The sequence below is a fragment of the Pan troglodytes genome, chromosome X, assembly GCF_028858775.2.
Source record: "Pan troglodytes isolate AG18354 chromosome X, NHGRI_mPanTro3-v2.0_pri, whole genome shotgun sequence".
Taxonomy (NCBI): domain Eukaryota; kingdom Metazoa; phylum Chordata; class Mammalia; order Primates; family Hominidae; genus Pan; species Pan troglodytes.
In genome coordinates, this window is record NC_072421.2 from 37,301,772 (window position 1) to 37,764,440 (window position 462,669).

The window sequence follows — 462,669 nt, forward strand, 5'->3', positions numbered from 1 at the left end:
TTGTCTAGTTTTCACATATTTGTGAATTTTGCATGATTCCTTCTATTATTGACTTCTAGTTTCATAAGATTGTGGTCTGAAAAGATATTTGATATGATTTCAATCTTCTTAAATTTGTTAAGACTTAGTCTGAGGTCTAACATATGATCTATCTTAGAGAATGTTCCATGCCCACTTGAGAAGAATGTTTATTCTGTTGCTGTTGAATGGAATGTTCTGTACATGTCTGTTAGGCCAATTTGATCTAAAGTGCTCAACATCACTAATTATCAGGGAAATGAAAATTAAAACCTCAATGAAATATTACCTCTCACCTGTTGAAATGGCTATTGTCAAAATGATGAAAGAGAACAGATGTTGGCAAGGGTGTGGAGAAATCGAAACCCTTGTACACTGTTGATGGAAATGTAAATTAATACAGCCATTATGGAAAACAATATGGAGATTCCTCAAAAATACTAAAAATAAAATTACTTTATGATCCAGAAATCCCATGCTTAGGTTTCTATCTAAAGAAATAAAAACCAGTGTGTTGAAGACATGTTTGAACTTCCATGTTCATTGAAATGTTATTCTCAATAGCCAAGAATTGGAAATAGCTAAAGTACCTATCAACATTTAAAATATGTGGTATACATACACGATAGAATATTATTCAGCCTTTAGAAAGAACAATAGTTGTCATTTGCAACAATATAGATAGATTTAGAGGACATTATGTTAAGTAAAATAAGTCAAGCACAGAAAGGTAAATATTGCTTGCTCTCACTTGAACATAAGTTCAAGTCTAAAAATTTGAACTTATGAAAGTAGAGAGCAGACCTGTGGTTACCAGAGGCTGGGGTAGAGGTGGGGTGTGGAAAAGGGGAAATGTTAATCAAAGGGCACAAAGTTTCAGTTAGAAAAGAGTAATAAGTTTTGTTGATCTATTGCACTTCATGGTGACTATAGTTAATAATGTATTGTATACTTCAAAATTGCTAAAAGTGGATTATAAATGTTCTCACCATAAATAAATGACAAGTATGTGAAGTGATTAATGTTAACTAGCCTGATTTGCTCATTATACGATGTATACATGTATCGAAGCATCACGTTGTATCCCATAAATGTATATAATTATTCTGTGTCAATAAAAATATTTTTTATAAAACACTGAAATATTGGGGAAGGGGCTAAATTGTTGCAGATAAGGTCAGAGAAGGGACAGAATACTACTATATTTCTAATGAACTCCTGGAGAGTGTCTTGATAACTTTAAAGCCAGGGTTACAGTTGCTGTCTACCAACAATAAAATGTGTGTAATAAGAATTCACATTCATAAAGAGTAAGAAGGGAAAACACATTAGCACCGTGCTGTTTCAAAATGCAGAAAAGGTATTTGATCAAATGATTGATTCTCATCTGTCATGAAAAGCTTTCTTATAAAGGAAAAAGAAGTCTTACTATGTTCCTAACAGCAAAATAGTCGATTCTCATTTCCTGCCTAATGAATTATTTACACACTCTACTGAAGGCCATTTATACTCAATCTACACTTACACAATGTTCCAGAAGGTGGCACATTCAGTTACACAAGAATTTCTTCTAAATTCAATATATTCTCTTCATTTAATCTGTGAAAATGTTGGTGTTCTCCACCTTAGAGGTGAATGAAGACCCATGTTATGATACAATGGTCCTTTTATGATCACAGAGCAATGTGTGAAGCAAGTTTTTGTAAGAATATCATTATTTGATCAATGTAAATCAAGAACCATTGCAACTTTAAAAGCATGGTTCAGCCCCTTATCTAGTACCTTGGGTTCTTTTGACATTTCCTTACTCTGCCCCTACACTGCTCCTGCCTGACCCAGCTCCTTCAGGAACTAGCACTCCCTGAACTAGTAGATGTTCAGGAGAAACTGAAGGAGCTGGCAACCTTTAAACTAAAGATGGTGCTTTTAATATCTTGAGAAACCTTTTAAGTGACAAATGAGTTGCTAGTTTTAAGCATTTTTTTCCTCAAAGGCATGCATTTAGCATACTTAGCTCATTCATATTACAGTAGCAGATTTTCACCTCAAAGAAAAGCTCTATTCTTGTTCCTCATGCTGTGTAGAAGGAAAGAAAGGTGTGTCTTAAAAACACTGCAGGCTCCTTCAGTCATTTGTGCCTCATTACAGATGTAGGTTGGGCATCTTACAATAATAGTAGTGGCAACAGGCTGGTTCCCAGACAGAGGTCCCAGTGTAGCAAGGATGAATGAAAGTGAAATGGAGACCAGCTGACATTTAGGTTGCTCAAAATGCATTGGGTTTTCATGTTATGTTGCTGGTAGAGTTAATTTCCCCATTCATACAATAGCTGGAGCAACAGGTGCAATGACTTTCTTGATTTTAGAGCAACATATTATATCACTTTGACATGGTCATTGAAAGAAAATGTCTCTATGTAGAGTAAAGACACAATGGTAAAACTAACAGAAATGTGGCAACAACATGAAAATTTAGCTGGATTAACACATTGCAGCAATAATTTCTAGTTCAAAATAATTTACTAAACACCAGGACCTCTTTGTAGGTAAAATTGGGTACATTTTAATGTATCTAGGAATGCCAGTTGCCTCTTGAGAATTTCATCTTAAAATTCAAATTTAATTTTTGAAAATGATCTTTAAATTATTAATCTTATGGTCTTATATTACTAAATATTCTCTGAATGATAATAATACAAGTTTTGAGATTTGGGCTATAAAATTTTGCTTTTTATTGTCAGTAATAAGCTGAATAATTCCCCCAAAATCACATTTTTTGACTTCCTAGAACTTATAACTTTAAAATTAAGTATTTTAAAATTATTGAGAGATATACTATTGATATAGAAATATGCATACATGTACAGTTTAAAGAATAAATTAGAAAATAGTGTAAACCCCATCTAAGTAACAAACGGAACACTGCCAGCCAGCAAGCACATCAGCAGCTCCTTGTACATTCACTATTTGCTACTTATCTGCGTTCCCGTTCCACCAGAGTGTTATTCTGACTCTTGAATATGCTATTTGCTTTTCTGTTTGTTTTTTTACCACATATGATGAAACCATAAACAATATACTATTTAATTTAGCCTGAACTTTATATAATCAAAATGGACTTGGAGATGTCTTTTTGTCTTGTTTCTTCCTATCAAAATTATAATTGTGAAAATTATCAATGTTGTTCCATGTAAACATAGTTCATTTATTTTTATTGCTGAAAAATATTTCATTATGTGAAAACAACAAAATGCAATTATCCATTTTACTAATGATAAATTTTTGAGTCATTTATGTTTCTTGCTATTGCAAGCAATGATTCAACGAGCAGTTTTGTATGGGTTTCCTGGTGCACAAAAATATGAATTTAAATATGTTATATACCTAAAGATTGTCTTCTGTATTACAGTTCATTTTCATCTTCAACTTTATGAAATAGTGTCAAAATTATTTCCAAATTTACTTCACCAATTAATATTCCCAACAGCAGTGGATGAGAATTTCTGTTGGGCCACATTGTTGCCAAACCTAGTCAATGATTGCCAATCTGTTGTATAATATACATAACTGTATCACATTTGGGTTTGAATTTGCATTTCAGTGAAACTTGAACACCTATTCAGAACTGTATTGATTATTTGGATTTCTTCTTTTGTGGAGAGATTGTTTAAGTTTTTGGTCCTTTTGTCTATTTTGTTGTCTATAGTATTAATATTGATTTGTAGAAGCTTTTATATATTCTGTACTTGAATCCTTTGTCAACTATACTATAAGAAAACTTTTCCTTTCAATTGGTGACTAATCTTTTTAAATATTTCACCTGGTCTTCTGATTAATAAACATTTTTTTTCATTTTAATGCAATTTAACTTAGTATTTTCTTTGGCTGGGTGATTTTAATGTTTTGTTTAGTAGTTTTTTCCTATGCTACAGTCAGGTTGACAGTCTTCTCTATTGTATTCTAAATGTTTCATACGTTGGGTATTATATGTACATGGCTTAAATTTAGCTGGAATTTATCTTTCACAAAATATTAAGTTGGGGTAGAATTTTTGCCCATGGATTCCTAATTGAGCCAGCACCATTTTTTTAAAAAAATCCATTATTCCCTGTTGATCTTCAAATGTCTGTTTTTTTAATATATCAAGTGCCATAAGTGGGTCTGTGTCTGTTCTCTCTATTCTGTTTTGTTGAACTGCTTCATTCCATTTACCAACAAAAACATTCTTGATTACTGTAGCTTTATAATAAGCCTTGATATCTAGTTAGAAAACACCTTTACTTTGTTTTTCTTTATGTTGGTCTTGACCCTCCTTACTACCACTTTTCTATTCCTTATAAACTTTTGAATCAGCTTATCAAATTCCACAAAATTGATGGTGAGAATTTCCACTGGGATTATATTGACATTTTAATGCAATTTGAGTAGAATTTATATCTTTATGATATTGTGTTTTTAATTCATGAATGTTTATCTCTACATTTAATTAAGTCTTCTTTAATTTCTCTCATTAAGGCTACAAGATTTCTCTGTAAAGGTCTTACACATACTTTATTAGATGTATTCCAAGGTACTTGACATTTTAAAATTTTATTGCAAATTGTTCCAGATAAATAAAAATATAATGGAATTTGTTATAAGCATCTAATATCCAGTAAAATTCTTTTTTCATATTCTTTCTGCAATTTATTTTAGATCATCCATATCCACAATCATACAATTTGTGAGTAACAACAATATTGTTTCATCTTGTACAATTTCAATATATTTTAGTTACAAATTTTGACTGTGGAGGCAAGCACATGCAATATAATGGTAAATAGTTGTGTAGAGCATCATCACCTAAACAGAAATGTATTAAAAGTTCCCCATAGTTTGATACACTTTAGCAGGTAAAATAATCTTTCTTTTATTCCTGGGCTATTAAAGGATTATTTCTTTTATTTATGTGAGATGTACGTTCAGCATAAAACTTCTTTCAATGCTGAGTATACATTTATTTTATCAAATGATTTTTGTCATTAAATAATTGTATGAATTTTGTGTCCTATAGTAATGCAATAACATACATTAGCTGACTTTCTAATGCTATGTCACCTTGTTCCAAGTGTATTAACCTTTTTATGTATTGCAGATTTGGCTTGCTGTTATTGTGTCTGGAATTTTCACATCTATGTTCATTAGAGAAATTGGCCTATAAGTTGCTCTTCCTGTATTTTCCTCCTCAGGTTTCTGTATCAGAGATTGGGTAGTATAAAAATGAGTTGGGGATTGTTGCTTTTTTCTATATTCTAGAAGAGTATCGTGAGATTAGAGCCATTTTGTCTTCAACATTTGAGATCACTTCTTATGAGGCCATCTTTTGCTCATCATCTGACCAGTCTACTGAGGGTAGGTAGGGTGTGGGGCAGGTTTATCTCTAGTTCTCCCTTCCTGGGACTGTGAAATTAGCAGGTAAAAATGCAGGGAATCTAGTTAAATTTCAATTATTTTTCATTGCCTATATGACTGTACACTGAGATATACAAATATTGCATGGAATAGATATATGCAAAAATTATCCACGGTTTATCTAAAATAAATTATAAATATTTAAATTATATACCCCTCTGTTTAAGTATATTTACTTGATGATTTGTCTCTCTTTATGAATTGCTTGTTTTCCAGAAATTGCTTACAAATTTCTTTACAGTTAAAGCCTATTTACATTGTAGCATACGTTCTACACTGGTCACTGCCAACTTATTTAATTATTTTGTCCATTGAAAATTATTAATGAGAACATATGCTTAAAGTTAACGACTTTGATAACTTATTTTCAACTTTGATTTGTTAAGCATGGCATAACTTGCTTTACCATTCTTCAAGATTCTGTTTCATCTATGACCAACGATTTTTTTCAATGTTGTCCAGTAACAAAAAGAATATTATCATGATTTTTAATCCCCTTCTTCTTTAGTGTTACATATGATGATTTCATGTATTCCCACACTGGGAGAATATATAATAATATTCATGTAAAAGGATCAAATTATTCAAGCAATGAAATCTATTTCAAAGGATAGTTATGGCAAGTGTCATAATAATTATCCATTCAAGTCAGAATTTCTTTTCCATTAATGAGTAATGTTGTCCTTTAAAAAAAATTGACATTTAAGGGATTATTTATAAATTATTTATTCTTTCCCTCCAACCTTTATTTTAGGTTCAGAGAGTACATGTGTAGATTCGTTACATGGGTAAATTTCATGTCACTGAGGTTTGGTATACAAATGATTTCATTACTCAGAGAGTGAGCATAGTATGCAATAGGTGGATGTTTGTTTCTCATCCTCCTCCCACTGTCTACCTTTAAGTAGGCCCCAGTGTCTGTTGTTCCCCTCTTTGTGTCCTTCTATACTCAATATTTAGCTGCCACCTATAAGTAAGAACACGTGATATTTGGTTTTCTTTTCCTGCACTAATTTGCACAGGAAAATGGCCTCCAGCTGCATCTATGTTCCTACAAAGGACATTATTTTATTCTTTTTTATGGCTGCATAGTATTCCATGGTGTATATGTACCACGTTTTCTTTATCTAGTTCACCACTGATGGGCATTTAGGTTGATTCTATATCCTTGTTACTGTGAATAGTGTTGCGATGAACATACGTGTGCATGTCCATGTCTCTTTATGGTAGAATGATTTGTGTTCCTTTGGGTATATACCCAGTAACGGGATTGCTGATTCAAATGGTAGTTCTGTTTCAAGTTATTTGAGAAACTTCCCAACTGCTTTCCACGTGGCTGAACTGATTTAACTTCCTGTCAGCAGTTTACAAGCATTCCCTTAGAAATCTCACCAACATCTGTTTCTTTTTGCTTCTTAATATTAGCCATTTTGACTGGTGTGAGATTACATCTCACTGTGGTTTTGATTTGCATTTCTCTAATGATTAGTGATGTTGACCAGTTTTTCATATGATTGTTGGTCATGTGTATGTCTTCTTTTGAGAAGTGTTCATTCATGTTCTTTGCCCATATATTCAATAACTTCCTTTAAGCAATGAGCACTTTAATAACATTGCTATTCTTTCACTTTGCAAAATCCTATTGAAAAAGAAGCATTGAAAACTATGAACAAGAAATAAGTAGGCTTCACTCAATGGGCCATTTAAAAAGTCAAAAACAATTTGGGGAGCCTTTACTTCGAAATTAAAGTATAATTTCAATGCTTCCAAAAAAACTGAAAAATCTTTCAGTTGAACTGTATTTGTTAGAGAGAGCCAATATTGTCTTGAATAAGAGAATTAAAAAATACTGGATACTAACAAAATCACAAAAATGTTTTGATAAATTAAGACAGTAAATGCCAAAGAGAACAATTTCATGACAATTACTTCAGAGTCAAGAGAATGAATATCAGATACTATTTTTTTTTTGCAGAATATGGAAAGTACAGCTATTTTCTGTAGACTCATTCGTGTTGTGTTTCAACTTTGTAGGTTTTTTTTTTTTTTTTTTTTGAGACGGAGTCTCGCTCTGTCACCCAGGCTGGAGTGCAGTGGCAGCGATCTCGGCTCACTGCAAGTTCTGCCTCCCCGGTTCACACCATTCTCCTGCCTCAGCCTCCCCAGTAGCTGGGACTACAGGTGCCCGCCACCACACCCAGCTAATTTTTTTTTTTTTTTTTTTTTTTTAGTAGAGACAGGGTTTCACTGTGTTAGCCAGGATGGTCTCGATCTCCTGACCTCGTGATCCACCCGCCTCGGCCTCCCAAAGTGCTGGGATTACAGGTGTGAGCCACCGTGCCCTGCCTCCGTTTCAACTTTGAATAAACATTGTACCTAAATGAAAATATCCACCAAAATTTGTACTTGGATTATCTCTGCCAAAAGCAGTACGTTTTTCTTGTTCACTCCTAAATCAAAAATAGTCTCTGCAAAAGCTTCTGTTTCTGAAGTTTCATTGGAAGGGATTTCATTCACAATAGCTTTATAAGCAAGCATTTTTCATGAGAAAACTATTGCACAAGCAAAGGAAAAGTTGTTTTGTGCATCCTCATGACTTCAATCTGTGGCTATCCTGTAAAAAGGCTTAGATCTTTTATCACAAATGATTTAAATCTATTATTTAGATCTTCAATAATCTCCATAAATGAACTATTTAATTTTTAATTATTGCAGTAGGTTTTACCCTGACACATCCAAATTTGCCTGCAATTTTAGAATCAGAAAACACTTCTGGTAGTAGTATATTCAAAACATCATTTGAATTGAAAGACTGATGACAATCTATAGTGTCTACTAAGATAAAATAGTCACTATCCCTTGTGACTATTTTATCTTCTTCATATGAATGTCTCTTAAGTAAAAAATGTTGGTCGGGCGTGGTGGCCCATGCTTGTAATCCCAGCATTTTGAGAGTCTGAGGTGGGCAGATCGCTTGAGGCCAGGAGTTCTAGACCAGCCTGGCCAACATGGCAAAACCCCATCTCTACTAAAAATGCAAAACTTAGCAAGACGTGGTGGTACATGCCTGTAACCCCAACTACTGGGGAGGTTGAAGCAAGAGAATTGCTTGAGCCTGGGGGGCGGAGGTTGCAGTGAGCCAAGATTGCACCACTGCACTCCAGCCTGGGTGACAGAGGAAGACTCTCTCTGGAAAAGGAAAAGGAAAAGGAAACGGAAACGGAAAGGAAGGGAAGTGAAGGGAAAGGAAAGCAAAGGAAAAATGTGTTATTTTATCATTGTCTTTTTGTATCAGTCCGTTTTCAGACTGCTGATAAAGACATGCCCGAGACTGGTTAGAAAAAGAGGTTTAATTGGACTTACAGTTCCGCATGGCTGGGGATGCCTCAGAACCATGGCGGGAGGCAAAAGGCACTTCTTACATGACAGTGGCAAGAGAAAAATGAGGAAGAAGCAAAAGCAGAAACCCCTGATAAACCCATCAGATCTCGTGAGACTTCTTCACTATAGTTAGAACAGCACGGGAAAGACAGGCCCCCATGATTCAATTACCTCCCCCTGGGTCCCTCCCACAACACTTGGGAATTCTGGGAGATACAATTCAAGTTGAGATTAGGGTGGGGACACAGTCAAACCACATCATCCTGCCCCTGGCCCTTCCAAATCTCATGCCCTCACATTTCAAAACCAATCATGCCTTCCCAACATTCCGCCAAAGTTTTATAGGTGTGAACCACCGCCCCCTGCCATCAGTTGTTTTAAATATCCAAGTCCTGTAAATTCTTTGTCAAAGTTACACTATGTCATTTTTAAGTGCTTGTAAATGGTATTATTACATTTTTAATACCGGTGTCCACTTGTTCTTGCTAGCATATAGAAATACAATTGTGTTTTGTATGTTTATCTTGTGTCCTGTGACCTTATTAAACTCACTAATGAGTTCAAAGAGGTTTCTTACTTTTTCTGTAGATTCTTGGGCTCTTATGTGAAGACAATCATGTCATCTGCAAACAAGAGTCATTTTATTTTTTCTATATGATCTATGTGCCTTTTATTTTCTTTTCCTGTCCTACTTCACTGGCTATAACTTCCAGCACTACCTTGTTCTCAATGTCAAAGGGGAAGCATTCAGTCTTTTGCTATTAAGTATAAAGTGATCTGTATATTATTTATAGATGCATTGTATCAACTTGAAGAAGCTTTGCTCTATTCCTACTTTTCTGACAGTTTTTGTTATTATAGGTGTTCAATTTTCAAAAGTGTTTCCTGCATTTATTGATAAGATTATGTGATTTATCTTCTTTAATAGTGTGGAATAATTTATTTATTTAAAATTTTTAATAACCCATGTATCTCTGGAAATCTGTTTTTATGGTTTTTCAACTGACTGAATCAGATTCCACTAAATATTATATATATACACGCAGAAAGACGTTTGTTTTAAGGAATTCTCTCGAGATTATGGAGGCTGGCAAGTCCAAAATATTCAGAGTGGCCTGGTAGGCTGGAAACCAGAGAAAGAGTCAGTGTTGTTCCAATCCCAAGGCCATCTGCTGGTAGAGTTCCCACTTGCTTGAGGGAGGTCAGTCTTTTGTTCTATTTCGGCCTTCAGCTGGTTGGACGAGGCCCACCCACGTTACAGAGGGCAATCTACTGTACTCAAAGTACATCTATTTAAATGAGACTATGTACTCAAAGTCCATCTATTTAAATGTTATTAACATCAAAAACATCCTCTGAAATATCCGGAAGAATCTTTGACCACATATCTGGACACTATGACCCAGACAAGTTGACACATAAAATTAACTATCATGAATATCTTCACAGCAACATCTACATTTGTGTTTGATTGAATAAATGGAGATTGCAGTCTAGAAAAGCAAATTTTCTGTTCAACCTATTTAGAAAATAAGAAAATATTAATTAGATTACTCTGTAATTTATATATTTAGAAGTTTGATCAAAATTTTAAAATTGACAAAATATCTGTGAGAGTATAGAGTATTAATATAAAATAATTTGTGAGAATATAAGTTTGTATGACATTTTGGAGATAATATTTTGGCAATATTTATAAAAATTTAAAATAATTACAACGTTTTCCATTTTAACCAAATTTCTGCTCTACTGTGTTTTTAAGAAAACATACACATTTTCCAAAGAATTTGTGTTAAAAATGTTTATTTAGTTCCGTTTATTACAATATAAATTGGGAAACAATTATGTGTTCATCAGTGGAAAAATGGTTAAATCATGGCACACATATTGGAATCCCAATAGTAATACAAAAGTAAATCTGTATGACCTTGTTATGGAAAAATCATTCATTCATTCATTCATTCATTAGTCAAAAGGTTAGTTTATTAATTAAATCAAAAATTTATATTTATGTCATTTACTATTAGTTAATTTATAATACTTATTAAAGGCAAATGGGAGAAGAATAGGTACATCACTTCTCGTTGTGTGTTTTAAAATATTGCAATGAGAGGACTGGGGAAATGTAGGTTAAACAGTACAAAGTTGCAGTTATGTAGGATGAATAAATCTAGAGATGTAATGTACAGGATGATGACTATAGTCAATAATATTTTATCGTATAATGGAAATTTGGCAAGAGTAGATTTTTAGTGCTCTTATCACACACAAAATGGTAAATACGTGAGGCAGAATACATTAATTTGCTTGACTACAGGAATCATTTTATTATACATGTTTATCAAAATGTCACATTGTATACTTTATTTGTTTTATTTTATTTTATTTTATTTTATTTTATTTATTTTATTTTATTTTATTTTTGAGACAGAGTCTTGCTCTGTCACCCAGGCTGAAGTGCAGTGGCCCCATCTCAGCTCACTGCAACCTCCACTTCCCGGGTTCAAGCAATTCTCCTGCCTCAGCCTCCTGAGTATCTGGGACTACAGGCGCATACCACCACACCCAGCTAATTTTTGTAGTTTTAGTAGACACAGGGTTTCACCATGTTGGCCAGGCTGGTATCGAACTCCTGACCTCGTGACCCCTCCACCTCGGGCTCCCAAAGTGCTGGGATTACAGGTGTGAGCCACTGCACCTGGCCATATTGTATACTTTAAATATTTATATTTATATATATATATACACACACATAAAATCATAATATATGTTTATTAAACACATTTGTATAGGTTAAAACAAGTAGGATCAGCTTAAACATCAGACTGTTAATCATGGTTATGTGTTTAAAAGTGTTGAATTTTGAAGAAACACTGTGGAATGTGGTTTATCTGTATTGTTAGATTTTTTTGAGAAAGAATCTTTGTAATATTATTTTTATAATTAAAATATTTAAATAAACCTAACAACAGAAATGGTAGCTGGGGATCAGTCATGTAGTTTCTCCTAGCTGATGAAACAGAGAAAATTTGAAATCTGAATGGCTTATAACAATAAATATTTATTTATTTTGCACACAAAAAAACAGACATGGGTTAGCATAGGCTCTCTGCTATCAGTTGAACCAGAGATTCAGGCTGCTTTCGTCTTGTAGTTCCACCATCTCAACACGGGCTCTCCATGTTTGATGCTGAATAAAGGAGAAAGCATGGAAGAGTCAAGCATGGAAGAGTCAAACTGATTCTCAAATACACTGGCCTAGAACTAACAACGCCTGAAACTGACAAACAAGTTTTTGTTTTTATTTCAGTGGAAAGGCCTACTCACATGATTCTTTCTAGTTATGAGTGTGCTTGGTAATGCACTCAATAAACCTAGGAAGTAGAGAAGGGTCAGATGTGGACAATCTTTTGCAAACTCTCCAAGAAATTGCTAAATAGTATGTTCTCAATAAAGAGTAACTATCATATAATTTGTTATTACAATAACTCTATTTATTTGTTGGAGAAGTTTCTTGGAAGTGTAAATGTGTCTTAGAATTCACCAACTTTTTCAACAGCCTAAAATATGACAGGTGCTTTTAAATACAGGAGTGCATTTAATTTTCAAAAGGACACTGAAAATATTTGTAGGAAATGTCTACTCTTCTTCACTCAATAGTGCTTTTCTCCACTGCCCTTTGCAATAACATCTACAATCTCAGTAAGCTGAGAATTTTCTCCTTTATTTTGGTGCATAATTACATTCTTAGTCCCAAGTTAAGAAAGTAACTATGCACCAAAAGAAAGGAGAAATACCACCCGACTAATATGTTTGAGCACCTGTACAGGTACCATTAAGCACACTGAAAACAAGAAATTTTCTCTGGGAAAAGTACACAGAGACAAGAGGAAATGAAAGTATGGTGAATTATTTTTTCTTTCAAAATCAAAGCTAGCATGTCTGCCAAGAAAACATTTTCTAACTCTTAGAAATGCATTTAGGGATTATTAAGAATTCAGCTTCCCTACATGTTTGCCTTACACAATGATTTCCATGGTCTTTCCTCGTCTATCATTTATGCATGAGGTTTTGATTTTTCCCACCTAGGTATGCTCACTCATAAGTATATACATGGTCAGTTTCAAATAAAACGCCCTATTAAAACCCTACAGCCAATATTAGGGTGTTTCATAAAATCCTTTTCTGACTTCAGAGTTATATCCTAAAAAAAAAACAGTAGGTTATGTGACAATTCATATTCTACTAACCAGCCTATTTGGAAAACACCTTCAGAGTGTGGTGAAGATGTTTATGGAGGATGACCACATGTCTAAACTTCACTGTCTAAAGTGAACTTTACATAGAAAGGATTTTTGCTATCAGAGGGATTCCATGATGAAGATCTAGCCGGGAGATATTTACATGGAATTGGAGTACTCTGTAGGGGGGAAAGCAGGTGATTCTTGGCTGTCTGTTCCACTGATAATAGGGTGTAGGCACCAAAAGAGGAGATGGTAAAGATATGGTCAGCAGGTCAAGTTCCAGAATTGGGCAGGAGAATAAACTGAGTAAGACCCAGGGAAAGTGTGTTGTAATGTAGGAAACAGCTGGAGCTAGATAAAAATGTTGGCCCATGGGCACAGTGAGCTCCCACAGAACCCTGGGACTAAATGCAACAGGATCCTGGGTAAATGAAGCCAATAGGCAATCCTCAAATTGTGTTTGATTCTGATTTTCGACACCCATTTTTTAGTTCTTTAGCCACAATGTCATTCTTTTTATCACCTAAGAGATATTTTAAAGTAGTAAGAAGAGAACTTAATTAAAAGACAAAATGTCTGCCTCTGACTGGGAGAAGTGAAACAGAGTGAACTCTAAGCAAATTCTGATCAGGGGTCTAGTAGTCCCAACCCTGCCACATTCTAGCCTTGTGAACTTGGGAATATTGCCAACCCCACTGAGCTTTAGAATCCTTAGCAGTGAAATAGGATTGATAAACCCTGTCTTGTGAGACTGGGATATATGCATTTATGTAAAGCTTCTGTCATTGGTTCTGGCATGCCTTGAGTCTTTCATGATTGGTAGATTATTTTGATTATTTTGACCCCAGACCCTACCACTCTCTTATCTGACTTTAATTTATCTAGGAGATGTCCGAGAATATGCAGTGCTCTAGGGCATGGCACACCAAATCATCCAAAATGCTGCTCAGCAAGAAAAACTCTGTAGATCTTCTGCCATAGCAGGATTTGAGGGAATCCTATACATTTGGATGTACCTTGAAGCTCCTAGATTTGTTTCAAGGCCAACTCCTTCTGTTCCTCCTAGCTGTCCTTTCACCCAAACTACCCTTATTTTCTTTCATTTTATTTCCACCCCAAATCTAGACCTTACACAGTGTTTGACAAATTACCCTCAAGAGAAACACATCAAAACGGCCTTTGCATGGCATGAGCTCTGGCTTTCCCAGCGCAAAGCAAATGGTGCCAAAGACATAATACTATGTTACTGGGAAGTGCAAGAATCCCCAGTTCTTAGTCGTACTTGAGAGAAAGAATTCTGCTAAGAGGCAATTTATCCAGAAAAAGGAAATTTATTGAAGGAAAATAGAGAGCAGAGAGTTTATTTAAAGGGACAGAACACTCGGAAAGATGAGGCAGAGCAGGCTGCTGAAAGAGAATGGGCCAGAAGCAGCCAGAGAGTTCTACATTGGGTTTTTATAATGTCAGATTTTTTCTTGAAGTTCCCACCTCTGTCTTAAGTTTCTGCCTTTTTTGTTTGTCTAGTTTTTCCACTTCTGCCTTAAGTCCCTGCCTTTTCCCTGCCTAGTTCCCATCCCAGCCTTCTGGAATGCTTTCTTACTATTGATTAGTTGGTGCACATGCGTGGGCTGGGTGCTGGATAGGAATTCTACCTAATGGCTGCACTGCTCATTACTACCATCCCAGGAAGATTGTATAGTGGTCAAATCTATACGTATTGTTTCTGCATATCTCTTAGGAATTTCTCCTGTGCCTTCTTTCCCCTTATCAGCATGTAGCTAGCTACATTCTGACAGATTAACTGCAGAGTGAGCAATTAGTGGGCTTAATAAGGGGCATTCCTTCCTGTGTAGGTATTCGCCCTCCTCGCTGCTCATGTCTAGCATGCTTGTTTTAGGTGGTCTTTGGGGTGTGAGCTTTTCCAAATCTCCTTTTTCAGGAGCTCCCCTAACTTGTTCATGTCTAGCTATGTGCCTACTCCAACATGTCCACTTGAGGCTGGCTGCACCCTCAATCAGTGCACCTTCTAATGTGGCCTCTCATCGGCTCGCTGTTGCTGGCATCTCTACATATCCTCATCTAGGAAGACTGAGACTAACCTAATAAATATGAAAAGAGGACTTAGTCGCAGCAATCAGCAGCACATGAGAAACCTTTTTGTCCCTGCAGGGCTGAAATTCTCCTCCCCATGAGCAGAACCGAGAAAGGGATCAAGTCACAACACGCAGCCTAATCCAATAGGACATTTTGTTCCTATGTGCCAGACTCTCCTTGCCTGCATACACAGGGAAAGGTGGGGTGGGAGGTGACAAGAGAGGAACAAGTTTAAGGGGACCCAGTTACAGCAAGAAATATGGCCTGGAAAACTCTTTATCTGCATGAACCCAAGACTGTAATTCTAGCACAGAGACACCAGGGTGCCAGTCATATTAGCAAAATAGACCCAGTCACATGCAGCCCAATCTAGGATGTCTCTGTCTCCTTGGGCCTGAGGTTCTCTTATCTCTTCCAGGATGGACAGGTGACCTATCTACAGTATGCTGCAACCCCCTTCCACCATCTGCTCACTCAGATACTTGGAGATAGTATCTGTCTTTAAATGTTTTTGGCAAATGTTGCCTGGGAGGCTACTCCAGCCCTGAGAGTTTGGAAGCGGGTAAAACAAACACAAGCCCTTGAGCTTTTCCTTCTCTCAGAGAACACAAGATAGGCCAAAATACACAACACAATTATTTAAAAACAAAATTCACCCTTTACCCTCTGGCACTAGCAAGATGAACCAAGAATGCAATTTGCCATACACATAACCACTGCCTAGCTAGGGAATGGGGAATGGTAGGCAGGTGAATATAATGCCACAAAGATCTCTTATCAGAATTAAGAGTCTGTTTATTCATTAAACACTACCTGGTTGCTGTAAGTTTATCATTAAATTCCAGAGTTCAAAAACACTTCATTCTGACAGTTTTTGTGAGCTTACTCTTTGCTTGTGGAGGGATGGATTTTGGAGTTCTTTACTCTGCCATCTTCTGTGACTTCACCCTGATGCCATATTAAATGTTTAATCATAGTGTTCAATCACTGGCAGGGTTGCTTGTGATCTAAATCATGTTATAAACTTTTCTGGATTGTCCATCTTCTCTATAGCAGTTTATCAACCTTGACATTGTGAGCATTATTGATCAGACAGATAATTTTGTGTGGTAGAAGTCTGTTACTGGAATTAAGAGAGTTTTGCCACATCCCTGACCTCTACACACTAGATGGCAGTAGCACCTCCACTCTCACCAATTAGGACAACCAAAAATGTCTCTAGGCATTTCCAAATGTCTGGAAGGTGTGTGCAAAATGTCCTTGGTTGAGAACCATGGCTCTATAGTGAATGAGATTTGGATATATGTAAAAAGCTATATAGGTATAAAAATAAATAGGTAGATAGATATGTAGTGTCGTTAGTTGAATAATGACCCCTCAAAAGCTATTTACGTTCTAATAAATGGAACTTGTTAATGTTACTTTATATGGCAAAGAAGACTTTGCAGATGTCATTAAGACAAAGATTTTGAGGTGGGGAGATTATTCTGTATTTTCTGGGAGAGCCTTAAGTGCAATAACATGTGTCGTTATAAAAAAGAGGCAGAGAGAGATTTGATACAAATGCACAGAGGAGAAAGTGATAATGAAGGTGGAAGTGAGGATTGTGGTGATATAACAATGAGTCAAGGAAGGCCTGCAGCCATCAGAAGCTGGCAGCAGCAAGGAACAGATTCTCCCCTAGAGCCTCCAGAAGAAGTGCAGGCCTGCCTAATACTTTGATTTTGGCTGAGTGGTACTGAATTTGTACTTCTGGCCTTCAGGGTTGAGAGAATACATTTCTATTGTTGTAAGCCACAAAGTTTGTGGTGATTTGTTACAACTACCTCAGAAAATTACAATAAATGGATAGATACATAAGTAGGTAGGTAGATAGATAAGTAAATGTAAATATTGTTTAGTGTATACTGTAATTATGTTTTTATTGGTATGATATTAGACAAAGAGCTATGATATTACAGCTATTTTCCCATGGCAATAAAAGTTCTTCATAAATGTCATATGAAAGCTGCATACATTTATTTTATGGACATTCAGTGCCTTGTTGGAAAATGAGGTCATTTCAGACTTTTAAAAATAAATGACACTATAATAAACACCTTTGAACATATAACTTTGGCAGTATATATGAGTATTTCTTTAGAATTAATGCCTAGAAGAGGTATTGTAGTGTCAAATGTATTTCATGTTTATGACTTTAAATATGTGTTGTCAAATTCCCATCTGGCAATGTGCTATGAATTTAAAACCCCATCTAGTAGTAGATGAGACAGTCTGGTTGCTTACAACAGTGTAAAACCTAGCATCAAAATTTAGTTTTTCCAAAGGGCAAATAGCTGTATTTTTCTGAATGTAAGAGTAATGTATAACCTTCGAAAACATTCAGAAAATAAATTATGAAGAGTCAAAAAATCCACCCTTCCAGAATTTTCTCTTCTTATGAGCACATACATACATATATACCATCTAAACAGGAGCAGTGGGAAAGAGAAAGAAGAGAGAAATGAAGACACATCGATGGAGTTAGAGAGAGGGGCTTCCTTAGTTGAAAATCTTAGAAGTCAGCCAAATCCGTAAGTGAAAGAGAGAGAGATTATTATGTTTGTGTGTGTGTGTGTGTGTGTGTGTGTGTGTGTGTATTCCTTTAAATGGGGGCTAGGCTAGATGGGGCATTTTAGTTAATAAGTCAAGGATCATTACTAAGGCCCAGAGAGATTTCAAAAAACTCTGAGAGAGTAACCCAAAATGACTCCCAGAGGAATACTGGATGTATGAAACCGGTGAAAAGTAACCTCTAGAATTAATGGAAAGTTTATAAATTGGGGTTTGTACCCCTAAATGACTATAATAACTATGCAAGCTGTAGTGATAAACACAGTCAGAATTGAACCATGGATTCCCATTCTCTTCCCCAATCTATTCCTCAACAGAGCAAGTTTTCCCCATTCCAGATTATCTGGCCAAATTCTAGGTGTCATCACTGACGGCTGTTCTCATAATCTCAAAGTCATTCAAATTTTACCAGTTGAGAACTCAGATGTAATGGAGAAGAGATAACCCATCTCCACTCTGCTCTGTGTGAATTCCAAACATACTGAATCCATGAGCATAATAAAATGGTTATTGATCCACAACACCAAGCTATGGAGCAGTAAATGACTGGAATAGATTCTACTAATTTGTTCTTTATATTACTTGTTTGTTTGTTTTTAGAGACATGGTCTTGCTCTGTCGTCCTCGCTGGAGTGCAGTGGTGCAATCATTGCTCACTGCAACCTTGAACTCCCGGGCTCAAGCAGTCCTCCCACTTCAGCCTCCCAAGAAGCTGGGACTACAGCTGCACACCACCACCACACCCAATTTATTTTTCATTTTAGTCCATCCTTTAATCCATCAGTATTTTCTTTTCCATATTCCATTCTATTCCATTTTTATTTTATTTCTATTCCATCTTTCAAAGCCTTGTATATTATACAGGATTTCACTCCAAATTCCATTCTGTTATATTCAATCATGCTATTTCTAAATCTATAGTGCATGTTTTATAGTCCATTTATTTCACGCCATTGCATTTTTTGTTCCATTTTATATTTTTCTTCTATTTATTTTCAGTTTTCTTTAAAATTTTATTTCACTCTATATTCCATTTTATTCCTCTTCTCATATAACATTGCATCTTTTCTTTTATTCCATACACCATTCAATATACTTTCATTCCCCTTTCCATTCCATTTTCCCACTGTATTCCATTCAATTTCTATTGTATTCAATTTTCCATTTCATAGCCTGTTAAAGTCCATATTCTATTCCTTATTTCTTTCTAGTTTCCACTGTAACCAGTCTCCATTTTATGCCATTCTTCATTACATTTCAAATCAAGTTTCCATTTCATATTATCTAACATTCCAAATACTATTCCATTCTATTTTGTGTTCTTTGCAATTTCTTTTGTTTGTTTGATTGATTTTTTAAAAATTCAATAGTTTGGGGAGTACAGGTGGGTTTTGGTTATATAGATAATTTCTTTAGTGGTGATTTCTGAGAATTCAGTGCATGCATCACCCAAACAGTATACATTGCAGTTAATTATGTAGTCTTTTATCCCTCAGCCTCCTCTCAATTGTCTCCCTTGAGTCCCCAAAGTCCATTATATTGCTCTTATGCCTTTGCATCTTCATAGCTTAGCTCCCACTTAAAAGTGAAAACATGCAATATTTGGCTTTCCATTCATGAATTATTTCACTTATAATAATGGCCTCCCAGAGGTTGCAGGGAGCCAAGATTGCACCACTGCACTCCAGCCTGGGCGATAGAGCAAGACCCCGCCTCAAAAATAATAATAATAATAACGTCCTCCAACTCCATCCAATTTGATGCAAAAGACATTATTTTGTTCCTTTGTACAGTTGAGTAGTATTCCATGATGTATATAAACCACATTTTCTTTATCCACTCATTGGTTGATGGGCACTTATGTTGGTTCCATATCTTTGAAATTATGAATTGTGCTGCTATAAACATGTGTGTGCATGTTTTTTTTTCATATAATGTCTTCTTTTTCTTTGAGGAGATACCTAGTAGTGGGATTGCTGAGTTGAATGGTAGTTCTAATTTTGCTTCTTTAAGGAATCACCGCCAAATCATGAGTGAACTCCCATTCACAATTGCTTCAAAGAGAATAAGATACCTAGGAATCCAACTTACAAGGGATGTGAAGCACCTCTTCAAGGAGAACTACAAACCACTGCTCAAGGAAATAAAAGAGGATACCAACAAATGGAAGAACATTCCTTGCTCATGGGTAGGAAGAATCAATATCGTGAAAATGGCCATACTGCCCAAGGTAATTTACAGATTCAATGCCATCCCCATCAAGCTTCCAATGACTTTCTTCACAGAATTGGAAAAAACTACTTTAAAGTTCATATGGAACCAAAAGAGAGCCCGCATCGCCAAGTCAATCCTAAGCCAAAAGAACAAAGCTGGAGGCATCACACTACCTGACTTCAAACTATACTACAAGGCTACAGTAACCAAAACAGCATGGTACTGGTACCAAAACAGAAATATAGATCAATGGAACAGAACAGAGCCCTCAGAAATAACGCCGCTTACCTACAACTATCTGATCTTTGACAAACCTGAGAAAAACAAGCAATGGGGAAAGGATTCCCTATTTAATAAATGGTGCTGGGAAAACTGGCTAGCCATATGTAGAAAGCTGAAACTGGATCCCTTCCTTACACCTTATACAAAAATCAATTCAAGATGGATTAAAGATTTAAACGTTAGACCTAAAACCATAAAAACCCTAGAAGAAAACCTAGGCATTACCATTCAGGACATAGGCGTGGGCAAGGACTTCATGTCCAAAACACCAAAAGCAATGGCAACAAAAGCCAAAATTGACAAATGGGATCTAATTAAACTAAAGAGCTTCTGCACAGCAAAAGAAACTACCATCAGAGTGAATAGGCAACCTACAACATGGGAGAAAATTTTCGCAACCTACTCATCTGACAAAGGGCTAATATCCAGAATCTACAGTGAACTCAAACAAATTTACAAGAAAAAAACAAACAACCCCATCAAAAAGTGGGCGAAGGACATGAACAGGCACTTCTCAAAAGAAGACATTTATGCAGCCAAAAAACACATGAAAAAATGCTCATCATCACTGGCCATCAGAGAAATGCAAATCAAAACCACAATGAGATATCATCTCACACCAGTTAGAATGGCAATCATTAAAAAGTCAGGAAATAACAGGTGCTGGAGAGGATGTGGAGAAATAGGAACACTTTTACACTGTTGGTGGGACTGTAAACTAGTTCAACCATTGTGGAAGTCAGTGTGGCAATTCCTCAGGGATCTAGAACTAGAAATACCATTTGACCCATCCATCCCATTAGTGGGTATATACCCAAATGACTATAAATCATGCTGCTATAAAGACACATGCACACGTATGTTTATTGCGGCATTATTCACAATAGCAAAGACTTGGAACCAACCCAAATGTCCAACAATGATAGACTGGATTAAGAAAATGTGGCACATATACACCATGGAATACTATGCAGCCATAAAAAATGATGAGTTCATATCCTTTGTAGGGACATGGATGAAATTGGAAACCATCATTCTCAGTAAACTATCGCAGGAACAAAAAACCAAACACCGCATATTCTCACTCATAGGTGGGAATTGAACAATGAGATCACATGGACACAGGAAGGGGAATATCATACTCTGGGGACTGTGGTGGGGAGGGGGGAGGGGGGAGGGATAGCATTGGGAGATATACCTAATGCTAGATGACGAGTTAGTGGGTGCAGCGCACCAGCATGGCACATGTATACATATGTAACTAACCTGCACAATGTGCACATGTACCCTAAAACTTAAAGTATAATAAAAAAAAAAAAAAAAAAAAAAAGGAATCACCATACTGTTTTCAGTTTCTCATCCATCCTACTAAACATCCCATTGCATTTTGCCAAAATTGTTATAACAGTGAGTTTTAGGAGAACAGCTAACCAATATTTTTATCCAAGATTTACATACTGTATTGCCTTATATGAAGAATTTTAACTTCTGGGAATTTATCCACTACAAGAACCAAATGAGAATATGAACACATTTTCGCAAGAAGGGTATGTGTCACAGTACTGTGTTAGAGAGTGAAAATTTGGAGACAACATAAATGTTGGAAATACAAGAATGTTTGAAAATATACGCTTCCTCTATAAATGGAATATTTCTAGTTACAAAACGACCTTGTGTAAATGTATTATTTGACATGGAAAGTATGATCTTTTGTAAAGTGTGTAATCCAAAACACAGATTAAAAAACAATATGCATGGATAAATAATTCTATTTTCATAAACAAAACAGAAACTTAAAACATGTATAAATAGCTATTCTGCCAATATATAATTAAACATTTTCAGTAATTGTCTATGAGTGTGTGGGAATTTAGGTGCTAATTTTCTTACATTTGCTTTTCTGCTTTGGGTACTAAGTATGCAAACTTTTTGTAGTAATGACTAAAAATAAGTATCCAAATATTAAATTTCAAGCCTGTACATCACAGCATATTTATATTAATAGAAACTAGACATCGTTTTCCAAGAATGGAGAGTATGTACAATAAATTAAGGCACATTTATCCCTGGATTACTATGCAGCCCATACAAATGTCGATGGATGTTTAAGAAAAGTACCACCTTTAATCACAGGTAATGTCTGTGCATGCCTCAGGGGTCCAGGCAAGCAGAAGCATCTTTCCAGAATTTCTAAATTCCCCTCTGGTACCTGAGACCTGCGGGAGACAGCAGTGCCTCCTCATTTTGACCTGCTCTTCAACCCTTCTATCCACCCCAGTAGAGCTTGAGGTAATCCAAAGGCCAGGAGAAGTCCTGGGGCTGTCCCCTCTGGGGTCATCCATGGGCATAGTGTTGTGATCATATTCCATTGAGGAACTGCTTGCTGGGGGACATCTTTTGTTGACCAATGTGGAATTTCTTTCAGGAGATTGCTTAAGATTGAGCCACTAGAATGGCACTGACATGCTGATTTTGGTCGCTCAAACTGTTTATAACCCTAGCCCCCCAACACACACACACTTTTAGGGGTTATGTTTAAAAATCAGGAAATTTACATTATTGATCAGGCTGGGGCAGACTGCAGAGGGCTGGCTCACACCCTTCTGTCTGATGTCAGTGGGAACTGGATTGGACCTCTGTGAAGATGAGAAGAGTTACATGATATATAGCTCAACAGTCAGAAGCAAAAATTCAACCAAGGTCTGCCTATCCTGCCTTGATCTTCTAGTCCTGGCTCTACTTGTGTTTACAGCAGTGTTTCTCTCTCTAAGAACCTGATATTATGGCTATCCAGTCATACTGGGAGAAGGAGCAGCAGTTGAAATTCATGCAAGTTGAAGTGACCAGAAGGACTAAGAATGAGGTTGTCCCTGCCACTATTGATGCCAGCAAGAGCAGCAACCTAGATCCTGTTTCCCAGATTCCTCTAAGTCTCAAGTGACCTGATGTCCTTGAGTTCCAAACCCAGCAGCATGGAAGCTTTCTCTACCACAGCCTCTATTTCTATCATTGTTGTGAACCCTCTGATGGTTAATATTAGGTGTCAACTTGACTGCATTGAGGAATGCGTAGATGGCTGGTGAAGCACTATTTCTTGGTGTATCTGTAAGGATGATTTCAGAGGAGATTGATATGCAAGTCAGTGAACTGAAAGAGAAAGACCTCACTCTTAATGTGGGCAAGCACCACTCAATCAGTTGCCAGTGTCGCTAGAACAAAGCAAGAAGAAGAAGGGTAGTATTCAGTATTCAGCTTGCTGAGTTTTCTCTCTCTCTTTCTGTCTCTGTCTATGTCTTCCCAAACAGGACGCTATCTCTCCTACTGTCCTTGGACACAAGACTCCAAGTTCTTTGGGCTTTGGACTCTGGGACTTGCACCAGTGGCCTCCAGGGGCTTTCAGGCATTCTGCCTCAAACTGGAGCTGCATTGTAGGCTTCCCCAGTTTTGAGACTTTTGGGCTTGGACCGAACAATGTTACCAACATTCCCCATCTTGCAGGTGACCTGTCATGGGACTTCACCTTTCTAATTGTGTGAGCCAATTCTCCATAATAAACTCATTTATATAAATATATATATGAGTGTTTGTGTGTATATATAAAATATAAACACATATATACACACATATACACACATATTTGCATACACATACACAAATATATATGTATGTTTGAGAATATATATGTGGATTTAGTATACATATGTGTGTATATAGTATATGTATATGCACACACTCAAACATATATATTTTTGTGTATGTATATGTGTATATATGTGTGTGTGTGTGTGTGTGTGTGTGCGTGTATCCTATTGGTTCTGTCCCTCTAGAGAACCCTGACTGTTACAGATTTTGGTAACAGGAGTGATTTTAAGAAACAGAATTTTAAGCATGAATTTTCATAATTGGTTTGAGAGTTTCTGGAATTGGTTCTTGATATGGTTTGGCTCTGTGTCCCCACCTAAATCTCATCTCGAATTGTAATCCCCATAATCACAATGTGTTGAGGGAGGGACTTGTTGGGAGGTGATTGGATCATGGGTGCGGTTTCCCACATGCTGTTCTCGTGATAGTGAGTGAGTTCTCACGAGATCTGATGGTTTTATAAGTGTTTGATAATTCCTCCTTCACACACTCTCCTCTCTCCTGCCACCTTGTAAAGAGGGTGCCTGCTTCCCCTTCCACCAAACTCACAATCAGCCAAGGAATCATCTGTTTCCTAGAACTTCCAAGGCCTCTGGAAGAGGTCTGAGCCTTTGCTGACATCTTCTGTAAGGTCTCAGCACAGCAGTTGAGTCTGAGGTCTGGCAGCCCAACAAGGCTCTGTCCTCCAAGGCCATGATTAACAACCACGCCCTGCTCTCCTCAATCACACCAACATGCCAGGCCCTGTTCTTCAAAGCCATGGATCACAGACAGGCCCTGCCTTTAGAAGCCATGCCCCCTAACTAGGCCCTTCTACAGCTGGCACTGCACAGGGATGACTAGCCCTCCACACTCACCCTTTTGTACCTGAGCCTGCTGTCCTGAATCCCATTTTCCTGTTGGGTTTGCCTTTTGAAGGCTTGTCTTCAGAGTCTTTCCATCTCTCTTGGTCTTGAGGTCCTATGTGTTGCCTCCCAGCTGGTGATGCCATTTGAGTTAATGTCACTTTATCTTCACATCCTGGTAAATTCTCCTTTCTTTATTCTGGGCAAAGTGGTAGAAACCTCTTATTCTCTCTAAAGTTTCTTAGCCTGAGTCACTCCTCCTCCTCCCCTTATAATGCCTTATCATGCTTTTTTTTCCCCCTCACTCCAACTCCAGCCTGTCCCTCCTAGAATTAGGCATGCCTTGCTACCCTGAGCCCTGCCTCTCCAAAACTGCAAACCCAAATAGAGGGTACATCTGCCCCTACATTGTCTGTGCTATGACCTTCAAGGAGCAGCTTCCAAGACCCAAAGATGGTATCATGTGCAAGAATGGAGGTCACAGACATCCTAGAGGATAATACAGCAGGAAGTGCATGGGTGTATGTAGTGTTCATCTTAGGGGATGTTTTAGCAGCAGGATATCTACATTCATCATTCATCTACTGTGTTAAGTGGATTGTCCACTCAATGGTTACCTGTGGGGTTTCTAAGAGTTCTCCTAGCCACAGGCAACATTATGGGAAGTTTTAAAACCTCTCCTCCCCTTCCCATGACTCAGCCACTCAGCACTTACCTGCGATTGACCCTTGATTCTAGGTCCCCTGCTCCCTCAAAGGGCCTACCTTGGCCCTTGAGCTGAAATTTCCCTTTTTTAAGTTGCCTTTTATAGAAAAAAGTCTTAATAAATAAAATTAAGTATAAAATATTTCCTGATTCCAGTCCAAAAATTTAATTTTCTGGCAGAAGATTAACAAAAAATGTAGTCACCATTCAAGTGGACACTAAGGAAGAGAGAGAGAGAGTAAAATCTTATCCCAGAAATATTTATTGGCTCTATTTGAAATAGAGTTTTGACCATGAAATTCCCATTTAGACACTTCATACCATCTTAGCACACATAATTTGCCACTTGGACAAGAAAAACAGCAGAGTTTATCCAAATGTGTTTGGAGAAAGAAAGGAATGGTGGAGGTATCCAGGGTCAAGAAGTCAAGGTTATGTGGGGGTAGGGAGGGCGGTGAGAGGATAACCCAGACTCAGAATCATAAAGGAAGAGACAGTAGGGGTCAGAAAGCTGAGGGGCAAAGATCTCAGTTTTTAGGGGACGAAAATGTTTACATGTGAGAACAGGTGCTCCTGAGGTCTGCAGGGGTTGGAGGAGACTAGGGCAGTGATTCTAGTTTAATAATTGATGTGGAAAAGTGGTCAGGTATTAAGTTAAAAAATGTTAATGGTTAATCTCATTTTTAAAAAAGTAGTTGTGTCTGAGATTGTGAACATATACATGAGAGTGTGTGTGTTTGTGTGTGGGTGTAGACATGTTTGAAAAAAATTGAATGGGTGTACACCATGCTGTGAACAAAGTATGTACCCAGTTGTTGAAATACTGATGAGGAAGTTTTATATTTTATTTTCCACATTTTCCACCTTGATCATATCACTACTTCCATGATGAGACCCAACTGAGCTGTTTTTCAAATAATTAAGTTGTGGAGATATGGTAGAAGTTGTGGAGACATTCACCTTAAAAGTGAATGGAATGAAAAAAATATTTAAAGAAAAACAACAAAATGAACTCTTTCTCTCTCCTTTCCTATATTTCTGCTCTCTTTTCTTTTGGTTTTTTGGTATGTAGCCTGAATTGTCACTAGACCTGGCCAAAAAGGTCCCTAGTCCTGAGTCCCTTATTTTAGAGACTCCTTCTCAGAATCTCCTCATGCTACATTTCATCCCAGAAATAGGATCCCACAGAGACGAGAATGACTTCCTCAGGTCCTGACACTCTACCAATTTTGTAGAAAAATATCAGACACTCTAATTCTTTTGGAATACTTCCAAAGCCAGTGAGGACCTATTCTCAAAGTTCTGCCTAAGGAAGGAAGAGCTGGGCCTAAATATGCTCAATACTAGACACAAAATGTGGCCAAGTGGCCACTGTTTGTGCGAGCACTGTTTGTGGGAGGTATGGGTTAAGACAGATTCAGGGTTAGGTATGAAGGGCTGCATAGTGTAGTATATAGCTGGCATGGAAAGAGGAGATCCAAGACATGGGCCAGGGGATTAAAGATTTAAATCTAAGACCTCAAGCTATGAAACTACTACACAAAATGTTGAGAAAAAATGTCCAGGACATTTGTCTGGGTAAAAATTTCTTAAGCAATATCCCTCAAGCACAGGCAATCATAGCACAAATGAACAAATAGGATAACATTAAGTTAAAAAGCTTCTGCACAGTAAAAGATACAATCAACAAAGTGAAGAGTCAGCCCACAGAATGGGAAAAATATTTGCAAACTACACATCTGATAAGTGGTTGTAATCCAGAATATATAAGGAGCTCAAACAACTCTATAGGAAAAAATCTAATAATTAGATCAGAAAATGGGCATGTTTGAATAGACATTCCTCAAAAGAAGACATACAAATGGCAGACACACATATGAAAATGTGCTCATTTATCATCTGAGAAATGTACATCAAAACTACAGTGAGTTATCATCTCACCCCAATTAACATGGCTTATATCCAAAAGACAATCAATGACACATGTTGGTGATAATGTGAAGAAAAGGAAATCTTTGTATACTGTTGGTAGGAATGTAAATTAGTATAACCACTATAAAGAACAGTTTGAAGTTTCCTCAAAAAACTAAAAATTGAGCTACCATATTATCCAGCAACCCCACTGTGGTATATATACCCGAAAGAAAGGAAATCAAGATATTGAAGAGATATCTGCACTCCTATGTTTGTTGCAGCACTGTTTACTATAGCTAAGATTTGGATGCAACCTAAGTGTCCATCAACAGATGAATGGATAAGGAAAATGTGGTACATATACACAATGGAATACTACTTAGCCCTAAAAAATAATGAGATCCTATCATTTGCAACAACATGGATAGAACTAGAGATCATTATGCTAAGTGAAATAAGCCAGGTACATAAACACAAACATCGTATGTTCTCACTTATTTGTTGGATCTAAAAGTCAAAACAATTGAACTTGTAGGCATAGAGAGTAAAAGGTTGGTTACCAGAGGCTGAGAAGGGTAGTGGGGGCCTGGCGGGAGGTGGGGATGGTTAATGGGTAAAAAAAAAAAAAAAATAGAAAGAATGAATAAGACCTACTATTTGATAGAACAACTGGGTGACTATAATCAATTATAACCTAATTGTACATCTTAAAATAATTTAAAGACTGTAATTGCATTGTTTCTACCTCAAAGGATAAATGCTTGAGGGGACAGATACTCCAGTCTCCATGATGTGCTTATTTCACATTGCATGCATGTATCAAAATATCCCATGTTTCACTTAAAATTATACAACTACTATGTACCCACAAAAAATAAAAAATAAAATTAAAATACGTTTAAAAATAGTGCTGCTATGAACATAAATGTACAATTTATGTTTGAACATGTTTTAATTATTTTGATTATATACCCCAAATTAGAAATTATGGTTCATATGGTAATTCTCTAACTTCTTGAGAACCCATCAAACTTTCCACAGTGGCTGCACCATTTTACATTTTCCCCAGAAATGCATGTGTGTTCTACATTCTCCATATCCTCACCAAAACTTATTATTTCCCTTTTTTAATCATAGCTATCCCCTTTAGTGCCAAAAGATATCTTATTCTGGTTTGGATTTGTTTCCATTAAGGACTAAGTACTTTGAGTATTTTTTTCATGTGCTTGTTTGTCATTTGCATATGCTGTTTGAAGAAATGCCTATTTAAACTTTTTGCCCATTTTTAAAATTAGGTTTTTGTTATTTAATTGTTGAGTTATAAGCACTCATTATATATTATGGATATAAGAACGTTATTAGATATACGATTTGCAAATTTTTTTTTTCTTTAGATGGAGTCTTGCTCTGTCACCTAAGGTGGAGTGCAGTGGCGTGATCTTGGCTCACTGCAACCTCCACCTCCCGGGTTCAAGAGAGTCTCCTGCCTCAGCCTCCTGGCAAATATTTTATCCTATCTTGTGGATTGCCCTTTTACTCTGTTGATAGTATCCTTGATGTATAAAAGTTTTAATTTTGATGAAGTTCAATTTAATTATTGTGTTATTGCTTATGCTTTGAGTGCCATATTTAAAAAACCATTGCCAAATCCAAGGTTGTAAAGATCTGCCAGTATATTTTCTCCTAAGAGTTTTATATTTTTAGTTCTTACATTTAGGTCTTTGGTCTATTTGTAATTAATTATTGTATGTGGTGTGAAGTAAGGATTAAACTTTATTCTTTTACCTGTGGATATCCAGTTGACCCAGCATCATTTGTTAAATAAACAATTATTTCTCCATTGAATGGACTTGGTACCCTTGTCAAAAATTATTTAATCATAAATATATGGGTTTATTTCTGGACTCTCAATTTTATTCTATTTTGTTGGTCTATATGTCTTTTCTTATGCTGGTACCATATGGTTTTTTTTTTTTTTTTTTTTTTTTACTTTAGCTTTGTAGTAAAGTTTTCAAAACAAAAAGTGTCAGAACACCAACTTTATTCTTCTTTTAAATTTTTTTTTTTTGTATACTGGGTCCCCCACACTTTAATGTAAATTTTAGGATCAGGTTTTCCATTTCTTCAATAAAGATCATTTGTATTTTTGAAATAATTACATTAAATATGTGCCTTGCTTTGGGAAGTTTTGTCATCTAAATAATATTAAATGTTCTAATTCATGAACATGTCATGTCTTCTCATTTATTTAGGTCTTCTTTAATTCTTTCACCACTTTTTGAAGTTTTCAGTGTACAAGTCTTGCATATATTCAGTTCAATTCATTTCTATATATTTCATTATTTTTGATGCTACTGTCAATGAAACTTTTAAAACTTTTACTTCGGCATTTTTAAGTGATGATATGTAGAAATACAGCTGATTTTTGCATGTTGACTTTGTTTTTTGTTTTATTTCTTCTAAAGGAAAAAAAAAACGGGATACGTGTGAAGAACATGCGGGTGTGTTACATAGGTATACGTGTGCCATGGTGGATTGCTGAACCTATTGACCCATCCTCTAATTCCCTTCCCTCATCCCCCACCCCCTAAAAGGCCCTGGTGTGTGTTGTTCCCCTCCCTGTGTCCATGTATTCTCAATGTTCAACTCCCACTTATGAGTGAGAACATGCGGTGTTTGGCTTTCGGTCCCTGTGTTAGTTGCTGAGGATGATGGCTTCCAGCTTCATCCATGTCCCTGCAAAGGACGTGATCTCATTCCTTTTTATGGCTGCATAGTATTCCATGGTGAATATGTACCACAGTTTCTTTATCCAGTCTATCATTGATGGGCATTTAAGTTGGTTCCATGTCTTTGCTATAGTAAATAGTGCTTTAGTAAACATACATATGCATTTGTCTTTATAGTAGAATGATTTATATTCCTTTGGGTATATACCCAGTAATGGGATTACTAGGTCAAATGGTATTTCTGGTCCTAGATCCTTGAGGAATTGCCACACTGTCTTCCACAATGGTTGAACTAATTTACATTCCCACCAACAGTGTAAAAGCTTTTCTGTTTCTTCCTAGCCTCGCCAGCATCTATTGTTTACTATTTTTTAATAATCTCCATTCTGACTGGCGTGAGATGATATCTCATTGTGGTTTTGATTTGCATTTTTCTGATGATCAGTGATGTTGAGCTTTTTTTCGTATGTTTGTTGACATCGTAAATGTCTTCTTTTGAGAAGTGTCTGTTCATATCCTTTGCCCACATTTTGATGAGGTCGTTCAATTTTTTCTTGTAAATACATTTAAGTTGCTTGTAAATTCCGGATATTAGACCTTCATCAGACGGGCAGATTGCAAAATTTTCTCTCATTCTGTAGGTTGCCTGTTCACTCTGATGATAGTTTCTTTTGCTGTGCAGAAGCTCTTTAGTTTAGTTAGATCCCATTTGTCAATTTTGGCTTTTGTTGCCATTACTTTTGGTGTTTTTGTCATGAAGTCTTTCCCTGTGCCTATGTCCTGAATGGTATTGCCTAGGTTTTCTTCTAGAGTTTTTATGGTTTTGGGTTTTACATTTAAGTCTTTAATTCATCTTGAGTTAATTTTTGTATAAGATCTAAACAAGGGGTCCGGTTTGAGTTTTCTGCATATGGCTAACCAATTTTCCCAGCACCATGTACTGAATAGGAGATCCTTTCCCCATTGCTTGTTTTTGTCAGGTTTTTCAAAAATCAGATGGTGGTAGATGTGTGATGTTATTTCTGAGGTCTCTGTTCTGCTCCATTTGTCTATATGTCTGTTTTGGTACCAGTACCATGCTGTTTTGGTTACTGTAACCTTGTAGTATAGTTTGAAGTCAGGTAGCATGATGCCTCCAGCTTGGTCTTTTTGTTTAGGATTTTCTTAGCTATATGGGGTCTTCTTTGATTCCACATAAAATTTAAAATAGTTTTTTCTAATTCTGTGAAGCAGGTCAATGGTAGTTTGATGGGAATAGCATGAAATCTATAAATTACTTTGGGCAGTATGGCCATTTTCATGATATTGATTGTTCTTATCCATGAAGATGGAATGTTTTTCCATTTGTTTGTGTCCTCTCTTATTTCCTTGAGCAGTAGTTTGTAGTTCTTCTTGAAGAGGTCTTTCACATCCCTTGTTAGCTGTATTGCTAGGTATTTTATTCTCTTTGTAACAATTGTGAATGGGGAGTTCATTCATAATTTGGCTCTCTGCTTGCCTATTGTTGGCATAAAGGAATGCTTGTGATTTTTGCACATTGGAGACTTTGCTGAAGCCCAGGACCAGACGGACTCACAGCTGAAGTCTACCAGAAATACAAAGAGGAGCTGGTACCATCCCTTCTGAAACTATTCCAAACAATTGAAAAAGAAGGACTCCTCCTTAACTCATTTTATAAAGCCTGCATCATCGTGATACCAAAACCAGAAGAGACACAACAAAAAAAGAAAACTTCAGGCCAATATCCCTGATGAATTATATTGTTTTATGCCTTTGTATTTTAAGTCATATAAGAATAAATTAGGAATTACAAACTGAAAGCACAATAATACTGGCTTTTTAAATTACCTATGCAGTTACATTTACTGGTATTATTTTTGTAACTTTTATTTTAGTTTCAGGGGTATATGTGCAGGTTTGTTACATAGGTAAATTGCATGTCTTGGGGGTTTGGTGTACAGATTATTACCCAGGTAATAAGCACAGTACCCTATAGGTATTCTTTATTTCTTTATATGGCTTTGAGTTACTGTATAGTGAACTTTTCGTTTTAGCCTGAAAAAAAAAATCCTTTTGGTATTTCTTGTAGGAAAAATCTACTAGCAAGAATCTTCCTCAGCTTTTGTTTATCTGGGCATGTTTTAATTTCTCCATCATTTTTGAAGCATAGCCTTAAAATGCAGTGTTCCTGGTTAAAATTGGTTTTTCTTTCAGCACTTCAAATATTTTTCCACTGCTTTATAGTTTCTATTGTTTCTCATGAGAAAGAAGCTGCTGCTAATCTTATTGAGGATCCCTTATAAGTGATGAGTCATTTCTCTCTTGTTGCTTCCAAGAATGTCTTTTTTTTCTTTGGCTTTTTACAGTTTCATTATAATGTACCTCAGTGGGGACCTCTTTAATTTTATCTTTTGTGTATTAATTGAGCTTCTTGGAAGAGAAGATTTGTGTCTTTCATCAGATTTGTGAAGTAGAGGCTCATTATTTAATAATTAAAATATTGTGAATATTCTTATTTAAATAAAAATTATTTTTATTTAATAAACCTATGATTTCTATCAAGAAAATTAAAATCTGCTGCTGCCCCTGATGTAAGATTCTAATACATTTCTATCTTTGCATTCAGTAACACTGCTAGACAAATGATGGACAATATTACTAATGTATGTCTCTTCCAGGGAAAAAATTTTGATGTTTCTTTCTATTATATTATTGTTACAGAATTACTATACTGTGTGTGTGTGTGTGTGTTGTGTGTGTGTGTGTGTGTGTGTGAGAGAGAGAGAGAGAGAGAGACCAAGAAATTGAGAGAGGTAAATATAAAATTGTAATAAAAGGTAGTATGTGTTACAATAACAATAGAACAGAACGAAGAACAAGAACCTCACACCAAATGTGCAGTGGTATAACTCGACAGAATATGTGAATGGGGAAAGAGGAGGAGTCCTGCCTCACCAATGCAGTGGTGTAATTAGACAGTGAATGTTAGCTGACCAAAGAGAAAAAAAATAAGCAGCCTAATTGGTACAGTGCTATAACTTGGCAGCAAATGTGAATGTGGCAGGAGTCCTGCATCATCATAGAAGTTATGTAACTGGACAGGGCATGTGAATGGGGAAAAGAAGCACCTTGAACATTTATGTTGTAGTGTAACTAGATAGATGACATGATCATGGAGTATAGAAAAAGCCAGACACCATCACTGTAGTGCTAAGGGACAGGAGATGTGAATGGGGAAAAGAAGAGCACTCATGATAGCACAACAGAGTGAATGTAGTCAATAACAATTTAATTGTACATTTTAAAATAAAGAGTGTTATTGGGTTATTTGTAACACAAGGGATAAATGCTTGAAGTGTTGGATGCTCCATTTACCCTGCTGTGATCATTAACATTGTATGCCTGTATCAAAAGGTTTTATATACTCCATAACTATATACACCTAGTATATACTCACAAAAATTAAAAATTAAAAAAGAGTACCTAAATGCCTGTACAGTATAATTAGTGGAGAAAAGAAAAGAAAAGACCAAAAAGGTAGTCCTACACCATTAGTACAATGGGATATCTAGGTATATAATGTGAATAGGGCAAGGAGACGAGCCTCGACTTATAAATGCATTGTGTAACTAGGCAGAGGATGTGAACAGTGATAAAAGAAAAACTTCAGCCGAATTAAATTTAAAGGAGTTTAATTGAGCAATGAAAAACTCACAAATCAGGCAGCCCCCAGAATCACAGCAGATTCAGAGACTCCAGTGCAGGCACATGGCGAAAGAAGATTTATAGACAAAAAAAGGGAAATGACATACAGAAATTGGAGGTGAGGTACAGAATGGCTGGATTGGTTACAGCTTAGCATTTGCTTTATTTGAACACAGTTTGAACACTCAGCAATGTATGAATGGTTAAAGTATGGCCACTGGGTTTGGCCAAGACTTAGTGATTGTTACAGGTACATACTTCTGAGTTAGGTTTTCAATCTTGTCTACTATTTTTTTTCTCTTTTTTTAAATTATACTTTAAGTTTTAGGGTACATGTGCACAACGTGCAGGTCTGTTACATATGTATACGTGTGCCATGCTGGTGTGCTTCACCCATTAACTCGTCGTTTAACATTAGGTATATCTCCTAATGCTATCCCTCCCCCCTCCCCCAACCCTACAACAGGCCCCAGTGTGTGATGTTCCCCTTCTTGTGACCATGTGTTCTCATTGTTCAATTCCCACCTATGAGTGAGAACATGCAGTGTTTGGTTTTTTGTCCTTGCGATAGTTTGCTGAGAATGATGGTTTCCGGCTTCATCCATGTCCCTACAAAGGACATGAACTCATCATTTTTTATGGCTGCATAGTATTCCATGGTGTGTATCTGCCACATTTTCTTAATCCAGTCTATCATTGTTGGACATTTGGGTTGGTTCCAAGTCTTTGCTATTGTGAATAGTGCCGCAATAAACATACGTGTGCATGTGTCTTTATAGCAGCATGACTTATAGTCCTTTGGGTATATACCCAGTAATGGGATGGCTGGGTCAAATGGTATTTCTAGTTCTAGATCCCTGAGGAATCGCCACACCAACTTCCACAATGGTTGAACTAGTTTACGGTCCCACCAACAGTGTAAAAGTGTTCCTATTTCTCCACATCCTCTCCAGCATCTGTTGTTTCTAGACTTTTGAATGATTGCCATTCTAACTGATGTGAGATGGTATCTCATTGTGGTTTTGATTTGCATTTCTCTGATGGCCAGTGATGATGAGCATTTTTTCATGTGTCTGTTGGCTGCATAAATGTCTTCTTTCGAGAAGTGTCTGTTCATATCTTTCATCCACTTGTTGATGGGGTTGTTTTTTTCTTATAAATTTGTTTGAGTTCTTTGTAGATTCTGGATATTAGCCCTTTGTCAGATGAGTAGGTTGCAAAAATCTTCTCCCATTCTGTAGGTTGCCTGTTCACTCTGATGGTAGTTTCTTTTGCTGTGCAGAAGCTCTTTAGTTTAATTAGATCCCATTAGTCTATTTTGGCTTTTGTTGCCATTGCTTTTGGTGTTTTAGACATGAAGTCCTTGCCCATGCCTATGTCCTGAATGGTAATGCCTAGGTTTTCTTCTAGGGTTTTTATGGTTTTAGGTCTAACATTTAAGTCTTTAATCCATATTGAATTAATTTTTGTATAAGGTGTAAGGAAGGGATCCAGTTTCAGCTTTCTACATATGGCTAACCAGTTTTCCCAGCACCATTTATTAAATAGGGAATCCTTCCATTTCTTGTTTTTGTCAGGTCTGTCAAAGATCAGATAGTTGTAGATATGTGGCATTATTTCTGAGGGCTCTGTTCTGTTCCATTGGTCTATATTTCTGTTTTGGTACCAGTACCATGCTGTTTGGGTTACTGTAGCCTTGTAGTATAGTTTGAAGTCAGGTAGTGTGATGCCTCCAGCTCTGTTCTTTTGGCTTAGGATTGACTTGGCAATGTGGGCCCTTTTTTGGTTCCATATGAACTTTAAAGTAGTTTTTTCCAACTCTGTGAAGAAAGTCATTGGTAGCTTGATGGGGATGGCATTGAATCTATAAATTACCTTGAGCAGTATGACTATTTTCACAATATTGATTCTTCCTACCCATGAGCATGGAATGTTCTTCCATTTGTTTTTGTCCTCTTTTATTTCATTGAGCAGTGGTCTGCAGTTCTCCTTTAAGAGGTCCTTCACATCCCTTGTAAGTTGGAATCCTAGGTATTTTATTCTCTTTGAAGCAATTGTGAATGGGAGTTCGCTCATGATTTGGCTCTCTGTTTGTCTGTTATTGGTGTATAAGAATGCTTGTGATTTTTGAACATTGATTTTGTATCCTGAGACTTTGCTGAAGTTGCTTATCAGCTTAAGGAGATTTTGGGCTGAGACAATGGAGTTTTCTAGATATACAATCATGTCATCTGCAAACTGGGACAATATGACTTTCTCTTTTCCTAATTGAATACATTTTATTTCTTTCTCCTGCCTGATTGCCCTGGCCAGAACTTCCGACACTATGTTGAGTAGGAGTGGTGAGAGAGGGCATCCTTGTCTTGTGCCAGTTTTCAAAGGGAATGCTTCCAGTTTTTGTCCATTCAGTATGATATTGGCTGTGGGTTTGTCATAAAAAGCTCTTATGTTTTTGCGATACATGCCATCAATATCTAATTTATTGAGAGTTTTTAGCATGAAGGGCTGTTGAATTTTGTCGAAGGCCTTTTCTGCATCTATTGAGATAATCATGTGGTTTTTGTCTTTGGTTCTGTTTATATGCTGGATTACGTTTATTGATTTGCATATGTTGAACCAGCCCTGCATCCCAGGGATGAAGCCCACTTGATCATGGTGGATAAGCTTTTTGATGTGCTGCTGGATTCGGTTTGCCAGTATTTTATTGAGGATTTTTGCATCGATGTTCATCAGGGATATTGGTCTAAAATTCTCTTTTTTTGTTGTGTCTCTGCGAGGCTTTGGTATCAGGATGATGCTGGCCTCATAAAATGAGTTAGGAAGGATTCCCTCTTTTTCTATTGATTGGAATAGTTTCAGAAGGAATGGTACCAGCTCCTCCTTGTACCTCTGGTAGAATTTGCCTGTGAATCCATCTGGTCCTGGACTTTTTTTGGTTGGTAAGCTATTAATTATTGCCTCAAGTTCAGAGCCTGCTATTGGTCTATTCAGAGATTCAAATTCTTCCTGGTTTAGTCTTGGGAGGGTGTATGTGTCGAGGAATTTCTCCATAAATTCTAGATTTTCTAGTTTATTTGCGTAGAGGTGTTTATAGTATTCTCTGATGGTAGTTTGTATTTCTGTGGGATTGGTGGTGATATCCCCTTTATCATTTTTTATTGTATCTATTTGATTCTTCTCTCTTTTCTTCTTTATTAGTCTTGCTAGCGGTCTATCAATTTTGTTGATCTTTTCAAAAAACCAGCTCCTGGATTCATTGATTTTTTGAAGGGTTTTTTGTGTCTCTATCTCCTTCAGTTCTGCTCTGATCTTAGTTATTTCTTGCCTTCTGCTAGTTTTTGAATGTGTTTGCTCTTGTTTCTCCAGTTCTTTTAATTGTGGTGTTAGGATGTCAATTTTAGATCTTTCCTGCTTTCTCTTGTTGGCATTTAGTGCTATAAATTTCCCTCTACACACTGCTTTAAATGTGTCCCAGAGATTCTGGTATGTTGTGTCTTTGTTCTCTTTGGTTTCAAAGAACATCTTTATTTCTGCCTTCATTTTGTTATGTACCCAGTAGTCATTCAGGAGCAGGTTGTTCAGTTTCCATGTAGGTGAGTGGTTTTGAGTGAGTTTCTTAATCCTGAGTTCTAGTTTGATTGCACTGTGGTCTGAGAGACAGTTTGTTATAATTTCTGTTCTTTTACATTTGCTGAGGAATGCTTTACTTCCAACTATGTGGTCAATTTTGGAATAGGTGCAGTGTGTTGCTGAGAAGAATGTATATTCTGTTGATTTGGGGTGGAGAGTTCTGTAGATGTCTATTAGGTGTGCTTGGTGCAGAGCTGAATTCAATTCCTGGATATCCTTGTTAACTTTCTGTCTGGTTGATCTGTCTAATGTTGACAGTGGGGTGTTAAAGTCTCCCATTATTATTGTGTGGGAATCTAAGTCTCTTTGTAGGTCTCTAAGGACTTGCTGTATGAATCTGGGTGCTCCTGTATTAGGTGCATATATATTTAGGATAGTTAGCTCTTCTTGTTGAATTGATCCCTTCACCATTATGTAATGGCCTTCTTTGTCTCTTTTGATCTTTGTTGGTTTAAAGTCTGTTTTATCAGAGACTAGGATTGCAACCCCTGCCTTTTTTTGTTTTCCATTTGCTTGGTAGATCTTCCTCCATCCTTTTATTTTGAGCCTATGTGTGTCTCTGCACGTGAGATGGGTTTCCTGAATACAGCACCCTGATGGGTCTTGACTCTTTATCCAATTTGCCAGTCTGTGTCTTTTAATTGGAGCATTTAGCCCATTTACATTTAAGGTTAATATTGTTATGTGTGAATTTGATCCTGTCATGATGTTAGCTGGTTATTTTGCTCGTTAGTTGAGGCAGTTTCTTCCTAGCCTTGACGGTCTTTACAATTTGGCATGTTTTTGCAGTGGCTGGTACCGGTTGTTCCTTTCCATGTTGAGTGCTTCCTTCAGGAGCTCTTTTAGGGCAGGCCTGGTGGTGACAAAATCTCTCAGCATTTGCTTGTCTGTAAAGTATTTTATTTCTCCTTCACTTATGAAACTTAGTTTGGCTAGATATGAAATTCTGGGTTGAAAATTCTTTTCTTTAAGAATGTTGAATATTGGCCCCCACTCACTTCTGGCTTGTAGACTTTCTGCTGAGAGATCTGCTGTTAGTCTGATGGGCTTCCCTTTGTGGGTAACCCGACCTTTCTCTTTGGCTGCCCTTAACATTTTTTCCTTCATTTCAACTTTGGTGAATCTGACACTTATGTGTCTTGGAGTTGCTCTTCTCGAGGAGTATCTTTGTGGCATTCTCTGTATTTCCTGAATTTGAATGTTGGCCTGCCTTGCTAGACTGGGGAAGTTCTCCTGGATAATATCCTGCAGAGTATTTTCCAACTTGTTTCCATTCTCCCCGTCACTTTCAGGTACACCAATCAGACGTAGATTTGGTCTTTTCACATAGTCCCATATTTCTTGGAGGTTTTGTTTGTTTCTTTTCATTCTTTTTTTCTCTAAACTTCTCTTCTTGCTTCATTTCATTCATTTGATCTTCAGTCACTGATACCCTTTCTTCCAGTTGATCGAATCGGCTACTGAAGCTTGTGCATTTGTCACGTAGTTCTCGTGCCATGGTTTTCAGCTCCATCAGATCCTTTAAGGACTTCTCTGTATTGGTTATTCTAGTTAGCCATTTGTCTAATCTTTTTTCAGTGTTTTTAACTTCTTTGCCATGTATTCGAACTTCCTCCTTTAGTTCAGAGAATTTTGATCATCTGAAGCCTTCTTCTCTCAACTCATCAAAGTCATTCTCCGTCCAGCTTTGTTCATTGCTGGTGAGGAGCTGTGTTCCTTTGGAGGAGGAGAGACACTCTGATTTTTAGAATTTTCAGTTTTTCTGCTCTGTTTTTTCCCCATATTTGTGGTTTTATCTACCTTTGGTCTTTGATGATGGTGACATACAGATGGGGTTTTGGTGTGGATGTCCTTTCTGTTTGTTAGTTTTCCTTCTAACAGTCAGGACCCTCAGCTGCAGGTCTGTTGGAGTTTGCTGGAGGTCCACTCCAGACCCTGTTTGCCTGGGTATCAGCAGCAAAGACTGCAGAACAGCAAATATTGCTGAACAGCAAATGTTGCTGTCTGATCGTTCCTCTGGAGGTTTCATCTCAGAGGTGTACCCGGCCGTGTGAGGTGTCAGTCTGCCCCTACTAGGGGGTGCCTCCCAGTTAGGCTACTCGGGGGCCAGGGACCCACTGGAGGAGGCAGTCTGTCCGTTATCAGATCTCAAACACTGTGCGGGGAGAACCACTACTCTCTTCAAAGCTGTCAGACAGGGACATTTAAGTCTGCAGAGGTTTCTGCTGCCTTTTGTTTGGCTATGCCCTGTCCCCAGTGGTGGAGTCTACAGAGCCAGGCCGGACTCCTTGAGCTGTGGTGGGCTCCACCCAGTTTGAGCTTCCCGGCCACTTTGTTTACCTACTCAAGCCTTGGCAATGGCGGGCGCCCCTCCCCCAGCCTCACTGCCACCTTGCAGTTCGATCTCAGACTGCTGTGCTAGCAATGAGTGAGGTTCCATTGGCATGGGACCCTCTGAGCCAGGCACGGGATATAATCTCTTGGTGTGCCATTTGCTAAGACCATTGGAAAAGTGCAGTATTAGGGTGGGAGTGACCTGATTTTCCAGGTGCCATCTGTCACAGCTTTGCTTGGCTATGAAAGGGGATTCCCTGACCCCTTGTGCTTCCCAGGTGAGGCGATGCCTTGCCCTGCTTCGGCTCATGCTCGGTGCACTGCACCCACTGTCCAACAAGCCCCAGTGAGATGAACCTGGTACCTCAGTTGGAAATGCAGAAATCACCCGTCTTCTGCGTCACTCACCCTGGGAGCTGTAGACTGGAGCTGTTCCTATTCGGCCATCTTGGAACCACCCCTCCAAGTGTACTGTTGATTTTTGTCAGTAAAAGTAAACATATACTGAGAGTCAGAATGGAGGAAGATAATGACAAATGGAGAGCATAGGTCTATTACCAAACAATGAGTTTTGTCCAGGGGTTTGTTTGCTAAGATAGTGATAGGGCTGGGAATCAAAGGGAATTGAGGTTTAATAAACCTGTAGAATTTCTATAAATCTTGGAATAACGTATATCCTTTTCTGTTTTTTACAGGGAGCATAGGAGTGTTTTGGAATGTAGAAGTTGGTATGAGTAGTCCACTGACTGTGAGTTCCTGGTTGATGGGCTGAAATCCAAATGTGGCCCCTGAATTTAAGAAGTATTGTAGCAGTCTTGGGAGTGGGAAGTGACAGTTCTAATGTTTGAGGATTCTGCTTCCAATATTTGTCTATTATAAGTGGGTCTAGAGCTCCTAAGGGCTTCAGGGCTATAAGAAAGCATTTTAGTTATTTTGAATTATTAGAGGATGTTAGAATCCTTAAGGGTTAAAAAGAAAGCAGGATAGTCTGTAAAAGTTGAGAAAGGGCAAAGGTGTATTAGGAAAAAATAGAGGATTTCTAAAGTGAGACTTTCAGTGAAACAGTTTATGTGAATATTCCATAAAGTCTCTCTGCAAGAGGATTACTGGTGTATTTGAGCAAAGGAGAAAGCAGGGTTGTAAGTACAGACACCTGAGTGACTTGTCTAGTGGTTGGAAGAGTGGCAACTTGTTTAACAAGTTGTGTAATCCTGCCACATAAACCTTACTCAAGGAAGGGTGTACTCAAGGAAGGGTAATAGGAAAGAGTGAGACATTTATGATGGACTAAGGAGTCTGTGTGTGCACTAAGAATGTGATTGTGTGCCCATTACAATAAAGTATAATTTCACCCTCTGTATAAGGGTATCTGTGGACATACAGGGCTTTTTCCTTCAGAGAGATATCTTTGGGGAAAAAAATCTAATCTCTTGTTTCCCCTTTCACTTTAAGGCTGAAGAATCTCTAATCTACTGATCATTTTCAAAAAATATTTAAAATGTCTTTATTGACAGTGAGCTTCAGAAAGAAACTGGGATAGATGTATTAGAGCCCTTTCCTTCTGGTTGTTTAAATTGATAAACCCTGAGATTACGTTGAGTTGATTTCGATTTTTCAGGTATGGCAACCTTATGATATTGAGTCAGAGCATGAATCTCAAAGAGGGTATCTGTGCCAGTTTATGTAATGCTTTTGTCTGATTTCTGTTAGAGATTTAAGACTATTAACAAAGCTGGAACTTATATGGTAAATGATGAGACCAGAAAAATCCTTCTAGATTATTTTTTAAATTTATGTTTAAAGTTGGAGATAAATTTGTCTTGTTGTTTATATTTGTGACCAAATTTGGAAGTGAAAGTCAAGTGGATAGAATCAAAAACATTGCCATCAAATTTCTTGGCTTTTTGTAAAGAAGTTATGCTATTTTTAAATTTATTTGAATGTCATCATTTATGATGACTCATCTAGCCCTTTCAAACCAAAGGCCAGCATCTCCCATACCCACAAGGAGATTGACCAGTAGATTTTAAAAGCCCTGGTGACAAAGCCCCAAGGAATAGTCTTAACTAATTGGAAAATTACTCTCAATTTTTCCAGGGATCCAGAGAATATTTAACAATGTCAATACATTCAAAAGAATACCATGATTTAAAAATAATATAGTCTCAATTGGTTGTTCTTGGAGTCCTTGAGTTCCCTGAGAGCCCTCAATGGGATGAGGGAGCAAAGATTGGCAAAGGTGGTGGAGGTAGGAATATTTAAGGAGGACAAAAGAAAGGATTAAAGAGAACTAAAGGTTAGGTCAAATGTAGTTAATAAAAGGGGAGAGTAAATGTGGAGGGTGTGATAGAAAGGGATAGTCTTAGAAGGCTTTGGGTAAGGGAGATGACTTTTGATAAAAGTAATGGCTTCTGAAAGATTTTGTGGGAAATAAGTTTTTCTGCCTCTTCATACTAGACGAGATAAGCAGACCATTGCTTGGATGAGATATTGGATATGCAGGACTCAGTATCCCCTAGCAAGTGAACAAGTTTAGCAATACCCCAAGATCCCCAAAGTGGTGGTTCAAAGTCAATGTTGTCTTTAGAAAAACTGTAGTATTTTGGAAGAAATTAGGTGGAATTAGAACACTAGTGACAGTGTATGAGCCCTGTGTGGGAAGAGTCTAAGGGATATCCGTTAGTTTAAAGGTTTCTCAGGATAATGAAATGATCACCTGTCAGGCCTAAAGGCATTTAAACCCAAGGTATAATTTCCAAGGAGAGACTCAGGGACATTAATCCCCCTAAGAAAAGCAATGGGATATTAAACAAACGCATGATTTTTTCAAGATAGAGTCAGGGTCATAAACCCCACTCAGAAACACGGAAGTGGAATACAGAAAAACAGAAGAGTACTTAAATAAGAGAAAAATAAAGTCAACTGCTTCCTCAGCTAAAACACAAATATCTGAGCATGGGATAAGGAGTTACCATTCACCACCATGAATCCTGATTTACCTAGCCAGAAAAAGACACAAAGGGTCCTTGAAGACGGTATCAATACCTGAGTAAAAACAGTAAGGTCCAAGGGTCAGTCAACACTCTGAGTAATGTCAACATATGGTAAGAGATTTTTAAAAAGCTATCCCAGATATTAGTTTCGAAAGACTTTATTAAGGGAGGATATTACAATGAAAACATTCTGAAAGTCTAAGGCAGAAACATCTGAGAAAGGGGTGAACAAAAAAAGCTGTTATATGCAGATATCATGGTATAGGTAGCTGTAAAAAGGGGAAGGCAGTGGTAAAATCTCTGGAGAAGTTATTGAAACTCAGTAAACTGTGTCAAACCTTGCAATAACATAAAAGTCTAGGCAAGGAATACTGCTTGTTTTGAAGAACATGAGAGGTGGGTCTGTCTGAGATGGAGCAAACAAATTACAGTGTGGTAAGTTCATGTAAAGTTTGAGGCCTACTTGTTTTAGTCAAGCCAGACTAAACTATGCGAAGCCCAATGTTTGATCCTCCTTGTCAGGAAGGACCTTGAAGGAGGTGCTTGGTTCAACGTGAAACTAGCTTTGGGGATGACTGGTCAGGAAATGCATGGGTCATGGAACTTCCAGTCTAGAGGAGAACTAGGAAGATGTGCATGAATGGAGGTCACAGTTAACTTACAGGAGAATCCTGCAGGAAGTGCATGGGTATAGGTAGTATCCATCTTAGGGGATGTTTTGGCAGCATGTGCATAGACAGAAGGTGCAGTAAGCTTAGAGGAAGAAATGGCAGGTGTTGCATGGGTGGTGATAGGACCCAGACCATGGAAGGCTTTGGTACATGCATGCAGAATGCAGCCATCCTAGGGGAGGGATAAGGGAGTGGCATCAATGTAAGATTCAATCATCCTGTAAAGGACTTCACAAAAGATGATGTGTTGGAGGATGAATACAGCCTAGAGTAAGACATTGCAGGAGGTTCTCATGTAGAAGGCACATTTGGTCTAATGTACCTTTCAATGGGAAGTGCATGAGTGGAAGGAACATCAAGCTTATGGCAGCAGGCATCAAGAAGAACATGAGTGGGGAAAGCACTCTACCTACAGAAGGAATTAGCAAGAGATGCGTAAGTAGACAGCGCAGCCAGTCTAACTATGGTCTGATAGGAAGTTCATGGGTAGAAGAATGAAATTGGACCCTTATATCACAACATGCCCCCAAATTAACTCAATATTGATTAAAGATTCAAATGTGAGATCAGACACTGTGAAACAACTAGAAGAAAACAAAACAGAAACACTACATGACATTGATCTGGACAATGATTTTTTGGATTTTACCCCAAATGTGCAGACAACAAAAGCAAAAATAGACAAATGGTAATACATCAAACTAAAATAGTTCTGTGCAGCACAGAATACAATTAATAAAAATTTATCTCCCAACAAAATGGGAGAAAATATTTGAAACCATACATTTGATAAGGGGTTAATATTCAAAATGTATAAGAAACACAAACAACTTTGTAGCAAAAAAAAAATTAAAAAATGGGGAAAGAACCTGAACAGACATTTCTTAAAAGAAGACATATAAATAACCAACAGATATATTTAAAAATGCTCAGAATCACTGATCATTAGGGAAATTAAAATTAAAACCACAATGATATATGTCTCATATCTATCAGAATGGTTATTATCAAAATGATGAAGGGTAGCAAGTGTTGGCGAGGATGTGGAATAAAGGAAACACTTGAACACTAAGTAGGAATGTCAATTAGTACAGTCATTATGGAAAAATCATATGGAGGTTCTTAAATCAAAGCTAAAAATTGAATTACAATATGACCCAACAATCCTACTTCTTGATATTAACCCAAATGATTTGAAATCAGTTTGTCAAAGAGATATCTAAACTCCCATGTTTACTGCAGCCCTATTCAAAACAGTCAAATTATGGAAGCAACTTAAGTGTCTATCAACAGATGAATGGATAGGGAAAATATGGTGCACACATGTGTCACTGAATGATAGTGGTAAATTCTGAGAAATGTGTTGTTAGGTGATTTTGTTGTTATGCGACCATATCATAGAGCATACTTACACAGACCTAGATGGTATAGCCTGCTACACACCCAGGCTATATGGTGTAGCCTATTTCTCCTAGGCTACATACCTGTACAGCATGTTACTATACAGAATATTGTAGGTAATTGTAATACAATGATAAGTATTTGTGTATCTAAACATATCTATATATAGAAAAGGTAACGTTGCACTACAATGTTATGAGGGCCACCACAACATCACTAGGCAATAGAAATTTTTCAGCTCCATTATGATTTTACGCAACCACTGCCATGTTTGTGGTCCACCATTGACCAAAACACCGTTATGTGGCATATGACGGTACACATACACAATGAAATGCTCTTCAGCCTTAAACTAGAAGGAAATTCTAGTATTTGAAACAACATGGATGGAATTAGAGAACAGCATGCTAAGTAAAATAAACCAGGAACAGAATGACAAATATAGCATATTCTCACTCAAATGTGGACTCTAAAACAATTAAATTCGTAGAAGCAGAGTGAAGAATGGTGGTTGCAGAGGTTGGAAATTGTGGAAATTGAGGAGATGATGGTCAACAGGTGTAAAGTCTAAGTTAACAAGGGTACCTTTTTTTGAGATCTATTGCCCAGCATGGTGTATATAGTTAATAATAGCCTCTTGAATATTTTAAAATTGTTAAATAGTAAATTTCAAATATTCTTATCACAAAAAAATAAGTATTTCAGGTGATAGATACGTTTAAAGCTTGATTTCATTATTTCACATTATATTTATAAATTATAACATCACTTTGCACCCCATAAATATATAAAATTATCAATTACCAATTTATAATAAAATAAAAATTATATAGGTGAAGGGTGCATCCTAGGTGAGGTAAAATTATATATATCATTATATATAATTATAATTATAAAAGTAATTTTACATATATTTATAATTATATATTTTTATATTTATTTTATATTTGTTATATATTTATATATTTTTTATATTTATATATTTTATATATTTATATAATTTTACCTCACCTAGGATGTACATGGCAGGAGCTGCTCAGGTAGAAGGAGTATCCAGGCTATAAGAGTATTCTGCAGATAATGCAGGCCAGAGGATACAATCTAAAAAGGGAAGGACATGGAAGGTGGTACATGGGTTCAAGGTGAAACTAGATTTGTGTAAAATTTGGAAAGATGTGCTTGGGTGAGGGGGAAGTCAGCTTAATGAAAGACCAGGCAGAAAGTACATAGTTGTAAGGAGCTTCAAGCCTAGGGAAGAACAGGGAAAACATTCATGAATAGAGAGGGCAACCATTCAAGGGGATAATTTGGCAGGGAGTGTATGGGTGGAGGGAGAATTCAGTATGGGGGAGGATTAGGGAGGTGATGCATTTGTGGGGAAAACCATCAGCTTAGACTTTAATCTTTTGGGCCACATTGAAAGAAGTAGAATTGTCTTGGAGCACACATAAAATGCACTAATGCTAATAATAGCTGATGATCTTTAAAAATTCACAAAAGAAATTACAATATTGTAAGAAAGTTTACAAATTTGTGTTGGGCCTCATTCAAAACCGTCCTGGGCCGCATGTGGCCCTTAGGCCACGGGTTGGAAGCTTGGCTTAAAGTAAGACATGGCAGAATGTTTATGGTCGGAGAGGCCATCAGATCTAGAAAAGGATTTGGGAGGAGATGCATTAGTGAAAGGTACAGCCAGCCCACCAGAGGACAGAACAGGAGGTTCCAGGGTGGAAGACACAGTCCACTTATAGGAAAATCAGGAAGAAATGAACAGTGGATAGGTCATTGCACATATGAAAGGATATGATAGCAGTGAGCGGATGTTAAATGCAGCCAGTCTAGAGAAATAACAGTCGCAGATGCATGGGTTAATAACCAGGAGGTGCATGAGTTGAAGGTGCAGCCAGGCTATGGTAGGACCAAGTAGGATATGCATCATTGGATGTTGCAGCCAGCCTGTGTCAGACACTAGCAGGAGGTGCACGGGACTAGTGAACATCCAGGCTAAGTGAGATCTTGGCAATGGGCACTAGGGAAGAAGGAACATTCAGCCTATCACAGAAACAAGTTCATGATTCATGGGTGAAAGAAACATCTAACCAAATGGTAGACCAGAATGTAGTTCATGGGTGGAGGGATAAACTAACCTGGTAGAAGACCAGGCAGTACATGTGGAAGTGGAGGTTATATTCAGCAGAGGGAAGGCCACGGGAAGTATAGAAGTGAAGCATGCAGCTAGCATAATGGAGGACATAGAGGGAGGTAAATGGGTGTAGAAAAGATCTAAGCTAGATGAGTATTCTGATGTATCGGGGGACATTCAGCCAGATATTGGGTGAAATTCGCCCCCGATATTTTACATAGGTTCTTTTCTATTTTCCTTAAATGTTGGCCAGTCTGAGAAATAAAGGGACAGAGTACAAAAGAGAGAAATTTTAAAGCTGGGTGTCCAGGGGAGACATCACATGTCGGCAGGTTCCGTGATGCCCCCTGAGCCTTAAAACCAGCAAGTTTTTATTAGCAATTTTCAAAAGGGGAGGGAGTGTAGGAACAGGGTGTGAGTCACAGAGATCACATGCTTCACAAGGTAATAAGATATCACAAGGTAAATGGAGGCAGGGTGAGATCACAGGACCACAGGACCGGGGTGAAATTATAATTGCTAATGAAGTTTTGCGCATGCATTGTCATTGATAACATCTTATCAGGAAACAGGGTTTGAGAGCAGACAACCGGTCTGACCAAAATTTATTAGGCAGGAATTTCCTCGTCCTAATAAGCCTGGGAGCTCTACGGGAGACTGGGGCTTATTTCATCCCTACAGCTTCGACCATAAAAGACAGCCGCCCCTGAAGCGGCCATTTTAGAGGCCTACCCTCAGGGATGCATTCTCTTTTTCAGGGATGTTCCTTGCTGAGAAAAAGAATTCAGTGATATTTCTCCCATTTGCTTTTGAAGGAAGAGAAATATGGCTCTGTTCCACCCGGCTCACCGGCGGTCAGAGTGTAAGGTTATCTCTCTTGTTCCCTGAACATTGCTGTTATCCTGTTCTTTTTTCAAGGTGCGCAGATTTCATATTGTTCAAGCACACATGCTCTACAAACAATTTGTGCAGTTAATGCAATCATCACAGGGTCTTGAGGTGACATACATCCTCTTCATCTTAGGAAGATGACGGGATTAAGAGATTAAAGTAAAGACAGGCATAGGAAATCACAAGGGTATTGATTGGGGAAGTGATAAGTGTCCATGAGATCTTCACAATTTATGTTCAGAGATTGCAGTAAAGACAGGCATAAGAAATTATAAAAGTATTAATTTGGGGAATTAATAAATGTCCATGAAATCTTCACAATTCATGTTCTTCTGCCATGGCTTCAGCTGGTCCCTCCATTCGGGGTCCCTGACTTCCCACAACACTGATGAAGGCAAATGGTCTGAGGGGGCAGTCAGAATATGTGGGACGTGGCTGGTAGTGCATGAGTTATGGGTGCAGCAAGTCTTGGGAGGATATGGCAGGAGATTAGGCATGAAGGCAGCCTAGGGGACAACTTGGAAGACAATGCATAGGTGTCAAGAGCTTCATGCCTAGGGAAGGATTAGGATGACTTTCATGAATGAAAGGGAGAGTCACCAAAGGAGATTCCAGTAGTAAGTGCATAGGTGGGAGGCATTCAGATTAGGGGAGGATTTGCAAGAAGATTCATTAAAAGAGGTTGAAACCAGCTTAAGGGAGGACATGGGAAAATGTCCATGGGTGGCAAAGGCATCAAACTTATGGTAGGAATCAGGAGGAGGGGCATTATTGCACAGAGTAGCCAGCCTAGGGCAGGACATTTCCATAGCTGTCTGTGTGCAAAATGCAACCAGCCTCAGGGAAGATCATCAAGAAGTGAATGGTGGCTAGGTCATCCAATATATGAAAGGATGTGGGTGTAAAATGCAGCCAGCTTAGGGAAGTACCAGCAGAAGGTGCATGGGTGAGGTCTCAGCAGCACAGGGAAGGTTATGTCAGGAAGTGCATGGGTGAAAAGTATAGCCAAGCTATCATAAAGCCGGGTAGGATGTGTGTGGTTGGAAGGTAAAATCCACCAGGAGGTTCAAGGTGAGAGGAAGCTTCCAGATTAAGTGAGGTCTCAGCAAGAGGTGCAAAAGAGGAACATACAGTCTATGGTAGGACAGAGTGGTCAGATAATGGGTGGAGGAAACATCCAGCCAGAGGGAAGACCAGAAGTTTATGAGCGGAGGGTTCAGTCAGTCTAAAAACATGCCAGGGTGTGTATATGCAGGCTGCAGCCATATTAGGGGAGGTGTTAGAAGATGATATACACGTGGAGGGTGCAAACAACCGAGGGGCTGGCATGGTTGGAAGTGCATGGTGTGAAAAGAAAATAATACCTCAGGAACTCAAACTCACTATATCAAGGGAAAAGTTAAGCTTGGGAACTGAGTCATGCAAAAATCTAACTTCCTTTTGTTCCTAAACAGATAGCAGCAAAGAAAGAAGGCCACGTATCTCCCCAGGTGACTTCTCTCACAAATTTCTTACAAGGAAATTCCTTGCAGGCTCCAAAATCTTTACCACCTAAAATAGAGTTGTGTTTAATTTCACCCTAACAATGTGAATTAACAGCTTATCTTCACATGTATGAGACAAAGACAAGACCAGAAATCATCCCTCTACCCACCTTAACAGAAATGCATATTTGACTTCTTCCTCAACTCTGTTTACATTATCTAGAATGCAGATATAAAGAACACTAGACGAATGCATAATTGACTATTCTTTCTCTGCTACTCCCTATTTCCCCTTTAAATATTGAAATATTCAAAACCCTCTTTGGAAAAAGTGTGGACCACAGATTTTACTGTGACTTTTGTCTCTTTTTCCTGGGTGTGTCCTCAATCTTGGAAAAATAAACCTCTAAATTGATTGAGACCTGTTTCAGACACATTTTGGTATACATTGGGAAGAGGGAACATCCAGCAAAAAAGGAGGTAGTTGCAAAAATGCATGGGTGGAGAAAATATCCAGTCACTAGTAGGATCAGGTGGGCAGTTCATTGGTAGTTAGAGAATCCAGGCTAATGGAGGAAATGGCAGCAGTTGCAGTATAGGAAAGGGAAGTAAGCTTAGGGGAAAACCTGCAGAAAGTGCCTACATAAAATATGCAGTGAGAACCACCAAGAAGTGCATGAGTACAAGTGAGACAATCACCGGTAGGTTCAGGTATAGAGGGATCAGAAAGCCTAGGGAAGATTAGGCAGGAGATGCATTAGTGGAGGGAGCATGCAGTCTAATGGTGGACATAGCAGGAAGTTAAAGGTTTGTGGGAAGTATTCCAGTTTCTAAACCAGCAGCATGTGAGTCAGAGGAGGGAGCAGAGGGTTCATGGGAAGAGGTAGCATTCATCCTAAGGTAGAATTGGTAAAAATTGCATGCATATAGGAAGGAACAATTCCATACAGGGACCGAGCAGGTATTATATATGTAGAGGATGAAGCCTTATTATGAGTGGAATCAAAAGGATCTGCAAACATGGAGAAGACAGCCAGGAGAATTGGCTATAAGTACATGGTAAAGGAGGCATCCAACCAAGATGGGGAATCTGTGGGTTTATATATGCAGGGTGCAGCAAGAATAAGATAGGATTCAGCAGACAGTGCAAGGGTGGAGAATACACTCAATCTAGGGGGAAAAAGTTTCAGGTGGTGTATGGTTGGAGAGTGAAACTAGCCAAAGAGAGGTACATAGGTGGAAGAAACATGTAGCCCTAAAAAAGGATATGGGAATAAGGACATGGCTGGAGGAAGCATCCACCCTAGGGGTAGTCTTGGCAGGAGTTGCATGGATGGAGTATTCAGTGAGTATACGGACAGATATGGCTATAAGCTCATGGGTAATGGAGCAGCCATTATAGGGTAGGACCCAGCAGGAAATGCCTGACTCAAGGTTGCAGCCAGATTTAAGTACAGGGCAGAAGGCACATATGTGCAGGGGACATCTAGCTTAGGAGTGACACTAAAGGATATTTATGGATGTACAGTCTTGAGAAGCAGTCACCAGGAAGTGCATAGATCAAATGAGCATCTATCTTAGAGTTGGACACAGTCAGAGCTCTATGGGTGCAGCCAACTTAGGAAGGACCTGGCAGAAAGTACATCAGTGGAATGTAGCCAGTCTAGTGAAGGGCCTAGCAGGAACTGCCTTTTGGAGTGTTCATCCTGCCTGGGAAAAATACTAGGCAAAAAATATGTGAATGGAGGGAGCACAGAACAGAGGTGAGAGCATTGCAATAAATCCATAAGTGGAGAAAACATCCAGTCTAGGGTAAGACTCAGCGGGCAATGTATGGGTGGAAGGAGCATTCCACCTAGGAGAGGACTCAGCAAGAGGTTCGTTGGTGAAAAGTGCCACCAGCCTAGCAGAGGACACAGCAAAATGCAGAGTTTTAGAGACTTTCTCTCCTTGGGGAGAAGTAGGTGAGATATATTAATAGATGAGGGTGCATCCATTGTAAGGTAAAATCTGGTGGGAGATGTATTGTTGGAGGGAGCATGGGAGGATAGGCATGGTTTGGGATGCATGGCTGATGTTGCATGATGTACGGTGGACCTAGCCTAGGGGTCAGCCCCTCAGTAAGTGCATAGTAGAAAGGAGAATCAATCCTTGAAAAGGACCTAGCAGGAGATACAGAAGAGGAAGCATTCAGGTTAGAAGAGGGCTTCATAGAAAGTTCATTAGTAGGTGGTTATACAGGCCCAAGGGAGAATGTGGCAAGTAGTTCATAGTCGGAGCATACAGTCAGCCTAGGAGAGAATATAGCAGGAAGTGAATAAGTGGAGGGAGAATCCTTTCAAAGAAAACTCAGCAGGAGTGGTATAGCATTCTTCTAGAGGATAAACTGACAAGACATGCATGGGAAGCAGTTGCATCCAGACTGAGGGAGGAGTAAGAAGAAGGGGTCTTAGTGCAGAAAATAGCCATTGTTAGGGAGGACCCTGCAGGAAGTGCATGAATATCAGATGCAATAAGCCTCGAGGATGATTCAGAAGGAGATGCAAAGCTGGAAGTTTCAGCCTTTAATTTTAAAGAATTCATAATCTAATATATTAATACCATGTGGAGGTAAGAAAACCTTACATCCTCACACAATCATAACCGAAGGTGTTACCAAATTATAGACATGTAGACATGCAGAAATAGAGAAATAGAGCATTTAATTTCAATTTTACAAATTTCAGCCATGATTCAAGAGTAAACACAGAAACAGTAAAAATCCCTGGTACAGATATCCAGTAGTTGTTTCCTTCCCAAGGAGCATGAAATTCTTCATTGGTTTGAGCTGAAAAATAGACAGAGAACAATTGACGCAACAGACTCTGTTTTCTCTCACCCAAAAAAGAACAGATCTCTACAAACTATCAATCTATTTAGAAAATATCCAAATGGTCAGATCATAAAACCAATTCTCACCACATGCCCAAGCAAATGCACTTTTAGGTATATACACAAGACAATCAAAGATACACGTTCATACAAAAACTTGCACACAAATGCTTATAGCAGCATTATTTATAATACCCAAAAGGCAGAAACAACCCTAATGCCCATCAACTAATGAATTGATTAAAAAATGTGATTTATGCATATAATGGTCTATTTTATAGTCATAAAAATGAATAAAGTACTGATACACACTATAATGTGAATGAACCTTGAAACATTATAGTAAATGAAAGAAGCTAAATTTCAAAAGGCCACATATTGTGTTGTCCCATTTACATAAAATGCCTACAATAAGCAAATCCGTAAAGATAGAAAGTAGATTAATTTTTGCCAGGGGCTTGTGGGGAGATGGGAATAGGAGTGACCGCTTAACAGTCTGAAATCTGATAGGGATGAAAATTGTGAATGTAGTGTAGTAATGGACACTGAATTGTACACTTCAAATGGTTAAATTGATAAATTTTATGTTATGTGAACTTAATTAAAAAGTAAAGTAAATACAAAGCCAAAAACTCAATTCCCAACCATGGTTTTCAACAATGGGAAAAACTTATTGGCTGTAAAATAAACCAAAAACAAAACAAAACAAAAATGAACCAAAAGCAAAACACTAAATTAGCATAGAGGAAAACACAAATTATAAAAACAGAGTCAACAAAGTACTATTGGTGAATTAGATTCACATAGGAGAGTCAATACAACACATGCTGGGCTTCAAACTTGCATGTGTGTAGTGCGCTTCTGTCATCAAAGTTTACATGGTTCTAGTAGGTAAATCAATTGGACATATCAGTGTGTCCTACAAAACAGGTAAAGATAATTATCAAGAGTGTAAAATCATGACACTCACACAAATGTGAGCACGTTAAAATATTTATCACATATGGAAATTGGCAGATATTATAACCAGTATAATGGAGAATCCAAAGAACAGAAACATGCATACTGATCAGGAATAGTGAATCGAATATGTCAGTGGAGGCAAAACTGGTTAGTGTAGTGTGTATTGGTCGGGGGAGACTGAACCTACCGTTGAGGTCTCTAAGTTGTGCATGTCTCTCAGTGACCTACAACTTACAAACGGATGTAAAAGAGCTCAAAGACAATGCAGGACTAGAATCAGATAGATTACATGGAGTTGTATCCTATGAACAAGGAAAAGGTTTTCATTGAAACACACATTTTTTCTAGAATGTTAAAATCAAGTAGATAGTTAGCATTCCCTTAAAAAGAAGTTCCAGTTACTAGGGTGACCAGATTCCTCTCATGGGCATTTCTAGGCTGAGGCCTGATCACGGCCCAGTGGACACCAATGACATCACAAAGTGGAGGTTGTCACTAAGGCAACTGATGACCAGTGAGGGGCTGGAGCACAGGGGTATAGTGGGCTGCAGTAAGCACTGGCACCTTGAGAGACTCAGGCCAGCAGAAAAATCAAGCTGTGACAACCGGGGCAAAACCCAGCAAACATCATGGCTGGAAACAAACACAGTCGCAGCTCCTGTAAGCCTAGAAGACAGTGCCCTTCCCGTTCCAGAAGAGCGGAGCTGCAGTTTCCTGTTAGCCACATGGAACGCTGCCTGCGAGAAGGTCAGTATGCCCGGCACCTGAGCTCAACCACACCTGTTTTCCTGGCTGCTGTTCTCAAGTACCTGACAGCCAACATCCTGGAACAGGCAGGCAAGGAGGCCCAGAACAGCCACAGGGTGTGCATCACCCCAGAACACCTGAAGAGAGCACTGCAAAAGAATGAGCAGCTAAGATGGATCTTGGAGGAGGAAGATGACATCCACTCTCAGGAAGAAGAAATGCCCCAACCTGAGGAGGAGGAGGAGGAGGAGGACGAGAGAATGGAGGAGGAGGAAGAGGAGAAAAAGGAGGAGGAGGAGGAGGAGGAGAAGGAGGAGGAGGAGGAGGATGAGAGAATGGAGGAGGAGGAAGAGGAGAAAAAGGAGGAGGAGGAGAAGAAGGAGGAGAAGGAGAAGGAGGAGGAGAAGGAGAAGAAGAAGAAGAAGGGAGGATTCCTGAGTTTCAGAGCTGTGCAGGACTTCATCAGCAACCTCTTCCAGCTGCTAAAATTCCCATAGATGAAAGACCCCAGGTTGCTTCCATCTGCCCAAGCTATTAAACTGTATAAATGCATGACAGTGCTCCTGACTCCTCTCAGTTTCTGTCACTTTGGGTTGGAGGTGTCTGTGAGACATTTAGGAGAAACTATCCCTAGAGAGCTGAAGTGGGGGAAGGGGTGTCCTGTGTGGGGAGTGTTTGAATCAGTGATTTAGAGGGGGCAGTTTCCAATGGTGACGGTGAGGGCACTGGCCCTGTGGGGAGGAACTGGCTTGGGTAGACACTGAGACTTCCTCATTGTCTCTGAACAGGAAGGCCTTGTGAGGCCAGGGAGTTGGCTGGGGGCCTCTGAGGCTTGTTGAATTCCCAGCCTGATGCTGGGGCCTGAGGTGGAGCTGCAGACTCTGACTGAGGTGCGGGAGGCTTTATTCAGGATAGCAAAGGTCTGAAGTCAGAGGGCGGTGGCCACAGGGGTGGATGGAAAGAGGGCACACTGGCTGGCATGAACTTCATGGGACAGGGGATTTACATAGAGATTGTGCTGGGGTTGTCCTCAGGGCCATTTGGGAGATATGCTTGTCTGAATCCCAGAAGCCTTTCTTGCCACATGATTTCCACTGAACCTCATATTCCCAGGCAACTCATTGTGAAGATGCCCACCCCACCACTGGGTGATTCCTTATGGAGAACTATAGAGCATTCCCAGCCTTAGCCCAGATCGTCACTTTCTCTTCTGTGCATTTGAGAAGCAAGCAGGCGTCTCTCCAGCATCTGCAGGTAGGGAGTCTCCTTCAGCTGATCACATCATGGTGACAGCAGCACCCCCTCCCCTTGCCAAAGTGAAACATCTTTGTTTTCAGGTTATGTGTTTCTGCTAGTCCAGTGTCCTCCAGTCAGAAGAGAGTGCCTCTAGGATGAGTAATGGCAGCAAACTGATCATTTTCCTCAGATCTTGACATATTGGCTAAGTAGCTGTCTGGTGTTTAAAAGCTGCTGATGTTGCTTATGGCTGTGGCTTATTGTAGAACTAGACATAATGTCCTGGATACTTCACTGGAATGCACATCTGAGGACTTCACTCAAGGCAGGAGAAGCCATAGTAGGTGGGTGGCCTGTGGCGGGTGAGTCCTTCTGTGTAGTCAGGTGGTCACCTTACAGTTTATGCAGTCATCAACACTAACGGTCACTGTGACCCTGTAAGGACCCGGGCTTCTGGGCTCCTTCAGACTCTGTTTCATGTCTGAGGTGGAGTTTGAAGGTTGACCTTGGATTAGCCCCTGTTTCAAGCTCTCTGCAGAGTCAAGGGGCATGGGAGAGTCAGCAGGAGTGACCACCATCCCTTTAAGAATTGTGTTCAGCTGTGCTTGTGGGTTTCACAGGAAACATGGGGGCCACAGCCAGCATAGCATCAGGCTAATGTGGCACCCTGCCAGATCTCCCTTCCACATGTGCAAGGTATCCTACACTCAGGGAAGACAGGAAGGAAGAGAGAATCGCTGCCATTGGTAAGGCATGAGCTCACCCATGTTTAGGCCTTTTGTGCATTTCTAACAGTCAGGAGGGAAAGGTGAGGAAGTAGTCCCTCTGGCCTGTGCCCTGTGGACAGGACAGCATTGGTGGCCAGTGCCCTATTGGGATTGGGAAAACTAACTCCTGAGTGGGCAAGGGCAGAGGCTGGAGTGACTGTGGCTTCCAACTTGTCCAGTGATCACAAGCAGTGTCAGGGCAGGCCGGGGTCAAACTTGTGTCAAGACTGCAGGAAACATCATGTGTGAGGAAAGATGAGCACCAGAGTTGAGCCTGGGGGCAGGGGACTTGGAGGTTAATGGTGGCTTGGTCTTGGCATGAACACAAGGCCTGGTTACCAGACTGGCCTCCCAAAGAGAACATCCTTTGCAACAGAAGCATTTTGAAGGCCCAGGTCTCCTGGTCCTTGTATGTGACAGATATTGCACATGTGTTCTGAGGGAGATGGCAAGATTCTTTACAAAAGGTCTTTGGAGCCCCAAAATAGGATTCAAGTAAAAGAAAATATCAAATACACTATTTCCCGAATGCACAGATTACATACTGCCAGCCCACATGCCTAACCTGGACAACATGTTTGCTAATCCTACATAGACATTACTAGTATCCATTTTTACAGATGTGGACACCAAGGTTCAGAGATGTTAATTAGCTCACTCAGTCACATGACAAGTATGTATAGCATAGTGGGGGCAAGAGCCCAGCCTTCCTTACCTATTGTTTTGCTCTTTCCTCTACTCTATCCTGAGAAATGGGCCTTGAGAAAAAAATTAATGTTTTCTTCTAGAAAACAGAAACTAGTCTTCAATACTAAGATGTTAGGGTCTATTGGATATCCAGCAAAGCATCTAAATAACTTATTTCAATTACCTTCATTTCTGTTTTATTTGGTGAAGGCTGGATAAGCTAGGATTAAAAAGACTGATTGTATGAAACTGCTTCTCAACTGAGGTGTTTTTGAGAACTGCCTCTGTTCACTGTCATGGTCTTAAAGGTGATTATGTGTCATCAGAAGTTTCTGTTAGCTGAAGTCTGTATCAAAGAGACTGCTCTTCGAAGTACTAGTACTGTGGGTACTGCCTTTTTCCTCAAAGCTGTGAAATTGTCTTTTGTCGTCAAAGACAAGAACTCTGGTTTTTATCTGGTGGCAGAGCCTTTGGGAAGCATCAGAGTAAACTGAAAAAATTATCTGGAGATGACAGGTTTTAATTTAACAGCTCATCAATAATAACAATAAACAAACCTAATTATTTTAACACAGTGCTATCCATAAAGTGAAAGAACAAATCTTTGTGACATTCCAGGAATTCCATGGAAAACCACAAAGAGTGTTATAGATGCCAAAGATACTGTGAAAGCTTTATTCTTTATATCATTTTTCATAGAGAATTTAATTTGGGAATGTAAAATTTAAAAGTTGACTAGAGTTTTATGCACTTGAGATGGGCAGAACTCAACAGTAGGTGTGTGGGTAGAGGAAACATCCAGACTAGGTGTAAACTCGTTGGGAAGTCCATAGGTAGATGGCACAGCTAGCCTAAAGGAGGTATTGGTAATTATGCATGGTTAGAGCTAGTCGAAGAGGGACATAGCAGGAAGTGCATAGTTTGAGGAATTCTCCAGCCTTGGGAAAGATACTGCAAGAAATGTATGAGTAGAAATATTATATAGCTTAGGGGAAAATTCAGCAGGAGATGCACATTTGGAGGAAGGAGTCAGTCTATGGGAGGCCTTGATGAGAAATCCATGGGTCAAGTGAGCACCCAGCCCAAAGAAGAACATTAGAAGAGATGCATGGGTGGAGAAAACATCCAGCTTAGTAAAAATAAAAAAAAAAACCCAAAAAACCAAACAAACAAAAAACACCTCAGCACGAAGTGTATAAACTTAGATGAGAGTTGTGCATTTGATGCTATAGGTTGAGGTTGCAGCATGCCTAGGAGAGAAATTATCAGATGGTATGTCGGTGGAGGGAGAATCTATGGTGGAAAAGGTCTTGGCAGAGAGTGCATTATTGGAGGGCACAGCAAATCTAGAGGAATTTCTGGAAGAAGGTTTATTGTTGAAAGGGGCATCCAGCCTAGAAAAGGACTCTGAAGCAGTTGCATTAGTGGAAAGTGCATACAGTCTAGGAAAAAGGTTTATAGGTGGAGGCAAAAGGTTTATAGGTGGAGAACGTAGCCAGTTTAAGTAAGACATAACTGGTGGCACATGGAGAGAGGGGGTATCAAGGATGTGGGGAAGAATGTGCAAGAGTATCATGGGTATATGGAACATTCAGCCTAGATAAGCACCCAGAAGACGTTTTATGAGAAAGGATGGCGTCATTCTAGGGAGTCTTCTTAGGAGGTTATTGGGTAGAGGTAGCAATCAACCTAAAAGAGGACTCAAAAGGGTGTACATGGATGGATAATGCAGCTAGCATAGGGGAGGGATTCAGCAAGTCGTGAATGGGTCAAGATGGCATCCAGCCCATGAGAAGAGTAAGCAGGAGGTATGTGGTGATGGGAGTATACAGCCTAGAAGAAAAACACACAGGAGGTGCATGGATGGAGGATGCAACCAGCCTATAGGGGGACCCAATATCAGGTTCAGTAGCAGTGAGTACAGCTGGCTTTAGGGAAAGCCCAGCAGTGCTGCAGGAATGGAGGAAGCATTCACAGGAAAGGAAGAACTTTCAGCAGGTAAATATTGGATGAAAAATTATAAATCTATCCTAAGAGAACACATAGTAGAAGGATCATCCAGTGAAGGGAGGAACCTACAGCAGGTGCACGGTTGAAGCAAGTGGAAAGCCTGGGGAATGACATGACAAGTAGTGGAGGGATGAGTGGAGGGATGCAGCCAAAACAGGAAAGGAATTAGCTGAAGGGGCAAAGATTAATGATACAAGCCTGCTGGATGATCTGAGAGAAAGTGAATGGCTAGAGGGAGAAGTCAGCCTGTGGCATTGCATGGCAAGATGTGTACAGATGGAAGAGGAGGAAGTCAGCCTGTGGCATTACATGGCAAGAGGTGTATAGATGGAAAGTGCAGAAAGGCTATGAGAGGCCACCCAGACTGCTTATGGCTGGAGGATTCATCACGTCTAGGGGTGGACTTGGCAAGAGATAATGGATGAAGTGTACATCAAGTCTAGAAAAGAACATAGTAGAAAGTGGATAAATGAAGTTTGCGGTGGGCCTAGGGTGGGATCTGGCAGGAAGTTCAGGGGTGGAGTTAACACCCAGTATTAGGTAAGACTTGGGAAATGGGGGAGTAATGGGTAATACAGACAGCTTGAAGAGGAAATGGCATAGAGTGCATAGATTGAGAGTATAGCCAGTTTAGGTGAATAATTTGCAAAAGTTGCATTCATTTAGAGAGCATCCAGACTAAAGGGAAGCTTAGCAGAAGGTGCATGGGAGGGTAGGGGAGGATGTCACAGAAAGTGTATGGCCAGCAACAACATCCTTTTTCTCTCTCTGCTTCTCCTTGTGAGTGACCCTCTGTGGCCCTATGTGACACACCACGCCTCTTGTCCTCTGGGGAACTGTGAGTAATAAACACTTCTTTCAAAGGCAGTTATCTTCTTGTCTATCATCTTGCCATACCTAATTATAATAAAACATATCTCGAGTACATTTTTAAACAATTGGTGCATTGAGCAGGGTAGTTTGGTGATTGGTGAGGATGACATGCCTCTAGACTGCTCTTGGCTTACTAACTGAATCCAACAGAGAGTAAATACTGCCTGGAATGGCACTGCTGGCTTGTATTTTAGCAGCTGCCATTGTGTTGTGACTGTCAGGTACTGCTCTGATTCTCCAATCTAAATTATGGTAGAGTTCAAAAAGCTGAGTCGTCCCTGAGCAACTGTCCTTAGAGTGCTGTAGTCTGGGTAAAGAAGTCTCCAGTTGACTTCTTATGTATTTACAATGTGTCCAGAAGTGACTATGGTAACTGGCTATTGTACTATGTGAAGGTTGTCCAGAAGGGACAATAGTGTGAAATAGTGTATCACAAGACCAAGAGCTTTGATTTTAGAAACAAGCATAAGAACAAACCAGGCAGTGCCACAGTTGCCCTCATGGAACTAGACTCCAAACCTGGGGAGACTGACTGGGACAGCGTAGAACAGGAGACGCCACCTATAGGCAGGACCACAACACCAAAACACTGCCACAAGTAGTAAACAACCAAAGAATTAAAAACCACTGGAAAGAGGAGCGAATAGGAAAACAAGGCAGAGACTGAGTTGGGACCTTTTCCTAATATGCAGTTACCACCTTTTGAGACACTATAGGACTCTAAAACATCATCCCCAGACAAACATATGTATTAGAGACATGGGCATCTCTCATGAAAAAAAAATTAAAATGGGCCAGCCTGCTTATAAACTCCAACAACGAAAAAACCTGCTAGATACCTTTGAAACTCATGCAGCAGGGGAAGTTCCCCTCTCTTTCCTTCAATTTGGTCCAAAATAGTGGATAGGAGATGCCCCACTGAGACGAAGAAAGGCACTTCCAGTTCCTAGTTAATGGGTTTCTAATATCATGTCCTGACCTTCAACAATGGCAGCCACCTAACTCCCTCCTGAAGAAGACAGCAGCTCCCCAAAGCTTGTCTCACTGCCTGGGGAAAATCACCCACATACTACCAAAGTTTTCATTGAAGCTCAAAGAATAGCCAACATTTTCTGGTCCTTTTAGGTACAGGGATACAGATAACAGTTACTCTGGGTATCCCATCTCTTTTCAAATATATATGTGTATATATACATATATATTTGCAACCTATTTAAAATTCAGGGCATGTTGGGTCACCCCATTAAGGGCATATGGGTTCCACTTGATGCTAAAATGGGATCTCTTAGCTAAATTCCTTGTGATATTCCCTCTGTCTCTGGCCCATCTAGTCATAAGCATGAACACCAAACACGTTAGGGCCACATCTTAAATTGGAACATGCCAAAATCCGCACCACTTGCTATAAGACATGCTCAAGGAGAGATCATAGTCCCTCTGCCTCCCCTTAAAATTGTCAATAAGCCTCAACACAAGCTATGACAATGTGCAGCTTGACTCAGGCCTATTATTTTAATCTTTTAAAAGATAGAATTGTGGTTCCTATCATCTCTCTTTTTAATTGCAGTATCTGATCAAAGCAAAAGGCAGACAAACAAGAATGGCCTAAGTATAGATTACTGCCACCTCAATGCATTTGTTCTGTCCATGGAGGCACCTTTTCCTAACATTATTCAAGTTATTAGTATCAGGGTTCACCTAGTGATTTACTTGTGGTAACACATCTAGTCAATATTTTCTACTCAACATCCATTGCCAAAAATTCACAGTCACGTTTTGCCTTCTCCTTTGAGGACACACAATATACATTCACTTGATTATCTATAGACTACCTCAATAGCCTGGCCATAGCACATGACTCTGGAGGAAGGACTTATAATTCATCAATTTACAGCATTCCCACTTTTGGCACTATGTAGATGACATCTTACCTAGGAGACCTTCTCAAGATAATGTTACACAGGGCTTACATACTCTTACACATCACCTCCAAGATAGGAAATATACATGAATAAAATACAGGGACCTGCAAAGATGATAAAATTATTGTATATCTTGTGGTTATCAGAGGGTTCTTCCATTCCTGGTTCAGTAAAACATGAATTACTCACCCTCTTCATGGTACCACAGACACTTAAACAGGCCCAAGATCTCCTGAGCCTCTTTACCTTTCAAGACCAACACATCTCACATGTATTCATTATACTTGGACCCATATATGAGGTCATATGCAAGTCAAACTTCCTCCATTAAGGCCTCTCACAACAAATCTTAATAGTCAGATAACTTTACAGTAGGCATTGACCTTGGTTCCCTTGGGATCCAACTTTTAAATCAAGGCTTTGGCTACAAAAGACTATGCCTCTTGGAGCTTCTGCATCAGGCATGGTTTTAAGTGGTTGCCCATGGGTTTTTGGAATAAGTAACTTCCTCAAATGGCAGATATTCACCTCTCAAACAACAAATTCTGTCCCTTCTGGAAACTGAGGCCCTAATTGGCTCAATTCTATTTGGCATCCAGACACAAATCCTTATCATGCCTTAAGTCAAGACTCCATGCCAAGAGGCTAGGCATGGCCACAGAATCCTCTTTGGTTAAGTGGAAATAGTAATTTAGAGATTCAGTTAAGCCTGATGCCACAGGACTTTCCAAACTTCTGAAGGATTGGCTTCCCATGTGCTCAGTCCCTTGGCCATGCCTATTAAGGAGGTGGAGGTATACACCATGTCATTGCTAGTAGTGATCTAGGGAGCTCCTTGAGATCAAATGTCTGGCATAGGAAGTCAGTATGCCTCACCAATGGCAGGGCCACCATCCCACATGGTGGGAATCAGTAGTGAGTGGTGGCATACCACACTGCTTCTGGTTCCTCTATCACAAGGAATAGACATGAGGGTTGGTCCAACTGGCAGAGTTTGAGGCTGTCTACCTGATTTTTCATGATGCCCTGCATTGCAAATTGCCTGAGATTTGTTTGTTGACTGATTCCTGCATGGTCGTCATTGGGTCAGAAAAATTGAAGCAAGATAATTTTACCATTCAGGGAAGGTCTTTGTGGGCTATCTCATATGGCAGACATTACTTCATCCCCCATACTTACTCTTGTTTTGCACATCTCTGCACATACCAAATCAAATAAATCAGAATCACGTTACAATTCTATCACAGACAGCTTAGCAAGAAATAAATTCACTGTACTAATACATGGATCTGCCTCTCCCAGATAATCTCCATTGTCTGCTTTTGTTCATGGCCAGATAAGCATATGAACCCTAGGGACACCTAGGGTCCCAGGCTACTTTGGGAACAAAGGAAAGGCTTCCTTTATAAGGTTTCCAGACATCAAAGTTGCCCTAATTAGCTGTAATCTGTGTACCTTTACCAAACACTGGCCTTTATCATCTGTAGATACAATTTCTCAGGGCATGAGGCCATATAGTCAGTGACAATTTGATTCTATTGGGCCTCTGCCACTCTCTGCTGGTGCCACCTGATATGCTTTTATCATGAATGACACATATATGGGTTTGCTGTTAGCCTTCCACTCCGGGCATTCTAATTCTGAGTCTACTATTTAGGACCTTACTAGGTTGGTCCTTACTAGGTTGGTTCCTTGATCATCCTTCGAATTCCTGCAGACTTGCATCCCTGACATGTCCTTAACTTGGCTGGCTGTACTCTCCCACTCTGCACCTCCTGCCAAGTATTCTTAGGCTATCTGCACCATCCACCCACGCACCTATTTATGGGCCTTTGATGCTTCCTCCACCCATGCATTTCCTGCATATTCCTCCGACAAGGCTGTATAATGCTTTTACTTCTGCACCTCCTGCCATGTTTTCCCTTAGACTTGCTATATTCTCTGCTTATGAATCTCTTGCCAGGTCCTCTCTGAGAGTGGCTGCATCCTGCACAAACATACCTACTTCTGAATCCTATCCTAGGCTGAATACCCCCTCCACCCTTTCACTTCATGTCAGTATTTTTCTAGACTTGTTGTACTCTCCAACAATCCACTTTGTGCCATGTCTTCCCTGAAGTTGGCTGCGCCCTCCCATAATTACTCAATCCTGTATACCCACCACCCCCGCCCCAGGATGAATTCTGAGGTAGAATGTATGCCATTCACATCCGTGCACATCCTGCCAGATTTTCTCCTAGGATGTCTGCACACTTCACTCACGTTTTTTACTGAATCTTCCCCTATGCATGATACTCCTTCCACCATTCAACCTCCTGGATGTCCTCACATCTGCTTACTGCATCCTGCATCCACACACCTCCTGCCAAGTCTTCCCTTACACTGGCAGCATCCTACACTCATGAACTTCAGGCCAGGTTCTTCCATATGATGGCTGCATTGTCAACAATGTACCTCTTCTCAAGTCCTCCCTTAGACTAGACATTACCTTTTCCCTTGCACTGCATACTAGTCATTCTCTAGGCTCCCTGCACCCTCCACATATACACATTCTGCTGCAGATAGCGTTATGTTGATAATCTCACCACCCACACATGTTCTGCCATGCCCTCTTCACTAGGCTAGATGCTCCCTCCTCCCATGCACATCATGCTGAATTATCAAATTTGGCTCCATTACCAACCCTTGAAATTAACATTTAACCCTCCAATAGTTTAGATACAAAAAATATCCTTGCATTTTTTGCTAGAAACCCTTCTACTCCAGCTTCACTCTCTGTTGATGCACTTCCTACAGGTTTCTCTGTGAGGCTAGCTTCACATTCCCTCATGCAAATCCAGCAATGTCCAACTGACAACGCAATTACTGCTAGTTAGTTCCCAGACTGGCTACACCCTCCGAACCATGCACTTCTTGGTGCACCACACTTCAGGCTGGCCTCACTCTTAAGCTTCCTGATGGGTCCTCCCCGAGGCTGGTGCATGCTCTAGTCATAATTTTCCTGACTACTCTCCCTTTGGCTTGCTGAAAATGCCACAAATGCCCTTAGGACTGAGTACTCCCTTAGCCTGGATCTCCCTCACTCACACAATTCTTGCCATGTCCTTGCTTAGGCTTTACCCTCTCCTAAACCCCCTAAACCTCCTATGGAGTTTCCCCCTAGGCTGCCTTTTCCTACCTCAGTTGCACCTCCTGAGTGCCTTACTATAGTGTGTACATATGCACGGAGTGCACACATACATATAGCACCTGATGGGACCTCCACTAGCCTGGATGTTCCCTCTACATGCCATATCCTCCTTTATACTGCGAGTTTCCTACACCCTTTCATTCCAGCCAGAATGTCTTTATTATAAACTCATAAACCTACTCCAATATTATTCCATAAGCTTTCTGTACCCTCCACCTATATTTTTCCTAACAAGTTATACCATTGGCAATCCACCCTCTCCACCCAAATTTCTAACAAATCATCCCCTTGACCAGATTCTCTTTCCTCCCACAAACATCCTGCCATGTCCTAACCAAGGCTGGATGTAACCTTGAGCCATCCACTATTCTCCGATTCCTCCTCTATGCTAGAAATCTTCTCTAATGATGTTCTCTCCAACCATTCATATAACACTGAGTCCTCTCCTAGGTTGGCTCATCCTCTTCAGATACCATCTTCCCAAGTCTCCACTAGGTTGCATGGCCCCTCCACCCACATACTTCATGCTGATTCCAACCCTAGGCTTTATGCTCCCACCTCCCATGCATTTCTTGATGAGTTCTTCCCAGGTTTGCTGCACCATCTTTCATATACTCAATGCTGAGTCCTCCATTATTCTGGATCCTTCCTCCACCAATGTCATGCCAAAATCTAGGCTGATTACTCTTTCTACTAATGCATTTATTCCACCACACACCACCCATGCAATTTCCTCCAGGTTCTCAACTATACTGGATGTATCCTTCACTTCTGCACTTCATGTGGAATATTTTCCTGATCTAGCTCCAACATGCACATCTTGCCATGTTCTCCCTTATGCTGGCTGTATCATTCTCACTGTACCTTCTTCCTACTCCTTTCTTATGCTAGATAGACACTCCGACCATACGCTTCCTGAACGATTATTTCTTAGCCTGGCTGCACTATGCACCCACGCACTTCCTACTGATTCCTGCTTTACGCTGGCTGCACCTTTCACCCAAGCAATACTGTCACTTCCTACACTAGAAATTCTCTGCACTGCACAAATGTACTTCCTATAGAGCTCAAACCTAGGCTGGCTGGAGTCTTTGATAATGTACTTTCCCCTAGTCTTCCTCTAAGCTGGTTATTACCTCCACATATGTACCTTGAATATCCTGCCTAGTCCTCTCCTAGACTAGCCATACCCTTCATCCATACACTTCTTGTTCCGGGCCTAATCTGATTGTTCTCTCATGCACCCTATAACAAGTCCTACCTGTGCTGGATGCTCCCTCTAGCAATGTATATCCTGCCATGTCCTAACCTATGCACCTCCCCCTGAGCCTTCTACTAGACTGGATGCTCCTTTCACTCATACACTTCCTGCAATATGCTCTCCTAGGCTAGATGTTCCCTCCTTCCTTGCACATTCTAGTGAATTCTTCCTAAGGGTGGATGTTTCTAATTCCCATGTATATTCTTCTGTATCTTCTCCTAGTCTGGGCTCTTCTGTGCAACTAGTTCTGACTGCTCTTCATTGCTGGCTGCTCCAATTACCCATGTACTTACTGAATTCATTCATAGGCTGGATGTTCTCTCCACCCACACACTTCTTGTCAGGTCTTGCATTGGGATACCTACATCATTTAGCCATGTACCTTCTGCTATATCATTCCCTAGACTGACTGCAACTTCCACTCCACTTATGCACATTCTGCCCTTCACTACTCTAAACAGGGGTAGTGAGTTGAATGGTGACCCTCAAAAAGATATGTCCATGTTCTAATCTCCAGAGTCTGTGAATATAATCTTATTTGGAGAAAATATACTTGCAGATGTAATTATTTTAAAGATCCCTAAGATGAGATCCTTCTAGATTATCTGAGTGAGCCCTAAATCCAATGGAAAATATCCTTATAAAAGAAAAGCAGAGGGAGATTTGACACAGACAGAGGAAGAGAAGACACATGAAGGCAGTGTGACCATGGAGACAGAGATTGGGGTGATGCAGCCAAGTAATCTGAGAAGTAGTCATAGCCACCAGAAGCTATAAGAGGCAAGGAAACATTCACCCCTAGAGATTTTGGAGGGAGCATGGCCCTGCCAACACTTGATTTCAGACTTCTAGCATCCCAAACTATGAGATAATACATTTCTGCTGTTTTAAGCTAACGAGTTTTTGGTAATTTGTCACAGCAGCCCGAGGAAACTAATACAGAAAGCTTCACTCTATACTCCTGCACCTCAGCCCAAGTCCTCTCCTAGACTAGTTGATCCCTCCATCCTTAAACCTCCTGTCAACTGTCACTTAGGGTGGCTGCATGCTGCCTGCTGAATCCTTCCCTAGCCCCTCTGCACTTTCATCTTATACACTGCCCACCAAGGCCTCTGTTCAGCAGGGATGCCCCATAACACCTGCACTGCAAGCTCCACACATATATCTGTGGATTATCCCCTAGACTAGATGCATTTTGCATCCATGCACTCTCAGTCATAGCCTCTCCCAGACAGGATGCTCACTTCACTTATGCACTTCCTGCTGGGTTCTTTGTTAAGCTGGCTGCATCCTGCTTCCATGCATAACCTAACACGTCCTCCCTTAGGCAGGTAGCACATTCCAATCATAATACACCCCTAGGATGGCTTCACTCTTTTCCCATATACCTCCTACTGGCTGTTTCCCTATGCTGGCAGCACATTCCACCAATTAACTTCCTTTAATGTCTTGTTCTAGGTTTAATGTTCCCTGCACTGATGTACCCCCTACCCAGTCCTCCCCCTGTTTGGTTGGACTTTTAATCAATTCCTGCCAGGTTCTCCCTAGACTGGCTCCTCATACCACTCCTTCACTTTCTGCTGGGCCCTTCCTTATATTGGTGTACTTTATGCACCGACTGCTGTATAGATAGGAGTATATCTTAGAGTGGCTGTTTCTTTACCCATGTCCCTCAGGCAAATACTTGCCCTATCTAAATGCTCCCTCCACTTGTCAATATCATGGAAAATCCTCCCATTGGTAGCCTGCACCCTCCACTCAAGCTTCTCCTGTTTTGCCTTACCTACACTGAAAGATCCCTCAATTCAAGAACTTCCTACTGGGTTATCTCTAACTTAGCCGCTTTCTCCATCCATCCACCCATTTCCAAGCTCTTCTTTAGGATTGATGCTCTCTCCACCCATGCACATTCTGCCTGCCCTTTCTCAGGTCTACCTGTACCCTGCATCCATGCTCTCCTTATAGTACCTCATTTAGGCTTCTTGCTTCCATAGCCCAAGCACTTCTTGCAGGGGCCATTACATGGGTGACCGCACCCTGCATCTCTGCACATCTTTCCTTGACTTTCTCTATGCTGAATGTGACTTCCATCCATCCACTTTCCAGTGGTCCTTCTCTAGGTCTGATGCTTTCTATATGCATGTACTTCTTGCCTGGACATTCCCTGATATAGCTGAACCTTAAAACCATGCCAGGGCTTCTCCTAGGCTGGAGGCTTCTTTCTCCCTTGAACATTCTGCTAAGATCTCCCCTGGGTTGGATATTACTTCCATCTATGCACCAAGTAACAATTGTCCTTGATTCTGGCTGCAACTTGCACTCATACATCTCCTGCCATGTGATTCCATAATCTGGTTGAACACTTCACCCATGCATGTTCTGCCTGATTGTTATCTGAGCTGGTGGCATCAGGCACACATACACCTTTTTACTATATCTTTTCTTATGCTGGCTGCACCTGGAACCTATGCATCCTTGAGCTCCTGGGTGAGCTGCACCTTCACCCTTGCTCTGCCTTCCAAGTCTCCCACAAAGCTGTATTCTCCCTTTCCCCATAAACATCTTGCCAGTTCCTCCTCTAAGCTGGCTACAACCTCTATACATGCATTCCCTCTTTTGCCCTCAAGTTAGCTTGGTGTTTGCCCTACCCATGCACTACTTCCTCGGTGGTGAGCTAGGCTGCATGGTCTCTCTGCCACTGCACTCATGCAGATTACTCCTACTAGTTTGGAAGTGTCCTCAATCATGCCCTTTATAGGATGTCATTCCTGATGCTGGCTGCACAATCAATGTATAAACCCCTTGCCAATACCTCCTTTGGGCTAAATGCTCCTTTGAATCGTGCAAATATCTCTCTGTTCTCTCCTAGGCTGACTACACCCAGCACACATTAGTCTTATGCTGTGTCTGCTCTTAGGCTGGTTTCATTCTTGATCAATGCACATATCCAAGTACATTTGGCTTTCAACAAACTGCACCACTGCCCTCCATGCCATGTATTTTACTGGATTACACCTCCTGCCATACCCTTCTTTAGGCTGGCTGAAACCACCACAAATGTATCTTCCATGGTTCCTATCCTAGACTGACTACATACTGTATCCATGCCCACCTGCCATTTATTTCCCTGGGCAAGATGTTATTTCTTCCACCTCTACACCTCTGGTCAGCTTTACTGCTAAGCTGGCTGTACCATGCACCATTGCAACTCCTGCTGAGACTTTATCTAGGCTGGCTATTTCATCCACTCATACACTTTCTACTTATTACTTTCCTAGGTTGGCTGCACCCTGTACCAGTGCACCTCTTAGTATATCCTACTCTAGACTGACTTAACCTTTAACTATATACTACCTGCAAGATTTGCTCTATAATGAATGGTCCCTCCTGCAATACATTTCCTGCACGTCCTCATCTAGCCCTAGTGATTTCACTCCTGCATTTCTTGCCAGATCATCCCATAGGCTGAATATACCTTTCACCCATGAAAGACCTGCCAAGTGTCTAGGTTGAATTCTTCATCCTCTCATGCCTGTTCTGCCAGGTCCTGCCTTAGGTTGTATGCTCCCTCCAACCATACACTTCTTGCTGATTCTCGTCAGGCTGTTTCCAACTTACATAATATAAATTCTACTGTTTCCTTCCCTAGGCTGCCTATATCCTCCAAACATGCACCTCCTGCTATTCTCTCTTAGGTTAGATGCCCCAAACAATTATGCATGCCCTGAATATTTCTCACCTTGGGATGGAAGCTCCCTGAAACCATACCCTTCCTACCATATCCTCTCATAGGCAATCTGCACATTCCACCCCTTAACACCCCTACCAAATCTTACCTCTGGATGCTCCCTCTACCAGTGGATTTTCTACTGTGACTTCCCCTGATTTGGTCATTTCCCCAACCACGATGCTCCTGCTGAATGCTCCACTGGCTAATGCTCCCATTCCCAATGCACTTCCTTCCAGGTCCTCTGCTAAGCTAACTGCAATCTGCATCCATACACCTCCTACTATTTCTCCTCCTAAGATGGCTGCATTCTTAATTCTTGCACTACCTTTTTGGTCCTCCTTTTGGCTGACTTTAACTGCATTCCTGAAGATCCTCCCATGTCCTCCCCTAGGCTGGTTACACCCTGCAACTGTGCACCTCCTGCCATATCTTCCCCTGGGTAGGTAGTACCTTCCACCTTTGCACTTCCTCTGAGTTTTGCCCTAGGCTGGCTGCACCCCACACCCATGCAGCCATTATCAGAGGCTTCTTTAGATAGACTCTACTATCTACTCAAGTACCTTTTACTGAGACTTCATGTGATAGTTAACTTTAATGTCACTTTGACTGGGCTAAGGAATTCCCATATTAAAACTTACTTCTGGGTGTGTCTGCGAGGTTTTGAGATGAATATCTGAGTCAATGGGCTCAGTAAAGCAGATTGCCCTTCTCAGTGTGGTTGGCCATCATCCAATCCATTGAAGACCCAAATAGAATTGATAGATTGAAGAAGGAGCAATTTGTCCCTTTTCTTCCTGCCTCACTGCTCAAGCTGGAGCATTTCACCTCATCTTTTCCTGTGCTCAGGCTGGGATTTACACCACTTGCTCTTCTACTTCTCAGGCCTTTGAACTTGGATTAAAATATACCATTGGCTTTCCTGGGTTTCTAGTTTGCTGATGGCAGACCATAGGACTCCACAGCTTCCATAATGACATAAGCCAATTTCTCATAATAAATCTCTCTCCATACACACACAGCATCACCACCACCACCACCACCACACACACACACACACACACACACGCACACACATAGAGAGAGAGAGAGAGAGAGAGAAATAAGTTTGTGGAAAAAAATGAAATTAGAAGATAAAAATTCTAAAAATGTACTATATTACTTGTCTTAAGGTCCATCAAGTTCAAGACACCTTTTTAAACAATGATACCACTCATATAGTTCATCCCTAAAGAACAGAGGTGCCAGGAAATTTAATCATGTCAATGCAGTCTTTTTTATGGTTAACTAAAGTAAAATCTTTAAAGTATTTTTTTAAGATAAGAAAACAAAAAGAAGCCAGAAAGAGCCAAATTAGGACTGTAAGGTGGATACTTTATAATTTCCCGTCAAAACTCACAAAAATTGCTCTTATTTGGATAAGAAGAACGAGCAAGAGCATTGTCGTTGTGATGGTTAATATTGAGTGTCAACTTGATTGGAGGAAGGGTGCAAGGTATTGTTCCTGGGTGTGTCTGTGAGGGTGTTGCAAAGGAGATTAAAATTTGAATCAGTGAACTGGGAGAGGCAGACCCACACTCAATCTGGATGGGCAACATCTAATCAACTGCCAGCATGGCCAGAACAAAGCAGGCAGGAGAAGATGGAAGAGCAGACTTGCTGAGTCTTTCAGCCTTCAACTTTCTCTGACGCTGGATGCTTCCTGCCCTCGAACATCAGACTCTTAGTTCTTCAGCTTTTGGACTCTTGGACTCACACCAGTGGTTTGTCAGGGGCTCTTGGGCCTTTGGCCACAAACTGAAAGCTGCACTGTTGGCTTCCCTACTTTTGAGGTTTTGGGACTCGGACTGATCCACCACTGGCTTTCTTGCTCCTCAACTCGCAGATGGCCTATAGTGGGACTTTACCTTGTGATCGTGTGAGTCAATTCTCCTTAATAAATTCCCTCTCATATATATATATATCATATTAGTTCTGTCCATCTAGAGAACCCTGACTAATACAGTCATGATGGAGAAGGACTCTCTGGTGAAGCTTTCTCAGGCATTTTTCTGCTAAAGCTTTGGCTAACATTCTCAGAGCACTCCCATAATAAGCAAATGTTATTATTCTTTGGCTCTCCAGAAAGTCAAAATAGAAAATGCTTTCAGCATCCCAGAAAACTGTTGTAATGACCTTTGCTCTTAACTGGTTCACTTTTGCTTTGACTGGACCATTTTCACTTCTTAGTAGCCATTGCTTTAATTGGCTTTGTCTTCAGGATCATACTGGTAAAGCCAAGTTTAATCTCTTGTAAACATTCTTGGAAGAAATGCTTCAGGATCTTGATCCCATTTGTTTAAAATTTCCACTGAAACATTTGCTCCTGTCGGCAGCTGATCTGAGCACAATGGCTTTAGTACCCATTGAGTGGAAAGTTTGCTCAACTTTATTTTTCAGTCATAATTGTGTAAACTGAACTAATTGAGATGTGTATGGTGTTTGACTACTGTTAATGCGGTTAATTGTCAGTCCTCTTCAATTAGGGCATGAACAAGATTAATTTTTTCCTTGAAAATTGATGCAGATCATCTGCTGCTATGAGCTTCGTCTTCAACATCATCTTGTCTCTTCTTCTTCTTAAAACTAGCTATCCATCTGTAAACTGCTGATATTTGGGGACATTGTTTACATTTTGTGAAGCATCAGTGATTTCACCATGCTTCCACTCATGCTTCAACATAAATTTGATGTTTGTTCTTCCTTTAATTTTAGCAGAATTCATGTTGCTCTCTGGTAGGGGCCCTTTTCACACTGATGCCTTATCCTTCTTAGTACCTCAAGCCAGATCTTGTTCAGACATGTTACAACAAAGTAGTGTGAATTTATTTTGGTGCAAAAAAGTTTGCATTTTTCCATATTTCATACTTTCCATGAACTTTGTGAAGATCCCTCATAAATATATATATATGTTCTGCTTCTCTGCAGAACCCAGGATAATATACCTCTCACTGCTTCCTAATCACATGTAAATGCTGAAAGATCCTCTCTTGAGCTGGCTGTATACTCCAGTTTTACAAATCCACCAGAATCCCCCATAATCTGACTTAATTCTCTCATGCAATTTATTCCACTCCTATTCCAAGTCTGATGCTTTCTCCACCCCTGTACTTCATTCTGGGTCCTTCCCCAGACTGGTTACTTTCTGCACCCATACAAAAACTCATGGGACCTTCCCTAGGCTGAATTTTTTTTCATGCACTTCTTTCTGAATCTTATCTTGGGATGGGTGCTCCCTTGGTTCATGCACTTTATGCAAATTGTCCCCTAGGGATTCTGATCCTTATATCTCTGCACCTGATCCCATGTGTTCTTTCAGGCCGAATGCATCCTCCACTCTAAAATCTTCTGTCAGATCCTACAAGAGGCTTTCTGTATCCTCCCCCATATATATCCTGTGGGTTTTAACCTCAGATAGCTGCAACTTCCACCCAGGCACTTACTGCCATAACCTCCACTAGGCTGGATGCTCTCTTCACTCATGTACTTCTTCCCAGATCCTCTTCTGATCTGGCTTATCCTGACACTGATGCAATACCCTGTTGTATCCTCCTCTAGAGTTGCTGCACCCTACAATCATGGACCTCTGGTCAAGTCCTCCTCTTGCCTGAATGCTACTTTAACCCATGTACTTCCTGGTAAGTCTTCCTGGAGGCTGGCTTCAAATTACACTCATGCACCTCCTGTCAAGTCCTCTCCTAGGCTAAATTCTTCCTCAACCTATGAACTTTCTGCCAGGTCCTCTGCTAGTCTGGATGCACCCTGAATTTGTATAACTCCTGAAATATCCTCCCTGAGGCTGGATACATTCTCAAGCCATGCACTACCTGTTCATTTTTACCTCAGGCTAGACTATCTGTCCACCAATGCACTTTCTCCTGGTTGCTCCAATAGGCTCACTACACATTCTACCCAGGGACTTTGCAAGTCCTCTCCTAGCCTGGATGCTTCCTTCACTAATGCAGCTCTTCTCAAATCCTCTCTTAGTACATATTTTCATTCCACTGATGCATTGTCTGAAATATCCTCCCTTTAGTTGGCTGAACATACCACACATGTACCACCTACTAGGTTTTCCCCTTTATGGATCCTTTCTTAGACCATGCATCTCCTACCAAGTCCACCTCTAGATGGAGTGCAACATTTCCTCATGAACATAATTCTGTGACTTTTTCTAGATATACTGGAATCTCCACCATGCACCTTCTGACATTTCTCACCCTCAGTTGGCTGGATCCTCTATTATGAACATCCTGCCTGGTGTTTTCTTAGGCTGGGTATTCCTCTGACCCATGCAACTCTTGCCATGTCCCCTCCTAGGCTAACTACATCCTCTACTTACATACATCCTGCTAGGCTAGTTGGAACTAGTGCAATTTTACAGGAATTACCCCCTTGGGAAGATGACACCTGTACTCATGTTCTTCCTGCTAAATACTCTCCTAGACTGGCTGCAACCTCCACTAATTCACTACCACCCAAGAAAACCCTTATTTTAGCTGTACCTTCTACCGATGTACCTCTTTCCGGGTTCTTGCCTAGGCTGGATGGTCCCTACCCCCAATCAATTTTAGTGAACACTTCTCCTAGGAAGGAGAATTCTTCTGGTGCTCCTTCTACTGAGTCTTCACTGTGAATAGGTGCTTGCTTCACCACTGAACATCTTGTCATCTTTTCCCTGAGTCTGACTGCATCTCCCACCCATACACTCCCTAAACAGTGAAAATCTAGGTAAGCAGCAACTTTGTTTTCACTTTTATTTTAAGTTCAGGGGTACATGTGAAGGTTTGTTCATGGACGGTTGTTGTACAGATTATTTCTTTACCCAGGTATTAAGCCCAGTACCCAATAGTTATCTTTTCTGCTCTTCTTTCTCTTCCCACCCTCCATCCTGAAGTAGACCCCAGTGTCTGTTATTTTCTTCTTTGTGTTCATAAATTCTGATCATTTAGCTCCCACTTAAAAAGTGAGAACATGCAGTATTTGGTTTTCTGTTCCTGCATTATTTTGCTAAGGATAATAGCCTCCAGTTCCACCTATGTTCCCACAAAAGACATGATCTCATTCTTTTATATGACCACATGGTGTATATGTACCACAGTTGTTTTTTTTTTTTTATCCAATCTGTCATCAATGTGCATTTGGGTTGATTCCATGTCTGTTATTGTGAATAGTGATGCAATGAACATCCGTGTGTATGTGTCTGTATGGCAGAATGACTTATATTTCTCTGGGTATATACTCAGTAATGAAATTGCTGAGTTGAATGGTAATTCTGCTTTTAGCTTTTTGAAGAATCACCATACTATTTTCCACAATGATTGAAGTAATTTACACTCCCGCCAGCAATGTACACGAGTTCCCTTTTTTCTGCAACCTCACCAGCATCTGTAATTTTTTTTACTTTTTAATAATAGCCATTCTCACTGGTGGGAAATAGTATCTCATTGCGGTTTTGATTCACATTTATCTAATGATCAGTGATATTGAGCTCTTTCATATTCTTGTTGGCCTCATGTATGTCTTCTTTGAAAAATTGCTATTTATGTCCTTTGTCCACTTTTTAATGGAATTGTTTTTCTCTTGTAAATGTGTGTAAGTTCCCTACAGATGCTGCATATTAGACCTTTGTCAAATGCATTATTTGCAAATATTTTCTCCCATGCTGTAGGTTATCTGTTGACTCTGTTGATAGTTTCTTTTTCTGTGCAGAAGCTCTTCAGTTTGATTAGATACCACTGTCAATTTGGTGTCTTTGTCATGAAATCTTTGCCCATTCCTATGTCCAGGATGGTATTTTCTAGATTGTCTTCCAGGATTTTTACAGTGTTTTGGTTTTACATTTAAGTCTTTAGTACATCTTGAGTTGACTTTTGCATATGGTGTTAGAAAAGCATCCAGCTTCAATCTTTTGCATATGGCTAGACAGTTATCCCAGCACCATTTATTGTTAGGGAGGCTTTTCCCCATTGTTTATTTTTGTCAGCTTTGTTGAACAGCAGATGGTCATAGGTCATAGGTGAGTGGCCTTATTTCTGGGCTCCCTATTCTGTTCCATTGGTCTTAGTGCCTGTTTTTGTACTAGTACCATGCTGTTTTGGTTACTGTAGCACTGTAGTATAGTTTGAAGTTGGGTAACATCATGCCTCCAGCTATTAGGATTTTCTTGGCTAATCAGGCTCCTTTTGGTTCCATATAGATGTTAAAATAATTTTTTCTAGTTCTGTGAAGAATGTTGTTTGTAGTTTGATAGGAATAGCATTGAATCTGTACATTGCTTTGGGCAACATGGCCATTTTAATGATATTAATTCTTCATATCTGTATTAGTCCATTCTCATACTACTATAAAAAACAATCTGAGACTGAGTAACTTATGAAGGAGAGAGGTTTAATTGACTCACAGTTCTGCAGGCTGTACAGAAAACATGGCTGGGAAGCCTCAGGAAATATACAATCACGACAAAAGAACACAGGGGAGGCAAGCATGTCGTCATATGGCAGCAAAAGAGAGAGAGCGAAGGGGGAAGTGCCACATACCATCAGATCTAAAAACTCACTCACTATCATGAGAACAGCAAGAGCAAAATCCGCCCCCATTATCCAGTCACCTCCCACCAGCTCCCTCCCCCAACATTGGGCATTACAATTTAACATGAGATTTGGGTGGGGACAGAGAACATAACTTATAATTCCACCCATGGCCCCTCCCAAAGACTGTGTCCTTCTCACATTTCAAAACATAATCATACATTCCCAACAATCTCGCAAAGTCTTAACTCATTCTAGCATTAACTTAAAAATCCAAGTCCAAAGTCTCATCTGAGGCAAGCCAAGTCCCTTCCACCTATGAGCATGTGAGATTAAAAACAAGATAGTTACATCCAAGATACTATGGGGGTACAGGCATTGGGGAAATGTTCACATTCCAAAAGGGAGAAATTGGCCAAAATAAAGGGGCTATAGGCCCCATGCAAGTCCAAAACTCATCAGGACAGTCGTTAAGTCTTAATGCTCCAAAATAATCTCTTTTCACTCCATGTCTCACATCCAGGGCACACTGATGCAAGAGGAGGGCTCTCACAGCCTTGGGCAGCTCCACTCCTGTGGCTCTGCAGGATAGAGCCTCCACAGCTGCTTTCATGGGCTGGCATTGAGTGCCTGCAGCTTTTCCAGGCCCATAGGACAAGCTGTTAGTGGGTCTACCATTCTGGGGTCTGGAGGATGGTGGCCCTCTTCTCACAGCTCCACTAGGCAGTGCCCCAGTTGGAGATTCTGTGTGGGGACTTCAACTTTGCATCCCTCCGCACTGCCCTAGTAGATGTTCTCCACGAGGGATTTGTCCCTGCAGCAGACTTCTTCCTGGGCACCCAGGCATTTTCATACATCCTTTGAAATCTAGGTGGCTCCCAAACCTCAAGTCTTGCCTTCTGTATACCCACAGGCCCAATACCATGTGGAAGCCACTAAGGCTTGGGGCTTGCACCCTCTGAAGCAATGGCCAAAGCTGCACCTTGGCCCACTTTAGTCATTCCTGAAGTTGGAGCCCCTGGGATGCACGGTGCCATGTCCTGGGGCTGCATACAGCAATGGGGTCCTGGCCCTGGCCCACAAAATCATTTTTCCTTCCTAGGTCTCCACACCTGTGATGAGAGGGACTACCACGAAGTTCTCTAAAATACCCTGGAGGCATTTTCCCCATTGTCTTGGCTATTAACATTCTGCTCTTCTTTATTTATGCAAACCTCTGCAGCCTTGAATTCCTAGCCAGAAATTTTTTTTCTTTTCTACTGCATGGTTGGGCTGCAAATTTTCTAAACTTTTATGCTCTTATTCCCTTTTAAACATAAGTTCTAGTTTCAGGCTATTTATTTGTTTATGAAAATTAGTGTAGGCTCACAGACCTCAGTGCTCAGTTCCTAGGAAAACTACATTTACTCTTAGCATCACCAAGGAACTAAGGTCTAGCAAGCATCAGGTTCTTGGAGTCTGTGTGCTAATTAACACACATCAGCCAGCAGCCAGTCAGCAAATCAAACTTTTACTGCATGCAAGGCACTGTGAGAGTTTCCACCAAGGATAGTAGGTCTGAGAATAATCATTCTGAGATTCTATAGAGTAAAAATGTCCTAAGAATTCCTTGAATCACAGAATGTTAAGTGATCTCTAATATTTTGTCCAGCTCTAGGTTCCACCCCATAATTTTACAGAAGAGACAGACATGCAATTAAGATGACCTGCCTGGGGCCCACAACATTAGATCATTTCCTCATATAGCATGAATTTGACAAAGTTCACAGAAAATGGAACGTACTCACAGGGTGCCATCAAAACAAAAAGGCTGGCTCAGAATCAGGTAAGACAAATTTGTGGCAAGATAAGATCATTCATTTATATATATGGATATATAGCAATTGTTTTAGTCCACATACTACATGAACAGGTATTAATAAAATCTATTCATTTGTGTGGAAAATTTCCCAACCATTTGCTATTTAAAGGAACCCAAATAATTTGACAGTTGTTGCAAAATATTTTTAAAGTATACTTTTATAGGCATAAGAGAATCTAATTTCAATAAATTTGAGCACTTATAATCAAATCAGCAAGAAGTATTTCCACTGTGTGAAACTGCTCCAGTTAATCAGGTGAATATAATTTCTATATCCTCCTAGGTCAATATAGTACATTTTAATACAATATTGTTTGGGAGCTTTATGTTCAAGTAGTGAGGTTTTATTTTTTTTAAATGGCAGCTTATTTGTAAACAAAATAAAAATGCTAATGATCTTTTAAAGCTTTCATACATTTGTTCAAAGGCTTACACGTTTTTAAACTTTACTCAAACTTCATCAAAAATGGTAGATAAAACAGTTTGATTGCTCAGATATTAGTGTTTACAGGCCATAATAATAATGTGTGCTTTGCCTGTGTAGAATCTGTCTATGCAGTTGGTATTCAGGCAAGAATTATAGCTGGAACAACAATGGAAATATTGGAGGACCCACTTTGGCATTTATGTGAAGATTTCATATCCTATCCAACATTTACTTTAGTGTCCAATCAAATTCCATACCCTCAAAAAGATCTGTTGGAACAAATTGATAAAATTAGGTGGAAAGGAAAGTGGTATGGGACTCAAATGCAAGTCACTTCTGGTTTAATTATTGGCTCTGCTGCTTAATTCCTCTGTACCTCACGTCCTCATCATTGAAGTGGGGACAATAATCTGGACCTACCTCACAGGGGAATTGAGGATATTTTGATATATTAGTGTGCTTTGAAGTTGACTGAAAGATATACTGGATATCATAATTATATAATTTCTAAATAGATTTCTTTAAATCCATGCTACGTTTTCTTTCTCAGTCAGGTCCTACAGAATGACTGTTGCAGTTGATCTATTATTTTAATAGTAAATTTTGTTATTAATCCCCTATGTGTTAAACGTGGGTAATTGTATTACGTTAATACATATTTAGGGAGGAAAAGCAGGTGGACGTAAATCAGTGGTTCCCAGCTTCAGCAGATGATAGCAGTGGAGGGTATCCTTGAGCTTTTTGTAATATTTCAAAAAGTATATTAGAAATTATACATTTACCCATAATATTCCTGCTTCACAAGCCAATTAAGACATTGAATTTCTATGCATTTTGCCTATGTGCTCTCAATTCTGTGTTATCACTGCTTGCTTATTAACAACTGATCAAAAGCTGTGAATGGCAGTATGTTTTTGATTAATAATAAAATAAGAAAGCCTATTATGTGCAACCTATTAAATACTTGGAAACATGGGAAAAGAATAATGAAGGGATTCTTGTGGTCAAATGTTGGGAACCACTTTTATAAAGGAACTAAGATTATTTGACCCTCTCCACAGGTTGCTTACCTAGTCTCTAAATAATGAAATGTGTGTGTTTGTGTGTTTTGGCTATATTAGGCTATATAACTTCAGGTTAGAATTTGCCTTCAGTTTTTTTTTTCTGTTTTAGAATATAACTGGCCTAATTTATTTAGGTGTATACATGTTGCTCATACATACACACACATATAGGATTACAAATGTGGAAAATGCTATAATGTCATATTCTAGCATTGAACTAAATATCAATTTCTGACACTTAAAGTAGTTCTCTATATAAATTCAACATGATGAATCAAGGCAATAATTTCTCAAATGCTCTTTTATTTCTTTGTTTGTTTTTATCTCAACTTTTTTTATTTTCCATTTTTTCTAGTATGCAAATAGTGTAAAATTGTTTTAATGCCTGGACTTTGAAACAAGTAACAAGTGTTCGAAAGTATATAATCTAAGAGCGAATTTGCCCTCCTTGCACTAACCACATACAAATATGAATCTGGCTGCAAGAACAGGATATCCAGGTAACCAGAAAGTGGGCATTGATAAAAATATCTGGTGAAGAAGCCTAGGATTTCGACTTTTTGTCAGAGGATTCCTGTTGGGACAGCTTTACCAGAAAAGAATAATGGTGGATATGTTCATCCAAACTGAGAACTTTCATGTATCTTGCATTGTTACATAGGCTGTGGAATGAATTCATTTTTTCTCCCTTGAGTCCAGTCCCTTGAGTCTCTCCCTTGAGTTTTCCTTCCCTGGAAAAACTCAATCTGTATACAGCTATGCCAAAATGAAGGATACCTGCCTCTCTGAAACTTTCACTGCTGCTTCTGTCATTGTTCATTTGTCAGATAAAATTTTATTATCTCAGGATGCAAATTTAAAATAAAGTGTAAATCTATGTTAATGAAAAAAAAAGAAAATTAGTGTAGGCTTTTAGAAGCAGCCAGGCGAATTCCTGAAAGCTTTACTGCTTAGAAACTTCTGCCAGATACCCTAAATCATCTCTCTCAAGTTCAAAGTTCCACAGATCGCTAGAGCATGGTCCCAATGCCACCAGTCTCTTTGCTAAAGCATAGCAAGAGTGACCTTTACTCTAGTTCCCAATAAGTTCCTCAGATCCATCTGAGACCACCTCAGCCTGGACTTCATTTTTCATATCACTATCAGCATTTTGGTCACAACCATTCAACAAGTCTTTAGGAAGTTCCAAACTTTCCCTCTTCTTCCTGTCTCTTCTGAGCCCTCCAAACTGTTCCAACTTCAGCCTGTTACTCAGTTCCAAAGTTGCTTTCACATTTTCAGGTATCTTTATAGCAATGCTCCACTTCTCTGGTACCAATTTTCTGTATTAGTCGATTCTCACACTGCTATAAAGAACTACCTGAGACTAAGTAACATATGAAGGAAATAAGTTTAATTGAAAAAAATTTTGCTGTCTGTACAGGAAGCATGGCTGGGAGGCCTCAGGAAACTTACAAGTGTGGCAGAAGGGCAAAGGGGAAGCAAGCATGTCTTCACATGGAGGCAAGAGAGAGAGTGAAGGGGAAAGTGCCACATAATTTTAGGACATTAGATCTACTGAGAACCCACTCACTATTATGAGAACAGCAAGGGGGACATCAACATCCATGATCCAATCACCTCCCAGCAGGTCACCTTTCCAACATTGGGAATTTTATTCAACATAAAATTTGCGTGGGTACACAGAACCAAACAATAACACTATCCATGAGCATGGGATGTTTTTACATTTGTTTTTGTCTTCCCTGATTTCTTTGAGCAGTGTTTTGTATTTCTCATTGCAGAGATCTTTTGCCTCTCTGGTTAGCTTTTATTCCTAGTATTTTATTCTTTTCATAGCAATTGGGAATGGGATTGCCTTTCTGATTTGGCTTTTGACTTGGCTGTTTTTGGTGTATAGGAATTCTAATAATTTTTATACGTTGATTCTTGCATCCTAACACTTTGCTGAAATTATCAGCTTTTGGGCTGAGACTATGGGGTTTTCTAGACACCGAATCATGTCTTCTGCAAACAGATATAGTTTGACTTCCTCTCTTTCTGTTCAAATATCTTTTATTTATTTATCTTGCCTGATTGTTCTGGATAGGAATTTCAATACTATGTTGAATAGGAATGGTGAGAGAGGGCATCCTTATCTTGTGCTGGTTTTCAAGGAGAATGCTTCCAGCTTTTGGCCCTTCAGTATAATGTTGACTATGGATTTGTCCCAGATGGCTCTTATTAGTTTGAGGTATGTTCCTTCAATACTTAGTTTATTGAGAGTTTTTTACATGAAGCAATGTTGAATTTCATCAAAAACCTTTTCTTCATCTATTGAGATAATCATGTGGTTTTTATCTTTAGTTCTGTTTATGTGATGAATCACACTTACTGATTTGCATATGTTGAACCAACCTTGCATCCTGGGGATGAAGCCTACTTGATTATGGTGAATTAGCTTTTTGATGTGCTGCTGCATTCAGTCTGCAAGTATTTTGTTGAGGATTTTTGCATGGATGTTCTTCAAGGATACTGGCCTAAAGTTTTCTTTTTTTTCTGTGTTTCTGCCAGGTTTTAGTATTAAGATTATACTGGCCTCATAGAATGAGTTTGGGAGGAATTTATCCTCCTCAGTTTTTTGGAATAATTTCAGAAGGAATGGTACCAGATCTTCTTTGTATATATGTTAGAATTCGGCAGTGAATCCTTCAGGTCCTGGGGTTTTTTTTGATTGGTCGGCTATTTATTATTGATTGAAATTTGGAGCTCCTTATTGGTCACTTCAGGGAACCAATTTCTTCCTGGTTCAGCCCTGGGAGGGTGTATGTGTCCAGGAATTTATCCATCCCTTCTAGGTTTCCTAGTTTGTGTGCATAGAGATGTTCATAGTAGTTGCTGATGGTTACTTTTATTTCTGTGAGATCAGTGGGAACATTCACTTCGTCATTTCTAATTGTGTTAATTTGTATCTTCTCTCTTTATTAGTGTAGCTAGCAGCCTATATATCTCATTAACTTTTTCAAAAAAAAACACATCTCCTGGATTTTTTAATTTTGGTCCTGGATGGTTTTTCATTCTTGATTTACTTCAGTTTAGCTCTGATTTTGGTTATTTCTTGACTTCTGCTAGGCTTGGGGCTGATTTGTTCTTGTTTCTCTAATTCTTTCAGTTGTGACGTTATGTTGTTAATTTCAGACCTTTCTAACTTTCTGATGTGGACATTAAGTGCCATGAATTTCTCTCTTAACACTGTCTTAGCTGTGTCCCAGAGATTCTGGTATGTTGTAGACTTTTTCCCATTAGTTTCAAAGAACATTTTTATTTCTGCCTTAATTTTATTATTTACTCAAAAGTCATTCAGAAGCATGTTGTTTAATTTCCATATAATTGCATAGTTTTGAGCTATTTTCTTAGTCTTGACTTCTATTTATATTGTGCTGTGGTCCAAGAGTGTGTTTGGTATGATTTCAGTTATTTTGCATTTGCTGAGGATTGTTTTATGTCCAATTATGTAGTCTATTTTAGAGTATGTGCCATGTGGCAATTAGAAGAATGTATATTTTGTTGTTTTGGGGGTGGAGAATTCTGTAGATGTCTGTGAAATCCATGTGGTCCAATGTTGCACCAGGTCCTGAATATCTTTGTTAATTTTCTGCCTGGATGATCTGTCTAATACTGTCAGTGGAGTGTTGAATTCCCCTACTATTATTGTGTGGGAGTATATGTCTCTTTGTACGCCTCTAAGAACTTGCTTTATGAATCCGTGTGCTTCTGTGTTGGGTGCATCTATATTTATAATAGTTGGGTCTTCTTGTTGAATGGAACCCTTTACCATTATGTAATGCCTTTCTTTGTCTTTTTTATCTTTGTTGGTTTGAATTCTGTTTTGTCTGAAATTATGATTGCAACCCTTGCTTTTTTCTGTTTTTCATTTGCATGGTAGATTTTCCTCCATTCCCTTTATTTTGAGCCTATGGATGTTGTTGTGTGTGAGATGAGTCTCTTAAAGACAGCATACCATTGGGTCTTGCTTTTTTATCCAGCTTGCCACAGGTCTGTGCCTCTTAAGTTGGGCATTTAGGCCATTGACATTCAAGGTTAGTATTGATATATGTGGATTTGATCCTGTCATTGTGTTGTTAGTGGGTTATTATGTTGGCTTATTTGCATGGTTGCTTTACAGTGATAGTGGTCTGTGTGTTTAGGTGTGTTTTTGTATTAGCTGGTAGCAGTCTTTCCTTTCCATATTTAGTGCTCCTTTAAAGATCTTTTGTATGGCAGGTCTGGTGGTAATGAATTCCCTCAACATTTACTTATCTGAAAAGGATATTATGTCTCTTTTGCTTAGGAAGCTTAGTTTGGCTGGATATGAAATGCTTGTTTGAAGATTTAAGAATGTTGAATATAGGCTCCCAGTGTAAAATCTTGCAGGAGTTCTCTGCATTTCTCGAATTTTACTCTTGGCCTCTCTAGCCAGGTTGGGAAAGTTTTCATTGATGATCTTCTGAAATATGTTTTTCAAGTTGTTTGCTTTCTCTCACTCCCTTTCAGGGATGTCAGTGATTCATACATTTGGCCTCTTTACATGATCCCATACTTCTTGGAGGTTTTGCTCTTTCCTTTTTATTCTTTTTCTTTATTTTTCTCTGACTGTCTTATTTCAGAGAACCAGTTTTCAAGTTCTGAGATTCTTTCCTTGGCTTGGTTTATTCTGCTGTTAATACTTGTGATTGCATTGTGAAATTATTGTATTGTGTTATTCAGCTCTGTCAGACCCATTAGGTTCTTTTTTGTACCAGCTATTTCATCCTTAAACTCATGTATCACTATATTGTGATTCTTAGTTTCCTTGGATTGGCTTTTGCCATGCTCCTGAATCTTGATGGTCTTCTTTCTTACCCATATTCCGAATTCTATTTCTGTCATTTTAGCCAGCTCAGCCTGGTTAAGAATTCTTGTTGGAGAACTGGTGTGATCATTTGGAGGACATAAAACACTCTGGCTATTTAAGTTACTGAAGTTCTTGTGTTGGTTCTTTCTCATCTCTGCATGTTGTTGTTCCTTTAATTGCAGTGTAGATTGAGTTCAGTCAATAGTCTTCTGGATGTTTTCACCAGGCTGAGGCTTTGTGCAGGGTCTTTATTTGAGCCTGACTTCCTATCTCTGGTTTTAGAGCAGTGTATGTTAGCAAGGTATTTTTGGCGTTGAAGCTTTTGGGTGCAATCCAGTAGGTGACACATACGTTTATTGGTCAGTTGGTAGATTCTTGCTTGGTTGTGTGGCTCCCCTGTGTTTCCTCACAGTTGCAGCCATGTTCCTTCTCAATCCTCTGAAAGTATACATTTGTCTCCACTTTGAATGCTGGCTATACATCGCAGCTTGGTACTCCTGGGCTTCCCAATGCAGCTCTTGGGTGATCTCAGTGTTTTTGTTCCTTCTTTAACCTGGAGGCAGCAGAAGAAGGAACCTTAGTAGTGGTTATGGCTGAGGGTTTTTTGCTTTTCTCCTGGTGGCTCCACACCTGAGAGATATAGGTCAGCAATCGTTCAGTGTAGTCAGCCCAGGATGAAGGGTGTGTGTTGTATGCCCACGCCAGGGGTTCCCTGTCTGGTGATGAGCAATGGAGTGTGTGTGGGACCCATGAGAGATGGACTGGCCTCCTCTCCTTGGGTAGACTGCAGCTTGTTGGAGGTGTGGATAAGGTACTTAGGGTCATCGTTGCTTCATTTGTCCAAGGGTAGCAAGGGCAGTTCCATTGCAGAGGCAGTGGCAGAGAGGCTTTCAGTTGCCCCTGGAAGCTCTGTCCATGGAGTTGCCAAGCTACTGGCTCAATTGTTCTGGCAGGGGGTTAATGGCACCCATGTGACAGTCTGGCATCTTTTCCATAGGGCTGCTATGGTATGCTGGGGGCCCACTCCAGTCTCTAGTTGCCTTGGATTTTCCAGCACCTGGAGGTGTCGCTAGTGAAATCTGCGAAACAGTAAAGATGGCAGCCTGCTTCTCCCTCTGGGAACTCTGTCCCAGGGAGGTATGGACCCATTTCCAGATCGAATGCACCTGTAGGAGTTGGCTGAAGACCCTGGTTGGGGGGTCCCACCCAGTGAGGAGAAACAGGATCAGGGACCCACTTTAAAAAGCAGTCTGGCCATGTTTTTGTACAGCAGCTGTGTTGTGGTACCATTCCACCCCGTCAGCTTAGACTCTCCAAAGCCTGGAGGCTGGAAAGGCTAAGCTGCCCAAATAGAAAAGTTGGTGGCCCACCCCTCCCTCTGGGAGCTCTGTTCCAGGGAGGTTTCAAATATATGTTGGTAGGAGAACCATGGTGGTCATTGGAGGCCCCAGTTGGGAGGTCTCACTCAGTGAGAAGGAATGGGATTGGGGACACACTTTCTAAAAAAGAAGTCTGGCCACATTTTCATACAGTAGTTGTGCTGGGGAATCCCTTCTGCTCCCAGTTAACTGGGACTCTCCAAAGCCCTAAGGCTGGATTAGCTAAGTTATCCAAACAGCAAAGATGATGGCCCACTCCTCATCCTGGGAGCTCTGTCTCAGGGAGGTGCAACTTTGCTACTGGTGGCTGGTTGGAATTCCAAAGTTGTGGATCTTTTCCTGTGAGGTGCCATGGAAGTGGGGCCTGCAGGCTGCCGCTGCTCAGCCCTCTGGGTTCAGCTTCTTTTCTAGGGGTTTGTATGGGGGTCTAACCTTCTGCTTTGCTGGAGTTGCAGCTACTTTTGCCAGGAAACCTGGAAAGCCCAGGTATTGAAGGTATCTGGGTCTCCAGGTATGCCTGAGTGACTGCTCTGCTGAGACTCCACATAGTTCTGTATGTCAGACAGAAGGCCCTGGTGGAACAAGTTCATCTTGACCTAAGGGTTGCAAAGATCTGTGGGAGAAGCATGGGTTCCGGGGGTCACACATTCACTCACCACTTCCCTTGGCAGGGGAGGTACCCTTGGCTCTGTGTCTCTCCTGGGTGGGTCGTCTTTCTGCCTTTTCCATTCTCCTTGGAATGGGAATGGGTCAAGTTGTTTCCTTCATTAGTCCCAATGCAAGTACCTGGATGTTTCAGTTGAAGGTGCTATATTTAATCACCATTTCTGTTTCTCTCTGTGAGAGCCACACACATTAGCTGCTTCTAGTCAGCCATCTTGGCCACCTCCCACAACTTTCATTTGTGTAATTCCTGTCAGATATTCCTTTAGGCTGGATACAGGTTCCTTTCATTAATTTTCTTCCAGTTTTTTTTTCCCAAAGCTGGCAGCACAACCCATGAACACAGTTCCTGAAAGAGCTTGTCATAGGGTGGATGTGCTATTCACCGATGCAGTTACTGCCTCACCAACACCGCTCCCAACAGCTCTGCTATACCCTACAATCATGCATTTCCTGAAGAGTCCTCCCTAGACATGTTGCATCTTTCATGCATGCACCTCATGATTAGTCCATGCTTTAGCTTGATGCTTCCTCTACCCATGCAGTTTATTATTTGTCCTCCCCTTTGCTGGTGACACCCTTCACCTATGCACACCCTGCATAAGCCACTGGTAGACTGGTTTTTCCCTAAACCCACGGACCTGGTCCTAGGTCTTCCTATAGGCTGAATTTTCCCAATGCATATGAAAGTTGTCCCAGGACTTCTTCTAGGCTCTTTGAATTAGCCTAACTTACATATTTTGTGAAATTCTTCATTATACTGTATATATCATCCATCCATGCACTTCATGTGGTCATCCCCTAGGCTGGTTGGATTCTGCACCCCTGTATCTCTTGCCTTTTCCCAATAATAGTATGGATGCACATGTGACCCATAGACCACCTGACAATTTTTCACCTTATCTAGATTCACAATTCACCATGCACAAGCTGCTAGAACTTCCTTTGGGCTTGTTACACTCTCCATAATGTACCTCCTTCTAAGACCTCCCTTTGCCAGGATGCCTTCTACATTCATCTCCTGCCATATCTTCCTGTAGACTGGCTACAGCCCTAGTCCAAGTATCTTATGTGAGCTATCCTCTAGGAGGACTGAATTTTACACCCATGTACCTGCTGCCATATCTTCCTGTTCGCAGGATGCTCTCTCCACCTATGCAAGTCCTGCAGTGTTCTTCACCTAGGCTGACTGCTCCGCAAGCCATAAACTCTCTGTCAGGTCCCGTATAAACTAGCTACACCCTCCACCCATGTATCAGTTGCTGTTCCTTCCTTAGGCTAGCTATTTCTTCCACCTATGAAACTCCTGCCATGACCTCTCCCAGATTGTTTGCACCATCAACACACATACTTACTCCTAACTCCTCCTTTATATTGGGTTCTCTTGCCAACCATAAACTTTCTGCTGTATCCCCCCCATACCCTGACTGTAACCTCAACATATGTACTACTGCCAGGTACTACACTACACTGAATATTTCCTCCCACTACGTATCACCTGCCTGGTCATTCCCTAGGCTTGATTTTCAATACTCTTATGCACCTCTAACAGGTTCCTCCCCTTAGGCTGAAAGCTTCCTTAACCCCCACACATCTAAACAAATTCTTTGCTAGACTGATTGCACATTCCATCCATGCACGTATTGCTGACCCTAGCCTACATGCTCCCTCCATCTATGCCCTTGTAGAAAGATTCTCCCCTAGGGTGGCTCTGCCCTCCATCTATGCAGCACCTCCTGAGTTCTACCCTTGGCTGTGTGCTCCCTCCACCCATGAACTTCCTGATGAGTCCTCCACTATATTGCTGCATACTGCATCCATGTACCTCCTATAATATTAGGCCCTAGTCAGGATAGTTTCTGTATTTTTGTAAGGTTGGCCACGTTTTCTCCTTAGGTGGATATACCATCAACGGTGCCCCTATTTTCAAGTACTCCTACAGGCCGAATGCTCCCAGCAATGGCAAACAATATTAATACCCTATCTGAATGATACCTCTTACCCCTATCTTCTGCCAAGTCTTTCCCTAGGCTAGCTACACACCCCAAAGGTGAACTCCCTGCAAGGTTTTATCCTAGGCTTGAAGTTCCCTTTATCTTGGACTTCATGCTAAGTACTCTAACAGGACGCCTGCACCCTGGATTCACCTCCTATCTCTTTCTCCCCTACACTAGATTATCCTTTAAACCTTGCACCTACTTCCTAGTCTTGTCTAGAATGGCTGCACCATCTACTCCCACATCTTTTGCCAAGTCTTCCTCCAGTCTGGATGCTCATAGGGTTTGGCTGTGTCCCCACCCAAATCTCACCTTGAATTGTAATAATCCCCACATGTCAAGGGCAGTTCCAGGTGAAGATAATTGAATAATAGGGGCAGTTTCCCCCATACTGTTCTTGTGGTAGTGAATAATATCTGATGGTTTTATACATGGGAATTTATACATGGGAATTCCCCTGCACGAGCTCTCTCTTGTCTGCTACCATGTAAGACTTGACTTCGTACCTCCTTTGCCTTCCACCATGATTGTGAGGCCTCCCCAGCCATGTGGAACTGAGTAAATTAAACCTCTTTTCTTTATAAATCACCCAGTCTCGGGTATGTCTTTGTTAGCAGCGTGAGATGCAGATGCTATATCCATCCTCACTCCTATTGCTGATTACTCTCCTAGCCTGCATGACACCTCAACTTGCTTCTATACCCTCCCTGTTTTATTGCTATGCCCCCACCTACCTTGTCTACACTCTCCATCTATGTATCTCTTGCAGATCTTCCCCTATGCTTGTTGCTTCCTCCAATCAGGTAACTCCAGCCATACTCTCTCCTCGGCTGGCTGTATTCTCTTTTTCCTCTGATGATTGAATGCTTCCTCAACCAGTGTACCTGCTGAATATTCCTCCACTAAGCTGAATCTTCCCTTCACCCACACACTTACGGCTTAATCCTATTTAATCTTTATGCTTCCTTCACTCATGCATCTATTTCCGATTACTCCCTTAAGCTGGCTGGACCTTCCACCAAAACACTGACTACAGAATCTTCCCCAATTTTGGTGCACTTTGTATTTATAAACTTCTTGCTGTCTCCTTCTCTGCAGCCTCCATTCATGCATACCTTACCATGTTATATCCTAGTCTAGAAGCTTCTTATACCCATGCATTTCTTGCTAGATCCTTCTCTAAGGTAGATGTACCCTTCATTCATGTACTTCCCACCATGTCTTTGCTTAGGATGACTGCACTGTTCACCTATGCATCCCCTGTGAGGTCTTACCCTAAGATGAATAATCCTTACATTCGTGCACTGCTATAGACTGAATGTTTATGTCCACCCCCCAAATACATGTTAAGTTCTAGCGCCCAGTGTGATGGTATTTGGAGGTGACAGTTTTGAAAGGTAATTAAATCATGAGGGTGGAGCTTTCATAAATGGAATTAATGCTTTTTAAAACAGGCCCTGGAGATCTCTCTTGGCCCTTGCACCATGTGAGGTTATAGCAAGGAGACTGCTGTCTATGAAGTAGGAAGCGGACATTCACTGGACACTGAATATGCTGGTGCCCTGACTTTGAACTTCGTAGTCTCCAGAACTGTGAGAAATATACTTATGTTGTTTATAAGCCACCTACTTTATGGCATTTTGTTATAGCAGCCCAAATAGACTAAAATATGTGTCAAAGGCCAGGTCCTCTTGCTAGCTTGGCTACCCTCCAATCATGCACTTTCTGTAATGTTCTCCATCAGACTTGCTGCATTCTAAGCTGAGCAGATGCAGGTGCCATGCTTTCTGTGTAGCCTGAAGAACCATGAGCCAATTAAACCTCTTTTCTTTATAAATTAACCAGTCTCAGGTATTTCTTTATAGCAATGCAAGCATGACCTAAAACAGTAAGACAGAACATGAAAGGAAATCCATGGGTTAATTGTGCATCCAGCCTCTGGTAGGACCTAGTAGGAGGGCATATCACCAGGGAATATATCCCCTAGGGTAGGAGTTGGTAGGAGGGGAAAGGGGAGAGAAAGCTTCCAGCCTAGGGTAAGATGCTACAGAAAGTGCATGAATGGAGGGCACAGTTAGTCTAGGGGAGTAGTCTACAGGGAGTAAATGGGTGAAGGGAACATCCATCCTAAGGAAAATCTGGTAAAGTCATTTTAGTGTACATTGCAAGCAGAATAAGGGAGGACCCAGTGGAAAATATATGGGCAGGAAAGTGTAGGCAGACTCGTGGCTGACTGCACTTTTCAATATGTCCACTCCACCCAATATGTCCAACCAAGACCACAATTCACATGTGGCTCATCCCACCACATGTTTATTATTCCTTGTAGAGTGCTCCAGTAGGCTGACTGCTACCTGGAATCATGAATATCCTGCTTGGTCCTACACTAGGCTGAAAGCAAAGTTTACTAATTCACCCTCTTCTGGGTCCTCCCTTAGTTGAGTGCTTTCTCCAACTATGTACCTGCTAGATACAAATTGACAACATACTCCATCCATGTACCATTTGCTGAGTCTCACCTAGGTATTGTGCTTCCTGCATCCATGCAAATAGCTGCCAAGTGCTCCTCTATGCAAGATTAATTTTCTTTCCATATACTACCTGATGAGACTTCCTTTAGGCTTGGTATACCTCCTACTCATACACTTCATGGAGATCTTTTCCTAGTTTTTTCTACTTTTCCTACCTTTTTTCTACTTTTCCTACTTTTTCCTACTTTTGTAGTCTTCCTGTGCCTTCCACTAATACAGATCTTCCCGTGTTGCCCATAGACTAACGCTCCCTTTAGACATACACATCTTGTCAAGTCCATCCCTAGGCTGTCTGTACCCTCTAATAATCCATCTTCTACTCTGCCTTCCTTGAGTCTCCCAGACTCAAGCAATCCTCCCATCTCACAGACTCAAGCAATCCTCTCACCTCAGCCTCTCAAGTAGCTGGGACTACAGGTGTGTGCCACCATGCTCAGCTATTTTTATTTTTATTTTTCCAGAGATGGGATTTCAACATGTTGCCCAGGCTGGTCTTGAACTCCTAAGCTTGAGCAATCCTACCACTGCAGCCTCCAAAAATGCTGGGATTACAGGCGTGAGCCACCGTGCCTGGCCCCAATTATTTTCTTATAATGGATGCTCCCACAACCCATGCACTTCCTCCTGATTCTTCCTAAGGCTGGCTGAAACTACCTGGTCCAGCTTTAGAATGGATGCTTCCTACACTTATACACTTCCTCCAGATTAGTTGCATTAGGATGGAAATCCCTCCAGCCCTGCCTCTGCTGATACGTCCTCCCATATGGTGGCACACCCTCCACTGATACATCTCCTGCCAAGTTCTCCCTTATGTGGGATGCTGACTCCACGTATATACTTCCTGCTGGATTGTCCCCAGAGGGTGACTGCTTTCTGCATCCATGCAGCTCTCACAGTCTTCTCCCCTTAGCTGAATGCTCCCTCCAATCATGTACTGCATCCAGGTCTTCTAAAAGGCTGACTGAATCCCACATATATGCACCTCCTCCTATGTCAGCCCTAGGATGGCTGCATTCTAGACCTTGCACTTCCTACAAGATCTTCCACAGTGACTGCATACTGCAACCCTGCATTCCTCCCATGTCTTACATTAGGCTGGATGCAACATCCTTCCATGCATCACCTGCAGAGTCCACCCTGGTCTTCATTCTCCTTCCAGTGATGCATGGCCTGCAGGATCGTCCCCTAGGCTCACTGCACAAACCAATCATGCCTCTCGAGACTCTTATTAAACTGAATGCTCCTTCCACTAAACTCTGACCACATTCTCCCTTAGGATAGCTGAAACTTAAAGCCATGCTTCTACAGCACGTTCTTTCATGAGCTGCTTCCATTTTCACCCACACACCTCCTGTCATATTCTACCCTATTCAGAATGCTCTCTCCACCTATGTACGTCCTACATTGATGTATCTTAGCATGTATGAACCCTCCACTCATGCATGGCCCTCAGGTCTTCCCCTTTGCTAGATGCTCATACCACACATGGTCCTGTTGTGCCCTGACCTAACCCGTCTACAACATCCTTATTATCCTCCTTTAGCCACAGCTTCCCATGGGCTGGATGCATACCTCATCCACCCATGCACTTACTGCAAGATTTTTCTCCCAATGTTGACAGCTTTCTGCACCCATGCACTAACTGCAGAGTCTACCTACCTGTTGGCTGGATGCTCCCCCAACTATGCACTTTCTCCATGTCTTCTCCTAGCCTGACTGCACACTGTACCCAAGCATCTCCTAATATGTGCAGCCCTAGCTTGACTGCATACTTGACTCATGCAACTCCTGCAAGTTCTTCCTCTATACCGACTGCACTTTCAAACAGGTACCTCCTTTCACATCTTCACAATTTCTCACTTCCATCTATACACTTCCAGTAGAATCTCTCCTCAAAGGTTGCTGCTTCCTGTATCCATGCACCTCTTGCAGAGTCCTCATCTTGGCTAGATGCTCTATCCTACAATGCATCCCATCTTAATTCTTCCCTTAGTTCTATCTATCTATCTATCTATCTATCTATCTATCTATCTATATCTACCTATCTATCTATCTACAGGGTCCCACTTTGTCACCCAGGCTGGAGTTCAGTGGCACGATCTCAGCTCACTGCAGCCTCAAACTCCTGGGCTCAAGCGATCCTTCCACTTCAGCCTCCCAAGTAGCTGGGACTACAGGTGTGTGCCACCATGCCCAGCTAATTTTTATTTTGTAGAGACAGGGTTTTACCATGTTGCCCAGGCTGGTCTCAAACTCCTGGGCTAAAGCAATCTGCCTGCCTTGGCCTCCCAAAGTGCTGGGATTACAGGCATGAACCACTGTGCCTGGCCTCTTTCCCTAGTTCAGCTGCATCATTCCTCCCATGCACCTCTTGCTGCCAACTCCTGTAAGCCAGCTCCACACTCCACTAATTCACTTCCTGCCCCTCCCCTGCCTGCCTCAGGCTGGCTTCAATCTTAACTCATGAATCTTCTGAGGATCAACATTTAGGCTGAGTGTTCTCTCTAGTCTTGTCTCCTGTCCTCTTCGACACTGGCAATACCCATGAGCAATACACCTACTGCCAAATTATCCACTATGCTGGATAGCCATGCACTACCACAACTTTTCTCCTTAGTCTGTATGCTGTTTCCACTAATGCATTTCCTCACAGGTCTTCCTCCTAGCCTGGATGCACCATTCACCCATACATTTTTCTATCATGTCCTCCAATACACTGGATGATCTCCCATCACTTGCATTTCCTTCTGAGTTATCCCTGCACATTCCACCCAGGAACTTTATGCCAGGTCATACCCTAAGCTGGATGTTGTCCTCACTCATGCTTCTCCTGCTACTCCTTTATGCTGGATGCATTTGTGACCCATGCACCTCTCCCAGGTATCTCTGACCTTAATCCATGAGTCTCCTGCCAAATTCTTCCCTAAGTTGGCTCCAGCTTTCACCCATGCACTTTCTGTCAGATCCTATCCTAGATATGCCATGACTTCAATCTATTTACTCCTTAATAAGGTCAAATTAAGGAAAGATGCTTTGTCTACTCAAAGATCATGTAGAAGGCCCCAGCCCCCATTATCTTCATCCTGAATGTACCCTCTACTCATGCACTCCTTACCAAGCCTTTCTATAGGATGGCTGTTCTATCCAATCATGAATTGACACAATGATCCTCTCCAAGCCTGAATACTTCTTCCAATCATGTACCTCAAGCAATGACTTCTCCTAAGTTGACACCCTTGACCTATGTATGTGGTATCCTTCCCTCAGCTAGAAGCTCCCTGTACCTATGGAGTCCTGCAATTAAAACATACACCCCTAGAATAGATACTATCTCCACCCTTGAACCTCCAGTTGTGCAGTTAACTGCATCCACCACTGATGCATTTCTGGTTGAGGTTTCTACTATCTTGTCTGTACCTTCCAGTCCTATACCTCTTGCCAAGTTCTTCCCTAGGCTGACTACATCCTCCACTGATGCATTTCCTGCTGGGCCGCACCCTGTGCTTCGTGTAACTTCCAACTATGCACCATGTGCTAGATCTACCCATAGGCTGGAGGATCCCTCCACCAATGGACCTCATGCCAAGCACTCTCATAGGCTGCCTGCACACTTCATGGTACATTTCTTGCCTTTTCATCCCTTATACTGGATGATCCTTCCAACTACAAACCTAGTGCCTTGTCCTTACCTAAGCTACATGTTTGTTTTACCATGCACACTTGCCGAATCTTGCCAAATCTTCTACTCTGCTGGGTGTAATCTCCCCTGAAATTACTCCTGGGTCCTGTCCTAGGCTGGATGCATTTTCATACCCATGTAGTTCCTCCACCGATGCAATTCATTTCAGGTCCTCTCCTGCACAGCATGAACCCTCCTGAAGGGTCCTAATTTAGGATCAATGCTCCTTCCAACCATGCATGCCCTCCAAGTTTTCCACTAGGAAGGCTGCAATCTCTTCTCATGCAAATCTCCCTGAACCTTTCTCCAGTCTTGTTTCTCCCTCCTTACACATTCCTACTTTAGAAACCTCTTTTAGGAAGGATTCTAGCTTCATCCATGCAGATCCTGTTGGTTTCTACCTTTGGTTGGCAGAAACATACACACAGGTACTGCATGATACTTACTCGACTATGCTGGATGTATTCTCAACAGCTGCCTGGCCCTGCATTCTTCACCTATGCACCTCCAACACCATCCTTCATTATTTGCGATGCACTCTGGAGCCACGTAACACGTGATACATCTACTCTGGGATTAATGTTTCCTCCTTGCATGCATCTTCTGCCACATTCTGCACTAGGCTGGATGCTGTCTCCACCCATGCAACTATTTTTGCAATCTTCTAGGCTGACTCTGCTTTGCAGTGATGAATCTGGTGATATATTTTTCATGTCTGGCAGAACCTTCCACCCATGCACCTCTTTCCTATGTCCACCCATAGGTTAGTTGCATCTTTCACCAATGCACCTCCTACCTATCCTCCACTAGTCTGACAACAGCCTCTGTCTATACATTTCCTGATGAGTTCTCCCTTAGGCAGGATACTCCTTCTACACATACAATTTCTCCCAAGTCCTGCACTAGAATAGTTGTAACTTCCACACATGAACTGCCTGTCTTATATTCCAATAAGCTAGGTGTTACCTCCACCCACGAACTAACTACTGGGACCAGCCACTGACTGGATGACCTGTATGCATATAGGTCTCTAACCTAGTTCATTGAACCCATTCCCCTCCTACCATGTCCTTCCTAGGCTTGATCTCCTTTCACTTATACACCTCCTGCCTGGTCATTCTCTAGCCTGACTGTGTGCTGTTTTTGCACATACTAAGAGACTTCCCTTTTTCTTTTTTTTTTTTTTTTTTTTTTATTATACTTTAAGTTTTAGGGTACATGTGCACATTGTGCAGGTTAGTTACATATGTATACATGTGCCATGCTGGTGCGCTGCACCCACTAACTCGTCATCTAGCATTAGGTATATCTCCCAATGCTATCCCTCCCCCCTCCCCCCTCCCCACCACAGTCCCCCGAGTATGATATTCCCCTTCCTGTGTCCATGTGATCTCATTGTTCAATTCCCACCTATGAGTGAGAATATGCGGTGTTTGGTTTTTTGTTCTTGTGATAGTTTACTGAGAATGATGGTTTCCAATTTCATCCATGTCCCTACAAAGGATATGAACTCATCATTTTTTATGGCTGCATAGTATTCCATGGTGTATATGTGCCACATTTTCTTAATCCAGTCTATCATTGTTGGACATTTGGGTTGGTTCCAAGTCTTTGCTATTGTGAATAATGCCGCAATAAACATACGTGTGCATGTGTCTTTATAGCAGCATGATTTATAGTCATTTGGGTATACACCCAGTAATGGGATGGATGGGTCAAATGGTATTTCTAGTTCTAGATCCCTGAGGAATCGCCACACTGACTTCCACAATGGTTGAACTAGTTTACACTTCCACCAACAGTGTAAAAGTGTTCCTATTTCTCCACATCCTCTCCAGCACCTGTTGTTTCCTGACTTTTTAATGATTGCCATTCTAACTGGTGTGAGATGATATCTCATAGTGGTTTTGATTTGCATTTCTCTGATGGCCAGTGATGATGAGCATTTTTTCATGTGTTTTTTGGCTGCATAAATGTCTTCTTTTGAGAAGTGCCTGTTCATGTCCTTTGCCCACTTTTTGATGGGGTTGTTTGTTTTTTTCTTGTAAATTTGTTTGAGTTCACTGTAGATTCTGGATATTAGCCCTTTGTCAGATGAGTAGGTTGCGAAAATTTTCTCCCATGTTGTAGGTTGCCTATTCACTCTGATGGTAGTTTCTTTTGCTGTGCAGAAGCTCTTTAGTTTAATTAGATCCCATTTGTCAATTTTGGCTTTTGTTGCCATTGCTTTTGGTGTTTTGGACATGAAGTCCTTGCCCACGCCTATGTCCTGAATGGTAATGCCTAGGTTTTCTTCTAGGGTTTTTATGGTTTTAGGTCTAACGTTTAAATCTTTAATCCATCTTGAATTGATTTTTGTATAAGGTGTAAGGAAGGGATCCAGTTTCAGCTTTCTACATATGGCTAGCCAGTTTTCCCAGCACCATTTATTAAATAGGGAATCCTTTCCCCATTGCTTGTTTTTCTCAGGTTTGTCAAAGATCAGATAGTTGTAGGTAAGCGGCGTTATTTCTGAGGGCTCTGTTCTGTTCCATTGATCTATATTTCTGTTTTGGTACCAGTACCATGCTGTTTTGGTTACTGTAGCCTTGTAGTATAGTTTGAAGTCAGGTAGTGTGATGCCTCCAGCTTTGTTCTTTTGGCTTAGGATTGACTTGGCGACGCGGGCTCTCTTTTGGTTCCATATGAACTTTAAAGTAGTTTTTTCCAATTCTGTGAAGAAAGTCATTGGTAGCTTGATGGGGATGGCATTGAATCTGTAAATTACCTTGGGCAGTATGGCCATTTTCACGATATTGATTCTTCCTACCCATGAGCATGGAATGTTCTTCCATTTGTTTGTATCCTCTTTTATTTCCTTGAGCAGTGGTTTGTAGTTCTCCTTGAAGAGGTGCTTCACATCCCTTGTAAGTTGGATTCCTAGGTATTTTATTCTCTTTGAAGCAATTGTGAATGGGAGTTCACTCATGATTTGGCTCTCTGTTTGTCTGTTGTTGGTGTATAAGAATGCTTGTGATTTTTGTACATTGATTTTGTATCCTGAGACGTTGCTGAAGTTGCTTATCAGCTTAAGGAGATTTTGGGCTGAGATGATGGGGTTTTCTAGATAAACAATCATGTCGTCTGCAAACAGGGACAATTTGACTTCCTCTTTTCCTAATTGAATACCCTTTATTTCCTTCTCCTGCCTGATTGCCCTGGCCAGAACTTCCAGCACTATGTTGAATAGGAGTGGTGAGAGAGGGCATCCCTGTCTTGTGCCAGTTTTCAAAGGGAATGCTTCCAGTTTTTGCCCATTCAGTATGATATTGGCTGTGGGTTTGTCATAGATAGCTCTTATTATTTTGAAATATGTCCCATCAATACCTAATTTATTGAGAGTTTTTAGCATGAAGGGTTGTTGAATTTTGTCAAAGGCTTTTTCTGCATCTATTGAGATAATCATGTGGTTTTTGTCTTTGGCTCTGTTTATATGCTGGATTACATTTATTGATTTGCGTATGTTGAACCAGCCTTGCATCCCAGGGATGAAGCCCACTTGATCATGGTGGATAAGCTTTTTGATGTGCTGCTGGATTCGGTTTGCCAGCATTTTATTGAGGATTTTTGCATCAATGTTCATCAAGGATATTGGTCTAAAATTCTCTTTTTTGGTTGTGTCTCTGCCAGGCTTTGGTATCAGAATGATGCTGGCCTCATAAAATGAGTTAGGGAGGATTCCCTCTTTTTCTATTGATTGGAATAGTTTCAGAAGGAATGGTACCAGTTCCTCCTTGTACCTCTGGTAGAATTCGGCTGTGAATCCATCTGGTCCTGGACTCTTTTTGGTTGGTAAACTATTGATTATTGCCACAATTTCAGCTCCTGTTATTGGTCTATTCAGAGATTCAACTTCTTCCTGGTTTAGTCTTGGGAGAGTGTATGTGTCGAGGAATGTATCCATTTCTTCTAGATTTTCTAGTTTATTTGCGTAGAGGTGTTTGTAGTATTCTCTGATGGTAGTTTGTATTTCTGTGGGATCGGTGGTGATATCCCCTTTATCATTTTTTATTGCGTCTATTTGATTCTTTTCTCTTTTTTTTCTTTATTAGTCTTGCTAGCGGTCTATCAATTTTGTTGATCCTTTCAAAAAACCAGCTCCTGGATTCATTAATTTTTTGAAGGGTTTTTTGTGTCTCTATTTCCTTCAGTTCTGCTCTGATTTTAGTTATTTCTTGCCTTCTGCTAGCTTTTGAATGTGTTTGCTCTTGCTTTTCTAGTTCTTTTAATTGTGATGTTAGGGTGTCAATTTTGGATCTTTCCTGCTTTCTCTTGTGGGCATTTAGTGCTATAAATTTCCCTCTGCACACTGCTTTGAATGCGTCCCAGAGATTCTGGTATGTTGTGTCTTTGTTCTCGTTGGTTTCAAAGAACATCTTTATTTCTGCCTTCATTTCGTTATGTACCCAGCAGTCATTCAGGAGCAGGTTGTTCAGTTTCCATGTAGTTGAGCGGCTTTGAGTGAGATTCTTAATCCTGAGTTCTGCGCGCGGCCGGGCGCTTGGCGCCAGAAGCGAGAGCCCCTCGGGGCTCGCCCCCCCCGCCTCACCGGGTCAGTGAAAAAACGATCAGAGTAGTGGTATTTCACCGGCGGCCCGCAGGGCCGGCGGACCCCGCCCCGGACCCCTCGCGGGGACACCGGGGGGGCGCCGGGGGCCTCCCACTTATTCTACACCTCTCATGTCTCTTCACCGTGCCAGACTAGAGTCAAGCTCAACAGGGTCTTCTTTCCCCGCTGATTCCGCCAAGCCCGTTCCCTTGGCTGTGGTTTCGCTGGATAGTAGGTAGGGACAGTGGGAATCTCGTTCATCCATTCATGCGCGTCACTAATTAGATGACGAGGCATTTGGCTACCTTAAGAGAGTCATAGTTACTCCCGCCGTTTACCCGCGCTTCATTGAATTTCTTCACTTTGACATTCAGAGCACTGGGCAGAAATCACATCGCGTCAACACCCGCCGCGGGCCTTCGCGTGAGACTTCCCTTTTTCTATCTTCTCCATATGCACATGCATTTTTGCAATTCCTCCCTGAGGCTATAACTTGCACCAAAACACCTCCAAATATGTCCTCTGATAATGTGACTGCATCCTGCACCCACACATCATCTGCTATGCTTACTCTAGGCTGAATACTCATTTCAAAATATACTTTCTGCCATCTGCCCTCAGGCAGCGTGCTCCTTATATACATGCACTTCCTTCTGCTTCCTCTCCCAAATTTGCTTAAACCTCCACACATGCACTGACTGCATGCTAGGTACTCTGCTAAGCTAGATGTTCCCTCCACTCATGGACCAAATACAGGGCACTGCCCAAGGTTGGATCTTTCCACCACATATATATGACCTGCAGATGTTTCGATTTAGACTGGAAACTTCCTCAACCATGAGCCATGTAACGTGTCCTCTCCTAGACTTGATGCTTCCTCCACTTGTGCACTTCTTATTGGGTCTTCCTCTAATTTGGCTGTATCCTTCACCTCTGCACCTCCTGTTGTGATACCCTCTACATGGTTACTCCTGTCATCCATACATTTCCTGACACATCTTACCTGAGACTGGCTGTACCCTACACAGGAGTGCCTCTTAGTATATCCTCTCATACAGGCTGCCTGTACTCTGCATCCATGCAACACCAGCCATATCTACTCTGGGTTGAATGTTCCCTCCTTGCATGTAATTCCTGATGAGTCTCCCCTAGGCTGGAGGCTGCATCCACCCACACTCTTTCTGTCAGGTCATCATCTAGTCTGACTGCAGCTTACAACATACCCACTCTAATGTCTGTCCCTAGAATGGCTGCAACCTCATTCAATTCACCACTAGACTGGTTGCACTCTGTACCTATGCACCCGCTTCCAGTATTCCACTAGGTGGAAAGTTTACTTCTCCCATACAACTCCTGGCACCACACTTCTAGGCCTGATTTTATGTCTCCCTGTGTACTTCCTGTTGTGTCCTGTCTTAGGTTGCACCCTACACATATGCACCACCTGCTTGGCTTTGTTTAGGTTGAATGCTACCTTCTCCATGTAGCATGCCAGGTCCTGCCCTAGGCTAGACACTTTCTCTATCCATGCACTGCCTAATTAACTGGATTCCTGTATAAGCTGCACTCTGCAACAATGCAGCCACTTTTGTGTCCTTCCCTAGGTATGAAACACAATTTACCTTTACAACTCTTGCCATATCCTCCTTTAAGCTGGCTGCAGGATCAACCTATGCTTCTCTGGGCAAGTCTTCCCCTAGGTTGAATGTATTATGAACCCCCTGCCATATCTTCTTTTAGGAAAAATGCTCCCTCCACCTATACACTTTCTGACAGAACCTCTACTAAGCTGGTTATACTATCTAACTTTGCACCTCCTGCTGCGAACTCAATAGGCTTATTGGTCCCTCCATCCATGCACATTCTACTGGGTGCTCTCCATGTCTGGCTGCAACTTGAACCAATTAATCTTCTAATATATGCTTCCCTAGGCTAGCTTCACCCTGCACCTGTGCATCACTTGCCAAGTCTCTTGTAAAATATATGCTCTCTTTTCCCATCCAACTCCTGCTTTACCTCTTCTAGGACTGGTTTTCTCTACCTATGCAATGTTTGCTGTCCCCTACCCCACCCCTGTAGTTCAGCTGAACGCTGCAACCATATACCACCTGCCTATATACAACTATATACCACCTGCCTAAGTATGTTCTAAGCTGAATGCTACCCCCTCTCATGCATCTCCTGCCTTATTTTGCTTATTCCCCTCCACCCATGGACTTCTTGCCAGAATTATCCAAGGCCACTTGCATCTCATAACCAGGCACCTGCTACTATGTACTAACTATTCTAAGTTAATTTCATCCCCTCCCATGCACTTTCTGCTGGTTTCTCTCCTAGGTTGGCAATGCTATCCATCAATGCACCAATTGCAATATCCCACCCTAGAATGGCTTTAATCTCTATACATAAACTACTTGCTGGGTACTCCACTAAACAACACGTATCCTGCACCCATGAATTATCTGCCATGTTCTCTGCTATGCTGCCTGCACACTCTGCTAACACCGCTTCTCAGGAGACCTGATCTAGTCTATATAATGCACCCAAATATGCACTACCTGCCATGTCCCCTTGTCTTGATGAAACCTCTGCTCATGAACTTTATGAAACAAACTTCTTTTACTATATAACAGAAGGCAGTGGCGCAAGTCGAAGCAAGGTGCTCACGTAAGTTAGGTCCTTAATCTCCCGCTGAGACTCAGAGAAAGAGCTGGAGTTATCACCCTATATGTTTGGATTTCAAAGAAAGAGCTTTCAGATCTTTGAGGAAACAGTTTAGAGTAGCAGATAAACCACTCAAAGGACAGAGAAAGGATTTACAATCTCAAGCCTTCTAAAGTAATTGCTCTAACAGGGGGTTTGAGGGCCTATCTGTCTATTACCAGGTTTTGGGTGGAATAAACAGTAAATTCTCCTGGTAACATCAAGCTTTCTCAGGCAGGCATTTCATGGGCAGGGGAGCTCAGGTCATCTTAGGGACATGGTGTTAAGCTGCTAGAAATAATCCTAGAGTTTTTTTTTTTTTTTAAGTTTCTTAGCGAAGAGGTATGGAGAGACTTTAAGTATTTGCTGCAGCCTCAATTGTTACACCCCAACCCAGGTGCTGCCTACACCTCTGCACTTATTGCAGTATCCTCCCTTGGGCAAGATGTATACTCCATTCACGCATTTCCCACCATCCTTTGCTTTGGTTGTCTGCATCCTTCAACCATGGACCTTCTATTGGGTCTTCCTCTAGGATGGATAATCTCTCCACTCATGTACCAACTGCCAGATCTTCCCCTAGGCTTGTTGTGCTTCAGTCATGCACTTCCTGCCACATCTTTTTTAAGCTGCTCCACCCTAAACCCACACACCTTCTGATAAGTTCAACTTTAGACTAGCTACTCCATTTTCTCTTGTGCATTCTGCTAGGCCCTGCCCTAGGCTGCTTGCACCATATATTAATGAACCTTTGGGAGAGAATTTCACAACAATGGATGCCCTCTTCACTCACGCTCTGCTGGATTCTTCCTCAAACTTTCTGGACTCTCCACTCAGGCATTTCCTGACATATCCTGCCCTTGGATGGCTGCACCATTCACCAGTCTTTCCATATGCTGCCAGTCTTTCTCTATGCTGGCTAAACTCTCCAACCATGCAACTCCTGCTGAACCTTACTACAGGCTATGTGTACCCTTCTTTCTTGTATCTCTCAGCACAGACTGGATATTACCTTCTCATCAGATGCACCTCCTGAAGGATCCTACTGGGAGATGGATACTCCTTCCCAGTTTGAACTCTTCCTGCACATAAAAACTTCTGACTTAGTCCTCTCCGGTTAGCCATACCATATATCCATGCACTTCCTGGCTAACCATTCCTACACTGACTACACCCTCCACTAATGCATATTCTTCAAGATACACCACCAGGCTGGATGCTCCCTCCCCACTTGCATCAATTACCAAGTCTATGCTTGGATAAATGCTCCCTTCAACCATGGACTTCATTTCCAATCCTTCCCTAGAATGCTTGTAATATCCACACAGGCACCTCCTCCCATGTTCTACCCTAAATTAAATGCTCCTTCCTCCCATGCATCTCCTGTTGGTTTGTGCTCTAGACTGGCTGTATCCCCCATCCATGCACCTCTTGCTGAGCCCTCCTTTAGGCTTTATGTTATGCTCACTACACCCATGTGTGTCCTGCCAAGACTATACCAAGGCTAGCTGGTCACTTCACATATTTAACTCCTGTGCAGCGTTCTCTTAGGGTGGCTGCACTTTCTTGCCATGCATATTTTACTGTATCTCAACCTAGATTGAAAGCACACTCCATCTGTAGACCCCATTCTGAGTCCTTCCATGTTTGGCTGCTCCTTCTGACCATGCAGAGTGCTCCCTCAGGCTGCCTTCTCACTCCACTCATGCACTTCTTCCTGAGTCTCACCTAAGCTAGATGCTTCCTCCACCCGTGAAAGTACTGCCAAGTATTACCCTATGCTGGATGAACACTATTCCCATGCTTTCCTTGCCAAGATTTCCTCCAGTTTTTCTGCACATTCTTCTCATAAACTTCATGATCTGCCCACACATTTCACTCATATATTTCTTGCCCTGTTGTCTCATTGGAAGAATGACCCCCACACCCATACAACTTTGGCTCAGTCTAACCCTAGGCTGGATGCACCCTCCACTAACACACCTTCCAATATTCCTTCAATCTGATTTCTCCTACGCCCACCTCCACACACATATTTCCTGCTGAATCCTCCCATCTTTTGGTTACATTTTCTACTCATTTATGTTATATCAGATATTCCCCAAGATGGATGCTTCTTCCACCCAGGCACTGCCTATCAGGTAATCGTCTAGGCAGACTGAGGCCTACACTCATAATCTCCTGATGATTCTACCCTTAGAATGGTCACTCCGTTTACCCATGCACTTTTTGATGTGTCTTCCCTGGGCTGGCTGAATCCTCCATCCATGTACCACCTCCATGGCCTCCTATGTGCTAGATGTACACTTCACCCATCCACTTTCTCGCATGCCTTCTCTTAAGCTTGCTAGAACCTCTACCCATAGACTTCATGCAGAGTCCTCCCCCAAGCTGCATAACCCTCTATCATGCACTTCCTACTGAGTCTTTCCTTAGGCTGTATACTCTCTTCTTCCATTAATCTCTTGCTGAGACTGTCTAGACTGAATTCTCATTCCTCTGACTCACCTTCTATCATGCCCTCAGGTAGTCTAGATGCTTCCTCCACTGTTACACTTATCATCATGTATTTCCTTTGGTTGCATTTGCCCTCCAGATCCTCACCTCTTGCCATATCTTGCCATAAATTTGTCACTTCCTCTAATGATGCATGTTGTAGAAATCCTTCCTTAGCCTGGATTCTCCCTCCACCCGTACAACTCCCGTCAAATCCTTCCCTGGGCCAGATGATCCCTCCACTTCCGCACCTCTATCCATGACCTCCACTAGACTGCATGCCCCCTCCTCTGATGCATTTACTGCCAAGTCTTCACAGAGATTGGATGCTCCCTCCTAAGTTTCACTTCCTGTCATTTTCTTCTTTTGGCTGGCTGCAACCTTAACCAATCCACCTCTCAAAGAGTACTATCCTAAGTTTTTGGCAACTTCTGCTCATGCATTTACTGTTGGATAGTTTCCAAAGCTGGCTTAAGCTGCCATTTATGTACATCCAGCTTGTTCCTCCCCTTGGTTGACTGCATCCTCCAGTCATACACTTGCTGAAGAGTCAACCCCTAAGCTAGGTGCTCCCTACACAAAGGCATCACCTGACATATTCAGCCCTATATTGGCTGAATATCCATCCATGCACTGACGGCCGGATCTATTGTTGAATGCATACTCCCCTGAATCATTCACTTCCTGTTTTGTCCAACCCTATACTGGCTGCAACCTCTACCTATGAACAACCTCCTGCATCCTCTTAGAACTGGATGCCATTTTTCTTCTACTAAGACATTCTCCAGGCCTTCTGCACCCTCTATTCATGCACCTTCAGGTTAATCCTTCCCTAGACTAGACGATCACTTCACCCATGCATGTTCTACTAACACCACCTATAGCCTGGCTGTTCCCTCTACATATTCACTCCTTGATAAATGTATTTCTTGGGTTGCAGAATTCCCTACTGTATTAGTCTGTTTTCACACTGCTATAAAGAACTACCTGAGACTGGATAATTTATGAAGAAAAGAGGTTTAATTGACTCACAGTTTTGTAGGCCTAACAGGAAGCATGAATGGGAGGCCTTAGGAAACTTACAATCGTGGCGGAAGGCGAAGGAGAAGCATGCACATCTTCGCAATGGCAGAGCAGTAGAGAGAGGGGAGGGGGAAGCACTACACTCCCAAACAACCAGATCCTGTGAGAACTCACTCACTATCATGAGAACGGCAAGAGGGAAGTCCACCCCCATGATCCAATTAGGATTCACCAGGCCCCTCCCCTGACATGTGGGGATTACAGTTTGGGTGGGGACACAGCCAAACCATATCACCCACCCAGGCATGTCATGCCTAATCATATCCTAGGTCAACAGTATGCTTGAGTACTTCACTCCTTCCAATTCCTACTTCCGTTAGAATCTCCTCCACCATACACCTGCTACACAGTCCTCCATAGGCTGACTTTTCCCTCCCCTCATGCAACTCATGTCATGACTGAATCGAGGTGTCAACCAATCTGTACCCATGTACATCCAGTCATGTCCTCTGCAAGAATGTTTGCAGCCTCAACTAATGCAAAATTTCTAGACTCTTACCATAGGCTAGCTGCATTCTCCACCCACACCTATCTCAACACATAACCTGTTGAGATCTCCCCAGGGTGGCTGTACTATCCACCCATGTTCATTCTTTCAAGTTCTCCTCAAAGCTGAGTGCTTTTTTTCTCCCACTCACCTCCTGCCAGTTCCTCCTCCAGGATCACTGTAGCCTCCACACACAATCTTCCTGTTGCTGCATACACTATTAGCTGATTGTTTACTCCAACAACATATAAAATACAGTCATGCTTTAGGCATGTCCTTCCACACATGCACCTTTGGCAGATACCTCCAGTAAGGCTGGAAGCTATCTCAGCCTACATTACTCATAATATGATGTCTAGCTAGCTAGCTGCAAAATACACAAATACACCTCCTTCTAAGTCCTCCCCTAGGCTGAATGCTCCCTCCACCCATGCACTTCTTGACAGCATTTTTAAAGCATAGTTCCTTCCTTTACTCAAGTTCTTCCTGCTAAAATCCTCCCTTAAAGTAGAAACTCCCTCCACCCATGCACTTCCTGGTGAACTTACTCTAGGGATGAAGCTGTTTTCACCCAAGCACATCTTGCTGTATACTCTCCTAGGTTGGCTACAACCTATGCCCATGCAACTCCTGCTGGGGCCTGCCTTAGGTTGGATGATATCAGTTTCTATGGAATTCCTGCTGTGATCTCCACAAGGGTGGCTTCAGTCACAACAGATGCACTCCTGCCAGAACCTCCACTCCATACTGGCTGTACCCTCCACCTTTGTTTCTGCTGAGTACTACTCTAGGCTGGATGCTCCTTCCACCTATTTACTTGATACCAGGTTCACACATGGGCTCTCTAAACCCTGCAGTAGTGCTCCATCTACTATGTGTTCCCATGCATTAGCTGCCAGTGCTTCCGTTTGGCTGAGTTCTCCCTTCTCTCATGCACCCCATACTGATCATATTCTAGTCCTAAGACCTTCTGCTCCCAAAAGACCTTGCTGTGTCCTCCCCTAGGCTGGCTGCAGCCTGAATCCTTGCAACTCTGCCATGTACTAGCTTTGACTAAGTACACATCTGAGTGCAGATGGCTGAGGCACTATCTCTGAGTCCTCTCCTAAACTTGGTTCAGCCTCCACCCCATGGACTTTCTGAATGAATCTTCCCTTGACTCTCTTCTCCCTCCGCCATGAACTTATTGCTGAGTCCTCTCTTAGGTTGTCTTCAACCTGAACCCATGGTCACCTGCTAGGACTCTCCAAGGGTATATATTCCCTGCCAAATCTTCACATAGACTGGTTCTTCCGCCTATTTCATGCACTTCCTTTCAATACTCTTCTAGGCTAGCTAGACTTTGAAACCTTGTATCATCTGTCATTCCTTCACCTAGACAGACTAAATTATCTTTGATGCATCTCTCTCTTACTGTATCTTCACTTAGGTCGAATAAACTCTCACCCCTGAACTTCCTGTCATATTTGCCACTAGGTTGGATGCTGTCTACTCATGTACTACATTCTGAGCTGACCCATGTGCTTCCTGATGTGTCCACTCATGTTCTTGTTATTCCAATGCACTCATGAACCTCTTTTCATGTACCCCTTAGGGTGGTCGCATTCTTTACCCATTCACCTTCTGTCAGGTTATTCCCTAGGCTGACAGCACTCTGCACTCATGTACTTCTTGGCATGTACTCCCTTTATATGGATGCATCTGCACCCAAGTATCACCTGCTGAGTCCTCCAGGATGAGTATGCCTTCTAGGCATTTACTTCTTCCCAGATCCTCCCCCAGGCTGCTTGCAACTTCCATTGAGGACCTTAATGCTGGTTTAAGTTGGTTTTTGCCTTCTGCCATGAACCTTCTGCTGATACCTTCCCTAAGACTGGAAGCTCCCTCAGCCCACGACTCTCCTACCATGAACTTCCCTATTCTGACAGCACATTATAAACATACACACCCTATTGAGACCTCCCCTAAGCTTGATGCACCCTCCACCCAGGCACTACCCTCAGTTTGATGCACTCTCCACCCAGGCACTATCCTCTAAGTTGTTTGCTTCCAAAACGTATGCACCTCTGCTAAATCCTCCCTTATTCTGCATGTCCCTTCATTCACCCATGCAACCTCTACTGATTCCTTCCCTTGGTTAGCTGCTTCTTCCATACAATTACTATTTTACTATTTGATGGACCTTCTCCTAGGCTCACTGCACCCTCATCCTGCCTACCTCCTGTCAAGTTCTTCCTTCGTCTGGAAGCTCTCTCCACCCAGGAACCTTCAGCCATATCCTCCCTTAGTGTTGCTGCAAATATCATGCATTAATTTCCTACAAGTCCTCCCTTAGGAAAGATATTCCTTTCAATTATGCACGTACTACTGAGTCCTCCTATAAATTGAAGGTAACCTTCAACTTTGCACCTTCTCCAAAAACCTATCCTAGGCTGCCTGGTCTCTCCACCCTTTTATTTCTTGTCAGGTTCTTCCCAAGACTGGCTGCATATTGCATGAAGGCACATTCTGTTATGTCCTTCCCTAGGCTAGCTGCACCTTGATTCCATGCACCCACTATTACATCCAACCCTAAGCTAACTGGATCTTCTCTAATGCACTTTGTCTGAAGTTCCCCTATACTACTTGTACTGTGTAACTCTGCACCTCCTGCAATGTTCTCCCCTAGGCTGGATGCATCTTCTATTATGAATTATCTGCCAAGTGCTTCCCTAGGATAGATTTTCCTCCTGTCCATACACTTCCTTATGGATTGTCCCTTAGGCTCACTACACGCTCTACCCATGCAACTCCCGCCAAGTTCTCCATTAATCTGGATGTTCCCTTCACCAATGCACTTCATGTCATATCATCGCAGGCTGGCTGCAACCTCCACTCATGTATGTTTTGTAGTTTTTCCTCTGGGCAGGATGTCCCTCCAGCTATACATATACTGCTGGGTGTCTCCCAAGCCTGGTTGCACAATCCACCTTTTCTCCCCTAGCCTGGCTGTGTTCTACAACCAAGCACTTTCAATTGTGTCATCATGTTACCTGGCTGAATCCTACCCCAACTCACATCCTAATATGTACTCACATAGGCTTCCAGCAATCTGCACCCATATACCAACTGCTCTGACTCATCTTGGTTGAATGATCCCTCCTCCCATGTACATCTTGTTGGTCCTCTTCTAGGTCTGTTTCCACCTATGCACATCCCAGTTGGTCTTCCCTTAGGATGGATGAATCCTCTTCCATGCAACTCCTGTGTGAACCTCCACCAGGGTTATTAAACTTTCTGCCAGTGAACTTCCTGCTAAATCTTCCAGTAAGCTGACTGTACTTTCCAACATTGAATCTTCCTCCAAGCTCTCGATTAGGCCGACAATTCTTCCCACTTATTCACTTCCTACTATGTCTTTCCCTTGGCTCACTATGCCTTGCACCAATGCATCATTCCCAACGTACTCCCCAAGGATGGTTGCACCCTGTACCCATGCTCCACCTGCCAGTTCTCCTCTTTGACTGAATATGCCTTCCCAATGTTCACCTTCTTCCAGTCCAATTCTAGGTCTAAAGCTTTCTCCACCTGCACTTCTTGCTTGGTCCTTATCTAGACTGACTGCACTCTCCACCATATACCTATTGCCACAACTTCACTTGGGCTAGATTCTCCTTACTCCCATCTACTTCCTTTAGGGACATCATGGGCTGGATGCTTTCTCCTTCCATACATTTCATTTTTATCATCTGCTAGGCTGGTTGTACCTTCCAACCATATCTCTCCTGCCATATCATCCCCTAGGTTGGATGACCTATATCCACGAACTACCTAATGGGTCCTCCTCTGGGCTTTGAGGACCATTAATTCATGTAATTTATCCCATTTCTATCCCCCTAGACTAGCTGTACACCCCACCAATGTGCTCCTTGTAACCATCTGTAGGCTGGCTGCACACTGTGTCCAGGCACCACCAACCAGGACTTCCCCTGCTGTGAATGTTTTTTTAACCATGAACCCCTTGCCAATCCTTCCATAGGTTGCATGTTCCTTCTAACCATGTAATTCTTGCCACACTGTCCTCTTGAATGACTATTTTTCTTTTCAACTTTTTATCGTATGTTGAGCCCCTGCCCTCCCCAATACAAACACACACACACACACACACGCACACATATGCAGTAGCATCCCTACCCATCCATGTACTTCCTGTCAAAATATCTGCCAGGTTCACTGTACCCTCCACCCATGCACTTCTTGCCATAACTTCCCTTTCTCTACCTCAAACTTCCACTGATGCATTTCCTGTTATTCTTCCCTTAGGTAATATTCTACTGCCACCTATGAACATATTGCTGGGTTCTCCCTTAGATTGGATGTACACTACAGCTTTGCACATCCTGTTGAGACCTCCTGTAGCCTGGATGCTCTCTCAAAAAACAACAAACAAACAAATAAAACCAAAAAAAAAAAAACACTTAAAGACAGGTCCCATCAGAGCCTGATTGCATCCTCCACCAATGCACATCCTAATATTCCCCCCATGGACTGAAGGAACCAGTTCATCCATGCACCATCCACACATGAAGGGAGGCAGAAACCTCCTACCATGCACCATCTACTAGGATTCAACTTGGATCAATACTTTCTTCTACCATATACACACTCTCCTTTACCCTATAGGCCTGATGCATTTTCCATGAATTCTCAGGATGGTTGTCTCCTGAAAAATGCACTAGTTGCTGGGTTTTCTTCTGGAATGAATGGTCCTCCTCCTATGCACCACCCATCAGGGTCTTATCTAATATAAATGTAACTCTCACCTATGCACCTCTGCAAAATTATCTTCAAGGCTAGATGGTCTCTTCACCATGTATTTTCTGCTGTATCCTCCACTAGGCAGGATCCTCCCTTAGACTTCTTCATGATTGAACCTCCTGCTCAGTCCTACAATAGGGTGGCTGTTCCTTTCACACATCCACTCCCTGCAGGATCCTCCCCAAGGCTTGCTGCAACTTCAATCCACATACATACTGCCAAGCCTTCTCCTAGTCTGGAGGCTCCTTACACCCAGTCACTTTCAAACATAACCTTCTTTAATGCAGCTTCAACCTCCACACACGTATCACCAGTGCATCTCTCCCTGGAAATAATACCCCTTCTACTTCAGCACATACTTCTGAGTCCCTGTCTAGTTTGAATGTTACCTCTGCCTTTGCACACTCTGCTGAGTCCTTCCCTAGTCTGGTTGATTCTTCAAACTTTGCACTTCCTTCCAGGTGCTCCTAAAGACTGGCAGCACTCTGCAATAATGCAAGTCCTATTATATCATCCCCTAGGCTGGTTTTAAGTTGCAACAATAAGTTTTCTGATGTGTATTCCCACAGACTGTCTGCACATTATTTTATCCATGTCTTGTTTATGCACATTAAGCCATGTCCTAACCTTTGATATCTGCACCCTGTTATCCACATTCCTCTTGCCATATCCTTTCCTACCCAGGATGAATGCTTTCCCCTGTACACTTCCTGCTGATTCTTTCCCTAAGCATGTTGCACAATTCTCTCATGAGCCTCTGTCTTTTTTTTTTTTTTTTTTTGAGACGGAGTCTCACTCGTCGCCCAGGCTGGAGTGCAGTGGCGCAATCTCGGCTCACTGCAAGCTCTGCCTCCCAGGTTCATGCCATTCTCCTGCCTCAGCCTCCCGAGTAGCTGGGACTACAGGCGCCTGCCACCACGCCTGGCTAATTTTTTGTATTTTTAGTAGAGAAGGGGTTTCACCGTGTTAGCCAGGATTCTTGATCTCCTGACCTCGTGATCCGCCCGCCTCGGCATCCCAAAGTGCTGGGATTACAGGCGAGCCTCTGTCTTATCTTCCTAGGCTAGCTTCACTCTCCACCCATGCACCTATTGTTAGGCCTACCTCAATCTGCACTCATGCATCTTCTGCAATATCCTGACCTCAGATGGTTGGCCCATGCACTCATATGTCACTTGTCAATTTTTCATCTTGGCCAGATAGACCTTCTTTCCATCTACCTTCTGCAGGTCCTATTCTAGGCCTGAGGGTCTCTTGACTCATGCACTTCTTGCAGAGTTCTTCTCTTAGTTGGCTTCATTGTGAACCCATGAATCTCCTGCCATTTTATCCCTATGAAAGTTACACTCTGCCCATGGATCTACTGCTAACTGTCTAGCCTAGCTGCATTCTGAAATATTGCACATCCTGCTAAGTTCTCCCTCTCATACCTGTATCCACCATCCATATACCTTCTGCTGCATTCTCTTCTAGGTTGGATAAGTCTTTAATATGTTTATTTCCTGCTGGCCACTTCCCTAGACTGGTTTGCAACTTCCACACATCTTGTTTGTCAGTTACTCTATTAAGCTCTTCATTCTCTCCAAACATGTACCACCTGCAGATTCTTCCTCTATGGTTCATTGCTTCCTTCACCCATGTACCCTCTGCTGAGCATCTCTTAAATGAAAATTCCATCTATCCATAAAACTTCCTGCTGTGTTGTCTCTCCAGACTTGTTATAGCACACATTCATGCACTTAACTATCATGTATTCCCCTATGCTAACTGCACCCCACCCTCTGGCACCTCTTGCCATATTGTTTCCTTGAAAGTCTACAACATCCATTCATTAACCTCCTGCTATGTCCTCCCCTAGGATAGCTGTGCCATTCAAGCATATATTTCCTGCTGATCCTTTTCTATACTGTCTGCAATCTTCACATAAGACCTACCTGCTGGGCTCTATATTAAAGCTTGTTGTTTCTTCCAACCACTCACCACCTGTATGTGGTGCTTTAGGCTGGATGACTTCTCCACCCATGCAAGTTCTGTCAGTATTTCCTGTTGGGGCTCAGAAAATGATAACCTAAAATATGGGCCTCAGAAATAACAGTTTCTCTCTGATCTTCTCCTGCTGTCCTGTATCTTGTCCCTCATTCTCTCCTGAGGCCAGCCATAGAAACTAGAATTTCTCTTCCTCAAGGCAGAATCATTTTTCCTCCAAAGCAGCCATAAGGCCTAATATATTACTCTAACTTTCCCCTTCTTTTTTATGTAAGAAATAGCTATAAAGTAATTCTCTGACCAACCTCTCTAATTGTAGGTCATAAGACCCTCATTCCAGAAAGGATCTTACCCCATACCTGAGAGGAAGGAAGGCTGCAAGGAGTGGCCAGGAAGAATCTGAACACACAGTCCTTGCTGAGTTTTCCCACTCAATCTGTTAGCATTAGCTCATACCCCAGTCGAAGTTCTGTATGGCTATCTATTATTCATTGAAACCAAAGCATAAAAATGGATAGCTCCCCCTGTATCTTTGGGTCTTCACTATGAAGGCTTTTATGTCATGAAAACTATTATCGAATAAATTGTTATCATTTTCTCTTCTTAACTTGCTTTTGTTATAGGGATGTCAGCCATACCTCCTTTTGATGGGGAGGAAAGTTGCAGCATGTTGGCAGCAGACTACATACATACACCACATGCTGTTTTCTCCCTTATGCTGGATGTTACTTCCAGGTTCACCTATGCGTATCCTGTCTGTGCCTCTCTAAGTCTGGCTTCCCCCAGAACCAATGCACCACCTATTACCTCCCCCATAGGCTAGCCACAACCTCCAAACATGCAAGAGTTGCCTATTCTCCACAAGATCAACTAGAGCCTCCATCCATGCATCTCTTGTGTTCCTCCTACATTACGCACCCATGCACTTCTTGGCTGCATTAGGCCCCCATGTGTTTTTTAGCAACGTCTACCTACCGGCTGGATCCCTTCTCCATTTATTTACTTTCTGTTGGGTTCTCTCCTAAGGTGGCAGCCTACACTCTGCATCCATGTTCTTCTTGCCAGGTCTCATCTTGGCTGAATGCTCTCTCCTCCCATTAATCTTTTTCCTATACTCTCCTAGGCCTGATGATTGCTCCACCCATGTTTTATTGCAGGTCCTTCTATAGGATGGCTACACCTTCCACCCATGCATTCATGCTCAGGCTTCACCTAGGCTAGATACGGCTTCATCCATATTCAACTTATCTAGCCTTTCCCTAGGCTGAATGCTGTCTCCACCCATGTACCATCTGCCAATTCTTTCTCTACGCGAGATTCTCTCTACACACATATACCTCATGCCTTCTTTGGACTAGCTTCAACCCCTAGCCATGCATCTCTTATGGTTCTCACCCTAGGCAGGTTTCTGCCTCCATGTATGCATGTCTTTCTGGGTTCTCCCCTAAGCTGGCTATACACTTCATCTTTTCCCCTCTTTCTTAGACCTCTCCTAGCCTGGATGCCCACTCCATCCATGCACTTCATATACAATCCTGAGAGCCTGGTTGCACCTTGCATCAATGTGCATTGTAACATGTACATCTAGAAGCTGGCTACATTACCATTTTTTTAACCTGATAACACTCCCTTTGGCTGAAAGTTCCTTCTTCCTTTTCACATTCTGCCTGACCTCTAACAGACCTGATGCTGTCCTTGCCCATGCTCTTCTTGCACAGTCCTTCTATGGGTTGGCTCTACCTTGCAGCATGCATTTTCTGCTGGGACCTCCTATAGTTTACATGCTCCTTACTACATTCCATGCACATCCTAAGGAGTACCCGCATTTGCTAGATGCTCCATCCACCAATGCACTTTTTGCTGATCCTCCTTTGGAATGGCTGAAATTTAAAAATATACATATTTTGCCATGCTTTCCCCTAGGTAACCTGAATCATACAGCCATGAATCTGCTGCCAAATACTCATTCAGGCTTCTGCACCTTGTACCCATGCACTTCTCCTGTATTTTACCTAAACTGGCAGCACCTTCCAACCATGTACCAATGGCCATATCCTCCATAAGTCTGAGTGTTCTTTCTGCAGATCCTCCCCTATGGCTGTAAGCTCCCTCAACCCATAACCCTCATATAATGAACTCCCCTAGGCTGGCTGCACACTGCACATATACTCCTCCTGACAAGTACTCCTGTAGGCTGCTACTACCTTTATGTATGCACTTCCTGCCAAGTACTTCTTTAGTCTGCTTGATTGCTCCATCAATGAACATCCTGTCATTTTCTACATGAGGCCATTGTCACCCTGCACCCATGTATCTTGCATTTTGTTCTCCCATAGCCTGGCTATTCCCTGCACCCATGCACCTTTTGCTAGGTATATCTTGACTGAATGCTTACTTGTCTTATGAATTTCCTGTCATTCTTGTTCTAGGCCTGAAGTTTCTCCACCCATGCATTTCTTCCAGGCTCTGCCTCTAGATTGGTTGCACACTCCGTTCATTTAAGTTACACTGGAGCCTTTCCTATGTTCAGTGTTTCTTGTCCCCATACTTACCCTGCAGAGACTTTCCTAAGCTGGGTGCTTTCTCCTCCATGTATTATAGTTCTGCTGAACCATTTCTGCATGATTTCCCCTGTGCAGTATTATCTCCAAGCTATGTACAAAACATTTGGCTGTTTCTTAGACTGGCCATATATTCCACCTATACATAACCTGAATTAACCGGCTACTTGGCCAGTTACAGTTGGCTGGCTACAAGGGCACTTCCTGCCATTCCTTCCCTAGGCAAGATGCACCTTCCACCAATGCAAGACTTTCCAGAACCTGACCTAGTCTGGATTGTCTCTACACCCATGCAATTCCTTCTGGATTCTCCCTTTAACTAGCTGCATGCTCTACCCATGAACCTCCTGCTGAGCCTTCACCTAGACTGGGTGCTCCCTGCACCCATGAACTTCCTGCCATAAGCTGATTCTACCCTCATCTTTACATCTCCTGCATAGTCTTCCATTAGTTAGACTGCTCCTTCTACCCTTGCACTTTTGGTTGAATCCTTTCCTAAGTTAATGGCACCCCACATCAATGTACCTCCTACTATGTCTACACCTAGCCTGACTGCCCCACTGAATAATGCACCACCTACAAAGGCCTCTGGTAGGCTGGCTGTACCCTGTAGTTCTGCAACTTCTATCATATCCTTCCTTAGGCTGCATGCAACCATCAATCATGCACAACTTGATGAATAATTATCTCATCTAGATATTCTCTTCACTAGTTTACTTCTTACTAAATTTTCCCCTAAATTCCATTCACCCTTGTTTTGAACATCTGGCCAAGTCCTCCCCTAGTCTGGATGCTCCTTACACCCAAGAATCTCCAGCTGTATCCTCCCTTAGCAAGCATGAAATCTCCAACCATGCATCTCCTGCAGATTCTTCCCTAGGCAGGATACTATTTCCACTTATGTATATGTTGTGGGGTCCTCTTCTAGACTAGGTGTAACCTCCACTTTTCCACCTTCTACTGGGACCTATCATAGGCTGGCTGCTCTCTCCACTTACGAACTTTCTACTGTGTGCCTCCTGAGGCTAGCTGCTCCCTTTTCCTATAAATCTTCTAAACCTCTCCTTGGCTGAATGCCCCCTATGCCCATGAAACTTTTCCAGTCCTCTTCTAAGTTTGATATTTCTCTATACATGCACTTCTTTCAAGGTACATCTAGGTTGTCTGCTCATTACACACATACACCTCCTGCCAAGATCCCCTATGCTACATTCTCCCTAAACTCATGCACTTTCAGCCATATTGCCCCAGAGACTGGCTTCAACCAATATGCACTTATGTTTTTTGGATCCTTCCCTAGGCAGGATATTACCTCTACCTACACACATATTGTTAGGTCCTCCTCTAGGTTGGATGTAACCTCCACTTTTGCAGCTCTTGCTGAGACCCCACATAGGATGGCAGCTCTTTCTATCCATACAATGCCTATTAGGTCCTGCCAGAGCTTTGCTGCACCTTACACCCATATGCCATATGCTAGATCTCCTTTTGTTAAATTCAATCTATTTTTATGCACCTCCTGTCAGTCCTCTTCTAGGCTTGATGGTTTCTCCCTCAAATTTACTTCTTGCAAGGTTCTTCTTTGAGATGGTTGCACCCTCCATCTATGCAATTCATGCCAGAGTCACCCATAGACTAGATACTCCCTTTTCCTGTACCCAGCTGAGTCTTTCTCTAGGGCAAATATTCCCTCCACCCATGCAGTGCTGCTGATTAGAACTGGATGAAAGTTGCATATATGAAACTTCTTGTCATATTCTCCCCTGGGAAGGATGCACCCTCCTCCCATGCACCATCTACTGAATCCTCTATGCTAGATTCTTTTTTCACCCTTGTACTTCATGCCCCATATTCCCTTGAGCTGGATGCAACATTCACCCATGCATCTTCCACTGAACTTATTTTAAGGAGGTTTCTGCCTCTATCTATGTATGTATTTCTGGATCCTCTATTCACCGTATACTCCAACTTTGCACATCCTTCTGGACCCCTCCTAGCTTGAGTATCCCCTCTAAACATGAATTTCCAGCAGGTTCCTCCCATAGCCTGCTTTAACCCTGGATCTCTGCACTTTATATTATGGCCATATGTAGACTGCACTCCCCTAAGCTGGCTTCACCTTGCACCTCTGCACCTCCTAACATTTGCTCCCCTAGTTTTGATACAGCCTCATCCGTGCACCATCTGTCTAGACTTAATTATCCCTCCACCCATATACTTTCTGCTGGGCTCACTGCACCCTTAACCCACTGACCTGCCAAATCCTTCCCTATTCTGGATGTTTTCTTGAGCCATGTACCTCCATCCATATTCTCCCTTAGGCTAGAGGCAACCATCACACATATGCATCTCCTGCCAGTCCTCTCCTAAGCAGGATACTCCCTTAACTAATGCAGGTGCTATCAGGTCCTCTTCTAGGCTGGACGTAACCTCCATCTATGAGTCTCCTGTTAGTACTTTCTCTAGTCTGGCTTTTCTCACCATCTATGAAGTTTCTGGAAGTACTAACGCTAGCCTGGTTTCTCTCCCACACCAAACTACATTCTAACATGTCCTCCTAACAGGTGGCTAAAACTTGCCTGCATTTTCCACTTGCTAGGACTCCTTTTGGCTGAATGCTCACTCTTCCTATACACATCATGAGCCTTTTTTAATAGGTCTGATGCTTTCTTTTTACATTATCCTTTCTCCATATTGGCTGCACTCTACACACCTGTAACTTCCGTTTCTATCCCTAGCAGGATGTCCCTTCTATTCATGCAAAACCTGTCAAGTCTTGCCAAGACTTGATTCTCTTTCACTCACTTATTTCTTGCCAGATGCTCCCTTCAGTTGAAAGCAACATCCAACTGTGCACTTCCTGCTGTATTCTCCCCTAGATTGGATATTTCTTCAAACTATGCACTTCCTACCATATGCTCCTATTGGCTTGCTGCACCCTCCGTTCATGCATGTATACTGTGCCCTTCAATACCGTTGAAGATCCCTCCACTCATGTGATAGGTGCTTAGTCCTTCCCTAGGGTAACTTCACCTTGTATTCATGCAACAGCTATCAGATCTCACCTAAGCTGAATCCTCCCTCCTCCCATGCTCCCATTTCTGATCCTCTTCTAGGCCTGATGATTTTTCCACTCGGAATTCTGAAAGAGACCTTCTCGAGGCTGGAAGAACCCTTCACTTTTGCAGTTCATGCCAGAGCCTAACCTATTGTACATATTCTTTATTCCATGCTCATCTCACAGAATCCTCCCATATATTAGATATTCCCTCTACCTGTGCACTTCTGCTGATCCTCTCCTGTACTATGTGAAAGTTGCAACCACGAAACTCATGCCATATTCTCCTGTAGGATGGATACAATTTCCATCCATGCACCTGATGAATACTCTCATAGTCTAGATTTTTCCCTCTATCCATGAACCTCATGCCACATCTTTCTTTACTTTGGCAACAACCTCAACCCATGCAACTCCTGCAGCTCTTACCCAAGGCAGTTTTCTTACTACACCAATGAACATATTTCTAGACCCTTCCTTAGGTTGACTGTACCCTCTGATTTTGCATCACCTTCTGAGACTTCTTCTAGTCTTGCTGCTCTATCCAGCTATGAATTTTTAGTAAGGTCCTACCAAGGATTAACTGCACCCTGCATCAATGCACATCATAATATATGCTCTATGGGCTGGCTACAACCTGCTACCATTTTCTGCTGGCCAGGACTCCATTTAGCTGAAAGTTCCTTCTTCCCATTTATCTCATTTATTCTACCTTAGCTCTGTTGTTTTCTTTACCCATGCATTTCTTGCAGGGTCCTTTTCTAAGTGGCTGCATTCTACACCCATGCACTTCCTGCTACGATGTGTATAGGTGGGATGCTCATTGTCCCCATATACCTCCTGCCAAGTCTTCCCCTAGCTGAATGCTCCCTCCACCCATGCATTTCTTGCTGGCACTCTCCTAAGCTGGCTGAAGCTTGTATATATGCATGTCCAGTTTTGTCCTCCCATAGTTAGGCTAAACTTATCTTGCTTGCACCCTGCACTCACACACCTCCTCCCATAGTTAGGCTAAACTTATCTTGCTTGCACCCTGCACTCACACACCTCCTACCATGCCCTTCCTCAGGCTTGTTGAACATTTCAACTATGAATTCAGCATCATATCCTTCAATAGGCAGGACACCACCTTTATCCATGCATTTCTTGTGGGTCTTCCCATGGTCTGGCTGCATTCTGTACCCATGGACCGCCTGTGATATTTTTCCCTTAAACTAGATTCTCCCTCCACCTATACACTTGCTGATGGGTTCTCCCATAGGCTAGCTTTATTATGTACTCATGTATCAACTTCCAGATCTTAATTGGCTTGTATACATCTCTTCTCATGTGATGTTTGTTATTTTTCTAGGCATAATGATTTTTCACTCATGAAATACTTGTCAAGTCTTGCACTAGGCTGGCTGCACACTAACACATTCAGCTCAACTATAACTAATGTTATGCCCACACCTATGCTGGCTGCATCCTGTACCCAGGGACGTCCTTCTTTGTTATTTTACAGCCTGGCTTCACAGTCACACCATGCACCTCTTACTGGGTCCTCACCTAAGAATGGCACACTCTTCACCCATGTACTTCCTTCCAAGTCCTCCCCTGAGATAAATATACTCTTCATGCATGCGCTTTCTGCCTAGTTCTCCCACAGGCTGATTGTACTCTGCATCCATCTCTACCTACTATGCCTACTTCTAGGCTGGATTCATCCTGCACCCACAAAACAATGGCCAGGTATGCCTTTTGGTTGAATACTTTTTTGCTGCCATGCATACACTACTAATCTTATTATAGGCCTGGGGCTTTCCTCAGCCATGAACTTCCTACTAAGTCCTCCCCTACAGTGGCTGTACTCTCAAAAATACACCTTCTGCAAGGGCTTTCTCTATGTTGGTTGCATGCTGTACCCCTCCACCTTCAGCTATATTCTCTCTTAGGGTAAAAGAACTATCCAACCATGTACAACCTGCAGAGTCCTTTCATATGCTCTACTCTTCTTTCATTCATGTACCTTCTGCAGGATCATTCCCTAGGCTCACTGAAAATTCTACCCATACAACTCTTGCTGAGGCCTCCCATAAGCTGGATATATCCTCCACACATTCATTTCCTTCCAGGTCCTCCCCTAGGTTGGCTGGAACCACCACAGCTGATTTGACTGCTGGGTTCTCTATCAAACTTTCCTTCAACTAGGCAGCACATGCGGAGTCTTGCTCTAGTCTGCAAGACCCCTCTATTCATGTGCCTTCTGCAGATTCCTCCTCTAAAGCTGCAAGCTCGCTCAATCCCTGTGCCTCATACCATGAACTCCTGCAGCTCTTACCCAAGTGTATATCTACACTTCCTGAACACTATAAGTATATACAGGCTGCCTTGTCCTCCCCTAAGCTAAATGCTTCCTCCACGATTGCACTGAATCCCTGATGGACCTTCTTTTGTGGTAGCTGCTTCCTTCACCCATGCACCTCTGCCAAATCCTCTGCTAGGCTGGACACTCCCTCCACTCATTCACTTACTGCCAGATTCTTCCCTAGCCTGGCTGTTTCCTCCATCCATGAACTATCTGCCGAGTCCTCCTCTAGGCTAGTAGAATCCTGTACCTTATATATCAGCCACTATATCTGCCCAGAGGTTAAATGCACACTTTATAAATGCATCTCCTGCTGGAGCCTCCCCTAGCTAGATTTTTTTCCATCCAATCATTTGCTGCCAGATCCTCTTCCTGGTTGATGGCACCCTCCACCTACACACCTAATGCCATATTCTCCCCTAGGCAGTATGTACCTTTTACCCTTGCACTACCTCTTGAATCCTCCCCTATGCTTACTACATCCTCCATGAAAGTATCCATGCTGTGTTTGCCCATTGGATAGATGCTCTCCCTACCTGTGCATCTCTGACTAGGTCTTATCCTAGCCTGACTACTTCATCCACCCAGATACCTCCTACTGAGTCCTTCCCTAGGCTAGATGCACCCTCCACTCATGCACGTCCTATGGGGTCCTCCAGGCTGGTAGATCCTGCTTCCATATGCTTAATACTACATCTGTCCCTAAGCTAAATGCACACCCAATTAGTGCACCCCCTACAAGCAACTCCCTTAACTCCCTGTGTCCTCCCCCAAGCCGGACTACTACCATGCACTACCCTAAGTTGGATACACTCTCCACATATGCTCATTCTATGATATCCTTCCCTAGTGTGGCTCTACTTCAACTTTGCACCTCCTATTGAATCCTCCTGTAGACTGACTACTCCCTCCCATGAACTACCTGCTAGCTCGTACAGTAGGCTGACTGTACCCTGAACCAATGCACCTCTTACTATGGTCACTCCTGGACTGGTTGCAACCTAGACGCATGCACCTTCTTTATTGGTCTCCCCTAGGCTGGATGTATCTTCTACCACTGCACTACTTGATAAATCCTCCCCTACAATATATTCTTCTTCTTTCCATGAACTTCCTTCCAGATTGTCTCCTAGGGATGTTGCTCCTTGCACCTCATGCCTCATCTCCCCATAGCCAGCTGCAATCTCCAACCACACATTTCCTGTACTTCTTCCCCTAGACAGAATTCTACCCCCACCTGTGAATGTATTACTGGTCTTCCCCTAGGCTGGTTGTACCCTCCAACTTTTCATCTCCTGCTCGGACTTTCCCTTGCTTTGTTGCTCATTTAAACCATGAACTTCCAGCAACATCAGCAGTGAATGTCTTAATATGTCCTATCATAGTCTGGCTTCAGTCTGACACCCCATTGACTAAGACTTCATTTGGCTGAATGATTCTTCCTCCAATGTACCTTCAGTTGATCATCTTCTGGGTCTGATGTGTTCCCCACCTATGCACTCCCTGCAAGGACTTTCTCTAGGCTAGCTGCCCCTTCCACGTGTGTACTTCATGTTCAAGCCTCTCCTAGCCTAATGTCCCTTCTTTCCATAAACATTCTGCCTAGGCCTGCCCTTGAATGGATGATCTGTCCAACCATGAAGTTCTTATTGATACTCTTCTAGGATGGCTGAAAATTTCAAACATGCAGATACAGCAATGATCTCCTCTAGGCTGACTGAAATGTCCACTTATGCACTTACTGCTAGATCCCTATTTGGGCTGCCTGAACCTGTATCTCTGGACACCCCTATCCACCCATAGGCTTGTTACATCCTCCAAACATGCACTGCCATATCTTCCAATAGGCCGGCTGTGGCCTCTACTCATGCATCTCCTAAGTATCCTCCCTTCACTGGTTGTATTCTGCACCATGCACCTCCTGCAAGATCCTCCCTTAGTTCTGACACTTACTGCATCCAGGCACTTCTTTCAAGAGCTCCCCATTGTCTTAATGCTCCCTCCTCTCATGCCCCTTTTGTTGAGTCTTTCCTTAGTCTGGCTTCACACTGCCCACATGCACCATCTGCTAGGTTTCACATAGGCTGACTGCTCTCTCCCGCTATGCACATTCTGGTGGACTTCTTCTAAGACTGATGCCTTTTCTTCTCACACAAATCTTGCCAAGTCCACTCCTAGGCTGGCCACACCCGAACTCCATGAAACTGTTGCCAGAATCAATGACTGCACACTGTATTTATGAACTTTCTGCTGAGCCCTCCTTTAATCTGGATGTGCCTTCTGTGCCTGAACCCCCTACTAAGTTCTCTTCTAGGCTAGTTACACTGTTCACCCATATATAGCGCCTACTGTGAACAATCCTAGGCTGGATGCACCCTATACCCATGCGCCACCAGCCAGGTGTACCCTGTGAAGGAATGTTCCTTTCTCTCATACATTTCCTGCTGATCCTACTCTAAGTCTAAGGCTTTCTCCACACACAAACTACCTGCTTGTTCCTCTTCTAGGATCGCTGTACTTTGAAGCTGTGAACTTCCTACTTTGTTTACCACTGGACTGGCTAAAACCCTGATCAGTACACCTTCTTCAAGGGATTTTCTAGGCTGGCTGCACTCTGTAGCCGTGTACCCCTTGCTATTTTTTTCCACTAGAATAGATCCATCCTTCAACAATGTACCACCCGTCAATCACTCTCTTACACTAGATTCTCCCCGACCCAAGCACACTTTGCCTGATTGTCTCCTAGACTTGTTGTACTCTCTACTTATGCCCCTTATGCCTTGTCGTCCCTTAGGCTGGCTGAAAACCCCATCCATTTATTTCCTGCTTCTTACTCCCATGTACCTCCTGCCAATTATTTTCTTATACTGGCTTTGCACTCCACCCTTGTATTGTCTGCAAGGTCACCCACTTAGTTGATGCTTCTTCCTCCCACTCACCTTCTACCTGTTTCTCCTCCTTTGTTATATGCTCCCTTCTCCCATGGGTGACCAAACAAGCCCTCCCCTTGGCTGCATTTTTCCTTTTCCCATGAACCTTCTGCAGGGTCCACCCTTAGCCTGGATTCTCCATCCACCCATGCATTTTTCTGCCATGTATATGCCATAATCACACAATGAAACAATATAAGTCCAGAAAGAGTGAAATATTGATAGAAGCAATGAAAAGAATGAACCTTGAAGACATGCTAAGTGAAAGAAGCAGACATAAAAGATAACACACTGCATAATTTGATTTGCATGAAATGTCCAGAATAAGTGAACCTATAGAGACAAAAAGTGGTTTTCAGAGAATGGGAGGAAGGGAAATGGTGTAGTGACTGCTTGATGGACACAGGGTTTTTTGGGTGGTGTTTAAAATGTCACAGAGCTACATAGTGGTGATGGTTGTACAACATTATGAATGTCCTTAATTCCACTGAATTGTATGTTTTAAAATGGTGAATTTTATGATATGTGGATTATATTCTAATTTAAAAAACAAACAAAACGGCAAAAATGTGCGATGATATCACTGAACAAAGAATGTGAAAAGGCAAATAAAATGAAACATGAAATCAGTTCAGTTTGTAAGTCAAAAGGGATTATGAACAGAAAAATAGGAGCACCATACACACCATCATTACTCTAGAGAAGATATGAATGCCACAATGAAGAACAGCCTCATATCATCAGTGCAGTGCTGTAAGTGAACAGAAGATATGAAAGAGGCAAAAAGAAGGCACCATAAACCATCCCTGAAGTAGAAACCAACTAGAAATGTGAATTGCAAAGGGAAGGATCCTAAAACCATTAGCGTGTTAGAGCAACTGGACAGTGGGTGTGACATGGCAAAAAAGAGAAGCACCACACCATAAGTACAGAAGAGAAATTGGATAGAGAAAGTGAGTGGCCAAAGAGAAAAAGAAATAACTGTGCTGAGGCTGTGGAAAAAGCAAATAGACAGACCCTACATCGTTAGTTCACTAATGTAACTATACAGGAGATGTGACAGGGACAATCAGGAAGAGATCTGAACCATCAGTGCAGTGGCATAAATGGTCAGCGTGTGTGACCAGGACAAATAAGAAGAATGCTGCACCATGAGTGCAATGGTGTAAGTCAATATTCACCAAAGAGAGAGCACTTGACATTATCAGTGCACTAGTGAACAGGGCAGGAAATGTGAACATGAACATGTGAAGCAGGAGTGCAGTGCAGTCATAGAACTAGACAGGATATGTGAACAGAGAAATAGGAAGAACTTCATATCATCAGTGAGTGGAGGAAGCAGGCGGAGGATGTTAGGAAAAAGATGATCCTCTGGCCAAGGGATGTAAACAAGAAAAGAGGAGGAGCCTCCTGGCACTAGTGCAGGGGAATGAATGGACAAAGTTCATCATTGGGGATAAAAGGGTGATGCCAACTTCATCAGAGAAATGATATAACTTGGAAGAGAAGGGAAACATTGTAAAGAGTAGGAGCCCCACACCATACAGTCAGTGGTTTGATTGTTCTGGGGAAGTGAAAATAGTAAGGAGAAAGAGTCCTGAACTATCAATACAGTGGCATAACATGGCTGAGACTATAAATAGACAAAGGGTAGCTCTACGGTATCAGTGTAGTGGTGTAAGTGGATAAGATATGTGAAAAGAACAGAGATGAGAAAAGCCATATCATGAGTACAAGGGTATATGTTGTCAGAGGTAACCCTGCAAAGAAGAACTCTTGACTATTAGTACATTGATGTATCTAGGCAAAAGATAAAAACTTGCAAAGAGCAGCAGCCCCATCCTACCAGTGTAGTGTGAAAAATCGACAGAATATGGAATAGGAGAAGAGTATTCCCACATAGTCTGTGCAGTTGTAAAACTGGACAGAGTATGTGAACAAGGCCGAACAAAAGAGTCCCACCACAACAGTGCAGTGGTATAAGAGGGCCAGGTATGTGAACAAGGCCGAACAAAAGAGTCCCACCACAACAGTGCAGTGGTATAAGAGGGCCAGGTATGTGAACAAGGCAAGGAAGAGAACTTAGCTTTATCCATGCAGTGGATTAATTGGGCAAGAGATGTGAAAGGACAAATAGGAGTAGCTCTGAACCATAGGTATAGTGGTTTAACTGTGAAGGAGATTTAAACAAAGGAAAAATAAGGTGCCCCACACCAGCATTAATGGTTAGGTAAATGAGAATGTGACAGGAATAGAACCAAGAAGTGTAGCCTGACAACATTAGCACAGTTGTTTAACTGCACAGGGTATGTGAACAAGAAAAACAGGTGAATTGCCATACCATCATGATAGTCTTGTTTAAGCTGGTGATGTGCATTAGGCAAAGATGAGTCATACTGAAACATCAATGAAGCAGTATAATTTGATGTAGAGTATGAAGCAGCAAAGAAGGGGAACCTCCCAGTGTAAGTCCAGTCCTATAACTTGGCAGAGGATCTGAATAGGCTGATAAGTAGGAACCTGTGGTCAGTATAGTAAGAAAACTAGAATTAAAGAAGAATTAAACTGAATAAATAGCAATAGCCATACAATCTTAAGGTACAAAGATACTAGGGTAGAGGGGATGTTAGCTGGGTAAAGTGTAAGATCCCCACACTATCGGTTGTATTATCGAATTGGGCAGGATTGTAAATGGTGCAAATAGGAAAAAGGCACCATCAGAGTAGTGGAGTAACTGGACAGAAGATACAAATGAAACAAAGGTATGGGCTGGGCACGGTGGCTCACGCCTGTAATTCCAGCACTTTGGGAGGCCAAGGCGGGCGGAACACGAGGTCAGGAGATCAAGACCATCCTGGCTAACATGGTGAAACCCTGTCTCTACTGAAAAAATACAAAAAAATCAGCCCAGCGTGGTGGCGGGTGCCTTTAATCCCAGCTACTCGAGAGGCAGAGGCAGGAGAATGGTGTGAATCTGGGAGGCGGAGCTTGCAGCGAGCCCAGATCGCGCCACTGCACTCCAGCCTGGGGGACAGAGCGAGACTCTGTCTCAAAAAAAGAAAGAAAAAGCAAGGAAGGAAGGAAGGAAGGGAGGGAGGGAGGGAGGGAGGGAGGGAGGGAGGGAGGGAGGGAGGGAAAGAAAGAAAGAGAAAGAGGTACAGTGGTATAACTGGGCAAGGAATGTGAGAAAAGGCAAAGAGGTAGGGGAAGCTTGGTATAACTGGGAGGTGAATATGAATAGGACAAAGAACAAGAAGCCCAATGTTCACTGAAGTGGAAGAACTGGGTGGGCAATATGAAGAGGGCAAAAATAGCCCTACACCCTAAGTACAGCAGAGTAACTGGACAGGAGATGTGAGCAAGACAATGAGGAGGACTGGTTACCCACCAGTGCATTGGTTCATCCTGGTAACGGATATGAATAGATCTGTGACGAGGAGACCTGTCTCATGAGTGCAGTGGAATAACAAAAAAGAGATTATGTATGAATAAAGCAAAGAGGAGAAATCATGGGCTATCAGTGCATTGGAGTATCTTGGAAGATGTGATTAGGAGAAGAAATGGATCCTTGCAGAATAAGTGTGCTGTTTAAGTGGGAAGAGTATGAGCATGGGGCAAAGAAAGGAGCTCCACCCAATGCATACAGTGCTGTAAGGGAGAAGGGATGTAAACAAGGCAAAGAAGAGGAGCCCTGCCTCAGGAGTAGAGTCTCAGAACTTCAGAAAGTATGCGACTGGGAAAGAGAAGCCCCATCCCTTCAGTCCAGTGAAGTAACTGGGTAGGGTATGTGCCCAGACTGAAGAGGAAGACCTTGGAATCATCAATGCAGTAATGGCCGAATATGAACAGAGCAATGAGAGTACAACAGCATAACTGAATGAGGGATGTAAAAAAGGCCATGAAGACAAGGCCTGCTTCATCATTGCTGTGGTGTACTTGGTCAGGGGATGTAAAAAGGCAAGAAAGGGGCCTCAAACCATCAGTTCATTAGAGCATCTGGACAGAGGATGTGAATGTGGCAAATAGTAGAAGCACTGCCCCAAAAGTGCAGGCGTTTATCTAGATAGGGCATGTGGATGAGACAAAGAAGAAAAATCTGACACCAAATGCAGTGATGTAACTGAACAGGTAATGTGAAAATGCAAAGAGGTGGTTCCCCAAACCCTTAGAGAACCAGAGCAACTGGGCAAGAGGAGAGGTGGTCTGGCCAATTAGTAGGAGCCCCACACCATCACTACAGTGGAGCAACTAGCCAGAGAATGTAGACAGGCAAAGAGGAAAAACCCTATGTCATCAAAGCAGTACAGTAACTGTACACCAATAGTGATCAGAAATACAGGATGATATCTAATCCATCAGTGCAGTGATATAACTGGAAAATGGGTAAGAACAAAGCCAAGAGGAGAAGCTCTGCGCCATTAATACAATGGCATAGTTTAAGCGGCTTTCTGAAATGGCAGAAATGAGAAGCCCCAAATCTTACGGGTGCAGGAAGAAACCTGCATTATCAGTTGCTGAATGGGAGATGTGCACAGGAAGTGGGGAGAACCCTTATAGTGGTGACTCTGGACAAGGGACGTGATCACAGTTAAGAACAGGGACTCAGCACCACCAGTGTGATGATATAAATGGAAATGGATATGAACCGTACAAGAGGAATGAACACCTCCCCCTCACATAAGTACAGGGTACAGTGCAGAGCATGCTAACAGGGCCAAGATAACAAGCTCTGGACCATTAATGCTGTGGTATAACTAGACAGGGTATATGATTGAGGCAAATAGAATAAGGTCTGCAACCATCAGTTTATCAGTGTAGTGGTACAAGTGTACACACAATGTGAATTAGACAAAGAGGAGGATGAAGCATCATCTCTCAATAGAAGAGAGTGAGAATGGAGCCCAGGGTACAGAGACATGAACAGGACATAGAAGAAGAGCCTTGACCAATAACTTCAGTGGTATGACTTGTACAAGAATGTTAACAGGGCACAGAGGAGTAACCCCACAACATCAGTGCAGAGGTGTAACTGGACCAGGGATGTGAACAGGTCAAAGAAGAGCATTCTCACAGTGTCAGTGTAATGGTGTCACTGAGAAGAGAATTCTAATAAGGTAAAGATAAGTTATCCCTGCCCTATCAATGTGCTGGTGTCACTATCATAACTAGGCAGCAGATGTTGTCTGTGCAAAGAATAGCAGCCCTGCATTAAAATTGTAATAGTGTAACTACATAGGGGATGTGAATAGGACAAAGAGGATGAGGTTTCACTCACGAGTACAGTGATGTGCCTGGTCTGGAATGTGAACATGGCAAATAGAAAAAAGTCCCATGCCCTTGGTATCATGGTGTAACTAAACTAGAAATTTGAACAGGGAAAAGAGGGTGACCCCTGATGCACAGATGGAACTGGATGTGGAATGTGAGAAAGGCAAAAAGGAGGAGTCCTATCACAGAAGTGCAGTGGTGAAACTCCACAGGGGATGTCAACAGAGAAAACAGGAGAATCTTGATACCATTAGTACTGAGGAATAACTGGACAAAACATGTGATTGGGGCAAAGAGAAGATGCCCCAAACCATCAATTCAATGCTGTATCTTGGCAGCATTATATGGATGGGGAAAAGAGAAAGAACACTACACAGTCAGCACATGATTACATTGCAAGGTGTGCAGAACAAGAAGTTACATGCCCAAGGCACCAGCACCGTGTTGTAGCTCAGTTGTACCTGGATCAGCAATGTGAACAGGGTCAAGGAAAGCAGTATCATTGCTATGGTGTGAGTGCACAGTGGATCTGAATGAGCAAGTGGGGGGATCATCATATCATTATTACTGTGGCGTGCACAGATAGAGCATGTGAGAGGGGCAAAGAGGAAGGCCATCATCCCTTCAGTGCAGTCATGTAACTGTGTACAGATCTTAACAGGGTAAAGAGGAGAATCCTGACACTGTCAGGGGACTCATTAAATGGAAATGGAAATGTAAGCTGCAAAAATGGGCAGCGCCACATTGTCTACACAGTTGTGTAAGTGAACAGAGTGTGAAGGGAGTAAATATATTCTCCCATCATCAGTGCATGCTGTGCTAGGCCAGAGGATGAAAACAGAGCAGAGATGAGCATATCCATGCTATCATTGCAATAATGTAACCAGGGCAAAGAGGATGAGACCTGACTCATGAATGCAATGATGTAACTGCACAGGGGAAGTAAAAGGCCTGAAAAGGTAGAACCTGCACAACCACTACAGTTGAGTAACTGCACTGAAGCCAAGGATGAGGCAAACAGGAGAAGTGCAGAGCATCAGTGCTATGGTGTAACCTGGGAAAGGATGTGACAACATAAAGAGGAGTAGCCCTCAAACATCATTGCAGGGGTCCAGTTTGACAGGGGATATTTACAGGCAAATAAGAGGGCCACCAACATTAGTGCAGTGGAGCAACCAGGCAGGGACCTAATGCACTGCTGTGCCTGACTCAGCATTCCTCTCTTTATACTATTTGGGGGCAGCCCAAAGTGACTTTGACACAAGGCAGGGCAATCGCTTCTTGAGTCAATAAGCATTGCAGTGCTGCTCTACAATGCCCCAGGAAAATTACAAGTGTGGCTTCAAGATGCCATGATTTATAGTCACAATGTCATAAAACATTTCATCTGAGAGCCTGGTCTGCTTTCCAGGGTGTGAGGTGACCTGCTGGACACTACCAAGATAGTGGAAAACCAATTCGCCTGCCATCCTGCTCAGAGCCTGTCTTGTGTTTCTCTGCTAATATATATCACTGAAAACTGTGAAAGCAGAGGTCCTAAATCTTCAGACATTGTAATAGTCTAAGATATATACTCTTGTATAAATATGCACAATGGTTACACTAAATGGATGACTAAAGTGGGAACCAAGTCAATGACCCAAATCCAGCCCAGACCATAGTGACTAAATGTCATCATGGACTGTCCAGCGGCCTTGACAAATTGAGTTTCAACAGAAAAAAGAATGGGTCACAAAACAACCTTTGCCACAACTGGTACCTTATTGACAGTTTCTATTGCTATGGCCAGGAAATCAATGGGCTGTGAACACTGAATGATCCTCTTACCCTTGGAAATGATCCCTGCAGGCCAACCTGCAGGATATTAGAGGAATGGCTTGCAGGAACACACACCAATCCTGGCTGCTTCTCCTTCTGCTCTGGGAGCAGAGGGGCTGCCCTGGATTCAAGATTGTGGACCTGACATTGGAAAGAATCACATTGTTTACCACAGAGCCATCTATTTATCCAGCTGTCTTTCTCATTGCATCACTGTGCTATGCTAAATGTGCCTAAGTTAAAAAAAAAATTGAAAAAGATACGCTACATCAATGTTCATGGGTGCAAAGTCTAAACTTTTTAACATATATATCTGGGATGAGGGCATGGTGCTTATGAAAAAAGGACAGGAAGTAAGTTTAGAGAACAGAGTGGGGTAACCTTGAGGCATATAGTAGGGGTTCAGCAAGGCCACCATACACAGTGTGGTTTGTTCACTGCAAAAAGTGCCCAGTCATGGAGGTGTGGGGTTGCTAAAATCCAGCCCATATCCCCCTCTCCAACACCAACACCCCCTGCTGTGTCTGCAGGGTGGGGCACTTCTGTCTGAGTTCTCTTCTCAGGGGAAATATTTTTTATAGAGTTTTATAGAGTGGGGTGGGAGCTTTTCCAGTTAATTTTCCTAAAGACAGCACATTTTCATTCTGAGGAACTATATTTTTCTCATTCATTTCCACAGAGGATAACCTTTTATTCCTTAAAAACTCTTCCTGCTGAGAGCCTTTCCTTTTTACAATGAAGCCAGCCACCTACTCACCCAGCCTGACAACAGAGAATGCTTTCTTTAATTCACACAAAGATGCCATATAAGTTGCTGGTGACCTGGAGTCTGTGGCACCAAGGGGAATTCCTGATGCAAGACAGCTCATTCACTCTGGCCTGTACCAGACTAGTTAATAAACTGAGGCTGTTCTGGGATACCTACATGCTCTACAGGTCCTCACCACTGCCCCTGTCACCCTCACCCTTTCTCCAGAACCTAGTAACTACAGAGTTAGTGCCTCACACAGCTGGTGCCCTGAATCCAGCTCTACCCATTGGTCAGTGTTTGTGATAGAGAAGCTAAAAAGCAATTATTTAGGCAGTTAGTAAGGGTAAAAGAGTTTTGGTGGAACTTCCTTTTAATAAAAAGCAGCCCCAAAATCATTTGTTTTCTAACAGAAAGCAGACTGAAAAATCAAGAACCCATAGTTAAATAAGCTGGACGCTTGCATGGGTGAATGCCGGCAGCTGCACCAATAGAAAAGGGATACCTGGAAGTCAGGTATATTCAACATGGGGGTTCCCTCTTCCCTTTTCTTTGTTGCCACGTGTGCAGTAAAAAAGCAGGCAGCATGGTGCCAGCCAGGTAAAGACCCCATTTGCATATTAAAGATTAGGGTGTGATGGCCAGCCTCTTTACATGCCATGTAAATGGTACACCTGGTCCAACCCAACCTCTGCCCCCTATGTAAATCAAACAACGCTTCCTCAAGCTCATCTATAAAACCAACCACATCTCACCCCAAACCTGGAAACCCACTCGGGACCCCTTCCTCTGCAGGAAGAAGCTCTTTTCTTTCTTTCGCCTATTAAACTTCTGCTCTTAAACCCACTCCTTGTGTGTCTGCATCTTTGATTTCCTTGGTGTAAGACAATGAACCTTGGGTATTTTCCCAGACAAATGACACTGCTTCATTTGTACCATATTTGTTGTGAAATACTTCTAATAACATCCTTGATGACAGACTCCAGAACCCCCCTCAATTTCCAAGCCCCATGAGCCCCATCCCCATCTCCTAGGATATTTTGTTCACTGGTTGACATTGGTTTATTCCAGTCTTGGACTCCATGACTTTTTGAATGTCTACAACTACCCTCCCCCTCTCTCTGAGTTCCTAAGCCTCAGCCATCCCTGAGAGGTGGCCAAGGCAGTTGTCCAAAAGAGGGCCTGCCAGGCTGCTAAAGAAACACTGCTGATAACTAACCTGCACATTGTGCACATGTACCCTAAAACTTAAAGTATAAAAAAAAAAAAAAAAAAAAACACTGCTGAAGAAACCAGCCTCTCCCTGAAAGACTGCTATCTGTCAGGAGCTATGAGAAAAAGTAAGTCTCAAAGGAAGAGAACATAGTTAAGGTCTTAATGAATGGAGATCATCACGCTTTTCAGAAGCATGCTACCAGCAGCCCTTTTACCTTGCCGATGTATCACTGCCCTGCTGAGTCTAAATGAGATCTTCCCTCTGTACCTGAGAATGTGATTCTTACACTTTGCTGCTGACCACAAGGCGATTCTTGGATGGGGCTTTGGTTTTAGATCAATTTACTATGATTTGGATATATTAAGAATTTGGTTTGTTGTGATCACTCAGCTACTGGCTTCTGTGCACTGCTCTCCTCTCTTGTTGCAACACAGTTCTTTGTAAATCACACCTAATTTTAAATCCTGAGCATATGGTCTGTTTTGACAACAAGATTAGCCTAAAAGCTGAAAAAAGAAACATTCCCCAGATTCCTTTTATATCCAACAACCATCTGTGGTGGGAAGAAAAGGTAAAGACATTTCCAAATCTGGGTAGAGAATCTCGGACACAAAGACAAAAGCTGGCATGGCTCCTCATCCTCCTACTACGAGCTGTCCTCACCAAGATCCTCAGGCCTTGACTACCTCTCAATGCTGCATTAGTGAGAATAGCTGTTGATCTCTCCACTCCCAGGCCCTCTGAAATAGCAGCCACTAACATATGTATGGACTCTTCTGCTGAAATCTGTCCTGGCTGCTTATAGCAGACTCTTTTGGTGCTCCACCCCTATCCTTTGGTGCCTTACCACTGCAGTGCAAGCTCTGGAACTTCCAGCTGCCTGAGGACTTTTCTTGACAACCAAAACCCACCCTGCCTACGCAGGCCAGCTGTGAGAACCAGAAGATTAATGTCCTGGAAAGCAGCTTTCAGCCAATGACTGATGGAAATTGGTGTCTAAACAGCCTCAGTCCCTTGCGCCTGAGAAGAGATAATTCTGAGGTGTGACAAAGACTCTCCCAATCAAACTTTGGTCAGGCTCCTCTGGGCTTTCTCTTTTTGACTAAGCCTCAGTTTTGGGCTTCATGTCCTTCCTTGTAGAATCTAGTTTTAGCAAGAATCCAGTTTTAGGAAGAACCCTGCTAAGTCAGTTAAGAAAGAATCCTTACTCTCTATATCTGACCACCCTCAATATCTGATCAAATTCCTCATCCCCTACTCTTGATATCTGATCACCTGGCCTATCTTCAGCAAGAATCCTGTTAAATTTGTTTAGCCATAATCCTTCTTTCCCCTTGATATTTTCTCTTGGTAATTTTCAATCCACTAACCCCCATCCCTTTACTTGGTTAAAAATTCCCACTTGTCCATGTTGTATTCAGAATTGAGCCTGGTTCTACACTGAGATCTCTTTTCCTCTACTTACAATAGTTTTTTTTTAATAAAATTTACCTTCACCACTTTAACTTCTACCCATCTCTGGATTTTCTAAACAGGTGGATGCATTACACTGATTCCCAGAGTTCCTCAGTGGGATTGAGCTCAACTTGTTGGATATTACACCTCTTGGTGGATGCTTTCCCTTCTCCATCTCTCTCCCAACTCTGTTTCATTGCATTACCCCCACCCCAAATATAGCTACAGTACATGAATCTTGTTTCAGGTCTCCTTCTAGGGAATCCCAATACAGACACTGCTTCAGCATTCTCATCCTGTGTTAGATAATTGGCCCCACCAGTCATTAGCACCAGCATCCCACAGACTTGATATCAGAGAGATTTACTGAAACAAGACTGGAATCCCATGTCCTAGGTCTTTCTCACATGGGGTGAAGTAATAGGATTATGCTTTTCTAGAACTACTCCTGCTCTTACATGCCCAGCACAGACAGCATTTATGTTTTCTAGGCCTGTTAGAGTGACCACAGTATTACAGGTGTTTATTTCTCTCACCTACTACATAGTGCAGGAATAAGTTCACTCAAAAATGGCTAACTGAAGGAGGTAGGTTCCTTGTTCTATATGTGCAACAATCCTGATAGCCCCATATCTGTGAAGGGCACATGCTAAATTATCCCATCAAAATGCAGGAGTGTTGACCCTTAAGTATTTCTTATTGCAGAATGTCAGTCACACTACTCCAAGACTTCCTCAAATGATTGCTCTTTTCCAGCTCACTGATATCCATATACAAATTGAACATGACCAGACAGACACTTCTTTTTCACCAGTGCTTTTTTTGCAACATTTTCAGGTCTCCTGACAAACTTGAGTATTCTTTAAAAGACAGACTATGAAACACTACTTAATCAGAAATAAACTTATTTTTATACTTGCCTACATTTCCTAATGACTCCCCTTTTTTCTTTTAAGTGACCTGTTACTTCTTCACCCAAAACTTTCACCATAGTATTCAGTTTTATTATAATTATAGATACAACCAATCAATACTATAGAACAATTTCCAGACTTTAGATTTTAAAAACAATCCACAAAAAATCAATACTTAACCTGATAGAAACACTTTTGTTTTACATTAATTGACAACTATCAAAGATTTGGGATATATGAGGAAATCTAGAATTTTTCAAGTAAGGTTCATTTATTTACACATTCATTGTAGAAAGATTTCTTATGTACTTACTATGCATCAGACACTGCTTAAGGTATTTGTGATCCACAGACTTAATACCCTTTGAGAAGTTTATAATCTAGGAGGAGAGTTGGACATTGATAAAGAACTTCAAGCTTCCATCATAACGCATTTTAGAAATTAGAGAAATAAAGTTAAAACCTTAACAAAATGAAAGATCCTTAATGTTCTACTCAAAAAACAACATGACCTTTTCAAATGTATGTTATCGGCATATATTTGGGAGGAAAATTATTAAATAATTTTTATTAAAAAGGTTTTTTTAAAAAAAACAAAAATAGGTTAAAATTTAAATTATTTTAAACATTTGCAGTGCTTAATCATATTTTTAGTAATTATTCAGACTTGACTTTCTATATGTAAATGATTTCCACACATACCTTCAGAAGGTATATTATGCACTTCTACTTCAAAGGTTTTATTTTGATTAATTTTTTGAATTTTGATAATTTTTCTCAGGGAATTTTACATGGGAATAACCCATATATAATTATTTCTGTTGCATCTGCACATGACTTGATGTAGAATTATTTAATCACACACGGTCTTTTCCCCTTAATGTATTATATGTTTTCCTTTTGTATCCTGCTACGCTGTTGCATTCAAGAGAAAATTGATTTTGTATCTTTGTAGATAATATTTTCTTTTTCTTCCTGAAAATTCATAATATTCTTTATCTTTGAAATTCAAAATGTTAGCCATTCACATCCAGGTACTGGACAATTTGTGTTAACTCTGCTTTGACCATAACAAGACCTTTTCTTGGGAAGATTAACATTTTTTTCAGCTCAAGAAATCATTATTTTCTTCTGTAACTATTATTTCTCTTTCTTTTTTTCTAGAGTTTTCTTTCAGCCATGAGAATGATCCATATATTGGATCTCCATTATTTGTCTTTAATATCCATCTACTTTTCTTAGGCTGCAACTATACAGATTTTATGATAAATGTATTTATGTTTTGAATGAATAGTCACGTGCATACTATAAAGATAGAGATGGTATATCACTACTAGATGAAATTCCTTGCCTTCCTTCATGATTTCTTCAGTGCTTTCTCAGTGGATAAACGGTTTTCTCAAAAGTATAACTCCTCCAAGTATAGTTTTTGTCCTGGTAGAAACTAGTGCACCCATAACCAGTTCATGTGATGATCAATCATCTTCCCCTTCCATGTAACATACAGTCCTAGGAAAATTTGTGCAAGTCAGACAGAGAGGGGAATTTTTCAATTCTTCTTATTTCATAGAACTGTGGGGGTGCCAAATTTCTTTTGATATGAAAATTTAAGTTGCCTCTGATGGAGATGATCACTCATAAAACTACTGTAGGGATTAAATGAGTTAATGAATGTAAAATGCCTAGGACAGAGCCTGAGTCCTGATCAGAGAGCTGCACTGTCAGAAACTGGAATCTCCATTTTTCTCTGCTAGCAGAACTTAGTGGGAAGACAGGGCCTTGATGACTGTGAAGTCAGAGAAATCAGAGCGTGATTCACAGTGGTCATGGCTTTGGCCAGCAGGGTGATGGCCAGATAGCCTGGGGTCCCATCTTCATGAAGTCACTTACTGTCTGTATGCCCCTAGGGAAGTTAATTTACCTGTCTGGGCCTCTCACATCTTGAGGTTGCAGATGGACTTGCACCACAACCACATTCCTTATTCTTGGGTTCCTGTGATTCTGCATGCTCCTCCATGAGTACTCCCTACCTCTCAGCCCATTACCTCTATCCTGCCCAGGCATAAGAACAGTGACTCTAGCAAGGAGCACAGAAAGATAACCCTGCGGAAGCTGTGACTGCCTGGGCACATGAACTATACCACCCAGGCATTCCAGTTGTGGAGAACCCAGATATCAGTAAAGGTGTGTGCATAAGCAAAGGAGTGTCACGTATCATGTCAGATGCAGACATATAGGACTGCCATTGGTGTGAGAATATGCTTGGGCTCTGGCCTTGTGATCTGGCTTAGAGTTCATCTGGCTGCTGCAAAAATTAATTAAATTGAAAATTAATAAAAAGTTAATATGTATCATTATTTTGAACAGTTTTAGATTTACAGAATAATTGAGTAGAAAGTAGTTCCTATAAATCCTCTCTTATCTTCCCCAGTTTCCCCTATGATTAACATCACACAATAGTGTAGTACATTGTTAAAATTGATGAGCCAATATTGATACATCATTATGAACTAAATCCATAGTTTACATTAAGGTTTACTCTTTGTGTTATAAATTACATGGGTTTTGACAGCTGTATAGTGACATGTATCTACCATCGTAATGTCAAACATAATAAATTCGCTGTCCTAAATATCTCCTGTGCTCCACCTATCCATGTTTCACCCCAACCCCTGGAAACTATTGATTTTTTTTACTGTCTCCACAGTTTTGCCTTTCCCAGAATGCCATGAAGTATTTGTTCTTTTCAGATTGGCTTATTTCATTTAGCAATATGCATTTAAGTTCCTCCATGTCTTTTCCTGGCTTGATAGGTTATTTTATTTTGTCACTGATTAGTATTCCATTGTGTGGATGTACTACAGTTTGTCTATTCACTTATTGAAAGACATCTTGAAAACTACTAAGTTTTGAAAATTATGTATATGGCTGCTTTAAACATTCATATGCAAGTTTTTGTATAGATATAAGTTTTCAAATCATTTGGGTAAATGCAAAAAATGCAATTAAATTGCTGGATAATGTGGTAAGAATATATACATATGTGCATATACATACACATATGCATATACACATGTATATACACAGGTATATATACATATGTATATATACATATCTAGATAGATGATAGCTAGATAGACAGTGTATTGCTCTGTCACCCAGGCTAGACTGCAGTGGCGTGATCTTGGCTCATTGCAATCTCTGTCTCCCAGGCTCAAGTGATCCTCCCACCTCAGCCTCCTGAGTAGCTGGGACGACAGGCATGCACCGGCTAATTTTTGTATTTTTTATGGAGATGGGGTTTCTCCATGTCGCCCAGGCTGGTTTTGACCTCCTGGAGTCAAGCGATCTGCCCACCTCAGCCTCCCAAAGTGCTGGGATTACAGGCATGAGTCACCGCACCTGGCCTGTAAGAATATATTTAACTTTGTATGAAACTGCCAAATTCTCTTCCAAAGTAGCTATTCTATTTTGCATTACCACCAGCAATGAATGAGATTTCATGTTGGCCCACATTCTCATCCACATTTAGTATTAGTGTTTTGGATTTTAGCCATTTTTATAGGTGTGTAGTGATATTTTTGGACAAAAAGGGATGTATACATTCAATGCAACTTTTATCAAAATCCCAATGCCTTATTTTTTTAAGAAATGGAAAAGTTGATCCTCAAATTCATATGCTATTGCAATTGACCCAGAATAGACAAGCAGAAGAATAAATTTGGAGGACTCATGCTTCTTGATGTTAAAACTTATTACAAAGCTATAATTAAAACAGTATGTTATTGGAATAAATATAAACATAATGATTAATATAATAGAATTAAGAATTTTGAAATTAACTCATACATTTTGATTTTCCACTAGGATGCCAACATCATTCAATGGGGAAAGAATAGTATCTTCAACAAATTTTATTAAGACAAATGCATGTCCACATGTAAAACAATGTAGTTGGGCCCTTATGGCACACTATATATATAAAACTAATTCAAAATGAGTCAAAGACCTAAGTATAAGAGCTAAAATTATAAAAATCCTTGAAGAAAACAAGGATAAATTTTTATGATCTTGGGTTTGGCAATAATTCTTTAAGTATGCCACCAAAAATACAAGCAACAAAAGAAAACAAAGTCAATAAATTTGATCTCATGAAAATTCCAAACTTTTCCCATCAAAGTACATTATCTAGAGAATTAAAAGACAACTCACAGAATAGGAGAAAATGTTTGCAAATCATATGTCTGATAAGAGACTAATATGCAGAATATATGAAGAACTCATAACTCAATAAGACAAATAACTCAGTGAAAAAAAAAGAACAAATGACTTGAATATAAATTTATCCAAAGAAGATATACAATTGTCAAATAAGCACATGTAAAGATGCATGATGTCATTAGTCATTAGATAAGTACAAATTAAAACCACCACATACCATTTCATATCCACTAGGTGGCTGTAATTTTTTTACATAAAGGTAAAGTAATGAGTGTTGACAAGAATGTGAAAACATTAGGACCTACACACATTGCTGGTGGCAATATAAAATAGTGGAACCACTATGGAAAATGGTTTGGAGATTCCTCAAAATGTTAAACACAGAATTCCAATAAGACACAGCAATTCTATCCCTGGTTACATATGACCTAAGTAATTGAAAACAAGTGTTAAACATTTGAACAAGGATTTTTACAGCAGCAGTATTCACAATAGCCAAAGTGGAAACAACCAGAATGTTCAACCAATGAATATGTTGTACACATGTAATGGAATATTATTCAGCCACAAAAGGTAATATTGATACATGCTACAACATGGACTAAACTTGGAAACATTATGCTAAGAAAGAAATCAGACACATGAGGCCACATATTGTATTATTCCATTACTGTGAAATATCCAGTATAGGCAAATATGTAGAGACAGAAAGCAGATCAGTGGTTGCTAGAGGCTGGGAGAAGAGGGCAATAGGAATGACTACCTAATTGCTTTGAGGTTTTTTTGGGGGCAATGATTATGTTTATTGGAACTAAATAGTGATGACAGTTGTAAAATATTGGGAATGCACTAAATCACACTGAATTGTGCATTTTAAAATAGTTAAAATGATAAAATTTATGTTATAGGTTGCTATAGTTTGAATATATACATCCTTTCAAAATTCGTATGTTGGAACCTAATGCCCAATGTGATAATATTAACCGGTGGGGCCTTGGAAAGTGATTATGTCATGAGCACTCCACTCTCACAAATGGGATTAGTGCTCTTTTAAAAGAGGTTAAAGTGAATGCCCTTTTGTCCTGCCTTTTGCCATATGAGGACACAGCAACAATGAACCATCTTAGAAGCAAAGGGTGAGCCTTCACCAGACACCTAATCCGTTGGTGCCTTGACTTCTAGCCTCGAGAATTGTGACAAATAAATTTTGATTATTTATAAATTATGTAATCTGTGGTTTTTTTTTTTTTACAGCAGCAGGGACAAACTAAGATATGCATTTTACCGTAATAAGAAAAAGAAGAAATTAGACTTATGTCCTGAGTCCGCCTGAGTCATTGCAGGCAAATTTTCACTTCCTCACTCTGATAGAACTTAAACTATTTATTTTCTGGTGAGATTTAATTTGAGAAAATCAGTTCTTGGGTAAGTAAACAAAGCTGATGATGAGATCCTGCATAACAATAAGCTTATGAAGTGAGCATCTGTATATAGAATAGTTAAGATCCCAAGCATCTATCCCCTTATGACCGCACTTTCTCTCCTAAACTGGACAGGGTGTTTTACAGCACCTGATCAAAATGTAGGGAGAAAATTCTATTTGAGGAAATTTGATGAATCCCAGAGAAACTATTCATATAGATAATTGACAATTAAGGGTATATCAAATATGTGATTTTTCCATTCGTTATTTGCCTATGGTAACACTCGCCTGTCTAAAAGACCTACGAGAACATGCTGAATTTATAATACATTTTGTAAAGCATCACTCTAAAATAAGTAGCAATAATACATGATGAAATTGAGATAAATTGAAAGAAAAAATCAAAACCAAGGAAAAGGGGGAGAAATCTTTCTTGAAAAATGATACAACAGAGAAGCTGGTAGAAAACTTGAATCTTTGAAGTAATAGGAATTTTCATCCATTAAACAAAGCTAAACTAGGAACATTTAAAAAACAAGAAATAATATTTGGAAATTACATATATATAGTTTTTTTTTTTTTTTTTGAGATGGAGTCTTGCTCTGTCGCCCAGGTTGGGGTGCAGTGGCATGATCTCAGCTCACTGCAACCTCCACCTCCCAGGTTCAAGTGATTCTCCTGCCTCAGCCTCTCGAGTAGCTGGGATTACAGGTACCCGCCACCACGGCCGGCTAATTTTTGTATTTTTAGTAGAGATGGGGTTTCACCATGTTGGCCAGGGTGGTCTTGAACTCCTGACCTCAGGTGATCCGCCCGCCTTGGCCTCTCAAAGTGCTGGGATTACATGTGGGAGCCACTGTGCCAGGCCTAAAAAATATTTTATGAAAAATAAAATATAAAATGTTGGAAGATAATGTTAAGGATCTACTAAAGAAAATAGAAAAAGAAAAAGAATAATGAAATTAGGGTGATTTTATAGAAAATTTTCCATCAGGAACAGTCAGGGGTGAGGGTGAAATGCATGGAAAACAATTAGTTAAAAAATATGCAAAAATTTCCCAAAATAACTATATGACTTTCTAGAATAATAGAGCCTAGTGAAGGCCAAACACATTAGATAAGGAAAAGTCAAGTAATACAACACGACCACCAATAACAACTGCTTGGGGCTGTTTAGGCATTTACTCTCTGAAGACCTAAATTCCAAGATAGACTCACTGGCACTACTTGATACAAAATTGAGTAAGAGATATTCTTTGCCCTACCTCAGCCCTATTTGCATGGACCTAGTCAACAAGAAAAAAAATATCAGTGAATGGTAATTGGTGGTGCCATAAGGAATGATATTAGTAAAGGAGATGTTAGTAAAGAGATATTTTTAAACTGTAAGATGCTTCTTTCAGTTAGCAGTTGCCTACTTTACTGCTCATGCAGTGGACCCAGTTTGGGCCCTTTGGTATCCTTTTAGACTATTTCCTTCATGTACCTCAATAGCAACAAAGCAGATACAGGACTTACTGACAGGTGAAGAGGCACAAAGTAGGTTATTCCTACCATCCTATCTGTTAGCATAGACCTCTTACTAACTGATAGTTCTGCAAGAATACCTTGACAATTTTGCTTTGCTTTACTAGGGTGAAAAATTGCCCTAATTGTTTAAATGGCCTGTTCAAGTGGGGATTAGAGAAACAGCAAAGGACATTTTTCCCAAATATTTAAACAAATAAATAATGAATTAGAAATGGTGTTGGTAATGTGTATGTGTGATGGTTAATTGTATGTGTCAACTTGACTGGGCTAAGGGATGCCCAGACAGCTGATAAAACATTATTTTTGTTTGTGTCTGTGAAGGTATTTTGGGAAGAGATTAGTACTTGAATAGGTAGACTGAGTAAAGAAGATTTCCTTCGCCAATGTGGGTGGGCATTATCTAATTCACTGAGGGCCTGAATAGAAGAGAAAGGAGGATGACTGATGATATGGTTTGGATCTGTGTCTCCACCCAAATCTCATGTTGCAATATAATCCCAAATGCTGGAGGTGTAGCCTAGTGGGAGGTGATTAAATCATGGGGGCAGTTTCTAATGGTCTAGCACCATCCCCCTAGTGCTGTTCTTATGCTACAGTTCTGGTGAGATCTGGTTATTTAAAAGGTGTGTAGCACCTCTCCCATCTCTCTCCTCCTCCTGCTCTGGCCATGTAAGATGTGCCTGTTTCCCCTTTGACTTCCACCATGATTTTAAGTTTCCTGAGGCCTACCCAGGCAGATGTCAGTATGATGCTTCCTGTACAGCCTGTGGAACTATGAGCCAATTAAACCACTTTCCTTTATACATTACCCAGTCTCAGATATTCCTTTACAGCAGTGCAAGAATGGACTAATACATAAAATTGGTACTGAAGAGTGAGGCATTGCTATAACACTTACAGCCCTAAGGAATCTTGACTGTGTTCTGTCAAAATTCCAGCAATGTATATATACTATTTTCTTGTTACTTTGGATACCTATCACAAAGTTCCTTAAGCTTCATTGATCAATTGCTGAAAAAGAATTGTGTTACTCAGGCACTTTTGCCAAGAACTGGAGACATTACACCAGGCAAAAACATTGGGTTTGAAATATTGTATTCTTTGTTCAGAAATGTTAAATGTCAATTCTAGAAACAAAATTAACTAAACTGAAAGAAAATTAAACCAAGCTGCTCATGATGCCACTTGGGGGTGTTTTGAGCCAGCGATCATTTGATTTGGCATCATGTTATGATTCCAACAGGATTGATCCTGCTGTGCTGCAGCTATTAAAAAACCACAGAAAACCCTTTATTTCTTCCCTTTATAATTGTAGCCACCCGAGGCCCAAGATATAAAGTGGGGGTATTTAAGTTATAATTTTGCACAGAAGGGAGTCCTCTGCTCTGTTGCTTTCTGCCTTCGTGGCATGACTGGTTTGCTACAGTTTTCTTTTAATAATTTTATAAATCTTGCAATTTGTTTTGTTAATTAGCAACTGAGCCCAATTTGAATTGTGTACCCCACAGACCATAGCATAATGCAAACCAGTATGACTGCCTGTAATTTACTCCACCTTTTATGGTGCTCTTGTCCTATTTGGTCATGTTTAGAATCCTTTACCACCAATGCAACTTACCTACTTCTTCCACTAACACAACTCTTCTGATCTTTTCTCCATGTTACCCTATCAGCCAGTCCCAAGGGCAGGAAAATTCTACATTTTAGTTTAGTTGAAGACCCCTTTCCAACATGATCTTCCTAAAACCCAAGTCAACAAAGTTGAGGTATGAGATAGATATTGTTGAATAAAATGACCTGGAAAAAGAGGTATTTACATTGATCCCAAGAACATGAGTAAGCAATCCTTGCTGGTGTGGGACTGTAAGACAGAGAGTAACTGTTAATTGGTTTCTAAAGTTTTCTTCTGAAACAATGACATTGGAATTGTAGGGGAGTTTCAACTTACTATACTGGTTGATTTGCATAATAGATAACTGTCAAACATAGGTAGTTTGGATTACTTTTACATGATTACATTTAATATTGCACCCATTCATCTTCCTGGTTTGATCTTGAAATTATTTTTTGGCTATTTATGTTGATTAAATTACACATTACATTTTCTTATTACCATCTGTTGTTCCATCCTGGATTACACTTGAATGATCTCTCATCCCCTCAGACTTAGAGCGATCCATTGCTACATTTCAAGTGTGAATACTTTTGTATAATTAAGATTTTGGATTGGACTTTGAATGGCTCTACCTTCTCCCTACTATGAAGGGCTGCTAGTCAATGAATTGTCTTTGAACACAGACATTCACAGGTCCCCAAAACAATGTAATCTTTGTGTAATTCCTGATAAATATGAGCAGAGTTATAAAGTCCAGACTACTTGACATGAAAGCACATACTGTGGCCTTGGTGATCCAGCCGATTGGAGGGTCTCTATTTCTAAAGCACAATCTAAGAGCACAACCTCCATATTCCTTTTAAATAACTTAAGCATTAAACACTGCAGTGTGGGTGAAACACTGTTTTACTTTAGCAGATATGAGTACCAAAGAGACATTTGACACCCTCCTCCCACCCTCTACCAATCATAGTGTTAGAGTAGGTGGTTAGGCAGAGATGAGCAGGGCAGGAGAGGGCCACCACACACCCCCAGGATTGTTAGGTGACCATCAAGTGATGATAAGGAAGTTGTTTAACTGTCTCTCTAAAATAATAATGGGTCATATCTGGTGCCAGGAGTAGGGTGAGCAGGCTTAAGCATGCACACTAAGAGGGAAAATATTGAAGTTTAACTGATATATGAACTTCTTCTAGGAATACTCGACTGGTAAGGAAAAAACAGCTCAAATGAACATGCACACAACTTCAGTGAACACACAGCACATGTGGCCCCTCCCAAGTGCTGGCAATCCACTGCACAGGTGGACAGCCTGCTCCAAAGGAAAAATTTAGGGAGGAGAAACGGAAACACCAGAAGTATGCCAATGTACAAAACCCCAAGTCGAGGACTGAAGAGCACACTTGGATCTCTCAAGTCGCCCGCTTGGCCCTCTTCCAAGTGTACTTTCCTTCCTTTTGTTCCTGTTCTAAAACATTTTAATAAATTTTCACTCTTGCTCTAAAACTTATTTTGGTCTCTCCCTCTGCCTTATACCCCTCAGCAGAATTCTTTCCTCTGAGAAGGCAAGACTAGAGTTTGCTGGAACCCCATCAGATTCACTGCTGCTAACAATAGCAGAGAATTTGGTGGTTGTTTCCATATTTAAGCAGAAAATACATTGAGACCTGTAAAACCAGGGGTGGAAAATCTCACTCAGTTACTAAGACGAGCCTTCCTTCCTGAATTTATACCTAAGTTATAACAGTGGAAGTGAAGCAGGAAAACTATACATAGAAACAACTCCAAACAGGCCTAGTCTCATATGGAATGCTCCCTGGACTTCATGATTTCACAGTTGTTTACTGTCAGTCTAGAGGTGTGCCTTAACACAAACCCTATCAAATTTAAGAACAGGATGTTTTCAAAATTATGAATCAAACTAAGAGTCATTAACATAAAATGGCCTTAAGAAGATTGACAGGAGAAAGAGTTTAAAAATCAATTTATGTCCTCAGATGCTTATGGTTGTAGCTCTTCAGGGAATTCCTTTCGTTTAGTTAGTAGCACTAAAGTCCTTGCTTGTGTACAATAAGCCAGACACTATTATTGTCACTTCACTATTTGACAAGCTCCCTTTAACTATAATGCTTGTACTTGAGACATTTCTTAATGATTTCCGTTTAAAGCTGCCTGACACCTGTGTTTTTGCTTTGAGATTTGACTATTAAGTCTTTGCAACTGTGAAGCATTTGCTCTTCGCCTGGTTGGTGGTCCACTTATAATGTAAAACGAGGCCCACTTATAATGTAAAACTTTCTATAATGCATGAATCTAAAAGAGGAGGATATTATTTTAAAAGCTGAGAGGAGAGAAACAAAGTGTCTTTCCGGAAAAGAAAAGCTAAAGCTGGGTGCCTGCCTCCCTGAAGTCCTTTGCGAGCCCTGAGCATCCTGAAGCGAATTTACAGCATATAATCAAGTGTGATTTCTCCTGATTGCATCAGAACTAATTATGGAGTACCTCTCACTCAAAACCTCCGTCTAATTAGAAGTATCTGGCAAGAAGGTATTTGCATATCTTCAAGTCATATTATGTCATGAGGACATTTGAGCTGATGAAAATTGACATTTACTATAAAATTAAAATAAAATGCATTGAAACCAGGAGTCATCAGAAATTCACAGCTGTGCATTTGGGAGCCTGTTTTAATTGATGAGACATAGTGGCTCTGCATCATGAAGCAAATCAGAACATGAAGAATGTAAATATACAGAGTCAGAATATCACAGCAAGAGGCAGAGCTGCAGACACTGTGATTGGTACAGGCATGTCCCAGATTTTGGTTTCTTGCTCTTCTCTTCCCATTCCTTGGTATTTATATATCAGATTTTAGGAGCAAAGCTTTACTCTCACTCTCACTGTTGTTTCCTTGTCATTTTACCATTGCGGTGCCATTTCTACATATTAGAGAACTAGCACCAAATGCCTATAGTAATAATTTTCAGACAAAAGAGGCTCAGAGAAAGAAGGAGTTTACAGTCGATTTTCAGGAGAATGTCATCATTTTATGTTACTGTATTTGCCTTCTAATAATTATAAATAGTACCTATTAAAGTTACATCAATAACTGCTGCTTATAATACGATGAGCATTGTCCTATGTGCTTCACATGAATTAATTAATTTAATCCTTGAAAATCCTCTGAAGTAAATGCTCTTATTATCTCCACATTAATGACTAGGAATCTGGGCCTAAGAGTGATGGAATAATTTGTTCAAGATCACCTAGCTTCTAAGTGGAATTTGGGATTTGAACCTAGCCAACATGACTCCAGAATCTGAATTCTAAGCACTCGCACTCTTCATGCTAGTTGCTATTGCTTCAATATGTTATTCACAGGGACACACACAGAGTGCACAGAGTGATTGGAGTAGGACTGGCAAGATTGGCAAGTGACTCAGTCAAACCAATAATATCTTTCTCCAGGATTCTTGATGCAACTGTTGGGAAAGAGACACTCTTTTGTGTCTAGAATTGCTAATTCTAAGAACACTGTATATTTAGAGCAGTATCCTTTATTCCACGTGGAAAAAAAACACTGAATAACTTATTGAAAAAATAGCAACTAGCAACAAAAGTGCAGTTGCTTAGAGCTTAGAATCTTCATTTAGATTGGCTGGGTTCAAATCCTGAATCTCACAAAACAGAAATCTTGAACAAATTATTCCATCACCCTTAGGCCAGTTTCCAAATCATTAGTATGGAGATAATAATAGCACCTACTTCTTACAAATCCAACAAAGAGAAAAGTAAAGCTGAGATATGGAGGACAGAAGAGTAAGTATTAATAATATAATTCAAGCCGCTGTATTAGATAGGGATTCAGCCATATCTGAAGACAGACGGCACCACTGTTTTCATGCCATAGCCCATATGCATCTCTTCTTTGGTTTAAATGGTGTAAGAACATTTTCTGTCATGGGTCCTGAGAAGCACACTATGAGAGTCAAAAGATGAACAGGGAGTGTTATGTGTACTTACAGAGCCTAAATACTGTGCTTTGGAGCAAGGAATGATCTTGAATGATTAGCTATATCAGGATATCTCCAAAAGGAGAAACACCTCACCTCTGTCTTCCAAAACACGAACCAAGAAATTCACATTTGTGTTACAGAAAGCAGTTGAAATATATTTTTGCTCCATTGTCTTAAGCACACCTGACAAATCAAGAAATCAGTATAATAGGAATGTGTATTTATATGTTACTTTACAATTGATGATGTGGGTTTATTCCCTGTATTTTGTCCTCAAAACAACCATTTGAGCTTCCTGCAGCATGTTTTATTATTTTCATTTTACAGGTGAGAATCCTGGGGTACAAGGAGATTAGATAGCGCTATAAAGCAAAATCTACCTATGACTAAGTAATTACTGAAGTAAAAGGATTTTTTCACCACAACATGTATTTTTTTAAAAAATGCAGCTGTAGGTGGCAGTTGTTTTACTTGGAAATGTGCAATTCAAAGAGAGTCTCTGCACATGATTATATGTGCAATTGTAGTCCGGTATATTCAATGGCTCATTGGATATATAGGACTAAAATGAATATAGGTTTATTTTAGAAGTTGCAGATTAGGTAATTAAATAAACAGTGAACATAGAAATCTGGGAGTTTTGTGTGCATCAAATAATTTTATTTCTTATTTTTTTAATCCTTTCCTTAGAAACACTTTTTAAATTCTTATAGGCTATTTTTCAAGATGTGTTAACTATTTTGGTAAATTATAATTGAGTGCTCATAATGGCAGTGAATATACTCAATTCATTATCTAAACTATTTCAGAGGGAATATGACTACAAAAACACTAGCTAACTGAATGTATTCGTTTCCTATTTCTGCTATAACAAATTGAGACAGATTTAATGGCTTAAAACAATGCAAATGTATTATAGCAAATGTATTACATTTTAATTCTGGAGGTCAGAAGTCTGAAATGGGTCACACTGGGCTAAAGGCAAGGCATTGGCAAGGCTGCATTTCTCCTGGATGCTCTAGAGGATAATACATTTTCTCGCCTTTTCCAGTTTCTGAAGTTTGCCTACATTCCTTGGCTCATGGCCCCCTTCCTGCATCTCCAAAGCCAGCAAAACAGGTTGAGTTTTCCTCATGCTTCCATCTCTCTGGTTCTCTCCCTTCCACTTGCTTTTTTCACTTACAAACACCCTTGTGATTATATTGGGTGCACCCACATAATCCAGGATAATCTCTCTTCATCTCAAAGTCATCTGATTAGCAAACTTAATTCTATCTGTAACCTTAATTCTCCTTTCGCATGCCACCTAACATTTTCACAGCAATCAGGGACTAGGGCATAGACATGTTTCAATGGAGTATCCTTTTGCCTACTACACTTACCAAATTTTTATTTATAGTTTTGTTATACAAGAATGCATACAGAATACGTTTCCATTTTGAAATTTTAGAACATAAAAACATCAAAAATGTTAAGTATCTTTCCTAATATGTGCACAATATTTGACTATAAAATATATGAATATCTAGTTTCTGTAGGTTCATATAACATTTCACTTGAAAATGAGTGCTTTTCATCCGGGTAGTCACAATATATTGATAAACATTTGACAATATTCAAAACATTTAAGTCTTCTTTTAAACTTGTGCTTCTATTCCTTCGTTAGACTTTCCTGTTTGATGAAAAACCAGCAATATTTTTGGAGACAGGGAGCTGTATATTTGGAAATATTTTGATTTATATATGATGAATAAGTGACTGAGTTCCAAAAATTAGACTTTTTGCCATTGTTTTAATCATTATTAGTTTTGTCCAAAACAGCATAGCCACAAATTGATAAGACTGGCTCTGAAGGCAATCTCAAAAGAGGAGATACCAAAAGAATTAAGTAAAAAGTCATTAAATCACAGAAGTAGTTTTATGATTTATCAGTGTGAATGTCTAAATTGACTAACTACTCTCATTGGTACATGAGAAATTAGCTATTCAGCATCATTGTATTTTGAACCATATATAAGCACGTAACTAATTAGGAACCTCCTATTTTTTACATTTTCAAATTATTACTATTAATGAATATGCACACACACACACATTTTTAATTGACGCCATTATATGTGTTTCTTTGGTAGTGTTGACTTTAAAGCATCCCTAGTGGATAAATATAAGTAACTAGAAATTGCTCGGAAATGAAGATGTGTATAATGAATGCATTTAAATCAAACGTAGCACAAGGAAATACTTTTCTGCTCCTTTATCAGTCATATTGAAACTGCTTCTAAGTGTTCACAGTAAGGACCCTTCTTGTGTCTATTTCTCTAACCCATTCCTTTTCCATTGTCATGTATATATACACATTGTGATATTAATACCACAATCAAGCTAGTAAAAATATTAATTACTTCACATACTTACTATTTATGTGTGTGTGATAAGAGCATTTGAAATCTACTCTCTAAGCAAATTTCAAGTATACAATACATGATTATTGATTATAATCACCATGCTGGATGTTATGTATACAGAACTTTATTCTTTTTTTTTTTTTTCAGAGTCTCGCTCTGTCACTCAGTTTGGAGTGCAGTGGCGTGATCTCGGCTCACTGCAACCTCTGCCTCCCCACTTCCAGCAATTCTCCTGCCTCAGTCTCCTGAGTAGCTGGGATTATAGTCGCCTGCCACCACGCCCAGCTAATTTTTGTATTCTTAGTAGAGATGGGGTTTCACCATGTTGGCCAGGCTGGTCTTGAACTCCTGACCTCAGGTGATCCACCCGCCTAGGCCTCCCAAAGTACTTTATTAATCTTATAACTGAAAATGTGTATCCTTTGAGCAACATCTCTCATTTTCTCCAACTTTCAGCCTTTGTAAACACCATTCTACTCTCTGTTTTTATGAGTTTGACTATTTTAGATACTTCATATCAGTGGGATCATGCAGTATTTTTTTTTCTGTGCCTGGTTTATTTCTTATAGCATATGCATTCTAGGTCCGTTCATATTGTCACAAATGGCAGGAATTCTTTCTTTTTAAAAGCTCAATATTCCATTGTATGTATATACCACTTTTTTTTCTTTATCCATTCATCTGCCAGTGGAAATTTGTGTTGTTTCTATATTTTGGGAATGGCAAATAATGGTACAAGAAACATGGGAGTACAGATATCTCTTTGGGATTCTGATTTCAATTTCTTTGGATAAGTACCCAGAAGTAGAATTGCTGGATCATATAGTAGTTCTATTTTTAAATTTTTAAAGGACTTCCATACTGTTTTCCAGAGTGGCTGCACCATTTTACATTCCCCACCAAGAATATACAAAAGTTCCCTTTCCTTTACATGTTCAGTAACGTCTTTTTTTTTTTTTCATAATAGCTATCCTAACAGGTATGAAGTTAGAGGAATGCCTATTTAGTTTTGATTGCTCATTTTTAATTGGGTTATTTAACTGAGTTATAGCAGTTTCTTATGCGTATTTGTTATTTATGCTTTATCAGATATATGGTTTGCAATTTTTTCTCCCATTCTGTAGATTGCCTTTTCATTTTGTTGATTGTTTTCATATGGTAATTCCAGTTTTAATTTTTTGAGAAACCTCCACACTTTTATCCATAGTGGTTGTACCATTTTACATTCCCACCAACAGTGTACAAAGGTTCCAATTTCTCCACATCCTCACCAACATTAACAGTCTTTTCTTTTCTTTTTTTTTTTTTTTTTTTTTACAGTCTCACTCTGTCATCCAGGTTGGAGTGCAGTGGTGCGATTTCAACTCACTGCAACTTCCACCTCCCAGGTTCAAGCGATTCTCATGCCTCAGCCACCTGAGTAGCTGGGATTACAGGTGTGTGCCACCATGCCTGGTTAATTTTTTTTTGTATTTTTAGCAGAGACGGGGTTTCACCATTTTGGCCAGACTGGTCTCTAACTCCTGGCCTCAAGTGATCCACCCTCCTCAGCTTCCCAAAGTGCTGGGATTACTGGCATGAGCCACTGGGCCCAGCCTGTTGTCCTTTTTAATAACAGCTATCCAAACAGGTGTGAAGTGTATCCCATTGTAATTTTGATACTACCCAAAGTGAGCAATATATTAAATGCTATTCCCATCAAAATCCCAATGACATTTATTTAAAATATAGAAGAAAGCTATACAGAAATTTACATGGAAGCAGAAAAGAAAGAGACTAGAATAGCCAAAGTGATTTTAAGAAAGAACAAATGTAGAGACATTATATTTCCTGCTTTCAAAACATATTACAAAGCTACAGTATTGAAAATAGTATGGTACCAGCATAAATACAGATACATAGACCAATGAAACCAAATAGAGAGCCCCCAAATAAATCTATGCATCTATGGTAAACTGATTTTCAACAACGGTGCCAAGAACACACGATGTGGAAAGGCTAATCTCTTCAATAAATAGTGATGAAAAAAATGGATATCAACCACAAAAGAATAAAGTTGAACTCCTAATCTTACATCGTACACAGAAATCAACTCAAAATGGATTAGATATCTGAATATGAGACTTGAAACTGTTAAAATTTATAAAAGAAACTATAAAGGAAGTTTCTTGACATTGGTCTTGGCAATAGTTTCTGGGATATGACACTAAAAGCACAGGCAACAGAAACAAGAATAGACAGTGAGACAATATCAAACTAAAAAAATGTCTGCACAGAAAGGGAAACAATTAACAGAATGAAAAGACAATCTATAGAATGGAATAAAATATTTACAAAGCATTTATGTATTAAGGGGTTAATATCCAAAAAATGTAAGTAACTTCTACAACTCAATAATTAACTAAATAAATGAATAATCCAATTTAAAAATGGGAAAAAGATTTGAATATACTTTTCTCTAAAGAAGACAAATGGCCACCAGGTATATGAAAAGGTTCTCAAAGTCACTAATCATCAGGGAAATGCCCAGACCCTTCTTTAAACCAAAATTAGCCAGCAGGTCTATGGATAGAATCCAACATATGTATTCAAACACTTCACTAAATCACTTAATTCTTCATTCTTGCACACATATACTGAATGATTATTATGTACTAGGGACTGTTCCAGGCACTGAGAATACATCAGTGAACAAAACATACAAAAACTGCTGACTTCATAGAGTGTACATCTAGGAAGGATAAAAACAATAAAGAATAGACACAATAAATTATTAAATTATGTAATGTAAGTATGTGTAAGTTCTATGAAAATGTATTAAGGGAGGGTGAGGGACTTCACGTGATATGTATGTGTGGGGAACGGTTGCAATTTTAATTAGGCTGTTAGAGTAGGACTTTCTGAAAATAAATCATTGAACAAACATATGAAGATTGCATGGAACTTAGCCATCCAGACACTTGGGGAAAACCTTCTGGGCAAAAGTTTCTAGTGCAAAGTCTTCAGGGCAGGAGCATGTTGAGTGTGTTCAGGAATCAAAATGGAGGCTGGAGAAGAGTTACAAAGAGGTGAGCAGTGGAAGATGAGATCAGGAAGGAAGAAGAGCATGGACAATATGGGGTCTGATAGGTCATCATAAGGAACTTGCCTTTCATTCTTAATAAAAAGGGGTCTTGAGCTTCAGAGTGACATGATCTGACAGGTTGTAACAGAGTAACCATGTCCTTTGGGTTTGTGTGTTTGTTTGGTTTAGTTTTTGACAATAGATTGTACAGGTCCACTGTGAATGCAAGAAGACCAGTTAGGAGTTGCTGTTACCTAGGAGGGAGAATGAGAGCGTGGAGCAAGGTAGAAGCCATTCGGCTCATGAGAATTGTTGGGTTGTGGGTATTCTTTGAAGGAAAGACAATAACAGACACCTTTTGATGCATATCTCATTTTTAAATCACTGCTGATCAATATTTTATAAAGATAACCCTTTTCTTCTCTTGCAGATTCACCTGCAAGTTTATTCTAAGAATTTTATTTTTTGAGAGTTCATATCCCCATTCCCTTTCCACTCCACACCTACATAAATGTTCAAATTTAGTCTTACTTTGTTTTGGACCAATTGTGTATTTTCTCAAATTTGTTTTAAATTTTCCTTCCCACAATCTAGGACAATATTCCTTAAGTGGTGGTTCATGGGCCTCTTGCATCAGAAAGATCTGGGGTGCTTGCTAAGAATGCAAATTATGCGCCACACAAAATTCACCAAGGACCCAGGGCATCTACAATTTTAACTCACTCTCTAGGAGAAGATAGGGAGTATATGTGATTGTAATTTTCTCTTGTCAGCAAGTCACATCTGATTTTAGCAAAAAACAACATCCAGCAAAGTCCCACAAGAGGACTGTATCTTGACTTTTTGCCACTATGTGGCTATGTGATCGCTGTACTTCCATTGAAAATCTAATAGCTTGTCTCTGCTTAAAATGCATGCCTGTGTCTTCTGTTCCCTAGTAGCCAGGTACATTAAACATTCCTGCATTTGTTCAATAAATATTGGTTGAATAGTTTTATATGACCAGAACAAAGATAAATCCTACCCTGTAGTTGCCCTATGGAGCTTAGAGTCAAGTGACAATATCTTTTTAAAGCAGGATATACATTTCTGACCTATTTCATTTTAACTGAAAGCACTCAATCAGTATTTTAATAATGAATAAATAACCAAAAGTTATTCTGATCACAGAAAGTATTCTAGTTTTTCCTATATTCATGTAATCCTTACCCCCCTTTATATATATTCGTTTAAAATCTCTTGGACTTTCTTAAATTTAAAGAAAAATTCTAACTGAATCTAGGAAATAATAAATACAAATGAGACTGAAATTTTATCTCATTTATTTTTGAACTGAGACATCTGAAGAGGAAGAAATGAGCTCAGCCATGTGCTGAATAGCTCAGAACATGAAGTAAAGTCTTTTAAGCATGCTTAGTATGTTTTTCCCATTCCATTCAGGATGCAAACTTCATGTATTCTCTCTTTCCAGACGTTTTCTGCTATTTGCAGCTTGGAGGGTTCTAAGCACTAATCAGTGGTGGAGAGGGAAATAAACAATCATGACAGTTAAAGGAGTTAACATAGCCAAGTAGTGTGAATTAATGTGTGGGCACAATGCCCTTTGTTAGCAGTCTTAGGAAGCACTCCAGTGGCCCCACAGTACTGGCACTCCATGTTCTTAATAAGCAAGGACCCTCAGCCTCACACAGTCTCACATGACAATGCAAAGGCACTGGGGAATGCACTTGGCTCCCTAGTATTCAGCATTTTGGGAGAAAAACAAAATGACAGTAGAAAGTGTTTTACTTGTTTATTCCAGAGGAATGTATTGTTTCAGTAGGATAAAGTAGGTCCTTTAAGGAAAAAGTTCAAATAAACTATGCATTAAACTAAGTCTACTACCAATATATTAATAGTATTGCAGCCAAGTTATAGTCATGTCTCTCTGATAAAAAGGTGCAATCTTTAAATAATAAATTTATTGTTCAAAATGTATTAAAGAAAATTGAAATAGAGTAGATCAAAACTGAGCTTTTCCAAGAAAAAGATGTGCAGCCTAAACTGCCATTCAAATTACCTAACTTCCAATAGCTTTCATCCAGGACTGCCAGCTCACCTGCGATCTACCTGTCTTTGCTCAAATTAAGCATCCCTTTCTCCCCCAAAATGTAAATCTAATGCTGCCACAATAGCCATTCCAATAGCAATGACAATGAAACTTGATCTTTTCTACTTGGAATGTGTGCACCTTAAGATACATGGGCTGTTTGGGAAAAGGTATTCTAAACTAAAGCCTTTTAAGACACCTTTGTCTCACATAATCAATTAGGGCTGAATTACATAGGCCTTCAATCATTTGACAACCAAATTCTGTATAAGGAAATGGCTGATATCAAAAGAAGAGTGGCAGGGACTGTTTTTATAACATGTTTTAAGAGAATAAATGTTTTTAATATGAGTCTGCAGGAAGACTTCCTTTGGCAAAAGGCAAATGGCATCCAATTGGAGTAAATAACCTACGTATGCAATGACAAAGAAAATAAATGAAAAATTGTAGCTTTGGCATTTAACATATCCAAAAGGAAATACCAATCTTTTCAGAGAAAGCTATTTAGTCTGGCAGTTTCTAAGACTATAATTTTCTTCTTGCTTTGTTTGTTACCTTAATCTAAATCCTACGAAAAATAAACTAAAATAAATTTTCCAGAGAATGTCCAAGTTCTCTGTAAGCCTAATAAAATAATGCATGTGTCTCTTTATCTTCTCTAAATGAAATTTGATTTGGATTTTTTCTACCTTTATTAAAACTTTCTGATATTTGTTTGTTATCACTGCGTAGGTATGGATACCTGAAGTTTATACTTCAGAAATGGTCTATTTGCTTCCAGAAACTGTGCCCGCAGTTCAAGAAGCTGAGTAGCAATTATGTCTCAATTAATAATCTATGATTTCCTTAGATATCTGCAACAAGAAACTCTGATTGGAACATAATTCAATTCTATTCTATTTTTGTCTGAAATTAACATATTTATTACAACTTTGAATGTTTAATATTAGTCTCTTCTGGGTTACTTTGGCTCCTCCCATCAATTCTTTCCCTCTTCCAGTAATTATTTCTGGGTGAAAATTTTGAAGTTCATGTTGAACTTCATGTTATTCCACTGCCTAAATCCATTCAGTAATTTTTAAAAAATATATTATCTAAATGGCCACATCTTATCAGGAATGAATAGAAAAGGAATGGTTTGAGACACTTCATCTCTTCGGCTCACTTCAAACTATGTTTTCCTCCACTGTTTGTCCTTCAGCTTTTCTGTCCTTCCAGTGTTTTTCTAAAGTAACTCACTCCCTCTGGCTGAAGGGCATTTTTATATATTGTTCCTTCTACCTAGAACGGTTTCTCCCCTACTATTAGTCATTTGAAGTGCATTTAAATTGTGATTTCTTCAAAGAAGACTTACCCTCTAAAACTAGATCAATTTAATTTACATTTGTGTGCATTATTCTTTGATAAATATACATCTCCCTGACTCGACACAAAACTCCAAGAGGATAAGGACCAAATCTATTTGTGTTTACCATTTCATTAACAGAACTTCACATTATGCATTGATACCTAGAAAAAATAAACAATTAATGTGCTTGGAAAGCATGAATATGTACAAAAATTGCTTCTCTTAAAGCTTGATATAAATTAAATGTTTCCTTACCACATTTAATATTAGTTTACCCTAACATTATTATCCTGTTTATATCCATAATTTTCTTATTACTTCTGTTGCAGAAAAACAAGAAAAGAAAAAAAAACATATCTTTTTCAGTAGGCTTTTTTCTTCTGAGACTTGACGTGAAAAATATTTAACCATCTACTTGGAATTTATCAAAATAAGCTCACTGAGCTTCCTTGTATTTTTAACCCTGAAGGCACTCTGGCTTATCTGAGAAGGCTCTCTGTGCCACTTTCCTCAACAGACTTTAGTAGACCCTGCTTTCTTTTCTCTAACCAACCCAACTTTTTATGCAGAAGGGATAAAATTGTTACTTCTCATGGCAAAGACAGATAGGAAACTAGATGATATTCTCCAGATTTGCTTAAAAACCTTTTCCATTAAAAAGTTTTCCTTGTGTATCTATCTCTGCTAATTTTAAATAGTTCTCTTTCCTCCACTCATCATCATTATACTCCTTAATGTCTTTTTTATAGTAAAATTTGGCTGGAGTTTTTTTCATTCATAAATTATCCAGATTCTTGATTCTGAAAAACTTTAAAACCAACTGAACAACTATCAATTGTAAACAGATCAAAATAATAGTTTCTTTATACTGAGATAAAATCAGTTAAATAAGTATTCAGTAAAATAGACTTCTAGTTCTGGGGAGATAGAGTAGGCTTATTTTTCCTCATTCTTCCCTTTAAGCACAACTGAAAATCTTGGACATCATATATAATATAAATATGAAAAGACTCTGAAAGGTGGAGAGAATAAGGCAGACTGATAATGTCAGTAGAGACCTCAATATGAGCTTGGACTTACACCAATATCCAATGGTCATGAGGTACCCCTCTGCATTTTCACTGACTAGGGTGATGTCAAAGTTTGCCTATCAGTGAGTAGTGGCAAAAAAAAAATCAACGATATAAAATAACTCAATAAATTAATCAGTCAACAGGATCTAATTGACATTTATAGAACACTATACCCAACAACAGCACAATGTACATTTTTTAAAAAATGCCTTTATAACATAAATCAAAATCAACCATATCTTGGGCCATAAAACAAACTTCGACAAGTTTTAATGAATTGGAGTCATACAGAGTGTGTTTCTTGACCACAACAGAATCAAATTAAATATTAAAACAAAATACAACAGGAAAATCTCCAAACACTAAGAAATAAGTACAGCATAATTTGTAATAATACGTGGGTTACAGAAGAAGTCTCAAGGGAATTTACAAATACATTCAACTAAATGAAAATGAAATTATAGCATATCAAAATTTGTGGGAGTAGCTAAAGAGCACAGAGAGGGAAATTTATACAAGAGCAAACTAAACTCAAACTAAGCTGAAATAAGGAACTAATAAGAATAAAAGTAGATAATGATTACAGTGAAAACAGAAAAAATCAAGATGGATAATGCTGATGAAATAAAAATCTTGGCTTTATGGAGATTAATAAAATTGACAAGCCTCTATTAAGAATGAGGAAAAGGGGAAATAATACAAATTATTAACATCAGGAATGAAACAGTAGATGCTACTACTCACCAACCAGGCATCAAAGGATAATAAGAGAATACTACAAGCATAAATTTACAACTTAAATAAAATAGACCAGTTACCTGAAAAGCACAAACTACCAAAATTTACTGTGACAAATAAGTAATTTGAATACAATAAGTATTAGGGAATAGATATTTTAAAGTGAAAACCTCCTGAATAATAAATATTCTTATAATTCTAAGAGAATTTTGGCCACCAAAATTCTGTGACTCTGGTGTACTTTCCCTGTATATTACCCAGGACTCTGCATATGATTAATTATACTCCCATGACTAGGTTATATTGTATTACAAATTGACTTTTAAAAAAAGGGAGATTATCCAGTGTGCCTGACCTAATCACAGGAGCCCTGTAAATCTGGACACACTAGTCAGAGACAGAAAAGTCAGAGAGATTTGAAGAATGAGAGGAACTTGACAAGGTATAAATTATCCATTGCTGGCTTTGAAGATGGAGGCGGCCATATGGTAAAGAATGTGGGTGGTTTCTAGGAGCTCAGATAAGCATCTGGCCAACAGCCTGTAAGGAAAAGGGTGACATTAATAGTATAACTGCAAGACAAAATTTTTCAAACATCTTGAATGATCTTGGAAGAGAATTTTTCCCCAGAGTTTTCAGATAAGAATTCAGTCTCGCTGGTGCCTTGATTTCAGTATTGTAATACCCTGAACAGATAACCAGTGTATTAGTCCATTCTCACACTGCTGCTAAAGACATGCCCAAGACTGGGTAATTTATAAAGAAAAAGAGGTTTAATGGACTCACAGTTCCACGTGGCTGCAGAGGCCTCACAATCATGGTGAAAAGTGAAAGGCACATCTTACCTGGCAGCAGGGAAGAGAGAGAACGAGAACCAAGTGGAAGGGGTTTCCCCTTATAAAACCATCCAATCTCATGACACTTATTTACTACCATGAGAACAGCATGGGAAAAAACCACACCCCTGATTCGATTACCTCCCACGGGTCCCTCCCATGACACATGGGAATTATGGAAGCTATAATTCAAGATGAGATTTGGGTGGAGACCCAGCCAAACCATATTAACCAGTTATGCCATGCTGGACTTCTGACATAGATAACTATGAGCTAATATAAATTAGTGTTATTTTAAGCTTCTAAATTTGTGGTAATTTGTTACACAGCAGTAGGAATATAATACAACAGACAATAAGACTGAGACTTTTGAGCATGTAAGAAACACTCTCTCAATCCTTCAAGACTACTCACTTTGAAAAAAAATGTGAAAAGATAGTTCAAACAATGGCAATCGGTGCCTCTGACTCCAAGATGTATAGAGACTCCAAGGACCCATGAAGAAGTATCCCCCAACAGAAAATCCACATCTCTCATTATTCATAAATAGGTTTCTCAGCAGAAATTGTGAAGACCAGGAGAGAGCTGGATGTTATGTTCAAAGCGCTGAAGGAAAAAAATCCCAATGAAACATACTATACCTTGCAAAACTGTCTTTTAAAAATGAGGGAGAGATAAAGGCTTTCCCAGACAAACAAAAGCTGAGGGCGTTTGTTTCTACCAGACCTGCCTTACAAGAAGCTGCTAAAGGAAGTTATTCAAGTTGAAATAAAAAAGATGATAAGTGGCAACGCTAAAGTATATGAAAGTATAAATTTCACTGATAAAGGTAAATATATAGACAAATATAGAATAATGTAATACTGCAATAGTGGCATATAAATCACTCTTAGCCCTGGTAAAAGAGTTAAGTCAGAAGTATTAAGAATGCCTATAACCACAACAATTTGTTGTTGGATACACAGTACAGAAAGAAGTAATTTTAATATCGATAACACAAAAAATATTGAGAAGTGGGAGTAAAAGTATAGAGTTTTGTAAACAATTGAAGTGATTATCAGCTTAAAGTGGACTGCTATAACAACAAGAAATTATATGCAAGCCTCATGGTAACCACAAAAAAAAATCCCATAGGAAATACAATAAAAGATAAAGAAAAAAGAATCAAAGTATATTACTACAAAAAATTTCAAATTTCACAGAAGTCAGGAAGAGAGGAGAAAAGGAAAAAGAGAGCTACAGAATAGATAGGAAACAATGAACAAAATGGCAATAGTAAGTCCTTACCTGTTAATAATTACTCTAAATGTACAAACTGATTAGTCAATCAAAAGATATAGATTATCTAAGTATATTTTTAAAGCAAAATCAGACTATATGATGTCTAGAAGAGGCTCACTTTAGAATTAAGGACATGCATCAGCTGAAAGTGAAGGAATTGAAAAACATATTCCATGCAAATGGTAACCAGAAGAGAGAAGATGTGGCTATCCTTATATCAGACAAAGTAGACCTAAGTCAAAAACTGTCACAAGAGACAAAGGAGGTCATTATATAATAATAGAAGGGTTAATTCATCAGGGAAATATAACAATTATAAATGTTTATGCACCCAACATCAAAGGACCTAAACATGCAAATCAAATATTGACAGATCTGAAGAGAGAAATACGCAGCAATACAATAATAGTAGAAGGCTTCAGTACTCCATTTGCAATCATAGACAGATCAACCAGACGGAAAACCAATAATGAAATGGCAGAATTGAACAACACTGCAGACCAAATGGGCCAAATAGACATACACAGAACTTTCCACCCAACAGCAGAGGAATATAGTATTCTCAGGCACACATGAAACGTGCACCAATATAGGTCACTGTGATGGTCGATTTTTAGTGTCAACTTGACTGGATTAAGGGATACTCAAATAGCTGGTAAAGCATTATTTATTCTCCAATTTTAGTATATGTGCTGCTGAAGTGAGCACAACATTATTTATTCTCAATGTTTCAGTAGACACAGAGCTAGTCCCTCTTCTGCCGAAAGAGAAACAGGTGATTATGCTTTTTATTAGAATTATTGGGCTACACTAGGTGTGTTTGTGAAGGTGTTTCCAGAGAAGATTGGTATGTGAGTCAATGGACTAAGTGGGAAAGACCTGCCTTCAATAAGGGCAGGCACTATCCAATCAGCTGGGGGCCTGGGTGGAACAAAAAGGTAGAAGAAGGGCAAATTCTTGCCCTCTCACTCCTAGAGCCAGGATGCTCTTCTCTGGCCCTTGGACATTAGAACTCCAGGATCTTTTGCCTTTAGACTCTGGGACTAACACTAGCGGTTTCCTGGTTCTCAGGTCTTTGGCTTTGAACTGGTGGTGAGAATTACGTTATTGGCTTCCTTGTTTCTGAGGCTCATGGATTTGGACTGAGCCTTGCTACTGGCTTTTCTGGTTGTGTACACACAGCCTATCATGGGACTTCTGAGCTTACAGAGTCAAGTGAGCCAACTTCCCTAATGAATTCCCTTTTATAGCTCTCTGTTGATAGCCTATCAATTCTGTCTCCTTGGAAAACTCTGACTAAAAGTCACAAAACAAATCTTAACACATTTAAGAAGATCAAAATTATACCAAGTATCTTTCCCAAGAACAATGAAATGAAACTAGAATGCATTCAACAGTACAGAAATGGGAAAATTCACAAATATGTGGAAACCGAATTACAGTCTCTTGAACAATGATACAGTCAAAGACAAAATCAAAAGAAATATTTAAAAATATCTCGAGACAAATGAAAATGAAACACAACATACAAAAAATTATGGATGTGCAAAAAGCAGTGGAGTCCAAAGAAGACCTTTCTTTGTGCCATGGATTTCACTGGAGCCAGGTTTTTACAAACATAGCAATCAGAATGAATGTCACGCAGAAGAAAAATGTAGTTATGCTGAACATCAGTTTCACAGATCTCATTTTGAATTCTGACTCTTCATTATCTTCTTCAAATTTTTGTCCCAATTTATATCATAATTGACTCATAGATTTGATCTTGATTGTTGACTATCCAACAGTATACTTTTTCCTGATTTGAACAACCTCTCCTTCATTTCATTATTTATGTATGTTTCTAGAATATGTATGCCAACATAAAATCTGCTTTTCCTCCCCTCAGGTCACATGCATTGTAGAAAATAGTAAAATCCTTTTCCTTACCTTTTGTTGTTATCTTATGCACATTTTAACACGCTTCAGAATGAAAAAATTTATTAAAATAATGTTGAGGTTTATATAGTATGATAGACTGATTAAAAACACAGCTGAAATAATTATTTTAGTTACAGAAAGTCTCAGTTGTCAAACAATCAAATAGATGATAACATAATTAATCCTAATTGCTTGTTAACATGAAAGCATCAAGTAGCAAGATGACACCTTGGTTCAGTTCAGTCATCTTAATGACCGAGGCAGAATTCTGTAGGTTTAAAATGTGAATAATTAACTGCTACTGAGTTAAAAACAAGTAAATCAGCTATTAAGCAATATATACGTTATACATTACTTGTGTCAGAAATCACAGTGGGAGACAGTTAAAACAAGTAGCATTACTATTACGATGTTTACAAAGTACTTTAACTTACAGCCCAATTTAGTCTTCACAATGATAGTTTACATATTATTATTATTATTTCATTTTTAAAAATTTGTCCTAAAATAATTAAGTGTAAATGGCTTATCCAAAGTCATACATCTAATGAGTGCTGTAGTTCTAACTCAAGCAGAGGTCTGAATCTGATAGTTTTTCTACCGTTCCTCTACCACTATCCATAGATACTAAAACATAACTTTTCAAGTTATATTATCCCTAAAAAATTAACTCATTAAATTCTTTTGTATTTTGAAACTGAAATCATAGTTTCATAGTTATCATTGGGAAGGGTGGCTAGTTTTATGGCACCATAAATTAGTAATGGTTTATAACAAGCTTTCAGCTCTATTGACAATTTCAGAAAATTTCTCCCAAACCACATTTTAAGACATTATGAACCAAATTTTTTAAATTTTCAGCAGGTCTTTCTGTCAAAAAATGTTCCCTTATCAAGTGGAGACTCTGTTGTTCTCTAATGTATCAAGAAACTAGATGTTCTTGACAGACTGATTCTAGTTTTCAGCTGTCTTGATTATTTTTCTGCAGCCACTTTTGTCATTACTTTCCAGATAATCTCATAGTTGTTTTTTTTTTTTGTTTTTTTTTTTTTTTTGAGACAGAGTCTCGCTCTGTCGCCCAGGCTGGAGTGCAGTGGCGCCATCTCGGCTCACTGCAAGCTCCGCCTCCCAGGTTCATGCCTTTATCCTACCTCAGCCTCCTGAGCTCCGGAGTAGCTGGGACTACAGGCGCCCGCCACCACACCCGGCTAAATTTTTTTTGTATTTTTAGTAGAGACAGGGTTTCACCGTGTTAGCCAGGATGGTCTCGATCTCCTGACCTCGTGATCTGCCCGCCTCAGCCTCCCAAAGTGCTGGGATTACAGGTGTGAGCCACTGCGCCCAGCCTCTCATACTTTCTTAACAATTTACACAGGGTATTTTGTTTTGTTATTATTATTTTGTTTTTCTTTTGAGACACAGTCTCATTGTGTCTCCCAGGCTGGAGTGCAGTGGCATGATCTGGGTTCACTGCAACCTCTTCCTTCCGGGTTCAAGCAATTCTCGTGCCTCACCCACTGGAGTAGCTGGGATTACAGGGGTGCACCACCACATACGGCTAATTTTTATATTTTTAGTAGAGATGGGTTTTCCCCCATGTTGGCCAGGCTGGTCTTGAACTCCTGGCCTCAAGTGATCCACCTGCCTCTGTCTCCCAAAGTTCTGGGATTACAGGTGCGAACCACCGTGCCTGGCCTGTTTTGTTATTTTCCATTGGATCCATTCACATAAAATCAGTTTCACATATAATTGTAGTCACTATTTTAATTGTCTATATTCCAAAACATTTTTTGCTATATGTTACAGGTATTCAAGATCCTTTACATATGTTCATTACATGTGCTTGACTGACTATAGCTTTCTCAGAGGAAGAAACATTAATTTCCCTAAAAATGTATATCTTACTACTAAATACATATGATGCAAATTATATCTTCAAAGAAGTGGTAGAATTTGTTGAGTGGGGAAAGTTTAGGAAGCATAATTACTGTCTTTAGGCCTAGGTCATACATGCCCTTGCCCAACCCTCTCTGACAGGGCTCCCGCTGGTTAGACCAACACAATCTTCTAGCCCATACTCTGGCCAATCATGTCCTAGGGTTTCCCTTCTCAAATGGCCCTGAATCCACTTCCAGGGTTGTGTGGGCTTCCTCTTGAGCCCATCACACTAAGTACAGAGCTATCTTACATGTATATGCTCCTAAGCCCAATGGATAATCAAGTGGCAGATGTCAGTAGGGAGATGTGGAAAAAAAATTTAACCTGTATATGGGAGTGTCCTTATGGGTGTAAAGACCCTGTCAGTGTGAGAGTATGCAAAGAGAGGAGAAAAGAAGAGAGTCAACAGGGTTCAGGGGTGTGCTTTTTCTGTGCTGCTACTTTCTGACCTTGAAGTGAAAAGGGTTCATAACTTGAGCCTGCCCTTTCAGGTGATTAGGAAAGTACCTTGTCAAGGTTGGAACATAGACCATGTTTTACTTAGCAGTTTCTTAGCATTATATGTTACCTTTAAATTCATAGATTTATGGCAATTTGGCCTTTATTTTGTTCTATTGTTATATGTCCCACAAATGTTATAAATGACCTGAACAAGTATGATATTACCAGCTAGCGAGTTCACATTTGTTTTGCTAGCATATGACAATAACATATTGAATATGATATAATGTCAGAAGAATACATCGTGATGGTTATCAGAACTTTGATGATTTCTCCTTAGATTTAAATGGCTTCACATCTTTCCTTTTGTAGATATCCTAAATGTAAGACAGCATACTAAGAATTTCTCATTCAAAGTAATGACACAAATGTGAAGAGTTCATACTCTCAATATTCCTGAAGTAAAAAGTCAAGGCAATTCAATCTAAAATTATTCATCCATTTAGAATACACATGTCAATCATGTGCTGTGTATATGGAATACATTTTTAAGGATCTCTTGGTAATAAAAATATAAATGGGACACAGTTATAATTTTCTTATCTAATAATAAAGACAAGTCTGCTAATGGCTATAATGTAGGGCAACAAGTAGTTTGTCCATGAGAAGTAAATACATTATTCTGCAGGAGTTTCAAAGCAGGAAAATTTTTGCAGGAAATATATGAATTGCTTCAATGGTGCATTTTTGTCCATCCACCAGAATTTAGTCTATTTAGAGAAAATGTTGTCTTCTATATTTATATGTCCCCTGCTACACACACTACCTGGGACATGTTAGGAAAGACATAAAAGTTTACTTAATAATTGGCCGGGCGCGGTGGCTCACGCCTGTAATCCCAGCACTTTGGGAGGCCGAGGCAGGCAGAACACGAGGTCAGGAGATCAAGACCATCCTGGCTAACACGGTGAAACCCCATCTCTACTAAAAAATACAAAAAAATAGCCGGGTGTGGTGGCAGGTGCCTGTAGTCCCAGCTACTCGGGAGGCTGAAGCAGGAGAATGGCGTGAACCCAGCAAGTGGAGCTTGCAGTGAGCCGAGCCGAGATTGTGCCACTGCACTCCAGCCTGGGTGACAGAGCGAGACTCCATCTCAAAAAAAAAAAAAAAAGTTTACTTAATAACTTAGAATTGGAAGGGTATTTCAACTATATTATAGAATACATGAAGATGGAACTCAAAGATTTTTTAAAAAAGGAGGAAGCTACTTGAGTTTGAGAAACTATTATAAGCAAAGTACAGATGGGAAATTTATATAGGAGAAATGCAAGTAGTGCAGCTGAGCTTTGTTGTTGTCTTCCTGGAGCAATGATTGGGAAAAAATTTGGAAAGTCGTGCAGATTAAGAAGGCCTTGAGTATATAGCTAAGAAGCCTTCACCTTGTAAGCAATATAGTGTCAATGAGTGTTTTTGACCAGTTGAGTTTCATGCATGGAAATCTACTTTAGGAATTTTAACATCTGGCCGACAAGCCAAAAAAAAAAAATTCTCAATATCACTACTCACTGGAGAAGTGCAAATTAAAACCACAATGAGATATCATCTTACCAAAGTCCAAATGGATATTATCAAAAAGACAAAAAATAACAGATGCTGACAAAGATACAGAGTAAAAAGGACTCTCATACACTGTTAGTGGGAATGTAAAGTAGTACACCCACTATGGAGAACAGCTTGGAGGTTCCTAAAAATTGAGCTACCATATGATCCAGCAATCCTACTTCTGGGTATATACCCAAAAGAAAGGACATCAGTATGTTGAAGAGATATCTACACTCCCATGTTTGTTGCAGCACTGTTCACAATAGCCAAGATTTGGAAGCAACGTAAATGTCCATCAACAGATGAATGGATAAAGAAAATGGAGTACATATACACACCAGAGTGCTATTCAGCCATAAAAAGGAATAAGATCCTGTCATTTGCAACAACATAGATGGAACTGGAGATCATTATGTTTAGTGAAATAAGTCAGGCATGGAAAGACAAACATCAAATGTACTCACTTATTTGTAGGATCTAAAAATAAAAACAATCGAACTCATGGACATAGAGAATAGAAAGATGGGAGAATAGATAATAGAACCAGAGGCTGGGAAGGGTAATGGAGGGCTGGGCGGGAGATAGGGGTGGTTAATTGTTACAAAGAAAAATAGAAAGAATGAATAAGACCTACAATTTGGTAGCACAACAAGGTGACTATAGTCAATAATAATTTTACATTTTATCAAAACTAAAAGAGTATAATCTAACTGTTTGTAACACAAAGGATAAATGCTTTAGGGGATGGATACCCCTTTATCCATGGTGTGCATATTTCACACTGCATGACTGTTTCAAAACATCTCATGTACCCCACAAATATATACACCTACTATGTACTCACAAAAGTTAAAAATTAAAGAAAAAAAGAAAACAATATGGATATTCCTCCAAAAACTAAAAGTAGAACTACAATTTGGTCCAGCAATTCTACTACTAGGTGTCTAAGGAAAAAAAAATCATTATATGAAAAAGATACCTGCACATATGTGTTCATCACAGCACTATTCACAATTGCAAATATATGGAATCAACCTAAATGTCCATCAACAGATGATTGGACAAAGAAAATCATATATAATTTCATTCATTTTATAGCAGAATAGTATTTAATATCTATATATAAAATACTTATATGTATATAAATGAAATACTATAAGTATGCAAAAGTGTATATATGTATATGTGTATCTATGTGTACATATATATATACAAAAAAATTAAATGATATTCTGCTCTAAAAAAGAATGAAATCATGTCTTTTGCAGCAACATGAATGAAACTGGAGGCCATTATCTGAAGTGAAATAACTCAATCAAATACCATATGTTCTCACTTATAAGTGGGAACTAAGTAAAATACACACATAGACAATCTCTGTGGAATAATAGACCCTGGAGACTAGGAAGGGTGAAAGGGAGATGAGGAATGAGAAATTATTTAATGGGTACAATGTACATTATTTAGGTGATGGTTACTCTTAAAGACCAGACTTCACCACTATGTAATATATCCATGTAACATACTCACATTTGTACACCTTAAATTTATACAAACAAAAAAGAAAAAAAGGCTGGGTGTGGTGGCTCATGCCTATAATTCCAGCACTTTAGGAGTGTTTGAATCTAGCCTGAGCAACACAGAAAGACCCCATCTCTACAAAAAAAAAAAAAAAAATTGAAAATTAGCCGGGCTTGGTGTCACATGCCTGTGGTCCCAGCTACTTGGGAGGTTGAGGAGAGAGGATCACTGGATCCTGGGAGGTCCAGTCCACAGTGATCTGTGATAGCACCACTGCACTCCAGCCTGGGTGACAGAGTGACACCCTGTCTCAAAAAAAAAAAAGAATTTTAATATCATGGTTTGGCTGAAAATACATGGGAGGAGAGACTAGAGATAGCAGACGAACTAAGAAAATCTTTATTCAACAGCCACTTATTGAGAACTTATTAGTTAACAGGCCCTGCACTATGATCTGGAGACACTGAGGCACATAAGTGATAGTTCTGTCTTAGAAATCTCAGTAGAAGAGACTGGCCTTCAAGAAAAAGTTATAGTACAATGTGGTCAGTGTTTTTGAAAAAGTGTTACAAGGACAATATAAGTGTAGAAAAGGGATCCATTAAATTCCATAAATGAAAACTTGAATTTGAGGGAAGTAAGAGTGGAAAAGGAATAAGAAGAATTATCACAAGATATTATAAAGGTTCCCTGAATGGGACTTTATGTTGTAAATACAAGTGAACAGGAAGGTTTAAAGTTGGCTATGGCTAGAGTATGGCATAAAGAGGGAGTGAAAATCCACTAACCACCTCAGGAAATGCAAAAGGAGAGATTTATTTAGGAGGAAGTACAATGATCTAACCACATAGAGATGATTGTTTCTTTGGGACTGCTGGCAGAAATAATAGCACAAGTTTACTGAACAGATTATGTCTCATGAATCTCCCAACTTGTTTCCTACTTCTCATCTAAAGTTATGCAGCATTGGCTGGGTGCAGTGGCTCACACCTGTAATCCCAGCACTTTTGGAGGCCGAGGTGGGTGGATCACTTGAGGTCTGGAGTTCAAGACCAGCCTGGACAAGATGGTGAAACCCCATCTTTACTAAAAATACAAAAATCAGCCAGGCATGGTAGTGCATGTCTGTAATCCCATCTACTTGGGAGGCTGAGGCAGGAGAATCACTTGAACCCGGGAGGTGGAGGTTATAGTGAGCTGAGATCATGCCACTGCACTCCAGTCTGGGCAAGAGAGTGAGACTCCATCTCAAAAAACAAAAAAAAAGTTTTGCAGCATAAGGGAATCAGTAAAGTTAAACTGGTACGTAGGCAGCCTCTCCTTCATTTTGGGATACCAGTAGCATAAATTTAACCAGAGAAAAAGTGATCAGAGAGAAGATATTGCACAAAACTAGCACTAATCACACAGGACCAGAAAGCAATTTAGACCAAACACTGACAAACAAATACCTATGAGACTGCTGAAAGAGAATCCAGTTTAGGACATTGGAATAAGATGGTCCAACCTGCAAAAGCTATGCACCTTGCTATGCTGAGTTTCCAGAAAGCTACTGGACAAGGGCTCTGATATATCCTGAAATAAAGCAACTTTATACTCCTGATTACTATATATTGAGTTTGAGGAAAGAATTTCAGATGGGAAAAGCGGTAAAGTAGGAATTCCTTTCCTTTTAAAGCAGATGAGTGCATCTGTCCTACCTTTCAGGTCACAAAATGAAATATCAAGCAAAATCACTGAGCTCATGTGCTTCTAGTTCTGGCCCATGTTACCAGCTGAAAATAAGCCTTCCAATCATAGTCAGTTTTGTCAGGAAATTTTGTGAAATGAGTTCCTGAAATGAGTCCATTCTCATAGACTATTGAAAAGTTGTTAGAGAAATAACATGGTAGGAGTTGTCACAGAAACTCAGAGTCTATTTGATATCCAAGGTGGTGAACTAGGGAGGGAAGATTAGAATCTCTCCATACTCTATTATGGGTTGGCTTAGTTAATGTGTGTAATAATTAAATTTACTGTACTTTAATATAGAGAAAGGAAAAAAAGAATAAAAACTGGAAGGAATCCACTGAGGTGATGAATAGGCTAATTACCCTAATTTGATCATTACATGTTGTATACATGTATCAAAATATCACTATGTATCCCATAAACATGTACAATGATCACATTTTAACTAACAATAAAAGGTAAAAAAAGAAATAGCCTCAATTAGATTTCTAATACAAATGTTTTTATCTTGAGTGCTAGTTTCATTAATACATTCCTTGTACGTGGAAGGTGATTAAATAAGTCAATATAGGTAAGTTTGTGTTCCAGAAATAAAAAAATCCAAAATCTCAGTGGTTTTAAACAACAATAGTTCATTTGTACAGTGGGTTCTTCCAAGAAACAAGATGCTCCAATCCGTAGTCAAATAAAAAGTGACACTAAATATTAGGAAGTATTTGGTATAAAGGAGATTCCCATAAACATAAACATAGAAGATGGGCTTGGAAGAGGGGAGTGTTTTCTACATACTCATCCCAGAGCCTCTCCCAGCCCTTCTGGAGACTCTATTCCCTTAGCACTTATGTTGAAGCTTTCAAAAGATCTGAAGATTAGTGAATCCTGACATCACTGCATTCTGGTTTAGTTTTCTATAAAATTTTCTTTTTCTACTAATTGTTCAGCATAAGAAAAGTCTCCAGCCTAAATTATAACAGGGCCCATATTATTAAACAAAAATATATTTACTTTAACTAGATAGCATTTAAAACTAAAATTGCAGTGGTTTGCCAAGAGGCCAAGCATAAATAGTAGTTGAAATACATATATATTTATTTAGGAATGCTGGTTCAGTTTCATGGATTTTTGAGCTACGTTAAATTTTAGAAAAGACTTTAAAATTTCTTGGCTTATAAGGTGTTCTGGAAAAATTATAGACTTTTAAATATTAAATCAGTGACACTTGAAATCACTTCTAATATAAGTTTAAAGGACAAGGGGGAATATATTTAAGCTAAAACGTTATCAGTAGTTAACACATTGTCTTTGACAACTCTTGTAGCCTAACATTACCCAAGTCCACCTGATTACTTCTACTAGAATTGCATCGCATGTTGGAGGGAGGAATTGAATGCAGATACCAGAAAGTTCCCAGAGAAGCCTGGAATATCTTCTGATTTTCAGTTATAGCTCTTGTATCTAAACCTCATGCAATTACTATTCTAGGTTCAGTGCTTTAATAATACTATGAAATTTCCTGAAAGTAAGAAACATTTTTGTTAAATTTCCCTGAGTTTCATTAATAAAAGTTTGTTGTATTTTTTGTGTGTGTTGACTGGCGTTATGTTTCAAGGGATCCGAGAAACCCTGCAGCTGCAATTTTATGAAGGCAGATTTGTTTTTGTTTTCTTGTTTTTCCTCTCTCTCTCTCCACACTTCTGATTACAATGATTTCTGTTGATTAAAAGTGGAACATTTAACCTTCATTTAATTTGAAGATTCTGAGTACAGCAGGTAGCCTTTGCTTAAATTTCCAACTTTTTGGGGGAATAGGTGGTATACGGTTACATGGGTAAGCTCTTTAGTGGTGATTTCTGAGACTTTGGTGCACCCATCACCTGAGCAGTGTACACTGGACCCAATGTGTAGTCTTTTACCCCTCACCTCCGTTCCTACCCTTCACCCTGAGTCCCCAAAGTCCATTGTATCATTCTAATGCCTTTGCATCCTCATATCTTAGCTCCCACTTATAAGTGAGAATATACAATGTTTGGTTTTCCATTCCTGAGTTACCTCACTTAGAATAATGGTCTCCAATTCCATCCAGGTTGCTGCAAATGCCCTTATTTCATTCCTTTTTATGGCTGAGTAGTATTCCATGGTATATATGGTGGTTGTGATATAAGCTGCTCTACCAGAACTGAAAATGGAACTCCTTCCCCAACCACCGTATTTTTATTGTTGGTATTACTATTTCTAATGGAATGAATGAATTTTCTTAAAATAGTACAAAAGAAATATATTCATGGGATTTTAAAAATCTTTTCTTTTTTCATGTTGCTTGAATGTATTCTTATTTAACTAGTGTGTTTCTGGAAGACAGAATGTATAATAAACATAAATCAAAGCTCTTTCAATGCAATGGGTATTATTTACATGTGAAGAATGGCAGCATTTACCTTAAATCATTATGTTTCCAAAGGGCTTGCCCAGCTATAGGCAGAGTAAATCGTTTCTGTTTGGGAGACATGTTGCTCAGGCCTAAGGCAAAGTTAAGCAAGTCTCATCGAACATAGGAGTCTCATACGCACCATACCAATAATTTTTCTGCCATAAGACAAAGTTATCATATGTTGCAGATATGTGTGGTGATTGATTGTAAATTTGTATGTGTTTGCATGAACGTGACTGCTTGACATGACTGTGGGTGTAATATTTATGTGCATACAGTTTGTTTAATGGCCTATATGTGGCTGGCTTATCTGTAGATGTCTAGGAAGAGTTATACATATTTATGGATAGACGTATGGTGTACTAGGTCTATTAGCACGTGTGTGTACAGCTGGCATGGGCCAATATGTCTCTGCAGGCTGAGTATCCAAAGGAAGGATTTCAGGGACCTGGGGAGGAGTTATCCCAGGATGGGGATATGGAAGGAGGACACCAGTCACTTTAGTAGTCTAAATACTAGATATTTGTATTTTTTGGCATTTAATGACCAATACACTGTGACCTTTTACCAAATCATTTATGTTTATGCCCATTCTCCTAAAAGGTCTTCTGCCAAAGTACACTGAGAACATTCTAATTTGTGTAGCATAAGAACCCCTGACCCTGCCAAATTCCCAAATTCCTTTCACTTTTCATCCAATGAATCTGGAGCTCCATCTTTGTGTTCTTAGCTGTTTTTCCTAGTTCATACAATAATGCTTTCCTGAACCACAATGTCTGCACCTACTTGATCACAAATGTGACCTCTTCCCATATGACCTGCTACATCCATGAACTGTATCAAGCTAAACACCACTGGGTTATGTTATAATTCTTTAGATACTAATTTCAGCAAGTAAATCATGCATTTCCTGCTTAGTCATCTTCCTACCATTGCAGTCTCATAATGGCTTCCTTACTACCACTATTAACCCAAAGGAACTTGTGGTTGAGTCCATGATGCTATTGTCATTGACAATTACTAGGGCCAAAAACAGTCCTATATTCTAAGCCTAAATAAAATAACAGACTATTTTAATTGCATTATATAAGATTAGAAATGATAGGGAATTATTTTAAATATTTTATGGTAATTGTACATTTCTTACTCAACTTGATGAATATTACTGGCAGAAAATTAAAATTCAAATGTACTCATAATAAAAATGTTATCTAGAATTTAATGAAAAAACTAATTATTATAATTTTGTAGGAGTGGGAAAATCCCCAGAAACAGTTTAAAATAAAAGATTCTGAAAGTGCTCAAATCTTGTATGGAATGAAGATTGTGACCACAAGGAGACATCGTGGATGCACTGAAAACAAGTCAGATAGAAAAAACTTTATGTCCTTTATATAGAGTATCAGTATATTAGTATCGTAAGTGAATGCCTTTGACAGTATTTCTTGATTTTAATAAGATGCACAAAATGTACCTAACAGAATCATTATGGAGAAAATGCAAAAACATGGGCTAAAACCAATTAGGCAGATTCACAGCTGGTTGGACCTTCATATCCACAGTATAAATTAACCAACAAAAGTTAACCTGGGTCAGATATTCTGTCAGGTCGTTATAGATCCTATGTATTTGGCAGCCTTTAGGCTTGTCTGTAAAGGATTTTATTTCTCCTTCGCTTATGAAGCTGAGTTTGGCTGGATATGAAATTCTGGGTTGAAAATTCTTTTCTTTAAGAATGTTGAATATTGGCTGTAACTATGTACCGTGTACAGTGCTAAGTGCTGCACACTCATGATCTCAGCGAATCCTTCACAATCCTGAGAGGCAGGAAATAGGACATTTAGTCTGTGAGTAAACTGAAACCTAAGGAGGCTACGAAACTGACAACAATCATAGAGATATTCAATTGTAGAGCTGGGATTTGAAACTGCGTCTGTCTCAGGCACATAGCACCCAACACAACACTTCTCATAGGTCCCAACTCATGCAGCAGCAGCAACAATAAAGGGTCCCCTTCCTCATATTTCTTCTCTCTTCTCCTATTGTATAACAAATTTATACTGGATAGGAATTATTGAGCCAAATGATCTCTTTGTCTTAACAACTTTTAGATTCTACAAACCAAATCCGGAGCCTTGCCCAGTACCAGCCCAGAAAGTAGCAGAGGTTAGGTAAACATACGAAGGGTAAGGCAGAGCTCACACTTCCACTGACGATAAACATTCCAGAATTGCAGTAGAGAGGGTCTTGCTTTTATTTTGAAGGAAACTTTATACCACACAAGCAAAATTGGAAGCACCCCATGATAGCATTTGCCAACACGGCTCAGCACACTTTAGCAGAGAATAAACAAGCACTGAACATGGAAATTGGGAAGAAGTCAAGTGCTATCATCTCCCTGTACATTGATTCAGTGCTCCAGGCTTTGGATGACTTGCTGTAAATTCATTTTTCCACACCATGGTTTCTTGAGGTCTGGATTGTTTACTAGCTGTGTGGCTTATAATTTAAGACACATTAAAGAAAAGTTATCTTTAAAAAGAACTTCATATTAAAAAAATAAAAAGCTAATCATGTTGTTAAAATATTTGGGATTGAATAGTGCCTTTAGAGAATGTGTATATTACAGAAAATAATATTCAGTACAAGCATGCAAATTTAACTAATGATGCATGAACATTTGAATGTAGTAAGCACAATAAAGAAAATCATGAAAATATGACAAAAATGTCTCTCACAGTCTTGATTGTTGCACATTTTGGCCCCAAAAACTTTAATGAGGCTGCAGTAAAGGAATCATTTGACATATGTTAGTTTTCGTTTTCCTGAAAGTCACAGATACAAAATTTAGTTGGCTATCTGGGTTAAGTACCAATACAAAACACTTTTCTTTAGTTTTGTTGCTAACATTTTTCTCACAAAATTTCATTACCAAGCTTTATTTTTACAATCAGTTATTTGATGTGCCTATTCAGATGCAAGTATGACCCAAAAAACAAAATTACAAGCTGTATAACATGTCCAAAATAACCACTAATTTTTCCAAAATGTTATTAAAATAATCCTTGGCCGGGCACAGTGGCTCACGCCTGTAATCCCAGCACTTTTGGAGTCTGAGGCAGGCAGATTACCTGAGGTCAAGAGTTTGAGACCAGCCTAGCCAACATGGTGAACGCTGTCTCTAATAAAAATACAAAAATTAGCCGGGTGTGGTGGCCCACACCTGTAATCCAAACTACTTGGGAGGCTGAGGCACAAAAATCGCTTGAACCCAGGAGATGGAAGTTGCAGTGAGCTGCGATGGCGCCATTGCACTCCAGCCTGGGCGACAGAGTCAGATTCTGTCTCAAAAAAAAAAAAAAAAAAAATTAGGTGATTCAATAAAGTCCTCTATTGCTTAAAAAATAATTCTCCAATAAGTTTTTATTAATTCTTTTGAATTTTAAAAAAGTAGAGCAAATCTCACTGACTAAAATTTAGGGCACGTAATAACTACTTGATAAACACTAAAATTAGTGTTTGGAAAGGTGAATGAAATTGACAAGCTCACAATTTTCTAACCACAATTGCCATTTACTATTATACTGATAGAAGGATTTTAGTTTATTTAAAATTGGATAGATATTAGATGCCATAGAAATGGCCCACTAATTTGCTCAATTGATTGTTTTCAAAATCCTTCACTAGGAATTTGGAAAAGTCATACTTTTCAGTTTATTCTCAATATCAAAGTATTCATCTCTCTCCACCTCCAATAAGTTAGTCAATAAATTTTAACAACCATTTCTACACACACTCCTGCCAGGTCAAGAAGCAGCATTATTCCGTGTGTATCAATGAAGACATTTAGTATTACATACTGATTTTATTATGTATAAATATGCTCCAAGAGTGACAGACCTTTGATTTAGAACTCTTGAGTCGTGGGTCACTGTTTCTTCTAGTGAAAGCCAGGCTGCTCAGTTATGAGCTTCAGATGATAAAAAATTGATTCTACCATACCTCAAGCCAATAATCTGACACAGTATGGCAGCAAGGTGCTTACGACTGAATGTCTCTGCATACGGACCATATGGCAAAGAACTTTGTTTCTCGCTGTGCACAAGGGTTACCACAGTATGCGGTGTTCATCAAATGCTAAAAGAGAGTTATAGTGGGAGCCAATTAAAAAAAACAGCCTTTGGCTCAGGTTTATATAACTCCTAGTCTCTATACAAGCTCCTGAAGAGGAAGTACTGTTGACATATTTGTCTTTCATATCTTCTGGCACAGGTTAGCCTCACAGAGGCATTTAGTACCTTCTTGTTTACTTGTTTCACTGTCTTGACTTCTAGGCAGCATAATTGCACATGATTAGAAGGTATCTGAGTCTGTGACAGTTATATATGCTGAGACTGCCTTCTGGTTACTGGTAATAATCAGAAATTATGTGGATAACAAAGGTAGAGATGTACGTGTGTGCCTGTGTGTGTGTGTGTGTGTGTGTGTGTGTGTGTGAGAGAGAGAGAGAGAGAGAGAGAGAGAGAGAGAGAGAGAGAGAGAGAGAGAGAGAGGGAGAGATCTTTCCCATCTGTTTCAGGAGTACATATTGTTGCCAGTTACAAGAATGCATGAAAAGCAAGTCTATCCATTCCACTTACTAGCCAGATTTCCCTCTTATTGGGGTGGGCCAAACTTCAATAGAGAAATTTATACTTCATAATAAATGTATAAAATCTGAATGCAAGACATGGAATAAAAATACAATTAGTTATCTGGTAATTTCACTATTTTGAAGCTAAAAGAGACGTCAAACATTGTTTATTCCAACTTCTTCATGCATGAAAATGCAAAGGCTCAAAGAAGAGAAATAATTTCCCAAAGTCAAACAGCCAGCAAGGACCAAAGACTATTGACTTCTAGTTCAGGGATCATTGCACTTCACTAGGATGCCTTGCATGCTAGCGGGTCACTTTCCCATTTCCAACCTCATATTGTACATCAGTGAACTCACCAAAGCAACTCGAGTGAGGAAAGCCCTTTTCTGCAATTCGTTGAGTATCTATATAGGATTTTGCTAAGCCCTGTGATTTAGCATAATATTTCTAACCCATAGTTAATTTCAATCATTTGTAGTTTTTTAAATATTTCAGATAAATTTTTATTGTAGTAAACTACACACAAAACAAAATTTACCATCTTAACCTTCTTTAACTATACAGTTTAGTAATGTTAGATCATTCACATTGTTGTGCAACCAATCTCCAAAACTCTTTCATCTTGCAAAACTGAATCTCTGTCTCTTTTAAACAACTCTATAATTTCCTTTCCCCTCAGCCTCTGGCAACCACCATTCTACTTTCTGTATCTATGAATTCGACAACTCTAGGTTCCTTATATAAGTGGAATCATATAATGTTTGGTTTTTATTAAAGAAATGAATACATTTGTTTTTTACCCACATTTATGTTCACAATGTCACTTCACAAACAACTTTTCTCTTATCCTTACCCTCTCTCGTCCCAAATCCTACATCTACATAGATCCACAATGCATTTAGGATGTATTGAACATTGACATAAAGCTTGGAAGGAGACATGCAATGGAACGGGCAATAAAATCTAGAGGGGAGCAGAGTGAGGATTATCTACCCATCTACCTACTAATTTCCCATTCTCCTCCCCCTCCTTCTCTATCTCTATCTCTCTGTTTTTAGTTTTTGAGATTTGAAGTTGTGTAGAAGAGTTAAGGCTTATAGGGCCACTTGAAGGCTTATAGAGATTGGAAATTGGTAGGAATGGGGCAGGTGTTCACAGTAGCATTAGAATTAAGTAGGGATTAAATGTAAATCCAGACTGAAAATAAGCATAGAACTTTTAACATTTGTTGTGTGTAAACAGGATTGGCCTTAGAAAAAATTGAGAAGTAGATGAAGATTGTGCATTCTTTACTTTGCAGCCTTTCCTTGCTGTCATGGACAAGAATAAATTGTTTTCCAATGATTTACGAGACTAATGTTTTGCTGCATTAATGATGCATATTTTTGAAACATATGAATTACTCCTTTATTCTTCTGCATCTCAGTATATGTCTGCTTCTTTCCTTCAGTTGTCTGATTCAAAAAACACAGAAACATTCTCCACTCTTCTTACATTCCACATCCAGTCCAACATCAACTCTTGCTAAAATATATTTAAAATATAACCTCATCTCACCATCCCTACTACTATAATCTTCATCCAAAGCACCATCATTTATCTCCTGGATTACAGCAGTAACTTCCTAAATAATTTCCTGTATTAGTCCATTCTCACATTGGTCTAAAGAAATATCTGAGATTGGGTAACTTATTAAAAAAAGAGACTTCATTGGCTCAATTGGCTCATGGTCCTGCAGGCTGTACAGGAAGGATGACATCAATATCTGCCTCTGGGGAGGCCTCAGGAAGCTTAAAATAATGGTGGAAGGCAAAGAGGGGTAGCAGGCACATCACATGGAGAAAGAAAAAGCAAGTAAGAGAGAGAGAGTGGGGAGTGGGTGCGGGACGTGCCACACACTTCTAAACAACCAGATCTTACAAGAACTTACTCACTATCACAAAGACAGCACCAAGTCTTAAGGAACCACTCCCATAATCCAAACACCTTCTGCCAGGCCCCACCTTCAACAATGAGGATTATAAATCAACATGAGATTTGGGCAGAGGCAAATACCCAAACTATATCATTAACCTTTTTTTCATACGTTACCTCTTTTGGTCTATTCCCTAAGCCAGAAGGATCATTTTATTAATAAACTTTTATTTTGGGGGTACTTTCAGTTTCACAGCAAAATTGGTGGAAGGTACACAGAATTCCCATAAACCCCTGCTCATACGCATGCACAGCTTCCCCACTTCAACATCCGAAACCTAGAGTGGCATATTTGCTACATTCCATTAGCCTACGATGACACATTATTATCACCCAAAGTCCGTAGTTTACATCAGGGTTCATTCCTGGTGTTGCACATTCTATGGCTTTTGAAAAATGTGTATTGACTTGTATCTACAATTATAGTATCATACATAATAGCTTCATTGCCCTAAAAATCCTCTGCCTCCCTGCTATTTATCCCTTCTATGCTGTAACTCCTGGTAATTCCTGATCTCTTTATTGTCTCTAATTTTCTCTTTTACAGAATATCATATAGTTGTAATACAGTATGCAGCCTTTTTAAATTGGCTCCTTTTACTTATAACATGCGCTAAGGTTGCTCTATGTCTTTGCATGGCTTTAAAGCTCATATTTTTAACACTGAACAATATCCCATTGTCTGGATATACCCCCGTTTATTCATTCACCTACTGAAGGACATCTTGGTTGCTCTCATGTTTCAGCAATTATGAATAAAGCTGTTAAAAGCACCTGATATATTTTTAGCTCATTTGGCCAAATACCAAGGAGAACAATCTGGATTGTATTTTAGGAGTATGTTTAGTTTTGTAAAAAACTGCCAAACTGTCTACGAAAGAGGTTGTACCATTTTGCATTCCCACAAGCAATGAATGAGAGGTTCTGTTTATCCACAAACTCACCAGCATTTGGTAGAGTCGCAGCTTTGAATTTTGGCCATTCTAATAGATTTGTAGTGGTATCAAATTGTTTTAATTTGCAAATTCCCTAATGTCATTTGATAACGAACAACTTTTAATATGTGTATTTGCCACCCGTATATATTCTTTGGTGAGGTATCTGTTCAGCGGTCTTTTGTCTATTTTTAGTGAGGTAGTTTGTTTTCTTATTGTTGAGATTTAAGAGTTTCTTATATGTTTTGGATGAGTTCTTTATCACATGTGTCTTTTGCAAATATTTTCCTACAATCTTTGGCTTTTCTTCTCATTCTCTTGACATTGTCTTTTGCAAATAAGAAGTGTTTAATTTTAATAAAGTCCAGGTTATCAAATATTTCTTCCATGGATCATGCCTCTTTTTTTTTGTTTTTTTTTTTTGAGATGGAGTCTCACTCTGTCACCCAGGCTGGAGTGCAATGGCGCAATCTCGGCTCACTGCAACCTCCGCCTCCCAGGTTCAAGTGACCCTCCTGTCTCAGCCTCCTGAGTAGCTGGGATTACAGGCATGTGCCACCGCACCCAGCTAAATTTTGCATTTTTAGTAGAAACGGGGTTTCACCATTGTTGCCCAGGCTGGTCTCGAACTCCTGACCTCAGATGATCCACCTGCCTCAGCCTCCCAAAGTGCTGGGATTACAGGGGTGAGCCACTGTGCCCGGCCCATGCCTTTATTTTTATACCTGATAATCATCGCGGTACTCACGGTTATCTAGATTTTCTTATATATTATCCTCTAGGAGTTTTTATAGTTTTGTACTATACGTTTAGGCATAAGATCAACTTTGAGTTAATTTTTGTTAAAGGTGTAAGGTCTATGTCTAGAGTCATTTTTTTCTTGCTGTGTCAATGTTTCATTTCCAGCAGCATTTGTTAAAAAGACTATCTTTAAGAGTGATGTCAGCAAGATGAAGGAATAGGAGTTTCCAGTGTTCATCTCCTTACAGAAACCAGTTTGAACAACCATTCAGACACAAAAAGACCTTCATATAAACTAAGGAATCCAGGTGAGACATTACAGCATCTGAGTGGAGCACATTTAAAAAAATAAAAGTAGAACTACCATATGATGCAGCAATCCCACTGCTAGTTATATATCGAAAAGAATTGAAATTGGGATCTCAAAGAGATATTATCACTCCCACGTTCATTGCAGCACTATTCACAATAGCTAAGATGTGGAAACAGCCTAAATGCCCATGGACAGATGAATGAATATAGAAAATGCGGTATATGCATACAATAGAATACTACTCAGACTTTAAAAGAAGGAAATTGGGCAATATTACATAACGTGGATGGACCTTGATAATTTTATGCTAAGTGAAATAAGACAGTCACAGAAATACAAGTACTGTATGATTACACTGAGATGAGGTATCTAAAATAGTCAAATTTATAAAATCAAAGGCTGGAATGGTAGTTACCAGGCTCTGGAGGGAGGGAAAATGGCAAGTAATTATCAACAGGCATAAAATTTCAGTTAAGTAAGATAAATAAGCTCTAAGGATATGCTCTGCAACATTACATCTATAGTCAAAGATAATACATTGTACATTTAAAATTTGTTAGAAGAATAAATCTCATGTTAAGTGTTCCTACCCTAGTGAAATAAAAATTTTAAAAACTAATTTTAATTCATTTTAAAAATCTAATGCACTGCTTTTCTATGCTTTACTATAGATAGGAATCACCTGGGATCTTAATAAAATGAAGAATTTGGTTTTAGTGCGTCAGAACTGGGACTTGATATTTTTCGCTTCTTAAAAACAGGTGATGCCTGTGCAGCTGGTCCATTGATAATAAATTGTATAGCAAAGAATTTAGCAGTGATTCTCAAACCTTACTGCTCAATGGAATTACCTGGGGAGTTTCAAAGTAAACAGTTATCTTCATCCTACTCCCAAAGGTTCTGATTTAATTGGTTTGGAGTGTGGCCCGGGCATCAGAAATTTTAGAAAGATCACAGGTGATTCTAATGTGAAGCCAAGGGTATAAATCACAGTCCTTTTCACTCCTCTGTGGACCAGGATACTTTTTGTGATGGGTAGAATGGAAGCAAGTTAGGAATTACTATTTTAAAAGCTGCAGAGAAATCTTCTTTTGGTGGAGCATAATGACATTTGAAATAAGGCAGGAGCAACATCTGATTCTAGGCATGCCCAGTTCTACTGCTAGCATGCTAGGATCCTACTATTGTCAATATTATCCCAGAACCATTCATTTGGGAGTTAGAAATGCAGAATCTCAGGCTTCAAATACGCCTTTTAATAAGATTTCCCAGGTGGTAATGGGACAAATTAAGGTCCACGACTCACTACAGATACACAGGCTAACCAAGCAGCTCCCTTATAAAGGTCTTGGAAGCAAAAAGGAGAAAAAGAAAAGGATGCAATCAAAGGTGAATGAGAAATGCTAATGTAGCTTTTCAAGGAAGTGCCCAAATATACCCATTATACACGGTAAGTTTCAAATCTGTCAATCAATATCAATTTAGAGGCATATATAGATATAATTTCTTTAAAAGGCAAAATCTCACTTATAAAAGTGAAGCAAGGAAATAAAGATTTCATCCGGCAAATCACTTCAATATGAGAAGCTGAATGATCAGGCTGTTAGAATAGCAGAGTGGTCTCAAGATGTGCAAGTTGCTAAGAATGTGTATGCAGCTCTGGGGTATAAAGTTCATTTTCTTAGTGCATGCACTAAACACTGCTGATAGTATTGTAAAAAACAGTCCAGTAACAGCTCAGTGTCTACTTTTTGGTTCTCATTAGTGTTAAATTGTCGATGTGCAGGAACCACTAAGTAAGCCCTTCAAGATGATGGTATTGTATTAGGCACTCCAGAGATTAATCTCTGGCTTTAACAACTTTTGAGTGTAATTTGCAATTTTCAAAATGCACAACTGTAAAAACTTCAGAGAAGTTGGTTGTCATTTCACATGATCAGGTTTAGTCCATTGGAGCTGTTGAATCTCTGCTAAAGAAAACCAATGTTACAGTATGGACACAGGAAACCACTGGCTAGCCTTGGGCATTGATGGGATCCTTGCGTTGGAAAGAGGTCTGTTAACTCTCACAGCCAGGGCTCTATGGTCAGGTGTACAATCGATAATGGAGGCAGTTCTTGGAAATATGAAAGCTGGGAAAAAGTAGAGGTGTGTTGGTGTTGGCATTCTTAAGTTCCCTACCTCCTATTCAGGCCTGCTCTAGTTCCCTTGTCTCTGAGGTCCAGAACATAACTTTTAAGGGTGGTACAGGGTGCTTGAAGACAGCATTCAACCTTTCAGTAACAACAGCCTATCTAGAAATCGAAAGCAATGAGGTTTGCCAATGATTGATATATGGCATTCTCACTTGGTTTTTCTGCCAGATGTTCAAGTGTCACATCATGTTCTGAGGAAAGCCTGGAGTCTGGACACAGCAATGACTTTTTAGTTTATCTGCTTTCAGCATGTAGCAACAGATTTCAATTTATATGTACTCAAGTATGTGATTTTATCATCTTAAATGGTAGAATCTTTGCAATATTGTATACTGGGATGGGGTGTGGGCACGACGTCTTTTGTTCCCCACTGAGGTTCACTGGTCAACTCCTGACAAGTCACCAAAAAATTAATTGAAAAAAATTAGACGTATAAACTTTTTTTAAATAAAATGATTTGGAGTTAAATTGCTGACATTTTCAATGATGACCAGTGATTGTGAGTAGTTGCTGCCTCAAAGGCATTTAAAGACACACACATACACACACACACACACACACACACACTCTCTCTCTCTCTCACATCTAATCTGTTGCTTTAATGTTAAGTGGGTTTTTGCAAAGAACAAGAAAGTAGTTGGTGTTGAAAATAACTCATGCTATCTATAGAGTATTATAAAGAGAGGTTTTCTCTTTTTTTTCCATTTCTAGGTTGCTTTGCTGCTGAAAGAGATATGTGTCACCTATAAAAACTCTGATATCTGGTCACTTTAAAAATCAGGCTTCAGTTTTCTAACTTATTTAAAAATCTCTCCAAAGAAAAGTTTCAGTGACTTTTCAATGTCTTTGATAATAACATAAATTTCCTTTGATAAGTTTGCAAGCACATCTGATTACTCCCCCTTGTGGAACATTGAAATTTACTTGCCAAATTTCAATTAAGTCCTTTCAATATTTAGTAGTTGGGATTTCAAACTCAGTGTCCTCATTAAGTAAGTGCAACCAATGATACTCTTCTTCCATAAAGATCAATTCACCTTTCTAGCCACGACAGCTACGAAAACCAAGAATCAAAATGAAATTAACGTAGAACTATGTTGTACCATTTGGATATTGTGCTACTAATGGAATATCAAAAGGTTAAAAAATAAAGCACATTCAATAACATTGCCAACAAAAAGACTTTGCGCTGTTAATACAGAAAATAAAAATATTTCAAGGTATTGTTTATTTCATCTTTAGCCTATTTGTATTTATATATTTTGTATACATATTGTATCAGTAGTGTATGTATATAATTTCATACATACTTTGTATATACAAATATATAATATATAAAATTTATATGTAAGTATATTTATAGAATTTATATAAATATATATAATTATATATATATATAATTCCCCTGAAGGAGACTGATTCATAGGAAATAATCAAAACACACCCTTATTTTTGTCTCCTACTGTCCTTTTGAAATAATTCTGTGGAGGAAATCTCTTCTTCTGCCACTGGGTAAAAATTCCAGTAGAGAGGCAGAATACATTCTCTAATTATTCTTATATAACAGAAGTTCTAGGACCACTTTTAGTTGCAAATATTCAGTCTGGACTTAGTATTTAGAAAAGCTTCAGTCCAATTTATGACTCATCAATTTGAACTTTATTGAAACCAGTATGGAACAACCCATCTGCCTTTGAAGCAGGGGAGGTGTTTGATCAGTTTCTTCTGTTTCTCTAGATCCTATTTACCTTTACTCACTAGTGCTGTTTGTGACATTGCCAATGTCTAATGGAGTTTAAAGAGAAGAGAGAGGGGCATAGGGAAGTTCTTAATTCCCTTATACTGTAGGAGATGGTTTGCTCTCCCTAGACCTGGTAGCGGTTTACTCCTCACTTATATCTCACTGACATAGTCACATATATCTTGGGATATAACCATATACATATCAAATATAACTATATTTATATATAGTATATATGTATATAATATATGTGAAATACATATTTATATGTATAACATAAATATATATTAATAATATAATATAAATTATTATATATAAATTGTGGGTTCTTCAGAGTCTGTTCTCCTGGATCCCTTCTGAAGTTCTGTGATCAACATGATGCATTCTGTTTTTCCAGCTGCTGTTACCTCTTCTGTTTCTATTTTTTCTAGCTGCCAACTTCAAAAAAACTCTCTCTTTTGGAGTGTGAAACCCGAAACCAACTTAATTTCCTGGATCCGTGTAAAATAATACCAGGACTGAGTACACTTTACTATCTCTGTGTTAAGTAATGCTGAGAAATAATACTAAGAACAAGCAAAAATAACTCACCAATTTGTTCCACAAAATGTTTTCTACTGCAAGATAAGAATGTGAAAAGAATAGTATAGTTATTTTCAATACTAACAGATTGCTCATCAAGATTCACTTCCAGATCTCACCTCTCTGTGTCTCCTAATCCAAAGATACTCTGTCATAACCTCTACCTGGTCCCCCATAGGAAGATCTATCACCTCAGCAAGATCTATCTTCACATCACTATACCCAGGTTCTAAAATCCCATGCGTATTTTCCCGACTTTCTCAGTTCTGAGAAAGTACGAAGGCTCAGTCATGTTCTCCCTTACTGCAGTGAGCGCGATTGATTTAGTTGTGCTCGATCAACATGTTTTCGGTGATGTCTTGAAGTTGATTTTGGTCAGTACCTTTACTTTCCCAAGTGGTTTTCTTGGTTAAAACTCTAGGTGGCTCTCGCTCCCTCTTAACTGAGGAGAAGACTCTGAATTCACAGATTCCATGCAATATTCAGCCAGCTGCAGGCACAGGGTCTGGCTCCCTAGTAGTGAGAGTGAAGGAATGCTGCACACAGTGGGTTTGCATGCACATAGACTTCATCTGCTGAACACCCAACAGCTGTTTCTACAAGCTAAAGTTGTAGCTTCTCTCTATCACTGTCTAAAGCTGCAGCTTGTATCTACTATTGTCTCTACACCATTGCCCAAACACTGGGTAAAGTGCTGTTGAATTTGTCACCCCCAGGCATAATTTTGTAACCAAATGTAAAGGTTGTGGGTTCAGTCAGTCTAAAAAGTCTAATAATTTCTTCTCTCAGTCCTTCCCTTCTCCCTTGTCTGAAGCTGCCACCACCATTTAGAAGCCTCCGATGCTGTTTATTCCCAGCTGCTCAACCGCAGAGTGTGTGGGAAAGGCCTGAGAGAGAGAGGTATGTTTTCTCTCCTCTGGAGTCTCTGTGGTGTTGACACAGCAGAGAAAGAAGCGGGAGCAGCCTCGTCTTGCAGAATCACCTTCAATCACTGCTACTGTCTGGGCCGTTACTGCCAGTCTGGCCAGTGTCTCCCGCAGTGGATGGCTTTGCCTCCAGGGGTGGACCAGTGTTTACCTGACTTCTGAGCTCTTTAAGCTGCCTCAAAGAATGAATCTTTTTAGTCTAGAAAATGTGTTTATTTGATAAATATACTATTGTGTATGAGTGCGAAACAATGCAAACTTCGGAGTATCTCATTAGAAGGACTGTATGAATTTATAAAAAATTGAATCTAATCTCAGAAGAGCACATCATCTTCTCAGTCGACAAGGTTGCCTAGCCACAGAGGATCAGAGAATGCCCTTTCCCCTCCCGACTCCTTTTCTCAGAATCCTCTCTCAGGCCTAATTGAGCTGTCATATCCAATTCAGACTGATACAGAGTGAGGGGCGCTGAGAGTCTCTATGTATATAAAGATATAGGAAGAAAATAAGAACCATCACGGGAATGTGTTGGGCTTCTCCCCATGACTGTGATCTTACCCATGTTTGAATCACAAATTTTAATTTATAACAGTTATGATTCTTGCTGTTTTCAAGTAATTCGTTAAATGCCTATTCAATGCAGGCAGATTTTTGTTTTCAGCTGTGGCTTGTAAATGTCTACAAACTGATTCACGCTGGTGGTCGTTACGACACTTTCTGTGAATTGGTGAATAAATATTATTTTAGAATTTCACAGTAAACAAGAACAACAACAACAAAAAACTCTAGGTGGCTCTACTGTCTCTTACTTTTGATTCATGGGAAACACACATCTCCCTTCAACAAATTCTGGGTGATTCTAATACAGTCACTTCTCCTTTGCTTTCCCACATAATAACTTGCCATTCCATCTCACTTGTCTTTGTGATTTCCTAGTCCATAGTGAGAATACAGTTCTCTGTGACTCTTAAACCTTAAGGAACATATATCATAATCTCAGTGGTTTTATTAAAACCCTTCTCCTTAGGCTTGAGGTGAGATCTGACCATTCCCACCTATTCACCTTGAGATCAGTGGCGGTGAATAGGTGAGATCACAGCATAACAATAGCTTCTCCAAAGAAATCTCACAAATGTACTCTGACAAATCTGTTCAACTCTTTGATACCTTTAAAGTGTTTCAAGTTTGGAAAAAATTCCAACCTCTCATTTTCTTTGAAAATTTGCATTTTGGTCCAGCAACCTCACTTTGGAATATCATTGTATATTCATTGAATATCATTGAATATTTGGATATCTATTGTATCCTGGTACCTCAGTCAAAACTTCCAATGTGACTGTTGGGTTTTCAATATTCATATTTATTCATTTTATCCTGAAAGCACAGAAAAGGTATTCCAGATCAGAGACAAATTTCCTAATTATAAGTTCATCCTCTGCTCTACCTTGCCTCAGGCTTTACCTCTGGGGTTACACAATAAGAATAAGGCCAACTGTCCTACACAAGTAGCCAAGCATTCCATAGGCAAGGGAGAAGATGATGGGAAAGATATTTCTCTTTGCTTATAAAGAGGAAGAAGTAGCTCTTCCCTACCCCTCTTGAAAGGGTGTTCTTGGAAAATTAATTGGTCTGAATCCTAACTCCAATTCACTGATATGTAAATAAAATGTTTGCAGGAGCCAGAGGGCTACATGTGTCTCAGAATTTGGGACCTAGAGATGTCTGCAAGTTCTCCAGCCTCAATACTCCTGGAAATGTAAATACCCAAAGGCATAGCTATTGCAGTCTTTCCTGCACCTTGGGAACTTAACAAGGGGACCTAGTCAGATATGCAAACATTTAGCACTCTAGGGGAGATGAGAGATTTTTATTACCTTTTCAGACCAGATCAATTAACTAGGCAAATAACTACAGATCTAAATCTCATGGTATGTAAAGAGTAAAGTATTTCTGGGGAAAATAAAAGCAAACATTCTCTATCTTTACATCATATACATTTCTGTGTCTCAGAAGGCAGGGGCTTCTTGAAGAAGCACGAAGAAATTCAGGGAAGTTTTCTTTTTTAGCAGAGACATTCTGCTACATTCATATTTTGGGAGCACATATATTAAATGTTTGTTTTATTACAAAGCATGTGCTGTTAAAAATAATCTTGTGAACAACTGATCTAGTCCAGTGCTTCTCATACTTTATGCTTAATGCACAGACAGAACCATCTTGAGAATCTTGTGAAAACATATATAAGCAGATTCTGATTACATAGGTGTGGAGTGAGTTCTTAGATTTGTTATTTCTAATAAGCTCCCAGCAGATGCTGATGCTGCTGTTCCTCAGATCACACTTAGCATAGCAAGACCCCAGCCACCTCCCTGTCTCCAGAGTTGGAGCAGAACTGTGAACTCTCTGAGCTGGAAAAATTGAAAATTGTACAGCAGCCAGAATGCATCTCTGTGTTGCCTAAGCAAGGAGCAAGAATCTGGGTCAAGTGTTGGACAGAATATTAGCACTTGTTAAAATTGAAATGGAGTGGTGGAGAAGAGACAGGAGGATTCAAAGAATCCTGGTTGAAAAAATTGAGATACAGTAGGCAGGAGATAGGAATCAGTCAGAAGAGCAAAAGAAAATAGTGGAAGGAAGAACACAGACAAAATAAATACAGTCTAGCATTTCCAGCCCGTGTTTCATTGGGTAAATATATTGCCAGATGTCAGCTTTGCTGTGCGCCTAAGCAATGTGATGGTCTCAATTTTTTGATGGTTATTAAAGAACTTGAGAAGGTGGGAGATGGTCTGGTAATTGGGAAGACATGACCCAGCCTAGGCACAGCATAACAATTGTTTTCTTCACTGCTTGTTTCCATATCCAGTGTTGTTATGCCATATTTTGGAAATTTTCCTTGGGAGGTATTCAAACTGATGGTAGAAGTATTGCAGAAGTTTGAAAAAAATAGGATTATAAAAAATTCCAACTTACAAAGAAATATATTTAATTATTCTGTAAGTTTGTTAGAGCTAGAATAATTTCCAGTATTTTCCTTTTCAAAAACTGTTCACCATTTTTTTGTTGGTTTAGATAATACAGAGGTTTGGGGGAGGATACAGATGTCAGCCGTTTTCAGCAACATTTTTTCAGTAAATCTGAAATGTCTATGAGCCAGAGTTTCCATTGCCAGAATCTGCTGTCCAAGCAGGAACTGACCATGTTCTGTCAAAGTCTCCCTCAAGCAACAGTGAAAGTCAGAGCATCCCACCTATATATCATATGACCTGCTTGTAAATAAATGTGTTGAGACAAATTGTTACACGAAGCACTTTGCAGGCACTGCAATAATCAGGGGTGACTGAATCAGTGTTTCTGGTCCAAAAAATTGAAAAAGAAAAATTTTAAAAGATTATTTTTTAGTCTATTGACTGAAGTTAAAAAAAAAAGGACTTTTACTTCTCAACTTTAAAAATATTTACAATGATTTTATTTGTAAGAGACTGCAGATGGTTTCAGAGGTTTACTCACCTTCTTGAAAGGAGAAATGAATTTGACTTTTGCTAAGCAACATATGCACTTTCCACAAGCCAAGACTACCATTTACTGTCTAAATTGTATGTCCTTTTTACTGTAGACAATAATTTTCCCAGTAGTGTCTTTATTTCTGGTTCATCCTTATTATCATTTCTGTCTCTCCTACTGGGAACAGATTTTAAGTAGTTTCATGATAGGTAAAAAAATAAATGCAAAAGAATCATGAAGATTCTTTAAAAAAATCTTGAACCTTAATAAAATTGTTGAGACATCTGTGTTTCTTTCCCACAACAGCAATACAAATCTTATTTAGTCTAAATTATCTTCACTTTCCTTACCAGTCTCTGAATTGCTTAAACCTGAACAAAAACCTCAAAGCCTTACCCTCTCAGGGTTTTAGAAATTGAGTATCTGACTCTATTTGGGAAGGATGGGTTTGGCATTGTCTTAGATAATGGTTTTAACCCTCTTCTACATAATGGCACACAAAAGGTTTGAAAGGAGGAAATGAAAGATGAAGCAATCAATAGAATGACTGTCCCCATTAAATCAATTAGAACATTGAACTTTCATTTTTCCTTCATTTGATGATTACAGGCTTTTTACTCATCCTGCCTGTCTGCACTTTTGAAGTACAATCTTGTCACAGAATGATGACTTTTATCATTACCCGAAAAATTATTAAAGATTTAGTGCTTCTCAGCATTATCAAGGATATTCAATCATGCTAATTTGAGGACAGTCCTAGAAAGGGCCCTTTTGGGATAGATGTGCATCTCCAAGTCATTGTAACCAAGACAACAAACATATTTCCAATCTATGCCCATATAATGATCCAGGTTGATAAAAACTGCTGGCTTAGTGAAGTTTCTAGAAGACACTTATTCACTTAACGTTATGTAAGCCTCAGGCTCTTAGTAATTCTTAGAGAGTGTTAGGTCTTTAGCTCTCACAAAAGTGTTAATTTCTTTAATATCTCTGGTTCAAAAACAATGAAACCACCTTGGAACTTTGGAATTTTGCTCTACTCTGTTAATATACAGTATCTAGCTTAAGGATTGAGAACATCTGTAAAGTTAAATTGGATGGGTTTGTAAGAAACATATTAGTAATGCTGCCTTTTGATGCTTACAAAAGGCATGCAAAAGAAAGAGATTTCCTGCCCATTTTCAAGAATAGTAATTGAACTGAATTGCCATGGCATGATATTGGAAAATAAAGGCATCTACAAGAAATCATGTTTACCATAATGTGCATCTCCCCAGATCAGCAAATACAGTTATGTTGAATTACGAGAAGACAAGGCTTACACCCTCCACAATGTGTAGTTCATTCCCCCAAACGTATACATTCTCAACCTGTTCTCTGCCTAACAGTTATAAATATAAAGGGAAATCTGACTAACTTAGCAGATTTTGGTCCTAACTTGCCCTTGAGAGTCACGGATTTGCTTAACTTTAACATAAATCTATGCATTTTAAAACTTTGCCATGAGGTTCATCCTTTCATCATTCAACTTAATACAACAGATTTCATATTCTTGTCAATAAGGTATGAGGTATATATGAAAAGACAGGGCAGGGTAGTATCTATTAAATGACAGATGAGCAATGTGTGACTTAGGAATCTATATTTCTTTTGAACCTATTCTGACTCAGAATTATTATTCTGTAAACTGGAAACTCTCTGTCCTTGCCTGGGTTACCCTAGTATGTTTTTTGTAGTTTCTGGCATCCGTAAATCCTCTACTGTTCCTAAATGTCATGTAGAGATATGGTGTTAATTTCTTTTCAGCACTTCTCTGTATTCTGTGCAGAACAAGTGCCCCTAATGATTCTGTGAAGAACAAGTGCTCCTAATGATTCACACTCAATGCTATCCTTGACAGCTGGGTCAAATTCTTGAACTACTGAGAATTATCAGTTTTCTGCATGCATAGGTGACTCAAATTCTCCAACTAATGGTAAATAGTTTTCATTGTATAGCCTGACTTGTTGGCAATATACCTTTTTCTTTAGCAACTTCAATAATACAAACCCACAATGTTTTTAATAAGCCTATGTCAGATGCTTAACAACATTTTGGGTGAAACTAAAATCATTCAAAACCCAAAAGTGGTTTTATGAGAAATGGCCAATTTGAGCATGTGAGCATATTTACAAGAAATAATAAAAGTAATAGCATTTTGGTATAGAATTCTAAATAAAATCCACCATAAGATATTTAAACGTGTATGTAGGTTTATTTGTTTTGGTTATGGAACATAATGGAACACAATACGAGAAGCACAGAGATCACAGTTATTTATTATGGTTCAATGGAGAAATATTATTAAAGTAGCAGGGCCACAGCCAGCAGAATTAGCAACAATTGTTTATGATAAGTACCCAATACTGCATTGGAACTCATATGCTTTGGACTGGGACTGTACTGTGAAATTTCAATAATATCAAAGAAGATCACTACTTGACAGGTATTTGTAGTTAAGTGGCACGTTTTCTAGAATTAACTTACTAATAATCTTTATTGGTTAATATATAACTTTGTTATTTGAAAACCCACTGCTTTTTAAAAATTATAGCTACATAAGCTCTTGGGGTTGTGTCAGAGAGACAATTTTGAGTTTAAAAGGTGGATTGATAACTAATGATAACTGACAATCAAGAAGACCTTTTGAATTTCTTTATCCTTAGCACCATGCAAATATTGAGGGATGTAAGATCCATTCTACAACCAAAGATTTCCAACTCTCTTGTATTATCTTCCAATATTAAAAAGGTTTTGAGAGAAGATTCTAAATGAGTGACTCAGTGATTTGTTTTAGTCCTATAAAAACATGTAATATACATCCCAATTCTTCACTTAATGAGAGAACCACATATTCAAAATATTAAGCCACTTGGATGAATGTAATATTAATCACAAATTTAGATGAGAAAATGGAAGACTAAACTTTTAGTCAGGGTATTATGAGTGTAAGCTGGGATGTAAAGCAATTAAGACTTTAGCTCCTTTTTACTGTCAAAATCAATCTCCTCCAAGAATACGATCAGAAAGAAACAAAGGGAATTGACTCTATATGACAGTATGTAGTAGGACTCACAAATGGCAGAAATCAAGTTATATCTTAAGAAGAACTGGGTTGAGCAGGCAAGCCAACAAGGTGGAGGAGGCCAATCAGCATTCAGGATGGCCAAATATTAACAAAGGAATGGTAAGGATTGAATTCTAGACAAGGTAAACAACATGGAAACAGAAATTAATACAGTAAGAACAACATGTCATCATAGAATGATGAGTATTTGAGTCTAGCTGGATTACCAGGTTCTTTCACCAGAGTAGCAGGAAGAAATTCTCTTTTACAACTCTTAAGATATGATTGTCAGCTAAAAGAAGATGGGCACAATTTGTGAGTAATTGATTGTTGTTCCAGCAAACAAGAGGCATTCTCATTAAAGTATTTCAGGAAAGTAAATCTGAATGTATAAAAGTTGAAGAAAAAATGGCAAAGTAAGGGCTCAAAAAAAGCAGTCCCTTCACTGAGGTACCTGTAAGCTGGAAAAAATGCAAAATTTTGGGAGCTCTGAAGTATAATAAAAGACTTACATCAATCGTGAGATTGCTTAATGAATAAACAAAATGTGAAATTTTGGCAAGAAAGTATTGTATTTCTGCTTACCTGCCAACCATCTCCAATTGCCCAGCAGTCCATACAGCTGGCAGTTCATGATCCTGGTGTGGCTTGCTGGTACCAATACAGACCTGTTTTTTGTTTGTTTGTTTGTTTGTTTGTTTTGAGACTGTGTCTGGCTCTGTCACTCAGGCTGGAGTGCAGTAGCATGATCTTGGCTCACTGCAACCTCCACCTCCCAGACTTTTTGATCCACCATCATTATTTCTGGTTCACCAGCTACACTGAGTCCCTTGTCAGGCCAGCCAGATCCCAGCTCATGCCTGTGCCATATGGGAATTGAGGTTGCTTCAGGAAAATAAAACTTCAGGGCTTACCTCTGTCACATCCATTATAAGGCCAAGTTCCTAAAGTCATTGCTCAAGGTTGGTATGAAAACAGCATCCCAAGAGTGACCTTTTCTTGGCTCTCTCAATGGAAAGTAAAAGCAATCTCCTCCTCCTTCTATACTTTAATTTAATCATTCCTTATCATAAGTATCTCCTTCCTATACCTTGCAGCAACAAGTGAGAAAATTGGTGATTGCTTTCTTCTTTTCCTCTCTCACTTCTTTTTTCCTCCTTTCAAACATTTCCTAGCCAGATACAGGCAGTATTTCCCTATTCTTCCTCTATGCTCTATTTTCCTTGTACCATTGGGAAGTACAAACCTAAAGTCCTACATGGATAGGGTAAGGAATAATATATTCGCTTCACCGGGCCAACACTTCATAGTCTACAGTTTGGAAAATACTTTGAAAGACAATTCTAGCTTTGCAAGGCTGCCATCTAGTGGCATAATCCAATTTAGACTATTAATGACTATCACTTAGGTCTTCCATAACCAGTTACAATCACTTCTCAGACAGATTAATGCCCAGGGAAAATTAAGTCAATTGTAGTTTACAGACGAAGGAAAAAAGAGACTAATCTGTTAGTTCAGTGAGAAGTGATTGATAAACACATTTGGATAACAGTGTCAATTTGTGACAGTGAAACAGCAACCAGGAAGAATACTAGTATTTCTGACATTGATTACCCTGATATGTTATATGGGTCTGAGTGTTTGGGTTCAGAATGAGGTTCTCTGATTTGTTCTACCACCAGATAGATATTTGATTGATAACTCTGAGAGGGAAAGTACTATACAAAGGCTCTCAGCCACAGGAAACCTTATCCTTTAGGATGAAAGGACAAAATAGATAGAGATGATATATTTTATAGGTATATTTTTGAATTTATTAAGAATTCCCAACCTATAGTCATCTCCATTTTTCCATTGTGCAGTCTGATTCACTTGCCCTCTAATTCTGTATTGTATCTATCCTAAAACTGTGAGAAAAAAATGCCAGATATAAGATGTGAGCATTTCCATAATCAGAGAAGAGAACTGAAAATCTTAATGTCTATTTAAAATGCTCTAGGGTCTTTAATAAAAATGCTAACATAACACGAAGTATACTATCAAACATATTTGCACACTAAATATTCCCTAATGTTGTACAAATACCAGATCTTACCAGAAACTGATTTATATTCCACATTATTAAAATCTCATCTTTCCCACTTCATTAATTATTTCAAAGGCAATTTTCACAAGCATGTGACTATAAAGTGCTTGTATTTTTATCCTCCTTAAATACGTTCTAAAGTTTAGCACAGTGGGAAGTCCCTCCTCTGTTTGAAATTATATATAGCTGTGCAAAACAAAATAATTTGAATATTTTCAAACAGGACATATTAATTTAATTAAAATAAATTAAATTCCATACTGTAGGATTCCAACCTGATTTGAAACTTGCCATTCGATGATCAAAAATCAATCTTGCTTCAAATAAAACATTAACTTATAGGTTAACAATAGAAAAATCACTTAATACCAGTTGAATGATCAAGTTACATTCAATTGCAAATGAATTGTTTATATATACAAACCACAGAATAGTATTGATTTAGCAAATGTGCTTCACTTCATTCAATTTATTTACATACACATGCACAGAAACAGCCTGTAAAATATTCACTAAGTATGTATTTAACAAAAATTCTATTAAGTATTATTATTTCTGTAATTCTCATGACCCCTCTAACTGTAGAAATATTTTGAATCTTGCCTTAAATAATGGCAAGTTTGTATTGTTGAATGTTTTCAAGGATTCAAATATCAAAAGGCAAGGAGTACTGTTTTAGGCAGCAATTTCTCGGAAGCATGGTCATACGGTACAGTAGTTATGCAAGTCAATCTGTTGACTCTCCAGTAATCTCATATGCCTACAGTGGCACTCAAACTTTTGATTCTTGGAATCATGCCATGAATAAATTGGTCTATTGAGCAAAATCTATGCAGCCAGACAGATTTACATTTAAATAAAATCTGAAATCAACTTAGTTCACTCAGCATAGCAGTACCTGGTCCTCAGTGGTGTGTCTTCTTGCCTTTGAGTATCAGTCAAGAGTAGCCCCTCTAGAACTAAAAGCAGTGAAATAATGGCAAACTTGCAAAAACCTGAATTGATTCTAGAAACCTACAGATCAAGAGAAACCTTTAACCATTCCAGAAACCTGAAATGACATCAGAAAGCAACAGATCCAGAGAAGCTTTTAGCCATGCCAAAGTTTTACCATAACTGACTAGGAGGGAAAACTCTTATTAATCTGGATATTGCATGTTATCCCCTTGAAACACAATGTTGAGACAGAATCCAGCAATATTGTCTTAGGAGAAAACTTTCCTAAGGCAAAGCACAATGACAACAGATATAGAGTTACTGGTCATTATATCGTATGCTGTGTGGTGAAGTTTTTATGAAGAACATAGGCTTAGAATAATGTATCTTGATGCAGGTAAAAAGACTAATAAGCAATTTGGGAAGCCTAGCAGAGGAAAAGTAGCCATCCAAAACTGGAACTATTAAGTCTCAATATCACAGAAGCAAGATGAGTGTACGGTTTTAAAACATATTTGAAAATTCTTTGACAAGTTTCCTATCAAGAGATGGGAAAATTTCCCACCCCACTAGTTTTTAAATATAGACTGGCCTTAGTGACCAAGTCTAATAAAAAGATTGCAGCTGAAGTGACATTGTGCAACTTCTGAGGTTAGATTAGAAAAAGTAATACTGCTTCTGACTGGCTCTCTCAGGACATTTGCCTTTGGAACAAAGATGCCATGGTGTAAGGAAGACCTAGCTACATAGAAAGGCCACACGTAGATGATTCTATTGTTAGCCCCTGCTATGACTCCAACCAAAAACTAACATCAACCACCAGACATGGCAGTAAAGAAGGCTTTTAGAAGATTTCAGCTCCAGCCACTTTCTGAGTGCAGCAGCATGAGAGACTTCAACTGAAATCCACCAAGCTGAGCTCAGTCAAACCCCAAAACTATAAAGAGATAATAATTTTAATTGATTGCTATTTTACACCACTAAGTATGGATCAAATTGTTAACCCAGACATGATAATCAAATCAATGGGACATGTGCAGGGGTAGTACCCCTTAGAAGTGGTTTGTGTGAATATTTTTGCTGCTGCTAGCATGTTTCCCTAGTTTCATTGAAAGATTAAGACAATTCTCAAGTCTCTAACAGAGACACTGAAATGTAATTCAAGTAAAACAGTATGAGATTGAAAATAATGGCCATCTGCTTTGTCTACTATTTTCATATTATAAAGTGAAGTGATATGTATAAAATTTAAGAAATGGAAAGCTAAAGAAGAAGAATTGTTTTATTTGTGAAAGTGTAACCTGACCATTTGCCATAAATATTTTAGGCACCTTGACAAGTATAGTCTTTATACCAGTATAAATCAGGTATATTCACATATGATAGCATTATAGAACTAACCACTCAATCATGTTTTGCCTGTTAATTTGTATATTTATACCATGTTGTTCCAAAAGGATTTGAGAACGCTTTAAAAAATATAGAAGGTTGGTGCCTCATATGGTTTGACTCTGTGTCCCCACTCAAATCTCAACTCAAATTGTAATCCCCATGTGTCGAGGGAGACACCTGGTGGGAGGTGATTGGATCATGGGGACGGTTTCCCCATGCTGTTCTTGTGATAGTGAGAGATCTAATGGCTTAAAAGTGGCAGTTTTCCCTGTGCTCTCTCTCTCTCTCTCCTGCTGCCTTGTGAAGAAAGTACCTGCTTCCCCTTTGCCTTCCGCCATGATTGTAAGTTTCCTGAGGGCTCCCCAGCCATGCGAACTGCCAGCCAATTCAACCTCTTTTGTTTATAAGTTACCCAGTCTCAGATAGTATCTTTAAAGCAGTGTGAAAATGGATTAATACAATGTCGGTATCAAAAAAAAATCACATGTAACCCATAAATATAAAAACCTATTATGTACCCATAATAATTACAAATAAAATATTTTTAAAGTTTATTTAAATAATATAGAAGGTTAGAAAATAAACCCTAAGCTTAAAAAATTGTACCAAGAGAAAACAAAAAATGAAGAATGATGACAAAGTATACCCACGAATTAGGCTAAAATTAATCATAACTCAGTTATGACTTATAGCTTGTGGGAAATACATTTCTAACATTTAATACAAGGTATTAAATTTATACAGTTTCATAATTTAAAAGATTGGCCGAATGAAACAAAATAATTACTCAATAGCACTCAATCCTTGAACTACAAAAGAATTTTCCCCCTTATGGGGAGTGTCAAAAAATAAGACATGCGCTATAATGAACAACATATTTTCAATGATTACATTGACATGTTCCAGAGTACTTTTCTTCCGTTGCTTTCTGTCTTTCTTTTGCTTTTTTCTTAAGGTTTAAATTACATAAGTGATGCCTTTTTATTGAAAAAAATAGAGAATTTTATAAATGAAAACTTAAAAGGAACCTCTTCATCTTTGCCACTACCAACACTTCATTTGAAATGTCTATTTAATCAAACAAGAAATTCTGCACAAATTATTTACTTTCATTGAAATAATGGCCAAAAATTCTGAATTAGCTGAAAACTATAACAGATCTGAGAAACTCAACAAAACCCAAGAAAAAAACCATTAAAGTATATCAACATACATTATAATCACATTGCTCAACACCAACAATAAAAAGACAATCTTAAAAGCAGCCAGAAAAAGAGATCTGTTACATAGAGAGTAATAAACTTAGGGATGACAGCAGATTTGTTATTGAAAACCATACAAACTAAAAAGCACAGAGAAAGAGAAACCATAAACCCAACATTTTATTATGAGCAGAAATACCATTAAAAACAAAGGCAAAATGAAGACTTTTTTTTACCATGAAGGATTGAATTGACATATAACAATATATTTATATTTAAAGCATACACTCAATTTTGGCATATGCATGTACTCATGAAATCAACATGATCAAGACAATGAACATAGCCATCACCCTCAAAAGTTTTATCATGCCCCTTTGTAATCTCTCCCTATTCCCATACCCTTTCTTTAGCATTCCCAGACAACCACTCTTTGGTTTTCTGTTAAATAGCTTGAATTTCTTATAATTTTATACAAAGAGCATCACATAAATAGGAAATAATCAGTTTTTTCTGTTTTCTTATTCACTCAGCATAATTATTTTTGATTCATTCATCTTGTTACATATATTAGTAGCTCATCCTTTTTATTATGGAGTAATATTTTGTTGTACAGATATACCAAGATTTGTTTACTCATTCACCTGTTAATGTGCATTTTGGTTGTTTCAAGTTTTTGTCTATTAAAAATAAACCCTTGACCAGGTACAGTGGCACACTTCTGTAATCCCAACACTTTGGGAGGCTGAGGCAGGTGGATTGCTTGAAGCCAGGAGTTCAAGACCAACCTGGGCAACATAGCATGACTGCGTCTCTACAAAAAATAAAAATAAAAAAATTAGCCAGCTGTGGTGGTGCATGCCTGTAGTCCCAGCTACTTGAGAGGCTGAAGCAGGAGGGTCGCTTGAACCCAGGAGCTCGAGGGTGTAGTGAGTTATGATCACACCACTGTACTCCAGCTTGGGCTACAGAGCAAAACCCTTTCTCTAAAAGAAAAAAAAAAAAACCTCTGCAAATGAACATATGCTTTTATTTCTTTTGAATTAATGCCTTAATGTGGAATGTATGGATCACATGGTAGCCCTATGAGGTGGCCTAGGCCTGGTGTCTCCCTCTTTGACCCAGAAATCCCATTACTAGGTTTATACCCAAGAGAATATAAGTCATTCTACCATAAAGACACATGCACATGAATGTTCATTGCAGCACTATTCACAATGACAAAGACATAGAATCAACTTAAATGTCCATCAATGACAGACTAGATAAAGAAAATGTAATACATATACACCATGGAATACTATGCAGCCATAAAATGGAACAAGATGATGTCTTTTGCAGAAACATGGATGGAGCTGGAGGTCACTGTCCTTAGCAAACTAAAGAAGGGACAGAAAAGTAAATACCACATGTTCTCATTTGTAAGTGGGAGCTAAATGTTGAGAACTCATGAACACATTGAAGGGAACAACAGACCCTAGAGTCTACTTGAGTGTGAAGGGTGGGAGGACGGGGAGGAGCAGAAAAAATTAACTACTGTATACTAGGCTTAATATCTGCATGATGAAATAATGTGTACAACAAAGCCCCATAACACGGGTTTACCTATATAACAAGCCTACAGAGGTACCCCTAAACTTAAAATAAAAGTTAAAAAAATTAAATAAATGGTACATATTAAAACTCATTTTCCTGTATCTTTTAATAGTATAAAAAATTCAATTTGACTAGCTCCTATTTTTGAGCTATAGAAGCCTTAGAACTTTAAACATTACTACAGAGGGAGACACCAGGCCCAGGCCACTTCACAGGAAATGAGTACTTTTCAAATGCACAAAGGCTGAAATAATCAGCGAAAGACTGGCACTATAAGGTATACATACATAAAGTGGTACATTTATAAAATATGTCTGTCAGACTTTCATAATATTGGTTGAAATGGAAATGGACTTGGAGATATTGACTTAAGATTCATCATCATAGACATGGCTGATATCATAGATGGTAGGGAGGCTGTGGAAAATAAAAAAGAGGCACAAAGTGAAAAGCATGGGAAGCACCGATGATGCATGAGAGATTTATCTGATGAGTGCCTAATGTACAAGGTACCATGCAAGGTGTGTAACATACTTTATCTCATTTCCCTTACATTATGCCTATGAGGTAGATATAATTATTCCTATTTTGTAGATGAGAAAACTGGAACTCTGAGAATTTAAGTAAATTTCCTAAGAATACACTGCCAAAAAATGGCAGAAAGAGGATACAAAATGAATATGCAAAAAACAGTAGCATTTATATATGTTAACAGCAAACAATATAAAAAAAAGAAATGAAGAAAGCAATGCCATCTAAATAGCTGCAAAAATATAAAGTACTTGGCAACAAATTTAAACAAGAAATGAAAGATCTCTGCACTGAAAACTATAAAACATCAATGAAAGTATTTGAATAAATTCACAAAGGAAATGGAATATTTCATGCACATGGATTCAAATAATTAATATTGTTAAATTGTTTATATGATCCAAAGAGATTTACAGATTCAATGCAATCCTTATGCCTGTATCAAAACATCCCATATACCCCATAAATATATACACCTACTATGTACCCAGAAAACTTTAAATTAAAAAAAATTTTTTAAAATACTAATGAGATTCTTCACAGAAATAGAAAAAAAATTCTAAAAAGTATCACAAAAGTCCTCAAATAGTCATACCAAATCTGAGCAAAAAGAACAAAGCAGGAGGCATCACACTATCTGACTTCAAAATATAATACAAAGCCATAGTAACCAAAACAGCACTGTACTGGCATAAAGACAGACATTTAGACCAATGGAACAGAATAGAATACGCAGAAATATATCCATGCATTTATAGCCAACTCATTTTCTACAAAGATGTCAAGAGTGTATATTGGGGAAAGGACAGTCTCTTTAATAAAAACTGGCTAACCATATGTAGAAGAATAAAACTAGACCACTAGCCCTCACCATATAGAAAAATCAAATCAAAATAGGTTAAAGACTAATCAAATCAAAAAACCTGAAACTATGAAACTACGAAACTACGAGATAAAAACAGGGGAAATGCTCTATCATGTTGGCCTGGACAAAGAGTTTTTGAGCAAAACCTCAAAAGCACAGGCAAAAAATGTAAAAAAAGACAAATGGCATTACATCAAGATAAAAAGCTTTAGCACAGCAAAGGATAAAACAAAGTGAAGAGACAACCCACAGAATGGAAGAAAATATTTGGAAACTATCCATCTGACAAGAGATCAATAGTCAGAATACATTAGGAACTCAATGGTAAGAAAACAAGTAATCCAATTTTAAAATGGGCAAAAGATCTGAATAGACATTTCTCAAAAGAAGACAAACAATGGCCAAAGGGTGTATAAAATAATGCTCACCATCACTAATAATCAGGGAAATGCGAATCAAAACCACAATAAAATATTATCTCACCCTAGTTAAAATGGCTTTTATAAAAAGGGAATTAGTGAGTCTGGCAAAGATGTGGGGAAAGGAGAACCTTCATACACTTTTATGGGAATGTAGATTAGTACAGCCACTATGGAAAACAGTATGGAGGTTTATTTTTAAAAAAGAATCTACCATATCATGTGATCCAGCAATCCCATTAGAGCTTATATATCCAAAAGAAAGTAAATCAATATATCAGAGATGTCTGCACTCCCATGTTTATTGCAGCAATATTCACAATAGCCAATATACAGAATCAACCTAAGTGTTTATCAACAGATGAATGGATAAAAAAGTGACATATATACACAATATAATATTATTCATCCATAAAAATGAGATCCTATCATTTGCAGCAACATGGATGGAATTGGGGGTCATTACATTGAGTGAAATAAGCCAGGCACAGAAAGACAAATATCACTTGCTCTCTCTCATATATGGACCCTATAAGAGAGGACTTCATGAAGATAGAGTAGATTGGTGATCACCAGAGGCCAGAAAGATTTGTAAGGAGTAGGAATGAAGAGAAGTTGATTAATAGATGCAAAAATACAGTTAGATAGAAAGGATAATACCTCATGTTCAATAATTCAGTAGGGTGATTTTAATAACAATGTTGTATACTTCAAAATAACTAAAGGAAATTAATTATAATGTTTCTAGCATACAGAAGAGATAAATGTTTAAATTGATAGATATCTCAATTACCCTGATTTGATAATTACACATTATATGAATGTATCAAAATATTGCATGTACCTGGAAAATGTGTAAATCTGTTATGTATAAATACAAATTATTCAAAATAAATTTAGGAAAAATCTCATTTACAATAACTACAAAAATAATTAGGAATCTATTGAAGGAGGTGAAAGACCACTACAATGAAAACAATAGAACACCGATGAAAGAAATTGAAGAAGACACAAATAAATGGAATGATATCCCCTGTTCTTAGAATGGAATAATTAGTATTGTTAAAATGTCCATACTACCCAAAAGGATCTACAGACACAGTGCAATCCCTATTACAATTCAAATGACTTTCTTTTACAAAAATAGAAAAAACAATCCTGAAATTCATATAGAACCACAAAAGATCCTGAATAACCAAAGCATTCTTGAGCAAAAAGAACAAGGCTGGAGGCATCACACTTCCTGACTTCAAAATATGCTACCAAGCTATAGTAATCAAATAGTGTTGTACTAGCATAAAAACATATACATAGAACAATGGAATAGAATAGAGAACCCAGAAATAAACACATGCATTTATGGTCAATTGATTTTCAACATAGGTGCCAAAAACACAATGGACAAAGGACTATCCCTTCAATTAGTGGTACTGAAACAACTTAATATCCACAGGCAGAAAAATGAAAGTAGATCGTCATCTCACATCACGTACAAAAATGAAAGATTTAAATATAAGACTTGAAATTATAAAACTACTAGAAGAAAGCATGGGGGGAAAGTTCTGTGACATTGGTCTGGGCAATTGTTTTTTTTTTAATATGAACCCAGAAGCACAGGCAACAAAAGCAAACATAGACAAATAGGATTACAGCAAACTAAAAAGGTTCCCCATAGCAAAAAAACAAACAAACAAAAACAAAACAAAAAACAGTGAAGAGACAACTTACGGAATGGGAGAAAATATTTTTAAACCATATATCTGATAAAAGACTAATATCCAAAATATATAAGGAATTCAAAAAACATGAAAACAATAAAACAAATAATCCAATTAAAACAATGGTTAAAAGATTTGAATAAGCATTTTTTAAAGGAAGGCACACAAATGGCCAACAGATACATGAAAAAAATCATCAACATCACTAATCATCAGAGAAATGCAAGTTAATACTACAATGCGATGTCACCTCACAACTGTTAGAATGGCTATCATCAAAACAACAGAAGATAATAAGTGATGGAGAGGATGTGGAGAAAAGGGAATCTTTGCACACTGCTGGTGGGAAGATAAATTAGTACAGTCACTATAGAAGACAGTATGGAGATTCCCCTAATACTAAAAATAGAACTACCATATGATCCAGCAATCCCACCACTGGGTATATATCTAAAGGAAATGAAATAAGTATATTGAAGAGATATCTGCACTTCCATGTTCAGTGCAGCGTTATTCACAATAGCCAAGATAGGGAATCAACCTAAGTGTCCATCAACAAATGAATGGATAGGGAAAAAATTTGTATATGTACACAATGTAATACTACTCAGCCTTCAAAAGGAAGGAAATTCTCTCACTGGCAACATCATGGATGCACCACGAAGACATTATGTTAAGTGAAATAAACCAAGTACAGAAAGACAAATACTGAATGATCTCACTTATATGTGGAACCTAAAACAGTTGAACTTACAGAAATAAAGACTGTAATGTTGGTTACCAGGGGCTTTGGGAGGGGCAGGGTTGGGCAGATATTGGCCAAAGGATACAAAGTTTCAGTTAGATGGGAGCAATTAAATTGAAGAGATGTATTGTGCACCATGGTGACTATAGTTAATAACAATGTATTGTATTCTTGAAAATTACTCAGAGTAGATTTTAAGTGTTCTCATGACAAAACACAAATGATGAGAGGTAATGTGAATGTTAATTAGCCCAATTTTGCCATTACACAGTGTATATATATTTCAAAACAACATGTTGTACATGATAGATATATACAAATTTTATTTGTCAATTAAAATAAATAAGAAAAAAAGAATTATACCTTCAAGTTGTTTCGTTAAAGAAAGAAAAAGGAGAAATTCTAGGCGAATAAATGACTAAAATCCTCTATCTTCTTTCAGCCCTATTTCATTGTGGGGGATCTTTCACTCCACCATTATTTTCTCAATACACAGTGGTGAATGACCCACTTGTTCATAGCAGATGGGTAGCCCCTCCTGTTTCCAATCTGTTTTTGGATTTCCCCCATACTGAATAGGTACCAGCTCTACTTTGTTATGATTATTGCTTTTATCTTTACAACTACTCTTATCCTGGCTGACACATAATACATTTTTGTTTCGATGAATTACTCCAGCCTTAAGGGGTCCTGCTACTACTCTGGCAACTCCCTATTCCTTCCCATCTAATAAACGTTAAGTAGTATTCTTTGATCCCTGTAGCCTCATCTTGGTAATCTCTCTAGCTAGAACATGGAGTCAGGTTAAAAACCAGAGTCTTCTCAGTTCACCTCACGGGAGCAGTTAATAGAAACTGGAAGTACTAACTCAAGCATCAAAGAAATGAAATAACAAGAAAGGATGAATAATAGTTTTTAATAGTGGGAGGCCGCTATCTTCAGTGACATAATGAATGTGCATCAATGTCACTCTAAATTGTGGTTTCTAATGAATTTTAAATGTAATGTGCGACTTTTTAGCTGTTAATCATAAAAATGAAATAATCTAGGTTAGAGTCAAATAATGTGAAGCTTGTTCTGAGATTCCTTCCATAGACGCTCTCCTTCTGTTGACCCACTATCTGCCTCCACCAACTTAAGAACAAGGGTACAAATTAGGCAGCTGTGATCTGTAACTGCCTTGCCAGAACTATGACATACTGTAAGAGAAGAAACGACCCTCTACCTGTCACATTTTTAACCTCTTCCTTACTGAGTCATATTTAATCATATTTCAAAACAGGAATAAGTAAATCACACTACAGAACCCTGTATATGTTTTTTTTCAATGAATCCATTAACCAGTTCCATTGTAGAGAGATTACATCAATTCAAAAATGTAAATTCCAGCTTTTCAAACTCAGCTCAGTAAAATTCTAAACTTCATTTCTAGATATCTGTTTACATGGGAAATTTATAACTTTCTGGCAGATAACTTGAAACACAGGAATAGCTAAGTGAGAAAGTATTTGAGTGATAGTATAGAGATTATCAATATTTCTGCTAATTGTTCACATTTTGTTTTTTCTCTTCCACATTTTCCCACAGGAAAAATCAGAAAAGAACACTTTCCATCGTCAGAAAGCATGACATTGTTGCCATATATGGAACAATTAAAAGTTATATCTCATCTGGAAGAAATATGACGGAAAAATTAATAAAGGAGGACCAGGTGGTAGAGGATTTAATGAAATGAAGGAATAATGAAAGGGTGTCTTAAACTAAGGCTACTCCATAACTTCGCTTGTATTAATGATAAGATATAGGTAGCCAGGATTTGGTCTGGGAATCTTCTATATTAATGCTATTGGATAAGCTTTAGAAGTAGATGAAATTCATGAGGTGAACTATCATTGCAAACCCTGAATTTTTCGTCTCTATCTCTGCCTAAATTCTGCACAGAATCCACTCTACTGAAAACTTTAGCATGACAGAAGTGACATATTAAAACAAATATTGCTGTCAGAGTGATCTTCCTAAAATGCAAGTCCGACTACATTACTCTCTTTTATAGAGTCATCATTGCTCTCCTGTATAAGTTCAAATGCACTGACACGGCTTGCATGGCCATATACTATCTTGCCCCCTCTCTTAAAACTTCCCTGTCCTGGGCCATGCGTGGTGGCTCACGCCTGTAATCCCAACACTTTGGGAGGCCGAGGTGGGCAGATCACAAGGTCAAGGGATCGAGACCATCCTGGCCAACATGGTGAAATCCCGTCTCTACTAAAAATGCAAAAATTACCTGGGTGTGGTGCCATGCAACTGTAGTCCCAGCTACTAGGGAGGCTGAGGCAGGAGAATCGCTTGAACCCGGGAGGCAGAGGTTGCAGTGAGCCAAGATTGTGCCACTGCACTCCAGCCTGGCGACAGAGCGAGACTCTGCCTCAAAAAAGAAAACAAAAAACAAACAACAAACAAACAAAAAAAACTTCCCTGTCCTTTCCTTGTCTTCCTCATTTTTAATTTCTTCTTCTAGGAAAGCTGTCTCTTTGTATAGTATATGTTCACCAATCTGGACAAGCACTCATCCCCTTGATCTGGCTAACATCTTAATATCATTCATATCTCATATCTACTTCCTCTGCACAGCTTTCCCTGATCATGTCCCTCCAACCTAGTGTCCCTGTTATGTGATTTTATAGTACCTTACACTTAACTTTTAGTACTGCACTTACTCTATACCATCATAGTGTATTTATCTGTCTTTCTTACTAAACTACAAATGCATTCTTTGTCATTGTTTCCTTAGCACCTTATACCCTATCTGACACACAGAATGTAATGAATATTTGTTGAATGTTTAATAAAAAAACAAAGAAGCAGATCCTATTGCAGAAATCATCTATGTAATATTTATTAACAGTTTTGTCAGAAATATGACAATAAGAGCATTCTGCATTTTGAGTAATCACATTCATATTGGTAGGAAATATGATCAAAGCTCTTTATTTTTGAGCCAAACCCATTGTCTGAGGGGCATATATATTGACTAATAGTAAGATTTTAAAATGAAACCAATCTGGCTTTGTCTTATTTTGTGCAAGTGGAAAACTTCCACAAGAGGAAAGACAGAAGGGAGAAAACAGAAGTAATTGGAAGCTAGTGAAAGATTGGTGGTTGCAGTGGGGGAATGTATGGTGCTTAACATTTGTCATTACTCAGAAATTCATAATTTTGCAATGCAAGTCTCATCCCCATCCTCGTTTTTACAGTTTTGTGTGTTTATGTGAGATGATGCCACAATCCGGCAAGAACAAATCTTCTCTCCTTGACTTAGTGCTGTTTTATTCTGGCTATTTGGAAATATGTTCTTGTTGCTGAATTGATCACAATATGAGTCCTGGAATGTTGATTTTTTTAGCATGTGTTCTTTCAAACTGGCCATTTCTTTGGCAGTCTATTTCAACGCATGCAATAAGAATGAATTGTGTTATCCAAACAGAGGGAAATAAAATCACAGCTGGGTGTTACCTCAGCTGCAGGCATCTAATCAAGAGCACTCCCTTATCATCTGGCTGATTGTTCCCTAAATTGCCTGAATGCTGAGAAACTTCTGTCACTAGACATCACTAGAATTGGAATTAGAGGACCTCTGTGACCTCAGAGATATTTAGAAAGTAGTGTCTGCAGGGCCATAGGAAGCCCTTTCCCTGGACTTAAACTTGCTCAGAGTTTGATTCGGTGACATGTTTATCTTTAATCTCTTCCATTAGGAAATAGTGACATTTTCTCCTATGCTACTGCGAAAGCACAGGTTCATTGTATTTTGATTGGCTCCCAATGAAACGGACATATATGTAAGCATTGTAGTATGCAGGTGGGTTATGCCGTCTAATCAGAAAGTAGTTTAGTAATAAACCATCTTGGACCTCACTTAGGACTTCAGCGTGCCAAGTGCAGTCAAAACATGAGCGAAAATCTGAGAGTAAGCAGGACAGAAAAAAAGGCAGTCACATCTCTGCAGGGTGGCAAATCCACTCAGATAACTTATTTTCTATGTTCATAATGTCACCCACCCTCACTGTGGCATATCTTGCTCTATAACTTGTTCTTTTGTTCAGAATTTGTGACACTATTGCCCTTCTCCTGTAAGGGGATGTATTTCCCATTAGTCAGACTCCCATTACTCGTAAGACTGGACTTATGGAGGGAAAAATGTCTTGATTTTAACACTTCCACTTTATTCTGTGCAACTACCTTGCCACATTTCATTCATCTGATTAAAGTAAAATTGAGATATTTGGGCAAAAGAGAATCTCCCTGTGCCTCTTTCTAAATTATGAAAGTTTTCGTTTTTGTTTCCAAGTCATTTTCTGTGGAAATCTCTGTCCACAGAGAACTGTGGATTGTGGGGATTTAGAAGAAGGCGAGGGTTTCCAAAGAAACAGAGACTGAGGGCTAGTTCTCTTTGCCTTTATTTACCCAAATAGTTTCTAGACTTCAAACCTACTCTACAGCCTCACTTATTCCCTGGGGCTTATAATGAGAAGAAAGACATGAAGAAGCATTACTTCTTTCCTATCCATTTGGACTTATCTGAAAGAGACCATGCACCCTGTATTATTTAAAATTCGGTATGTTCTCTCTGATTTCTAATCCCCAAGTCCCTCACCTCAAGGGGGAAGACAACTACATCCCAACCCTTTGCTCTACTCCCATGCGTACAGTGTTTCCAATCCCTCACAGGATCCAGTCTAGACTTCCCAAGCTCTTTGAATTATCCAGACCCTAACAACTTTCACTTGCTCAACTCTCATCTCTTCAGTCTTATGTCCTGTAAAATATTCAATGTTTAATTTGCCATCATTAATGTTCCCCACACATTTTTCATGAAATTAACTCATCTGTAACCATCATTTTCAGCCATTTGCATATCATTCCCTACTGGAAACTTTTTCTTTAGCCAAAACTGCTTCAAACTGCAAGGTGCATTTCAAGATCGACTTTTTATTTTATTGCATAGTTTAATGACTATATGACTATTCTAGTTCCCATGAAGCATTCTTTCTGTGAATTCTATACTGTTCAGCACTTTGTTATTGAATCATCTAATCTTTTATTATTGCCTAAACATTTCACACACACACATACACATGCACACTTAATCTTATCTCCTAAATATAATGTTTTCCACTTATTCATTATTTCAGTAAATATCAAATATTTTCCTTCCATGGGTCAAATGCTGTGCTAAGAACTGTTGATCACATAAAATGTAAAATATGTTGTTCCTGCTTTCAAGGAGATCACAAACTATCAGTAAAGATTAGGCACATGGAAAAATAGCAGGAGGAAGAAAGTGCTGTATCATGATGAGTACGTGGAAAAACATTTATATGTGAGTCTTAGAAACTCAGAGCAATTAACAATGAATACGTTCCTAAAACAAATAAAAGGAAAATGCAAAGAATTGAAGACCTCAGTCAACTGGATGAATATTCACAGCGTTTTCCGATGGATCACTCAACCCTGATCTGTTGGTGTCTTACTTTGCCTAAACCCAAACAGAAGACAGAATGCAAAGGGGCACAATTGATAGAGTCCACTTAAGTCCTTCTTCCAGGGCACAAAGTACGGTGGCATGATTAGTAAATGTTTTTCTAAAGGAGTTTGCAATCTCAATGCCTATGAGGAAAGTTTAATGCTGATTACAGGGGAGGTGAGAGATTCTTTGGAAAATGGGCTAGAAAACCAGATAAGTAGAGTTGAGATTTATTTGGATATGGATAATCCTGAGGGAGTAGAAAACCAAATTTCAACTTGAATAGCAGTAACTTTGGAGATATGTATTACTCAAATGTAGTCCATTCTGTCTTAGGTGCTACAGCAGTTCTGGAAAACAACTTGGAAGGCTGTTGGTAAGCACTGTCTCAAACGCTAAAATCAAGCCAAAGCCCAGAGAGCAAGAAAGAAGGCGATAAATGTTGCTTAAAAATTTATATTTCTTGTAGGAAAATAAGTTAGTGAAAGCGATGATTATCATATAATAGTGATGGATACTCTATTTTCCTTTATGTATCCTGCAAGGCATACCCCAATTGAGCAGCTTGCTATTTCCCCAGCAGGCCACATATTTCCATCCTGAAATTAGGAGGGAGGGGCAGAGACTCCCTTATTTATCTTGTGCCACTGTGTTGAATACTCTTCATTTGCCCCACGAGATCTTTTATTTCTTGACCATGTGAGTGGAAAGGGAGATGTCAATCTTACTGCACACCACAGGAGCCCATTGGGAGGCCTCCAAACTCCTGATAGTGAAATGAATGCAGGAGCAGGGCTGGGAGGCTCTACAGTGACACACACATTTGGCAGGAAAGTTGGGACTGCTTTCATGGTGTATAGTCTCCTTTCTTTAGAGACCAGATTCTTTGAGTTCTCAAGTAACTCAAAGAAATTATAATCCCGACTAGGTCAATTCTTTGGAGAAATAATGATAGTCTTAAGAGCTAGCATTCATTGGACGTTTTTCCTATGTTTGTATTGAATTATATTGTTTAATCCTCAATATAGCTCATAAAGTACTATTATTAACTTCCTCCTTTCCAAAAAATAGAGTTTAAGTACTTTCCCCATCAAAGTACCTGTGCTATTAATACAGAAAATCTCAAGACTACTAGAGTATTTCAAATTCCGATCGCTGCTGTCACTAATTGGACATCACCTGTTACCAGACCATGATGTGAAAGGCTTTACAAGATAATCTTGAAAAAACTGACACAAAAAATGGTTAAATGTATGGGAGTATGTGTTAAAAATTCCGATAAATCTATATATGTACACTGGAATTGAACAATTAAATGAATGGATGGTGGATAGTGAGAATCAGTTTTCTCACTATTGGAGTCGGAGTTTATAAATAAACAAAGGGAAGAGGCTAGAATGATCCATGTGGTAAGGGATTATAGTTTGTGATGTCAGTATAAATTTACATTTAGCTTATTATAGATACAGATGGCTACATATGCACATATATATACACACACATGTGTATACACACACATACATACATATACACACACACACACATATTTATATGTATGAACACACAAAAAAAATTATTTGGAATTCTTCTGGATGGGAGATTTGTCTTTTCTCCCCAAATTATTTATGTATTTGGTTACTTATTTATATTAGTATGGACCCTGGGATATTTATTTTATGCTTTGGTTTATGATCCAATTGCCCACGTTGTTCCTCCTTTGGCCATTGTGAGCTCTTTCAGTTAGCGCCTGTGTCCCTCTGACATGCCCCCATTATTGTGGTTGTGTATATGTGTGTGTGTGTGTGTGCATGCATGTGCATGTTTGAGTTCTTCCTTGCTTACTAGCACCATGAGATGCTCCAGACTCATCCCATATATTCTCCACTTCAATCCTAATGCCAACCATTTCTCTAAGGAGACTTTGTTCCTTTTATTGAAGTATGGTATTAGAAATCAGGATCCAGGATCTAGGTGTGCTCATTGCTACTGGGGTATAGTTACTTCTATGCTCTCTCAACTGATAGTGCATAGGAAATATATGTGTGTATAATAATCATTATATATACACATATCCATATTTCTATATGTAGCCATCTGTATCTATAAGAAGCTAAATGTAAATTTATACTGACATCTGGAACTATAGCTCCTCCCTTTGCTTATTTATAAACTCCCACTCCAATAGTGAGAAACCCGATTCCCACTATCCATCATCCATTCACTTAATTGTTCAATTCCAGTGTACATATATAGCTGTATCAGAATTTTAACACATACACACATACTCCCACACATTTAACCCTTTTTCATATCAGTTATTTATATATGTGTTTGTATATACGTGTGTGTATATATACATATATACTTGTATATACAGATATATATACATATACACTTGTATATACAGATATATATACATATATACTTGTATATACAGATATATACATATATACTTGTATATACAGATATATATATACATATATACACATATATATGTGTGCATATATATATACACACACATATATGTTACACACACAAAAATTATTTGGAATCCTTCTGCATGGGAGATTTGTCTTTTCTCCCTAAATTATTTATATATTGTACACACACATATATATATGTGTGTGTATATATATGTGTGTATAATGTGCATGTGTGTATATATATATATATACACACACACACACACACATATACATATATACATATATATATTCTGGCCTCAGGGAAGTGAAATATAACTCCCATTCCTTAAGTGTGGTGTGTGCATAGTCACTTCATTGCAAAGAAGACTGCGATGAAAAGATAAGAAAAAGAGTAACTATCTGGTAGAGAAACCTGTTAAAAACTACCTCAGCCAGGTGATTTAAGGTCAACATCAACAGTGATAAGTCATGGTGACTGTATTTGCTTTCTATATGATGTGATAAGAATGGCACTTTACCTCTGTGGTCTTCCAAAATGCACTACTTAAAAACTAAAGAATAGGTTACTTACTTAAAATCACATAATTAGTAAAAAAGCCATATTAGCACATGGTCTTCCATATCTTTACCTGTGATTGTTTTCATAACTTAAAATAACTGTTTCAATATTATATTTTTCAGAAACTCATTGTATTGTATTTTTAAGAAACTACATTGGTGAATGCCTACATTTAATGCCTTTAATACATTAGTATCTGTCAGATAATCTACTATGGAATTCTATGAATCTCCTAGGGTTGCACATTATTATTTGATTTGTCAACATAATATTTTATCTTTTGACTTAGAGCTGTTACACATGAGGTCATCTGTAAGTTTATTCTACTTCTCTCTCTTTTTATCCCATTTTTGTTAATTGTACTATATCTAATTTCAGAACATATATTTAAATATTATTCTGACATGATTTTTCATACTGTTGTCTTAATTTTATATATATATATGTATATATATATATTTATACTTACCAACAGACTTTGCCAAAGTTTTCCTAATCATCTCCAGTTAGCTGAAGTTTATCCTGTAGGTTTTTCCTCAGAAAAGGCACATGGAAATGATATCATCTTAGTTCTTAAAATCTTAAAATTCTTTGTCTATTCTCTTTGGACTTGAAGGACGGCTTGCCTGGATGCAAAAGCATTGGCACAAATTTTCCCTTAGAAATACCTTTAATGTCTTCTGTCATTTAATGATGTTGTTGAAAAAAGATGATGCCAACCCAATTCTTGTTACCTTTGCATTTTACTTAAGTGGTCAAAAAATTCTTTCTTCATTTTTAAAATTCAATAGTTTTCCCAAGATATGTCTTAACATTTACTGTTCTGGATCATTTCCATCAGGTGCGTACTGTTGCCTTTCAAGTGTATATTTAAATCTTCTTTTACTTTAAGAGCATTTTCTTAAATTATAGTCTTGAACATTTATTTTGTTGCATTGTCTTGATCTGCTTTGAGCTCTCAAATTAGTCACATATTAAACCTTTTTCTGCCTAATTTCTACAGTTTTGTAGGAATTCTGTGCATAGGGTGAGGATAGGGAGTTTATCTCGGGAATCAAGAATATCTCAAACTTGAAAAAATATATAGAAGAGGGGGCAGAGCAAGATGGCCAGACAGAAGGATTCACAGATGATCCCCCCTCCCGGGAACACCAGATTTAACAACTATCTACACAAAAAAAACACTTTCATAAGAACAAAAAATCAGGTGAGCTCTCATAGTACCTGCATTCAAGTTCATATTGCTAAAAGAGGCACTGAAGAGGGCAGGAAACACAGTCTTAAATTGTCAATGCCACCGCTCCCTCATCCACCAGCAGTGGATGTATAGCATGGAAAAAGAATCTGTGTGACTGGAAAAGGGAGGGGAAGAGCATGCAATTGTGAGACTTTGCAATGAACTCAGTACTTCCCTGTCAGAGCACAAAGCAAAACCATGTTGAACTCAGCTGATACCTGCCCACAGAGGGAGCATTTAGACCAGCCTTAGCCAGAGAGGAATTGCCCATCCCAGCTGTCAGAACATGAGTTCTGGCAAGCCTCGCTACTGTAGGCTAAAGCTCTCAAGCCCTAAGTAAACTTGAAAGGCAGTCTAGGCCACAAGAACTGCAATTTCTACACAAGTCCTAGTACTGAGCTGTGCTTTGGTACCAGTGCTGAATACCCAGCCATACCCAGGTAGTACACCATGGGCCTTAGGTGAGACCCTGAGACAAGCTGGCTTCAAGTGAGAACCAGTGCATTCCCAGCTGTGGTGGCTATGGTGAGAGACTCCTTATTCTTCAGAAAAGAAGAGGGAACAGTAAAGGGATTTGTTTTGCACATTAAGCACTAGCTCAGCGACAGTGGGGTAGAGCACCAAGCTGATTCTTGGGGCCCTCAATTTCAGGCCTTGGATTTTGGACAGCAATTCTGGACCTGTCCTGGGCCGGAAGGGATATCACTACCTGAAAGGTGAGTCCCAGGTCTGGCCGCACTCACCATAAGCTGACTGCATAGCCCTTGATCTTGGGTGAACATCACTGGTCCATGGCAGTACCCCATGTGGGTCTGTGGTGGTGGTAGCCACAGGGTGAGGCCCCTCTGCTTCTGCAAAGTTGAGAAAAAAGTGGGAAGGACTTTGTCTTGTGGTTTGGGTGGCAGCTCAGCTGCAGTAAATAGAACACCAAGTAGATTTGAAAGATTTTTGCCTCCAGGCCCTGGCTCTTAGATGGCATTTCTGGACCAATCTGGGGCCTAGGGGAATGTACCACCTTGGAGAATGACACAAGCCTGGCTGGTTTTACCACCTCCTGATTGTAGAGCCATAGGAGCATCAGCAAACGTAGGCGGTAGACAGGTAGTGGCTACAGCATACCCTGGGTAAGAACCAGTGCTGAACTTGCTTCAGGTCTGACCCAGTATAGTCACAGTGGTGGTGTCCACAGGAGTGCTTGTGTCACCCAACCCCACGTTCCAGGCAGCTCAGCAGAAAGAGAGACTCTGAGAGAAAGTAAGGGAAGAGAACAACAATCTCTGCCTGGTAATCCTGAAAATTCTTCCAGGTCTTATCCAACATCACCAACATGGTACCTCTATATGTCTGCACAATCATGGAATTACTTATATTACATTCCTGATGATGCAGATACAACTTGTATCACAACACTCAAGTTCTTTTAAATACCTGGAAAACCTTCTCAAGGAGGATGAGTACAAACAAGCCCAGGCTGTGAAGACTGCAATAAATATCAAATTCTTCAATGCCCAGACACAGACAAACATACCAAGCATCAAGACCATCCAGGAAAGCATGACCTCACCAAATGAACCGGATAAAGCACCAGAGACCATTCCTGGAGAAACAGAGATAGGTGAATTTTCAGACACAGAATTCATAATAGCTGTTTTGGGGAAACTCACACAAATTCAAGATAACACAGAGAAAGAATTCAGAATTCTAACAGACAAATTTAATAAAGAGGTTGAGATGATTTAAAAGAATCAAGTAGAAATTCTGGAGCTGAAAAATACAATTGGCATACTGAAACATCCATCAGAGTCTTTTAATAGTAGAATTGATCAAGAAGAATTAGTGCAAGTAAAGGCAAGCTATTTTAAACCATACACTCTAAGGAGGTTTTTAAAAAGAAATAAAAAACAATGAAGCACCCCCACAGGTTCAAGAAAATAAACACAAAAGGGCAAATCTAAGAGTTATTGGGCTTAAAAAGGAGGTAGAAAAAAAGATAGGGGTAGAAAGTTTACTCAAAAGAATAACAGAGAACTTCCCAAACCTAGAGAAAGATATCAATATCCAAGTACGAGGAAGTTATAGAACACCAAGCAGATTTAACCCAAAGAAGACTAACTGAAGACATTTAATAATCAGTCTCCCAAAGATTAAGGATAAACCATCCTAAAAGCAGGAAGAGAAATGAAACTAATAACATACAATGGAGCACCAATACATCTGGCAGCAGACTTTTCAGTGAAAATGTTACAGGCCAAGAGATAGTGACATGATATATTTAAAGTGCTGAAGGAAAAAATCTTTTACTCTAGAATAGTATATCCAGTGAAAATATCCTTCAAATATGAAGGAAAAGTACTTTCCCAGAAAAACAAAAGCTGAGGGATTTCATCAACACCAGACTTGTTCTACAAGAAATGCTAAAGGGAGTACTTAAGTCAGAAAGAAAAGGATATTAATAAGCAATAAGCAATCACCTGAACGTACAACTCTCACTGGTAATAGTAAGTACACAGAATATTATAACTCTGTAACTGTGGTGTGTAAACTACTCATATCCTAAGTAGAAAGACTAACTGATGAACCAATAAGAAGTAATAACAAAAGCAACTTTTCAAGACTTAGAAAGTACAATAAGATATAAATAGAATGAAAAAGAAGTTACAAAGCAGGGGGACAAATCGAGTTTTTATTCGTTTTCTTTTTGCTTGTTTGTTTTTGCAGACAATGTTAACTAGTTATCAATTTAAAATAATGGATTATAAGATAGTATTTGCAAGCCTCATCATAATCTCTAACAGGAAAACATACAATGGATACACGAAAAATAAAAAAACAAGAAATTAAATTATATCACAAGAGAAAATCACCTAAAGGAAGGCAGGAAGGAGAGAAAGAAGAAAGAAAAAACCATGAAACAACCAGAAAACAAATAACAAAATGACAAGAGTAAGTCTTTATCCACAATAACATTCAATGTAAATAGACTAAGCTCTCCAATCGAAAGAATTAAAAAACATGACCCACCTGTTGTGACAAAGAAACACACTTCACCTATAAAGATACATGTAGACTGAAAAATAAGGGGATGGAAAAAGATATTCCATGCCAGTGGAAAGAAAAAAAGAGCAGGAGTTGTTATATCAGACAAAATAGATTTCAAGACTGAAACTATAAGAAGAGATAAAGAAGGTCACTCTAAAATGATAAAGGGGTCAATTCAGCAAGAAGATATAACAATTTTAAATAAATATGCACCCAACACCAGAGCACCTACATATATAAACCAATATTATTAGAGCTAAAGAGAGAGAAAGGCTCCAATGCAATCACAGCTGGAGACTTCAACACTCCACTTTCAGCACTGGACAAATCTTCCAAACAGAAAACCAACAAAGAAGCATTGGAGTTAATCTGCACTAAAGACCAAATGGATCTAATAGATATTTACAAAACATTTCATCCAAGAACTGCAGAATACGCATTCTTTTCCTTAGGACATAGATTATTCTCACGGATAAACCATATGTTAGGTCACAAAACAAGTCTTAAAACATTCAAAAAAACTGAAATAATATCAAGCACCTTCTATGACTACAATGGAATAAAACTAGAAATGAATAAAAAGAGGAATTCGGGAAACTATATAAAAATGTGGAAATTAAACAATATGCTCCTGAGTGATAAGTAGGTCAATGAAGAGAGTAAGAAGGAAATTGAAATATGTCTTGAAACAAATGCTAATGGAAACACAGCACACCAAAGCCTATGGGATACAGCAAAAGCAGTACTAAGAGGGACGTTTATAGCTATAAGGGCCTACATCAAAAAATAAGAAAAACATCAAATAAAACATCAAATGATGCATCTTCAAGAACTAGAAAAGCAATGGTAAACCAAACTCAAAATTACGGGAAGAAAAGAAATAATAAAAATCAGAGCAGAAATAAATGGCATCAAAATGAAGAAAACAATACAAAAGATCAATAAAACAAAAGTTTGTATTTTAAAAGTTAAATAAAATTGACAAATATTTAGCCAGACTAAGAAAAAAGAAGACACAAATAAAATCGGAAATGAAAAAGGATACATTACAATTGATACTGCAGAAATTCAAAGGATCATTAAAGGCTATGAGCAACTACATGCCAATAAATTGAAAAACCTAGGAGAAATGGACAAATTCTAGACACATACAACCTACGAAGATTGAATCAAGAAGAAGTCCAAAACCTGAACAGAGCAATAACAAGCAACAATATTGAAGTTGCAATAAAAAGTCATCTGGTAAAGAAAAACCCAGGCCCCAGTGATTTCACTGCTGAATTCTACCCAACATTTAAAGTACTAACCCCAACCCTGTTCAAACTATTCTGAAAAATAGTGGAGAAGGGAATACTTTCAGACTCATTCTACAAGGCCAGTATTACCCCGATAGCAAAACCAGACAGATAAATCAAATAAAGAAAACTACAAGCCAATATCTCAGATGAATATTGATGCAAAAATCCTTAACAAACTATTAACAAACCAAATTCAACAATACATTAGAAAGATCATTCATCATGAATGATCCAAGTGGGATTTATCCCTGGGATGCAAGGATGGTTGAATATATGCAAATCAATCAATGTGATACATCATATCAAAAGGATGAAGTATAAAAACCATATGATTATTTCAATTGATGCTGAATACGCATTTGGCAAAATTCAACATCCTTTCATGATTAAAAATAATACCCTCAAAAAACTGGGTATAGAAGGAAAATACCTTGATATCATAAAGGCCATATATGAGAGACCCATAGCTAGTAACATACTAAATGGAGAAAAACTGAAAGCCTTTCCTCTAAGATCTGGAACCCAACAAGGATGGCCGCTGTCACCACTGTTTTTCAACATAGCACTGAAAGTTCTAGCGAGAGCAATCAAGAGAAAGAAATAAAGGGCATCCAATTTGGAAATGCAGAAGTCAAATTATCCTTGTTTGCATATGATATGATCTTATATATGGAAAAATCTAAAGACTCTACTGAAAAACTATTAGAACTGATAAACAAATTCAGAAAAGTTGCAGGATACAAAATCTATATGCGAAAATCAGTAATAATTCTACATACCAATAGGGACTAATCTGAAAAAGAAATCAAGAAAATAATCCCATTAACAATACCTACAAATAAAATGAAATACCTAGGAATTAACATGACCAAAGACAGTAAAGATCTATACAAGGAAAACTATAAAACATTGATGCAAAAAAATTTAAGAGCACACAAAACAATGGAAAAATGGACCATGTTTATGGAGTGTAAGAATCACTATTGTTAAAATGTCCATAATTCACAAAGCAATCTGCAGATTCAATAAAATCCATATCAAAATACCAATGACATTCTTCAAAAGCGGTTGAAAAAACAATCCTAAAATTTATATGGAACTACAAAAGATCCAAAGCTATCCTAACCAAAAAGAACAAAACAGGAGGAATCACATTACCTAACTTGAGCTAATATTACAGAGCCATAGTAACCAAAACAGCATAGAACTGGCATAAAAACACTAGACCAGTGGATCAGAATTGAGAACTCCAAAATGAATCCATGCATCTATAGTAAACTCATTTTTTACAAAGACACCAAGAACATATATTGGGGAAAGGCCATCTCTTCTATAACTGGTGCTGGGAAAACTGGATATTCATATGCAGAAGGATGAAACTGGACCCCTATCTCTCACCATATACAAAAATCAAATAAAAATGGATTAAAGACTTAAATCTAAAACCTCACACTATGAAACGACTAAAAGTAAACATTGGGAAAACTCTCCAGGACATTAGATTGGACAAAGGTTTCTTGAGTAATACCCCACAAGCACAAGCTACCAAAGCAAAAGTGGACAAATGGGATCATGTCCAGTTAAAAAATTTCTGCATAGCAAAGGGAACAATAAACAAAGTGAAGAGACAACCCACAAAATGGGAGAATATATTTGCAAACTATCCATCTGACAAGGGATTAATAACCAGAATATAAGAAGATTAAACAACTCTATAGGAAAAAAATCTCATAATCAGATTTTTTTAATGGGCAATGTGTCTGAATAGACAATCCTCCAAAGAAGACATACAAATGGCAATCAGGTACATAAAAAGGGGCTCAACACCATTGATCATCAGATAAATGCAAGTCAAAACTACAGTAAGATATCATCTCACCCCATTTAAAATGGCTTTTATCCAAAAACAGGCAATAATAAAAACTGGAAAGGATGTGGAGAAAAGGGAACCCTCATACACCTTTGGAGGGATTTGTAAATTACTACAGCCACTATGGAGAACAGTATGGAAGTTCCTCAAAAAAACTAAAAGTAGAGTTACGATATGATCCAGCAATCCCACTGCTGGGTATATATCCAAAAGAAAGGAAGTCAGTATATCGAAGAGTTATCTGCACTCTCATGTTTGTTGCAGCACTATTCACAATAGCTAAGATTTGGAAGCAATGTAAGGGTCCATCAACAGATGAATACATTTTTAAAATATGGTATATATACACAATGGAGTACTAATCAGCCATAAAGAAGAATTAGATCTTGTCATTTGCAACAACATAAATGGAACTGGAGGATATTATGTTAAGTGAAATATGCCAGGCACAGAAAGACAAATATTACATGTTCCCACTCATTTGTGGGAGCTAAAAAATAAAACAATTGAACTGTTGGACATAGAGAAAAGAAGGATTGTTACTAGAGGCTGGGAAGGGCTGTAGGGGGATGGGGAGGATGTGGGGATGGTTAATGGGTACAAAAAAATAGTTAGAAAAACTGATTAAGACCTAGTATTTGCCAGCACAACAGATTGACTATAGTCAAAAAATAATTTAATTATACATTTTAAAATAACTAAAAGCATATAATTGGATTGCTTGCAACACAAAGAATAAATGCTTGAGGGGATTGATACCCCATTCTTCATAATGTGCTTATTTCACATTGCAGGCCTGTATGAAAACATCGCACATATGCCATAAATGTATACACCTACTATGTACCCACAAAAAATTTAAAAATTTAAAAATAATAAATAAAATGGGAGATTGACATTATGAAAAAATATAAAAGACATAGAAACATAGAATCCACATAAATGGCTTAAAAATGAAAATATTAACATCTCTACAGAAGCAGAGACCATTTTTTACAAAATTTAACACAACTTTATAATAAAAACTTTGTAAATTAGGAATATATAGAATTTCCCTAACCTAAAGAAAACTTCTATATAATTCCTACAATAAATATCTTTCAGGAGTATTCCTTTTATTTGTTAGTATAGAAATTGTTTAATGATTTTTAAGAGAAATATTATAAATTTTGGAAAACAGTATAATGAGCTTCAGTTGTTACAGCTATTCACCCAGCTGCTTCGTTAACACCCTGATACAGTTTGGCTGTGTCCTCACCCAGAATTTCATCTTGAATTGTAATCCCCACATGTCAAGGACAGAACCAGGTGGAAGTAATCCGATCATGGGGGCAGTTTCCCCCATGCTGTTCTCATGATAATGAGTGAGTCACCTGAGATCTGATGGTTTTATAAGCGTCTGACATTTCCCCTGCTTGCACTCACTCTGTCCTGCCGCCCTCTGAAGAAGAAAGTGCCTGTTTATCCTTTGCCTTCTGCCATGATTGTAAGTTTCCCGAGGCCACCCAAACCATGTGGAACTGTGAGTCAATTAAAATTCTTTCCTCTATAAATTACCAAGTGTCAGGTATTTCTTCATAGCAGTGTGAGAATGAACGGACTAATACACACCCAATCCCCTTGCACCCTTTGAATTACATTGAAGTAGATCCCTGTCATCATATTTTTCATCTGCAGATATTTCTGAATGTATCGCTCAACAAAAAGATACATTTCAAGAATCTTTGAAAACAAAGAATATCATTATCAATAATAAACAGTAAGTATAATATTTTAATATCATTCAATATCTAGTCAATGTTTAAACTTCCTCAGTTATTTATAAATGTTTTGTTAAAGTTTGTTTGAATTATATTTCCAAAAATGCCCGTACATAGCAAGTTTATATTTTTGACTTTCTGTTTATCAAAGAATGCCACTCTTATTTTCTGCTATTTATTTTTGTGGAAACAAAACAAAACAAAACACTGAATTGGTTGTTTTGTAGTATTTCACTCAATCTGGATTTGACTAATTGCATCCCTCTTAGTTAGTTGAACATGCTCCGCACTCTCTTGTGTTTTATGTAAATTGTTGATTATATATATATCCTGATTTGCATTTTAGCAAAACAGCTTCATAAATGGTATTGCACCCTTTTGCTAGAAGACCCAAAATACCTGGTGCACTCTCTGTTATGATGACAACCACTGATAGGCATTGTTTTTTCCAATTATAGTTACAAAAAGATGGTATTCTAGTTTTATTATTTCTTCACTTACTAGCTAAAATGCTTCTATAAAGAAACACCTTAAGATAACATTTGTGCTAGAAAGGTAAGAAAAATACTATTTTATTTTCAAATAAATGAATGAATTTGTTTTTTTTCATCCCCCCAAGTTGACCAATGAATGTGATGGGGTGTGTGTTTGTGTCTGTGTGTGTGTGTGTGTGTACAGGTGTATATGTTATGAAATACTTATGAGTGTAAACATATTTTAAAACATATTTATGCTTTCCATTTGTCATATTTATTATTATTCATTCTCGAAATGTCCCATTTGAGGGAAGATGAAATTCTTCTCTAGTTGATTTGATATTATTCAAATATTATTTAATAACTTTTTTGTTTACCAGTGTGACCAGATGTTCTAGGCTTATCTACATTTTTATCCCCGTATGTATAATCTTCAATTTCCACAACGAGAACTAATTTTATTTTTGAATCTCTTTTTTTACCCATGTTTCTGTAGATATTGCTTTTTATTTATTTCCCCTGTATCCCTTAGTGTGCTTTCTATTTTCAGGCCATCACTTCCTGTTTTCTGGTCATCTTTTCTTGAGTTCTTAGATGTATGCTTTGTAGTATTCCTGCATAACTATCATTGCTCTTTCAAGGATTTGATTTTGTAAGTTTTCTGTTTGTTGTTTTAATTCTTATTATAATATTAAGTTATAATTTTCATCTGCTTTGTGGAAGCCATTTCCAGATAGGTTTTATTCCCTTTGTGTAGAAATATATGTTGCTCTTGTTCATTGTTTATCCTATAGTATTCTTGTGTGTAGGCAAAGCTTCCTCATTTCTTGTTACCTGTATTTAAATGGGATGGATTTTTCTAGACTTCTAATAGGAGGATGGGATGGAAGATACAGGGTATGCTAGGGTAGTATTCCAAGCGTCACAGCTTCCAGCTCCCTCCTCTGTCCCTACAGTGAATATCTTAAGGTATTGTCCTTTCTGTAGCCAATTTTGCTCTGGCTCTTAGAGCACAGCCTGGTTCAGGTGAACTACCTTTGCCATCCTGGATCTCTGAGTTCCCATCGCAGCCCTTGCTTACACCACAATGCATTCTTAGAAACTGCTTTTACTGCAACATTTTGCTATCTGCCACCTGTGGGCCCCTGAGCACTTTCTGAGCCTTAGTTCTCTATTCCTTCTCCAGTGATCTTGAGGTGTTCAATCTCAGTTATGCTCACACTGGTTCCCTCTCAGTGAGATGTTCTCATTTGGGAGGCAACTATTGGCTGGAGATGTATGGACATGCCAGCCCTTAGAACTCCTCTGCCCACCTTGTTCTTCCCCATAGTCCCCTCACAATGTCACGCTTCCCACGTAGCTTCACCTTTGATGGAATGTATATACAACTGGGAATCTGTTGATTTTTTGAGTCTCCTAGTTTTAATGAAAATATAATTTGAAGTTGTGACTTGTAAAATTTCTCCTTGTTTTCTCCGTATGAATTGTAGGAGAAAGAAGATATTTCAAAATTAGTTGCTTGATTATAAAACTGTTGGCTATAAGCTGCTTGCTTATAAAGTTTAATTTCAAAAACTTTTATAAATAGAAGAGTATGTATCATCTGCTAAGGGTTGTCAAGGACCGGTCTCAGTGCCATGTACTGTGAATATAATGACTCAGTACAGCAAACCTGAGGGCTAATTACTGCCCCCAGGAAGCATGCTGGTTGGGTATTCAAGTCTGCACTGTAAGCAGGTGCAGCCAGGCTGGGGCTCCAGGAAAGGCTCAGACAGGGGGATTTCAGATAGACTGGCCCCATTCCACAGCCAAGAGCATGCTGCTCTGTCCAGGTCCGACAGTCACCAAAGGCCAATGCCACCTAGAGGAGCATGGCAAGCCTTAGGGGACGGGCACCTGTGGCTGTGGTCCACTGCAGCCATTCCTGCACCAAGCCCTCTGGACTCCACAAAGCCTGGAGTCTTGCCCATGCCACCACTCTAAACAGTTCTCCCTGCCAGCTAACATGTCCATGGGGGATCATGTGATCTCCTGCAGCTAGGATTCTGGAGGCAGTGAAGCTTCAGCAGCAGCTGCCTCAGGAAACAGGGAGGAGGTCATGGCCCCTCCTCCTGGCAGGTCTGTGTGCCACAGGCACCATATCAGGCAGGTGTACCATGGGAGGCTGGCATGTACCCTGCCACTTCTACCCCTGGCAGGTCACGTAGACCAGACTTTGGGGCTCTCCACACCTCCCCAGAGTGTCCCTCAGCCCCTTAGGTGTTCTGCAGCACTGCCAGCCCTAAATACCTCTCTAGTGCCTGCCTTGGCTTTTTTTTTTTTCCCCTGTGTATGCATCACACTTTACCGTTTCTTTGCATGTGTCGTATTTTTTTGTTGAGAATTTGACATTTTAGATATTTTATTATTGCAACTTTGGGTACTGACCCACTCCAGAAGTGGTTGTGATCTTTGCTGGTTTTTTACTTGCTAGTTTGTTTAATGTCTTGGGTGAACTATTCCTGTAAGTCTATTTCCCACTCAGCGTGTAGCCTCAGTTATTTTTCTATTTTTGTCTTTCAACCTGACTATCTGGGGGGTCACCCCTGTGTAATTATAAGGCACTTACTTCACAAAGATTACACTTAAGCCCCATTTCACTAGATACATGTTTACTCTCTACCATGAGATGTTTGTGTGGCTTGAAGGTTACTATCTTAATTCAAGGAGTTTACGGTTTTATGCCCCATTCATCCTGGCACTAGTAGTTTGGTGGTTCCCTCTAGTGGTAACTCTGTATAGAGTGCAGCCTTGGGCATATACTCAGTCTTCCATACAATCATGGATGACCGTGATATTATTTTTAAGCCCGTATTTTTAGGAGTCACCCCTGAATTAGAGTAGCTGATTGTTCAGTCAGTGTCTTTTCAAAGGTTTTATTTAAGCACCTTGTGCCAAAAAGACTTCTTCCCTGCATAAATGGGTCTGTTTATGGCTCTGCCCCATGTCTTTCTCTGATTGCTTCTCAGTGGGTGTAGCATAGTGTATATCCACAGGCTTCACAAACAGGGTTGACCGTGATCCTAGGAAGACGCTACATTGGCTATCTCTTTCCCTGGTAATCACTATTAAATTCCTGGCTGTTCTGTTGTTTTGCTTATATCAGAAATACCACCCATAGTTCACCAAGGTCTTCACTGTTTTCAACAACACACTTAGGCATGACTTCTCCACTCACTGTTCCAAATAATGTCCACTCCCTCATGCACAACTGAGGAGCTATTTACTCTTAAAGCTTGACTTTACTCCTGGACAGAACCCTTGTGTCTCTGCACTGAAGCTGCTGGTGGGAACCCACTTTTCCAGAGTAACACCCCTATTCTAAGAATGGGCACTGGGGACTGGAATATCAGCCCCAGTCTTGTCAGCTTGCCCCTCCAGACATGGAACCTCCACTCTACCAGCAAGGTAGTAGCTAGACAGTTGGGGCCAGTATCCTTTGCCTGCAGTACCTAAGGTAGACCTTTAACCCTATGAGTGGAGATAAGGTGTGAGAAGAGAGACCAGTTCTTCTGCACACCTAGAATAAGGCTTCCACACCTCAGAAGTAAGAGGAATGAGACACAGCAGCAGCCTTCACATCCTCGGACGAAAATATATCCCCAGGCAGCTGGGTGAAAGGGATCTACCATATTCTTTTTTGCACATGCCTGGGGTAGAACTTTTGGAACAAATAACTGGGAATGGATGGATAACGGACCAAGTTGTGGCTCAAATGCCTCACACGCTCGGTGTTCTGACCAAAACTTAGTAAATTCTCTTTAACAAATGTGTCTCCTAATGCTCTGTGGTTTTAGGAATATCTCCAGAGACTTCAAAATATTTTTTTCTTTTATAATTTTCACTGGTTTAATTGCTTTACTAGGGAGGGAGTCTAACATGTTCCTTATTCCATCATTTCAGAAGCTCCATCTTCAGTATTTATTTTGTATTTTTTATGCCCATAGTTTCTAGCCCAGTATCTTCGTGCTTGATGTTCAGTATCTCCTCATTTGTTATTGCTAAAAGAATGAATGAATGAAGTTCCCAGAAAAATGTCTGGCAAGCTCTCCAGTATGGTGTTACTGTGTCCTGCACCGTTACTCCTCCCCATGACTTGACTCAAATTTGGGAAGATGGTCTTAGTCCTTACTTTCTCCCACATCAATGGGAGCACTGTTTCTTTCTAGCAGATAGAAGATAGGCTTTATGCATCCTCCCTTCTTTATGCAACATTGTATATTCAGTGTCTGGGGACATTTAAAATGGTCTAAAAATTTCTTTCAAAAATCTACAGGCAAATCAGGTTTTAGTAATCTATCATGCCACCCCAAAAGTTTTAATGTGGGTATAAAGATTTATTGTGGCACTGGACCATACATCTAGTGATTTCCGATCTGTATTACTTTATAGTAAAACAAAACAAAATCAAATTATTTTCTCCATAATAGCCGTAACATTTTTTGAAGAATGCAACTGGTGTCTCTTAGAATCATCTTTACTCTTGACTTTAAAAATATCAAAGAATACTACTGGCATCCTTAAGTCATTGATCTGGGTTTATGCTCTCAGCCTATACCTAGATTGAATACAGTGAACTGGTTTCTGATCAATACCGTCGGAATCTACCCTCTTGTGAACTGGACGTTACTTCTTTTATGCAGCCAAAGATGGCAGCGGATGGGCTGTGGTATTAAGTATTGCCAGATGTTTTGTGGCTTATGTTCTGAGAGTCATCACTGCAATATACACATTTCTAAATAAAAATGCATCTATAAGAGGCTGAGCTGCAGTTCTAATAGGGCACAGTTCCCATATGCCCTTAGAGCTCTCTATTTTTGCCCAATATCATGATCAATTGTGAAAAGTGAGTGCCTGGTATATGTTCTGGGTCTGAGAAAATACCTTCGCTTTCTCTTGTATTGAACAGTGATTATTTCTTACCTTATAACTTCTAAAATTTTCTCTTTTTATTTCCCCTTATCCACAGAATCTCAGTTGAATTCTATTTTATATAAGCTAATATGCTTCTTTTTATATCCATTATTTTATATTCCTCTAAGGGTGTCTTAAAGGGCTCTTAGGACATATGCACTTGGAAAAAATACTTACTTATTTTTTAGCTAACAATTTCCCTAGCTTTCTCCAAAGTGAAAACACGTGGGAAACTTACTGATTTCACAGGATTATACATTGCATAAATGTTGATACAAGGAAACTGAGACAGAGAGGGGAGCATTTTAGTTAACTAGTGATGATATGGGCCTTGCCAAATAATTGTCAGGGAGTCCACATTTAAACTCACTAAATAAAATAATGAACACATGGGAGGGGTGGAGTGCCAGCAGCGAACTATTCATTTCCACTGGGCGTTCATCCGTTTGTCTCTCAGAGGATTCATAACTACCAACAATTTGTTATTTCTCATTTTGTTGACCTGGAAAATATTATTTTTGATACCAGCATCAAAGAGAACAACTGTTTATGTAATCATAGACTTTTGCTTCAGAAGCATGCATGGCTTTAACTTTATTCCAGGGGTGAAAATAATATTTGTAGTGAGCAATTTGACTACTAAGCTATTAATCAAATGAGAAGGATTCAGAAGAACTGATTTTAATTCTGGTCTACCACCAACATACTGTGAATGAGTTTCAATGGCTGAATACCTGAATGCTTTCAAATACAGAATGGCAATGTCAAAGTCTGGTTTTCCTGCCTCCCAACTTTTCTGATTGCAAATGAAATGTGAATTTGTTATGATATGTGAATATTTTCAAAAAGAACTTCTTCATGAGGACTTAAAATATACAAAGCAAGCAGTAAAAACAATAAAAAATATATTTTCAACAGAATATAACACAAATATAAATACTAAGTTCTTCATTTAAGCCAAAATGTGGATAAAATGGCTCCTTTTGTTATTAACAAAGTGGGCCTAGAATACATGCAATCTCCAATTTGTACCGTCTACACACATTGTTATTTAAGGAATTTTATTTTGTACCGTGTACAATCACATTCGTTTAAGTGTGTGTGTGTGTGTGTGTGTATACATATATATTTAAATGTAAGTATACATATAAAGATACACACAAATATAAGCATGTATACATACACACTTAAATATAAGTATACATATGTATATATGTGATCATACATATATGTGTATATACATATATATATAGAGAGAGAGAGAGAGGCTCATGATTCTACAGGCTGTACAAGCATGGTGCTGACATCTTCTAGGGAGGCCTCAGGGGGCTTTTACTCATAACAGAAGGTAAAGCAGGAGCAGGCATATCAGACGGCGACAGATGGAGCAAGAGGAATGATGGAGGGAAGATGCCACATGCTTTTAAACAACCATATATGGTGAGAACTCATGATCTTGAGAACCAAGCCATAAGGGATCTTCTGCCATGACCCAAACACTTCCCACCAGGCCCCACCTCCAACATTGGAGATTACAATTCAACATGAGATTTAGAGGGGACAAAATTCTAACTATATTAATTATATTTAATATAAAAATAATACATAAATATTATATATAATTAAAAGTGCTTTTAAACATTTTCTTGGAAAAACTCTCAAAATCTAAAACTCAGTACTTCATTAATGAAGAATAATTCAATATTTATTTTTGTCAGAAATAACAAGAACATATTAAGAATTGGTGTGTGTGCGTGTGTGTGTGTGTGTGTGTGTAATTAAATAATTTTATTCCTCACAAATAATGGTATACTTGGAATTATTTGAGATGTGTCCAGTCTGGGATTATTTGGAAAGTAATAGCTGTTTAGACACATAACACTTTCTGTGATAGTAACATTTTTATAAGGGAATAAGTATAGTCTTTCCTAACATAAAACTACACAAAATTCAGCAATTTTAATAAGCCAACTTAAATTATACATTTTATCTCTCTTAACTATAAACGTGGCAATTTCAAAGTGATGTATGAAAACAAAACACTATAAATACTTGCAGAAGGTATGCTTTATCTCCTAACTACATTCCACTCCTTTTGCTAGAAAGCAGGATGGTAGTTGTCTTAGCACTGCCAAAGGAATTCAGAGTGTAGACAGTGCGTGATTTCAATAATACCATAAAATAGGCTGGATAATTTGTTTGGATAATAATACATTTGAATCTTTATTTTTTACTCAGTACCAAAGATGAGACTCATTTTTTTAAGGTCAATGAAATATGCAATTAAAAGTTACTTTCACATACCTTCCGTCCATGGGTGTCAGTGCAAATTCTCTGGGTTCACTTCTCCATAGATCTGTATAGAATCATACAAAATCATTCATGCAAACTGACCTGAAATAGCTTTGAAGTATTGAAAATTCCATTTTACAAGTTCTTCTGATCAGTAACAAAGTGGTACATCTTCATCTTGATAAAAGCCCCAAAGTATTTTCATTCATTGAAGTGCCTGATTTTGTGGGTTTTGAGAGTAGGAAGGAGTAATGGGGAGAGCAGGTCATTAAAAAAAAAAAACAGAGTGCAATCAGCACCAGGAAGGTGGCAGTATGCTGCTTTAAAAGAATTAAACAAATTGACCCTCTTCTGAATATTTCACTCTGTCTTTGACTAACACTTATTCATTACAATAGCCATTATGCATAAATCAACAGGCCTGGAGAGAGTGGGACACAAAAATAATTACATTATGGTTTATTTCACTTAACATAATGTCCTCCAGTTTCATCCATTCTATCACAAATAATAGTATCTCCTTTTTTTTAAGGCTGAATAGTATTCCATGTGTATATACACCACTTTTTTTAATCCATTCATCCAACTAGGGGCACTTATGTTGGTGCCATATCTTGGCTATTATGAATAGTGCTGCAATAAATATGGGATTGCAGCACAAAAAATGATAACTATGTGATATAATACATTTGTTAATTAGCTAGATTTAACTATTTCAAAATGTATATTATATATAATTTAAAGCATCATGGTGTAGATGATAAATTTATACAATTTTATCCATCAATTTAAAAAATCAAATTTTGTTAGCTGGGTGTGGTGGCAGGCACCTGTAGTCCCAGCTACTCGGGAGGCTGAGGCAGGAGAATCGCTTGAACCCGGGAGGCAGAGGTTGCAGTGAGCCAAGATTGTGCTGCCATCCACCTAAAATGTGTCTTGTTCCTCCTTGCCTTCCACCATGATTGTGATGCCTCCCCAGCCATGTGGAACTGTAAGTCCATTAAACCTCTTTCTTTTGTAAATTGCCCAGCCTCAGGTATGTCTTTATCAGCAGTGTGAAAACGGATTAATACAGTAAATGGGTACCAGTAGAGTGGAGTGCTGCTGAAAAGATACCCAAAAATGTGAAAGTGATTTTGGAACTGGGTAACAGGCAGAGGTTGGAACAGTTTAAACAGCTCTGAAAACAACAACAACAACAACAACAACAACAACAGAAAAAACGTGGGAAAGTTTGGAACTTCCTAGAGACTTGTTGATTGGCTTTGACCAAAATGCTGATAATAATATGGACAACGAAATCCCAGCTGAGGTGGTCTCAGATGGAGATGAGGAACTTGTTGGGAACTGGAGCAAAGGTGACTCTTGTTATGTTTTATCAAAGAGACTAGTGGCATTGTGCCCCACCCTAGAGATTTGTGGAACTTTGAAATTCAGAGAGATGATTTACAGTATCTGGTGAAGAAAATTTCTAAGCAGCAAGGCATTCAAGAGGTGACTTGGGTGCTGTTAAAGGCATTCAGTTTTAAAAGGGAAACAGAGCATAAAAGTTCAGAAAATCTGCAGCCCGACAATGCAATAGAAAAGAAAATCCCATTTTCTGAGGAGAAATTCAAACTGGCTGCAGAAATTTGCATAAGTAATGAAGAGCCTAATGTTAATCACCAAGACAATGGGGAAAGTGTCACCAGGGCATGTCAGAGACCTTTGCAGCAGCCCCTTCCATCACAGGCCCAGAGGTTTAGGAGGAAAAAATGGGTTCGTGGGCCGGGCCCAGGGTCCCTCTGCTGTGTGCAGTCTAGGGACTTGGTGCCCTGTGTCCCAGCTGCTCCAGCTGTGACTATAAGGGGTCAACATACAGCTCAGGCTATTGCTTCAGAGGGTGGAATCCCCAGGCCTTGGCAGCTTCCATGTGGTATTGAGCCTGTGGGTGCACAGAAGTCAAGAATTGAGATTTGGGAACCTCCGCCTGGATTTCAGAAGATGTATGGAAATGCCTGGATGCCCAGGTAAAAGTTTGCTGCAGGGACAGGGCCCTCATAGAGAACCTCTGCTAGGGCAGAGTGGAAGGGAAATTTGGGGTACAAGCCCCCACACAGAGTCCCTACTGGGGTACTGCCTAGTGGAGCTGTGAGAAGAGGGCCACCACCCTCCAGACCCCAAAATGACAGATCCACAAACAGCTTGCACTGTGCACCTGGAAAAGCCACACTCAATGCCAGCCCAAGAAGGCAGTTGGGAGGGAGGCTATACCCTGCAACGCCACAGGAGTCAAGCTGCCCAAGACCATGGGAATCCACCTCTTGCATCAGTGTGACCTGGATGTGAGACATGGAGTCAAAGGAGATCATTTTGGAGCTTTAATATTTGACTGCCCCAGTGGATTCTGGACTTGCATGGGGCCTGTACCCGCTTTGTTCAGGCTCATAGGCAGAAGGGACTTGCTTTGTCTCAGATGAGACTTTGGACTGTGGACTTTTGAGTTAAAGCTGAAATGAGTTAAGATTTTGGAGGACTGTTGGGATACCATGATTGGTTTTGAAATGTAAGGACATGAGATTTGGGAGCGGCCAGGGGCAGAATGATATGGTTTGGCTGTGTCTGTCCCCACCCAAATCTCATCTTAAAATCCCACATGTCATGGGAGGGACCCAGGCAGGCCTTTCCCATGCTGTTCTCATGATAGTGAATAAGTCTCACGAGACCTGATGATTTTATAAAAAGGAATTTCCCTGCACACACTCTCTCTTTGCCTGCCACCATCCACCTAAGATGTGACTTGCTCCTCCTTGCCTTGCTCCTCTCTGCCTTCTGCCATGATTGTTACGCGGCTCCAGCCATGTGGAACTGTAAGTCCATTAAACCTTTCTTTTGTAAATTGCCCAGTCTCGGGTATGTCTTTATCAGCAGCATGAAAATGGACTAATACAGTGACCATGTAATTTGTCTTCCCAAATGGGACACATTTGAAAGTAAAAGATAGTACTATGAACAATTATACAGGGGCAATAGGCATAAACCAGGACTGTCCCACAAAAACACTACATATGTCTTTGTTTAGCAGCTTCTGATAAAGATTACTGGTTACAGAGGAAATCAGTGACATTCAGATACAAGGAGAAATGCTACTAGTCTCACAATACTTGCATGTAAATTAGGGAAAAAATGAGTTCTTTTCTCCTGGTAGATGTATACAGCTCAATACCAGGGTATATGAATTTGGTTACTTTGTGCAGTAAGTGGTCTTCACAATCATATGCAATAGCCTTATATATGGATTTGTTTTAATGAAATCAAGGCAGAAAAAGTGTTTTTGAAGAAGTTTGAATTTGAGGAAAGAGGGCTTGAATTTGAATCACTGACAAATAATAACGGATACAAGAAGTGTGGCTGAAATAGCTGATTGTAAATTTCCAAGTGGAGTTTGGCATGAAGTTCAAGTACGATAGAATTGTATTCATTATCATTAGGCACCAATACTTCTAGAACCATACATTTTCAGGCTTTCGGCTGGTTTTTTCTTTCTCCCTTATCTCAGTTACTCAACTTTTCTTAGTATACCATGTAGGGATTTCACCTTGGTATAATCTAGACTATCTTTCTGATAGAAGGCTAACACCTATAAAGTATTATTTGGAACAAGAATATTTAATGTACAAATTATAAACTATATTTTACTAAGCCACTATTGCCCTGTTGGTTTCTTGGTAACTCACTCCATATTTTAGAATTATAGCAAGGGCATAGTCTCTTAGTCTAAGACATTTGAACACAAAATATTCTTAAGCTGTGAGTACTGTTTTTTTTCCACTATTTCAAAAAAAATACCGATAACTATCAAAAACTTCTACTGACCAACCAGGGCCCTAGACATCTTAATAAACATTGAGATGTGAATTTTATTTTTAGACTTTCCATTTAAACTTAAATCCACTAGATAATTGTCAACTATATTTTCAGCTTTCTGTTGTGTAGATGCAGTTTAAATATTAATTTCCATAGGAGAAATACAAATAAACTAAGAAAGTGAAATTTAAAACAAACAACACTCCTTGTTTTTATTTTTAAGATAGTCTTCCCAAAATGTCCCTTGAAAATCTCTAAGAAAGAGCAGAGTTAATTTCCTTAGTGGAACAAAATGTCCTGACTAATCAAAATAATATTTTCAGATCTCTTATTCAAAGGATTACGGTTTAGTTAAAGAATAAGGAGTAAGGAAGTTATGTTTGATGCAAAACAAGCCTGGCACCAGTAGGGATGCTACTTCAGGAATAATATATTGTCCTTATTACTCTGCTGATATATAGTTATGACAATAAATAGACATTATCTTAAGGTGATAACAGCATTCTACCAGATCCAGAATAGATAAATTGCATCGTGTAGTTTCTTGATTTAATATACACATGAATTTTTAAAAGACCAAAGCAAAACTTATTTCTATATGGAAATGACAAGGAATGAAGAGACAAAGATAACTGCGTGTGCTTTGTTCAACCCTGCTGTCATGTATTGCATCGCATTGAAAACATTTTTATTCAATTTTAAACCTGTTGATTGATGAGCTATTTTTAGTATTCTTTCTCTTGGAAATGTACCAGGTATGTACACACATAATGCAATTTGTTTCTCACATACAAAACACTTTAAATTGAGTAAAAACAAACAGCTTTCTAATTTCATGACATGTGGAAAAGAAATTATATTATGAATTTGCAGTAAAAATGAAATGATAGAAGTGAATTCCCTCATCTATTCTTCTTCAACTTGAGGGGATCTTAACTAAGAAAGTGGTATAGAAGGTAGTATGAGCCAATAATAAAACCAACTATTAAAAAACATTACATTTTTAAATGTTCTAGTAATGTATTGATCTGCATATTACCCCAGCACTTTTACATAACTTGTAAATTTTGAAAGTTTGCCTTTGTGGCAAGTTAATGACAATGAGCGCTATCTCTTTCAATTTAGGAAAATTCGTCTATTTAAAGTGACCTGTACTTACAGCTTTGTTTTTTTTTTTTTTTTTTTTTTCGTTTTTGAGACGGAGTCTTGTTCTGTTGCCCAGGCTGGAGTGCAGTGGTGCGATCTTGGCTTATTGCAATCTCCACCTCCCGGGTTAAAGTGATTCTCCTTCCTCAGCCTCCCAAGTAGCTGGGACTACAGGTACACACCACCACACTGGGCTAATTTTTGTGTTTTTAGTAGAGACGGGGTTTCACTATGTTGGCCAGGTTGGTTTCGAACTCCTGACCTCAGGTGATCCACCTGTCTTGGCCTCCAAAAGTGCTGGGATTACAGGCATGAGCCACCGTGCCCGGCCCTAACTTTGTAATTTGAAAGCTATCGAGCCAGTACAAGAAATAAAATCCTGCCTCTATGATAATAGATTTAGAAGCCTCTAATGCAACATTGCTAGTAATACGATTTTGGAAGCAATTTTAGCCCACAAAGTCAAGCAATGATCTGTAGGATTGATTTTACTTCACTGAGGGTATATTAATGTGCCATTACTTTGGATTTCAGAAATAACAAATGTGTTTCACTATATACATGAAAACAGTGAAGTCAAGGTTGATTTTGAATTACTACATTATTTAATACACATACACCTATTTTTAAAAATATTATTTAAAATTAGATATTTGGGAACTATTATAATGTGGCGGGTTAATTTTCTGTGGTTTCTAACAGGTAAACTTCTGTTGATCAAATGCATTATTGTAATCTATTATGATACAAAAATGCTCTGTGTTAGGACATATGGATAAGTTCCAGTTTCTAGGCTGACCTTAAAGTGCTAATTTTGGTCTTCTGGTAATAAGGACAGAGATTAATCATGAGTTTTCCCGCTAGACGTGAAAAATAATAATTTATTTCATATTTGGGAATGTGAATTTCAAAAGATGAAAAAACATCGTCAATAGTTAATGCCATCTAGTGCTGAACACATAGCAATGGCAAAGAATGGGTGAAATGCTGTAACAACACAGAAAATATACAGAGTACAGAGCCACCTAGTGGTTATTTTAGCATTTCAAAATAGTCATATCTACTTGGATAAATGAATTATTAAGTATTAGGTGTCCCACAATTCTAAAACATTTTCAGTTTTTAGATGGCATCAAATTTAATTTCATTCCATGAATCTTGACTGTCTGTAATAAAGGTCAGCAAACAATGGCCTGTGGGCAAAATGTAGCTTACCACCTATTTCTGCATAGTGCATAAGCTAACAATGGTTTTTACATTTGTATATAGTTGAAAAACCCCAAAGAAAAATAATACTTTGTGACACATGAAGATTCTATAAAATTGTAATTTTATTGCTTATATATATTTTTGCTTATATATAATTTTATTGCTTATATATAACTGGAACACAACCTTGCTCATTTGTTTACATGTCTCTCGTTGCTTTGGACTACAATGAAAGAGAAAAGTAGTTGGAACTATACGTGGCCTGTAAAGCCTAAAATTTACTATCGGGCCCTTTACAAAAAACAAATTTGTTGGCTTCTACTCTAAAATATGTTGCAATTTGAAAAACACGCCAAGAAAGAAAGAATGCATGCATATATTTTATGTACTATGTGTAATATAAAATGTGATATACGAAATGGTATCACTCTGGTTCAAAACACAAAAATAAAGTTCAGGAAGCTATTTCAAGAAGATTGCCTGCATTACCTGCAAAAAGAAAACAGAAACAAACAAAAAACCAGGAACTTGCCTTGAACCTTTGAACTGGGCCAAACTGCAATGACCACAACATCCTGGAAAACAGCCGGATTTCACCAACACTGCAAATTCCTGAACAGCAACAACCAATGAACTACGGATTTGTGTACTAAGCCAGCTGCCTCCACCAATGATCATTCTTTCAAAGCAACTTGTGTAATCACCTTTAGCTTCCCTTCAAAAACCCTTACTTCCCTCCCTTTCTTCTGAACGCAATTTGGCTTCTAGCCAAATATGTGTCTTCCAAATAGCAATTCCTAAGACACCAATAAATGCCTAGTCTTACTGCACTGCAGTGTGGTCTTTCGCCTCTTGGTTGACAGTAATATATGTGTTTGTACATCTGTGTAAATCTGGTTTCTTTACTATATCTATTATTCATATCATTTATTTTGTTCCAATTATACATTATAATTATATGTATATATATTATATACAATTATACATTATATGTATATTATATGATTTTTTTGTACAGCTTTATTCTTGGGGATTCTAGGACACAGGCTTCAAGTTTTGGCTCCATTATTGTTTTCTTTATCCTTTTCTCCATTGATGGTTCATGCAGCTTCCTGAGTGCACAAAGCCTCCAAGACATTCCTGTGATCCATAGCCCCACATTGGACTGTCCAAGTGTGCTTCACACCATCTGGGTGATTTCTTTACAAAGGCCCCACAGGGGTGAAGAGTTGTAAATCATTGCTTGGCATTTCCAAAGGGCTCAATAGATGGACATTCTATTAGCACTGCATGAGGAGGAGAGGCCAGCCTCCATCTTCCCTGTCCAGAGATTTTGATAGTATGATGCCTCTATAAAATGGAATGAAGCCCAAAAGAAATATAGTGATGCCAACGCTAAAGGGTGGAAAACTCCAGTAAAATTACTCTAAGAAATAATCAGGCATTGTGGCTGCCTTTTACATGTGAAAAGGGAAGGATGCAAAACTGCAAGAGAGAGATGAATTAATGTATTTCTGCTGCTGTGGACATTAGGCTGCTGTGATTGTGGCAAAATGATTTTGAAACATTCGTGAGATTTGCCTGATATTTATCTTCTCAGACTTCCCTGACAAATATAATTAATTTATAGTTTGGTTTGTAAAACATTGAGACATAACAAACATTAAAATACATTTTTAAGATGCACTGGTTTGAAGATCACCATTTAAATTTTTATTCCTCCTTGCATTTTACAACCTTAATTTTACTAATAACGATGCTATTTGAAGATAATACCAAGAAGAAATTTTTATATAAATAGAATATAGAAACTTCATATGAGGTCTCTACTCTAACCCCTTTTGCCCAATAGAAGAGGCTCCTCGTGAATATTTTTGTCAATACCTGTTAAGAAACAGAAATAATTGGGGTTGTAATTGCTCCACATTCTGGCCAACACTTATCTTTTGTGGTTGTTGGTGTTTTGTTTTGTTTTTTCATGACAGCCATCTTAAGAGGTAGGAGGTAAAATGTCATCGTGATTGTGACTTGCATTTTCATTATTATTAATATAAAATATTTCACGTTATCTGAAATCTGTAGCTCTGAAATATGAGTATTGATATAAACATTATTGATGAGGAAATTGAAATAAGAATGATTAAATTATCTGTCCAACCTAAAACAGCTTGTAGGTGGTGAAGCTTTGTTTTGAATCAAGATCATTGTTTTAAATTAATAAGTATAGTGCTTAGTACCAGTTGAGGTTTAATAATACATCTATTGTATTACTAATTTTGTACCACATTTATAATAAAACTAAAATGTTTATTATTGTTGAAAAATGAAGCAATTAGTGTTCTGTTGGAGAATGGAGTTACAGCGGTGCTGAGCCAGGGACCCAGCATCACCTCAATTGTTTCTGGCCCAGCAAGATCTTTCCTATTACCTTCCCAAGGGAAGTGCATAAAAGGCACAGAAAAGAAGAACAATCTTTGTTATTCAATGGGGTTTTAGCTCCAAATTCCAAAGTAGAGCACTGCAAAGCAACATAGATCACCTGGAAGGCTAAATAATCCTTGGTCTAGAGGACAGAAGACATAGAACCCAGAATCAAAGCAGTCTAAGTGGTCTTCTAGCTTTCAAGGCCACAACACCAAATTTATTATTTACTATTTTAATTAGAAAAAAAGGCTGCACCCAATTTTCATCTTAATTGCTGGCCCTTGGACCCCACTTCCATGAACGAGAAAAGGTGCGTAAATGGAGAAAAAAAGGTAAAGCCATCCAGATGAGGCCAAACCCTATGGGTGAGGAAGAAGTGAGGGTGTGAGGTAGGGTGAAAAAGATCAAGTTCATTTGACAGGACTCTTTAAGGACTTAGAACACTAAATCCAATCAAGGATTGACCCACTAAATAAGGACCCTTGCATACTGGATGCACTGTGTGTGTGTGTGTGTGTGTGTGTGTGTGTGTGTGTGTGTGTGTGTGTGTGTGTTGATCATAACTATATATTGAAGAAAGAATAATGAAAAAAGGAGACCTTGAATGTTTCAGAAAGACTGTAGATTTACTAATGGAGAAGTTGCCTATTCATTTGTTTAACATTTGGAGTTCTATTTTTATTAATTTAAATTCTACCTCTATTTCCCTTATAACTTCCGCTCAACGATTACTTCTAGTTTTACTTCTAGTTCTGCCTTCTGGAAATATACATATAAAGTTGATGTGACACATTTGCTCATGAAACTGGAGCAATTACAAGATTTATCCTTTATCACATCAGATGCAAAACTTGATCACTACTCCCTCCCTACACATACATACACACAGAGGCAGCAAAAAGTTAACATCTGAATGCATAAAGAATTTAAAGTATAATAATAAAGAAAAAAAAGAATGCCGAATTTATAGATATGATCCCAAAAGCAAGGCAACAAAAGCAAAAAAAAGAAAAATAGGATTACATTAAACTAAAAAGCTCCTGCAAAGCAAACGAAATAGTCAACAGAGTGAAGAGACAACCTAAAGAATGGGAGAAAATCTTTGCAAAGCATACATCTGATAAAGGGTTAATATCCAAAATATATAAGGGACTCAAACAACTCAATAATAAACAACCCGATTTTAAAATGGGCAAAGGATCTGAACAGACATTTCTCAAAAAAAAGGTATACAAATGGCCAACAGACATGAAAAAATGCTCAACATCCCTAATTATCAGAGAAATGCAAATTAAAACAATGAAATATTACCTTGTATTTGTTAGAATGCTTACTAACAAAAAGGTGAAACATAAGTGTTGGAAGAATATGAGGAAAAGAAAGCCATTGTACAATGTTGGTGGGAATGGAAATTAGCACCGCAATTATGGAAAATAGTATGGAGGTTCATCAAAAAATTAAAAATAGAATTACCATATAATCCAGCAATCCTACTACTGCTTATATATCCAAAGAAAATGAAATCAGTAAGTTGAAGAGACATTTTCACTCCCATATTCACTGCAGCATTATGCACAATAGCCAAAATATGGAATCAACTTAAATATCCATCAACTGCTGAATGGATAGAGAAAACGTGGTAAATATGTACAATAGAATACTAGTCAGCCTTTAAAAAGAAGAAATTCTGTTATTTGACACAGCATAGATGAAACTCGATGACATTATGTTGAGTGAAATAAGCCAAGACACAGACAGACAAATACTGCATGAGCTCACTTATATGTGGAATCTAAACAGTTAAACTCACAGACACAGAGAATAAAATGGTGGTCCTAGAGTCTTAGTGGGAGGATTGGACAGATGTTGGTCAAAGGATACAAAATTTCAGTTACATGGGAGTAATAAGTTCAAAAGATCTATTGTACAACATGATGACTATAGTTTATAACAGCATATTGTATTTTTGTAAATTGCTAAGAGATTAGATCTTAAGTGTTCTCACCACAAAAAAATTTAAGTATGTAAGATAATGGATATGTTAATTAGCTTGATTTAGCCATTGTACATGGTGTTAAATATACGTGATTTTTATTTGCCAACTAAAAAGGTTTTTTAAAAAAAATAAAAGGAACCTGACTTAAGGATACCATAATCTTTTAAAGTGGGCTGCTGACAAATCTGCCTAATCCTTGCCCTAGAAAGACACATTCTTTATTATCCTGAATAGTGAACAAATAGGCCCTTTGTTGCCTATCCCAGAAGGAGACAATATTTCTGTCTTTCAAGTTGTTCGCCATACAAACATCCTTGAAAAGATAGTTTAGGACAAAAGCTAATTCAAGGTGTGCAAAATGCAAGGGACCCATGGAAAATTATCTCCCAAATATATATGTGTGTGTATATATATATAAAATTTATACTCATAAAAGTTAATTTTTGCATAAATTGGATCCATTTTTTAGTGACATGCTTTTCTTTATGGACATCTTACCTTGTCAGTATACCTCATTCTTCTTAACAGCTACACAGTATTGCATAGGGTCAACATGCCATAATTTATTATAATTCTGAACTACTTCCCTATTAATGTTCATTTAAATTTTCCCCGATATCTTGCTGTTACCAAAAGATGCTGGGATAGATATGCTTTTGTAACGATGCTTCAGTATTTCTATAGCAAAGATTAATAAAAAATGAAATTTCTTTCTCAAAACACGAGCATTGAAACATTTGAAGGATAGGTACAAGTTGTCTATGTCAAATTATGTACCCCCAACAGTATGAGTTTCCAAGCCCTATTTTCCAGAGTGCTAACATACTTATATGCTCCCATTAAGGATGAACCGATGAAAAGATATGATTTAAAATTATCTTTGGGTTCCCCATCGTCTCAGCCCAAAATCTCCTTAAGCTGATAAGCAATTTCAGCAAAGTCTCAGGATACAAAATCAATGTGCAAAATTCACAAGCATTCTTATACACCAACAACAGACAAACAGAGAGCCAAATCATGAGTGAACTCCCATTCACAATTGCTTCAAAGAGAATAAAATACCTAGGAATACAACTTACAAGGGATGTGAAGGATCTCTTCAAGGAGAACTACAAACCACTGCTCAAGGAAATAAAAGAGGACAAAAACAAGTGGAAGAACATTCCATGCTCATGGGTAGAAAGAATCAATATCGTGAAAATGGCCATACTGCCCAAATTAATTTATAAATTCAATGCCATCCCCATCAAGCTACCAATGACTTTCTACACGGAATTGGAAAAAACTACTTTAAAGTTCATATGGAACCAAAAAAGAGCCCGCATTGCCAAGTCAATCCTAAGCCAAAAGAACAAAGCCGGAGGCATCACGCTACCTGACTTCAAACTATACTACAAGGCTACAGTAACCAAAACAGCATGGTACTGGTACCAAAACAGACATATAGATCAATGGAACAGAACAGAGCCCTCAGAAATAATGCCACATATCTACAACTATCTGATCTTTGACAAACCTGAGAAAAACAAGCAATGGGGAAAGGATTCCCTATTTAATAAATGTTGCTGGGAAAACTGGCTAGCCATATGTAGAAAGCTGAAACTGGATCCCTTCCTTGCACCTTATACAAAAATTAATTCAAGATGGATTAAAGACTTACATGTTAGACCTAAAACCATAAAAACCCTAGAAGAAAACCTAGGCAATACCATTCAGGACATAGGCATGGGCAAGGACTTCATGTCTAAAACACCAAAAGCAATGGCAACAAAAGCCAAAATTGAAAATGGGATCTAATTAAACTAAAGAGCTTCTGCACAGCAGAAGAAACCACCATCAGAGTGAACAGGCAACCTACAGAATGGGAGAAAATTTTTGCAACCTACTCATCTGACAAAGGGCTAATATCCAGAATCTACAATGAACTCAAACAAATATACAAGAAAAAAAACAAACAACCCCATCAAAAAGTGGGCGAAGGATACGAACAGACACTTCTCAAAAGAAGACATTTATGCAGCCAAAAAACACATGAAAAAATGCTCATCATCACTGGCCATCAGAGAAATGCAAATCAAAACCACAATGAGATACCATCTCACACCAGTTAGAATGGCAATCATTAAAAAGTCAGGAAACAACAGCTGCTGGAGAGGATGTGGAGAAATAGGAACACTTTTACACTGTTGGTGGGACTGTAAACTAGTTCAACGATTGTGGAAGTCGGTTTGGCGATTCCTCAGGGATCTAGAACTAGAAATACCATTTGACCCAGCCATCCCATTACTGGGTATATACCCAAAGGATTATAAATCATGCTGCTATAAAGACACATGCACACATATGTTTATTGCGGCACTATTAACAATAGCAAAGACTTGGAACCAAGCCAAATGTCCAACAATGATGGACTGGATTAAGAAAATGTGGCACATATACACCGTGGAATACTATGCAGCCATAAAAAATGATGAGTTCATGTCCTTTGTAGGGACATGGATGAAGCTGGAAACCATCATTCTTAGCAAACTATCGCAAGGACAAAAAACCAAACACCACATGTTCTCACTCATAGGTGGAAACTGAACAATAAGAACACATGGACACAGGAAGGGGAACATCACACACCAGGAACTGTTGTGGGGTGAGGGGAGGGGGGAGGGATAGCATTAGGAGATACACCTAATGCTAAATGATGAGTTAATGGGTGCAGCACACCAACATGGCACATGTATACATATGTAACAAACCTGCACGTTGTGCACATGTACCCTAAAACTTAAAGTATAATAATAATTTTAAAAAATAAAATAAAAATAAAAAATAAAATAAAATTATCATTGGGTAGTACTTTTTGAAAACTAAAAAATGAAATTTTGCCCTCTGTACCAAATTTATTCCTATACAAATGCTGGAAGCTGGCTATTATTAGTTTCAATTTTAAATAAATAAAGGGAAGCATTTCAATAAATGAGAAAACTATGGAAAAGAGAGAAGTAATCAGAGCTTCCAGTGCTAATTTCTTATATTTTTGTATTCAATGCTGCTGCCTTCCCTGACACAAATAAGGTATACGCAATCTATGAGGCCATACATCAAAAGGAAGGCAAGAACTTCCTACTGGAGCATTTCTACAATGTATTTTATCCCACATAAGCAACTTTGCTACATAGCTTCATCACGTTTTCCAAAACTGAGTTTCATGGCAGTGGACTTGAGACTAGGGATTCTTACTGAGCTTGATGTCAACTAAAACTTGTTTGGTTTTTGTTGTTTTGTGTTTTTGTTTGTTATTTGATGATGCTGCTTCTGTTGTTATACTTTTAAAATAAACTGCCACTTAGCTGGGTATTCCCAACCTATTTGTGTGTGTAGGTATAATGTTGTATTTTACTTCTGAATGAATAACTTAATACGACTCCTAAATGCATCACCTTGCCAACTTCAGCTCATATTTCCAGATTGTCAAGATCTTTTCACACTTGATTCTGTCTTCTATCATATTTGCTGACTCTTCCATTTCTACATCATCCATTATTTAATAAATACAGAATTCATTCAACTCACTTATTAAAGTGTTGAACAAGACGTATCCAAACCCAAGCATATACCTATGCCAGCAATATCTTATCTGAGGGTGGACATCATTCTCTTTACAAGCCTGTCTTGATTTTCATCAGTAGAGCAATGGCCATGAATTCAGTCCAATGTCACTGGGTCAGGTGTAGGGTACACAAGATGACTGTAGTAAAATGAAATGCTAATGGAAGGGAGAAAGCTGCCACTTTTCACATATATCTGTAGTTATGTAGGCTTCATGGGAAAGGTAGTGTAAAAAGATAGCACATACATAGAATTAAATTCTAGTAAAATAAGATGAGCTTAATTTATTCATTTTGAGCATTGATATAATGAATAATTTTACTTATATATTTATTTATTTTTAGGTGCAAACTTTTTTATTTTTATTTTTTGTGGGAACATGGCATATATATTTTTAGGGTATGTAAAATATTTTGATACAGACATACAATGCATAATAATCACATCAGGATAAATGGGGCATCACCTCAAGCATTTATCCTTTCTTTGTGTTACAAACAATCCACTTATACACTTTTAGTCATTATAAAATGTACAATAAATTATTGGTGACTGTGGTCACTCTGTTGTGCTATCAAATACTAGATCCTATTCTATTTAACTATATTTTATAACCCATTAACTATCACCTCTTTCCCTACAACTACCCTTCCTAGCCTCTGGTACCCATCCTTCTACTCTCTATCTCCATGAGTTCAACTGTTTTAATTTTTAGCTCCCACAAATGAGTGAGAACATACAAAGTTTGTTTTTCTATGCCTAATTTCATTTAACATAATGTCCTCCAGTTCCAACCATGGTGGTGGAAATGATAAGATCTCATTCTTTTTTTATGGCTGAATAATAAATACTTCCTTGTGTATATGTACCACTCTTTTCTATTTATCTGTTGATGAACCCTTAAGTTGCTTCCAAATTTTGGCTATAGTAAGTACTGCTGCAATAAACGTGGGAGTGCAGATATCTCTTCAATGTACTGATTTCCTTTCCGTTGGGTATATACCTAGCTGGGGGATTGCTGGATCATATAGTAGTTCTAATTTTAGTTTTTTTGAGGAACCTCCAAATGGTTCTCTATAGTGGCTGTACTAATTAACATTCCCACCAACAGTGTACAAGGGTTCCCTTTTCTCCACATCCTTGTGAGCATTCATTATTGCCTGTCTTTTGGATAAAATACATTTTAACTGGGGTGAGATGATAACTCAATGTAATTTTACATTGTATTTAGCTGATTATCACTGATGTTGATATACCTGATTGCCATTTGTATCTCATCTTTTGAGAACGGTCTATTTAGATCTTTAGCCTGTTTTTAAATTGGATTATTAGTTTATTTTCCTATAGAATTGTTTGAGTTCCTTATATATCCTGGTTATTAATCCCTTGTCAGATGGATCTTTTGCAAATATTTTCTCCCAATCTTTAGGTTGTCTCTTCACTTTTTTCATTGTTTCCTTTGCTGTGCAGAAGCTTTTTTAACTTGATGAAATCCCATTGGTCTATTTATGTTGGTTGCCTGTACTTGTGGGGTATTACTCAAGAAACCTTTACCCAGTCCAATATCCTGGAGACTTTCCCCAATGCATTCTTTTAAGAGTTTCATGGTTTGAGGTCTTAGATTTAAGTCTTGCATTCATGATTTTTGTATATGGTGAGAGATAGGGTTCTACTTTCACACTCTGCATATGGATATCTAGTTTTTGCAGCACCATTTATCGAAGAGACTATCATTTCTTCAATGTATGTTCATGGCACCTTTGTTGAAAATGAGTTCATTGTAGATGTACAGATTTGTTTTTGTTACTGATTTTTGTAGGTTGATTTTGTATCCTGCAACTTTACTGAATTTGTCAGTTCCAAATAGAAGATCGTATCATCTGCAAACAAGGATAATTTTACTTCTACATTTCCAATTTGGATGCCCTTTATTTTTTTTTCTCTTGTCTGATTGTTATAGCTAGAACTTTTAGTACTATGTTGAATAACAGTGGTGAAATTGGGTATCCTTGTCAGTTTCCAGATCTTAGAGGAAAGGCTTTCATTTTTTCATCCATTGAGTTTGATACTAGCTGTGGGTCTGTCATATATGGCTGTTATTGTATTGAAGTATGTTTCTTCAATACCCAATTTTTTTAGGGTTTTTATCAAAAGTGGGGGTTGAAATCCTAGTTTCTGACAAAACAGACTTTAAACCAACAAAAATCAAAAAAGACAAAGAAGGACATTGCATAATGGTAAATGGATAAATTCAACAAGAAGAGTTTATTATTCTAAATATATATGCACCCAATACAGGAGTACCCAGATTCATAAAACAAGTTCTTAGAGACCTACAAAGAGACTTAGACTCCCACACAATAATGGCGGCAGACATTAACACCTCACTGTCAATATTAGATAGATCATCAAGACAGAAAATTAACATGGATATTCAGGAATTGAACTCAGTTTTACTTTTTTGATGTGTCTTTGTCTGGTTTTGCTATTAGGGTAATACTTCCTTCTCCTTTAAATGTTTGGTAAAATTCAGCAGAAAAGCCATCAGGTCCAGGCTTTTATTTGCTGGAAGACTTTGAATTATGGCTTCGATCTCATTACTTATTATAGGCCTCTTTAGCTTTTGGATTTCTTTGGGGTTCAATTTTGGTAGATTGAATGCCTCTAAGAATTTATTAATTTTTTTCTAAGTTTTCCAACTTATTGGCATATAGTTGCTCATAATAGCCACTAATAATCCTTTGAATTTCTGTAGTACCAATTGTAATGTCTCTATTTTTATCTCTGATTTGATTTATTTTGGTCTTCTATCTTTTCTTCTAAGTTACACTGGCCAAAGGTTTGTCAATTTTTTTTCTTTTAAGAAAACCAGCTTTTCATTTTCTTGATCTTTTGTATTGTTTTCTTTGTATCAACTTTATTCGTTGTGTGATTATTATAACTTGTTTTCTTCTACTAATTTAAGGTTAGGTTGGCTTTCTCATTTTTAATTTTTTAAGATGCATCATTTGGTTGTTCATTTGATGTTTTTCTAGTTTTTTGATATAGGTGCTTATAGCTATAAACTTTCCTCTTATTAATGCTATCACTGTATATGATAGGTCTTGGTATTTTGTCTTTCCATTATCATTTAAGGAAATGTTTTAATTTCTTTCTTAATTTCTTCATTGATCCACTGGTCATTTGGGAGCATATTGTTTAATTTCCATGTGTTTGTATAGTTTCTAAAATTCTTCTTGTTATTGATTTCTAGTTTTATTCCATTATGGTCAGATAAGATACTGGATATAATTTCAATTTTTTTTAATTTTGTAAGACTTGTTTTGTGGTCTAGCATATGGTATATCCTTGACAATGATCCAGGTGTTGAGAATGTGTATTCTGCAACCACTGAATGAAATGTTCTGTAAATATCTATTAGGTACATTTGTTCTTATAGTGTAGATTAAATCTGATGTTTATTTACAGATTTTCTGTCTGGAAGATCTGTCCAATGCTGAAAGTGGGGTGTTAAAGTCTCCAGCTAGTCTTGTATTGGGGCCTATCCCTCTCTTTAGCTCTAATAATATTTCCTTTATATATCTGGCTGCTCCCCTGTTGGGTACATATATACTTAAAATCATTATATCCTCTTGCTGAATTGACTCCTTTTTAATGATGTAGTGATTTTCTTTGTCTTTTTTATAGCTTTTCCTTGAAATCTATTTTGACTGATATGAGTATAGCTGCCCATGATCTCTTTTTGTTTCCATTGAATATCATTTTCCATCCTTTTATTTTCAGTCTGTGTGTCTTCATAGGTGAAGTATGTTTCTTGTAGGCAAAAAATCATTGGGTCTTGTTTTTCTATCCCTTCAGCCACTCTGTATCTTCTGATTGGAGAGTTTGGTCATATCATTTTCTTATTTATTTTCTGATTATTTTGTGGCATTATCTTTGTTTTCTCTTTTCTTCCTGTCTTCCTTTTAGTGAAGAGATTTTCTCTGCTGATATGATTTAGTTCCTTGCTTTTTATTTTTTGAGTGTCTGATATGTATTTTCTGGTATGAGGTTACCATGAGGCTTGCAAATACTATCTCATAACCCATTATTTTAAGCTGATGACAATTTAACACTGATTACATAAAAAAACAAACAAGCATAGAGAAAACTCCTAAAAATCTGCTCTTTAACTTTATCCTCCCACTTTTTAACATTTTGTTGTTTCTATTTGTATTGTACTATATCTTAGAAAGCTACTGTAGTTATTACTTTTGATTGATTCATCATTTATTCTTTCTACTCAACATATGAGTAGTTTACTCACCACAACTGCAGTAAATAATATTCTGTGTTTTTTGTGTACTTGCTACTACCAATGATTTTTTCACCTTCAGATGACTTCTTATTGCTCATTAATGTTCTTTTTATTTAGATTGAAGAACTCTATTTTGCATTTCTTGTGGTACAGCTCCAGTGTTGATAAAATACCTGATCTTTTGTTTACCTGAGAAAGTCTTTATTTTCCCTTCCTATTTGAAGGATATTTTTGTTGGATATATTATTCTAGGGTAAATGTTTTCCTTCCTTTAACACTTTATATCATACCACTCTTTCCTGGCCTGCAAGGTTTCGACTGAAAAGTCTGCTACCAGATGTATTAGAGATCTATTTTGTGTTCGTTCTTTCTCTTCTCTTGTTGCTTTTGGGATCCTTTCTTGATCCTTCACATTTGAAAGATGTATTATTAAAAGTCTTGGAGTAGTCTTATTTTGTTTACGTATTCTTGTTCTCTAACCTTCTTGTACTTGAATGCTGATATCTTTCCCTAGGTTTGGTATGTTCTCCGTTATTATCCCTTTGAATAAACTTTATACCCTTATGTCTCTTTCTACTTTTTCTTTAAAGCCAATATCTCTTAGATTTCCCCTTTTGAGGCTATTTTCTAGATGATGTAGGCATACTTCATTTATTTTTATTATTTTGTCTTTTGTCTTCTCTGACTGTGTATTTTCAAATAGTCTGTCTTGAAGCTCACTAATTCTTTCTTCCGGTTGGTCTATTCTGCTGGTAAGAGACTCTGATGCGTTCTTCAATATGCCAATTGCATTTTTCAATTCCAGAATTTCTCCTTGCTTCTTTCTAATTATTCAATTTCTCTGTTAAATTTATCTGATAAGATTCTGAATACCTTCTTATGTTAATCTTGAATTTTGTTGAGTTTCCTCAAATGGCTATTTTGAATTCTTTGAAAGGTCATATATCTCTGTCTCTTCAGAATTGGTCCTAGGTGCCTTATTAATGCATTATATAAGGGTATATTTTCCTGGATGGTCTTGATGCTTGTAGATATTCATCAGTGTCTGGGCATTGAAAACTTTGGTATTTATTGTAGTCTTCGCAGTCTGGACTTCTGTGTAGCTGTCCTTCTGGGGAAAGCTTTCTAGGTATTTGAAGGGACTTGGGTGTTGCAATCTAGGTTTCTGATCACTGCAGCCATATCTGCATTAGAGGGCACCCCAATCCAGTAATGCAATGGCTCTTGCAGAGTTATAGAGGTACTGCCTTGGTGGTCTTGGATAAGATCCTGAAGAATTCTCTAGATTATCATGCAGAGATTCTTGTTCTCTCCCCTTACTTGTTTCCAAACAGAGTTTCTCTCTTTCTCTGTGCTGAGCTGCTTGGAGCTGGGGGAGTGGTGACAAAAGTATCCCTATTGCCACCACCGCTGGGACTGTGCTGGGTCAGACCTGAAGCCAACACAAAACTGGGTCTTATACAAGACCCACACTAACCACTGCCTGGCTACCGCCTATGTTTGCTCCAGTCCTTAAGGCTCTACAATCAGCAGGTGGCAATGCCTGACAGGCTTATTTCCTTCTTTTCAGGGTGGCAAGTTTCCACCAGCCCTGCGTGGGTTCAGGGATACCATCCAGGAGACAGCTTCTGGAGTGGGAAACATTAGGAATCTACCTGGTGCTCCATTCTACTGTGACTGGGTTGGCACCCAAGCCACAAAACAAAGTCCTTCCCCCTCTTCCTCCCCATTTGCACAAACATAAGAGTCTCTCCCCCATGGTCACCACTGCTCCAGGCCCATGGCAAGTACTGCCAGGCTACTGTTGATGTTCACTCAAGTCCTCAGGGATCTTCATCCAGCTTGTTGTGAATGCTACCAGGCCTCAGACTCTCTATTCGGGGAAGTGGGCTCCCCACTGGCCAAAGACAGGTCCAGAAATGCCAGGACAGGTCCAGAAGAGGCAAGGTCCAGAATCAGGGACCCCAACAGACCACTTGGTGCTCTACCCTCCTGTGGCTGAGCTTATGCCTAAGCTGCAAGACAAAGTCTTCTTTACTCATTCCTCTGCTTTTCTCAAGCAGGAGTCTCTTCATATAGCAACCACAGCTGGGAATGTGCTGGGTCACACCTGAAACCAGTACATTTCTGAATCTCACCTGAGACCCATGACAAGTACTGCCTGGCTACCACTGCTGACTATTCAGAGCCCAAGGGCTCTTTAGTTACCAGGTGATGAATCGTACCAGGACTAGGTCCTTTTCTTTAAGGCAGGGGGTCCCCTTCTGGCCTAAGGTGTGTCTAGAAATGTCATCCAGGATATAGGGCCTAGAATAAGGGCCTCAGGTCTCTGCCTGGTGCCCTATCCTACTGTGGCTGAGCTGGTATCCAAGTTGCAAGACAAATTCCTCTTTACTCTTCCCTCTCCTCTACTGACTGCTTAATGGACAGAGGGTTTCCTTTTGGTGTAAGGAAAACATTCTTGAATTAGATATCGATGATGATTGTACAGCATTGTGAATACACTAAACAGCACTGAATTGTAGACTTTAAAATGGTTACAATGGTGAATTTTATGTTATGTAAATTTTATCCTAATTTTAAAAATCATAATTGCTGAAATTATGAAAAGTAATTCAGCAGGCAGATGGCTTCTTTTTTTTTTTTTTTTTTTTTTTTTTTTTTTTTTTTTTTTGAGACAGAGTTTCACTCTTGTCACCCAGGGTGGAGTGCAATGGTGTGATCTCGGCTCACAGCAACCTCTGCCTCCCGGGTTCAAGGTATTCTCCTGCCTCAGCCTCCCAAGTAGCTGGGATTATAGGCGCCCGCCACCAAGCCCAGCTAATCTTTTTTTTTTTTTTTTTTTTTTTTTTTAAAGTAGAGACAGGGTTTCACCATGTTGGCCAGGTTGGTCTTGAACTCCAGGCCTCAGGTGATCCACTCACCTCAGCCTCCCAAAGTGCTGGGATTATAGGCATGAGCCACCACACTTGACCAGATGTCTTCTTTAGAAAAAAAATGAACAATAATAGCTAATAAACCTGCCAAGTGAATATGAGAAATTCACTGCTTTCTGCAAATTAAAAAAATAGTAATGAGCATTTAAAATTATTCATTAGGAGGCAGAGCAAGATGGCTGAATAGAAGTCTGCACTGATCTGCCGGGCGCAGTGGCTCATGCCTGTAATCTCAGCACTTTGGGAGACTGAGGCGGGCGGATGATGAGGTCAGGAGATTGAGACCATCCTGGCTAACAAGGTGAAACCCCGTCTCTACTAAAAATACAAAAAATTAGCTGGGCGTGGTGTCACACGCCTGTAGTCCCAGCTACTTGGGAGGCCAAGGCAAGTGAATTGCTTGAATCCAGGAGGCAGAGGTTGCAGTGAGCTGAAATCATGCCACTGCACCCCAGCCTGGGCTACAGAGTGATACTCCATCTAAAAAAAAATAAAAATAAATAAAAATGCCTGCACTGATCATCCTCTCCTCTCAGAAACAACATTGATTATTTAGAACTATATTGTCTAATTTCCGTACATTTGCAAACTTTCAAAATTTCCTTCTCTTATTGATTTCTAATTTCATTTCAGTGTGGTCTGAAATGTACTTTTCATTATTTCTATCATTTTAAAACCATTTAGGTATGCTCTATTGCCTAGCTATGATCTATCCTGGGAAGTGTTCCATGGGAACTTGAGAAGACTGTACATTTTCCACTATATGTTAGGACTAGTTGTTTAAAATGTTGGCCAATTACTCTCTTTACTTATTGATCATCTAGCAGTTGTTCTGCACATTATTGAAAGTGTACTTTTGAAATCTCTATTATCAGTGAACTGTATTTAACCATCCAATTATGTCAGTTTGCCTTTGTATATTTTGCAGCTCTGTTGTTAGGTGAGCGTATAATTAACTGTCACATATTCTGGAAGTGTTGACAGTTTTATCATATATAGTGTCTTATGTCTCTTACAAAAAATTACTTAAATTCTATTTTGTCTGATTTTATTATAGCCACTTCAGCCCTATTTTATATTTCCTTGGTATACATTTTACCTTTCTTTCATGTTCAACCTGTTTTTGTCTCTTCTCCCCTTTTACTTTTAGCTGACACTTAACAATTGGACATATTTATGGGATACAGAATGATATTTTAATAGGTGTCTACAATGTATAATGATCAAATCAGGATAATTAGCATAGTCATCTCCGCAAACATGTATTATTTCTATGTGTAATATAAACATTCAAAATTCTCTCTTCTAGCTTTTTGAGAATTACAATAAATTAGACTTAACTATATTCACCCTACAGTGCTGCAGAAGACCAGAACTCATTCATCCTGTCTAGCCGTAATTTTGTATCTATTAACCAACCTCTCCTTATTCTCCCTTTGCCACTACCCTTTTCAGCCTCTAATACCACAATTATACTCTGCTTCCATGAACTCAATGATTATTTAGCTCCCACATATGAGTTTGAACATGTGGTTTTATGTTTCTGTGCCTAATTTGTTTTGCTTACCATAATATCCTCCAAGCTTATCCATGTTGCCATGAATGTCAGGATTTTATTCTTTTTTATGGCTAAATAATATTCTATTTTTTATATATACACCACATTTTCCTTTTCCTTTTCCATTTGTCTGTTGATGGGCATTTAGGTTAATTTCATACCTTAGCCATTAGGAATAGTGCTGCAGTAAACATGGGAATACAGGTATCTCTATCACTATACACAATAATTAACTTAAAATGGATTAAATACTTAAATATAAGACCAAAAACTATAAAACTACTAAAAGAAAACAGGCAAAGCACTCCAGGACACTAGTATAGGCACAAATTTTATGAGTAAGACTTCAAAAGCAAAGGCAACAAATAAAAAATAGACAAATAAGACTATATCAAACTAAAAAGTCTTCTGCACAGCAATGGAAACAATCAACAGAGTGAAGAGACAACCTGTAGAATGGGGAAAAATATTTTAAAACCATCTGACAAGGGACTAGTATCCAAAATATACAAAAAATGGAAACAACTCAATAGCAAAAAAACACAAATAATCCCATTAAAAAGTGGGCGATGAATCTTTGTAAACATTTTTCAAAAGAAGACATATAAAATGTCCAAAAGGTATATGAAAAAATGCTCAACATCACTGATCATCGGGGAAATGCAGATCAAAACCACAATGAAGTGTCATCTCACCCTAGTTAAAATGGCTTTTACCAAACAGACAAAAAATAACAAATGCTGGTGAGGACATGGAGAAAATAATACTCTTATACACTGTTGGTGGGAGTGTAAATTAGTACAGCCATTATGGAAAATAGTGTGGCGGTCTCTCAAAAATCTAAAAATAGTTTCTCAAAAAACTAAAAAACTACCATATGATCCAGCAATGCCATTACTGGGTATTTATCCAAAGGAAAAGAAATCACTATTTGTGTCAATCTAATGTGAGTCTTTTCCACACAGCATAGAGATGAATTGTATTTTTCAACCATTGTGCCAATCTGCCTTGTAATTAGACAGTTTAATCAATTTACATTTTATGTAATTACTGCTAAGATAGGAGTTCCTTCTACTCTTTTAGTATTTCCTGTCTATATTTTTTTTGTGCCTCAATTCCTCCATTACTATATTCTTTTGTATTTAATTAATTTTTATTGTAGTGACTTGATTGTTTTCTCATTTCCTTGTCTTTATATATTTTAGTTATTTTTTTAGTGCTTACATGGGGTATTATAATTGACATCTGAAATTTATAACAATCTAGTTTAAATTAATAACAACTTTGCTTGTATAGTATACAAAAACTTTCAGTGGCATATACAATGTCTGTCCTTATATAGCTCTGCTCCCCTTTTATGTTGTTATTGTCACAAATTCCATTTTTATCAATTATATCCCCATTAGCACAGATTTATACTTATTGCTATATATGAGCAAAAAAGCATTTACAAACCAAAAATACAATAACACTTGTTTTAATAATTTATTCATATGACTTTAAGTTGCTATCTAATTTCCTTTTATTTCAGCCTAAAAAACTCCCTTCAGCATTTTTTATTGGTTGGGTCTATTAACAATTAACTGTCATGCTCTAATTTATATAAGAATGTCTTAATTTCTCCTTCATTTTTGAAGGACAGTTTTGTCAAATAGATAATTCTTGGTTGACAGGTATTTTTTTCTTTCAGTCCTTAAATACATTATCCTACTTCCTACTGATGTGTATGGTTTCTGATGAAAAATCAGTTGTTGATCTTATGGAAGTTCCATTATGTGTCATGGTTTTTTGTTTGTTTACTGTTTCCAAATTTTCTCTTTCTCTTTGGCTTTTGACAATGTATTTATTTTATGTCTTATTATGAATGTATTTGAGATTATCCTATTTTGAATCTGTTGAGCTTTTTGAATGTGTAGATTTATGTCTTTCATCAATATTGGGTAGTTTTTGGGCAATATTTCTTCAAATATTCTTTATGACCATTGATCTCTTTCCCCTCCTTCTGAGATTCCCATAATGTGTGTGTTGGTATGCTTGATGGAATCCCATATGGCTCCTTAGGCTCGTTTCAAATGTCTTCATATTTTATTTTCCTTCTTTTCCTCAGACTGGTTAATCTCAAATGTCCTATCTTCAGACTTGCTGATTCTTTCTTCTGCCCACTCAAATCTGCTGCTGAGCTTCTCTACAGAATTTTCATTTCCATTATTAGATTTTTCAGCTCCAAAATTTCTATTTTTTAAAATAATTTCTATCTTGTTATTGATATTCTGTATTTATCAAGCCATTATTCTCCTGGTTTCTGTTATTTCTTTGCCCATGGTTTTCTTTAGTTCTTTGAGCACACTTAAGATAGTTGATTTAAAGTCTTTGTCTAGTATGTCCAATGTCTGAGCTTCCCCAGAGATAGTTTCTATTAATTTCTTATTTTCCTGGGAATGAACCATACTTTTGTTTCTTTGTGTGCCTTATAATTTTTTGCTAATACTTTTTAAATATTATAGTGTGGTAACTATAGAAATCAGATTTTACTTCCTTCCCATGATTTGTTGTTGCTTCTTGTCAGTTGTGGTTGTTGTTTTGGGTAGTATTTTTAGTGACTTTTCTAGGCTATTTTTGCAAAGATTGCATTATTTTTCACGTATTATTGAGGCCTCTGTTCTATTAAACTTGTGGTAAGCTAATAATTTTATAGGGATTTCCTTAAACACCTGTAGCCAAAAAAAAATTTAATACTCTCCCAGTCTTTGCGTATTTGCTCCATTGTGGTCACCATTTCAATGCTTAGCCAAGCCATTTACAACTCTGCCTTTGCCTTCACTTTATCTTCATGGAACCTAAATGCCAGCCGAAGGTGATAGCTTAGGGTTTTTGCAAGTCTTTTCTGAACATGTATCCAGCCCTTAGTGTGTGTATGACTTTTACATTCTCCAATATAGGTGGCACCTTTTCAAAGCCATTATTCTCCCATGTATCTCCTTCAGCAGTCTCTCCCTTTCCAGGCTTTTCGGCCTGCCTGCTGCTTGCTCTATCTGTTATCCCTCATCTCATGTGGACATGGACTTTAAATGCTTTTGATAAATGCCTACTGGAAAGCCAATCCAGTGCTGAGGGAACTCCATTGGGAAAGCAAAACAAAAGCAAGCCCCTGAGATTATCTCTCAGGGAGCCATCAGACAGTACAAAATACCAATTCTTTGTTCTCAAAGTTGTTCTCAAAGAATTGGTATTTTCTCCTTCTCTGTCACTTGCTAGCCACACCAAGAACCACAAATACTGCAGGACTAAAGAAAGCATAGAGTTTTTCCTTCCTCTTCTACAGTATTTTTTTTTAAAAACTTTTATGGCCGGGCATGGTGGCTCACGCCTATAATCCCAGCACTTTGGGAGGGGGAGGCAGGTGGATCACGAGGTCAGGAGAACAAGACCATCCTGGCTAACATGGTGAAACCCTGTCTTTACTAAAAATGCAAAAAATTAGCCAGGCATGGTGGTGGGCACCTGTAGTCCCAGCTACTAGGGAGGCTGAGGCAGGAGAATGGCGTGAACCCGGGAGGCAGAGGTTACAGTGAGCTGAGATCGCACCACTGCACTCCAGCCTGGGTGACAGAGCAAGACTCCATCTCAAAACAAACAAACAAACAAACAAACAAACAACTTTTCTAATACATATGTGATCTTGTTAGTTGTAAAAATGTCTGCCTTCTCTTATGGACTTTAATTCAATGAAGTTGGACTGTAGTTTAAATGATCACTCATTTCCCAATAATTTCAACAGTACCTGGAAAATAATAGGTGTTCAATAAATGTTTGTTAATCAAGTTCACTCTATATAAAGTAGATGAATTAAGTCTCTGAAAGTTTGATGTGACTTGCAGTGACTCACTCATCTACTCAGCAGGGAAATCTAGCCGAAGCACCAGAATTTCCAGGAAAAATATTATGTAGTTTATTTACTTCTTTGAATTTTAATCTCGCCTTGCTACCATGACTTGCCCTCGAGCACACAGACCATGCTGAACTTCCAGAAATTGTGTTAGTTCCTTCATGTGTCCAACCTCAATCCCTGTGCTATGCTCACAGATAGTCTCAAAGGAGGTCTTTAAAAAAAATATATGGACTACTTTCTTCTAACAATTGTATTGTTAAAAAATCCTTTATGAAAAAATACTTTATGGTCAATCCCAACTGCTTTACAGCAAATTAGCCACCCATCATTTTTTCTTGCCCCAAATGCTCAAGATTCCTACAAAGTTCAGGACTAGATAGAGATTACAAGGTAATAATTTCTGTCTATTGTTTTGCTAGTCCACCCAAAGGAATATCTATGCCTTTAATTGCCCACTTTAGATAGCTTTCAGCTTGTGAAAATTCAGTAAGAAAAAATTCCCAGTAAATATCACCATTTGACAAAATATATCACCTTCAGGGGAAGCAAAGTACAAATGTGAACCACATGAACCTAAGAAGCAAAGTGAGCCACACAGATCTGCCAAATTTGATATACTAAAGAGGAACATCATTCTTTTTTAATTGTACATAACACTTTGAGAACATTATTATTCTAAAATGCTAATCCTTATTCAGTGCCCTCAGGCCTTGCTGTAATCCTCTGTAGGAGCAATTTTCACTGACAGTGGCCAGTAGTTCAGTCACTAGTAGGCAAAAGCATTACATTGATAAACATAAATCCTTCAGCTAGGGAAACAATAAATAACTTTAACAGATATGTAATTAATAGGCTGCTCAACAAGTGCTCTGAGCTCCCCAAGCTGGTATTTAAATGCAAATATGCACCAGAGTGTGAAAAGCACGAATGCAAGAGAGAACCACCATGAAACCATGCAGGCTTCCCAAAATTCAACAAGGGGCTTAGTACATGGTAATCATGTAACTGCCCAAGGAGTTCACCTTGCCTGCTGCCTAGACAGAGCCAATTCATCAAGACAGGGGAATTGCAATAGAGAAAGACTAATTCACACAGAGCTGGCTGTGCAGGAGACCATAGTTTTATTATTACTCAGATCAGTCTCTCCAAGCATTCAGGGAGCAGAGTTTTTAAGGACAACTTGGTGGGTGGTGGGAAGCCAGTGAGCCAGGAGTGCTGACTGGTCAGGGATGAAATCATAAGGAAGTTGTCTTCTTGTACTGAGTCAGTTCCTAGGTGAGGGCCACAAGATCAGATGAGCCAGTTTATTGATCTGGGTGGTGCCAGCTGATACATCAAGTGCAAGGTCTGCAAAATATCTCAAGCACCGATCTTCCTAGCAGTTTAGGGAGGGTCAGAATCTTGTAGCCTCCAGCTGCATGACTCCTAAACCATAATTTCTAATCTTGTGGCTAACGTTAGTCCTACAAAGGCAGTTTAGTCCCAGGCAAGAGGGAGGTCTGCTTTGGGGAAGGGCTGTTATCATCTTTGTTTTAAACTATAAACTATAAACTGAGTTTCTCCCATGGTTAGTTCAGCCTATGCCCAGGAATCCACAAAGACAGCTTGGAGGTTAGAAGCAAGATGGAGTCAATTAAGTTAGATCTCTTTTACTGTCTCAGTCATAATTTTGCAAAGGCGGTTTCAATCACAACAATATGTCCAGGTCAAGCACTAGTACTTATCTTCCCTTGGAAGTCTGCTTAGGTCCAGCCAACAATTGCACACACTTGTTTAAAAAGGAAACTTCTAATACAGGGGATGGGGAGATAGTATAGAAACAAAAGACAAATATTCTTACGGCCAGCACTCTATGTTTTGTTTTCAAGGATGTTAGATGTAAAATATAATTTTTCCTTCTGATAATTGTTTTTCAGCCATGGAGTTTCAAGAATATGGTGTATCTAATTCAAAACCTTTAAAATTTATGTTATAAAATGTATTACAGTGTTCTAATAAATCAGCTCTTGGTAGTAACAAATTACCAGTATGTACCATGTATTAAAAAGATAAATGGGAATTTAATAGTTAAGAGAGAAGGTGTTTTCAGATCACACAGCCAAATCACTAACTAATGGACACATTTGTAAACTCGGCAATGATTTACACCAGGGCTCTTGGTTAGAGTGCATAAATCCAGCAGAAGAGTTTTTATCTATCAACTGAGACTTTTGGTCCCTTGTTTATAAATCAAAAAGTTAACAAAGAGTCAGGGGTCTGTAAATCCAGATACTATATTATAAATTTGTAGCTTTTTATTTATAAATAGGTAGCTTTAAGAATTATATATAACAAATAGAAAAATGAATTGCATTTAAAATTAAGTGAAGGTTAGTATTTATAAATCACAATTATAAATAAAATGTCTATATGTTGGCATCACCAACCAATACCATCTCAACCAATTCCAAAACTATGCATTTCATAAGATCATAGCAGGGATGTGCCAAGCAGAATGTCAACACTTGGCAACTTCAGTGCAGGAATTAACTCAATGTTATTCTATTAACTTTAATAGGGAACTTTTAAAAAATATAGCATCTGCATTAAAATTTTTTGTTTCACCATAAAAGGACCAAATAATGGTTATATGGCAAGTCATAACTTGAAAAGACTGCATCTAGTTATAGACATGAAGTTCAAATGTCTTCCTTTTCTCTTAAGATACACTAAATATATTTCCTAAGAAGACCCAATGTAAGGACAATTCTCTCACGTTTTGCTTTGCCTCATAACTTCTCCTCACAGTGGAATCCAAGATGAGCAGGTGTCATTTCAGGGCCAGGGTACTCAGGTCCCATGTGGCCATTTCACACAAGCCACAGGCTGTGACTCTTAAGGAGGTGAGCTTAAGACCCTCACATGACCTCCTGTTTGTGAATTTTCAAATCCCTCCTGAGTGGAGAGGGGAGACTCTCATCACAAAAGAACACAAGAGAAACAGAATCAAACGAAATGAAAAAGGAAAGAAGTAAGAAATCCCTACTGGCTCAGAGACAAGGTTAAATACAACTTGTTTGCCTTTTACTGCCTCTGCTTCAGAAGGACACCCCTGCTAGACTGCCTCCCTGTGAGCTACATCACTGTGGAAGAGCCGGGCCCAAGTGAGGTTCTGGGGAGTCTCATTCCACCAAGGATCCCCTCTGTCCCTTCTCCTAGCATCTCACCCAACCCTTGAGGGTCAGGTCCTTTATTATCCTGGCTACTCTGAACCTGAGTGAAATATCCTGCTTCCCATTCCAAAGGAAGTGACCCTGCCTTGTGTCCTCTTCTCTCTAGATGGTATGAGTGCCTCACTAATCAATAAACCACCTATGTACCAGATCTGAATGGATGCTAATCTGTGACTCCATGTGGGTTGACATCTTTACATGTTAGTAGGAACCTTCAAGTACTCTTCTTTACTGGAGATAATAATGCAGGACTTTATATAGGCAGCAAAATGTGGGGTAAGAAGCTGTAAGGGAAGGCTGGAGATATTTTACGTGAAAGGTATTTGGGAATAGGGACATCTGCCCTGGAATCACCAGTGCTTACTGCATTGAGTAGAGTGGGGTTAAATAACATCTCAGCAGCCTACTGGATCATAATTGTTAAGGACCTATGTAGAAGGTACCCGCCTTTTTCCTCCTGTTTTCACTCACTAGTTATTCACGAATGCAGCCACCCTGGACTCTCCTGTATGCCGCTTGCATAAGGTCTAAAACCACAGCATCTTGAGGTTGATGCAATTTCCAGTGAGGAGTGAGGAATAGGAGACCCGAGGCTTATCCTTTGAACCCCTTCTCCACCATGATGACCTCATGACATGCCCTTTGTTTTCTGTCCTTTCACAGTGACCTCGTTGTGCGGCTTCCTCAAATGTAGGTTCATGGACTGCACATCTATATTCATTTTCTGGCTTTCGGTTTGGAAGCTGTGCAGCTCCTCCCTGCATGACACTCCCAGGGAACCCACATAAGAATCCAAATGTCAACTGCGTCCTCATCTCTGACTACAGATGGAACCACTCCCAAGCATGCCATGCAGGTCCCTTGGAAGGGCTTGTACATAGGAGCCACTTAATATGATTTGTTAAATTCTAAAAATACAGGCTTAAAGACACAGTGCATTTCAAAGCTTGAGGAAATGTACTGAGTTATAGGGTTATAAAGCAAATTCATATCAGAAATTAATTAAATGAAATAAAAGAGCACAGATCCTAAAACACAGAATTTGTAGATAATATTATTTCTTCACTTGAAATTTACTCTCAAGTGTATTTAATATCAGACCTAAAGATACATCTGATGTGGCATTGCAGACTCATTTTACCCTTCTGCATTCTTCTTAGAACTTTAGAGACCTGGGTATGTCAACAGCTTATTGGGATAGTAACAAGATGAAAAATCAGAGCAAGTGGTCCCACGAGTTAGGTACAGAAAATCATCCGTCGCCCTGCTGAAGCAGCTCCATTAGGTCCAATATAAGCAAACAAAACTTATGAGATTGTATAACATGGTATTTTGCTTCATAAGCATTTGATTACATTTTGTCTATTTTTTGGAATAAGATAGGACTCATTAGTCTGGACACATGCACACACACACATACATACACACAAACTCCCCAATAAATACAAATATATTGATTCTTATAAAGATCAAAATCAGGAATATTTATTGCTCATGCTTTCATTTGCAATACTTGTTGTAAACTCCCAACCACTTAAATGTTTCCCATTATAAGTTCATCAACCCTTAACACGTGTTACTCAAGTTATAATTTTGCTAATATCACCTACTTTTAAAGAACTACCAATGCTACATTACTGATATAACTTTATTCTCTCCAAAAAAATATGGCACTAGTTTCTAAACCTGACTTTATAAAGTTCAACTAGTCACCAAATAAAGCGCAATGTTTGTCAGCTATTGTAGAGAAACTGGCTGTTATGTGAAATGGGCTGCTCCATCAGCAGATTGCCAGGGATCATTTCCAAATAGAGGTGGGAATATAGGCTGTTTAAATAAATAAACAAACAAACAGAAGATAGAGCCTGTCACTTGCAAAAAGAACAACCAAATCATGACTTGGGGCCTGTGAGGGTTATGTTCCATCTTCTCCAGTTCTACCAACAGCTTTTCTCTGCTCTTCTCTGTGCCCCAGAAGGCTGCATCTTGCAGTGTTCATCAGGGGCTCCTCTGCTCTCTGGCTCCTGTTGGGTTTGGCTGATGGGAGGCACCAGCAAGAGCATGGAGGGCAGGAAGAAAGTGAGGTTGCGGAATTTATTCCTCAAACCTCTTTCAGACTTGGGCAGTTGTGGCAGTCACTGTGCCCCTCCACAACTATAGCTCTTACCAGTGACTTCTCTGGCAAGGCTCCCCCTCTCAACTGGTTGCCAAAATGCCTCTCCCCTTCAGGTGTGGTAAGGTTTTCTGTTGTTGCAAGTCCCTGAAGAGCCAATTATAATCCAAAAAGGCACAATCTTGAGTGCCATAATCCCAAATATTTAAATCCCAAAAGATCAAAATCTTGAAAATATAATTATGAAAGAAATAATTTTTAAAAACTCTTTAAAATATATTTATTTACTTTTTTAAAGGGGGATTTATTGAGAAATTTATAACACAGGACAGAACATGTCATAGGACAGTTTACATAATAAAAGAGACAATAATAACATATATATATTTTTGCAAGCCTAAACACTCAGGTATATTAACACACAGGTATACCAGCTGTGAGCAAATGAACCATATTCATAAAGTAATATGTCAAAAAGGGAAACTTATTAGCACATATCACTGTGATTTGTAATTGTGTGTACCCAGCTGTATAACTGCAATCACCTGAACTACAACAGACAACCTGTCTTTTGACAAGATTGATTTTAAAAAAACTGCAATGAGTCACCACTGCATCAACCCTGAGTTAATCCCCCAAAGAACCAAGAACCAGAGAAATTTATCTTTCACAAATGCAGATGTACAAAAAATATCTCCTCACTTATTGAGGAAGTTTTTTGTTTGTTTGTTTGGTGTGTGTGTGTGTGTGTGTGTGTGTGTGTGTTTTGTGATGGAATTTCACCCTTGCTGCCTGGGCTGGAGTGCAATGGCGCAATCTCGGCTCACTGCAACCTCCACCTCCCAGGTTCAAGTGATTCTCCTGCCTCAGCCCCCGGAGTAGCTGGAATTACAGGCGCGTGCCACCACCGCCGCTAATTTTTTGTATTTTTAGTAGAGACGGGGTTTCACCATGTTGGCCAGGCTGGTCTTGAACTCCTGACATCAGGTGATCTGCCCGCCTCGGCCTCCCAAAGTGCTGGGATTACAGGCGTGAGCCACCGCGCCTGGCTAGAAGTTTTTATGTACACGTACAATGCTTACATACAAAGTTAATGTTGTGATAATACACTTTCATGGAGTCACATTTCAAAAAATGCATAAAGCAAATTAGAACTCTCTAAAAGTCTTTACACAATGTATAACTGCAGTGTTTAAAATGATGCAAAGATAAAAATACATAGCATAAAGAATTGTAAAAAAAAAATAATGCTGACAATTTAAAATAGTGAAAAAACCTAAAAAAAAGACAACAAAAAAGTAAAAAAAAAAAAAAAGATATGAAAACGTGTACTACAGGCATAGATTATAGACAATTATTCAAAGATAGTCCAGAGGTTCTGGCCAATTTTTATGATCACTAACTATATTTTAAGGTATTGCATCATGTCACTTGAGGTCAGCATTTCGAGAACAGCCTGGCCAACATGGCAAAACTTGTCTCTACTAAAAATACAAAAATTAGCCAGGCATGGTGGCACACTTCTGTAATCCCAGCTACTCGGGATGCTGAGGCACTAGAATCACTTGAGCTTGAGAGGTAGAGGTTGCAGTGAGCTGAGATTGCGCTGAGCCTAGATCGTGCCACTGTACTCCAGCTTGGGTTACAGAGTAAGACTGTCTCAAAAACAGAAAGAAGGGAAGGAAGGGAAGGAAGGGAAGGAATGGAAGGGAAGGGAAGGAAGGAAGGAAGGAAGGAGAAAGAAAGGGAAGGGAAGGGAAGGAGAAAGAGAAAGAAAGAAAGGAAGAAAGAAAGAAAGAAAGAAAGGGAGGAAAGAAAGAGAGAAAAGAAAAGAGGAAGGGGAAAGGGAAGGAAGGAAAGGAAAGGATGGAAGAAGAAAGAAAGAGAAAGAAAGAAAGAAAGAAAGAAAAGAAAAGAGGAAGGGGAAAGGGAAGGAAGGAAAGAAAAGGATGAAAGAAGAAAGAAAGGAAGAGAAAGAAAGAAAGAAAAAGAAAAGAGAGAGAAAGGAAAGGAAAGGAGAGGAGAGGAGGGGAGGGGAGAGGTGAGGAGAGGAGAGGAAAGGAAAGGAACCCATTCCCTGGGCACTCATATGCAGACTACAAATTTGATAGAAACAATGCTGGTAAGTGAATGGGACACTGTTGTGTAAGTATCTTCTTATCTTACCATGCACATACTTGTTTCTGAACCAGTCAGTAACTTTGCTGACTTCTTCAGGCAACTGCATGGAGCTTTAATTCATTAAAAGCTCCCAGAATGCCATCAACTGGAAAGAATGCCAATGCAGGTAAATGACACATTTTCAAACTAAAGTTTTCCTCATTGCCGTACCTCATGGCCAATTGATTCTTCTTAATTTTCTGTCAAATACACTCGGGTGAATGGAAAAAAAAACAAACTTTATTGGAAACACCTTGAAATTCATTTTTAGAAACCTTAATTGCACCTAATTCCAAATCTGTCGTTATGGTTTGGGGATTCAATTGAAATTCATTTTATTCTGCATAAAGACAGTAAAAGGGTGCCAAGGTGCCAAGGTGTGCAGATCACTTGAGGTCAGGAGTGCGAGACCAGCCTGGCCAACATGGTGGAACTCCGTCTCTACTAAACATACAAAAATTAGCTGGGCATGGGGGCACTGCACCTGTAGTCCCAGGTACTAGGGAGAATGAGGTGGGAGGATCACTTGAATCTAGGAGACAGAGGTTGCAAGTGATCCAAGATTGTGCCACTGCACTCCAACCAGGGTGGCAGAGTGAAACTCCACCTCAAAAAAAAAAAAAAAAATAACAAAATAATAGTTTCACCTGACATTATGCAATCAATTTGTGATTGTGATTTTTCAGGATTTTAGATGTTAGGGATTGTAGACTTTAGGAATTTAGACTTTAAGAACACTGATCTTTCAGGATTTTAGCATTCTGGATTATGGCATCTGGGATTGTGTTTTTTGGGATTACAATCCAAACTCAAAGGATCTTCTTGTCATCCACCTACCTTGTCATTTAACAGATGATATTAGTCAAACGTCAAACTATCTCAAAATTAGGGTTAGAATTTAAGTCTCTAGACTCCCAGTTTAGACAGTGCCCCATCCTACCCCTCTGCCTTCTTGTTGAGCCATTTGAGAAGAGGCCCTCGGAGTAGTGGTCATGGTAGTAAAAGATAAGGTCATGGCATGTCCATAAGGAGAAAGGGTAAAAGGGCATGACAAGGCACAGTCTGAGCACCTGCATTGGTATTGATAGCAGTATCTGGGGCTACACCCGTGGGATGTAGAGAGATGCTATCTTCCCACAGAGAAACACATACACAGAGGTTATGCTTCCTCTCACTAGAGTAAACTCAAATTCTACCTTTTTTTGGAAGCCCTCCCGGATCTGAATCTATCAAACAAAATTAAATTCCCGTAGAATTTATTGCTTGAAACATTGTTGTAAAGATCAAGGGAGATAATGCATATTGGAGTGCTTTGTAGAGGGTGACGTATTATAGTATTATTAATGAGAATCCTCAGTTAAATATGAGAAACCTTGCCTCCTAGACATGGTGTCTGCTTTGACATGAAAGGAAACATGAAAAAGATGCTACCATCTTAACCTGTGGTTAATATTTCTGAACTTTATTTATAGAATTAAAATTGAAGGGGGTCTATGAAGAAAGAGTAAATCAGCTTAAACTGGCATCAGAATTTTGGCTTTATTGTCTATTTTCATCTTGGTTTATACATCATGCTCATAGTCTATAGTAGTTAATTTTCCCTTATATAACAAAATAAGGATAAGGTGGTCTCAACCGATTCTGAAAGGTTCTATCTAGCAAAAAGTGATATAGTCTCTCGGGTTGTTGAATTCCCAGAACATAACTAGAACCTCTGAGCTGTCAAATATTGGGTCGATTTCATCATTCTGTAGTAGATTTTTGACAACTGTCCAATTAAAAAGCTCTAAAAAAAATGAAGACTTACTGAATCATATTTTTTCAGAGGAATCACTTGACTCAGAAATGGTAGTCAGCACTAAGAGAGAACGAAAACAGATCTTTCCCTGATCTATACTGTGAAAGTAGCACAGAAGCACTTTGAAACTCATCTTCACAAGGAGCAGGTAACTTCCAAATCCTAATACAAATGCCAGGATCACTCAGTTCAATAAAACTCACCAGCAGTCAGGCATGCACCTTTCCATCTCAACCAACAGTACCGAAACAACTTAGAGAAACAGCCTGAACAGTGAAGAATGAAGCCCCTGGTTCACCGAAGTTCAATTTCTCCTTTAGAGTCTCACAAAGAAATATGGGCTTTAGAAGCAGCCAATTAAGCCCACCTGTCCCTGAGGAAATTCGGCCAGTTTATATTCATTGAGCAGTGAGTGGATGAAGAATCATCTGCAAGTTGTTCTCAGGGAACAGATTTCTTACATGAAATCAAAGTCCTTTCTTTGATGTATCTGCCACTACCCACAGTAACACCCCAGTGCCAGTCTTCAGAGAGATCTCCCTTACATAGTTTACAGAGAAAATACAGTATATCCACTTATGCTCAGCTACTACAAGCAACTGAAAAACAAACACACTCACTAAGACTCATGTGGACAAACCTGTTTGTACATATAGAAAATCTGAAGCAATGTCATCGTGTTTGAAAGCTGATAGACGTGTCAAGGTACTTCTCACTTAGCACAGACAAAAAATAAAGCACAATTTACTTTTATTTATAAGCCCACCTGATTCTAACTCGAATAAGGAAGGGGAACAGTTTATTTCAAGATGGTCTTGTAGAGAAATAAGTTTTCATTTAACCTGTGGTGCTGTTACGTTCAAATGCTGCATTAGAGCTCCCTGATGTTGGGCAGTAGGCACCAGTCACTGGAATACAGGCCTTAGTTACAAGTTAAGAAAATATTTGCCTTTGGAGCAACAAACATCAAGTGAGTTGTACAGGCCATTAAAGAAAGCCTATCAGAGACCATTTGGCCATTTGTCCATTGACCGTGTATGGTAATCTTTTGTCATTTTTAGAAAGAATAGGTCAGGAACTTCAACAACCCACCACTCTACTTCTTTCCAGGAGCTTGACACCATCATAATGTCTCTGATCTCAGAAACCCAAGTAGAAATCACCAAATCTCAAGAAGCGATTCATAAAGAGCTTACTCGGCAGACTTTCGAGTCAGAAACTGCTGTTGTCTATAGCCCTTCTATGCCACATTTACTTTTTTTATTGACAATGAAACTGTGAAAGGGCTATGTGGACCCTGGCTGCATCTTTTCTCAGCCTGCCTCGTGGGTGAGTTTCCCTGTACATACGTCTGTTATTGTACTTGGAAAGTGGCACCATGACTCTGTTTATGAAGACTGGTCCCAAAACTGGATAAAGTCCTAGAAGATTGTGTTAGGCATTCCCCCTTAGTTGCTGGATCATTTGTTGGTGAGGGAGTGTGTATAGGGCAACAACTAATAAGGTCTGGGAACTCAGGGAAGTGGATGTTAATCAACTTGTACTCCAACACCTAGATATAATCATATAGTTTGCCCATCTCTTAGGTACTTGAAATCCAGTATTCTAGAGGGACAACTTTGATAACAAAAAGTAGCTGTGCCCATTAATAAAGTTTTGGTCCAGGTGAAGAGCACATACACTCATTAGAATACAGAGGATCAGCCCGGCAACTTGCAGGCTGTGTTTAGCACTCTCCTTATTTTCTCAAAGCCTTTGCTCTTTAGTGACATAGGGATGAAGATACCTACCTTGCAAGGGTGTGATGAGAATCAAACAGGACAATGCTGTTTAATTGGATGAAACAGAATAATGCTCAGCATTGTGGTTACAATGTAGAAGTTGTGCCGTAATTGCTGGAATATAATGATACACTAGAGAATATAATGGTACACTAAGCAAGATCTCATCCAATTTCCTCATTCTACAAATAAGAACCTCTGGGTGCAGGGATGTTTATAATTTCCAGTGGTTGCCCAATAGATTAATCACAAATTCACAAGAGGAAAGCAGGTTTCCTGTCTCTCAGTGGAACATCCTTAACCCTACATTATACTATATCGCTTTTATCCTTTTACAAAGAATTTACCATAACTTTGTCCCTGTGGTACATTAACAAGTTATGCACTCATGTTAATAACTTTTTGCTGTAGAACACATAGTAGTGAATAGGGAAAAGTAAACAAAATGAAGTTTATGCATAAAGGATAAGACCTATAGGGATGTGCTTAATGAAAGGACTTGGGGTGTGAGATAGGAAATTCCAATTAAAATAGCACACACTTAAATACAGGCTATAACCCATTCTTTCAAGAATGTTAGTCAGAATGGTGTTATTTTCTATTTCTTTTCCTACTAAATATTTCCCAATTATTTTTTGATGAGCTTGAGTGTCCAAAAGCTCAGGTAAGGGAATTTATTTTGACAGAACACAGATGATCCTCCCTGGGAATTGCTGCCACTAAGTCTTCTGTGAATCTGCATTCCTCTATCTGGCAGCTCCAAGAAGATATTTGTAAATAGCAATGTTAAGTAAATAGCCACAGCATGAAGAGTCCTTCCACCAGATTAGTACCATTCCTGACTGCTGGGGACGGCAAACTCGCATTTAAATAAAACTCCCAAATATGTCACACTGCTCCTCGCCTTTCATATATTTATCCTAAGTCAAAACAATGTCTTGTCTTTGGAGAACACAAAGGGAAACAAGCATCAGGCCTGGACTTTAGTCCCCTGCCCCACATCTTCTTACCTTCCCATCTATAAATGTGCAGTTTCATTGACGAAAGTTGTGTTTCTGCATATTTGTGTGTGATTTTTTTCCCCTATGCACAAACTGTCAATAGTTACTAAGGCAGGAGAACATGTTCTATCTTTCTGGAAGCAGAAAAATTAGTTATAATCTGTCAGATAACAACTGTTTATCAAGGAATTCTTCCAGGAGCACTAACCTTTGTTTAATATGTCGTTGATTTTCTAAACTGTTAAGTATGCCTTATAATGGTGAAAACCTACATGATACCACTCACTACATCAGCTAATATCTAGTTTATTAGAACATTAACATTTACCACTGACAATTAACTGACAAATTGCATGTGTATGTGATTTATAATGAGAGATTTGAAGGTGAACACAAGTTAAGTATTTTTAAATGGCATGTGGGAATGCTGTAGTGAAGCCTAGACTCTTCTTGTCCTTCCCTTTTCTTCTTAGAAGAAACAGACCAGTACTGTGCAAGTATGAAGCCCCTCCCCTTTGAGCTTGGTGAACTAATCTGCAATTAGCCATTGGAAAGCCTGTGCATAATTAATTAAACATTACTATTGAAGAAAGATGTGTACATGTGTGTGCAGATAGAGAACTTGAGAATAAGATAAGGCAAAGTGTTCTAAACAATGAAAAAACATTGTGTTGCTCCATTGTTGGTGCAAGGTAAGATTCATGTTTATTCCTTTACAGGGACTATATTAGTCTGGTAGGGCTGCCAAAACAAAAATGCCACAGACTGGGAGATTTAAACAACAGAAATATATTTTCTCACAATTCTGGGACTAGAAGTCCAAGGTCAATGTGTCAGCAGGTTTTGTGTCTGGTGAGGCCTTTCCTCCTGGCTTGTAAACTGCCATCTTTTCACTATGTTCTTACATGGCCTTAGATCTTGCAAGTTTTTAGCCTTTATTTTACTTTTGAAATTTTTTGTTTTTATTAAATTATTGTACATACATTTGAGATGTGCCAATAGATATAATATGCACCATTTAAATCTTCACCAAGTTACAAATAATAAAATGATCTTTAAGATTGTCAGGTTTTTGAAATATCGTAAGAATCTATAAATGTACAATCATTTATTTATTTAAATAATTTTCTTCATTCAACATACACTTAATATCTCCAACTATTGACCTACTATTATTTCTATCATAGAGCTGTTGCTATATACTATTCAAAAAAACTAAAAATGTTTTTATAAATTGAACATGGAAAAAGACTACTGAATGTGGCAAAGCCACAATAATTTATACAGATGTATATGTACTTGCTTATGCATCAAAAATTTTTAGTGCATATGTCCCTCAAAGGCAAATATTTTAGTAGGCCATCCCATCAATTGACTGGAACTTAAAAGTGTTTGATGATAACAATGCTTTCTTTTTGACAAAAATAAGTTGCATATTACTAAAGTTCAGATTAATATTTTACAAAGTACTTCGCAATTTTTTCACTATACACTATTTCCAAAGTTAAAAACATAAAATAACTCTCTCCAATGAAATACTCAGATGAAATGAGGATCACATCCTTTTCCTATTTTACTTTTCTTATCTTTGTATTCTGTTTGTGGCTATATATGCAGATATCCTTGAAATTAGAAATATAGCCGGAGGGTTTTCCTCCTAATAAAATTGCATTTTAAATGAATATTAATAGCGTAACTTTTTATTTTTAACCTCTTTTATTACAAACATTTTAAATATATGCCAAAGTAGATATAGTAACATAATGAACATTCGTATTTCCATCAAATAGCTTCAACAAATGGCCAATATCGCTTTATCTATTTCTCCAACTATGTAATTATTTTGAAACAAACCCCAGACATCTTAAAACTTCTGTGAATACTTTACAGTGTATCTTTAAGAGATTACTATTTTTAAAAACATAACCACAATATCATTATAATCTCAAATAACAATAATCACTGTATACCATCAAATATTTAGCCACTAATCAAATTTCCAGTTTGGTTCGATTACTTTTATTTAATATCTCTACAATATTTTTTGTAGGTTTCCTCTCTCACTTTCATTCTTCAATTTATTTATTGAAGAACCTGGACCATTTTTCCTGGAACATTTTCTGTACATTAGATTTTGCTGATTGCATTCCTATGTTTCTTTGTCTCCTGTGCTTACCATAAAATAATAGACTAAGCGATTAGGTTTTGTATTATTTTTGGCAAAAATGCACATAGTTGAGTTTTATTTTCTTTCTTGCACCATATCTGAAGGCATGTAAAAAGGGGTTGCTTCTCTTTTTGTGATTAATCAATAGGTTTAGGTGTTGCCACCTTCACCCATTCACTAAAAAGTTTCCCATGTGGTTTTCACTTACTGCTATCAGCAGCCATTCATATTTATTACAAAGATCCATTAATTACAAAGATCCAAAAATCTCTATTGTAATGTGGCAATATTCCAATCTAATTCTTAACCTTTAATACATTATTTAATAAATATAAATAAAGTATAATTATTTTCATTTCTTCTTTCAGGAAATTCCAATTTAAGGACTTTGCATTATTCTTCATAGCACTTATTTAAAATTATTGTAAGAGAGGTCCCTTTTTGTCTCTGTGTGAGACTGGTTGGTTGTGTACTTATAGAGGAGAGCTTTACTTCCATTTGAATGATAAGCTCTTGAGGGCAGGCAACAACACATCTTATATTTATTTTTATCTAGCACCTACCATGATGTACTTTACATTGCAGACACTCAAGAAAGTCGTGGTAATTTGGTGGGTTAGAATGCTTTGGCACCTGCCAACCTCATCTTTGGGCCATTTCCTTTACCCTACCCCTCCTCCAAGTATGGCTCTGTTCATCATTTTTACCACATTTTGTGGGATAGTGAAGTGTAAAGTCATTGATTGATAGTTGGTGTTTATGCATTAGGTTCTACCTCACTCTAGAAAGTAACTGTTGATATTTTAAATTCTGAAACAGAAAGATCCACTTGTGCTGGTGTCAACTATTCAATTAAAGTCAATCCATTTCTAACAAAGTTTTTAAAAAGGCAGAGATAAATAATTTACTGATGTTAGTTACTACTAACTACTAATGTCAGTTACTGCACAGTAGTATTTTATTCATTTATATAAAGGATCTTTAAAATATCTTTCAATATAATATAATATATAATATATATTAATATAATAATAAATTAATCTGAAAATGATTTTCAGGAAAGGAATACGTTGAGTCATTGTGTGATTAGTATCTCTACAACGTTTACATAGGGGTTTACACAAATAGGCAGTAATATTTATTACTGCTAAAATGAAATCGAAGACATATTACTGTAATACTGTAAGGAGTTCATGGTCCAGTCTGGGAGACAGAATCTATGGTGATAAACAAATGATAATACATATATAATGGTGTAGTAAGGATTCAGAGAACACTATTAGACCTCACTGAGATTGTTATAATTATTATAAGTCATTTGAGACTTTACCTCAGGAGAGATCAGTAAAAAATTTCTCCTCATCTCAGTTTCTAGAAGTGGTTATTATATTCCATGGATATGTAATGGCAGAATTTAGATCAAATTTTTATCAAAAGTTCAGATAGGACAAAAATGCCACATATGGATAGAAATTTCCAGTTTTCCAATGATAGATGACATCCATTTTTAAGTCAGTTTTAGTATCAGTAAATCAGTTTGAAAGGTTATATAAAAACATATGTCATAAACTTCTTCTTTACATCCCTTACTCAGAATCTGCCTAAATTAATAACAGAATTTTCTAGGCTTTGATGACAGGTTATTCTCAGGAAACTGCCACCACAGCACCTAACAATTCGATGTCATGATGCTTACTCCAGATTGAGTGCTACAGATTTGCTATATTCCTATTTGAGTTCAAAACTGAATAAGAAATGGCAGTTGCATTTTAATTTGAGGTAACATTTAGAAATGATTTAAGAAATGTGATTAATGACAACACAGATTTATTAGATTCAATTATTAGGAGGCTTGTTTTTACCTTTTTCATGTTTCAAGCAGGCACTAAATAATTCTGTCAACCTGTTATAAGACATTTATAAATGGCATTGCATAGAATTATTTACATGTCTCTTGAACATGATAAAGTACTTATCATAATAAATTATTATGGAAAAGGCAGTGCTATTAATCACTTGTTAAATGTTAATAACATTTACCAACATTTATTTCTTTTAAAGCAGCAAGAAAAAATAGGTATTTCTTTTTTTTCTGTAATATAATTTTTATTGAGACTGAATAAAGCATTTGAAACACTGAATGAGTCGTTTCATATACTAAATTTGGAGTTTTTCATTTGAGATAACAAAGCAGTGGGAAATCAATGCTATGACAACTAACATTTGACTATAAAACTTAAAGTATAATAATAATAAAAAAATTAAAACTCTGTATTCCAAAAAAAAAAAAAATTGCTTCTTAGTTTTACTTCTATTTTAGACATTATCTACTGAATCTCTTCAATAGTCAATTTGGATGTTACTCCCTTTTACATTTTTAATAAAACCATGAGCATTTATCTTTTTTGCATTTTCAATATAATTTAATAACAACTTTTGGTTATATTGATATTTATTGTTTAATTGTACTTTTAAACATTGTTTTGCTGCCAAGTAAAGTAATAATCACATTTAAAAAAAAAGAAAGTTCCTATAGGTACTTTTTCATGTTTAGCATGTTATTCAATATTGTTTACAAGTATAAATTTACAACAAATGGAAATTTAAAAATAGGTATTTCATTTTGAAAAATGATCAACTGAAATAAGGATTTTATTATTTCCAGATTCCAGATTCTCAACTCTAGACTTAAATAGTTAAATCTTTTACCTCTTAAAAATTCTTGTATTTATTGGCTTTAATGTAGATGAAAATAACGTATTTGAGTTTTACAAAAATTTAGCTTCTAGAGTGCAAAAGCTTTTGAGAACGTAAGTGGGGTAGAAAAATTAAAACTAGGTTGTATATTATAAAGCACTTTCTGTACTACTTAACCAGGAAAGCATCTAAATATTTATTCACTTTCCAATGTAGTACATTTATGCCATCTTCTGGCAACGGTTCCTCAAGCTGGGAATATTCAAATTAACACGCATCAAAATAACTTAATATTTCCTTACAGAGTCACTAGCTGACATTCCTTAAATAGTATGAAGTCCTGTAAAATTGGAACAAGGCCACAATAGTGGCTATCTTTAGTAAACAGAGAAAAGGTGATATTACAAAATCACTGTTATGTTAGTTGGCTAGTCCCAATATATCAGAACAGACGCTAAACATTCACAAAACCTGTAAAAGTTAAACATTTGGAAAACACCAAGTGTTCATGAAGAGATGGAGCAATGACAGCTCTATTTCACACAGTGCTGATAGAAATATAACTTGGAAAACTGAATGTGCCTCTCCAAAAATTCGTACGTTAAAACCCTAATCCCCAATATTATGGCATTTAGAGATGGTTCCTTTGGGTGGTAATGAGATAAGTATTTTTTTTCCTTTTTTTCTTTCTAATTTTTGTGGGTACATAATAGATGTATACATTTATGGAGTACATGGGATATTTTGATGCAGGTATGCAAGGCATGATAATCACACCATTGAGAATGGGTTATCTATCCCCTCATGCATTTATCCTTTGAGTTACAAACAATCCAATTACACTCTTTTAGTTATTTTTAAAAGTATAATTAAGTTATTATTGACTATAGTCACCCTATTGTGCTATCAAATAGCAGATCTTATTTATTCTTTCTATTTTTTTTTTTTTTTGTACCCATTAACCATCCCCACCTCCCCACCCAGTTCCCCACCACCCTTCCCAGCCTCTGGTAACCAACCTTCTACTCTCCATGTCCATGAGATCAACTGTTTTGATTTTTAGATCCCACAAATAAGAGAGGACATGTAATATTTGTCTTTCTGTGCCTGGCTTTTTTCACTTAACATAGTGATCTCCAGTTCCATCCATGTTGTTGCAAACGACTGGATCTCATTTTTTTATGCCTGAACATGAATGTGGAAAAAACAGCCTTTCCTATAAGATCTGGAACACTACAAGGATGTCCATGTCATCACTGTTATTCAACATAGTAGTGGAAGTCCTAGCTAGAGATTAGCATATTTATTTTTAAAACATGAGTTAACCTGCTTCCTCTCTCTCTCTCTCTCTCTGTTCTCTGCCATGTAAGGACATAAGAAGATACAATGTAAAGATGTATAGAAGCTACTGTTTCAGTCTGTAAACCAGGAAGAGGGCCCTCACCAGAACCCAACCATGCCGACAACCTGATCTCAGGCTTCCAGCCTCCAGAACTGTGAAAAATAAATTTCTGTCGTTTAAGCTATGCAATTTATGGTATTTTTGATAGAGTGGCCCAAACTAAGTTAGTATTGTCCAATAAAAGTAAATAAGATCATACTTTATGACTCACAACTTCACTCCTTAGTATATAACAAAGCAATACTAACTGCATTTATTTCTTTCCTTGGAAAGATAACTAGGTCACTTTATATCCCATCTAACAATATTTTATAAAATCTGGTTTAATGTCTGTAATCTTTTTCAATAGCTTGGTATGTAAACGAGGTCACTTCTTTTTCATCTCTTCAAATTTGATTGCTTAGAACTTCATGCATCCTGATTAGCAGTATGTCCACTTTCCCCTTTTTAAGGCCTTTTAGCTTTCATTAACCAAGAAAAGGAGAGTTTACTCGACACAAAAAAATCACTTCTTCCCCCAAAACCTAGCCACACAAAGAGCTAGAAAGTCCAGTTCTAACACCATTGTGTTGTTGCCACATGGAGTCATAGTTGAACTCTCTGGTTCTGTGAGATCTAATGTTACTTGTTCCAAACTGAGGTGAGTTCTTTGGTGGTCTGGATACTTTATGAGACACAAGGATACCCTGGTCTAGGGCTTCAACTTTACCATTGTGTATTTATGTGTCTGTGTGTTTAACTTCCCACTCAAACTATCAGCCCTTGTTCTTCCAAGTGAAATGAGACCTCCTGGGAGTACGGGCATATTTCCAAAAACTTTGTGACATATGCCAATGATATTTCCTTTGAACAAGAGTCCACTGATGAAAGTGCCATAATAGCTTTCATGAATAAATGACAATCTACTTTTTAAAATTTTAGAACAGCTTTAGGTTTCAGCAAAATTGAGCAGAAAAAAATAGAGTTCCATATACTCCCTGCCCCTACATTTGCATAGCCTACTCCATTTTCAACATCCCCCACCAGAGAGGTACATTTACTATAACTGATAAACCCACACTGACACATTATTATCACCTAAAGTCCATAGTTTACATGAGAGTTCACTCTTGGTGTTTGATATACTTTGGATGTTTGTTCCCTCCAAATCTCATATTGAAATGTAATCTCCAAAGTTGTAGGTGGGGTCTGGTGGGAGGTGTTTGAGTCATGAGAGCGGGTCTCTCATGAATGGCTTGGTATCCGCCCCCGCCCCCCCCGCCACAGTAATGAATTTGCATGAGATCTGGTTGTTTAAAACAGCTTTAGCACCTCTGCACTTCTCTCACTCCCTCTCTCACCATATGATGCGCTGGCTCCCTTTCACCTTCCACCATGACTGTAAGCTTTCTGAATCCCTCACCAGAAGCAGATGCCCATACTATGTTTTGGGTAGAGCATAAAAACCATAGGCCAAATAAACCTCTTTTCTTTATAAATTACTCAGTCTCAGGTATCCATTATAGCAACAAAAACAGACTAATACAGTGTTGTACATTTTATGGGTTTGGGAAAATGTTTAATGAATGACATGTATCCATCATTATAGTACCATACGAAGTAGTTGCACTGCCCTAAAAAAACTCCTCTGTGTTCCACCTATTCATCCCTCCCCAATCCCAACCCCTGGCAGCCAATGAAACTTTTACAATCTCCATAGTTTTGCCTTTTCCAGAATGTCATAAAGTTGGAATCATTCAGTATGTAGCTTCTCAGAATTGGCTTTCACTTAGTAATATGCATTTAAGTTTCCTCTGTGTATTTTCATGGCTTGATAGCTCATTTTTTGATAGCACTGGATAATAAATAGTCCATTGTCTAGATGTACCAATTCATTTAACCATCCACCTTCTGAAGGATATCTTGGTTGCTTCCAAGTTTTGCCAATTATGAATAAAGCTATAAACATTCAACTGCCAGTTTTTGTGTGGACATAAGTTTTCAACTTATTTGTGTAAACACCAAGGAGAGTCATTGCTGGATCATATGGTAGGAGTATGTTTAGTTTTGTAAGGAACTGCCAAAGTGTCTTCAAAATTGGATGTACTACTTTGCATTACCATCAGCAAAAAAACAAGAGCTCTTGTTGCTGCACATCCTTGCCAGTATTTGTTGTTGTCATTGTTCTGGGTTTGGTTTAATCTGAAAGAGAATGGAACCTGGGCCCCAGTCCAGAAAGCACAGAATCTTAGCCACTAGGCCACAGGGCGAGGTGCGCTTTTGTCAATGCTGCAGGGAATAGAAGCAGGCAGTTTAAGCATTTTAAAGGATTTTAACTTGTTTCAGATGTGAGCTCAATTGGAAGGTTGTTTAGCTAATTACCTAGATGTTACCATTTCAAAGACAGGATCAGATTTACATCTCCAAAGGACTGTGAAGTCCAGCAGGACATTTAAAGGGTATTCTCTGATATTGGGTCAATAAATCATCCATGTCATTTATTAGTTATGGTTTAGAAGAAAAACTTTGTTGGATCTGTATTTTATAATCTCAGTAGTTTTCTTCTCATTCTGTAGTTGTTCCATTTGTTTTCTCTCCTCCAAATTTAAAGACGTTTACCCTCTTTTGAGAGAAAAAAAAGTTTGCATTGTGGAATTTCAAAAATCTCTGCCGAAGAGCTTATGGGAGCTGAGGGAACAAGCAGAAAGGGATGAATTCAAATGACAGGGGTACAAGGAGGAGGAGCAGTTGGAGGCAAAATGGAGAAAGTCTCCGAAGTCTTTTTTCATTTGAAATAACTTTAGACAATCTTGATTTCCTCTTGCAAAGAAATTTCTTTATCAAAAACTCTTTTAGAAGCTTCTAAGTAACATTGAAAAATTGCTCTCCCAGTTATTTTGGTTTTATTTTAAAGCCAGCTTTATTTTTATTATTAGAGCATGCAGATAAACTATTTTAAATGTTTCAAAGATATCCTATTTAGGCTGTTGTAGTTAGGGGTCTTTGTGCTTTAAAACCATTTTTCTAGATATTGACAGGAGGTGGCACCATAAGTATTGTACATGAATTCACCTGAAGTTTCTAAAGTTGGATGTCTCCTTTAGAAGTACAAATGCAAATTAGATTTTCCCTTTGAATGACCAAAAAGATCTAGTGGGAGGAATTTTGGTTACTCCAGATGAAAGTGCAGATTTGACCACTGAGCCAAGCTTCAGAATCTGGCCAGTTTTAAAGATTACAAATTTTTCATTTAAGCCACAAAAATTTCATTTTCTCTCTTCAAAGAAAACCTGTTTTCTCCTTGACCAAATTTCAAGTGAGTGAAAAGGTTTCAAACCCTAAGAAATAAGACAAACAAAACCTTTACTGCAGAGAAAAATGAAAACGACAAATATGCAGTCCACAGAATCCGTAGAATTAAAGCTCTGCTTTAAAGTAGGAGTTTTCTCAAAGGACTCCTCTTGAGGAAACTCCTACCTTAAAATCAGAGCATCAATTCCAGCTCCATTGAGCATGGAATTGGGTTGCTTGAATAAGGTTTCAATCTCAAACTGAAATCAGGGCAACTGAAAACCTGAGAGGAGCTTTGACAGAGACCCCCATCAGCTGTAACAAGGTCGGGTGAATGAAAAGCATTCCCTCTTGGCATAATTAATTTAGGGAGTCCTGAAATTTTATTTTCTTTTACATGTACAAATTTTAGAAGTTTCTTTCTATAAAACCAAGTATTATTAAATCAAATTTAGCCTAAAGCAGCCTCCTTACATATTTTAAGGTCAGCCTAAAAGTTTCTCTGTACATCATGAAGTATAACTTAAATGGGTTGTACATAGACTGTAGCCTACTCTTGTGCCAATCACTGAGTTTTGGCCAATCAACCGTGGCCAACTGTTCAAATCATATTCAAATAAGGCAAACCCTGAGCTGTAACCAATACCAAAATCAAATTTCTACTTCAAAAATAAGTCTTTTTTGACCTCTAACTTTGGGATGCTACAGAGGGCCCCTGAAGCATCCAAAAGAGAGGTAAACAGGATTATTTGACATGTTAAGTTACATGCAAAGCATTGCCAAATAAGAAATAATGTTTAACTTTCTTCAGCCTATATTTTAATGAATGTTATTAATATATGTTCAAAAATTGTATGGAATTCCTAAAATTCTAATATGTCTGAGTATATGCTATCAATCATAATTATGGGTAAGTTACTGTAGACCACAGAAATAACCACATTTCCTTGTCAATTGTGTCTTTAACTGTGACTATTTAAAGCCATTTCCATAGTTAACTGCTTGATTCTGATGCAGTTTCTGAAAACTTCACAAGCATGCAACATCCAAGAATACGATGTCTTTAAGGAGGTTCAGGAAAGGATGGAAAGGACCCTGAGAAGCACTCCTTAGTACAGGTTTCTAATCACTTTAGAATCATATCATTTGGACTGGGTAAGAATTCCCAGAACTTTAATGAAGAGACTGACTAATATATAAAACTGCTCACCCAAGCAGAACAAAAATTAATATCAAGAAAATATTTTGCAGGTTTCCATGCTAAATCTGCCAGTATTGAAAATGTTTAGATATACAATTTGAATGAACTCCATAGTCTAAGTAAAATTACCTATGATAACCCATCAGTTATCAGTGCTATGCACCTAAATTGGAGAAACAACTGGTATTCAAGAAGACACAAGTCTATTGTTAAGCATAGACTCATGGAAAACCAGGATGGCTATCTTGTCCTTCTTAAGTCCTTAAAGCTATGGTTATTAAAAGTTCTAAATCCAAATTAAATATATATATTGGTATGGTGACTTCTAAGTTGCTAAAATAGTTTATGACCAATGTTTGGTTTGTCAAACCCATATTCTTGGGAAGACAAATAAAAATTTCAGGTACATTCTACTATCTGATGGGCTATTTAAACACTTCTAAAGGGATTTCATTCAATTGTCATTTTCAGTGCATGTTTTCTGGTTGTACAAAACGTTCCCATGCAAGAAGGCTAATGTTATAACAGTAGCTCATTATACCAAAGTGTCTCTTCACCAGGTAAAGAAAGATTTTACTGGTTCACTGACTGAGAGCAATTAACCTCTTCACAATATAGAACATGAAGATTAGACCTTCTAAGAATATCATTGAAAGACTACCCTTGCCATCCACACTGCAGCAAAACTTCTGGACCTTGAACCTTGGGTTCATAATCTCACGACTTAGAGGGGTCCCTCCTTACTCTTGGAACTATAAACACATTGGAAACCTTAAGGTAAAGCTAACCAGGGAAGCTTCTCCTCAGAAGAAGGTGGCATCCTTGATGTAGACAGCTTTATCCCAACATCACAGATAAAGACTTCTCTACTATCATGAGACTCTTATCTTTGAATATTTTTCCCTTGCTTATGCCTCTATGAATGATAGAAGTGAAAGGGGGGGGGGTCTATTGTGTGCACTCATGGGGTATAGTTTATTTGTGAAAAATTTTGCAGCCAGCCTTATATATGGATAACCTTATGCCTTGATAGATGGAAGATGAAGGCCTAATGTACTTGAGAAATGTTAATGGTACATACCTTGCCTCACAGTCAGTCAGAAACAGAAAACTGGTCCACTCCTCTTAGTCAATATCATAGGCTAAAAAGAACACTGCCAGGAGGTCTTCACTCTTCTGAAGGGCATTGTTTGTTAAGTCCTTTTTCCCATGGTTTAGAGTAAATGAGGTAATGATTAGAAATTTATTCCTCATGATATGCTTTATAGCAGATTCTACTGTAGAGGCTATGGTTACATAACAGACTGTAAAGTCTCCTGTGAAAGTTATGCTGAATAACAGAATTGCTCTGGATTAGTAACTGGCTAAACAGATGTATCTATGCAATGCTGGCAATTCTTGTTGCCCATGAAGAAATACATCACATCCAGTATTACAGAGATTCAGTTATATGGTATTAATGAAGAGACTGCTTAAAGTGGGCAGACTCTTCATCTAGCTCATTCTTTGGTCTATTTGATTTTAGTTGGTTTGGTTTATGGGGAACCTGGCTAAGGAGCAGACTCCAAACTCTTGGTGTTATTCTCCTGATAGTCTTAATAGTAGTCTCCCTGGTACACTGTATTCTCTCAAAAGTTTTAAATACTTCCATGCAGCCATCTCTAAAATGTCAGATGGTCTCTCTTTAACTGGAGCGACAAGAGCTGAAAGAAATATGTGACCAAAAAGGCACTGTAACCCACGAATGACATGCTGAGACCAGAAATCCAAAATGATGGTAACTGAGAGTGGCACTAAGGCCCTAAGTTTTGGTCACACTCTCACCATGAGAATCTGACCAAAAGGGGGGAATTTTAAAACAAATTATGGGAGCCCATTGTTTGCCCCAACAGACCAGACCAAACCAAAATGGAGTCATTTATGCTAAATGTGACATAATCAAACTAAGACTTTAAGGAAACACAGAAGATTTTTAGAACAGACCATGTTTTGTTTCTCTCCTGCAGCATAAGAAGGTATTCTCTACTCCAAACCTTACAAAAATAATAATAGTAATAACGTTAAGACCTTGTTTCCACCTTACAAAACCCGCAGTTCTGCTATTTCCCAGTGGGTTTCAAAACCAAGTAAGTACATTTACTATGGTGATAGTGACATCAATGACTAAAGTTTTGGTAAATCTCTCACAATTGAGAGGATGAAAAAATGGGGGGAATTGTTAAATCAAGTGCCTAAAGCTACCTCCTTATATATTCTAAGTTCAGCCTAAAGGTTTCTCTGTACATCATGAACTATAACCTAAATGGAGTTATATATAGACTGTAGCCTACTCTTGTGCCAATCACTGAGTTTTGGCCAATCAACGATGGCCAACTGTTCAAACCATGTTCAAATAAGGCAAATGCCAAACTGTAACCAACCCCGCTGTTTCTGTACCTCACTTCCATTTTCTGTATGTCTTTTCCTTTTTCTGTCCATAAATCTTCTTCTACCATGTGGCTGCACTGGAGTCTCTGAGTCTTCTCTGGCTCAGGAGGCTGCCTGATTTGTAAATCATTCTTTGCTCAATTAAACTCTTAAATTTAATTCAGCTACAGTTTTTCTTTTAACAGTACATATGGTCAAGTAATTTTCTACAAGGCCACTAAGAAGACACAAGGTGGAAAGAGTAGTCTCTCCAATAAATGGTGCTGGGAAAACTGGATATCCACACAAACAACAATGAAACTGGTCTCTTATCCTACACCATACACAAAAATCAACTCAAAATGGATTAAATGCCTAAATATAAGACCTGAAATGTAAAACTCTTTAAAACAAAGGGGATGGGGAAGCTATTTGATATTGGCCTTGGCAGTGACTTTTTGGATATCACACCAAAAGCACAGGCAAAAGCAAAAATAAATAACTAGGACTATATCAAACTAAAAAGCTTCTCCACAGCAAATAAAACCATTAACAAATTGAAAAGGCAGCTAATAGATTGAGAGAAATTATTTGTGAACCATATATCTAATAAGGGGTTAATATCCAAAATATATAAGCAACTAAAAGGAAACTAAAACTATTTTCCTCAAAATATACTTTTTTGGCATATTTTGAAATTCAGGCAAATTTGGCTATTCAGAGGACCTGCAGACAGGAATAGCTCTGAAAAGCTGTCATTTGTGGAGTATATATGCATTGCTACATTAGCAAAATAAATAGCCAGGCTTTCTTTGAGGCCCTACCCCTTATCCAGATCTGGAAATAATTAACTCAACCACAAGCTGCTACTTATTCTTTCTGAGAGCTGTTGCCTTTGAGATTTCATCTACATGACAAGATTGCCTTTACCCCTTGCCTTTATTTCTCTCTCCCTCCCATAATCTTGAAGCATGGTCTTGCCATGCTTTAAGCCCCTATTCTTCTGTTACCTCAAGATGGTATAAAAATGTCAACTATCTGGCCCTGTCTTTGAGATTTTCATATTTTGTATGAGTCCCATGCACACATGTGCACATTAATAAATTTTCTATGTCTTTTCTCCTATTAATCTGCTTTTTGTCAGTTAATTTTCAGTGAACCTTCAGAGGTCAAAGGAGACATTTTTCCTTTTAGCCCCTTCAGAACTCACAAAATTATATAGCAAAATCATAATATAATTAAAGAATGGGCAAAGGACCTGAATAGACTTTTTCCAAAGAAGGCATAAAAATGGCCAATAACTGTATGAAAAGATGCTCAACTTTATTAATCATCAGATAAATGTGAATCAAAAGCACAATTAAATATCATCTCATACCTGTTAGGATGGATATTATCAAAAAGTCAAGCGATAACAAGGGTTTTCAAGGGTGTGGAGAAGAGGGAACTGTTGTACACTCTTGATGAGAATCTAAATTGGTATCGCTATTATGGAAAACAGTATGGAGGTTCCTCAAAAACTTAAAAATATAACTACCTTAAGATCCAGAAATCCCTCTTCTGTGTGTATACTCAAAAGGTGTCTGTGCTCCCATGATGAGCATTATTCACAGTAGCCAAGATATGGGAACAACCTGAGTGTAGTGTGAGTGGGCAGTTGAATGGATAAATTGTGGTAGATACATAATGGAATATTAACCTTAAAATAAAAGATACTGCCATTTGTAACAACATGGATAAAGATGGAAGACATTTTGCCAAGTGAAATAAGACAGACACAAGAAGAAAAATACTGCCTGATCTTGTATGTGGAATGTTTAAAAAAAAAAAAAAAGAGTCAAATACTTAGCGCAAGGAGGAAATGGGGATGTGTAGGTCAAAGGTACAACTTACAGTTACTTGGGTTAAATAAATAAGTCTGAGATCTAATGCACAGCAGGAGGACTATACTTAGCAATATTGTATACTGAAATTTTACTAAGAGTTTATTTTAGATGCTCTTATCACAAACAAAGGTAAATATGGATGGATGGTGATGGATACGTAAAATTGCTTACCTGTGGTAATTATTTCACTATGGATATGTACATCAAAACATCTTGCTGCTCACCTAAAATTAATACAATGAAAACGGAAATGCTCCTGACGGGGCAAGGAGGAGAAAGCTAGGTGACTTGGAGCCAGCGCGGCTGGGTACCTAGCGTCTTCAAGGAACTGCCGCGCGCCGCCAGTCGGGGGCGCGGGCTGGCACCGGGCTCCCTCCGCGGGCCAGGGCCGCGGTAGGGGCGGGATCCGCGCGCGCCTCGGGCCCTGGGAGCAGGAGCCGAAGTCACCGGGTGCTGGCCCTCCGCCCCTCCCTGTTCGGCACCACCTCCCGCAGCCTGGGGAGGGGCCGGGACGGAGCGAGCCCGGTCGAGCGGGGCGGAGCGGGCGCGGGGCCGGCGGCGAAGGTCAGGGGTGGAATCGACGTCGCTGCGGCTGCCGACGACCCCCACCCGGCCGGCGGCCTCCGCAGACCCACCTTGGTCGCGCGGCAGGGGGCGCGCAGAGCCCCGAGGGAGCGAGTCCCAGTGCGTGGGGGCTCGGTGGCTTCTCCCCTCGGGAGGTCGGGCTCCTAGCTCCCCGGACCCGCCTGGCGTCCTCGGCGGGCAGCGGCATGGAGGAGGTGCGCGTGTCGGTGTTGACTCCCCTTGAAGCTGGTCGGGCTGTTGTGCATCTTCCTGACGCTGTATCTGGATCTGGGGGCGGTGCTGAGCCCGGCCTGGGTCACAGCTGACCACCAGTACTACCTGTCGTTGTGGGAGTCCTGCCGGAAACCCGCCAGCTTGGACATCTGGCACTGCGAGTCCACGCTCAGCAGCGGTGAGGGCCCGGCGCACCGCGTCCCCTGCCTCCTGCCCTGGACTGCCTTGCGCCCTACTGCCAGGAGAGCCACCACCTGTCCCCACCTCTCCGCGTCCCCTGCCCTGGCCCGTCCCACCGCGTCCAGGCCCTTCTCGGATCCTGAGGCTCCAACCACCTCCCTGGCGTCCACCCCTCTTCCCTCCCCATCCCTGGCCGCCAAACCTAAAGCCACAGCCCACGTCCTCTCCCTCCCCCGTGGCCATTCCTCCTATTCTGCAGTAACACGTAACGCTATTTTGGGTATTTGTTATCATTTGAGGCGAGAGCCATGTGGCTGTGTAAAAAATGCGACGCCTTCCACACCCCAGTTAAAAAAGAAGCAGGCAAAAACGCCCCAACTCCACCGAGATGCTGCGGGGGTTCTCTGTTGGTCTTCCCCACTCTTTTTTCCCTCCTCTCTCGAGGACGAATTTGCCTAGGTTTACCTCTCAGTGTTCACATTTCTGCCTGTTCCACTCCATCTTATCTGGATTTTCACCAATTAACTCAGATTGGGATTTTATTTCCTTAAACTTTTGGGAGATAGGAAGAGTTGGGAGAGGGAGGGGCTTACTTTCCTTTGTGGTCTTTGGTTGTGAGTTGCCCTCCCATCTCCCCAGTCCAAAGTACCTCTCCTCTCCAGCCAGACCTTTGTTTATTTCTCCTTTGCAAGAGCTGCTCACAGATGGCCTAGGACTTTATTGCTTATTCGGCCAGTACTAAAAGCTGCCAATGGATCCCCACTGTGGGAGATCCCAGGACAGAGTTGTCTGACATTGGAGTTTGGAGTGGAAACAAAATGGTATAAAGACATTATTGGAATGATTGTTCAGTTTAAATAGGGATAGTTATTGTATAATTAGATAATATTGTATTAATGTTAAATTTCCTGATTTGCTCATTGACAGTGGTTAAATAAAATAATGTGTTTTCTGGCCAGGCGCGGTGGCTCACGCCTGTAATCCCAGCACTTTGGGAGGCCGAGGCAGGCAGATCACCTGAGGTCAGGAGATCGAGGCCAGCCTGGCCAACATGGCGAAACCCTGTCTCTACTAAAAATACAAAAAATAGCCGGGTGTGGTGTTGGGCGCCTGTAATCCCAGCTACTCAGGAGGCTGAGGCTGGGAGAATCCCTTGAACCCGGGAGGCGGAGTTTGCAGTGAGCTGAGATCACCATTGCACTCCAGCCTGGGCAACAGAGCCAGACTCTGTCTCAAAAAAAAAAAAAAAATATATATATATATATATATATATATATATTCCTTTTTTTAGTCAATACACACTGAAATATTTAGGGGTACAGGGTCACAACATATGCAGCTTACTCTCAAATGGTAGAAAATATGTATATATGGTAGAGAGAAAAAATGATAAATGAGACAATGTTACAAATTGATGAATATGGGTAAAGGACTTTTCTTGTACTATTTTTGTACTATTCTTGCAAATTTTCTATAAGTTTTAAAGCATTTAAATTTTTAATTAAAAATATTTTTCCCTGGTATAAAGTACTTTTAGCACAATGAATTCAAACAAGTGCTTGCCTTTTCTGTAAAGGAGAATGATAAAGTAGGATGAAAAGTTATTAAGTGTGTGAAAACCGTTAGATTATCTAAAATTTATATTTTTTGAAAACATACAGTGTGAAAAAACAGATTTTATGTTTTAAACATATGAGCCATATTGGACTGTAAACATTCCATGATATTTGATATACATAGTGAACGCTTTCAATAACATTTAGATGACATTTGCAAATAATACTTTATTCTATTTAGAGTATATAATAGCTCATGATTGGTCTAGGAAGATGCATACTTTAAGACAAAGCCAGTTATGTTAAAACACACACATATATGCATGTTCAACCACACACTCACAGAAAATTGTGTGAAGCCCTCCCTATTAGAGTGAGACACAAGATGTATTTGTCTTCTAGCATATGTGACATCACTTGTGTAGCATCTAGTGTTATTTTTGTGCTGCCCAGGACTGGATCTTTATATAATGGCTACCTCTGGTAATGCAATTTCCAGCTGTGGAGCAGTTCTATGGAATTTTCACCCCCACCTTGTGCTTTCCTATCCATGCTCTCTTTGAATAGCATGTAGTCTAGAGTAAAGAATGGTGAGCCGGGTGCAGTGGCTCATGCCTGTAATCCCAACACTTTGGGAGGCCAAGGCATGTGGATCACCTGAGGACAGGAGTTCAGGACCAGCCTGGCCAACATGGTGAAACCCTGTCTCTACTAAAAATACAAAAATTAGCCAGGCGTGGTGGCAGGTGCCTGTAATCCCAGCTACTCGGGAGGCTGAGGCAGGAGAATCACTTGAACCCGGGAGGCGGAGGTTGCAGCGAGCCAAGATCATGCCATCGCACTCCAGCCTGCAGGACAAGAGCGAGACTTTGTCTCAAAAAAAAAAAAAAAAAAAAAAATGGTGAAGAAGAGTATTCTCTCAGAGTGGGAAGGGAAGTCCAGATATGTCTTTTCTTTTGTATGAGAAGTAAAACCTTTTAAAATACTATCAGCATCTATTAACTTCCTCCATACTTTGTCTCTCATTAGGCAAAGCAATGATGTTATCTATAACCTTCTAGAACAAAACTGTGTGAATCAAATCCTTCCCCCTGGCCAAGGAGATAAATCCTAGCTCAGCAGCGTCCTATGGAAATGGGGCTCTCAAAGACAGTCCAGCACACAGGAAAGTGAACCTAGCTCTCCAACCAACATAATATTATTAGTTAAAAGCATATTTCAGAGTTCCTAACAGGGTAATTTTTGTTTGTTTGTTTTTGTTTAAAATGCCCATGCGTATTTTATTAATAAAAACTAACAGTGCCAAGTTAAACAAGTCAAACAATTAAAGTCTCTTTATATTCCATAAAATATTACAGAAAAGTTTATTTGTGTTTCAATAAAAAGACTTTCGCTTTAGAACAGGCAGCTAATAGCAACTGTGCAGTTAATGGGTTTTGTGAATAAATTTTAAAAGAGACTACTGCCTGTCCTTAAATTCCTTGTTCTTTTTATTAAAAAAAAAGAACTATTAAAAATGATTGACAAATTTTGAGTTAAAAAATTGTTAAAACATTCTTTATATTTAATTTCAATTTTATAATAGATTACAGGAAGATGCTTATGAAACAAATACATTTGTTTCAGTATATGTCTTTAAATGATAGACTGATAAGTATGTAAACAACTATATAATAAAAGGTTTCCAAACGCTGCCTGTAAGAAATCAGGCAAATTTTACCATAAGCAATAAACCATTCCAAGCCTTCCAAACAGTCTCCATAGCCACACCAGCGTGGCAGTAAGCTTTAACCAAACAAAAACAAACAAACAAAAGCACTTTGCAATTTGTTGCTGTAAAATAGGGAGAGAAAAGAGTGTATAAACTTGATGGAATCACGACAGTCAATATAATTTAAGAGAAAATAAAGTTAATAAGGTTGATGGTGTTTATTGTTTAAAATGTCGAATTCTGCTGTTTGCTTGGGGCTCTGGACACCGTACCACTGAACAAATGGAAAACTCCACAGAGTCTCGCTATCTGCCAGTGGGGGCGCCGTCCAAACTCACGGCAAATAAACGGCATCAGGTGCTCACCATCCACAACAAGAGGGCGTTTTATTTTCATGCATGTGGATGAAATACAATTTCTTCAGCAAACTCAGCAAAAACTGTTCAGGGGCAAAAATGAACTCTGCACTTAAAAGAAAAATAAAAAATGAAAGCACAAAACACTAAAAAGTAAATAAACGCTCTGCATCAGCACACTGGTATCAAAACACACATCCACAGCACGTCCTAATCCTACAGGAAACAATCCTTGCTTATCAGAGGTGCATATCTAAATTAAATAGCTTACCAATATCTTCTTGGGAGTAGGACAAAAGGAAACAGAAAACCCACATTAAAAAAAAAAGTTTCTTTTCCCTAAATGTTTTCCTGAAGCTGAATTTGAAGTGGGGAGGACGTCAGTCGTCCTTGTCATTCTCGTTGAAGTCATCATCCTCCTCGTCGTCCTCCCCGACGTAGGACACCGGGGTCTCCACCCTGGAGCCGCTGTACTGAGACCTCTTGGAGCTTGTGGCCAGCATCCCATCTGCACCGTTGGTCAGGTCACTGGCAGAGAACCTCGTGCCTTTAGACGTGGAAACTGCCGCCGTGACGAACACGCCTCCAACAGTTCCCTGAGCCATTTCTGTCACATACGGCTCCAGCGCCTTTGGGACTAGACTTCTGGCCATTTTAAGGTCTTCAGCAGAGCAGCTCCCGGACTCCAGCCAGCAAGCCATGCCCATCTGCTTCAGCACTTCTATGTCACCTTGGATTTCAAATGTGTTGTCAAAATTAAACAGATACTCGAGTTTGTCGTTGGAGATGCTGCAGTCGATGACGGTCTTCTTGCTGGTGTTGACGACGATGAAGGGCAGGTGGATGACCGAGTTGGGTGGTGGCGGCCGGCTGGCCTGCTGCTCTGCGTGCCGGTTTCTCTGCACCAGGTTCTTGAAGGCAATTTGCTGTAGAATAAGTTCTCGAAGTTGAGACTGTTTCTGTTTTATTCTTTCAAGTCTCCTCTGTCTTTCCACCTCTAAGTTCTGACATTCTTGAGCCGAGTTGGTGGGCAGACCAATCCACTTAATCTCCTTCTTCTCCTTGGAGATGATGTTCATGGCCATCAGCACGTTTAAGGCATCATAGACGCGCCGTCTTATGTTCTTCTGGTCATAAGCTGACTCGTTTGGTAAGATGTGGTTGTCGGCAGCACTGAACTCTGCTACCAGCTCGTCCGCCACTTCGTTGTAGGAAGTGGTCCCTTTCCTCTGCACCTTCTCGCAGACCTTCATGGAGAAATGCCGCAGGCCCTTGCAATTCTCTCCTTTCCTGTTGCGCTTCCCTGCAGACCGAGGTGAGGAGTCAGAAGGCTGGTTCTGAGAGGCAAAGTGAGTGCTGGGGGTGTGTGAGCTTCCTACCACCAGGGTGTTTGACGCTGCAGGTCTCTGAGGCATACCAATCACCACTTGCTGGGCAATGCTGACATTGGACTGTCCAAAGGTTTTTGGCAAGAGCTGTTTCCCGAGCGGGTTGACGGTGGAGGGGTGAACGGCCACGAGGGACACCACGCCTTTTCCGGAACTAAGGTTCTGGTCTATGAAGACCTTGAGTTCTCCGTTGGCTTCAATTAGACCGGCATCTTTTGCCATGTTACCAGATCCGGAAAATCAATGCTACAAATGTTCACCTTCCCAGAGAAGAAAAATGATTTTTCTGGGCGCAGCCCCGGGGTCCTGGCGCAACGTGCAGGCTCGCGGCGTCCACCCCGGACACTGGCGGCGCCCGCCCGGCAGACCGGTAACTCTGACAGGTGGGCTTCCGGGGTCCTCGCCGCGCGCCTGTCACTAGGCCTCGGGCCGCCTCCGCACTAGGCGCCTCCCGCGCGCGCCGGAACCGGGTCCCCGCGGGCCGCCGTGGGGCGGCCTCCCCTCCCCCGCCCTGCGCGCTCCAGCCGACCCTGGCCCCGGCCCCACCTCCGCCGCGGGCCGCGGGCGCTGCTGTCGACCGGGAGGGCCGGGCCCGGGACCCCCGCCCCACGATTACCTGGGGAGCCCCCACCAGCGCCGAGCGCGCGGGGTCCCCGAGGCACAGGGGCGCGCTGGGCGCGGGAAAGCGCGGGTCGGGGCCGCGCGGCGCCTACAAGCGGCCGGGGCACCGCATAGGGTGGCCAGGGGTCCCGCCCGCGCCCCAGGCCCCCGCCCGCGGCTCCCGCGGCATCCCCTGCCCGCCCGCACCTGGCTACCCGATCCGGCCGCGTGGGTGGGGGCGCGTAGAGGGCGCGGTGCGGGGGCCGGGCCGGGCGGTCCAGGCCGTGGCGGGGTCCCTGCCCTGGGCCGAGCAGCGCCGGGAACCACAGGGTAATTTTTAATTGCTAGCTGTGTACGTAATTCAGGGATGCAGATTTCAAATATACGCCAAAAAGGTAGGCAAATCTGTGTGAATTTTTCTTTTAATTCCCAATATACTTACTTTTTTGTTATTTTCAAAAGCTTGTCTTGCTTCTTTGAATGTGCAGACGACTTCTGTGTACTCGCCCTCAATCTTGGCTAGCATTTTAATACTGAATTGGCTTTTTTCCTGTGAGGAAAACTAAAAAGATATATAATTATAAGCAAAAAAATAATTTTTTTATTGAGACAGTATCTCACTTAGTCACTCAGGCTGGAGTGCAGTGGTGATTATGTCTCACTGCAACCTTGACCTCCCGGGTTCAGGTAAGCCTCCCATCTCAGCCTCCCGAGTAGCTGGGACCACAGTTGTGCACCACCACCACACCTGACTAATTTTTATATTTTTTTGTAGAGACTGGGTTTTGCCATGTTGCTCAGGATGGTTTTGAACTCCTGGGCTCAAGCGATCTGCCCATCTCAGCCTCCCAAAGTGCTGAGATTATAATAGGTGTGAGCCACTGCACCTGTCCAACAGAGTAATTTTTTTTTTTTTTTGACATAGAGTCTCACTCTGTCACCCAGGTTGGAATGCAGTGGCATGATCTCGGCTCACTGCAACCTCCGCTTCCTGGGTTCACACGATTCTCCTGCCTCGGCCTCCCGAGCAGCTGGAATTACAGGTGTGTGCCACCATGCCCAGCTAATTTTTTGTATTTTTAGTAGAGAGGGGGTTTCACCATGTTGGCCAGGCTGGTCTCAAACTCCTGACCTCAAATGATCCATCCGCCTTGGCCTCCCGAAGTGCTGGTATTACAGGTGTGAGCCACCACGCCCGGCCGAGAGTAACTTTTTTTTTTAAACCCACATGGTAACTTAATATACCAGATGAAAACTGCTAGGTGCTCTCTAGAAAACAGCCAGCATCCTACACCTCTTTCTTGGAGACAGCAATGGAGTAACACTTAATTCCAAACCACTGCATCTGCTATCTTCCTCATCATGTGAGTACCTCCTTTCAGTAGCAGTTCCCCTGGGCAGGGACAGTGACGTAATTAACTGTGTTATATTCAGACATTAGCACATTCCTGCAAACCAAGGGTGTTTATGATAGCACTATTTATGCTCATTAGTATAAGTAGATACCCCAAGGCATTCTGCTGTTGGACAGAAGCAACCAAATCAAAACCCAGCCTCTAGACAATGTCTTTGTCCTGCTTCCTGAAAATAAATAAAACTTCTATTGAACTGTATAATATAAACCCAGAGAACCATTACTTGTATGAAAAGATAGGTGACAAAACAACATTGAGGAGTTAAGATACATTTGGCCAAACCCATTCCAAAAAAGAAATAATAATTTTGTTTTAAATAAACTTTAATTATGTATAGTGACATTTTAACACATACAACCCTATTCCACTGCCCCTCAGAAAAAGAAAATTCTTCTCTGTGATGTATGGAGATATTGCCACATAGATAATCAAAATTTATACCCATGATACTCTGTGCAGTAAATAAGGCAATAGCTATATATGTGCTCATGGAGAATTATTTTTACTTTTCTATACAAGTAAATATAAAATGTACTTCAATTACATATATCTAAAAAGAAATCTTCTTTGTTTGTATACATAAATAAAATGCCACCGGAATTAAATCCCCGTTAATATAAAAGGCCTATAACATTTCTTAATCTTATAAATTTCTAACATATGAAAAGTCACATTAGTGCAAGATTTTTTTAAATTTGTATTTTCCAAAGGAGTTTTTAAAGTATTCATTTTCCAGAGAACATCTTGAAATAAATGAAAAGTAGAAGTGCTTTTTTAAGAATAAATGTCTAATCAATGATTTTAAACTTTACTTAATTATGTATATTTCATATAATAGAAAACAGATTTTTAACCTAGTATTTTTTTAAGTATCCAAATTGGAATCAGCTAGATGACACACAATAACAACAATAGTAGGCCCACAATGAATGTTTCCATCCTTCCACACTTCATAAGCATAGCCATCTAAAAACAAACTTCAAGCATGGCTGAGTGAAGAGGTCAGTGAATTATCTTTGCAAAAAACAATGATAAACTGGATAAAATTGTCAAAAAAAATTCAGTACTCTGGAAAATGACAAAAGGCATACAACAAATTGAAAGTGTTTATTCCAGAAATACAGTGAATTTGTGGCATTATTAGCCTGAGCTCCTGCCATCCTGTCTCCCTACCCCTAGCTCTGTGGTGTAGCACTTCTACTGTGGTATAGCAGCAGGCTATGAGACTAGATGATGGAGAGGGCTGATTTTAAAGTGCAGAAAAATCTATGCTGAGGGGTGTTGTTGAAAACAATAACTGTTTTAGTGGCAAACAATTGAGGAAGATCAACATCACAGCTAAATTGGGGTTGCAATATGAGTTGGGGTGAGCTACAGATAAGAAAGTCAGCTGTAAATTTAACAGAGAGATCCAGCAATAAGACAGCCATAGTGAACTTTAAGAAGCTCCCATATATCCCAACTGTTATGAAAGGCTATATTCACTCAGGAAAGTCCAGAGATTGCCCTAGCTAGCAAGGTGTCCCTGGCTACATGTGAAGCCTTGTGTATCCAGAAAGTAAAAGCCAAGGCAGATTTGTAAACTTCCTGAACTTTGAATGTGACTATATTTGGAGATAGGGCCTTTATGGAGGTAATTAAGGTTAGATGTAGTCATAAGGGTGGGATACTGTACTGACAGAAGGGAAACCTCTAGGTATCCAGGTTTAAAAATAAAAAAATAAGACTTAAACAAAATGAGTAGAAACATTAGTAGCTACACACTAGAAGAGAGACAGACCCTACAGAATGAATCTGGGCAGAAACTGTAGCTGCTATAATACAGTACCAAAAATGTCCACTTCTAAAAAACAATTATAAGACATGAAGAAACTGACTTGTACACAGGAAATAAAGCATTAAATGAAAACTATCCCTGAAGGAGCTGAGATATTAGACTTAGAAGACAAAAATGTCAAACCAACTTTTATACATATATTCAAAACTAAGGAAACATATTTAAAGATTAAATGAAAAGTACTAAGACAATGAGTTGTCAAATAGAGAATAAAGATACAGAAAATGAAAAAATTCTGGAGTACAAAAGTACAATAACTAAAATGGAAAAATTTCACTAGAGAGGCTTAAAAGCAGATTGGAACTAGCAAAGAAAGAATCCATGAAGTCGAAGGTAAATCTCTAGAGAAAACTGAATGGAGACTCACAGACCAGTGGAATACATCAAGCGCACCAACCAATATATGAATAATTGGAGTCCTAGAATGAGAGGAGTGAGAAAGAAGGGAAGAAAAGGTTTTTGAAGAAACAATGTGTGAAAACCTCCCAAATTTAATGAAAAACAGTCTCACCTAACCTGATCAACCAAATCCCATTTTCAAAAACACACAGATATGGCTGGGCATGGTGGCTCATGCCTGTAATCCCAGCACTTTGGGAGGCCGAGGAAGGCAGATCACCTGAGGTCAGGAGTTTGAAACCAGCCTGGCCAACATGGCAAAACCCCGTCTCTACTAAAAATACAAAAATTAGCCGGGCGTAGTGGCGGGCACCTATAATCCCAGCTATTCGGGAGCCTGAGGCACGAGAATCGCTTAAACCCGGGAGCCAGAGGTTGCAGTGAGCCCAGATCATGCCACTGCACTCCAGCCTAGGCGACAGAGCAAGACTCTGTCCAAAAAACAAAAAAAAACAAAAAACACCACACATATACACACAGATCTATCCCTAGACATGCCATAGTTGAATTTTTGAAAAAGACATGATTCAACACAGAAGGGAACCACATTAAGAACATAAACCAACTTCTCATCTGAAACAATGGAGGCCAGAAAGCAGTTGGGATATTCAAAGTGCTGAAAGGGGGGAAAAGTTTATCAACCAAGAATATTGTATAAGCAAAACTATCATTTAAAAGTGAAGGCAAAATAATGACATTCCCCAATAAATGAAGGCTGTTAGAAATCATTGCTAAAAATCTTGCCTTGTAAAAAAATCTAAGGGTTCTTCTATCTGAAAGAAAATAATAGCACACAGTAACTAGAATACACAAAGAGCTAAAGACCACGGGGAAATATAAAATGCTGTATAAATATTTTTTTCTATTTTCTTAACTGTCACAAGCCAGGCATACTTCCCATTTTATAATGTACAAGTGGTAGAATTTTACCATCTTTTGGCTGTCAAAAGGCAGATTGTGAGTGAAAATAGGACAATATTAATGACCAACCAAGTATCCTGTCCATCAAATACTTAATCCTAAGTGGCTCTGCTGTCAGATCCATAAAAGTGAAAACACATTTAAGCAGAAGCATGTAAAGAGCTAGTTTTAAAATGTAGGTTGTCCTTTCTTTAGATTTTTATACTTGAGCCTCAAAGGGGGTTATTTGGTTTCATAAAATTAAAAACATGTCATCTGTATTCCTTCCTTCCTTCTGCAAATATGTATTGAGCATATTGTTTGCCAGGAAGGTGCCTGTCATTCTGCTCTGTAGTAGTAAAAAGGCAGTGGCAATTAAGAGTTTGGAGTTGCCTCATTTAAAGGCTCCCTAGGAAACATGTAAGACGAAAACAAAAGTGATTCTGTACGTGCAGTGAGCAATACACCCAAAAGGGCAGCCAGAAATGCCAGGGAAAAGGGAGCAAGAAAATTATAAAAACGGCTTGTGAGAAAAATAGCAGAAGAAACTCAGGGAACAAATTTGTTAGAAACTTTTTGCTTTGTGGTTTATTTCACAACTTGCCATCTAATTTCACTCCACGTACTTAACCATCCATGCTTGTCTCCAGCATCGCACTACCAGTCCTTTCAATATGTTCTATTCAGGACTTCTTACCTGTACCTGAATGCCTCCCAGACACCTTCTCTCTACAAATTTTCAAGCTACTTTGGTGAGTCTAGGGTGAGAGTAAGCAACTAATTCAGTCCTGAATCCCTAAGACTGGTTTAGAAGCTCTGCCCACTCCCATGAAAGTTCCCTCAACAAACAAAAACAATTGCCATTCAGTCAACATTTATAGGTATAATTAGGTAATGGGGAATTTTGTTTAACACTATTAGTACCACCAGCCCAAGACAGCAGAAAGTTCACAACTTTGGAAAACAACTTGAGTTCTGGACGAGGCTCAATGTCTTATTAATTGGGGGCCATAAGTCCCACAGGTAAATCTTGGGTTGTATCTGTTGTTAGATTCCCCACTGGTTGGTGCCTGTCAAAAGTATCCTGCTTGGGCAACAAATGTTATCATTATCCTACTTCTTAACCATATAACCTTTGGAAAGCTACTTAACCTCTCTGCAATGTTTTCTATTTTCTATTCTGAAAATGAATGTGGTAATAATATCCAACTTGAAGAGATATTGCAAGAATTAAATAGGACAGCTTATGTAAAATGCACTTAGCAACTTAATGGTCTATATAATTATTAGTTTCTCTTGGTTGCAATGACTTGGAAGCATTTTAGGATCTTGGAGCATCTTAGAGCCACTGCCATGAAAAACTGTTGTTCTTGCTCTGCTTTAGGTAAATGGTTCAACCAGTCTTTATTGTATTCGAATCATCTATCTTTTCACTTTTAATTATTTTAACTGGGCCCTATCCCCGTACCCCTTTTCCCTAGGTAGAAGTTTAATGTAGTTCCAATCCTCATTTCTAACTCAATACTTTACTAGGGAAGGCACAACTGTGTACATTAAACCATATGAAGATTTGAATCAACACAGAGCTATTCAACTCTTTCTTCTACTAATAAAACATCATCATTAAATCTTAATTTAGTATGGCTTATAAGAATATAACGGATATATCAAGCTATATCTTTGATGAGGAAATGTTTGTTGACAAAATTTATCTATAAATGACCACATCATTTCTGTTATTAGATGGCATTCCATAAATGTTCTCTAAGAACGCTGTTTAATCATTGAAGAGGGTAAATGTGAAGAACAAAACAGAGTGTGGATAAAAGCCAAAAAGCACGGGTAAAGTCAGTTAAGGTGTCCTCATTTATTTTCTTGATGTTTATATTTCTCAAAGAAATACATGTGCATTGCTTTAAAAGTCAAGAGCTCTTCAAAATAATAGCAGGCTCCTACCCCCACCTATTCCCACCCGTGTATCAACTCCTTTGAGGCAAAAAATTAAAACACTTTTATCTGTGTATTTTTCTAGCAACTTATCTCCATATTTTAAAAATGACATCCTTATACAACTATTTCTTTATTTGTTCATTTAGGCATTATCTGTTAATCTGCTAACATGGAAGATGAAACTTTAGCTTTTTTATGATCTCTCCATACATACTTCTCCTTTCTTACCTACCCAAAATAATAGTATCACATTATTTGACTAAATCAATATTCATTGAGCAATATCATGTACAATTAGTCCTACTTTTGTCTCCTTTTTCTCCCCTTGGTATTAATACCCAGCTGTGATCCTGGACTGTCCTTTTACCACCACCCTGGAAGTTCCCTGTGGCCCCACTGGTATTGGGGCCTCAGGTTTTGTGATCCCATATTTTCCAATGTTTTGGTTCATTCCCTCTTTTTGACAAACTACAAAAAGGGTATCTTTTTGGAGACCCTGCATATCTAAAGATATGTTTTCTACTTTCACACTTTGATTGATAACTTTGGCTGCTATGGAATTCTAGTTAAGAATTTTCTCTATGAATTTTGGAGACCTTGCTTCATTGTCTTTTAAATTTCTAAGTTGCTATGAAAAGTCCAGTGCTAATCCTTGTATGGAACCAGGTTTTTGTTTTTTTTTTTTTCTTTTTGGAAGTTTTTAGGATCTCTTCTTTATTGTTTTTCCATTGAATATGCTGGTGGGTCTCTTAAATCTGGCAACTCATGTATTTCACTTATAAAAAATATTCTTGCTTTTTTTCATAATTTTCCTCTTTCACTTTGCTCTCTTTTAATTGGGACCGACTACTAGACAGAGGTTGGACTTCTCTAATCTTTTCTCTTATTATCAATCTCATTGTCTTTTGGTTGAACTTTCAGAGACATTTATTCAACTTAATATTCTCATTTTTGCATTTAATTATTTTAATTTCTGCTATCATATTTTTTAATTTCTAAGAGTTCTTTTCTGTTCTCTCAATATTCCTTTCAATAATATCCTGCTTTCATTTCAGACATGTGATTACTTTCCTCTCTGACAATATTAATTATAGATTTGGGCATTTGGGAAATTTTCTTATGTAGTATCATCTGTTTCCTCCAAGATTGGCTTTCCTATTTGTATATTTTGTTACCATCACTGCCTTTTAAATCAGACACGTTCCTCAAATGTCTTTTGAATGACAGTTCCTATTTAACAGTTTCACCCTAAAAAGCTCACTGGCAATTCTGGGTATGGGAAAGGGCTAGCTAGTTGATGGGCTTTCAGCAGAGGGCGATGAGACAGTGTACCTGCATTTACACTGGGATGGAGTACTCCTCCAAATGTCAGTATCTGTCGTTCTTTTTCTTGAATGTATCTGACAACCATATATCCTCCTTCAACCAACTGCTTGTTGGAGGCAGTGGCTGCCAATGTTCTGGATGTGGATTTCAGGAAGAGGTTAACTAAATGTGTGTGCAGGAGGGAGGCGCCCACAATTCAGCATGTAAACTTTCAGGTCATTCTGCTTTCAGTGAAGTACCACATCTCTGCCCTTGATTGTACCTTGGGCCTCAAAGCTGAGTTTCTCTAATTCAATCTGTCAAAAAAGTGAATCTCAGGGCTTCTACTAAGGTGTGGAGGGCCCAGGTGGAGGAACTGCAGGTTTCCCTATCAAACCTTCTCAGATGCTTCTTCATCAGTTCTTTGAATCCATCCCCCTATGTCCATATGCTTTGCTTCTAACAACTCTCACCTGCAGGCTTCTTTAGAGCCCTACTTTTGGGCTACAAGTACAACTTCAGCAGCATGCCAAGAGAGTCTGTAGTACCTGAAAATGTATATACCCCCCCACCACCAGCTGGAGCTCATTACTGGTACAACAGTGTACCTCTAGCCTAGAGTGTAATATACACTCTAGAGCTTCCCTACAAGATGAGACAGAGGCTGGAATTTAGCCTAAGATCCCACTCTTGCTTCATTTCCTTCCATTCACTGCTTCCTACTTTCCCCATTCTCATACTGGTTTCTCCTTGGAACACCTCCTTAATAAACAATTCCATATGAATCCACATCTCAGGTTCAACTTTTGGGAAATCTGGCCTAAGACTATCATATGGTTGCTCAGATTTGGGAAAGTATCTGGGAGTCTAACCACTGTTTATCAAACTTGCAACTAATTCTGTTTTCATACATGACCCACACCCCCACTACCACCAGAGATGCCTAGAACCTCTAATTCCTGAACCTTTCTAGTGTTGAGTTGAGTTCAGGTTATTCTTCCAAACATCTTGGGGTGCAAGCCCAAGATCCTCTTGGAAGTGTGTGCTTTAGTAGAAAAACATGCAGACCGATTACCTGACTTAAATCTATAGAAATTAAGAAGTTATATAGTCAGACAAATGTGGGTTCTACTACTTTACTAGCTGTGTGATGATAGGCAAGTTACTAAACCTCTCTAAGTCACAATTTTCTCACCTGTAAAATGAAGAAAATATGCTTATCTTAGTGCCTGTCACACAGTAAGTCTTATCCTTTGATTTATTTTCCGGTGGTGATAAGTTTATGGTACTGCTGCCATATGCCCTCACCTAGTTCCCACATTTCAGAGATGTTTGGCCAAGGTTAAGGGTATAGTCTAAGAAATTCATTCTCGAAATGTATTCCCCAGACCAGCAACAGCTGCAGCATCACTGGGAACTTGTTAAAAGTGAAAATTCTCAGGTCCATCTCCAGAAACTTGGGGAGTGGAGCCCAGCCATGTGTATTTTAACAAGCCGTCAAGGGATTTGAATGTATTGCAGGTGTAAGAAACACTTGCATCAGAAAAAATAAATAAATAAATAACAGACCCACACGGAGAATAAAGCCAAGACTTAGAACCCAGTTGGTGTGGTATCAAAGATCATAAGCAGAGCTAATCAATATACATGACACCCCCACCCCTGATTAGGGATAGGGGAAAGTCATAATTATAGCTTTATTATTAAAGTAGCATAGTTGTTAATATAAAGAGCATTATGTGATAAATGAATATAAATAGGAGCTAGGAATGAAAGAGTGAAGTGCAGATTTAAGTTTGTAAAACTGACAGTGAGTCTATGCCACGTAGCTTTCAAATACTAATAGAGAAGTGCATTAATGCATGAAAAAAATTATTTCTGAGCCCAGAAGCTGAAGAAACACTTGAAAGAATCCTTAACTGTATTAATCCTTTTTGAAACAAGCCACTATATGTACATGATCTGGAACATTTGCTGAGGATAACTTATTTTAAGTTGTCACTTTGACAGTGTCACAACTATTGAAATTCCTCTGAAATTCTGAATTAGTGCTATGTAAGCGAATTATCTCTAGAAACAAAGAAGAGAACCTAAGAGCAAAATATAGCTCACTGAATCCACCACTCAGAATAGGGAGTTGGAGTGGGGAACAGAGCAAGAAGCAAATATTCCAACATCACCTGCATGGCAATTTATAGCATCTTCAAGCCAATCAAGTGATTTACTCCAAGGAGCACAAATCAGAGAGACAGGAAAGCCAATTCTTATAACACTGCAAAGATCCTACAGTTTTTAAAAGAGAAAACAGCCCTTTCCCTGGAGGAAGTGCAGAGTAATTCACACAAGTTCTTGTTTTAGGGGTGATGCCCACTCAATTGACTTTGACATATAATCTGCCTGAGCAGCTCAGCTTAATCTCCTGCATGGCAGAGCAGAGGGCTTCCCTCCAGCCATTTAAGGCCTCTGTGTGAAAATCTCAAAGCTTTGCTGTTGCCATCCAGGACATAGCAGCTCTGAATGCCACCACAGGGAATATAAGACAGATTGGCTGAACATCCAAAAGAATACATATGCTATTTAGTCAATGTAGAGTGCTTTAGCACCCTACGCTAAAGCACACCAATACTCAGAATCAATATCCAGAACACTGGCAGCCACTGTCTTCACCAAGTAGTAGGTTGAAGGAGGGTTTATAGTTGTCAGATAGATTCAAGAAAAAAGAATCACAGATACTGACATTTGGTGGAGTACTCCATCTCAGTGTAAATGCAGTTACACTGTCTCATCGCCCTATGCTGAAGCCCACCAATACTCAAAATCATGGCTGACATAGGGAATTCGTAGTCTATGCCCGGGAGCATCCTCTGCCAAGCATGTTACCACACATTCTCAGTGGCCCTTCCTAGCACACCTGTGAGGTAGGTGCTGCTTGAATTGCATTTTGTTGGTGAAGAAATTAAGCCTCAGGGATGCTAAGTAACTTGCTTAAAGTCAACCAGATATTGCAGTGGAGTCCAACAATCCCAAGACTACCTGAATCTGAAAAGGCTGTTCTTAACCATCATGCTTTAATGTCTTCATTGAGAGTCCAGCCTATTTCAACAATTGCAATTTGTAATAAATATGCAATTCTCTTTGCTTCACAAGAAAAAAAAATTTAAAAAGCAAGATTATGTTAATTATATATGCATAAGGACAATATATTGTTTCTGATTGGACACTGGATCTCTTTAGCCTCGGATAGCTGTAAAGTCTGTTAGAAATGTGTCTTCTTCCTAAACTCATTGTGTAAACAGAGATTCAGCTGGTCCCGACAGTGCTTGCTTTGAGATTGGTGATGCTTTTGTTGCCATAGACACCAGATTTCAACACACCACTGAGCATGGGGAATCCATTCCGCACAAAGCAATGCAGTCAGCAGATGGGCACCGTAACAGCTAACTGCACATAATGCCATAACCAATATTTGTTTTGCCACCTCTCATTTAGATGATGTTCTCACCAATGAAGTCTGTAAGACTTTGTCTCTCATCTGAAAAACCGCTTCTTTATGACCCAGATAGCCATACTCACACATTAACGGGCCGAAGTCATTCATTTCTCTGGTTTGGTGAATGGTTAAGGCTATTCAGAAAGGAAAATCTGATTTTACACAAAACACTCCTTTATTCATCTTGCAAAAAGAAAGATCAAATACTTCTTGAAAATTCAGTTTGTTCAAGTGGCTAGCACCCCAAGAATAATGGGCCTGTTATCTTGGTAGGTTTCCCTAGTAACTAAAACCATAAAGAAAATAATTAGGAAGAGTTTAGTGACGTGTGCATGTGTGTGTATCTTATATCCACATGCATACATATATCTGTGTGCGTGTGTGTGTATAATGAGGACAACTTTTTTTTATGAGACAAACCAAACAATCAAGACATGGTACTTGACTGGTGGTCAGAGATGAACTTGTAAAGTTGAATCATGAAAAGAAAGACTTGGACACATCATGAACTGTTGGACCAGTTTACCTAGAGACCATGACCATGTGGGGATACTACAGGACCGTCCTGTCACTTGAAGGAAATCCATTGTATATTGTGTTGCAGCCAATCACATGACAAACATCATTTACCAAATTAACCAGCAAAAGTGTAATTAGATAAGTTAGTAAGAAATTTATATAATCTGTCATTTTCACATTCAAAGGCCAATACATTTAATAAAATTCCATTAAAACAATCTCCTTATAGAGCACTGGGAGTTTAAGTATTGGCAAAATAAATAATTAAGTTCATTTAAAAGAATTTTTACTATGTTTATTTTTCCATTTGCTCTAATAAAAATTATGAACTATGTTCTCTTTAAATATAATACAAATAAGTTTGGGTTTTAGTGGAATGTATATTAACAGATGAAAAGATATAAATAAAATGTATCTAAAGCTTTTTGGATTATTTTGAGTAGGTCTGTTAAATCATTGTGATTAGAAAATCAAGAAGAAAATGATCATTTTTAATTTAAATTAATTTAGAGTTGGAAGAGAAACTGCTTTATGTGATGCAGGTAAAAATCAATTGAATGACTAAAATAGGAGTGGTATCATGATTATCAGGCTCATGTTTTCTGTTTGGGAATGATGTAATAAAGTGTCTCTTGAATTATGATGAAATAATTTAAAACTGCTGGGATGTGGTTTGTTTGGGCCTTTAAAGGAATTCTAAAAACTTGCTGTATACAGTGAAAAATTACATCTATTAGGAAAAAGAAATCCATGCATTTGCTCATTCATTCAATAGATGTCAGCAGATTCCTTAAACCTGCAAGGAGATGGACCAGGAAGTGACTCTTTCCTTCAGTATAACCTACAAACCAGAGAGCTGGTATTCTTGCACCTATGGAAGAAGTCATCTTCAGTACAAGAAAAAATGATGAAAATTATGATGTTTGTGGACTCGGTTACATTTGTTAACAGGCAACCCCACAACATTGGGGAAAAATTGTAATTCAGAGTGTTGTGCTCAAGTTTGCTCTGTAAACCAGCAAGAGCAGCATCACCTGAAGCTCAGTAGAGATGCAGAATCCTGGGGTACACTCCAAACCCACTGAGCTAAAAGCTGATTTTTAACAAGATCCATGGGGTTTGTATGCACACTAAAATATGAGGATCACCAACTGAAATCACAGATTTGGCAACCAGCCTGGGGAAGATGGAACCCCATCTCTGCCACTGACTTGCTGTGTGATTTGGAACAAGTTTCTCAACCTCTCCGTGCCTCAGTTTCCCTACTGGATATGATGGCGATAATAATGGTGCCTATGTTATAAGGTTATTGGTAGTATTAAGTGACATATATGTAGAATCTAAAAACGTCTAACTCATAGAAGGTGAGAGTAGAATGGTAATTGCCAGAAGATGGAGGTGGTTGGGGGAAGATGGGCAGGGAAAGGGTAGAAGTTGGTAAAAGGGTACAAAGTTTCAGTTACACAGGAGGAATAAGTTCCGATGATTTACTGCACAGCAAGGTGACTATAGTTAATAATAATGTATTCTATACTTCAAAGTTGCTAAAAGTGGATTTTAAATGTTCTCACCACAAAGAAATGATAAGTATGCCAGGTGATGGATACATTAATTAGCCTGATTTGCTCATTCCACAATGTACACATCTATCAAAACATCACACTGTATCCCATAAATATATACAATTATTGTCAATTACAAATAATAAAATTTTAACAAAATTACACTTAGCTACATTTTGAAAAGTGGCATAATACATGAAAAATGCCTACAACAGTGTGTGGAAATAAGTGATCAATCATTGTCAGTTCGTATTACATCATTTTATCATTCACTGGGTTCTGGGTCATGGATAACAAAGGGTCTAAGCTGTAGCCCATAGACGTGCCTGCTTTCTGGTAGATCTGTAATCAGGCAATTAGGAATTGAACCCAGCCTACAAAAATCCAGCTTGCCCAATCCTGCTGCCATTTCAAGCCAAACTTCAGGGTTTACTTAGGCAGTATGCAACACACACCTGCCTGAAAAATGGGGACCGCTCAAATCCAAAGACTGAATGAAATCCTACACATGCATTTTGTTTGGTAAAAGTTGAAAGGAATAGTAAGGACACTCAGTTTCTACCCTGGAAACCTCCATCCTAATTTTCTGCTCATCAGTTTGGCATATATTAAAAACTCTGAAGAAACCCAGTGAGAACACAGGCACTCCCAAATGCTGGTGGAGAGAATAGAAATTGATGGAACATTTTTGGAGAGCAATTTCATAATCCTCTATCAAATAAAAAATACATGTGAACTTTGACCCATCAATTGTGTTTTAAAAATTTATCCTACATAGATACTTGCAAAAGCAGGCAAAAATACAAATATAGAAAGACATATATATGTGTGTATACACACATATATATTACATGTACGCATTTTACTCTGTAAACCACCTGCCCCTTCGTCACTTAGTAGGAGTCTCTAGGCGTCTTGGGTATCAAATCGAAAAAGCAGTATATATAGCGTTTGTTACTATCCATGGTTTCAGGCATCCACTGGGGGTCTTGGAACACATCCCTGGCAGATACAGGGAGACTACTGTATATGTATATGCATGTATATTATTTATGGCACTATTTATTTGTGATAGCAAAAAAGAAGAAATGAGTCAACCTAAATGTCCATCAATAAGGGTTAAATTATAGTATAACCATTAAATGGAATGAGTATAAAGAATGTTACATCTCTATACAATATGCAAAGATGCCCAATGTACATTAAGCAAGAAAGTAAGCTGTATAATATATGTATAATATGATAATTTGTATAAGTGGATAAAATATAGGTATTTTATGGAATAGACTTCTAAAAAAAGAAAAAAGTTAACTTTTAAAATAAATTTTAAATAAACAATTTAAAGACTCATTTTGTTGTAGATCTTTGATGAGAGAAATAATTTTTAAGAAAAACTAGGAAAAATGCAGTTGCTGCCATAAAATATACTCCCCAAACTTTACTAGTTTAAATCTTAATTAATAGTTAATATCTTAGCTTTCATTTAATTGGCAGCTAGCTGACAGCAAAAACAAGATACCTTACAGGTGTCATGACGCATGGAGGTGACCTGGGAAAGGGAAGAGAAACACCAAAGGAAGGAAAAGCGAATGGATAAAGGAGGTCACAAGACAGACCTTGCCAAGGGATGCCAAAGGGCAGATGCTTTGGTAACAACCCAATAGCCATTTCCTTCTTCCTTTTTTCATATCAGAACCTGTGTCCAATGATAGAGGTTAAAAATAAAAACACTAGCCTTCCCAGCCTCCCTGAAACTAGAACTGACTAATGACCAAGTGCTGGGCAATGAGTCAGCAGGGAAATTCTTCTAGGACAGAGTGTTCTACATGACATTAGAAAAAGATGCAGGGGAAAAAAGCCTCAGACTTTCCCTCACTACTTCAGTTAGGGGAACACGATTAGTGTACGATTAGTACTTCAGTTAGGGGAACAATGAATTACAGCAGCCATCTTACAACATTGAAAGGTGAAACAGCTCAAACACTGAGAACAGCAGAGAAAACGCCTGGAAAGAGCTTGGATTTGGATAACTCTCCTGAGTTGCTGAAACAATCCTGGAGTGGCCTAGTTTTCCACTCCTTGCTAAGTGAGGTAATAAATGTTCTCATTATTTAGATGACTTTTTATTGGGCATTTTGTTATTTACAGCTAAAAGCATTGCCCCTTATACAGCTGCCAACCACCTGCCTTAGAAATGAGCCAAAGACCCAATTAACAACTTTGCAATAATTTGTTGTTGTTGTTGTTGTTGTTGTTGTTGTTGTTGTTGTTTTCAAATCACAGCAGGAAGATAGATACGTCATATTAAGTATCATTTTCTATCTGATATTCAGAATTACCTTAGGTTTTCTGTTAGTAGTAGCGAAAAAGGCGACCATTGATTCCATTTAGCAGCTACTATGTGCCAAGCACTGTGCTAGGTACTATATCTAGGACTGGTCATCACAGCAACTTCCAAACCAGTTTCCTTTGGCTGGGGAAATAAAATCACATCTACATGTTTCCCAGCTTACTTAAACAATTTAGCATTTCATTACAAACATAAACCACAAACCACTAGTTGTACTTGTGACTTTGTCACCTACAGAAATCACAGATATATGCGTACCACACTGCAGCTGTGGAGGGTATCTCAAAATATCATTGACTCTCATCACTGTTTCAAAAGTATCATCCTTTAGCCTGCTGTAAAATCTTATTTAATGTGTTGATAAAGGAGCACATACGCTACTGCTCACACATTTTAAAAATGTTTTGGTAACGGCATTGCAATATAATTGACTTCCTTTGTAATTCTGTGTGTTTTATTTTATGCATTTAAAAATATTATTCTAAGAAGAGGCCTTGGCACAAAAGGGGTTTAAACCCCCCACAACCAGTCCCCCTTGTTATCATTCTTAATATTTTCAATCCACTCTTAATACAGAAAACCAGGGCGATCTTTCTAAAAGGTAAGTCAGATCAAGATTTTTCCTCCTTTAAACACGAAACAAATGCAGACTCCTAACTTTTGACTAACTTGGGCCTCCAGGATCTAATTTTACCCTGCTCATGTCTCCTTCCATGGTTTCAAACTTCTCTATCCCCTGCTCTCTCTCTGCTCCAGCCATGCTAGCCTCCTTCTATTTCTTTGAAATATCCAAGTCATTTCCTACCTTAGGGGCTCTTGCCCTCTTCCTGGAATGCCTGTTCTTAGAGCAGCCACTTGGTTCCCATGCTCTAGTGATAAGCCAGGACGCTGCCTCCACAGAGAAGCTTTCCTACCAAACAGCAGCCCTCCCCTTTCCCACCTGTCCTCAGTTAGTTCCTGATTACATCCTTAAGACCACTTACCTAAAATGATTGATGTTATTTTTTTTCTTCACCAACAGAGTTATATTTTTTGTTCACTACTGAACCCAAGAATCTAGTAAGTTGCCTCACACCGTGTAGAAACCTGACATTTACTGAATGAATGAATGAAAACCAGAACAAGTCAACAAAGAAGCTCTTATTAATCAATTTACAGGTGAGGAAATTGAGGCTCAACGATATTAAAATATTTTTCCCACTTTGGGAGGCCGCGGCGGGTGGATCACGAGGTCAGGAGATCGAGACCATCCTGGCTAACACCGTGAAACCCCGTCTCTACTAAAAATGCAAAAAATTAGCCGGGCACAGTGGCAGGGGCCTGTAGTCCCAGCTACTTGGGAGGCTGAGGCAGGAGAATGGCGTGAACCCGGGAGGCGGAGCTTGCAGTGAGCCCAGATAGCGCGCACTGCACTCCAGCCTGGGGGAAAGAACAAGACTCTGTCCAAGATCACTCAGTGGCAGAGTTATTATTTTAACTGAGATCCTAGGTCTCCCCCGAATCCCTCTGCCATTGTCTGCTACATTTCCCCCAATCAGTGGAAAGCCGAATGGACCCAATATAAGTTTTTATGGCATGATTTCTTGAGACTTCAATGCCCCATTGCTTAAGGATATCTGCCTAAGAAATCCTTGGAGCTACTCCAGGAAGGCCAAGTTAAGTGAAAATACATGCCTGGAGAGAGGGATTCTCTGTCTCTTGCCACATACACATACATCTTTTTCTTATATCTGAACCTTGTAAACATAAATACAAACAACAAAATCAAATAAAAAGAAAAGAACCTAGAAAAGGGTAAACTAAGGAAGAAACAAATTAGATAAACCCAGGGGAAATGTCTACACATAAATATAGATCTGCTAAGGTACTGTATGCTAGCTTATATGGACCACAATTCTAGCCATACAGTCCCTAGTAGCCAACACAAAGTGAGAAACAGAATCAGTTACATGACATATTTTGAAGATTTTTAAAATTCAATTGCCAGGAGTCACACAACTATTACTGTCTCTACAATCTGAGAGCAATTCCTCTTGTGGGTCTTTAGAGTGAAAGGTAGAATATAGTAATCAGCATTCTAAACTATAGACCTTTTAAATAAACATATCAAGCTTCATAGAATGGTGTCTTATAGTATGCCTTAATAGAGGTGGCAGGTATAATGCCAAAACCTATGCAGCACAGTATTGCCTTGCTATTCAAAGCATGCTCTATGGACCCGCAACATCAGGATCACCCAGGAACTTGCAGCTCTACAAGATCTGCGGGTGATTCCTAAGCACATTAAAGTTTAAGAAGCACTGCTTTATTGGTTGAGCTTAAGCCATGAAAAATAATTGGAAGAAACTACAATTCATTCATTCATTCATTTAACAAATATTTACTGAAACTTTGGCAGTAGGAAAGGATTTCTTTAAACATGACACCAAAACTACCACCGTAAAGGAAAATATTGATAAATGGTACACCACTAAAATTGAGTGATATTTGCAAACACACACAAAGCTGGGCATCTAAAAATGTGTCAGGCAGTCTTGGCAATGAACATCAATGAAACCAAAAATGTCTACCCTTATGGAGCTTACATTCTAATCAGCGAAGACATAAATAAACAATTTAAGTAAAACAAATCACGAAAGGGGGATAAGTTGAGGGTGGGGTTGCAATTTTAAATAGGGTAGTCAGGAAAAGCCTCATTGAGGAAGTAAAGACCTATACAAGGCCAGGCACAGTGCTCATGACTGTCATCCCAGAACTTTAGGAGACTGAGGTGGGCAGATCACTTGAGCCCAGGAGTTCCAGAACAGCATAGGCAACATGGTGAAACTCTGTCTCTACAAAAAATACAAAAAATTAGCTGGGTGTGGTGGCGCATGCCTGTGGTGTCACCTACTTGGGAGGCTGAGGTAGGAGGATCACCTGAGCCCAGGAGGTCGAGGCTACAGTGAGCCATGGTTGCACCACTGCACTCCAGCCTGGATGACAGAGTGAGACCCTGTCTCAAAAAATATATATATATAGATCAGGTGTGGTGGCTCATGCCTGTAATCCCAGCACTTTGGGAGGCCGAGGTGGGTGGATCACCTGAGGTCAGGAGTTCGTGAGCAGCCTGGCCAACATGGTGAAACCCCATCTCTACCGAAAATAAAAAAGATTAGCTGGGCGTGGTGGCACACGCCTGTGATCCCAGCTACTTGGGAGGCTGAGGCAGGAGAATCGCTTAAACCTGGGAGGCGGAGGTTGCAGTGAGCCAAGATCATGCCATTGCACTCCAGCTTGGGCAACAAGAGTGAAACTCCGTCTCAAAAAAAAAAAAAAAAAAAAAAAAAAAATATATATATATATATATATATATACACATACCTATACAAGGTCAGAGATCTAGCTATAAATATCTAGGGGGAGTGTTCCAAGTAGAAATAACTATAAGAACAAACACACTGAGGCAGGAAAGTAACTAAAACAGGAAGATGGCCAGTGTGGTTGAAGAAGAATGAGCAAAGAGTAGAGTAGGAGTGTAGGAGGCTAGATCACGTGGGGCCTTCTCAGCTATTTTTAAGAATCATAACTTTAACTGTGAGATGACAAGCCACTGGAGAAAAAGTAATAGGGAGCCACTGCAGTATGTTGAGCAGGGAAATAACATGATGAAAAGTGTCTTTTGAAATATTTGTTTCTTAGAGGTAGACAGAACGGCTTGAGTGGGAGATTCTAGCTCAAAGTATATTGCACCAATCCCAATATATGGTGATTCATTCATTCAACTACTTATTAGGTGGCAAAGATGTGCCCAGTAATGTGGGGAGGATCTAAATTAGAGCGATAACTGAGGGAATTGCCAGAGGAATGTGAATATAAATGACATCGGAGGGGAAGAAACCCAGGACATACTGACAGATTATTTATAGAGAAATGACACAAATTCGCAATTCAATCTAATCAAGGTTTATGGATCACCTACTGAGGGCAAAGCCATGTGCTGGCTATGACTTGCGGGGTGGGGATGGTGTATAAAACTTGTACTTTCCCCTCAAAGGGCTTCCAGCCTGGCGTGCTTAGCCCCTGCCCTACACCTTTCAAGCCAGAAAGTCTTGAATTCCCACAGCTGCAGCTGGCACTGGAACTAACTGGTTTGCTCAGGTTAAGAGATGGCTGTTGTTTTTGTTGTTGTTGTTGTTATTCTTGAAGCTTGTTCCATCTCCTGGGAGCAGGGGCCAAAACACCTCAACTCGATTAGTACAAAAAATATAGATCTGGTTTGGCAGGAGGGCAGAAGAGAGGTCTTAATAAATGTCTTTGTGGATCAGTGTTGCAGATTGGCCTGAACCACCAGTTTTTGGGCAGAGTCCTTCTGGTCTGCTTCCACCTCTGTGACGTAGTGGTCACACACTCTTCCCATTCCATTCTGGAGAAAAGGCCTCAAGGCATGGAAAAGGGAAGAGGCAAGATTAAGGAAAACAATTGGAAAAAAATTTTTGAAAACCTCCTGCTGCCAGACTACAAGGTGAGGGGAGCAGACACGAATGCAACGCAAATGATATGTAAATATCTCTGTGGCCTTCTAAAAGGTTTTCTACAACTGGAATGGCATTTGAAAAACTGCTGGCAGTAAGAGTGACTCAGAAGCAGAGCAAACTATTTCAAGACAACTTTGTGACATAGACCTTTGCTGCCCAGCTAACACAGTGCACATTCTTTGGTAATCTTTTTCTCACTTGAATCAACCTCACCTGCTATAAATAAAAAAAATTTTAAAAGCGGTCCTCAGCTCCGCACTAGGGGGCACGGGTAACAGCATGGACACCAAGCGCTGCTTCGCCAAGTGCTTCGATGACTACCAAGGCAGCCTGCTGGCGGGCCAGTGTGAGGAGGCAATGGTGTCCTTGGTCACTTGCCTCTGCAGAGGTTATCTAAGTTAATTATTCTTTTAAAACACTCTACATACCTTTAATTTTTCTTCAAACGCCTTTCTCACCTAAATAAAGCCAAGTTAAATGTGTCACTTCCTCCCTAGAACAGTAGTTGGCTCCAGTGGATTATGAATGAAAGTGCCTCTCTCTCCATTCTAGTCACTATGATCCTTCAGAGTTTTGTTCTTTTTCCTATTCCACAGGAACTGGCATATTCTCTTCTAATAACCACATGCTGATTTCAAAGTGAGTCCAGGAAAAAATATGTATGTGAAAACCAATTCACTTTTAGGAGCCACTGTAAAGTTATTCATCAAGAAAAGCTGCCCTGTCAAGAAAGCTGTGGTCTTGCCCATCCTAAGCAAATATTTTTAAGTGAAATAATGCACATTCAACTACAATGGGGTACATTTCCGGGTACGTTTCCGTCTACATTTATGTATTTTTAAAGGGAACACTCCTATCAGATATGCATTTAATAAGAGCCATGGGTTGAACCGAATAGTAAGCAAGACAGTAAACACATCAGACCCACAGCTGAGCAGTTATTTTTGGTTACAGACCCAGGGCTCCAGAAGCAACTTACCTCCACATCGGCCCCGAAGAGTTCCATTAGTTTCTAGCACTCTAACATTCGAGGGTGCCTCAGCTTTTGACAGCAGAGTCAAAGGAAAGGAAATCCCTTCCATTTCTGAAGTTTTCATCTTACTTGAAAGGGCCACACTGTCATCCCCCAGAAAGCTAACAGGCATCCGGGGTGATGCCACGTTCAGAGTAAAAACAGGAACGAAGCGCAGAGACGCCGAATCTCAACTAATGAGAGACTGAAAAAGGAAAGAAGACGGACAAAAGCAGGAGACAGACCTCAAGAGACTGAAGAAATGCTAGCACCACAACAAGAGTAACAAAAACATGGAGAGCAAGCGGACAGTGCTGCCCGAGCCACGGAGTCCGGAAGGGAGGCCGGGCAGGCGGCGAGCGCCCTCTCGCGGCCGGGGCTACCTCTTACCTCCTGGGTGAGTTTCTGTTTGAGCGCCAGCGCGGCACACAGGTAGCCCGCGCGGCCCACAGACAGCTCGTCGGAGCCGCACTCCAGGAAGGAGACCGGCGCGCAGACGGCACACAGAGCCCGGAACTTGCCCAGCGGCTGCACGTAGTCGGACCGGCCCAGGGCGTGGTATACGAGCGTGGCCACGGCGTACACGCCCGCGCCCCCGAGCAGGAAGGCAGCGCGGGTGTCGGCGTCCGGTTCGCCCCACTCCTCAGCGCGGGCGCACGCGTCCATGAGGCGCACAGCTGAGCGCAGGTAGCGTTCCCGGGCCGTGGCGAAAAGCGGGCTTTGCGAGACGTGGTAGAGCATATACGCCACTCCGGCCACGCCGCCATAAACCCCCCCTGGCAGCCGCTAGCCCTGGCCGTCGCCCCTCAGGCCTCGGCGCCGCCCCGAGTGGGGGAAGCTCCTGGAGGATGCGCTGGATGGTGGCGGTGACCAAGGACGCCACCGCCTCCTCGCACTGGCCCGCCAGCAGGCTGCCCTGGTAGTCATCGAGGCGATTGGCGAAACAGCGCTTGGTGTCCATGCTGTTGCCCGTGCCCCCTAGTGCGGAGCTGAGGACCGCTTGAAGTTGTGCCCTGCAGCCCCGCACACCACCTCCGGCTCTCTGAGGCACTCGGATGGCGGTGTATGCGGCGGGGAAGGAGCGAGAAGGATGAGACGGGAGGTGACAAGAGGAGGCGGGCAAGGAGCGGATGGCCAAGTGGGGCGCCGGGTTGCTGCGAGGCTCCCGAGTGGCCCGGGCGATCGCGGGGGATACGTGTCGTGCGCCCCCCCCTCTGAGGCCGCGCCCTCGCCGAACCCGCCCCCTCCTGCGCCGCCGCAGCTCGGCTGCCTCTCCAAGGGGCCGAGGTGATCTCTGGCAGGACCCACGCGGGGCCCGCGCCACTCCTCCCGCTCCGCCCCCGGCTCCTCCCCTCCTGACGGAAGGCCTGGGACCTGCGGGACACTGATCTGGGACGCTGGGACTCAGCGTCCTGGCCGTAGAGGTGATGGTCTCCGGTCCCTTGTATACTCAAAGTGTGGTCCTTGGGTTAGAAGCATCAGCATCACCCGGGGGCATGTTAAAAACGCAGCATCTCAGGCTTCACTCCAGACCTATTGACTCCAAATCTGAATATTCAGCAAGATTCCCAGGTGATTCGCATGTACATTAAAGTTTGAGGCGCCACTGAACTAGGCTAGAGTAGCAAGACAAAACTGGGCGCCTTCTTTGAAGTTTGTATTTCATCTTGGTCGCTTCGGAGTTCTCATTATGAATGTTTCAATCCCAAAGGCTGGGGCATTTGAGCACATCATGTTTAATGCATTAAAACGGTGAAATACCCCATACAGGAACTTTTTTCCCAGCTTTGATTTTTGTATTGTTTTCTTCGAGTATACAGGAGTAAAAAGTAAAAGAACCACACCAGGTTAAGGCAAGGAAGGGGCACGCCCCTCCTGCCATGCGTGCATAGTAAAAGCTTAATACATATCTTGAGGTCATTAACTAGTTAATATTAGGATAAACGCTCTGTGAGAATTTAATTAGGCTTTTTATCTCCCCCTTCCCTCCCTTCTTTCCCATGTTTGTCCTCTTCTGCTTTTTTCCCAAGGGCGTTATGGAGGGTCTCCTATGTGTCCTGAAACCTGGAAATGGATGGATGAATAAAATTGGACATGGTCCTATACCTCTTGGAACTAACAATGAAATGGGAAAAACAGAAAATGAACAGTTACACAAGCTAGTGGCCTTTCTTGTGCTCAGCTGTTTGAAATAATTCTGCCTTTCCCAAAGTGTTGACTCTTGAAGACTAAAGAGGGTCACGTCTCCCAGGAGTATTTGACTTTTGATAGGGACTGTGCAAGACATAAAGGAGTAAGTGGCTCATAGAACAGTTTCTGATACTTTGTTGGGAAAGTAGCTACTCCACTTACTTGAAAGGCCAGTTTGGAGGCATTTTTTTTTTCCTCAGAAGTGTTAAATGTCACTATGATTGGGAAGCAGAAATTAAATACCCCGCCCCTCCACCCTTACTTAATGTAGTCTGGGAAAGAACCTTAGTTTGCCAACATGATTGCCAGGACTGACACATCCACATAGTTTAAGGACAGTATGGCCATCGTCCCCCTTTGATGCTGCCAAAACAGGTTTATTTTTAATAATAATAATAATGATAAAAGTCCACTTTTAGGCAGGGAGCTTGATATGTTAAAGGAGGAAAAGGCATCAAAGAAGCAACAGGAATGTTGAGTTTCTCCTTGAGATTCCTTCCTCATCTGTCAACCATAACAGGCATTAGAGGTGATTTTTGTCCCCTCAGACAAGGAAACATAAAATAAAGCCTTTACCGGCAGAAATGAAGCCTTATTCCACTTCATTCCTCCACACCTCACTCACCCTTGTCATGAATCTAGAGGCAACTCGGTTAATTCTGACTCTGATTATTCTTCCAAACACTCCAGCCTAGAGGTAGCGCCAGCAACAACAACAGGGATCTGCTAACTGGCTTCAAAATAGAACTGTGTGTAAACACGTCTCCAAGAAAACGAGCTCTTCCACTTTTTCCCAGTTGTGTCATCTGTCTATTGCCCCAAAATGCTGTATGAAAAGCAATCACAAAATCTAATAGCATATGGCAGTAAATTTAATGTTTATGCATTTAGGATCTTGGCTGGGCTCATTCAGGTGTCTGGAGGTGGGTTGGGTCTTGCTTGGGGAGACTGAGGTGACTGGCCTCTGGCCCACATGTCTCTTGTCTTTTAGCTGGCCAACCCCAGCATGCTTGCACGGCAAAGGCAGAGGGGCTAAAGCAAAAGCAGAGACATGCAAGACTTCTGAGGGTCTAGTCTCAGGACCACACACTCTTTTCTGCCTTAGTCTATTGGCAAATCACATGAGGAAATATAAAGTGTTTTTGTTGAACTTCAAAGTTGCATGACAAAGCGTATGGATACAGGGTAGGGTGAAGCGTTAGGGTTCTTTGAAACCCCACCTCTAATTGTCCTATACTTAATTTGCATGCAGTGTTATTTATTTTAATATCACTACTCCACTAGAATATACTCTCCATGAGGGTAGGGCTTTTTCTTGCATTTATTTACTGATATGCAAGATCCTAGAATAGTCTCTATTCTACCACTACTACTGCTACTACTACTACTGCTACTACTACTACTGCTACTACCACTACTCCCTGTAGTAGATATTTACTGAAAGTTTATGAAATAATGAATGAATTACCATGAGAGTGCCATGAGAGACTTAAGGTACCCTAAAGTGTAGAATACAGAGTGAGGCCTTTTTTGAAACGTTAGCCTGACATGTCTAAACTCCTCCTATATTCTTGGACCCTTTTCCTCTTGTGAGCACAAGAATGTAAACATTCTGCAGTTTTTGCTCTTGTCTGTTTCTCTACAAGATATGGTGACCTCTATACTTTACCTTGAATTCGGGGTCTTCACACATTCTACTTTTGCTAACTAACCCTGTGTGGCAGCTTATATTTTTCACATATGGCCACGACAATATCTCCTATGCCACATGTTCCTCTATAATCCATGTGACCTTGACATTCCTCTCATCAGGAGGGAGGTACATGTAACCTCTTCTGAATTCTGGGTGGGCTGATACCTCATTTGTAACAAATAGAATGTGATGGAAATAACACTGTATGGCATCCAAGGCTAAATTACAAAAAGTAATGCAGCTTCCATCTTAAATGTTGCAGCACTCACATTTGGATCCTTGGGCTGCCTTGTAAGAATCTGACTACCCTGAAGCTGCCTTATCGGGAGGAAGCCCAGACAACATGAAGAGGTCACCTGGAAGTGCTTGGATTGACAGCCCGAGGACAGCATCAACTGACAGCTATGTGAGTGAACCACTTTGGAAATATCCACCCCAGTCAAGCCTTCAGATTACCACCATCCCAAACCCTTCCAGAATTCCTGACCCAAAAAATTACAAACAAAAATATAGCTGTTATAAGCCTCGAAGTTTTAGGATAATGTGTTATGGAGCAAGGTAACTGGAATGTCCTGCTAGCTTCCCATAATCCAATGCTCTGGAAGTCCCCTCTAATCAACAGTCTACACTCAACAGAGCAATGAGCAGTTAGGAAGATAAATATTTTAGAGAAATCTGGAAGACAGAGAAGTATGCAGGCACCCAAAACGTTGTGTTCTGAAATAACAATTCCAGTTGGATTCTTTAAAAGCAGTGATGACCCCACAAGAAATACGCAGTCTATACAAAATCTTGCCAAGGCCATTTATTTTACCATTATCTGCAAGATTTGTCCTGATAGTCACAGAATTTCTAGAAGCATTTGCTGACAGGCAGCTCCCAACACATGTTTCTGTGATCTTGCTGAATTGCTCAGTTCCCAGTTCTTCTCAGTATGTCCTTATTATGCAGATTATGCAAAACTATGGATGGAAGAGAGTATTATTGGGTTCATCAAGGAAATCGCATAAAAATTATGCAAAACTATCCAGAAAAGAGAGTATTAAAATCAGGGTTTCTCTTATGCAAATTATTGCTCTCTATGGGTGAATATGAAAAAAACCTAAGGTTTAATACATTTTATGGGATAATGCATCTTAGAAATGCTTTCAAAAGGTTTTCCAAAGTTTTGCTCAAAGGGTGCATCCTAGAAATGCTTGAGATAACTGAATAGTGCTTTGTTCATTCCTTATAGCATATCCTCTGTGGAGACTCATCCCTATTTTATTAGATTAACAACATAATTGGAAACTTTTCCCTAATTCTGCTCTTTCCTTTGCAGTTTTCTGTCCTTGGAATACTCTTCAAAAAATTACCTCATGGCTTGCCTTTTCACCTCTCTCTCAATGAGGTTTTCTCCAACTTATTATTTTAAAGTTACTGCCCTTCCGCCAATCATTAGTATCTAACAACTATATATTTTACTTACTTATTTTGTTTCCCATCTATCTCTCTCCACTAAAATTTAATCCCCATAAGAACAGGAAATTTTGTCTGTGTTGTTTCCTCTTATATCCTCAGCATCTAGATCAATGCCTGACACATGATATGTACTCAGTAGATACTTATTGATGTCTGTGATGCTCTTCATAATGTCAAAATTTTCTATCAATCCATGGCTGAGTTTTGCTGTCTGCTTTCCTGACCAGTTGCTTGATTATACACCTCTGCCACAAGCAGCCACAAAAATGTTCATTCTAACATAGGATTTTATTCTCTTTATTGTCTTTTTTCCTTCTACTTCCAGTTTTATCAATTTATAGTACTTTGTTAGCCATTATAGGCTAATCATGATTGCCAGTACACGTGTAATCCCAGAATTAAAAGCCATCTGAAATGAGCAAGCAAAGTGGTACTTGCCACTCCACCTGAAGGAGGGGCAGCCGAGTTTGATTGGGTCACATTGGCCAAGAACAAGTAATGGTGCACACCCCAGCTTATTGGATGTGAAGAAAGTATAGGTCAATTATACCTTTTGGTATTACAACATGTGTGTATGGATGAGTGATTTGAATGAAATATAATAAAACATTGCTGTATGGGACACTGCTAAAACAAGTATTCCTCCCTTGTAAACTAATGCATCTGTGTAAGATACATTAAATTGGCAAATGGGGATGTAGGTGTTCCTTTAGGTAGAGTAAATTATTTGACTGGAAATGTTTAACAGCTTCCTACATGTGGTCATTTCTAAGGTTTTCGCCAGCAGTCAGAAGGGTAGGAGGAAAAGAGTGATTATAAATTCCTATGGTGGTATAGTTCAATGGCTATTAAATAACCTAATAATAGCTTAGTGTTGATAATGCATTAACACATCTGCTTTTTGTCTTATGGTACACTAATATTTTTCACTTGTACATTCACAGTTCTCCTTATCTTAAGAAGTTCCAATGTCAAAAACATAAGGTAGAAGTAAATCTCGTATACAATTTTTAGACATCTGCATGAATGCAAGAGGTGGTAGTTAAAAGAGCAGATATCTTCCAAATAATTCATATTGATTTTGACTCTGGAATGGCCATGGTCGCACTTAGCCAGCTGTTCTCAATCTGAGATGACTGCTCAACAGGACTTGACCCAGCATTCTCATGAGATACAGTAAGGGGCGATAACCAGAAAAACACAGGGTCTCAGTCCATAATCCAAAAGGTAGATAAACCAATTACCAAATGATTAAACAGAGCTAACTACTTTGGGCTGGCAAGGATTAACAGAATCATGGAGCTGGAGATCATCTCCAAGAGATCATCTCTTTATGCCTTTCCTTTAACAATAAGGAAACCAAGGTCCATGGAAATCATACAACAGGCAATCCCTGAAAGGTTCTGAAGAGGAGAGTCGTGGGATCATATCTGTGCTTTAGAATGATGAGTTTTCTTGAAAATTAGAGAACGTATTTGAAAGGAGGACGATATGTCAGAGCGGTAAGTAGAATAATCAAGAAACGAGGAAATCTGGACTAGGGCAATAGCAGGAAGGGTGGCGAGACTTGGAAGAAGTCAAGAGATCTGAAGCGAGCAGGTTTACAGGGTTTTATGAGCAAATGGATGTGGGAGTAAAGGAGGATAAAAGTCAAAGATTATGGCTGGTTTCTGCTCTGGACAACTGGGCCAACAAAGGTACTATCCACCATGCCAAAGAATACATGCAGTGGAATAGATATGGGGCATAAAGATGAAGGAAAATAGCTAATTCAGTTTTAAAACCTGAGTGTGGCTTTACAGTCTCATGATGTAAAAAGAGAAACAATAAAGCAAAAAAATGTTAACAATATGTCCTGAAGATTAAAAATTCAGTACAACTGATTAAAGAAGGTTGATAGAGGTGAGCTTTGGAAATTGGTTAATATAGGGATAGTACAGAGAAAGGCATGTAGCTGAACTTCAGAATGAGGAAGCTTGACCACCCAGCATTCATTGCCTTCTACTATCAGCAACATCTTGAGTTTATTTTGAGAAACCACCATTCCCTGTTTCTGGAACATGTGATTTAAAAGAAACTATACCATTTCCATGTCCCCAAGGGGGAGCATATATCCCAGGTCTGCCCAAGGAGAAGCAATCCTGAGCTTTCTTGGCTAAAACCATTGGGAAAGCTAAGATTGCTAATGTAGAAGGATTAAACCTACAGGTACTGCTGGCTCTCTTATGACTGCAAGGTGAAAGCATGCTGAGGATTAAACCACACAGAGGAAAGCAGAACTGAGTAATAAAAAAAGTATGACATGCTATAACAAGATGTCTTAGAATAAAAAAGAAAAATAAAATAATAAACCAATAAAACAAAAATTATAATAAAAAAGAAAAAAGTATGACAAAAAGTGTGACCCAATGACATTATTAAAATGCCTGCATCTGGCCTTCCCTGAAAGACTATTCAATTATGGAACCCAGTACATTCCTTCTTTTACTTAAATGGGGGTCTGTCACTTGCAAAAGAAGGAGACCTGGAATAATTCAGCGTTTTTTGGCCATTTGAAGTAGTTTGCTGTGATTCGATTAGAGAAGCTAGGTACGTATGGATGGGAGCAAGAAAAATATTTACTGAAGTCACATTTGAGAGGATTATTGATAACAGAGAATTCTATGGCCTTTGAGCAATGAACGAGTGGAGGTATTGAAATGAGACTTGATGTCAAATTCCTCCTCCACCAAGCCTCACTGTGTGACATCGGGAAAGTTATTTAACCTTCCTAAGCCTTGGTTCTCTCATCTGTAAATTGGTAAAGACAATGGAATCTTTCTCGAAGCTTGGTTAGGATAATGCCTATAAAGGGATTAACTTGATGTCTAGCTCCGAATAAATGTTAACATTTGTCCAAAATCATTATTATTCTGTATGTAGTTGCTTTGAGAAGTGGATTATCACTGCCTGCTTACCGCCTAAACTCTTGCATCTTCCTCTTTTTCTAAGTTGGTTCTCCTCAGAAAAGAGTCATAGATTTTTGGTTTGTTTGTTTGTTTTGCTTATTCTTTCTCAATGATTCCTAAATAAAATGTGTTCCATTTACAAGCCTAGCGATTTTTTTAGGGTGACAAATTCAACTTCTAAGGTGAGAAAAGAAATCATCTTGTGTTTTTCAGCTTTTATGTGATCACCGATAATAAAGATTCAAGTTGACAAATTGTGTTGCTGATGCATGAGACAGAATAAAGTTAATCTTTTCAAGGCTATCTGGTTCTTCAGCAGAAAGAGTAAACAGGAAAGTAAAAACATGTGACAGAAAGCTATGTGGGTGAGCAGATGTGCAAAGAGAGGATAAGCAGACAACATCTGAGGGGGGACTCTTAGTTGTTTTCAATCTTTTAAGTTCCATAGAAGTTTCCCGCAGTTGATCTTTACCAAGCTCTCACAACTTTGGGGAAAAAAACCTCTGCAAGATGTCCTTGGATATTTAGTTATTAGAGCTGCTTCTGGAAAGACTGAACAAGAAATTTCCTTTATTTTTGGCTAGAAGGTATACAAACCAAGCTTAGTTGAGAAATAAAATGAGTGTCTTCAGCTTCTAATTATATTTTCTCTTTCAATTAAGATGTTCCAGAAAATTATTAATAGTATATTTCTGTGTGCCATCCAAATGGGTGGCTTACTCATATTTACTTGAAATTCACAATTAGAACCTCCACATAACTCAATCTCCAGGCCACCACTACTCAGTAAAATTCTTTTTTATTTAGATAGTGACATTCAACACTCCTCCCCTCCTTTTTTGGCCAAGAAACTGCACAGTTGGATTTTGAGTTTTGCATGAGACATACAAAATTTGAATTCAGACAGAGTACTAGTGATGCAGAAGTGGTAAGTAGGTAAGTACATATAAATGGTGAATGTAAAGGCATTCAAAAGATCGAGTCTTTTAAAAAAGGGAACCTGGAGATAAGTCAATGGAATAGAACATCGTAACAGTCTAATAGGCTCCTGCTTCCAGAAAAATGTCATGGAAAAGTAAAGAAATTTATTTTGCCTCAGTATTTATTTTTAAAACTGACGTCTATTATCTATTCTAATGGTTCTATTTCATTTCCCAAATGATTAAATATAAATAAAGTGAGACCATTTATTTAATACAAGCTGATTCTTGTTTCTGATGCAGGCTAAGTATACAACCCAAAAAGGAGAGATGTGGAGTGTGAGGCTAGCTAACAGGTTACTATCCAGACATCTCCTCTGTTTTTCCCAGTTAACCAAAACAGCATGAGGCCCATTATTTTCCTGTCTGTAAAACCAAAAATAAAGAGGAGGATTTTCTTTCCAGGGAATTGTATTTGTATATATTCTCATTATTATTTTAAAGTTCCTCTTTTTCATAAAATATTTGGGAGAAAAAAATGCACTGAATCTTAGACTTATATACTCCTAGATTTGTAAAGTTTTTAAAGTATCATATTATCTACCACTCAAAGAAGGGATCTCTTTGTATCCATTAGGATTAGATTTAGCTGCATCAAAAATAAAAATGCAAAAAAATTGTAAGCACAATAGAAGTTTATTTCTCTCTCCTATTAAAAAAGCCCAAGGTACAGAGAGTGACATCATAAAATGGCAAAATGGGAAGCATTAGATCTTCCTTCCTCCCATGGAGACAGATTTGGCAATAAAACATGGACTAACTCCCTCTGTGAGAAATCCAGACACCAGTTAAGGGGCTCCTGCACTCCAGACAAGTACAAAGCCAGTCACATCCAGGCCTATATGAAAATTCATGGCACTCATGCTATAATCTCTTCCCCAATAGAGTGCCATATGCTTGGGAGAAAACTCCCAGCTTCTAGTTTCTGGCTTCTCCCTGGGGAGGGAAATAAAAGACTGGGCTGTACTTCCAATGTTTTTACTTTCCAGGGGGCTGGATGAGGGACTGGCTTTTGCCCACCTGTCTGGGAGCACTAACAGGGGCAAGCACATTCTAGATACCTGGGGGACCCTGACAACAAAAAAGAGCTGTGCATCACGCTGCTGCTACCCAGGAATCATGGTACAGCAGACAGAGGTCAATAGAGGTTGGCAGTTTCTTATTCAGGGAGAAATAGAAGAGTAGAGCACGTGTTCAACATCTGGCTTTTCATGGGACTGCCTGAGGTACTGGTTTCTGTCTCTCTTGATGTGGGGAGCTGACAGAACCCAGCATACTTTAGATACCTGGGGTTCCACTGCAAGTAAAAAAGGGCTAGACTGTATGGTCATGTTTCTGCTTCAGATGACCCATGGTGAAACAAAAAGACACAGAAGGAGCAAGAGATTACAAGCTCCTTAAAACAAGAAACTGGCAAATCCCTCTAATTAGGAATCTGCACACATGTCTAGAGAAGACACATTCACAGAAAAGACTTGAGAGGCCCTCAGAATCTCTAGCCAGGCTTATAGGTTAAGATCTTTCCATGTATAAAGCTAATCCTTAGAGACTGGGAGAGGTGGCTGATTTTTCAAATACCCAGATATCAACACAAAATCACAAAAATTACAAGACACAGGGGAAAATGGCCCAGTGGGGAAAATAAAATAAAACTCCAGAAATTGAACTTAAAGAAACAAAGAGATATGAATTACCTAAAAATGAGTTAAAAATACCTGTCATGAAGATTTTTAATGAGTGTAGAAAAATGATGCATGAACAGAATGACAATTTCAAAATAGAGATAAATTTTTTTAAAAAAAGAACAAAGCAGAAATTTTTGAAGCTTAGAGATGCAATAACTACAGTGATAAAAGAAATCACTAGAAGGGCTCAACAGCTGACTTGATCAGGGAGAAAAAAGAATCAGTACACTCAAAAATGTGTAATCTGAAATTATGCAATAAGGAACAAAAAGAAAAATGAATGAAAAAGAATGAACAAAATCTAAGGGTCTTATGGGACACTATCAAACAGACCACTGTATGCATTATGGAAGTTGCAGAGGGAAAAGAGAAAAAGAAAAGGAAAAACAGTTTCTTTAAAAATTAATGGCCCCAAACTTCCCAAATCTGGGGAAGAAAAAAGACATCCAGATTCTAGAAGCCAATGGAGCTCAAAAAAGATGAATCCAAAGAAATCCATGTAAGATACATTATAATTAAATTGTCAAAGTCAAAGACAGAGAATTTTGAAAGCAAGAGAAAAGCAATTTGTGCCACACAAGAGAACCTCAGTAAGACTCAGAGGATTTTTCAGTAGAAACCTTGCTGACCAGGAGTGGGATGATATATGTACAAAGTGCTGAATCGGGGAAAAAAAAAAAAAAAAAAACTTGCCGACCAAAATACTATACTTAGCAAAACATTTCTTTAAAAATGAAGGAGAGCTAAAGACATTCCAAAATAAACAAAATAAACAAAAGCAGAGACAGTTCATCCCCACCACACCTGCCTTACAAGAAATGCTAAATGGAGTCATTAAAGTTGAAATGAAAAATGCCAAGCAGCAAAATGAAAGCATATAAAAGTATAAAGCTGTCTGGTACAGGTGACTATAGATAAATACAGAATACTGTAATACTGTATTGGTGGTGCACAAATCACTTTTAATTTTTGTATGGAAGTTAGAAGACAGAAGTAGAAAAATAATTACAACTATAAAATATGTTAATAAATTAAAAATATTTAAAACAAGATTCAGTTATATGCTTTCTACAAGAGATCTACTTTATATTTAAAGACACACACAGGCTGAATGTGAAAGGATGGAGAAAAGATATTTCATACAAATGATTATAAAAAAGAAAACACAACATACCAAAACTTATGGGGTACAGCTAAAGTAATACTAAAAGATGCTAAAAGAAAAAAATATAGCTGAATTAAATTCAAAAGAGTTTAACAGAGCAAAGAATGGTTCACGAATTGGGCAGTCTCCTGAGCCAGAGTAGGCTCAGAGACTCTAGCACAGTCAGGTGGAAGAAGAAGATTTATGGATACGGAAAGGAAACTGACGTACAGAAAACCAAAGTGAGGTACAGAAACAGATTGGTTACAGCTCATAGTTTGCCTTGTTTCAACATGATTTGAACGGTTGGCCACATTTGATTGGCTAAAGCTTGGTGATCGGCACCAAAGTAGGCTATGGTCTGTATACAACTCCATTTTGGTTATACTTTACGATGTACAGAGAAACCTTTAGGCTGAACTTAAAATATATAAGGAGGCAGCTTTAGGATAAACTTGAGTTAACAGAGATAAGTTGATAACAATAAATGCCTGCATTAAAACTGAAGAAATATCTCAAATAAACAATCTCAGTCTATACCTAAAGGGATTAGAAAAAGAAGGACAAACTAAGCCCAAAGTTAACAGAAAGAAGGAAAGAACAAAGATTAGACCAGGAATACATAAAATAGAGAATAAAAACAATAGAAAAATTAAATGAAAACAGATTTGGTGTTTTTAAAAGATCAACAAAATTGACAAACCTTTAACTAGACTAAGTAAGAAATAAAAGACACAAGATTCAAATAAGTAAAATCAGAAAACGATGCGATGGTGTTACAACTGATGCCATGGAAATAAAAGGATTACAAGAGACTACTGTGAACAATTATATACCAGATCCAGGAGCTCTAAGTTTATCTTGGAACTTTAAGAGACGAGGATCACCCAACTCACAGGTATTTGAGGATAAACCCATAGCTGGGCGCAGCTTTAAAAGGTCTTATCTGAGATCCCTTGGGGAATAGAGCTCCATCAAAGCCAATCCAAAAGGCCTATGTAGAAAGAATTATCCTTGCTGCACTTTATGCAAATAATCAGGCCACGTATAAGACTAAGGTCTATTTTGCAAACCACCCGACCTACGATGATTTGTTTTTTAACAAACATGAGGACTGGAGAGAAATTAGGTTCCAAAACTTATCATACATTTGTCATTAAATTCTAAACGCACTAGTTGTTTTTAAGTTTTCACTTACCTTTTAGACTAACCCTGCTTGTTCCTGTGAACCAACCAGCCATCTCTGGCTGCAGCTCAGAAAGAACAAGAGGGATGGATAATGTAAAAATCTGGATCAATATTCTGATTCTGAGCAATTATCCTGCAAATCCTGCCAGGGGATTGGAATCAATAGGATGCTCATTACTCGGAGGTTTCCTTTTGGGAAAGTAAGAACAAGCCAGCTAACCAAAGACAAACACCATGCACCCAAATCCTAGCAAGCATAACTATAGCCACCAGGTGTTTGGGTGTGTCACAGGACATCCTTTTCTCTCTCCCTTGTTGGAGGAGGACTCCAGTTCCACAGTTTCACCTTAGCATTCAGCTTATGATAAGGAGTCCATGCAACACCCCCATGAGATACATTTTTGCCCCAAACTAATTCCAAGCTTTGAGTCAAAGCCCTAGGAAAGAAAACTGGATCTAAGGGATCCAGAGGCAGACGACAACGGAGGTTAAAAGGCACAGTGCACGTGAGTGCGGCTGATTCCTGCCGATTAAGCCAAGCCCAAGCTTCCTGTTTCATGGATAAAGGCCACATTAGTATCCATGGCATAAATGAGGTCTAGGGAATTCAAGGCTACTGACAGCAGGGAAGATAGGGCATACGTGGGAAGCAGCAGATGATTCCCACCCGTTCGACCCCCTGCTTCATGGGTGCAAGCCACTTTTACACTCATGGCCACACGTGCCAAGGTTGATGGGACTTGGGGAGGCAAGGACAGAAGAGGCAAAGAGGACTCTCTTCCCTCTCTCACTAACGTACCCTGGGTATCCGTTAGGCAGAGAAGGGAACCAGGGATGCCTGTTCTCCTCTTTCTAGATGGGTAGCCATTCTTCAGTCTGTACCCCTTTCGAATGCATCCTGAACCCCTGGGACTCCTTTGAAAAATAAAAGCCTTCTTTTTTCTTCTCTCCTCCTCTGTCCTCTCTTCACTGATAGGTAATTGTGTCCCCGTACTATGGAACACTTCCCTCAGATGCATCCTCCAAACTGGAAAGAGTTAATTTCCCAAACTTTAAACTGGTTGACTTGGGGTTGGGCTCAGGGGAGGGGAACCCAGAGCCCAACATGCCAGAAAAGGGTAAAATTTTTTACCAGCCGGGCTTTTGGCCTCCCTGTCCCCATGCAAACTGGTAAAAGGCCTTAGAATTTTTGAGCTATCCTTACCCTTCCCCTTGTTTCATTTTGATACATGTTTTCTAATAACCCAGTTTGTCTGTCTTGCCTTCAGGCCATCGAGCTCCAAAGGGTCATACAAACAGAGCCTCTGATGATGGCCCCTTCTGCTGGTAAGCCTTAGGCCTCTGAGGGAGATCTGACAGCCTTTTCTCCAAAACAACGCCCCGGTCAGCAGGAAGCAGTTAAGGTCGGTTTTCATCCTTATCCTTTTCCTTATTCTAACAGGAGTTAGATGTACTTCTTTAGAGGGGCGAATGAGACAGCCAGGTGGGAAGGGGCCCCCCAGGAAAACACCAACCAGCCTGCACACTGGGGTGGAGACATAGGAATTTGCGCCCTTTGCAGCAGTGAGGAGCCTGGCCCCACCTCTTCCTGTGTGGAAACTGGGATTCAAACAGCATGAGGTGGGAAGTGCACCGTCAGGAACTCTGGCCTTGTGGAGAGTCCCCATTCTCCCTTTTTCCCTTTTCACTCAATAAAACCCTGCTTTGCTCACCGTTCAAACTATCTGGGAGCCTAAATTTTCGTGGCCATGGGACAGACAAGGAGCTAGTCTTTAGCTGAACTAAGGACAAGTCCTGCAACACTGAGAGCAGCTACTGGTGGCAGAGCATATGACTGTGTTGTATGTGCAGGTATTGTAACATTGCTTAGCATTCCTAAGACCTTAAATCACTGTCAAGGACTAAAAACTCCAGTGATGACTGGAAATATCTGTTCCACATCCAAAATAATCTATTTAGAATTGCTTCCCTAGTTCACCAGGTCTCTATCAAATATCAGTGTTTTTAGTTCCTTCCAAATCATCACTTTGGCCTCTAATCTAATGTATTCCTGAATTATGCTGTAGAGAAAAATGCAATTTCCATTATGTCGGTCTCCCTCCTTAAGTTTTTCTTCCTCACATCAAACATCTCTAACATTTAGAAAAAGACAATAGTTTGTAAATGAATCCAGGTGCACAATTGTCCAACTCATGAAAATAACTTCCTAAATCATTATTCATTGATAAATATATTGACCAAATCAATGTATGTATTTCAGTTGATCAGTTTGTCTACAGAGATTGTGGCTACAAAACGAAAAATCACATTCAGCTTATTCATGTGTTATAAATGTAAAAAGAGCAATGGAAATAGGAATCACGATATTCTATGCAAAACCAGAAGTCTACTTTATTTTTTCCCAGAGACACTGATGGCTGATTTTCCTAGCCATGTTATTAAATATAATTGGTTAGATTACATTCTAAATTAAACCAGTTCATTGGAGTAAACCTCTGTATGGGACACTTGGCATCATAAAGCTGTTTCACAGCTGGATGATGTAGAATATCCTTCAGACTCTTTGTAAAGGAGTACCGTTAGATCAAATGAACACACAGGTAGTAAGATTATATTAGAACTATTTCTGTAAAATCACAACTAAATTAACATTTTGTAAAAGGTTCAATAATATCTTAGAAAACTGTGGTGTGTTCACATGTGTATTGAATGCATGCATCTGCATATACGTATTAGGCTTTGATCACTAATGTTAAAACCAGCTCAACTTTGGACCTTTAGTGAATTGTGGTTTTAACATAGAATTAACAACCTGTATTTCAAAATTGAGGTAAAATGGTAACAATCTGTCTGTAAATATACTAATATGGCATATTTTTGCCTGCTCTTCCAGTGTTGGACATTAGCCAGGTAAGGTGGACACTACCGAGAACATAGCTTTGAGCTGGTTATGTGTGTATGTGTACAGTACTCTGCAAATTGGTAATTCTATAAAAGATGCAAATTTTGCAGTAGAAGCCAAGAAATAAGATTAAATCAGCACTAGTGGACAACTGAGATTATTGATTATTCTACATTATTCATATCCATGATATGAAGTGATTCTGGAATTATTTTGCTAGCTGCTAGAAAATAAGCTAAGATTAATGACAGCTTGTTGAATGCATCTGCAAAATTCCATCAATAGAAAAGCAAGAACAGTCTTTTTAAATTAAATCAGAGAATATGACACAGTAACAGTTACCTGTCCTCAAAGTTTAATTACTTTAACAACACACAAAATTGCCAAGATTTTAGCCATTTGTGAAGTCCTCTAACTATATACTAGAGAGCGTCATTGAACCACCTGAACCACCTTATAAAATAGAGCTGCCTCTGCTCGATTATTTTCTGAATATTGCAATCTATTTATATTTGTGAATTGAAACAATGGACCAGATGATAAATATGCATATAAGGAGACAGGAATATTGTCATTTTTTCTGGAATTTATCTATACCAGAAAATAGAATGAATCTTCTAGAAATATGAAAAATACTAGCCTGACACTGTTTATTCTTACTTTTTGAGAACTCGTATAAGTCATTTGTTCTATTTTGCCTCAAGTTCTTTATTAATAACAGTAGTGCTGGACTATATCCTGTATGAAATACTGTGATCAAATTATTATGTATCCAGGGATTTCAGCCTTTGGCTGTGAATCATTATCAATGGGAGGAATTTTGATTCTGCAGGCTCGGGGTAGAACCTTGGCATATATACTCTTAAGATGGGCCACAAATGATTCTGATATTCAACCAAGGTATGGAATAATTCTTTTATGTTTTTTGATTCAATGAACAAAATGGAAATCTTTAAGTCTATATTATTTCTTATGCCTTAACTATATTTTATACTTTGCTGAGAAAAAGTGTCAGTGGGTATAGCAGTGGTAAAATTGCTGCAGGGAGTATCATTATAAGACAAGATATGAACATTGTTACGGGTAGAAAAATGATCAAAATGAATAGTGTATTAATCAAGGTTCTCCAGAAAGATAAGAAAATATTAGGATATGTGTGTGTGTGTGTGTGTGTGTGTATGTGTGTGTGTGTATATATATATGAAAATGCTCTGTACAGTCTTTGCAGCTGGTTAATAAATCAAAAATTATTCAAAAACAAAAGGTTTCCAATTTAAACTATATATTGCATCATGATAAATTATCAGCAGTCTAGATGTTGCTATGGAGGTATATATAAATATATGTATACAGAGAGAGAGAGAGAGAGAAATTTTAAGGAATTGGTTTATGCAACTGTGGGGGTTGGCAAATCCAAAATCTGCGGACCTGGTTGTAGGTTAGAAATTCAGGCAAAAGTTGATGTTGCAGTCTTGATTCTAAAGTCTGGAAACTCAAACAGATCCGTCTTCTTGGGGGAACTTTTGTCTTTTTCCTGAAGGCCTTCAACTAACTGGATGATGCTCACCCATCCTATGGAGGGTAAATCTGATTTACTCAAAGTCTACTGACATAAAATGTTAAATGACAACTTAAAAATACCTCCACAGCAACATCTAGACTATTTGACCAAATAATTGGGCACCATAGCCTAGCCAAGTTCACACAGAAAATTAATCATCACAGAAAGTAAACTTACCAAGAGCTAATAAAAGCAAAATAATTCCAAAGTGGGTTGGATCAGAATGAAAATGATTGGGTATCTGAAAAAGGCTGGCAGGTGCCGCATGTGGGTGGAAGAGCCAGCAAGGTTGCAGATAATGTGAGTCTGCTGGAGCATGAAAACGGTGTCCGGAGTTAAGTCTGCAGTAAAGGTTGTAGGTAACTAAAAGCAGTCAGAGGCACACAAAGATGTCAGAACTGGTACTACTTAGGCTCCATTAAACCAATGCACTTCATCACATTGATTTTCATTGTTTAATTTTCTTATACACTTATTCATTACATGCTGCTCTGCTCAGAGCATTTTGACTTCCTTGAACATTTATTTATTAGCTTGTTGGTGTTCGTTTTGCTTGTAAGCTACATTACTCATTTCTGGAGTAACACTTCATACTAAGGCAGTTGTTCCTTGTTGATTGAACAGGCCAGTTGTAATTTCTCTGAACTCTATAGTGATGTCAGTTTTCTTTAACCCAAGAAGGGCTGTTTGCACAGGTAAGTTGCTTTCACTCCTAGTTGTTTTTTCACTGCCAGTCAGGTACTCACCAAACTTTGTATCTTCTTTACTCTTCTATCATGACTTCATTATCCTGTGGGTCCACCAGTTACGTACATGTTATCTAAGTGAATTATTTTGTCCACCGGCTCTACTATCTGATTTTTACATCCCCATATAGCACTTGCTGAAATTTAATTTTCTCCAAATTTGGTGACTTTGGATAATACCATAACTACTGTGGTTTTTAAACTCTTTGAAAGTCTTTGCGGGCTATAAAAAGCACAGGGCTTTAGAAAAGTAATTCTCACATATTGGTGTGTATAATTTAGAGACCACGTAAAATGTAGATGACTGGCTCCACTTTGAAAAAATTATGATTTACTATATATGAGGACAGAGGGGCCACAAGTATGCATTTTAAAGAAGCTACATCTTTCTCTCTTATATGATTAATAGTGATTTGCTGATAATTTATCATGATGCAATATATAGTTTAAATTGGAAATCTTTTGTTTTAGAATAACTTTTGATTTATGAACCAGTTGCAAAGACTGTACAGAGCATTTTCATGCACATTTTACCCAGCTTCCCCTAAAATTAATATCTTACATTGTACATGCATTTAAACTAAAAAATTAACATTGACATGTTACTATTAACTAAACTTCAGACTTTATTCAGATTTGTAGATTTTTTATACCCATGTCCTTTTTCAGTGTCAGGATCCAACTCAGCCTAACACATTGAATTTAGTTTGAATGTCTCTTTGATCTAAAGTCTATGACCGGTTCTCTGCCTTTAATTTTTTCCCATGACCTTTATGATTTTGAGGAATACTTGAGAATTTTGTAAAATGTCCCTGGACTTGGGTTTGTTATATGTTTTCTCCTCATTAGACTAGGATTCTGGAATTTAGAGAAGAATGCTACAGAGATGAAGTGTCTTTCTCATCACATCCTATCAGAGTAGTGCATGATACCAATGTAATGTCTCACTGCTGATATTAACATTGATCACTTGCTTAAGGAGAGAACTGACAGGCTTCTCCACTAAAAGGTCACTATTTTTCCCTTTCCATATTCCATTTTTTAGAATCCAGCCCACACTCTGGCGGGGGGCATTTAAATTCCACCTCCTGGAGGGAGGAGTATCTATGTACATTTTTTGAAATTCTTCACGAGACAGATTTGCATCTTTTTTTTCATTTATTTATTTGTACAATCATTTATATCAGTATGGACTCATGGACATTTTATTTTATATTGTGTTATAATTTTTAAATTTTAGTTCTCATGTTGCTTAAATTGTTTTAACTTTGGGCATTGAGTGCTCTTTCAGTTTGGCTCCTGATCTGCTTTTATTCGTTTGTTGTCTGAGAACTTCCTATTTTCTCGCATTACATAATACTCCAGGCTCATCTTGTGTTTTCACTGCCCCAGGCCTAGAATTACTCATTTCTCCAAGGATGTCTCGTTTTGCTTTTGTTATTTCGGATAATTGTATTTAGAAACCAAGATCTGGGCACTGGATGTACTTTTTGCTACTTGGATGTCATTTTTTTTCTAGTTTCTCAGCAGACAGAGCTATAAAATATATGCATGTATACTAACCAATATGTGCACACAACTATATTTATTTCCTTACCTATATATCTCTATACATGTTAAACTACTATGTATTATACATTTTGTTTTGTGTTCTCTGTTGTCTTATTAAGTTTTTTTTTGTTTTGTTTGTTTCTTTGTTTGTTTTTTTGAGGTGGAGTTTCACTCTTGTTGCCCAGGCTAGAGTGCAGTGGCGCGATATCGGCTCACCGCAACCGCTGCCTCCCAGGTTCAAGCGATTCTCCTGCCTCAGCCTACGGAGTAGCTGGGATTACAGACATGCGCCACCATGCCTGGCTATTTTTTCTATTTTTAGTACAGACAGGGTTTCACTGTGTTAGCCAGGATGGTCTCAATCTCCTGACCTCGTGATCCGCCCGTCTCAGCCTCCCAAAGTGCTGGGATTACAGGCGTGAGCCACCGCGCCCGGCCGTCTTATTGTTAAGTTTTAATAATTATTTATGTATTCTGGATATGAGTATTTTGTATAATATTCTACTTTGTAAAGTGGAAAAAAATGAAGTGGCTGTAAAGTACAAAAACTGTTTTAATGAACAGCCACATGAAAAATTTTGAAGATACCCAGTTGACCTTTAGGAGCTTCAATGTGTGTTTTTCTCTGGGAATATTTAGAATATAGAAGTTTTATTCAAACCCTCACCCACTTTAGATAAGTGAGAACTCATATGAGCTTGCTAGTTAGAGTACTGTTATAGAGAATTGTTGAAATATTGGCTCTTGAATTTAACATACATTCCATGGAATTTTTCCAAGTGAGAAAGTTAAAAACAAATCCATATCAAAATGGTCTTACCAATTTCACATTATGAAATCTACTAAATGTGTTGACAGTTTAACAGATTCTTATAATTGATAAATGAAAATATTTGTGACATATAAATAGATCTGTATGATTTCTGCTTCCCCTTTATTTAGACACTGAAAGTAGAATATTTTTATTTTCAAATAGTAGTATATAAAATAACAATACTTTACTGGATGCTTATTCTGTGCCAGGCACTATACAAAATCATGTTATATAGATTATCTTGATTTACACATAAACCATTTATTTGCGTTAATGAGAAACCTAAGAGGAATATATATTGTGTCTATTTTACAGAGGAGGAGCCACAGGGAAGAGAGGCATTGATCATGCCTTATTTACAAGGAGGAACTAGGGTATACCTGCTAGTAATGGTAGAAAACATTGTTCAGCTGCACTTAACAAGGGAAATAAGAAATACTTCTTTTAAAAATGGATAAGAATGTACAGAAAAAATTATTATGTGATTAGAAAATAATATGGTTAAGGAATAATGCAAGCTGAATTTGTCTATAATTACATTTTTTATAAAAAATCTTTTTCATAGATATAGTTTTAAACACCATAAGAGAGAGAAAAATTTCACTGATATTATTCAAAGGAAAATCAAGGATTGCAACTGGACTGAGCAGAGGGGATGAAGATATTCAGTTTGGAAAGAAAGAAGGGAAACTGTCTTTATTCACAGAGGACATTATCATATATATAGAAAATTCAGTGAAATCTACAAAAATGCTCCTGAAAGTAATAAGTGAGTTTACCAAGGTTGTATGATACAAGATGGATATACAAAACTCAATATTTATATATACTAACAACAAAAAATTGGAAATTGCAATTTAAAAATACTACATATAATAGTATCAAAAGCAATATTTAGAAAAAATCTGGGGAGAAATTATGTGAAAGACATATGCACTAAAAAATACAAAATATTCCTGAGAAGATTAAAAATCACTTAAACAAATGGGAAAATGTACCTTTTTCAGTGGTCAGAAGACTTCCTATTTTTAATATGTCAATTACCCACAAATTGATCTACAGATTCAACAGAATCCTAATCGAAATCCCAACGGAATTTTTTTTAGACATTGACAAACTGATTTTAAAGTTTCTGTAGAAATTCAAAGGACCTAGAAGAACCAACTTTGTAAATGAACATTGTTAAAGAACTAATACAGCCTAATTTCTAGATTTATTTTAAAGTTAAAGTAATCAACAGAGGGTGAAATTTGTGTGAGAGAAAAATCTGGAAGAGAAAAGAGTGCCAAGAAATTGACCCACAAAAAAATATAGACAGCTGATATTCTACAAATTTCCAAAGGTAATTCAGTGGAGAAAATATAGTCTTTACTGAAATTACCAGATATACACAGGCAATAGACACATTTTTTTAAAGTACTTTGATCTATATCGTGTGCTGTTTACAAATCTTTAAACAAATTTAAATTTAAAAAAATCTTTGTGACCTTTGGATAGGCAAAGTTTTCACAGATACATCAAAAGAAGCACAATCTGTAAAAGAGCAAATTAATAAATTGGACTTCATCAAATAAAAAAAAACTTCTCTTTGATAGACACTGTTAAGACAATGAAAGGGAAAAGCCAAGGATGAAGAGAAAAATTTGCAAATCATATAGATGATAACGGACTTAGATGTAGAACAGAACAAGAATTTTCAAAACTAAATATGATATCCAGCAACACAATTTAAAAATGGGGAAAAAATCAACAGAAACTTCAACCAAGGAGAGATAAGGATGGCAAATAAGCAAATATAGAGATGTTCAATACCAGTAGTCATTAGGAAACGCAAATGAAACCCAGAATGAGATTCTACTACACACCTGTTAGAATCCCGGCTGCGCAGGCGGCGTCAGCGCTGCTCCGCCTCCAGGAAGGAACTGGGCTGCGCGTGGCTGGCGGTCTCCTAGCGACTAGAGCGTCAGGGATCTGGAACGGCGGACACTGGAGAGGTGGCACCCCAGCGAGGGCCACCATGGGCGACCAGAGGCCGCAGGACCGGCCGAGTTCCCCGGGCATGGACTCCACGCCCTGGTACTGTGACAAACCGCCTTCCAAGTACTTCGCGAAGCGCAAGCACAGGCGCCTGAGGTTCCCGCCTGTGGACACCCAGAACTGGGTATTTGTGAAGGAGGGCATGGACGACTCCCGCTACGGCTGTCCGTCTCCCGAAGATACGCTCGTTTGTCGCCGTGACGAGTTTTTACTCCCCAAAATATCTCTCAGAGGTCCCCAAGCTGACCCCAAAAGCAGGAAGAAAAAGCTGCTCAAGAAAGCGGCCCTATTTTCCGAGCTCTCGCCAGCACAGCCAACACGGAAGGCGTTCGTAGAGGAAGTGGAAGCCCAGCTGATGGCCAAGCATCCCTTGGCCATGTACCCCAATCTGGGAGAAGATATGCCTCCAGATCTCCTACTACAGGTACTGAAACCGCTGGACCCTGAGAGGAAGCTGGAGGACGCAGGCTCTTGTGAGGGCCAGGAGAAGACAACCGACGAACCCACGGAGCCTGGTAAATACCCCTGTGGGGAATTCTCCCCTCGGCCTCCCGAGACTCGGGTGTCCTGTCTCCGCCCGGAGCCTCCCAAGACTCCGGTGTCCAGTCTCCACCCGGAGCCTCCGGAGACTGGAGTGTCCCATCTCCGCCCAGAGCCTCCCAAGACTCAGGTGTCCAGTCTCCACGTGGAGCCTCCCGAGACTGGAGTGTCCCATCTCTACCCGGAGCCTTCTGGGACTGGAGTGTCCCATCTCCACCCAGAGCTTCCCAAGCCTCGGGTGTCCAGTCTCCACCCGGAGCCTCCCAAGACTCATCGAGTGTCCAGTCTCCGCCTGGAGCCTCCCAAGACTCGTCGGGTGTCCAGTCTCTGCCCGGAGCCTACCAAGACCGGAGCGTCCCATCTAAAAGAACTGTTTCAGGAAGGTACATCAAGCACAGTGGAGTGTGTTTCTGACTCTCTTCAACGTAGACACACATCGAGAAAACTCCGTGACTTCAAGTGGGCTGGAGACCTAGGAGTTGATGAAGAATCCATCAGCAGTTTGTTTGACTTTACCCCTGAGTGCAGAGCAACCTATCAAGACCAAAAGAATAAGAAGGCAAACGAGTGTTCCTCAGGGCTGAAGTACAGCATGGAGCTAGACGAAATGGATGAGGTCAAATTCTTCTCACAGGAAAAAGACTTGGACGGGAAAATCCAGACTGCACCAAATTCTCATAGTGCACAGCATGTGAAGATGGGGTATGGAGCATGGTACCTCAAGCCTAAGTTGGGGAAAAAGCTAAGAAGTGATGAACCTTTGATTGACCCAAAGCTCGTACTTGAAAAGCCTGATGAACCCGACATTCTTGACGGTCTTTATGGACCAATCGCCTTTAAGGATTTCATTCTAAGCAAGGGCTATGAAATGCCTGGCATCATTCAAAGGCTGTTTGCCAGGAGGGGATGGACTTACGACTCTGTTAAGACTCCTATTCAACGTGCAATGCAAGTTTACAAGTACAAAGAAGACGTCACAGATGCATCGGAAGAAGATTAGATGGTTTTCAATTTACTACTTAATTGGGTATTTCTTGCTCTCATTTTAAACATCAGTCAGAATTTATGATGACTGGCCCCGTGAATGTACAACATTGGCAACATCTGTAAATTCAATACCTAATGTTTATAAATATTTCTTAATGACCTTCTTTGGCTTCATTACTTCATATATTTTATCATTTATGTGATTAATATTCACATATACTTTTTTCACACTTTTGAAGCATTGTGAATATTACATCATCATTTCAATTATTTGTAAAAATACATACAACCAGAAACAAAAGCAGAATTAATCTTAGAAAGAGAAATGGGGTCGGGTGCGTTGACTCACATCTGTAATCCCTCCCCACTTTGGGAGGCCCAGGTGGGTGGATTGCTTGAGCCCAGCAGTTCAAGAGCAGCCTGGGAAACATGGTGAAACCTGGTCTCTACAAAAAAATGCAAAAATTAGCCAGGCATGGTGGCATGCACGTGTAGTTACAGCTACCTGGGGGGCTGAGGTGGGAGGATGGCTTCATGCCACCACACTGCAGTCTGGGTGACAGAGCAAGACCCTGTCTCAAAAAACAAACAAACAAACCAAATTTGCTGAGTGAAAGGAGAATTCTATAACTCTTCTTATATGAAAATTCTAATGAAATAATTATGACAATTATTTTATTACTATAGCCAAAATAATGTTAACACTTTTTAATAGTAAAATTGTTATCTTCCCCTTTGTGATTCCATCAATCCCCCAAAACAAGTTTGAAAACTATTTATCAAAATCATAGTTGAAACTTGAGTTATGCCATTTTGTCATATCTCTCAATAGAATGTATGTATTTCACCATGTTCATAAACCTTCACAACAAAATACTGTTACCAAATCATATAAACAAGTGCAGAATAGGAGGTAGCTTCAACTCCCTGGCAAATCTCATGTGCAAAATAGGATCTGTATGAGAAAAGCTACCAAGCAACATCAAATATCCTTACATATCTGTTCAAGTTCAAATAATTTTCATTTCATTCATAGCAATTTAAAATGCACTCATAAGTTTAAAATGATAAATCAAGCATCTGCTTTACCTTTCAAAAATAGCAGGTAAAACTGTCTGATATAGGTAAATTTGTAGGTAAATATATTTGTAGTGTAGATCTGAAGTGCACTTTTTCTTTCAGTGACGAAAGTGTCCATCTGTAAATGGATGTATATGCATATATTTCATCCAACTAAGCAGTGATATATAGATCTGTGTATGTGCAAATTCTGTTTCTAGTGAAGTTTGTCTGTGGGTATTGTGTTCCTGAAGAACCAAGTATTTTCTATGTTGTTTTCTAAGCCAAGGCCTAGAATTTCTCTTCAAATTCATCATCATAAACTTAGGTTCATGTCACCACTATCTCTTATTGTATTTCTGCAACGCTTTCCAACCTGTGTCTCTTCTCGAGTATATTTTTGCAAAATGCAAGCATGGCTTGTTAATTCTCCAGGCTCATCTAAACTTATCTAGGTACATAAACACTCACACACACGTGCACACACACACACTCACATGCTCCTGCATTCCAGACTCCAGTTAATATTCCTTTTCTTACCTCTGTGTGTTTCTTGTGTCTTTGTACATAATCTTCTCTACTGTTAGGACTTCACTCAGGCCATGTAATCCTGTTTCCGTGCTTTCCCCATCGAGGTCAATTTCATGATTACTCTTATTAAGATCTTATATCTGTAGACAAGGACCCTCATTTTCCAGTTGTCTTCCACTGAGGAACTTACATCAGTATCCTAGAGAAATGAGTCATTAATGCCTTCAAAATAAGGGAAAATCTCATACTTATTTGTTACAACTTCTGAGAGGCCAATACCATGCCTTATGGCTCAGAGTTATCTGGTTTCTGAGGTTCTCCACTGAAGCTTTGGGCTTCATGCAGGAGCATTCACTGTTCAGTTCCTTTCAGCAAGAGACAGACCTACTTTTCACATTTGGTTATGTGACCTTGCACTTCATGGAGGATGTATCCTCATTTACACGATGGACACCATATCATCAAATTCAAATTCTGGTGAGACTTAATTACTTATTGGAGTGCCTAATGCCTCAGGCATCACAGAATTAATACAAAACCTGCATTTGTGGAAGAGAAGGAGGGAGTTGGAAAGGAAGAAGGGTACTAAAAATATCACAACAGAAATACACTATACAAACATAACTTCTTGATGGTGTTTATCTGGTGATAGCCTTCACCTATATCACACACAATCTTAGCCATTGCTTAACATGAAAAAGTAGGGCTTGCTTTGGCTGCACATATACTAACATTAAGATGAAAAAGTGTAAATGCAAAATAAGAGCCACTGGTTATGGTTTCTATTGCTTCTTGGTAATGGCTACTTCCAGGAAAATAAACTTTCCTCACAGAAATTATGTGGGTTTCTCTACACTGTAATTACACACATTGGTATTAGTTGTCATACAGATATAAACAGAAACAATGTTTGATCTATTTGGATTTTTAACACCAGTTGGACTTCTGAAAACATCCTGACTTCAAATCCGTAGGTTTTAGAAAGAGAGAGAATTCAAGAGAGCTTGATATGTAACTGTGCCTGTGTAGCCTAAAGCTATTAATGGTATATTCCATAAATACTGTAGTAATCAATTGTATTACAGCATCACATAGGTTTCACAAAAGCTTTGGAGAATTTGGCTGTAGGAATATGTGATTTAACAAAGATGAAGGGAATTATTTTCATTTCTGAGAGTCTGAATGAATGAGCAAGGCTTTTGGAGCTAGGCAAAAATGAGTTCACATCCCAGTGCTGCCATGTTCTTATCATATAGCTTTAGGCAGAGGCAGAACAGACGGGGGGGAAATACAGAGGGTGGTCTGAAGGGGGAAGAAGCTAGGAACCCTTCCTAGGGCTAGTGCACACTGGAATGTTTTCCTGGCCCCCAGTGACTCCTACAGAGGGGAAGAGTTTAACAGGCAAGGAGCTACCCACTCTCACTGTGGGCCTTTGGAATCTTAGCAAGAGGAGACCCTAGACCACCATGGACACTTGAGTTGTCAGGGAAAGCTACTTAGAGAAGTGGTAGCGGTAGAACTCCAGCCACAGGCAGAGCACAGAGGGTGTCCTGTGGGAGCAACTGTAGTGGAGCACTGTCAGAGATGTGCATCCCCCTAGGCTAGAATTGCTTGCACAGGATAATTTAGCCCTAGGGGAACCTTTGGACCTGAACTCTGCAGGGCAGTCTTACCCATGAGACAGGACTAGGCCAACCTGAGCACCTCTCAGTCTGCTGGCCTCCTGCGGGGCCCCAGCCTGGCCACAGCTGCTTGCAGCACAGCTGCTAGGTGCCTCTTGGAGCCCACATTATAGCTGGTGGACCACACCTGACTGGCAGAGTGCTCCAGCCGAGTGGCCTCTGAAAACACATAACAGCTCGTTTGCACCCATGGCCACCCTCCACATCACTATGCTGGTGCATATATGCCCAAGCAGACCTAGCCTTCTCTTCCCCGCCAGCACAATGGTACACCTGCACCCTGCCTTGCCACTGCTGCTGGAGTGAGTGCACCTCCTCCCCCCACCCCCAACCCCACCACAACACCATTGTCTTCAGAACATTGGTGGGCACAGAGCCCCCCAGCCCCCACTGTCAGCACGCTGCCCATGAACCTGGGCCACCAGAGCAAAACTAGGCACGGAAAACAGTAGACTAGCCCCTAGCCTTGAGCGGCTGCTGCTGCCAGCGTGAACGTGCACAGAGGGTGCACACAGTCCTGCACCCACCAGTGCCCCCACCTCCATGCTATAACCACCAGCTGCAGGGACATGCACACAGTCCCAGTGGGGGCTCCTCACCCCCACCAAGCCATACTGCCACCACTGCTACTGCAAATACATCAAGACTAGCACCCCGGCCATGGAAATAAGAAGGATTATAAGAGACTCCTAAGATTAATTGTATACCAACAAATTGGAAAACCTGGAAGAAATGGATAAATTCTTATAAACGTATAACCTACTAAAACTGAATCATGAAAAAAATAGAAAATCTGAACCGATTCATAACTAGTAAGGACATTGAATCAGTAATCAAAAACCTCCCAACAGGCTGGGCGTGGTGGCTGACGCCTGTAATCTCAGCACTTTGGGAGGCCGAGACGAGTGGATCACTTGAGGTCAGGAGTTCCAGACCAGCCTGGCCAACATGGTGAAACCTCCTCTCTACTAAAAATACACAAATTAGCTGGGCCTGGTGGTGGGCACCTGTAATCCCAGCTACTCTGGAGGCTGAGGCAGGAGAATCCCTTGAACCCAGGAAGCGGAAGTTGCAGTGACCTGAGAACGAGCCACTGCACTCCAGCCTGGGTGACAGAGCAAGACTCCATCTCAAAAAGCAACAACAAAAAACCTCCCAACAAAGTAAAGCTCAGGACCAGATGGCTTCATAGGGGAATTCTACCAAACATCTAAGGGAAGATTAAGGCCAATCTTTCTTGAAATCCTCCAAAAAAATTTAAAAGATAGAATACTTCCAAACTCATTTTATGAGGCCAGCATTATCTAACAGGAAAGCCAAAAAAAAGACACTACAAGAAAAGAAAACTACGGGCCAATATTCTTGAATATAGATGCAAAAATCCTCAAAAAATAATAGCAAACTGAATTTAACACATTGAAAGGATTATATACCACAAATAAGTGATATTTATCCCTAGGATGTAAGGATGGCTCAACATACGCAAATCAATAATGTAACACATTAACAGAACAAAGAATAAAAATTACATGATTGTCTTAATAGATTCAAAAAACTATTTTTAAAAATTCAATTTTATTATAATAAAGGCATTCAACAAACCTAGAATACAAGGAAATTCCCTCAACATAATAAAGGCTGTATATGAAAAGTCCACAGCAAATATCATACTCAGTGGTGAAAAACTGAAACTTTTCCTCTAAGACCAGGAACAAGCAAAGACGCACACCCTTGCCACTATTATTCAACATATTTATCAGAGCAGTTAGGCAAGACAGAGAAATACAAGCACCTAAGTTGGAAAGGAAGAAGTTAAATTGTCCCTATTTGCAGATGACATGATCTTATATATAGAAAGCCTTAAAGATGTAACCAAAATAATAATAATAAGAAGAAGAAGAACGAATAAATGAATTTAGTAAAGTTACAGGTAAGGAAATCAATATACAAAACTTAGTTGTGTTTTTATACACTAACAATGAGCCGTCTGAAACGAATTAAGAAAATAATCTCATTTATAATAGTATCAAAAAGAACAAATTCTTAGAAATACTTAACCAAAGAGGTGAATGACATGTACTTTGAAAACCATATGCTATGGTTTGTATGTAGTTTGTCTCCACGAAAATTCATGTTGAAATTTAATTGCCAGTGTAATGGTATTGGGAGGTAGTAACTTTAAAAGGTGATTAGGTAATGGCTTTCTCACAGGAGTGAGTTCTTGGTCTTGTGAGACTGATTTCATTATCATGAGAGTAGGTTGTTATAAAGTAAGGCTGCCTCTCATGTTTGGCCTCTTTGCATGTGCCTGCTTCCCCTTCCAATTCTCTGCCATGTTATGACACACAAAGCCCTCACCAGAAGTTGGCCACATACAGCCACCTGATCTTGGACCTCCCATCCTCTACAATTGTGAGCTAAATAAACCTCTTTACTTTATAAATTACCCAGGTATTCTGTTGTAGCAACAGAAAACAGACTAAGACAACATATAACGTTGATTAAATAAATTAAAGAAGCCATGAATAAATGGAAAGGCATCTCATGTTCATGGATAGGAAAAACATTTTTAAAGTGTCCAATAACTCAAAGCAATCTATAATTCAATGCAATCCCTATCAAAATCCTTATGATATTTTTTACAGAAATAGAAAAAAAATCCTAAAATTCATATGGAACCACCAAGAACTCTGAATAGCAACATGAAAGAACATTATTTCTCTTTGTTCTTCAGAAAAACAGAACAAAACTAAAGGCTTCGTGTTTCCTAATTTAAAAATATATTACAAAGCTACAGTAATAAAAACAGTATGGTACTGGCATAAAGACAGACATATAAACCAATGAAACAGACTAGAAATCCAGAAATAAACCTGCCCATATATGATCAACTACGAAGAATAAACAATGCAAAAAGGGTACTCTCTTCAATTAAGGTGGTGGGAATACTGTATAGCCACATGCAAAAGAATGATCAGATCCTTGTCTTGCACCATATACAAAAATAAACTCAAGATAGAATAAGGACTTAAATGTGAGACCTGAAACTCTAAAACTCCTAGAAGAAAACATAGAGGGAAAGCTTTATAACTTTTGCCATGACAATTATTTCTTGGAATTCTCACTTTGTGAGATTTAGTGGAAGTCAGACCTCACTTCCTTTTACATAATTGAAAATGCCACATTCAGATTTTTCACAACATTCCTTGCAGCTAGGATGTGAGTACACGACAACATTCTGCCAATCAGATGCTCTTGTCAGTACTATCAGGCTTTGAATTGAAGCTAACTATGCCAAATATCTGTGACTATGGAGATTCACCTTGGGTGGAAAGTTTGGCTATCTCAAGATCGAATTCCCAGGGAAGCAGAGACAGGGTCTTAGTGGCAGCATGAAATGTCCCATGCTGTGGTAGTTCTGACACAAACTGTATCATCTATTACATAGTGATGGTGGCAACTGAGTCCTCAATAGGCTTTTATGTGGGGTGATTTAGAGCAACATTCCTGCCCCTCAGCCTCTGCCCAGCTTTCCAGCCCTCCCAGAGTTTCAGTGAGCTACACAATTTTCTTTTAATAAATTCCTTTTCTGTTTAAGTCAGCAAAAGTTATTTTCAGAATGATATAACCTCTGATCTTTGTAAGTATCCAGGGTTTCTCTTTTTTCCTGATCTTCGTTGTTCTAACTTTTTCAGTTTGAAATTAATTTTCTTCAATGAAAAAATAAAGATAAAAGAAATGGAATAGTTTTGCCTTCCTTCTATCAACTGTTATGAAACAACAAATACTCCTGTAACTTTTTGTCTCTTCTTTCTCAGAGAATAAAAGAAAGGAATTGTGTCTTCTTTTTGCATGTTTACTTAATAATCCTAAACTCTCTCTGCCTTTCTGATGCCATTTTTGGGCTTCATGCCATTCTTCCAATTCATATTTGGTTAGTTGCCTCCATCTCATCTTTGTGTTTTTAAGATCTTTGTCTTTCAGCAAATTCTCTCTGCAACTTCAATGAACTCTTCAGCTGCCTCTGTATTAGGCAGGAACTCAACTCGCCCTGAATTTCTCCAAAAGAGAACTGATGGGTTGAAACCAAGAGATCCTGGCATGGCTTACACTAAGTGCTAAAATAATGATGTGAAATTTTTCTCCCTTTCTCCTGCCTCCTCTTCCTCCTTGTCCTCTCCCCACCCCAGGTTGGATTAATTTTGAGGCAGGCTTTTTCTACAGTTTAGCAATCTTCGTAGAAAAAGAGTGTTTCTCTGTGGACACATAAAGGGTAACCACAGACACTGGGGCCTATTGGAGGGTGGACAGTGGGAGGAGGGAGAGGATCAGTAAAAATAACTGATGGGTACAAGGCTTCATACCTGGGTGACAAAATAATTTGTACAACAAACCCCCATGACATGTGTTTACCTATATAACAAACCTGCACATGTGCCTCGAACTTAATAAAAGTTAAATTTAATAAATAAATAAAATGAAGAAAAGGAGTGTTTCTCTCAAGATTTTGACTCTCTTTGGCCTAGTTTTGGTCACATGCCCATTCCAGAACCAACCTGGTTGGCCAAACTTTGGTCACATGCTTATGCCTGGGAACATGTTATGAGAGTGGGAAAGAAGTGATTCCCCAATGAAAATTAGGGTGTTGATGCCAAAGCAAAGGCTGTGGGCTGCTGGGCAAGCAAAATCTTCCCAGTTTGTCTGAGTGTTTCACCCCCACACTTACAAAGTAACTGTCAAAGAGTTTATTCTTGTCTGTGAGAATTTTGAAATAACTGCTTCCCAAACATGAGCCCAGATATATCCAGGATCTACGTCAGACAATGTGTATGACAACAATGTACTACTCTTCCTATTCCTAACACTTCTGAATCACCACCATCACTACCCAGTTTTTCCTTGTGGTTAATATTAAGTCAACATCAGTGGCTCCCATTACTCTTACTTTCCATTGACAGATAATACATTTATTTGGGGTAGACAACAATGTATCAGGTAATCTGTCTTTAGTACAATGAGATTTCTGCAAGTGCCCAGTGGCTGAAACCCTCCATCATCACTGAACCAGTTTTGCTATAATGCTAAGCTAATTGGAAAGCATTACAGGTAAAAACACCTCAAAGTTCTCAATCTCCTCCAAGTTTTACTTATCCTTTTCCACCAAGAAGGAAGATTCGATAAAAAATTTATTTCCGTTTTTTCCATACACTAGTATGTGACCTTAAGCAAGTCTTCTCTACTTTTTAGCATCTCAGATTTTAAATCTATTTTAGAAGTTGGTTGTAAGCTCAAGTGTGGTAAAAATATAATAAAATAATTTAAAAAAAGAGATTATAAGATCTTAGCTATACTTATTAAACTGTTTTAGTTTGAAATTCAAATCAAGCAAATTTGGACAATTTATTGGCTCACAAAACCAAGGGAATGACAGGGAAACAGCTAAGCAGAAAAGACAACTGGAATTAGGAACTTGAGTGTTGTTAGAACAGTCTCATTCTGTTTGTATTCCTCTAAGCATAGGGGAATATGGCTGCCTCACAATTCACAATGTTGTCCATCAAAGGGAAACTAAGACATATTCCACTGATTCAATTTAATAAGCTCCTACTATGTAACCGTCGTTATTCAAGGTGATACACATACATCAGAGAGCAAAACAAAGTTCTGGATCCTCACGTAGCACCCCGTCCAGTGGCCATAAATTTAAAATTCTAAGGAAGAACTCTCATTAGCTCTGTTTGAGTCATAGGCTTACTCCTGGGCCAATCGGTGATGGTCAAGTGGAGCTTGATAAATGGAATGGCCTTATCTCAAGAAATTTAGATTCAAAGAATGGATCCTGAGAATTTTGTTTTCAACAAGCCCTCCCAAGTGATTCTGATATAGGTAATTATTGAAAGAAACAGAAAAACACTTTTCTCTTGCACAAAGGCACCATCATTTTTTGGCCTTATCTTAGAAAGTCACATTTCTGTCTACATACCCTGATGCTAGTAGCATGCTATCCTCCAGTAATACTTTCTCGTACCTTTGTATTAAGGGCCAACCATGACGATGAATGAAGAACTATACAGTGAAAATAGCAACAACCACATTGAAACAATTGTGGACTTTTATAAAGAGCTGGCCTGAGGTAGCAACTCAGGCATGGGGAAGCTCATGGAAAAAATGACTTTTCTTTAACACGTGTGACAAGTGATAAAAAAAATACTTTAGGTCTTTAGAATTTCTGCAACAGCTTTTTCTTTTGGTCATGCTATATGTTTATGGAAGCCTAATTTGCATGGAAATTTGTTGAAGGTGGAGATCAGTTTAGTCTCATAGGATGACTTCTGAAATTCAATGTCCAAGTGCTTGATGGGAAGAATATTCCAAGGCATTGTAGGCAACTGAGTCAAAGCAAACATACTCAGGAAGGGCCACTTTCCCTCTCCAGAGGTATGTCCCTGTTAGGCGATAGAGAAAAGGTGCATTTTGCTTGTCAGCCAGGTTGCTAATTTCATTTGCATGCTATGAGAGTTTTGCATGTCTGTAGCCCAAATGTGGCTGAACTGAAAATATGTTAGGGAAACAGAATTCATGAAAGGAAATTGAGTAAGACTGGTTTAGATGGCAAAGAAAAGAGATTTGATGAAATCTCTTGTCTCCTTTTTCATTTCTAATTATGGCTTTTTGAAAAATCTGTCAGATTGCATTTGAATAATTTTAGTAGGCATTAATCACAAAATAGTCCAAAAGACAGAATTTGCAGTAGTACAATTATTTTCACCATTTCTTACTTTAAACTGCTTTTTATGATGAATTCATTTCAAAGAAAATTTCACTTGGTTTTAAGTCATAAGACTTTTAAATATTTGTTCTGCCTTCCCAGAAAAATAATCGTTCAAGAATATATGGTTTAAGTTCTTCAGATATCACATTTGACTTAATTAATGCATATGTCTATAAAATGAATGTGTATTCTATCCTATTTGAGAAAACACAACATCTTTGAGCACTTACTCTGTATAGGAGTCTGTGAGGCATTGGATCAGGGAGAGGACAGAGAAAAGGGGCACAATGGGAATAAATCAGTTCCCATTCATAAGGACCCTTTAACACAATGGAAAGTACAGATGTATAAAAACATAAATGACTAATTGATAAATGCAAAATAAAAAAGTATTAAAGAATGCTGAGTGTGTAAAACTCTGTGTATGTATTTTTATATATTTATGCAGAAATATGCATTAAAAGTGCTTTCAGTCATGATTCTCAGAAACAGACCCTGAGAAGATGATTGGCATGCAACTGATTTATTAATGATATTCCTGGAGGGCTTGGGGGACTGCTAATGGGAATGAGAGAAGCAAAAAGGAAAAGATAAAATGACAAGTCAAAGTACCATTTTAGATCCAGTCTCACAGAGGATAGCTTCAACATGTTATCAGGAGTAAACTCAGGAGTGTAAGTTACCCTTCAGAGTTGTCCGAATCTGAATCAAAGAAGCTATGATTTCATACTTCCGCATCTACAATCACTGAAAAGCAGTTCCTTTAGCCTGAGTGGCATTTTCCTCCTGAAGAAAAGCTCCGGATGTTGGCCTGGTTGTTGAAAGCACACCAAAGTGAGGAAGGGCTAGGAAAACTCCTAAAAAGTGATACTTGTGCCCTCCACAGCAAATGTGGAATATTTTGCCTAATTGCAAAATATACATTATCTCTTTTTGTAAGTCATTATCATACCATGATATTTCCATTTAATCCTGCTAAGGAAAATACTTTCATATTTTCATGCCCTATTGTAGGCATTTAAAACATATAATGCCTTAGAGTAGATATTTTAAATGATTTACTGTTGAAGTAATAAGTTAATGAAAAAGTTAATGCATAAAAAGGTAAAAGTCCTATTCTGGTAATATAAAATTTTCCTTGGAAGCCATATAGATGAAATAAGAGACTATAGTTCAGGAATTTACAGAATGCATTATTTAAAATTTTTCCTTTAAACAGTAACTGTCTCATAAAAAATGCATCTCATAACTATCATTTTCAAAACCAGATGCTTTCTGGTGGTTTTCTATTTTGCCTGACTAGAAACTATGCCATGTACATGGCAAATCTCCATGCGGGGAGATGATTTTTGGTTTCAATTATTGATCCATTTTATACATATTTATGGAGGGCTTAGGAGTCCTAGATGTTCAAGGACATCTGGTCCCTCTTCTGAAGGAGCGCCCAGAGTAGGAGGGGCTACAGCACCCACAGCAGATTAATTCTAATCAGAGGAGGTGGCATACAGGATGGACCCTCACCTGAGGGCACTTAGGGTGAGCTGCACAGGGTCAGTATTTGAATGCTAAATTTGCATTTTCCAGGTGAGGAAGGAGGGACAAAGACATTCCAGCTGAGACGTTTTCCCATTTGAAGGCAGAAATAACAATAGCTAGCTAATATTTATTGAGGGCTCTCTTTGTGCCCAGCACTGTGTAATATGAATCAACATAGATTTGTGAAAGACCATGGGATTTTGCAGCCATGTGACTAAAGTAAGTAGAATCTGATTGTGAAGAGTCTCATGGAATGAGGTTCATAGATGGTGTCAGAGTAATCAATATTATTAATGAACTGATTTCCTGGGGTAATGAGGAACTCCTAACACGAAACAGAATCATCCCTTGCCTTTGGGAGATCATTACATCTCCTTTGGGAGATGCAAACATGCATCTACTTTGGACACAAAAGACTATTCACACCCATGGCCTTAGAATCAGAAACCGTTAAACATGAATGCTCATGATTATCTGCCTCAAACACAGCAAAACAGAGGTTGGAACAATGGTAACACTCATGACCTTGATCTTATTAACCCCAATGATTCATTTGAGCACTCTAGAATAACGCTTCTCAACCTTTAACATGCATGGAGATCATCTGCAAATGTTGTTTAAATGCAGATTCTGATTTATGAGGGGGCCTAAGATTTTGTACTTCTGACACGTTTCTGAGTGATGCTGATGCTTCCAGTCCATGGACCACACTTTGAGTAATAAAACTCTAGTTCACTGGTTCTCAGTAAAGGATGCACATTTGAACCACCTGGGAAGCTTTGCAAACTACTGAGGCCTGGATTCCACCCACATAAATTCTGATTAACATGTCAGCGGTGTGTTCTGAACATTGGAAGTTGTTGAAATTTCCCAGGTGATTCTAATAAGCAACAAAGAGTGAGAACCACTATAGTTAGTTATAAATGCACAGGTAAACTATCAAGGGTATATTTGACATGTCGATAAAGCACCATTGAGAGGAGAAATAATTTTATTGAAAAGATGATTTTGGAAAATGGAAAGAGTATCACTTCTGATTGGAATAGAATACTTAACAAAGTTAAACAAAATTACCAAGACATGCAAATGATGTTTCATATTGCAATGGTCAATCATTCAGACTTTCTATTAATAACTTGGCAATTAGGATTGAAAGTGTGTCCTTTAAAGTTTTACATATATCATAATATCAAAATCTTAGTAAAAATATTTTTTCTATTTAAAAATGTAATGTGTGCTCATCATAGAACATTTGAGAAATAAATCTCATAATTTCAATTACTAGAGAAATGTAATATTTTCATATATTTTCTTTCATAATATTTCATGCATTTTCAAAGGGTGTGTTGAGTTTTACAAAACTGAAAATGCTGTACTTTTTATTAAAACTATCTTAAAAGTATAATTTGTAATGGCTACTGTTGTGTATCTAGTATTTAATTATTTTTGTAAATCAATGTGGGACATATTCTTTTCTTTGGTAGAGTGGCTCATCATTGTACCTGTTACAGCAGAACATGAATAATTCAGTTAAATAAATTTTAATGGACTGCCATTCTCTATCATTTCTAAAGCAAATATCTATAGTGAGACCTCAATATGAAAATTATATGACTATAAATAGTAGCAAAACTGAGCTGCAACACAGAAATATTTTTGTTAGCGGGTTGGGCTTTACTTTCCCTAGGCACAAATGGGGCTTAGACTAAAAGTACACATAGCGATGCCTTATCTTGCTTGGTTATTCAAACATCTACTTGCTAATTTGGATGCTGGAACTGCTGCTAAAGAGATATACAGAAATTGCTCAAGACCTGACAGATATTTAAAATAGCTCAAACCAAACTATGGGAATAGTCTTTGGCAGAAAGGTGTAATCAGATTTGCTCTAAGATGTCTGAAGGAGGAGTCTTTCTTATCGTTAGCAGTAATTGAACAGTAACTCTCCTTATTTAGTTTGATGGGGTGCTAGAGATGGATTTTAAAAATTTACCCAGGCTAGCAGTTGGTAGCTTTATCACTTCATTAAAACTCCCCAAATACTTCATGTACATAATCAATGATGAGACTTTGAAAATGGTTTTATAATTATTCCTTTACTATTTTTGGTTGGATAATTTTAAGACTGTATTCTTATTAGATCTTATGTATCTTCCCATTCTAGAGGTTGTTATAATCCTAAATTTTGTGTTTATTATTTCCATTTATGTCTTTATACTTTATGTATACACGTAAAATTTATACATATATATTTATTTCACACGTTGATAAACTATTTATAAACAGTATCATACTGTGTGTACCCTTTATAACTTGCTTTTTGATCAATGTCGACTTTTTTGAGATCTATCTCTATTGACACAGATAGCTCCACTCCATTCATTTTCATTGCTGTATAGTATTTCATCATATAACCATACTATACCACAACATACTTATCCATTTTGCAGATGAATATTAAAGGTGTTTTTGTCTTTTTCCTACAAAAATAATGTTGTAAGAATCTACTCATTTCTATGTATAAGAGTTTCTTCAGGGATTATACGTAGGATGGGAAATGCTGGGTCATAAGATTGGCCCATCATACATTTTACTAGGTATTGCCAAATTTTAAGCCAAAAGCATTGAAGCAATTTACAATTTCTGCCAAGAATAATAGAGAGGTTGAATTCCTTAATATCCTCACCAAGCCGTGGTATTATCAAATATTTTATATTTTGTCAATTTGATGGATGTAAAATAGTATCTTGTAGTTGCTTTAATGTTCTTCTCCTATTTTATTGCATTACTACTCTGTGTATTAGTCAATTATTTTTCCTAGTCTATGAATTGATATCTTTTACCCATTTTTGATTGGGTTGTTAGTCTTTCTTCTGTTAACTTATAGTAGCTTTTAATATAGTCTGATAACTAATCCTGTCAGTTGTATGTTATAAAAATCTCTCACAGTCTGTGCCTTGTCTTGTCTTATTTTTGTGGTGTTCTTTGATAAATGGACATTTTGAATTTTAAGGTAGTTAAATTTATCAATCTTTTCCATTACTGTTTGTACTTTTAAGAATTCCTTCCCTACTTTGAATCATAAAGAGAATCAGAAAATCATTCTCTTTTAGTTTCCTTCTAAAACTTTTACAGTTTTGCTTTTTCACATTTGGATCTTAAAATATACTAAAATTGTTTTTGGTATGTGGTGTGAAGTATGGATTCAGTATTTTTCTATGTTGCTAAGCAATTGCCTGAATCATTTATTAAATTGTTTATCCTTTCCCTACCTAACTGCAACGTACTTTATAGGTGGATTATATACTTCCATCATAAGGTTCATAATGTCAGGGTTATTCTATTTTTCTTTTTCTTTTTTGCTTTTTGTGAGAAAAGCAGACCCTGAAGATCACTGCTTGGATTCACTATATCATTAGGAGTCACGAGTTGGAAATATTCTAATTCTATCTTGCCTTCTTCATTTATTGCTGGAACGCTTCTAAAAACAGAATTCTTCTCATCAACTATTTGGTTACCTTGGCATACAGGCCATATAGGAAAGGCAGAATAAATGCTGGGTTCTTTCCCCTTATTACAAGCTCTCAAAAAAACATGTTGTTTTCCTGGTATAGATTTAAAAATATTTGATGTGTTTTAATTATTGTTGCTATTCTTACTGATGTCCTCTTTCTTTCTTTTAATTGTTTTTATTTTACAGCAAAGCTATATTTGCAGAGTATAAGGAGTCAAATAACTTCCCCATTTACCACATTCCAAAGGCAATAATTTTGTATTCTTTTAGCTAATTAGTTTGGTATCTTTAAATAACCTGATTATTACTTTCTTTATTTTCAGTTTTCAGCATTTTCTGCTGACTTCCACTTACTGAAGATGAGGATTTAGATCATTTCACCCTTCCAAACCTCCACCACACACACGCACCCATCACCTATCATCTTCATATAGTTACAGGATAATCATGATTAGTTCAATCTTAAGTATTTTCACTGACTATGTAAATACTATTCACAAACAAGCCCCAAATAACAGTATGGTTATTTTTTCCATTTTTGCACATTTTCTTTTACCTATAGTTAATAATTGCCATGTTTTTTTGCTTGCTCAGTTTCCCACATTCTTAGTACAAACTCAGTCTCCACCTCTATTAGTTGTCTAAATCTCTTCCTAACCCATTTAATGGATCAAGTGTTCTCTCCATTTCAACATCTTGAATAAGCTCTCTGAAGTCTTCAGGCTACCTCCAACCCAGTCTGCTGGTGTATAGCTGCCATTGTGTGATCTCCCCCATCCCTTAGCCTGTGAATTTCTGTGGCCTCTTTCGTTGCATCCACTGTTTCCTGTCTTCCTTATCTCCCTTTTCCTGGATTATTTCCTTATTTTGATGAAGCTCATCCTCTAGTATATTCCTAAGAACAAACACATAGGAAATAAATTTTTGACTTCACTTATACAAAAATATTTTCATTTGACTCTCACACTTAGTTGAAAATTGAATAGAATTCTAGCTTGAGAATCATTTTCACCTTAGAATTTTTGAAGGCATTGCTCCATTGCCTTCTAGCTACTGGGCTGCCGTTAAAAGGACTGAAGACATTCGAATCCCTGGCCTTTTGAATATCAACAGTTTATTCCTCTCTCTGGATAAAGGAAGGTTTATCTCTTTGTCCCTGTGGGCTCCAAAATTTAGTGATCATATGCCTTTGTAAGGGTCTATTTTTGTCAATTTTGCTGAGCATCTGATAGGCCCTTTAATGTGAAAGGTCATGTCCTTCTGTTAAGGGACATTTTATTACTCGTTCTTTAACAATCTCTTTCTCTCAATTTTCTTTGTCTTATTTTTCTGTAATTCTTAATAATTGCATGTTGAACCATCTGGATTGGTTCTTTAAATTTTTTTTATCCTTACCTTATTATCTATTTGTCTTATTGCTCTACTTTGTGGAAATTTTTCTCAACATTGTATTTTAAACTTTTAATATTTTCATTGTTTTAATTTTCAAAAGAATTGTTTTTGTTCTCTGAATGTTCCTTTCACTAGCACCCTTTTCCTATTTAGTAGATGCAATATTCTTTTCTCTCTGAGGATATTAATGAAATTTTTTTTAAATTTTACTTTAAGTTTTGGGATACATGTGCAGAATGCACAGTTTTGTTGCATAGGTATACACATGCCATGGTGGTTTGCTGCACCTATCATCCCATCTTCTATGTTTTAAGCCCCGCATGCATTAGATATTTGTCCTAATGCTCCCCATCCCCTTGCCCCCCACCCCCCAACAGGCCCCAGTGTGTGTTTTTCCCCTTCCTGTGTCCATGTGTTCTCATTGTTCAACTCCCACTTATGAATGAGAATATGCAGTGTTTGGTTTTCTGTCCCTGTGTTAGTTTGCTGAGAATGATGGCTTCCAGCTTCATCTATGTCCCTGCAAAGGTCATAATCTCACTCATTTTTATGGCTGCATAATTCTCCATGGTGCACACGTGCCACATTTTCTTTATCCAGTCTATCATTGATGGGCATTTGGGTTGGTTCCACGTCTTTGCTATTGTAAATAGTGCTGCAATAAACATATGTGTGCATGTGTCTTTATAGTAGAATAATTTATTATCCTTTGAGTATATACCCAGTAATGGGATTGCTGGGTCAAATGGTAGTTCTGGTTCTAGATCCTTGAGGAATTGCCACACTGTCTTCCACAATGGTTGAACTAGTTTGCACTCCCACCAACAGTGTAAAAACATTCCTATTGCTCCACAGCCTCACCAGAATCTATGTTTTCCTGACTTTTTAATAATTACCATTCTGACTGGCATGAGATGGTATCTCACTGTGGTTTTGATTTGCATTTCTCTGATGATCAGTGATGATCTTTTTTCCATGTTAGTTGGCCACATAAATGTCTTCTTTTGAGAAGTGTCTGTTCATATCCTTGCCCACTTTTTGATGAGGTTGTTTTTTCTTGTAAATTTGTTTAAGTTCCTTGTAGATTCTGGATATTAGACCTTTGTCAGATAGGTAGATTGCAAAAATGTTCTCCCATTCTGTAGGTTGCCTGTTCACTCTGATGGAAAAACATTCCATGCTCATGGATAGGTAGAATCAATATTGTGAAAATGGCCATACTTCCCAAAGTAATTTATAAATTCAATGTTATTCCCATCAAGCTACTATTGACTTTCTTCACAGAATTAGAAAAAACTACTTTAAATTTCATATGGAACCAAAAAGGAGCCCGTATAGCCAAGACAATCCTAAGCAAAAAGAACAAAGCTGAAGGGATCACACTCCTTGATTTCAAACTATACTATAAGGCTACAGTAATCAAAACAGCATGGTACTGGTACCAAAACAGATATATAGACCAACGGAACAGAACAGAGGCCTCAGAAATAACACCACACATCTGTAACCATCTGATCTTCAACAAACTTGACAAAAACAAGCAATGGGGAAAGGATTCCCTATTTAACAAATGGTGCTGGGAAAATTGGCTAGACATATGCAGAAAACAGAAACTGGACCCCTTCCTTACACTTTATACAAAAATTAACTGAAGTTGGATTAAAGACTTAAACGTAAAACCCAAAACCATAAAAACCCTAGAAGAAAACTTAGGCAATACCATTCAGGACACAAGCATGGGCAAATACTTCATAATGAAAACACCAAAAGCAATTGCAATAAAAGCCAAAATTGACAAATGGGATCTAATTAAACTAAAGAGCTTCTCCACAGCAAAAGAAACTAGCATCAGAGTGAAATTTTATTCTTTAAAATTATCTTATCCTTACAAATTCCGTTTGTCCTCCCACACTGCTATTTCTGTTTGTTTGTTTGTTTGTTTTGTTTTGTTTGACCTCCATCTTTCAGTCTGGAGGATTTCCTCGGAAAATTTCTCTCTTTGGTTTGTCTGTTCATCCTTAAATATGATGTATTCAAAAGCTGATTGGAAGCTCTATGGGAGTAGTTGGGTTTTGTCGAATGTGGGTGACATGGTAATGTGGTGACATGACTGGCCTATTCCCTTGGGGAACCTTTAATTTAAATATCCACAGAGAAGGACTATCCAATAACCTGCCTGGAGGTCACAAGTCTGAGTGCCATTGCTACAGGAGCTAAGTGGAAGAAGAAATTTGGGAGATGCAGCATCTCAAATTTTGTCTATAAATGTTCACTTAATCCCCTAGTTTTCACACAGTACTTCTAACCTCAACTATGCCTGGTGTTCTCTGGTCCTGAAGTTCCTTGTCTTATCCTCTCCATAGACTAATCCCCAGTTGCTGTTTGAGTCTAGGCAGGGCAGTCAAATGCTGCCCATAAGGGAGGAGACCACCCCTCATATTGTCTTATGCCCAATTTCTGCCTCCAAAGAAAGAAGTAAAAACTAAAAGGCAGAAATGAAATCCACAGGCAGATAGCCAGATGCCCACCCTGGTAGTTAAAAATCAAGCCCTGACCTAACTGCTTGTGTTATCTATAGATTCCAGACATTGTATGGAAAAGCACTGTGAAAATCCCTGTCCTGTTCTGTTCCATTCTAAATACTGGTGCATGCAGCCCCCAGTCACGTACCCTCTGCTTGCTCAATTGATCACGACCCTTTCACGTGGACCCCCTTAGAGTTGTAAGCCCTTAAAAGGGATAGGAATTGCTCACTCAGGGAGCTCAGCTTTTGAGATGCCAAGTCTGCTGAAGCTCCTGGCCAAATAAAGCTCCTTCCTTCTTTAACCCAGTGTCTGAGGAGTTTTGTCTGCGGCTCGTCCTGCTACACACACAGTGAGGGAGGTGGACTGGATTCCAAATGCTTTGTACACAGAAGTTCACCCAATCCTTCTGCTTTTAACCCTGTCCTCACCCCAGTTTTCAGGGCTCACTATTACTACCAGTCCTGAGCTTTTCAGGGTGCTGCTGGGTGGATCAGATTGGTTCTCAGCTTTCCTCCCTGCCAGTTTAGAAATTAGACTTCTTAAGTTTTCTGAGTCATTTACTGCTTTGCAGTTTCCAAATTGTGTTGCTGTTGTCTTATCTCCCATTGTACTTATCCTTTTAGGTTTCTGTCTTTAAAACATCCACTTTCCTCTTATTTCAGAGGAGCTTTGGGAAAAAGCAAAGAGAAGATAATACATTTCCAGATGCACAATTCCTTTTGGAGTAGAAACTCTTTGTTCTTTTGTTCTCTTTGTTCAGTCACTGATTTTCAAGAAATAAAATCATATTCCCATTGTATAGATAGAACATATTAGGGATAGGCTTTGCATGGTGGCTCACGCCTGTAATCCCAGCACTTTGAGAGGCCAAGGCAGGCAAATCACTTGAGGTCAAGAGTTTGAGACCTGCCTGGCCAACATGGTGAAATCCCATCCCTACTAAAAATACAAAATAATTAGCTGGGTTTGGTGGCATGTGCCTGTAAACCCAGCTACTTGGGAGGCTGAGGGGAGAAGATCGCTTGAACCTGGGAGGTAGAGGTTGCAGTGAGCCGAGATGGCACCACTGCACTCCAGCCTGGGTGATAGAGTGAGATTCCGTCAAAGAAAGAAAAAGAAAGAAAGAAAGAAGGAAAGAAAGAAAGAAAGAACAAAGAAAGGAAGAAAGAAAGAAAGAAAGAAAGAAAGAAAGAAAGAAAGAAAGAAAGAAAGAAAGAAAGAAAGAAGGAAGGAAATAAATTAGGGATAAATAAATAAACTCACTTTTCCGAGATGACAGAGTTGGAGGTGGGGCAGTAACTCAGTATATCCGTGTTGAGGAAAAAGCCAATGCTGCAACACTATGCAGCTGTCACACGCCTGACATAAGTTACTCTAGCCTGCCTGCTCATTGCTTTGCAGTTGACCTCTACCAATGTCGTGGCCAAGTAATAAAAGCCAGAGTTAGTTGCTGAATACAAAATGACCTAGCTAAAACATTCACATATTACTCTTTTTTGCAAAAGAAAAAAGAAAAAAAATTGAACTGATCTGACCTAGTTTTTTTCATGATAATAACTATAATTACCTAACCAAGCTGAACAAGCCTTGGAATTCATCTGAGAAAAACTACCAATACTAGGTTCTGGAAACTGGAAGCACGATAAATTTCTGAGTTGGATCTTTTAGAGACAGGATAAAAGCTGAGGTCATCTAAAATTTAATTTAGTGCCTTAAAGTAGGTCTCAAAATGAAGATGATGCTTTACCCTTTTGAAGCAGAATTTTCTGTATCCTGTGTCTCTTGAAGCAATTTACTGCATGGATTTCTCTTAGGTCAGCAGGATGGTTAGCCCGAGTTTAAGCCAAGCACAGTTCACAGTCAATTTCTGCTCAGATTCATTACTTTTGCAGCTAGCTGTCAGCCTTATTGCATCAGTAGGAGTCAGACTAATATTGCCAGCAGATCATGTCATAATTTGTTAATGAAACTATTCATTACCATTTTTTGCCATTTCTTTATTTGGGATATAATCTGTATCTCCCTTATTAAAATGTGTCAGATATGCTGATGTTCTGTACAACTCAGTTGTATTCTCCTGACTTTATGGATGAAATGAACCTATATAACAAACCTGGGATTACTCTATAAGAATGCCTCTGAGTTAATTATACTTCCTGTTAGCACAAGTCTATTCTAAAATGCACTTAATTGCATTTGCAGACATTTATTTTGAAGTTGGTCAGCATTGGTGGTTTGTGGCTTTGCTCTCAGGAAGAAGGGTGCTACATTTAAATTAATCAATAAAGAATAAATATACTTGAAAAGGAGTTTATGATTTGGTGTTCTTAGAGTGAAGATGTGGGAAGAGAAGTCCTGCAAATGTGAGGAGTCGATTTTACAGAAAATTGAGTCTCGGGTAATTTAGTGACTTTCTCCCACAATGCTCAGTTATTTAATGGTGGAGCTAGGAGTAACCAGTTCTCAGGTGCCCCAGGCCCATTCCCTTTCTACTTTACTATGGGAGTAGGATCTTGCAGAAAAATTTTCTCAATGTAATTTACTTTTCATAAAATAATAATAATGTTTTGGTATTTTTAAAATTTTTGTTTAGAAATAATTTAAAACTTGCAAAATAGTTGCATATACAATACACATGACTTTCTGTAGTTTGCCTAAGACATTTAATTTATTAATTATTTTGAAAACAGTTAAGATAAATACCTAAATTTCTTAGACTTCATTTGTAGATTGGATAAGTTTTTATTAATTGTAATAATATTTAAGTGTATATAAATATAAATATAGGTCTTCTATTAAGTTGAGCCATAATCTTAACATATATTATTTATAAATTTGGTTCTTATAAACTTTAGACAATATTCCATGTATTTGGATTGATAGTTTCACCACTTACACCAACTGCGTACAGTTTTATGATGTCCTTGTTTCTCTGTCAAAGTGTTATTATAAAGTATAATACACATAACTTTCTACGTTTAGATAGATCAATTTTTAACATTTTACAATTGTATGTCACAGACACACAAACACACACTGAAATACCTGAGTGAAGAGACAGACAGATGCAGCTAACTTCATATATTTCCCAAGAACAAGAATTCTGGGACAGGCACCATGGCTCACACTTGTAATCCCAGCACTTTGGGAGGCCAAGGCAAGAGGATCTCTTCAGCTTAGGAGTTGAAGGTTACAGTGGCCTATGACCAAGCCAATGTAAGGCAGCCTGGGTGACAGAGCAAGACCCTGTCTCTAAAAATATTAAAAGAAAAGCAAACAAAAGAAAAAAATTCTCTTACAAAACCGTAGTACATGTATCCAATTCCAGAAATTTAACATTGATACCATGCTCTTTATTATATAATATACAGTCCATATTCAGTTTTCAAAGTTGTTGCAACAAAGTTTTTCTGGTCATTCTATTCTTTTTCCTCCTAAATCGAATCCATGTTCATGTGTTGCACTTAGTTGTCACGTCTCTCTGGCCTCCTTTAATATGGACTAGTTCTCAGTCTTTCTTTGTGTTTTATGACATGGACATTCTTGAAGAACACAGGCCTGCTGTTTTGTAAAATATCTCTCAGTTTGAGTTTGTCTGATGTTTCCTCATGATTACAGTTGGTTTAGGTACTCTTCTGGCAGAAATACGACTTAAATGGCTGTGTGTCCTGTTAAAGCATCACAACAAGAGGCACATGATGTTAGTTTGTCCATTATTGGTAATAACAACTTTGACATTTGGTTAAGTGGCGGGGTGGGGGTCTTCCAGGTTTCTTAGCAGGTTATTTTCAGCACAGCATGAGAAGCAAGAAAGTCTACATGGCAGGAAGTACCTAAAATCCATTTGTGAGCTAAACTAGATGGAATGCTGGCATTAACTAGGGTTAAATGGGGTTCTTTGCAGTGCCAGCCAGTGTGATTCAGCCCTCAGCTTGTACTATTCTCCAGGCCTCCTTCTTCTGCCAAACCCTACGGCCTGATTCAATGACAATCTTTGATGGGGCCTGCTGAGTCACTTTCTTAGGAGCCAATGCTATGTAGGTACTCCTTCCTCTACAGGAATTCAGAAAGTATCATCCCAAAATCTAAAAACACATGAGTTGGATGACACTATGGTCTGTATATCCTGAGTCCTTTATTGATCGGTTGCAGAGATTTTTGACTGATAAGCCTGGCTTTAATTGAGCTTACTTATGTAATAGGCCACAATAATAGCCCAAGGAATATATTTCCCAAGGCACTAACCATAGTAGCAGGGACCCCTTCCCCTGCCCCATTTCCTTCCCCTGTCCTGTGCTGAGGTAATTGGCTGAATAGAACAGAGCTTGAGCCGGGCACAGTGGCTCATGCTTATAATCCCAGCACTTCGGGAGGCTGAGGCAGGTAGACAGCTTGAGCTCAGGAGTTTGAGGCCAGCCAGGGCAACATGGCGAGACCCTGTCTCTACTAAAATTACAAAAAATTAGCCAGACGTGGTGGTGCGTGCCTGTGGTCCCAACTATTCGGGAGGCTGAGGTGGGAGGCTCACTTGAGCCCAGTCGGGTGAAGATTGTAGTGAGTCAAGATCACCCCACTACACTCCAGCCTGAGTCACAGAGCCAGGCTCTTTCTCAAAAAAGAAAAAAAATCGAGAATAGAACTCGAAAAACACAGTTGCAGTTGTTTTCCTCAGGGAACCATCTCACTCTAATGAAGGTTCTACCTGCTACCCACCCTTATCCCCTGCCTTTCCCCTTACTAAGCTGGGATAATGTTAAACATTTTTTACTTGGCAGAAATATTCATTCTTCATTACAAATCACTGGGTTGTGTGAGAAAGGTGAAGTCATATAAAACTATGGGCCTTCAAAGAGGATACTCCACCCTCTTTGGGGGCTGATTAGAAACTAACATGAATCAAATAAAACAAAATGAATGAAGTAGCTCTCTGTAGAAATGTTTACAGGCCCAACTTCCAAACTTCACAGTTATTTAATCATGGATTGCTATTGGGACTAGAGCTTCTCCCACATTTTAGAATGTTATAGTTAAAAAAGAGTGTTACAAATGATCAACCTGCTAGCTGCCTCAGTTTCTTCATTACAAATGAGAATAACCTGATCTAAAGAGACATGTTTGGAGCAAGCTTGAATTTATTTGGCCTTCTGGTCAAGTCAAGCAGGTTTAGCTTGGAAGAAACTGAATCACACATAAACTAGAAGTGGGGTTGCTCATGGATATGAGACTGTGCCTTGGGAGTTGGTAATAGAGAGGGGTTGTTTTCTCAAAGCCTTTTTGGAGAAAGTCACCATAGGAGTTCCTTGTTCTTCACCCCAAATCTCCATAGTTTCTGCAACTCCACTAAATTCCACATGTCTGCTCCTTTCTGTTTTCTCACCCTCACTCTAACTTTTAATTTCCCCAAAAACTCTGGTAAGAGCAGGGGTAGTACCTTAGCTTGAGTTCTCCCAAAAGATGATCCTGGGAGAAGGGTTTGGATACAAGCAGTTTATTTGGGGGGTGTCTTAGTTTGGGCTGCTAAAACAGATTACCATAGACTGGGTAGCTGAAAGAAAAATAATATTTTTTTCACTATTTTGAAAGCCAGCAGTCTGAAATCAGGATGCCAGCATGGTTGGGTGCTGGTGAGAGCTCTCTTTCTGATTTGAAACTGGTAGTCTTTTCACAGTATCCTCATATGGTGGAGAGCAGAGAAAGAGGAAAACAACCTCTCTCGTGTCTTCTCAGTGCATTAATCACATAATGAGGGCTCCGCCCTAGTGACCTGATTACCTTCCAAAGGCCTCATCTCCAAATACCATCATACTGAAGATTAGCGTTTCAACATATAAATTTTGAGGGGATACAAACATTCAGTGCATGGCAAGGAGTAATACCAGGAAGCATAGAGGGGAAAAAAGAGAAAGGGGAAGACATTCAATAAAAGGCACATTCATGAGTGAGTTATTACGAGGGAGCTCAATCCACTAGGGACCTGCTGAGAGGCTTTGCTATCTCTCATGCTGCTAATCATGAGACATCATGCCCTAGAATTATCCCTCCAAGAGAAGGAAGGAAATTGGAGAGGTACACACCAAATTCTGTTCTTCATTTGTGAAAGTCACTTCTAGGTCATTAAATTGCCTGGCCCTTCCTGGCTTGCCCCACAAGTGAGTGTAGCATACTCTCATAGCCAGAGAATGTCCTAAGTCACAGAAATACAGGTACTTAAGGTAAGAAGCCTCTGGTAGTATAGGAACAAGTAAGTGTCCACGGAAGTTGCACATGATCTCCTGGATAAGCTGAGAGGTTACAGATGGGGCAACAACAATGAGTGACACTATGGGGAAGGCACCTGAGGCAAGCTGGGCCAGGCAGCTGGTAGGGAAGGTTGGAGTGCCCTAGGTCAACACTTCAGCAAAAACTGTATGCACAGTGATTCCCAAAGACAAGAATTGTGAAAGGACTGGTATGGTAAAACCGGTCTGCTAGTAAAACCGGTATGCTAGGTGTTTCCGAACAACCTGTGTAGGACCAACCAACCCCCACCCAAACACACACACACTGAGCATACATACACACACTAAAATTCTAGGAAAGCCTCATGCTCACAGTCCATACATTCTATCCTTACATCTTCAAGGAAGCAATAAGTCCATCAGCAGAAGTAATTATTGCAATAGTGTCTTTATTAATCGAATTCTGTCTGTCACTCTGCTCAGTTTTCATTACTTTTTAAGATCATGCTTTGGATGAATTTTTTAAATGACTTCATAAGAATAGAGCAGAACAAATACCCCATGTGGCTTTTGGAAAATCATTCAAGTCTTCTAAATTACATAAAAGAATTTAAAAATATTCAACCCCTATTCATGCTGGGGTGTAAAGGATAAATAAAGCAGCCCTTTTGATTTCTCTCCAGAGTCACAAACTAATTGAGACATAAAACACAGGAATAAAACAGAGATAAAAATATCACCTTTGTCGAATTAAGATTGAATTGCAGAATGAGACTAGATTTGTAGTCGTAATGGACCCCCCAAAACTGTGCCCCCTAACAATATACCCAAGAATCCAGCCTCCCACTCGTAGCAGAAAAACATTCCCTAAGACATGCAGCACATGGAGATTGTAAGAGTGTTTGAATCTTCTGTACAAATTACAAGAGAGAGACAGAGAGACAGAAAAAGAGAAGTAGAGCTGTAGAGCCACACTGTATTATTTGGGTCTTTTTGGAAGCAGACTCTGAGACAGAGTTAGTAGTGCAAACAGTATATGTGGAGGTAAATCTTGTGAAAGATGAAAGGGGGAGGAAGCAAAACTGGGCAGGGAAAGTCTTAGACCATGCTGTGGCTACGACACCTATGAAAGGAAAGAGGCGAGAAAGCAAGATTGAGCGAAGGAGAGAAAGTAAGTTTGGGCAGGGCAAGCCTGGGATCTCAATGCAGATTTGACAAAGTCTCAGTCAACACCTAGGGCAGCTCCAAAGCAAATAATTCCTGTTAATTGAGTCCCATATTGGCAGAAACGGTCAGGCCTTAGCATTTCTTCTGTGTTTCCTCATTGGCTAGGCTTCCCGAGAAGAATGTGGTCTTCAAAAGTTGGAGACTGTCAACTAGCTGCACTCCTTGCAACTGAGTGGCAAGTTCTTTCCTGAGAGGTTCTCCAAGTGCCACACCTCAATGGCTACCATACACATAGACTTTGTTCCTTTTCTTACTGTTTCTGATCAGAAAAGTTATACTTCTTCACTACTGGAAAGGAATAGACAAAGGAGCAGAGAGAGGCTGGCGGTGTTAGCAACATGTGTTTAGTTCTCAGGGAATAAAGTGGAAACATACATACACACAAAAATACATATTAAGTAGAAGTCCTTTATGGATACATGAGGCATATGAAATAATTCTCGTCCCTTACCCCTTGCCACAAATAACATATAATCGCACTTGCCTTCTAAGGCAGGTGGGTCCTATTAACTGGAGAACCCTTTATGTTGATGAGCTGGAGAGTTAAGTGGCACTCAACTGCATATCACAATGGAAGAGAAAAGAAGTGAGGGGAAGGAGGAAGAGAATGGAGCCTGTAACAGTGAGCATTGTATGAAGGACAGAGAGAAAATCGTTGTATCAGGAAGGCCAAGAAGGGACTTGGGAGAATATAAATGACAATTGAAATTCTTAAGTTGATTGCTTTGAGGAAAATGATGTGAACTCTTTCTTGGCCTCTACTGTGAAATGTTAAGAAAGTCTACATTGTCCTGAAATGCTTTTGTGAAAGTGGATTTTTCACAGGATGCCCAGGAAGGTGTTGACATTTATGTCTGAATGAATATGCCATGCAGCAAAGCCAAGTGGCTGAGATAGTAATCTACCTTGGGTCTGCATGGTGCCAAAGCCCATGAGCTCAACTGTTAGGCTTAGACTGCTGTTGGTTGGCTTCAAGGAGAATGGAAGTGGTGCACAAAGTTAATGGAACAGCCTAAGAACTTTGCCCTGGACATGCCAGCATTGTGGAGTTCCTCATTTATGGGGTTGTGTTCCAAAACTAGGGTGTGCCCTCACAGAGTGTGTACACACTCTTGTTTTCCATAGTTACTCCCACAGTCCAGCCTTTGGCTGCCTCTAACAATAAATATGGCAAGAGAGCACAGATAGTACACTGAATCACCAAGGCCAAATAAGAGTGGGGTGAGGTTTGGTCCACTTTCAGTCCCAAGCCCCATGATTCCCAAATATTAAAAAAGATATTAGTAAACAAAATATAAAACAATTTGAAAAAGCTATATTCATGACAATTCTAATATGTTCTATCTTGGGATTATACCAACTATGGTTAAGGGAAACTATTTCACAAAATGGATTAACTGTTAAAAATATGTGTTAATGCCTATCCAATACCATGGAGAGGAAGGTTGGTTGGATTTACAGGAGCAGTTCTATTTATTCAGAAAAAAAATCTTGTAATAGAAAATTTACTCAGTAAGCTGTGCTACCTTATGAATATCATTTGGGAGAAAACAAGTCTAACAGATGCTGTTGGTGCCCTCCCTCCATAGCCCCTTGGCATTTACCATGTTCATACATGCTGTCCAACTTCCAGCTGCCAGCACCTACAACCCTCAGCCTGAAGCCTTTCTTTGGACACTGGAGCTCTTTCTGATCCTCCCCACAAGCAACCCCCAACCAATGATGGATCGAGTTACTGGATAAATATCCCAGCTCCCTTGTGCCATGACTGGTATAAATCAGAGGCACGTTCTCCCAGGGAGATTATGTTCTCCTTGACTTTGGTGATCTTGCTTAAAAATGCAAATTTTATTGGCTTCTTTCCATTCCTTGTTTTTATTTCTCTATTTCCTTACTGATAGTTGCTGGGATTATCTGCCAAATAAATTACTTACATTTAAACCATTGCCTCAGAGTCTTCATTTTGCATTACCATACAGGACTACCCGAGACTGGGTAATTTATAAAGCAAAGAGGTTTACTTGGCTCATCACTCTGCAGACTGTACAAACATGGGACCAGCATATTCATGGTTTCGGTTGAGGCTTCTGGAAGCTTCCACTTGAGGCATGTCACATGGTGAGAAAAGGAACAAGAGAGAGAGGAGAAGGTAAGAGCCTCCTTTAAACAACCACCTCTCCCATGAACTAATAGAGCAAGAACTCACTCATTACCAGGGGGAGGACACCAAGCCATTCATGAGGGATCCACCTCCATGACCCAAACACTTCCACCAGGCCCCACCTCTAACATTGCATATCACATTTCAACATGAGATTTGGAGGGGACAACGACCCAAACCGTATCAGGGTCACTTCTGTAAGAACACAAACCAAAACATTTCATTTGCCTCACCTGTTGCTTACTAAACAAACTTCTGATTTGAAGTTGAGCTTCTCTAGTGGCCAATTTCTGATGAAAGATGCAGAAGTAATCTGTCCCGCTTATATGAGTCCTATTGGTGGCTGATTAATGACTTGGAAATATTGTTGGTGTGAGTCAGTCTTCTAGAACAGGGAATGGCAAACTATAGCCTATAGGCTAAATCTGGCCGGCCTTTAAATTTTGTAAATAAAGTTTTATTGGAACACAGCCACATCTACATATAGTCTGTGGCTACTTTCACACCACAGCAGCAGAGTTAAATAGTTGTGACAAAGACAATATGGCCTGTAGATTGTAAAATATTATACTTTAGAGAAAAAATCTGCTGATCACTCACGGAGAAGCTGTTCACCTTTGGGTTCACTGAGAAAGTCAAACCTATAGATTTATAAATATGAGGGTCAGAACTTGGACCAATGGCATCTCACCAAGTGGCAGCCCAGTGAGATTCTCAACTTAAAATATAGACTGGTCACCACCTACTCATTTCCTTCCGGTGTTTGATTATGGCATGGTCAGAATTCTAGGAATTCTTGTCCATGTCTTGGGAATTCTAGGGTAGAGACCAGAAGGAGGGCATTGGCTAGACAGGAATATTAAGAAAGTGTCTTTTAAATTGAAGTTCATCAACACACTTTAAGCAAACTTCTCTCCAGAAAACTTCTTTTGTTTATTGACCTAGTTCTTGCTAATCATCCCCTCATGCTGTACCCTCTTGGTCCTTACAGGCTCAGCGTCAATTATTAATTAATTTGAAATTGATCGATGAGGTCCTCTGTAGATTATTCTAAGCTATGCCACAATTCTAGCTAGCTCAAGCTTCTTCAGCATAGAGACTATTTATATTACTTGTCAACATCCTAGCCCCCAACAATTGATAGCATAGTATTTTGTATACAGCAAATGTTCAGTAAATTATTTGACTGTCCAACATCCACCACACACAGACTTCTATAGATGAGGCAAAATGATAATCAAACTGGAATCATTTGTCAAATATGAAATAATTTTACATAATGTCTCTAGAGTGATAAGGAATGTAGGCTTCAAAAATGCTAAAGAAATGTATGAAATCCCTAGCCTTGGCCATGCAGTGTTATTTTTGACATTGAAGTGGAAGAAATTGCTAAGTCACAAATTTCAAAAGTGACCCCTTCCTGAGCAAATAATAACAAAGCTAACAAAGAAAGAAAGAATATATGTGACCCATTTGGGAAATTAACCAGATTGCATGAACTTTATGTCTTGTAAAAAATCCTTCTGAGTAAAGACTAATTACTAAAAATGTATTTTTGTTCAGTTATCCACAATCTAGTTGGTGGATAAAATAGGTAGGCCAATAATAATATTCCAAGGAACATTTAGACATTGGAAAGAATAACCTTGCACTATAATAACTAGTTCCACTACCTCACTTCTACTCATTCTTTAATCCACTGTAATCTGACTTTTATTTTCAATTAAGTTCAACTTATCATTTTTAATTTCCTGTTTATATATATACTAGGGCTTAATGAGAGAAAAAATTCCTGCATTTCCTGCACTCCAGTGTTCTACAGCCTATTAAAAGATCCAGGCATATGAAGAAACAATTGCCATACAGAGTGGCAAGTGCCATTAACAAGAAATGTAGTATAAATGGAGGTAAGACAAAGGAGAAGGTGATCAACTGTGTTTGAGGGTGGCTCTTAGGTTGGCTGGTCAAGTCAAGTCACTGCCTTGACATTTGGGGGCATTTATTCTACTTTATATTTATTCTACTTTATATTCAATATCACAAATTTGACCTACAGCTTTGACCTTTTGTTTTTCAGTCCTTCTTTTGAGCTGTTTTTTTAACCAGCTTTAATGGAAGAAATGGTACAATTGAAGGGCAATATGCAGGAAGTCACCCCATATCTGTGGGGAAGGCAGCCTAAGGCTCAGCCCATTATCCGTGTCACTCAGGGTGAGTTTGCCAAAGAGGTACTCTGCCATACTGTCCCCCAGAGCCCCCAGCTTGCTGCCCAGAAGCAAGAATACTTAGCACTTGCATGTTTTAAAAAGATAACTTTTCATGTCAAGTTAAAGACTATTATTTTTATCCCCGCCCAATCTCATCCCCTTCCCTTCTTCTCCAGAGGCAACCGCTAGGATGAATTCCATACCATGTTTTGTACCATACCATGCATACACACCCACAGATACCATGGCCCAAGACGGCACACCCCACCCGACCCCACCCACCCCACACATCTCACCCCACCCTACCCCACCTCACCTCACCCCATCCCACATGCCCTCAAAGTTTATAAGGGGAAGACTAATGTATTTTCCAGGGGCCCATAAAATACCTTTCCCTTCCACCTCCGCAGATCCTGAGCTGCATGCAGATGGGGCAGAGCTGAATGGAAAGACTGCTGGATACCTACTTTAAACCTGCATGGGGATGTGCCCTGATTCCTAAAAGGTGAGAGTGCTGCAGACACACATCGGCTGCACACCTTTATTGCTTTGAGAACAGATAACTTTATTGCTAACAATGGTCAAACTGAGAGGAGAAAAATGAAGAGAATGTTCTGAAAAGGCAACATGGACGTCCCGCCTGGTGGCGCGAGCAGGGGAAGGCACCCCGTGGCTGCGGGGCCTGTCTGGGCTCAGGTGTGTTTCTGGCTGCGGCCCAGGGTGAGCTTGTTAAAGAGGTACTCTGCCAGGCCTGCTTCCGGGGCCCCCATCTTGCGCAGGTTGCTCAGGTAGCCACCCAGCTCTTTGATGGTCTTGGCCTGCTGGTTCAGGAAGTGGTTCTCCAGGAAGTCGCAGAGCTGGGGATCGCCGTTCTCCTTGGCCAGCTGGTGCAGCTCCAGGATGCTCTGGTTGATGTTCTTCTCCAGGTGGAAGGCGCACTCCATGGACTTGAGCCCGCTCTCCCAGCCTTGGCCCTCTGGCTTCCTGATGTCATGAAGGCAGATGCAGCCACCGCGCAGGTTCTGCAGGCTCATCAGCTCCTAGGCGTGCTCCCTTTTCTCCTGCGACTGGCACAGGAAGTAGCGGTCAAAGTGCTCCAGGGCCGCGTCGTCCTGGTCGAAGTAGAAGGCCGTGGACAGGTACACATAGGATGCGTGGAGCTCCAGGCTGATGTGGGCATTGATGGCAGCCTCACAGCTGGGATGGTGGTACCGTCGCACCTGTGACAGCGGGCCCAGGGCGGGCAGCGTGGGCGTGGGGAGGAGGGGAAAAGCAGTGGGTTTGCCAGGGGCCCGGAGCGGGTAGAGGCATGGGCGTGTGCAGTGGTGGCGGCGGCGGGGACGTCAGACCACAACCATGGTGGACGACGGTGGCCGCTGGCAGAGGGCGGGGTCCTCCGGGCCAGGAGGTAGTGTGGTTGCTGGTTCTGTGAAGGGACCGGAAGTGGGCGGTGGAGACCGTTATGGGGGGAGGGGCGCACGAGGTCGGGCGGGTGTGGGCTGGTGCGGAGCCGCGCGGGACTTCTGACAGGTGGGGGTAGGGGAGCACGCTGAGTTCCATGGGCAGCCCGGGGAACTGGGCGCTATCAGACCTCTGCGCTACATCAATTCTGCAGTAACTTTTCTAGTGTCCAAGGACTTTTGCCTGTCCCCTGATTGTTCCCCTCTATGACAGCTTGTTCTCATTTTATAAACCTCTTGTCTTTCTTAAACTCTGAGAGTATGTTCTGGTAACGTTTTCTTCTGTTTCCTGTATTATATCCTTTTTTTCCCTCCTCTAGAATTAGTTCTATTTGTGCATCTTCCTCACTTTCCTTAAATATCTGGAAAACGTTTGTCCATTCATGATTGGAATCAAGGACTGGGTTAGCCTCAGTGATGAGCATGGATCGAATGCACAGCTGTGAGTCTGGATGACCAGTAGGATTCTCCCATGAACAGGAGGGTGGAGTGTGTTAATTAGGGAGTGCTTATCTCCTTTGGAGATAAAGGTATAGAGCTCCCAGGCAGAGTAGGAACTATTCTAAATGCCCAAAGCATGGCATTTCTCTGGCACTGGAAAACTTTAGTGGATCTGTCTTCTAGGTAGATGTCAACTTCCCTTTAAATGCTCACCCATGTCTGCTGTACCCTGAAGCTTAATTCTCTCTGCAGGAGAGATGACTCCACATGATAAGGAATGTGATTTCAGATATGTTTTCAGAATCAAAGCTTAAACACCAGAGTAAAGACTCTGTTTTTAAAATTTATCTCGAAAAGCCCTCTATGTTCACAGTTTTAGGTACTCAATAACTAATCCCCGTGTCTTCCCTGCTGAATTTGAAACCAATTAGTAGACACAAGACTCTGCTCACTGAAGAGCAAGCTTAGGTCTATAGCAAAATGAACTTGCTAGTACTTTTCAAATCTTCCAATTAGAGAAACTCACTGTGGCAGAGTGACTTCATCAAAACTTATTTGTTTTCATCTTGATCCACAGGTAACCATACGTTTTGAGCTACCCTTGTGATTTGATGGGGTCTTGTACTGATTTATGGCTATTGGAATATGAAAATAACTGGAGTATGGCCAAATAAGGCCTAGTTTATAGGACACACCGTGTGCAATCCATGTCTCAAGAAGAGGAACAGACCCTACAATATGACATATCCACTTTGGAGAAGGAGCCTGGAACTTTGGATAACATATGGACAATGTCCCCTCATCACTGTCACCACCAACCTGCACTGGACCTTGATAAAAACAAAAAAATAAAAATTTACTTTAAAAGCTAAAAAGATTTGGAACATTTGTTACAGGAGGTAGCCTCTCCTGACTAATCAAATTAGCTAGTCAAAGAAGGTACTGGATAACCACAGGCTGTTATCCAGTCCTGTAGGGTCCTGTAGACTTATGGCACTGGAGGGCATTCCAGAACACACCCTCTCAGTGGGAAGGCAGATGAGGAAAAGGAGAGGTTTAGATAGCTCTGGGTCATCACACTTTCTTCCTTTTGCTTACTACACTATACACACACACACACACACACACACACACACACACACACACACACATCTCAATCATTCTCCTTTTTTTCCTTCTGGAGAGTGAAATGTAAAATCCCTCATTAGCCAGCGTGGCAGGTTACCTCTGTAATCTCAGCACTTTGGGAGGCCAAGGCAGGCAGATTGCTGGAACCCAGGAGTTCAAGTCCAGCCTGGGCAACATGGCAAAATCCACTCTCTACAAAAAAAAAAAAAAGAAAGAAAAAAAAAACACAAAAAATTAGGCATGGTGGCACACACCTATAGTCCCAGCTACTCAGGAAACTGAGGTGGAAGAATTGCCTGAGCCCAAGAAGTCGAGGCTGCAGTGAGCCGTGATCCCACCACTGCATTCCAGCCTGGGCGACAGGAGTGAGAGACTTGGTCTCCAAAAGGAAAAGAAAAAAGAAAAATCCCTCATGGACTCTTGAGGATCAAGGAAAAATGTTTTCCTTCTGCCTCGATGTCCTGGAATAAAATCAGGCTGGTCCTTGGGTACCTAACCTTAAGCCAGGAACACAAAGCACAGGGGCAGAGATCACGACTATCTGACCTCAGAACCAGTCAGCTGTAGTGAGAAAGGTGGGACATGTAATGATATAAAGCTCTCCTGGAACCACATACCTGCAATCTGTGTTTGGGTGGAGCACTTCCCCAGACAAGGGAAGTGATAGTTCCAGGACTGGTGGTGGAAGGCTAACCAGGTGGTACCACAGATAGTACCATTCAGTCTTCCCTACTAAGCCATGAGGTCTGCAGAGTTAGGACGTTCCCACATCTGTCTTTGCTTCCCACACTACACCATGCCAGCACTTAGCACATTCTTCTCCTTTGGAAAGGAGTATAGTGAGGAAGAAGCAACAAAAGTGGGCTAGGAAAGCAAAAGAACAAATTGTTGAAGGTATCTGTGGGAGTGAAAGTGGCGCCAACTCCCAACTACTAATGTGAAATGCCTTTGGGCAGCATGCTGCCTCAATGCTCTGTGTGAGGCCCAGGGTTCAGGGGCATGGCCACAATGAGCACTGGTTAATAAAGGTGTCTAGGAAGCCATTCTAAGCTCTTTCACCAGAGAAGTAGATGATTTAATGAGTCCGTACCAGAGTAGATGATTTCCAAAATCCTTGGGAATCCTCACTATTTTGTGCGGTAGGAATTGTTTTTGTTATTGTACCCATGAGAAATCTGTTATCCTAAATATAAAGCCCTTGCCCAAGACGATACAGAATTCAAGAATTCACTGTCAGGGCTGATGCTCAACTAGAACTGTGGGACCACAGTCAAGTTTTCAATGAAATGCTGTATGATTAGGTTGCTGGGTCATATAATTTCTCATGGCCTCTCTCTGCTTTAGTGAGAACAAAGACATGTAGAGAGAACCAGTAAGTAGATGCTGTGATTCCACAGCAGCATAAACTACCTCCCTCTCTTGCCAAGTGTTCCTGGGACAGCCCTTTCTTCTGGCAAGGTCAAGTTTCTCCTACGCAACTTCACAGAACAAATACCCCTTGTTCAATTTCTACTGGGAAATGAGTTTAAGTAAATTGTTTTTAAAAATTTGAGGCTATAGTATGAGATAGAACACAGCTTTTCCTCAGGAGGCTGCCAAGCCTCTCTTCATGGATGGGATGAGGAGTTTAGGCTTTTTATCTCTCCCCTGATGTGCTGATCCCTATTTTAGGATTGTGATTAATTTAAATACTGTGTGTCTACATTTTAGGTGACATTTCTTTATAAGTGTTGGTCCCCCACCCTTGTGCAATGGGGATAATCTGCATTGAACTATAAGAGTACAGCTGATGCTTGGATTGCCTTTCCTGGTAGGATTAAAATACATTTTATTTAGCACCCTACTCCTTCTCCAAAACTCTTGTTCCTTGGTCAATTTTCTGAATAACTGGTGCTATCTGTGTCTGATTATTTCTAACTTGACTGTTATTATGTGACTTCTCATGAAGATGTTCTTCCTTCCTCCATCTCTTAACAATTTGCTGCACAGAAATCCCAAATAATTATTTACTGGTTATAGACACCTCTTTGGCTTATGTAGACCAGCAATTCTCAAACGCAATCCATAAGTCTCCCCACTGAATTTTTGAGTCTGTTGGTGCAGGGTGGGGGTGATATGAAAGACAATTTGCAGGGTCCACATTCTTCATTTAATGTTCAGCAAGAGAATCAGCTTCATTTCATCCAGAAACTAGCACACAGAGAAATGGGAATCATCACTGATCCTAAATGCTCTCCTGATAGTTATTTTATGATTGAGTCCATGTGCTTCAAAACTCAAATGCTTTCATTGCATGTTTTATTCTAGAAGGATTTCAAATGGATGACTCTGTCACTCGTGGTAGGTGACAGTGACCCTTTCATGGAGAGTTCTAGTCTAGTAGTGGCCCTAGTGCCTCTTTACTGCTTGTCAAATCACCCATTTTATCCAATGAAGAGTGTGGAAGAGGAGTGATATGGTTTGGTTCTGTGTCCCCACCGAAATCTAATCTCAAATTGTAATCCCCACATGTTGAGGGAGAGACACGGTGGGAGTGATTGGATCATGGGAGCAGTTTCCCCCATTCTGTTCTCGTGATGATGAGGGAGTTCTCACAAGATCTGATGGTTGTAAAAGTGACAGTTTCACTTGCACTTTCTCTCTCTCCTGCTCATGTAAGATGTGCCCTGTTTCCCCTTTGCCTTTTGCCATGATTTTAAGTTTCCTGAGGCGTCCCCAGCCATGCAGAACTGTGAGTCAATTAAACCTCTTTTGTTTATAAATTACTCATTCTCAGGTAGTATCTTTATAGCAGTGTGAGAATGGACTAATATAGATTACTGGTACTGTCAGAGTGGGGTACTGCTATAAAGATATCCTGAAAATGTGGAAGCAACTTTGGAACTGGGTAACAGGCAGAGGTTGGAACACTTTGGAGGGCTCAGAAGAAGACAGGAAGATGTTGGAAAGTTTGGAACTGCCTAGAGACTTGTTGAATGGTCTTGATCAAAATGCTGATAGTGATATGGACAATGAAGTCCAGGCTGAGGTAGAAAAGAAAATTGCATTTTCTGGGGAGAAATTCAAGCTGGCTGCACAAATTTGGATACGTAACAAGGAGCCACATGTTAATAGCCAAGACAATGGGGAAAATGTCTCCAGTGCATGTCAGAGATCTTCACAACAGCCCCTCCCGTCATAGGCCTAGAGGCCTAAAGGGGAAAAATGGTTTCATGAGCAGGGCCCAGGGCCCTGCTTCTCTGTGCAGCCTCAGAGCATGGTGCCCTTCATTCCAGCTGATTCAGCTCCAGCTGTGGCTAAAAGAGGTCAAGGTACAGCTCAGGCAGTTGCTTCAGACAGTGCAAGCCCCAAGCCTTGGTGGCTTCCACGTGGTGTTGGGCCTGCGGGAGCACAGAAGACAAGAGTTGAGCTTTGGGAGCCTCTGCCTAAACTTCAGAGGATGTATGGAAATGACTGGATGTCCAGGCAGAAGTCTGCAAGTCTGCTGCAGGGGTGAATCCCTCATGAAGAACTCTACTGAGGCAATACAAAGGGGAAATGTGGGTTTGGAGCCTGCACACAGAGTCCCCACTGGCGCACTGCCTAGTGGAGCAGTGAGAAGAGGGCCACCATCGTCCAGACCTTGAAAGGGTAGCATCATCAGCTTGTACTGTGCACCTGGAAAAGCTGCAGGCACTCAACACCAGCCTATGAAAACAGCTGCGGAGCTGTGCCCTGCAGAGCCACAGGGACAGAGCTGCCCAAGAGCGTGGAAGCCCACTCCTTGCATCAGCATGCTCTGGATGTGAGACATGGTGTCAAAGGAGATTTTGGAGCTTTAAGATTTAATGACTGCCTGGGCAGGTTTTGGACTTGCATGGGGCCTCTGGCCTCTTTGTTTTGGCCAATTTTTTTCCACTTGCATGGGAAAATTTACCCAATGCTTGCACCCCCATTGTGTCTTGAAAATAACTAGCTTCCTTTTGATTTTACAGGCTCTTAGGTGAAAGGCACTTGCCTTGTCTCAGATGAGACTTCGGGCTTGGACTTTCAAGTAAATGCTGGAAAGAGTTAAGACTTTGGTGGACCATTGGGAAGGCATGATTGGTTTCACAATGTGAAAAGGACATGAGATTTGGGAGGTTCCAGGGGCCCGGTGATGTGGTTTGGCTCTGTGTCCTTGCCCAAATCTCATCTCAAATTGTAATTCCCCCGTGTTGAGGGAGGGACCTGGTGGGAGTGATTGGCTCCTGGGGGCAGTTTCCCCAATGCTGTTCTCATGACAGTGAAGGAGTTCTCATGAGATCTGACGGTTTTAAAAGTGGCAGTTTCCCCTGCACTCTCTCTCTCCTGCTGTGTGTAAGATGTGCCTTGCTTCCCCTTCAGCTTACACCATGATTGTAAGTTTCCTGGAGCCTCCCAAGCCATGCAGAACTGTGAGTCAATTAAACCTCTTTTGTTTATAAATTACCCAGTCTCAGGTAGTGTCTTTATAGCAGTGTTAGAATGGACTAATACAAAGAGCCACAGGAGGAAACTGAGCAGCAGACATCTTGGTGGTGGAGCTTGCTCTCCATAAACATGCCACACCTTTTTTACATCCTCTAAGGCAGGGATTGGTCACTAAAATAATAGATGGAACAAGGGTATCCTCCAAAGACATAAGGGTACAATGTGAATTTTTAAGAGGAAAAATATTGCCAATTTCTTGTAACCTTTGGCTGTCAAATTATACATGGCATATGTCCCAATCTTTGGGCTGTAGACTCTGGTAGAGAGAGGATGTGGGCAGCAAGGCATTTTCAGAGTTATTGCAGGTAGGTTGCAAATCCATATTTTCACTGAGCCTTGTCTGAGGTCTGAATGATGGCTCACAATTAACTGCTATTTTCATAAGCATATAGATGCTCTTGTGATGAAGAACATACAAATTTATTTAAAAATTCCTTGCAGACAGCTACCCGTACATTGTTGGTCTACCCTGGGGTCAGCTGGAGAGAGTTCCTGCACTCTCTGCTCAAGGGTTTTCTCTGTCCCACAAGGGAATAATGCTCATACCTTGGAGGTCAACCCTCAAGAGAAGAGTAACAGAAGTTTCCACGTCAATACTCCAGGTTCTTTGCCTTGGATGGGACACTTCTGAGGTGTGTGCCTGACTCATTCTATGGCTCTCCAGTGGTACTGAGCCCCAGTTTCTCGCAGCAGCCATCTGGTTGCCTATTGCTTGTTCTTACAAATGTTATGTCCTGTGTTATCATGACAGTGATTAACAATATATAATTTTGAGCGAATGGGATGATAGGCTCTAAATAGTGTGTAAAGGATGAGATAATCAAGGGCATGTATGAAAGTACATCTTTCAAGGGTCTTTGGACCCACATGCTAAAAGTGAGTCACATTATTGATTAATACACCAGATGCCAAGTATCAACTGCACCCACCCGCCTGCCATCAATCATCACCATCAAGAAGTGCCACAGAATTCAAACTTCTGGTCTGGGGCTTTCACAGGAAAATGTGACATGACTGAATCTTCACAGAGAGGAGAAGAGAGGAAGGGGATGGTGCTGATAATGGTTGAGGGCCTGAGTTATATTGTCTCTGGGGAGGGAACAGATATTTACATGGGAGAAAAGATCTTGAGGGTATAGAGAAGCATATCACATTTTATCAGTTGGGTCTGTCAATTATGTTTACAGTTAAGAAACAAACACATTTCCTAGACTCTTTCATTTTAATAAATAGGTTTTCAGTTATATTTTGTTATTTCCAAACTCAGTGTTAATTTTTTTACTCATTGATACTGGTAAACCTGTGGCTTTGTAGAACATGGTAAGGATTAAGTGGCCATCAACCTCATCTTAGATTGGTTGTTTTAGAAAAGAAAAGCTTGTAAAGTTACATCTTCTTTTCTAAGTGGGCTGGGAATCATTGCTTCTCATCTGTTTCTGGAGTCTTAATTGCCAGAAGCAGCGTTATGAATAAAGTTAACCTTGGAAAATAAATTTGAATCCTTTTTTATATTGTCAGTTAACAATTCAAAGAATTGGAAAAACATGTTTTCTTTATATAAAACAAATCTACATATTTTCTTAGTTTCTCCAACTCTCTCTGGAAGCTGTTTTTGTGTGCAACAAAATATTTATGTATTTTTGTGTTGATGTATTATCTCATCAGGAGTGGTAAATATTTCCTTAAGGTTAAGTCATTCAACAAAGATGATATTTAAATATTGGAAAAAGTTACGAGGGAAGCCACTGGCATCTATTTTAAATATAGTATAAGATAAACTCACTTCTTTTGAAAGCTACTAGTGTGAGGAAGAATAAACTAAAATTAATTCTCAGTTTATTTTGGCTAGTAGTACAAAAAAGACTTACTGAATTTAAAACTTCATATTAAACTCAGTAACAAATGTAAAACATCTATAAGCAATGGTTTTTGCAATACTTGCGTGTTGAAACTATGTTTGTGTATAATGATCTTCTGTGTTTTGCCTAAATTACATTTTAGGAACATGAATTGTTTCTTAATTATGAAAATTTCAAAACATATAATAAATTCCCATGTTTCCTTCTCACAGCTTCAACAATTACTAACTCAGGTCGATCTTTCTCCCCTTCTACCTGATATATTATTTTGAAGAAAATCTAGAACATTGTACCATTTCATTCATAAATATTTCATGACACATTTCTCAAAGTGAGAATTTTTATAGTAAAAATTATCATGCTGCTTTTTTTTTCAAATTATGAATTTGTGATCATAAAGGCAAAACAATCACTTTCAAAGGTGAAAACTTTGCTGTTAGAAGGAGTGTCTGGCCAGGCGCGGTGGCTCACGCCTGTAACCCTAGCACTTTGGGAGGCCGAGGCGGGCGGATCATCTGAGGTCAGGAGTTCGAGACCAGCCTGGCCAACATGGTGAAACCCCATCTCTAATAAAAATACAAATACAAAAATTAGCCAGGAGTGGTATCGTGCACCTGCGCCTGTAATCCCAGCTACCTTGGAGGCTAAGGCAGGAGAATCGCTGGAACCCAGGAGGAAGAGGATGCAGTGAGCTGAGATTGTGCCACTGCACTCCAGCCTGAGCGACAGAGTGAGACTCCGTCTCAAAAAAAAAAAAAAAAAAAACAAGAAGAGGAAAAGAAAGAAAGAGTGTTTGTATTTTATTCTGGGTAAATGGTTTTTGTTGACAGAATGCTTTATGTCAACTAGCAGTTATGTGAGACACAGCTTTAAAGAGCAAAGCACTGCATTCAGCAGAAGATCACAAGTTATGCTTTCTTCCATTTTGATTAGAAAAATAAAATGGCAGAATTACATACAAGACAACATGGAACTACTAAAGTACTTTTTCAAGTTGCTTTTATGTTTGATTTGTTAAGGAAAAACAAAAAGAACTTGAAGATTCCCTTTGTAAATATGAAGAAGGTGACTTGCGAAACTAATCTAGCCATAAATTGATCCCAGGAATACTGGTTCTTCGGAGATTCCTATTGCTGTTCCAAGAGTACAAGTCCTGTATAAAGGAGTGCTTCCTAATGGTTATGGATTTGTGAAAAATGTACCATAAAAAGTTCAGCTCTTTATTTTTCATGAAATGGGTATCCTATGGCATACTTTCTAGAAATATCATGATTGGCAACGCTATTTAGTCATTATACTTAAGTATTTGATACGTTTTTTTTCTACATGAAGTTTATGGATATATTAAGTTTGAACCCTATGAAATTCCTAATTTGTCAGTTTATTTTTCGGCAGTAAAGTCCCTTTAGCATTTCCTGCAGAGCAAGTGTGCTAGTGAGGATCACTGTTGAAATTTGTTTATCTTGGGATGACTTATTTCTTGATTTCTTTGAAGGATACATTGTGGAATGTAGAATTCTTCATCAGCAGTATTTTTCTTTCAGCACATTGAACATGTCATCTTCCTACCTCTAGGCCTCTGGTATAGTTTGAATATATGTCCCTGCAAAATCTCAGTAACCTGTGCCCCAGTAACCTGTGCAGCCTCAGGACACTGCTCCCTGCATCCAGGCTGCACCAGCTCCAGCCTCAGCTCAGATGACCCCAGACACAACTCCAGATGCTACTTCAGAGGGTGCAAGTCATAAGCCTTGGTGACTTCCACATGGCATTAAGCATGTAGGTGTGCAGAGTGCAAGACTGAAGGACGCTTGGCAGCCTCCACCTGGATTTCAGAGGATGAATGGAAAAGCCTGAGTGTCCAGGCAGAAGTCTGCTGCAGTGGCACGGCAGTGCGGAGGGGAGATGTGACATAGGAGCCCATGCACAGAGTACCCACTGGGGCACCACCTAGTGAATCTATGGAAAGGGCACACCATCTTCCAGACCCCAGAATGGTAGAGCCACAGGCAGCTTGAACCTTGTGCCTGGAAAAGCCACAGGCACATAACAAGCTGTGAAAGCAACCATGGGTCCTGAATCCTGCAAAGCTACAGGAGTGGAGCTGCCAAAGGCCATAGGAGCCCATCCCCTGCACCACTGTGCCCTGGATGCACAATATATAGTATAAAGAGACTATTTTGAAGCTCTAAGATTTAATGAGTTCCCTGCTGGGTTTTGAACTTGCATGGGGCCTGTAGGCCCTTTCCTTTGGCCGATTTCTCCATTTTGGAATGGGAGTGCTTACACAATGCTTATACCATTATTATATCTTGGAAGTAAATAACTTGTTTTGATTTTACAAGCTCATAGGAGGAAGGAGATGAGTCTCAAATAAGATTTTGGACTTTCATTTGGGACTTTTAATTGAGTTGATATCAGCTGGAAGGAGTTAAGACTTTGGGGGGCTGTTGGGAAGTTATGATTGTATTTTGCAATGTAAGAAGAAAATAAGATTTGAGGGGCCAGGGGCAGAATGATATAGCTTAAATATATGTCCCCACCAAATCTCATGTTGAATTATAATTCCCAGAGGTACATGTGGGGCCTGGTGGGAGGTGTTTTGGTCATGGAGGTGGATCCCTCATGGCTTGCTGCTGTCCTTGCAATAGTGAGTGAGTTCTCATGAGATCTCATTGTTGTAAAGTGTGGTGCCTCCCCCAACCCTCTCTTGCACCTTTTCTGGCCATATGACCTGCCTACTTCCAGTTTGTCTTCTGCCATGAGCTAAAGGTCCCTGAAGCCTCTCTGGAAGCCAAACAGATGCCAGTGCCATCCTTGTCCAGTCTGCAGAACCATCAGCCAATTAAACATCTTTTTAAATACATTACCCAGCCGCTGATATCCCTTTATAGCAATGAAAACAGACTAATACAGCTTCCTTACTTTCTGTTGAGAAATCAGCTGTTAATATTATTGATCATCCTGTGTATGTGAAGTGTAACTTCTATTTTGCCGTTTTCAGGATTTTTTCATTGTCTTGTCTTTTTTACCTTTTGTTTATAGTGTCTTGGTGGGGATATCTCTGATTTTTCCCTACATGGAATCTATTGGATGTGTAAATCAACATATTTCATCATATTTAATAAGATATTGACTGTTCTTTCCTCAAATATTCTTTATATCCCTTCATATTCCCCTTTTTATCTCTTTCCAGAACTCCCTTTATGTATGTTTTGGTACACTGGATGGTTTCCACAAGTACTCTGAGCTTCGTTAATTTTACTTCCTTCTTTTTTTTCTTCCAGATTCTCAGACTAGATAATCTCAACTGACCTTTCTTGGAGATTGATGATTCTCTCTACTTCTTATTAAAATTTGCTATTGACTCCCTCTACTGAAATTTTCATTCCAATTGTTATCCTTTTCCATTCCAGAATTTCTATTTTGTTCCTTTTTTATCATTTCTATTTTCTTATTGGTATTATGTATTTGATGAGACATCATTCTCATGGTTTTCTTTTCTTCTTTCTAAATGATGTTCTTTAATATTTCAAAGAGTTGATTGAAAATATTTGCTTAGTAAATCCACTGACTGGATTTCCTCTGAGACAGTTTCTATTGATTTCTTCTTTCTCATGTATGGGCAATACTTTTTGTTTTCTGATATGATTTATATGCTTTTGTTGAAAACTGGACATGTTTAACATTATTAAGTGGCAATTCTAGAAATCATCTTTTCCCTCAGCCCATCTGCTATTATCTAAATGCCCTCCAAAATGTAGTGTTGAAACTTAATGGCCAATGTGGTAGTATTAAGAGTTGAGGCCTTTAGGATGTTACTAAGTCGTGAGGGTAGATTCGTCATCACTGGTACTAGTGACCTTTAAAAAGCACTGGAAGGAACTAATCCTTTGACTCTTCCATCTTTCTGCTATGTGAAGACATAGAGTTCATCCCTTTTATCATTTTTTGCTCCTTCTGCCATGAGAGGACACAGCAAGAAGACCCTTACTGGATGCCTAATTCTGGAGCCTTGATCTTGGCCTTCCCAGCCTCTACAAATATAGGAAATACATTTCTGGTTTTCATAAATTATCCACTCTGTGGAAGTTTGATATAGCAGCATGAACAGACTGAGACTCCAACGCTTGTTTCTGTTATTTGTTCCAGTTGTTTTTTGCTGGTTTAGTGACTTTGTTGAACTCATTTTGTAACATCTGTATTCTTTGTCATGTGTGGCCACTGACATCTCATTCCTGTTATTGTAGTGGTCAGCTTGTGAATTAAAAGAGTTCTTATCTAGAACCACCCCTCCTCAACAAAACAAAACAAGAAACAATCTCCTAGTTTTCACAGATGGGCTCTTTGTGCATATTAGAACACACTTTCCTTTGGGAGGCCAACGTGGGCGGATCACAAGGTCAGGAATTCGAGACCAGCCTGGCCAACATGGCAAAACCCCATCTCTACTAAAAATACAAAAAAAATTAGCCAGATGTGGTGGCGGGCGTCTGTAATCCCAGCTACTCGGGAGGCAGAGGCAGGAGAATCACTTGAACCCTGGATGCAGAGGTTGCAGTGAGCGGGGATCCTGCCACTGCACTCCAGCCTGGGTGATAAGAGCGAAACTCTGTCACCACCCGCCCCGCCCGCAAAAACAAACAAACAAAGAAAAAACACAAAAGAAAACAAAAACAAACAAACAAACAAAAACACTTTCAATTTTCAACTTGGCAGTATACAGCACAGCCATAACTTTCACTTCCTGCTTGAGGGTAACCTGAAGCGACCATCACAGCTGGGTGTTATTTAACTCACCAAACCAAAAAGCTGGGTGTGCCCAGTGGTACAAGGTGCAGGGTGCTGTGAATTAAGCTACTGTCTGGGTGAGGGGGGAGGGTATATATCCATGTATGCTGATAACTGCATAAAATAAAGTATATAAGGATACACAGAAACCTCCCCCCCAAAAAACAGGGACAGGGAGAAGCCTTCATAATATATCATTTTATGTGTTTTATTTCTGAATATTGTGGATATATTACTTCTCCCAACACTTAAAGAAATTCATTACTCCTGGGAAGTCAACAAGAACAGGTAACCTTTTCTAGAATCCTGGCTATGAATTACAGCATGAGATAGCAGCCAGTTAGAGATGCAGACAAGGTTTATGGAATTGTGTGTTTAGTGAACATGGAGAGTGAAATTGATCATTAAGGGCTGGATGCAACAGAGAGAACACAGACTCTGGGTCTGAACACCTGGAAGGGTCATGTACACACACACACACACACAAAACGCACAAACCTGCCATTTATTTATTAATAAGATACGAAGAGACCCATTCCACAGGTCTGTTGCTTAAATAAAGTCTCCTATGGCATGTGGAACAAGGAATTGAGATGACAGCAGAACAGAAATGATGCAAAGACATTACCTCTTTCTGAAGCCAGGTGATTCTGACTCCATCACCTACTAACTATAAGGTTTCAGATAGTGACACTGCTCTGAAACCATTTTCTCGATGTAAAATAGGGGAGATCCATGTCTCACAGGGTTGTTGTGAGAAGGACACAGGCAATGTCTGGAAAGCACCTGAAATGGTACCTAATGTAACATGCACTTGACAAATACTTGCTATGTAAAAGCAGGGAGAAAGATGCATTTATTTTTTTCTTTTGTGAAACTTTATTGCAGTATACATGACAAAAATTATATATATATATTCAAGGTATATAATGTGATGTGTTGATATGTGTATGACTTGTAAATGGTTACCAAAATCAACCCAATTAGCATATCCATTACCTCACATAGTTGCTTTTTAGTGGTGAGAACACTTAATATATACTCTCCTAACTTTCTAGGACAGAATACATTATTATTAACTATAGTCATCATGCTGTACATTGGTTCTTCAGAACTTTTTCAACTTACAACATGTGTGTACCCTTTGAGCAGAAAAATGCCTTCTCCTTACAGTCTTTTTATATCAGATGAATCATAACAAATAGAATATCTACAAAGTAGCTTAAGTAGCAAGGTTAACTGCTGTTATTTATCAGGAACCCTGGGGCATATTAAATGCCAGAGTTTATACTTCTGACTCAATTATGACAGGGCTCTACACTGGGTTCTGCAACTCCCTTGGCCTTGTCCTCATGGATACCAAGTGGCTGTTTCTGCACAAAGATCACATCTCCATACCAGCATTCAATCAGCATGACAAGGATGAGGTGAAATTATTATTTTCACAAAGTGCTGTCATTTATCAGGCAAGTAAAATTTTATTAGAAATCCATGTTATTTCCATTTATGTATTTGGTGAGAACTCATTCATCTGGCAAACTCTAGCAGCAGGAAATACTAGGAAAGCAAATATCTTGAAAGAGAAAAACAATTTTCACGATTCATTTTGACTAGTTATTATTTATCCCAAGACACTGTCAACACCATGACTCTTAAAACTTCAATGTTCTCTTACTAAGGAAGAAAGTATAGAATGGCTTTTGTATCAGTAATCGATAGTGTCTGTCATAATCTCTTTTCTGAGATAATTGATTAAATCATGAGCATATTAGATTAGATAATTCAGGCAATTGCTTTCTGCCAAAGAGTGGTGGTGGTAGAAAATGTATGAGAAAGCTACAATAAGCATTTTGGACAGCGAAAGACCATTGAAATGTTAAAAATCTCCGGTGAATATTTTTAGGTAAATTTAGGGTCTGTTCCTACAGATGCTAAATATTTTAGTCTTTGCATGTCATATAGTCTCTGTCTCATCTACTAACTCTGACTTTGCAGTTAATACCCAGCAATGGGCAATATATCAATAAATGGGCATGGCTCCGTTTCAATAAAACTTTATTATAAAGACATGGTTGGCTGAATTTGGCTTATAGGCTATAGTTTAACAATCCATGGTATAAGACAGACCAGTTTGTGATAAAACAAAATGGACAAAATTGTGTCTGTGTCTGTGTGTGTGTGTGTGTGTCTGTATGCAAAATCAATGGAACTGAGAGGATTCCAATTCACTTTAAATATTTTCAAATACAATAATGTTGAAGTTACATTAAAGTTATCTTATGTTTGATCCAATACTTGCATGAGGGTATGACTTAGTGCGTTTAAACAGCAACATCAGTATTATTTTCCAGCTCCCCAAGTGTCTGCTCAGGCTGCCACAACAAAATACCATAGAGTGTATGGCTTAACCGAAACTTATTTCTCACAGCTCTGGAGGCTGGAAGTATGAGACCAGGGTAATCACATGGTTTCTGGTGACAGCTGTCTGATTTGCAGATGACCAACTTCTTACTGTGTGCTCAAATGGCATGGCAGAGAGGGAGGGAGAGAAAGAGCATGCTCTCTGGTGTCTTTTCTTGTAAGGACTATCAGACAAAGGCTCCTTCCTCATGACCTCACCTCATCTAAACCTAATTATATCTTGAAGGCCCCTGTAGTGCGAAGGGTCCCAATCAGCTTACTAAAAGGTTTATTTCTGCTGCCCAAACCCTGAAGGCCAGGCCATGAGCCAAGGCCATGTTGCCCAGCCAGACAGCAGGTGTCCCTGAGAACCCAAACATTCCAGACAGTATCTGAGAACCTACCAAGAAAAAGTCTCATCGCTTAAACACAGTAAGCAAGGAGCCAGAAAATTAGCTGAAAAGTACTTTAAAAATAATAAGCGGTGCAGATCTCTAAAGCTGTCCTGCTGTTGTCCCGGAGTGCCTCCTATGTGAATCCTAATAATCTCATCTACTTGCCAAGCTGGACTTCTCCAAGTCATTTCTTGATCTCTTGGCTCACTCCCAGTTTGGGGGAAGGTATTTCTATATGATTCCAGGATTTTCTCCTTACAGCCCCATCTTCAAATACTATCACCTTGGAAGATAGTGCTTCAACATATGATTTGGAGGGTACATGAACATGCAGTTGATAGCATTCTGACCCTGGGGCCCCCAAATTCATGCCCTTCATGCATGCAAAATCCATGCTTTCCAACCTCCCAAAACAACCCTTATTTCTTTGAGGACCGAAACTGCCTTTGTAGAACTAACAAATTTGCCACAAGATCAGAAATTATGGCTCAGGAGTCATGTAGTCAGAGGTCACAAGGCTCATAACCTCTCCAACTGCTTCTATAGAGAGCATCACTATTGTAAAACCTAAGACTGGTGTTCAAGACCCTTCATTCTGTTGGACCAGCTGGTTCCACCTGGACTGGTAAGCTGGCTCAACTGGTCTTGTGATCTGACCCAGGAACTGACTTAGCACAAGAGGACAGCCTCAACCCCCTATGACTTAATCCTTGACCCGATTAATGAGGATGACCCCTTCTCTAGCCCCCACCCACCAAATTATCATTTAAAAACCCTAGTCTCTAAATGTGGGGGGGAGATTTACTTGAGTAATAAATCCCTGACTTCTGTGTGGCTGACCCTGCACTAATAAAACTATTCCTTTCCTGCAATACTGCTGTTTCACTAAATTGGCTCTATCTGTGCAGTGGGCAAGAAGAACCAGTTGGGCGATTACACTAGTACAGCCACTCCCTCGGTGTTCTCTTCAAACATAGATTATTATTTTTTGCAGTATTGATAGGAAAAGAAATACCCATCACATTGGGAGTTGGGGCTTTCACATAAATTTTTGGTGGACACAGACATTCAGAACATAACATCAGGTGATGTAAATTACAGCCATGTTTAAAAACCAAGCTGCTAAAGAGTGCTTCTTAAAATTAAGAGTGTGTATTGATCACCTCGAGTCCTGTTACAATGCAGATTCTCATACTGTAGGTCTGAGTTGTGGCTTGAGATTTTGAATTGCTAATAGGTTGTCAGTTGAGATTGATGCTGTTGGTACACAGACCACACTTTGAGCAGCAAGATGCTCTGGTTTTCAATGCCTGTGATGCCCGGGTCCTGCCCCAAAGATTTATTTATTTCATCTGGGATGTGGCCTGGGCATTGAGATTTTCAAAAGTTCTGCTGCATTCTAATATGCAGCAAGGCTTGAGAACCTCTGTGCCAAAACTCATGATGATGTACTGATTCTAGTTATGTTATCAGTAGCCTTAATGTGTTCCCTTTTGCTCATTCTTCCCCCAAGCCCCACCCAGCCATTCCTCTGCTTTTCAGGTCCGAACATCCAGATGAAGGTGGGGATCAAGGTGAGCACTTCATCCTGTTGCTCTTATCCATCTCTGAGGAGTGGGAGGCAGTTCTGGATGGAAACAGGAGGCTCAAGCAACCTGAGATTGATTGGGAAGAACAAGCACAATATTCTAGGGGCAAATTCAAGGGTAAGCTGGTTGAGATAGAATGAGGAGGGGGAATACAATGAAAAAGTTATCACAGCAAAGCCTGTCTCCAGTCTTGGCCCTGAGAGTGGGACAGTAAAAACAGCCATGTACCCCCCTGAGTCCTGATGGCACCTGACAACCAAACCATCTTCTAAGGGTTTTTCCTTCTCAGTATGCAAGGCGACATGGTTAGTAGAAATGCAAGAGTGACCCCCAGTGGCAAAGTATAGAAGTGAAGTATTTTCCCCAAAGCATAAACGAAGCAAGGGAACTTAAGAGTAGAGCATAACAATGGTGAGAGTGATAAATCATGGCTACCACATAGTGAACATACACTGTGCCAGGCACTACTGTAAGTGATTTACATATATTAGCTTATTTAATCTCAACAAGCCAATGATGTTAATGCTTTTATTATCCTCATATTACATAGGGAGAAAATGAGGCACGCCACGGTTAAATAACTTGCCCAAGTTTACCCAAGATGAGTGGATAAGCTGGAATTTAAACCAAGGCAATCTGAGGTTAACAAAACATTACACCAAATTTTCTCTCCAAAAATTAAAAAGACCCCTCAGTCAATGTAAAGTTTGAAACATTAAAAAATAGATACTTGCTCTGTTCTTTCTCATATTTACAGGAGAACAGTCAATGGACATATATATTTCAATAGGTAACACCTGAGACAAAGTCAGACAGTGCAGCAGTCCTTACAGCAGGCAGAGAAAAAGATACAGTGAGAAAACCAAGTTTGACTAAGACACATAAAGAGGCAATAGCATTTTCTGGAAACTGAACTCAAAGTGCCAGAATCCTAATTTTTAAGAAAGGTATTAAAGTGCAGTCATGGGGAAATGTGGAAAATAATCACTACATGGCTAAACTTGTTTATATTTAATAAATTTTCAATGCAATCTGCTAGCTTTAACAAGATACAAGTTACCCATGTGTCTTTGACTAAAGCATATAGTCTGTAAATTTTTGACTTTTATCTTTGTAACCCACAAAAGAAACAATATTGTCTTTTGTAGCACAGAAGAAGCAAGATGTTTTGAGTATTTTTCTACAGACATGGACAACCTTAAGGTTTACATGGATGGAGATTTCCTTTGGTCAAATAGTGAGTGGACTGAGAGAGGAGAAGAATTTTTAAAGGGAAACAGGAAAAAAACAGAGAAACAAGTGTATTATTTCTGTGTGGAATCTTATTTTCACTAGGAAATTATTTCTTTCTACCTATAGCCATGAAGAAAATACAAGGCTAACTATTCTCTATGTCTCTAAAGAAGAAACCAGAGGCTACATTAAGCTTGTCAGAACAGGCTGATTTTGAGGTAAAATTGGAGCAGACATTAGGGGTCATAGCCTAGAATAAGGTGATGGTCAAGGTGGGACCAGCAACTCTCTGGGTGTTCAAACACCTCAACCATCCCCTAAATGTTAGCTGCCCTGCACTCGGGGCTGGATTTGTCATACTCTTCCTCACACTCTCTTTCTGGTGAGCTCATCCAATCACATGACTTCAATACCATCTATAAAATGTCTCCTGTATGTGTATTTCCATTCCTCACCTCCTGTCCATGAGCATCGCTTGTCACTTTGTCCAAAATCCATCTAAAACTTGTCTACCTCTCTTCATTTAATCAGCCACCATCGCAGTTCAAGCCACACTAGTCTCTTACTTGGGCAATATCTCCACCTGGTCTCTACTTTCAACTCTCCCACACCCCTCTATATTCTTCAAAACAGCCAGAGTCACTGGCTTAACAGTCAGGAGTACATATACTACTTTATATTCAATATCACAAATTTGACCTTCAACCTTGATCTTTTATTTTTCATTCCTTCTACTGAAGTATTTTTTGCCATGTTATTTTATTGGAAGAAATGGCAGAATTGAAAGAAAAAATCAGGAGTGGAGGATTTGTAAGGGTAATATGCAGGAAATCACCTCATATCTGTGGGGAATCCAGCCTAAGGCTCAGTCCCATTATCACTGTAACTCAGGGTGAGCTTGCCAAAGTACACTGCCATACTGTCACCCAGAGCCTCCATCTTGCTACCTAAAATCAGTAAATGTTAACATTTGCATACTTCCATAAACTACAAGTTTTTATGTAGGGTTGAAATCCAGCTTTATTTTAATCCCTGCCCAATCCCATTCCCTTCACTTCTTCCCCAGAGGCAACCACTAGGATGAATTCCAGACCATGTTTTACCCTTTACTGTGCACATGCACCCACAGACACCATGGCCCAAGAATACCCACCCCACCCCACCCCATATATCCGCATAGTTTATAAAGGGAAGATTAATGTGTTTTCCAGGGACCTACAGAATACCATTCCCCTCCACCCCAGTAGATCCTGAAGTACATCCACGTAGGGCAGGGGTGGGTGGAGAGACTGCTGGATAAAACAAACATAAGAAGACTCTGTAGTTTCTTTCTGTCTTCTGAGATGCCCCACTCATCTCTCCTTCTGCATCTTTGCAGTCTTATTTTATCACCACTTTGCCTCATCCATGAAATATCACTCTGGTTTATAACCTACCTTGAAAGGGAGACATGGTCACCACCTTCAGGATCTGCAAGAACTATGAGTCCATTTCCATGATGACAGTGTGAGGAGCTACAGGCACCTACTGTCCAGTGAAATAGGCGAAGCTGGTGAAAACTATTAAAAAAAACATAAAGTTTCTAGAAATGTTTCCAAGGATATAGCAAATGAAGAAACATTTATTTAAAAAATTATTAAAGCTTGAAAAGAACAGTGAGAATTTGTGGCATTTGAGCCATGACCTGCTTCCTATCTCCCCAAGGAGTTCAACTTGACAGAAGCTCCACTCTGGGTAAGTGTGACCTAAAAGACAAAGCTCCGTCTTCTCTCAACTCTCAATTAATGCTTACCACATTTCAATGGGAGGGGCATGCCACCAGTATTTGTGTTCTTCCACTTCAAGTTGTATAGGTAAGTCCCTGGTGACTGTGGATGAAAGGTCATCACTTCCTTCTTTAAACCAGACCCTACCCCATTGGATGGGGGCTGTACCCAAGGCATGAAAGAACAAGAATACTGGACTTGAAACTGCCCTTACCACAGCTCCTCCTTAGGAAAGAGGCTCCATGCTTGGAGAGACAATCTGAGAAGATCAGTGGCTTCCATGCCATGCAATGTCCACAGAGTCTTCCCCGGGAGGGAGGCTGTCTATAGGAAAAGTATACTAAATTATCTCTATAGAAACTGAGTTTTTTTAAATTTTTAATTGTTGTGGGTACAAAGTGGGTGTATATATTATGGGTTACATGAGATATTTTTGATATAGGCATACATTGCGTAATAATCACATCATGAAATATGAGGTGTCCATTCCTTCAAGCATCTATCCTTTGTGCTACAAACTCTTTTAGTTTGTTTTAGTTACACTCTTTGAGTTATTTTAAAATGTGCAATGAAATTATTACTGACTATAGTCACCCTGTTGTGTTATCAAATACTAGCTCTTATTCATTTGTTCCAACTATTTTGAGTACTCATTAACCATATGCACCTCCCCTTTCTCCTCCCTTCCCAACCTCTAGTAACAATCCTTCTACTCTCTATCTCCATGAGTTCAATTGTTTTGATTTTCAGATCCCACAAATGAGTGAGAACATGTGAAGTTTCTCTTTCTGTGCCTGGCTTATTTCACTTAACATAACGACCACCAGTTCCATCCATGTTGTTAAATATGACAGCATCTCATTTTTATTTATGGCTGAATAGTACTCCATTGTATACAACTACCACATTATCCATTCATATGTTGGTGGACAGACATTTAGGTTGCTTCCAAATCTTGGTTGTTTTGAACATTGCTGCAACAAACATGGAAGTGCAGATTTCTCTTCAATATTCTGATATGTTTTGTTTGGGATATATACCCAGCACTGGGATCACTGTATCATATAGTAGCTGTATTTATACTTTTTCTGAGAAACCTCCAAACTGATCTCCACAGTGGTTCTACTAATTTACATTCCACCAACAGTATAGGAGGGATCCCTTTTCTTCGCACCCTTGCCAGCATTCGTTATTCCCTGTCTTTTAGATATAGGCCATTTTAACTGGGGTGAGATGATATCTCATAGTAGTTTTGATTTGCATTTTCCTGAAGATCCATGATGTTGAGCACCTTTTCATATGCCTGTTTGCCATATGTATGTCTTCTATTGAGAAATGTCTATTCAAAACTTTTGCCCAATTTTTGATTGGATTATTACATGTTTTCCTATATAATTGTTTGAGCTTCTTATATATTCTTGTTATTAATCCCTTGTCAGATGAGTAGTTTGCAAATATTTTTCCCATTCTGTGGGTTGTTTCTTCACTTTGTTGATTGTTTCCTTTGCTGTGCAGAAGCTTTTTAGCTTGATGTAATCTCATTTGTCCATTTTAGCTTTGATATCCTGTGCTTGTGGGGTATTACTCAAGTAAATTTTGTCCAGACCAATGTCCTGGAGAGTTTTCCCAATGTTTTCTTGTAATAACTTCATAGTTGGAGGTCTTAGATTTAAGTATTTAATTCATTTTGATTTGATTTTCGTATATGGCAAGAGATAGGGGTCTAGGTTTATTCTTCTGCATGTGAATACCCAGTTGTCCCAGCACCATTTATTGAAGAGATGGTCTTTTCTTTAGTGTATGTCCTTGGCACCTTTGTTGAAAATCAGTTCACTGGCCAGGCGTGGTGGCTCATGCCTGTAATCCCAGCACTTTGGGAGGCCAAGGCGGGTGGATCACCTGAGGTCAGAAGTTCAGGACCAGCCTGACCAACATGGTGGAACCCATCTCTACTAAAGATACAAAATTAGCTGAGTGTGGTGGCCCATGCCTGTAATCCCAGCTACTTGGGAGGCCGAGGCAAGAGAATCGCTTGAACCCAGGAGGCAGAGTTTGCAGTGAGCTGAGATTGCACCATTGCACTGCAGCCTAGGCAACAAGAGCAAAACTCTGTCTAAAAAAAAAAAAAAAAAGAAAAAGAAAAAAAAAAGAACAAAAAGAAAAGAAAATTAGTTCACTGTAGGTGTGGGGATTTGTTCCTGGTATCTCCTTTCTCTTCCATTGGTCTATGTGTCTAGTTTTATGCCAGTACCGTGTTGTTTTGATTTCGATGGATTTGTAGTGCAATTTAAAGTTGAATAATGTGATTTCTCCTGTTTTGTTCTTTTTATTCAGGATACCTTTGGCTATTCTGGGTCTTTTGTGGTTCCATATACATTTTAAGATTGTTTTTTCTATTTCTATTGAAAGTGTCATTGGTATTTTAATAAGGATAGCATTGAATCTGTAGGTTGCTTTGAGTAGTGTGAACATTTTAGGAATATTGATTCTTCCAATCCATGAACATGGAATATATTTTCATTTTTTGTGTCCTCTTCAACTTATTTCGTCAGTGTTTTATAGTTTTGTAGATATCTTTCACTTCTTTGGTTAATTCCTTGATAGTTTATTTAATTTGTAGCTATTCTAAATGTGATTACTTTCTTGATTTATTTTTCAAATTGTTTGCTGTTGGCATGTGGAAATGCTACTAATTCATCAGGTGATTTTGTATCCTGCAACTTTACTGAATGGGTTTATACGTTCTAATAATTTTTTGGTGAAATCTTTAGATTTTTCCAAATATAAGATCATATCATCTGCAAACAAGGATAATTTGACTTCTTCCTTTCCAATTTTGATGCCCTTTATTTCTTTCTTTTTTCTGATTGCTTTAACTAGGATGTCCAGTACTATGTTGAATAACAGTGGTGACAGTGAGCATCCTTGTTGTGTTCCAGATATAAAAAGGAAGGCTTTCAGTTTTTCCCCACTCCATTTGATATCAGCTGTTGGTCTGTTATATTTGGCTTTTATTATGTTGAGGTATTCTCTTCTACACCCAGTTTTTAAGGGCTTTTATCATGAAGGGATGTTGAAATTTATCGAATGCTTTTTCGGCAACAATTGGAATGATGATATGGTTTTGTCCTTCATTCTGTTCATATTATGTGTCACATTGATTAATTTGTGTGTGTTGAGTTATCCTTGCATCCATGGGATAGATCTTACTTGTTCGTGACGAATGTTCTTTTTAATGTGTTCTTGAATTCAGTTTGCTAGTATTTTCTTAAGGATTTTTGAGTGAATATTCATTAGAGATATTCTCATGTGGTTTTCTTTTTTGATGTGTGTTAGTCTGGTTTTGGAATCAGAGTAATTCTGGCCTCATCGAATGAGTTTGGAAGTATTCCCTCCTCCTCTATTTTTCAGAATAGTTTCAGTAGGATTGGTATTCTTCTTTAAATGTTTGATAGAATGCAGCAGCGAAGCCATTGGGTCTCGGGCTTTTCTTTACTGGAAGACTATTTATGATGGCTTTGATTTTACTACTTGTTATTTTTTTTCACATTTTGGATTTCTTCATGGTTCAAACTTGATAGGTTGTACGTGTCTAGGAGTTTATCCAGTTCCTCTAGATTTTCCCGTTATTTGGCATATACTTGCTCATAGTACCCACTAATACTTCTTTGAATTTCTGTAGTATTAGTTGCAATGTCTCCTTTCCCATCTCTGATTTGATTTATTTGGGTCTTCTCCCTTTCTTCATTCATCTAGCTAAAGGTTAGCTTTGTTTATCTTTTCAAAAATTCAACTTTTTGTTTCATTTATCTTTTGTATTATTTTCTTTGTTTCAAAACCATTTATTTCTGCTCTGATCTTTATTATTTTTCTTCTACTAATTTTAAGCTCTATCTGCTATTTTTTGTTTGTTTGTTTTTTTGAGATGGAGTCTCACTCTATCACCCAGGCTGGAGTGCAGTGGCACAATCTCTGCTCACTGCAACCTCCACCTCCCGGGTTCAAGCGATTCTCCTGCCTCAGCCTCCCAAGTAGCCAGGATTACAGGCGCCTGCCACCACGCCTGGCTAATTTTTTTTATTTTTAGTAGAGACAGGGTTTCACTATGTTGGCCAGGCTGGTCTTGAACTCCTGACCTCATGATCCACCCGCCTCGGCCTCTCAAAGTGCTGGGATTACAGGTGTGAGCCACCACGCTCAGCCTGCTATTGTTCTTCTAGCTCTTTAAGATGCATCATTAGGTTGTTTATTTGAAGTTTTTCCTCTTTTTGATGTAGGCATTTATAGCTACAGACTTCCTCTGAGTACTGCTTTTGCTGTATCCCATAAGTTTTGATATATGGTGTTTCCATTATCATTTGTTTCAAGAATTTTTTCAATTTTCTTCTTAATTTCTTCATTGATCCACTGGTCATTCAGAAACATATTGCTTAATTTCCATGTATTTATGTAGTTTCCAAGATTCCTCTTGTTATTAATTTCTAGTATTATCCCACTGTGGTTAGAGAAGATGCTTGATATTATCTCAATGTTTTGAATGTTTTAAGACTTATTTTGTGATCATATCTCAAGGATATGATCTATCCTTGAGAATGACCCCTGTGCTGAGGAAAAGAATGTGTATTCTGTAGCCCTTGGATGAAATGTTCTATAAATATCTGTTAGATTCATTTTGTCAATGGTGCAGACTAAGTCTGATATTTCTTTGTTGACTTTGTATCTGGAAGATCTGTCCAATGCTGAAAGTGGGGTATTGAAGTCTCCAGCTATTATTGTATTGGGACTTTTCTCCCTTTAGTGCTAATAATATTTGTTTTATATATCTGGATGCTCGGATGTTGGGTGCATATATATTTAAAATTGATATAGCCTCTTGCTGAACTGACCCCTTTATCATTATAGGTAACCTTGTTTACCTCTTCTTATAGTTTTTGCCTTGAAATATACTTTGTTTAACACAAGCATAATTACTCCTGCTCTTCATTGGTTTCCATTGACATGGAATATATTTTTCCATTACTTTATTTTCAGTCTATGTGTACAGACTAAGAAGTATACTGGAAGTGTGTTTCTTACAGGTAACAGATCATTAGGTATTGTTTTTTTCATCCATTCAGCTACTCTATGACTATTTATTGGAGAGTTTAGTACATTTTCATTCATTGCTATTATTGCTAAGTAGAGACTTTTTCCTGCCATTTTGTTATTTATTTTCTAGTTGTTTTGTGGTCTTCTCTTCCTTCATTCCTTCCTTCTTTCCTTTCTGTCTTCCTTTCAGTGAAGGTGATTTTCTGTGACTCTGTGATTTAATTTCTTAATTTTTTTGTATCCATTGTATGTTTTTTGATTTGAGGTTATTATCTCATAACCCATTATTTTAAACTGATGACAACTTAACACTGATTGCATAAGCAAATAAACACACAAAAGGAAATCTAATAAAAGTTCTATACTTTTCATTCATTCCCCTGCTTCTTAACTTTTTGCTCTTTCTCTTTATGTCTTATTATACTGTCCATGTTTTGGAAAGTTGTTGTAGTTATTATTTTTGATTCGTTCATCATTTAGTCTTTCTACTTCAGATAACGGTAGTTTACACATCACAATTACCGTGTTATAACATTCTGTGTTTTTTGTGTACTTACTATTACCAGTGATTTTGTATATTCAGATTATTTTATATTGTTCATTAACATCCTTTTCTGATTGAAGAACTCCTTTAGCATTTCTTTTAGGACAGGTCTAGTGTTGATGAAATCACTCAGCTTTTGCCTCGGAAGGTCTTTATTTCTCCTTATGCAGAAAAGATATTTTCACCAGATATGCTATTCTAGAGTAAAAGTGTTTATCCTTCAGCCCTTAAAATATGTCATGCTACTATCTCAAGGCTTGTAAGGCTTCCACCAAAAAGTCTGCTGCCAGATGTATTGGAGCACAATTGTGTATTATTTGTTTACTTTCTCTTGCTGCTTTTATGATACTTTTAAATCTGTAAGCTTTGGGACTTTGATTATTAAACAACTTGAGGTAGTCTCTTCTGGATTAATTCTGCTTGGTCTTATATAGCCTTCTTATACTTGAATGTTGATATTCTCTAGGTTTGAGACATTCTCTGATATTGTCCCTTTGAATCAACTTTTTACCCCCCTCTCTCTCTACCCCTCCTTTAAGGTCAATAACTTTTAGATTTGCTCTTTTGAAACTATTTTCTAGATCTTGTAGGCATGTTATATTGTTTTTTATTCTTATTTATTTTGCTTCCTTTGACTGTATATTTTCAAATAACCTGTCTTTAAGCTCAATGCTTCATTCTTTTGCTTGACTAGTTCTGCTTTTAAGAGACTGATACATTCTTTTGTATGCCAATTACCTTTTTCAGCTCTAGAATTTCTGCTTGATTTTTTAAAAAATTATTGCAATCTATTTGTTAAATTTATCTGATAGGATTTTGAATTTTTTCTCTGTGTTATCTTGGTTTTCTTTGACTTCTCTCAAAATAGCTATTTTGAATTCTCTGTCTGAAAGGTCACACATTTCTGTCTCTCCAGAATTGGTCCCTGCTGCCTTATTTAGTTTATTTTGTGAGCTCATGATTTCCTGGATGATCTTGATGCTTGTAGATGTTTGCTGGTGTCTGAGCAGTGAAGACTTAGGTATTTATTGTCATCTCCACTGTCTGGGCTTGTTTGTGCCCATACTACTTGAGAAGGCTTTCCAGGTATTCAAAGGGACTTGGGCCCCAAGCCCAATAATGCTGTCATTTCTTCCAACTTGTAGAGGGATTGTCTTGGCGGTCTTGGATAAGATCAGGAAGAATTCTCTGGATTGCCAGGCAGAGACTCTTCTTCTTTCCCTTATTTTCTCCCAGACAAAGTCTCTCTCTTTCTCTATGCTATTTTGCCTGGAACTTGGGGTGTGGTGATGCAAGCACCACTGTGGCCACCACCACTGGAACTGCACTTGGTCATACCTGTAGCCAGCACAGCACTGGGTCTCACACAAGGCCTACTGTAATCACTACCTGGCTATTACCATGTTCACTCAAGGCCCTAGGGCTCTACAATCAGCAGATGGTGAAGCCAGACAGATTTATGTCCTTTTCTTCAGGACAATGAATTCTGCAAGGACCCAGACAGATCCAGAGTTGCAGTCTGGGAGCCAGGGATTAGAATCAAAAACCTTAGAAATTTACCTGATTGGGAGGCTGAGGCAGGCGGATTACGAGGTCAGGAGATCGAGACCATCCTGGCTAACAGGGTGAAACCCCGTCTCTACTAAAAATACAAAAAATTAGCCGGGCGTGGTGGCGGGCGCCTGTAGTCCCAGCTACTCAGGAGGCTGAGGCAGGAGAATGGCGTGAACCTGGGAGGCAGAGCTTGCAGTGAGCTGAGATTGTGCCGCTGCACTCCAGCCTGGGTGGCAGAGCAAGACTCCATCTCAAAAAAAAAAAAAAAAAAAAAAGCAAAACAAAAAAACCCCAGAAATTTACCTGATGTTCTATTTTACTGCAGCTAAGATGACATTCAAACCACAACACAATGTCCTTCCCAAACTTTCTTCCCCTTTCCACAGGCACAAGAGCCTTTTCCTGTGGCTGGGGGATTCTGCTAGGCCTTTGCTGATGTTCACTTAAATCTCAAAGGCTCTTCAGTCAGCTTATGGTGAATATTGCCAGGCCTAGGACTCTCACACTTGAGGGCAGTGGGCTCCCCTCTTGCCCAGGGCAGGTCCAGAAATGCTGTCCAAGAGCCTAGACCTGGACTCAGGGACCCTAGTAGCCTACTCATTGCTCTCCCCACTGTGGCTGAGCTCGTACCTAAGGCACAAGACCAGGTCCCCTTTACTTTCCCCTCTGCTTTTCTCAACAGAAGAAGTATTTCAGCATAGCCACCACACTGGCAATATGCTGGGTCTTGCCTGAAGTCAGCACTTCCCAAGGCACATGGAATACTAGCAGGGTATTGCTGCTGGTTATTCAGTGCCCAACGGCTCGTCAGTTAATGGGTAATAAATCTTGCCAAGACTGGGTTCTTCCCTTCAAGGAAGCAGGTTCCCTTTCAGCCCAGAGTGCATCAAGAAATGTTGTCTGTGATCTAGGGCCTGGAATAGGGGCCTCACAACTCCGCCCATTGGCCTACCCTACTGTGGCTGAGCTGGTATCCAAGATGCAAGACAAAGTCCTCTTCACGCTTCTCTCTCCTCTCCATAAGCAGCAGGAAGGGTTCACTTTCATTGCTGCAAGCTGTACTGCCTGGGGTTTGTGGAGAGGCGGTGCAAGCACTCCCTTAGTCACCCTAGCTTGTGTCTTGCTATGTCATATGTCACTCTATTCCACTGGCCTTGAGGCCAGCCCAGCACTAGGAGTTGCCTAGGAAATGCAGTCCTTGTATCCTAGACTGCCTTTCAAGTTTACCTAGGACCCCAAAGCACTGTGGCTTCAGTGGCAAGGCTTGCGGAGAAATTCACATTCCGACTGCTGGAATGGGTGATTCCCCTCTGGCTAGGACTGGTCAAAGTGCTCCCACCATGTGTGGGCACTGGCTGGGCCAAGCCCCAACTTTGCTCTCCATTGTGACAGGGAAGCACTGAGTTCAATGTAAAGTTCTCCAGTTGCTGTACTCTCCCTGTCCTAAATGCACAGTTTCTCTGTATCACATGACTGCTATCGGAGGATGGGGAGGGAGTGGTGTTGGTGATTTAAGACTGTCTGTCCTACCCACTTCAATGCCTCTTTTAGCAATATGAAGTTAAAACCACATACTGTGATTGTTCACCTGATTTTTTGTTCTTGTGACTGTACTTTTCTGTGTGCAGATTGTTGTTTAAATTTGCTGTTCCTTCAGGATGGATGAATAGTGTAGGCTTCTATTCCACCACCTTGCTCTGCCCCGACTTCAGAACTGAGTTATTTTTTTTTTAAGCAGACTGTGAGAGCATTCAAGCCAAAGACTGGTCTGAAAAACAATAGCTTCTCTTTTTTTGAAATTTATTCTATTGTAAAGCAAAACCAATGTATGACTTAATATAATTTTTATGAGGTGCTATCCTTTTAAGCACTACACAGGAGAAAACAACAGCAACAACAGAACCTCACCCATCACCCAGCAGCCCCTCCATGTGTCCACTTCAATCACACCGGCCTCACTCGCTAAAGTGACCTCCAACCTGATTTCATAACAATCACATCTGCATTCTTTTACAGCTCTATTACTCAAAGAGCATCCCTGGATACTATGATTTAAACTCATCCTTCATGCTTTTTATTTTTTAATTTTTAATTTTTAAAAATGTTATTATATATAGTTAAGATATACCACATGACATTTTAATATTCATATAGATAATTAAATGGTAACTATTGTCAAGCAAATTGGCATATCTATTATCTCACATAATTACCTATTTTATTTTTCTGGCAAGAGCACCTAAAATCTACTCTTTTAGTAAAAATCCCAAATACAATACAATAGTATTTAGTATAGGCCTCAAGGTATCCATTAGATCTCTAGAATTGTTCATCCTACATATATGTTTATTTGTAGCCCTTGACATACATCTCCTCACTTCTTACTTCCATCCTTGCCCCCTAGTAACCACTGCTTTATTCTCTATCTCTGCGTATTCAGCTTTGTTTGCTTGTTTGTTTTTAGATTCCACATATAAGAGAGATCATGTAGTATTTTTCTTTCTGTCTGGCTTATTTCATTTAGCATAATATCTTCCAAATTCATTCATGTTGTGAATGTTTTGATATATGCAAATCAATAAATGTGATTAACCACATTAACAAAATGAAGGATACAAATCATATGATCATCTCAGTAAATGCACAAAAAGCATTTGACAACATTCAACACTCTTTCATGATAAAACTCTCAACAGAATAGATATAGAGGTAATGCACCTCAGCACAATAAAAGTCATATATGACAAACTCTTAGCTAACATCACTGTTGGAGTGCAGTGGCATGATCATGGCTCACTGCAACTTTGACTTCCTGGGCTCAGATGATTCTTCCACCACAACCTCCCAAGTAGCTGGGACTACACTTGCACACCACCATGCCCAGTTAACATTTTGTATTCTTTGTTTAGAGGGGGTGGTGAAAATTTGAAAGCTTTCCCTCTAATGTCAGAGACAAGACAAGGATGCCCCCTTTCACTGCTTTTTTTCAACATAGCTCTAGAAATACTAGTCAGAGAATTTAGACAAGAGAAAGGAATAAAAGGGATCCAAATAGGAAAGGAAGAAGTGAAATTTTTTTCTGCTGACACATAATCTAAATATAGAAAATCCTATGGAATCCATACACACAAAAAAAACTGTTAGAACTGATAAACAAATTCAGTAAGTTATAAAATGCAAAATCTACATACAAAAGTCATAGCATTTCTAAATACAAATAATGCACTGTCTAAAAGGGAAATTAAGAAAACAATACCATTTACAACAGCAACAACAACAACAAATATTCAGGTGTAAATTTTATTAAGGAGGTGAAAGACTTCTATACTGAGAACTACAGAACGTTGTTGAAATAAATTGAAGAAAATACAAAGAAATAGAATGATATCCCATGTTCATGGATTGGAAGAATATTGTTAAGATGTCCATGTTGGCTAGGAGTGGTGGCTCACACCTGTAATCCCGGTACTTCGGGAGGCCAAGGTGGGCAGTTTGTTTGAGCCCAGGAGTTCGAGACCAGCCTGGGCAACATGGCAAAACCCCATCTCTACAAAAAATACAAAACTTTAACTGGGCATGGTGGTGTGCAAGTGTAGTCCCAGCTACTTGGGAGGTTGTGGTGGAAGAATCATCTGAGCCCAGGAAGTCAAAGTTGCAGTGAGCCATGATCATGCCACTGCACTCCAGCCTGGGTGACAAAGTGAGGACCTGTCTCAAAAAACAGCAACAACAATAAAATAAAACATGCCCACTGCAACCTCTAACATAAGGAAAAGGATATATTTCTCAGAAAAAATATCCTAAAATTTGTATGAAAACACAAAAGACATCAAGTAGCAAAACCAACTGAGCAAAAAGAAAGAGAATGAAGCTGGAGATATTGCAATACCTGATTTCAAAATATAAAGCAATTGTAATCAAAACAGTACAGTAGTATGGTACTGGCATACAAACAGACTCATTGGTCAATGGAATAGGATAGAAAGCCCAGAAATCTATGCATTTACAGTTCATTAATTTTTTACAAAGTTACCAAAAACATACAATGGGGAAAGGCAGTCTATTCAATAAATGGTACTGAGAAAACCGGTTATCTATGTGCAGAATAATGAAATTAGACCCTTTTCTCACATCATGCACATACCATGCACAAAATTCAACTCAAAATGGATTAAAGATTTAATCGGAAGACCTGAAACTATAAAATGACTTAAAGAAAACATAGGAGAAAAGTTCTGTGACACTGGTCTGGGCAAGGACTTTTTAGACACGACCCTGAAAGCTCAAGCAACAATAAACTAAAAGGATTGCAAGAAATTAAAAGCTTCTCCACAACAAAAGAAATAATTAACAAAGTGAAGACATAGCCAAAAGATTGAGAAAAAAAATATTTGCATGCCATACATTTGATAAGGGGTTAATATCCAAAATATATAAGGAACTAAAACACCTGAATCATAGAATACCAATAACCCATTTTAAAAATGGACAAAGAACCTGAACAGGCACTTCTCAAAAGAAGACATACAAATGGCCAACAGGTTCATTTAAAAAATGTTCAGCATCATTGATCATTAGGGAAATGCAAATTAAAACCAAAGTGAGATATCAATTCACATCTATTAGAATGGTTTTTATCAAAAAGATGAAAGACAAGTTTTGGCAAGGATGTTTAGGGAGCAATTGTGCACTGTTGCTAAGAATGTAAATTAGTACAGCCATTATGAAAAACAGTATAGAGATTCATTTAAAAAAAAAACTTAAAATAGAACAACAATCCCACTTCTGCAAATGTATCCAAAGTAATTGAAATCAATATGTGAAAGGGATATTTGCACTCTCATGTTTATTGCAACATTATTCATAATAGCTAAGATACACAATCAACCTAAGTGTCTATCAACAGATGAATGGATAAAGAAAATGTGACATATATACCAAATACAATACTATTCAGCCTTAGAAAAAGAACAAAATTCTGTCATTTGGGGCAACATGGATAAATTTAGAGGACACTATGCTAAGTGGAATAAGCCAGACACAGAAAGACAGATATTGCATGATCTCACTTTTATGTGGAATCTTTAAAATGTCGAATTTATAAAAGTATAGAGTAGAATGATGCTTACCAGAGGCTAGGGAGTGGGAGAGTGTGAGGAAGTGGGGAGTTGCTGCTTAAAGTGTACATTGTTTCAGCTAGACAGGAGTAATACATTTTGAGATACATTGCACAGCAGGGTGACTATATTCAATAATAACATACTGTATATTTCAAAATAACTAAGAGTAAATTTCAAATGTATCACCAAAAAACGTCAAACAAATTAGGTGGTAGATATGTTATCTAGTTTATTTTTGTTATTCCACACTGTATACATCTATCAAAACATCACGTTGTACTTAATAAAGGTAGTACAATTATGATTTTTCCATTTAAAATAGTATTAATAAAAAAGAAACGAGTATGTTACTCAGAAGAGTAAAGGATCAGTAGCATTTCCTAGAAACTGAGTGGAAAGGACCACAATCCTTATTTTTAAGAAAGTGTTGAAGTACAGTTATGAGGAAATTTGGAAATTAATTATTGCTTAGCTAAACTTGTTTATATTGTATGAAATACCTCAAAGCCATCTGTTAGCTTTAAAAATAACTACCCATGTGTCTTTGAATATATGATACAAATCTATACATTTTTAACTTTTTTCTTTGTAATGCACACAAGGCCCAAAAGAAACAAAATGTATGTTTTTCCCAGACACAGACAGCCCTAGGGTTTATATGGGTGCAGATTCATTTGGTTACATAAAGAAGGAACTGAGAGAGAGGTACAGTGTTGAAAAGGGAACAGAAGAAAAAGGAAATACATACAAATACATGTCTATCACTTCTTTAGAAACTCTTTTTAGTAGAAATTTTTTTTTCCTACACACAACCATGAAGATAAAGTAAAAGGCTAACACTTCTTTACATCTTGAAAGAAGGACTAAAGGCCACATTGAGGTGAGGAATTGGCTAATTTTGAAATAAACTTGTGGCAGACACTGGAGCCACAGTCTGGAATAAGGTATTGGTAAAAGTGGAACCTGCAATTCTCTGGGTGTGCGAACACCTCAACCAACCTCAGAATGTTAGCTTACATGGGCTTGGGGCTGGCTATGCCATACTCTGTTACACTCTTTTTCTGATGAGCTTATCCAGTCACATGATTTCAATACCATTTATAGAATGATCTCCCAATGTGTTCGTTTCCAAAACAGGCATTCATTTTTCCTGCTAACTGCATGATATTTTGACTTAAATGTCTAATAGGAATCTCTGATTATACATTATATGCCTTCCCCAACCCTCCACCCCAGGTGTCCCCCCTGCAAGCTCCCCAGATTTTAAAATATCACCTTTAACCCAGGTGCTCAAGGCCAAACCCCGGAACATAGGTTATTTTCCCCATCTCACGTTCCTCATTTCCCATCCCTGAGCAATTCTTGTTGACTTGTCCAAAATCCATCTGGAACTTGTCTACCTCCCTTCATTTCCTCAGCCACCATCACATTTCAAGACATGCTAGCTTCTCATCTGCACCAACTACAATGTCTCTGCCTGGTCTCCACCTTCAACCCTCCCCGACACCCCTACATTCTTCAAAGTAGCCAGAGTTCTACTTTATATTCAATACTATAAACTTGACTCCCAACTTTGACCTTATATTTTTCAGCTCTTCTATTGAGGTAATTTGTTTTTCTTTGGTACCACGTCACTTTAATGGAAGAAATGATTCAATCAAAGAGAAAAAAAATAAAAATAAATAAGTAGAGGTTTTGTAAGGGCAATATGTATGCCCAGCCCTGGCGACCACAGAAATGCATCTCCTGGCAATGGGGAAGCCAGCTTAAGTCTCGGTTTCCATTATCACTATTACTCAGGGTAAGCTTGCCAAAGAGACGCTCTGCCATGTCATCTTCCAAATACCCCATCTTGCTACCCAGAATCAAGAAATATTAGCATTTGCATATTTAAAAAAGAAAACTTTTCATGTAAAATTAAAAACTTCATTATTTTAATCCCTGCCCAATCCCATTCCCCTGACTTTTTCCCCAGAGACAACCACTAGGATGAATTCTAGACCATATTTTACACTTTACCATGCACATGCACCCACAGACACAAGGGCCTAAGACCACCCATCCCACCCTCCCTACCCCATATATCCACATAGCTTAGAAAGAAAAGATTAATGTGTTTTACAGGGACTCATAGAATACCCTCCACCTCCATCCTTAGAGACCCCGAGCTGCATGCAGATGGAGCAGCCCTGGGTGGAGAGACTGCTGGACACTCTTTTTAAACTTGCATGGGGATTTGCCCTAGTTAGTAAAAGGTGAGAGTTTTGCAGGCACGCCTCAACTGGACACCTTCATCGCTTTGAGAGCCAGATAACTTTATTGCCAACAATGGTAAAACTGAAAGGAAAAAACGGAAGAGAAGGTTCTGAAAGGGTAACATGCACGCCCCGCCAGGTGGCCCGACCCAGGGAAGGCACCTCGTGGCTGTGGGGCCCGTCTGGGCTCAGGTCTCTTCGTCGCTGTGGCTCAGGGAGAGTTTGTTAAACAGGTTCTCAGCCAGGCCGGCTTCTGGGACCCACATCTTCCCCAGGTTGTTCACATAGCCACCCAGCTCTTCGATGGTCTTGACCTGTTGGTGTAGGTAGTGGCTCTCCAGGAAGTCGCACAGCTGGGCTCGCCCTTCTCCAAGGCCAGCTGGTGCAGCTCCAGGAGGCTGTAGTTGATGCTCTTCTCCAGGTGGAAGGCACACTCCATGGCCTCGAGCCCGCTCTGCCAGCCTTGGCACTCTGGCTCCCTGATGTCATGAAGGCAGATGCAGCCACTGCGCTGGTTCTGCAGCCTCATCAGCTCCTGGGCATGCTCCATCTTCTCGTCTGATTGGTGCAGGAAGTAGCGGCCAAAGTGCTCCAGGGCCACGTCATCCCGTTCAAAGTGGAATGGAAAGCCATGGACAGGTACACATAGGAGGCGTGGAACTCCAGGTCGATGTGGCTGTTGATGGCGGCCTCCCGGTTGGTGTGGTAGCTGTGGCGCACCTGCTACAGCCGGGCGGTGGCCATGGCGGGCAGCGCTGACAATGAGCGCGCAGGCAAAGGCAGTAGCGCGCAGGCAGCGGCAGCGGTGGCGAGGAATGGCAGACGGTGAATGGTGGTTGTGTGACGGAACCGGAAGTGGGCAGTGGAGACTGTTATGAAGGAAGGGGCGCGCTTCGAGGCTAGTTGGTTTGAATGAGGGACAGACTTCGGGGGCGAGGTGTGGGGCTCCAGCGTTCCATGAGTTCCATAAGTTCCACCTGAAACTCCAGAGTTCCATGAACTCCACAAACTCCAGAGTTCCGTGAATTCCACCTGAAACCCTGGCGACTGGACTGTAACCTGACCTTTTCACCTATAAAGTATTTTTAAAGTTATTTATGAATATAAGTGTAACCACTTTGAGTGAATCACCTGGGTGATTTCTTAAAGAAATTTATTACAATATTGTCAAAATGTGATTGTTTTATCAAATGTACCGTTTTTTGTGATGTCATTAGTTATACTTAATATCACAAAGCTTTATTTGAATGGCAGATATCCTCAGTGACTTCAGCATCCATACTAGTGACACTTCCAATAACCTCCTTACTCACTTCCTAGACCTTATTAACTTTAGCAACCTTCATTTTTTTCTTTCTACTCATGGTCAAGTTCCCACTTCTCTGACAGCAGAGCACCACCTCCAAAATATCAAACAGTGAACCTTTCCACCTTTCCATGTTTCCCACTCTTTGAACTTGTTCTTCACTCCTTTTTCTCTTCTAGTATCTTAATCTTTCAGCAGCATCCTAGAAAGACTTTTTTTTTCAAGTCGTCCTGTCTGGATCCCAAAATAGACAATTCCAAGGTCTCTTCCCTGACATCCTAGATTTGCTCACCCCTTTCACCTAGATTGCAAATTTCCTCTTCTTGGGTAAGTACAGACTTAAAAGCCTTGGGTGAATTCTTAGAGAAAGCACAACACCTTCAACTTCCTTTACTTCCATTGCCACTCAGTAAGCCTTTTTAAATTTAATCCTTCTTTTAGGTTCTATGAAATGAGTCATATTAGCATTGTGAATTTAGGCAGTTCTTGATCTGTATTTTCAGCATACTGCTACTTCATTAAAAGTATGTAGATACAGAACAAATGCAATAAGCATATGTTATTCCTTTCTTAGGAAGTAAGAGAGACATTGGATTCTGTGTCAAATAGACCTCATTTGGAAGCTTGACTTCACCTATTTCGAGTTGTGTGAACTTGCATTAGTGTTTTACTCCTGGGAAGAATAATACCAATAATGAGTTTTAAGTAATAAATTAGATGATGCATTAAACATGAGGGTTATATAGCACTTAGTTTAATGATTGCAATCAATGTGTGATAGCTATCATTTTTAAAAATAGGCTGTCCCTGAGAAAGCTGTCTAATCATTATATAAATGCTCACCTTAGTTTTTTAACTTTAGATTTTTATGTTGTAATTCCAAAAGGCAAATATAATACCTTTTTTTATTTCCTCTTACTCTGTCCTTTTTTATTTTCAGCTAATCACTAAAATCTCCTTTATGTTATTTCTGGTGGAAATGTTAGGAAATGCTATCCTAAAATATGAATAGCTTTTGCAATCAATAAATCCCAAAGATTAGTCTGACAAAGTGACCAACTTCAAAAAGTAGCTTATAAAAAGGATAAACTTCTATAGACATTTCTTATATTATTGTCCTGAATTGTTATTTAATTTTGAGTATGTCTGTCTTGTTTCTCTGCCAAAATTGTAAATTTCTTAAGGTCAGGATCCTTAGATGATGTCTGTTTGTTTCTATTGCAGAGATTTCTCTTCTATAGGCTTAATAAGGATGATGTCAGAAGTATATCTTATTTTAAATTGTTATTTTGTTTTAATATAATATAGTAGTGTAGTAGTAGATACTATTTTAAATTATTTAAAGAGTAGTATATCTAACTTTAGTCTATTGAATACAGATCCGCTAAATACTGGTACTGGCATTCTGCACTTTATTTTGAAAAATTTGGTAGTTCACAAAGCTGAATTTGTTTTTATTTGAGGAAATGAAGGAGAAAATCAAATATGCAATGTATAGTGGATTTGAGTGATCTTCTTTTAGAAGTTTGTTACTTCCCATGGACACCAGAAATAAAGTCGGATTGAGAAGGTAAAATTAAAATCACATGTAACTGCCAACAGCTCACATGACAAAGAACTGGAGAATAAGGATGCATGATGATTATTTTAAACAAATACTTAATTCATTGGCAAGCTAGAGGTTACAAGGGCCCAAACCTAAGCTATGAATTTAAAAGACAATAAATAATTCTAAATTTTTCTTCTCTGGTGTTTACATAGTTGGGCTGATACCTTCCTACCCTTACCCTACCCTGCTACATGTCTACAATAATATTCATTCTTAACTTCATTTATCAAATTTGTTAATTATATGAGAATTAGGCTGGTATCTCCCAGCATTTATTGAATAATAAAACCTATCACTTCCACCTTTGATGGGGATATTGTGTTCTCATAAGGAACTCTTCAAATTCCACATATATACATGGGGACTGGCTCCTGAAAACTAATAGAAATACAGCTATTTTCATTGTATTAAATGATTGAACCCCTTATTTTCTCTGGCTAATTATCTATTTTAGGGTGGAAAGAAATCAGGTTTCACCGTGCCTCTCTAATGTTGTAGAATAGACATGTGCTTGGTATACGATTAGATCACAATTGCCTTTAAGGAGTGATTTTAAGTCCTATATATTTATGACACTCAACAACTTGTGACTCTGTGGTTCAATAGATTATTACGGTATTATGGAGTGTACTATCAGCTTTAGGGGGATGGCTGGCCTAAAGTAGAGGATTATATGGACATACACGACTAAAGGAAATTTTGACAGAGAAAATTTGCTACAGCCTACTCTAACCTATTTTCAACACCCAAACATATACTCATTTAAAACAATTTTAATATGAATATGATGAATCTAGTTAGCAATGTTTAATAATTAAAGTGTTTGTTTCCACTAGGATTGTTATGAGTACAAAATGCTTTTCCCTCAAATTGTTAGAAAGACTGAGATATACTTTATTTCTTTAGTGGGTTGTAACATTATTCAAAAAGTTAAGTGCTGTGTTCCTGGACCAAAAAAAAAAAAAGGAATCAGCAAAGTAAATTATTAAGAACCTCCAGATTTCATTTTTTGTTAAATTATAAACTACAAAATTACAAAATTGGCTACTTCATTATCTTTCAATTATTTCATGTGTCATCAACTTCTTCATGATGCAAATATTTGTTGAATGATGCTGTAAATATTTTTCTTACTTAAAGGCATAGTTTTTATTATACGCACTAAAGATTCCTTAGTTACTCTAATCATAGAATGAAAAGAGGTCAATATCCTCAAGCTCTGTTTAAATGATCAGAGATTAGGAGTGCATAGCAGGGGTATCACTGCCCATAGAATCCAATTCTATTTGGCTTCTGGCTTTTACATCCTTCCAGAGCTGAATTTATCACCACTTCTGCTACACAACTGACAAAGCTGTGGATACTATGCCAGGCCAAGAGAGAAAATCAGACTACAACTACTTCAAGAAATATGAAGGCATATATTTCTTTTTCCTTTATTAGAGGTCCCAGTTCAAGTGTTCCTACCCTTGTTTCAGTGGTTGGAGCCCAAGGTTTCAAAGTGAATATTTCTTTGTTCATAAAATTGCTGAATGTCAGTATGGAAATAAGACACGATTATCAAAGTGTCACTTCAGCATTAGGGGAAAAAAGACATGCAATTAGAAGACTTTAACTCTAAACCTCACTCTTAACCTTAGATAACACAGTTATTTGAAATTTTCTCAGCTATAAAATGGAAATAATATTTTTTAAATCTTTATGCTGTTAGCATCAAAAAGAAAAAATAATTATGCAAAGATGAATGGGCTTTGAAAACTTTAAGAGGCTACACAAATACAATTATGTATCAGGCTGTCCTAAACTCCTTTGCTTTCTATAAACTATAGATTGGAGGTCAGATTGTTTTCTGAAGTCTCACTGGTGTTTAAAATCCAAATAGATTAAATACTGCTCCTGTTTGCCTGCATGACAACTGATACCAATGTGGGTAATTACAGTGTTGAGAAACTCACATAATTTCTCCAAGAAAGCATATTTTACTGGGATTTGCCATTCCTAATAAACAAAAGAAGGCTTACTATTGACTCTGATTTTGCAAATGTATTTCTTCATGTTAAGCAACAGCTAAGATTGAGTATGATTAAATTGGAGGCTATCACACTGGATTAATGTGATCAAAATGTTTCTTTTCCACCATGGCTTCTTTCCTTTCTGTGTTTGTTACACCATTCTTTATTACATCTCTTCCTCCTTCTCTTCCATAAATCTATAGGCATACCCTGTTTTATTTTGCTTCACTTTATTGTGCTTTGCAGATATTGTGTTTTATACAAATTGACTGTGGCAAACCTGAATTTAGCACGTCTCTTGGCACCATTTTTCCAACAGCATGTGCTCACTTCCTGTCTGTCATATTTTGACATTCCTCACAATATTTCAAATCTTTTTATTATTATTATATCTGTTATGGTGATCTGTGATCAGCGATCCTTTATGTTACTCTTGTAATTGTTTTGCAGCACTATGAACCATGTCCATATAAGATGTGAACTTAATCAATATATGTTGTGCCTGTTCTGACTGCTCCACAAACTAACCATTCCCCCATCTCTCTCCCTCTCATAGGGCCTCCCTATTTTCTGAGACACATATTGAAATTAGGCCAATTAATAACCCCACAATGGCCTCTAAGTATTCAAGTGAAAAGAAGAGTCACATGTCTCTCACTTTAAATAAAAAGTTAGACATTATTAAGCTTAGTGAGGAAGGCAAGTCAAAAGCTGGTATAGTCCAAAAGCTAGGTCTCTTGTGCCAAACAGTTAGCCAAGTTGTGAATTCAAAGGAAAAGTTCTTCAAGGAAATTAAAAGTGCTACTCTAGTGAACACACCAATGATAAGAAGGTGAAACAGCCTTATTGCTGACATGCAATTGAGTGGTCTCAATAGACTATCAAAACCAGCCACAATGTGCTCTTAAGCCAAAGCCTAATCCAGAGCAAGGTCCTAAGTCTCATCAATTTTGTGAAGAGAGAGAGGTGAGAAAGCCGCAGAAGGAAAGTTGGAAGCTAGCAGAGGTTGGTTTATGAGCTTTAAAGAAGAAGCCATCTTTATAAGTGCAAGATGAGGCAGCAAGTGCTGATGGAGAAGCTGCAGCAAATTATCCGAAAGATTTAACTAAGATAACTGGTGAAGATGGTTATAGTAAACAACAGATTTACCATACAGATAAAACAGCCTTATACTGGAAAAACATGTCATCTATGACATATCTAGAGAGAAGAAGTTAATGCTTGGCTTCAAAGCTTCAATGGACAGACTACCTTTGTTGTGAGGAGCTAATGTACCTGATGACTTTAAGTGGAAGCCAGTGCTCATTTACTATTCCAAAACTCCTAGGCCCCTTAAGAATTATGTGAAATATAATCTCCCAGTGCTCTATAAATAGAATAACAAAGCCTGGGTAGTAGCACATCTGTTCACTGACTATTTTAAGCCCACTGTTGAGATCTAGTACTGAGAAAAAAAAACAGATTTCTTTCAGAATATTACTGCTTGTTGACAGTACACCAGGTCACCCAGAGCTCTCTGATGGAGATGTACAAGTAGATTAATGCTGTTTTTATGCCTACTAACACAACATCCATTCGCACCCCGTGAATCAAGGAGCAATTTTGACTTATTATTTGTCTTATTATTTAAGAAATGTGTTTTGTAAGGCCATAGCTACAATGGAAAGTGATTCCTCTGATAGATCTGGGCAAGGAAGATTGAAAACCTTCTGGAAATAATTTACCATTATAGCTGCCATTAAGAACATTCATGATTAATGGGAGGTCAAAATATCATCACTAATAGGAGTATGAGAGAAAGTGATCCCAGTCTTTATGGATGACTTTGAGGGGTTCAAGACTTCAGTGGAGGAAGTTACTGCAGATGTGGCAGAAATGGCAAGAGAACCAGAAGTGGAGCCTGAATATGCGACTGAATTACTACAATCTCATGATAAAACTTGAATGGATAAGGAGTTGCTTTTTATGGATGAGCAAAGAAAGTGGTTTCTTGAGATTGAATTTACTCCTGGTGAAGCTGTGAACATCGCTGAAATGACCAAAAAAAAAAAAAGATTTAGAATATTACAGAAATGTAGTTAACAGGATTTGAAAAGATTGACTCAAATTTTGAAAGAAGTTATATTGTGGGTAAAATGCTATCAAATAGCATCACATGCTACAGAGAAATCTTTTGTGAAAGGAAGAGTCAATTGATATGGCAAACTTCAACGTTGTCCTATTTTAAGAAACTGCCATAGCCAATCCCCCAACCTTCAGCAACCACCACCCTGATTGATCAACAGCAATCAACATCGAGGCAAGACCGCTCGCCACCAGCAAGATTACAACTTCCCGAAAGACCAAAAGATTGTTAACATTTTTAGCAATAAATTATTTTTAAATAAAGTATATACATTTTAAATATAATGCTATTACACACTTAAGAGACTACAGTATAGTGTAAACATAACTTTTATATGCACTAGGAAATCAAAAAGTTTATGTGACTTGCTTTATTGTGATATTTGTTTTATTGTGGTGGTCTGCAACCAAACATGCAGTATCTCCAAGGTACGCCTTTATGTTGAGCATCAGTTGTGTTATATATTTATATAAATATACATTTATAAATTTATATGTGTATATATATTTATATACAAATAAATATATATATACATTAAGATAAATATATACAAATATAAATATATATATTTATACATCCATATAAATAAATATATAAATATATATTTAAATATTAACATAAATATGTATTTATATCATTATATAAATACATATTTATATATTATTATTTAAATATATATTTCTATATTATTATATAAATATGTATTTATATATTATTATATAAATACATATTTATATACTTATTATATAAATATAAATTTATATATTAATATATAAATATATATTTATATATTATTATATAAATATATATTTATATATTAATATATAAATATATATTTATATATTATTTTATATATATTTATATATATATATTTATATATATATATTTATATATATATATATTTATATATATATTATATATATTTATATATTATATATATTATATATATATAATATATATATATATATTTATTAATATATTAATATATTAATATATATTAATATATATATTATTAATTATATATATATTATATATATAATTATATATATATTATATATATATTAATTAATATATATATAATATATATATATTGATATTTATTTTAATATTAAATTTATTTTAATATTATAAATATTAATATTTATATTAATATTTATTAATATAAATACGTATTTATATTAATATATAAATACGTATTTATATATTATTATATAAATACGTATTTATATATTATTATATAAATACATATTTATATATTATTATATAAATACAGATTTATATATTATTATAAAAATATGTATTCATATATTATTATATAAATACATAGTTATATATTATTATAAAAATACGTATTTATATATTAATATAAATATGTATTCATATATTAATATAAATATGTATTCATATATTAATATAAATACTTATTCATATATTAATATAAATATATATTTATATAAAAATATAAATATATATTTATATAAAAATATAAATATATATTCCTATATTAATATAAATATATATTTATATAAAAATATAAATATATATTTATATAAAAATATAAATATATATTCCTATATTAATATAAATATATATTTATATAAAAATATAAATATATATTCATATATTAATATAAATATATATTTATATAAAAATATGAATATATTTATATATTAATATAAATATATATTTGTATATTAATATAAATATATATTTATATATATTTATGCAATATATATGTTTATATAATGTATTATATATAAATATGTATTATATATATTATATAATATTTATATATCTTATGCAATATATATTTATATATATCATATAAATATATATTTATATAATATATATAAATATATATTCATATATTTTATATAAATAGATATATTATATAATATATACATATATTATATGATATAATTATATATATTATATAATATATGTATATATATTATATAATACATCTATTTATATATACATATATCTATGTATATATAAATAGATATATTTATATATAAATAGAAATATTTATATGTATTCACATATAAATATATATCTTTACATGTAAATATATATATTTATATATGAATATATATATTTATATATGAATATGTATATTTATATATAAATATATATAAATCTATACTTATAAATATATAAATATATATAAATCTATACTTATAAATATATAAATATATATTTATATATAAATATATAAATATATATTTATATATAAATATATAAATATATATTTATATATTTATATATAAATATCTATTTATATATAAATATATAAATATATATATAAATATGTATAAATATATATTTATATATAAATATGAATAAATATCTATTTATATATAAATATATATAAATCTATACATAGAAATATATATTTATATATTTATATATTTATATAGAAATATATATTTATATATTTATATAGAAATATATATTTATATATTTATATAGAAATATATATTTATATATTTATATAGAAATATATATTTATATATTTATATAGAAATATATATTTATATATTTATATGGAAATATATATTTATATATTTATATAGAAATATATATTTATATATATTTATATATTTATATAGAAATATATATTTATATATATTTATATATTTATATAGAAATATATATTTATATATATTTATATATTTATATAGAAATATATATTTTCATATATTTATATATAAATATATATTTTGATATATTTATATATGTATATATTTATATATATAAATATATATTTATATTTATATATAAATATATATTTATATATATATAAATGTATATATATTTATATATAAATATATAAATATATATTTATATATAAATGTGTATTTATATTTATATATAAATACACATTTATATATTTATATATAAATGTATATTTATATTTATATGTAAATATATATTTATATATTCATATATTTATATATAAATATATATTTATATATTTATAAATTTGTATATAAATATATATGTTTCTATTTGTTTATATATTTATATATAAATATATATTTATGCATATTCATATAATATATAATATATATTCATGTATTATATATTGTGTATGTTATATAATATATATTATATATAATATATATTATATATAATATGTAATTTATACATATTTATATATATCATATATATGATATATAATTTATATATATTTATATATATTACATATAATATATAGATATATAATTATATATTATCTTTAATTTATATATATTTATATATAATATATACAATACAGACATTTTATATAATATATATTATATATAATATATCAATATATATTTATATATTCAAATATATATTGGATATAAATATATATTGATATATTACATGTAAATATATATATTTATATATGAGATATAAATATATGTATTTATATATATTAGATATCAATATATATATTTATATATATTGATATCAGTATATATATTTATATATATTGATATCTATATATATTTATATATTGATATCAATATATATTTATATATATTAGATATATATATATTTATACATATTAGATATAAATATATATATTTATATATTAGATATATATATTTATATATATATTTATTTATATATAAATATATATTAGTATACATATTTATATTTATAAATATATATATTTATATATTTGTCTATATAAATATAGATATTTATACATTTGTATATTTAAATATCTATATTTTTATATTTGTATATATAAATATATATTTTTTATATTTGTATATATAAATATATATTTTTTATATTTTTATATATAAATATATATTTTTATATATTTGTATTAAATATATATAAATATTTGTATATATAAATATATATTTATATATTTGTATATATAAATATATATTTATATATTTGTATAAATATATATAAATATTTGTATATATAAATATATATTTATATATTTGTATATATGATTATATATGTTTATATATTTATATATGTATGTTTATATATTTGTATATATAAATATATGTTTACATATTTGTATATATAAATATATATGTTTATATATTTGTATATATAAATACATATTTATATATTTATATATGTTTATATATTTGTATATATAAATATATATTTATATATTCATATATATTTATATATTCATATATATTTATATATTTATATATTCATATATATTTATATATTCATATATATTTATATATTTATATATTTATATATATTTATATATAAATATATATTTATAGATTTGTATATATAAATATATATTTATATATTTGTATATAGAAATATATTTTTATAGATTTGTACATATAAATATATATTTATTGATTTGTATATATAAATATATTTTTATAGATTTGTATATAAATATGTATTTATAGATTTGTATATATAAATATATATGTATATATGTATATATAGATTTGTATATATAAATATATATTTATGTTTGTATGTATATATTTGTATATTTGTATATATAAATTTATATTTGTATATTTGTATATATAAATATATATTTATATATGTATATATATTTATATATTTGTATATAGAAATATATATTTATATGTGTGTATATATAAATATATATATTTATATGTGTGTATATAGAAATATATATATTATTTATATATTTGTATATAGAAATATATATATTCATATATTTGTATATACAAATATATATTTATATATTTGTATATAGAAATATATATATTTATATATTTGTGTATAGAAATATATATATTTGTGTATAGAAATATATATATTTATATATTTGTGTATATAAATATATGTATTCATATATTTGTGTATATAAATATATATATTCATATATTTGTGTATATAAATATATATATTTACATATTTGTGTGTATAAATATATTTATATATTTGTATATGTAAATGTATAGATTTATATATTTGTATATGTAAATATATATTTATAAATTTGTATATATAAATATATATTTATAAATTTGTATATATAAATATATATATTTATATATTTGTATATATATTTATATATTTGTATATATAAATATATATATGTATTTGTACATATATTTATACATTTGTATATATAAATATTTATATATTTTTTTAAATTTATATGTATCCAAATTTTTATATATATATATATAGTGGATAAAGGTTAAACAAAGCCTGTTTCACCCTTTCGTCTTCATGAAAACCTACGTTTGGTTAACTTTCTAGTTCTGTGTCCCACGAAGCCTGATAAAAGTGGAATACCAGCATTGTTACTAGACAACTTTATATTGTTGAACATGACTCCTTACTGGCAAACTGCATCTGGACCAGGAGGATTGTAATATGACACCTGAGTGTGGTGAATTTTGTAACTGGCTATGTCCATTTCCAAGATCCTGGAGTGCTGCTCTCAAGTATTGGTACAAGAGATATTGATCCCTATGGAGCATTGGACTTCTAAGACAGGATTACCTCCACGTTCTCCTACGTGATCCTGCTGCTTCCTAGTTGAATTTGTACTTTGAGGACAAAGAAAACTAGCTAACCCTATACTACTACAAACACTCTCATATAAAAGACACACCTAACACAGCCCTTCTGGCATATTGTGTTTCGTACCCTATATCCTTCTAGGAGGATCTATGGCCAAGTATGGTCAATTGCTTTCTGCAAGACAAATTGACTATTTGAGCCTGTGGAGTTTCTCTGGTGGGTACTGCATGTAGGAAATACAAAATAGCTTATAGTAACATATATAAAAGGCACCAAACCAAATTTTGAATCTTGTTGACTGCTTATTAAAGGATATAAAATCTAAAGTATGAGTAGAAGCAAATTAGACAAAGGAGTTTTAAAGGAAGTTGTCAGTTTAAGAGACGTAGGTGTGAGATTAAACAGAGTGAATGGGATGAGGAAGACAAACATGTTGAGTGTTACTTAAAACACAAGTAATGTCTGCCTCATATAAAATAATTTAGAAGTGACAAATGGACTATGAAATACAGAGATAGCCATGATCAGGCTGACTTTTGTCAGATATGTCTCCTGTTCAAAGAAACCAAACATTGAATGTATAAGGGTGAACACTGCTGTATGAAACACAAGAGTTTGATGAAAAACCACAGAAACCAGTTAACACTGATCCAGAAGGTATAATATTGACCCCTCTGAGGTATAAACAAGTAACGGAATTTCGTAGATTTTGAAAACATCAAATCACTTATCTAGAATATTAGATTAAATTTTTCCATAGAAAGCAACTGAAAAAAAGAAGTTTCCTTGTCTGAAAATACAAGATTACATGATCTTACTAAAACTAATCATAAAATTGGCCTTGGTGGGGAGAGAAATGAAACAGGATTACATGGCCAGAGTGAAGTCCTAACAATAGGGAAGATCATAGAGGTAAGAAAAGAAATATTCAATAGAGTCTGGAATGCAGGAGCATGTATGTGTGGCTGTGTGGCGGTGTGTGTGTGTATGCTTGTGTGTGTGTGTGTGTGTGTGTGTGTAGGTAAGTTTGGTAAGTTTAGATGAGCCTGGAAGATTAGCAGGAGTGTGAATTTCACCAGATCTTCATGTTACAAAAATATGCTCAAGGAGAAGGCTATTTTGGAAACCATTGCAGAAATACAATAAGATATAGTGGTGACACGAACTTCAAGTTATGGTGGTGGGTTTTGAGGGAAATTCTGGGACTTGGCTTACAAAATTACCTAGAAAAGACCTAGTTCTTCAGGCATATGATGCTTACAGGCAAGCTGCACTACAAACAAAATATTTTCACATAAACAGATACACATTCCCTCTTGCTAGGATGAAATATATAAATATACTTCCATTTACAGATGGATTCCTTCATTATTGGAAACAGAAATACACTTCAAATCTGTGTTACAAACTTCTGAAGCAAACAATTTATTTTCCTCAGACAGTTTTACCCGTTATTTTGAAAATATAAAGAAATTGCTTGATATCTTCAATTTATGAGTGAATTTTACATTTCTACTCATGAAATGCAAAGATTAACTGCACTTGAATAGATATATGAAGATATTGAGGTTGCTGTGTAGCTTTGCTCATACAGGCCTATTTTGCACACTAGGTTTGTCAAGGACTTGAAGTTCCCTGCTATTCTGTATCTGTGTTATATGATATGAAAATAGTCATTTGTGGTAAATTTTTATGAATATGGTAAAAATCTTTATATATACTCAATCTGGAAGTATAAAACTGCAAAACCAAAGTTTAACCTATAATTTTGTTAAGCAGTTTTCAGTCTGTTTTTATTTTTATTTTTATTTATTATTATTATTTTGCCTTATTTTTGAGACAGAGTCTTGTTCTGTCACCCAGGCTGGAGTGTAGTGGCTCTATCTTGGCTCACTGCAACCTCCGCTTCCTGGGTTCAAGCAATTCTCATGCCTCAGCCTCCTGAGTAGCTGGAATTATAGGCACAAGCCACCACACCTGACTAGTTTTTTTTGTATTTTTAGTAGAGATGAGGTTTCACCATGTTGGCCAGGCTGGTCTCAAACTCCTGACCTCAAGTGATCCACCCACCTCGGCCTCCCAAAGTGCTGGGATTACAGGCATGAGCCACTGTGCCCAGCCTCAGTGTGGTTTTAGAACCTGATGCAAACCTAAAAGGGGAAATAACAATTTCCTTATTAAATGGGCCAACATTGAGGAGTTGATGTCAGCAACATGGTATACTAGGAGGTCCAAATGTTGACCTCCCCAGAAAAATAATGATTAAACAACTACTTACTGACAAAAACAGCTCTGGGAGAGTTCCAGAATACAATGAAAAAGCTGCAGCAACCAAATTGGAGCACGAAATCTTAAGATGACAGCATAAAAATGTATCGGAAGCATTTTCCGATATCACCACCTCCGCCAGTCTGGCACAGGTTGATGCCAAGAAGGATTCCATTGGCCATGACTTTTCCCCATGGGAGAAAAGGAGAGGATCTCTCGCTACTGAGGACCCTTTCAGTCATCACCAATACTGACTCCAGCTGATGGAGCTGCACAGAGTTCATACTGCTCAGAGAAGGACCCATTTTTGCCTATCAACTCTGCACTAGCATTCAACATACATCCCCAGGTACTTTCGCCTCTGCTCCTCGCATGCCCATGCCCCAGACTCCAGCATCACCAATGTTCCACTGAGGCCTGTACCCCAGAAACTAGCACCACTTGCTGCCACAGTTGTGCCTGCATCCCAGACCTTGGCACCACCACTGTTCTATGCATGCCCATACCTTGGGCCCCACTGCCACAGCCACTCTTTATCTGCCTACTTCCCAGACACCAGCATTACCACTGTGTACACTCACACCCTGGACCCCAGCTCTAAGATGGACACCCTCAGTGGTGACTCCCCCTATGGTGGAAAATAAGACACCAGAAGCCTTCACTGCTACTGCAGACATATACAGCCTTGGCCACCAAAGATTCCTGTACTCTTCACTGATGTCCTCAGCTGATGGGCCTTCCTAGGGTTTATGCTGCTGCACCAAGACCAGGGGACAGAACCACTGCACCTCACCTGGCTAGCAGCCTCACACCCACCCATAGATGAAGGTCTTTCCCCCACTGAAGTCAAAAAAGAATATCTCTAAAAGGTTTCATCAGTATGAACACTTAAAACATGCAGAAATATTGTTGGAAGTGGGAACGTGAAAGGTGCTGCTATGTTGCTAGAAGAAGTTCTCGATCAATGGATGACAGTTAATACTTTGGATTTCTTCATGCAGATCAGAACTCTACACTGAAGCAAGCTGTTCAGTCATGTCTTCAGGTCTAATATCTGAATATTATGGAGCAGGTGGTACTAATATTAATAATCCAGTCAAAGTTTTTGTTCCAAAATATAATGACTATTTGATGGCCTAGCTTTAGGATTATATTGATCATGAAACTTTTTTTCTTCTAATATTGGTGTCCTATTTTCTAAGAATTTTATGTCTGTGGCCAAGACTATTAAGTGTCTGTTCAAATTTTACGCCCATATTTCTTACTAGCACTTTGGGTCTGTGGTGCAACCACAAGAAAACTCCCATGGCAACACCTTCTTCAAGTGAAGGACAGTTCTCAGGGTGGCTTTGGACCAGTCGAGTTCTTTCTCCTTTCTCGTTTGTAGTTCTGAAAAATAACTGTAGACGGTGCCAAGAATGCAACATCTTCAGATAGGGCTCTGTTCCAGTGGCCCTAGAAACAGGATGTCCTTCAATACTTCAGCCCAGTGATTATTCTATCTCTAGGGTATAAAACCCAGGGCAACTTTCTGGGGTCCCTCCACTGTGGTGAAAGTGGAGTACATGCAGACAAAACTCCATCTACCACAGGCAGCATTCCCGAGCCTTAGGGGGCTGGCTTACAGTGAATCCTAGGCTTTGTGGTCCCTTGCTGCCTATCTGTAAGGAATAAACCCTCTTCTGTAACTCATTGTGTGCATGGACATTCAGTTTCACTGAACTCAGACAAGTTGGTAACCAGTGCACAGTGAATCTGCTTCATGGTAAGTACCTTATTTTATTTGTTCAAGAGTTCAATTTGACTGATAGGCAAGAATTGGCACCACTTCAAGAATTCATTGAGAAACTTTAATTGAAAGACAGATAAATGTTTCTTCTGCAACAGTTACTCTCTTGCTTCATCTACAGCTAGAGTTATCTCAATGCTAATCTGTTATCAACTAGTGTTGTCAGTTGAGTTGTGTCTCCCTAAAATTTGTATATTGAATTCCTGTATCCCCAGAACCTCAGAATGTGGTCTTATTTGGAAATAGGGTCATTGCAGATGTAATCAAGTTAAGATGAGGTCACTAGGGTAGACCCTAATTCAGCCTGGTATCCTTACAAAAAGGAGACATTTGGACATAAAGACATACACCTGGGGAGAAGTCCACGTTAAACATGAAGGCAGAGATTGAGGTGATGCATCTTCAAGTCAAAGGGAGAAGCCTAAAACAGATCCTTCCCTCATAGCACTCTAAAGGAACCAAACCTAGCAAAACTTTGATTTTGGACTTCTAGCCTCTAAAACTGTGAGATAATAAATTTATGTTGTTCTAAACCACCCAGATTGTGTTACTTTGTTGTAGTAACCCTTAGTAAACAAATACAATTAATAATACAAAGTTAGAGAAAACAGTATACAAAGAAACCCATTGTCTGTGCCTGCTGATAAAAATGTTTCCATTGGTAGTTTGGCTTCGGAGCAAGAATTTAAAAACGTAACTAATTTTGACATACTCTATGACCTGTTATTGTCATGAAGTTATACTTGGTTGTAATATATGATGACTACATGTAGTTTATTAGTTTAGATATTGTTCCTTTGCTGAATAAATTGATTGCATCTGTTTCAGGTGACAGCATAATGGATAATGAGAATTTCCACCAAATGATTAGAAGGTTTCCAAATCAAACTTTCTGACAACACGATCACATAATCAGATAGGTTTTATTCTTTTTTTTTTTTTTTGAGACGGAGTCTCGCTCTGTTGCCCAGGCTGGAGTGCAGTGGCGCAAGCTCTGCTCACTGCAAGCTCCGCCTCCTGGGTTCACACCATTCCCCTGCCTCAGCCTCCCGAGTTGCTGGGACTACAGGCGCCCACCACCATGCCCGGCTAATTTTTTTTCTATTTTTAGTAGAGACGGGGTTTCACCGTGTTAGCTAGGATGGTCTTGATCTCCTGACCTCGTGATCCACCCACCTCAGCCTCCCAAAGTCAGATAGGTTTTATTCTACTTCAATTTTACAAATAAAAAAGGCATTTTTAGATTTCCTTAATATTAAGAATATTTGCATCATTTTATATTTTATTTTCAAGTTTGTATGCCAGCAATTTTATGGATAAGATGGATGGATAGATCGTTTTTGTTTTGTTTGGATTTGACAAAATCCATGATTGTTATTTTAATCATCATAAGACATGATATGGGAACAACCAAAGTTTTTTTTTCTAAAATTCCCTTTTATGTTTTAGTCTTTATTTGGAATTTTATCAACACACAAAGGTTGTTAGAAGGTTATACGTGTACAAATTAGAAATAATTTCTTTTTAAGTATTCTAAGGATTATCTTATAGATTTTTATTTTACAATGCTTTATTCAAATTAATTTTAACACATGAAGATTTTGGTTAAGAAAAAAAGATCTTCCAAAAGTAATCACAAACTGTATTAGGTCATTCTTGCATTGCTACAAATAAATACCTGAGATTGGGTAATTTATCAAGGAAAGTGGTTTAATTGGCTTACCGTTCTTCAGGCTGCATAGGAAGCATAACATCAGCATCTGCTTAGCTTCTAGAGAGGCCTCAGGGAGCTTTTACTCATGGTGGAAGGTGAAACAGGAGCAGGCTCTTCACATGGTGAAAACAGGAGCAAGAGAGAGTTGGGTAGGGGAGGTACCACACATTTGTAAACAACCAGATCTCATGTGAACTCAGAGTGAGAGCTCACTTTATCACCAAGGGGATGGCCCAAGCCATTCATAAGAGATTTGCCCTCATGATCCAAACACCTCTAGCCAGGCCCCAATTCCAACATTAGGGATTATACTTCAACATAATATTTGAATGGGGATAAATATCCAAACTATATCCCAAACATGGGTCTCAAAGCCACTATCTTTATTCATGTTATGGTATGGGGATGCACAAACTTTATCCCAATAAGGATAATGTATTATTTCATTCTTGCATTCATTGCTATAAAGAAATACCTGAGACTGGGTAGTTTATAAAGAAAAGATGTTTAATTGGCTCATGGTTCTGCAGGCTGTAAGGAAGCATAACAGCTTCTGTTTGGCTTCTAGGGAGGCCTCAGGAAACTTAAAATCATGGTGGAAGGTGAAGGGGCAGCAAGGTGTCTCACATGGTGAGAGAGGAAGAAGAGAGAGGGGGGGAGGTGCTGCACACTTTTAAACAACCAGATCTCATGAGAACTCACTTACTGTCAGGAGAACGGTGACAAGGGGGGTGGTGCTAAACCATTCATGAGAAACCGCTGCCATGATCTGTTCACCTCCCACCAGGCCCTACCTCCAAAACTGGGGATTACACTTTGACATTATATTTGGGTGGGGACACAGAACCAAACCATATCTTTCCACCCCGGCTCCTCCTATATTTCATGTCCTCACATTGCCAAATACAACCATGCCTTCCCAGTAGTCCCTCAATGTCTTTTTTTCTTTTGTTTTTGAGACAGGTTCTCACTCTGTCATTCAGTCTGGAGTGCAGTGATGCCATCTTGGCTCACTGCAACCTCTGCTTCCCAGGCTCAAGCAATTCTCTAGCCTCAGCCTCCTTAGTAGCTGGGACTACAGGCGTGAGCTGCCGCACCTGGCTAATTTTTGTATTCTTTATAGAAACAGTGTTTTGCCATGTTACCCAGGCTGGTCTCAAACTTGTGAGCTCAAAGCAACCCATCTGCCTTGGCCTTCCAATGTGCTGGGATTACAGGCATTAGCCCGTAATGGATCAAGCCCAGCTGGTCCCCAAAAGTCTTAGCTCATTCCAGCATTAACTCAAAATTCCAAAGTCCAAAGTCTCATCTGAGGCAAGGCTAGTCCTTCCACCTATGAGTCTGTAAAATCAAAAACAACTTAGTTACTTCCAAGATACAATGGAGGTATGGACATTAGGTAAATAACCCCATTCCAAAAGGGACAAATTGGCCAAAAGAAAAGGACTAAAGGCCCCAGGCAAGTTGAAACCCATCAGGGAAGTTATTAAATTTAAAAATCCCAAAATATAATAATCTCCTTTGGCTCAATGTCCCACATCCACGGCCCACTGATACAAGAGGTGGACTCTCAAGGCCTTGAGCAGCTCCACCCCTGTGGCTTTACAGGGTTCAGCACCTGTGGCTGCTTTCAAGATCTGACATTTAACACCTGCTGCTTTTCCAGGGTGAAGGTGCAAGCTGCTGTTGGATCTACCATTCTGGGGTCTGAAGGACAGTGGCCCTCTACTCACAGCTCCACTAGGAAGTGCCCAAGTGGGAATCCTGTGTGGGGGCTCCAACTCCACATTTCTCCTCTGCATTGCCCTAGTAGAGGTTCTCCATGAAGCATGGAGATCCAGGCTTTTTCACACATCCTCTGAAATCTACAGGGAGGCTCCAAAGCCTGAACTCTTATAGTCTATGCCTTCATAGGCTTAACACTACATGGAACCCACCAAGGCTTATACCTTGCACCCTTTGAAGCAGCATATTGAGCTGTACTTTGGCCCCTTTGAGCCATGGCTGGAGCTGGAGTGACCAGGATGCCAGGAGTAGTGTCCTGAGGCTGCACAAGGCAGTGAATCCCTTGGCCTGGCCCATGAAACCATTCTTCCCTCCCAGGCCTCCAGGCCTGTGATAGGAGGAGCTGCTGTGAAGGTCTCTGAAATGCTTTTGAGGCCTTTTCCCCATTGTCTTGGCTATTAGCACTTGGCTCCTTTTCAGTTGTGCAAATTTCTGCAGCCTGCTTGAATTCCTCCCCTGAAAATAGGCTTTTCTTTTCTACCACATGGCCAGACTGCAAATTTTCCAAACTTTTACATTCTGCTTCCCTTTTAAATATAAATTCCAATTTTCCATCATTTCTTTGCTAATACATATGAGTTTAGACTGTTAGAAGCAGCCAGGGCACTTCTTGAGTGCTTTGCTGCTTCGTAATTTCTTCTGCCAAAGACCCTAAATCATCACTCCCAAGTTCAAACTTTCACAGATCCCTAGGGCAACAGCAAAATGCAGCCAGGTTTTTTGCTAAGGCACAAAAAAATGACCTTTGTTCCAGTTCCTAATAAGTTTCTCATCTCCATCTGAGACCTGATCAGCATGGCCATCTTTGTCCTTATCACTATCAGCATTTGGGTCACAACCATTCAATGAGTCTCTAGTTAAGTTCCAAATTTTCCCCTCATATTCCTGTCTTCTTCTGATGCCTCCAAACCCTTCCAACTTCTGCTCATTACCCAGTTCCGAAGCTGCTTCCACATTTTTGGGTATCCTTGTGTCAATGCCACACTCCATGGTATCAATTTTCTGTATTAGTTTGTTCTCGCATTGCTATAAAGAAATATCTGAGACTGGGTAATTCATAAAGAAAAGACATTTAATTGGCTCACAGTTCTGCTGGCTATACGGGAAACATAGCGGCTCCTGCTCAGCTTCTGGGGAGGCCTCAGGACATTTTCAATCACGGCAGAAGGCAAAGAGGGAGCAAGGCATCTCACATGGCAGGAGCAGCAAGAGTGAGAGGGCGGAGGTGCTATGCACTGTTAAACAACCGGATCTCATGAGAACTCACTCTCTATCACAAGGACAGTACCATGTGGGATGGTTTTAAACCATTAATGAGAAACCACCTCCATGATCTAATCACCTTCCACCAGGCCCCACCTCCAACATTGGGGGTTACAGTTCAACATGAGATTTGGGCAGAGACCACAGATCCAAACCATATCAGATAATTTAAGAAAAACCATGGTAATAATTTACTATATACAATGTATAACACAGCAAAGGTATAGAGTGATACACATTCTTTAATGTGTTTTTTAATAAAAGAGGAATAAGTTAAATGTCTTCTTTATTGCGGGATCTGGCCAGCAGCCTGCAATGCAGTGGGGCTCTCTCTTTGTTCCCAGGTGGATTGGCAGGTCGAGAAATAATAGACAATCACAAGACAGTGAAAGCTGGGTCAAGGGGGGTCACCACCTTCTGGTCCTGCGGTGCCAACAATGCACTGGATATACCAGCGTTTATTATTAAGTTTAGTGAGGGCGGGGGTAGGTTAGTGAGGGATTTAGGGTCATTTGATTATGAGGTGAGATGGTCACATGGGGATGAAGTAATTCTTTAACATAACATCTGTATGCAGAAGTACAGTATACAGGGATAAGAATTTACAATATAGTGTGTGCATCAGTAATTTCTAACAGAGCCTTAAAACAGAAATAGTCTTTCCATAACCTATAATTAGCAAGATATTAATCAGCAGTAACTGTTGCAGCAAAAGCTGGTTACAAACAATCCATAGAAACAGGACGTGAAGCTAGACAACTGGTTAGACCAGAAATTCTCAGAAGGGAGTATGCCTTAACCCTAAAGAGGCCTAGAAGAGCCATGGCAAGATGAGGGCGTTTATAGCCCTATCTTATCCATATGGACAGGCGCCCCTCATGTGTCCGTTTATAGGCTCTCCACAAGGGTCACATTCCATTCCCAGAGCTATGAACATCTGCTTTTCTGGGATAGGAATCTTGGTGATATGAAACCTCCCTGACTGCACGTCCATTCATAGGCTCTCCACAAGGGGAAGCACATCACGTGCTGTTGGCTCATTCTGGCAGTCCAACCTGGCATTGTCTTTACACAATCCTGCATGCAACTTTGTATTTACAATAATCAGGAGCATTTCATCTTTTATTCCATAGCAATAGTTTCAGGGGGTCTCCCTACATCTTCTGTCATTCTGCTAATAAAAGAATGGATTAAGCCCTCAGGGGCTTTCTTTGGTTTTAATTGTTTTTGTATCAAACCCAAATATATTTTTTTCTATTGGGATGGAAAGGATTATCCCCTTTAATAAGAAAACACCTATTTTTTCAATTGCACCTGACTTAGTCAACTCCAGCTGGCTGTTTAGAATGTATTAAGACAAAGAAATTATACAGGAAGATTTGTCAGACAAAAAAAAAAAGCTTTAAATTCACCTGCATTCTGTATTTTATAGCTATGATTTTTACAGTTACTTACTAACTTCCTTACTGTCTTTGATAAAGGTTACGTTTGATAATATTTTGTTATTTATTTTTATCTCACTAGACTGTTTAGAAATGCTTTTCAATAACACAATTTTAATAAATTCATAAATACAGGATCATTAAGGAAATATTAATAAAACATTTCATCTAATTTAGGCTGAAAACATACTTCATTATTTCTGAAGATACAGAGTGGGATAATGACTTATGAAAGAAAAAGAAAAGCCTTATGTAAAACATTTCACAATTAATGTTTAAGCTCTTCCAAAGCTGCCTCTTAGCCATTCTGTAGGGTTATGCTGATCTCTTATAAACAAGAAAATTGGTTTCTAGATGCTGTCTGGAATGTTATTGTCCTTCAATTTTATTTTTATTTTTTTAGAGGCATCTCACTCTGGTGTCCAGGCTGGAATGCCATGACATGATCAAAACTCACTGTGGCCTCCAATTCCTGGCTCAAGCAATCCTGCCACCTTAGCCTCCTGAGTAGCTGTGACTACAGGCATGCACCTCCACAACCAACTAATGTATATTCTGTTGATTTGGGGGTGGAGAGTTCTATAGATGTCTATTAGGTCTGCTTGGTGCAGAGCTGAGTTCAAGTCCTGGATATCCTTGTTAACCTTCTGTCCCATTGATCTGTCTAATATTGACAGTGGGGTGTTAAAGTCTCCCATTATTATTGTGTGGGAGTCTGAGTCTCTTTGTAGGTCTCTAAGGACTTGCTGTATGAATCTGGGTGCTCCTGTATTAGGTGCATATATATTTAGGATAGTTAGCTCTTCTTGTTGAATTGATCCCTTTACCATTATGTAATGGCCTTCTTTGTCTCCTTTGATCTTTGTTGGTTTAAAGTCTGTTTTATCAGAGACTATGATTGCAACCCCTGCTTTTTTTTTTTTTTTTTTTTTTGCTTTCCATTTGCTTGGTAGATCTTCCTCCATGCCTTTATTTTGAGCCTATGTGTGTCTCTGCACATGAGATGGGTCTCCTGAATACAGCACACTGATGGGTCTTGACTCTTTATCTAATTTGCCAGTCTGTGTCTTTTTTAATTGGGGCACTTAGCCCATTTACATTTAAGGCTAATATTGTTATTTGTGAATTTGATCCTGTCATTATGATGTTAGTTGGTTATTTTGCCCATTAATTGATGCAGTTTCTTCATAGCATCGATGGTCTGTACAATTTGGCATGTTTTTGCAGTGGCTGGTACCGGTTGTTTTTTTCCATGTTTAGTGCTTCCTTCAGGAGCTCTTGTAAGGCAGGCCTGGTGGTGACAAAATCTCTCAGCATTTGCTTGTCTGTAAATGATTTTATTTCTCTTTCACTTATGAAGCTTAGTTTGGCTGGATATGAAATTCTGGTTTGAAAATTATTTTCTTTAAGAATGTTGAATATTGGCTGCCACTCTCTTCTGGCTTGTAGGATTTCTGCTGAGAGATCTGCTGTTAGTCTGATGGGCTTCCCTTTGTGGGTAATCCGACCTTTCTCTCTGGCTGCCCTTAGCATTTTTTCCTTCATTTCAACCTTGGTGAATCTGACAATTATGTGTCTTGGGGTTGCTCTTCTCGAGGAGTATCTTTGTGGTGTTCTCTGTATTTCCTGAATTTGAATGTTAGCCTGCCTTGCTAGATTGGGGAAGTTCTGCTGGATAATATTCTGAAGAGTGTTTTCCAACTTGGTTCCATTCTCCCTATCACTTTCAGGTACACCAATCCAACGTAGATTTGGTCTTTTCACACACTCCCATATTTCTTGGAGGCTTTGTTGGTTTCTTTTTACTCTTTTTTCTCTAACCTTGTCTTCTCGCTTTATTTCATTAATTTGATCTTCAATCACTGATATCCTTTCTTCTGTTTGATCAATTTGGCTATTGATACTTGTGTATTCTTCATGAAGTTCTGGTGCTGTGTTTTTCAGCTCCATCAGATCATATATGTTCTTCTCTACATTGATTATTCAGCTATTGAAGCTTGTGCATTCATCACAAAGTTCTTGTGCCATGGTTTTCAGCTCCATCAGGTCACTTAAGGTCTTCTCTACACTGTTTATTCTAGTTAGCCATTTGTCTAACCTTTTTTCAAGGTTTTTAGCTTCCTTATGATGGGTTTGAACATGCTCCTTTAGCTTGGAGAAGTTTGCTATTACCGACCTTCTGAAGCCTACTTCTGTCAACTCATCAAAGTCATCCTCCTTCCAGCTTTGTTCCATTGCTGTCAAGGAGCTGCAATCCTTTGGAGGAGAAGAGGCGCTCTGGTTTTTAGAATGTCCAGCTTTTCTGACCTTGTTTCTCCCTGTCTTTGTGGTTTTATCTACCTTTGGTCTTTGATGTTGGTGACCTAGAGATGGGGCTTTGGTGTAGATGTCCTTTTTGTTTATGTTGATGTTATTCCTTTCTCTATGTTAGTTTTCCTTCTAACACTCAGGCCCCTTTTCTGCAGGTCTGCTGGAGTTTGCTAGAGGTCCTCTCTAGACCTTGTTTTCCTGGGTATCACCAGCAGAGGCTGCAGAACAGCAAATATTGCAGAATGGCAAATATTGCTGCCTGATCCTTCCTCTGGAAGCTTTGTCCCAGAGGGGCACCTGCCTATATGAGGTGTCTGTCGGACCCTACTGGGAGGTGTCTCCCAGTTAGGCTACATGGGGGTCAGGGACCCACTTGAGGAGGCAGTCTGTACATTCTCAGAGCTCAAACGCCATGCTGGGAGAATGACTGCCCTCTTCAGAGCTGTCAGACAGGGATGTTTAAGACTGCAGAAGTTGTCTGCTGCCTTTTGTTCAGCTATGCCCTGCCCACAGAGGTGGAGTCTATAGAGGCAGTAGGCCTTGCTGAGCAGTGGTGGGCTCTGCCAGTTTGAGCTTCCTGGCCACTTTGTTTACCTACTTAAGCCACAGCAATGGCAGACACTCCTCCCCCAGTCAGGCTGCCACCTCGCAGTTCAATCTCAGACTGCTGAGCTAGTAGTGAACAAGGCTCCGTGGGCATGGGACCCACTGAGCCAGGCACGGGAGAGAATCTCCTTGTTTGCCAGTTGCTAAGACCTTGGGAAAAGCACAGTATTTGGGCAGGAGTGTCCCATTTTTCCAGGTACAGTCTGTCATGGCTTCCCTTGACTAGGAAAGGGAAATTCCCTGACCCCTTGTGCTTCCCGGGTGAGGCAACGCCCCACCCTGCTTTGGCTCACCCTCCCATGGGCTGCACCCACTGTCCAACCAGTCCCAATGACTTGAACCAGGTACCTCAGTTGGAAATGCAGAAATCACCCGTCTTCTGTGTCGATCACGCTGGGAGCTGCAGACTGGAGCTGTTCCTATTCAACCATCTTGGGACGGAAGCCAAACTTTATTTTATTTTTAAAACTGTAGAAGCTTTGTCTCTTTTCCTAAGTCAGTTAACTGTACTTTATAAAAAGTATTTTTTATCTACCTTTGTAATTCATCAAAATAAAATACATTGAAAGAAAAAAATTCGCAATGTATCTTTCTTGAGAACACCAACTATCACTGTTTTTGCTAATCTATGTGCTCAGCATATCACATTTAATATTTGTTGAATTAAGGAATGAGGGCCAGATAATTAAGTAACTTTTCCATGGTCACTCAGCTTTGGGAAACCCTACTTTTGAATTTACTGTTTATACTATCTTAGGTCTGCTAAAATTATGGGGCTGGTGGAGCCATCTTACAATAACAAGGAGTCAAACAAGAGAAAAAAGTCAAATGAGTACATGATGCTGGCTGGAAAATCATCAAGTTTCTGGATTAAGGACAGCAGCCATATTTATTCAGAATTTCTGTTATAAGAGAAAGATATATCCCATCTTTGTTTAAGCTGTTATAAGACAGGTTTTATGTTATTGCAGCTTAAAGTATCTGATAGATTCTCTTTTGCTCATAAGAGCCACAGCCCTTGTTTTGCTGCTCCTCGTGTGGACAGGAGTCTGGAACACTGGTTTAGAATAGCCATGCACTAGAAGTCCTGTGTAGTCAGGAAAAAAATCTGTTCCACATGACAATTAGGGATATAGAGGGTTCTTTGCTGTATGTGCTTCTAAGATTGGGAGGCAAGGAGGAAGGAAGGAAGGGACAGGGATATTTTAGAGCAAAGTTTAGGACTCAGCTCTAAAGACTGTGAGACTTAGATATCCCCAATCTATTCTAAAGTCTTTCAATGTGACCCTGGATTTACAAAGCATTTACCTAAGAGAGAAGCCCAGAGGAGTATGGAGAAAAAGAGATCTGAGGGAGGTAAACATAAGAAGATGCAAAATTTACCTGAAAATGAGGAATTCACTTTCAAGTTGAGTGGCTGGATGGGTGCGGGTGCCAACTGGGGTTGAAGCCATGAGGAACAATGTCATGATGCAGGTCAGCCATGGAGGGGAGCCGTTGGGCAGAACAAGAAGGTTTCCCATGGCACCCAAGACCCATAAAACCTTCTAAGTCAATTGCATGTGTGAGATATGTCTATGTGCATGTGCAAATTACCTTAAGGACTGACTGCCCCTGGAACTGTTACAGATTCTCAAAGGGGTCTGGCACCTCCCAAAAATGTTGGAGACCCTCTTATGATCTTGTAAACCTGAGGGACTTTGGAAAGCAGGTGAGCAGTCATTTCAGCCCTGAGTTTAGGCTGCACAGACATTAAAAACATTTGAGAAAACTATCAAGGCTCATTTATGGAACAAATCCCAGTCACAGACGGTTGTAGCTTTTTGGTGTACCTGAAATTGTGGATTCCTATCCTGATCTTACACTTGTATCTCTTGAACATTGAGTTTATGTCTGCAGAGTGCTGAATATATTACTAGATATTAGTTGTGACTGCTTCTGCCTCCTGTTTTAGAGAGGATTGGGGGTGTTCAGGGCTCCCTCCTCTATTTCTGTGGTTAATAGAGTGCTGAATATGTCACACAGAGAGAGCTCACATGGGTTCAGAGAACCACAGGTTGAGAGAAGACCTTAAACAGGCAGTCTCCAGTTTTCCAGACGAATAAATGGAGGCCCAAAATTGTTATGACGCTAACTTAGTGAGAACCAATAATTTGCTTTTCTGCAATGCCAAGCCTGTGTCCCATTCCGCGTCTCCAGACAGGAAGGGATCCCTATTTAGTGTTTTCTAAAAGGCCCCTTATATGGTTGCACCAACCGACGGTTGTCAGAAGTTTTAAGTGCCATTTTAGGATCATCAACACCCACGTCCTCGCAAGAGACCCCCTTGGGAGGCAGCAGTGATAGAAATCAGTCATTTAGCTGGGAGAAGATGGGTTGGCAATGCAGTCATTTGGAAAGCCATGTAATTTCACCTGCTGCCAATTGCATAATTTATATTCCTCTGGGTATATAACCAGTATGGGATTGCTGGTCTAATGGTAGTTCTGCTTTTACCTCTTTGGGGAATTGCCATACTGCTTTCCACAATGGTTGAACTAATTCACACTGTTCATGTCCTTTGCCCTCTTTTTAATGGGGTGGTTTCTTTTTTCTTGTAAATTTGTTTAAGTTCCTTATAGATGCTGGATATTAGTCCTTTGTCAGATACATGATTTGCAAAAATTTTATCTCATTCTGTAGGTTGTCTGTTTACTCTGTTGATGGTTTCTTTTGCTGTGCAGAAGCTCTTTAGTTTAATTAGATCTCATTTGTCAATTTTTGCTTTTCTTGCAATTGTGTTTTGTGTCTTCATCATGAAATCTTTGCCTGTTACCCTGTCCAGGATGGTATTGCCTAGGTTTTCTTCCATGATTTTTATAATTTTGCATTTTACATGTAAATCCTTAATCCATCTCGAGTTAATTTTTGTATATGGTGTAAGGACGGGGCTTCAATCTTGTGCATATGGCTAGCCAGTTATCCCAACACGATTTATTGAATAGGCAGCCCTTTCTCCATTGCTTGTTTTTGTCAGCTTTGTTGAAGATCAGATAGTTGTATGTGTACAGCCTTATTTCTGGGCTCTCTATTCTGTTCCATTGGTTTATGTGTCTGTTTTGGTACCAGTACTATGCTGTTTTGGTGACTCTAGCCCTGTAGTCTAGTTTGAAGTCGGATAGCATGATGCCTCCAGCTTTGTTCTTTTTGCTTAGGATTGCCTTGGCTCTTTTGGTTCTATATGAATTTTAAAATAGTTTTTTTTCTAGTGTTGTGAAGAATGTCATTGGTAGTCTAATAGGAATGGCATTGAATCTATAAATTGTTTTGGGCAGTATGGCCATTTCAATGACATTTATTCTTCCTATCCATGAGCATGAAATATTTTTCTATTTGTTTGAGTCATCTCTGATTTCTTTTCTTCACTCCATTTTATTTATGTATTTTTTTATTATACTTTAAGTTCTAGGGTACATGTGCACAATGTGCAGGTTTGTTACATATGTATACATGTGCCATGTTGGTGTGCTGCACCCATTAACTCGTCATTTACATTAGGTATATCTCCTAATGCTATCCCTTCCCCCTCCCCCCACCTCATGACAGGCCCTGGTGTTCCCCATTCTGTGTCCAAGTGTTCTCATTGTTCAATCCCCACGTATGAGTGAGAACATGCGGTGTTTAGTTTTCTGTCCTTGCAATAGTTTGCTCAGAATAATGGTTTCCAGCTTCATCCATGTCCCTACAAAGGACATGAACTCATCCTTTTTTATGGCTGCATAGTATTCCATGGTGTATATATGCCACATTTTCTTAATCCAGTCTATCATTGATGGACATTTGAGATGGTTCCAAGTCTTTGTTATTGCGAATAGTGCCGCAATAAACATATGTGTGCATGTGTCTTTATAGAAGCATGATTTATAATCCTTTGGGTATATACCCAGTAATGGGATGACTGGGTCAAATGGTATTTCTAGTTCTAGATCCTTGAGGAATTGCCACACTGTCTTCCACAATGGTTGAACTAATTTACAGTCTCACCAGCAGTGTAAAAGTGTTCCTATTTCTCCACATCCTCTCCAGCACCTGTTGTTTCCTGACTTTTTAATGATTGCCATTCTAACTGGTGTTAGATGGTATCTCATTGTGGTTTTGATTTGCATTTCTCTGACGACCAGTGATGATGAGCATTTTGTCATGTGTCTGTTGGCTGCATAAATGTCTTCTTTTGAGAAGTGTCTGTTCATATCCTTCACCCACTTGTTGATGGTTTTTTTTTTCTTGTAAATTTGTTTAAGTTCTTTGCAGATTCTGGATATTAGCCCTTTGTCAGACGGGTAGATTATAAAAATTTTCTCACATTCTGTAGGTTGCCTGTTCACTCTGATGGTAGTTTCTTTTGCTGTGCAGAAGCTCTTTAGTTTAACTAGATCCCATTTGTCAATTCTGGCTTTTGTTGCCATTGCTTTTGGTGTTTTAGTCATGAAGTCCTTGCCCATGCCTATGTCCTGAATGGTATTGCCTAGGTTTTCTTCTAGGGTTTTTATTTTTTTAGGTCTAACATTTAAGTCTTTAATCCATCTTGAATTAATTTTTGTATAAGGTGTAAGGAAGGGATCCAGTTTCAGCTTTCTACATATGGCTAACCAGTTTTCCCAGCACCATTTGTTAAATAGGGAATCCTTTCCCCATTTCTTGTTTTTGTCAGGTTTGTCAAAGATCAGATGGTTGTAGATGTCTGGTATTATTTCTGAGGGCTCTGTTCTGTTCCATTGGTCTATATGTCTGTTTTGGTACCAGTACCATGCTGTTTTGGTTACTGTAGCCTTGTAGTATAGTTTGAAGTCAGGTAGCGTGATGCCTCCAGCTTTGTTCTTTTGGCTTAGGATTGTCTTGGCAATGCAGGCTCTTTTTTTGGTTCCATATGAACTTTAAAGTAGTTTTTTCCAATTCTGTGAAGAAAGTCATTGGTAGCTTGATGGGGATGGCATTGAATCTATAAATTACCTTGGGCAGTATGGCCATTTTCATGATATTGATTCTTCCTATCCATGAGCATGGACTGTTCTTCCTTTTGTTTGTGTCTTCTTTTATTTCATTGAGCAGTGGTTTGTAGTTCTCCTTGAAGAGGTCCTTCACATCCTTGTAAGTTGGATTCCTAGGTATTTTATTCTCTTTGAAGCAATTGTGAATGGGAGTTCACTCATGATTTGCTTCTCTGTTTGTCTGTTATTGGTTTATAGGAATGCTTGTGATTTTTGCACATTGATTTTGTATCCTGAGATTTTGCTGAAGTTGCTTATCAGCTTAAGGAGATTTTGGGCTGAGACAATGGGGTTTTCTAAATATACAATCACGTCATCTGCAAACAGGGACAATTTGACTTCCTCTTTTCCTAATTGAATACCCTTTATTTCTTTCTCCTGCCTGACTGCCCTGGTCAGAACTTCCAACACTATGTTGAATAGGAGTGGTGAGAGAGGGCATCCCTGTCTTGTGCCAGTTTTCAAAGGGAATGCTTCCAGATTTTGCCCATTCAGTATGATATTGGCTGTGTGTTTGTCATAAATAGCTCTTATGATTTTGAAATACATCCCATCAATACCTAGTTTATTAAGAGCATGAAGGGTTGTTGAATTTTGTTGAAGGCCTTTTCTGCATCTATTGAGATAATCATGTGGTTTTGTCTTTGGTTCTGTTTATATGATGGATTACATTTATTGATTTGCATATGTTGAACCAGCCTTGCATCCCAGGGATGAAGCCCACTTGATCATGGTGGATAAGCGTTTTGATGTGCTGCTGGATTCGGTTTGCCAGTATTTTATTGAAGATTTTTGCATCGATGTTCATCAGGGATATTGGTCTAAAATTCTCTTTTTTTTGTTGTGTCTCTGCCAGGCTTTGGTATCAGGATGATGCTGGCCTCATAAAATGAGTTAGGGAGGATTCTCTCTTTTTCTATTCATTGGAATAGTTACAGAAGGAATGGTACCAGCTCCCCTTTGTACTTCTGGTAGAATTTGGCTGTAAATCCCTCTGGTCCTGGACTTTTTTTGGTTGGTAGGCTATTAATTATTGCCTCAATTTCAGAGCCTGTTATTGGTCTATTCAGGGATTCAACTTCTTCCTGGTTTAGTCTTGGGAGGGTGTATGTGTCGAGGAATTTATCCATTTCTTCTAGATTTTCTAGTTTATTTGCATAGAGGTGTTTATAGTATTCTCTGATGGTAGTTTGTATTTCTGTGGGATCAGTGGTGATATCCCCTTTATCATTTTTTATTGCATCTACTTGATTCTTCTCTCTTTTCTTCTTTATTAGTCTTGCTACTGGTCTATCAATTTTGTCAATCTTTTCAAAAAACCAGCTCCTGGATTCATTAATTTTTTGAAGGGTTTTTTGTGTCTCGATCTCCTTCAGTTCTGCTCTGGTCTTAGTTATTTCTTGCCTTCTGCTAGCTTTTGAACGTGTTTGCTCTTGCTTCTCTAGTTCTTTTAATTGTGATGTTAGGGTATCAATTTTAGATCTTTCCTACTTTCTCTTGTGGGCATTTAGTGCTATAAATTTCCCTCTACACACTGCTTTAAATGTGTCCCAGAGATTCTGGTATGTTGTATCTTTGTTCTCATTGGTTTCAAAGAACATCTTTATTTCTGCCTTCATTTTGTTATGTACCCACTAGTCATTCAGGAGCAGGTTGTTCAGTTTCCATGTCATTGAGCAGTTTTGTCTTCACTCTCTTTTAAACGCTGCTCTTAGCTCTGTGGTTGGGACTTGCCAGATAAATAACTTTATGACTATAAGCTTCTCAGAAAGGATTGTGATTAATTTTGGTATTTTATAGAATAGATTTCTAGTATTTTTATTTCCTCTCTTCTACCATTTAATTAAGTTAGTCCATAAAGCTTCTGAGAGGTATGTTTTATTGGTGAGGGGGAGCTCTTCAACATTTATTACAGTGCTACATGTATTCAGTCAAAGCTTAATAAATGATAGTTGAGTAGTCAGATTTAATCCTGAATTCTAGTGATGTGTCCATTCCCTTCTTTTCCCTGACTTCTTAGTTATTTGTAAATTTTGAAAAACAATGTGACCAGTACTTGCTTAGAATCTTCAAGAGGAGTTTGAATAGGGATGTTTTAGTTTCTTTGCATTTTGTCTCCATTTTTGACATTCCAGGACTAACAAATATTCTTAGAGACCCAGGCAGAGTACTTTCTTCTTGCTGTTTCTCATGCTCTTTCTGTGAATGTCCACGCCTTCCCTTTTTTTTTTTTTTTTTTTTTTTTTTTTTTGAGATGGAGTGTCGCTCTGTCGCCTGGGCTGGAGTGCAGTGGCACAATCTCGGCTCACTGTAAGCTCCGCCTCCCGGGTTCATGCCATTCTCCTGCCTCAGCCTCCTGAGTAGCTGGGACTACAGGTGCCCGCCACCACGCCCGGCTAATTTTTTTTTGTATGTTTTTTAGTAGAGACGGGGTTTCACCGTGTTAGCCAGGATGGTCTCAATCTCCTGACCTCGTGATCCACCTGCCTCGGCCTCCCAAAGTGCTGGGATTACAGGCGTGAGCCAAAGCGCCCGGCCTGTCCACGCCTTCCTATGCACCAGGGCCAGTACTGACTAATGTGTCTGGCTTTATATCAGTTGATTTTGCAAATGGTAGGGAATTTGTCAGGTCATAATGGGAAAAGACATAAGTGGAGTCTTGTGCAGGCCTCCTTATGCTCCTACCTCCTGTACAGGCCTCCTTATGTTCATACCTCCTGTGAGCGATCACGTAGAACATCCTCTTCTTCCAGCAACAAAAATGCAGCAATGTGTGTGATGTTTCTGCCTGAGGGAATCACTTTCTGACTCAGTTTAGGGTTTCTACTGGAGTTGGCAGCATGAGCACCTTCTGACTATCGTGTACCAGAAATTCAGACGCCCAGAAGGATAGCAGGTGCTCAGAGTAAACCATATTGTTTGCACAAACAGTTCAGGGACAGTAAACACCCTTGTCAATTGGGGAATGTTAAGAACCCACCTCCCCCCCGCCACAGCCCCCTCCCAGATCTAAGCTCTCAGACAGCAGTTATGGGCCAAGCTTACAAGCAGGCCTTTTTTTTTTTTTTTTTTTTAATTATACTTTAAGTCCTGGGATACATGTGCAGAACGTGCAGGTTTGTTACATAGGTATACACGTTCCATGGTGGTTTGCTGCACCCATCAACCTGTCATCTACACTAGGTATTTCTCCTAATGCTATCCCTCCCCCCACCCCCAACCCCTCCACAGGCCCCAGTGTGTGATGTTCCCCTCCCTGTGTTCATGTGTTCTCATTGTTCAACTCCCACTTATGACTAAGAACATGCGGTGTTTGGTTTTCTGTTCCTGTGTTAGTTTGCTGAGAATGATGCTTTCCAGCTTCATCCATGTCCCTACAAGCAGGCCTTTCTAAGGCTTGCCATGTTCACTCTTTTCTGCGTAGGAGAGTTGGCTTAGACCTCAGAAAATGGAAACAGAATTACTACGGAAACTGGTGGGTTAGAATGATGAGGTGAAACCGACAAGGTGAAGCCTATTAAGGGAAAACAAGAGCCTTGCATTAAAGTCTGAAAGATTGATTACTAGTACTGGATGGAGGAGACACAGCTTGACAGTAACTAATGTGGAAAACACCCAGGTGGGTTTGTTCCTTATTATGAATTAACAATCTTAACTGAGTCATTAGAAAACTAATGGAAACTTATTCTAAATTAGTGGGAATGTCATGCCCAGATCTATGGAGGTAGAACTCCCATGGTATTCTGAAATGGTCAAACATCATTTGGACAGATGTATGTGTTTCTAAGGTCCTTATCCTAATAGAGATATGAATAAATAAGAAACGTGCAGTGGGCAGTGTGAGTTTCAAGGCTGACACTGAAAGAGGAGCAGTCTTAGAATTTTCTTTTTTTAATTTTTAATTTTAATTTTATTTTAATATACACCTACATAGTAGGTGTATATATGTATGAGCCACATGAGATGTTTTGATACAGGCATGCAATGGGTAATAATCACATCATGTAAAATCGGGTATCCATCTCCTCAAGCATTTAACTTTTCTGTTAGAAACAATCCAATTATACCCTTTTAGTTATTTGTAAATGTACAATTAAATTATTATTGAGTATAGTCACCCCGTCGTGCTATCAAATACTCGGTCTTATTTATTCTTTCTGCCTATTTTTTGAGGTTCTGAAAACTTTATAAATGAGTCATAGCTATTCTCTTTTGCTCTATTTGAGCAGATCTGGGGCCAATGGTAGCAGCTTTGGGGAGACAGATACAGAGTCAATATAAAAAGCAATTGAATTAGCTGACTTTGGCAGGAAGGCGTTCTCCAGTACTGGAAGTATTCGTGCTGCTGGATGAACATTTATCTGTAGACTGGACGAGACATTGAACCTGAAGACCTGACGATTCTTTCTATACTCTAGAATCCATGACTCTACGGTTAAGGTAATTTAGACATTTTCTGTTGTGCCTATGGCTTAAACACTATTCAATGAATAGTCAAAGTCCAACAAGAGTAATCTTTGTCCAGAGTCTTTGATTTTTATTCTGAGTGTTACAGCAGAAACAATCAAAACGCTCACAAGCACCATGGGCTCATTTTGTAACATTTCCTTATACAGATGGCCCCTAAATTTGGAGACAAAACCTTTCACATTGGTGATACTCATGCTTGGAATTTCCACATTCAAAAAAAATCTTAAAGGATTATGTGGCAAATATCAAAATAGTACCTCAAGGAAGGACACTGTTAAATTTAGGTGTGATTTCAGGGGACATCAGCAAGTTCCTTAGTCCCAATTGACCAGAACTCCTTGGATAAAACCATCAAAACATTTTCTTGTGCAAATTGAAAATAAGTTGACTTTCAGAAGTCCCTATTGAAAAAATGTGTCCTCTAGGGGAGGTAATGCTTCAGAGAATATGATGTAAACCAGGTGTTTCTAAACTTTTTGTATCACATATATTATCAGCAGATATATGTGTATATATATATATATACACACACATATATACACACACACACATACATACACACACATATGTATTTGAGTATGTAACCCCAATATGTATCTATGCATTTATTTACATATATTTACAACTCTCTTGACTCCCTCTTATTAAAATGTACTTCCTTAAAACAGTTACAACTCTAATCACTCTAGCTCTCTGCCTACTCTGCAGCTGTGCCCTGCTACTGCATTTGACTGGAGAAAAATCCATAACCATATAGACAGGTCTCTCTTTAAATTCATGCTGCAAACCTCAAATGGGCTCTTCATGTAGCTGGTCTATCAGACTGTTCTTCTCTGATCTATTCAGCTCCTCTAAGTGTATTTCATACTTTAGTGTGCTATAAACCACTTGGGGATGTTGGTAAATACAATTTCTGATGCTGCTGTGGACCCTGAGAACCTGCATTTCTAACAAGCTTCCAGGTGATGCTGACACTGCTGGCCCCTGAGTAACAAGTTCCTGGATGACTGTTTTATACCTTGGCATCTCTGTTCAAACATTTAACACCTCCTCCCTCATCGCTATTCTCAGCTATTGTCCTGATTCCTATGGCATTGAGAAAGCCTAAGCAATCAGAAGAGGACTTCACAGTCTCCATGTTATCTACACACCTGCCAGTTTTTGGACTCGTATACTCTGCCCTTCCACCTGTTAATAAACATTCAAACAGAACTTGCCTAAAAGTAAACTTCTGATGCTGTCACTAAAATCTCTTCCATGTCCCGTGCACCCATTTCAGTGGATGGCACTGTCGCTCTTCCAGTCACTCAAGTAAGAAGCCTTGAGAAAATCTTCTTCATGTTTCTTTCTTCATTCCCTATATTCAACCTCTTACCTTTACCTTCAACATAGATCCACAATCTGACCACTTCTCACCAACTCCACTGTTACCACCTGCTCCAAGTTGCCTGGGTCACCAAAATCACCTGCTAAATAGCCTCCCTGCTCCTATCCTTGCCCTCTTATTGTCAACCAGCATGAGAGCAATATTGGTTGTTGTACCATATGCTATTGAGTCTAAGATGGCTTTATTTGTATGATGCAGACTTATTGTATGCGTAAGTGACATTGTCATGAAATAAACTATGACATTGTGCCTTAATAATAGTCTTGTGCAAAGCATCATTTAATCCCACCAGATTCTGTCTGCTTTGAAAACGCTTTCATCAATACCAGGATATTTTTTAACTGTGTCTAGATGCATTGTTTGATTCATTGATAGGCAATCTTAGCACACATATATCAGGAACAAAAGAAAACACAAGTCCATCTACTTGTGGATCTATTTTTTTAGACTTTTAAAGCACTTAGTTGCTTGTTGCTTTCCACGAAATTATGGGTTTTTAATCATACCTCCAACGAGGAACATTCCCTTCACTAGTGTCAGATTTATACCCTACTGCTCTGTTTCACTGCCTTTCTGTTTCACCTTAACTTTCATTTTAATACCAAATTGTTGTATAATCTTTTGGATGACATTTCATAAAGCAAATAAAATCAACAGGTGTATTACTGATTATGCACAGAATTTGACTGAAGGGAAGAAATAAGAACCTCCCTGAACAAGTTCCTCTGTGCCCAGGCAATGACAGCTATGTCTAAACTAATACATGACAAACAACTATTTTAAGACAGTTTCTAGGAAGATAATCCCAGCAACCTCAATCTAAGATGTTCAAAATTTAGAAAAATTGTGTCTTGTAAGAGGTAAAAGTCGATAAGTCAGGTCATGTCACACCTTCCAGGGCTCCCTATTGAACTTGCCAGAGTCCTTTTCATGTCCTACAAAGTACCATATTCACTCCCTGTCCCCACCTGCAGCAACTATGCCTTCGTCACAGAGGAGTTTTGTCATTTGAATCGCCAGGGAGTATTTTAAATCTAGTCAAGAGCATACACCTTGTTTGGATTTCTGTGATGTATTCATGTGTCTCACCACTCTACACAGAGTCAAGCTAGTTCCAGCTTTCCCAATGTAAGGGATAGCTTCCAGGAATTCTCCTCTTGCCCACTGTGCTGATGTGAGAATGCAAGGCCTACAGTGTTTGATGAAAAGAACATGTGCTATGGCTCTTGCACCTGGAATTATGTAGATAGCTAGAGGGAGGGAGGCAATCATTGAAGTGTATAGGGCCAGGAGCCAGACTCTGGGAATATCTTCTAATCATCGGACGTATAAAATCATGAACAGAGTGGTTGATCCACATCAACGCTTGCCTAAACAGAAGTTCTGTCCTATAAGAAACACACAGGAAAGGCAGCACATCCAATTAAACACTGCACCATACTTCAGGACTTTTGAGGTTTTCTATTTTTTCAGCTTTGTAAAGTGTGTAATTTGTCGCCATTTCTTTTGTCATTCTACTTAAATATGCACCTAATTTTGTATTTGTACATTTTAATTCTTTCTCTTAAAGAGAAGCCTGAAATTGTGCAAGCCTCAGGCCCTCCAAAACTTGAATAAGCTCTGCTCTGATATTTGTACCACAGCCCTATCTCCCCCGACTCCACCTCGTCCCCGGACACACATGCCCTTAGCTCCAGCCACATGGCCTCCCTGCTGTTCCCCAGCCAGTTTTCACTGGAGCTTGAGATGTATAAAGAGGTTGGTAGAGATGGGAGCTGGAGAGCTATCTCTATGTGGTTGTGAGCCTATGATGAAGGTCTTGCTTGTGCAGCAGAGGGAGAAGCTGACCCTTTATTCTGTAATTTGGGAGAAGGTGTTGAAAGGTTTTAATCCAGGGCGTGAAATTTTAACATACGCTGGCCTCTGCACTGGTGATTGCATTTGTCTGGAGCCCTCGTCATCCAGACATCTACATTGTTTGCTTCCTCTCCTCCCCTTTGGAAAGACTTTTCCCAGAATTTACTTTGTTTTAATTTTCTCTTTACTATAGCATTTTTTACGTCGTAAGGTAGATAGGTAGGTAGGTAAACTGATTGATAGATACTATCAATATATAACCATGCTATTGTGCTTAGAGTTTATTGCCTGTCTCTCCACTAGAAGGTATGCAATAAATACTTATTAAGCGAATGAAACTCTCTTCATATCAAAATCTGTAAATTAGTCACTTATGTAACATAGAGATATTTACTCTTCTAAACAAAAGTGAAAACAATTTCTTCTTGGCCCTAAAGGAAACCCTTCACTATGCTTTGAAGAAATTTAAGGTCAACATGATAGTCTGAGCCCAGGAATATTCAAGTGTGAAGAAAATGTGAATCTTCAATTGAAAAGCCCCCAGGGAAATATTGCAGTATTCAGTTGTAGTCAGTGGTTGCAGATTTCTACTGCCAGAAAATGGCAGCAGGATTTTTACAGTTGAATGACTGCATGAAAATAAGCACAAGCTGCCTTTCACAGGGAGATTCTCACAAGCATAGCTCTGACTTCAGGAAACCACAGTATCCATACTATCTTGGTCCTTATCTACAACAATGAGGAAAATGAGTACAGCAGAAAATGTGGAATGCTATGAGCATTAAGCCAGGCATTTGAAATGATTGTTTATTAACTTCTCTCTGTTCTGGATTTTTAGGGGTTTTATTTTTCCTGACTGAGAAGTGGGATCACTTTTCTACATCTTCATGGCACAGTTGCATCAAGGGCTACCTTTCCACCTCAGTGTGGGAGGAGATGGCAACAGGACCCTCACAGATGTTCATTTGGCTTAAGTCTCAGATGTTCACACTTCAGGAAAAGCCTTCCTCCTTGTCTTCAGCAAAGTTACAGTTAATGTCTATGTCTCTTTTGTTGGCTTGGCTGCCTGCTGCTTCAGGCAACTTCTGCCACTGTGTGAAAGGCTGGATGAGAGGCCATGTTTCTTTTTTTGTTGAAACAAAAGAAAGATTCAGGCACAATGCTTTCACCTTGGCTTAGCATGTAGACCGAGTGCACCTACATATTTCACATAGATATTCTGTGGAAACTTTCTTTTCAAGAGCAAGCATCTCAGTGTAATAGGGAAAAAACCAATTAACTTTTCTCCTACTATACTCTCAACACGCAATACTTTCAGCACACTTCAGTTCTGACACCACACTCAACAAAGAACATTTCTGTTAACCAAATGCATGAGTTTTTTCTCATACTAAGCAATTGTTCAATACCAGCTGGGTGCTCCTAAAGTTTGACTCTATTCTGACACTATCTACCTAGAGATAGTGTTCAGATCCCACAGGTTAAAGGCTCTGTCCCACAATTTTGCTCCCCACTTCATGCGCCCATTGCAAGTAGTGAATTCTCAGGTTACCCACAATTTCTGGCCAGCCTGGATACAAATTAGAGATTTCCACAACCCCCTTCTTAGGTTCAATCATTTGCCAGAGTGGCTCACAGAACTCAGAGAAACACTTTACTTACGTTTACTGATTCATTATAAAGGATACAGATGAACAGCTAGATAAAGTGATATATAGGTAAGGTACGTGCAATGGGGTGCAAAGCTTCTATGCCCTCTTCACCATGTCACCCTCTCAGCACTTCCATGTGTTCAGAAACCCAGAAGCTCTCCAAACCCCATAGTTTAGGGATTTTTACAGAAGCTTTATCACATACACATGATCAATTATTAAGTCAGTCCCTAGCCCCTCTCTCCTTCCTGGGAGATGGGGGATAAGCTGGACTAGCCCTCTAATCACAGCTTGGTTTTTCTGGTGACCAGTTTCTATCCAGGTGTCAACCATGACTCACCTTATTAGAACAAAAGATACTCCTATCACCCTGGAAGTTCCAAGCCATTAGGAACTCTGTGTCAGGAACCAAGGTCAAAGACCAAGTATCAGAACAAAAGACGTACCTAGCACTCCTATTAGTCAGGAAATTACAGGGGTTTTGGAGCTCTATTCCAGGAACTGGGGACACAGACGAAATATATATTTCTTATTATATCACAATACCACAATCTCCTGTAAAGATCAGCTGAAAAATAAAATGTGGGTGTCAGCATGGTAATACATTTATAATACAAACATATATTTGTAGCTTTGATTCATGTCTCATCCTGACCTATGGCAATTGTCAGTGAGCTATAGCTGTCTAGTCACAGCTTAGTGGACTGGCAAGGAGGGACTCTGATGGGCACAGGCCCACCGGATGGCTTGTGGGGCAAGGGGAGGGACCACATGTGTCGGGGCTTGTGAGGCTGGTCCTATTAGGTTTGTTCTTCTGTTCATTCAAGTGAATAAGACATGTGTCTCGCTCCTTCTACCCCTAGCTCTCACAGTCTACTCTCAGCACAGCAGCCAAAGAAATCCTGTTGAAACTGGAATTGGATCATAATCACTCCACTGATTCACACCCTCACTTGGGTCCTCATTTCACTCAAAGTAAAGGAAAATTATTCACAGTAGCCTGCAAAGCCCTCCTTGATCTGACCCATTACCTGCTCTTACCTAGAACCCACCAGGCACACTTCTTCCTCAGGTGTTTGCATTTGCTCTCCTCACTGCCTGGAACTCTCTTCCCACAGATTTCTTTATGGTGCTTTCCCTCATCCTCTACAGGTCTCTGCTCAGAGGTCAGCTTCTCACTGAGGCTTACCCTGACCAGCACTTTTTATTTTGCACCCCCACACAGTTATATACCCAGTTCAATTCTTCCTTCTATATCTTATTTGTCTGATAGTCCTTTATTACTATGTAACATTTTATAGTACTTTTTTCTTTGTTTATTGTTTGTCTTCCCTAGTAAAATGTAAAACTCCAAGAGAGCATTAATTTTTGCCTGGCGTGTGCTTTTCACTACTCTAATCCAGGCCCCTGGACTATCAGTTGGAATATAGCCAAGGTGAGCATTCATACAGATTTGCCAGGACAGTTCCAGTTATGCCTATTGTTCTGGCAGGATTATTAATGACAGTCTCTTCACTGTCCCAAGTGTTTTTGCTTAATTTATGGTCACCCTACACAGAAGAAATGCTCGGTAAATATTTTTCAATTGAAAGACTGCTCCCTCAGGGGTAGAACTTTGTCTAGTTTGGTTCAGGCAAAGAGTCAGTACTAGGAAAGAAGCAAAATTCCTGCTGCTATGAAGGAGCCAAGACTCAGAAATGGTAGTAGAGAAGAGCAGTTGGCATCTAAAAGGTGAGTCTTTGGACTGTAGCCCATCAATCTCTGACAATCAGGAGCAGAGTTCCAATCCTCAAGAAAGAGTACAGTGGAGTTGCTGCTCTTGCAAAAAGACTTAGGGACTAGAAGGTTGACTGGAGCAGAAATATAGAATAGCATCCAATGCAGAAATACAACTTTTTAAGCTGGGGCTAAAGAGGGCAACAGCCAGATAATCACAAATTCAGTTAAAATCCCAGCTAATTGCCCAGCTAATTGTTAAGAATCCCAGGATTCATAAGACTTTACTCTCTTGAATAAACACTTTGAACCCATTACATATATTCAAATCATTCTTTTCTTAATGAATTCTGTGGCTCCTGATAGGGTTCAGGACATACTACTCCAAAATATGGCACCCAGGCATTTGAGGAAATAGCAGAAGCAAGCAATAAAAGCTAGAAAGCATTCCCCTTTGTTCCTTTTCCCCTAAATCAAGCCATAAAACCTAGCTGAGTTTTCCTTGAAAATAGGTCATAAGACTCATTCCAGAGGGGTCCTGCCCTATGCCGGAGGAAAGGAATGTCACCCAAGGATGCCAAGAAGAATCTGAACAAACAAGCCTTGCTAAATTTCCACCCCCTAACTCCAAAGTTTATTACCATTAGGTCATACCCTTTTTTTTTTTTTTTAATTTAGGCAGAGTCTTGCTCTGTCATGCAGGCTGGAGCGCAGTGGCGCAATCTTGGCTCACTGCAACCTCCGTCCCCCCAGGTTCAAGCAATTCTCCTGCCTCAGCCTCCCAAGTAGCTGGGATTACAGGCACCCGCCACCACCCCTGGCTAATTTTTTTATGTTTAATAGAGATGGGGTTTCACCATGTTGGCCAGGCTGGTCTCAAACTCCTGACCTCAAGTGATCCGCCCACCCCAGCCTCCCAAAGTGCTGGGATTACAGGCGTGAGCCACCTCGCCTGGCCCCATACCCTCATTTTGTCCAATCATGTTTCTCTACATCTACCCACTTCTTCATTAGACTTAGCATAAAATATACAGTTTTCTCTGGGTCTTTGAGTCTTCATTTCTGAAGCCTCCCATGTTACATAAAACTTATATTAAATAAGTGTGTATGCTTTTGTTTTGTTAATCTGAGCTATGAACCTTGTAATGGGTAAGGAAAGAAATATTTTTCCCCCTGTACTCCTCTTCAGTTTACCTAGTTACCCTTTTTTCCAAAACATGATTTTAAATATCTTTTAAAATGTATATTTCACTTTAATTTCTGTTATTCTCTGTATTAGTTTTCTATGACTAACCTAACAAATTCCCACAAATTTCTCAGCTTTACAGTATACAAATTTGCTAATTCACAGTCACGTAGGTCAAAAGTATGGGTTGGATCAGCAGGTTTCTATGCTCTTGGTCCCAGAAGGCTGAAATCAAGATCATGGCCAGCTTGGACACTTCTCTGGAGGCTCTGGGAGATCTGTCAATGTTTCCTTCATGGCCCAGGATGTGGAAGGTGCTATTACTGATTTGACATGAAATGGCAAGTGCAGAACAAAATTAAGAGGCTAAACAGCAACCATGAGCCCTCTCTACACAGTGAGCTTCTCCTTTGGCTGAATTTGGATGTGAGGCTGGCAATCTGTCCAACCAATCAGAGAGTGAATAAATTTATTGTGAGTGAATGTGGCAGGCATAGGGAAAGAAAGGAGTCAAGGACATGGTTGAACTCATACATGTGCCTGGCCTCTAAAAAGAATGAACTCCATTAGAATCATACTATCTCTGCTCTTCCTGTAAATTGTGCTATAAAAAATTGACATATGCTGAGACCCCATCCTTAAATACTAAGGTTGCATTCACTGTGACAGGGTGATTATTCATGAACATGTGATTAGATTGAAAAATATTGTATTAAACATCCCTAGATGAGCATCTTGTTGTTACTATATTCTGTTTCCTTCAGTAGGAATAAGTTTGATTAAATAAAGGGCTTGGAGACTTGGGTGGAGCAAGATGGTAGAATAGAAGTTTCCACCAATCATCCCCCCTGCAAGAACACCAATTTAACAACTACTACACAAGAAAAGGCACCTTCATAAGAACCAAAAATCTGGTGAGCACTCACAGTACCTGGTTTTATCTTCACATCATTGAAAGAGGCACTGAAGAGGTAGGAAAACCTGTCTTAAACTGCCTATGCCACCCTTCCCCCATCCCCTAGCATTGACAGCATGGTACAGAAAGCATTTCTGTGTGCTAGGGAGAGAGAGAGCTTAGCAATTGTGAGGCATTGAACTTAGTGATGCCCTGTTATAGCAGAAAACAAAACTACACCAAACTCAGCTAATGCCTGGCATTTAAAGGACCATTTAAACCAGACTTAGCTAGAAGGGAATCACTGATCCTAGTGGTTCAAACATGAGTTCCTGCAAGCCTCCTGACCACAGGCTAAAGTGCCCTGGGTCCCTAAATAAACCCGAAGGCACTCTAGGCCACAAGGACTACAACTCCTATGTGAGTCCTAGTACTGAACTGGGCCCAGAGCCAGTGGATTGGTGGGGGGCACACAACCTACTGAGACACCAGCCAGGGTGGCTAAGAGACTGTTGGCATCACCCCTCCCCTAACTCCAGGCTTCACAGCTCATGGCTCCAAAAGAGACCTTTTCCTTGTGTTTGAGGAGAAGAAAAGGAAGAGGGGGAAGGACCTTGTCTTGCATCTTGAATACCAGCCCAACCACAGAAAGATAAGGCACTGAGCAGAGTCGTGAGGTCCCTGTTCCAGTTCCTAGCTCCTGGACACCCCTTCTGGCCCAGGTGTGTCTAGAAATGTCTTGAAGGAAAAGACCCAGTCCTGGCAGGATTCATCATGTTAACTGAAGAGCCCTTGGACCCTGAATAACCAGCAGCAACACCCAGATACTACTTTGAGGGCCTTGGGTGAGACTTTGAGACTTGCTGGCTTCAGGTGAGACTCAGCACATTCCCAGCTGTGGTGGCTATGTGATGAGACTACTTCTGCCTGAGAAAAATGGATGGAAAAGTAAACTGGACTTTGTCTTGCATCTTAGGTATCAGCCACAAGGGAGGTAGAGTACTAAACAGGTTTTGGGGGCACCAATTCCAGGATTTGGCTCTTGGATGGCATTTCTGCACTTGCCCTGGCCCAGATAGGAGCCCGCTTTCCTGAAGGGTGAGTCGTAGGCCAGGCAGCATTCACCACAACCTGACTGAAGAGCTCTTGCACCCTAAAGGAAAAAACATTGGTAGTAGTCTGGCAGTACTTCCTGTGGGCCTGTGGTTTTGGTGGTCTCAGGATGAGGCTTCACTGCCTTTGGAAAGGGGAAGGAAGAGTGGCAAGGTCTGTATCTTGTGGTTTGAGTGCCATCTCAGCTGTAGCACAATAGATCACCAGGTAAATATCTAAGGTTTTGACTCTAGTCCCTGCCTGTAAGACATCACCTCTGGACCTGCCTGGGGCTTGACGGAGCTAGCCACCCTAAAAGGAAGGACACAGGCCTATCTGGCTGTGACATCTGCTGATCGTAGAGCCCCAGGGCCTTGAGCAAACATAGGAAGTAGCCAGGCAGTGGTTATACAAGGCCTTGGGCAAGACCCGGTACTGTGCTGTCTGACCCAGTGCAGTCTGCGTGGTGGTGGCTACAGGGGTTCTTGTGTCACTCCACTCACAGCTCCAGGTGGTTCAGAACAGAGAGAGAGAGAGAGATGCCATTTGTTTGAAAGAAAGCAAGGGAAGAGAACAAAAGTCTTTTCCGGGTCATCCAGGAATTTGTCAAGATCTTGTCTGAAATCATCAAGGCAGTACCTCGATGAGTCTGCAAGAAACACAGCATTACAGGACTTGGAGTGCCCCCTAAAGTAGATACAGCTTAGATCACAACACCTAAGCCCTTCTGAATATCTAGAAAGCCTTCCCAAGGAGGAAAGGTACAAACAAGTCAAGACTAGAAAGTCTACAATAAATACCTAACTCTTCAATGCCCAGACACTGAAGAACATCTACAAGTATCAGAATCATGCAGAAAAACATATTCTCATCAAATGATCTAAATAAGGCACCAGGGACCAATCCTCAAAAAACAGAGATATATGACAGAGAATTAAAAATAGCCATTTTCAAGAAAGTCAAACAAATTCAAGATAACACAGAGAAGAAATTCAGAATGCTGACAGACAAATTTAACAAAAAGGTCGAAATAAAAAGAATCAAGCAGAAATTCTGGAGCTGAAAAATGCAATTGGAATACTGAAGAATCTGAGCCTTTTAAAAGAAGAACTGATTAAACCAAAGAAATAATTAGTGAGCTTGAAGATAAGCTATTTGAAAATACAGTCAGAGGAGACAAAAGAAAAAAAGAATAAAAAACAACGAAGCATGTCTACAACATCTAGTAAATAACTGAGCAAGCTTAACATTTATTGGCCATAAAGAGGAGACAGAGAAAAAGACAGGGGTAGAAAGTTCATTCAAAGGGATAATAGAGAACTTCCCAAACCTAGAGAAAGATATCAGTATCCAAGAATAAGAAGACAATAGAACACCAAGCAGATTTACCTCAATAAAAAGACTACCTCAATGCATTTAACAATCAAGCTCCCAAATGTCAAAGATAAAGAAAGAGTCCTAAAAGCAGCAAGAGAAAAGAAATAAATAAGATACAATGGCGCTCCAGTACATCTGGCAGCAGACTTTTCAGTGGACACCTTACAGGCCAGGAGAGGGTAGCATAACATATTTAAAGTACTGAAGGAAAACAAAAAAAACTTTTACCCTAAAATAGTATATCTGCTGAAAATATCCTTCAAACATGAAGGAGAAATAAAGACTTTCTCAGACAAACAAAAGTTGAGGGATTTCATCAACACCAGACCTGTCCTACAAGAAATGCTAAAGTGAGTGCTCCAGTCAAAAACAAAAGGATGTTAATGAGCAATAAGAAATCCTCTGAAGGTACAAAACTCACTGGTAATAGTAAGCACACAGAAAAACACAAATTAATATAACACTGCAACTTTGGTGTGTAAACTACTCTTATCTTAAGTAGAAATTCTAAATAAAGAACCAATCAAAAATAGTAACTACAAAACTTTTCAAGACATAGACAGTACAATAAGATATAAATAGAAACAACAAAAAGTTAAAAAGTGGAGGGGCAAAGTTAAGGGATAGAGTCTTTATTAATTCTCTTTTGCTTGTATGTTTATGCAGACTGTGTTGTTATTAGCTTAAAGTGATGAGTTATAAGATAGTATTTGGAAGCCCCGTGGCAATCTCAACGCAAATAACACGAAACAAATACACACAAAATAAAAAGCAAGAAAGTAAGTCATATCACCAAAGCAAATCACCTTCACTAAAAGGAATACAGGGAGGAAAAAAAGGAGGAAGAGAAAATCACAAAACAAGCAGAAGATAACACTCCATGTCAATGGACTAAACTCCCCAATAGAAAGACATAGAGTGGCTGAATGGATAAAAAAGGCCCATTGATTGGTTGCCTACAAGAAATACACCTCACCTATAAAAACACACATAGACTAAAAATAAAGGGTTGGAAAAAGTTATACCATGGCAAAAGAAACCACAAAAAGAGAAGGAGTAGCTATACTTATATCAGGCAAAATAAATTTTAAGACAAAAACTATAGAAAGAGACAAAGAAGGCCACTATATAGTGATAAAGGGGCCAACTCAGCAAGAGGATATAACAATTTTAAATATATATACACCTAACACTGGAGCTCCCATATATATAAAGCAAATACTATTAGTGCTAAAGAGACAGATAGACTGTAATACCATAATGTCTGGAGATTTCAACACCCAACTTTCCACTTTGGAGAGATATCCCAGCCAGAAGAAAATCAACAAAGAAACATCAGACTTAATCTGCACTATAGATCAAATAGACCTAATACATATTTATAGAACATTTCATCCAAGAGCTGCAAAGTACGCATTCTTCTCAGCACATGAATCATTCGCAAGGATAGACCATATGTTAGGTCACAAAACAAGTCTTAAAACATTCAAGAAATTGAAATAATACTAAGCATCTCTGATCACAATGAAAAAAACTAGAAATCAATAACAAGAGGAATTTTGGACACTATACACATACATGGAAAGTAAACAATATGCTTTTGAAAGACGAGTGGGTCAATGAAGAAACTAAGAAGGAAATTGAAAAATTTTCTGAAACACATCATAATGGAAATACAATATAACAAAACTTATGGAATATAGCAAAAGCAGTACTAAGAAGGAATTTTATAGCTAAAAGTGCCTACTTCAAAAAAGAAGAAAAACTTCAAAGAAAAAACTGGGTGATGCATCTTAAAGAATGATAAAAGCAAGAGCAAACCAAACCCAAAATTAGTAGAAGAAAAGAAATAAGAAAAAAAGGAGCAGAAATAAATGAACTTGAAATGAAAACAATACAAAAGATCAAGTAAACAAAAAATTGGTTTTTTAAAAAAACTAAATAAAATTGACAAACTGTTAACCAAACAAACTAAGAAAAACAGAGAGAAGATCCAAATAATTAACATCAGATATGAAAAAGGAGACATTACAACTGATACCACAGAAATTCAAAGTATCATTAGTGGCTACTATGAGCAACTATAATTGGCATATCTAGAAGAAATGGACAAATTCCGAGACAGATACAACCTACCAAGATTAAACCATGAAGAAATTTTTTAAAAATGTACACACCAATAACAATTAACAAGGTCGAAGCCATAATAAAAAGTTGTTTAGTAAAGAAAAGCCTGGGCTCAAATGCTTCATTGCTGAATTCTATCAAACATTTAAAGAAGAATTAATACCAAGGCTACTCAAACTATTCCAAAAAATAGAGGGAATACTTCCAAACTCATTCTATTAGGCCAATATAACCGTGATATCAAAACCAGACAAAGACACAACAAAAAACAAAAACTACAGGCCAGTATATCTGATGAATATTGATGCAGGAATCTGCAACAAAATACTAGCAATCCAATTTCAACGATACATTAAAAAGATCATTCATCATGAACAAGTGGGATTTATCCCTGGGATACAAGGATGGTTCAGCCTACACAAATGAATCATATCAACAGAATAAAGGACAAATCCATATGTTTGTTTCAATGAATGTGGAAAAGCATGTGATAAGATTCAACATTCCTTCACAATAAAAACCCTAAAAAAAATTGGGTATGGGAGGAACATACCTCCACATAATGAAAGCCATATACAACAGACCCACAGCTAGTATCATACTGCATGGGGAAATACTGAAAGCTTTTCCTCTATGTTCTGGTACATGACAAGAATGCCAACTTTCACCATTGTTATTCAACGTAATACTGGAAGTCCCATGAGATTCAATCTACCAGATTGCTCTAGAACAGTCAGAGAAGAGAAAGAAATAAAGGGCACCCAAATTGGAAAAGAAGAAATTAAATTATCCTTGTTTGCAGATGATATGATCTTATATTTGGAAAAACCTAAAAACTCCACCAAAAAACTACTAGAACTGATAAATCAATTCAGTAAAGTTGCAGGATACAAAATCAACATACAAAAATCAATAGCATTTGTATATGCCAACAGTGAACAATCTGAAAAAGAAATAAAAAGTGTAATCCCATTTACAACAACCACAAATAAAATTAAGTACCTAGGAATTAACCAAAGAAGTGAAATATCTCTATAATGAAAATTATAAAACACTGATTAAAGACATTGAAGAGGATGTACAAAAAATGAAAAGATACCCCATGTTCATGGATTGGAAGAATCAATATTGTTAAAATGTCTATACTACCCAAAGCAACCTACAACTTTAATGCAATCCTTAACAAAATACCAATGGCATTCTTCACAGAAATAGTAAAAGCAATCCTAAAATTTATATAAAGCCACAAAAGGCCCAGAATAGCCAAAGTTATCCAAGCAAAAAGAACAAAACGGGAGGAATCATATTACCTGATGTCAAATTATTCTACAGAGCTATACTAAACAACACAGCATGGTGCTGGCATAAAAACAGATACATAGACCAATTGAACACAATAGAGAATACAAAAACAAATTCACACACCTAAAATAAACTCATTTTAGACAAGGATGCCAAGAACATGTATTGGGGAAAAGTTAGTCTCTTCAATAAATGGTGCAGGCACAACTGGATATATCCATATATAGAAGAATGAAAATAGATTCCTATCTCTCACCATACACAAAAATCAAATCAAAATGGATTAAAAACTTAATTCTAAGACCCAAACCATGAACCTACTACAATAAAACATTGGGGAAACTCTCCAGGGCACTGGTCTGGGCAAAACCTTCTTGAGTAATACCCCACGAGCACAGGCAACCAATGCAAAAATGGACAAACGGGATCGCATCAAGTTTAAAAACTTCTACACACTAAAGGAAACCATCAACAAAGTAAAGAGACAACCAACTGAATGAGATAATACATTTCCAACTACCCATCTGACAAGGGATTAATAACCAGAATACATAAGGAGCTCAAACAACTCTGTAGGAAAAAAAAGCTAATAATCTGATTTTTTTTAATAGGCAAAAGTTTTGAATAGACATTTCTCAAAAGAAGGCATACAAATGGCAAACAGGCATACGAAAAGGTGTTCAACATTATTGATCATCAGAGAAATGCAAATCAAAACTACAATAAGATATCATCTCACCCCCGTTAAAATGGCTTATATCCAAAAGACAGGCAATAGCAAATGCTGGGAAGAATGTGGAGAAAAGGGAACCCTCGTACACTGTTGGTGGGAATGTAAATTAGTACAACCACTATGGAGAACACTTTAGAACTTCCTCCAAAAGCTAAAAGTAGAGCTGCCATATGATACAACAATCCCACTGCTGGGTATGTACCCAGAAGAAAGGAAAACAGTATGTTGAGGAGACATCTGCACATTCATGTTTGTTGCAGCACTATTTACAATAGCCAAAATTTCGAAGCAACCTAAGTGTCTTTCAACAGTTGAACGGATAAAGAAAATGCGGTACTTATACACAATAGAGTAATATTTAGCCATAAAAAATAACAAGAGCCTGTCATTTGCAACAACATAGATGGACCTGGAGGTCATTATGCTAAGTGAAAAAAAGCCAGGCACAGAAAGGCAAACTTTGCATGTTCTCACTTATTTGTGTCACCTAAAAATCAAAACAATTGAACTCACGGAGACAGACAATAGAAGGATGTTTATCAGGTTGGGAAGGGTAGTGAGGGGGTGAGGATGAGATGGGGATGGTTAATCAGTGCAAAGAAATAGAAGAATGAATAAGACCTATTGTTTGATAGTATAACAGGGTGACTATAGTCAATAATAATTTAATTGTACATTTAAAATGACTAAAAGAGTATAATTGGATTGTTTTTAACACAAAGAATAAATGCTTGAGGGGTTGGATACCCCATTTTGCATTACATGATTATTACACATTGCATGCCTGTATCAAAACATCTCATGTACCTCATAAATATATATACCCTCTATGTACTCACAAAAATTAAAATTTAAAAAGGCTCAATAATTTAGATCCACTTTTTTTTTTTTAGAATGAACCTTTTTAATGGCCTGCTTGGTTTTTGTTATCCAACCTTTACTCATGGTAATTTTATGAGAAACCATGGCAGTATTTACTTGAATAACAGTGACCCATATACTAAAAATGAATTACTTTAGAAATTGCTATTTTGGGAACAAAACTCTCTAGCATTCTCTTCAGAAATCTAGAATTATGCTCACCAGAACATGTCTCTAATCTCATTTTTAATCAAAGTCAGTCACTGGTATAACACAACATAAAACTGTCATTTATAAAGTAAAAATTGCAGACAAAATAATTTTATTTATATATATAAATATATAGATACAGGTATCCATATACAGACAGTGCCTGTTTTCTATGTAATTATAGTATTCTGATCAGAGTTTGTTTTCATGGGAACACAAGTCCTTTCACTGACTCTGGGTCTAAGGATAGATCAGATCATTTCCCTGTCTACATTCCTGGAATAGATAGGAGAAGATGCCACAAATTTAATATTTATTTGAAATAACATTTATCTAAAATAATTCTCTCAGGTACTTATCTCCCCTTACCCAGCTATCTAACTACTTGTAGGTTTGGAGGTGAGGAAGTGAAAGGTAGCACAGGGGAAGCATAATTGTTATTTGCTTGAAGGCTTATATCTTCTCTTCTTTTTCTGATAAATGCCACATCACAAATTCATCATTTCATTTCGAGTGGTGCTATGCACATGGTTGTATTGTTGTAAAGTTGCTGCTGGTCCTGCTAGATTGTTTTACATTGAAGTGGAGAGGGGGGAAAAGAAGACAAGGAGATGAGGAGTACATTCTGAACCTTTTATAGGATATTTATACACCTTAAATTCAGAAGGATGATATTTCATCAAATTTTTTCAGTGGCCTTTTTTCTATGTAAAAACATCCCATAATGTTTGCTTACATATTGATTTAGTTATAGTGAACTTTGTTTCATGCCATTAAACTGTTACATGTTGAAATAATCAGGGTAAATAAAGTATATCAATGCCATTTTCATTATTTGTCTAACTCGATTTTATATGTGTTTCTATGATAGAGAAGATTCATTATGAAAGTTAAGATCTTGGTTCTGTGGTATTCTCTTTTGCCTGCATTATACCAGGTATAGGCTGCATCTGCAGCTTGGGTCCTACTGTATGGACAAAAGGGAGTAAAACACAATCTTCTCGAAAGGATCATGTTTAAACACAAACAGTATAATACCTTTCTTGTACACCGCTGAGATTTCAAGATTGTTATGGCAGTATGTACTAGACTAATCTCACCATTTACTTTATAAACCATTTTTTTTGTAAATGAAATTGTGTTTTCATTTACTACATTTGCGTTTTAAAAAATCCAATAGAAATATTTTACTACTGCAATACATAGTCTACCTAATTTATATTCTGGATAAAACCAAGTTTATATATAAGACATAGTTAAACTGCAGTGTACTTATTCTAACACAGTCTGTAATGGTCAGTAATAATATTTGGATCCAGTCTTAACTCCAGTTACTAAAATGAATATTTGAAAAATTCTTTTATTTTTTCTTTTTTTGTTTTGACTTTAATTTGACTTGACATTAATAAATGTAGTTTCAAATACTGAATAAAAGTCCTCTCATAGACACTTTAATGGGTACATTAAATCTTTGAAGCCATACTCAAAAAATCGTAAACATTTATAAACTGTTGTTTCAAAACAAATAATTAAAAGTATTTGATATATACACAATGGAATATTATTCAGCCATAAAATTAAAGAATTAAATCCTGTCATTTGCAGCAACATGGATTGAACTGGAAGTCATTATGTTAAGTGAAATAAGCCAGGCACAGAAAGAAAAATATTGCATGTTCTCTCCTACTTTGTGAAAACTAAAAAAGTGGATCTTATCCAAGTAGAGGGTAGAACATTGGTTACCAGAAGCTAGGAAAAGAAGGAGGAAGGGGGGAGGATGAAAAGAAGTTAATGAAGGGATACAAAAATATAGTTAGAAGGAATAAGTTCTAGTATTTGATATTATAGTAGGGAAATCATAGTTTATAATAATTTATTATATATTTCAAAATAGCTAGAAGATTTGTAATATTCCCAACACAAAGAAAAGATAAATGTTTGAGGTATAATGGTTATCCCAATTACCATGATTTGATTATTACCCATTGCGTACAGGTATCCAAATATCACATGAACCCTAAAAATATACATACCTAATATATATTTATATATATACGAATTTGGTAGTTAGCAGTATAAAAAGCAGGAATAAACCTGAAATGAATCATTTCAACCCTGACTGCAAATGATATAAATTTGATTTTTTTAGTCTTTAATATTTACACAACTAGTACAGTTTTCCAAAACCATTATCATAAGCAGAATGACCTAATTTTCAGATATTTCTGTCGTCTAAGAGAGAACTGCATATAAAGGCCAGCTTCATTCCCACTTCAGGAAAATCGATAAGTAGAATTTTTTTCCTGAGTTGTTTGTATCATCTGAAATTCATAAATATATAATTCCTAATGTACATTTTTCTATAATGCATTTTGTTCCAGGTATTCAATGTGTGTGTACATATATTTGTATTGCTTTAATTCAAAGTAACCCCTCAAAAATGTACTTTGACTAGCGAGTATGTTTTTGAGAAAGTCTATAAAGTTTACTGGGTTGCAAGCATGGATTATAGATTTTATTTTAATTAATATGGATAGTACCAGCTATACAATGCAATGTTTGTATTTAAAGCCAACTCTGACTCATCCATGGTCATGAAAAATAATAGTAATTACAATAATTTCTAAAAGGTACTAAGCAGAGACTATACTATGTGCTTTATATATTTTTAAAATTTAATCCTTTCAATGCTCGGAAGGAAGAGCTGTTATTTTTCTCCCCATTTTACACATTTGAAGATTGGGGATAGGTTAAAGGACTTACCCAGGGTCACACACTTAGAAAGTGGCATAGAAAGCACTTAAATTCCCATCTCCCTGGCATCAGAATTGGTATTCATAAATCCCACCCTATTCTCAGGACCAAGTTTCCTTTGTGTGCACCAAGCCTCACAAAAAGAAATAGGACAATTTTGATTATCCGGTTGAACTTACTCACCTGGGATTCTTGAATAAATAAAAATTTAAAAGGAGTTACTTAGGGCCAAAGTACATCCAAGAAGTAAGAGTAGGTATGACTGAGCCTGATATAAAGATCTGCATTTAAAGTATTTAAGTAGTAAGTAGAAGGCTTTCACAAGTTAAAAGAAAAACAAACAATTGTGGTTAATTATAATTAGGTGAATTCTTTATGTTAAAGGAGAAATAACAATAAAAATAATTAAGTTAAACTGATATGTATACTAAAAGCTTGTTTACTAAAATTGAGATGAGCAGCAAAGAATATGTAGTAGCCTCAACTTACCTATCAAAAAGTGAACTTTACTACGCCATAAAACTTACAGTAGCCAGAGTGTCATAATCGGATTTCAGTTTTCGTAGGATCAGAGAGAAATTACATTTTAACTCTGATTAATTCCAACATCTTGTTAATTGCATACTTTGACAATCTAGTTCATGAGACCATTGACAGAATGTAAGATCAATTGTTTTTATTGAAGCTTTTCCAATTCTATTCCCTTCATAAAAATAAGCTGATACATTATATGGGAAAAATCTATATTTGTAACTAGAAAACAAACTGCTAAGCCAGTAACTTTGCTGAGGCAGGTAGCCTGCAGTATAAAGGGCATTTATTTTTAGGCAAACTGTAGGTGTTCAAGAATTTCCTATTGGCAAAGGCTATCTTGGTTAGCCACTGTGCAGAAAAGAGTTGAGATACCATGCCTTAGCATTCTATCCTAAGAAATGTCTGCTTGTAACTTTGGGCCTTGGCTGGCATCTGATAACTTGGATTTCAAGAGAGTTCCTAACATTCCCAGAACTGATAAAAGTGGCTCGTTGTGCCAAAACTGTGTGTACAACCAATGTGGTTTATGCTGAACCCCTGCTTTCCTTCTTGTCTGGAAATTTGGTACATGATACCTACATGACCAGCCTCCAGTCAAAATCCTGGGTGCTGAGTCTCTAGTGAACTTCCCTGTGCAGAAACATCACACACATGTTGCTGCATTTTTTTTTTCTGGGGGAAGAGTTTGCTCTGAGTAACCCCTCATGAGAGGAAGAGAACATGAAGAGGCTAGCACATAGATTTGTCCACATTCTGCCTGAATCTTTTCCCTTTATGATCGGGCTGTATAATTATACTATTTCTCTAGTAAATCTTCCACATATGTATGATTATTTGCTGAGTCCCATGAGTTTTTCTAATGAATTTCCAAACGTGGGGGTGGTCTCAGAGACCTTTGACGCAGCCACTTTCCATAGGCATCTTACTTCCACAGACTTTAAAAAGCAGTACAGGGTTAATATGTTCCATCAGAAATTTGTGGAGAGACTTGGCATTTGGCGACTGTGCTGATAATATAAATAAACTCCAAATATATTCGCAATATGTGATTTCAGTACATCACTTTGCAATGGGCATTTTGCACAGTGAAACGGAAGGAAATCAGGAAGGCAGTGGATGTACACAGCAGAAACAATAGTGGACTTTTAAAGAAAAATAAGCACAAGTGTCATTGTTCTTTTATCCTTAGGGCACAATTATTCTTTGTTCTGAGAAATGTGAGAAAAAAAATCTAAGAAGCCATGTAAAGATCTCTTGTGGACTTCCAAAAATATCAGCTGAGGGAGAAAGTAGGCAGAGATAGAAAGGAATCATGTTATTAATTAATGCTATCTTTCAAAATTACAGAAACCACGTTTGCTACATTGTTGGTGTGTTCTGTCTGCTCTTTTTTTCAGATGTAGGAGAGCTGTTGAGTATTTGTGAACAAAGGAAGCAAAAATATTCCTACTCTATGTTTTGAAATTGAATTGAAAACAGAAAAGAAGAAAGCAGGGTGTTCAAACAGATCATCACATCAAAAGAAAATATTCCTGCTATCAGATTAAATTAAAATGCTGATTCCATAATAAATATGTCACAAAGAGCTACTGTAACACAATATAACACGTTGGAGACAATAACTCCATGTACATCTTTTAAGCACCACTGTAATTCTTTTCTCATCCTTTAAACCAATGTGATTTTTTTAGAGTGAGTAAAATGTAGTGTTATGACAGTGTTGAACACATTTCATGTAGTTTCACAGAGCATTTCCAGAAAATGAGTAGCAATTTAAGACAGAGATTTAATCTATTCAGAGTATGTCTCCAAATTATTTTCCTATTCTTTAAGATTCCTGTGACATTTATGTATCCTTGGCATCTACCCCCTTTATTTTTCCCCTCTCCATCCACTTACTACATTATGTCACCTTATTTTTTTCCTACAAATTAATGGCTTCTTAATGGAGAAGAAGTTAACACACTGGCCTTAAGGGGAAATGCAAGAGGATAGAATTCAAAGAAAGGTAATGAGAATGATAAACAGTTTGAGGACTGTAGATTTTTATCATTATCATAAAATTACTCTAATTATAATGGCAAGCCTATTAAAATGATCTGTCATTAAAATTGCAGTGTTGTGGCAAGTAATTTTGTCTATCAAATAATTTTAATATTGTCCTAAAATGATACTGTTTCAATGCTCTCAGTCCAGTTAGAATATATAAATCATTTATAACAATGACATTTTTGTTTCTGTTACACTTTTCTTAATAAAGTTGTATGGATTTGGCTTCACAAAATTTTGACTTTAAACTCTTTTAAGAAAGGGAAATGAATGCATCACTCTTTGCTTGTACTTTTATCTGCACATTCCCTGACTCTTCCCAGTGCTTACTCCATAATAGGAATTTGAAAGGGGAAAATGTAGGGGGTTACAGGAATACTCTACTCCTTTTGGTGCTATGTTATAAAAATTGTTTTTCCTTTTTAATTCATAATTGACAGGAGAACTACAACTGTAATGATTTCAATTCTAGAATTTCCATTGAGTTCTTTTTTATAGTTTGATTTCTCTGCTGAGATTCCCTGTCCTTATATTCATTGTGAGAGTATTTTTATTTACTTTCCTGGGCATAGTTAAAATAGTTCCTTTAATATCCTTGCCTAACAGTTTAGACAATTGCGTCATGTTAGGGTTTATCTCCGTTGATTGCCTTTTCTACTAAAAATAAAATGGGCCACTTTTTTTGTTTTATTGAGTAATTTTGTGTTTTACCCAGGATATTGTGAATGTTATGTTGTGGAGACTCTAGATTCTGTTATACCCTCCTGAAGAGTTGATTTCGATGTAGTTTTGTCAGCTTTTTTTTTAAATCAGGCACAACATTTGGTTGGTCTCAAAGTGCGTGGTCCATTTTCTGAAGCAGCAACAGTTCAAATTTCAGTTTATTTAGATTTAGCTGTGTTAACTTGAGCCTACCTGGCACATTTGTGGTTCAGCCACAGAAATGAAGAAAGTTTATAGAGAGAACTTGGCACACTCCCCCTCTGTCTCCTTTTCCGTGTCACTCCCTCACTTTCCCTTTCCTGTGGTTTCCCGGAACTCTGTCCTCTGAATCTTCAGGCCAGGAATACTACAAGTTTTCTATCAGAGTTTCAACCACTCCGTGTAGAACCACCTTTGTTTTGTCCTAACGCTAAATGGTAAAAAACTAACCCTATCCCCTGTTCTTTCATTCAAGTTTCGAGTCTCCTTTTGGATATTTTCTTCCAAAATTTTGTTTTGTTTTGTTTTCCGTGGCAGGGTTGGATCTGGTAGAGCTACTCAGCTATACTATTAATAATAGCCAAACTCTACAGCTCTATGTGATTTCAAATATTACAACTGTAAAATAAACTTTGTGACTGTAAAAGTTTCTGTGCTGTTTTTGCTAGTTGCTAGTCAGATGTTATAATAAAATAATTTAAATCATTAATACAGCTAATAAAGGTGAGCCTACCAAATACAGCCTTTCTATAAGCTATTTAAAATTTTGAAATAGAATTTTTCAGAAGACCATAAAACAAAAATAGGAAGTAAATGGAAAAATAATTACTTGGTAATTCACATTATAAATTAAGGATATCTGAGAGACGAATAAGTGGCATTACAGAAGCCATAAGGTGAGAAGTAAATAAAAAGACTGTGACCTTGATTCTAAGTCATTGGAGATAAAGACATTGTAACTCAGTGTACATTTTCTCCCTCAAAGGCTGATGTGTGTTGGCAGGGGCTTTCCTACATTTGGTGACTCAGGAATCCAGCTTCCCACCATCTTGTGACGGTGCCATGTAGACATGCTACCTCTATAACCTTTGCTACAGGGGAAAAGAGTGCCAGAGAGTTGTACACAGCCATTTTACAGCTAGACCTGGAAATGTCATGCCACTTCTGCTTACCTCTCATTGGTTAGAACTCAGTGAAATGGCCCTAATGCAACTGCATCTGCAAAAGAGGCTGAAAATGATGTTCTTTTGTGTGTCTAGGAAAAGAAGGTAGTTTGGTGAACAAATAGCATGTCTATGCCACATTCTCCTCTCAATCAAGTCTAGCAGCAGAAGTAAAAAGACATGATTTTTACTCCAAATTTCTCTTCTCAATAAGGGTAGAGATAGTACTTTCTTTCCACAGAAAGAAACTTGCTACTTTTTGTGCAATATTACCAAGAACATTGAGAGAAACAAGATTACCTCAGAAAAAAGTATTTATAGAGTTTATTTAAAGGGAGCAAAGGAATAAAGAGTAATATCTTTATTTATAGACAGAATAATATTTTGGGAGTTTCTGGCGTTTTAAATGTCATTGCTGCTCCCTCTTAGTAGCAGTCTTCTTAGCAACCTGCTTTATGTTACAACAGCAATATAGAATGTGTGGTTGTTGTATAAGAGATAAAGGGTTTGCGATTTCTGCGTTTTTACAAAGGTAATCTATAGCCTACATGGAGGTTAGGAGCACTGGAGACCTGTCACTGAGAGTTGGTGCAGCTGGGGCTATATTCATACTGATTGGCCTTTATCCCCAAGGAGGCTGGCGGCCTGCTTTGATCTTTCTTGTGTCTCTCTGTCTTGGCATGTAAGAGAGACCTACATGTAATCCATT

The 462,669-nt window shown here is 38.7% G+C and overlaps 4 protein-coding genes and 3 pseudogenes across 4 annotated transcripts; 2 read left to right on the forward strand and 5 right to left on the reverse strand.

The window, feature by feature from the left end:
- Positions 1-11,846: 11,846 nt before the first annotated feature.
- On the reverse strand, positions 11,847-285,152 carry LOC107971164 (collagen alpha-1(XXIII) chain). Its single transcript, XM_054676477.1, has 3 exons — positions 284,103-285,152; positions 229,946-229,997; positions 11,847-12,039 (listed from the first exon to the last, which is right to left on the reverse strand). The coding sequence occupies exon 1, from the start codon at positions 285,150-285,152 to the stop codon at positions 284,211-284,213; it is 942 nt and encodes a 313-aa protein (XP_054532452.1). The 3' UTR covers positions 11,847-12,039; positions 229,946-229,997; positions 284,103-284,210.
- H2AL1Q (H2A.L variant histone 1Q) lies at positions 53,723-54,524 on the forward strand. The gene has a single exon (XM_016942689.2). The coding sequence runs from the start codon at positions 53,847-53,849 to the stop codon at positions 54,459-54,461; it is 615 nt and encodes a 204-aa protein (XP_016798178.2). The 5' UTR covers positions 53,723-53,846; the 3' UTR covers positions 54,462-54,524.
- LOC465967 (transcription factor Dp-1 pseudogene) lies at positions 288,009-290,142 on the reverse strand (annotated as a pseudogene).
- On the reverse strand, positions 290,785-313,042 carry LOC100610310 (lanC-like protein 3; annotated as a pseudogene).
- Positions 313,043-334,595: 21,553 nt separating this feature from the next.
- Positions 334,596-336,362, forward strand: FAM47C (family with sequence similarity 47 member C). The gene has a single exon (XM_001135586.7). It carries the CDS (start codon positions 334,657-334,659, stop codon positions 336,214-336,216), a length of 1,560 nt encoding a protein of 519 aa, XP_001135586.1. The 5' UTR covers positions 334,596-334,656; the 3' UTR covers positions 336,217-336,362.
- A 31,251-nt stretch (positions 336,363-367,613) lies between these two features.
- LOC107971054 (putative ferritin heavy polypeptide-like 19) lies at positions 367,614-368,385 on the reverse strand. Its single transcript, XM_016943078.3, is given in 1 exon segment — positions 367,614-368,385. A coding segment is annotated over 1 exon segment (666 nt). The 3' UTR covers positions 367,614-367,719.
- A 34,858-nt stretch (positions 368,386-403,243) lies between these two features.
- On the reverse strand, positions 403,244-403,978 carry LOC473865 (ferritin heavy polypeptide-like 17; annotated as a pseudogene).
- Between the last annotated feature and the right edge of the window lie 58,691 nt (positions 403,979-462,669).

What these genes read in the sequence shown, in the direction of transcription:
- FAM47C (XM_001135586.7), top strand. Translation starts at nt 334,657, where the DNA reads ATGGGCGACCAGAGGCCGCAGGACCGGCCGAGTTCCCCGGGCATGGAC.
- H2AL1Q (XM_016942689.2), top strand. Translation starts at nt 53,847, where the DNA reads ATGGCTGGAAACAAACACAGTCGCAGCTCCTGTAAGCCTAGAAGACAG.
- LOC107971164 (XM_054676477.1), bottom strand. Translation starts at nt 285,152, where the DNA reads ATGGCCACGGGGGAGGGAGAGGACGTGGGCTGTGGCTTTAGGTTTGGC.